General features: G+C 40.1%; 29 protein-coding genes and 2 long non-coding RNA genes across 49 annotated transcripts in view; 15 read left to right on the forward strand and 16 right to left on the reverse strand.

Moving 5' to 3' along the window:
- rasef (RAS and EF-hand domain containing) overlaps positions 1–966 on the reverse strand; it is a 17456-nt gene extending 16490 nt beyond the window's left edge. Inside the window, exon 1 of the mRNA XM_066644912.1 lies at positions 620–966. Within this exon, the coding sequence (XP_066501009.1) occupies positions 620–966 (347 nt within the window). The remainder of the gene's footprint in view (positions 1–619) is intronic.
- Positions 967–22380: 21414 nt separating this feature from the next.
- opn7d (opsin 7, group member d) lies at positions 22381–28063 on the forward strand. Its single transcript, XM_066644655.1, has 6 exons — positions 22381–22468; positions 23850–24012; positions 24388–24515; positions 25388–25526; positions 25685–25880; positions 26760–28063. Exons 1-6 carry the CDS (start codon positions 22381–22383, stop codon positions 27255–27257), a joined length of 1212 nt encoding a protein of 403 aa, XP_066500752.1. The 3' UTR covers positions 27258–28063.
- Positions 28064–30068: 2005 nt separating this feature from the next.
- LOC136666613 (uncharacterized) lies at positions 30069–45815 on the reverse strand. Its single transcript, XR_010795395.1, has 7 exons — positions 45698–45815; positions 44530–44609; positions 35672–36045; positions 32448–32594; positions 32289–32345; positions 32072–32192; positions 30069–31498 (listed from the first exon to the last, which is right to left on the reverse strand). It is a non-coding gene; the product is annotated as an uncharacterized lncRNA (long non-coding RNA).
- On the forward strand, positions 40730–44202 carry LOC136665746 (neurotensin receptor type 1-like). Its single transcript, XM_066643459.1, has 5 exons — positions 40730–40981; positions 41455–41856; positions 42822–43008; positions 43114–43198; positions 43356–44202. Exons 1-5 carry the CDS (start codon positions 40730–40732, stop codon positions 43636–43638), a joined length of 1209 nt encoding a protein of 402 aa, XP_066499556.1. The 3' UTR covers positions 43639–44202.
- rad21l1 (RAD21 cohesin complex component like 1) lies at positions 45334–55909 on the forward strand. 2 transcript variants are annotated; one of them, XM_066644913.1, is made up of 14 exons: positions 45334–45475; positions 46488–46693; positions 46791–46920; positions 47101–47200; positions 47290–47393; positions 47480–47581; positions 48095–48199; positions 48917–49048; positions 49419–49645; positions 52305–52401; positions 52509–52666; positions 53081–53191; positions 53696–53767; positions 54602–55909. In XM_066644913.1, the coding sequence occupies exons 2-14, from the start codon at positions 46547–46549 to the stop codon at positions 54788–54790; spliced, it is 1674 nt and encodes a 557-aa protein (XP_066501010.1). In that variant the 5' UTR covers positions 45334–45475; positions 46488–46546; the 3' UTR covers positions 54791–55909. The 2 variants fall into 2 exon arrangements, with proteins under 2 accessions (XP_066501010.1, XP_066501011.1); XM_066644914.1 differs by having other exon boundaries at positions 53710–53767; positions 54602–54771.
- A 160-nt stretch (positions 55910–56069) lies between these two features.
- Positions 56070–65815, forward strand: LOC136666611 (syntaphilin). 2 transcript variants are annotated; one of them, XM_066644917.1, is made up of 6 exons: positions 57120–58304; positions 58925–59127; positions 60336–60434; positions 61043–61171; positions 61794–61943; positions 63109–65815. In XM_066644917.1, the coding sequence occupies exons 3-6, from the start codon at positions 60391–60393 to the stop codon at positions 64451–64453; spliced, it is 1668 nt and encodes a 555-aa protein (XP_066501014.1). In that variant the 5' UTR covers positions 57120–58304; positions 58925–59127; positions 60336–60390; the 3' UTR covers positions 64454–65815. The 2 variants fall into 2 exon arrangements, with proteins under 2 accessions (XP_066501013.1, XP_066501014.1); XM_066644916.1 differs by lacking the exons at positions 57120–58304; positions 58925–59127 and adding an exon at positions 56070–56250.
- A 106-nt stretch (positions 65816–65921) lies between these two features.
- On the reverse strand, positions 65922–69063 carry fkbp1aa (FKBP prolyl isomerase 1Aa). Its single transcript, XM_066644918.1, has 5 exons — positions 68917–69063; positions 68673–68720; positions 67119–67231; positions 66666–66840; positions 65922–66260 (listed from the first exon to the last, which is right to left on the reverse strand). The coding sequence occupies exons 1-4, from the start codon at positions 68951–68953 to the stop codon at positions 66712–66714; spliced, it is 327 nt and encodes a 108-aa protein (XP_066501015.1). The 5' UTR covers positions 68954–69063; the 3' UTR covers positions 65922–66260; positions 66666–66711.
- Positions 69064–70545: 1482 nt separating this feature from the next.
- On the reverse strand, positions 70546–83296 carry mfsd2al2 (major facilitator superfamily domain containing 2a-like 2). The gene is made up of 14 exons (XM_066644320.1): positions 83246–83296; positions 82703–82822; positions 81153–81277; positions 79604–79736; positions 77902–77980; positions 77341–77498; positions 76725–76815; positions 75628–75749; positions 74619–74702; positions 74232–74315; positions 73752–73864; positions 73039–73182; positions 72594–72770; positions 70546–71314 (listed from the first exon to the last, which is right to left on the reverse strand). Exons 1-14 carry the CDS (start codon positions 83294–83296, stop codon positions 70975–70977), a joined length of 1821 nt encoding a protein of 606 aa, XP_066500417.1. The 3' UTR covers positions 70546–70974.
- A 1652-nt stretch (positions 83297–84948) lies between these two features.
- On the reverse strand, positions 84949–89081 carry fam110a (family with sequence similarity 110 member A). 2 transcript variants are annotated; one of them, XM_066643162.1, is made up of 3 exons: positions 88875–89081; positions 88001–88150; positions 84949–87169 (listed from the first exon to the last, which is right to left on the reverse strand). In XM_066643162.1, exon 3 carries the CDS (start codon positions 87093–87095, stop codon positions 85815–85817), a length of 1281 nt encoding a protein of 426 aa, XP_066499259.1. In that variant the 5' UTR covers positions 87096–87169; positions 88001–88150; positions 88875–89081; the 3' UTR covers positions 84949–85814. The 2 variants fall into 2 exon arrangements, with proteins under 2 accessions (XP_066499259.1, XP_066499258.1); XM_066643161.1 differs by lacking the exon at positions 88001–88150.
- Positions 89082–92071: 2990 nt separating this feature from the next.
- Positions 92072–128037, reverse strand: prickle3 (prickle homolog 3). The gene is made up of 11 exons (XM_066643182.1): positions 127684–128037; positions 118484–118560; positions 103243–103426; positions 101582–101695; positions 101061–101198; positions 98379–98582; positions 97527–97713; positions 96423–96755; positions 95961–96260; positions 95116–95502; positions 92072–94712 (listed from the first exon to the last, which is right to left on the reverse strand). Exons 1-11 carry the CDS (start codon positions 127723–127725, stop codon positions 94282–94284), a joined length of 2397 nt encoding a protein of 798 aa, XP_066499279.1. The 5' UTR covers positions 127726–128037; the 3' UTR covers positions 92072–94281.
- LOC136665558 (uncharacterized) lies at positions 127907–156690 on the forward strand. The gene is made up of 4 exons (XR_010795286.1): positions 127907–128043; positions 136346–136401; positions 154761–154850; positions 155007–156690. It is a non-coding gene; the product is annotated as an uncharacterized lncRNA (long non-coding RNA).
- On the reverse strand, positions 129730–144497 carry plp2b (proteolipid protein 2b). Its single transcript, XM_066643184.1, has 5 exons — positions 144136–144497; positions 133931–134086; positions 133349–133447; positions 132997–133093; positions 129730–132604 (listed from the first exon to the last, which is right to left on the reverse strand). The coding sequence occupies exons 1-5, from the start codon at positions 144229–144231 to the stop codon at positions 132591–132593; spliced, it is 462 nt and encodes a 153-aa protein (XP_066499281.1). The 5' UTR covers positions 144232–144497; the 3' UTR covers positions 129730–132590.
- On the reverse strand, positions 149468–164123 carry sypb (synaptophysin b). The gene is made up of 8 exons (XM_066643183.1): positions 164033–164123; positions 160751–160816; positions 153604–153728; positions 152522–152720; positions 151972–152163; positions 151618–151759; positions 151148–151321; positions 149468–149572 (listed from the first exon to the last, which is right to left on the reverse strand). Exons 1-7 carry the CDS (start codon positions 164048–164050, stop codon positions 151179–151181), a joined length of 885 nt encoding a protein of 294 aa, XP_066499280.1. The 5' UTR covers positions 164051–164123; the 3' UTR covers positions 149468–149572; positions 151148–151178.
- Positions 164124–165111: 988 nt separating this feature from the next.
- cacna1fa (calcium channel, voltage-dependent, L type, alpha 1F subunit a) lies at positions 165112–191289 on the reverse strand. Of its 6 annotated transcripts, none has more exons than XM_066643181.1 (47): positions 191185–191289; positions 189868–190007; positions 189456–189598; positions 188402–188554; positions 188090–188286; positions 187809–187912; positions 187557–187699; positions 187302–187367; positions 186875–186941; positions 186438–186464; positions 186194–186354; positions 185464–185689; positions 185083–185290; positions 183639–183759; positions 183342–183414; positions 183051–183114; positions 182609–182666; positions 182257–182353; positions 182021–182150; positions 181056–181115; positions 180818–180924; positions 180534–180621; positions 180235–180342; positions 180096–180148; positions 179673–179819; positions 179167–179368; positions 178809–178967; positions 178441–178551; positions 178260–178343; positions 177998–178018; positions 177357–177491; positions 177181–177246; positions 176995–177086; positions 175996–176155; positions 175403–175530; positions 175124–175220; positions 174712–174814; positions 174305–174406; positions 173249–173373; positions 172999–173115; positions 172542–172822; positions 169133–169360; positions 168553–168935; positions 167897–168009; positions 167356–167673; positions 166833–167025; positions 165112–165738 (listed from the first exon to the last, which is right to left on the reverse strand). In XM_066643181.1, exons 2-47 carry the CDS (start codon positions 189930–189932, stop codon positions 165401–165403), a joined length of 6222 nt encoding a protein of 2073 aa, XP_066499278.1. In that variant the 5' UTR covers positions 189933–190007; positions 191185–191289; the 3' UTR covers positions 165112–165400. The 6 variants fall into 6 exon arrangements, 4 of the variants coding, with proteins under 4 accessions (XP_066499278.1, XP_066499275.1, XP_066499274.1 ...); XM_066643178.1 differs by having other exon boundaries at positions 172599–172822; positions 191185–191286; XR_010795284.1 differs by having other exon boundaries at positions 165600–165738; positions 166729–167025; positions 191185–191286.
- A 4662-nt stretch (positions 191290–195951) lies between these two features.
- praf2 (PRA1 domain family, member 2) lies at positions 195952–199399 on the reverse strand. Its single transcript, XM_066644045.1, has 3 exons — positions 199219–199399; positions 198007–198224; positions 195952–197540 (listed from the first exon to the last, which is right to left on the reverse strand). The coding sequence occupies exons 1-3, from the start codon at positions 199392–199394 to the stop codon at positions 197401–197403; spliced, it is 534 nt and encodes a 177-aa protein (XP_066500142.1). The 5' UTR covers positions 199395–199399; the 3' UTR covers positions 195952–197400.
- A 974-nt stretch (positions 199400–200373) lies between these two features.
- timm17b (translocase of inner mitochondrial membrane 17 homolog B (yeast)) lies at positions 200374–204238 on the reverse strand. The gene is made up of 6 exons (XM_066644254.1): positions 204204–204238; positions 203532–203631; positions 203373–203436; positions 202020–202148; positions 201483–201593; positions 200374–201393 (listed from the first exon to the last, which is right to left on the reverse strand). Exons 1-6 carry the CDS (start codon positions 204227–204229, stop codon positions 201305–201307), a joined length of 519 nt encoding a protein of 172 aa, XP_066500351.1. The 5' UTR covers positions 204230–204238; the 3' UTR covers positions 200374–201304.
- Positions 204239–204392: 154 nt separating this feature from the next.
- On the forward strand, positions 204393–210263 carry pqbp1 (polyglutamine binding protein 1). Its single transcript, XM_066644822.1, has 7 exons — positions 204393–204631; positions 205872–205938; positions 206025–206136; positions 207092–207192; positions 207867–208094; positions 208571–208634; positions 209252–210263. The coding sequence occupies exons 2-7, from the start codon at positions 205872–205874 to the stop codon at positions 209427–209429; spliced, it is 750 nt and encodes a 249-aa protein (XP_066500919.1). The 5' UTR covers positions 204393–204631; the 3' UTR covers positions 209430–210263.
- A 119-nt stretch (positions 210264–210382) lies between these two features.
- gpkow (G patch domain and KOW motifs) lies at positions 210383–223794 on the reverse strand. Its single transcript, XM_066644820.1, has 11 exons — positions 223593–223794; positions 223104–223273; positions 222527–222666; positions 219585–219691; positions 216968–217175; positions 215852–215984; positions 214297–214519; positions 213927–214050; positions 212832–212901; positions 212312–212397; positions 210383–210877 (listed from the first exon to the last, which is right to left on the reverse strand). The coding sequence occupies exons 1-11, from the start codon at positions 223772–223774 to the stop codon at positions 210752–210754; spliced, it is 1569 nt and encodes a 522-aa protein (XP_066500917.1). The 5' UTR covers positions 223775–223794; the 3' UTR covers positions 210383–210751.
- Positions 223795–226971: 3177 nt separating this feature from the next.
- On the forward strand, positions 226972–312504 carry LOC136666066 (membrane-associated guanylate kinase, WW and PDZ domain-containing protein 3). The gene is made up of 17 exons (XM_066644051.1): positions 226972–227054; positions 248197–248486; positions 253100–253216; positions 271411–271530; positions 275149–275322; positions 278458–278641; positions 279331–279401; positions 280171–280338; positions 282587–283127; positions 283528–284083; positions 284529–284592; positions 284704–285087; positions 303668–303868; positions 304312–304379; positions 304516–304662; positions 305050–305188; positions 309271–312504. The coding sequence occupies exons 1-17, from the start codon at positions 226972–226974 to the stop codon at positions 310281–310283; spliced, it is 4320 nt and encodes a 1439-aa protein (XP_066500148.1). The 3' UTR covers positions 310284–312504.
- A 4636-nt stretch (positions 312505–317140) lies between these two features.
- Positions 317141–397899, forward strand: iqsec2b (IQ motif and Sec7 domain ArfGEF 2b). 5 transcript variants are annotated; one of them, XM_066643318.1, is made up of 14 exons: positions 317141–319257; positions 383745–384027; positions 384358–384678; positions 384792–385831; positions 386057–386218; positions 387190–387312; positions 387856–388022; positions 388311–388450; positions 389020–389145; positions 389239–389338; positions 389503–389664; positions 389989–390186; positions 390407–390477; positions 391795–397899. In XM_066643318.1, the coding sequence occupies exons 1-14, from the start codon at positions 318812–318814 to the stop codon at positions 393223–393225; spliced, it is 4770 nt and encodes a 1589-aa protein (XP_066499415.1). In that variant the 5' UTR covers positions 317141–318811; the 3' UTR covers positions 393226–397899. The 5 variants fall into 5 exon arrangements, with proteins under 5 accessions (XP_066499415.1, XP_066499416.1, XP_066499418.1 ...); XM_066643319.1 differs by having other exon boundaries at positions 391781–393187; XM_066643321.1 differs by lacking the exon at positions 390407–390477 and adding an exon at positions 382801–382830 and having other exon boundaries at positions 391795–391943.
- Positions 397900–399879: 1980 nt separating this feature from the next.
- kdm5c (lysine demethylase 5C) lies at positions 399880–422718 on the forward strand. 2 transcript variants are annotated; one of them, XM_066644169.1, is made up of 28 exons: positions 399880–400292; positions 403398–403548; positions 403796–403873; positions 404126–404248; positions 404838–405008; positions 405690–405824; positions 409259–409312; positions 410367–410487; positions 410610–410857; positions 412217–412375; positions 412557–412676; positions 413481–413639; positions 413735–413916; positions 415126–415288; positions 415413–415532; positions 415633–415827; positions 416902–417083; positions 417186–417310; positions 417476–417708; positions 417919–418304; positions 418979–419117; positions 419292–419471; positions 419759–419881; positions 420209–420982; positions 421110–421158; positions 421273–421472; positions 422100–422294; positions 422683–422718. In XM_066644169.1, exons 2-28 carry the CDS (start codon positions 403402–403404, stop codon positions 422701–422703), a joined length of 4782 nt encoding a protein of 1593 aa, XP_066500266.1. In that variant the 5' UTR covers positions 399880–400292; positions 403398–403401; the 3' UTR covers positions 422704–422718. The 2 variants fall into 2 exon arrangements, with proteins under 2 accessions (XP_066500266.1, XP_066500267.1); XM_066644170.1 differs by lacking the exon at positions 409259–409312.
- Positions 422719–424459: 1741 nt separating this feature from the next.
- renbp (renin binding protein) lies at positions 424460–434519 on the reverse strand. Of its 2 annotated transcripts, none has more exons than XM_066644171.1 (11): positions 434375–434519; positions 431782–431887; positions 430436–430511; positions 429448–429523; positions 429048–429226; positions 428658–428882; positions 428441–428522; positions 427883–428058; positions 427398–427529; positions 426217–426304; positions 424460–425607 (listed from the first exon to the last, which is right to left on the reverse strand). In XM_066644171.1, the coding sequence occupies exons 2-11, from the start codon at positions 431877–431879 to the stop codon at positions 425531–425533; spliced, it is 1209 nt and encodes a 402-aa protein (XP_066500268.1). In that variant the 5' UTR covers positions 431880–431887; positions 434375–434519; the 3' UTR covers positions 424460–425530. The 2 variants fall into 2 exon arrangements, with proteins under 2 accessions (XP_066500268.1, XP_066500269.1); XM_066644172.1 differs by lacking the exon at positions 424460–425607 and adding an exon at positions 425622–426085.
- Positions 434520–436200: 1681 nt separating this feature from the next.
- On the forward strand, positions 436201–441987 carry chmp4bb (charged multivesicular body protein 4Bb). Its single transcript, XM_066643838.1, has 5 exons — positions 436201–436573; positions 437855–438032; positions 438378–438492; positions 438946–439072; positions 440094–441987. The coding sequence occupies exons 1-5, from the start codon at positions 436390–436392 to the stop codon at positions 440153–440155; spliced, it is 666 nt and encodes a 221-aa protein (XP_066499935.1). The 5' UTR covers positions 436201–436389; the 3' UTR covers positions 440156–441987.
- Positions 441988–442666: 679 nt separating this feature from the next.
- LOC136666153 (eukaryotic translation initiation factor 2 subunit 2-like) lies at positions 442667–460966 on the forward strand. Its single transcript, XM_066644192.1, has 9 exons — positions 442667–442828; positions 455870–456053; positions 456901–457001; positions 457204–457309; positions 457741–457841; positions 459019–459167; positions 459274–459330; positions 459419–459504; positions 459699–460966. Exons 1-9 carry the CDS (start codon positions 442814–442816, stop codon positions 459872–459874), a joined length of 975 nt encoding a protein of 324 aa, XP_066500289.1. The 5' UTR covers positions 442667–442813; the 3' UTR covers positions 459875–460966.
- Positions 460967–461709: 743 nt separating this feature from the next.
- Positions 461710–467053, forward strand: LOC136666309 (cytochrome c1, heme protein, mitochondrial-like). The gene is made up of 7 exons (XM_066644408.1): positions 461710–461865; positions 462530–462720; positions 462824–462950; positions 463710–463867; positions 465147–465307; positions 465650–465750; positions 465890–467053. Exons 1-7 carry the CDS (start codon positions 461785–461787, stop codon positions 465992–465994), a joined length of 924 nt encoding a protein of 307 aa, XP_066500505.1. The 5' UTR covers positions 461710–461784; the 3' UTR covers positions 465995–467053.
- Positions 467054–467204: 151 nt separating this feature from the next.
- On the forward strand, positions 467205–471382 carry LOC136666310 (14-3-3 protein beta/alpha-1). Its single transcript, XM_066644410.1, has 6 exons — positions 467205–467333; positions 469171–469471; positions 469777–469900; positions 470061–470224; positions 470445–470540; positions 470652–471382. The coding sequence occupies exons 2-6, from the start codon at positions 469178–469180 to the stop codon at positions 470706–470708; spliced, it is 735 nt and encodes a 244-aa protein (XP_066500507.1). The 5' UTR covers positions 467205–467333; positions 469171–469177; the 3' UTR covers positions 470709–471382.
- A 1516-nt stretch (positions 471383–472898) lies between these two features.
- pabpc1l (poly(A) binding protein, cytoplasmic 1-like) lies at positions 472899–480546 on the forward strand. Of its 4 annotated transcripts, none has more exons than XM_066644405.1 (17): positions 472899–473012; positions 474424–474670; positions 474845–475038; positions 475230–475345; positions 475870–475950; positions 476208–476347; positions 476488–476582; positions 476686–476823; positions 476986–477081; positions 477194–477460; positions 477920–478001; positions 478394–478510; positions 478620–478756; positions 479476–479584; positions 479672–479802; positions 479920–479999; positions 480157–480544. In XM_066644405.1, exons 2-16 carry the CDS (start codon positions 474478–474480, stop codon positions 479980–479982), a joined length of 1959 nt encoding a protein of 652 aa, XP_066500502.1. In that variant the 5' UTR covers positions 472899–473012; positions 474424–474477; the 3' UTR covers positions 479983–479999; positions 480157–480544. The 4 variants fall into 4 exon arrangements, with proteins under 4 accessions (XP_066500502.1, XP_066500503.1, XP_066500501.1 ...); XM_066644406.1 differs by having other exon boundaries at positions 472902–473012; positions 474468–474670; positions 479920–479994; positions 480157–480546; XM_066644404.1 differs by having other exon boundaries at positions 472902–473012; positions 474468–474670; positions 480157–480543.
- A 3505-nt stretch (positions 480547–484051) lies between these two features.
- On the reverse strand, positions 484052–486539 carry fmodb (fibromodulin b). The gene is made up of 2 exons (XM_066644924.1): positions 485597–486539; positions 484052–484203 (listed from the first exon to the last, which is right to left on the reverse strand). The coding sequence occupies exons 1-2, from the start codon at positions 486537–486539 to the stop codon at positions 484052–484054; spliced, it is 1095 nt and encodes a 364-aa protein (XP_066501021.1).
- Positions 486540–492844: 6305 nt separating this feature from the next.
- Positions 492845–504456, reverse strand: mapkapk2b (MAPK activated protein kinase 2b). The gene is made up of 10 exons (XM_066644021.1): positions 503756–504456; positions 499014–499153; positions 498612–498676; positions 497449–497528; positions 495795–495921; positions 495613–495688; positions 495361–495485; positions 495199–495284; positions 494138–494218; positions 492845–494020 (listed from the first exon to the last, which is right to left on the reverse strand). The coding sequence occupies exons 1-10, from the start codon at positions 503978–503980 to the stop codon at positions 493877–493879; spliced, it is 1149 nt and encodes a 382-aa protein (XP_066500118.1). The 5' UTR covers positions 503981–504456; the 3' UTR covers positions 492845–493876.
- Positions 504457–506028: 1572 nt separating this feature from the next.
- eif2d (eukaryotic translation initiation factor 2D) lies at positions 506029–512482 on the forward strand. 2 transcript variants are annotated; one of them, XM_066644257.1, is made up of 15 exons: positions 506029–506221; positions 507162–507352; positions 507433–507516; positions 507707–507797; positions 508086–508193; positions 508517–508806; positions 509244–509361; positions 509464–509509; positions 509627–509733; positions 509877–510032; positions 510115–510204; positions 510463–510558; positions 510859–510979; positions 511645–511819; positions 512269–512482. In XM_066644257.1, the coding sequence occupies exons 1-15, from the start codon at positions 506166–506168 to the stop codon at positions 512337–512339; spliced, it is 1800 nt and encodes a 599-aa protein (XP_066500354.1). In that variant the 5' UTR covers positions 506029–506165; the 3' UTR covers positions 512340–512482. The 2 variants fall into 2 exon arrangements, with proteins under 2 accessions (XP_066500354.1, XP_066500355.1); XM_066644258.1 differs by having other exon boundaries at positions 510859–510902; positions 512269–512473.
- Positions 512483–514348: 1866 nt separating this feature from the next.
- On the reverse strand, positions 514349–516796 carry LOC136665518 (probable G-protein coupled receptor 139). The gene is made up of 2 exons (XM_066643125.1): positions 516656–516796; positions 514349–515959 (listed from the first exon to the last, which is right to left on the reverse strand). Exons 1-2 carry the CDS (start codon positions 516756–516758, stop codon positions 515025–515027), a joined length of 1038 nt encoding a protein of 345 aa, XP_066499222.1. The 5' UTR covers positions 516759–516796; the 3' UTR covers positions 514349–515024.
- Positions 516797–539492: the final 22696 nt, after the last annotated feature.

Here is a 539492-nt window from a genome sequence, read left to right on the forward strand (position 1 = left end):
TTCAAAGACAGACTCCACCTGGTAATTTCAGACAGTAAGGGTTTCTTACATCACAAACCTAAGGAACAGGTTGAGGCAGGGACTAATTTCATAATCATAGATCCTTTTAGTTTTCTTGGAAATAACTTCTAAATATGTCATTTTGATGAACAGAGGTGTGGTTTAAGAGATTTAATCAAGGTGATTTAAATATAGATTTGTAAATATCAGTGATAAATCACAAGATGTTTCTTTAATTAATGAAATAAACATTGTGTTGTTATTATATGTCAAATCAGCTGTTTATCCTTTTCAAATTTCACTATATCCAAAAATTCTACTAATGGATATAAATAATTTAGGAATTACACTTACTGTTACACCTTTAATCGATTTGTAGCATGTTTATATTTTCTTTATTGATTCTAATTTATTTATTTTTAATTTGATTAATGTAACTGAAGTGAAGGAGGTTTTATTCCAGGTTTTTCCATGTTGGTCCCTTTATGATGAAATCGTGAAGAAATTTTGCCAAAACGAAGACAGCAGATGACGTAGAAAATGAATACTGTAATTTACCCAACTCTAATGCTATAATCAAATTCAGTCAAACCAGGTGTTTTTCCATGGTTCTCCTTACCGCGGGATGAATTTCTGCTGCTCTCCAAGCCTGGACCTGAAGTCCTCCCAGGCCAGAGAGAAAGTTTCTGGCTCTTTTCCCCGTTCCCCCGTCTCTTCCATTTCTTCGTCTACTGCTTGTCTCACGAAGCTCGCCGCCGTTTGAAAGCCTTTAACAAAGTCATCCAAGTTTATGACACCGTCTGCGTCAGTGTCCAGTTCGTAGAAAATTGCGTCTGCGTCCTCGGAATGGACCAGAAGCTCTGAACAAAGATGGAAAAACTCAGCTTTTTCAATCCTCCCCGAATTATCAGCATCACACGACCTGAAGAGCGAGGACAGACTCACGGTCTGAACATCTGACTCCATTCACTGAACGCTGTCTCCTCAGAGGAAATGTCCCATTTAACGGTCAAAACCGCACTTTATTCATGCCGCGCTTTTTTCCAAAAATACACCCTCAAAAAATAGTACTCGCAGCCTTCACCAAATTCTGAGGAAACCATACACTTTTATCCTCGTTTTCGACAAGTTTGGGTTGGTGTTTTCTTGTCCAACTGTAGCGAGTTGTGAGTCTTTAGATTAGCGGCGGCAGGGAACACAAACTGTTAAACAAGCGCTAAGCAAACAAACGTCGACAGGTGGGTACGCCAGGATACTTCACTCTGAACTGGTTTCAGATTGGCCAAGTTAACAGTACAGTACACATACTTAAATATTTGTTCTTATTCAAATATACCCTTAATTTAAAAATATAGTAGAATTTCAACAGTAATAGTCCTCATTAAACTGCTTTGCCCCACCTATGAATGCACTCCATTGTCAGTGATGGGACCAAGATGAGTTAAACAACCTATCCAGGTTTTACATAACCCATATGTTACTTGGCTACCCACAATAATTTCACATATTCAGCCTACTACTTGTCCCATGTACCAACGCACTCATGCCCATCTTGGACCCATCTAGCCCATGTTGAACCCATTTTGATTCCCAGTAAGTTGTGCTTGCTGCGATTTCCAAATTCCATATTTGATGATGGAACTCTGTAGGATATTTCCAGTCAGTAACATTGCCAGTCATAAGATGAAAACATGTTGCCATGAAATGTAGTATAGTTTCACAGCAGCAGATGGAGACAAACCATTGACGAGAAAGTCACTTCAACACAACACTATTTGGTTTTCTCTGGAATGATCCAGACTTGTTTTGGATGAGATTAAGTGCCACTGCAAAACCTCAGTCTCATTTGACAGAATGCATGATTTTGTTGCACTGTGCTCTCACTACCGTAATCAGAATCAGATACACAATTATAAAGTCCACCAGTTCTGAGTTACTTTCGGCCATAAATATTGTAAACATAACCTTAGATGGTAATTTAGTAACATGGTAAAATGCCATCTTGGCCAGCTTGTAGAAATAAACAATAGAGCCTGCTGCAAGCATTCATCCCAAAATGTTTATTGCCTTTCAGAATAAACTACCAACAACTACCAAAATATATCATCACAGAAGGGTTTCCTACAAGTTTCCTAAAACCAGGAAATGTTGCTTTAGACAATACTGCTTTGGGTCTGCAGTAAGAGTTGTGGAGGAATTTTTATCACTGACAAGGTGATGGGTAAACAGTTAATATTGTTTAAAGTTTTTGATTATTGGTGGAAACATTGTATAGAATTCATAAAAAAAAGCCAGCAAATACACGCATTTCTATCTCCAGCTCACCAGGAGAGCCTGTTGTTATTGGTGCAATTGTGCCTGGAGAGCAGGGTGTTAGTTTTGCTGTAGGCATTGGCTTCCCTGCACAAATCTCTCACACTGAAAACCTCCTGCTTTCACCAGCTGTTAGAAGGGGGCTGCCGGAGAGAAGAGGAGTGAGAGGTGGCACACAAAACACCTGACTGACCAGTCAAGTCTGTGTATGGCACATTCTGATTCCTGAACCTGTTCTAATTACCATCTGTTTATACAGGCACAACCCCATTCCATTTTGTGATGTGAAAACGCAATTCATGGACCAATGACAGAATATCTTTGCTGTTGTGTAAATTAAGTTCTTCTGCAAAGTTGAGAAACAGTTTTTACATTGTTAGTCATTTTGACAATCTCCTTAGTTTTGTTTTTTCTTTTCCCTCCATTCTTCTTTTTTTTCTTACTTTTTTGAACCATTTAGACGCTCAGTAAAATATTTTCCATGAACAAGGGCTACATCTTCTTACATAGTTGTTGAAGAAATGAGAAGCTACCCACCAAATCAGTTACAGCTAAGAGAACTGTTCCCATATCAATCAGTGCAGTAATTATTTAATCACATATTTACTTCTATATATATATTCAAAAGGTTTGCATTGTATTAATAATTATATAAAAACTTTGAATGTTTTAATTGCAATATATAAGTTATCTGCCACCTCCAGGGTGTATTCCTGCCTTGTGCCCAATGATTCCAGGTAGGCTCTGGACCCTCCGTGACCGTGAATTGGATAAGGGTTACAGACAATGGATGGATGGATATATGTCTTCTGAAATAATCTATTAAAAATAATAATAGTAATTCTATAATAAGTGAAGAAAAAATAATTATGGTGTTATTTTCCCATGCATTAGTTGGCTTGGGACCCCACAGCCTGGCACCAATACTTAACCCATGGTTGAAAAACTGCTACAGAACATATAGCTTATACAGTTAAGTCACATAGAGGACTAGCATCAAGACTCTTCCCAGCACTGGCGCAGATGGTGGAACAAACTTTTACTGGCTGACTGAACAGTGGACTCTCTTGCGGTTTTCAAACACAGACGGAAGACACATCTCTTTGTGACCCATTTAGGTGAGCACTAATCTAAATGTGCAACGTAACAGACTGTTTTTGCACATACACTGTACTTAACTCCTCTTTCTAGGTATGAGCACTGAGTAGTTTTTACTCCTAGGTTTGCACACTGGCGAGATTGTATTGTGTATTCCAATTACTCTGTTTTGTTCCTTCTAGGTATCAGCACTAACCCTTGTTCTGACAAGCATATTTGTACTAACCAGGATACACATTCTGTCTGAACACTAGGCACATTTGTGAGTCACTCTGGATAAGAGTGTCTGCTAAATGCTGTAAATGTAGAAGTACTAGTCTTTCTTAGGGTGACCAGACGTTCTCTTTTACCCGGACATGTCCTCTTTTTTAGACTTAAAAAAATGTCCGGGCAGAATTGCACAAACGTCCGGGATTTTGTTTTTCTAGAGCTTACATAGAACTTCGAGAAGCGTTTCATTCACAAACTAGTCTCGCCCTCCCCTACTCCGATTGGTTCGCTGGAGTGAGAAGGGGGCGTGGTGAAGTAGCCTAAAATCTTCTGATTGGACGGTCTGACTGTAGAGCTACCGTTATTGGTTGATAACCTTCTCTGTAAACATTTAATTGGTCAGTCTGCACGTCAGTAGTCCTTGTTTACGTCAGGCAAAGCTCATGTACCTACCCTCATCTCGAGCAGCTATGCCAAAACATAAATGTAAGTTCTCGGATGAATTAAACAAGAAATTCCCTTGTTTTCCCATGTGTAGCAAGTTAAGTTGTAAAGGACCTAAAAGCACACATGGGTTCAGCTAAGAATACAATGGCAGCGAGGGGCTGTGCCCCCCCGAAACGTGTCCTCTTAAGGTAAGTCTATCTGAGATGACCTAGCATTATTTGATATCTACTATTCCGTCAAGTACAAAGTGTACGAATGCTGAAATTGTCAGCAGTTTCTTCTTTTTGAGTGTAAAGGCTCTACATTCTGCTTTGTACTCACGAAAAAACTGTGGACCTCAAGCATTATTTTTTGTAAAGAACCCTACAGTTAGGAGTTATCTGTAATTTCATTTAATGTTAAATGGTCTTGTGTGGTCAGTTTATCCTTGTCTACACACTGATAGAGAGCATTTAGTAATTAAGAAATTAATATGTTAGATCCCCATATCTTGATGGCAAAGCAAATTATCTATGCATAATTTGGCTGTTATTAGTCAGTAGGTGTTATTAGGTTTTCTTATGTTTAATCACCAAGCTGAGATGCTCTCAGATGTTACAAGGATAAACAATTTTTGGGCCAAATATTACAATTATTAATTTATTTTGTCAGATTCTCTTAAAAAATCACAGTTGTAAAGTATATTAGTTACTACCAGCTAAGAAACATGAGCAGCAGTTAATCTTTGGCTAATGTATGGCTTTTATGATGTCACAATATTGTCTGCAGAAACCTAATATGGTGTAACTGTGTCCCACAATATCACTCATCACTGTATGAGAGGCAAATACATTTCAGGAAGGTGGAGAATAAATGAATACAAAAAATAAATGCAATTGTGAGCTTCCTGTCTGTCTGGAGGAGAGAAGGACCTTATCACCAGTGACTGAAATTTACAGCCATTTGCTTTGACCCAAGGTAACAAAGTGTTCCAGTGCCAAGTTAAGTGCCATGAACCGCTGTCAGGAAGGCTTAGGACACCTGTTATTACAAGCTTTATCATACTTGTGTTGTACAACCCATCTGAAACTGCTATACATTATCAGTAATGATGTGTTCTCCGCAGAGTGTATCAGCACAGTGTGAATTAAAGAGAAAGAAAAAGAGAGGGGAAAAACTGTATTACCCAAGAAGGAAGGACCAATTAGAGTGAGAGGAGAAGGCTATGCACAGGGAGGGTGGGGAGAGAGAGACGAGAAAGAGAGAGAGAGCAGAATATGAGCGGGACCATGCTGTCACAGGGACAAAAAGCCTCAGTGTGGTGCTCTCACTCTCTCTCCGCTCGGACTGTCATTATTTCAGACTCAGCGACTCTATGAGGACATCATCAGGATTAAAAAAACAAACCCTCCAAACATGCATCTTAAACTTTATCTTCTCTAGGATATGTGAAGCTATGTCAGTTTTTGTAAGTATGCCTTGATGTCTGCACCTGTCTCCTCCATATCCTGGCACAGCTGCAAGGGTATAATGTGTTTGATTTTGGTGACACACCTCTTGCCATCCACGAGTGTGCATGTGTCGTCAAATGGGATTCTGTACATTCTCCTTGTGTCCTCAATCCATCGCTCCGGCAGCTTTTCTCCACAGAAGGACACAATCTCGCTCACTCCTCCTTTTCTCCTCCCTCCTGTTGGAGTGTGGCTGCCACTGCATTGTCCCGGACACCCCTCTGGCCTCCATGAGTGCAACTGAGGACATCCTGTCTGTCCCTGGAAGGTAAGTTGGAAGTTGCCCTGAAGCTTCCAGCTCCATGCCTTCCTTAGCTCATACAAATCAGCATCTCCATTATTGACACCGCATGTTCTAACAAAAGTTTTGGAGTAGGTGACTGGTTACATGTCCTATTTTTAGGACATATATTAGAGTATCAAACAAGCTACATTATTCTAGCATCGGCTTTGGTGTAACAAGTCATTTCTACCCAGATTCTGGAGCAGAGGACCATAGCAGAAGTTTGAGGATGCCATGTTCTAACACACATTGTAGTAATAAACAGAGGTGTCTGACCCAGGGTTTGGAATAAAGGGAAAGTTACTACATACTTCCAAACGTTTGAAGTAGCCATTGAGTGTCTAGCAGGCTTTGGAGCAAATGACCAGGACTAGAAAAAAGTTCTTCATGCTTAGTCATCTCATTTATGATAGCAATTTCTTAAAATGCTTTTTATACAACCAGAAGTGCTTTTGTGGCATCATTCCAAGAAATGCTTTCTGGCACCTTTAGGTAGTTAAAGAGTGTAGCGCAGATAACTGGAGGTCTAGATATGGACAAGAATTGTAAGACCTACATCAGCTCTTGCTAATGCTTGCACTTGTCCCTGTTCTTTGCTATCCTAAGATGTCATCCTAAGATGAAACGGCTCAAAGTAAAGTTGTGTTGATAATTGTGTATGTATTTACCGACCTATTTTAGGGTTATCTCTCAGTGTTGCTTTTTTAAAGTGGAAAATGCTTTCAGCGCCTGAAATCATTGAAGAAAAGTCCCATCTGGAAGACCTGACCTGAGTGTACACCTCACGTCCAGGCTGAACCCTTTTGACAGCTGTGGCAAGTGTTGTACTTTGGTCTCTTTCTCCTTTTTGGTGCAATGACTTGCACATGCCACATCCCTTCAGTTGCATGGCAATGCTGGCCCACAGCCTAGACATGGACGCATATCTGATGCTTGATATATTCAGTCTGCCTTTAGCCATTCCATGCTCTTGTTCGTGAATGACTGTGGTTGTGAATGATTTAGTTTTTCTTTTTATAGCAAACTTTAGGGCGCTGATAATCTTGTAAAGCACAAAGCTGTATTTTGATTCAGACTTTAATGCCACTGAGCATGAGGATGTTCTCAGAAATGGAAAACTGTATAAATCGAGAGAGAAAAGGGCTCCAGCTGATTTTCACATCAGGAGGTACCCCATCATATCCCAACCGCAGTTCAGTTATTCTAGTAAAAATGTAATTAGCAGTTTCTTAGTCATTAGAGCTTTAATTATCCACCGTGACAGAAAATGAAGCTCCTTGAAAAGAACAAATGAAGAGTCTCTGGAGGAAGCTGAGCTTTTTTTTCCATCCTAGCAAAATGTCTTGCACTCCTGAGGGACTGTAGAACAGATAGTTAACGTCATGCACAGCCAAACAACAGTTGAAATTCATTGAACATGAACCAAAGATAAGACAGACCCAACACTCTCTTTCTGGTTCAAATTTCAAATTCATTTTACGGTTGTCTTTTAGAGCAGAGCGAGACGAATGCAAATATGTTTAGACAGTATCATTTCCATGTTGCCTGTTAGTTTGGTATTTGCCCATATGATGTGTTTGAACTCATTAGTTATGCAGTGTATTTATATAACAGCCTGTTTTCCAGAGAGTTTACTTTACTGAATTTCATGCCAAGTTTAAATTATTATTTTTTTTTTATGTCGGTTGATCAGTGAGTCCAACTAATGCACACATGGTGGGTAGCATTAAATCTGTGAGGTGTCATGATCTCAACAATTGGTGATTATGAAGGCTAGCATAAAATTGTAGTTCATTACTGTGTAAAATATATTTGCAGCAATATTTAGTCTTCAAATTAGTGTGCAGGTGCAGTTTTCTCAACTGGGCACCACACGGCATCAACTGACATTGACAACATTCATGACCATGTTTCTGATTAGCAAAGAAGTAAATGCTAATTTTGCTTTTCTTGTAGACAGCAAGTCATAGCTGTTGGTTGGCTCATACAGCCTGTAAAATTCATAAAATCAGAAATTTAAAGTAAATATTTTACACAATTTTCTCCTTAAAAGAGGTGAAAAAGAGGACAAGGTCCTGGGGGGACCTTCCAATCGCTTCCGTTGTGTGCTTAGCTGAACCTGTGTGTGCTTTTAGGTCCTTTACACCTTTATTACACATGGGAAAACATGGGAATTTCTTTTTTAATTCATCCGAGAACTTACATTTCCGTTTCGGCATAGCTGCTCGAGATGAGGGTGGGTACATGAGCTTTGCCTGACGTAAACAAGGACTACTGATGTGCAGACTGACCAATTAAATGTTTACAGAGAAGGTTATCGACCAATAACGGTAGCTCTACAGTCAGACCATGAACCCAAACGGAGTAGGGGAGGGCGGGACTAGTTTGTGAATGAAACGCTTCTCGAAATTCTATGTAAGCTCTAGAAAAACAAAATCCCGGACGTTTGTGAATGCCCAGACATTTTTTTAAGTCTAAAAAAGACGACATGTCCGGGTAAAAGAGGACGTCTGGTCACGCTACCTACCTGCCTGAGCGCATACCACACTAACTGCATCCTACAATCATGTTATGTTACCATTATATTTAATATGACTTAAGAATATGACATGGTGTAAGACGTGTCCTTTAGACAAGCATTTTTCATAATGATATGTACTATATGCTAATCTTGCTAGCTAGCCTAGCCTTATAAATTCAGTGCTGATCTAAAGAAGCAAACTTCTACAACATATTAAAGTGTACCAGCCAATTTGTCTGTTAACCAGGGATGCATTAACTCTTCATTTCAAAACCCTTTTAATATCAGTGAGTGGTGTTTGAGTTGTTCAATTTTGTGACAAACTGAGACTTGTGGGTGTACATCCTGGAACTGGATGCCAATGCATTTATTTACCCTGGCAGGTTATTAATCCTGGAAGCTGTGACCTGGGAAAATACCGTTGTCCATTAATCACGTTGACATATAATGAAACAACAGAAAATGAAGTACAGTACATTACATCGCAGGGCAAGAAAAAAGATTGTAGAAACCCTGGGGGGCTTTATACCCCTCTCAAATTAGCAAATTTGCATATCATCAGCAGCTCAACAAACATTACAATATCGATGCATCTTAATGTCAATATCTCACGTAAATATCTTCTTTTCTGCCATGTTGGTCAGACAACTGTCAAAAAAACCTGTTCATGTCAGAGGGATACTCCTGAATTGCTACTGTTGTTGGCTTTGCCAAGGGTCTAAACTAAGGTAGGGTGACCAGATGTCCTCTTTTACTTGGACATGTCCTCTTTTTTAGACTTAAAAAAATGTCCGGGCGGAATTTTACAAATGTCCAGGATTTTGTTGTTCTAGAGTTTACATAGAACTTCGAGAAGTTTCGTTCACAAACTAGTCCCGCCCTCCACTACTCCGATTGGTTCGCTTGAGTGCGAAGGGGGTGTGGTGAAGTAGCCTAAAATCTTCAGATTGGACGGTCTGACTGTAGAGCTACCGTTATTGGTCGATAACCTTCTCTGTAAACATTTAATTGGTCAGTCTGCACGTCAGTAGTTGTCCACCCCCCCACCCCCGGAGACGTGTCCTCTTTTTCACCATCTCAGATCTGGTCACCCTAACTAAGGGGATATCGAAGGCACCCATGAAAACATTTCTGAACAGCAAAACGAGAAACAGGATACCCAGTAACCTTGTGGTTTTTGTGGGCACAAGCAAATGAAGACCACAAGGCCTCTGGTATACCAAAGGCTATAGTGGACTGGTAGTTTCCTGGCATTGTAATGATGTGATGGGAATCAGTGAATCCACAAGGAATTTAGCCTTGGATGTTTGCAACTTGTTGACATCACCAAAATCCAGATTTGGAGGAGGACTGTAGGCTTTAGGGTGACATCTGGGACATGCCCTTACTAAACATGTCCTGATTGCAGCTGGGTCTCTAATGGCCTTCATAATAGGACACTGATTTCTGGAGGCCTTCTTTTCTGCACATTTTTGTGTTTTCTCTGCTTTAAAATCACTTCAGCTCAGGAAGGGCCCATAGGTTAGCCAGTCAGTTGGATCAGATGTGTTAGAGGAAAACAATACTCCAGGACAAGGAGACCAATGTAGTTGTATATGGATTTCAGTTGTAGTTTTTTTTTTACACGTGTCTGTGTGGATATTTAGGCATTTTACAAATGTCAGGAGCTCCGACTGAGGGAGTTGATCCAGAATCGTGAAAAATAAACCCTCCACCGCTTCACCACATATAACCTTCATTAGGCAGTTACCCTGCTTTCACCAGCCTGCTTCCTGAGCAACTTTATTTTAATAAACAGCATTAATTTAATTATGCATTTTCCATGGAGTCTGTCTTCACTAAAACGGGTACTTTAAGCTTCATCAGCATTATGGAAAACTACTGCAGCCCAAAACTTTTCATCATCAGCTGATTAGTATGAGTGATTCAAACAGAGCTAAGAGTGATTTAAAATCAATTTAACGCTGCTTTGATTAATTTCTGTAGTTCTCTAAAGATGTGCTTGTAAACTTTTGCCTTGCACTACTTTCTCTTTGAAGGCAGATCAAACAGTGTAAACTAAAAATTGATTAAACCGGACATATGTCCTTGAAGAAATGGCTCTAAATCATAGTGTCATTTTTCATTTAATAATTCATTCATCTTCTGTACCTACTTCATCTAGTTCAGGTTTGTGATGGGTCCATAGCCGTAATCACTGAGCACAAGGCAGTAACACACCATGGACAGGGCTGTAGAGTACATCCTGAATGCTCACTGGATGGCTGTTGCAATTCGCTGAAGTGAATTTAAACTGTTATATCAAATGTTATAGTTATTATTTTATTTGGAAGGTCCTTGGTGGCTCTTCATGTCTAGACCCCAAATGTTAAAAGGGAGATTTTATGAGGGTGGGAAACAGCATTAACAGATTAAGACTGTCTCTATGCTCAAGGGTTTAATAGCACTGTTTATCTCTATTGCCATGCTGTCTCAAGACTCTTATTATACAAGGGCAGACAGCATATTCTCATGAGAGTCTGTCCCCTAACACGGCCAGAGCAATTGATCTCTGGAGGTTGTTAAGTTAGCACACACACTCACAACTCGAAGGCTTCCTATAAAATTGTAAACAATAATTGAAAATGATGTCGATGCCCAAATATGGCTTTTAAAAAAAGAGTACTCTGACTTTAGTCCTCCGTGTTAAGGAAATGAAATCATTGCTGCGTGGAATTGTTATCAAATGAAATCTCCATCTTTTATCCATCATTTAAAACTCTCTCTACCTCTGTAGGAACAGCCTGCTCCTGCTCGCATGGATATTCCTGCATCAGAAAGAGTGATGCGAGCAGACGATAGCCATTTCTTGTTGGCTCCTCGGTTTCAAAATAATTGGGGTCCATGTCGGGAGTGCTAATCTGTTACCACCTCCTCAGCACCGCAAAAACACTTCTTCAGTGTCTGCATTCAGCAGCACTGCAGGTGCACACATGATTTTGAATGCATTTTTCGACAGCTGCTGTTTGCCTGAAATTATTTTGCACCAAGCAATAGGTAAAGGCCTTTTATTTTTAGGGAAGCATAAATAACACCAATCCAATTCATCCCAAAGGTATTGGATGACACTCCACCACTTCACAAAACACATATTCACTGTTACATGAGCATATATGTTTGTGTCTCACACTAAAAATCAAGGGTACTTATATTGATTTTTTCACCCTTTGTTGCTATAACAGCTTTCATTCTTCTGGGAAGACTTAGCAGTAGACTTCTGAACATAGCTGTGGGTATTCACTTTCAATCAGCTTCAAGGGCAGTGAGGTCAGATACGGGTGTCCGGTGATAAGACCTGGCTCATAGTCTGCATCTTAATGGCATTTCATGGGCTTAGGGTCAGGACTGTGCAGGCCAGAACAGCTTTGTAATCTTTCACACCAAACAGAGCAAAACAAACACAATAAACATGAGAAATAAGAGTAATTATGAAATAACATCATTTTGCTAAATTATTACTGAAGACGAGAGTTGCTTCTGTTTACACCTCAATCAAGTGGCCCAGTATTTTGATGAAAGTTTTGCGCACACACATTTCCATAAGACCCCAAGGAACTGTGTTGACTTATGGAAAAAGTGGTAATATATAACCCATTTTATATTCCATGGCAAAGGTACATACCCAACCGTGGTGGTATAAGACATGTTGCTAGCATTTCTAATATTTCTGATCTTGTAGATTGGGTTCTGTTGGATGAATGTGTAAACTTCGTCTTCGACCATGAGTGTTATGTTCATGTTGTTCAAAAACCAATCCGCAAATGTTGAGAAGCTTGCTCTAAACTGGGGCAGCTCTGGGATCAAACTTGTTGGCACCTGATGACAGTGCTATGTTGAAAGTCAGAGATTTTCAATAGAACTTGTTCTAGTGTCAATGTTTGTTTAAGCAGATTGCTTGGCTGTATGTTTCATTGCATTTGTTAACATTAGACAGGCCTGACTCAATAATTAAAAAGGGGTTCCATGGAGGTTTTAGCCACGCACTCCAGGTTTTAGGAGAAGCATTGTTCAAGTGACGTGTTCAAGTGACGTGAAGTGAAGTTGGGAGATCAAGTGATGTAAGTTCTTGATCTACCAACACTCTTCACGCTACAAAAATCATGTCTTGTAAACCATGAACTGCAGAATATATCATTCATGGGTAGAACTGAGCATCGGTTTCCCCACACCCGGGCTCTTTGGAAATTTTAAGGTCAATGGCTGGATTGTCAGGCACGATTGGTGGCTCAGTGCTGGCTGTCACAGTCGCCTCTTCAGTTTACTTGCATTTGAAGTATGGTTTTAGGGTGTATCATGCTTTTGTGTCATAGCAGTCACTTACTGTGGGCTAGCTGCTGTTGAGATAAGAGGGGGTCGATTTCATATGTTTATTTGTTCATTCTCCTTTTCTTTCCTTGGCCCATTTCAGCACCTTTTCCTGGGGACTTGAAGAAAGGAGTCAAGGATATAGATATGAGAAGATTAGATTAATCACCAAACTTGTTTCTTAAGATGTTCCTCACTCTGTTCACTTTTATCCCATTAGGCTTAAAATTCTACCAATCATAAACACTTAAACAATCACAGCTCCGAGGACCTGGAGGTTGTGGGTTCAAGTCCCGCTCCGGGTGACTGTCTGTGAGGAGTGTGGTGTATTCTCCATGTGTCCATGTGGGTTTCCTCTGGGTGCTCCGGTTTCCTCCCACAGTCCAAAAACACACATTGGTAGGTGGATTGGCGACGCAAAAGTGTCCGTAGGCGTGAGTGTATGTGTGTGTTGCCCTGTGAAGGACTGGCGCCCCCTCCAGGGTGTATTCCTGCCTTGTGCCCAATCATTCCAAGTAGGCTCAGGATCTACCGCAACCCTGAACTGGATAAGGGCTACAGATAATGAATGAAGGAATTAATATTTAAAACCAATTCTAAACTTATTACACATTAGTGTGCTTTTTTTTTTTAATTTGGAAATACAATAACACAATTATACAATTTTATTATGTCTCACCTTCAAACACCTTCCACCTACCTCACGTCTCATTCACATATAAGAAAACATCCAACAGCTCCACCTACGCTCACTCTGCTTTGCCCTCTGCATGTGGGGCAGATTAATGTAAAAGGCAGGTTAGCCATCCAATCATTTTTCTCGGTCCAAGTGAAATGATTGGACAGGGTTGTTTACAGTCCTTATTTATGTCATCAGTGCATTTGCTTCACTGATTGCTATTAGGACATAAAGAGGATTTCAAAAATATAAAACAACCTTTAAGAAACCTTCAGTTGGGACTTTGATTGTAGTCACTCAGACTGGTTATATTCAAATCAGTAGAGGATTATAACAAACAAAGAGATACCAAGCAGAGATAAAGATTAAAAGTTCCTTTTTATTTTATTGACTTTGGTAAATGTAGACCCAGTACACTTTTACAATACTTTTAACCTTTAATCTCAATTTTTTTTTATATGAATGTTATGAAGGAACTACTGGTCTATTTTTGCTACATAGGCAGATCCAGCCCCCAGACACTGGTTCTACAGTCGCTTCCTCTCCCCGTTTCCTCTTGGTTGGAGTTCCCCTCACCAGGGGATCCCACCTTTCACCTTTCTGAGTTTCAGGGTTCCTCTGGGTCTGGTGGGCTGGATGTGTAGTAGCACAAACAGACCAGTGGTCTCCATTCCTCACCTGTGTAACCTAAGAAGGACTGAGTTGCATTGCTTTCCATGCAGTTACTGAATAATAAGCCTTAGGACATAATAAGCCTGGCCATTTAAGGGGTTAAGCTATATTTCCTCAACACAGACCACCAGAATCTCTCAAAATAACATACCATGAATTTTCCATGAACATCAGGGGCTTAGTACACCAATTAAATCATTAAAAAACATTTCACTGTGTAAAATAATTCATCCTGACAAATAACATTTTAAATGATGCAGACTTATTTTATAACACTATCCATTTTACCTCTAGTTTTGCCATTTTGACTTGCAGTCTCAGTCAAAGGATCCCAATGTTTGTTATCGCCCCACAGTGCTCCCACACCTTTTTTGGGGGAAATTGTGAAAAAGATTATAGCAAGATTAGCTAAGCTATAAAGGATTAAGTAGATAGGAGGCCAGGAAATGATTTGTCTCTCCAAATCAGGATATGAAAGCGTGTGTCTATTTGCAAGAAGGTCTTAATTCAATACAAATGACCTTAAAACTCAGACAATGATGACCTTTAAGGGGATTATAATGAAAGACAGATGGCCAAAGACAAAAAATCAAGCATGATAATGCACATGGAGAAATGTGGGGAGAGGGATAGAGGGGGAGTTGGAGAGGACAGGATACAAAGAGAGAAATAGAGTGCGATATGAGTGTGATATGACCAGAAAGCCAGTGTTTGTTTGTTTGTTGATTTTCAGGGCTTTGTGTTCTGACGATTAACTAAAAGTGAATATCTTTGAGTGGGACTGTGTGTGTGTGTGTGTGTGTGTGTGTGCTTTTCACCAGAGCCAAGTGTGAGGGGATGAATATAAATATGACTGGACTGTTAATGTCAAGCCTTTTTTCTACACACATTCCATCCAGGAAGTGGAAAACTACAAGAAAGAAAGAAAGAAAGATAACATAATATATATTTTAGAATAGACCGCAGAATAAATTAAATGAATTGCTGCTAAAATGGGTGAATATAGCATTGTTGTGTGTTGTTAAATAATGCCTCCCTCTTGAGAAGAAACTTTAATACTGCTAAATACGTGCGAGTTAGTGAATGACCCATACCCATGTGTTGGTTCTACATAAGATACTGTATTCTGTTATTAGTGGATGAGCGATGGAATTCACCAGATATCTTACATACCAGTACATATACACTTATATACTTCATTTTACAATTTATCTGGATATCTGGACACATGTTGGAAAATGCTGAGGATATTCTTGGATTTTTTGGATTACATTGCTAATATTCAAATAAATAATCCAGGCCTAGCACAAACAAACAAAAAAAAAACACCAGCATGTTTTGATGAAATAGGTTGTATTAGTTTAAACTACAGAATAAATGTAAGAGCCTGAGTGCTATAAATGGGTGGATGTAAACACTTCTTTTGGAAAAAAGGAATGCCAGGATAACAGACAATATAAAAAAATACAGTGAAATAACAGCTCAATTCCATTTTGTAATCAGAAGTGGGAGACGTTTTGTCAGATAATATATTTAAAGTTGAAACACAGTTTATGCAAGTTTCCACCAGCTGCTGGCTGAATTTTGCAATACAGGAGGTCCTTGGGTTACGTCAGTCCCGAGTTACGATGTTTCGTGGTTACGACACATCTCCCATTTACTGTATAAAGCCTTGTTTCGACTTAAGTGGTTTTGCGTCGTAAATGTTGTAACGCGAACTTCGTGTTTGGTGTGCACGGTTCGCACGGAAGAATACACGGTTACGCGGCTCAGGACCGAGGAGGATAGGTGTTAGGATAGGATAAGTGCTTACAGTATGTTATTTACATACAGTATGTACGTATGTTCCGACTTACACCGAAAATCGGTTTACGACGTGACGTAGGAACGGATCAACGTCGTAAATCGAGGACCCCCTGTACACTTAATTTCAACCCCTTATTATTAGTGATCTTAGCTCTTTTCAAAGTGGACCTACAGTGGGCACAAACATGCAGTTGTGCACTCAACTTGTGTAATCCCTAATAATTAATAAATAAGTATAAAACAAATGGGGTGATCTTCAAATGAGCCTGAAGTCAAACCCAATGCCAACTCCACCAATCATTAGTAAATGCATGCTCTGGGCTGACGAGGCTCTATCCAATTACACTGAGTTCGTGCTTATGATTTAGAACTACCTGACCTCACTAATGTTTTCATGGCTAAATGCCATCAAATGGCAACAGCAATGCTTCAATATCTAGTATAAACATTGCTAGTACAGTAGGCTGTTGCTATTATGATAATGTGTTAATACTAGGTAATACCCTTAATATTAGAAATAAATGTTGTATGAGCAAATGTCCACAAAGTATTTTGCTAGGCATCAGTGGCATCAATACAGACCAAAGTAATCATTTTATCATTTTGTTTTCACTCTCATGACAAAATATCTACTTAAATATTCCTAGTCACAGTGGTGCAGCTGCATTTTGCCCACAACATTTGATAAAGAATTTATTTCATTTTATTATGCACTAAATGACTTGCTCAATTAGCAAAGCTTCCAGCTACAGCTAAAAGTTTTAGACTTCTACTTGAAACCTCCAATTAATACAGTTTAACATTTAGCACTACCTTTTCTACAAAGTTCGGAGCTCATTACAGTAAAGCCGAATAGGAAAAGCTAATGTTTGAAGGACATTTGTGAAATTGGTAGCAATTATTCCAGCTGTGTGAGTATGAATAACCACTGAGCCTTAGGGACCATGAAAGAGGCACTATTTGTACTATGCTGCATGCTAATGCTAATGAGTGTAACAAAAATGGCTATTATTTTGCTCATAAAACTCATTCCTGTACGTGGGCTGGCTAATGGTATCCCTCTGAATGATATACAACAGACTATGTTCCCTGTTTTCTCAACTAGGACTGGTGTTATTTAGGAGTTATTTCGTATTTAATTTAATATGACTCGCTAATAAGGGTTTAGGATAGGATGCGCTAGGATTACCTACTGGACAGCCTGCTACAGTGGAGCCTGACATATGCTGTATTCCTACTAGAAAGTCTTAATCTGGGAAGTGGAAAACTATGAAACTGATGTGTCTTTCACTCTCTCTGCTATAATGTATGACACACTCTGGAATTCAGCTGTACATGCATCCATCTGTCAGTACACAATAGCCGAGAGATTCTCCATAATACACTTTTAGGTAGTGGGATTTTCTATGAGCAGGTGTTGTTATATACTCTGTTCATCTCGGATTGTTCTTCTGTGGAGGAGAGAGAAGATTTTCTGTGTTATCAGGAGAAATAGTGCAGGATTGAGTGGTCATGGTATAAATCGATAAATTACACAATATACTGAGGTTTTATCACAATCAGAGTCGGTGTGAGAGCGAGACAGATCTGAAACAAGGCTAGGATGAGTGTCTGAGAGAAGTGTTGGCTTCTATGACTGAAAAATGATGTGTTTCTCACTCAGAGAGAAGCAGAAAAGAGTGGAGAGGAAAGAATAAATTATAATTCAATAAAAAAAAAGATTTGGAAGGAAAACCTAAAGCTGATAAAGAGATTTTTAATGGATATTACTCTTCACTTTAATTTGTTTAACAGCATAAAAGTATACAGAACAGCCATGAAATATTGGTTTTAAACTTGTTTGTACACTTAAAAAAAACATTGTTTCTACACACAGAAATAAAAAAATACATATATTATGCTGATGTGTTTACTACAACTGCAGCAGTAATGTTGAGTTGTGGGGTCACTTAATCATAGCTGGCCTACTGCCAGTTGTGTGCAGCCCACCCACATACAGCTGTGCATGCTTCTCCATCTAAAGTACCATCCATCACCATCCCACCAAAGCACACTGGAAAAAATATTCTGTTAGAGTCATCTTCATGCATTTGCCAATTAGAGTCAATGGTGTTAATCTGAAGTGTGTTTATGCTTTTATTATTGTTGTTTTATTGTAATGGAAATATTTGCATCGGGTAACCAGTCACGAGTGGATTTATATTATAGGGATGTAGATGTGTTGTGTAAACCAATATAAACTTTTACTATGTTGAACTCACTGTGATGTGTGGTCTCCAGTGGCTTTTTGCTGGGATAAAATAGGAAATTGGTATTTAACCCCTGGGTTTTAATACCAAATGTGTAAAAGATATAATTATATCGTCTTATGCAAAGCTTTAGGGTGCAGCTGATCAAACTACACATAGGATTTTCTGGGTGAAAATAAGGTAAAGCACTCTTTCTTTATAAGGAACATAAATTCATTATTCATTCATTCATTATCTGTAAGCACTTATCCCGTTCAGGGTCGTGGTGGGTCTAGAGCAGTGGTCTCAAACCAAATCCATGGAGGGCCGCAGGGGTTCAGGTGTTCTTTCCAACCACGCAAAAGCCCCACACTACTGAAAGTCAAGATCTATTAATTACATCCTATGATTAAAAACAGGTGGAATGAGGTGTGGCTTCTGTGTGGTTGGAAAGAAAACCTGCACCCACACGGCCCTCCGTGGATCTGGTTTGACACCCCTGGTCTAGAGCCTACCTGGAATCATTGGGCGCAAGGCGGGAATACACCCTGGAGGGGGCGCCAGGGCAACACACACACATTCATACCTTCACTCACACACTCACACCTACAGACACTTTTGAGTCGCCAATCCACCTACCTGTGTTTTTGGACTGTGGGAGGAAACCAGAGCACCCGGAGGAAACCCACGCAGACACGGGGAGAACACACCAATTCCTCAGACAGTCACCCAGAGCGGGAATCGAACCCCCCCTGGAGCTGTGTGACTGCGACACTACCAGCTGCGCCACCTTGCCGCATCACTTTACAGATAAAAATAATATGACTCTATTAATAATCACTTTCATAAAAACTGATAACGGTTTTATTAATCTGTAAAAATGATAGATGCTCAATAAACTGCAGAGAAGTGTACAGTTCTGTGAATCATTTCCTCAAAATTAATCACCCCAGCTCATTCTGAGTGAGAACAGAATGACATGCTATTATTCTGTGCATTTAATAAATGATTATGCGAAAAACTATTTCATCCACAACTGAACTCCAATGACTTAAACCTCTTTAGAATTATCTGGATTTGGGATTCGTACCCATCCATCCATCCATTATCTGTAACCGCTTATCCAATTTAGGGTCGCGGGGGGGTCCAGAGCCTACCTGGAATCATTGGGCGCAAGGCGGGAATACACCCTGGAGGGGGTGCCAGTCCTTCACAGGGCAACACACACACACACACACACAGAGATTCACTCACACTCACACCTACGGACACTTTCGAGTCGCCAATCCACCTGCAACGTGTGTTTTTGGACTGTGGGAGGAAACCGGAGCACTCTGAGGAAACCCATGCGGACACTGGGAGAACACACCAAGCTCCTCACAGACAGTCACCCGGATTGGGACTTGAACCCACAACCTCCAGGTCCTTGGAGTTGTGTGACTGCGACACTACCTGCTGCACCACCAAATGCGATAATCAAAACTACTAATATGTTTTTATTAGTATGGGCAAATACAGCATGAGGCACTTCCTGTGATTCTAAAGCCCTGCTGAACAGCCAGCGGCCTGTGAAACATCTGACCCCACATCCTACATGTCGCACACTATTATGTGGTCATCGTTATTCTGTAATGTCCAGTCGCATATACAACAGAACTGGACACACTGCCTTATTTCTCCTTTACTCTGCAGTTCTGCTGGGTATACTTCCACATAAGTCAATTATAGTCAACAAAGTTACGGCCATCAATGTACGAACATATGATAAATGTGATTTGCTTGCTATTTGCTCCATTACACCAGAGTACATAGTTTGTGATGCTGGGTGCGCTTCAGACATCATCAGTATATGTAAATGCAGATGAAGGGCTGAAACATACATTCCAACATACTCTGTGGTTGCCTGAAACCATGGATAATACCAAATATGTTTTTTTCTTCCATATACCAGCCTGTGATATGGCTTGTAGAGTTTTTATGGTTTTAAAAGGTTATATGAATGTGGCCTCTCTCATCTGGTCACAAGGCAGCTCTTGTATGACTAGCATGTATAGCATAAATATGCTGATGATTCATGTCTTGAAGAGTACAGCAAGAGATGACTGCTGCACACTACACAGAAATGTAAATGTGTGAGTGACTGGGTGAGTGTGTGATGCCCTGTGATGTAACAATGCCCTGTCCAGGGTGTGCTCCGGACTGACTCTGATGAAGGTGATGCAGTTCCAGAAGACGAATCAACTATAATCTAAAATGCAGGAGTTATTATTAGTTGTTACAATCCCATTTCCTTCCTAACAGCTTTGGTGAATACCTCTACAGAGACAGACCATAACAGCAAGGTTCTGGACACAAAAATGTAATTTTACAACACTCCCAAATGGTTCTTTCAGTATAAACAAGGTCAGCTCTTCAAGCCTCTGCCATGTAATCGCCCAAATCGAAACAGCGGGAGCTACAATAACAGATAATGGCCCAGTTCTCTAGAGTCTTGCCTAGGGTGTATTAGAATAGCATTGTTTTCCTGCCTAAGTGGGGAATTAAACCCAGATTTGATATACCGATAGTGGTAGTGTTGCTTAGTACACTACAGAAACCATCAAAGTGTGCGTCACCGACTCAGGGTACAGTGCTCAGTGCTGCTATTCCAGCACCTGAGGCTATGGCTAACGCGCTAGGCTAAATTCTAGTGTTTCGTAACAGCTGAGTTGGTGTTTATCAGCTGTAAGCATACTGCCAGGCTACTAGCATCAGAGCCGTCACTGAGCCCTGGAGAGAGAGGGGAAGCTTAATGCAGATATCAGACCTTCAACAGAAAGCCCTGGGAGTGTGTTTACTCAGAGCAACACACACATAGACAAGCATATGTGGGTGTGTGCGTGAAGGAGGGAAAGCAAGGATAGAGGTATTGAAACATGTGTTTTTCTGGATTGATGGAACACATACCACACCTCTAGGATGAGTTACAATGCCAAACTATTCCAAAAATGATCTCACTAATGTTCTTTTGGCAGCCATCAAATCCTCACAACAATGTTTAAACAGAGTGGAAACATTTTCCCACGAGAGTAGAAGCAATCACTGCTGTCAGAGTGAGAAATCAACAATTTGTTACAGTATTGGATTGTATCAGATCTGAGCCGTCACTATATTACACTCCTTACAATAACCTTCTATTTATGTCCTTAGCATAACCCTGAGTCTCTGATCTTTCCCTCTCTCTTTCTCTCCCTCCAAACTAATCTGCTCTATGGGAATATATAGCAGCTAGGATAATCCAGATGGATTTTTGTGGAGGCATTATTTGAAACTGGAATAGTGACTATCTAATATTCTGCACTGTAAGCACTGTCGCTAATCTGAATTGTTATAGCCAAGTTAAAAAGCCAAAGACCACTGCAGGCAAAGCCCCATTTCTTCAGTCTGGAGCTTAGAAATCTAAACTGATTCATAGAATTACTCAAAGTTGTTACTGTACTTCTAAAATACTCTACAGTTCAGTCAAACACTTTCATTTTTTTTAGCATTCAGGTGAACACCTATAAGATTTTCCTCAGTGGAAACACTACATAAAAGGGGTAAAGAGCAAAAACACCACTTTTAGTCTTTAACCTAAATCCTTAGCTCCTTTGATCTTTTTTCCCTTCTACACTAATCTGCTCTATTGAGCTATTAAGCGGCATAGAATAATCCAGCTTGATTTCTGTGCTGGTATTAGCTGAAAGTGCCTGTCAGTGGTTCTCTTCTATTCTGCAGTGTAAGCACTGTTGCTAAGCTGAAATGGAATATTAGGACTTGCAGAGCTAGGGGTCATTACAGGAAAACATTACAAGTCATTACAGACTCATAAAAATGTCCAGACTTGCTATTGGCTCAACAGCGTTCAGCATCTGGGGAGAGAAATCACTCAAATGTTATAGTCGTCATGGCAGTACACATCAGTTTAATATCAAGAAAACTAGTGTTGTGTATTTAATCAAGGCAGCTCATTGCTCCCTAGCAGCTCAACAACATTTCACTAAAAAAGATTTACTGGTGTTCCAGTTTAGAGGGGGAAAATATATTAATTGTATTACCAGCCTGTTTCTGTCAGGCCCTATTCTGAAATACTGTGCACTTTAAATCCCATAAATGAAATCCACTTAATCACTCTAATTTCTCACTTAAAATGTGAATCAGGTATGCTATATTTGGGTTAGAAAGTAAACCTGAATACATTTGAACACATCCAGGAAAAAAGTTGCTGAAATGTGCTTTAAACCATCTCTGCTCATGTATCTTTCTTCCAGATGGGAAATACCTCGGAAACCGGCCGGTTTGTTTCCACAATCCCCAAGGAGCACGACTTCTTAATGGGTGCACTGTACACAACTTTCTGTAAGGCTTTCTCCAACATAAACTTCCCCACTAATTCATGTGCAATTAAACTATTATATCTTTCTGCCCACCCAGAAAGAATGACCAGATGTGTTTTAAAATTTTATGATCGTGACTCTTTATGGGATTTCATTCCCTTTCTTAGATGATTAATTTTCAATTCACAAATATTTTTTAAAATGTTAATCATCTTGAAATAGGGTGAGTTCCCTTGAAGCATTATTACAAAGATCCTAGCATTAAAATTGGCTATAATATTGTATTCACCATTTCTGTATTACGTTTTCTGTTTACTTATTTCAAAGATTTGAGTAGTGCAGTCGCATAGCATGAATATTAGAGCGAGGCTTTTAGTCAGAGATATCACAATGGACAAAACTGGTCAAAAACAAATGACCATTGATAAAGCTTTAAGGGATTTGTAAAGTTATGTTGGTGCTAAGCTAACAGTGGTGCACTATTTTTTAATTGAAGCTTGTAAAAAGACATGCCTTTAATATCTTTATTCTGATGTTTGGTACAAACATTATTAAATATTTAATGTACTACAGTTTTATAGTTGCTTCTTTGATTAAGTTATTGGTGATCTTGCATCTTGATTTTGCTCGTCTTGACCAGTTAATGAATCAAACTTAAGACTCAATGCTGGCCAACCAGCTAAATTGGTCTATTTGATCTAATTGATGAAACTTTTTTCACCAGGACAGATTTGCCAAGTCACTCTGAAATTGTTTTGTTTCAGGTGGTATAGTCTTTAGAAAGCATCTCCTGTTACAATAAGAAAGCATTCAACTTCCAAAATGTAATCGTACTTGAGATCTTTAATCTTGAAAATTGGAATTCAATTTTCTCCACAAACGCGCATTCCTACTTCATCTGAAATGTGCACAGACAACAGACCTTGAAAGTAGAATTGGTGCATATTTCTCCATAAATATTCTGGAGGTGCAGATTAGTTGAGAATAATGAGGTTACATTGGTACACATCTTATGAATACAGAAATGCATTTTTGTCTGCAATATTAAAAGCCTTATTATAAAATAACTGGTAAGATAAGGACTATCTAAGATGCTAACTTATGGTTTGTATCTTTTCATTATTTATCTTGTGTGTCTTTGTGGAGTTAAAATGTAAATTTTCTTAGCATAGCTAATAACAGATCAGAGCTCTGGAAGTCAGAAGGCTGTTGTAGTAGGTTCTCACAGTAGCAGTAAAATGACAGCAACTAAAACAACATGGCTTTTGGCAGCCATCCAAGCTAGTGGAGGGCTAATGTGTTACTAGCATTAGCTCTGTGTTTTCAGCTCTCTTTGTTGGTCAGGCAAATAGTTAAAAAATGCAACCAGATGTGTAATTCCTGTTTCTTTCTCCCTATTTAAGGTGTGCTGTCTCTACTGGGGAACATAGTTCTGCTCTTTGTGGCATATCGGAAGAGATCATCCCTAAAGCCAGCAGAATACTTCATTGTCAACTTGTCTGTTAGCGACCTTGGAATGACTGTATCTCTCTTTCCTCTAGCTATTCCCTCAGCTTTTGCTCACAAGTAAGATGCTCAAATGTAGACGGAGTGTGTGTGTGTGTGTGTGTGTTATAATCTCCATACAACCCATTATCAGTGTTATCAGTGCAAAAGAAAATTATGGATCAGATGTCCATAAGATCAAAATACCGTAGACCAAAACTGTCCCTGATGTACGAATACTTTACACTAATTACATACTAAATCATGCAGATGTGCTGTTATTCAGTGATCAAAGTTCAATTAACTAATGGTAACTGCCATGTACTTTAAGATATATATTAAATATAATATTTTAATAATGTAAGATTTAAATTTTGAATAAAAATACTGGTGATAAAACATGTGTACACACATTTTACAAACATATTATGATTGCCAGTCTCATTCTTTTTTCAGGTGGCTGTTTGGAGAGCTGACGTGTCTGTGTTATGCTATGTGTGGTGTTCTGTTTGGTTTATCCAGCCTCACCAACCTTACCGCACTGTCCTCTGTCTGTTGTCTCAAAGTCTGCTTCCCTATCTATGGTACAGTATACTCCTGATGTCATTCTCCTCCAAAACCACCAACATACAAACCTCCAATTCTTGGCACAGTTTAAGCCCTTTCACGGTGTCTAAAATAATAAACCACAGCAAAACTTTCACTCCAAGATATCACTGTGTAGTCAGTGCCTGTGATTGTAATCTTTTAAATTGAAACACAAGTGTTAATTTGTTAAAAACACTCAGCACCCTAGTGTTTTATTCTGGTCTGTTCTAACCTCCGTCAGATGAATTAATCTCTAAATTTGGCCTATTAGTAGCTTGGTTCTGTTTACAGATCTAGAGATCTGTCGTGTTTGGAAAAGAAAAAAGCCTTGAGCCACTGAAAAATACACAAGTATCTGTGTACGGAAGGAAAGATAGTGAGTATGACGGGAAATGCAAGAGAACTGCAGGCTAGAGCAAAAAAATGAACTGAACATAAAGGGAAAGAGAAAAGAGGACAGATCAGTTGAACAGAAATGGCGTTTGATGCCTCCACTCCAATTTGTAGTATGTAGTGTTAACTATTTCCCAGGAAGCGTATCTTTATTCAGTTCTGCACAGTTGAACAAGTGAAAATATCAGAATAATTTACATGCACTTAAAATATTTTTTAAAATCCCACATATTTACGTTTAGTCTGTGTAGCATATCAAGAAATACCTGATTTTTACATGGTAGACTAGTGTTCATTTCCTTGTTTGGGTAAGCATAACATACTACACCAATAAAATTCCATGGGCTAGACTCCCAACACTACAGTTCTCTACCTCTATAACATGATTAAAACTGTAAGCTGCTCTGGAAAAGAGAATCTGCTAAATTCTATCAATATAAATGTAACTGTTTCACCCTCTGCTTCCCTACTCCAGGTAACAAATTCTCGTCTTCTCATGCTTGCCTGATGATAGTAGGAGTGTGGTGCTTTGCATCAGTGTTTGCTCTAGGGCCCTTGGCTCATTGGGGCCACTATGGCCCTGAACCTTATGGGACAGCATGCTGCATAGACTGGTAAGTTCCAGGTACTGATTATTTAAAAGGTGGCATTTCAGCAAGACATTGGGGAATAGTAAAGAAAAACTTCTAGCATAATGCTAGTGCATCTATGATACTTGTAACAATACATTAGCTCTAATTGCAGTGAATACTGTTCTCTTCATTTCTTTCAGGTATGCACCTAAATACGATTCATTATCCATGTCCTACATCATCTGCCTCTTCCTCTTCTGCTATGTGTTCCCCTGCACCATCATCTTCCTCTCCTACTCCTTCATCCTTTTCACCGTTCGAGGATCACGGCAAGCAGTGCAACAACACGTCTCGCCACAGACCAAGACAGCAAACGCACACTCTCTTATTGTCAAGGTGAAAAGTTATGGTCCCTACCCTGGAGGATTTTTATTATTACCACTCAAATTCTGTGTTAGTGCCACAGATGTGAATTAAAATCAGTGACTCACATAGGTTCTGACTGTACCACAGGGGAAATTGGATTTCTTTAACAGGTTTTCACAGCAAGTGTCCACACTGAAAGTTACAAGTGACCAAATCCAATTTGAACTATCAGGCTCTAGTTGGTGGTAGTAATGACACAGAGGGTGGGAATATAAGATGCTCCAAATGATTGAAAAAAAAAATGGAAAAGAAACCACATATTGAGAAATTTGATTAGAAACAAAATTGAAACCACATATTAATGTGCTTAAACCCAACTGTTTAAAAGCACATGACTTTTTGACCTTTAGGCCAGCTAATCTGACATCCTGAAATATGCTGAAAATTTTTTTTTTCAGAATTCAGAATACAATTTGGTTTTAAAATCAACTTAAGACCAGCATCCCAGATACAGAGCTAGATTAGGCTAGAGTCAGTTTCACTGATTAATCACCACTGGAAACTTTTTTATTATTATTCCATTCACTTTCAAATGTTTAACAAAATTGCAGCATGTGCTCTATTCTTTTTAGTTTAAGTTATATTTTTAATTCTTATTATTGATTAAAAATTGTTTGGAAAAGTGTCATTGAAAGCCCACTACTGACCACTGCAACTCCCTCAGTGTAGATCAGAGAATCACCAGTGGGCCTAGTGGTTGGGGAATCCCTGCTCTAGAATTAGTCTGGGTCTGGTAAAACTTGAAAAAGAGAAGAAATCGCAACCAATTATTAGATTAGTAAGCATCATGCTCATAGTATAACACGTGTAGCAGCTTCTAATATGTATGTCTTGTCTGCCCTGTCTCAGCTCTCTGTGGCTGTATGTATTGGTTTTCTGAGTGCCTGGACCCCTTACACCATTGTCGCCATGTGGGCAGCATTTGGCACATCTCTGCAAGTCCCACCCATCGCCTTTGCCCTCGCTGCAATTTTTGCCAAATCGTCCACCATCTATAACCCTGTGGTCTACCTTCTGTTTAAACCCAATTTCCGCAAGTCTCTGACCAGCGACACGGCTGAGATCCGCAGATGGATTTGCTCTAGCCCCTGCAAGGGAAGCCCCCTTCGTGGGGAGAGTGAAAACGTCCCTCAAATGTACCAACGCTGCAACAAGGATATCACCAGCTCAACTCGCCTTTCCAACGGCCTTCCAGAAAGCCACAGGGCATGTCTTCACTGTGCAGATACAGAGTCTAACGACCAGGAGACCACACCTCAAAGGACAGCTCTAGTGTTGATTGGCTCCAACTACAGTGAACTGACCATTAGTCAGATGTCAGAAAAAATGCAAGCAGACTTTTTATGAGCACCTAGCAGGCTAATGTATGAGGCATGCCACAGAGGCCAAATTTAAATATTTAATGAAATATTTTTGTTTTGTTGGAAAATGTGGCATTAGGTTTAGAATCTGCCCTCTTCATGGAAATTCACTGTTGTTTAAATACACTGTGAGTGAGAAAATACGTTGAATTACACCACACTTTTGCTTTAGTTTTCAACACCTTGAGACTTCTAAGGGTTAAAGTGTTTTTTATTGGCATCGACTCTCAGCAAGTAATAGAACACATTTTATGAAAAGCTGTTTGGTGTGTATTTTGTGGACAAATCATTAATATACTGCAGAATCTCAATAAATCATAACTGGGCAGTAGGGTTTCTGAGTGATGTACTATATTTTTAACATATCTCAATGAGGTCACAATGTTTGTAACTGGAGAAAGAATATACAAAATTGAGACTATCAAATGGAACTTTTTTGAAAGAGATCAAAAAAGACAAATAAATCCAGCGTGCCATATTTGGTTAATCCAAGTGCCAAAATGTATATTTAGACATTGTATTTATGAGAAGATGATGTGTGTATATGATGGCTAAGTGACAATCATAAGTTATACAGAGAAAAAAATGTAATGTAGAACAGTCTGTATGCTGCTCAGTGCAATAATTTTGTTGTGATTTAAGTTCAACATTCCAAGTTACTCAAATAATAAAAAAATTACCTCTTCGTATCCTGAACTTTGATCTAATATCAACATACAAAAAAGGTAAAACTTGTGATATACTGTTTTCTGTAGTGTTTATAAATTGAATCATTGGGATCTTCAGTCTGATTCCTACCTAATCTTGATCTACTGCTCTGTATCATACAGTAATTTACCACAGACAATTATTTTTTTTATCTTGTTTAAAGTGATACATCTGACATTCTGCCACCAGATACCCAGAGAAATCATATGCTAAAGCACACAGGAGCACAATAGAGCAGTTATAATTCTTTGGCCAACATATCTATACAGTGTGGTTCTAACAGACACACTCAACTGCTCCAGCTTTAAAAATAAAGAGCAGAGAACAACACACACAGAGAATGTGCAGCTTCTTTCTCTGCTCTGGACATTTGAATGTATATCTTTATATACAAATTAGTTGTTCTTGCCACATTAATGTTCAAAATGTCAGATATATCAACAATAATGAATGGGAAAAAAAACCATTTACTCAAAATATTTTTTTTATTATTCATTTATTATCGGTAACCACTTATTCAGTTCAGGGTCGCAGTGGGTCCGGAGCCAACCTGGAATCATTGGGCGCAAGGCGGGATCACACCCTGGAGGGGGCGCCAGTCCTTCTCAGGGTGACACATACACTCACATATTCACTCACACCTACGGACACTTTTGAGTCATCAATCCACCTACCAACGTTTTTTGGACCGTGGGACGAAACCGGAGCACCCGGAGGAAACCCACGCGGACACGGAGAGAACACACCAAACTCCTCAGATAGCCACCCGAAGCGAGATTTGAACCCACAACCTCCATATCCCTGGAGCTGTGTGACTGCAACCCTACCTGTTGCGCCACTGTGCTGCCCATGTTTATATTAAAAGCCAGTCAAAGAGATATGGACATGGAGAGTCAACTTATTTTGTTAACCTGACCACTACAGAACTATAGTTTGGGTTGTGGATAATCCTCAGTGCTGCAGTGACACTGACGTAACGGTAGTGTGTATTATTATGTATTTATATAAATGTATAAAATTGGAAAATGGTGTAGAAACAATTAAGTCATTTTATTGTTTTGGCAGAAAATTGTATACTCTCTAATTTCCTTTCTCTATATTTATTCAAAGAACTAAAAAAATCCATTGCAATCTTTTAAAAGTGTGCATTGAGCAAACAGATTGTATTCATTTCTGCAAAGAAATGGATCATTATTATTGTCTGCGTTCACTGGCAGTACAGTGTAATTGCAGCAGGCAGAGATTAGGTCGGAAAACCTTGGAGTATTCCAGTAATGACTTCTCTCTTCCTAAATCTTCATCCATCCATCTCCTTCTACTGCATATCTCTCCAGTGTCAGGGACGATATTATATTAAGGAAAGTATACTCAATAGTCTTAGCCCTGCTCAGGCCATCTGGACATTTCTCCTGCCAGGTCACAATGACCATGCTGTGTTGTTATAATATAAATATCATGTGAATAAGATCAGATCAGTGATAAGATTATTATTTTGGCTATATTGTTCCAGCTAATCAACATCTATCTATGGTTTAAATCTAAAGGGAAATCTTCAGGTAAGCCTATTGGGTGATACCATTTGACAGTTGGGCCAATGAGTCTCAATTATATTGAGAGTCACATTTTTTATTTAATTTCAGCAATTATTCACCAGCCAAATTTTTATAGTAATTGTAATTATAGTATTATCTAAGTATTTCTGCCAAGTATTTGTCATGTTCCTCTATTTCTAAAAACAGCATCTTCACTTGGCCAGTGATATACATTGCATTCAGCTGATTAGTGTTGCCCTTAGCCAGTATATATTTCACTGGAGGAATGGACAGATAAAAGTCTTCTGAAGCACTGTCACTTTCTGCATTTTTCTGCACTCTCTGTCACTTCTCTCCTTTGAAAGTTATCACATTGGAAAATAACCAGGATGTTCCAAACCCTGTGGTTCAAGGACAGATATAAATATAAATACAATTTACTGAGCTGCTTTTCTATTAAGCTTAATCTGGGCTGGGATAAATTATTCCTGACTCATTTCATTTCACCCCAATATGTTGGAATTCACTGAAAGGTAAATTTATTTATTGCAGCTTGGCACAGGGATTTCTCCCTATGTGATGCATACTGAATTCAGAAGATTTAAAGTAGATTAAAAACAAGGGTAGTGTACAGAAAAAGACAGAAAGCGAAATATTAATTATCAAAGAAAATAAGAGCGTGTATATTCTTCTGAAATCCCACCCTATACTGATTTAAATGCACTCATTGCTTTTAATTAAAGCAAAAGGCCAGTCGAGGTGGTGACATAGACTAGATGATGAGAGGTATTCGATGTTCCTAAGAATATATAAATTTTGTAATGGAATCACAAGCATAACATTTGACTTTAAAGTATTAGACACAACACTGCAAAGGTGAAAAGCCCCAGGTTAGTTTTCTTGAGTAAGCTGAAAAAGTGCTTCCCTTGCATTGCTCATCTCTATAAAGGCTGACTCAGAAAGCACTCCGGGCCAAAACATGCTCCTGAAGAAACCGAAGCATTGTTCTTTATGGGGAAGCTTGAAGGATGACAGACTCATCCTTATCCTCAGTTGAAACCCAGACAGACAAAAAAGGTACAGGGTTTATTGGATCAGAACAGGTGTTCAAGGTTGTAATGACTGCTCATAATTATTTGAAGAACTACTTCCAAATCCAGTTCCAAAAATGCTGGGCAGGCAGGTCAAATCCAAATAAAAACAGGAAACTGTGATTTGTAAACAAATTATGATCCGTACTTGAAAAATTAAGTACTTTGTAAATATGCACTCGTTTTGAAAGTGATGTCTGAAATACATCCCAAAAAACTTGGAAATGTCATTTTAAACTATACAGCTTGTGAAATGCTTACCAAGTTATTCATATAATCTCACATTTCATTGTAAGCATATTCAGACATTCAGACAGATTTGATGGTGTTGGTGTGTCTATCAGCAACAATTATATGATGTTAATTTACTCATTCATTGTCTGTAACTGCTCATGCAGTTCAGGGTCACAGTGGGTCCGGAGCTTACCCGGAATTATTGGGCACAAGGCAGGATCACACCCTGGAGGGGGTGCCAGTCCTTCACATGGTGACACACACACTCATGGACACTTTTGAGTCGCCAATCTGCCTACCAACATGTGTTTTTGGACTGTGGGAGGAAACCGGAGCACCCGGAGGAAACCCACGTGGATAAGGGGAGAACACACCAACTCCTCACAGACAGTCACCCGGAGCGGGACTTGAACCAACAACCGCGAGGTCCCTGGAGCTGTGTGACTGCGACACTACCTGCTTCACCACCGTGCCGAACTATTATATGATATTATTAAACTAATTTCTTCTTTCCAAGACCCTGAAAACTCCCATGAGCTGAATATGTGGCCAACACCCAAATTAATGACATCATCATAAGTGGGCAGCACTTTTTTGATTGTAGACGCCCTCTGCTCTGTGTCTCTCTCCCATGCCCTGAAGCACCTCTCAGTATATTTCCCCTATGGAAAAGCAGAGAAGAAGAAGCGAGACCCTCAGAGGAGGGAAGTGACTTGGATACACAAGCCCCCCAGCTCTGGTATAAGAGGAGGTGATGAGGGTCAAGCAGATCAACAGAGCCCAAGAAGTACCAGCAGGCTAATTACGATGACGTGCTGGTGTGGCTGTTTAGTTGGAACACTCAGCCTCAGTACAGCACATGTTTTTAGAGCCACACGATACATTTTAGATCAGTTGATATGGGCTCTCAGGCTGGTAAAACGAGCCAGAAGAACTCGTGCACTCTCATGGGATTTCCTTTACATAAGCAAGCAAATGTACTGCTGTTGAGTGTCAGCATTCATGAATCCCCCATCTTCATTGCCTTTTCTTTATTAAAGGACTTGTCAGCCATCTTGTTTTTGCACTGTTACAGGCTGAGGACGTTCATCTAAAATGATATGACCTCTTGTATCAGTATATAAAACAACTGCATATACTGATGCCTTTTGTTTTTTTTTGTTTTTTTGTGTTGTTTTAGTTTGTTGACAAATTTAGACCATGTATCCATTTCTTGTAAAGAACAAATAACTTACCTTCATCTCCTTATGTTGTTCCTACCTCCATCTCCTTATGTTGTCCTCCTGAGGCTATCATGTCTTGGGGGATTCTGCAGAGATTTGTCCTACCAGCTGTTGAGGAGCTTCCGCATTCCCCCTAGCAAAAATTCCAAATGTATGTTGGCATGTGTCAGCAACTAAACACAATGCTCAGAACTGTACGTATCACAGTTATGGGTGAGTAGTTACCTACAGTGGATAACTCAGGCTGATATCTTCATTATCCACCTTGGGGAAAACTTCCATTGAGCTGTGGGTATATCCAGTTGCTGGGATTTAGCATTTAGCATGGGGTAAAGGACGACTTTTTAATGACAAATCACAACCCTTTCCCAGGCATACCCAAACATACCCAGGAGGTCTCAAACAAAGAACTGTACAGATGCACTAGACAGGAACCATTTGGCAGTCAGATCAAAGCGAGAAGTATAGGCCCTGCCTGGGCCAAGTCTTCAGAGGGTTTAGAACAAGAAGAGTGCACCAGGCCCTCAGGTGGATCCTGAAGAGAAAATGTAAAAAACAACAAACCTCAGACAACCTAAAGGCAACTACAGAAGCAGAAGTTGTAGCTAAAGACAAAAAAAAGGAGATGGACACTGGTAGATGTCCTATACTTCTGCCAGCTGTCAATGTTTAAAAAAAAAAAAAAAAAAAGAACAACCACATGAACGTAGCTGTAACTCAGCACGGGTTTCTACCTCCTGTGGACTTCCTTCTCACATTTACCAGTGCTCCACAAGTGTGCTATTCATTGTTTCGATTGACACTACAATACACTGTATCCATCAGTGTGGTTAAGTAGTTCCACCTTTACTCCTTGATTGAGGTACTTTAAAACAAGAGCTCTGCAAGCTTTGCAGCATAAGTGCCTGTATTTGCATGGATGATTTGTAACAACTGATTTGTAACAACTGACAAACTGTCATTTGCTGGTTGAGTCATTTTTGATGTGTAATGGAGGAGCATGAGTGTAAGGCAGGAGAAATGCTGTTTACATGATTATTCATGTAATTGAAACTGGAGTGTTTTAAATTATGGAAAAGGTATGTCATAAAAGTTCAACAACTTCTCTGTCCATCACAAGTTTCCTAGAATAAATAATCCTGTAATGCCTTAAAAGTGTCTCTACACAATCTATGAATATGTAACTCTATCTCCTATCCCCCTCACAAGCTGACTAGATTGGTTCCATAAATTTATGATGTCAGAAACCCTAGCTGTCTGAATATATCCATTTGAAACACTCTTTGGGATGCTGCCGTACAAAGCAGAAATGCTCAGGCATGGTACTTGATGAATGTGAGTGTGTGTCACCCTGCAAAGGACTGGCGCCCCCTCCAGGGTGTGTTCCGACCTTGCGCCCAGTGATTCCGAGTACGCTCCGGACCCACTGTGACCCTGAACTGGATAAGCGGTAACTAACAATGGATGAATGGTACTTGATTTTAATTGGCAGGGCTCTTTTTATTTCAAGTAATTTTAGATAATTTCTACAAGATCCAAATGTTTACATGATGTAAAAATGCAGCCATTGTGATTAAATGATGTGTAAAAATACATAAAATCAGGAGACAAAAAATAGCAATATTTTTCAGACCTATTGGGGAACCAATTCATGACACACATGAACACTCACGAAGGGGCAGTGAGTATCACACATACCCTGAGCGGTGGGCAGCCAATTCAACCACGGTACCCAGGGAGTAGCTGTGGATGAGATTCCTTGCTCAAGGGCAAGGGAAAGGTATGAACCCCCACACCTGTTGTTGGGCTGTGGAGCAGTGCAATTGAGTTCTCTGGAGAAACGGTGCACATCCATTACCACTGGGGTGAAATTAATTTGTCTGTGATCCATAATTAACTATCAAACCTCAGCTCACTTTACAGCTCAGTGCCATCAATCTTTACAGCAGTGTTACAAAATCTAGTAAAAATCCTTCCCAGAATAGGGACAAACTATATTTTATTGCTCTTGATTTAAAAATAAATTTGAGCAGGTGTCTAGAAACTTTCAGACATTTCAGACAGGATTTTCCTGTGGTGTTTCTAATTTATCTGCTCTATTCTCTTCACTTAATTAGTATCACAAAGGACATAGTAGCTATAAAGACTCTTGTTCAATTGTCAGCTTCCTGTGCGTTTAACACCGATGTGAATGACAGGCAACTGTACACCAGTCAAGGCACTGTCTTGGTCTCAATATTCTGCTCAGGTTTTCATCTAAGGCACTGATTTATGGCTTGGCAATGCGTGTCTGTGTGTGTGTTTTGTAGCTTGTCAGCGCTCTGAGTGACAGTCTCTATTAGGAGGCTGTGAGGTAACGCTGAGCTTAGGAGATCTTTAGTCTGGTAGGAAGTCAGTCAGCTGTGGCCATCAGCACCCTGAAGCTGCATCACCCAGTTGGCTGATCACACCACTTTCAGACCAGCTTAGCACTGCCTCGGCTTCACCGGAGACCGTATTATATGTAATTATATTATATATAACATACACACAAACATTGTATTTTTCCTCAGAAAAATACAGGTGTTGCATATTGACGTAACAACTTAAGATGCATTAAGAAACATTCCATACTGTGCGTTTCTTATGTTTGACAACTGTGGTTATATTTAGCTACTGATGGTACTTAGCAGTCAGTCATTTTAACTGAATTTCCTGAAAATGGTCTCTCTTTCACTCTCTCTAGCAAAGTTTTGTAACAGATTATTTCTGTAACTTTGCAGTAGAGGTCAGACACTACATATCTCCTTCAATATCTACTTCCTTCTTTACTCTTTAGTCTGTTCCATTCTACAGTATATTCCCTGGTGTCAGTGCAGAACTTGTACAACTTTGTGCACCTCCTCTATTCACTCCAGACTCCTGACACTGAAGAACAGCTATAAGTAGAAAAGCCTTTTCTGAAGAGGCTTTGGTCTCTCTGGGATTTTCCCTTTATTTCTTTTGACATTGCTTCTTACAGTCAGGCAAATCTTTTAGCTGTTGGTCATGTCCCTCAACAGACATTTAAAAAAGATTTATATTTATACCAGAGCTGCTGAAAAAATGGCCTATAAGAATGTTTAATTTTGCTTCACAGAAAGCGTCCCATACCTCCCCTCCTCCAATGTGAGAACAAATCATTTTATAATTGTATTTATTTGAGTGTTACGAAATTTGCTATGGTGTGTTCCAGTAAGATAATTAGTAAGTCTACTGCAGGGCACAGTTTAGAAGGCTACATGATACATATAGAGTCCTTCAAGTCTTATTTATTATGCCATCTGACAAATTTGGTGATATCAGATTGGCTAGGACCCAGAGTTCAGTTAAACTGCTTTGTGAAAACATCAGTTGTAGAAAGAACCCTGTAAGAACCCTTAAAGTCTTATAGTCCTACAGCACACTCTAGAGGCAACCACCTGAACCACTCAGGCCTGAATGGACAATTACATCCAGTAGATGTCAGCAAGGTCAAATTTAACAGTTAATAGGTATTACTTCCCAATGACGCACAAAATCAAACAATACATTTGAGTGTTTCTCAAAGAACCAACAATAGCTACGATAAAAGTAAAATTGAAAAGACCTTACATGATTTAACTCCAACAACCTGGCTTCCCCAATCCTCCAAAACCAGCCTCAGAGGTGTCGCAGCAGCTGAAACTAAATTCTGGGAAGGGTTTATTCACTTTCTGGAAATGAAATTGCGTCCTCTATCCAAGCTGTTGGCTCGTAGAATGCTTGTGTGAGGTTTGTGCAAACACCAACCTCAATCCTCCTCTTTCTCTCTGGTGTTGTGAGGGTTCCCCTGCCTCCACTGGTTCCTGGACTAGTGCTAAAGGCTGTTCTCTAAGAGTAGTCCCAGAGAATACTTTCAAGCTGGATGGAGAAGCTAATGAGCTTGTCCAGGGTCAGGGAGGTGCCTACAGAAATAACTCCCAGTGTGTATCTTCTTTCAAAGTGCCCTGTGCAGTGACAGAACATAATATCACACAACATAGTGAGTTAAACCATCTGAATATACAATAAACACTTCAGCAGAAAACCTTTAAACAAGTCTACACTTCAGTTATAATTTCAAGGGATGGTGTAGTGTGTGCATTAGTCCTCGATCACGAACTCCATTCCCACTCATCTCAAAAGTGTTGGATGGTGCTCCATCACTCTAGAGAATGCATTTCCACTGATCCACAGCTCTAATGTTGACCCTCTGATTGTCAGCTGGCACTGGACATGGTGTCCTTAGGCTCATGCAGCTGCTCCAAAATGTCCCAATTTATTGGCAATGCTTTTTTATGGCTGTCATACAATCGGTTCATAACCATCGTCTTTAATAGTCATATTTTAAAGCAGAAGTGGAATTCATTAATTCAATGAGGTGCCTACAAACGTTTGAACATAATGTGTCAATTGATTACACTTCTGTTATCTTACTGAATGTCCACTAGTCAAAATCACATATAGAATGTAAACAAGTTTATCAATGCAACTGAAAACAGAGGCTTACATCACATGTAAACATAGAGATATGCTGTTTGACAAAGTTGCAGCACGCATGAGGTGTAACCTCACCACAAAGGTTTAGTAAATGTGCCACCACGCCATCCACTACACTGACGTGAAACGTAATACAAAATGAAATCATGTCACCTCAGCTTTATGTAAGAAAAGAAAGGAAACTTTTGCTTGTTTGTATTGCATTTAGACCTAAAGGCTTTTTTGTGTGTCTAAAGATATACAGCAGTTTTATTCTATTTAGTCTTCTTATTAACACAGACCTACGTTTCAGGCACATTATGTAGTACTATATAGGGATTCTAATACATTAAAATCAATGCAGCTGAGTATTCATTTTACATGGCAAATTGTGAGCTATTAGTTTAGACTACACCAGCATTCGGAATCCGAAGAAATTAGAAAAGACAACACCTATATTATAATGCTTACATCTGCTATTGCTCCTATGGGAGTTCAATAATAATGAAGGTGGGTAGGGGATTTGGCATTTCATAGGCACCATCCTGTTTAGAATATTGCAATAAAAAACATCTACACATTGTGGGCAAATGACACATTGTTAAAAATGAGGGTGCCAAAGGTTTTAATCAAGCAAAGCAGTAGTCATAATATTTCCCTTTTCAATTGTAAGTTATATTATACATTATTATAGATTTGTAACATTCATTCAATCATTATCTGTAACCGCTTATCCAGTTCAGGGTCGCAGTGGGTCCGAAGCCTACTTGGAATCATTGGGCGCAAGGTGGGAATACACCCTGGAGGGGGCGCCAGTCCTTCACAGGGCAACACACACTCACACATTCACTCACATACCTACAGACACTTTTGAGTTGCCAATCCACCTACCAACGTGTGTTTTTGGACTGTGGGAGGAAACCCACGCAGACACAGGGAGAACACACCAACTCCTCACAGACAGTCACCCGGAGCGGGAATAGAACCCACAACCTCCAGGCCCCTGGAGCTGTGTGACTGCGACACTACCTGCTGAGTCACCGTGCCGCCATTATTATAGATTTGTAACAGATATACGCAAATGTGAAGAGTTTAGTGATTAATGTAATCAACAAAACATTGATGTGAAATGCTCCACTCTATAGAAGCTTAGAGCATCAGAACTGTTTACAGTGTAGGTAACAGAAACTGCACATATGGATAGTTTAATGTCCCTGTTAAAAAATTATGACAGGTTTCTAAATTTTATAAATGTGCTGCCAAATGCCTAAGAAATGGTTTTACATCATTTCAAGATCTTGGACATAAAAATTTACATTTTTAATCCATCCAAGTACTGCTGAAGGCTTTTGTGAGGAAAAATACTTTTAACATTTTCTTAAAGACTGCACTGATTTGGTACATGTCCTTTTTTTGTGTTAAAACAAAACATGCTTGTTCCTCCTTTGACACATATGTACACAAACTCCTAGTTCATGCTTGGGTCAGTGCCTGAGGGTGTCCATTGAATGATACATTGGACTGCTCTGAGATCACATGATACTGTTATACAGAGATCCAACGACTGTAACAGACCATATCCTTGCGTTCTGGATGATTTTCTTCTGTACACAATTAGTCTTGCACTATGACTTTACATTTGTACCTTTCATTGTATTCTTTTATCCTGACTGAAAGTGAGTAAAATTTAACACTTGGTTAACCACTAAAATAACAAAAAAATAAAAATACACTATAGTGGACACCTGCGAATCCAACATTCCTTCTGTAATGAAGGATATTGTTAAGAGGTCTGTATTCCTTTTGCTGCTTGTCATCACTTCTTGTCATAACTGTTTGTATTGTTGCCACAAAAAAACAATAAGGTCTTGTAATGGTGTTGGACGATCAGTTCTGAATCACAAAGTCCACCCCAACCCATTCTAACTGTTTAGGAGGGTACTCCATCGCTCTAGAGAAAACCGTTCCCGTGCTACATAGTTTCTTACATTTTTTGCAGACGACTGGCAATGGGCTTAGTGACACATAGTGATACAAGTGTAGGGAGTTTAGAAATCTTCCAGTCAAATTCTAACAAAGGTTCCACTTTTAGGATAATATGGAAAATTTAAATGGCATCTTTTTTAATGAATCATTATCACGGTAGTCAACAAATAACAGCTCAAGATAACTGACTATTCTCAGTTCAAATAAAGCCACAATTTGTCTTTAGGACTGAATGAGTAGGTGTTTGGTGGGAATGTAATGAGAAAGCTGCTCTGGTCTGTTTACTCTTTGTATATACAGCTTTCAGTGCACAGCATCAAGAGTCCAATATGTGGCTTTTCCCATAACACCTGTCACTACTGCTTTCACACCAAGAGGTATCAGTTAACAGATGTACTCTCTGAGGTAAGAGACATCACGAGGAGGAAAACAAAGTGGATATCAACTGTGATGTTGTAGACAAATATAGCAACAAGCTAAATAAACAATATTATTACTACAGTATCATTTATCTCTGATAATACAAAAAAAATTAAACTCTTTTGCTAAAGAGACTGTACTTAATTTTACATACAGCAGTTGTACTTCACATTGTGTGAATATTTTACGATGAATGGACCAATAGAAATGCTTCAAAAAATTACATGGAATAAAAACTTTTACATTGACATTCACTAAGACTCCAATAAAATTTTATTCTCCAATAAAATTTCTTTTTTAAGATACATGTTTTGCTTTGGACAGTGACAATATATCCCAGAGCATTATAAAAGTGTGAAATGCTGCATGCTTCTGTCAGGGCTGAATGTTCTATTCCAACTTATAAACTTCACATCAGAAACATGAGTTTCAACAGAGCAATAACGAAACACATGTAGAGTGTGAAATCTATTCCAGACTCCATAGGCTTGCTCTTCAGAACAGACTATGACCAAATCTATTCATTTTGAACTGTTACATTAACAACTTTTCACATCACAAGCACTGCATTAAACATTTACACAAGACACAGTGACTAAATATAGTATCAATTTTAGTACGATGTAGGACATGCAAATCTTGTAGTCTTGGAGAACTATAAACATTAAAGCCAAGATAAGCTACTCAAACATACGGCCGAGGTACTTCCTTTCTGAGACTTGTGTTTTTAAACTGGAGGCATGTACTTAGCTTTACACTTGACTCTGGAACAGTTCTATAAAGTAAACCAGCATATTATCCAAGTGTAACCTGAAAGGTTCAAATGCAAGTGTTTGCCATGGTAGTGATTTTTTTTGTCTGTTGCTCAACTTTGTTCTCATCAAACAAATGTTATATATATATATATATATATATATATATATATATATATATATATATATATATATATATATATATATATATATACACACATATACACACACACACAATGAAACTGAAACTGAAACACCTGGTTTTAGACCACAATAATTTATTAGTATGGTGTAGGGCCTCCTTTTGCGGCCAATACAGCGTCAATTCGTCTTGGGAATGACATATACAAGTCCTGCACAGTGGACAGAGGGATTTGAAGCCATTCTTCTTACAGGACAGTGGCCAGGTCTCTACGTGATGCTGGTGGAGGAAAACATTTCCTGACTCGCTCCTCCAAAACACCCCAAAGTGGCTCAATAATATTTAGATCTGGTGACTGTGCAGGCCATGGGAGATGTTCAACTTTCATGTTCATCAAACCAATCTTTCACCAGTCTTGCTGTGTGTATTGGTGCATTGTCATCCTGATACACGGCACCGCCTTCAGGCTACAATGTGTGAACCATTGGATGCACATGGTCTTACTGGTGCAATGTGCAATTAATGAAGATTGGCCACCAGACTGGTCCAAATATATTTATTTATTTATATATATATATATTTTTTTTTGACCATATATATATATATATATATATAATGCGTCACAAATTTGGAAAATTTTTTGGAATCAATATTTAAATAATAACATTATGGTATTCATATTCAATCCACCATTTTTTTAAAATCATGGATTATTTCACAGCATCATGTGCAAAGAACACACCCGTTCTACACCCTCCCCCAACCGGGGAATACATAAAGTTGCTGCTCTTGCTCAGATACTGCCAGTGTTAAGCTCTCTTGCTATAAAGCACCAATGCCAAGCCACGTTAAACACAAGATCTATCGAAAGCAATGACAGTAAATGAAACACTGCACCCTTGGCACCTCTTCCAGGAGACTGCTTCAGGCAAATGGGACGATGCTGGAACATATCTTTTTAACAGCACGAGTGCAGGGCTGCAGGACAATCTGGATGTGAACACAGACCTGTACTCCAGGATAACAGTAACTGTTCTCTACACACTGCTCTTCGCCTTGGGCTTCTTTGGCAACTCCACTGTGCTGTATATCTTCTTCAAGAGGAGAGAAGTGAAATACCTCCAGGTAGGAGCAAAAATATCATTATGTACTAAGGCTCATCATTCCACAAATTAGTGGATTTTTGTAATGAAATCTGCAACTGGCCAGTGTCTCTGTTCTAGCCTGTGTTTTACCTAGCAGTTACTGCATATTTTGGTAGATTCATTTAGAATTACATTATTTTGCATACTTCCTAATCAGTTTATAAGACATTTTCTTACAAAAAATAAGTATTCATAAAAGTATTCATTCCATTTTTTGTCATAAAAATTATTTGCCCAATGATTGTACAAAAAAAATGTGTCTCTGAAGCTTTCATTGATTGCACATGTCTTAGCTTTCCTGACTTCCCCATAACTCAGTGATGAGGGCAGCCAATGCATTTTTAGTACTATCACTAGAGCAATTACACGATAACTTACTATAATGTATTTTTTTTTTTAATTATTTGGCTCAAAACAGCAAATGTTCAACCCATATTGCGTCTCTGTCTCCAGGGTGCAGTTCACTATCACCTGGCAAGCCTGGCACTGTCAGACCTGTTTGTGCTGGTGCTCTGCATGCCACTGGAGCTCTACAACTTCATCTGGATCCACCACCCATGGGCATTTGGTGAAGCGGTGTGTAAGGGCTTCTATTTCGTGCGAGACGGCTGCTCATGTGCAAGCTCCCTGAATGTGGCGAGTCTGAGTGTGGAGCGCTACGTGGCACTGTGTCACCCACTCAGAGCTAAGAGCGTGCTATCTCGCACACGGACGCGACGGGTTCTGCTAGTTCTGTGGATGGTGGCGCTACTGCTGGCCTCTCCCATGCTCTTCACCATGGGGGAAACAAGGGTGGGCCAAGAATGCATCTGCACCACAATCGTATCTTCAGTAGCTGCCAAAAGCGTGCTGCAGGTCAGAGGACTGCTCTGTAACCTATACTGCCTACACTTCTCACAAAAAGTGCTCATAGTTGGACCCACAAAGTAATTACTCATACATACCTGACATGTTTTATAGTAGGTAAAAATGGAACTGGCTTTTTACACACTCTCTCACATTATAATAAATGGTCCTCAGTGCATCTTATTAATGACAAAATGTGCATCCTTGTTCCCCCATCCCTCAATAGTCTGTAAGTTATTAAACAAGACTGGCCATTTACAGTTCACTCCAGATTTCAACTTCCTGTTAAGCAGCAGTGGATATTCATCCCTCAGACATTAGATATATATATATTTGCTTGTAAACATGATGAATCTACAAGCTCCAAGTCAAAGAACTTGTGCTGTTTTTAAGTGGTCTCAAGGAAAAATTAGTCTCGCCACCAGGAGGCACTACATGATTCCCATTCAAATCAGGTACACAAACCTAGCTGAGAATTTTAGTGCAAAAGATATGGAAAACAGTCCATCAACGGAAAGCAATAATTTGTAAAAAATACAATAATTAGCATTGGTAAAAGTTCGCTTTTTGTTAAAATACCAGTAGCAATGTCTTCCTACTTGCAGCAGAAGTTTGCCGTTTGTCACCAAAGGTTTTGGCTGCACATCACCTTTGGGTGTTTCTGAACTGAAGCTGCCATAGTTTTGGTAAAACTAAGCACCATGGTGGAGTAATTTCCTTAATTGGTAATTGCCAAACCCTTCCGCTCGTAATTTGCATTAAGCTCAATTTTGCTCAATTTTGTCACGTCTCCTTCAGATGCCTACCTGCACATAAAAGCACCTTTACTACTGCAGCATATCCAATGCAGTCCAATTTCAGCCCTTTTTATTATCCACTTGAACTATCTTAACTAAAAACAATGTTTCAGTAAAAAATTCATGTAAGACTGCAAAGACAATTACTTTCTCTAACTGCCCGCGTTCCTTCTGCAGGTGAATGCTCTTCTCTCGTTTGTGCTGCCAATGCTTGTCATCTCCATTATGAACGGACTTATTGGAAGGCAACTTCAGCAAATATCCCAGCAGACCATGCTCCTTTCTTATGGCTATCAAACTGCAAATGGTATCACTGTGGAGACGGGGCGCATACGCTCACTTCGCCATGGAGTTAAAGTCCTGCGTAAGTATAAACATTACCCGCAAAATCAGCCACAAAAAACAATTTTTTGACAAACGTGAGTGTCTGAGCATAGCTTTTTTTTTAATATCTGTTTCTGGTTAATAGGTGTGGTGGTCATTGCTTTTGTTGTGTGCTGGCTGCCGTACCATACCCGTCGCCTAATGTACTGCTACGTCACTGAGTGGACAAGGCAAGGGCTCTTTAATATAATTGTCTAAAAAAAAATTGCACAATATAGTTTAGTGAATCTTTTCTAAATCTACTTTGTAATTATTAATTTTGTGTTAAGCTGAATTCACCATGTCAAGCTATCCTAATTCTATTTCCCTCATATTTCTTCTCCACAGTGAAATGTATGATTTTTACCACTACTTTTACATGGTGACCAACGTGCTCTTTTATGTGAGTTCAGCCATCAACCCAATCCTTTATAACCTGGTCTCGTCCACCTACCGCCAAATATTTTTCTCCACCATCAGCTACTTCTGCTGGACTTGTTCTAGGAAGGGGAAGGCATATGCAAGTGGACGTAGCCTACAGTTCCTCCACAAAGTTCCAACAACTTTGGTCACACCACGTACCAGCCAACAAACACTCTGTACCACAGATGTGATGGAGACCATAAACTGATTTTAAAACATTACAATCCGCCGCAGTTTTGTTGTGATGTGCTTTTCAGGAATTAGAGACATTCTGCGAGACTTTGTTGTTCACAATTTTTGTAGTATGGTTTCTTTTTACACCCACAAATCGTGCTTATGTCGAGGGCACAATGCTACATTTTTTATTTATGCAGATGTAGAACAAAATCATACATTTATCCTGTTCAAATGCCTAAAGCACATTGTCAGCTCTATAACATCTGCTGCATAACTGAAATTCCTGTGCGTGTGAATGTATTTGAAATGTGCATTGCCTGTCATATATTGCCCTCCAAATGCTAATTTCCCCCAAAATAAGACACACACTGAAATATATTCCAGTTGTTGCCATATATTGCTCACAAATGGGAAAAGCTGCCATGACTGATAAGCTTACAGCAGCTTGTTTCATCAGATCAAGAACACTCTATTTTGTTGTGATTGCACCTTTTAAAATATGCTTATCCTTCTTAGAAAGGACTGAAACAAGCTTATGACTTCATGTCATTCAGGCAATGTCTTTGACTTGAATTAATCACTTACCAGAACATTGCTAAACTAATTAGATAAATGCTTCCATTAGATCTTTCAATCACCCTCATCAACAGCTTCTCAAGTATCTGTATAGTAAATCCTCCATAAAGTATTCAAAATGCCATGGATGCTTATTAAAATGTCATATTATTGAATACTTCCTTTACTTAAATGGCAGATCTTTTGCATCACTTTTAATGGTATTTGAATTATGTTTGCAACACTGTTTAATCACTCAACCTAGAGACAACCATGCTACATTGTAATCTAGAGTGAAATGTATATTCTCCACATAGTTTAAATAAGAATATTTTTGGCGTCACCTTAAATTACTGACCAAACTTACATGATTGAACTGAAATAATTTTCCTTGGTAAGCCAGATGTCCAGGACAAGACAGCTTTGTCTTCTCTCCAATGAAGATTCCTTCATCCATTGCAACAAACAAAGAAACAAAACAATGTGAGAGACACAATTATGGTGTGTGAAATACAGTGAATGTCACAGCTGAGCTTTCCCAAGACTCAAACAGGTGAATTCAAACAGCTAGTGTTTCATACATCTCAAAACTAAATAACATACTGCACCTCTGGGGTAAGATTTGGAGCTTTTATCTGTTTATTTTTAATATATTCTAAAGATATAAATTTGACAAACAGAGTTCGTAAGAGTTTAAAAGATGCCCAGAGTGGTACTTGGATGTTGAGAATATTTTAAAAATTACAGTTTGCCACAACAGAGCAAGATAAAGAAGGATAAATAAAAACATATCATATAATTAAAAATTACATTAATTTTTATGTATAAAAATAAAGATGAACATAAAAAAATAACTGCTAAGTGGCTTTGCAAAGGATATTTATTTTTACAATCCATCTTAACAATGTATCTAGCTACATTAGATACTGTACTTCGAACTACTGCCCCATTTAAGGTGGAATGGACAATTCGTCAAACCGAGCGTGAGAATTGGCTGATACTTCCCTTTCACCTTAAAAAGTAATTGTCAGCATTCATAAATACTACAACGTGAAAGGTTAATTCTCTAAAAATGCGCTAATTCAAAATTTCAGCTCAATTTGATAAATAATCCGTTAAATCTGGAATTGAAGCTACATTTCCATAATACTGTTGAACCTAAGGTGGGAGTATTTCACTCTGACAACCATTTCTGATTTCGCGCTCTAACTGGAAGAAGATGCGCGAGCTCTCCTTTTTTTCGAGTTTAGCCTCAACCGACATTTTACTAAATGAACAATGCCGAATTTAGGATAAAGAAACACGTTTGAAAGGTAAAAACAACCGTGTGGTTAAGCCAGAATATTACAATCGCGTACATATCTTTCAGGAAACGTCTTTTTTTTTCCAAGTCATATGTTTTAAGTCTTAAAAATGCTGTATTCGTTTAGCTCGCTGAGTGGCTAACAAAGCTACGTCTGCTGTTACAAACAAGTTTTAACTTTATACTGCTTCAAATAAACGTTAAAGGCTACGTATTACATGCTCTCTCTCACCCGTTTTGTGGTCAAAAGTGCGTTCCAGGTTCATAAACTGGTTCCCTAAAGTATCTGCTGATAATACTGCTAACCCTGTGAGAGGAGTTTCCAGGCCAGTGTTCAGAACAGGCGGATAATGTAGAGGCAACTACTACTTCACAATTAACACACACACAGATACTGACCTGAATACTTTCTGTAGGATTTAGTTGGAAATTATCTATAATATTATTTTTTCTAATTTGTATATATTCTGTAGGTTTACCATCTGTTTTCCAAATGTTAAAAGACGGATGCAATGTTTGTTAGACTAAGAAGTCTAGTGATGTAAAAAAAAAAAAAAACGAATTAATGAATAATTCTAAGGTATAACTTTATACAGTGTTATAGTTTTGTTCATTAATAAGAAATTAAAATGGCTTACTAGTCACTGATTAAACTCCTAAAATGAATCTCTGTTCATTTAAAAAAAAATTCTATTTAGTATGCATGAATCAATGAATATTCAATTAGTCCCGGTCCATCTCTGGCCTGCAGATTGAAAGCCCCTCCCTGCAAGTTGATGGAATTGGTCCCTTAGGTTAGTGACATAAGTAACCCTGGCGTTCTTACATGACCTGATCTTATATCCATCCTCTGAAGAGTTTGACTTTTCTAGGATAGTCCATAATATGACAGGACCTTTACAGTCGCTAAATAGAAAATATTGGAACTTTACTACAGTTAAAATAATATGACGTTAGACAAAAGTTATCTTTTGTTGTATTAACTAAAGCCTATCAATGACAAATGATTATTGTTTACCCAGGTGCATGAACTAAACACAAGGAAAAACATATTCTGTGAGAAAGGCCCTCACTTCTCAAAATGGAATTTTTTACTCAATTATTCACATCCAAACGAGGGACTCTGGCCAGGATCTGGCTTGCAGCCCACTGGGAAAAGAAGATAACCAAAGCTCATGTATTTGAGTGCAACCTAGAGATGACTATCAACGATATTATATCTCCTCAGGTACGGTATATTGATCTTATTAGGTGTGTGTAAATCCACATTTTAAAAAGTGAGTGCGACAATACATTTTATTTAATGTGTTATTGTTTGCCGCCAGATCAAGATTGGTCTACGGACTTCAGGTCACCTGCTCTTGGGTGTTGTACGGATCTATTCTAGAAAAGCTAAATATCTCCTTGCAGACTGCAGTGACGCTGTGGTTAAAATCAAAGTGGCTTTCAGACCAGGTAATTGGATTTTAGAGTAAAATATTTAGAACATATTTAGTTTATATAGTTTATTCAAGCAGCAGGAAAACACCTGGATCAATGTCACTGAATCAGGTCTACCAGCTGGCATTGTTATGGTTAATAATCTGTGATGCATGAACTTCAAAGCATGATTCGGTCATTGCTCTGTCATAACAGGACAGACTGATCTGCCTGAGGAAGGAATGGAGGCCATGTTTAAGGCAATTACACTGCCAGAAGACTTTACTGACTTTGATTCACAGCTACCTGATCTGAAGTATTTCCTCAAGTCTTCCTCAAAATAGTAAAGATTCCTTTGTTCTGTAACATATTGTAAAGTGACTTTGAGTCATGTCTCCTTTCCAGCACCATTGATGTGGTAGATCACTTCTCTCTGAATCGGTGTCGCACAGAAGAAATCACTCTAAAAGAATCATTTGGAAACAGCTTTCTCAACATGGATGATCTAGGTAAGAGCTAATAAACATGTACATAATATTTTATTTGTGAAGACTGAAAAGAATGTAAGGGCAAATCTTTACTTTCTCTGTTATAGGTGATGACACCCGGTCTCAACAGGGTTTGTTTGACAGTTTCCACACACTCGGTACATCTGGTGATGGGTTTGGTGATGAAGGGATGACTTTTGACCTTGTTGGTAACTGATCTCTTTTATCTATTCTCACTACATCAAAATAAAGCTTGTTACTCAGTGAATAATACAACTGGAAATAATATGAATTACTGATATTGATGTTAAACCAATTTCTTTTATGAAAATGACTCACTGACAAAGCTACACACATTGACTTGTAAAACCTTAGTCCGTATGATTTATTTGTCACAGTTTCATTAAAAACATATCATTTTCTTATAATTTCACATCTGAAACAATGCTGCATATCTGAACGAATAAGGAACATAGCAGCTATGTAACTACATTTGGAATAATTCTGTTTGCCTGAAGTTTTTGAACATTTTCCTTGTCATTTCACATTGTCCATTGAAGCAGTTCAGAAACTCATATTCTGCTGTTATTCTATTTAAATAAATGTCAGGCTAAAGCTAAATGTAGCAGAAGAGTTAAATTTCATAAGATTTCTCAGGCTTTCAGAGACTGAATTGAAATAAACATCTCAGTTCTCAAATAGGGCAGACGTTCTCTCTACAGATTTCATAGCGAATTCTAATGAGAATACACTGCTGACTGACATCAATGAGGATTCCCCTGATGAGGTCCCTGCAACGCCCCCGCCAACTGCAATCAACGCAACAGGTCTTTTGTTTTCTTAACCTTTTTAATTTAAAATTTCTTACTTATGAACTAGCGATGTTAAAACGCCCCTCACTGGTAAACAGGGCGTATTGCACTACACGAGAAGGATTTCAATCACCGATCCCATCAATCACTGAGCATTGACCACTGTCTGAACTTGACATTCTCACACAAAAATGGATTGAAAAAAATTGCAAACCTCAAAACATAAAGTCAAGTAATAATAGAAATACCATAGATATACAGTATGGTGCAAAATGAGCTAAACCATTAAAGGGGACTTTAAAGGGCACAGTTCTCTGGATAATTAAACCAAGTGCCTTTTTATAGCTTCTGGGTTTTTTTTTTCAATTCACTTGCTTTCAGTAAAAGAATATAAGGATATATCTCCAAACCTTTTGTAAACACTTCCAGCATTTGCTTGAAAATTGGTTGTGTTTTCTGCTGCTTGAAATCCCTGTAATCCTAAAACACGAAACATATGTTTGGCATCCCCTTTACAATTAAATTTTTATTCCTTATTAAATCTTATATCTCTTTAGAAACATCTCATGAAAATGTAGAACTACTATACATAATGGCAGTTTCAAATGTGAGTGTTTTTGCACAGCAGTGTGTGCTAAACATCTCAGGTTTGCCAGACATGTTTAAAAAGACCAGTAAAGAACCACAATATGAAGGTTACAAAAAAGTATTACTTTATTTCACTTTGTACAGCTCCAGTTCGAGAGCCTGCAACACCTATTCACTCTCCTTCAGATGCTTTGACAGAGGTTACTACCATGAATGAGACCACGCTATTGGGCAACATTGAGGAAGGCTTTGCACTTGAGCCTGTAGTCATGACACGTATGTATGTAATCCAAGGATATAATAAGAATTAAGATATCTGAAGTTGAAGATTTATTAATTTATTTAGTCTGACAGTCAGTGAAATTAAGAGTGAGAGATTTAGTAATATAAAAGTGAAAACCAGGATGGGCCCCATCATATGAATTGCACCTTACCATGAATAACCACAAAGATATCTGCTTCCACAATAAAGGAAACAATGATTCAGCAATGGTTTATAGAAAGTAATAAAAATAATATATTAAACAGCTTAGATAAAATAATAAATACATTTTAGGGACTCATTAAACACAAAATTAAACATTTAAATTTACATAATTTTTTAAGGGCTACACAGATTTGGTCACAAATTATTTCTTATTTCCAGCCACTTCAGAGAAGAGAGGGAGTAGGAAGAGGAAGCTGGTGGTCGATCAGTCTAAGGAGCTTTCTAATGAAGCCATCAGAGGCCAGCTAGCTGACAGCTCTGACCTTGTGGCTCCACTGGACATAGCTCCACCTACACGACAGCTCATGGACTGGAAAGAGAATGGAGGAGTGGATTATCTTTTTTCACATTTCTGTGTTCTAGTCATACACTCTGACTTGCAGAAGGTAATAGGTGTACACAGATACCCAAGGACTAGGTCACAGTAAGCTTTAAACATAGCATAAAACACTGATAATTTAAAAAAAAAATTATGTTTTAATACAACAATATAGCTTCAATGTAGCATTATGCACAGCAAAATAACACAGAACATAAACCCTGACTGAATTTTTGAAGATATCATTAGTGCATATGAAGGGATCTTCAGTAATTCTGCAGATATTTGAGCACACCCAAGGGTTTGCTATGCAGTGTTGGTGACAGTCAGCCAGCATAATGCAGTCCAAGTGCTAATCAATTACCACCCACACACTCAAAGGCACTCCATAGTGGCTGAAACCATTTCCGTTCATGTTGTGAATAATTGCTCAATGTAGCACACTCACTCATTAACTCAAGGTGAGAACTCACAGTTCAGCAGTGGTAAAAGCATTTTAATGTGAGCTGAAGATGTGTCACTCAATGGTTGAATGTGAAAATGTTTCAATCTACAGACACTTACTGGCTTGTTCTTGTTGGTGGTGATAAGAATCGTGTAATTGCCTCACAGAAAGCTATTACTTAAAATCCTTATAAATTAGGTCTGTTTAATGATACCTAATGATTATAATATACAGGGTTGGCCATTAATATGGATACACCTTAATAAAATGGGAATGGTTGGTGATATTAACGTCCTGTTTGTGGCACATTAGTATATGGGAGGGGGAAAGCTTTTCAAGATGTGTAGTGACCATGGCAGCCATTTTGAAGTCGGCCATTTTGGATCCAACTTTTGTTTTTTCAACAAAAAACAAGGAAGAGGGTCATGTGACACTTCAAACTTATTGGGAATTTCACAAGAACAATGGTGTGCTTGGTTTTAACATAACTTTATTCTTTCATTAGTTATTTACATGTTTCCCTTTGTTTACAGCCATTGACATGTCACAGAGTTTAACACATGAGGAGCAGATAGAAATTGTGTTATGTCTGGTGAATGCAGTAACTGGGTCATTGCAGCAGATTTCAATGCAAGACACCCTACGAGACCACCCATCTCCCATGCTCCATTAGCAAACTGCTTGCCAAGTTTCGTGAAACTGGTTCAGTGTTGGATTTGCCAAAATGTGGATCAAAAATGTCACTAATGAAGAAACATCAGTGGCTGTTCTAGCTTCATTCAGCAAGAGCCCACGGCGTAGGCAAACTTTTATGTGAATGGTGAAGTTAACTAACAAAACCACTGCTATTGGTCTGATATTAATCCACATTGGATAGATCCCTCCAAGACTGTTGGAACAAAAAAACTGATGGTATGGTGTGATAAATGGGGTACAAAGATAGTGGGGCCTTTCTTCATCAATGGAAACCTCAAGGCCACTGGATATGTGAAATTGCTACATGATGATGTGTTTCCCTCTTTATACACTGAAGCTGGCACGTTCCCTGTGTTTTTCCAGCAAGATGGTGCACCACCACATTATGGGTGTCAGGTCAGAGCAATCCTAGTTGAACAGTTTCCTGGAAAGTGGATAGGTCGTCGTGGGCCAGATGAATGGCCCCCAAGGTCTCCCGATCTGACCCCCTTAGACTTTTATCTTTGGGGTCATCTGAAGGCAATTGCCTATGCTGTGAAGATACGAGATATACAGCACCCGAAACTACGGATACTGGAAGCCTGTGCTAGCATTTCTCCTGCGGTGTTGCTATCAGTGTGTGAAGAGTGGGAGAAGAGGGTTGCATTGACAATCCAACACAATGGGCACCACTTTGAACACATTTTGTGGTCAGAAACTTATAAATAGCTCATGAAAGAATACAGTTAAAACCAAGCACACCATTGTTTTTCTTGTGAAATTCCCAATATGTTTGATGTGTTGGATCCAAAATGGCTACCACCCATCTTCAAAAGTTTCCCCCTCCCATATACTAATGTGCCACAAACAGGAACTTAATACCACCAACCATTCCCATTTTATTAAGGTGTATCCATATAAATGGCCCACCCTGTTTTAAAGCAAAACAATCCCCAGAGAAACCTTCTTTTTTTAGATTTAACATTTATATTATAATAAAATCAATACATGTACATTCAATAGTCCTTTTGATAGAAAATGAAATGGATAAATTAGTTTTGTACACATCACAATTCCTGGTTCTTATTAAACTATTCTGAAGGACATTGTGTGGATCTTAAATCCTTCAGAATTTGTGTGTGTGTGTGTGTGTGTGTAGATTATATATGTATATATAAATATATATACACATTTATTTTAATTTCTAGTTTGTATCATTTGAACACAGCGCAGTTCTAAAATTGTGTGAACATTAAATTGACTACCATTGAAAGTAAAGAAGGCTTTTACCTTCTCCTGTAAAGTTGTTATTTTGGGAAATGCATGTTTTAATTGGTCAGCGATGATATTGCTGTCTCATATATATATGTATGTATACCCATGAGTGTGTGTGCATTAGACTTAGAATCTGTATCCTAGGATTTTGCAACAGCCATTCACAGCTTTACATTTTGATCTGCTTCATCTGTCTGTTATTAACTGTCAACCTCCCAGTGAGAGCACAAGGTATCATTAATCTGTCAAAGTAGTCCATTCTAGGCAATTACTCAGTCAAACTTGCATTAGTGCACAGTGCACCCAGGGTAAATGTCCTCCTTTCTTCCAGCTGTTCCATAGAGATGTGTTTCCTGGGCGACGGGGGTCAACTGGCAAAGCAGGAGAGGAGAGGGAACTCGAGGCGATGAGGGATCAGAGTCAAGAGGGTAGAGCATACCAATGGCACAATATTTAACTACTGCATCACAACCAACAGGGGATTATTAGAGTCCTGATTAAGTGTTTGTATGTTTCTTTATATGTATTTCTTTAGCATGTGTAATGGAGAATGAGAACAGTGCTGTGCCTGTGGCAGAAGAGTTGAGCTTGCTGCAGGAGACTATTAATGTAGACAGAAAGGCAGAGGCAGGCAGATCCACAGAGCACTGCACTACACCCGCAGAGCATCCTCAGCCCTGGGACACTGCCAGTGTAAGGACAATGCAAACACAAACTAACAGACAGTCTCTCCAATTAGATATTATTGTATTACATTTGCATTATCATGCGGATACGTAGCGATAATCATTCAGATTTGGATGCATTTTATACTGCAGTTGCAGTCTTTTTGAAAATATATTATGGCCATCTATACTCCTTACACTAGGTATTTTGAATTCTTGTCATCCTTCACTTGGTAACATGTAATAATTTACCTCTTCGCCTACGGCTCACCTGTGTCCTTTCCTTCTCTGTTATTGTCTGCTCTATCCTCCCTCACCTATTCAGCTCACTCATTTTCTCTCTCCCTCTGCTTTTCAGAGCCACCCACTCTTACCTTTTATCCAGCCAGTCTATTTTTGATCTGTCTTTCACCTTCCTTCTTGTTTCTCCTGTTTCCATCAGGACGAGAGCAGGTTGGGGGTGTTGTATCCTGAGGCACTCTCTGAAGAATCCATGCTAGTACATCCATCTGGAGTGGAGAGGGAAACCCCACAGACACAAAGAGAGACACAGGTAGTGCTATATATAAAAACAGTGGCCCCAATTTTTTTGTAAATATATATAATATTTAAAAATAAGCACTGAGTGTGCATAGGTAATTTTTCCATTTTGGTATTATATCCACTTGTATTTTATAGAAGCCTCAATGCAGCCACTGTATAATTTTTATTCAGAATTTCTCCACACAGACTGTTTTGCTCTAGAAATGTTTTTCTCAGAAACATATCAGTTCATGCAGTAACCTAATAAGCACCATTAAAGTTCACCAGTAGATACACTGTCGATATGTCCTAATATATTTGGCCCACTGTGTGTATTTTAGAAATTTCTGAAGAATAGTTATTGACAGCATTTCTATAAACATTTATTCTGTGGCTTTTTTCCTTTTTTTTATTTAACATCTCTGCTTTCTTTTCTCCTCGTCATACATTTTCCCTCCATTGCTCTCTCTCAAACACATTCTAATACATATTGTCCTATTGTTTTTACATTCTTCTTGCTGCTTTGTTTTTGAAGCCTACATTTGACAGCCAGGACAGGGAGAAGAGAATGACCAGTCAAGCCAAGATTCTCCTCCAAGCCCTGAAAGTAAGACATAATGGAACTCCTATCCATATGCATCACTGCTCTCTGGCCTATCTATCTTCAGGCCTGTCATGCTGAGCGGCTGAAATTTTAAATATGAAGGTATTTGGAGAAAGGAAAAACTTAAAACAAGTGGTTGGGAGAGAGTGCTGCAGAAGAGAGAAAAATAAGCGTACTGGAGGTTACAGCTTTCTTCTCCAGCCAGTTTCACGGTCTAGTGTTTCCAGATACATATTCTGGTACCATATAACCATGATGCCATGTGTTATTGCAGAGCAGTTCACAAAGACGGAACTTGTTCCTAAATGAAAAGATTCAGGGTAATGTTTTTCATGTTATATAATATATAAGAGGACTGACGCTTAGAGAACTGTAAGAATATGTATATTAAGAACATAACATATACTTAGTTGGGTATATGACTGTCTGTTCCTATGATCATTCCCCCAATGTTCAACCTGTAACTCCAAATTTCTTAGTACTTCACCTCTCTCTCTGTAACCTGGCTATGACAGAGCCCAACTCTGCTTGCACATGGCCCTCACTGTGGCTGTCCAACATAAGCCATGGTGAACTACTCAAATAAAAAAATTGTTTACAATAAAAACAATCAGTGAAGCATATATATAAACACTTACAGTTGTAAATCCTTAGAGTTTAAGAGTTGATTGGACTCGTACAAGCTGTATTTGAACAAGAGAGCTACAATTATGGTTTTTAAATGGACAGCCTGGCAGCTTGTTTTAAACACAATATTTGTCGAGATGTTCTTACCACACTTATGTGGGTACATCAACATGTGCACTAATGATGATTGTCATGTGTTTGTCATACCAGGATATGAACAGCAGCCCTGATGCCACATTCAGTCTTCAAGATCTCTGTGAAAGAAGCAGTCGCTCTAAAGTTGCGGCCATGTTCTTCTGTCTGTTGGTGCTGAAGAAACAACAAGCCCTCAACCTGCAACAGAGCTCCCCCTACAGTGACATCCTTGCCACCCCTGGTCCCCTATTTCACAAGTTGTAGGAAACGTTTAGAGAAGTTCCTTTTATGTGGGGTTGTTTGATAGTGAACACTGAAGGAGACTAACGGCACCTTTGAAGACCTGGTTTAATGGTCAGTTAGCCATAATCTATATATTTATTCTTACCATTTTAAGTACTGCAGTAGTTTTTTGAATTTTTTGCATGATGTCCTACATTTCATAAAGTTTGAGTCTTGGTGATTCATGGAACTGGGTCACACAGTGACACCTGCACCATGTACTGAACTAGAACCTACACTGACATAAAACAAAAGGCTTTATTTAGACTTGGTTGGTTTTGTGCCTCCTGTCAGCCTAAGTCCACTAAGATATTTCATAATACAGTTCTGTGTTAGGTCAAGGCATTTACCCTCTTCCATGCACGTTTATGCGGGTGAACAACATTGTCACCACATTCGTTATATTTTGGGCCATTTTTTGTTTGCCTAGAGTTCTGAGTTTTAATAAATAAGTTAAAATGTGACGTGCATATAATACCAGTTTGTGTAAAAGATAATAATTTGTATTGTATGTAAAGATATTAAGAGGAAGTACTCTGACTTTTCGAAATACACTATAATTTATTGAGAGATGTCAACAAGTGTCTCTGAGTGGTTTCTTGTGAAGTGATATGTAAAGAAATTTAGTTTCAGATTGGTGGTTGTCCAGGAGTCTGTACAATGCTAATGTAGCCATTTGTCTGTGTGTCTTCAGATATTCCATATAAAGTTAATAGTATTTAAACTGGGGTGAATATGGGATTTTTTTTTAAAGAAGACACTTTATGTACCTTTCTAAATTAATAGATTTGGAAATTAATATTATATTTATTGAAGACACTTCAGATGTCTAATTCATGTCACAACTGCTGTAAACACTATCTAGAACCACTCTGAATCCATTTGTTTACTTTAGGTAATCATTCGAAGTTCTCTGGGACTTCTTAAGGAATGGGTATTAACGTATTTGTCAATATTTTTCTAATATACCATACGTTTATCTTCTTTGTTTGTTTATTTGTGGTTATTTGTGTTTGTTTAAACTGATGACATATTTATGAATATATAATAAGCAATGTATATTGAATACTAGTCAAATAGGAGCTATTATTTTCCTGTTTGTGAGCACTTTTAGGGAGCCCTCATTGTGAGGTCGCTGTCTCTTTAAGGAGCATCAGTGCAGCGTCATGCGACAGTCTGGTTGGTTTTTTGGGGTTCTTTGACTGTATTTATGGGTTCTTGTGTTTGGGTTCATTGTTGTTTGCCTCTTAATTGTCATGTAAACTGAGTGATTCAATAAAGCTTCTCATGAAGCTTCGTCCCTCTGCATGAAGCCTCTGTTATCTCCGCCCCTCTCTGGTCCACAGGTTCCACCCAGAGTCAGATGCCCAAACTCAGCTCACTGCTGCGGGGATGATGGAGGACGAGCCCGGCCTGGAGGATAAGCTGAGAACCGCGAGCTGGTAAGGACGGTTTGTCTTTAGTGCATGATATATTGAGTGCAGTGCTGTGTCTCTCTTTTTTTTTCACTTCGTTTGGAGAATTACCGGTGCGGTGACTTTAAGTAGGACACGCCGATGCTGTCGTTAACAGTGCAGTGAACAGCATATTGTTACGCAAAGGTCTGTTGCACTGGCCTGTTTGTGGATTACAGGCATTAAGGGAAGAAAGAGTACACTAAATCAGACGCACAGTCCTTTATAAATATTAAGGTCTGGTGTAAGTTGAAGGATTTCCTCTCTACTTTTTAAGGATGAAGCATGGACCAATAAACAGCCATCAAAAATGTTCTTCTGTTATGTACTATCACACTGTATAGTCTAGCAGGCCTGTTTGGGGCCGTTCTATCTCTTTATATCTATAGAAACTGTGCCCTATCCGGGAGGCTATGAAATAAGCTACCTGCAGTATTGCGTCCGTGACGTCATCACGTTGTCCTACTACTAGGTCAGCGTTTTCCAGGCGTCCTTCTCTCCAGCTCACTGGGATGTTGTTCAAATCTGGTCACGTTTTTCAGTTTAACAATCCCAGCATTAATATTTTACCACGTTTTCTTCGAAAGGGTTGAAGTAATTTTAGACCATATGCTGTTTGTATCTAATTGCTGTTATCCCCATAAAAATATTTAGACAATATAAACAATAAATGCCACTCCAATACAGAATACAGAATACAGTTCCACTGCACTAGAGTCTAATGCAGGGGGCTTTGTACCCTAGAGCTTATGCATAGAGCATATATGTATTTCCATGTGCATACAGATAAAGACCATCAGCACTTAAATGTGTGCACCTTATAAAGCCGAATTAACTAATAATATAAGGTCTTTTGTATGAAACGTATCTTTTGACGTGTTGTAAATGCAACAGAAGGCAAAACTTCCATTGTAAGACTTAAGATCAAGACTTCTTTTCCTTAATTTGGATCAAAGGGATAACTGAGGATTGTCACTCTGGAGATTACAAATGGAAAGCCTAGAAAGTATTAAAAGATTATTGTCAGTCACATCCCCACACTAGGTGTGAGCTGGACTGTGTCTGTCATATCCCTTCCACTGACTCAGCTGCAAATTTCTTTAGCTCCAAACACTGTCCTGAAATAAACTCCTCCATTTTTGCCCTGGAATCATCTCCCTCTCCTATCACCTACCCACTGGGGACATATTCAGCTTCATCAAAAATGATGTTCCCTCTCACTGCGGTTAGTGTAGAATTAGCACTAATGGCACTGTGGGGAAGCTGGGCAAATATCTGTAGCACTTCTGTGTGGATAATGTTGTTCTATAGATCAGGATCAGCATTTGTTCTCAAAACTTGTTAGACTGCACATCTGGAGAGATAATACTAGCACGTCATTTCTGTTTGAGTTCATAGTTTCCTGCTTCTTTTATTGGTTTACCAATTATTGATGACCATCTCCTACGTAGAGGTGTATGGTTTCGTTAGAATCTTATTAGTGTTAATCAGATTAACCAATATTCAATGATGGGTTTATTTAAATCTAGAAGAGCAGAATGCTTAGATGTGTGTTCCCACCAAAACAGTTTCCTTCCAGATTATATTTAGGCCAAATTTTCAGATATTTTTTTTGGTCAGAATGTCATATCAGGCTCTGTTGTAGTTCTGCAGTTGTTAACTTTCTCAGTAATTACAATCCACACAGATGTAGGGCCAAAGTCTGTGCTTTATGTATTTATATGAATTGGCAGATGAGTACATAAAAATCACTGAACTTTGGCATTAGTGAACAATTCCTATCAAGTTATCCTTTACTGGAAGCTTCTTTGAGCAAAATGGCATGATGTAAACTTGTGGCCTGATACCAGTTCATGTTTATACATTTGTAATGATATGCCATCCCTACACATGTTGTTTTTACTACATTATATATTAATATTCAGAATGTTTAGTGCTCTATTACAGTTGGTATGAGATGGCTGTCACTGGTTCAGACCCTAACACACTCATGATCAGCAGCACCCCTGGAATGGCAGCTCATTCTCGATGTGTCTCAACAGGTGTGTGTGTATGTGTGTGTGTGTGTGTGAGAGAGAGAGAGAGCGAGAGAGAGAACGAGAACGAACATCTGTCTGATTGTGTTCTGTTCATCATGCTGAGGTTTTATTTCTCCTCTGACATCAGCTGGGTCACATGACGTACAAACTGTTCTCTCCCTGTGATGTTCCCTGTCTGTGGGGACATGATTGTTCCTGGCATATTGTCATTTTTAATTTTTCTATTAGGCCAACCAGGATGCTGAGTTACTAGGCAACCATTCATGCAATAAAAGTGCTAGCCAAGCATTCCCTTTACATGTGAGACATTAGTTCAGTCACAGACTGGTGTCTTACATAACTTATTTAAGTTTACGTGCCAGAGCCTGTCTGTAATTTAGATGTGGTTTTATTCAGTATGTCTTTTACAGTGCGTTGTAGAAGTTGTTATTGTAGAAACGAGATAAAACATTCTTTTAAATGTAACAGGAATAGTTTGGGTACGTGTTTAACCTTAATTCTCACTCCAAATGTAGTTGTTTTTCCAAGGATTTGTATTTGTACTGGCTCAACGAGGCAAATCTTTGTACATTTTGTCAAACAATTGCTTTAGAAATTAGAGATATGTTTCCATCTGGTTCTAGATTGCACTACTTCAGCTCAGCTTTGTCTCTCCGCTTGTCTGCTTCACCACTGTCCTTCTGAGGTTTATCTAAGGGGATAGAAGTGCTCTGACACAGTTCTGTGAACTACTTCGAGCAGAGAGAGAGAGAGAGAGAGAGAGAGAGAGAGAGAGAGAAACAGATGATGACTCAACTGTATGATGTTCGCTCAAGAGCAATCGTCTGTAAGACTTCTCACCATGAGACACAACATTTACCAGCCACTTCTATACCTCTCTTAAAAAGACACTTTACTGTAGTTCAGCTCTAAGGTCAAAATTATTTTTCATTCCTGTCATAGCTTTACAAAAGATTATGATACAGATTTTACAGTTTTGTTAGAATTACAAGCTAATGATAAACATTATCCAGAAAGAAAGTTATGTGATATCACTTTACAATGTTCTTGCTCTGCTTCCAAGATGATAAAAATGGCATGAGCTTTTTATATTTAATTAATATGAGTGGATCTTTTCATGGTTGAATAGTGAGCATTTTCCAGCTAGCTACATAAGCAATTAGTCATGGTTCAATCTAAATGACACAGTAAGCTAAAATATGTTTGGTATCTGAGGCTTTTCTTCAGTACTGCGTCTGAAATTGCTAACCTGTAGTGGTACCACTATAGAATAAGACTAAACCTATAAAGGTTTATCAATTGTTTCAAATCTGTTCTGTAATGGCTGTTAAATATGTTGCTTATACGTTGGTTGTAATGAAAAATCAGTTATAACACAGACATAGAAAGCTCAACTGGGACCTGGTGTTTGCCAAATGATGAACCCACATCCTTCTACAGTGTTAAACCTCAGATCTTGCCAGATACTGATCATACTTTGTCTTCTCCATCAGTCTGCATGAAGCCCGTTGCCTTCGTCAAATATATGTTAATAGGTTTAACCAATTAATGTATTAAACACCAGAGTGTTTTTTTACACATTAATGATAATGTGGTGCACCTTAATGTGAAATTATTATTTATGACATTTAAAGTGCTTACAGACTAATTAATAACAATGACATAGATAGTCATGCTAATTCATCAGCCTTTTAATGTACAAAACACAATATATGTTGGTTTGGTAGCTGATTAATGCTGTTTTTCATAAGGATATTTAAATAGTTTAAGTGCTCGATAGCTAGCAGAATATGAACCATCAGTTATAGCAGTTCTGTTGTCAATTTGTAGTTAACATTATTATACCACAACACAGACAGTTCTATTCGGTGTTAATTTTAGGTTAATTCACATGCCTTAAATAATTTATTGCATTGCTCTGTAACAGATGAAATCGGTTCCATAATTGTAGAATATCAGTGTCTAGCTTTATTCTGATCTAGAGAATCAGACAGCATCTACTGCTCGGTGTTAAAGTATGTGCATTTGTTCCAGAACACTTTGTGCTGTTGGGTGTGTTCTGCTGTTGGAGGCTGACCGTGAAGGGCTCATGTCTCTCCCTGCTAACAGAAGACCCTCTGCTGGACCACGCAGGTACTGCACGTCACTCTTCATGCTCAAGTCAGTTTGCTCCACTCAAGCAGTTTGATTGTTTATTTAGCTTCTTGGCTAACCTTTGTTTTTATGGCGTAAATAACGTGAGCCAAGTCAGTGCAGTCATAAGGAATAGGAATGCTGAGGGTGCACATGCACCATGCTGATTAGCCAGATTCCTTTTTTAGCTAATCATGTTGTTTACATTTCATTTTTAATTAGATATTTAAAATACCATTATGGTGAAGTTTTTATTAATAAAACGTATAGTGCTCATGTGTTTCATGTTTTAATTTAGCAGGTTTAAAAAATCTATATTATTATTATATGAATATTGACATCAGTCGTGAAAATTAATGATTGGAACATCGTGGTACATCATACAGTGGTGAGATGTTTTAACAAAATTTGCAAAGAACCATTTTCACAATTTTACTAAACAAGCTGCATCATGTTTTTCTTGTATATTCCAATTAGAAATTTCATAATAGCAGGACAGTTTCCTAAGGTATCATTAACTAAATCAAATAATGATGAGTACTGGGATTCACACTCCTAATCAGTACAGATGATTGCAGATTGTGCTGCCTTTATTTGTTTTTCTGTAGACGGTCCGCCGGGACAGCCAGTGCTCGTAATTCCCGTGGCGACTCCTCCATCAGCAGCAGCTATTCAACATCATGCTGCAAGGGCACAGAATGTAATACCATACCTCGCTCACACCCTGCTACACCCCGGTGAGACAGACACACACACACTCACACACACACACACACTTCCATTATGTCGTGTACTACGATAATGTCCTCCACTGGGGGCATGTTCCAGATTCTGTAAGGTTTGAGCACCAAAAATAGACTATATGGGAGAGATCTACTTTCACTGAACCCTTCTGAAACTCCCATACATTTTTAAAATGAGGGTTGTATAAATATTTTGGCTCTTCTGTGTTAATCATTAAAATTATGAATGATTAACATGAAGTAATAAATAACTAAACTATTGTTACTACTTGGTTTTTTAAGGTATGTTTCCTAAAGGAATAATAACTTAAGAATGAGTTGATAGAAGCTAGTAACAAAGGACAGCCAGAAATGTTCTCATTTACACACTGTTGTTTTATATGAACAGCTTCAAAAACAGGATGCTTCATTAAAGGACAAAGTGAGGCTGAGAAATGATCATGTTAAAATGAAATACAAATGGTTTTTAGTTCAATAAGGACTCAAGGAGAAAGTATGTCTCTAAACCAAATGCATCATTTTGTTGTCTGTTGTTCTTGGGCGTACTATGTAACACCGGGAGGCGTATGTTATTCATGGGAGCTTAACTGTTTGATCTTCTCCTGTCTCGCCCCAGACGGCAGGCAAAGTATGCAGCCTGCAGTGAAAATCACGGCATCCGTCCTCCAGCCCCCGAGCAGTACCTCACGCCTCTTCAGCAGAAGGAAGTGTGTATCCGTCACCTCCGTGCCCGGCTGAAAGAGAATGTGGAGAGGCTGCAGGACAGGTCAATAGGAGATATGTCTCTGATGAATGTTTCAATACATTGCTGAACTACATTAACTACACTGAGATGACAGTTTTGTATCACCAAGATGCAATTTAATAAGCATGTCTTCTTGGGCCTTGTTGTGTTTACAGGCGAGTGAGAAGTAGTATGTTCATACCCTTTGCAGTGAATTTGAATCTTCCCAGACCATACATACCAGGTCACACACCGTGTGTGCTACAAATAGAAGGAAAACCCTTTACGGAATTTCACATTTAGTTTGCCTCTGAGCTGGAGTTAATACAGAACAAACCTGTTTCTTGCGAATCTGCATGCAAAACTAACAATTTCTAATGTTATTTTTAAATAACCCAGTACAATATCTTGGTTTGATATATACCCACCCTTTACTGTTATTATCCCCAGTCAATCTCAAGAATTACCAGTCACCTTCATGGTCTCATAGTCGGTTCATGTTCCAAGAACTGTGTGGAATGGCTTTTTACTATGCCAATTTAGTTTGTGAATGCAGAATTATACAAAGGCCTCAGCTTGGACTCGAAAAACCTTGAACAAGTTTTGGAAAGGCATGTCAGGTAAGGAATTATAAAGAACATTTTTAGGCTTTGAAGATACCACGGAGCTTTGTTAAGTCAATTGTTAAGAATTGGAAAGTTCAAGGCAACATGCACATTCCACACACACAAAAAAATAATAATCAGAGAGTAATAGCCAACAGTGGAAAAATGTGTACATCACACAAAAATATCAAAGATGCTGCACACACACCTTGCCTTATCTCAGAGAGAATCAAGATAAAGACCTTCTTTCCTTTATCTACAAATTCTTATCTGGTGTCAAGGATCCTGCAGCAAACTAGCAAAGGTTGTGTTGTCTGATGAGACCAAAATTCTGGCATGTATATATCCCAGCCTGTCAACATAACAACACAATCCTGATTAAGAAACATGGTGAAAGCATAACATTGTGGGAATGTTTCTCATCTGCAAGGACTGAGGAAATTTGAAGATTGGGAGGAGGAGGAGGAGGGATGGAGCACTGAGGAGAGAATAAATCTGGCAAAGAATTTAAAGAACAAGAAATTGTTCCCCAATAACATAAACTTGCAGTGCATGATTCAGCCGTTACATCTGCTCTCTATCATGGTTATGTATCCCTGCAGGGACTCTGAGATTGGTGAGCTACGTATGCAGCTCACACGGATGCAAGAAGACTGGATTGAGGAAGAATGCCATCGCATCGAAGCCCAGCTAGCCCTTAAAGAAGCCAGGAAGGAGATCCGGCAGCTTCAGCAGGCTGTGGAAACAGTCAGGTCCAACCTGGGAGTCCGTGACACAGATCAGCAGGACTGTAAGTCTGAGGGGACGGGCGTAGGCAGGTTAGGGCCACGGTATGGAGCCTCCAGGTCTTGTGGCTGCTCTCCAGCACATACAATCAGCCGAAGCGCCACATTCACCAGGCTGAACAGTGAAACGTCACCTGGCACAGACCGGAATGGAAATGTTCCCTCGGATCGGCACATTCCTGCCAATCGGGGAGCTGCCACTTTACCTAGAGGGGATGGGCGTACCCATCTGCTTCTGGAGGCAGCCCTTCTGTCTGAACAGGTCCCGCCATCATCACTTTGCTCCAACCTGTCACGCTCCTCAACCTATGAGAAGCTTTGCAGTGGCGAGGCAGTCCTGCCCATTCGTCGGCCCTGCCATGCAGTCAACAACAACTGTAGTTGCATGACACACACCTACCTCCCTCACCATCACCTTTTCCTCCATCTCCCACAAGATGAGGCTCCGCTCCCTCCTCCTCCTCCTCCACCTCCTCCCCCTGCCCCAACAGCACCCTCTAGTACATCAGAAGGAAGCGAAAAGCCAGGGTTCAGATCCCAAGCCTGCAGCCCCACAATCACTTGGATCTCTGAAGAGGAGGGTGGCGGTGAGGAGTTAAGCATCATCACCTCTGCAACTTGCGCACCCGACGTAACTCTGGCTGAGCCCCAGACTTTTCCCTTGTCTTCCACTGCTTTTTCACCCACTCAGATGTCATACCATTCAGAGACATTGCCCCCAGAGAACCTTGTTGAGTTAACATCATCATCAACGTCAACTCCTACGGTGTTGATTATGCCTCAGACGCAACAACCTTGTCCTAGAGCTCATCCAACTCCAGAGCAGGCACCACTGCAAGTGAAGGTTGTGGAGTTTAGAGAGGAACATGGAGCTGGTGGGGGTGATACAGAGGAGGAGGAGGAGGAAGAGGAGGAGCAAGAACAACCTCCTCAAAAGAGCCACTGGAGCAGATACTTCCTGATCGATCTGCTAGCATTAGCAGTGCCAGTGGTTCCAACAGTGGCATGGCTGTGTCGTGGGGCACAGCGTGAAGGAATGCCCATGTACCACATGGGCTCTCTTCTCCGTGGCTGCTGTGCTGTGGCACTTCATTCACTGAGGCGTGTTAGCAGCACCCGCAGCCGAGGCCCAACTGGGACAGGTGGAGGAACAACAATCTAAATATCTGCCCTACAGACATGTCCCGAATATTTTTTTTTTCTTTTCAGTAATGCCGCATTCAACTTGGTTACTGGTCTGCTAGTTAATTGAACCATACACTAAAATATGTTGCAAAAACAAAAAAACCTTGATCCTCCGTGTACTGACGTAGACTTTTACTTATTCCAGGGCCCTTACTCATTTCCACCAATTGTTTGTCTATTTCCCTTTTTCCTCTCCATGATTGTCCTATCAGCGTTTGTTGGCTTCCTCTCCAGCTTTTGAGCTCAAGCGAGAAATAGAGTCAAAAAGGGTAGAACTTGAAAAAACTGAGAAAAAAACAGTATATTTTCTTTGATCTCTAGATATGAAGCAAGGCTCAATCGAAGTCTAAATGTAGTAGGTTGTGAAACCTTGTCTTGATGTCTTTGAGACTTTACTTTCATCCACGGTGTGGTTATTCCTCATTCATAATGTGTTCATGAAAAATGTGGAATCCAGTACCAGCTTTTTGATACAAAAGAAAAAACCAAATTGGGATTGAATGAGAAACTTGATTTACCAATGGCTAAAGGAATGTCTTACGGCTTCCAAGAATGTAGTGTACCATGTTTGTTTAAGAATCCCAAATGGTATTCATCTAGCATAAGACTTTATTTATTTTAGTTCTTGAACTCAGGCTCAATCTTGGCTGTAGGTACAGAAAGCACGCAGGGTTTAAGAATGACCAGTGGCAATAGGACTGCTAGCTTTACGGTTCAATTCAAATATACTGTATTTAAATAACTGGTGTATACATCTTTTCCACTGTACCTCTGAATCTCAATGTTCAGTTGTACATACAGATTAACAGTAGTTATGGATGTGGTGCACTTAAGAGTTGACTATAGTAGAAGTGCTTTAATGATTTTTAACTTTAAACCTGCTTTACGATTTCTTTCCCCCTCAGTTCTGCACTATGTATCACTTTAAACTTGGTGAGGAGCATTACCTGAAATTCAGGGTTGTCTCGCATGCGTTGATTAGCTCAGTGTAATGCTTCTCAGTTTATGCATTTTAATCATAAATCAAAGACATGATGATGAAGCCATGCTTTAGTTTGAGATTGCACAATTGAACTCCAGTAATGGATTTTAATCAGGGATGTTAGAACCAATGCAAGAGCTCCATGTATAGGTTGGTTAATGGGCATGTTAGCACATAGTTCCCAGTAAATAAGGCAATTGGTTAATGAATTTTCAACATTTTCTAAACTCGTTTGCAGTGTCGTTGTCAAAATATGGTAGAAATAAAGACCATAGCAAGTACATAGAACTGAAAAGGTTTTCAAAACCTATATAGACAGTTCTGTACATATATTTGTGTGGTTGGAAAATAAAATATTGCGCCTTTAAAGGATTGTCTCTTCTAGTTTTTCAGCTGAGTGTTGGTAAACTCTAGACCATCACAGAAACTGAGCAGACAAATAATTGAGAGAGAGAAAAGTTGTCTTTTTATAAACAATGTTTATTTTCAAGTAGTTTGTTTCATAATTATCCAAATTTCCCCACCAGAGTACAGACTACCAGCTCAGCCAAAGCCCTGTCGCAGTGATTGTGTTTACAATGCAGAAAATAAAATACATAAAAAAAAAAAATTGGCAGAAAGGGGATTAATTGTGAACATCCAGTGGGTGAAAGCATACCAATGTATGTGTCTAACAGGAAAGGAATAAAAAGATAACAAAATATACACATGGATTACAGAGCTAAGCTAAGTGGTGTAGCTATCAACACTAGCCCCTTTCGAGGATCACGTGCAGCAGGCCATGTTCCCCAAAAAGGTCGACCTGCAAAAAAGAACAAAAGAAAAACAGGACCATGAGATGCATCAAACTCCATGTGTTTCAGAAAACACATCAATAAGGATTAGACAGCCTAATCTAAAAGACTGTTAAATAAACCTTGCAGGACAGTTAAGCCACAAGCTTGTCTAAGACAAGAATAATCTCTTTGAGGGGATTAACGCCAAGCTATTAAAAAGATCCCTGCACCTAGGAAAAACTACAGGCAATGACAAGAGGTGGCTATGGCATAGACATGATTACCAAGATGGTATGCTGCTAAATTATTATTATTGTATATTTTAAAATTTGATCAATATTCAACCATCCAAACAAAGACAGGAGACAAATTCATGCAACATCTAAAGGCTACAAATGTTGTGATACATCACAAAAAGCCAAAACACTCACCCTGAAAGAACAAATAGGGAAAAACCTGAGTCAAACTGCAAAGCTTTTACTCCAAGCCAATCAGCTCCACATCAAATATGAGGGTGGCATTGGGAGGAATGATGCCGGGGTGACCTTTGCTCCCATAGGCAAAGTCCGGAGTGCAGGTCAGCTTTGCACGCTGTCCTACACTCATCTGTTTAAAAAAATAAGTCTGAGTCATATTCTATGTCGAGAAACACTTGGATGGATATCAGCACAGGAACAGGTCTCAGAGCTCCATGGCTACATTTAATATCTAATGCATGAAAGAGAGAAAGAAAATATTCTCTATCGATTAAGACCTAATTTAAGGGCAAGGCAGTGGATATGTCTGTACAAAAGGCATTTTCAGAAGAGAGAGATTTAATAGCAAGTCTGGTACCAGATCTCTGAACTGTTTAAATTATTAATCCCAGACAGTAACGGTAATACCTGAGCCACTCCTTCATCCCAACCACGGATCACTTCTTGTTTGCCGATCTTGAATTTGAAGGGCTTGCCTCGGTCCCGGGAGGAGTCGAATTTGCGTCCATCCGTCAGTGACCCTGTCAGACAGTATTCACACATTAAAGTGACCACAATGGAAATGAGCCCTGAGTGTTTTTTCATGTTTTATCATGCCATTAAAAATGCTATCTGAAAAAGCATTAAAATGATTACATTCATGAAACATTCACTTTCATCCAATGTTGAAAGAGCTACATGTAAACCCAGCCAACACTATGATTTTTAATAAATAAACAAATGATCTCGAATGGGGGGGGGGCTTTTAATTGACATAAGGGTTAAAAAAAAAGACCATTTCTTTTGAAACATTCATGAAGACGTATCAATTGAGGACAGGCGTTTTCGAGCTCTTTTAATGCATCTGTTTAGTAGTTACACCCAGTAAACAAGGAACGTCCCTGGACGTTCGAAATAGGTCTAAAAGTAGTCTGTCCGTCAAAGACATATTTTAAACGTCAGTGGACGTCCAAAATGCGTTTTATACAAGTAATTTATTTCGGGACCAATTCATAACGTCAAAGGATGTCCAAAATACGTCTAATAGTCGTCTTTTCAACTTTCATTTTCAACCTTAAGAGAACGTTGATTAGACGGTAGTCATTATGTTATTTCAACGTTGAATCAACGGCTAATTGTTTACTGGGTAGAGTAGAGTAGTTTAAGAATGAATCAGTGTAGTACACGAACTGTATTCCAAAAACAAATACCCATGTAGCCTACTTCATTCCTTGTCTGGATCTAGTAAGAACAGGGCGGATTCATTACATATCAACACTCATCGCAGGGCGACAGCCTCCACAGAAAAAGTGATATACTAATACCATTTTGTCACTTAAATAATCGCTTGTTTCGTTCACACCCACAAATCAGTGTGATGTTACGCTTGCCCTGTCACATTTTTTTAATGAATAACAACCACTTTCGAGGCGTTTTCCAGCTGAGGAATCGATCCACAACCGATTATTGCAATGATAAATATAGCGACAACTCTGCGCAATACATTCAGACATTCCCCAACAAAACCTTAATGCAGAAAGAGACTCCGAAAGCGGCCTTTTGTTACGGAGCATCCTGACAGGATTAGCCCGGAGGCCAACACGAGGCTGGAAAGGGCTTCTTATCATTCGATTTTTCTTTTTTTATTCCACCTTAAATGCGCTTAACCAGGTTCCACCTTAAACAAGTCAGCAAAGCTTTTCCGGCTTCAAAAAAAAAAAAAAAAGCCAAAAATAATTTAAAACAAGCCCCAACCAACCCAACTTGGGTTCTTCTCGTTCGTTTTTTTTTTCGTTCCACCTTAAATGGGACAGCAGTCACTTAATGTAAAGAATGTATCCGCTGTCCTATTTAAGGTGGAACGGAAAATCCGTCTGCGAAAAAGCCAAGTTCAGCGCAGCTAACCTCCAGTTAAATGTTACGTTACCTCCCTAATCTGCGAACGGAATTTAAAAACAAATACACCATTTGGTTTCAACTTACCGACATAGTGAACGACACATGTTTGTCCTTTCTTGGGGAAAGTGCTTCCTAAAAGGGAGAAAGGAAAAATATATGTATTTATATTTAATTCAAGCGTCTGCCTGCTCGCTAGCGTCTTAGCGCGCCGGCTAAAGCTAAAAGAGAAAAAACTGCGGAGAAACGTCAAAAAACGGACCAAACGCTGCTGTTACAAGATAGAAAATCGTTAGGGAAAAATTATCCAGGGTTTATTCGAGTGTTTTACCGTCTCCAGGAGTTATCGTTTCGACCTCGACGCCCATCCTTTTTCGCTGTTTGGTTTCTCCTCTCCCGGTTCTCTGCACAAAATGCGCTCTCTACAATCCTCTAATTGTGATTCTAGACATAAAGACTGAGCCCCTCTCTCGCACACAGTCCCTTGCTGCCCCTAGCGGCACATTGAACCACCAAATAAGAGCCAAAAAGAGACAAAATGTTTCCTGAAGAGATAATTAATAATGTCTCAATCTGAAAACGTTCAAAGATTCACCCGCCTCTTAAATATATTACACTTTTAGTAACTCATAATATAGAGCACATGTCATAATAATGGGTTAAAAATAATTTTCTGTGATAAAACCTTATTTCAGGGCGGCACAGTGGTTTGGTGTGTTTTCCCTGTGTCCGTGTGGGTTTACTCCGGGTGACTGTCTGTGAGGAGTGTGGTGTGTTTTCCCTGTGTCCGTGTGGGTTTTCTCCGGGTGACTGTCTGTGAGGAGTGTGGTGTGTTTTCCCTGTGTCCGTGTGGGTTTACTCCGGGTGACTGTCTGTGAGGAGTGTGGTGTGTTTTCCCTGTGTCCGTGTGGGTTTTCTCCGGGTGACTGTCTGTGAGGAGTGTGGTGTGTTCTCCCTGTGTCTGCGTGGGTTTCCTCCGGGTGACTGTCTGTGAGGAGTGTGGTGTGTTCTCCCTGTGTCCGTGTGGGTTTTCTCCGGGTGACTGTCTGTGAGGAGTGTGGTGTGTTCTCCCTGTGTCCGCGTGGGTTTCCTCCGGGTGACTGTCTGTGAGGAGTGTGGTGTGTTCTCCCTGTGTCCGCGTGGGTTTCCTCCGGGTGACTGTCTGTGAGGAGTGTGGTGTGTTCTCCCTGTGTCCGTGTGGGTTTCCTCCAGGTGACTGTCTGTGAGGAGTTTGGTGTGTTCTCCCTGTGTCTGCGTGGGTTTCCTCCGGGTGACTGTCTGTGAGGAGTGTGGTGTGTTCTCCCTGTGTCCGTGTGGGTTTCCTCCGGGTGCTCTGGTTTCCTCCCACAGTCTAAAAACACACATTGGTAGGAGGATTGGCTACCCAAAAGTGTCTATATGTGTTTGTGAGTGTGTGTCACCCTGAGAAGGACTGGTGCCTCTTCCAAGATGTGCTCTCGCCTTGCGCCCAGTGATTCCGGGTAGGCTCTGGACCCACCGTGACCCTGAACTGGATAAGCGGTTACAGACAATGAATGAAAACCTTATTTCATAATATTCCATAACAGTGACACACTATCTCAAAATTAAGACCCTGCATCTCAGTATTTAATAATATCGGCTTGCAATGTCTCAACATTTCATAATAGAGACTTACCTTCTTATAACCATGATACTATATCCCCTAGTATTTCAATATATTGTCTTATCATCATATTGATACCTCATAATGTCTCCCTATCCCATAATTAGATTATATCTTATAGCGTTTCAGAATATTGGCGTACTGAATCACAGTAATGAGATAAGTTATTAAAATGCTTATTATGGGATAGCAAATCATTATTACAAGATACTAAGTCATATCAATTGTCATTACTACGACTTGGTTATCGAGAACAGACAGCTCCAAAAATGATTCTAAATGGGTCAGTCTCAAGAAACAGGCTCATTTCATGTCCATAAATATTTGAGTGACACTACACAAATGAATGTCCTTATGGTACAGCAATACACCCAATTTCATTTCCAACAATTATCTTTTTTATTTACTTTTCAATGCAATGTATCGACATGTCATACATAAGTTTCTACACTCATTGTCTGTTTCACCAGCTTCACTGACCATATAGTTGCACTTCATAGATCTACCATTACAGTGTAGTTCATCTTAACTATGCACCCACCACATCAGAGTCAGGGCTGAGAATATTCCAGTACTGAAATAATACCTGCTCTGTGGGGCTCCTGTGGGGGTGTCCTGACTATTGAAGAACAGAGTGGGAGTGAGTATGTGGGAGCAGGAGTGAATATCCTGATCTGTACGGTGAGCAACTCTACATTGCTTATAAAAAATAAACACAAGCTATTAAAGACAGATCAGTTTCATTTACACCCATGTGACCTTTGCCCCCTTCGCATGTGTCTTGTAATACTTGTGTGGATGCTTCTGGGAGCTGCGTTGAGAGACAGGTATATTATTTTTTGAGCTGGGTTTATGAAACCGTTTCTCCAAACCGCAGTCTGACCTAGTGGAGTTATGACTGTGTGGAGGTGTGAATAAAATGCAGTGCTCTCGAGGTGAAGGAGAATTTCTCAGAAATTTCTGTGTTCTTAGAGATGTTATGCTAGTCTTTGAGAGAAAAACTCTTGTCTCCAGCCTATGGTGCTGGTTTCTGTGCTGTAACCCAGCATCCTTTTCTTTAGTTGGAACCATTTCAGCTCTGGACCTGCGGATGCAAGAAGAACAGTAGAAATGTACATACTATAATATGAATAAAGGTATCGCAAATTGTTATTTGATGTAAAATTGATGTCTGTGTAAAGAGAGGTATATTAAAGTAGGCACGAAGCAACTTCACATGATATAAACCAAATGTTAAAGCTGATACTCAAGCATGTATTATGAAGCTGTTCTTTAAACTGTCAAAAAAGGTTGTCTACTCTTTAGTCTTCATTTTGTAACTAAACGTTTTGTACTGTTATGTCAGAATGTCTGTCAGGCCTTATTAATATAAAAAAAATGACTCTGATATGTCCCTGATTGCAGTCCATATTCTCCCTTAATGGCAAAGTAAATGTGAGGGTTGGGAGTGGGTAGTGAAACATGGTATTTAAGTGACATTTAAGTACATTAGGTATTTGGGTGACATTTAAGTTCAACTCCAGATAATGCTATCCATCACTGACCCATCTCAACTCCTATCCTCATCATTTAAAATCAGGTAGTGTCGCAGTCATACAGCTGGTTGTGGGTTTGATTCCCGTTCCGGGTGACTGTCTGTGAGGAGTGTGGTGTGTTCTCGCTGTGTCTGCGTGGGTTTCCTCCAGGTGACTGTCTGTGAGGAGTGTGGTGTGTTCTCGCTGTGTCTGCGTGGGTTTCCTCCGGGTGACTGTCTGTGAGGAGTGTGGTGTGTTCTCCCTGTGTCTGCATGGGTTTCCTCCGGATGACTGTCTATGAGGAGTGTGGTGTGTTCTCCCTGTGTCTGCGTGGGTTTCCTCCGGGTGACTGTCTGTGAGGAGTTGGTGTGTTCTCCCTGTGTCTGCGTGGGTTTCCTCTGGGTGCTCCCGTTTCCTCCCACAGTCCAAAAACACATGTTGGTCGGTGGATTGGTGACTCAAAAGTGTCCGTAAGTGTGAGTGAATGTGTGAGTGTGTATTGCCCTGTGAAGGACTGGCGCCCCCTCCAGGGTGTGTTCTTGCCTTGCGCCCAATGATTCTAGGTAGGCTCTGGACACACCGCGACCCTGAACTGGATAAGTGCTTACAGATAATGGATGGATGAGTGTCTAATGTTCTCCTTCAATCGTGTTGAACTAAACAGCAGCTTAAATAGCGCAATAGCTGTCTTCATATATAATATAATGTGTAAACACACTAAAATGGGTTAGACTTGACCGAGGCATCTCGGGGAATGAAAGTGACAAGATGCACATTTAACAGACTCTAACATTTCTGAGACTTTCATACTGGCCTCATTAATAACAATATAAATTGGATTGGAATTACCTTGTACATCCCAGGTCGTTTTGAATCTGTTGGCGCCGTGTTTCATCAATAGGGTAAAGGTAGAAGAAGGCCAGACCCAGCAACAGCAGGATGATTGGTACTGGTGCCATAAGTATACGCAGTGCTGTGACTACTCCTTCACTGGCAATACACACTCCTGCTCTATAACCTGTCAGACTAGGAAGAAATAATGACTCAGGTATGTTCATGCAAACACAGCCTTGAGAAACTGAGAAGGTCTGTGTTCTCATTTGTATGTATGAGTTCATGTAAGAGATTTATATCTTATTTATGAATCTTGTATACTGGCATTTGGAAGATATGTGTACTGTAGCTTTAAGACACAGTACTAAAGCCTGGTACAGTGCTGCAGAGCGTGGGAGATGTGTAGGTGATTGTGTGTGTGTGTGTGTGTGTGTGAGAGAGAGAGAGAGAGATGACTCACTGTAGCGTCATGGTGGAGATGCCGGCAGATAGACCACCGCCAAGCTTGTTGCAGAAGCAAGAGCAGGAAAAAAACAGGGGCTCTAAGTCCATACAGCAGGGGTTTTGTACCACAAACTCATCCACCACGTCCGGCAGCATTGACCTGACAAACACATGAGAGATAAGAGATGTCAAACGAGTTATTGCAAACATTTTTTGGCTATTGAATATAACACTCACTGATGATTATCACAAATAATAACACTCAAAATCAAGATTTGAATAGTCACTTTAAAGGGTACATATGCTATGTCTACTTTGCACTTTACCGTTTCATTTTCATGTGCTCCAGTTATAATTTGGGTTGTTTTTAAACATAGCATAGTCAAAAAACAAGCATTATAGCCTCAGTGGGGATGTATCGGTCTAACTTACTACAACAGGCTGAACAAAGAGATGAATGATTTACCAAAGCCAGTAAAATTAGTTTACATATATGGTCTTCATCAAATATTCAATGCCCATCATTATGTAAAAGAATGTTTGCATAGCTAGCCTCGTTGCAAAATCTAACTTTGATTAAGCAAAGGCAACACATTTGAAATGTGTCCAACAAGGCCAAGCAGAAACAGTAAATTATGGACGTGGCTGGCCACTGTAGTGGGGCTCTGTCCTGCTTCCAGGAGATGAATAGGACTTAAGCGGACAGATCTAGGTCTTCGCTGTACTCACCATGGTAACAAGAACATTGTAGCTACACTGATCCCAACCAGAACACACATCACCACGTAGACTGTTACGTTTTCTTTCACAGATGCAAATACTAACAGAGCAGGAATGAGCAGCTGTTGAATTAAAGAAACAGAATCAGCTGTGTTTTGTAATCATCATCATCACCATCATCAACAGCAGCAGTGAAGTCATTAAAGAAATCCTTTAGCGTTAATCTCGATCTGCTCACAGAGCTGATATCTGTCAAGCACACTTCTTTTTTAAGTACAAGTTCATATGCTTCTATTGCATATGAATCAAATCCAATTCATATGATCAGACTGTAGCCACATCTACTGATGCAGACACAACGGCTACAACGACATAGGTGTCAGTCTGCAGAGAGGAAGTCTGGAAATGGAAGTCTGAGTTTCCATTTTCATTGTCTGTGTCATCAGAAGCATCATTATTACAGAGCAGAGAGAGAGAGTGTGAACTTACAGGGAGGCCTATGAAGAGTGTTCTCTTCTTCCCCAGCTTTACCAGAGTCTTTTGGCACAAAGGCACCGATACAGTAGCTGCAAGCTGTGTGGAAATCAAACAAACAAACCGACTGGAATCTATTATTACCATCATCATCAATTTTAAAGTAATAAATATCAGTAACGTTTTATTGTAGGTCATTGCCCCTTAAACACTATATACGTCTGTTATAACAACGGACAAACCTGCAGTGATAGTCAAAATGGCTGCTTTGTTCATCTGAAAGTAGGACGTTATATCACAACTGGCCTTTTGCTGGAATACGCCTGCACAGATGCTTATCTAGCTTAAGGTCATGTATTGTGCAAGGCTTATGTAGCCTTATAAACAACCAGTGGGACTCACCAATATGGTTAGCATGAGATACAGGAAGTGATCCCCCAAACCTGCCACATGGATGCAGAACAATCCAAAGATCCCCAAAGACATCTGTGAAGGGAACAGTTCCAAAAGAAGTCAGACTTCATTTCTTAACATCCTTGTTTCCAGTGAAGCTAGTGAAGACATATTTGGTCATGTGTAGAGTATTGACACTGCAGTGTCTTCAGTATCTTACTCAGTGTAACGGCTTGACATTATGACTCAGTAACACTTAGCAAGACCAGGCCTGACTTATTCCAACCTATCATACCCACAAACCTCCTCTCACCAGTGAACTACTTACATACACAGGGATACACACAAACACAAGCCAACTAGGTTCTGCACAGGCTTTCCAAAAGGCTAACTAAAGAAGAAACTGGCAAATTTAGACCCATGTGTAGTGATGTGTGCTAGCAGTGCTATCAGCCTGATCCTTAAACAAGGACACACTGCCATTGACACAAAGCACTGAATAGCACTCTATATGGAGCACTTGGTTAAACAGAAGTGAGTGAATGAATTATTGGTTTACAAGCTAGTTCCATTAGGTGTTTTGTATTTGAAATAAGAAACATTTGGACTAACATTCATTCATTATCTGTAAGCGCTTATCCAATTCAGGGTCACGGTGGGTCCAGAGCCTACCTGGAATCATTGGGCGCAAGGCGGGAATACACCCAGGAGGGGGCGCCAGTCCTTCACAGGGCAACACACACTCATTCACTCACACTTTCACTCTGACATTTTTGAGTCGCCAATCCACCTACCAATGTGTGTTTTTGGACTGTGGGAGGAAACCGGAGCACCCAGAGGAAACCCACGCAGACACAGGGAGAACACACCAACTCCTCACAGACAGTCACACAGAGCGGGAATCAAACCCACATTTGGACTACTAACAAGAGAATAATGCTCTACAGATGAAGTTCAACAGGTTCTCGCTAACATTCTCTAAAGCTTGTTGTTATATATTGAGAGTAGATGTCTGAACCTGGAAGGCGAGAGAGGAGAAGAGGAAGCCGAGCACCAGACGCTGATAGGAGACATGACCAACCACCTTCTTGAGATCTTTCAGATAAGACCTGTGCTGGACTGTCTCTCTGTCCAGATAATCTGAAAACAAGAGTGGGATATTAGTTTGGACACAAAAAAGACATTTTTGTTCATTTTCCTAAGTTGAAATGACTACGCAATCTTTATATGGAACACACTTCTGCACACATTAATCCTACTTTAATAAACTACTGTTTGTTGTGCGAAATACTATATACAGCACCCGTCAAATGTTTGGACACACTGCCTCTGCACAACCCAAGTAAAGGTCTCAAACACATTAAGAAGGCGAGAAGTTCTACAAATTAAATGTTGACGAGGCCACAGCTGTTCACTGAAAACAGTTCCAGGTGATGACCTCATGAAGCTGACTGAGAGAACGCTGAGAGTGTGGAAAGCTGTCATCAAAGCAAAAGAAGGCTACTTTGAAGAATCTAAAGTACAAAACATATTCTGGTTTGTTTAATGCTTTTGTGTTTACTACATAATTCCATAGTTTAATGTCTTCCATATTCATTTACAATGTAGAAAATAATCAAAATAAAGAAAAACCATTGAATGAGAAGTCCAAACTTTTGACTGGTGTAGTACATTCACAACATGTGGAAATTGGCCCAAAACAAAGGAAACCCCTCCCTGAGTGGGCGTGTCCAAACATTTGACTGGTACTGTATGTTACACTCTGCATATAAACAGAATTTGTACCTTGTTAAGCATGTGCTAAAGCCATGGGGGAACCACTGGTCAGTACCACAGAACCAGCCCCATGGACTGTAAAACCCAGAAACTCAAAAGGGACGCCTCTGGCGAGGAAAGCTCCAAAATGGAAGGACAGGGCGGCCTTGTGATGGAACTCTACTCAATAGCTTTGGGATAAGTTGGGTTGATATTTGTGACCCAAAACTAATCACCCCCAAGTCATTACTTGAGCGAGAGTCCATCTAGAGTTTATTTAAATGTCATTAAATCCTCACAGAAATTGCTCCAACCTCTACTGCCTAGTGACAAATTCCCCAGTCATGGCCCTTAATGTACCTCTCTGCTCCTTAACTCCCAGAAAGAGCACCATGCTGCAGATGAAGAACAGAGCCCCCAACACCAGAGCTGAGGTCAGAAAGGCCTCTCTCTGAGGAAAAAAACACACGGAAAACACTGTTACTTACATCACACGCTCATTCATTAACAAAAGACCTAATACCTCCAATATTTTAAAATCTTTTTTGTCAGAGCATCAGAACACAGTGGTTTGTTAAATTAAATTACACTATGAATGTGTTAATGCTTTAAGTTCAATAAAAAGAGTGGACATTTCTGCCGTTTAATACAAACATTTAAAGTGACAGCGTCTGTAATAGTGGGTATAAACAATTCATTCATGTATTCATTCAGCTTCCATAACCGCAGCATAAAATGGTTCATTCAGGGACTGTGAATCACACTATACAGAATTAATGTTAAGAAATAAATCACTTTCATAAATATTGTTTGGCATTTTCTGGCTGTTAAAAATTACATTGATCCTTTAAATAATGGTTAAATTAAAATTAATTTCAAATATGTTACTGTACATAGTGCTTTTAGCTTTTAAAGAGCTTATCTTTTATGGTCTCTTTTTATACTGTGTGTGTGTGTGTGTATGTGACACTCATACCGTGTGATGAAGAGGAGTAATGGGGAGAGTCGTTGTGGTCTGTGTGAGCTCATGATTTTTCTCTATGCAGGAGTCCTTTCTATCTGCATTAAACACACTCAACACCTGACCCTGAATCATAACAGCCAAGAGCATCGCCAACACCTCCACACTCATCCCTCAGAGAGAGAGAGAGAGAGAGAGAGAGAGATATGGAGGTGGTGAGAGGAGTAAGAGAGAAAGCCAATAGAGAGAAAGAGGTTTAAGAAGAGAGACTGTCCACAGGAGACAAGACTTTTAAAATTAAATAATATAATAATAATAATAGTAAAAATAATAATAATAATAATAATTAACAAAATAACTATAACTTATTAAAATGCTAGTATGACTCTGAAGAAGGCTTTTAAACCATTCCATGCTTTGAATGCTAACGTCTAAATTAAAATTCTAGAGGACAGCAAGAGCAGAAGTCGCCAGCATGACAAAGCACTTCTGTCGCATGTTCAGTAGCAGTGGCTAATAACTGATCCACACACAGGCCCCTCAGACTCAGTCTCACAGCGTGGGAGATGTTCTTACTGTAAGCTGTGGCTGAATCTCGGTCTCTCTCACTTCCTCCCAGGAACATGTTAAGGGAAGTGTATGGGATATGATAGCACTGCGGAGACAAGAGACTGAGTTAGGAGACCAATCCGTGGTAAAAATTGCAGTACCACAGAATCACAGAAATCTAAATATTCTATTACAACAAACAGTGAAGTATTAAACAGGTTTAAAACATTAAACATTAATGTTCCAAAAAATACCATTGACTCCTCTGCCCATGAATCCCACATTTGAAAACTAAACAAAAACAGATACATGCTTGTGTTTGTGAGGTCACAAAATTTGACACACACACACATTTATTTATTTATTTGTTTGTTTTTTTGTTTGTTTGAAAATGTACTTCTGTTTTTGAACACAACATAAAGTTAAATCCAAAAACCAACAACAGCTCTTTAAAAGTTAGTTTTGAACTCTGTCAGGGATGGAAATCTCTTGGTAGTCAAGGTTTAGACCAAACCTGGGTTTAGAAAAGTGGCCCTTAAACTAGGGTGACCAGACGTCCTCTTTTACCCGGACATGTCCTCTTTTTTAGACTTAAAAAATGTCCGGGCTGAATTTCACAAACGTCCGAGATTTTGTTTTTTTTTTCTAGAGCTTACATAGAACTTCGAGAAGTTTCGTTCACAAACTAGTCCCGCCCCCTGCCCTACTCCGATTGGTTCGGTTGAGTGAGAAGGGGGCGTGGTGAAGTAGCCTAAAATCTTCTGATTGGACGGTCTGACTGTAGAGCTACCGTTACTGGTCGATAACCTTCTCTGTAAACATTTAATTGGTCAGTCTGCACGTCAGCAGTCCTTATTTACGTCAGGCAAAGCCCAGGTACCCACCCTCATCTCGAGCAGCTATGCCGAAACGTAAATGTAAGTTCTCGGATGAATTAAAAAGAAATTCCCATGTTTTGTGTAGCAAATAATGGTGTAAAGGACCTAAAAGCACACATGGGTTCAGCTAAGAATACAACGGCAGCGAGGGGCCAGGCATTTCACACATTTATTTTATTCTTCAGGAGTGCTATCTGTGAATTGGCTCTTAAATGAGTCCACACGGGGGCAGCCAATAAGAACACAGTAACAACCCTTTTTCAAATAAAAAAATGGAATTTGAAAATGATCATATAAAAATGTATTTACTTCTGTTTTTGAACACAACATAAAGTTAAATCCAAAAACCAACAGCATAAATGTATCATATCAACCCTTTAAATTAGATTTGAAATCTTAACTGTTGGGGATCAAAATCTCTTGGTAGTCAAGGTTTAGGCCAAACCCAGTAAACAGCGAACGTCCCTGGACGTTCAAAATATGTCTAAAAGTAGTCTGTCCGTCAATGACATATTTTAAACGTCAGTGGACGTCCAAAATCCATCTTAATAAGTTAGTTAAGTGGTGACCAATCGATAACGTCAGTGGACGTCCAAAACGCGTTTTATACAAGTAATTTATTTCGGGACCAATTAATAACGTCAATGGACGTCCAAAATACGTCTAATAGTCGTCTTTTCAATGTCTGTGTTTGGAAGTCTTTTCCACTTTCATTTTCAACCTTAAGAGAACGTTGATTAGACGGCAGTCATTACGTTATTACAACGTTGAGTCAACGGCTAAATGTTTACTGGGAATCTGGGTTTAGAAAAGTGGCCCTTAAACGCACCATCAAAGCACGAAAGTCTTACACTCGTGAAGGTGTGGAAGAGGCAGCTGAAGATGAGATACCAGGCCACAGAGGCAGAGGAGCTGGCCGCAGTGTGAGGAATGAACCAGAGGAGGATGTAAGAGAGAACCGCCAGCGGGGTGGACACAATAGACCTGTGAAGGATCAAAGTTATAATAGGCACAAAAATCAGAAACTACAGCTCAGCTGTGGATTTCAAACTGGGACCACAAGTGGGCGCTAAAGAGGCCATTTCAATTCATATTTAACAATCTGTAAACTGTAAAACATGGAAAACATATTTATAAAATACTTAATTTAGCAATGACTTTAGCACAGGTGCATTGTGCTCCTGAGAACCCGTGGAGAGTATGTTTGTGCTGTTGTAGTTCTGCTGCTTGGCCACTAGAGGTCACATGTGTGAATCTTGACTACAGCGCGGGTGGGGATTAACAATGGCTGACTTCTGATGGCTTGGTACATGAACTACAATAACACAGAGTCTGGTGAAACTGACTAATGGACCATGTGCTAAAATGTACCAGAAAATATTATCCATTAATTAGTCCACTGTAGAGAATGTGTTTCTGCAGCTCATGGATTTTCTGATAGTGTGAGAGACGTGTGAAATGTTGATTACTAGAATGATTCATGAGGAAGCAGCAGAAAAGCTTGAGTCAGACGGGCTTTTAATTGAGCTCAGATTGATTCAGAAACCACAAAAATCAGTGAACACTACGGTGCTGTTTGTTTGCTCCAGATAAAATTAAACCGCTGTAAATTCACCTATCATGTTCACAGTTCATACCCCCACATTTTGTTTCCAGATTCAACCCATATTCTTACTCCACTCATTTGTTGTACTCCACCTGTTTCGGTGTGCCAAATGTTTTCATTTCCCACCCATTTTTATATTCTACATGTCTTCTTTCTTCACCATTAAACCCTGCCCTGATGATTGATTGACTGCTGGGAAAGGAAATCAGTGAAAGGTTAATGTAAACGCTAACACATTTATAGTAAATGTAAACACAAACATGTGATGTCGCATATGAACATTCACTCATTCGTTTTATTTTTTTTCGTCCTGTTTCAGGTAAGTCCCTGGAGGGGGCACCAGTCCATCGCAGGGCGACACACACTCACACATTCACTCACACACTTGTATGTTAATAGAGTTTGAGAAATTCGTAAAGTATCAGAATTTTTGTGTGAATGAGAATTCAGCATTAGATTACTGCTTATTTTCTTCATTTTAAAACAAAAGTGGGAGAGAAATGTTAAATGATTACATCATAAATTTTCATTTTCAATCTGAGACTGATCTGGTTCTGTATTGTTCAAATATCCATAGGTAAGGACTGAGCTCACACAGGAAATAAAAATCAGTAGTATGACCATCCCTAGCATGCAAAGATCGTTAAAAGTGTTTCAGCATCACCCCACTACATCAGTCTTGATATCTTCATTCACTAATAAAGGAGGTGGTCTACTGGGCTCTCCCTAATCCTTCTACTGTGCAGAGCTTCATCACTCCATAAAACACCAACAGCTGTTATTATTTCACCCACCAATGAAGGAGCTTGCCCATTGGACTCCGCCTACTCCTGCTGACCAGTAAGCCCACCAGAGGGTCAGTGACAGCATCCCAAGCCCGATTTACAAATAGAATCAGTGAGACGAGAAACGCCTCCATCTGAACAAGAAACAGAGAGAGAATTAAGAATGAGGCCAGGGTAGAATTGCCTGCATCCCTGATATATTCCACTTCATAAACTCTGCCAGCAGCTTTCATAAATAATAAACAATTTCAGCTGGAGATGAAGCAGAGATGGTGTGATGGTGCTCAGGGAAACACAGCACTCATCAAAAACTTTGAGGATGTTTTGCCTTCATTTGAAACCCCAGTAGTGTGTATAATAAGTAGGAATACATGCAAAGGTTTTGTTGTCACCACTGGAAGGACCATGTAGGCCTCAGTAGTCTTCAAAAATTGATTAGTTTTTTTATTTTACAACATATTTAAAAATAATATTATATATAAAATATATCTATATACTACACATTACTGATATACTCTGCCCTGTTACAGCAGTGCAACTGTGTTACTCTGTGGTTGTTAACAGGGTTGAACGTCTAGGATAATATAAGACATTATTTGGTTAAGGATGCTAAGTTTAAAATGATATATGTTACTGTCAATATCATGAGAGACATGTTTTACAATAAATTAAGAATAAATTAATATTCTTTGCAGCTGTAATCTTGGAAACCTAATGTGTAATTTTCACTTGGCCTTGATGTGAATCAGCCCTACTGATGAACCTTCTTGTTAATCATGTGACTTAAGGAATTTCCTCTTCCATTAGCAGTGTAAATATATTGTGGTAATGGGGTTAAACACACAGTGAGAAACTGCTTAAAACATTCATTCATTCATTATTTGTAAGCGCTTATCCAGTTCAGGGTCGCGGTGGGTCCAGAGCCTACCTGGAATCATTGGGCGCAAGGCAGGAATACACCCTGGAGGGGGCGCCAGTCCTTCACAGGGCAACACACACTGACACCTACAGACACTTTTGAGTCGCCAATCCACCTACAAACATGTGTTTTTGGACTGTGGGAGGAAACCGGAGCACCCGGAGGAAACCCACGCGGACACAGGGAGAACACACCACACTCCTCACAGACAGTCACCCGGAGCGGGAATCAAACCCTCAACCTCCAGGCCCCTGGAGCTGTGTGACTGTGACACTACCTGCTGCGCCACCGTGCCGCCCTCTGCTTAAAACCGTTACTATTATTTAACAAAAGTAAAGAATAAAAGAGAATGTATTTACCATTAAATGACAAATGTATCAATTAAACTAGATATATTGCAAACTATTTTGAAATGTCTTTTTGGAATATATATATATATAATTCAAATATATATATATATATATATAAAAGCATAGATAAACAACACATACTCACATAATTTCCTGTCAAGTTTGCTGAGCATTAACCTCATAAAATACAATATAATCATATACTGGAAGAAACTGTTCCCACATGGTTAGAGCTTATGAAAGTCCTTCACCTATGAAAACTTGGACAATGCTGCACAAGACTCGTTTACCTGCACAACATCCAGCAGAAAGATCTGAAAGGACAAAGCCATGGCAATATTGGTTGCTGGATATGGAACGCCACCAAGTGCATAACACAGCTTTGTACAGATAGAAAGTCCTCCATGACTCTAAAGAAAAATGAGAAATGTCATAAAAATTTAGGAAAAATAGTAAGCATGTAGTTTTACATCACAAAATGATAACAATGATATACCATCAAATAAACAACGATGGCATCAATTATATCAGATAGATTCCAAGAAAATTTCAGGCACTTACATTGGACTCTTGTTTTCTGGTTACTACTTCTTGCTCTGCAGTTGTACAGGCAGAAAACATCTCTCTCCAGGACAGTAGTTTATCCCGTAGTGCTCTAACTGCAGTCAAACTGACACCAAACCTCTGAGATCAGGATCTAATTTATATATAAAACTTGACTGCTGATTTAAATTTCTTTGCCTGTGCCCACACCATCCACAGTCATAGGGCTGCTCCTCATTAGTCCTGCTGCCTGGGAAGAGTGAAATTTAAGAGCGTTCTCACCTGCGTACCTGATAATCCCCACACTTAAACCCCACCCACCAACAACAGCTCCTGACCATTCTTTCACCGAACACAGAAGTAGAAAACAAAAACTGGCCTTTTCACCCTACAGCCATGGTGAACAAAAGGTCCTTTGGAGAGTTGACATAGAAGAACAGTTTTTGGTTCTTTAAAATATCAATTTTGTAAATGAGACCCATCAAAGGAGTCAAAACTGACATTTATTCATTATCTGTAACCCTTATCCAGTTCAGGGTCACGGTGGGTCCTGAGCCTACCTGGAATCTTTGGGCGCAAGGCAGGAATACACCCTGGAGGGGGCGCCAGTCCTTCACAGGGCAACCCACACACACCTACAGACACTTTTTTGAGTCGCCAATCCACCTACCAACATGTGTTTTTGAACTGTGGGAGTAAACCAGAGCACCCGGAGGAAACCCATGCAGACACAGGGAGAACACACCAACTCCTCACAGATAGTCACCCGGAGCGGGAATAGAACCCACAACCTCCAGGTCCCTGGAGCTCTGTGACTGCGACACTACATGCTGCACCACCATGCCGCCCAAAATTGACGTCTTGTCATATTAAGGAGGATACAACATACTGCATTATTAAAGACTAATTTTGTACCTTCTCTTAATCTTTTGTCAAATTTTAAACATGGCACTTGCTACCCATTTTCCACAAAACAGTAGTTCTGGGGTTTTAATGACACACCTGTTTCAAAATACCACAAGGAAAAACACAAGTGTTCTCCCCCTGTCTAAACAGCCCCATTCAGGCCCACCATCTTCAAGGACTGTTCTTTTAAATGAGAATGAGCCACTGTTCACACTGACCTGAGCTCACAGCACTTGAGATGCAAGGAGCAGAAGTTCGTTTTAGCCAACGGTCGCTCAGTTTTCTTCTCTGCTCTCATTTTTTTCTTGTTTCTGCTCAGAACTCCTATTTTCCTGCACCTGCTGTGTTTCATTTTTGTTTAGCCATGTCGTTTTCAAATATGTGCCAGCAGTGTGTTTGAAGATACTTAGTAAAGCAGGCTGTACAATTCTAAAGTCTTATTAGATGTGGTGCAAAATCAGAGCAGATCATTTTAGCCCATGTTTTATGAGTTTAGGCAGCCCTCAAAAAACCAGGCTGGGTGGTTTTGGTAAACTGGTGTCTGGTAGGAGCTCCAAATTTCCAAATTAATTTGCACATGCACTAAACATTGAAATAAAAAAAAACACATTTTCTGATATAACTCTTTGAGAAGCTGGACTGAAGCCAAGTGTCTTGGTCATCTTAATAGTTCCATGGCTGCTCACATTATATTTAAAAAGTAAAGTAAGTTGGAGTTCAAATGCTAGGGTGGATTTTGACAAAAGAGTAATGAGGGGAAATAATATGCATGTTTCCGGTCCCTTATTTTCTATGGATAACGTACTGCCCCTTTGGCAGACTGTGCTACCCCCACATTTACTCTGCATTTCCTGACCATAATCACAGGAAACAACTGAAAATATATCTCTCTCCTGCCACTGAGTGACCTTCATCTGTTATAATCTGCAACAAGACTTTTCCATAACAGTTACTGGACTCCACCCTCAGAAATATCACCATCCAACTTTTACTCACATCCCGTTACTACTATCACTTTCATGTTTTCTATTACCTCCACACTTAATAATCCTTAAATGGTATGTAATAAGTTAGAACCGTGACCAGCCAGTTTTAACTTCACTTTATTCACATTTCAAGTCAGTTGACCAGCATTTAGAGTAAACACTGTTTATCCACTTAGTCCCTTGTTCTTAGTTCAGAAAACAAGAAAAAAAAAAAAGACTCCATTACAAACAAAATCTGTTCAAAGCAATGCTGAAGGAAGCCATTCACGAATCCTGTAACCACAGAAAACCTGAACACTTTGGTGCATATATACATTATGAATATTAAGACATTGATCGGAATGGTCATTTTTCATTCTGAATGACAAGGCACAAAAAACAAACATCTTTCTTTAAAATCCATTTCCAAATCCGTTTCACTTGGTGCAGTTGGAGATCACAGTCCATCTGTTGATTTGCAATTTGTGCTACATCCTCCAGCCTAGAGGTCTTCAAATCTAGACCCTCTCAACTTAACAATGGCATTGATGTGTAAATACCAAAAATCATCATCGCTGTTTTGACTAGTGTATAGTTATACCGCTGAATGGCTGTTTGAGGATGGTCCACAACCCTAAACAATATCTGGTCAAGATCTATAAGGTAGCTTGAAAGTGGACACTGTGTGTAAGTACAAAGCAAGATTTTCCTGAAGTTGCTCATGAGCTCTGTACACTAAACAAATCCAATTATTATTATTACAGCAGCAGCATAAAAACGCTTTTTTAAACCCTGTTCTTTTCTAGCTTTTAAACTCTTAGTCACCATTAAATATTAGTGAAATGTTAATAAACAATTTTTGTGATCTCTGCAACAGGGTAACTTAAAGAAAGTCTTCTCTTGTAGAGAAATACTTTTGATATTGTAGTTGATTAGAAATAACAGCAGCAAGTATAAAACCACGCTGCTCTTCTTGGCTCTCTGAGGGCTACATGTTGGCAACCTTGGTGCTGTCCTTTGCCTGTCGCATTCCATAGAGCCACTTAATAACCCTTGCGTTTCTCTCAATGACTGAAATGCCGTAGCTGGACTTCGCTTCTTTGGTTGTTTCCTCCTCTTCCTCATCCTCTCCATCAGCTGTGTGCTCTGAGGCTGGGGCGCTAGCACTCCTAAGTCGTGAGACAGATGCAATGTCAGAGCCAGGTTCCAGCTCGTCAAAGTCCGAAGGGTCAAGGCCGCAGTAGTTGAAGAAACGTTCGACCTCTGCTCCGGCACGGGAGAACCGGTCGCTGACATCTGACTTTGAGCGGGTGAGAGAGACACGCTTCCTGGAGCTTACAGAGGAGAGGCGAGTGATGGCTGGAGAACCTGGTGGTGGGACATCTGTGGTGGATGCAGGCAGTGTGACTGCTGGAGAAAAAACTGGTGCGTCCTCAGGGCTAGCATCATTTGGGGACTTAACAGGAGAAGGTGTTGCAGATGTTGGGCTCCTGACGGGTTCTGCAGAGAAGGTCAAAGGTTGAACTGGATTTTTAGTGGGAACGACTTTAACAGGGCTAGGTATGACTCTAGCCACATCCCGCCTGTCTTTGAAGCCAATGGGCTTTAGTGGTTGAGGCTGAGCTTGAGAATTGGTGTATGGTCTGAGTAGCTGCAGAAGCTGCGAGTGGGCACGCTGCTCAGGCAGTTGAACAAGTGGACGATTACATGGCTTCCTCTGTGGCACTTGTGGCCTAACATCCACCCTACGGACTGTAACCGTGGCAGAGGAGTTAGTTCCAGGACAATCAGCTAACAATTTGGTTGGGGGAGATGGAGATGAAACAGATTTTATGGAAGATTCTTCAAGCTGAGGGGCAATCGGGGAGAGGGGCTGGGACAAGTTGAGACCTTGAGACACTGTTTTCTTAAGACTGTTTGGTTGAGGAGTAGAAGACATCATGGGATCACTAACTCCATTTATTAAGTTGCTCAAATGCTTCATGTCCAATAGTGGAGCTTCACACCTTGCAGGAGCTCGGGTGGCAAACTTGCGAGTCGGTTGCATGGCCCCTGGTTGAAGCTGCCTGTTTTCACTAGGGACCATCAAAGGTTTACGGATGACCGGCTGCTGCTTGTTCAGTGCTACTTGCTGGCTCTTGACATACTTGGCCTTGTCAGCCTCCAGGCGCTCTACAGCACTAGGCTTACGAGGTCCTGGAGAGGCTTGAACAGCATCAGGCACTCTGGCCATTCGCCGAGGAGACGGAGCCAGAGCGTCCACAGACATCCTAGGAAATGGGCTTTTCCTTTCAGTAGTCAGTATTAAGCTTTATGATGTACGACTCTGTGTTCTCTCTAGATCTGTGGAAACAGAAAAAAATGACATTAAAAATGAAAAACTGCCTAGTCGAGAAGAGAAGACACTTGGGTTGCTACAGCTAAGGTTTAAACACTTCAACCTAGATTAGGCATACTATTTATAAATAGAGATTATTAATAATATTGGTATTGTTTCGCATTTCAAAATATCCTTTATTGTTTTGCATGTGTGGAAACAGACATAATTTGGATGATTTTCTTACTGAATATTCATTAAAAAAGTGTGGCAAAGATTAATTTCAAAACCTGCTATTTAAGAATCTACTCAGACTGCTTCACGAATGGGTTCGGCAATTTGCAATCTTTGTTGCAAAGTCACTGAAGAGCACTCACCAGGTGCTTGTCAGTTGTATGCTATGAGGTAAATATTGCAAAGAGGACCTAGGGTTTATTGTCATAGCAAATATAAATGTGGTATAAAGATATCATCACTGGCCTTATATTTACTTTTCAGTGCATACTGATCTGTAACTGTAGACTAGAGTAACTTCATCAAGGTCTTTCCACAATCACTTGAACACCCTCTCTCCCCGTTAACACCAAGGCACTTAGGCACTTTTTGGAATCTGGTCCCAGAATACAAAAACAGAACAAGGCCAGTCATGTCCATCCATTTTCTGCCATACATTTGTAGTGTTTTAACACAGTGGGTGAAGCTGACAATAGATTGTGATGATACAAGGCCATAGAGAATTTCACGTTTGGCGTTGTTCCACAACCAACCCGCAGGATCCATTTCCAAACCTGTGTGAAGAGCCATTCTTACATTACAGCAAAGGAATGCAACGTGGGATTCAAAAGAAAAGAACCTACCCCTAAAGTCACACAAAATACCCTTCACAGCCAAAGCCAAACTTTTGCATCCTGAGTAGGCTGATAAATGATTGCTTTGTTTCTGTTCAGTGTGAGATGAACATTGTCTGCGTGTTTGCCATTCTTCCAGCACGCAGGCCTCAGCTCCACCTGAGAACAAAGGGCAAAACTATCTCTCAGACTCTGTACTGAACTGCTTTCTTCTTCCTTGTTATTAACGTCTTCTTTCTCTCCCTCTTTGTTTCATTCTTTCAGCAGCACCCTTCCCCCTCTTTTTTCTGTCTCTTCTTACACCTGACAGCATAGTATTAAGAGGTTATTCTAACATGTAAGGACACATGACCATATCAGAATAATATCATTATTGAGTAATGTTTAGACATTAAGCTGAACAGGTCACTCAAACCAGTGGGTAGAGCAAAAGATGACACAAAGATGCCTACATTTTATTCTTTTATTATTTGTACTGCAGTTGTGACCCCCCAAAATGTGTGTTACCACTTGGAACCAGTGGACGTCAGTGGTCTTGACACATTAACATTGCCCACTACAGCCTGAGGGGAAAAAAATAATGGATGACAGGACTTTCACTGATGCAGCCAGCATAGGTTTCATTGGAATGATTAGACATGCCTAAACATGATCCAGACCGAGTATGAAAGTGAAATAAAAGGTAAAAGACCTACATACACACTCCGACACTATAAATAAGTGTTGTAATACTGTATATACATGCAGGCTGTGGTTTACAAAGCGCTGTTGCTAGTTAGTACTTGCAATAAAATACAATGAGGTTAATAAGCACATTAGCACACCTGTTTACAGTCATTAAAGCCGTAACTAGACCCAAGGTCCCCCACTCCCACTCACTGACCTGTGTATGTCTCTCAGGTTGGTCTCTCTGCTTCACTCTTAAAGCTCCTAAAACTTCAGGAGCATTTTAAGCCGACAAACACCCTCAGTTTCTCCGGGAGCCTAATGTTTTTGTGTGTGAAAGAGAGCAGGTCTGAAGTGTGCGCTCACGGCGCCGTGAAAAGCAGAACTTGAAGAACCTGTTTGACTTTCTACCTCAGAGCCCTTCCCGCCTCCAGGATCCCTCCAGCCAATCAGATGGCGCCACTTGGGTCACGTGACCATCCCACATAGTTTACCTTCAGTCGGGGTTTGACGTCACCCCTTGAATATCTGTATGAGGAGTAAAATGGATGTGTTAATGATTTCCAAAAAAGCTAACGAGTACATTAGCTAGCCAATATCATTACTGTTGTCAAACACAATCCCAACACAAATCCACAATCCACAATTGTCCTTTCACACAGACAAAAGTCAGAAGTGTGCCTAGAAGAAATTAACAGAAGGAAAAATATAAAAGAAGAATATAAGGGGTCTTACTTTTTTTATATATAAAATATATGTTTAACAACATTTTTAAAATGCATACAAAGACGTTCAGTGTGATTTTTAGCATGTGTCTCTTAACCCACAGTGCAGTTACAGAAAATGAATGAAATATGTTAAAGGCACGGTTCTAGAAGGTTCCTCTGTGAGGGGTATACCCCCAAAAACCAATTATAAAGATATTTCATGAAATGTATTGTATTTATCTTATTTTTTGATAATTTAATTAATCCCATTACACTATTTCAACCACTTGAAGGATGACCACAACAAATAAACATATATCAAGTGGGGTCAGTATAGTTTAATAGCTAACAACATTGCACTATAGCCTATGGGAGACATGGGTTCAGTTTCCACCTCATGAAACACCATGTCCTTGGGCAATACCTAATACTAAATAAAAAATAGTCTGCCAAATTTAATAAATTAACTGGATATGAATACACAGCCTTGTGAATGAACCATTATTCTTCATAATTTAGGTAAGGTTTTAGTCTAAAACTTGGTTTAATCAGTTAATTGTGAAGAGGTAAATGGTGATGAATGCAAAAGTAGTCCTCAAAGGAAATTCACAAGACCACTCTGAACTGGTTTAATCAAGTAGATTATGTAGAAATAAAGAAACATTTCAACATCAGGCCCAGTTAGGATTACGACAACAATGGTTCATAACTTTCTAGTTGTTAGCCACGCTAGCATGTTTAGACAAGCTAGAGTAACTTTCTGGAGTACAGAGCATTCAGTGCTGCTCATAATCATAGTGAAACCAGTGGAACACTGGACATGACATACTTCAGCAAAACTAAACAAGAACGTAGCGCAATACTTGTGTTTGTGTTATGATGGGTTTTTTTTTGTTTGTTTTTAAATTGGTTACAGAAACAGAAACTTTTGAATGTTCTTTGAAATCTATATTTGGTAGTTATGGTGTTTGTTTGTGTGGATAATATGATCATTTAGATGCTTTTAGATTATTTTAATTTTTGGAAGCCAAAAGTTAGGATTAACATGCCCTTAAATATACTGTGAATGGCCAACAGTTTGTGGACATAAGCAAACAAAATTTCAACATCAAGATTATTACCTGGATTTTTGTCATCTTCTGGTGCCACAATAGTTTCATCTGGAAAGGTTTTACACTAGATTCTGAAACATTTCTGTGTGGGTAAATGGCATTCAGCTACAAGAAGGGTGAGATATTGATGTTGGAATTGGTTCTAGACTATATATGCTGCTCCAGCTCAAGGTATTGGACAGAGCACTATCACTTCAAGAAATAGTGCTCCAAATCCAAAGAATGGGGGATTTTTAATTTTCTAGTGGATCTATTGTAGCTGGGAATGTTGACCCTAAGCATATATTTATTGACTCATTTACTCATTGTCTGTAACAGCAGTCACACAGCTCCAGGGTCCTGGTGGTTGTGGGTTCGATTCCCACTCCGGGTGACTGTCTGTGAGGAGTGTGGTGTGTTCTCCCTGTGTCTGCGTGGGTTTCCTCTGAGTGACTGTTTGTGAGGAGTGTGGTGTGTTCTCCCTGTGTCTGCGTGGGTTTCCTCTGAGTGACTGTTTGTGAGGAGTGTGGTGTGTTCTCCCTGTGTCTGCGTGGGTTTCCTCTGGGTGCTCCGGCGGCTCAAAAGTGTCTGTAGGTGTGAGTGAATGTGTGTGTGTTGCTCTGTGGAGGACTGGCGCCCCCTACAGGGTGTATTCCTGCCTTGCGCCCAATGATTCCAGGTAGGCTCTGGCAGCAACGCGACCCTGAACCGGATAAGCGGTTACAGATAATGAATGAATGAATGAATATAACAGCAGTTCAGGGTCGAGGGGGTTCCAGAGCCTACCTGGAATCACTGGACACAGCATATATTTAGCTGCTCCATATTTCCTATATATTTATTTTTCATATCTTTTTTTACAGAGCTGTTTGCACAATTAAAATCTGTGTACAGCTTCAAGCATCTGACTTGGTCATATAGCATGCGTCAAGTAAACGCATGTATAATCCTGCCCTTGCAGGTGAAATTGAGAAATGTCTCTACAATCAGCGCATACCATCGTGTCCTTGAACCCAAGTGGTGATAAAATATAGCCGCAGACTTCCCCCTGCTTTAATTAGTAACTGAACAGAGCAGCCATTCCTGCAGGTCAAGCCAAGAGACGCTCCCAGAACAGAGCTGCTTTACATTCTGATGAAAATTTGCAAGCTAAACAAAACAAAAACATTATCCCTGATTAGATGTTTAAATGCGTGTACTCAAAGCAAAATACATAACAGATATTGCTGCTGCAGTTGTGTACACAGCTTGCACATGAACCACTTCCAGTGTAAAGGGGCTACTAGAGGGATTCAAAACTCTGCTTGCTCTGGGATGTGTAACAGTGAAACAACGTTCATTGAAGTGATGGAGCACCATCAAATGGCTTTGAGATGTGCAGGAATGGTGATCATGATCCAGAACCATATCTGCATCTGACCTTGCTAATGCCCAAGCAGTCAAACCACATATTGTGAGGTCAAGGAGTCACCATCAAATGGAAAATGTATCTGCTGAACATATAACAAGCAGACCAAAAAAAAGGAGACATGTTCAAGTGGTTTATTTTCACCTATTAACGAAGATATCTTGAAATAATATATTTATTTTCTCTGATAAATGAGAAAATTCCTTGAAAACATGTAATCAAACAGAACTGAAACGTTGCACCATCACCAATCTTGATATAAAAAATATGATTATAATTTACAGTGTATTTCAATCTCTTCCATCCAGTCTTTCAGTAGATATGGTCGTTTTATGACATGCTCAAAATTTTAGCAGGATTATAAGTACATCTAGCATGAAGTGTAGTTTAAAGCTGAGAGAGTTTAATACAGGCACAGGCTTACATTATCTACAGAGCATTTTATGAACACTACTAATGCAATTAAGAAAAATACAGGTGTGTTTTGACCAGCAAAATCTCGATTGACCAGCAACAACTTAGTTTCTTTGTACTGAAGGGTCCTTCAAAGAGTTCCTTCAACCTCAGAATCAAAAAGAGCAGGACACTTCAAAAGCATATGTCCATGACACAGCAGTATTATTTTGTATGTCAAAAAGACGAAGGTGAAATATACAGAGCAACAGTGGCTGCATGAGCACAAACATTTTGAACATGTTCTTCAGGCCTGACAACCTTGTGTTTAAAGTACAATGGATCCATGAATGTTTTGCCTTGTGCTGGGGAAATTCTTAGTTAAAGATAAAAATCAGATAAACACAATATCCTCCCCTAGACTAAATTTTACACACACACACACAATATATGTGTGTGTGTGTGTATGTAAAATCGGTCTGGGGAGGATATACATAAGGAGTAGTCCTGTTGTGTTTTACCTAGATATCTTGATGTTCTGGTATGCATATTTGAGCATATTCTTGTCATATCATGTGGCCACAAATTTCACTCATGCTTTGGTCCTTTTTTATAAGCTGTTCACAATCAAGCCTCTAAAATTCTACAGTATATGGAATTTTCTTTAATCTATAATCTTTTTTTGGATATCGCTAAGTTTGGGTCGAGGCATTAGGCCTGTATTCATTCATTCATTATCTGTAACCCTTATGCAGTTCAGGGTCACGGTGGGTCCAGAGCCTACCTGGAATCATTGGGCACAAGGCAGGAATACACTCTGGAGGGGGCGCCAGTCCTTCACAGGGCAACACACACACACCTACGGACACTTTTGAGTCGCCAATCCACCTACCAACGTGTGTTTTTGGACTGTGGGAGGAAACCGGAGCACCCAGAGGAAACCCACGCTGACACAGGGAGAACACACCACACTCCTCACAGACAGTCACTCGGAGGAAACACACGCAGACACAGAGAGAACACACCACACTCCTCACAGACAGTCACCTGGAGCGGGAATCGAACCCACAACCTCCAGGCCCCTGGAGCTGTGTGACTGTGACACTACCTGCTGCACCACCGTGCCGCCCTAGGCCTGTATTGCCACTGAAAATCTAAAAAAAACTAAAAATAAAGACCCCAATCTTATCTTATCAGTCTGACTACATTTATGGTGTAGGAAAACTGTACATTTGATTTTTTCTTCAAACTTTCACTTTAAGTGAGTTTAATAAAGGTGTGCATCTCAAAACTGCTCTTGGTTCATTTGTCCTCTGTCCACATGAAAGACATCCGGCATTTTGAAATAATAAAAATAGTTACAATGTAGAAACATTCTAATCCATTTATTCATGTGGACAAAAAAAATATTTACTTGAATTTTATTAGCATTTTTAAAAACTTTCTACAAAAAATAGTGCACTTGGTCTTCAAAATGGCCATCCCTCTCAATCTTGGTTTTAAAACAATCCAATTTTAACAAAATCCAAATTACGGCTTGATTACTGATTAGTCCTGAAGTAACTTCCTTTTAAAATGAGCCTGGGGTACTGGTTTGTGATTGGAATGATCTTTCAAGTGGGCACACTATGACCATATTTGTTCCAGTGAAGCTGACATCTGAAAGCACCTAACAGCAAGCACCAGTTCTAATAATAACACTAGGCTGATTGATTCTTGGTCTGAAGAAATACAAATTTGAGGAATATACATTTCTCAATTTACAAAATTGTTTATAAAATGTAGCAAAGTGCTTCAAAAGATCCAGGAGGTCTCGTCTTTTCCTTTTGCTGAAAACCTCTTTGTCTCATATAAGAATCAAATATTGCTCTAATATGAGAACTGCAGTAGTTTTTTGGCTTGTGAGCTTTGAGTCCACAGTCTATAGCCTCCTTGGAGCATGTTAGTACTAATCAAATACAACTTTAATACACTTTGAATTGTCTCACTGGAGAAAGGCCATCTATTAACACTGTGCTGTTTCTCTCAGGACAGTATACAGTTTTTGTCTTTGTCTTTGCTGCTCAGACTGCGTGTCCTTCTCCTCCTCAGACTGCCTCTCTTTCCCGTCTTCTCTTTCTCCTCCTCCTCTCCATCCCTGGCTCCATCTTGGCTGCTCAGTTGTGGAGGAAGGGGAATTTTCTGGCCCAGGAAGAAGCCCTCCTCCTCAGAGTCTGATGAAGAAGAGCATGTGGAGCAGGAGTCTTCATGTCTGTAGTAGGTGGAGTGGAGGGTGAGCTGGGGGCTGTTGGAACTGGAAGTGTGTGGATGGTCACCTCCTCTCCACTCCAGTGTCTCTAGACGAGGTCTGTCTCTCCGTGAACGTCTGAAACGTTTCTCTGTGCCCAGGTGCAACGGTGCGTCTGAAGCTAAACGGCCTCCGCCCATTCGCCGGAAACTACGGTGGTATGATCCATCTAAACAAGAGAACAAGAGAGTTGTTAAGTAACTTTAAGGAGAAATTTTTTCTTTAAATGTTGCAAAAAATATTTATAAAAGTGACCCATGATTATTTACATTCTATAAAGTACAACTCATATGATGAATCGCTTAGTAGTACATAAATGTATTTGTTTATGCACCTTAGAGAGGGTCCCCGAAATGGTGGCGGCCATCTTTGATATATCCAGGCCATCTGTATACATCCTGCATTTTATTTGTGTGGGTTTATGTTTCTGTTACTGTTGCCCAGTATGCAAATGAGCTCTTTCATACTGGCTGCCCTCATGAGCCTTACATAAATGCTGATTATTCATCTTATTTGTGAATGTGGATAACTGGCTCTTAAGGGAACATTTCCTAAGCTTTTGATCAGCTTACCCAACAGGTCCATTTGAGGTGGCATTCCGGATCGAAGGTTTAGTCTCTGTCCCAACCCTCCGACGGCTTCCTCTTCCTCATCTTCCTCTTCCTCTCCCTCCTCCCCCTCTTTTCTCTCCTCCTCAACTTCTGCTTCTTCCTCGTCTTCATCCTCGTCCACCGAATAACTGCTGCTGATTGGCTCTCTGAAGCTGACCCTTGTTGTGCTGCTGCGCCCTTGTTCTGGGGCGGGTGGAGGTGGGAGGGGCTCAAACTGAGGAGTGTCAAGTGGGGGCAAGATTGGCATATCATCAGGGCCGATGAAAACAGGAGGAGGTGGAGGTGGGAAAGAGTCCGTGTGGTTTAAAGAGTCAAACTCAGCGAACGAATGAGGCGGAGATGTAATTCCTAAGAAAATGGAGAGCGAAAGAAGGAGAACGTTCATATTTCAACTCTACAACTACAACCTTAACAGAAAAATATAAGCAAGTGTCCCTCCTGTGCTGAGCTCTTACTGGGTGATAGCATCCACTATTCAACACGCAGCGTTGCCACATAGGCTCTATCAGTCATTATAGGGGAAAAAACTACAAAGCAAAGCCCTGTCTCTGTCTGTAGTCTCTTCACAAAAACTCCTCCCATTTAAGGTTACTCTCAGGTAGAACTAAGGCCAACTAAAATGGACTCAACTATTAAAGAAACCTCAAAAACCATATTTACATATACTGACAGTACTGGCTGAGAAATCAATAAAATTTTATAACTTTAACAATGTGTATATACCCTTTTACTCTAATGCAAATAAACACAATAATAATACAGACTTTTGAGGTCCACGCATTTATCAGATCAGTACAAAAACCTACCGGAACCGTGGTTCTCCCCCAGTCTGCTGCTGTCTTTTGCTGTCGATGTTCCTCTGGAAGTGTAGCTTGGTGAAAATGATCCAAACTCAGCATACCCATTCAGCTCCACGGTGTATTCCAGCCTGCCGTGGCCTGAGATTGTGTCTGTGTTTGATTGGTCTCCTGATAGTGATGGTGGTGTCCAGCCGTTGGTTAAGGAAGTTCGCTGTGAGGGAGAATTTGAGCTCTGGGGGAGTCTCTCTCTATAAGGTGGAGGTGGAGGGCCACCATTCTGTAAATGAAGGCGTGAAGAGTTCACACCTTAAAAAGAAATGTGAACAGAACAAGTTTTAATATAAACTTCTAGCTGTTCATAAATTCATTCATTTATCTTGTGGGAACATAACATCCAGAAAATATGTTTTATTCTAAAAGACAGACGATGTGAACCTTGTAATAACCAATAGAAGTTATCCTTCACACCTCTCTTTTCAGCCGCTTGAGTTGTTGTACCAGCAGTAGATGTTTTAACAGTGGTAGCAGACGTACTGCTGCCCTCCAGTGGTTGTAGTGGCGAGTTGCTGTGTTGCCGCTGTATGTGTTTGTGTGCTGTGGGTTTACTCTGTAGGGCTGAGTCGCAGGAGTCGGAGTTATCAGGGTCTTCCCCCAGTGAGCACGGCCGGGAACAGAAAATGAGCCCACCGCGTGGAAGGAAAGGTCTGCCCAGCAGGGGGAGCCGGCAGTGAGCGCAGCAAAAACACGCCTCAGACGCGTGCCAGTGCTGACCTTCATACGTCATCTGACCCTGGTCTATACCTACAGAACATCAGAGAGGATATGGAACTAATTCAATATTTTTACAATAACAAACAACTTCAGTCTTTTTGTAAACTATCACACAACAGGCTTTTATCAGTAAGTGGCATTGTTGTTAAAAATCAACATGTTCTACATCTACATTTGTTTTTCTTTGATGTTTGATTTATGTATACAATATTTCTATGGCTTTATTCATAAAATATTAACAGATTTTACCAGAGCATTTTCAATCCTTGTTAAAAATAAACAGGTTAGGGTTAGTGTTAGCCCTATCCCCAAGGTACAGTACATACGTAAACGGTAGGGGCCAGTGCAGGAGGAAGCCATATCACAATGGCAAAAGGTTTCGAAGAAGGCTGTCTCAGAGCCAAGTCTGCAATTACCTGTGTCTTTCTCTGGTCTGCCTTCTAGTGGAAGCCTCCAGTTACAAGCATAGCACATAGGTGCACAGTATGTGAACAGTTACATTCACAACGCAGATGGTTGTCTATGGGAATGCATGGCTGAACAGCAAGTATATCTCTACCCTTAGACCAGCCAGTAATGCCTAAGCTATATGTGATCAGGGGTCCTTGAGGGTGTTTTTGGTCTTCCCTGTAAAGCTTAGCCAACACTGAGCCTGTTGGGCAATGTAACAAAATTGGGCAGGTAGTTTCCACCTTCAAGCATGTTAAGCTGTTATTTTCAATAGCTTGGGAGTAGTGTTTATAGTATTTATCTATCATATGTAAAATGTAACACATTATATGTATTTGAATAAGTTGTTACCAATGTGTTCTCCACATGTGTCGCAATATTCGGCATAAAGTGATTCGTAGCAGGTGCAGCAGTACGGCCGGCTCTCTCTCATGATGTAGCGCTGACCTCCAAGTGCTGTCTCACACTCAAAACAGCAAAAATGCTTCATGTGCCAGTGCCGGCCCTCTGCCTCTGTACACTCATCTGCTAAAATAATCTAAATACACACAGAAAGTAGAAAGAAAGAGATATAGCGAGAATATAGCTTAATGTCTGTGGTTTGATGTTGAATAATATGTTATTTAACAAAGACAGGAGTACTATTGTCAGACAGTGGAACAGGTGACACTGCTACCCTCGAACTGCAACTAAAGTAAGCTGCAACTTTACATAATATCTTTTGTTTTTATTTTTTATATTGAAAATGCCAGCTGTCCTGCCCCCTCCAGGGTGTATTCCCGCCTTGCACCCAATGATTCCAGGTAGGCTCTGGACCCACCGTGACCCTGAACTGGATAAGGATTACAGATAATGGATGGATGGATGCCAGCTGTCCTTTACACTGTAAGAAAATGGCAATGACAGAGGCTCTATGCTCACTTTTACAAATTAGTGGAGCATCACTAAAGCTGTAATTTTAAGGTAAAAAATGATGTAGTGTTCCTTTAAAGTAAACTGTATCAAAAATTGAGACACCATTGTATTTCAAGAATCATATGTGAATTTTATGAATCTTTACACATAGTGTATAATGTGTGTTTGTTGAGCACGGGGTAAACCCTGACATGTGAGATTCATACTGTAGTTATGCTCAGACAGGTATGCTTTTTACTGAAGATTAAAAACGAAATCCTAAACTCTCTGATTGTGAGTTATGCTGACCTCATCACAGGCTTGGCAGCGTGGTTTAATTCGCTCAGCGTGGTGCCGGCCGCAGTAGATGTGACTATCCTGGTAGAAGTAGATGAGGTCCACTAACAGCTCGCTGCAGGACGCACACTGGAAACACTGAGGGTGCCAACAGGAGCCATGACCGGCCCGAGATGCAAACACAGCTATATCACCTCCACATATCTGCCTTCCACACTGTAGCACAGAAAGAGAGAGGGAAAGATTAATAAACATTTTGGCCTGGGAAAACAAAGTAGCAAAAGGGTGGTTTCTGACTTCTACACAGTGCTCACAATGGAGCAAAAAATGTGCACAACTGGGGCGGCACGGTGGTGCAGCAGGTCACACAGCTCCAGTGGCCTGGAAGTTGTGGGTTCGATTCCTGCTCCAGGTGACTGTCTGTGAGGAGTTTGGTGTGTTCTCCCCGTGTCTGTGTGGGTTTCCTCCGGGTGCTCCGGTTTCCTCCCACAGTCCAAAAACAGCACGTTTGTAGGTGGATTGGTGACTCAAAAGTGTCCATAAGTGTGTGTGGGGCCCGTGAAGGACTGGTGCCCCCTCCAGGGTGTATTCCCACCTTGCGCCCAATGATTCCAGGTAGGCTCTGGACCCACAGCGACCCTGAACTGGATAAGCGCTTACAGATAATGAATGAATGAATGAATGTGCACAACTGAAACTGCACAATGATGCATAATATAATCATGTATTTGGCTATTATTACTAAGACTAATTTGTAGCACATGAAATAGGTTAATCTTAACATGCATAGAAATCAAAAACATTCAATAAAAAATTATCAAAACATTACAGTAAATGTATTAGTGTCTGGGTGGTAGTGGTTAAGCTGGAAGCCTCTTGAAATACTCAATATTCCCTGTTCAACCAAGTCACTATTTTAAATGAATCCTGTAAAATAAAATTCTCCCATGATGAATAAAGTGAAAACAATACTCAATGTTATAGTTATCATTATTAAAAACGTTATTATATTTGCTTTCAGTAAACTTCCAACACAGAGCTCATTAAACCCCAACCCATAGCTTCGGTTACACCAAACCACATCACTCCCATTTCTGTTAAAAGTCTCTTTGTGAACACACAGCTTTTAAGTGACCTCGATAAGCTACACCAGGCTTATAAAAATCACCCAAGCCACCTTATCATTGTTGACCTTTTAAGCTGAGGGGAAAACTACAATGCTGTGAAGTCAAAAGGAGGTCAAAAGGTAACTTTTATGAGCATTCAAAGGAGACAGATACCCCTGATGTTCTGGGCTTTACTCTGTTCAACTGGGTGCGTAGCAGGCAAAGCCACATATGTTTGACGAGTTCATAAATCAAAACTAGATGAAACCAAACGTCGCTCCCAGCCTCCACCACACCCTCTCAGCAAGCATTCATCAGTCGGGGTGCGTTCACAGCGCTGGAACGTAGCGCAACACTTCAAACGCTGAAGCTGAGGGGTAGCTGAAATACATGTGGCTTTATGGGTTCCATATGACGCCCTGCTTGGACAGCGCAGATCCCTTTCTGTCTCTATCAGCTGGTGATGAAAGACTCTGAGGTCGTGTTGTAAACAAGGCTTACTTTGTTCTTGCTTACAACTGGAGTATGCACTCCCTTTATTTGACCTGGGTATCCTTTATTTACATATTGTTTCAACAGTTAGCAAAGTTGAAACAGTTTTTAACTAATACAAATATAAATTTTAAAGGAGTAGTTTGGTGGAAAAATCACTTTGCAGTATATATCAAAGTTAGCATAATTTTAGCATAACTGTTTTTGTACCGGAGCTATCGTGCTAACACAGCTACAAGCAGTTGAAGTAAATATAGCCATGTAAAATGCATAAATCTAATTTCGAGCTGTTAGATTGGGCTTCATATGTCCACATGAAATTCAGGCTTTGAGATGACTACAGCTAATGTTTTAGTGAAATGTACTTTGTATAAATAACAGCGTGTGTTTGAGGAGTTAGCCAAACAGTTAGCACAGTCGTAATAGCTGGTTATTAGTTTCCATTACTTGACTAACTACAGGGTTTAGACAATGAAACTGAAACACCTGTCATTTTAGGACCAGCCTGGTGGCCAATCTTCATTAATTGCACATTGCACCAGTAAGACCATGTGCATCCAATGGTTCAAACATTGTATCCTGAAGGCGGTGCCGTGTATCAGGACGACAATGCACCATACACACAGCAAGACTGGTGAAAGATTGGTTTGATGAACATGAAAGTGAAGTTGAACATCTCCCAAGGCCTGCACAGTCACCAGATCTAAATATTATTGAGTCACTTTGGGGTGTTTTGGAGGAGCGAGTCAGGAAACGTTTTTCTCCACCAGCATCATGTAGTGACCTGGCCACTATCCTGCAAGAAGAATGGCTTAAAATCCTTCTGACCTCTGTGCAGGACTTGTATATGTCATTCCCAAGATGAACTGACACTGTTTTGGCTGCAAAAGGAGGCCCTACACCATACTAATAAATTATTGTGGTCTAAAACCAGGTGTTTCAGTTTCATTGTCCAAACCCTGTATATTAAACTCGTTGCTCAATCAAACTACAATGGCTGGTTTAGACTAAGCTGGAGAAAATAAACTCGACCGATTTAAGAGGGTAACTGGGTAAATTAGACTTTTTGCTAAACCATTGCCCTGCTTTGCTTTACCTGCTGGCAAATGGCTCCAGTCATGGTGACAGGGAAGAGGCGGACTATGCCCCGACCCAGGTTCTCTCTCTTTCTCTGCTGGCTGAACAACCTTAGCTCCTTCTTCTCCTCCTCATCCAGAGAGTTACAGTACTGGGGCTGCACAAACAGACACACACATTTAAAACGCAACAGAAAATAAACATAATGAGTCATATGGTCTTAATTTAACAAGTCATATTCTGTCTTGATTTGAGGAATATTATTAAGTTCACTTTTGTCTCTCCTGGAGCAATTTTAACAAATAATAATTAATTATGAGGAGGATTATTTATTAATTCAACATCTATTTCTATTAATTTTAACTTACATTCATTAAAGCATAATTTTACAGTGTTGTATCATAATTAAATACTTTTAACTGGAGTGGGTCCCCCTCATGGAAGCAGCCATGTTTGTGCTATGCAGAGTACACTATCCTGGAGTGGAGTGGATTTGAATTAAGGGAGAAGGGTGTAATACTAAGAGGGAAGGCCTCTAACCTCACTGTCATGGGCTGGGAGCTGGTGAAGAAGCTGTTTAATGCGATATCTCTCTCCTGGGCTGTTCACATAGGGTACCTTATCCTCTGGAATACAGCTGAAGTACTGATACACCTGGGGGCACAAACACACAGAGAGATATACTGTATACATCGAAGCATATACACAACGTCATTATTAAATGAAAGGTAATAAGTGGGGTGTAAGCTGTTGTGTAATGAGATTCAGTCCAGTGTTCAGTAAAGTGTAACCCGAGTTCACTCCGTTTCCTGTTCTGTGAAGAGAAATGTGAGCTGCCAGTGAACATGCACAATAGACAATACAATTTCACTGGCTCTGTTACTGCTCCTCTTACCTGCTGCTAGGCTGCCATTGCCCACTACAAACTTTATGCTAGCACCGAACTAACACAATAAAATAGTCCATGTCTTTTTCAGGTATGTTTAATAAGAAAGGTGGCTTTCAGAGTAATTTATAAAGCATATTCAATGTAGCAAACCTAATTAATGTGATTATATTTCTATCTCATAAATATGGTTTAGTTTAAAAAAAAAATCAGTATCTTATGATGACAAGTCATGTTTGTAGCGAGGACAAGGCAAAAACTAATATTATTTTAAATAATATTTTTCACAACACCCTGGTGAATGGTGATGAAAAAAAAAAACACGATTTAGGGTAAAAAATCATTACAATTTCATAGATGTTTACAGAAAAATAAAAAAGATGTTTGAAATATTAAATATGTATTGTGCTTATTATGACCAGAGACATGAGTTAACTATGCTGATTTTTATGATACTGATTTATGTTTTTTATAACATACGGTAATATTGTGTGAATATGAACAAAGTAAATGTGTCAAGATTATAATTATTATTAAATATTCATGGGATTGCAAAATATGGGTAAAACATATCATCACTGAGGGTATGGACAACAAAGTGTAAATACCAAACAATGAGAACAATTGCTCCCATTAATCACAAGTTACTTATGCAAACATTATTCAAGTTTAATTGGCGATATGGAAAATGGGTGGCACGGTGGTGTCACAGTTACACAGCTCAAGGGACCTGGAGGTTGTGGGTTCGTTTCCCGCTCCGGGTGACTGTCTGTGTGGTGTGTTCTCCCTGTGTCAGTGTGGGTTTCCTCCCACAGTTCGAAAACACACGTTGGTAGGTGGATTGGTGACTCAAAAGTATGTGTGTGTGTGTATGTGTTGCCCTGTGAAGGACTGGCGCCCCCTCCAGGGTGTATTCCCACCTTGCGCCCACTTAATCCTAGGCAGGCTCTGGACCCAATGCGATCCTGAACTGGATAAGCGGTTACAGATTATGAATGACTATGGAAAATATTTTTACTGCTTTTTCAGATGAAAGAGTTTGATGTACTTGTAAACACTGGTAAAATGATTATTCACTCCTAGTCCATATATGGAGTCTACATGACAAGAAACAACCAGTTTTTAATGAATCATGCGTGGGATAACAAAGTGTGAATTCTACACACAATGAACATCAAGAATGATTTTTACACTGCTGTAAAGCTGCCATTTTGGAAATACGAGGTTTTGTTCAGACAAGAACAATATTACTACAATGTCCAGTAGTTTAGCCTGCACTTTTGGAACATTGGATCTTGCTAGTGTGTTCTCTGACCTGTTCTGGTTTGAGACCGGGTGGAACCCATGCGTACTCCTCTGAGGCACATCCCGAATCGTCATCTGAGATGGAGTGCCTCTGGAAGTCAGATACCAGCTTCATCATCATCCTCTCCAGCTGACCAGGCACCGCACGCACAGCATGCTCTTCACGCACACACTTACAGTGCACACAGATCTTCCTGCACAGACAGAGAGCAAAGGGGGATTTAGCATATGGCAACACAAGATACCTTTAACTCAATTGCTCCTGGCTCAGCCTGGGACATCCTGTGGCAACAAAAAAGAGGGGATCTGCTGAAACATGGTAACCCAATTATTCCATAATTATATGGCTTAACTGTAGTTAGTGAAATGCCCTGAGGGGGATTTTCTGACAAATGTCAAATCAAAGATAAATCTTCCGCCTTAACAAATACAAATAAAAGGTATTCAGCTTGATTATTTTATGTTTAACCCTTTGGAGTCTGAGGATAAATTCTCAATCTTCTTAAATTAGCTTTAAATGCACTTGATCTCCAATTGTTCATAGAAAGATTCCGAATCACCTCAACCCTCAATATAATGAGGCTCCATTTAAGATATAAACCTAAATTTTAGTCACTGTTTATTCTGTGAATGTGCAGAAGACAAAGTAGTTCTGCATATCGTTGGTGTAGACGATTTTCTAATTTTTCTCAATTTTAAGTTTTCAATATCAATTGAACACAGCAGCTGTCCTTCACAGTGTATGATGAATGGACCATTAGAAATGCTCCACTTATTTGGAACAAAACTTTTTTGACATTGACTTCCATTGTCAATGTCATTGGTCAGTGACGATATTCCAATGCGGTTTATTTGTATTTGCTGATTGAACAGATTGAAAAAACCTAAACTATGAAGTATGATTTTACACAGGCCACAGGACATGTGTAAAAAATCTATGTGTACAGCAATTAATTCAAACGAATTCCATGTGACAGTACAGTACATACTGCCCTTGTAAAGACTCCACAAATATTCCTTGAAACAGACAGACAGAGGACATGCCAAAACATGCCAGGCTAGACTCAGACTCCTAATGCACCCGTAGACATGGAAAATCCTTCTTTTTTTGGCATAAGGAGACAGCAGTGTTGCATGACGTCTATACAGCACAACACAAGTGTATCCTTAAAACACACTTGCAGTAGACTAGAGGGAGCTATAATAAACCCAAGGAAGGCTAGCATGACATAAAGTGAAGACTAAAAGATAAAAAAAAAGTCATTAAGCACCAATCGAGCACTAATTCTCAGTCTGGCTGGGCTCCCGCTAGCCGTGTCTTTACTGTTCAGGGGTCAGTTAGTCATGGATATTTACATTCACTCCTATACACTTTGTAATCTCTGGCCTCTGCCTGGAATCAGCTTAAACACAAACATTTTGTGACCGATACCAGTTTTTAGGACCTTAAAAATGAAATGGGTTCTACAACTATAAGTGAAATAGTGTTTTACTGACACATTGGTAACTCTCTTAAACTTCTAAAATGGCTGAAATTCACAAAATTTTTAATCTCAACAAAATAATCAACAAATACTTAACTAAATAATTAGCAGGAATGATTAATGACACTATGTGGCCCTCAACCATGAGAACAGAACTGAGGTCATGTACTAATGCTGGATGATTAGTTTTGAATCGCAAAAACACCACTCCAGTATTTCCTAAAGATATTGGATCCAATTCAATTTCTCCAGAGAACACAGTTCAACTGCTTCACAGCCCATTACCAGGATGGCTCCAAACCCTTGTAGCTTATGCCTGGCATTGGAACAGGGTGAGAAACTCTTGGCGTCTGCCTTTAGAGAATCAACTATTGCTATGGTAGGATTATCATAAATACACTAAAACAATTTAATCACCAGTGCCAAATATCAGCCAATTTTATCGGCCAACTGATACATCAGTCAAGCCACACAAATCACAAAACAACCATGCTGACAGTGTCTTACAGTCTGTACATAACAGCTGTATATAAAGCTGTCAGACATACATTCACACACAGACAAACACACATTCTTACGTCAGTAAAAAAAAACATATTCCCCGCCCATGTGTTGATGCAGCGGCAGTGTTAGTGTTGTGGTGGAGATGTGACATCATGTGGGAGCCCCCCGGGCATTCCTCAGCATTGCCCTGACTCAGTCACCGTTGTTACGCCCTGTTATTATCACCGCACATAGTGAACTGAATGATTCATTAGCTCTAATAAACATGCACACAGAAGTGTTATCTTCTGGGTCTTTAGCAAAATTCCTACAAGGAAATCCCATTGAATTTTCACTGATCCCAAGACATCTTTTTTAAGTCAGATGATGTACAGTGTGTACATCTAGCATCAGACAGCACACACAACAGACCCAGAGAAATACACTCAATTTCTGTCATAAGATTTAATGTTTCTATATTTGGAAAAGTCTGATAACGTCCTGTACACGGACAATTTATGTCCAACACATGTATACACTACAGGAAGAATTTCAATATTATATATTTACAGTGTTAAAATGCACTAAAGCCACAGTAAAATACATTTATATCTGATTTACTAAACAATTAGTACTAACATCTACAAATTAATAAAATGAAAACAACAAACCCACTGGCCCAAATATCCAGTTAAGCCAGAACTCAAACACAGTGCAAATAATAGTATTTACACGCACAAAAAAGAACAAATTCAACTCATTCCACTGTCCTCATCACTCACTCCAACCCATAGTATCATATAGGATCCACTTCAGAACAATCTTGTCAACAATTCTCAAAAAATAACCGTTCAAACTCAACAGTCTTCTCAGTACACTCTGATATTCAGATGTCATTACCAAAATATTTTCATATCTAAAAGTACATAAAAATAATATAATAAGAGCAACTCCTATTACATCAATCACTTTATAAGATTGTAAAACGTATACGCACTGAATTAAGTGAGGATCCCAGAATCAGGTTGCCAGATTGTCTACAGAAATGCTGTTTTCATATTTAATTCTTCTATGGCCCGACTGTGACCTGCTGCTTCAGAGCAGACATCCACTCCCTGTAAACACTGTAGCACACTGACCATTCAGCAGAGAGAGGAAGAGTGACACACAGGGGGAGGGAGGGAGAGAGAGAGAGAGAGAGAGAGAGTGTGAGTTATCATGGTTTAAGAGATTCACACAAACCCCCTCCCTCTCTCTCTCTCGATGTGAAAGACATTTGTCTCATCCTCTCTCTCCACATGTAGAGAATCCCTTTTCTCACAGGTAGAGGAGAATAAAAATGCTTTCTCCTTCCCCACCCCCCACCTACAAAGTCAGGAACTTCTTCTCCTGGAAATGGAGGGATATAAGCACATAAACATACACTTGGAATGCAGTGCACTCACGGTCTGATTCTGAGCTTCCCATCTTTTCATTTCTCATGTAAAGAGTTACAGAAATATGGGTCTGGATTTAAGGTCATTACTCAACAGAAAAGATGCAGGAGAAGCTCAGCGTTCTCAACGTCAGAGTGCTTTACCAGTCTGAGCCACAGATTACTCAAACCCTCGCTCTCACTCTCCAAACCCCACCCCCCTCCACCGTCTCTCAGCACAGCAACTTGTTCCCCATCCATTTGCTCCATTCTGCACTCAGAAATGTCCTTTTAAGGAAGAATAATCACGAAGCCTTTGCACCAAACTGGATGGCCAAAAATCTGTCAGAAAGTCCAAGAACTCTGTATCAGTGACTGGAATAATAAGCTGCGAGCAAAGGTCGATTCAACAATGAACAAGCAGTCTTATAGCTTATATATAGAGAGAGAGCGTGAAAACTGCACCTGTCTTGTCAGTATTAGAGCGCAATATTCCCATTTAATCAAAATCTATGAGTGGATATAACTCAGTGGACATATATAAGCAATCTCACTGAAGGAGTTGTCACTTAATGCTCATCTGGGATGTAACAGATTTATAATTTCTCACTCATAAAGATGCTGGGTGTTTCATACCTCTCTAGCCCACACTTGACATAGGGCATGGTAACCTTAGGCTCATGTGCAGCTACTCCAAAGCATCCCATTCCATTCTCATTATATTCAAAGCTTGCAACACCTGTGTGTACCATTAATTAATAGCAATGACAAAAGAGCTGCAGGGTTCTAAGTGCTAAATATGATATAAGCAGGCAGTGTATCCCCATAGTTCCCCAGACATGGCAGAAAAAAACTACAATTAACACAGTTACACTCCGTGCTAAAGCAGGGTGGGCACACAGCAGCTTTGGATCAGCGCAGGTCAGTGAGGCTGACCGTGTTGAGTTAAGCTGTTTTGGCTAAAGGCCCTGTGTCCCAGTCTACAAACACAATCTGGCCACAGCTGTGTGTCCTCAAGATGGTTTATGTGTGTGTTGGGTCATGTGGTACGGCAGCATGCAGAGTTCACCATTAGTCACCGGCTGCTGACTTTTTAACACACACATACACTTTGGGGGCACACACAGTACTCAGTTTGGTAAATTTACAATAAACTTCACACACACATTGGCAGAGCAACCACTGATGCGTCTGATTCATGGGACAATATTTCGGACAGCTGTCGCTGTTTTAACATTGCGTTCAAGTTGTATTCTTAGTTAACGCTGAGCAAAAACACAGCAACCTTAACCTGACCCCACAACACCACGGCTGTTGTGTCAATCAATAGACTTTGAAGTTCACTCATCACCACAACACGTCTGGCGTATAATCCTTTACTACACACTTCATTACCATTTTGAAAGTCCCGTACCTTGTCCATGAAGTCAGTATCTTGATTATATATGTTGTATATATTTACATTAAACCCTGGCTTATAAGAAGCCATAATCGTATAAGCATTATAATCATATTCTATTTAAAATGCTAAATTACTGCAACCAAACTGTAGACAAACTGCAACCACAGTAACTAATATCCAGTAATCAAGGATGCACAGGACTTGTAACAACTAGTTGATTTCCCAAGGCCCAGTAAAACTAAAACTAAAGTGCTCACTGCTATTAGCTGGAGTTCAGCTGGAATAGCTGCAGGCTTCAGCTAGTGTGATGCATTAGCTCATTAGGCTCTCTGCTGGAGAACTTTCTGTGCCTATAATGGCCATCATTAAATGCAGTGTCATATGTCTGGATAAAATTAAACCATGGCTCCAATTATAACCACATTGGGAACATAAAAACCATTTGTTACATTAGTGAATATGTCAATAGCAGAATGTCCTGGCCAATGAATTAGAATTGTTTTTATTGTAAAAATAAAATGCCACTGTTTCCATTCTCTTTAAGTTTTTTAAGCACATAACATCACAGTAACAAGGCCACGATAACATAAAATACTGATAATGTCATATATAATACACTCTAGCTTTTTTGTTGTACATAGTAGACACAGTTTGATGCTGGTAACCTTCTTTTTAAAAGGAGACTAAACAAAATGGCGTGAGATTTAGAAGTTTAACATGAACATTTAAAATAAATAAGCAGGACATTCAAATAAAGGACATTTCTCTTGTCAACATCAGCGCATTTAAAATGCAATGCCATACCCAGACTGAGTAAAACGTCATCATATGCAGCTCAACTTTCACAACCTGAGTCATCTTCATGACCATAAATATCAGCAGTTCTCCCTTTATCTTCATAACCATCATCATCATCATCATCATGAAACATCTCTAAAACCTTCTATTCACACTGCAACAAAACTGCTGCAGGAAATATATCTCCCTGTAATATACAAATATTACAAGACCATAAGTAAAGGAAGCATATCCAATGATATCCCACATTTATGATTATCATTACCACCCCAAACTATTTTAAAGACATCTAATCAACCCACAGCTGGTACAAGATTACATCCTATTAGTGTGTACGTTTTAAAAACAGTCAGCACTGCTGTATTACCTTAGATCACCATGTAGTCCATGGTTCCTTTCGTACATACTTGGATTTCCAGAAACCTAAATCCAACTTAAATATGCTCCATGCTAAGAAACCGATAACTTTTGTTGTCCTTAACTAGCTTGCTGTTCCTTACCAACTCCATAAATAAGTGTCAGAGCCTGCTGTGCTGAGTCAAACCTGTGGCGCTGACTCTGTCTCTCCCGTTTCTTTTACTTCCTTTTGCCCCCGCAGGCCTGTGCAGCTAACACAGAGAGCCGAGACAATAGGTGACTTCGTTCAACTTGCGCAAACAGCACCCCTCCCCTCCCAAGCCCTCTCTTTCTTTCCCTCTCATCTCCCTTTCTCTCCTCCCTCACTCGCCCTGTGTTTCATATTTCAGCAGGACTCTTTCAGCACTCTGTAATATGTATGGCCGGCTGTAGCCGAGGAAGGGAGATGTGTTTTCGTGACTCTATATGATGAGATACTTGAGAAGGCAGTCACGTCTAACATGAGATGTACAGGGCCTGTTAGATACGTGTAGAGTCAGGTAACGGGTTTTAAGTTGATTAGATAAAGACGGCTAATGCATATAGACAGTGTTAATTACGGATTGAAAGTTCTATGTTTCTAGAGTACTACAGCATACTACTGACATCAACAGAAAAGCCTAGATCAGATATCAGAGGGAAAAGAGGATGAATCTGTTGCAACACTAACAAATCTGTTATAAAATGGCGCACACTCACACTGTGTGATGTGAGGTTGGTTGTGTATTTCATCCTGTGTGGTAGTCAAATGTTTGACTGTCTGTTTTAAAGGAACACTACGTAGTATTTTTCATCTCGATTACTTCTTCAAACATCATTGTGATGCTCCACTGACATTTAATAAGGAGATTACAGCCTCTGTCATTGCTACCCCAAGTTCTGAACTATGCACTATGTGACTTTTGAAGGAGGGTAGGAAGCCACCCCCTGCCCCACCTCCTTGATTTCAGGACAGCACTGTAAAAATTAATCACACTCTGGAACAGTAGGGGGAGCCCAGGAGCAAAAATACTATACAATCCTACCTACAGCTCCTTTAAGTTGACCATGTTCAAAAGAAGTGATTAGATTAACAATAGATAATTTTAAGGTTTATTTCACAATACTGTTGCTGCAATTATAGATAGGTTTTCTCACTGTCTCTCTTTTATTAAACAAAATACAGATAAAGTAATTATGGTAATGTAGGCATATTCCATTTCATACTATTTGAAGGGGTCAGTTGAAAGGTCAAAACAAGACTTAAGACAATACTCTAACAACAAACCTGTCAATCAGCCCATTACTATTTGTCTGTTAAGACACCTAGGAGAATAGACCATTGTTATCCTGCTTGTTAATCTCTTTTTGCTTGTCAGTCTAGCCTTTTTCAAGCGATTCCTGTTTTTAATGCTTCTTGTAATAAGTCAGAGTTCTTAGAGCTATGCTACCTTTTTTGGTTCTTCTCCAGAACCTGGTTCTCCAATAATATTACTATTCCATTATGGTATTATAAGAGATGAGCCAGCATACTTTGTATCTAATTCCAGATAATCATAAGCTTCAGAGAGAGAGAGAGAGAGAGAGAGAGAGAGAGAAAACCACAGTTGAACTAATGTGGTAATTGAATCCTTGTGATAAACTCCCTCTGGAGGAGAGTGTTAGAGGGGTGGGGTTAACCTCACACCCCTAGACAGATGGATGATCCAGTAAAGCTTGCACTGACAACGATTAGCCTAGCAATTAGCATGCCTGTCAATCCAGGAGAAACAAGAGTTTGATGCCTAAACTGCATGTCTCGCAGGGTCCCAAACTAAGACTTTGTTTCTCAAGTAATACACCAACAGAAATCTCAAATATTTTCAAAGCAGTCTTAATGTAGAAATGACCTAGGAGCACTAAAACGACTGTCAATAACATCCCATAATATACCTCATAATATCAAGGACAAACTTATAGATTTAATTTATCCTAGTAAAATTATTAATCAAATTCTACCCATGTAAATGAACAGGAAGACTTATGTGCCAAAATATTATTGCTACAATTTAATTAAAGGAATATTTATGATAAAAAATGGGTTTCTAGACTTTTCTTTCCCTGTTCACCACCACACTAGTCACCAGTAGTTTAGTAATTGTCTGAGGGCACATTATTGAGAAGTTTTACACTCAAACAAAATTTCTAAACCCTAGCATTGGGGTGTATCCAAATTAGCTTTAAATTAGACCAGAAATTGATACAAGACGCAGGATTTTACAGGCATGTGTTTAACTAATTAAAATTCTTTTGTAATCCAGACAACGTTCGCTCTAACACATGCTAATTCCATATGCAGTCTGGACAAGATGGATGACTCCTTGGACACCCAGACTGATTATGTATGTTAGCTAACAAATTTGATATGGGTGATGCCTGGGAAACCCCATCTGTCACTGTCCTTTTATTCTTAATTTTTGTACCCTGCTGAGAGAGAATCTTGACATAAATGTTCATGAAAGGAAGCCTACCTTTTTCACACGGTGACTTCAGGGCTTTAGAAACACAACTGGTGTTTATAATGACATTCAGATTTAGAATGGCTACTAACAGCAATACATTAATACCAGTGAGGTTATTTGAGTAAACTAAAGATGCCAAGATGCAAATTATCTTGGTCATTATAGCTTAAGATCTTTTTAGGTTAAGAGAGTTCAGCTAGCATTGCGTGTGCTGTGTTTATTTATTCAGTCAAGCATTGAGAGCTGATTTGACCCCTGCAGGGCTTGTTATTTTTATTTATTGTCTTGCTTTGTCTGTGTCTGTGCTCTTCCCTTACAAGAAAGCTTATGTTTAAGCCTGTAATGGGAATGAAAATGGGGAAAAACTGTTGATAATTGCAGTGAAAAATGAACAAAATGAACCCAAACCAATATGAAAGGGAATCAAGGAAACAGAAAGACAGCTGAGAAGAATGAACAGTGGAGACAGAAATGAAATAAAAAATGAAGACAGATAAAAAGATCTAATAAAAAATGAATGACACAAATAAAGAGAGCGTGCTGAGTCTGATGGCTCAATAGCTGGAGGCTTGGCAGCAGCAGCAGGACTTGAAAGAACTAATCTTATTAGTCTGACGGCCTGGATTGGACACAAAATGAGGGGCCAGACAGATGGACATGGAAGCAAGAAAAGAGAGAAGATGAGGGCAACAAGTACATAAGTGAATTAAAAATTAATATAGGGAAGAAAGCCTATAAATAATATTGTTTTGCTAAACTGTATTTCATTTATAAATTGTATTTTTAAGGATTCATATCTGCCATTACAAAATTAAATATTTTTAATATATTTTAACTTAGTTTTCAGATGGTTTTTAGGTACATTACATGCTTAGAGTAAGCTAGAGCCTGAACTAAATTGGATTCCCTAGCAATTGTGAGTGTAGTAATGCAAGTTTAATGCTGGTTCCTCTACTTCATGTCCACCAGAGCAGCTGCATAACTGCTGGTTGACGAAGTGTGCTTAAGTTTGAAACGCCACGAGTACATTTTACACATGGCCTGGCTCTAAGTTCAGTGCCCACTAGTAGCTATATATGGCATGCGAATGTTTGAGCTGTTTATACCCTTTCTACTTCATATTTGTCCTGTCAGTCAGTTTAATGTTGGGATCATTAAAAAAGTTTATACTACTCCACTGTAAAGGCCTTTCTAAAGTATGTTTTAAAACATTAAATGCTTCACATCAAATCCAACATGTTTTGAAAGGCAGTCATAACAAGAAGAAGACGTGAAGGTGACAAAGTCAAACACCTATAGTTTAAAATTCAGCGATCCATGCAAATTAAATCTGAACTATCATTTTAACAAATTACACACACTCTGATGAGACCTGACCTGGACAGGCATTGATATACAGCTATGAAAAGAGGAGGTGGAGGGGGGGATGACTTTCTACTTCACTTATTCACTAATCACACACACGCACACCCACAACCCTCTGGAATTCCCCGTGTGTCCTACAGTGTTTGTTCCAGATGACTGCCTCGTAACTTCACACAGGCCACTGACTAAAGGACCTTTGGAGTCGCATGTTGAAAACTCCACTCAGGACTCATACCCAACTGACTCCACAAGCTCCTGTCAAGCTTTTAATTGACTTCTCTATGCTAAACCCCCACACAGGTTTTTCATAGCAACTGTTGCAGTGTGGATAATAGTCTACAAAATTCCAGTCAACCAAATTAATAAATTGTGAGCAAGCAGTCCAGTTATGGCCAAGATATGTAACTTTACAGTTAATTATTAAATCATAAACGTATAATACCATTATAAGATAACCAGAGAACAGCCATACCTTTCTTAACCACAGGAAAACTAGTGAAAGAAACAGAAGCTAGCGGTTGGACTGTGGCTCAGGAAAGAGAATGAACAACTCTTGCCTAAGGCAAACTTACTGACATGTTGTTCTGGCCATATATTGTGATCACAAACAGGAACCAAGGAAGAAGGAGGAATCATGTTGGCAAATGTCCTACTTCCAGCGTCATGCTACAGTAGCTACATGCTACCGTACAATACAATGTGCACATGGCTAACAGTAAAATAATTAGGTTAGCGTTCTTGATAGTGTTCCATTAAGTTTAGACAACCTCATAAAGGTAGTTATGAAAGGTCACGTGTGTGGGAGGAGCATTGATACATCAAGTGGAAGAATTTGATCTCTCTCTCCTGGATTTATATTTGTGCCTTTAAGAGCTTTTACTTAAAGTGCACCTGCAAACTATGGAAACCTGTTTTAAATCTTATCTGGGTAATTACCTTTCAAAGAGCAAATGCTAATGCTTGTTCATACGTATCCGAATGTTTGAAGGTGAATGAACAGAAGAGATTGTGTCAAAGTGTGTGTGTGAGAGAGAAAGAGAAACAGAGAGGGTGACAGCGTGAGAAAAGATGGAAGAAAGTTTACGACAAGGTTATTTAAAAAACGATAATTGAGTTATTAATGGTAAGAATTACAGTACACTGAGACTCATCATTAAGTATTATTGTGAATTATTTGGCAAATTATCCATTTGTCCAGACATTTTATTTTAACTGGTGAAAAAATAAAATGAAAAGCAGCTCATAATAAGAGCTCCTCATCTGAACAGCACATATGAAAACAACATAATTATTGTTCTCCGAATCAAGCCCATAAGTTGCCTAAATTTCATTCCAGAGTAGCCAAGAAATAACACATTGCACCCTTACCCCCTTAATACTTCCATGGAGCAAAATGTATTTTAACTAATCTTCATCATATTTTTACATGTTTTGTCTTTTTCCGATATTGTTGATTTTGTGAAAAGGAAGTATTTTGACCCGTTGCCAACTGACAACACGTGAAAATAAATTACTCACATGATATTAATATCACTTATTTACTGTTATAAAAATAAAATACACTGATATTACTAAATTAAAATAAATACAAATAGTAGACCACAAACGTAAAATTAGTTTTGTAACAGTCACTTAAATATGTATTAATTAATTATTATTATTTTCTTTATTATAATCCTCTATCTCACCCCTCACCTGTGCCCCACCATTTGATTACCTCTGGTCTAAAGTGTAATATTAAAATCCCACGATGTTTGAGGGGACAAGAGACAGATGTTCACTGTTTGTGCTGAGAACCCCACAGAATATTCTGGAAGTCCATAGCACATTGGTCCCATATGTAAATCACTACAGCTTTACATCAGAGCACTCATGTATCATTGACATTGAAATAATCATATGGAATGTTTGATCCTTTGATAAAGAGCCCAGTGCTGGACCGACAGCTGGCGTTGGATGAATATGTATTATAGTTTACAGAACTGATTTTCCAAAAACGTTGATTTCTGGCGGCTAAATTTAGCAATGTAATCTTCTTCTGGGATCTAGAGACGAGGGAACAAACAAAAATCTGTTGTTCTGGGATTGTTACGGAGAACAGAGCCAGCAGTTCCAAAAATTCTTATTATTAAGTTGAAACAAAACATGCGGATGAATATCTGTCTGTAAACATCTGGTTAATCTGATGCCCAGTATTTGCTGAACCGTAAGCAGAGGTTTATGTTGGATTATGAACCTGGAATTTCCAGGAACAAAGTATAAATTCTATACTTAAATCTATATTATTAAGTATAGTTAAACGGTATAATGAAAACTGGGCCCCTAACAACCATGCAAGACCTGGTAGAAATATCTCACCATCACACAAACAGTACTTAAAGCTTTTCAAGAGACAAGAGAAGAGTGAAAAATATAAATACCGACAACTGTCTCAGAGCTTTGCACAGCATCGCATTTAAAGCTGCAAATAAACACATTTAATCTATACATAGTTAAAGTCTGTGTGAACTTCACTGAAGTCACTGAAGAACTCTGTGAATATGCCACCCATACGGACGCTTTGTAGTTACAATTTGTAAGGCCCATTGTATTTACAGAGGTTTGGTGTGTATTAATTCTGTTCATCCCAGTGGAATATGCAAATGCTAATGAGAGTGCTAGTCCGCATTGATTCAAGTGAGCTCCCTGTGTGAAGAATGAATAGAAAGCCCATCCACACAAGCTAATCTACTTACACAGATCAATTCTATTAGGTTCATTCAGGACATCTGGGAGTGTGAGGGTCCTGGAGGTACTCAGTCCTCCTCACACCCTTTTTCTTTACTCATTTAGAATTTATAGACTATAAACCAAAAATTCACCAAAAACAGATGTGTCTACAAAGTCATCGTTAAAGACTGAAAGTAATCTTTCTCTCCCACTGAACTTGTACTACTTCAGCCTCAGAAACAGGATCTGGTGTTTCTGGGTTCATTTGCACTACAGGGTTAAAACAGCATTAATCAGATGAGCCTTAATCACTCTGTCACTGAGTCAAATGCCTTTATGTGATCAGGGTATGTGCTCACAACGGCCTGAATTTAAAGTTTGATTTACTGAGATAGCAACTTATCATGCAAAACGGTGCATAGCTCCACCCACTCATTCATGTGACAACAATCTTGAGTCTAAAGAAAATGAAAATTCAGTCACAAAGACAAAGAGGTGCTAAATTATCCACAAAACCAATCTAAAAGAACTAAAATAAAGTTTGCAGGACAATAGCATGGAGTGCATACTGTGTTTGCATTATTACAAAACAGCGTAATTCTGTTGATATACATTCTTTCAGCATATGTCTGTTACCTGTGCCTCTGTCTAGCCGCTATGTCAGCTACCACTAATAAAGACAGCCTTTCATCTTTGCAAATGAATGCCTGCTTTTAATGGAAGCAAACTTGGACAATGTGGACAATTTGGTCAAATAAAAGCTAAGATGTGACCGAATGTATGGTTATGATTCCATGCACTTTTTTTTTACCTGATTCTCCCATATTTTGGGAGGTTCCCTCAATTGCATGTGCATGAGGCATAGGCCCCAGTGTTATACACGACTTTTACATCCTGCCTCTGCTATCTTTGCTTCTCCTCAGTCTATGTGGATACTCCTTTGCCCTGCTTGTGTCATGCATTGCACCTTGGAGTTATTATAGATTGTCTCTAGGTGTTCCTTAAACCCCTGCTTGTGTATTTATACCCTTTAGCTGGGTCTAAAACAGTTCGCTCATTCACTAAACACTTTATACATTGTTCTATATAGAACAGTAAATAGGACAACAGTGAGTGGGACTACACAGAGAACTCACAGGCAAATCCTACACTGGAAACACCATTTATCTGTGGCTTTTAGTCATATGAACAAAACAGACAATCAACAGTATTAAGTGGTACCATATATTCCCATTTTATCAACAAAAATATTGTGTTATCCAGTTCATCTGCCGTTTACTGGTTCTACAGTGCACTATGGGTAATATCTGTAATTCAGTTTGTACACTACGAATTAGGACATCACTACAAAACTGCTGACATCCTAAACACAACCCTAAACAGGAAGAAGGGTGCATTTCGTGTGTGAAAATCTTTTGTGTGTCAGTTCTTGTTGATTTAGTCGTAGTTTCCTGGTGCAGTGTTGTATTTCGTCCGCTGTTTTTCATTTTACAGGATTAACATCGTCTTGTGTTTTTTTTTTTTTCCTTGTCTTGTTCCTTTGTTCCCAAGCCTTGTTTTCAGTTTGTTTTACTAAGGACATTAAAACAACCCAAACCACTTGCACAGACCTGCATCCTGCTCCTTTGTTACAATAACATGCCGTCAGAACGCATCCAATTTGATGTCAGGGAATGAGTATTTCAATGTTCATTCTCAGTACCAAAACCAAAGCATCAGGCATTTTGCATAATAGCTTTATCTGATGTAGCTTCACAGTCATTAAACTCTTGGATGTCTGGTTCCCATAAACACCACAATGAAGTCAGTAAGTTTAGAATGGTCCGATCTTCCAAAGCCGCACTGCAACAATCAGTGGATGTCCCTTTAAAACTGAATTAGGAACAGAATTCTCATACTGAAAAACTGAGGCTTAAATCTAGCCAGTATTTGTTATGGAAATACATGGGGTACACACTAACATTTTGAGGGCTGTCGGAAGTGAAATCTTAAAACACATTTGTTCCGTTGACAGTTTTATTAAACAAAACAGCTTCATACTGGAGAGCAGAATCAAACATCTGCAGTTGGGAGGAAGAAAAAAGATGCTGAAAAGCCATCAAAACCTGCTAGGCCTACAACCTGTCTTACAGGGTAAACTGTTATTGTTAGCCAGTGATGTTTTACAGCTAAAAATGAAGCACACGTACAGAAACGGCCAGCTACATTATATGTCCAAACTGTTGTGGACACTCCTAATCAGTGAATTAAGTAGCTTTATGGTGCACCTATTGCTGACCACATGTTTTAAACTGAACAGAGTTTGTATAATATCCATAAAAAGGCACTGACTAATAGCATGGGACGGTCTGGAGCATCTGCACAGTAGAATGTCACCATGCTCAATGCCAAATGTAGCTATAAAGCCTCTCAGCACTGGGCTGTGGAACACTGGAACTGTGTTCTGTTAGAAGCACCATTAAATATATTTGAGGTCAGTTCTGTGATTCAGAACTAATCATCTAACATCTGTATCTGAACTAAATAATGCTCCAAAGGCTGAATACAATCAAATCAGTACAGCAATGCGCCATGTGTACAGTATACTTTATAGCAGCCAAACAAAGGCAAACGTCCTCTTTATTTCTGAAGAAAATTTTGTATAAGCAGTTGCTATAGATGTGACATTAGTGTGCCACGTGCAATTCGTTTGTGAAACGTCCACAGATGTTCTGTATTACCTCCAGCCGTGCATGCGGAAGCCTGGACACTGCTCTCCACATCTCATACAGGGCTGACCTCTGTCGGGATCTTCATCCTGAAAGAGAGAGAGAGAGAGAAAGAGTGAGAGAGACAGAAAAAAAGAAGAGTAATAAATCACTGCAAGACAAAATAAAAGTTAATTAAAACTAAAACAAAACTAAGCGCCACTCCCACTTACAGCATGTGTGGACAGCATGGGCTGCCTTTACACAGCAGGGCGGAATGCCTCAATCCAATTGGCTTTTGGTCTTTACCCCTGATTGGATTGGTGTATTTTGACACGCTATCTGCATCAGTTGATGTAATGGCATGTAAACATGTCTGAAAAGACATCCGTTTGGATGTTTGCTCATTTGTTTTTGTACTTTACATACTTCTAAAATATTTCATGGGCATTTATGAAAATTCAGATTTGAAAGTCAGCTTATAGAGTCAGGGATTAACTTTTCAACTCATCTTCATCAAGTAATGACATGTCCATATGGTTTAAAACAACAATGGCATTTTCCATATGCTCTCCTGAGAGGATATATTGAGTGTGTGCTGATGAAATGCTGTAGACTGGGCTTATTTATCAGAATGTTTGAGCGTTTAAAAGTGTCTGATGGACTTGGGAGGGGGGGTGGGCACAGATGTGCTCTGTCAATCCAGCTGGTTGAACTGAGGTAGGGGGTTTACAAAGAGGATTAGTTAAGTGCAGTGTGTATGAGTGTGTGTGTGTGTGTGTGTGTGTGTGTGTGTGTGTGTGTGATCCATTACACACCACAGTTATACACAAGACACAGTCATAATAACCCTTACGTCACCTACCAATATGACTGGCCCTAAAAGTACTTTAGATTTGACTTTGAATGTGACCTTGAATGCATTTTCTTAAGAAAACCCTTAAAACTATATTTACATTTCATAATTAAACCATAATTTATGTGTTAATTTATTGTTTGTAAATAAAATATGAGCAATTTTTAACAAACACTTGGAAAGAGGTGCTCTGGAACATCCACAGGAGCCTACGGTCACAATGCCCAAGAGTGGTATTAGGGTTCAGAGTATTGGACTGTGTAGTACCTATGTTCTCTGGAGTACTCAATATCTTCAGGATGAGCTTGAATGTAATTAATGGTCTCAGATTCTCACAAAAAATGTCCCAGCAACTAGTGTAAGGCCTTATCAGAAAGTAGCTAGTATTGCAGCAAAGTGGGAACAAACTCCATTAACACTCTTAATTTCAGAAGGAACAGTGGGTGAGTTTGTGTCTATAAAAATTGGCCGTACAGTGTACCTGTGTTTGCTGACCTCTATATAGAGACAGAAGGAAGGAAATGACCACAGAATAGATGCTACACACACCCTTCCCTTCACTCTCCCAAACTTTTTCCACTTGGTTATGCTGGCTTTTTCCTTTTTTACCTCTGCCACCATTCCACTCATCTGTTTTGTCTACTATTGTGGTGCCTATGCTTCAGAATCGCTGACTTCAGCAACCAGCCTCACTTGACTGGCTTGAGTTCTAACAAATGGACTGAAAAACCTAACAACAGTGCTTAGAAATAACATGTGTCCACTGAGAAGGTGGACAGCGATAGTTGTGTAAGCTCTGGCTTTGGTTTGGTGACCTTTAAGCAGCAGTGGAAAGATGTTATAAAGGTTTTGTAAGTTCATGTTTATGGAAACATCAGGCCTTCAATCTGGAAACACACATGGGAAACTATCTTTTAGTATCAGAAGCGAAACCTTGTAGCTCCAGTGAAACGCTACAGATGTAAAACCAGAAACAAAGCATATCTTTCCTGATGCATAAGTGAAGTAAAAAGAAAATGGTCTTTTGCTTAACTATTGCTTTAATTCTACAAATCTATTTGTGCGTGCCAAGCAAGCTCTCCAAGTTCTACAACTTATCTTTCAGAGGTTAAAAAACCCATAAAACCAAGAACTAGTTTTCCCACACGAGGCTCAGGCTCCATCTGTGGGAGTTCCTAAACATGCCAAGCCTCAGGTGTTTGCGTGAAAGCATGCAGATTGTGCTCATAAAACTAAAACACAGGCTTGTCTCCCTCCAACATTTAACCACATTCACACCGTGGGGGGTGAGGGGGGGGGGTGTTGGTGGTATGAGGAAAGTGTGTGAAAGTGGGATGCATCATTTCGAGAACAACACCACAGACGACCAAACAATGGCTGCATGTTTTAGCCTGTTGTCTGCCTCCTGCTCTTTAAACTACAGCAGCGAGAAGCTTAGCTGAGGGCAATTTGCCATCACTGGCCTTTATGGAGTGACAAAGGGACAGCCCATTGTTTGCCATGTTGTCTTAAGGGGAATGCATTCACTGGGTCTTTACAGAAGCCGTCTGGAATTTATGTAGCGGCCTTCAAGTTTGGACAGTTCAGGCATACACGACTTTATACAGGTCTTCACTGCCCTGCTTTATATTTTATTTCATATAACAGCTTTACACTATTAATTAATTATTTACATCACTACAATTTTACAATCCTAGTGTACGCTCACAGTTACAGTTTCATTGAACATTATGTATGACAAGTTTGTTTTTAAAAATTGCACGTATATAATTGGTAGTTTACATACTATGACTCACATATAGTTGAAGAAAATTTAGAACAATATATTTTATATATTTTTTAAAATTTTATATTGTTAATAATAAATGTGGGCCATTTAAATATAAACTTTTAAAACTGAAAAGCCTTAAAAATATGAAAAACATACATTTAGTCAGGTGTGACCTGAATACCGCAACCTGTTTTGTTATAAAGCTGAAGGAGGAACTGAGCTCAGTACATTTTTTCACATGGAGGGCCATAACATTTCTTTGAAAAAAGAACAGAGTCAGAGAGCGAGAGAGAGAAAGAGACCCAGAGTGTGTGATTGAGAGCGAGAGAGGGTAAAAACAAAAGTGTTGTGGATCGGCCGGCACCTCCTGGACGCCAGAAGTGAGAGATCTATGGAAACACGTGTGCTAAAACAAACACGGCCGGTGGGATCAGTGCACTCTGCCACTTCACTGAACCAAGACCAGGCCACAGCAATTCACTTCTGAAAGGATCGAGTGAGAGCAAAAGGGGAGGAGGAGGAGGAGAGGGAGGAGGATTGTTTTCAACTCTTTTCTTCTTGCTGAATGCTTAATTACTTCAGCTTGTCAAAAGGAAACTCTGGAGAAAGGGCAAGAGAGGAGGGAAAGAGAGAGAGAAATAGGGAGAGAGAGAGAGAGAGAGAGAGAGAGAGATTAGGGAAAGAAGACTTTTAACCATCTGCTTATAAATTATGTGACAAGCTTAATTGCCTTTACATACCATTTAAATGTTGGCATCAAACACTTGCCGTCCCGCAAAAACAAACCTGTCAGCCTGGTTCTGTACAAAACTCCTTCAGTGATTTTGCCTCCTTTACTCTGACATATTTGTCCCTTTCTGCTGTTTAGATCCAGTTAAATACAATTATATTCTCAGTCTTTACGTCTCACCCAATAAAGGTTGAGTTTTTGCTGCTATTCTGCTTTGGTTACTCGGTTGCAATGTTGAAATCTGGTGGTAAGTGAGTTATATAACTGCATTTAAATAATTATGCAATGTCAACTTAATGTGCAGCAAAATAACAATAATTACTTCAGGGTGAAATACGTGTATACAGTCACTTGTCATGACCCAATTGTGTAACTATATTACTAATTAAATGTTATCAAATGAAGTTTATCTTTCCATAGTGTATCAACAAATCTGAGGCCTTAATTCTGGCTTCTGTTTGTTTAGGTATCAAAATATGACGCAGCAAAAATGCGAAGCGTTTTTTTAGCCATATTTTCCTCCACGTCCTATTCAACTTACAACACATGTGGTACAAACTTAACATCTATGTATACAAACATCAAAACATTTTTCTATCAACACAATAATGTTAACCAACCACTAAGGGATTGGTTCCAATTAGTGCTGGGCGATATGTGCGCAAATCTATATCACGATTACGATTATTCAGTCATTCATTCATTATCTGTAAGCGCTTATCCATTTCAGGGTCGCAGTGGGTCCAAAGCCTACCTGGAATCATTGGGTGCAAGGTGGGAATACACCCTGGAGGGGGCGTGAGTCCTTCACAGGGCAACACACACACACATTCACACCTACAGACTCTTTTGAGTTGCCAATCCACCTACCAACATGTGTTTTTGGACTGTGGGAGGAAACCAGAGCACCTGGAAACCCACGTGGACACAGGGAGAACACACCAACTCCTCACAGACAGTCACCTGGAGGAAACCCACGCAGACACAGGGAGAACACACCAACTCCTCACAGACAGTCACCCAGAGGAAACCCATGCAGACACAGGGAGAACACACCAAACTCCTCACAGACAGTCACCCGGAGCGGGAATCGAACAATTACGATTAATGAATGATTATTTTGTTTTTGTATGTTTGACAATTATAGTTCAGTGACTCCAGTATGCTTGAGTATTAAAGCTGGGTTATTTTTTCCTAATGTTGCTTGGAAATTTTTATTTCTTTTGGTATCAGAGAAATTATTCCAGATAATGTGTTGATTATTATTAGTGTTGTTTTTCATCTCAGTCTTACTGCAGATCAAACTTGCTATCTCATGCCAATTGGGTGTTATGTCCCTTCAATGTAAATTGAGTGTAAAACTAAATGACAAAAATAGCTCTAGGATTTTTCTTTCAGGAGGGGGGGGGGGATGTAGTGTGGCTGTCACACAGCTCCAGGGACCCTCTGGACTGTGTGTTCAATCCCTGCCTCAAGTCATGCTCTGTGAGGCGATTGTATGGGTTTCCTCCAGGTGCTCTGGTTTCCTCCCAGTTCAAACCACCATGTTGATAGGTGGATAAAAATAATTCGTTGTTTATTTTTGTCTTTATTAAGTCATACATCTTTGCCTCAGATGAAATCAGCTCAAACTCAGGGGAGAATAATGCTGTGTAAGCGTTTGAACACCTGGCCAAACTGTGTGCGTGGATAATATTCCACAACTGAAACACTAAACTTTCAAGAACCAAGCCTAAATGTGCTCAAACTTTATGGAGAACACTAACATATAAATCATGCAAGAAGAGGAAGAGTTTGAGATCAAATACAGAGATGTAATTTTGCATAGAATTGTGGCTTGTCGTGGCAGCACTGAGCTAATAAATTAAGATGAAGTGTAAAAAACTGCCTTGGGAATGAGGAGATTTACACCTTGACATCTTATCTTTACTGTGATATCACTGAGCAGATATCAAAGCAGGTAAATTACTTTTCAAAGGTTTAGTTTACTTGAGATATAGACAGTGAGGGAAAGAAAGAGAAAGACAGACAGAGAATAGGGAAGGAAAATAGATGGCTGCTGAGGTTTTGCGGGAAGGTGAACCTTCCCCTTAACGTGAGACAGGATGTTCCCGAGGTCACTTCCTGCCTACACCCTCAGGGGAAATTTCCTCTCAATTGTATCCCTGACTGCAGTGTGACGAGGGCCAAAAGCTCAAAACGTGATGCTAGTGTCAGCTGTGCAGCAACTGATTTGTACAAAGCTTGATCTGAAACAACCCTGAAGTGCCCAGCATCCTGACAATGCATTGCTATTACTGTGTTGAATTTTGCCATGATGCACCTTTCTAAATACACTGTCAGTATCATATTACACAACACTAAGTGACTATATGTGTAATATAGATAAAAATGACAAATTATTAAACTTTGTAAAGTGTTAACAGCAAATAATAAATGGAATATCACCAAAAGGTTTTCAACATGGCAATGTTCCATACGGCAAAAGATACCATGAAGTGGCTTGAGAACCAGGTGGTTCTACCTGGTTTAACCTTTTTGTTAACAATATTTGGCCTCACATTAAACACAAATAAGCTTGGAAATGTTTCTAACAACTCAACACTTTGAAGACATCAACACTGAATCCATTTGTTTAATTCTTGCAAACATTTTGCAAATCAAAAACTTATTGATTTGCCAAATCTCTTCTAATCATGCCACAGTTATTTGCTCTACTGCTCAACTGTTCTGTAATAAGAGCAATGCAAGGCTAATGCTAACCGGTATTATGAACCTAGACCAGTAAAAATGAACATTTCATGAGAAGAGCTGGTTACACATTTGTTGAAGGTCAAAAGGCCATGGGCTTGTGCTGGCTCTTGCACCGCCGTACGCTGGGAGATCTAAGCTGACTTGCCTGGCACAGATCAAAAAGATGCCTTTATGCATGAGATCCATGGGTGTTAGGTTGTGGGGGAAAAATAAGACCACATTTCAAATTTAATCCCACAGACGGACATATGGCTTCACACTTTACTCAGAAAGCATCGCAGACTGAAAAGTACTAAAGTAGGGTTGGTATTCAGTGAGAATAAGCCGGGCCCTGGTTTTGATGTGCCCCGAGCTTTTTGAGTTCACTTTTAGTCCGTTTCTTTCTTGACTGTGATTTCCAGGCAGTTAAGGAACACTTAGTGAATAGAAAGCACTTCCTCCGGGAAGGGAAAGTAAACAATTCTCAGGGAAAAGTAATCCTAATGATGGCTCACACAACCTTTTGTGGGTCTAGTGCCGTTCCACTCTTAGTGTTTGTAAAAAGGATTTAAAGACGCAATCATGGTCAATCTTGGTTCTTGTTTTGAGTGCCATGCTTGTACATAGAGACATGTTTTAAAAGAATTCTTATGTAAATATGTGGAATATATACATTGGTATATTTAAAGTTGTAGTAAAGTAGTTCACATTTTTTCATATCCGAGCCCTTGTAAACAGATATGGGACAATTTACAGGCACCTCAGATCATTTTAATACTTAGAGTTTCAAGATTGTTTTCATTTTTTCATATTTTCTATCAAATTAATAAATACACGTTTTATTTTGTTTTGTTTACAGACACCGTAAATCTTTGTAGTTTTGGGCACTGGACATGGGACAAACTGTTCCAATTATTATATTATATATTTTTTTCAAACAAGGAAACTTGCTTGGCTTCTACCCAGAATTACTGGGCGCAAGGCAAGAACACAACCCTGAACAGTGTGGCAGTAAATGACAGGGCATCCCGTACTCACACCTACGGGCAATTTCACACAGCCAATCCACCAGCCAACATGTGTTTCAGACTGTGGAAGAAAACCACAGTACCTAGAGGAAACAAATGCAGACATGGGGAAAACACATCAACTTCTTAGACAGTGACCCATGGTGGAGATTGAAGCCATGAGTTTTGTAACCATGACACTACTTGGTGTGCCACAGTGCTGCCCCCCAATTTTATAACATGACTATAAAAAACAGTAGCTGGATATAAACGTGGGTCAAAAACTATTAATATTTGCCTTCCTGCCTACTCATTTTCAATAAATCGTCTTGAGAAATCCTTCTTAATGCAGCTAAAAAAATTATTATATGTGCGTTATCTAAAACATATTGGATCAGATGTTATAATAAAACAAAGTAGTAAACTGACTGCAACTTACTGTTTTTATTAACCAAAGTACAAAGTAACCATCACAACACAACAACAAACAAAAGACCTCAAGATGCCAGATGTTAGCAGCAGCAGACCACGAAGAATGACTTTTAAAACCATATTTAGTGCATTAACTCCATGTACTTTACATTTTTAATTCATGTGTATATCTTCCAGTCAGGATAGAATGTATATCAAAGGATGAATTTCATCTAATGTAACAGGTCTGCAACAGCACTTTTCACTCCAAATTATTATTTTTACTTTTACTATTTTATATATGTATATTTTTTGTAAATTCTGTACGTGTACAAATAATTGTGTGATATGAAACAATTCAGTGTGGTGTCAATTTAATAGCTCAGATATCTTTACACATTTACATTGATGACAACAGGAAACATGAGTCACAATGTCAAAAAAATCCATTTCTTTTATGTACAAACACGCAGCAACCCTAAACATGTAATTTGAGATTGCCATGGTAAAATAGTGGTAAATGTGGAAACAACTTTCTTTGAAGACCATTTTGCGTTTACAGCACCCTGCAGGTAAAATTCCACCAAGGATATTTAGAGAGGGAAAAATACATTATATGTTTTATCTTAAAGCTATAATACAACAGTATCTCAGGTATTAAGCAGGACATTCCTAACCATTTTAAAACTGCTGTGTGATGTTAGAGGCATCAGACATCTGGTTCCTTTCACTGCCACTGTAAACAATTCTGACATGGTCACGTTCTCTAAATGTAAGGTGTAATTTATTTGTAAGTACCTCTCAGGTCATTGATTAAACCCCTACAATCCCATTTCTGTTAAACAAAATGTCATATTTCCAAGTAAAATAAATCCCTAAGATTTTAAAAATAGATCTACGTTGCCTTCATTTAGCATGCACAGATCTATGATTATGTAATTACACCCTGTCTCAATCTCCACTTACCCCTACACTACTCGTCTGTAGCTCGAAACCCCATCCTTTTGAGTTGATGAGATTTCTTTATGTTTGTGATGTACGAAACTATGGCTGTCTGAATTTGCCCAGTTGAGAAAACTGCAGTTTCAAAATGTAAATGCTCAGCTATGGCATTGACTGTTTACGACCTGAAATGTCTTCTAGTTACATGCTCACACGTATCTAACTTTATTTTTCACTTGTGGCGGTTTAAGTTTTGTTTAAAGTGCAAACGTCCAGAACAACTTAATCACACTTGTAAAGACACAAACTTTAATAACCAGGTTCAGTAAACAAGTTAAAGGTTAACGACCCATATGTTTGGACTAAATTTCCACCAGGACCACAGCTGGACCCCAACTCAAACCTGCTCAGGTACCCGTGACGTCAAGACGGCGTTAGTCCCACCTCCTTTACAGTCTACGTTCATAGAGAAGAAAATCGATAAAATGCTACTTTGCTTTTCCGTTTTTAAAAACTAGGACGGATTTTGTGGTAATGTCATGTTTGAAAAGTCCAAACACAAGTGAGACGACAATGTGAGAAAAACCTCCACTAGACTGTAATTCCAAACTCAACTTTCGACGTCCCAGGTAAACCCCAAAAGAACAAAAGTTGCTGCTGGATAGAAACCAACTTTGAAAAATAGAACCAGAAAGAGAAATAAGCTAAGAAAATCAAGATAAACGAAAGGCAGACTTATGCTTATCTCTTTCAGTGAGAAAAATATAACGTATTTTGTCTTACCGAGCGGTTGGACCGTCGCTTTTTGGAGCCGCGCGTGAACATGACGCTGTTTTTTTTCCGAGTGACCGTTGGAAATGTTCTCAATTAACGCTAGTGTAGCGGCTTTTGGTGGATTTTCAACATGGTTTTATCCCAACGTCGAAACTCCAGAGTCGGACACGGCTCGTTGAGTATAAAAAGGTAGACTCCGTAAAACGACCGGGGAGTGTAGATGTGAACGGGAAACACCTACAGAGCTGCTAAACTGGAGCTGAACTGTAGATCAGCGTGGCCACCCCCTCCGTCCTTCAGCAATAATGCACTTCACAGATTGAGTTACCAAACCTTTCTGACACTAAACAGACGACTGGACGCTTAAAGGTAATTTCCTCAGATTTCCGGAGTTTCTTATGATATTTCAGAAGTAAATTAAAACGCTCATATTAAATATAAAACATAAACATAAAAAGCTGCCTTCTGAAGGAGCTCTTGAACCGTTCACAGTTTGTGGCGATAGGAACCAGGCGTCGTCTTTTAAATATTTCACACAGTTATTACCTGAAATTGTCAAAATACGTCATCATATTGTTTATGCTTTGTTTTGTATTAGCTTTGCCCTAAAATTTTATTTAAAAAAAATAATAATAAATTGTGCACACACACACACACACACTCTCACACACGTATGCCACTATCAAATTATTGTTTGGAAAGTGTACTGTAAAGATTTTATGTATGAAGTACCTTAATGACCATTTTGGACATCTGGTTCCTATCACAACCAATTTCACATCAAACTGTTGATATCGAAATATATGTGAAATTCCCCTTTAATAATTTAGTATTATTGAGCAGGCAAATACTTTTAAACAAATTTGGATTATCAGAGTTTGGACACCATAAGCGAATTATTAAGTGTGTTTGTTTAATACTATAAAGTTTAAGTGATAGTTTCCTAATAAAGCGTTACTGTTCGTTGTGTTTCACTCTCTTCTCTGCTGTAATAAGTGTACTAGCAGTGGGAGTGAAGGTCTGAGATTGTTGGTTAAACGTTTTGTTTATCGTTCACTTATTTATTTATTTATTTTTGTAAAACCAGTAGTTGCTGCCACCTTGTGGTTCACAAAATTAAATGTCAGTGAAGGACTATAAATGGCTTCATTCACTCTAATCCAGAAGTGGATAGAGGACGCCAAGTTAATTCTCAGGCGAGTGTTTGTTACATTGTGAAATAATGATTCAGGTAAATGTAAAAATAAATAAATAAAAATCCTAAATAATGTATAAATATAGCTGTTCAGAAGCTACTTAACTGCTAAGTGACGTTAAGAAATGCAGTGCACTTCTAAATGCATACAGCACTGATAATAAAAGAAGAGGAACTGAAGTTTATTAGATTATATTCTCCTTTTCGTATATTTTAAAATTACAATTTTAAAGTGGATTGACCATGTTACTTAGCAGCACATCAGCAAAACATAATGAAGTTAAAACCTCAAAATGAATAAGAATGGCTGAAATGCAGTTGAGTAAAACGCACAATGCTTTAATTGTGATTTTAAACATAATCTGCCAAGTCCTCCAATATTGTAATTAAATACATGTACATGTGTAAATGTAACGTATACCCACCTTTACTAATAACTATAGTTAGAAAAAGCAACTATCCAACTTTATGATAAGCAAAATTATGACTACTCCACTGATTTTAGAATAGCTTTAAACATGCTGGCCAGTGAAGTAGAGCTTTTAATTCTGTTCAAGAATACATTTAAGAGGCCCACAGTGGGGTATAATAGTTTTATTTAGAACCAACCCATTTAAAGTCAATGTACTATTTTGCATGTCAATGTTTATGGCCTGTGTTGTTGCATGTATTCAATGGCTGACGCTCATGTTTTATTCAGACCACAAAGTACTCTACAAACCACCTTATTACCACTCAATCATTTATTATTTATCAGTGACTCTTAGTATTAATTAACTTTATTATATAAATGTGTTAATTCTTAAACATTAAAAGGTGCTTTCACAGAAGTCATCCATGCCATGTGCACTAAAGAACCACCAAATCATCATGGATACTGGCTTTTGAACTGTGCGTTTATAACAATCCTGATGGTTGCACTCTTCTTTAGCCCAGAGGATGCAGCATCTATGATTTCCAAACTTGGTCAGACCAGAGGACACTTATAAAATTTCCCAATTTCAGGATGTAAAAATGATCCTTGTACTATTTTTAATTAAATTATTAATTATTATTGAAATTCCATCTATTTAAATGTTGTGTATCTTATTCAACAACACTCCAGAGGGCGGTGCTATAGACACGCATTTCCCACATGACTTTACTATGATGAAATAATCATGATTTTCAGATATCTCATGTACCAACCCACGCATACCCACAGTTGTTACAACAGATCTTTATTGTGCATTGCATTATACACCCCCCCCCCACACACACACACACCAAAAAAAAAAAAAGTATTAGAGAAGTGACAAAGAAATACAACACTGCAGAGTTATTTTCAACTGCAATGAAACACTCCGACTTGGTCTAAATTATTTTACAAAGTGTCTCCTGAGACTGTAATTATTAACAGAAAAATACATAGTTACATGGCAAAGCTGATTCAATGGTTTACATTAACTGGAAACAAATTCTTTAAAATTATTCTACTTGTACTCTAGATTTCCAGTAGGCTGTTCAAAGGAAGTAAGTGATGCCAGTGCACTTTAGAGGTGGAAACATCACAGGGAAAAGAAGCATGGCGCACGTTGGGTCTTTAGGTTAATTACAACAACAACATAAACAGATATTACACAGAAAACAATGAGGAAAAGAAAAAGAGAAACAGTGAGAAAAGAACAAATTCTCTATCTAAACACCCACAACAATACACAAGACCTGGTCACAAAACAATGGTTACAGCACAAGGTCAAAATACATCATTCTCAAAGAGCATGTTTCTAGGAATATAATGTGTTCCGCATAATGGAAAAGTGTCTGTTGAACAAGATGGTTTTTGCTGCTCACTTATAAAAGTCAGAGTATATCATCAGTACAAACATGATGAAGCATTTACATTTGAGTGGTGTAGCCGTTAATAGCACAGTCCCAAAGTCCCAATGCTGCATTAGCCGATAGCTGTAACCTGATTAAAATGGCAAATAGCTCTGAATTACAAAGCTTGGCTGTTTCTCAATATGTGTTCCTGTGTGTTCTTACTCAATGTCATATTCCACTGCTGAAGTTACTCATGTTTACTCAAGTCAACGTCAAGAACAGTTCAAATACCTGGATATTGTTCTCCCGCCACCCAAAATAAGGAGAATGTATTGGTTCATGACTTGGCAACCTGAAAATCCATCATTCATGGCAGCATCACAAATTTGTTCTATCAAGGTGACTTTTTAAGAAGGTTCTTCTGGAGAACACAAGTCCAATCTTTGTGTTCTTGGTATTGAGAAACAGCCCTTGTCAAATCTCATCAATGTAAAATAAAAATATTTGAATGTGCCCTTTCTAACATCCTTAAAAAGAACTGACAGGTACAATGAACTGAACTTAATGGGAGGATAACATTCTAGTGTCTTTAAAAAAAATAAAAAGCAAATATGGCACACCAACCAAACGTTTGTGTTAGTCTCACGAGTGTACTATGGCCTTAAGACAATTATTCACTAGTAGGTGAGTAAGTATACACATCTACTGTACATTACTAGGCACATACATGGCATCCATTGATCTTTATTCTGTCACAGTGACCTTGGTCAGTTTTTTAGTTTGAGCAGTGTTTCTGTAACAAACTTTGCAGTTTAAAATCAAGAGCGTCTTGCAGTATGCAATGGCAGTACTACAGAATTTATGAACTACTGGCTAAACAAATGATGCATATTTTAATCATATAAGCAGTTTGTTGGGATTATTAGCATTATTTAGAATTCCATTCCACTCTCCTATGCACTTTGAACTTTTTAAATCTGTGAACAGTTGTTCTCTGTGCTCAAATTTTACAAACACACTTCAAATTTTGAGATTGCACTCAATGTAAGGTAATTTGTATAAATTGTGCTGTAGTTTGAATGTTAGATCCTCTTTTGTAAGTCGCTTTGGATAAAAGCGTCTGCCAAATGCATAAATGTAAATGTAAATGCAAATTACACTTAAAAGTACCCATTGAGGTAAGAGGTTACAATGCAAACGGATAATCAAGAAATTAAATTAATTTATATAGGAAACTATCAATCCTACTGTTACAGTAATTCAACCTAAATTTATTAACTATACTTATCAAACACTAGTTATTCTTTAGTTCCCTGTGGCTGAAGTTTTTACATCTTAATTTGCTTGCAAACATCAGCATATATGCCCTGTACTCAAACTCAAAAACAGCACCAGCTTAAACTGAACCACGGCTTTTCAGCTCCCTTTCTTCATGTGATAGTCCCTCAATTACTTGACAAAACATGACAATGCTTTGTCCTGTTAAAATGGGCCCAGCTCAGGCCATTCAACTAGTTGGGCCTTTTTAGCCGATTTCATTCATTCTTAATTTAATTTATTATAATAGACACCTGATATCAACAGGTGCTTTTACACCACTACTAAAATAATAGTGTCCCAACCACTGAACCTTTTGCAGCTAGGCTCTTCAAACAACAGCCTCTCCAATCCTTCACTAAGCAGTAATCATTACAAATGCAGCTCGATTTAGTGGACGTCATGACAGTTCCTTTAACTTGCGCAGGTAACCAGTCTTTTTTGAGTAATGTTAACATTTTGCAGTATGTATAAATCCACAACATTCACCTTATCATACCATGACAGACCTCTGAAATTCATAGCTTGCCATTTTTCAGTCGTTTGTTTCCGAGTGTATTTCCATGCAATGCTGTTGCTGTTCTCACACAAATCTTAGTTTTCAAACTCTGTCGTCTGTGGAATTAAAAACAAGGAAAACATGAAGAGAAAATAATTCTGAGTCATCTGTAAGTTTGACATACAACGTTCTTATTATGGATGGAAGTTTTAAATCAGAATAAAAAATCCAACGGTAAACTGGGTGTTGGAAATGCCATTTAGCATCTCTCCAATGTTCCATTCCAATCAGAGAACTTGCTATTTTTTGATTGGAGCTACAATGTGATTAAGCTTGTAACGTTAGCTGAAGTGAAATGTAAAGTAAAAACCCTAGTATTTGTCAAACTGTTTTTTAATACAAATTTGAATATTAAATTAGACTGAAATGCAGATTTGTGATCGATGGGTGATGGTGATTTGCTGTCACTGACGTGCACCAAATGTTTAGTTATTGTATATTCTATTACCTGTGGCAGCTGCTGAATGCCCTCTAGTGCTCTTGATTTCCAGAAAAATTGTGTATGTATCATAAGCAAATACTATGCCAGCGATTAGACCGAACACCTGTAAAAAGAAAGGAGCACAAATAAATCATACACCAACAATAGCCAAGCACTAATAAGATATATTACATATATAATAAGAGCAAAAAACTTAGTTTTGGGAGTATCACACTGGACAATATTTAGGGTTTACAGAATATACTGAAAATTGTGAATTGTAATTGATTAATAATCTGTTCAGAAATTATCATGGACACTTTGCTGTTATTTTACACAATGTGTGTTAATTAGAAAAATCAACGGAATGTGTGCTGACCCCGCCAGCAATACGTGCTCCATCTCCTGCTCCACCGATCACACAGATCAAAGAGGTGATGAGGTACAGCAAGGCACCAATCCCAGCACGGAACAAGTCCTGAAATATAAAGTACATGAATTTATTCCTGTGTGTCTTGATTTTTAAACTGCATATGCATGTTTACTTCTGCCCTCCGCATGGACAACAAGATGTCAGTTTCCAGCTCGGGCAGAAACAGCATGCTATAATTATGAGGGTATTTGGGCAAGACTCCTAACGTGGCACTGACCTACCAGTGTAACATGATTAAAAATCCACTCTCTATTTTACAACACTGTGTCACAGAAGACACCCAAAATATCCACAATATACTTTATAGATACAAAAAAAATTGTAAAACATTCATAGTTCCTTGAATTTTTGAATAACATCTTTGCTCTTTATGCTGAACATTTTCAGAGAGTAACAATGGTAAAGATCATAAAGGTGAAGCTCAAAACTGTCATCACACTCCTTATAAACTATGGACATTATGGTATTTCCTGCTGTGATATTAGTGGCAGCATGCAGTTTATGAATATGGTGTGATGGTTTACTTACAGTCCAGGGCCAGTTGATGACCTGGAACTGTTTGTCCAGATCCATCATGAATATGACAAAGAAGATGATGGAGAAGATCATTTCGCAGATAGCCACTGCTGAGTAACCTCCGTATAGCGATGCTGCATAGCAGATAAGGATGATTAAGCTCAGGAGCTACAGCCGAGAAAGAGAGAGAGAGAGAGATCTGTATTAAGTCCCCATTCTTTTCACAACTCAGTTAAAATTTTCATCAGTTTTACATACAATCTTTTTTCTCCCCAAGTTGTTGCTGCATTTTCTACTAAATTATTATTAATGATCATTTCCACCTGTCTGAGGGTCTCCCCTGATGGAACACAGTGTGACCAGGATCAGAAAAGTGGGGATGAACGTGCTTTCTCAGAGAAACATGAAGCCCACTGCTTCTTCTTGAACGGCCACTAATACAATACCACTGAATATGTTAACATGCTGATGGAGAATGCAAACTGCCCACATCTGTTACATTAGCTGACAGGCGGAGAGAATAGAGGGAAAACTCTAAAACCATCCATTATTAAAGAGTTATTATAATGAGTTTTAAGCAAGTTAATCATGCTGCCTTAATATTGAGATTTTAGTTAACTTTAAATAATAAGTTAAACACACTAATTATCGATCTATTCAGGTTAAAAGACATTTGTTCACTGTGTGCAGGCATTACTCCCTTTTATATATTTATTAACAAAACAGGTGTTCTATGTACTCAGGGTAAACTCAAGAAAGCTTATTGTGAATGAAGTTATTACGACAACAATGATATAATTACTACATATCCCATTACAACAGAAGTACAAAGCCTCACATAGCCCTAGTACTTTATTCACAAGCTGGCAAAGTTCTATAGCTCCCAGGTATCTATTAACAACTATGTTCTAAATTCCTTGTCTCCCTGGAAGTTTCTGGGGCTACTGAAGCCTCGTCTTCACATTCTTTCCTTCTTCTTTTTTTTTTTATAATTAACAAGGCATGGTGAGAAGAAACGGAGGAGCTAACTGCACTACATTCCACACCATATGCTAAAAGGGGACTGGCCAAGGAGGACCAAAGGCCCATTATACCATGAAAGCCTATGGAAAAGCAACACTATATACACACAGCCCTGCCTCTCATTCATATATCCGCTCTTTCTGTATAGCTGCTGTTTCAGTGCTGTTCTCTGTACACACTGTAATCAAAGTGCTGTACAAGAGGAGCGTCCAATCATTATAAATGTATTTATATTTAATATACAATATATTTCAGTATATTTCGTTTTTCTGAGGTGAGCTCAGGTACTGATATTGGATCACAAAAGCCACTCCAGTGCATTTAAACAGGTTTGAACAGAGTTTTGTCACTCTAGAAATCGCCATTCTACTGCTCCACTACCCAAAGCTGGGAGGATTTATAACCCTTTTAGTCAACATTCAACATTTGGCACGGTGACCTTAAGCTCATGTGCAGCTGCTAGAGAGCATTCCATTCAATTTTACGCTTCTTTACAATGGGTACACGTTAAAGTAAGTCAAATCAGTAATTGCAAGGAGTGTCTTCCCATTTTTAGAGATATAGAACATGTTTAGCTCTGATGCTTTTTATGTTATGTAGTGTAGCTGTAGTGTTCCAGTATGACTGCCCTTTAACAATTCACTACATTCATAGTGAATATCAACATATCGCCTAGTTACTCACATGAGAGTTTTTATGTTCTTATGAAAAGCCCTGAACCTAGCTACTCGTCAAGATCACACAAAAGGCACCAACAACAAGAGCAATGTTTTTAACTCCAAGCTGCCATGTTGACCACTATTTACATTAGCATCTCTACTTCAGCTAAATAAACTTATGCCGACTGGGCAGTTGCTTTGTAGCCTTTGGTCAGATTCCAAGATCTGGCTTCTGACTCACTGTTTGTTGCTACAGTAAACTTGAAGTGATTGATGAAACAGCCACCTGAAAGCAAGAAATAATCCCCTTCTATGTCTTTACTGCCTGACATTTACATCTTAACAATCTTAACAATTATTTAAGTGTAAGGCTGAAATCTTAATTTGCATATAATTTGCATATGTCATGCATATTTAGTTGAGATTTTTCCATAAACTTCCACTTTGCCTCATTCTTATTTACTCTGTTTCTTGTATTCAGTGACAATCCAGCAATTTATATATGTTGAGGAAAGTGTTTACAATTTCAACAGAGTATTATCAACGTATTGTTATCCCTAGACTTTATCAATTTATAGCTTCAGCTATGCCTGGTTATTTTGCTCATTTTATAGTATATTTAATTTCTTGTAATTATTATGTATTATTTAAATATTCTATCCTTTTATGTTCCTGTAAAGCACTTTGAATTGCCTTGTGTATGAAACGTTCTATATGAATATGTTTGTCATGCTTTGTCTTGCAGTGCAACAGTGCAGTGCAGAAATCCAGCAAAGAAAACTGTTCCCCTGTATCTCCACAGTAGGTGTATTTGCATTTAAAACCCCCTTATACAGCAATTACATTGAACCAGACAATCTGACTGGAAGTGAAGTGTTACTTAGTAACCAATATTTTTATGCAAAACAGCAAGATGTTTTCATAGTAACTGTATCATTCTGCTGATCAGTGGTTGCTAAGGAATGACTGTTTACACTGCAGCTAACGGTACTATTATTATTCTTACTACTACTGCTACTGCTACTACTACAGCTTCTACTAATTATTTTTAGCACATAAAGTGACCATAGAAACCAAAAATGCAAGTATTAGATAAAGTCTACAAGTAAATATTTTCATTTTAATTTAATATTGTGTTAATATTTTTGCAGATTTTTAAATTTTGTTTAAACAGAAAAAATCACAAGAAATGCAAATCTACAAAAAAAAATTGTCCTCTACAATATATTAATATATTAATTATATCATGTTTCTTTATAAACAGCTATAAAAAGCATAGATTTCTCCAGTGGCTTAAGACTTACACAGTGCGGTACATGTTTTATTCATTAATGTATGTGTTAAGCCAGCTCAGCAACTTGCAACTTTACACACATGTGGACACACACATACACACAGCACTTGTGCTTGCAAATGTGCCACAAAGTAGTAATGGCAGTAGCAGCTGTCCCGTTTTCACCAGCAGCTGCTTTTCAGTTAGGGGAACAAAAAGAATAAGAGGGTGTGTTTGCAGGAAATTTTGAAATATCTTGCAGACAGTGGCCAGTGTTGTTGCCGTGAGTTCCATAGAAGTCCAGCCTTGCTTGGTTACAGTATTGGTGCTCTGACGTTATGGTTGAGGAGTTACAAAATTTGAATATTCATCATAATATTATGAATTAAAGTTTAGCGTTTAGACTAATAGGTGTGTGTTAATACAACCTGTTTTTAATTATTAATCTGCTCTCTATGGATGTTGCCTCGCATCCAATGCAAATTTTAATAAAAAAAAATAAAAATAAAAAAAAACGAAAATAATGCAATTGCATTTGATGGCAATCTTAAATAGATTCTCTATAATGCATTGCCACCCCTTCACAATGTCACACTGTCACAGCTTTACATACCATGAGGCACTCTTTCACCCCTACGGACTAGTATGACTAATATAATTATTAGTGCCAGCTCTGGTTCATTCCCATTTGGTGCTATAAATGTCTATAAGTGCAGATCAGGGGAAAAAACAGCACCACAACACAAGCGTTGCCCAGGTAACACTGCCCACACCACAGGCAGTTAAAGAAAAACTCTGACTGGCTAGATGGCTATCAAATTTCAGAGGAAAAACGACATTTGACATTGTCCACAATCTCCATATGAGGTTCTTTCACACAGCAGACACAGAAACAGTAATCACACAGCTCTCACCACACCCAGCACCAATGCCACACAGCAATCTGGAAAGTGTAAAGTTCAGCAGCGCTAATCTAACACACCTAATATTCAAATACTCTGTGAATACTCTGACTAGACTACAGCAGGCAACAATTGGCATGAACATTCTTAAACTTCATCATTTCGTTTCAGAATACACAGCTTTCATTTCCAAGCCAGGCATTCTAGGCAGGCTAAAAAAGGCATGTTTCCACCATGGGAGCCAATGTTAAAAAAAAGGCAGACATTCTTATCAACCCACTCTTTTGAATTGATGCCAGCATGGGGTATGCTCATAAATTTCATGCTGCACTTTTTTTCTCCACTACCCCTGTGTCAGGCCTCAATCCGCTTAGCCTGACAAATGTTTAACACTGTCAACACACTCCTTTGACTAACTTAATGAAATACTGTATCACTGAGACTCGCATGCCAGAGATTAGCAAAGAGAGTTAAGCTACTGTAAATGAACAGTAGGTTTCGAGATTCCTGCTAGTGCTCTTTTTCCATATGCAGAGTAGCACTGCCCATTTCTTCTGAAATCAAGGCTGTTAATAGGTAGACTTCCTCCTTTTAATAGCCTCTAAGACACTGAGAATACTCTACACTAGTAGTGTGAACATTTGTGGCAGGATTTGATGCCACGCAGCCACAAGAACATCAGTGAAGTAAGATGTTAGATGATTAATTCCGGATCACTAACCCCACTCCAATTCATCTCAAACATGTCAAATGGAGCTCCACTGAATCCAGAGAATACAGCTCTACTGTCCCTTTAACTACTTGTATAATCTTTCTCTCTATCCATAAACATCGCACATGGTCTGAGCCTTCTTTGGGTTTGTTAATGTAAACTGTTAGTATGATACACAAGTATTAAAGAAGGCACGTCTTTCTGAGGTTAGCTCAAAGATAAAGCTTTGTGAGCTTCAGCTGCCCAGTCAGAAGGCTACTTTAATCTAGTGTGTTCTGGGCGGTTGAATGATGTAAGCAGCCAATTCTGCCTCCAGCTCATGTGTATTGGAGCTTTATGAGTTGTGGGGACTGGCACAAACTGCCTCTGTGAAGCTCAGCCGCTGACTGAACTCCAGAGAGCGCACAATGAGCCTCTATTCACGACCGCTGTCCAGACTTGCTGCTGTTCTGCCCCTTTAAAGACACCCACTACTGAATGATTAGTACCACACATACACACTTCAATGCACACTGAGAAAGGCCATGAAGAAAAACACTGCAACGAAAGCAAAACATAGTGACCGAACACAGTAAAAAAAATGTAGCAACACATATCATAACCTGTCAAATAAGAACCTCATAACTCTTAACTCACAATGAATTGATTTGAGTGAAATAACAGTATGTGAAAACTCATGATGAATTGTCCGATAGAAATCAGACCAAAATACAGAACAACTGTATTTAACAAATGAAATAAAATCTTGTTAATGTGTATTAAAGTTATGTATTCCACTATGAAGACTGCATTCATGTAAGTTTTCTTACATAAGTGTTAACATGCTTTACTTTATACCAAGAATTGCCATCAAGGGTCAATTCTGTCTGTGAATACTTTATAGACAATGCAATAAAAATGTGGTCAGTTTGGACAATATTGTGGCTTATTGATAGTAGTAGGTACTGCAGTACCTACTCTAATACTTACTTAAAATATTAAACACCTAACTGTTGATATCATGCAATTAATATTCTTTGCAAATACTGAAAAAGCAATGATTAAAGGTACAACATATTAGAATAACACCAAATTCTACACTTTGTATTTCATTCTCGTCAGATGTTTTCTAATAATTTAACAAAAAATGCAATTCACTATTAAGACAAACCCTCTCCACGCTGTGAAGAAAATCAAGGACACATACACACATTCATATGTTTCACATGTACACAAACATACACAGTGTACACAGAAAACAATGAACATTTTTATTAACTTTACACCCAAGCACTGACCCAAGCACAAGAACTATGCCACTGATAATGCTAATGTCCTACCCACTGATTTCTCTAAACTGCTGAACAGCTACACAGAAGCCAACACATCATTTGCACATGTTAAAACTGGCTTGTGTTTTGTTCTTAAAGACATTCCATTAAATAAACACTCCAGCGTTTTTAAACTAATCTATCAGAAACATCTCTGTTGTATAGTAGATCACACACAATAATAATAATAATAAAAACAAAGAAAACCACTGGGCAGTGGCTCCAGCTTTTTAAATAAATTTTTAAGGTGTTTAGCTGCTAATATCTCGGTAAGTCTGTATAACCTTCAAAAATTTCCCAGGTGTCGTCTGTTTGACGAATGCAAAGGGTGTGACAAAATGTTTCAAGACAAATTGGAGCAATAGGATAATTTGGACAGCTTTTCTTGTCACTGCATAAAAGTATAGGTGTTTGTTCATATACTGTAAAAAAAACAGGTGCATGTTTATTACTTTTACTTATGGAACATAATTGTTCCATGTTTCATAATAGTTGTAGAGTCTAAATTTGTGTTGATTTTATATAATCAATTTCCTCTCCATTCCTTATTTCTATTTTACACAGTTCTATAATGTTTACAAACAATAACCTTTCTTCCTGGAGAAGGCAATTTAATGGATCTTTGGGGAAAATAACTGGCCTTTAAAACTACTGTTGCACCTGTAAAGGTACATTTACAGTGTACCTTTAGGTTTCTGTGTATGTGCCCACACATCTGACTACTGTTCTAAACAGTATCAACATGCACAAGTCATTCACTTCAGCTTGAGATTCACTTTCCATCATGGTGGGTGTGTCTACTCCGTTGTTATGAGGATAACTTATACCAGTGACACATCTTTTGTGGATATTACAAGAAATATCATGCCCTAGTGGAACAACCTAACTGCAGGAGTCAATAATTACAGGAGCCACTAGCCTTTCTTCCGCTACACATTGATTTATCCTTCCGAAAGAACTTCAGGCTGATAATAAATAGCATCTAGCATGAATGTGTATGAATATGAGATTCCGTTTTTAAAAGGAATAATCCACACTACTGCAATTTAGTCTCTTTTGCTGCACCTGTGGTTTACGGCAGTGTTATTTTAAGTTATAATTAAGCAAGTTTTGCCAGGTCAGCACATTCCATAACGTTCTGGAGTGTTCTTGACTGTTTTTCTGGGTTCTATATTACAGCATGGCAGTTAATGTTATAAATGTACCCCTTTATTGTAGGATGATAATCCCTTTTGCTTGCTCTGCTACTGAGTATGAAAACATGCACAGTTTGTCATGCCAAGGCTGTAAGGTTTGCTGGTGTCAGGACCCTGGTACCATGGTAGAATCACTATAATATTACAAAAATATTGTATTGATCATTGTGCACCTGCATTTATGAAAAGACCATAAAAATGAGGTTGAACAGAGCAAAACAAACACATTGGATGTGATGAAATGGACTGATTAAATAATGAGAAAACAAGAACAGGGACGAAAGCGAATCAAGCAGAAAAAGAAATCCACTCCTCACCCCTGGGTTCCTGTTAACTCGCACTGAAACCTGTCGTTCTGTACAGGACTGTTTGGACAGGGAGAGAATGCTATTGTGTGGTTTGACCCTTGTGGTATTTTGTCAAATGCACGTCACAAGCGTTTCATTATATGTCCACTTTAAGCATAATTCAGTCATTTGCTTGTAACTAATTGATCATAGTCAATAATTTAGTAATGACAGTATAGTATAGCTTTTTGTGTTAATAGTTTCTTGATGGAATTATGAGGCCAGTGACATGTCAACAAGTTTGTTTAATATTGCTATCAGACTTCAGTGTGGTGTGAGGGATGTGATGATTATGTATGCAGTTTGCATAACGTGAAACAGAAAGGCTGTAAACTTCCATTACTTGTTAACTACACCGTCTTTATAGCCAGAGGCGGACTGGCCATCTGAATGTACTAGAAGATTCCACAACAGCTGTCCATCCCATTGCTGTCAGCCTGGCTCCATGGTTCATCAGCCTTAAAGATGTAAACCCTACATTTGAGGGGCTCCCCATCTTCTCTGAGTGATGGAAAAATATGGGGTGAGGGGCTGGAGCACAGAAGCAGATGGGGGCATCAATATCATTACGAATATAAGCCTTATGGATGACCGTAGAGGACACGGGCTCTGATGCAGACTTGGAATGGAAAATTGGAGTAAGAAGCCAGAGCCAGTTACACTTTCAGAGCAACTGACACAAAGCTGACTGCACATTTTAAGGTGGAGTACGTTGAATAAGAGCCACATTTCTGCCTCGTAATGGCGCCCATTTATGGTAGAACAGAAAGGTCCAGTAATAAGCTAACTTCAACCTCAGTCGTCTATTTAAAAGTATTATGGGCTATTTGAAAAGAAGCTCAGGTGAGCTTCATATAGTTTATTATAAGCATATATAAGGTTAAACAAAATATTGAACCACAGTTATAAACTTAATATACCCTCATAAAGTTTCCATTTCAGTATCGGCTAATTTATTTTCTGACTGTTTATATTACAATAGGAGGTTATTTTGTTCTGTGTTAAAGCAGGCTTTGTAGGCTACTGCTGTGTCTGATCTACTCGTACCAGCACAACACACTAAACCACGATGTCAGTGTACTGTACTGAGCTTGATCCTTCAAAATCCTCCAAATCCTACAAATGCTATATAAAATGTACAGGAAATTAGACATTGAAACACTATAGCTAAAATAACTTCTTGAAGGTTAGTGTGCCTATACTGCTTGTGAGGGGGGGTCTATTTGTGTAAAAGTCCTGTGCTGTTTTTAGATGTGCAGTTCTGGCTCCACTGCAAAATTAATGAAGCAAATTTCAAGCACCAAATACGGCTTGGATGATATCTGAGGGGAAATTTGTGTTTTAGTGAATCTGTTCCTTTAACTCAGATTAGGGGGTATCTGCACCGGAAGACGGCGCTATCAGTTAGCACAGTTTAGTCTGTAAATATATGTAAACACCAGATTCTCATGGGACTAGAACATGAGCAGAAATGGTTGATAACACACTGAATATCTTCTTAAGAATCACTGATATAAATGATGTCACATGCTGTATGCACAATGAAAATGAATCAATCCAGGTGTTTTGTAGGATATAGAAAATAATGGTCAGTTTACAGGCCCTTGCATTCCTTGGAATAGGAAAAGTACCCTCTCTGCAGATGGTGCGTCTCACCGAATCAGCTCCTATTTAAAGCACTTCCTTCCCTGTTGAAAGCATAACAGCAGCTCACGGTTGGTGAATGAATCTGCACTATTTAGACCAAAAAAACAGAGTGGAACTTTACTGTGGTCATTTCACTGAAACTGTGTAACGTAGAGGCTCCTGTGGTGCTTACTGTATGTACGATCATTTTTAACATATAACATACAGTGTAATAAGAGCTCCAATGTTAAGACTGTTTAGATGCAATTATGTTTAGTTAATAGATCTGTAAAATGAAACATCACCTGTTTTGTACTAAACTTTATATGTGTTTAGAATGTAGCGCAATTACAGAGGAGATTTAGCCTCAGTGATCACTAACACTACCACGTTTGACATAGATTTTACACTTGAAAGTAAATGAAAGTCAGTGACTTAATGCCTCCAGGAGACACCTGACCTTCCACCTCATGCCACACAGCGTCAAAATTCCTCACCACTCCCTCCACAAAAAATGCACAGTGTGGAGTGACATTCCTTTAACTGGTGTCTTGTACTACTGCCTGCCCATTATCGCTGACATTTTCTGTAATGTATTGCAGTGCGTCCGGCAGTGTCAGAGCAATAATAGTCAAATTCACAATCCTAATATTTTTCAACTATTGTGGATTCAGATTCACTAGTGCCGCTGGATTCAGAAAATTAATGCCAGCAGAAACTCTACTATAAATATAAATATAACCCAAACAAAAGATATTTACAAAATGAACATTTTACACTTTAGGCCTATACGTTTAGTTTAGTTTAGTTATTTCAAACCAGCCTGAGGTAAAACAACAATAAAGTAAACTGTAGTTAGCTTTCTTCCTGTCACCTCTGTGAACATTTCTGAGTTTGTAGGTTTCTGTAGAATGGAGTAGTTAGTAGTAAACTATTTTGAACGAGTTGGTTACATCTCTGAGGTGTAATTATGAGGAAATATGAAACAGGTTTATTCCCCTTTAAATAGCGACTATTTACAGCGATGCAAAGAGACAGACAGAGAGAGAGAGAGACAGAGTGAGTGGGTGAGTGTGTGTGTGTGTGTGTGTGTGTGAGAGAGAGAGAGAGAGAGAGAGAGAGAGAGAGAGAGAACTACCCAACAGAAATAGACACAGTTTTCTACTTACAATTTCCATCGCCAAAATAGTTCCTTTCCGAGTTCGTACGTAAGTCTTCAGTTTCTCCACAACATTTCCAGCGGTGCTCGTTTCAGTGTCTGCCATTTTTTCACTCTTAAACTGCTCTTAGTCTTCACAAATACGCACAGAGCGTACACACTTCAAACAAATGACCCTCCTCGGTCTGTAGTAAGTTTGTCTGATGAAAAATGAAACCTGGAGAAACGGGCGGGACTTATTTTAAGGTGACACCAAACTTCAAGAACTGAACTGAAGAAGAGGAGAGGTTCACACCTTAAAAGCGTCACTCATATCTCGCCTACAGTGAGAAAAATAACTGCCTTCCCTCTTGTCACAGAACAAACCCAGAGAGCGTGAACGGGGCGGTGGCTTAGAGTGTTTTCGTTTTTCTTCTCCGGGGGGTTTGTCTGAAGGAGGGGCACCAGGAAAGTGGTCTCAAGGCAAATGCTGGGCTCATATTTAGTTGACTACAACACTAAGGCGCCATGTGTGTGCCAGCTGATGTTACACTCTCAAATAATTGTGAAAAGTGAAATAAAAAATTGCTTCAGTAACTCCAAGCTCACCCGTAAATACACTTTATCTTGAAATAGTCCTTCACTGTTTCTAAAAGTCTTAGTTTTGCATTAATGTAAAATACGCATTAAATAATCATGTTATAGGTTGTAAAACCTGTTTATTCTAGTTCATGGCTCACAGCACTGACTTAGCCCTGTTACCTGAGCACATACTCCCTCTGAAATATCTGCTCCACATTATTTCACATATAATATTGTGTTGACTTAAGTTAAAGTAAATAATCCTATATATCTAATTTACGCCCTAACAATGTCCTTATAATTAGGGTGACCAGACGTCCTCTTTTACCCGAACATGTCCTCTTTTTTAGACTTAAAAAAATGTCCGGGATTTTGTTTTTCTAGAGATTACATAGAATTTCGAGAAGCGTTTCGTTCACAAACTAACCCCGCCCTCCCCTACTCCGATTGGTTCGCTTGAGAAGGGGGAGTGGTGAAGTAGCCTAAAATCTTCTGATTGGACGGTCTGACTGTAGAGCTACCGTTATTGGTCGATAACCTTTTATGGAAACAATTAATTGGTCCGTCTACACGTCAGCAGTCCCCCGGTGACGTGTCCTCTTTTTCACCAACTCAGATCTGGTCACCCTACTTCTAATTCTATAATAAAAGCCTTCGCTTTTTACTGTCAGTTATGTTTTATTCATTCAAATTTTCAATTTCACATTTCTAGAACTTATGTAAACTAATGAAATACTGTTCCTAAAATGGCACGTTCAATAACACATTGTAAAATGCAGGGTTTGATTTTAAAAGAAACAACAAAAATGGTTCTTTTTTTCACAAGGGCTGAACAGCAATCCCAATCACACCCATAACCCTATAAACCAAAATCTGTGGCAGACACTGCTGAATGGATGTAGTGACTGGATCTGGAACATGTTCCAATTTTCCAAAGACTCAACTAGGCCAAAGAGAACAGCCTCTTTATTCCTTACTGGTTGCCCTTTTAAAGGAGAAATACATGGATTTTCAGGCTGTGTGAGAAAACTATTCAGAAATTATGCATTGTGGGGGATATTCAGGGTTCCATCCAGTGGTGAAAGAAACCAGTATTTGAAGTAGTTACAACTCAGATCTACAAAACGAACACTGACCATTGAACTTATGTCCTATCAATTTTTACACTTTGGTCGTAAGATGTGTGATAAAATGCTTTCTTTCAGTCTGGTTCCTTTTAAAACTCTGAAAACGGTTACTGGTAAATTTCTCTAAAACGTAATATTTCAGACTAAAACACACTGAATTATTTGTACTTATATTTTAAAAGTTTAATTCTGCAGACGTTTTGAAAAATGTCCCTTTAACCACTGAGACGACTGCTCTCACATCTGTGGAGAGCCGTTGTTTTGACAACAGAGTGGATGATAACAACAGCTGGGAAACCACCTCGCCTTGTAGGTGTGATAACTTCTGTTAAGTTACTTTCAGCGCTTGCTTTCAAGTTTCAACACTGTCAAACCGTGAATGTGGAGTCTTAAATCTGTTGTGTTTTCACTGGAGGATTTCAGCCTCAGCTTCTTGTTCTCTACAAACGTGCAATTTGCTAGAAATTGAATTGTGTGCGCGCCACAGTGGGAACGCCCTTCAGCGCCATTGTTTGCTGCCCTCTTGTGTCCACGGAGAAACACTTCACACACCAGACCTCCTCTTGTTATTTTTAACCGAGTGCCTCAGAGTAATGCTGTGAGGTAATGGCTGCACCGACCTGCTATTACCTGGCTCTCTTCCCGCAAACAAAGTTTAATTACACTCCTTTAATCCCCATGGATGTAATGCTTAGTACTACAACTGTAATATTGTTATATTTGGTATTACAAATTCTCCATTAGTTATCCAAGTTAAAATGTGTCGGTCCTCAACTTTGATTTTTTCTTTTGTATTGTAATATTGTCAATAATGTAAATAAAATAATAAATAGCTGGGGTGGCTAGGGAGGTGTTTGAGTGTGTGCTCTCCCCGTGTCTGCATGCATCTTCTCTGGGTGCTCCCACAGTATGAAAATTAAACCATGTTCCAGATCCAGTCACTACATCCATTCAGCAGTGTCTGCCACAGATTTTGGTTTATAGGGTTATGGGTGTGATTGGGATTGCTGTTTAGCCCTTGTGAAAAAAGAACAATTTTTGTTGTTTCTTTTAAAATCAAACCCTGCATTTTACAATGTGTTATTGAACGTGCCATTTTAGGAACAGTATTTCATTAGTTTACATAAGTTCTAGAAATATGAATTTGAAAATTTGAATGAATAAAACATAACTGACAGTAAAAAGCTGAGGCTTTTATTATAGAATTACAAGTAGGGTGACCAGCTCCGAGATGGTGAAAAAGAGGACACGTCACGGGAGGGGGGGGGGTGCTGCTGACGTGCAGACTGACCAATTAAATGTTTACATAAACGGTTATCGACCAATAACGGTAGCTCTACAGTCAGACCGTCCAATCAGAAGATTTTAGGCTACTTCACCACGCCCCCTTCTCACTCAAGCGAACCAATCGGAGTAGGGGAGGGCGGGACTAGTTTGTGAACGAAACTTCTCGAAGTTCTATGTAAGCTCTAGAAAAACAAAATCCCGGACGTTTGTGAAACCGCCCGGACAATTTTTTAAGTCTAAAAAAGAGGACATGTCCGGGTAAAAGAGGACGTCTGGTCACCCTAATTATATAGCTCCAGATATACAACAAACACAGACACCACCACGTCCAGTCACTAGTGACCATACTTTATTAAACATGAAGAAGATACACAAGGAGAGAGAGAAAGGAGGAAAACAGGAACAAAGCGTCAAAGAAGAGAACGTGACAGCCAGACTGTTTCAAAGTGAACAGAGTAGTTTTAACACTTGGAAAAAATACAGTGTACATATTGTGTAGGAGTTATCCATTTTTCATTAAGAGCACTGGCTGTGTTAGATGCATGATTATGTATAATATAATGCACCCGATACTGACTCTCCATCTGTTAATTCTTTTGCCCTTTTCAGGTTTATTTCTGTACATTTATACAGGTTTACAATTGAATTACGATGTAGGGTTTTCTTCAGGATGTTCTCACAGAGGAACAGAGCAATTGCTTTCAGTGCGCAAATTCATAGATTCATAGACATTCTGTAAAAACACATTGAGAGATTGGTTTAAAAGTCTTTTTGTCACATTTCACCAGGAGATTATTGCATTTACAAGTATCTGGCAATGGCCACTCCTTCACTGTTAGCTCAGTGATACCATAGCTTGCTGAATATATATAATTATTAAACAATAAACATATTGAAATTTAGCCAAATACTAACTTTTAACTCTTAGAAATCATGTTTGTTAGAGGCTTTAAAAGTGCTGTAATTAAATATGAATTATTAATCAAATGAAAATCATTGTACAGAGCTTTTGAAAGTGCAGATTCTAAACCTTTAACCCCTAACACCGCAGAATTAGAAATATTGTATTATGATTTTTAATTTGATGTAAAGTTAATATCATATGTGAGCTCTTGTTCAGTGTAAATAAACATTTTTAAAAATTCTTAAAATTTTAAACTGCAAGGAAATTTCCCAGTCTATAGTTACTGGTGATTGAAAGTACTGTTGCTGGTTTGGGGGAGGGGGGCGGGGCAATTTCTGAAGCACAAGCACACAATTCAAGATCATTTTTATAAAGAAAATGTTATAAACACTGGCAGTCTCCTAAATTGAAAGGCTTCCTCTGAGAAATGTGAAACAAGCTAATGCTTTTTATAACTGCTACCAGCAGTTTAACATGCTTGGAATAGAACACTAATCCCCACTCTTCTGAAATGCTATATAATACATGACCACTTTGACTGCTTTTTTGATGAGTAATGGGGGGGGTCTAGTACAAGTTCAAACCTGTTGAGGATGAAACATAGACAATTAAATTTTTGTCTTTGTAATATCATGTATTATAATCCAAACAGAAATGCACATGGAATGGCATTATAATACACTCATAATGACATCTAAATGTTAAGAGTCTGTCATTTTTAAGGACAGCTGTCGACACAAGCCTTCCTCCGTGATCCTCGTTTTTCTCTCCCTCTTTTGTGGAAATTCTTTTCCTCTCCCCCCCCCACATTTATCTATCTATCTTTAATTCCCATAGATGTTAAAACAAAATAAAAAAGAAAGAAAAGCACACGTTCCTTCTGATACACACTCAATCCTCTTGCTATAATTGGTAGCAGTTGAGAATTCAGTAGCGACAGAGAAGAGGGAGAAAAGAACAATAAAAACAACAAAAAAAGAAGTAAGAAAAAGTCTAATACTGAGCTACCAAACAAACCCGTGAACACAGGAGAGTCCTTTCTGTTCTCAGTTCAGGAACAGACAGTAACCATTCATTTATTCACAATATAGAGCTATTTCAATATATATTTATAATAAATAATCATAAATATTTACACAGCACAGACAAATACATTCCTCCAGGATTAATAATACTAGAATTCATTCCAACTGGTCTCAGTCGCGTACATAAGTATGCATTATAATTCTTCTTTGTTCTTGTTTTTTTTTTTTTTTTTTTTTTTTGGTAGTTGTGTTCAAGTCATTTATTATTGTAAGATAAGCAACTCCTCTTGGAGTCTGCAGCAGAGAATTCAAAACAGAAGTAAAGAGCATGGTTAAATGATTTTCTCCTAAGCCCAGCAAACACATTCCACATTGGATATGATATTAGCACCCTTGTCCCAGTTGCCCCCACACACTATCCCTCCCTCCCTCCCTCCCTCCCTCCCTCATACTGTACACTCACTGTTCATACAGGAGTGTGGAAATAGTGGGTAGTAGTCAGGCTCTGCACTCCTTGGTCATATAACTGTCCTCTCCTGTGGCCTGTGGGGAGAATGACACAAATACATCAGTGTTATTACATGCTATTGACTGTCAAATGTTAAAAATGATTAGACTGGTTAACAAAACAGTTAGAAATAACTAATATCAATTTGAAAATATATGTTCTAAGATCCCAAAGATTACAGTGGGTTCCGACTTGGCAGCCATCAATGACCAGTTAGTAGCGGCCACAGACCAATGAGTAGAAGCTTCCATTCTTTTACTGACAGCTGCCGCTGACCACAAATGACCAGCCAGTTGAGATGTCACAAGAACTGATACTTTGGTGCCAAGTCGATACCAAAATTCTGAAAAGTATACGGGTTTTGTGTCCTACGGTACCCGAGGTACCAAATGGTTCAAGGATCTCTCAGACCCCCGTGGTCACCATAATAAGACGCTAATAAGCAGAGAAAGCTAAAGCAACAATAGGAACATGAGGAATGGCGTCGACAGGAGAAGCAACAGGCCAGTTGTGACTGGTAAAAAAAAAAGCAAATATTTTGCGCTTGACTTCGACGACCAAACAAAACCGCTGTGTCACAAAGTCCGAACAGCCCAGAAGCAACTCACACACAAACGAAGCATACCAGCACTTACCTTAGGCTGTCCCCTTCAAAACTAAACCAAACGTGTGACTTTCCATCAAACCGTTCATTAGTAATGTTTAATGTTTGTGTAATGAGTTCCGGCAGTGCAAATAAAAAAAAAACAATTAAGATATGATCCCTGTGTAGCTTTGGCTCTCAGCTCACGACACATTAATACAATCTGTAGACCCAAGGAGGGGGAACAAACACAGCACGTCGGCATTCGGTTTCAGCGCCTAACAGACCCAGACAACAGGTTACAGACAATTAATGAATTAATTTAAGCATTTTAAATAAAAGCATTTATGTTGACATGCATTTGTTTCATTCGGTTTATCTTTTGTTGTGGTATTGAGATTGGTATTGAGAATAATAGAATTTTAGTGGTATTGGTACTGACTAATTCATTTCTGGTATCGTGACATCCCTACCATTCACATTGTTTGCAATCCATTATCTGTAACCGCTTATCCAATTCAGGGTCACGGTGGGGCCTGAGCCTACCTGGAATCATTGGGCGTAAGGCGGGAACACACCCTGGAGGGGGCGCCAGTCCTTCACAGGGCAACAAACACACTCACACATTCACTCACACACTCACACCTACGGTCACTTTTTGAGTCACCAATCCACCTACCAACATGTGTTTTTTGGACTGTGGGGGGAAGCCAGAGTACCTGGAGGAAACCCACGCAGACACAGGGAGAACACACCAACTCCTCACAGACAGTCACCCGGAGTGGGAATCGAACCCACAACCTCCAGGTCCCTAGAGCTGTGTGACTGTGACACTACCTGCTGCGCGACCGTGCCACCCACTACTGGATAATGCATTACTTATTTATTTTTATTTCAAAGCATGCGTTACATCTTATTCAAATAGCCACTTTCATCATAACTACTAGCAACATTATTAAAATATTCAACATCTATGTAATAATAATAAAAAAAACCCTGCACATACCCATCCCAGGTTTTCTCTCACCTCTGCAGAGCTGCTATGCTGTTTTATAGGCTCACATCTCATTGGAGAAGGAGGTGGGTCCTCCCTGATCGTAACCTCCCTGGTTGTAGCTTCCTCCTTCATATCCTCCACCTTGTTGGCCGTAATCGGGCTGGTAGCCACCCTGGGATCCAGCGTAGGGGTCCTGGCCATAACCTGAAGGCAGTGTTTTCAGAAAGAGGTTATGGATGTTTTTCAGCATGGCATAACTGATTGATTTATGCCCTTTTAAAAAAAGCTACCCCAAACATTTAACTACCATGATATTCCACTAAATGTCTCTAAATATCATTTTTAGCAGCACTCGAGTGGCATTTGCCAGTCATCCATTTTGTTTTTTGTAAAGAGTATGGGTATGATTAAAGACTTGAATAGAAACTTGCCCATAAAGCACTGTTATACCCAGTATTACATTAGCAGAATACCCCAGTGTTGTCAGGTCCCGTACTCACCCTGCTGTGCATACGTGTCTGGAGCCGGCTGCTTTTCTCCAGAGGGCACGTAGGTCCCAGAAAAAGCAGCCATCCAGCCGGTCTCCTTAAAGACAAACCAGAGGTTTCCTGCCCATAGCACCAGGTTACAGAAGCCAAAAGCCTGCAGAAGACACAGAGTACAACAATGGCTTACTCCAGGGTAAGTTACTATAAAATTTTTATATTCCAAGCAACTGTAATTGGAACAGCTCTATTGATCCCTTCATCATGAAAGTTTCACAGATTTTAAAGGACATGGACTTTTCACTCAGTGTCTCAAACTTAAATAACCAGAAAATGGAGATACAAGATATGCGTGAACAGAGCACTGACCACAGAAGTGTTTAGGCCAGAGACGACGGGCTCGTGTATTTCTCGACAGCGGTTCTCCTCGCGGTCACAGGCGGCGATCAAGTTGATGACCTGGTCAGGGTCTGTGGCTTTCTTTACATCTGAGAGGCCTTTAGCCCATGCTGACGCACTGACCAGCCAAAAAAACGCAAACAGTGCCGTCACCACAAAGTCCTGAAAGAGAGAAACATAAAGAGATCCGATTACACACCAAACACAAAATACAAAATACACATCGGAATGTTTCCACACAGAAATGTGATGCAAAGCTTCTCCTATAGCAAGATTATTGACTGATTTGAAACTAATGCCATCCTCACTGAGCTTTGTTTCTTCTTGCCGACTCTTGTTGTGTTTCCTGGTTTTTGAGAATGGATTTGCCTTGACTAAACTTTCCTGTCTGATTCAGACCCCTGTAGTTTGACTGTTAATTTTTGTTTGCCACAAATAACACATACAACCTGTCATGCTGTGCAGTAACCACAGAATAGACTTTAAGGAGGGGGGGGGGGTGAGAGAGAATATATCATACAGCCTGAGCGCCACGGTTGCCCTCGCGGTATTTCTCCATGAGGAAGATGTAGATAGACAGAGCTGCCATGGAGTAGAGGAAGGAGAAGACGCCAATGGTGACAAAGAACTCTGCAGAGGAAGAGTAGTCTCCTTCCAGAAACAGACGCTCCGTAGCAGACCCTTTACACGTCGGCACATCGAACCACACCTGGTGAAGCCTAACACCACAGAGAGTAATTCATTCTTTAATACTGTAATTACATTTAATTAAACAACAAAAAACAGTGTGTATGTGTTAATACTTTTGATACTTAGGATGTTTATATGTATGTTTTTTTTGCATATGCAGTCAATTTAGCAACACATACTAAGATTCTGAACGTAAAGGGGAACATAATTAACATCTTTTTCCAGAAGTAAACAACGTCCTGGTGTCTTAATGAAACATATGTGACATACTTTGCTCAAAATACCACAAGGATCAAACACTACAGCAGCACTGTAGTGTTTCTCACTGTTTAAGCATCCCTGGTCAGAGTGACCGGTTTCAGCACCTTTCCCTTTAAATGAGAATAAGCCACAGCACAGTTCAGTGTGAGAGCCCAGGAGTGTTGTCTTGTGACTGCAGAGACTCAATGTAAGATGCAGCACAAGAAACAACTTATTTTATCTTTTGTTAAATTATAGTTTTTGACTTGGGAAGATCACAAAACTTGACTGGGTTGTATGACTTCTCGGTTTGTGTGTTGGTAAAAGTTCAAAATTCCCAAATAATGTGCTAATGCACTGACAAAGTTTTTTTTGTTTCATAATGTCCCCTTTAGGTTTGTTCACTGTAGAAAATGGATTAATTAATTTTTAATATGAGAAAAAAAGCAGAAAATGTTACTTGACTAAATGTATTTATAAGTTTGCCTGAGAATTCCCTGTAAATTCCTGCTTCATCTGCTTTGTAAAAGGCTAATGCTATGATGTATAATGCTGCTGGAAAACCGGGTAAATCGAGTATAACGATTCAGCAATGGCAGAAACTCAATAGTAATTACTGGTAGTTTTACAGTGTCTGAGATAGCTGGACTGTGAGAGAGCTACAGCTCTGACCTGAAGGGATAGGCAAACTCCACCTCGATGTCAAGGTCACTCTCTGTTCTGTTCTTGCACTCCACACTCATCCGGAAACCTCCGGAGTAAGAGCCACAGGTGGAGAATGCAAAGATGGCAAAAAACTGACAGAGAGAAACAGAAAGAAGCAATGATAAACAATACTGTTGGAAGGTTTAGTATTAAATAATACTAAATTAACAAGAAATGCTGGTGTTTTCAGTATTATAAAAAAAATCAGGTTGTAAATACATTTATTTAAAATAATTCCACTTCTATTTTCCATTCCTGTGCAAGAATTCCTGGAAAAAAAAATCTCTTTTACATGAATTCTCAACCAATCAAAGAGCTGAGCTTAAACCCACCCACTCTCTGCTAGGCCAATTAAAACCATTGGCTAACACCAAACACAATAGGTGCAAATCAACAGTAACAGGTTACTGTGCTGCACTTGTTGCCATGGTGACTAAGACTTTAAGCTCTCTGCGTGTGTATGTGTGTGGTTGTGCCAGAAATATATCACTTTGTGGGGACAATACATGTTTACACACTCACATTGAGAGGACTGGCCTTCCTTGTGGTTCCCACAGTGTAAATCATTACATTTTAAGGTGAAAACAGGATTTAACGTTGGGTTGAAGTAAGGGTTAAGCTAGCTGTACTTATGGAAATGTTAATGGTAATTCAACTGTCTCCACAAAATGAATGGAAGTCTATGTAATGCCCCCACATTTCACAGATGCAAGATTTAATGCGTGTGTATGTGAATCAACAGTGTATTTCCGCAATCGTTTGTGTTGTATTATCCACCACATTTTTATCCGGAAAATGGTAGCATGCATGTGCCTGCTCATACACACACACACACACACACACACACACACACACACACACACACACACACAGAGAGAGATTAGTCAGTCAGACTATATTTACCACCCCCTCTCCCCCACGCGTAGAGCCGATTGAATGGAAAATCCGGCTATTAAACTTACTGAGGTGCTTCACCATCTGTCACTATACTGTACTATCTACTACACGCACACACACACACACACACACACACACACATTCAAAGAATAAACACAAGAACATACCTCTTTAAAAAGAGGTAAGGTGTTTCATTCATTCATTCATTCTCTGTAACCCTTATCCAGTTCAGGGTTGCAGTGGGTCCAGAGCCTTACCTGGAATCATTGGGCGCAAGGCAGGAACACACCCTGGAGGGGGCGCCAGTCCTTCACAGGGTAATGTGTTTCATCATGGTCTAATATTCTCCACTGTCTTAATATGATTAATTATATCATAATTATTATTATTTCATCTTGAAGGAGAATGTGTTGCGTACAGATCTTTAAAGAACAATATACAAATATTTCAATGTAGTTCCCTTATTGTTATAGGACAAAGACATTTTTATGACACTATGGAAGGGTCCACAATGCCACCACTAGGACCACGTATGTATACATCACTAATAATCCTGAAGGCAGAAAGAAAACAAGACCAACTCTTCTACTATATTTGCAACTCAGCACTGTTTAGGCACCCAGGATATCTGATGTGTAGTAATGTATATAAGACACTAACAAGCGAGCACACTAGCATGACAAACTGTAATGTTGCATTGTTAAACAACTACTAAGAACGTGTCTTGCACACACACACACACACACACACACACACACACACACACGAGTAATGTATGAGACACTAGCCTCAAGCTAATACACTAGCCATGACACAAAAATGTTATACATGTTATAATTAGTCACACACGCACATGCACACACACAGAGAGAGAGAGAGAGAGAGAGAGAGAGAGCCAGCCATTTCAGCAGCCAGATGCATTTTGTCCACCTTCCATCAACACTAACTAGCTGAGCTCAGCTTGGGATCACAATCGGCTCATTACCAGCTTTAAGTGACTGTAATAGTGGAAGCACAGCACCACAAGAAACAAAGGAAAGAAGGAGGGAGAAAGGTGAAATGACACATGGAAGGGAGAACGAACAAAAGAGAAAATGGCAGCGAAACACAAACAAACAAAAAGCAGCACAAGGCAATTAAAATATTACTTTTCAGTACTTTACATTATAATATAACTCTTAGAAATTGGCTATGGCTTGATTCACACCACTGAACAAATCGGATTTGGTTCTTAAATCTGATTTGTAGACCCAGAGTTAACATAAAGTGACCAAATCTGATTTAATTGGTCAGAGAGTAGTTCCAGTGCAGGGTTGAGGACACTTAAAATGTGTTCTTCCTGGTCAAACGGATCTGAATTGGATATGATATAACCTACTAACATAGCTTCATTGTGACTGGGAAATGTCTGAATGAATTAAAGGTGAAATGGCCATTATTTTGGTCATTTAACCAAATCTTTAAATAAACAGAATATTATAAACAGAGTTATTTTAATGACCGTTTCTTACTGCACTGTGTATGGCGAATAAAAAGCCAACTTCAGCGTTGTTATAATTAGTGTGGTAATGTACTACAAAAATATGACTGTAATAATTCCACTGTTAAACCACACTGACATTTTTTGAGAGGACTGTTGTGACAGTTTAAGCAGGAGACCTTCAGGCCATATGGCAACTGCAGAACTCCGCCAACTCAGCATTACACGAAACAACCGACCCCTCATTTCAGCAGCTCATTACTAACTAAAGCAGGAGCCATTACACCGGCCTGGGTGGCCATAGTGTTATTTTTACAGTGAGTGATGCCCCAGGCCACAAGCAGATGCCAGAGCAGTCTGACCAGACAGCAGCGGTCAATTACTGATATTTTCAGCTCCACACTAATGTTCTCGCTGTGCACCTGCTCCACAGAGCCCTGCTCAACTGAACATAACAGCTGTAGCCTTACAGCAAAAGGCTGCAATTATGATATATTGTATGTTTAGCTAATAAAATAATACATATAACAAAATATATAATTCTTCATATTGAGTTTATTAAGAGTGTCAGCTGTGCCTCATATATCTGATGTAAGTACAGCTCTTTGCCTTGACAAAACTATTATTATTTTTTATTATTAACTATTACTATTCATAGAATTACTGTCATTGTCATTGTGAGGTTTTGTTGTTTTATTTTTTTTTGCTGTGGTTATTGTTATTTACTCATTGATTTATATAATATTAGCTGTTATTACAGTAAAAATAATGCTACTATTATTGTTATGATAATTGTGACTGTTTATTTATGTGATCATAAGGTAGAGAGAGAGAGAGAGAGGCAGATGGATTGTGCTGAGTATCAGATGGGGATGCTCAGTGGCTCTGGTGCCTTGGGATGCTGGGTGCTGTGGTTTCTATAGCGATGGAGAAGACTGTGGAGCTCACACCTCTAAATTTAACTAATACTATGAACAATCACACACTTGAGTTGAAGAGGAGGGCAAAACACAAACACACACAAAACACAGAGGGATACTTCACTTAAAAATTCAGATGCCTCCAATGTATATCTACTAATGGAGAAAATCTAGGAATCTACTTTTTAATCATTTACATTTTAGCCTTTCAACTTTGGGTCTTTATTCTTTATTTGGGGTTTAATTTCATTCTGTTGTGTTGGTCTGGCCCATGATCAGTTTTGCTGAAAGATTACAAAAGAGTAATGTGTTACAAATCACATTTACAGTGGATTACTGTAATTATTACAAGTGCATCTTATTCATGTGTTGTTTTACCTCCCCTGCAATAACTGGGCAACCTCCAAAAGGGGGTGTGCGCCCCCTGCTTTGGGAACAAATGAGCTACTGTGTGACAAGTATCAGGTTTGGTTTCATTCCAATATCACAGAAACACACAACATCAGCTGTAGAAGACTGGGATCAACGGATTAAACAAGAATCAAGTGGGTTTCTGCTTTATTGGAATGAAAAAATGAACCCACACTGGACCTCTGAGGGCAAGATCAGATGCCTCTGTTCTATATTAAAGGACTTGAGTCATGAATTAGACCAAAAGTTAGTGTTTTCTCATTTGTTTTAACTCCCTAAGGCCTCTGTTTATGAATCTGTGAAGTGGAACACAGTACTATGTATCATCATAACAGGCATCTTCATCTAATGAGCATATCAACATTTCTTCTGAACTCAACTGAAGAGCATTAATTGGGAGATTGTTCCTTTTTGCTGCACTAAGCCCACTGCTCTTATGAGGAGGCTTTACATTTTCTATGAGAACATTGGGGAACATTTGTGAATGTGAAACATGAACATGAAACATACTTTTAGCCTCAATTCACAGAATTATGGCAAACTATGGACAAAATCTGCCCCTATCCCCTCTGTGGCAGCTAACTTACAAACTCCAATCCAACTCATACCAGAAGAATTGGCTGGGGCCTGATTTGTCCAGAGATTGCAATTTCACTGCTTCACAGACCAGTGCTTAGAGCCAGCGTAGTGCCTCAGACAAAGTACTTAATAGGTGCTTATGCCTGAAGACCAGAAATCCACTGAAGCTAAGCAGGTTTGGGCCTGTCCAGTACTTGGATGGGAGACCTCAATCTAGGGAGCCTGGGTGGTTTCTGGAGGTGGTGTCAGTGGGGCCTACTGGAGGTGTTGTCCCTGTGGACTGTTTGGATCCCAATGCCAGAGTGCAGTGACAGGGACACTGTACTGAACAAATGGCAATGGGCTCCAGATTATTCCTGGGGAATAAAAAATGTCCAGATAAACTTGCCACACTTCTGGCCTACTGATCATCCTTGCCTTCAATAAACTGTCTCAGACATTCCCTCTCTTGTCCTCTGTACATAATAGCTGATGTATGAGGAGTGTACCGGCATGGCTCGGTAGCCTCCTCTTCTTGGCGTTGGAGGTACATTGGTGGTAGCTGAGGGGAAACGTATCTAGAAAAGTGCTGTGTAAGTGTGACAATAAACAAGAAATAAACTAAACACCCAACATTTACTTAGGCCACCTCTGGACCTAAAGATATGTTAACCAAAGAGTATATTTCACATTATTAAACTTATACTGACTGAACAGAAATTAGGCTTGAACATTCATTCATTACCTGTAAGCGCTTATCCAGTTCAGGGTCGCAGTGGGTCCAGAGCCTACCTGGAATCATTGGGCACAAGGCAGGAATACACCCTGGAGGGGGCGCCAGTCCTTCACAGGGCAACACACACACACATTCACTCACACCTATGGACACTTTTGAGTGCCAATCCACCTACCAATGTGTGTTTTTGGACTGTGGGAGGAAACCGGAGCACCCGGAGGAAAACCACGCAAACACAGGGAGAACACACCAACTCCTCACAGACAGTCACCCGAAGCGGGAATCAAACCTACAACCTCCAGGTCCCTCAAGCTGTGTGACTGCCCCAGGGTTGAACATGTGCAAAGATATTTATTATTAGAAATAGTGATTCATCTCTACCACTGTGGAAAGTTCTCTATTGGTTCCACCTGGACACACCTGAAAATAGCTTTGCCTGGACTTTTTTTTTTTAAAGACAAGAGTCACCTACTACACACTTACAGTATCTTTCAATATAAACACACACACACACACACACACGCACATGCACACAAACAGCAGGGAGTTGCAGAGATTAATAATTCAACTGTAGCAGACCACCAACCTTCCTATGACCTTCTAAGCCATCCTATATGCAAAACATAGTGTCAGTGTTTATTTTCATTTTGGTTAACAATTTTAGCCTTATACAGCATGCTGTAGGAAAAACAAATTAAAGGCCACTGTTTTCCATCTGTAACTGAGAGGATGAGCAAACACTGCATAGACACCTCAGGTCGTAATGACTGCAGTATTGACCACACACCTCAGGGATGTCTCACAGCAGAAGAAAACACTGAAACAAAAACATACTGCGAGTCAGGAGCTATTTATTTCAGCCAAATGGATGTGAGATTCTTCATGCTCAATGCATGTATAATTGTATAATTTCTGTAGACAAGCCTAAAAAAATGGTGCAGTATGGTCACCATGCCCAGTGCCAACTGTCAACTAAGCTTTCAGCTGTGAAGCACTGAAAGTGGAGGAGTGATGGAGCGCTGTCTAATATGTTTGAGATTAATTTGATTGGTGTTTGTGATCCAGAAGTAATCATTTCATATCAGTACCTGACTAAGGCTCTCAATGAAGAATACCAACAAAACCTCACAGCAATGTTCCAAAATACTGCTACTGGGGAGTTTTATACTTCTTCCGATTCAATCCCAAGTGACAGCACATTAGGCTTCGCTCTCTGGGTTTTTAAGACGGCGCCCCCTTTCCCCTCAGCAGAGTATGTGCAGTGCTAGCCAACAAGGTTGTCTGGGTGCCAGCTGATGTGACAGATCTGGGCAGTTACCATTCTCCTCCAGCACACTGAATCCAATTGCACTGCATTCATGGCAGTTTGAAAACTGGGGGACGGTTTCTGGTGCCCTCAGCCTCCCGGGTTGGTGGCACTGCCTGCTTTTTACAGCTTAGCAGCATTGTATCTACTGAGAAATACACAGTATTCAACTGACCTTGGTCAATCTCTGATATCCAGTCAGTGGTTCAGTCAGCTGAAAGCTGCACCACCTAATCTGAAGTGACACTGAGTCCCTCTGTGCTAAAACTACCGCCATACTCCCATGACCATAACACGAGCAGGAGGACAGCTAGTACACATTTACTGATGATATCTTGGCATTAAACTTTCAAATGATATCATGTTCTGTATGGCATACAGCTTTAATAATAATATCATTTTTTCCAGCATTTTTTATGTCCCACCTAATGAAAGTGCATTCATTACAGCTTCCATTTTTTCAAGAGACTTGCATTCAGTTATTTACAGAAATCCACAGGAATGTTTTTCCACCTCCACAGTTCAGTCTTATGAGCTAATTAGATTTCGCAATCCGAGTAATCCCAAACACATTCAGTGACAGTGAAGTCAGGACTGTAAACGTCTACCTTTCTGCTTCTTTGCATGGTTATTTCCCTTTTACACAGCCTTTCAGATCCCTGTTTATTGTTTTAATTTCAGAAGCAAGAGTTTCTCTCCAAAATTAAAGTTTCAGGCAAGGTGTCCAATATCCCCCACACACGTATCCTGCACAGAATACATACAACTCTGCTTAATGTGACATAGAAAGGACATAATTCACTCACCCATTGTAGGATCTTTATGAACCCTAAAGGCTGTTTGATGACAGTGAACTGCCCAGTGGCAACCAGCTGTGAAAACATAAGCACAACATATTGTTTTATTTTCTTCACAGTAATATTACATGTAATAACTTATTTGATCATGTAGAGTCAATACAGTGAAAGTTATAAAGTACACATAAAAGCCAGGTGACACGCCTCAGTGTAAATTTATATTTACTTACAAAGACCAAACAAAGGTGAGTCTTAATCTGGTGTTTCAACACACTGCTCAGTTTGTTAATGATACGTATCCAGTGCTTCTACTCCCAGGCCACCTATGAGGTCCACCATGTCGTCACTAAATAAGTGTACACTTAGTACATCTGTGCTTGTCTCATCTGCTGGGGCTTTTACACATGTTGGCTCTTTCCACAATCAAAAAATATCCACCAAAATAATGCTCTATGATCAGTTTCAGCATAGGACCACTGCTGAAAGGCTTGGAAAATACAATGTGTACACATCAACTGGTCAAATGGATAAAGCCTTTAACTGTAAGCCAGTAAGATTAGAAATTCTAATAAAGTAGCCACTGAGCCTAGGTCAAGATTACGTTTTCTTTTCTATATTTTGTATGTAATGTTTGGTTCTAAAGTTTTAATACTATGTACTACACAGAAAAGACTTCAAAACATCAACAATTTTTGACACTTTTTTTGTAAGTCACTCTGAGTAAAATCGTCTGCTAAATGCTGTAAAGTGGAAAAATGGAACTGTACTTAAAAACAACTGTAAATGCCCAGTTATTTAAGCTTGGATACAGTTTTAATGTTTTCTAAGGTGTTAAATAATATGATTTTGATTTGGACAGCCATCGCCTGTTGGTTAAGGAACTGGGCTTGTAACTGGCAGGTCATGACTGAAGTGACCTAACCTAACCCCCAACTGCTCCCCGGGCGTGTCTAGACATGCCCACCGCACAGGGCACTGCTCACTGCCCCCTAGTGTGTGTAAATGTGTGTTTCACTGCACGGATTGGGTTAAATGCATAGAACAAATTCCTCTGTGTGCAAGCACTGTGGCCAATAAAGTGATTTTAATTCAAATTGTGAAAAGCGTGCATTTCAAAACAGTGATATTACTGGTTAATGTACGTTTTTCAAATCCCACAATCACTACACTTTTTAAAAGAAATGGCACAATCACAATGAGGACATGAACCAAGATTATTTATTTATCTATTATTTGGCTTCAGCTTGGTTTTATAGAAGCAATCAGTCATTCACTAAAGTGAGGAGACGGCTTCAATACTGACACTTAGTGGCCTGAATGTATCAGAAAGTCTGTATTAAATCTTGTAAACACGACCAGCCCTAAGAGGTCCTGTGGAGTATAAACAGTTTCATTCAGGAATTACAAAGCAATTAGACTCTTCATCTCATGTGAGTTGCGCTTTATAGAAAAAAAAATAAAATAGGGTATAATCTCTTTCATAAATATGGTGTGCTACATTTTGGTGGAAAAAAAGAACTTATTGTTCTTTTAGGAACAAATTAAGAGTGGAATTCAAGTATGTTTAATAACTAAGGTCTGGTCTAAGAGCCTTTTGCCGACTCATTTCTTTAACACACAAAAATACGCATTGGTGAGATCCCCCATGACTTGCAGAGAACCGCTGAATTACATTGATTTATGAAGCTGAATTACGACACTGCCATGGTACACCAATAGAGGGCGCCAGAGAACAGAGCGCCCGTATCAAAATTAACACAAAGCCGCTTATGAGAGAGAGAGAGAGTCTGAGGGAAAAAACAATAAATTAGAATAATAATGCTCGCAAATCTGAGTTGAATTCAGAGAGCAAGAGTCCATGAGAGAGAAAACTGCACTAAATCACAGCTATAATTAAATCTTCAACTCATGAGTAAATGTGTGTAGGAATGTCCAGAGTTTTTGTATTTTTTAAACGGATTTTCAATGTGAGCTTCATCCTCTTGAAGGAAAATGCCGTTGGCTTGATACTGAGGGAATAAACATTACAACTAACTACAGTCGCTTTAAAAAAAAGTACGCTAAAATGTATTTCATACAGTTAAATGCATTTCAGCCTGAGCTTCCCGGTCAGCTTCACATCTGAATGTTCAATTCCACCTTAAAGGTTGCAGAAGTGTAACGGCTGCTCTTTTTAAGGTGGACGGGGAGATTCGATTTTGAAGCCAACTGACGGTTGGAGGGATTTCCTGGAGCCTCTCTGGATTACGCCTTTTAACATTTCCTAATAATGGACCGAAAATGTAAAATTAAGATGGTATATTTTAAAACTAATTTGCCTAACCTTATTTTTCTCCCAGTGAATACTTGTAAATCGAGGTTCCTCATAAGCCTGTTTATATTGGCTCTGATATATTATGTTGGTATCTGTTAGGACATTAAAGAGTTCTGCAAATACAGAAATGCTTTATTTACAAGATTTATTTATATTCGTACGAATTATAATTTATTTGACCAGCCAGAATTATATTTTAATTCTATAAATACATGCACATTATTTACAGTGTGTGGCTTTTCCATTAGCAGTTCACTGATTAGTAGAGTGTGTAGTATGTACACTAATACAGCTAGCGTGTGATTTAGGACACAGCCACAGCTCCAAACCACTTGGACACTAGGGTTTCAGAAAGCACCGCGTACATTTAATAGCAAAGCGTACAAGGAGAAATACATTCACACATAAAGGCAAAGTAGACCGACAGGATGAGGCTTTAGTTGCACCAAGGTGAGGAGACAGAGTCAGACATAAGAGGAATGCACCATGAATTTCACTTAATATAACGTTAGTCTCCTACAACGGAGCATCCTCACAGATACCTCACATAAAATGTCCATCTCTGTAGGCTATATGACCTTCAGTCTCAACTTTCTTTATGATAACTCATATTTACCTACGCAATAACGTTAGCGCTCTGTGCCAAGACTATTTTAGCTCAGCTGTAACCGGGTAGAAGAAAGATCTGCAGTGAAAACACTGGCGCAGTTCGTTTTTTAGGAAAACACACCGCGTTCAGTCGAGGTGATGCAGAGCGTTATTTTCTGCAGTGATTTCTCTCCTCGTTACGTCTAAATCTGGGACTCTGCAGCTAGAACCAGACTCAGTCCCCAGGTATTTCCCCCCACATTTCTCCTCAAAATGTATTTAAATATCCTTTATTTGCACTCCTCTCCCGTCTAGTTTTAGCCTCCACTGACGAAGCTAAACCCACACGTATAAATTATGAAGAGAAAAGCTGGAATTGAGAGCCCTACCTGGTTGACAATATCCATCTTAGGCGCCTCTTCGGTGATAAGAAGATCAGGAGTGCGGAGGGGGGACGGCGCCTTGTCGGGAACAGCACCGTGTAGGAGGAGGGAGGGAGGGAAGATCAGAGAACAGCCCGCGAATTAGGGAGGACTGTAGTATCGGGAACAGCTCACGGAGGAGGGAGGGAGGTCGGAACCCGGAGCAGCCGACGCGGGGAGTTTGATTCAGTTCACAGAACCGATTCACTCGAGCGGTACACTTTAAAGAATTATACGTCCGGTTCTCATGTTATAAAATATAAGAATATATTCTTATATATAAGAACATAATATAAAAAAGGTCATTTTAAAGTTATGGCTGATAGATGTATAGTGATTGTATGGACTAGGAAGATAATTCTATATTGTAAAATGGTTACAAGTTTTCATAATAACTAAAAACATCAAAGTTTTTAATACATTTTAATCATTATTTTACTTAACAGGCGGCACAATGGCGCTGTAATGTTGCAGTCACACAGCTCCAGGGCCCTGGAAGTTGTGGGTTCAAGACCTGCTCTGGGTGACTGTGAGGTGTTTTGTGTGTTCTTCCTGTGTCCACGTGGGTTTCCTTCAGGAGCTCCGGTTTCCTCCCATGATCCAAAAACACATGTTGGCAGGTGGATTGGCAATTAAAAAATGTCAGTAGGTGTGTGTGAGCGTGTGACGCCCTGTAAAGGATTGGCGTCCCCTCCTGAGTGTGTTCCCGCCTTGCGCCCAGTGATTCTGGGTAGGCTTCGGACCCACCATAACCCTGAACTGATTAAGGGTTAGAGACAATGAATGAATGAATAATTGTAACGTAATTAAATCCTGAAGTGAAACATGGTTTAAACTTGGTCCAGGTTTTTCTTTTACCCTAATCCCACTCTGCATCTGAACACACCTGGAGAAACATTCAGATATGATGGGTCTTACAATTGAATAAAAATATTTAGTGCATAATGAAGGCAAACTAATCATTTGAAAAGGGAAATAGGACTATTTACAACAAAGAAAGAAAGAAACCTGGAAACTCAGAAAATGTAAACTTTTATTTTGACATTATTTACACTCATAAAAACACTGACGTATCAGCAGTCACAATAATAGAGCTAATACCAAATTGTTTTTCCAAGGCTATGTGTTGTGTCGCATATATATAGTAAAAAGATTTTTGCATTTTACTCTGAAAACATGTTTTAATGCAACACTCAAGTGCTATTGTTACTTATTGGGTCATTCATTTCTGACATACTAGACATACATTTCTTGTTTATAGCAGGACATTGAAATACATGTGATATTTACTGAAAGATATGTGGTTATTTTTCGTGTAACATTACTGCTGTTATTTTAAAGAACTAGAACTTTGTACTTGGGCGGCACGGTGGCGCAGCAGGTAGAGTCGCAGTCACACAGCTCCAGGGGCCTGGAGGTTGTGAGTTTGATTCCCGCTCCGGGTGACTGTCTGTGAGGAGTTGGTGTGTTCTCCCCGTGTCCGCGTGGGTTTCCTCCGGGTGCTCTGGTTTCCTCCCACAGTCCAAAAACACACGTTGGTAGGTGGATTGGCAACTCAGAAAGTGAGTGAATGTGTGTGTCTGTGTGGCCCTGTGAAGGACTGGCGCCCCCTCCAGGGTGTATTCCCGCCTTGCGCCCAATGATTCCAGGTAGGCTCTGGACCCACTGCGACCCTGAATTAGATAAGCGGTAATAATAAAATAATAAAAAGATAATAATGAATGAATGAACTTTGTACTTTTGGGAATAAGCAAATGAACTGACAGAGTAAGTGTAAGCAAAATGTCCTGTAATTCTGGTGTAATATCTGCAACATTTCCTTATGATTTAATTTTATTCAGATCAGGTTCTTGTCTGCACATCTGAACAGGTTATTTGAATACATATTAAGCAGGTAAGCAACCTCTATTAAAATACTGTTTTTTTGTTGTTTTTTTATTTATTTATTAAACCTCAATTTTCTGTTCAGAGGCTCTATTGTAAATGTAGAAGCACAGTGCAGCACAGAAAGGGCTACTACATTGTTAATGTGTCGAACAAACACAAGTCAAGACACTGGAGTGAATTAATTAGAGTAGCACTATATTGATCTTTCTAAAATCATATTCAAGCTGGACTAGGTGCTCTAATGTCCAAGGTCTTAATCCAACATGTTTCAGCAATGTTTTTCAAGTCTGAATAATAGGGGAAAACATTCTGAGAAGAATGCTTTTCATTAATTGGCTGAACTTCCAGGGCCTCTGGATCTTGGGTTTGATTCTAGCCTCCCATCACTTGTCTGTGAGGAGTTTGTGTCTGTGTGGGTTTTATTTAGGTGCTCTAGTTTCCCCCCACAGTCATTGGTGTGACTGTGTGTCTGGGTGAGTGTGTGATCTTCTGTGATAAACATGCAGGTTGTGTTTTTGCCTTGCAATAAATAACTCCATGTAAACTCACAAACCACCCCAATCTTGATCAGGATGAAGTCGTTACAGATTATGAATGTGTGGGTCTCCCACAGTAAATATAATCTCGTTCAAAACCACTATCCTGGAAATTACATAATAAGATGTTAACAAATGTATGGTGTGATGTTTTTGTTAGTCACTGTAACTCTGAAGCCTTAATTTACGCAGAATCTTTTTTCACATGATCTTCAGCCAATCAAATACCTTAAAACTCACATGACAGGAAACGCTTGGGAAAACATATCCAGCTCCAGTCTTGCTTAATGTGCCTTATTTACTCTCACTGTCCTCAATTGAAAACTCTCAGTATGAAATCACACAGCTCATCTCATCAGACAGATCTTCCTCTAAGCGTCCAATCGGCTGCCCTGCCGTGCCTCGAATCAGCAAATCAGTCGCAGCTGTCTCCATCTCATCCAGGGTCATGTGACATGCATCTGCAATCTCTCGTTTTGCAAAGTCTACAAATTTGGGATCCTTGGCATAGAGACCCAAGCCCTCAGATATTAGGATCTGGATATTGGGAGAATAAGACAACAGGAAGACAAGGGTTTAGTTGCAGTGCGCCAAGAAAATATCCACAGGCATAACGGTTCACAAATACATTTCATGTATGTCCAGTAAATCATGCAAAAACGGCTCCAGTTACAGTTTACTTTAAACAATCCCCTATTCCATTTAGGCAGCTAATATTTTAGCTAGCTTAATAATTTGCAGTTCAAGGCAAGTGTTCTGATCATTTAGGTATATAGTTTGCAAAGAGCCTGTTGGTGGGTACAAGCTCCCATTTGGCTTGTAACCACAGCACTTCGGTACTATCGCTTTGAGAGTTAGTGCACTGACCGACTCCACAAGGCTGTCAGCACTTCCCTTCTCCACTAAGCTGGGGCTGTGTTGGGAGGGCACCCTCAAAGAGGTGTAAGTTCGCTGCTGCTGGGACACTGGGACACCAGGACCTGAACTCCACCCGGCCCGGGCTGAGGCCGGTAAGCTGGCACTGGCGTTAGCGTCGCCCCACACAGCCTGAGTGCCCCCCACCTCATCCAGCAGGATCAGAGGAGCATAAAGCAGGCGACCCTTCTTTGCCTGGTTGTTTGCCCAGGAGGCAGACGAAGCCGCTGAGGAGATACTGCTACGCCGGGAGTCATAACTGTTCTGGGTCTGACAGAGGGGTACATTTAATGTTAACATGGTAATGTAGAAAGTAGTAGTTCCAACAAACAAATATACATTTTCCTCATATTTTAAAGTACAGGAAAAATCTGAAAAATATTCAGGTTAAGTGTTGCATTAAATATTATTCTTTAGACTATGTATATACCCTATTTGGTATTCATATCATTCCATATAAAATGTCTATTAAACTAGGCAGCTGAAATATTACCTGGGGCTGTGTTCTGAAGGGAGGGGAGTTCTGGTGGTAAATGCCGGGGATGGGTAAATCATCATTGCTATCTTGTCTCCTCAAACACTGTATAGTAAAGTTTGGTTTCCGCCCTAGCACAGTCAAAAAGAGGGTGAAGCATTCAGTGAACAGAGAAAGGAGAGTGTGTTTAAATGCAGTGTGGGGGATGTTCTTTTCCAGCCAGTGAATTTTTAATAAAAAAACATTATCGCTGTCTAAACAAAACCTTGTTATATTCATAAAAGTTCCTAACTTTCTGTCTAATACAACCAGACATATTATGGAATTTTTGGACATTCATTCATTCATTCATTCCCTTATTTACTTACCCTTCCCCAATTTCATCAGTGCTGGTCTCCAACCATTAGCTAAGACTTACACAGTCATACAATTCTACCAAGTTGGGAGGGTGATGGCACAATTTTGAGCTAACACATCCTCACTGGACAGCACACTTGGAGGAGAATGCTAACTTCCCAGGTCTGTTAAATTAGCTAACAGATGCCGATTTTGATGCCCATACTCATTGCAGGTGATTGAGGATGATTTCAAGATGTGTCAAATAATGAAAACCACTGGAAAAACAAGGTTGTATTTTGAAAGCTACAATGTGCAAAACTGAACATGTTTTTCACCTAAAGGAGTCGGAGGGAGGAGACGCCGTTGAGTTGGATATCCTTTAGTGTTTGGTCCATTGCCATTGTAACCGTTAGCGCTGTGTCCACTGGCACTGTAGCCATTGCTGGAGTAACCATTCCCAGAGTAGCCAATGCTGGAGTAGTCGTTGCCAGAGTAACCATTCCCAGAATAATGGATACTTTGGTAAGCATTCCCGTTGTAGCCATTGGTAGGGTAAGCATTTCCACTGTATCCATTTGCAGGCTGGCCACTGCCTTGGTGATCGTTGCTCGGTGTAAGGACATTACCTGGCTGTGCTGGGGCCACAAATTCATTGGCAGCACTGGGGACTGGAGAAGGTGTTGTCTGCTCCCTGAGAGGGGCTTCTGGATACCACTGTCTGTAGGTATAAATTTATGCACTTAACTTTTGTAATGCTCAGTTGACCTGTCCATTCTTCACACATGCACGCATTCATTCTTAGCAACTTATGTGAGGTTAGCATGAATAGGCTAGTTGGAAAAAAACATGAATGAAAAAGCAGAACAGTGCAACTCTCATTCCGACTGTCAATCTCCAGGTGACAGTTCTCCTCACCTATCATGTGACGTTGTGCTCTCTGTCTCCTCCTTAGGGACATGAGTCGGTTCTGGTACTGGTGTTACTGGTGGTTCTGGTACAGTCACTTCTACTACTCCTCCTCCTTCACCTCCTCTTCCTCCTCCTTCACTTCCTCCTCCTCCTCCTCCTCCTCCTATTCCACCTCCTATCCCACCTCCCTGAACTGCTGTCTCTGGAGGAGGTGGGAACTCAGCACTTGGTGGTCTAAAGTACAGAGAATAGGTCACATATTAGACTGACGGGCCACCAGCCCCCGGCCGGGCCACCCTACTGCAGAGCTCAGCATTACTCCCCTGTTAACACTTTCAACTCATCAGATTTTATAATAATAATTATCATCTGAGTTAATTTCAGAGTAATAAAAGTAAGAAAATGTAGATCTTTGCAGAGCTGTAGCCTGCCACGAATTGGGTTTGACACCACTGGATTTGCTGGAGACTCCATACATCAGATTCCCAGACCCAGTTTAAGCCAAAGCTTGGACTAAAAAACATTTCCCATGCTGACTAGACATAATCTGGAAAATCCAGCCCCGCAAGATATAATTCAGAAATTAAACAATGATGAGGAACACATTGGCAGATATTCTCTTTTATAGCATTCAAATCATCTTAAAACGATTTAAAGGTTATTTTAGGAGTAGGGAGAACTACTATACGTCAACTAAATTTAAAAATGTTAAAGGGATATTCCATTTTCAGCTAAATGCGCCACAGCTGTCTGATTCCTTCAGCTAGTACAGACAATAATTATTATAATTTGCCCTGTTAATAGGGCAATCTGAAGAAGTGTTATTCCATAAACAACGTTGTTAATATTGACTTTATGTTTATAGATAAATCAAAAATGAGTGAGCCATGGTAATTTCTCCTGGCTCACAATGTTATGTTTAGCTCTGTACAGGTAGTGTATCAGGCAGAGGTGTAAATCTAGCAGGCTCGTTGGAATATTAGGTATTATGAGTATTTTTAAGCACTCACACACACACACAAACAAACAGGAAGAAATGACTGTCCATAGTAATCAACCGCATGTCACAGATGGAATATCCCTTAAAATAAATAAGATCTAAGTCTTGAAATCTTTCTGCTAACAGGACTGTCAGGATTTCACTAACAGTGTGTCTGGAATACAACACAACACAAACCAGTGTTAGTGTAGTGACTAATCAGGGCAGTTGATGGGAGGGTTGCTTGTTCAAATGACATACGTTTAGGTGGAGAGTTCACAAAGCAGACTTTGTTAGTCAGCTACATAACCTCTTAATTTTCACAGAAATGTCTACAGTTCTAGACATTCTTCTCATCTGTAATTTAAGAACCATTCAACAAATCTACTTTGTTTCTCTTTGTAATTACAGAATAAGTCCATGAGAGGTATCAAAGCATTTAAAAGGTTAAGCCCAAGCGTGGACCTAGCCAATAATATAAGAAGTTAGGAACATTCATATTAGATGATCATTGTTTTTTTGGTGATACACTTTTCACATGAGCAATTTAATTTCAGCATAAAAACTGAAATTTACTTTTGTGCCCATTTATTAAACAACCGATTTTCATCCATCCATCCATTATCTGTAAGCACTTATCCAGTTCAGGGTCACGGCTGGTCCAGAGCCTACCTGGAATCATTGGGCGCAAGGCAGGAAAACACCCTGGAGGGGGCGCCAGTCCTTCACAGGGCAACACACACACTCTCACATTCATTCACACACGCACACAGACACATTTGAGTCGCCAATCCACCTTTCCGGGTTTCCTCCCGGAAACCGGAGCACCCGGAGGAAACCCACGCAGACACAAGGAGAACACACCACACTCCTCACAGACAGTCACCCGGAGGAAACCCATGCAGACACAGGGAGAACACACCACACTCCTCACAGACAGTCACCTGGAGGAAACCCACGCAGACACAGGGAGAACACACCACACTCCTCACAGACAGTCACCCGGAGCGGGAATCGAACCCACAACCTCCAGGTCCCTGGAGCTATGCGACACTACCTGCTGCGCCACCGTGCCGCCCAACAACCGATTTTCAGTTTTTTAAATAAAAGAGATTGATTTTGTGCAAACATTATTAATGTTTCCACGTGTAGCGTTCACGGCACGCTTCATGTATACTCTATATATCTTGATATCTTTCACTGCTATTGTGATATAAATATATATGTCTATTCAGCACAACAGCAGCCTCGCCTACTAACACTGAAATTCTAAGGAGTGGTTCATCCTGGACTGCTGTTTGAGTGAGACATAGTGCAGGTCTGTCAAGCTAAGCAGAAGTCATTTACATTAGTCTTAAAGGGACTATACCAATGTGGGAACATGGACCTCATGGAAAAATAGCATGCAAATACAGAATATAGGCCTTTTTTAATGAAAGCTTCCCATTAGGAAAACATCAACATCCTTAAGGCGTAAATATATATTCAAGAATATTTTGAGAACAGTCCCAAAATGTGCCTCATTCTCTTTCTGTGATCCAAAATCCTTAAGATGGATTGTCATCAAAATGCAAATATCAAAATGTATGGACCTGTTGTTTGGAACTGAATGGAGTCTGAACGTTAGAAACTTAAATCTGAATCGGAATGCAATAAACTTGCATATGCTCATATCTCTTCAATAAGAGCCAAAGCATCATAGAAGAGTCTATAGAAAATATGTTTTTCAAACATATGGTGTCACCATATTTTCATTGTAAAACAAATAAAATAAAAAAGCAAATCTAGTAGCATCCTGTGCATGAGCTGCATTGCACTTAGATTCAAGCTGATACAGCTACGTGACACAGCACTTAAGTTGTTTACGCAAATGTGAATACACAAATGTTGCCCAAAAATTGCCCAGCTGGTATTTATTCACTGATCTTAAAGCTGTAATGTAATTGTGCCTCTGAGAGATGTTCTTTTAAATGGTGCACACCAGATGCTGTAAATCATAAAAAAAATACAGCATCTGGATTTATGCCAATTTAGCTCTCAAAGAAAAATCACAGCTTTAAATAATACATCACCCAAAAATGCTATGATTACTAACAGCAAACTAAAGCCAGTGTGGACCAGCCTAATAGGATCCCATTTGCATATTGTTACAGTCAGAACAAAACTCTATTTTTTTGTTGATTTCAAATTTCCTTAAATAATTTGAAAAACTCAGGTACTGTTTAAAATTTTCTTTGCATTAACTCACAAAGACAACATGCTAACTGGACCCACCAGCTTTCAGAACTTTGTAGAAACAGTAGCATTTTTTGTTGACATATTAATTTTGCAAAGCAAAATGATACTACAGAGATTTTTTAGCAGCTAATTTCAAAAGTTAGCCTCTAATTTGAATGCTTCTGCCCGTTGGTTTATCCTCATATTTACTGTTCTTGCCTTGAGCCGATATTTAGAGCCCAGAGTGAGTTGATTTTTTTTTGACTGGCGGCCCACCTTCTGGGCAGGGGTGAGCGCCTCAGGGGCTGCTCCATCACCACCTCATTATAAGAGAGAGCTGAGGCTGGACGAGAGTCCTCCAATGCATCCTCTAGCATCAGCATCCCGTGGGGGAAATTGGGCTGAGGCTCCATACTGACTGTCACCTCATCCAAGTGTGGGGGCAGAGGTGTGCCCCCTGGGGTGGACATGGACGCAGCATCACTGAAGACGCTGTCACTCTGTGGGGAGTCAACGCAAAAAGGAGTAATGGGTAAACTATCATTAAACTCTTGAAAAAGTCATGTAGAACTTTAATGTAAAGCTTAATCTGCACTGTTACAGACCGATTTAATTATACAACACCAAATTATGTTATAACTAGGCTTTACATGTGACAAAAAGAAGCATGACTGACCCTAAAGAACTCCTCCTCCTCAGTCATGTCTCCCTCAAATCCATCTTCATGACCTTCTTCCATGGCCATGGCCAGCCGCATCTCAGGAGCCAGATCCTGCAGGGTCCTCAGCCCTGCCTACACAAGCGTGGAGCAGAGATAGAGAGAGATATCTCAAGAGAATATGTGTAATAGATTGGATAAATAAAGCAGACATGTGTTCTAAACATATTCTTGTGTTTATTCTATGAATTATTTTAAAACAGTGAACCTGAAGTGAGGCTGACTTGTCCTTTCCCTTCTTCTTCTTTTCTTTCTCCTTCCTTTTACGGTACTTCTTGAAGTAATCTTGGATGAGGAAACTGGCATAGAACTTTCCAGCAGTCACTTCATCTCCTACAAAACAGCAGAGGCAAATGAACCACATCTTTTAATGCATGTGCACATATTCTGGGGATCTGGAGATTGGTGCCAAGTCATTCTGATTTTGTGCTGCATCTTATGTAGAGTGCACTTTAGAACTGTCCTTCCTCCTTGTCTGAGTCTCATCATTCACAATGCTGGCCCCATGTTTATGTGAAAGCGCAAAGACTATGCGCACTGGGAAATAAATTTCCTAATATGGTGAAAATCTGGAAACATAGTAAACAACGAGATGTCCCGATTTTGCTCCATTTTCAAGTCAAGAGTCAAGACCTTAAATCTCTACCACCCCTTCATGTCCCATCACAGTGCTGGACATGTTTTATGTGGGACTACAAAGCCTAGTTTCTGTTGTGTTCATCAGACACATACTGAATGGAGAAATAAGAGAAACAAGCAAAAAGGAGGTCCAAGAAATTGAGACAGAATTGAGCAAAGTGGCAAAAAATGATAAGAGAACAGTTAACAAAAGCAGAGAAGGAACAGAACTTAAACATTTAAAACAAGATCTTCTGTGTGGCTTGCTCAACAATGCTGTGACTGGCAAACTACTACTAGGTTAGTAACCTCTGTGTATTTCAGGTTATATTTCCCCTCAGTATCAGCATTGCTAAGACAATACTCATCTCATTCCATTTCATCATCTCTTCTGATTAGTCCATTTTAGAATTGCATTGATAAGACAGTCCTGTTCATAATAAAGCCTATAAATAAAAAAGCTGCTCTAGTTGTTAGAAAATCTCTCTCGTTTTAATTATTATTGCAGTACTAAAGTTAAGAATAAAGGCAGTAGTACATTAGTCCTTTTTGTGTGTGAAATTGTAAACTCTATACACCCAGACTCAGGGTTTCAAAATCTGGTGAAAGTACTAAACAGATGCACACTGGGAAATGTAGTTTTTACCTGCAGGGGGCGGTATAACCTCTTCTAAGAGCTTAGGCTTGGTGCGCTTCCAAATCTTCTTAATAATGGCTCTCAGCTCTTCATTCTCCTGGTCAATTGGTCCTGAGGGAAATCGCACATTAAAACCAAGCACAAATTCAATTAAGTCATCAAATCAATCCCACAAAATCAAGGTTGTCTGGCATTAATGATCTACTGTAATATTTGATGTGTTTTATTTAAGTTGTCAGATATGTGGCATTACTTTTAATACATCCTTCTCAATTTGTAGTGGGGCATGTTTTAATATCATTTATGTGCCGTGACATGGTGAGTGTATTGAAAGTTGCTTTGTAGCATCTGGAAGATAGGTCACAATTTGTAGTGTGTGTGTGTGTGCGCATGACTATGCCACTGTGCAAGCTGACCTTCAGTTTTAATCTTGAGTGAATTCCTCACAAGCGCGAACAAGGTAGCATTGAAGGACACTGTGCCATCGGAATGGAGCGGCACGTTCATAGCAACCAGCCTCTGTAGAAAGTGAAGGACAGAAGGGGGGGAGGGAGCACAGAGAGAGAGAGAGAGAGAGAGAGAGAGAGAGAGAGAGAGAGATACTAATAGGATTTCTGAAGCAAGAGGAGGACGCTGAGAGTTAAATACTGTTGACAAAGAGAGTGTGTCAGCTGCTTGCTATATCTCTTGCACAACTGCAGCTTTGGTCCAAGCAGTGGTTCCTCTGTATCTAATAAGTAAACTACTGTTTTACAAACAACTGGAATGTCACTGCATTAAAGCATACATTTTTTCCATATAGGGCTGTATTTAGTGAATCTTTCTTACCCTACACGCGACCCGATGAGGACAGAGTTTACCAAAACCCAGCGGTGGCTGAATTCTACGCAACATGGTCACAACATCCAGGTGCTTAATTCTTCCACTGCAAATAAATACACAAACACCAAGTTACAAAATGAACTCTTATTATTAGTTAAATAAATTACATGTAAAAAGATACTAAAAAAATCTCAGTTCATCTCCTCAGTTTTGTGTTTATTTATTTATAAATGTATAGATGTTTTTCTCTATGCATGTGTAAACTGTTGAAAAGGTCTCTCTTACGTGGCTTCTGGATCATAGTCTGACCACACTCTCTTAAACTCATCCAAATGGTGAGTGCCCAGCACTGTCCAGTCTCTGGTCAGATACTCAAAGTTGTCCATAATGACGGCAATGAACAAGTTAATGATCTGAGGAGTTAAGGATACATGCACAAGTTTATAATATGTTCGGACTGAATGGGGGACTGAACACTGCTTTGTGAAAGTAGCAATAATTGCACTGGTAATCAACGTTTTAATGTCAAGAAAGGAAACACTGCTACAGTTTACTACAAGACCTCTTTTGGCAACAAACACCTAACAGCCACCACCTATAAAGAGCTCCTGTGAGGGATACTGAGCACTAAAGAACATTGTGAAAGGAAGCAAGTAAAGTATGAAGAGGAACAGATGGAGTACACTTTGTAATTGTAGATCTACAACATGCACCTATGTGGTCAGTGGTCAGTATGGCTGTTCAGTGTAATGTTGTTTTATTGTTCGTCTTTTGTTTTCTTGAATTTAAAACTGCATAGGAATCTCTTATTCACTGCTTAAGCATGGGTTATGAAGTCCATATACAGCAATTTACATCATCACATAATTCTCTCTCACCAGGAAAGCACAGAGAGCGAAGAAGCTGATGAAGTACAGGTAGGCGAGGTTGCTTCCACAACTGTATTCCTCTCCTGGCTCAAAGTCAGACTCAGGGTCACACCGTCGCCCCGGCAACGCAGCCAGCATTATCTCCTGCCACTGCTCTCCTGTTGCACATCTTGAGCCCAAAAAGAGTGTCACTACTGATGTGTGCTTCAAAATGATCTCTATATCTAACACATCGGTAGCTTTTGGTAGATTAACACATTTAATATGTTGTACTGTGTGAAGAGTTTAGGGCACAGCGTGTAACATACGATTAGTATTTATGTTATTCATTAAACATATCCACAAAATTAAGCAACTGCCCACTGGCACCTATTAGACATGCTTTGATGCTTGCCAATGTGCAGACAAAACACTTCAAACTTAATGTCTATTCTCCATGGATGGTGCAGAGGTGGCAGCCTAACATAACGCTGAAACAAAAACACACAGTAGGTCTGTCCCAAAACCTAATGAGCTGCCTAGGTAGGCACTGACTGCATAGACAGCTGTTTAAGGAGACAGCATTCTAACAGTCATCTGTCCTCATGAAGCAGATTATTGAGACGCTCTAGTTAGAGAATGATGGCTTGTTCCCGCCCACCACATCTAGCCTCATTGGCTAGCGTCATCTCAATTTCAGTGCGGCAGATTCTAATCTTCCTGTTTTTATTGCGACTTTAGTTATTTTTTCTCTGGGAGAATAGAGTAATAGATGGGAGTTGCTCTTGCATTGCATTCTGGGACTGTCTTCGCAGCTAAGGAAGGGTTTGATGCTGCCTTAAAATTTTGCCAAATTAAGATATCTTAGTAGACAGCATAATGAGGTGTCTAAGAATTGGGACAGCCTACGTGTCTGGAGCGCGCGCACTATGACGTAAAATGCTCTTTTGTTAGACAGCTCACTAGGTTTTGTGACAGACCCAGTGTCACTTATGCGAAGCCATTTTCAGGAAAACAGCTTTTCTTTACCTGAAAAGGAGCAGCACTGCCATGAAGAATGTCTGGAAGTTGTTGTTGCGGCTTAGCTCTGTATCATCATCTATAGCAATCTTTCCAAATGTCTGTAATTCAAACATAAGGAAACAATTGTTGAAGAGATAAAGGATAAAGGAAAAAGTGAAAGGAACAAAGTGGAAATGACAAAGATTAACCAACCTGCATTCCAATTACACCATAGATGAAGAAGATCATAGCAATGAGAAGACCAACGTATGGTAAAGCCTGGAGGTAGTTAGGGATCACAAATCATACAAATAAATTAAATAAAACAAAAAGTCTGGCGGCGGACATTTGCAAAGGCATTAAGTTGTGTGGTGGAGTTCAAAACAGACCTGTAAGGATTTAACAAAAGTCCAGAGAAGAGTGCGAATGCCCTCCCCTTTGCTGAGCAGCTTGACCAATCGCATGACTCGAAAGAGACGGAAGAAAGTGATGGATACTTTGGAACTCTCTCCATCCCCCTTTCCCTAAGACAGATAAAAGTGGAATAAACAATGCATATAAAATCTAGATGTATATGTTTTCATGCTAAACAACCATAGTAAAAGCTCTATGTTATGAGGAGGAATTTGTGCTAAAATTCATTCATTCATTATCTGTAACCCTTATCCAGTTCAGGGTCGCGGTGGTTCCAGAGCCTACCTGGAATCATTGGGTGCAAAGTGGGAATACACCCTGGAGGGGGCGCCAGTCCTTCACAGGGCAACACATTCATTCACACCTACGGACACTTTTGAGTCGCCAATCCACCTACCAACGTGTGTTTTTGGACTGTGGGAGGAAACCGGAGCACCCAGAGGAAACCCACGCAGACACAGGGAGAACACACCAAACTCCTCACAGACAGTCACCCGGAGCGGGAATCAAACTCACAACAATTGAATTCAGCACAACCACTTTCAAAAGCAATCAGCTTCAACCACAAGCTAAGCTTATAGAGATTTAACACAGCAGGTTAAACAGTTGGACTTACCTCTCCATGACTTTCTCCACCCTGAAAGAAGACGACAAAATTCCACAAACAGAGAATGAAAAGCGAAGAGAAATGTGCAGAACAGAGCACTGCAAAACTTTCAAATTATGGGTTGTAATTTGTATGTAATACATTGCTGAGCAATGAAAGTGCCAAAGATAATTTGACCTAAAAACACTGGAAACTGTCTTTACATGAAATAAAAACATTGTACTGAGCAGATAATATTGTGTATTAACTGACAGCATTATGAAATACTCACACTGAACTCAGCAAGGACGATATCCACCAAACTGCCCACCACTATTAACGCATCAAAGGAATTCCAGGCATCTATAAAATAGTGCTAGGGAGAGAGAGATAAAGAGAGAATGACAGAGGAAGTGTATATGGTGATAACAAATAAATGATGACACAGCGATTTCAAGCCAAGTGTTTCTTACATATGGCCGTAAAGCAAGCAGTTTAATGATCATCTCGATGGTGAAGAGTGTTGTAAAGATCATGTTCAGGATGTCCATAACAAAGTTAAACAGTGAGGACTGCTCATAATGCTGTTGGGACAAATATATTTCATGGTTATAGACAGTTCTAAAAATACAATTCTGGACAAGAGACTTAAAGAAATTACACATATTACTTAAAAATAAATTTAATATTATTTAAACAGGCCATTGCTGTTGCAAAAACATTTTTTACATCAACAACTACACAATTCATATTGTGTTCAGCCTTTAAACAACAACGTTATCCAAAATTCTGGACTACAGTTTTATATGTGCATGTTTTTGGGTGTGTGTATGCTACACACCTGCACAGCCAGTGTGAGTGTATTGAGCAGAATGAGCAGAAACATGATGTACTCAAACTGAGAGGAGTTGATGATCTTCCAGAACTTTAACTGTGATGGGTTTTTGGGGATGTAGATCTTTATGGGTTGAGCTTTTAGCGCGTAATAAACACACTGCCTCTGAAGAAGGGAATTAACAGAGGAAAGAAAGAGTGAGACTCCAAGCACAGACACCAAATTGTTATACAGTGACAAGGGTTAAACTTATAAAATGCATATTAATGATATGATAATTACATGTTAATTACGTGTTATCATTGTGTTAAATACAGATTGCGATAATCATAAGTTTCAGCTAAAAGTGACTCATCGTACTGACTTGATTTTTGTTCAGTTCGCAGTTTTTAAATTCAGCCTCTCCCTGTTCGCGGAACGTAATGATGACAAAACCCACAAAGATGTTCATCATGAAGAAGGCAATGATAATGATGTAGATAATGAAGAAGATGGAGATCTCAACACGGTAGTTATAGATCGGGCCTCGGTTCTGAGCATTGGCATCGATAGCTTTATACAGAATCCTGCAGATGAGAGCATATGCATCAAGATCCTTACAACACAAATTTCAAGCAAGTCTACTTTTATTATGAAGAGGTGGAAATCTGGTTCAATTATGATAATTTAGTAAACAATTTAAAACATGAAATCTCAAATCTGACTGTAATTCAATTATTTTGGTAGGATTTATTGATATTTAATAAAACATTAGTATACATGTATTTAATGCTTAAACATTCCCAGATTTGAGGCCGCTGAGTCCCAACCACAAGAGTATATATACACACACTAATGAATATGTTATTAATAAACAAGTTAAAAACTCACTGTGGCCAGCCCTCAAATGTGGAGACAGTGAAAAGCGCTAGCATTCCCATCAGAACATTATCAAAATTAAAGTCACTGTTCACCCAAAACCTTTCCTTCACCATGGGGTGATTCATATCACCGTCTTTATAGACCACAAATGTGCCCCTGCACAAAACACAAACACACAGTTATGACTGAGCAGAGGTACACTGTATATCCAAATGTTCTCTAGACACCATTTCAAATGAATTATTTTTTTCTGACTTATCTATTTCACACATGGGAATTTTGGACATTTGTTTTATTTGTTATTTATGATATTTTTTATTATCATGTTTTTGTTATCTTATTTAATCGGCATTTCATTAATTGTAACTTTGTAAATAAAGGGAATTCTCTCATTTATTTTGATTAAAATAACCAACATGAACTGACACATACTTGCACTCTTCCGGTGTGTGTTTTGCTTCATCTGTGCACCGATAGAAACGGCCCTGTAATGGCACATAGCAACTTTATCAAATCTGCTCCAGTAAGCTGTAGGCGTTGTGATGTTGTCATTCTGATATATTAACATTACCTTGAAGAGCTGCACCCCAATACAGGCAAACATAAACTGCAGCAGAGTGGTGACGATGAGGATGTTGCCGATGGTGCGGATAGCCACAAACACACACTGGATCACGCTCTGAGAAAAAAGTCAACCATTTAGGTATCACACTTATACCATGCCAAGCTTATAATCCAACAGTTTCTGATGTTTACAACAGTTTAATAACAATCCCATTAGTTATTAGCAACATTTCCCTTGAAACTCTAGTGCAAAACTAAAGGAAAATTGTGTAAATGCTGAAAATCAGAGGGACTTGTTGGTTTTACCTTTAGTCCTTTTGCTCTGTTGATGGCTCTGAGGGGCCTGAGCACTCGCAGCACTCTCAGAATCTTCACCACAGAGATAGCACTCGAACTGAAGAAAAAAGAACAATTAATTATACATTTATTTATGAACATGTAGGAGAAAGGATGGGTGCATGGATGATTAGATATACATGTATTTTGAATATAGCAATGTTGATTATAATGAGATGCCAGTAAATAGTTGGACATAACAATGATAAACATAGATACATGTTTAGAAGAATGAGAGAAGGTGTACCACTTACTGTAGAAAGAAAGAGGTCAGAGACACACTGACAACCAGTAGATCCAACAGGTTAAAAGCATTTCTACAGAAAGAGCCAGGATGAAGAAACGCTCCGTACACTGTCATCTTCCACCACACAGAAGCACAGGAAAAATAATTAATACGTAAATATCGCATCTGATGTTTTCAACTTAATACAAAGATACACTGTTATCACCAAAATGAATGACACTGATGGTGTGCTTAGTCAGGTTTACCTTCAGTATAATCTCAATGGTGAAGACAGTGGTAAAGACATAATCAGCATAGCCCAGCATCTAAACACAGGTGAAACAACAGGAGGAAGGAGAAGTGTGATTCTATCAGCTTTAATATGCTTTCACATCAAGATCACTTCATCCTCAAAGACAAGTGTGCTGCAAGTGTGTTTCTTTAAATGCATCTAGAGCATTACAATTCATTTACTCATTCATTCATTTACTGTTTGTAACCGCTTATCCAGTTCAGGGTTCGGATGCCTACCCGGAATCACTGATCACTGGGCGCAAGGCAGGAACACACTCTAGAGAGGGCGCCAGTCCTTCACAGGGTGAGACACACACACATTCACTCCCACACTCACACCTATGGACACTTTTGTATCGCCAATCCACCTACCAACACGTGTTTTTGGACTGTGGGAGGAAACCGGAACACCCGGAGGAAACCCACGCAGACAAAGGGAGAACACACTAAACTGTATAAATATATTCATTTTTTGTCTGTAACCACTTCCTCATGTTCAGGGTTGTGGTGGGCCTGCAGCCTACCCAGATCATTGGGTGCAAAAGGGGAACACACCCTGGACAGTGCCCCAGTCCATTCCTGGGCTTTAAACACTCACCCAGTCATTAAGTAACTAATTTCATATAGACAAGCTTATGTGGTTTATGACACTGTGTGACACACTGTTATCTATAGAAATAGACACAAGTTCATAGCTAAAGTCAATAGTAACCATCTTACAGACTGAATTACGTCTTTGCTGAGCACTGTTCTGCCTGAGACACTGGTGGACATTAAGCAAATTAGCTGCTTATAAATGCTATAGATCTAGGGAAGATTTCTCTTTTATTTAAAATGGAATCCAATTAGGCTGCTTAAGCAGCCATTTATTTACACTGTAAAACTAACTCATCTACTTATACACAGCCTTGTCCTGTGGATGCCCTCTGTGACTTACAACATTCCGGACAGAATGAGTTTTGATGGGGTCCTCTGCAGCAAGAGAGAAACTACTGAGGATGATGAAGATGAGGATGAAGTTGGTGAAGTAAGGATTGTAAATGAGGTTATGACAGGCCACTCGGAGGCTGGACAGACATAATACAGAGACAAGTGTCAGTGATAACAGACTTATTTTTGAGTGTTAATGTTGCCTAATATCAACTGTTTATACTTTAAGTTTCCAACACTGACCAGTTTTTCTTCCCAAGGATAAAGAAGGAACTGCCGTCAGGAATGGGAACAATTTTCTCTTTGGGTTGAAAACTGTCCACTTTCATTGGAACACTACCTAAATGTGTTGATGCAAAAATAGGACATTGAATATGGAATGTAAATCAGCCAAATTATCTTGTTGCAAAAATGGAATATGAACAAGATCAACTAACCTAGAATCTTAGAACGTTTGATTAATATTCAGCTTCTGATATTATTGATAATAACATTGACTTGGTGTCAATGGTATCTATCTATCGATAAACATAAGAGATATCAATACTGGGCTGTTGTAGTTGCCCCTGAGAAACTAAAGTGTGGGTGAATTTACCCTCCAGCCCCTCGATTGCTCTCAACTCCTCATTCTCCTCCCAGTCATCAGCCTCATTCTGGAAAGAAGAAAAGAGGGATGACAGGAAAGTAATAAGATAACTGAGACACAGGGGCATGAGATGAGACCATTTGTAGCTGACATCCATGACAGAAAGCGACAGAGTCAAAAAAATAAGACCACTCACAACTGAAATGAAAAGCACTGGATGTCAAAAAATTATAGTCAATGTGTTGGTTTGGTCATATTTGGCTATATTTTGGCTGATCAGTATAATGGATGAATCCCAAATATCTCTTTGTTAAGCAGAATGCAGAATCTTTGATTTAATGACCTTCATTGTGTTTTATGAATGGAGCCATTTTTGGTTCAGTGAAAGAAGAACAAATAGAGAGAAGAGACAGAGAGTGAGAGAAAGAAACAGAGGGCTGAATGGTCTTACTCCTGCTTCATCTTCCTCCCTGTCTTCATCATCTTCCCACTCCTCCTCTTCCTGTTTCACCTCTCTTTAAAACACAAAAACATATTAACATGCTCTTCATGTCATAAACAGTAATAATAAAACTAATGTGTATGTTATAACTCATTTAAATAAACAATTATATTGAATACAAAATGTATTTTATATTGTTTATATGACGCAAAGAAGTATCATTGTAAATTAAACAGGTTTGGTCACAGAATACACATTATTTAGATTAGTTTATCACAGAATATGTATCAAGGCACTCACTCTTTTTTCTTTTTGCTGCCACTTCCGGCCAAGTTATCCACAGCGATAGCCAAGAAGACATTCAGCAGGATGTCTGGGCAACAGTGAAGTCAAAGGGCACAACTGGAAAAGGTTTAGTTTTATAATATAATTATAAGTTCTGGAACATTTTAAATGAAGAAGTGAACAACTTTGACTGGAAAATATGCAATATAAAACCAACTGACAATATAATTTGAGAAGAAATAACCAAAACAGACCAAATAAAGATTAAATCATTGTTATGGAGAAGAGTAAAGAATACATATTAAAGGATACAGTTACCGCAGACAAAGAGAATAACAAAGTAGATGCAAACAATCATGTTGGGGAAAACAGGTCCACCATACGCCATGATGCCATCATACATCACTGAGTTCCAGTCTTCTCCAGTCAGAATCTACAAGAGACAATTAGGGCAATACTGAATATTCATCAGGGTGGCACGGTGGAGCAGCAGGTAGCAGTCACACAGTTCCAGGAACCTGGACGGTTTGGGTTTGAGTCCTGTTCTGTGTGACTGTCTGTGAGGAGTTTGGTGTGTTCCCTGTGTGTCTGCGTGGGTTTCCTCCGGGTGAGTGTCTGTGAGGAGTGTGGTGTGTTTTCCCTGTGTCTGCGTGGGTTTCCTCGGGGTGACTGTCTGTGAGGAGTTGGTGTGTTCTCCCTGTGTCTGCGTGGGTTTCCTTCAGGTGACTGTCTGTGAGGAGTGTGGTGTGTTCTCCCTGTGTCTGTGTGGGTTTCCTCCGGGTGACTGTCTGTGAGGTGTGTGGTGTGTTCTCCCTGTGTCCGTGTGGGTTTCCTCCGGGTGACTGTCTGTGAGGAGTGTGGTGTGTTCTCCCTGTGTCTGCGTGGGTTTTCTCTGGGTGACTGTCTGTGAGGAGTTGGTGTATTCTCCTTGTGTCCGCGTGGGTTTCCTCCGGGTGACTGTCTGTGAGGAGTGTGGTGTGTTCTCCCTGTGTCTGCGTGGGTTTCCTCTGGGTGACTGTCTGTGAGGAGTTGGTGTGTTCTCCCTGTGTCCGCGTGGGTTTTCTCCGGGTGCTCCGGTTTCCACCCACGGTCCAAAAACACACGCTGGTAGGTGGATTGGCGACTCGAAAGTGACTGTGTGTGTGTTGCCATGTGAAGGACTGGCGCATCCTCCAGGGTGTGTTCCTGCCCTTTGCCCAATGATTCCAGGTAGGCTTTGGACCCACAGCAACCCTGAACTGGATAAGCGGTTACAGATAATGAACGAATGAATATTCATCAGGTCAACCTCTAGAAACATTGATTAATGTTAAACTAATTACAATTTAATAAACAAGAGCATGCATTCTGCTGAAAGTGCAAATCTAAACATATATCATGAACCACGTTTGCTTAGAAGAGTAAGAAATATATTATGATTTGAATCTGAAAGTGTTTTTTTTCAGGCATTTATATTTTTAATACTCCCAGTGCAGTGTACTTATGTGCTAAATTGTTATTAAATAATTACATGTAAATATTTAAGTTAAGTGTTACATGAATGTTAAATGAAGGAAGTGTCTTTTATCCCCTTGTTTTGAATTGCCTTTTCCCTTTAGGAGTTCTTAGGAAGTTCAAAATTTCCATGAGTGCAATGTTTCCCTTGTTTTCCGCAACATCGATGCCACAGTATATTGGCTTTATTGATGATGAAGGGACATGAAATGAATAACAGATTTGTCGTGCTGGCATGTTGTCAGGCACAAAAGGCATTTACCTGGAAGCAGGTGAGCAGTGCAGAGGGAAAGGTGTCAAAGGTGCTTCTCTTCATCTGAGTCTCATCAAAGTTGAACTTTCCTCCAAACAGCTGCATACCCAGCAGAGCGAAGATGATGAGGAAGAGGAAGAGCAGCAGCAACAGGGAGCAGATGGCCTTCATTGAGTTTAACAGAGAAGTCACCAGATCTGACAGAGCAGCCCAGTGACTGAGAGAGAGAGAGAGAGAGAGAGAGAGAGAGAGAGAGTGAGAAGTATCATTCATTCATTGTCTGTAAGCGCGTACCCAGTTCAGGGTCGTGGTGGGTCCGGAGCTTACCCGAAATCACTGGGCGACAATAATGAGGATGATGCAGAGCTCATTAAAATAACAGTAACTCACCGGGTTACTTTAAAGATTCTGAGCAGGCGGACACACCGCAGCACAGAGATTCCTATGGGTGGGATCACCTCCAGCTCCACCAGCACTGTCTCCAGTATTCCACCACACACCACGAAACAGTCAAAACGATTAAACAGGGCTATGAAGTAGACTTGGAAACCAAAGCTGTACACCTTCATCAGCATCTCCAAGGTGAACAAGGCCAGCAGGATCTTATTAGCACGTTCTGAAAAAAGCAGGAGTACATTAAGGAGAGTAATTCTTCAACCCCACAACCATGCATTTTAGCTGATAGGTAATAGCTAAAATAAATCATTTTTATTTTACCTGCTTTAATTATTAATTATATGTGACTTTAAAATACAAGCCTAAAGTGGTTGATGACTTTGCTGCTTAGTTGCTATCAATTTCCAGAGAATGTGAGAAACAGCTTGAGCTCAAATAAAGTAATTTTTCTCACTGCTGCCCTCTGTAGGTGTTATATACAAACATTACTCATTGCTGCCCTCTAAAGGTGTTATTAACAAACATCAAATAAATAAAAATGACTCCCTACTGCCATCTTAATGGGCTATAGCTTTTATACTTTTGGACACATTTTACACCTGATGATGGCTGGTACTTCTATTTTTGCTATCTGCCCATTTTTTACTGAAGATGACGGGTTCACAAGGTCTGTGCCTGTGACTGTACTCTGTGTTTGTGTGTCTGTTACTGAGTCTTCAGGTACCCTGTATGTCGGTGAGCCATTGTGGCTGTCCATAATGCTCTGAAGCGCTTGCGGCCGTGTTAAGGAACACCAGCAGCAGCACCAGCCAGTAGAAGTTACTAGACTTCACAGCCACGCGACAGTTCTTCCTTATGACCAAGTTCAAATGATACAGCTGCTCACTGAAGAGAGAGAAGGTCCATTAGTCACCACAAAAAACAGGGACAAACTGAATGAAACAGTAGCTAAAGGAAACATGACTTACCAAAAACTTATAGCCATCAGCTTTGCCCTGAGGTAAAAGAATAAGACTCCATCAGCCTTCAGCTCTATTTAGCGTAGCAGCTGTGATAACTAAATGAATAAAAAAAGACCTACATACAAACTACAGATCTAAAGTTCGAATCAAATCATCATTATATTTTCTGTTATTTTATATCCTAAAATCTAAGCACCAGAACTTTTCAGATGTTTCATTTACAATTTCAAGAAATTGATGAATACAAGTATGATATTTGAAGTTACTAGTAATTATCTGTATAATTTATCACAGATTATTTCACTACATACAGCTCAAACATAACATCACCAGTGCAACTAAATTGAAACCACTGATTCCAAATTTTCATTGACTCTCAATGTTTGATTGCTACTGTAAAGCATAAATAAATAAATAAATAAAATAATAAGACAGTATATTACTGTATAGAAGCACAGCAGCCATTGTCATCATCCAGGAAAGCCTCAAACTCTGAATCTGAGTCAGATTCTGTGAAAAGACGAGTGCGTCATTCGCACATTCAAGCAATTCTGATTCGCCATACAACACATAGAGACTAAAAGTGCTAAATTGCCCATACTCAGTGTTTCTATCACAGAAGTGTTTTACGTAGTGTGAAGAAGTAGTTGATTAATTATCTCCTCCATATGTTTATACTTTGAAATACAAAATTCCCATAATGTATATGGACTAAGTACAAATTGCAAACTGCCATTGTTATTAAGGTAGCAGAAATGTCATTTCATGTCAAATCTGTTTGCACCTAATGCCAGAATAATGTTCGGCGTAAAACATGAGCATATCAGCCTCATAAAATCATCAATTAAAAATGAAGAGACTTCTTGATACCTCCATCTTCACTGTGTTTATACCAGCCATATTTCTTCATCATCTTTTTCTTAGCCACCACAGCACCTTCAATTAAAAATACAGTTTAGACAATTAATATTTCGAATATTTTTAGGTGTGCAATAGGCACACCCTTTTTTCCAGGGTGTTGAGTGTCAGTATAATAGATGTTTAATAACATGAAAAAAAATCACAGAAGAAAGTTAATTAAATTTCTAATTTAAATTTTTTGTGATTTTCTATTTGGTGGCTCACGTTTATTGCCATCTTCATCCATGTCCTCTGCTTCAATGAGCCAGTCCATGTAGCCCACCATGTCCTGCTCCATCTGCTGCTTCTCTTGAGCCTTTTGCAGCTCCCCACGACACACAGCTTTCTCTCTTTCCTTTGAGAACTCACTGAACGTACACACACACACTTTCTTTTTATCTTAGGCCAACTTCTTGATTCAGTAAAATCACACAATACAATTAGATAAATTACTTAAAGCACACTGAAATTTCTTACCCGCTCAACACACCCAAAACAAGGTTCAAGACAAAGAAGGAGCCAAAGATGACCAGAGACACAAAGTAAATCCAAGGCAGCTCAAAACCAATAGCATCGTTCATCTGGATGAAAACCACATTATGAATTATAATTAATGTGCATGAAAACTGCACATTAATTAAAATGTTTTAATATTACACAGCTACGGTATGAAAGGAACGACAAATATATTTTAAAGTCAGAAATATAGATTCACTGACCGAGATAATAAGACAAAAGAGTAAATGTTGGTTCTATACCCAGTACAGGACATCAGTCCACCCTTCCATAGTGATGCATTGAAAGACAGTCAGCATGGCAAAGAAGATGTTGTCAAAGTTGGTAATGCCACCGTTAGGACCTTCCCAACCTCCTCTGCACTCAGTGTTGTTTCCCACACAGAAACGACCATTACCGGCAAATGCACACGGCGTGGGGTCATCCTCCACATACAGCTCTGCAAGATACAGGGCAGAGATAAGACATGTCTGGAGGAAATCCAGCTTACAGGCATTTTCTTTTCTTGAATGTAGGTGTGTGTGTGTGTGTGTGTGTGTGTATGTGACTATTACCTGTCCCTACGTAGAAGCATGTCTTGTGCATTCTGCCAATAAACAGCTCCAGGCCGATGATGGCATATATGATGATGACAAACATTACCAACAGGCCAATGTGGAGCAGAGGAACCATAGCCTTCATAATGGAGTTCAACACAATCTGTAAACCTACACAGACAAAAACACATATATAGGGTGACCAGATGTCCTCTTTTACCCGGACATGTCCTCTTTTTTAGACTTAAAAAAATGTCAGAGCGGAATTTCACAAACATCCGGGATTTTGTTTTTCTAGAGCTTACATAGAACTTCGAGAAGTTTCGTTCACAAACTAGTCTCGCACTCCCCTACTCCGATTGGTTCGCTTGAGTGAGAAGGGGGCGTGGTGAAGTAGCCTAAAATCTTCGGATTGGACGGTCTAACTGTAGAGCTACCGTTATTACCGTTACCTTCTCTGTAAACATTTAATTGGTCAACCTGCACGTCAGTAGTCTTTGTTTACGTCAGGCAAAGCTCATGTACCCACCCTCATCTCGAGCAGCTATGCGAAAACGTAAATGTAAGTTCTCGGATGAATTAAAAAAGAAATTCCCATGTTTTGTGTAGCAAATAAAGGTGTAAGGGACCTAAGAGCATACATAGGTTCAGCTAAGAATACAACGGCAGTGAGGGGCGAGACCATCTCAGATCTGGTCACCCTACACACATATTAAATAAAAATGATATGGCCCAGGTGTCTTGAGTTCATTTAGTTGGGTAAATTAAAGTAGAATTACATAAATATATATATATATATGAGTAACATCTGAAAATATATTTAAGCTCTTTTGTATATTCACATTCGTTAGGTGACAAAGGTTTAGATTGGTTTGAGAAAAACACAAACTAAGGGCCGCAAGGACAACGGAAACATGAAATTATTAAATCTGGATTATCACATTTCAGTCATTAAAATTCACGGTTTTACATCACTGCAGAGATGTATTTTATCACATGGGTGTACAATCTTCTCTATGGTTTTTTAGATGCCTCAGTAATAATTCACACACAGACACACACACACACTTACTAGGCACACCGGAGACCAGCCGGAGGGGTCTCAGTACTCTGAAAGCTCGGAGAGCTTTAACGTCCAAACCTCCGGGTTTTCCTGCTGCATGATGAGCTTCACCAGTTTTAGGCTCCCCCATCTCTGCTACTACACTGAAGAGCCTACACACACACACAAACGTAAATTTCACATTTACCTATTTAAATAACAGGCCAATAAAAGAGCAACTGATACTTGTCTGGAGCAGTGACATGTCATTAACTGGCTCAGAGGGGTGAAAGAGTTATCTTGGATAAGCTGTGTTTTGGTAACTGATATGTGGAGTAAAGGAACATAATTTAACAGACACTCACCAGACGGTGATTGGTGGCATTGGAATCACAATATACATTTTAATACAGATCTACTTTGTCAAGGACTTCATACAAACCCGACAATGACGATGACAAAATCCAACAAGTTCCAGCCACTGCGGATATAGGCACTGGGGTGCATGACCAGACCATAGGCCAGGATCTTCGTAAAGGTTTCAATTGTGAAAATGACCAGAAAGATATATTCCACTTGTTCCTAAGAAGCATAGTACAGAACAGAATAACAGATTGAAAAGGTGATATTCGGTGTTACACTTTCTGTGTAGAAACCTTTAGAGGAATTTAAATGTCTGGTTCCTGTGGCCTCAACTGTGAACAATGTAGACCTGGAAAATGTCAAACCACAGAACTATTCTGAATTACAGTTGACTGCATATTAAGAACTGAATTATGCAGATTCCTGATAATAATTTGGACACAACTGTCAATAAAGACACAAATGTCAGACAATAAACAAAACTTATCTCCATTTTTGTTGATTTTTAGTTTGCACAATGTGTAAAAGCTTCATGATGAATGGACCAATAGAAATGCTACAAAATGACTTGGAATAAAATCATTTTACATTTACATTTTACAACCAGATTCTCCTCCACAGACTTCAATGATGCTGAAACGCTTGTCCCAGATATAAATACTGTTAACTATTATGATCATATTTATGCAATTGTATGATAATAATTAACTGATGAATGATTAAAATTTGAATTACAGTAATATTACATATTTATAAAGAATAAACAAAAATACAAGAAACTGATTCTATGTTCTACGTATTTTATAACACGCACGATAGTATGCACAAAACTAACAATTTTCTTATCTCACGTTAAAATGTTAAAATCATCACACTATTTGAAGATTACAGGCTTCTTTTTGTAATGTGAGGGACATAGTGTAGTGTCAAGTGTGGACACTTAAGGGCAGAGAGGACAGATGGTGTGTCCCTGATCCTGTTTAGAGCACTTTCCCTCTCTAATGTCATTAGTGTCCTTCACAGAGCACCACTTTAGATCGACAACTTATCAGTGAATAAACATAGGGCATATAACAGATTAATTCAGATGAATGCATTCAATATTTCACACAAATACATGTTTATCTTTATATATTAAAATCAAAACATTCCTGTTATGTATTACTAGGTTCGCAGAGAACTGTTTTTGTGATCAGCAATCAGCGAATGAATTATATTTATGTTAATTACTCCATTTTATGGCATAAATAACAGGCCAATAAAAGAGCAACTGATACTTGTCTGGAGCAGTGACATGTCATTAACTGGCTCAGAGGGGTAAAAGAGTTATCTTGGATAAGCTGTGTTTTGGTAACTGATATGTGGAGTAAAGGAACATAATTTAACAGACACTCACCAGACGGTGATTGGTGGCATTGGAATCATCTTCAGGAAATGGTCTTGATACACCAAGGGCAACACAGTTAGCAAAGATGGCTAACAAGATGAATATATCAAAGGGCTTAAAGAGCTAGGGTTAAGGGCCACACAGTTGAGGACTGTGAAAAACAAAGCACTGAGAGGAGTTTTCCATGTGAAAGCTGGCCCAGCATTTGCAGTTTTCTGTCACCAATGTTGACAGACTTTTTTGGAGTCTAAGTTGAAATGAAGCGATTTGGGTTCAGTGTGCCTTGGAAACAATAGGATGAGATGGAACTTATCTCTGTTTGCCTCAAAATGCCTGCCCTGCTACAAATAAGTCTTTGAAAACTTTTGTTAAAAGCACTTTTAAAAAGTCTTATGGCTCATAGTATTTTTGAAGGATAAAATGTGAACTGTAACTGGCATTGATAATGGTAAAACTCATTATTTTTAGAGTAATGTACATCTAATGGTTATTATCATTTATTGTACAAACCGGATTCCAAAAAAGTTGGGACACTAAACAAATTGTGAATAAAAATTGAATTCAATGATGTGGAGATAGCAAATGTCAATATTTTATTCGTAATAGAACATAGATGACAAATCAAAAGTTTAATCTGAGTAAATGTAACATTTTAAAGGAAAAATATGTTGATTCAAAATTTCACAGTGTCAACAAATCCCCAAAAAGTTGGGACAAGTAGCAATAAGTGGCTGGAAAAAGGAAATTGAGCATATAACGAACAGCTGGAAGACCAATTAACACTAATTAGGTCAATTGACAACATGATTGGGTATAAAAAGAGCTTCTCATAGTGTCAGTGTCTCTCTGAAGCTAAGATGGTAAAAGGATCACCAATTCCACCATTGTTGTGCAGAAAGATAGTGTAGCAATACCAGAATGGTGTTACCCAGCGTAAAATAGCAAAGACTTTTAGGTTATCATCATCAACCGTGCATAACATCATCAAAAGATTCCAAACAGGAATGCCACTGTCAAGGAAATAACAGAATGGGCTCAGGAATACTTCCAGAAAGCATTGTCAGTGAACACAATCCACCATGCCATCCACCGTTGCCAGCTGAAACTCTACAGTGCAAAGAGGAAGCCATTTCTAAGCAAGCTGTCAGCAAGATGTCTGTTGAGTGTTGTAAAAAGAAGGGGGATGCCACACAGTGGTCAAAAATGGCCTTGTCCCAACTTTTTGGGGATTTGTTGATGCCATGAAATTTTGAAACAACATATTTTTCTCTTAAAATGATACATTCTCTCAGTTTAAACTTTTGATCTGTGATTTGTGTTCTATTTTGAAAAAAATATTAGATGTTGGCATCTCCACATCATTGCATTAAGTTTTTATTCACAATTTGTATAGTGTCCCAGCTTATTTGGAATCCGGTTTGTATTTTAGAAACCTGACTAATATCTAATAAGCTAGTGTGAAACAACATAGAACATATGCTAATTTGCTCATTCTGAAAAAGTGTACAATGACAGGCAGTGTTATACTTAGCCTAATGTTTCCAAAGGTAAAATGGTTATTCTCTACCACGGAAAGTCTTTCTCTCTCTCTCTGTCTCACACACACACACACAAAGACAAACAAACACCAAAAAAAAAACAACAGAACGACCTGAATGAAGGATATTTCCATTCCACCAAGGCAAGGGCAGCCATACGGATGGGGTTACTGAGGGTGAGGCAGCACAGTGCTCTGGGTGCTCGTAGTTTGGACTTGTTAGCTTGCATCTGTTTTTTGGCCCCTCCGGTCCTCTTTCGGCTCCCTGCAGAACCTGTCGAGTTGAGGGTGTCCGACTTGTGGAGGTCCCCCACGACCCCCACTGCAGAGCCATCTGACAGGAAGACCAAAAACACCATTTACACCAGGATTTTCAAAGCCCACTTTGAGTAAGGGGTTATGGGTCTTGCCTGATATTGGCCTGGTAGCAAGATTATTACTTCCCTGTGCATGTTGACAGTAAAAATGGAGTTGGACATGAATGACTTGTTCTATATATGATAGAGTGAAAATGAAAATAAATGACAAAATATGGGGTTTTGCGCAGCATAACACGTTATAAAACATCACTTTGAAATAATGGCCACATCTGAACATCTGTTGGATGTATTTTTGGATCATTAATTTTAATCTGTTGGATCATTATTTTTAATCAGTTGACGCTGATATAATTCCAATATCATTGTGCATCTTTTTTATTTAATATACCTGCCCTCAAAGCACATTATTAGTTAATGATAATTTACTGCTTGAGCTGAACAAAGTTGGTGCATCAAACTGTGCCAACTGGCAATACAACAGGAGCAAAGAAAACATATGGCCAGACCTAGATACCTCTACAGAAAGGTGCCTTGTATTGGATTGGACAGATGTGACCTAGTTCTACATAAGAACTCCACCAGCCCCAGAACATCTGAGAAAGCTCAAAGACTGAAGGCCACTAAAGGCTGTATGATGACTTTATAGTGTCAGCAAAAATGAACAAAAACTGATGACCTAAGGATTACATTTAGTGGGCTAATTTTGAGTTTAAGTCTATGCCCCATGGATATTACATTTAAACTGTAATTTAAAGAAGAAATATGACTTTCAAAATTTTAGCATAATGATATCATTAAGATACAGGCCAGAACAACGCCATTCAGGGTGATCTTTTGTGAAATGCTCCATTTCAGATAAAAGCAGACTCAGCAAAGTATAAAACGAAGCTGAAAGGAACCAGATGTCCAAAACAATTAATATATTTAAAAGTTACTTCAGTAGAAATTATTACATTAAATAGCAACAAATACGCTGCTATATGAGATGTAGGATATTTTAAGCAGAATTAAAGTTTAATTCTGCTCAGTATAACATTGACACTATTTATCATTATAAAATATATATATATACATTTTCAGAAAGCATCTGTAAATGTTTAAGACACCATGACCTCAAATTTCCATCTGTAGTTTAATTTTAGGAATAGGCAGAGTACACCAAACCTATCTTAATGTCTTTGTTTTAATCTCAATAACCAAATTGTACGGAATTATATATGTCTTGCCTCACCTTTAGCCGAATCCATTTCTGCAGCGTGGCCACCTCCTCAGCTGACCAGTTTTAATAACTTCTCAGCATTAAATATATTTCACCTCCTCGTTGAAGAAAGCGAAGCTCCTCTGTTCTCTTCTACACCAATCATACACGAACATTTTTCAGTCACAACAGTCTATTCCACCTTAAAAAGTGACACAATAAATTAGCTACAAAAGTTTACATGTTCCGTTGCGATTAAAGAAAAGCCAGCAGTTAGTTAAAATTAAAGTTGTGGTTTAATATTGTTTCCTGAGGCTCTGTAACAGTTCTGTGTAGTAGGCTAAGCTTCATGTCGGGGATTAGTCCGTTTGAGCTGGTTAACGGGATGACCATCAAATCTTCTTCAGGGAGGTGGGGAGAGGACAAATACCTCCTCGGTCAGTCAAACTTTTTCAACAAAATGTTGAGAATATTTCAAATTTCAATGAAAACGAACCTGAAACTATTTAATTACTAAATAACTATTTTTAATTACTAAAATAACTATTTTAGTCACACGTTTAACCTCTTAATTTCCCGCTCCACCTTAAATGCAACGGTTACCAAGCTGCCGTCCGTTACATTGCGGCGCGCGTGGCAGTTGTGTAATGTATCAGTAAGTAAAATAAAAGTACGTTTAAAACACATATGCTTAAGTTTCAGATAAATATCACATAAAAATGTTCTTAAAACATTAAATACACTTTTTAACTCTGACGTGTGTTCGTGTTGCATCAGAAAATGTATCATTAGCAAAACAAACATTCAACGCAATGGCTGAATATTTAAAACAGTAGATTTACTTAAAAAAGGTTCTGATGTCACAAACTACGGCACCAATCCTGTGAACGTTGGAGGCAGGGAATTTTTGGTACAAGCAAGTGATGGGCTATTTCCATAAATCTGTACAAACAAAGGCAAAGTGTAGCATTTTATCTAAGCCACTTTGGCATTAAGGGATTTTAAATAAACCTGTCATTTTGAGGAACAGTGATGAGTTGCTGGGTGTTTATTTGTTGACTAGAGGTGGGTCTGGTCAAATAGATGAAAACCATATTTTATTTTCAAATATTATCTTTAAAATACATCAGGAGACTTGTATTGCTATGCTACCTGCTAGAAAACAAATAAGTTGTGTTGCACACTATAATACTGATCAGCAAGCATGGCCATAATGGGTGACCGACCTAAACCTGGACCTGAACATCTCATTCCTCTCCAAGACATGTTCGAATCTAACATTCCACAGGAAAACATCAGAATGTCCTGCAGAATTGGGATATTTTCATTCTTTTACCGAGGAGACTTTTCATCAGTTGTGAGGCCACTTTTACAGTTCAAAACTGACATGGCCAAAAGTAAATTTTTATAAAACAACAAGTAACAATGTTTATATTAAATTTATAAATCGCATATTAATCCTAATTTGTTCACCCCAAATCACGCAAGATTTTTCTTTGTCTGTCTTTATAGATTAGCTGAGCGCCCCCTTCTGGAGACAAACAGAAACACTCTCTGGAATAAATCAAAATAAATATTAATGTGTCAAGCTTGAGGTTCATGGTGTGTCAGTTTCATGCACCACACAGTTAAAGTTAAATATGGTTTTTCATTCTATGGAAATCACTTTAAAATCACTGTAAGGAGTTAAAAATGAATTCAGGACAAGGAAACTTGTGTTATAAATTTTAAATACATACTGCATGACAGAATTCACAGAAAAGTTGCAGAACATTTTGCACACTTACAAAAGGCAGACCTGGCAAAACAGAAAACAGAGAGGCACAAAATATCCCAACACCAAATATATATATATATGTATTTAAAGTGAAATTCTACCAGTCCTTCAAATTTTCTGCAGTTTTTTCCTTTTTTGTGAAGATGAAAACAAAGTCAAGACGAGCAGCTTGGTGTGAAATGCTACATGCTACAAGAACTTACACAAACCGCATTAATCACAATGGTGTTGATAGGAACAAGACATCCAAATACTTTATAATAACGCCTCAAAGCAAATGTTAGCAAAATGCCAGAAGCAAAATAAATGGCTAAATTTGTGTCACAGACATCACCAACTTTGGTTCCTACCATCACCACTGAAAAAAAGAAGTTGGAAAGGTCCTCTGCAGTGCACTATTTCACAACACACTACATGAATGACTTTTTTTTTCACTACAATGACTTAATTATGTAGAAAATTTGAGATATTTGTAGACGTCCCCTTTAAATTATTATCTGTAGCATCCTGTACTCTTGTCAAGTTATTACATGCTCTGACAGCTGTCCCTAAAATTTGAAGGAATAATACTTGAGTATTAATACAGTTTAATTCACAGATTTGAAATGTTTTTCCCGAAGGCAGGCAGGCTACACATACTATGGCAGAGATTCATTGTGGCATGTTTTGAACATTCAGGCCTGCAGAGGGAGCAGAATTTTAAAAAATGTGCTGTGTAAACAATTTATCTCAATACACTTCATTAAAGTACTCACAAAACATTCTGAACATGAACTCAAAAGATCACAACATGTAGTGCGCAATGGAAATCGGAATAATTAAGAGCACTGTACAATATACTGTTTTGCATTAAGAGCAGTATATGTCTTGATTAGTGTTTGTGTGTCATACTCAGGAATAATACATATGACATGATTTGAAGTACGTAGTACTGTTGGAATGATTATGGTAATTAAGTGCAATATGTGAGGAAATAACTCATCAGTGTACTGATGAAAAATGAACGCACTATGGAGGCATAATGGGCTGTTATAGGCATAATATCAATGTGTGCACAAGAACAACAAAACACATTGCAAATAATGGTAAGTAATGGTAATGTTTGGTTTACCATTTGTGAAACCTACTTCAAAAGACACTAGGTGCCCATTTAACGTGTGATTTTACTTACACAACCTTCAAATAAAACGCAAGTTATACTTCATTTAAGTGTGTCCCAGCCTTCCACCTGAGTATGTCCCACCCAGAATGAACTTATATCCCCCTCCCCTAGACCCTCCCTGAATAAGCTGGGGAACAATTGCTTCATAATGAAAATATACTGCTAATATTGTTGATCATAGCAGGCCCTAGAGGAAGGTTACTTAAGACTGGTTGGCGACAGGGATGTAGACTATGACCCTGCTTCTTGCTCCTGACCGAGTGCCTCCAGTAGCAGGCCCATGGGTGTCCTCTTTAGTCCTATGCTCTCCAGCTTGTTCTCCACTTTGTTCTTTAGGTTCCGCATCCTCATTGAAGCATGGACCAGAATCACTGGAAGGAAAGTGTTCAAACAGAAGAATTAATACCATGGCCTAAATCTAAATGTTGAAAAGTTATTGAACAGAGCTCCATCACTCTCAAGGAGTCCATTCCAATGCTTCACAGCTCAGTGCTGGAGGGATTTATTCCCCTTTAACCAATGCTTGGCACTGGGCCTGGTGACGCTAATTTCTCTGCCGTTTCTACAAAGCATTCCATTCTACTGGAAGACATTTTTTAGAGTCCACCATCTGCGTGTGCAATCAAACACCTACTTCAGAAAGTGCGTGTTAAAGAAGCTGATTTCACTCATTATAAAGCGTGTCAACTGATGGTATTTAATGTACTGAGTTACTATGTAATAGTCATTCTCCACTAACACACTGAAAATGGAACATTCACAGCTTGGATTATGTCTTAATGGATTACGCCCAATGCCTAACACTTTACAGAATGTTGAGTACTGAAATATACTAACATAATATTGGGAAGGTGATGCCAAAAAGGAACACCGCAACCTCTCCAAGGACGGACACCAGGAAGTAGCTGGAACCTAAGATGGCCACTAGACAGATAGAAGGGTGGTTCCTCCTGAAGCGTCTGACTACAGCTTTGTTCTCTGCAGCCCACACAAAGCCCAAAAAAACCAGGACCACAACAGTCGCACCGAGGATGAGCTGAAACGGCTGGAAGTACCTGAAGAAGGTAAAAGGTAAAGGAAGAATCATGAGGTGAAAGTTGAAATAAGTGAAACATGGGTGGTGGATATGATGACGTATAAACAAACACACAAAAGGACAACTTAATACATTAATACTTTCATGTAAAACCAGGACATATCTAAGATTGATACAAATGTTTATATGGGAACTGAAAGCAATTTGGTCAGGGTGAATCTAAATAGAGCTATTCCTCCTAACCACTGAACAGAACTGAGAAGCTTGAGATTGTGAAAAAATGTAATATAATATTAGATTTTGAAGATATTTCCTTATTCGGTACATCTGTCTAGAGGTCATTTCAGGTTGCCTGCTGTGCTGTGCTTTGTCACTGATGTTAAAATCTCCCCCTGTCATTGATTAAACCCCTACAACTTGCCTCTGTATATTAGCTTCATATATTTAGGAGTTATTTCACAGAAAACAAAACTTCCTTGATGCTTTAAAACTGGGTTAAATATAGCTCTACATGTCCATTTAGTGTGCACAGATCTATTAGTCTCCTCCTCTATCTCCAACAACCCCTTTGCTGCTTTCTTAAAGCTCAAAAGCCCCACCCTGCACACTGACGTGATTGGTTCCTTAGGTTTATGACATAAGAATCCCTGGCTGTCAGGGTCCTCCTGTTTGAGAATATATTTGGAACTATGCCATTTCAAAGCAGAAACGCTCTGCCATGGTTTTGACTGCTTATGTTTCGCTCATGATTTTTAAATAATGAGGGTGTATTTATGCTTATGAGTTTTAAATAATGAAGAGGTATTTAACTATTGAACAGTAAACAGCACAAGACCATCACTACAAAAATACACCAAATAAAGCATAAACTAGCCCTGTCTGTTTGTTAGAAGATAAACTATAGTCTGAAGCAGCTGCATATTTCAGAACCTTTGTGAACCCTAACACAACACAAAAATGAATACAACAGATGTAGCAGTGACTGAATGAACACGTCATTGTTGTTCCCTTACCCAACCAGTAGCAGGAAAACGAATGCGGACAAAATATAGTTAGTCTGGTAATACAATAAGTTATTAATAATCCGGTTGTTCCATCTCTCTAAATTACGAATATCTGGCGCGGCGAATCGGGCCGAGCTTAAAACAAAATCATCCAGACTTCGCAGAGGCGGAGGCTGAACGTCCATTTTTGAACGCCTCAACAGAACTACATTACCCAGCGTGCACCGGACAGAGCCCAGCTCATTGAACTTCGTTTTTAAACAGCCTACACAACATTATTTCCACGTTCACGTCCAACACCCACTCCAGTGAAAACACATTTCGCCTGACTGTTTAACATATCTGTTAATATAAGGTGTTTTTATTCACTAGAAAATGTATCATAAGTCAAATAACCAGTCAATACAATGGTTGACGTGGTCTAACCTGTCCCAAAGACAAGAGCAAAGTCAAACCCAGAATCACAAACTAAAGGAACCAATCCAGTCAACCTGTGGATCAGAACTTGGTTGCTGCAGGTATACATATATATATATATTTTTTTTACATATATATATATATTTTCATTAATTCATTATCTGTAACCCTTATCCAGTTCAGGGTCGCGGTGAGTCCAGAGCCTACCTGGAATCATTGGGCGCAAGGCGGGAAAACACCCTGAAGGGGGCGCTAGTCCTTCACAGAGCAACACACACATCCACATTTACTCAGACACTCATTCCTACGGACACTTTTGAGTCACCAATTCATATATAAAACCATTTTACGGATTATAGGTGGAATATTTTAGAGAAATATATTTCTATGCTATATCTGTACACTTATCACTCCATAGGGTAACTGTAAATATCTTAAAACACAAATATTGAAAACTCTCTCCACATAGTGGATAAGCACCCATGTAAACTTGTGTGCATCATTCGAAGAGAACAGGCTCTTTAAATGAATAAATAACATTTTAAAGCTGTAATTTTGGATCATTTCTTTTGGTAGTGTCTTCATAAATATTTCACAGAATGTAAAGGACAGCTGCAGTATTCAAATTATATATATATATATATATATATATATATAAAGAAAAAATAGATACAGAAACCATGTGCAAACTGTGTTAAATACAGCAGCATTAATAAAAATACGAAGGCTCCATTAATTCAACCATAAAATATTTTATTTATACATCAACATACTCTCATTTCAACATAAATAAATAATTCCTCATCAAAAACTACTAAAACAGACAAAGACAGCCCCTTCTACAAGATTTAAAGCCTTCAGAAAGATGTAAATAGAGAGTGAAAAATGAAGGGCATCAGTAGACTGGACAGTAAAAATGTAAAATATGATCAACTAATATTTAAATGACCAAATATGAGAATGTAGGTGATGTGAAGGTCCTTTAATGTAGATTCCCCAGTCGTCAGCATGAATTATATCGATTTACTGAAACAGGAGTCTTTAATGCTAAGTACTGAGTAACAACCACTTGTGATTCATAAAACTTGAGTGAGTTACATGTCAGTTCCATGAGATTCTTTGTATCTAAAAGTACGACACAAGTTGTTGTAGTATTATTTGGTGTAGTCTTCTAAAGCATTATATCTTAACAGTGGCCATAGTGAAACTGGCTCTACGATAAAGTGCCACAATATGTCTTACACTCTGAATGTGGATGTTGATGAATGGTAAATATGTGAACAGAACAAATGAAAAAAATAGAGAAAAAATTACTTCCAATACGACTTGTGCTGCATTTCATACTAAATCATTGTTTTTTTTCAAATACACAATCATACCATTAACAATAATAAAACTAAAAATATCCTCATCAGGTTGATGTCTGTATATGCATCTCAAGCAAAGAAATGCTGCTGGAGCGTCCCTGTTCAATGAGAACAAATACTGATGTGTATATCACAGCTCATACATAAATAATAGTATTGTCTTTCTGCCCCTGAGCAATTACTAGAAAGGCAGACTTCAGGGAGGACAAGGTGAAGCTTGAAGTTGTCTCCAGAATGCACCTTAACATGTGAAGGTTGTACTAAAGCCTCCAAGTCTGCAGAGTCACAGTCACCATGGCAACACTGTAGATCTATTGGTACTGTCCGTATCCGCGGTTATCCTGAACGTGGCTTCCATCTTTAGGAGGAAGCTGGCTGGGGTCCTCCAGAAATGGAGATGCTGGAAAAAAGAGGGACAATTACATGAAACCAGAGCTTCCTCACTAATAGCAACCATTCCCAAATCATATTCAGTGGGGTTAGACTCACGGTTCTGGAACTGTTGTGCTGTGTATCTGGTGAGCAGGATGCCAAAGCCTTCAATCAGGGCCAGCAGAATGCCCCCCATCATGGCAGAGCCCACCATAGCCAAAGGACCACCTGAGAAAACACACACATTTCTAGTTCAAAGGTGATCAAGCATGTTCTATGAAATAGTCTTCCATTTTTCATTAAGTCTTCTGCCACATTAGAATGCTTTATGACAAACTTAAAAACTCAGTGTTTACATCTTCTTAGATATTATGTCCTGGTTGTTTTACTTTCATTGCTTCCATTTGATTCTACTGGCTGGTTTCAACTGATTCTGGCTCAAGCAGTATTTTAAATACTGGATATTTGCTTGGTTTTAATGTGATCTTACTGTGAAGTACTTTGGCCCACACTTGCTGTCTTTTAAATATGCTTTATGAATAAAAGTTATCTTTTCTTTTCTCCTTCTGTAACATGATGTGAGTTGTAAGTTCCTCTGATTTACTGCATTTACTAAAGTTAACAACAGATGGTCTAAAACTGTTCGAAACTCACTGCGTGATGCTAGGATAGCTCCGGTCATGGCTCCGCTGGTGATGGAGTTCCACGGGTCCTCTTTGCCTCTCAGGCGCACCAGGCCGCAGTCTATGGTTGAGAAGAGCCCTCCCCACACTGCAAAACTACCTGCAACACACAGCATTTCAGTACACTTTATAGTCAGCTTGAATACTGGATATAAAATAAGATACTTGATGCAATATAGTATCAGTAATACAGTAATATATAGTACAGGTTTCACAATATGAAACATTTTACAATATAAACCCTGCAGTATTGGGCGGCACGGTGGTACAGCAGGTAGTGTCGCAGTCACACAGCTCCAGGGACCTGTAGGTTGTGGGTTTGATTCCCGCTCCGGGTGACTGTTTGTGAGGAGTGTGGTGTGTTCTCCCTGTGTCTGCGTGGGTTTCCTCCGGGTGACTGTCTGTGAGGAGTGTGGTGTGTTCTCCCTGTGTCTGCGTGGGTTTCCTCCGGGTGACTGTCTGTGAGGAGTGTGGTGTGTTCTCCCTGTGTCTGCGTGGGTTTCCTCCGGGTGACTGTCTGTGAGGAGTGTGGTGTGTTCTCCCTGTGTCTGCGTGGGTTTCCTCCGGGTGACTGTCTGTGAGGAGTGTGGTGTGTTCTCCCTGTGTCTGCGTGGGTTTCCTCCGGGTGCTCCAGTGTGTGTGTTGCCCTGTGAAGGACTGGCGCCCCCTCCAGGGTGTATTCCTGCCTTGCGGCCAATGAGGTAGGCTCTGGACCCACCGTGACCCTGAACTGGATAAGCGGTTACAGATATAAATGAATGAATGAACCCTGCAGTATCATACATATTACTGTGTTTAACTTTGTAAATGATCTTTCCTTAATAAACAGGTTCATAATCTGTTGGTTTAGTAACTTGTAACCTTTGTTCTCATGCTGGAATATACAGCCTTTTTACTTAAGCATTATCTGATGTAAACATTACAGTCTCTGATAGGAACACAGTAGAGCGTACACTTGTAAATACGCTACCTGTATAAAAGTGGATCCAGCAACACTGATACACCCATAATTGTACAAATTCATTTATCAGCAATGATCTATTGTGAACATGGTCCTAGTTGCAGAACAGTTACAAGTTCTGCCACATTTCTGCTCTGAGTTTCATATTTTTACACAACAAATGACTGAGGATAATGTGATCACTTGATTAACAATGCCCCCGGCATCTTTTATCCATAACTGGCAACATTATCACTTATGGCTGAATTGCTGAATCAAGGGAAATACTCATACACTCTCTACGTCCAGGTCAGTCTGTGCTCATCTATAAAGAAATAAAAAAGCAGTAGAAAAATAGAGGAAAAAAATAAAAAAATAACACACCGCCAATCTGTGGGGCTCGAATTCTCACAGCGTTCGCGCTGCCTTTCAGCCTGTGTCGTACACCCTGAGAAAAAACTTGTGATTAATAAAAAACCAGAGACACACAATATAAAATCCCTTCAAATCAATAATTGAGTATTAAATATAATAATAAAATACCACAGGTGCATTCCGAAAGCCTTTGATGGTCTGAAAGACACCGCCACCGATGGCCCCCATGGTAAAAGCACCACCACAATCATCTACTATTCTCCATGGACTAAGAGAGACAGAGAGATAAGGAGGAAGGAAATACAGAATGAGAAGAAAAAATACAGCAAAAAGAGAGAAACAAGACAGAAAATAGCAAGAAAGGGAAAAATAAAGATATATGAAAAAGTGAGGACAAACAGGAGATAGGAGGTGGGTAGGACAGAGGGGATAGAGATAAATGAAAATGAAACAAGAGAGAACGAACTTTTGTTAGCAGAGAATCGCATAATCCGGATTACACTGTCAGTCATTATCTACACTGTAATATAATGCTTCAACTCTTGATCCAGCAGTGTTTATATTGCGCTAACACAGCTCTCAACAGAAGTGTACACTGTGTATTAACCCATTTACTGTCAGAGAGAACCCTGGTGGACTACAGAAACCCGGACACTGACAAAGAAATCCTGTTTACAAAGAGTGTGTACAGACAGAGAGAACACAGATCTAGGGAAACCTGGAACCGAGGTACAAATAGAACGAAAAACAACATCATAGCAGCGAGTAAACAAGTGGGTATTCCCTGCTGAGCGGAGTGTGTTTACAGTAACAGTGAAGCTATGACAGTTTGTACTTTACCACGGTTCTCGGGCATACTCCTCCATGATCACCCGATGACGTCACAGTACTGACGCAACCGCCTTAGTTGTTGTTATTTAGCGCCATCTACTGCACCCTCCCAGCTCCCTATGCCCTACTTAGTGCGTTAATAGGCTATCAGTCAGAAAATAACGACTTTTTTATCGAGATAATACCGCGTTTTACGTCAAACAGAAAGGCATTTGTATTAAGCCATAAGCTACACGACCTACAGTCTACAGGGCTTTGTGTTGAGCATTATCTGGCTTAGTAGAGGCCACATTGTCTTGACCTATATAGTGCACTATGTAGGGAGTAAGGAGCGATTAGGGACGTAGCCTCAGTACGAAGTAGCGTCACTCCGTGCGACGAGAGAAGCGGTTTACCAGCTTTGAATGAGACGCTAGAGGTGTGTGGCTGTTACAAAGGTAAATATAGCTAACATGTGCTTTATTAATTTGTTCGTGAAAGTTGTGTACAGATGAAAGATCTCCTCGGTTAGGTCCTGTGGTTACTGAGCCGAAGTATTTGCTTAATACGTTTTAATTATCCCCTTGGTGTTGAAGATGTCTACGCTAACGTTAACTCATGGCTATTGCAAGCGCTCGGTGGCTAATATTATATTATTTTTTAATATAGTACCGTTATATATATTAATATATAATTCTACTAAGTGTTCAGTATATCAACTTCGTTGCATAAAGAAACAATGGATTGTTTAAACTTCACTTCTAGTATTTACATTGGGTTTGTAGGTTCTAACCAGCAAGTAAACTCATTCGGAACAAATATCTGCTTAAAGTGTCCATATATTTTAGTGAACAGCTCAATTCCTTTGGCTTTGTAATGCTACGACTTTAATGTATTGTGCAGACCGAATTAAAAGCCTCATATCATTCACCCCTAGCCCTTAAAGCTCAGGAAAAACAGTTGTGAATAAATTATTTTTGTGATGTCACAAAAACGTGTTTGTTATAGAGCTTTCAGCCGTTTAACCTTGCCCCCCTTCACATTGACGTTATGAGGAGTAACGAAAGCGTTTAATTTCAAGAGAGGAATACAGGATGAATGAATCGCAGGACGACAGCTTTTGTGTTATTTAATTATATTTAAAACTGAACAAAATCTGAGATATTAAAAAAGTCATTATGGAGGGTCTGAGAGAGCACTACTGGCTTTCCTCTCTTTGGAAGTGGAATGGCCCTTTCCCTTCCCTCATCACTAGGTTTTGTGCCAGCCGGTATGGGCATCCGTTAGTTTGTGACAGATTTGGGCAAATCTGCTCCCTGGGGCATGGAAGGGTCCTGTGATTTTGTGTTAGTAACAGTTTAAAAAGGAGGCATTGTTTGACATCACTTGTCCTCAAAGGATGCACACAATTGTCCTCACCCTCCCGTGGTTGGTGGTTAGATGTGAAATGCCCATTCTGGTGTCTTGGGTGTGTACACCCCTATTTCACATCAGTTTATTTGTGTTGGAATTCTCTTTTAATTTGCTGTATTGAGTACTATCTTGACCATTGATTTTAAATGGGGTGTGGAAATGTTTAAATGATACATAGAGTCCTGGATACTAACAAGTGTACAATCTTAAAGGGCCACACTTGCTTTTGTGTTATTAATTGTGGTTTACTTGTATTAATTTAGTGATGTTTTATTCTCCTCCCAGATGCCTCTCCCTCCAGCTCTTTTGGCTCGTCTGGCCAAGAGAGGAATCCTGAAACAGTCAGATCATGGTAAGACAGAAGCTGACATATTCAAACCACTGAATTTTATGACCTAGTAAATGTTTTCACTTCTGACTGGGCATTCTTTTCAATAGATGCTGAAGAGGAAATCATAGCTGAGGACTACGATGACAACAATGTAGACTATGAAGCCACAAGGAATGAAAACTTACCCACCAACTGGTACAAGGTCGTGGACCCCTCCTGGTAAGTGGCTATATTTTCACACCATTTAGCACATAATAGTACAGGGGCTCCTCGATTTACGACGTTGATCCGTTCCTACGTCGCGTCGTGAACCGATTTTCGGTGTAAGTCGGAACATACGTACATACTGTACGTAAATAACATACAGTAAGCACTTATCCTATCCTAACACCTATCCTGCTCGGTCCCGAGCCGCGTAACCGTGTATTCTTCCACCGCGCCGCGCACACCAAACACGAAGTTCACGTTACGATGCAAAACCACTAGTCGAAACAAGGCTTTATACAGTAAATGGGAGATGTGTCATAACCACGAAACCTCGTAACTCGGGACTGACGAAACCCGAGGACCTCCTGTACAAGTCTGTAGTTAGTGAAGAAAATAAAATATTAGAATTACGTAGGATATGAGAATTAAAAGACGAAAACAAATAATTTATGGTCCCTTAGATATGTCCTTACCTAGAAATCACAGAACATTATGCTTTGGAGCTTGTAAACAGTATTCTACCACAGTGTGCTCACATTTAACACAAAATGCACTAGGGGCAGTGAGCACACACACCTGGAGCATCCGGAGAAGGTAAGGTAAAGTGCCTTGCCCAATGGCACTTCAGCCATGGATATTGAGGGAGAAGGTGCTGTCCCCCCCCCCCTCACCTCAGTTTTCCTGCCAGCCCAGTGGAACCAGCAACATTTCAGTCCCACCTTTAGGCCACGACCATCCCACGTTGATTGTACAGCACAGTGCAGATAGTTTTATATACAGATTGCTGTACATTTGTGTGTTTCCATTGATTAGTTTGGTTGGTGTAGTGTAGTGGCTAAAACCTTCCAAATGCAATAAATATAGAGAGTTGTATCTGTTTCCATGGCTTAATTTCCATTCTGGTTTTCTTCTGTATGATTGCAGTTGTAATATCTAGTGACAGAAAGTGCTTTGTGTTTGTCCTCAGCGGCCTCCCCTACTACTGGAATGTGGAGACAGACTTGGTCTCCTGGCTGTCACCCAATGACCCCACTGCAGTCATCACTAAAGCTGCCAAGAAACAGAGAGGTAAAGACACAAAGAATCAAGTGCATGAGTATAATACTGTAAAAGCCACAGTTTCTTCCAGTGTTTATATGATGGGTCTTAAAGGAGAAAGCAGTCACTTTTACCACAAAAAAAAAAATGGCACAGCCTTAGATATGACAAACATTTTTTCACTCATGTAAGATGGAAAATAAACTTTTGTCGTCCCTACATGAACCAGCATATCATCTGTTGAATGGGTGCCATAAATTACATAGTGCAGTTTATGCAGTGCTGTGCCCTATTACAGATCACTGAAGATACCTAATATACCTTTAAATCCCCAACTGACAGCTATGCATGTGTGAGACTTCATGTACAGAGGTATTCAAACAATTTGAAGCCCCATTTACAATATAAACCAGGACTCACTACATGTGAGTGTGTGTCACCCCGTGAAGGACTGGTGCCCCCTCCAGGGTGTGGTCCCCCCTTGCGCCCAGTGATTCTGGGTAGGACCCACCGTGACCCTGAACCTGATAAGAGGTTACAAACAATGAATGAGTGAATGAATGAATGTTTCACTACATGGAAAACTGTTTCTCTGTTTTTCAAGTAATTTGCAGGAATAATATACAAAAAAATGAATGGAGCTGTTATTCTAACTGTACAATTAAATGATATTCCATATCATATGACAATGCTTGTATTTTCAGTGGAGATCGTAGATGAACGAACGGATGGTCATCACGAGAAGTCGGAGAGAGAGCGAGAGAGAGACAGAGAGCGCGAGAGAGAACGGGACAGAGAGAGAGACAGAGACAGGGATGATGGACGGGAAAGAGACAGGGACAGGGATCGAGACAGAGACCGAGACAGGGAGAGAGACAGAGACAGACGAATGAGAAGAGAGGACAGCGGCCCGTACGGCAAATCAAAGAGAGGTAACTTTTGCATGCATTAGCCAAATGCTAATATTTCATACAGGGTTTCTTGTACAGTATATGGCAATATACAGTAGATAATTATAGTAAATAATATACAGTAGCTGTTGCATCTTAGCTGTGAGGGTATGTTGAGGGTATTATGAGTTTTATGAATGATGCACTAGTGGACTCATCAGGACTTGACCTCTAGTGGCTACAAGGGTGAACTGCAATAACAGACAGGCACTCCAATGAAAACTGCTTAGTGCACTTTTAATGAATGCTAGTAGGAACTAATTAACATTATACAAATGTGAACATGTTAACTGGTCCCTGACAGCTTTTAATAAGTATCAGGCATGTTAGCATATTATTATTATTAGCATATCTTAGCTGTAATCACTAGCAGAATACACAATTTCTACTTCCTTCTAAGACCCACAAAAATTCTGTGTTAAATTTGAATTATAATATGAATTTTTCCTTTTAAAAAGGTGGAAGCCGGAAGCAGGAAGAGATGGATCCTATGGATCCCAGTGCCTACTCAGATGCTCCACGGTATATATATATATATTTTTACTGCTATGCAGTTAATCCCTCCTTGCCTCCATTATCCTCCTTTGGTGGTATTTTTTTATTTTTATTATTATTTTAAGTAAAAGTCAAGTCCACTGCTTTGTAAACTGTTCCTCGTGTCTTTTTCATTATTTTTATTCAGTGTATTCTGAATTGTAGTAAAACAAACTATTCAAATCCTAGTGAAATGTTCTAATTGTTTTATGAAAACATTTTACTCAGATTAAATGCTTTTATTTTAGATTTACCCGTTTTTCTAAACTAGCAGTCTACTACACTTTACCTCCTCCTACTCATTGTTCATTTCATCAGCCCCACTGTATGTAGTCCATTTACTCTGCATACATTTTACACCCCCTTTCACCCTGTTCCACCCTCTGTGGTGGTCCTTATCATTGAAGAACAGGGTGAATGGAGGCTAACAATGTGTGCAGAGGGAGAGGTTGACTAAAGTGTGTGACTGGACAAACAGTGTGCATCTGTATGGTCATTGGAGCTGTTAAAATGGACAATGGCTATAAATACAAGGAGGTTGATGTTTTGGCTGGTTGGTTTAACATATATCAGTGGTGAGATTTTGCTGCTGTTTGTATCTACAGGGGTTCATGGTCCACCGGTCTGCCCAAACGAAACGAAGCTAAAACAGGAGCGGATACAACAGCACCTGGTCCCCTGTTCCAACAGAGACCATACCCCAGCCCCGGAGCCGTGCTCAGGGCCAACGCTGAGCTCGCCAGACGCCAGGCAGAAGAGGAGGAGGACGACGAAGAAGACTGAGCAGGAATGCAGCATCTGTAAAATCTTTATAACAACGTTTGGAGTAATGAGCATCAACTACATGCAGGAATAGATAACATTTTCAAAATCATACAGATAACTCCTCAGATAAATCCTGCTCACTTTTTCCAGCCTGTGATCACAGTAGTTGAAATAGAGCATCTTTTGAGACACAGGGTCCCTGAGCAAATTAACTTTTTGGGGAATGTAGCCATATGTCGTCTGCAGGTGAAAGAATAATCATCAAGCAGGATGTCATTAGGAATAAAGACTTAAGTCTTTATGCTTAATATATCACTGAAGGCTTTGCATAAACCATTTTGTTAATTCCTTTGCCCTAAGACAGTCAATCCTCTCTTAGGATCATCTAATCAAGGGTTTTTTTTTTTTGAACACTTGATCAAATTAGGCTTATTCCATATGAATTTAGTGAGTGATGTTTTAAAATGTCCTGCTTTATTTAAAAGGGCTGAGGAATCTATTAATGCTCCAAGGTATTTCCTGTCATTTCTTTAATAACGTGTCAGCCTTCTTAATGGCTCGTTTTTCCTGTTTTGATAACTCTCTAATTTGTAAATATGCATTGTATTATACATTGTGCAGTGCTTCTTTTAACTGTGAATGTTCTGGAAGATACTTATGTAAAAAGGAACTATTTCCTGGCAAATTAAATCTTTTTTTTTAGCATAAACAAACTGTATTCTTTATCCTCCCCGCCCCCCAAAAATAGATCTGTGCTTTATTATAAAACACAAGTCAATAAAAGATGAAAGAACACCACTCTCTCCCTGGCACCGGCTCTGGGTTTATGAACAGAGCGATGTGCTGCTGTTATTATTTCAAAGCCTTTGTATATTAAGTTGCTAAACTTCTCAAAACTTCAGCTTTAAAATTACTTTGAGTTGTATCTGATGTACACACACAAAGCTAAAAAGTAAGTACAATACTGATTTTATTATAAAACAAAAACAACATTACAGAGCTTCTGTCACATGTACAAAATCTAAATGGTCTGACTTGTATAGTTCCTTCGTATTGTCATTTTCAGGATGAGTGTTCACAATATCTTGTACAATATTTAAGAATGTGCAGTCTCTTCAGCCAACGAGAATGTGGCCTTAGGAACATAGTCGGTGTCCGTGATAATGGATGACCGTCAGTCGGTCCAAACCACCAGACTAACATCTGACTGAATGAATTTACACAGAGGTGGAGATTATGGATAACAAGCAGAGGCAGTTTAAAAAATAAAAATCCAACTCGCAACACATCACTTTAGGGCTGTGGGTCATGGGCTGCTTGTGTGGATTATGCCTTGTTTCTCAGTGATCCCCACCCACATAATGGCAAATGGAGTCATAGTCCAGAGTGAAGAGCTCCACTTCATAGCGGTCTAGCTGCACTATGGCCCTGCACTTGTCCTTATCCCTCTTCAGAATGCGGCCCACCTGCCCACAACAAACAAAACACGTTACTGCAGTGGCATTATGCTCATGCTAAAAATAAATAATAATAAAAAAAAACAATGTATCTGCCTTAACTTGTGTATTGTACAACACACCACTTAAAAGAGCCATCACTTTGGCTGTTTACACAAAATGATTGTGGTGCAGTGTTTTTGATATCAGCATGTCACAAATATCCCCTTTACTTCGTAATGGAGATTTATGCTGATTGAAGGTAAAATAAACATTATAACAACAACAGCAGCTACTGCTGTTTGAAAAGTTTTAAACAGATTATAAAACATTTACATAGATTATAGAACATCTAGGTTTTGCAGTTTTCTTTCAAAGCGTGGACTGGGGACATCAAAAACATCATGGAAATACATTTTCCTTGATATAGGCTCTTTAAAGTGTATAGATACGAGTATAAACTGTACATTGTACTTGATATAAGCTCTTTAAAGGCTAAGCACCAGCTATATGTAAATGTCAAACAAATGAATACAGTGGAATTTGAGTTCCTAAGTTGTGTTTATTGATAGTCAGAAAACATGTTATTTCTTACTAATTCAAGGAATAAGGTGTTGGGAAACTCTAATAGGCGTCTTGCCTGTGACGTAGATGGTGGACAACAACTCTAGAAGTTGCACTTAATTTAATGCAAAATGATGAAAAGGTGTGTTGTTTTTGGCTGCAATCATTCAATGTACAGTGGGACATCTGTGAACAAATGGCCCAAAGATCCGAAAATATCCAGAAAATGGACTAAATTTGTCCACTTTAAACGGACACTTTGTAAAGGACCATCCGCTCACTCCGTTATCTGTAGCTCATTTCACTGGCGCTTTTCCAACAATATGGGCATGTAAGGACACCAACGAAAGGTGTTCAAGAGCCTCTGTAACATGGAGGTAAACAGGGTAAGGACACTCACTTTGCCTGTTTTAGTTGGTGTTAGTTAACGTTAGCTTGACTCGCTAAACTCGGTGGCTCAGATTATACTCGGCTACGTAGCTGCATTACGGAGGTTTATAGTGTCGGATGAATTCGAGTTCGACTTCGATCACATTTACAAGAATAACGGTACCTCTACATTTGAGTTTAGCTTATTGCTAGGCTATTGTCATGAATAATGTTGGTTATTTAGCTAGATACTGTCATAACAGTCAGTCATAACGGTGTTTTACCGCGGCGTTGTTCAGCTGTTGTCCACCAGTGACGTCACGGTTGGGTTCAAGAATTTCCGTAGCGAGCTCAGGTTTTTCCGTCAATTTAATAAAATTGTCAGTTTTAAAGCAAATTAAGCTGCTATTTTCATTTTAATTCATACTTACATATGTCAGTAACTACAATAATGTGAAATGTTCATGGAGGTCCATTAAGTGGTGCTTAGCCTTTAAAGTGCATACATACGAATATAAAAAGTTCATATACCTGTCCTTTGTGTTCACCCAGTACCACCATAACTGAGTCAGCATCACCTTTCGGAACAATGGTCTCTAGCATTGACTGTTTCACATCTGACAGGAAAAACAAACAATGTGTCACTAAATATAAAAGTGCTAAACAAAAATGTTTCATTAACATTTTACAACACAGTCCTTCTTTGAGAGTGTTCTTCCCCAGTATCTTCAGTGTAAGTTCCTGCTATTTAGTGCATTTTCCTGTTCTATGTCTTCCATTTCACTGTATGATAAGAACACTAACAGAATAAGAACAGAACAGCACTTGTTGCGTACATAATTAAAAAAAAACATTGTGTAATTAAAGATCATCCAGTGAAAGAATATGTATGTTATTACATTATCGTATTATTTTATCATCCTTGTATGGCAAAACAATCCTTCCACAGCTGTGCTGTACTGATTCACACAGGAAAGTTGCACTGTATGCATCTGGGAAGTACACTCTGAAATGCAGGCTGTATTATGTAGTGATACCAAAAGGTCCTTACCATCCAGAAGTCGTCCTTCATCTGTACGACACACACAGACATGTGGAGTAAGGACATCCTCAATCCTCATCTGAACAAAGCAGATGAATAAGTGTTAACCATTGATCTGTATCTGTTATACACAAACTTCCAAAAATTTAGGACACTTTATAAAAAGGCAATAACAACTAAAATATGTAATTGGTTCATTTAAACCTTGTTAATTTACTTCATTCATTTATTCATTGTCTGTAAACACATATCCAGTTCAGGGTTGCGGTGGGTCCTTAGCATACCCAGAATGACTGGGCGCAAGGCAGGAACACACTTTGGAAGAGGTGCCAGTCCTTCACAGGGTCTCTCACACACACACACCCCTACGGACACTTTTGAGTCGCCAATCCACCTTACCAACATGTGTTTTTGGACAGTGGGAGGAAACCCACACAGACACAGAGAGAACACACCAAACTCCTCACAGACAGTCACCCGGAGGAAACCCATGCAGACACAGAGAGAACACACCAAACTCCTCACAGTCACCCGGAGGAAACCCACGCAGACACAGAGAGAACACACCACACTCCTCACAGACAGTCACCTGGAGTGGGACTCGAACCCACAACCTCCAGGTCCCTGGAGCTGTGTGACTGAGACCCTACCTGCTGCCTTGTAGTTTTTTTTTTATTTACATATAGGTATTTAATGTTTCCAATGATGAACTTTTTAAAGCTGTGAAAAAGTCATGTGCACCATTGGGTCACAAATTCTTTAATTATACTTTTGAATCATTTTGAAGCTAATTTGGATACAAATATTTGCAGTTTTGCAAGTGGAATATTTATTGCCATTCTTGTTGTATACAAGACTCGAGCTGCTAAACCGTGCCCAATTAATAATAATATCTGTGACTGGGTGATCATAATAAAATGGCAATTCAGCATACATAATAATAATAATAATAAAGGAGTAAATACCTTTAAAATATATACACTTTTTTTATTAACATTTTATAACCTGTTTTGTAGAATTTTTAGTCATTAGTTATCTCCTATTCCATCCCGTTAGCTGATCTCCCCCCATCACACACACCATGCAGTACAACTGGAGAGGTACCTTAGAGTTGTAATATTTGCCTCCTTTGAAGGTTTTATCTATAAAGCGAACACGGATGTCTCTCTGGAGCCAGGAAGGAGTAGGAGGGCTGGTCCGAGGCTCTTTTGCAAGAGGAGGCTTCCCTCTGAAATTGAGAAAGCTTCAGTGTCACTGCTTTTTAACAAGTTATAGGAGACTCACATTCTTTTACAGGCTTAATTAGCTCCAGCAGATGCTTCAGGGACAGAATCAAATACCAAGAGGTGACAGTGCCTGCTGGACAGCAAGAGGTGAATATTAAGGAGCTATTTTAAGCACAGTTTTAAGTTCAATCTCACACACACACTGTCTATTGTTTCTGTTCAGTAACTGAAATTCTAGGTGCTGTTACCTGTCTGAACTTGTTTCCTGATGCGTTCTCTTCTTCTGGTGGCGCTCTCGCTCTTTGTCTCTCTCCTTCACACTCTCTGCATTCCAATCCTTGCCTCGCTCTTCCCTGCCATTCGATCTCGATTGCTTTTCTTCTCGTCTCTGCTGCTCTTGCGCCTTCCTCTCTCGCTCTCTCTCCTTTTCTCGGTCTTTCTCTTTCTCTTTGTGTGCTTTGCTCAGGCGGCCTGGAGAAAGTAGAAACACATTGTGTAAAAATATGAATTACTTTGACAAAACTGGCTTTTATGAAACTTGAATCTCCAAGGGCTGAATTATGCAAATGATCCTCTATCCAATCACAATGTTTGTTTCTGTGTGCTGTGAGGATCCTGATTGATCCCAGAATAATCTAAATATTCATGTGGTCTAACAAAAGTCAATCATTTTCTCAGAATAATGCAGTCTGCTATCCATGAAAACGTCACACTGGTTGGTTGGTAACTCACACAGTCATATATAGCAAGCTGAAAATTCTCCACAAGGGGCAGGAAATTATATTTATATGCTAGTTTATACAGATGTGTTGGAGCAGAGCTCCACTTCAGTGACACCAATATCCATCACTCAGAGAGCTCCACAGTTCAATTCTGGATCTTTATACTCTTTGAGCAATCACTGTATTAAGCACCATGACAATAAGCTTGCTTGCAGTCCCTCCAAAGCGTCCATTTTGTTACATACTTTGCTGTACTGACCAAAACACACAAATGGATGTGTATATTTTCCATCAGACAAGAAAGCTAAAGAAGATGAACTTTAAAAATAGTCCCAGATTATGATCCATACAGATGTCCATGATAATAATATTCATGATTTTTCTTGGATCAAGTCATGGTGCTATTCGTAGCACTCGTGTATTTATAGCATCAGAACAAATTTAAAAGCAGCATATCTTATCAGCAACAGCAAACGCTTTCATGAGGGCTCTCAACTGGTTTTGTATGTGTCTGCTTGCATGAGCGTTCTCTCAGCAGCCAATGAGAATGCTTTGTATTCCAGACCATCTTGCTTGTGATTACAAAAATAGAGAAATGGAGCAATGTTGTTTTGGGTGAAAACAGTGTTCCTGCGAATCCAAAATACACCATTGATACTAGAAACCCTTTGATGACTGGCACTGCAATCATTTGACCTTTAACAAATATTGTTTCCAGTTTCTGTCTTGGTTTAAAAAACCCATTTCTATTAGAGTCAAAAACAATGGAAAACTTTAAGAGTGTTTTATATCCTTGAATACAACCGAAACATTCTTACAAAACCAATGTCCTCACGCAAAGTCTCTGCCTTTGTTAAGTTTATATCATATTCATGATTAGATTGAGCAAAACTACTTCTTTGCAGCACCAGTGTAATAATAAAAAGCAATACTCCAACACCAAACTTGTCTTGGATCATTGACTATGCCTGAGGTAAAGCGAACAGAGGATAACAGGGAGATGTATTCTTTTAAATTAAAACAGTTTTTTCAATGAAGAGACTTCAAATATATTTCTGGATAAAGCCTCACTGAGACTCACTGAGGTCTTTGCTGTATTTGTCATATTCTTTTTGAGGGACCAAGCGTAGAGAATACTGGCTGATCGTCACCGATTTCCCTCCAATAGCCAGTTTGATAACCACTCTTGCATTGTCTGCATCCACTCCTTCTATCTGAGAAAAGAGAGAAAGGAAACACAAATGAGGGAAGTGCAGCTAACTTTTAAAATGTACTACAATAAAAACACACTCGTAAGAAACAAATCAGTATGTGTTTGCAGCATGCAGTACCTCAGTTCAAGGATATAAAGAAAATTCTTTAATGACTTAAGTATGAAGCTTTTCTCAATAGCCATGGCCTGGTTACTATACTCCAGGTGGATGGAGTGTTAAAGGCTAAGCACCAGCTCTATGAAAGTGTCAAACAAATAAATGCAGTGGAATTTATGTTCCTAAGTTGTGTTTATTGATAGTCAGAAAACATGTTATTTCTTACTAATTCAAGGAATAAGGTTTAAAAGACCGTTGGCTCCGTTATCCGTAGTGCTCATTTCACTGGCGCTTTTCCAACAATATGGACATGTAAGGAAACCAACGAAAGGTGTTCAAGAGCCTCTGTAACATGGAGGTAAACAGGGTAAGGACACTTACTTCGCCTGTTTTAGTTGGTGTTAGTTAACGTTAGCTTGACTTGCTGAACTCTGGCTCAGATTATACTCGGCTACGTAGCTGCATTACGGAGGTTTATAGTGTCGGATGAATTTGAGTTCGACTTCGATCACATTTACAAGAATAACGGTACCTCTAAATTTGAGTTCAGCTTATTGCTAGGCTATTGTCATGAATAATGTTGGTTATTTAGCTAGATACTGTCATAACGATGTTTTACAGCGGCGTTGTTCAGCTGTTGTCCACCAGTGACGTCATGGTTGGGTTTAAGAATTTCCGTAGCGAGCTCGGGTTTTTCCGTCAATTTAATAAAATTGTCAGTTTTAATTTAATAAAATGTTTTAATTTTATTTTCATTTTAATTCATACTTATATATGTCAGTAACTAAAATAATGTGAAATGGAGGTCCATTAAGTTGTGCTTAGCCTTTAAAAGCTGATACTAACATAAAATTAAAAGAATTTTATTAAAGAACAGTCAATCTCACCTTTCCATACAGGTCTTTATGGGCTCCACCCTGAATTTGCACACACCCTCCAGGTCCTAACACCAGTGCCTCATCATCCTTTCCCTTCTCCTCCCCGGGCTTAGGGGGCCGCCGAGGCCCCGAAGGCTCCAGGTCCTTAATAGCAGAGCGATCAGCCCCCAGGCCCAGGCCTTTAGGCCTTAACTGGTGTTCTATAGGCTTCACATCTCTGGAAAAGATAGAGACCAACATAGAGATCAATGGAATTGGAAAAGTTTGTCATGAGTCTCAGCAGAAATGTACACAAGCCTATCACATATGATATTTGTAACCATTACAATTTGAAGTTAAATTAAAACTTGAATTTGAAATTTTACGCTCATAGAAACAAACAGAACTGTTTCCTAAAATGTCATAAGCCTTTAACTCATGCTCAACATATATTTGTGATATTAAAGGGGATATATGAAAACAAACACTTTAATAACTGGACACTAATGTATTGGCATATTAATGCATGTATATGTTGTCTTCCTACACACAAAATGTGAAACAAGACCACGCAGCCAGTTTTTTGTGAGCTACCTAAATCAATAACGGTGGGATAAAATGAGCTGTTATCATTTCCTTTCCACATCTCAAATCAAGTCCAGAGACATTCAAATTGCACCATCACTCATCTGAGTATATTCACTCACAGCACTGGACCTGCGTTAATGTAAGAATGCAAAGGCAGAATTAAATAGTGTTAAACATAGAGCTGGGCAATATTTCAATATCAATATATATTGCAATATACAATGTTTCAATAGTGTTCTCCCTGTGTCCGCGTGGGTTTCCTCCGGGTGCTCCGGTTTCCTCCCACAGTCCAAAAACACACGTTGGTAGGTGGATTGGCAACTCAAAATGTTGCCCTGTGTAGGACTGGCGCCCCCTCCAGGGTGTATTCCCGCCTTGAGCCCAATGATTCCAGGTAGGCTCTGGACCCACCGCGACCCTGAACTGGATAAGCGCTTACAGATAATGAATGTATGAATGAATGTTTCAATAACAACTATTTTAAACACATTTTCAATATTTCAATATACATTGTTTACAGCATCTGTCACTGACTGACGGTTATTACAGGGCGCTATCGTCAGTTCACGGAACTCATTTTTAAAGTTAGATTAAAAATATTATAATTGACAAATCTGAGAAGTTTAGGTTTGAGGTTGATGTCATGTTTCTTGTTTGTTCTTGGAAGTTTTTCAGTTACTTTTAAATACTAATATTGGAATTATAACGTATTGTCCGAAATTAAGAAATTTTTGAAGCTGCTTCTTGCTGTAAACTGTTTGTGGCTCTTTATTTAAAGGAACACGTGCTGAAACCAGATATTTTGAACAGGGCTGTTTAAACAGGGTTAGACTGGTGCTGCGCTGTTTGATCCTTGCTGTATTTTGTTCAAAGTAGGTCGCAAACAATAAAGAGATATAATGTGTCACCTTTAAGTAATAGAGGAGATATTAGACTTGGAATTATGACAAGTTTTTCCTCTGAGATTAACAGAAACAAAAATAATAATTATACTAACAATAGTAAAATAATCATTAAAAATGACAATGGTCTAAGTGTTTAAAAGAGAATGCAAATAAATAATAGGAGGACAACGAACACACACCATTTACAGTAGCACGCAATAGACTGGTTCTCCCAATAAGCCCTTATAAAGAGCAGTCTGCCTGCCTTCATGTTTGCATGAGCACAGATGGGCTTTAAGCATAAGAGATTAAAAAGGGCGTGGTCTTGCCGCCTTAAACATCAATCCCGACAGTGCACTCTTATAATTCCTCGCTGAATTTGTGACATGAAAACATAATCTCTCATCATTAATGCCCCTTCTCTGTATGAACATCCTAATGAGCATGACAGAGGCATATGTCACGAGAGAACAACTTTGGGCTCCTGTTAAAACAGTGGCTAAGTTTACGTGCAAAGATTTTCCCCAATCTGTATGAACTGATTAACTGGAGATTAAAACTGAACTGTTTATATGCGCACCCTTATCTTACCAGTTTAACGGCATAATTCTGTGTATTTAGAGCATTATTTTGTTTAAAAGTTACTATAACAGTAAGAACCATGATTCCAGATGCAGAACCTCAACTTGCTTATGTTTCCAGGTTTGCACTGAAAATCATATTGACTTCTACACCTAAACCATGCTTTAATTCTATAAAAATTGCCATGCAGATTATAGCTGAACATAAATGGCTTCATATTAGACATATAATACACTACTTAAAGGATTACTCCTGGTTCAATCGGATAGAAATTCCATTCGGACAGGCCTCAATCGGTTTACTCTACCCCAACTGAGGTTTATACATGAATGCTTTCTATTCCAGTGGAGTTATTAGTAAAGATCATTAATTAAATTATCTTGCTTCATGTAACCAAGGCCAGAGATGTAGCCTCACCTTCTCATGCTTCCCAGATAACCTTCTTCATCCCAAAAAAAAGCTACAGCTTACTGATGACAACATAACAGAATCGGACATATGGGAAATCTATACCCTGCTTTATCCGTAGTCAAAGAATAGAAAGGATTAGTTTATTCTTTGATAGAAGCTTTAAAAGGTATAGATGGACTTACTGTTTGAAGGTGCGGCCAATACCTTCCCCCTCCTTCCAGCCCATACCTTTCAGCATGGCCAAGCCGTACGCAGACACTGGCACACGATCGTAGTCTGCATCTGTAGACTAAAGCAGAGATACCCTTTAGATGTAGAAAATATTGCTTACGTATTGCACAGCTTACGTAACATTCATATGAAACCATTAACTGAAATATGACACCCTGCTGCAGTTGTACTTGACCCTTAATCATAATGCTCAAATCTAAGTGTTGAATAGAAGGGTGCAAAGCCCCCTGGAAGTACTGAGCTGTGAAGCAGTGAAAAAGCATTAGGGTGATTGAACTCCATCCAGTTCCTTTAGGACAAGTTGGAGTGGAGTTCCCAGAACTAATCTTCCAAAATCAGTACAAGACTGATTTTGTACAAGTTGTTCCAGTGGCCTACATGCGCATACAGAGGCGCATACAGAAAACGAATCAATCAGCTGGCAGTGGAGGTGATAATTTGACTTTATACCGCAACACAACTACCAATCCTGCAGATTCCATCTTTCACACAACTGTGATTCTGCAGGCTATGAAGACGCAGTATGGAGCAGAAAGGTGGGAGAGAGAGAGAGAGAGAGAGAGAGAGAGAGAGAGAGAGAGAGAGATGCTGAGTAAGCTTTGTAAATCTGGCAGAGGAGGGCTTCATCATTCATTTCATTAAGACACACCCTTTTCCTCAGAACACACACACGTACGTGCCCGTGCATACACACACACAGTCGCACAGATACACACACACATGCAAGTACACAATGTATCTGAAGGAGCTGTTGCATGTGTACACAATCTTGAATTACACCCTGCTGACACAGCCTTATGCAAATGACTGGACCAGAGAGCAACAAATCCAATACCATCCTCTTTAGACTAGAGGCCAACTGACAGGAACATTTTGCGACTGATACAGGTTTTAACAATGCACAAATTCTGATAACAACTGGGGTTCCATTTTATATTTGTGTAGATTTTGTTTTCCATCATTGTTCTTCATAGAAAAGCGTTTTTCTGTATAACCATGATTACACTTTTCTAGACAGGCACTTTACACTCTTTGGAACATTAATATCAGAGCACCATCCACATGGAAAATGCAAAGGCAGCCAATCTATACCAATGCACATCCACTATTTTGTATGGAGGTGAGAATACAAGGCAGAAAGCACACCCCAGGCCATCACTCAGACATGAGGAGAACACACCAAGCCAATTACAGTAATCTCAGTTGGGGATAAACCCAGGACCCTGGAGTTGTGTAGCAGCAGCACTACCTGTGCCACTCAAATAATCATCTGTTCGGCTTGTGATCAGGATATAGCCCAATTTATACTTCTGCATTGAACCTACGCCGTAGACAACGCTTCACTGCGAACCCTATGGTGTAGCCTGACGCGCACCTCTCCAGAAATGTAACTACGCGTTGCGTTGATGCACACCGCAATGACTATGAATGGTAAGTAGTCGGATGGATATTGTTTATGTTGAACCAAACCTGAACTCCTCTTCTCCACACTATAAAGAATGCAGACCACATTAATTTCATAGCGAGAGATTTCCTCAAGACATGATGTGGACTTCAGAGATATTTCTTCAGAGAGAAAAATACAGATGTCTCAGAAAAAGAATTACGAGACGCAGGACCATGTGGGAAAAACATGCCAAATTTGTATTTGTTTTTTTCCTGGCATTTAATGCTCTGTCCCAAACAACAACTACTCCCTAAATAGTGCATTTTAAAGATTTATAAATTTAATTCTACTATACCACTACGTTGTGTACTACACAGTCTAGAGGAAGACGTTTGAGATTCAGCCCATGTGTTGTGGTGGTGCAATTGCAGAGTGGCACACATACCAATACAGAAGTATAAACACTCACATCCGCATATGGCTCTTGCGTAAAGCAAGTATAAATTGGCCTTAACTCACTGGTACAAAAACAGGTTTAGACAGATCTGTCTGGAGACAATATTCATTTAGTAAATGTCTTAAATATATTTTGAAATGTTTGTCTAGCTTCTAACTCAGCTGACCACTTCACAGTAACCTGTAAACAAATACCCAGTTAAGAAAGCTTGACTTTCAAATACAGTGAAACCTTGACTTACGAGTGAATTAACGTATGAATTTTCCGAGATACGAGCCGTCGCTCAGTCGATTTTTTTGCTTTAAGATGCGAGCCGAGATCTGAGTTACGTGCAAGTGAGTTTACGCCACCTGACACTAGGTGGCCCAGCGAGTGTTCAGTTCACGTGATTATCTTGCCGTGCAAGCATCTCTATCATATTGCTGTTTTTGTAGCATTAAGTGTGTAGCGAGTACGTTAAGTTAAGCGATCGAACATGAAAAAAAAGTCCATCCATCCATCCATTATCTGTAACCGCTTATCCAGTTTAGGGTCGAGGGGGGTCCAGAGCCTACCTGGAATCATTGGGCGCAAGGCGGGAATACACCCTGGAGGGGACGCCAGTCCCTCACAGGGCAACACAGACACATTCACACCTACGGACACTTTCGAGTCGCCAATCCACCTGCAACGTGTGTTTTTGGACTGTGGGAGGAAACCGGAGCACCCGGAGTAAACCGGAGCACCCGGAGGAAACCCACGCGGACACGGGGAGAACACACCAACTCCTCACAGACAGTCACCCGGAGCGGGAATCGAACCCACAACCTCCAGGCCCCTGGAGCTGTGTGACTGCGACACTACCTGCTGGGCCACCGTGCCGCCCTGAAAAAAAAGTGTATTAATAATATTTCAATTCATTTTAAAGAGAACATTTAACTTAATATACAAACAAATTGAGTTACGAGCTCAGTCACAGAATGAATTAAACTTGTAAGTCAAGGTATTACTGTACATAGGAAAGAAATTATTCTTCATTATTTTCTATTTTATCGCATTTCCAGACTCACCGATTCAGGTCGGAGGTCCACATTGACTCTGTCGCCATCCTCGAATCCCTTCGGGGCCTGATTCTGCATGAGCAGGGGAATCGACAAATTCTGGTTGGCCTCAGGGCCATTCTTCCAACTCTCATGCTGCTTCTTAGACTCTGAGACAAAATGAGAGGGAGTATTTATAACTGGCCTTCCCCTTCCCCTCAGTCAGTGCAATGACCCATATTTAGCTGATATAAAAGCATTGGGAATAAGTGTTCTCCTGCAAGCGTGTCCAGCTGTCAAATGTTATTGCATTAGACAAAGTCAAATCTCCCAAGAGAAGCCTGTTATCCTCACATTTACTCAGCACTGTGTAATGGCAGAAATCAAGCAAAAAGTGAGAATTAGCTATGACTAAATTGAGATAAGACTGGGGAAACATTTTTAAAAAATGTGTAAAATGTGTGTAAATGGTTTCCCATTTGAGTGATTAAAATATTTAAAGGACAAATAAATAATATCTTACTCTCTTCATATTGTCACAACACAGAAGATAATAACTTTTACTAAGTATCATTACATATGAAACTAAAATAGAAAACATCCACACCTTCGATGAGCTCTCTGACAGCCTGAGACTCCACAGAGTCCTGCTCCGTGGATGGAGAGGGTCCGCTGCTGTTTTGTGTTTCCCTCTGCTTTGACCCTTCATCTTTGTACCAGCGGTTTTTGTGGATGAGGGGAATGACCAGCTCCTTCTCTTTCTCCACAGGCTTCGTACTGCATAAGATTTAAACGCAAAAAAGACAGAACTGTAAGACTCTTGTCTTTTATATCAAACCGCATGTAAACAACTAAAACAACTCACTCACAATTAACGTTAGCGTTCTCTGTCTATATACAAATTACCTTAGACCAGAGACCAGTCACTCTATAAAATGGAGGCATATTAAAGTTCCACACCGGTCATCGATTAACCCCTAAAACCTCTCTAAAATGTATAAACACTGACAATATATTTAATTTCCACTAACCGACCGGTCTAACGTTTAGTTTACGTTATTACTGTTAAGCCGGCTAGCTCCTAGCATTAGCCCACCTTTTTAACTCCTTTCCCTCGACTCCCGTTAAATAATCCCTCTCCTCCGTTTTCTCGGACTTGATCTTAACCAGCGTTTTACTAAAACCAAAGGAAATTGGGCCAGCTCTCTTCTCTCCATTGTCGGGCTTCGCCAACTCTCCTCCAGCCTCGCTTTCGTGTTGCCTCTCCGGCGATGCCATGTTTGTTGCATCGATATGAGACCCAGGTGTTTCTGGGTAATGTAGTTTAATTGGGCGCTTATACCATATCTGTCAATAAAAAAAGCAATACAGTTCCCAGAATGCACCACACTGTCCGTTCCTTTACTGAGCACAGAGATTTATAAACTATTTATATTACTCTTTAACTATTTAAAGTAGGACATCTGTGAATTAAAGTTATTTTTGATTATTTGTAACTGACCAAAAATATATGTCCAAAATTGTTTTTTTGTCTTTGTTTTTCCCCCTGAACAAACGTCAATATTTTACAGGTCGGCACGGTGGCGCTACAGGTGGAGTTGCTGCCACTCCTCCAGAGTCTCATGGTCCTGGGTTTGAGCCTCACTTCAGGTCACTGTCAGTGAGGAGTTTACTGTGTTCACCCTGTATCTGTGTTGGTTTCCTCCAAGTGCACCACTTTAATCCCAACTTGCAAACATACGTGGGAAATAGCCTCCAGGTATGTGTGCAAGTGACTGGGTGAGTGTATGGGTGTGTTCACTTACAATATTCAAATATAAAATTACTATGTAACACAAATATGAGAGGATTTATCAATACAGTTCTGGCTGACAAGGGATATGTCCTAAACTAGAACATCACCTGGATGTCATGTAACTGCGATGTAAAAGCCCAAAGGAGACTTCACACAGTTGGTACACACCAAATCCTGCACATAATGGACATGTTTTAAACTGTAATTACATGATAATTAATAATAATAATCCATTATTATGTATTACACACAAAAACAATGAGACGCTGTACAGCTCCTCAGGCTATGTCAAGCCAGCTTCCCCCTCCTAGTATTTTACTGATTACCATCAATAATTCTAATAATGCTATTGGACAGTGAATGTGATGTGTTCTGCTGCCAAGAAATTGAGGAAAATTTCATTAGTATTGATTATGTGTAGGGGCACGGTGGCGCAGCAGGTAGTGTCGCAGTCACACAGCTCCAGGGACCTGGAGGTTGTGGGTTCGATTCCTGCTCTGGGTGACTGTCTGTGAGGACTTGGTGTGTTCTCCCTGTGTCCGTGTGGGTTTCCTCCGGGTGCTCCAGTTTCCTCCCACAGTCCAAAAACACATGTGGATTGGTGACTCAAAAGTGTCCGTAGGTGTAGGTGTGAGTGAATGTGTGTGTGTTTGTGTTCTGTGAAGGACTGGCGCCCCCAGGGTTTATTTCCGCCTTGCGCCCAATGATTCCAGGTAGGCTCTGGACCCACCACGACCCTGAACTGGATAAGCGCCTACAGATAATGAATGAATGTAAACATGAGGATGTTGGGAGGCCAAAATTAATTTTAGCATACACAGAAAAAAGGCACTGCGATGTCACTGCTGTCTTCATTGTTTTCAATAAGAGAGCACAACAGATCTTAATTTAAGGGCCATGAACCATGTCAATCCTACCTTAACTCTATGCATTTTATTATCATTTTTTTAATATTTTGAAACATGAATATACATTTACATGCGGTCCATCCAGTTCACAGTTAAAGTAAAACTGTAATTAAATTTGAATAATTTAATGTTAAATTTATTTAATTTAACCTGTGTTTTCTGAGACTATGGAATAAATACTGTGACCCCCCTCCCTAAAAACAAAAAAGTGTGTAGACCTATACTGGAATGCTCTGACCAAATGCCCACTTTTGCCTATTCATGCAAATTCACAGGAGGTGAATGATATACAATTTCAGAAAGAACATAGCTGACAAGCAAAGGAGCTGACATTTATCAATTATTACTGCTCTCAATTACAGTTTAAAACTAGAAAAACACAAAATATATTGTTCTTGTATAATTGGAGCCAATAATGACAAAACAAAACAAAAAACAAAAAAAGAAACAAGGACAATTGTGTTGTGGAATTCAAAACTTCATCACTGTTGACTTCAGAGGAGATTTAAAATTTTATTAATACAATAATGTACCAATATTGTAATAGACAACACATATGTTTTATGTTTGAATTGTTGTATATAAATTATATCCTCTCCCTCTGTTGAAAATATAGCTTATTTAAAACCATTAAAGATTTATGGTGGTTCCTGGTGTCATCAGAAAGTCAATAGTGGTTGATACCACAATGAAAGGAATTCACATGGTTTAACAGGTGAGGTGTAGCTGTTTTCTAATAGTGTGTTAAGTGTGTTACAGGGAATTATTCCTTCCAGCGCCCACTAACAAACAGATCTATGAGAACCGTTTAGTTAAAAGGTTAAAACAGGCTACTTTCCCTTTAAATCACAAAAAGTTACTCTTCCACTTTCTCCAATTTCGCTTAGGCACCTTTTATTCCCTCACTTTTAGCCATTTAGCGAAAGTGTCACAGTACTTGACGCCTTTTACACTATAGGGGCGGATCTCGCACCTTATTACTTCTTTTCCCTCGACTCACCCCCTTCTCTCCTCACCGCTATCGCTTCTTTTATCCTCTTTATACCGCTTTTGTTACCCTTGCTCTGGAAGGAATACTCCATCATGCGGCGGTGGTATCGCCGGTTTTGGGGTCGCAGGACGCTTTGGCTACTGTAAGACCCTCCGGGACCGTACCTCGCCTCTTTGAAACGAATTACACCGGCGCCACCTTCACCTTGTAAACCCACCACCTTCCACACAGTGGAGAAAATCATACTTGAAGCGTTAAATATCGCCCGGGGGGAAGACACCATGCTAAGGGACCGGGAACTGAAGGTAAGGTCGCGTGCGGTAACGTTATAGTGTCAGTGTCTGTGAAAGTGTTAAAGTCAGTCGATAAGCTGTTGACGGAAAGATAACCCGAGGGGAAAACCACTACATTTCTCCGTTTTCGACGTGTTGCGTTGTGGGTTACGCTGCCCAAAGCGGCCCGAATTGACTCCGTTTACCGGAGTGTCTACCGTTTTTTTTTCGTCTTTGTTTTTTTTCCCCAAATCGCTCTCGCTTTTTTTCTCCTGTCATAGCTCAGTGCTGCTCTCGTGCTCAGCTGGCTAACGTCCCTCGCGCATCTCTCTGAGGCTCGCGCTCACTTCTATGGCGTTTAAAAGTTCTAACCGTTTATTTTCACACCTCTTGCCGTCGACCGGTTTCTTGTGGTGAACGTTTATTGTATATTTATTACGTTTTTAGCAGAAATATCTTTTCTTTCCTCTCATTTTTGTCCGTTTAGGGGTCAAGCACAGTTCGGGTCAATGTATATAGACGCGTTTAAACGAGCTATTTTCCAAAGGCTGAACTGTTTGAGGAGAATGTGTGTGTGTCAGAGGCCATGCAGGTGAGTTTTGATTTAAACACTGGGTACTGGGCGCGAATGTATTTGTGAGAAAGGGGATGTGGGTCTATTACAGAGTCAGGTGGCTGTGGAAGATATCAGCTGGGAAATATTTGAACTCAAAACTAGTTTAGCAATTTACATTTCTCATATAATATTATGTTAATTTTGGGGTTTTGGGATTACACTAGATGCATGTTACCATTGGTTTTAAACATAAATTATGTCCAAGTGTCTTCAGACTCTATAATAATACAGCAAAACAGAACTTTAACTTTGACCCAAAACCTGTACCTTAACCATAGACTAACTGTGAGAATAAAACAAGAGAATTTGACTAATTATTTTTAAACATTATTAACATTTCTAGGGGATTGAATGTGTGACAATAACTGACTATTTTCGACAGATTTTTTCAGTTAAAAAATTTCAGTTATATGACTTTGCCATTAAAATATCAGTGATCATTATCCTAGTAAATGATTTCTTCTAAGATTACGCAGTACTCTACAAAGAGAACATACACAATTATTTATTTACTCAATTCCCTGTTCATTTACTATTATATAAACATTATTAATATATTTAACATGTTTTCTGACTCTGAGAAGCAATTTATACTTAATAGCCATTTTGAATGGAAATCTAATCTATGGTGGTGGGTAGGGGGCGGTTTGATTTGAGGATGGATTCTACATTAGATTATGTTGTGTAGTTTTTGGTCACATGTGTGTGAATGTGTTACTATATTCTTCGCTCTTACATCATCATCATCATCATCAGGTGTGAGAACCCTTTGATTTCACAAGCGAGTGATTCTTTGTGTGGGCATTTATTTTCACATCACTTGGTAATTGATGTGTATCAGGTGTGTGTATGGGGTGTCGGTGGAGGTGGGGGGTCACAGATAAACTTGGCTACTACTGTGTATCACTTTTTCAGAGGGTATGTTCTGTCAATACAACATGTACTGTTATTGTGTGTGAGATCTTGTGGGCTTTTAACTCTTTACTCATGATGTACACAGGCATTTGGGAATCATTAATGATTCTGATGTTTTAGGGACACCTGGGACATGCACTTTGATAATATTTTTAAAATAAAAATAATCAAACATTGCTTTTTTCTGTGTGTAAAATGTTTAAACCACCAATATTTAAATGTATGAGCTTTCAGAGTCTCAACAGTGCTTACTGAGTGACTGAGTTAGTGGCTGACTAACTGATTCCAATTGTTGAAATGCTCAAGCTTTAATTATCGCCTGAGGTAAGCAGCAGAGGGCTCTATACACTATTAGGTGCTGTTACGCATTTTCAAGGCTACCATTAGAAAGCTCAGAAATAACAGATGAAAGCAGAAATGTCCTTTGAAACACATAATAACGTAGAGTCAAACAGCAAAGTGGTGAATAATTGTGTTTGAGCTTGACAAGTGTTTGGCTTTAGTTTGATTTTTCTTCTTTTATTGGACTGTTTAAGCTATATTAACTGTTCTAAGTTAGGTCAAGCATGTGACAACTAAGCACACTAGTAGGACTGAACCTATGTTTTGGTGTGTTGATAGCTTATTTATTTTTCACAACATTTTTAAGAGCTTACTAATGCTAGAAGCCATGGAAGCCCTATTACGAACATGATTAATAAGAAAGCTAACCTCTAATGAGTAGTGTTTTTGCTCATATATTGACATTTTTACAGTTTTGCTTCTGTGGAACTATATATATTTCTACATATTGCACATATACGGTTATTCTCAGGTTAAGTATATACATATTTGTGTGTGTGTGTGTGTGTGTGTGTGTGTGTGTGACAGGGTGTGTCCTGTCTTGTACTGAAATGATGAATGCTGTGACCCTGACTTTATTGTGTGTTGCTGTAGGCTCCAGGAGCAAATCAAGGTTACACTACTGCAATGAATCATTCATTAAATACGGCAATGAGAGACAAATAAAGAAACAGTTATAAACAAAGAGAAGACAAGAAAGGAAAAGAAAGGACGGAGGGAGCTGATCAATCTTGAGACAGAAGATATGCTTGCATCCATCTTTGATCTTAAAATCTTCCACTGAATGTCAGTGCAATGTCATGGATGCCTTATTGCCAGTCATGTCAGAACCTTATAATTCCCTATTTTTATTTTGATATTGGGTATAGTTTGCAGCAAACAGAGGTCGACATCCATGGTTCCATCCTGCCAGCTGCTTTCTGCACTTGTCGGACATATCTTTGAAGTCCTGTTATGTGAAGTTATATTAAATCCATCCCTAAAGAGTTATTATTCAGACATGGTTAAGTTTGATTATGATAGCACATGTAATTTTGCCTTCTCTGGATCTCCAGCCAGTTATCCCTAATACATCAGATCATATCCTGACCAATTACACCTGATTAGTCATCTTGCTGTTGCACAGCGATCTTCATTTCAGCAGATACGATAAATGAGGATCCACTGATGAGACCACTCTGCCTGCGTGCTTTACTTCAGCCTACTGAGTTCATATGTTATGCTCATTAATTGTCAGATTATATGCAGGGTGCACACCTCACCTTCATACATATTCAAGGAGATGTGGTAAAGGTGTGATGAGGGAGGGAGAGAGAGAGAGAGAGAGAGAGAAAGATGGTGGGATAGAGGCTGTAGGTTTACCCTTGACAGAGTAGGGCAGAGATCCACTGACAATTCTCCATCTGTGAGTTCTCTCCAGATTGTCTGCCTTATTATTGTTAGCTCATATCTTTTATTCAAGACCACACTTGTTCTTTTCAGTCCTGGTGGAATTGATTAACGCTGTTTACATGCACGTCATTGGTTACATAACTAACACATGACCATATGAGCAGTATAAGTTGTCATGGTCATACTAAAACCTTAGTTGACCATAGATAAGTGTGATTGAGCCAGGTTCCAGCTAGATATTCGCCAAATTATAGCAAGTGGATTTGAACATGTAAATGATAACGTTGTTTCCCTTACCTTCAGTGTTGAGGAATGTTTTGCAATGTTTTATGAAAAATAGATATTAAGATATCTAAATGAAAGTTGCCATTCAGAGTAGGGGTCCAGGGCAGCACATTTGGGCTGTCTGCTGGAGGGGGGTGGCTCATCTCTTTGCAAGCAAAACAGAACCAGGCAATTAGTGTTCTCAAAGAGTGTGGAGTTGTCCATTAACATTGCATTTGAGGGCAGTTTGGACAAAGCCATGAGATGGGAAGTCATCCACCTCTTTTCCAAACTGCCATTCATTTCTCTCTATGCCAAAACCGGGGTAACCAACCTCAGAAATGGATTATTTTCTTCCAGTCATTTATTCTAAGATCTGACTTGGTTTATGGCGTGGCTGTAAGCATAATAAATCTTAAAAATTGTGTTTTCAAATTGACAGAAGACACAGCGCATCGTAAACATTCTAAATGTAGATAAATACAGTGGGTGCAACAGTGTGAGAATGCATAAATTCCTTTAACGCTTTGACCAACATTGACAAATGCTGCCGCACGCAAAGTAATCAATGCGCTGCATCGCTTGGAACCTTGTTTGTTGAAGTGGTTCACTGAACTGACGCAGTGTTTAGGCATTATATTGTTCCTTGTCTTCCAATGGTTTAACCCGTTGGTCAAAACTTTACTGTTCTTTCTTCATTATCTTCACCAAATAGTCTTTGACATGTCCATTGCTCGGAACCACTAGGAATATAAATCAGAGAGTTGATGGATGGCCTGGGCCATGTGGATATTGAAAGCAAAAAGCCACCGCACTGCCCCCCCCCCACCCTGAACCCATCCCACTGTAAAATTGTTACAACAGACGGAGCCACACACATCCTTGAGGCAGGAGATTGTGTGGTGGCCCAGAAGAGCGAACAGGGAGCTGTGGGGGGAGGATCAATATCAGGTGACAAGGAGGGGAGAAGCAGGAGGGACGGAGAGAGACAGAAGGAAAGAGATGAAGAGACAAGTTGGGAGAGGAGCAAAGGGTGAAGGAAAAGGAGATGAGTAAAGGACGAAGACCTGTACAGGACGACAGAGACGTAAACGGGACAGAGAAAGAGGAATACAGGGAGCAGGACGATGAAAGGGAATGGGAGGGAGAGAGAGATGGAGGGAGAGTAAAGGGGAGAAGCAGAGAGGGTCACCTTCAGTGATTGAGACTGATTCAGCACAATCTCCTCCCACTCGGGTTACTGCACTGTGACCTAGCAGAGTGTGCTGGGGGCTGGCAGTGGGCAATATGGCAAAAATATAATATTGCAATGTTTTTTCATGAAAATACCTAGCAAGAGGTTTGGTATGCTGAAGTTGGAATAGACACTGCATCTGTGCATCTGTATTTTCTATGGTAAAGCTAAGAGCACAATGTTTTACTCAATATTTTGCATACTTTGATCTATATCCAGTTATAGAGGATGAACCAATATGGAAATATTGATACAGATATCAATATTTTTTATTTACTTAGCCTATCTGCCAATGCCGGTGGCATGGTGGTGCTACAGGGAATGGTGCTACCACACATCTCCTGGGTCCTGGGTTCAATTCTCGCCTCAGGTCATTGTTTGTGAGATGTTTGCTGTGTTCTCCCTGTGTCTGCATGGTTTTCCTCCAGATGCTATGCTCCAAACCCACTGCAACACTGATCAGAATGAAGCAGTTCAGAAGTACAGAAGATGAATGAATGAATATCTGCTGATGCTTTTACAAAAAAACAAAAAGCAAAAACATTTCTGAACTATAGAAAATACAGTGTGTGCAGAATTATTAGGCAAGTTGTATTTGAGAGGATTCTTTTTATTATTGAACAACAACTTTGTTCTCAATCAACCCAAAAGACTCAAATATCAAAGCTTACTATTTTTGGAAGTTGGAGTGGGTTTATTTTAGATTTGGCTATTTTAGGAGGATATCTGTTTGTGCAGGTAACTATTACTGTGCAGAACTATTAGGCAACTTAATAAAAACCAAATTTATACCCATCTCACTTGCTTATTTTCAACAGGTAAACCAATATAACACAAAATTTAAACATTTCTGACATTCAAAAACAAAACCAAAAACAAACCAGTGACCAATATAGCCACCTTTCTTTACAATGACACTGAAAAGCCTTCCATCCATAGATTCTGTCAGTTGCTTGATCTGTTTGCGATCAACATTGCATGCAGCAGCCACCACAGCCTCCCAGACCCTGTTCAGAGAGGTGTACTGTTTTCCCTCCCCGTAGATCTCACATTTTATGAGGGACCACAGGTTCTCTATGGGGTTCAGATCAGGTGAACAAGGGGGCCATGTCATTTATTTTTCTTCTTTTAGACCTTTACTGGCCAGCCACGCTGTGGAGTATTTGGATGCATGTGATGGAGCATTGTCCTGCATGAAAATCACAGTTTTCTTGAACGATAGCGACTTCTTCCTGTACCACTGCTTGAAGAAGGTGTCTTCCAGAAACTGGCAGTAGGTCTGGGAGTTGAGCTTCACTCCATCCACAACCCGAAAAGGTCCCAAAAGTCCATCTTTGATGATACCAGCCCATACCAGTACCCCACCTCCACCTTGCTGGCATCTGAGTCAGAGTGGAGCTCTCTGCCCTTTACTGATCCAGCCTCTCGCCCATCAAGAGTCACTCTCATTTCATCAGTCCATAATACCTTAGAAAAATCAGTCTTAAGATATTTCTTGGCCCAGTCTTGACGTTTTATCTTATGCTGCTTGTTCAAAGGTGGTCGTTTTTCAGCCTTCCTTACCTTGGCCATGTCCCTGAGTATCGCACACCTTGTTCTTCTTGATACTCCAGTAACGTTGCAGTTCTGAAATATGGCAAAACTGGTGGCAAATGGCATCTTGGCAGCTTCACGCTCGATTTTCCTCAATTCATGGGCAGTTATTTTGCGCCTTTTTTTCAACACGCCTCTTGCGACCCTGTTGGCTATTTGCCATGAAACGCTTGATTGTTCAGTGATCACGCTTCAAAAGTTTGGCAGTTTTAAGACTGCTGCATCCCTCTGCAAGACATCTCACACTTTTTGACTTTTCAGAGTCCGTCAAATCTCTCTTCTGACCCATTTTGCCAAAGGAAAGGAAGTTGCCTAATAATTAAGCACACCTTATATAGGGTTGTTGATGTCATTAGACGACACCCCTTCTCATTACAGAGATGCACATCACCTGATTTACTTAATTGGTAGTTGGCTTTCAAACCTATACAGCTTGGAGTAGGACAACACTACTAACATCATATTTATGATTAAAACTGTTACCCAGTCTAGATAAATTCTCTGGAACTGGGCTTGTGGTCCATGGCTTTCTCTTCCTGTGTACTTCCTCCATCTCCATCTCCCCATCCTTCTCTCACGCTGCTTTTTACCCTCACCTATTTCCCCTCATCCCTCGTTATTCATCTACGCCCCCATCTCTCCCGAAACACAAGCCTCCGAGTGTTTACAGTGCATCCTCTGATGTCATGTTGTTCCCCCTCTCGCACACAGATCTCTTGTCATTCCTGTCGTCTCACAGCTGCTGCACCTTTTATGGTTCCGTTGTTTCACGTTCCTCAAAGCTTCACACTGTGTTCTGCAAATCCCTTATCTTGCACTGCCCCATCCATTTATTTCCCCTCCAATTTCAGCTAAATCTTTCAGTATGCCAAGCCACCATTCTCTCTCTCTACTTTCAAATCTCCATCCATCATCCTCTCCTTCTCGAGTCATTAATCACAGCTGTCTCAATTACCTCTTATCTCTCTGCTGTAATTGCCGCTGTTTAGCTAAGCTCATGTAAAATCCAGATAAATTAAAAGCCTCTGAGCTTTTGATCGCACCTTGTCAATTTGGTGCAAGCCTGACAAGCCATGCAAGGAATCTCTGCGTGTCTTAGATATCATCACTGCTAAATGAACTTGGTGTACAGGGTATGTCTGAAGTTTATACTCTACACATTTACTCATTGTAGACCTGGGCACTCTTTCTTATATAACCCTCCAAAAGCCTAAATGAATACGGGAACCTGTGGAGCAGCTGCACACCATCTGTGCTCCATACATGATTTTATTAAATGGTTAAAATAGCTTGAAAAGATCTTTTTACATTAATTTACACTGAATTATTTTCCTTGTTCTGTAAAGTGGCAAAATTAGGGCTATGAATGTTTGTTTATATGATGTGTGCTGGCATATGGCACTTTTCCTCTTCCTGCAGTAGCTAAAACAATAGGATATGAAAGCACCATGAGATTAGAGGCCCAAACCCGCAGAATATCCTGCGTGTTGTGGCTGACGTTCACTATGCCAAGCAGTAGGTTTACGCTGATCTTCAAAATAAGATTGACATGAGCTTTTCTCATGGTTATAAACTCCGGAACGTGTATGTACATGAGCGCCCGTTTAGAGTGAGAGTAGTCTGGTGTGTACTTTTCATCCCACTGGCATTTAATCTTTCATTTTTAAATCTGCCGTGACTGACTGTCGGGCACTTGCTACTTCAGTGCCCTAGATCTGGACAGGACTGAAGAACAACAGGGATGACCCTATGACCAAGAGAAAAGGCTGATGATCAGACATAGTTACACATGTTAATACCAATACCTGCTCATATTGATTGTAGCTACCTTTAGGGCAACACCGAAGAGTGCTGAAGAGAAGACAGATTGGAGGTCGTTTGTAACTGAAGACAGGTTGGCTGACCTCCAGGCTTTCCCCATAGAGGATGATGTAAGATTAGGGTCAGAGCAGTCAAATACAGGTTAGGACAAGGCAGTGACATCAACTTTGCTTAAAACGAAGCTATTATAAACCACTGGGCTTAGTGTGTTTCAGGTTATACTTGGTAATGTATTACGTTTGAGGGATTATAATATAATCGGCTTGCCTAATGCAGAAACTTCACATTTTTTTGGCATAATTAGGCTACTGAAAAAGACTTAACATTTAACACTAAATAACATGGTTTTAGGAAAAAGTTTCAGTTCACAAGTATAAGAGTTAGCTTTGTAAAATACTTTAAAAGCACAGTGTGGATTTGCAATTTTAAGTGAAGATGTAGGATAGTGTCTTTAGGACATGACGTGTTAAGGTATGATTATAATTATAATTTATCATTAAAATAGTCCATTTTGGGCAGGACATGCAAAACAAATACAAAATCACAAAAGTACCATTCAACACTGTACAAAATGTCAACTGAAATGGGAGATATTCTAAAGATTTTCCACAAGTGAACTGAAGGCTAGGGTCTTAAGATAATGTCTGTGACATGCTTAGGTCAAACTTTCACAAGGATCAAACAACAGAGCATCATTCTCCCCCTGTCTAAACAGCCCTGTTTAATAAGCCGCTGTTCTAGCCAACCTGAGCACACAGTAGTGAGGAATGAGGAGCAGAAGGTGTGAGGTGTTCATTACATGTATAAACTTTGCTAATAGCGAATGTTTTTAAAACCTATTTTCATGTCCACTTTCCATGTGGTGGATATAAGACGCCTGTTTAGAACATGGTTATCCCCTTTCATGGTCATGGGAAATACCTATCTAACAGGCATTGGAAAGATCACTAGATTTTTATGGAAACCGGACCAACTGCAATGTTTTTTTATGGACTAACTATAAAGTTAGAGGCTTTCCACATCTATTCTTTATTTACATTCAGAAGCTCCACATCTTTTAAGGTCGAATGGTATGTTTGAGGGGCAAAACCTGCTGTTGTTTGTACGTAGCAGAAGTTGAACTTGTCCATACGTTTTTGTTCAATGTTTCAGTTACTCAATTTGTAACTGGAATTGTTTTGTAGCAAATTCGGTTTGTGGCTTCAGTTCCACCTAAAGTCATCTGAAACTGCAAAAATCTTTCAATGTTTTCTACCTTTTTTCATGCTTTTGAACCCCTAGAGATTTCTCAGCCATAAAAACAATGCCAAACCCAGCCTAGCATATCGGACTGATACCCTTTGTTTTTTTTTAACCATTTACAGATACTTTGTAAGGGATTTGTAAACACATTAGACCAGTTTCCAGCTAGCAAACAGACTGGAGAAATCGTGAACATCGGCTTTAACACAAAGAAGTGACCATATTTAAAGTGCTTCTTAGGCTACTAGTTTAGGACAGCGTGCTTTTTTGTACTTCTGCTTTTTTTGTGCTGCCGTGTATGTAAGCATAGTGATATATTTATCTCTCAATATGCCACATATAGAGAAATGTTAATCATAGAAAGATGCCACCAAACAGCCCTCCAGCTCAAATGGAATAAAAGATTTAAAAAAAGATATTGAAGACACCAGGTCAACACAGGTCATATCATTAATATCCCTGGCATTCCCTTAAGAGACAAATCCATGCTGTTCACCCCGCCCCCCCAAGCTCCCACACGCACACACACACACACACACACACTCATTATCTCTCTGTGCTTATTACCTGAGCCTGTCGTAGCTGTCAGAAATTTCCCTCACTCTCAGGCAATAAGATCAAAACAAACAAGCAGTCTTAGCTCCGATCACACACCAGCTTTGCTGTATTATACTTGGCAAAAACAATATAAACAAGCTCTGAAAAACAAGCCAGTCAGTGCTGATCTCTATTTATCTTCCTGACCGGTATGTTCAGTACCAGCATGGCCACATAAGCAGTTAAATCTCCCATGACGTTCATATTGCGGTCATATTGTTCACACAGCATGTGGTCAGCCGATTGGAGGATTATCACGGATGGGTAGAACAGGCCTAACTAGCTAATATCTAATAGACTCAAACTATATGTCTAGAGATTTGTGGACACTCCATATGTTTATGGAGAACCCACTGTGGATACATGCATTCACATGTATAATTTTCACAAAATAGCTTAAGGTCAATATGCCCAATGCCAACAGTCAACAGCTGGAGGAGCATAAATCACCCCTATAGCATCGTATAGATTGTTGTGAAGCTCCATAGAGTACCTGGATGAGTTGGCGTGGCTTTTGTGATCCAGCACAACTCACCCAAATATGTTCCTGATTTCACTGATGTTCTTATTCTTAAATGCAACCAAATTGTCTTATAAACACCAATACTAAAGCCTTCCTGGAAGAGCAGAGGCTGTTCGTGTAGCAAAGGAACCCACCTTGAGTTTCTAAGATGAGCAGATGTACTTGAGTAAAGCAAAGTCGCCCAGGTGACTGTGATTATTCTAGGGATCTCAACTGTTGCTGGAGCTTGAGACGACTGCTGGAGTGTGACACGGAAGCGTCCAGACTATTTCTGTGACACAGATCAAGACTGGCACTTGTTTTTACAATCGGACTGGGACAAGTCGACCGTTACTAAAGCTGACAGCCTATCATTTACAAAGACATGCTCTAATGAGAGGAAGAAGGGGGAGTATGTCTTGACTTGAATGATGTCTGAATTATTTCAGGGCTAATCTTGGGAGGGTTGGCAGAACTCATATTAGAGGAGACTGGGCTTGTTTGGCACATCTGACTGTCATATATTAACACAAACAACAAAAGAGTTGGAGCAATATGTGAAATGTTGGTAAACATATAAAGCAGTTATTTAAAAAGTCTTTTTTTTCCCCAAAAAATGCTCTCCTTCCAAAAACATTGTTGCAGGAACATATTTACCACTGTGTTATCACCTTCCTTTTTGTCAACACTTAAATGGGATGTGTTATGAACATAAATCACTTTTTCAGTGTATGTGCAGATTAATTTTTTGAGTCTGGAGTTCATACTGATCCACAAATTATGAAATAAGACCACCCAGTCAGTCAAAAGTCAAAAAATGTAAATGCTGTCCACACCGAACATAGACAGGGACCTTCCACTCCCTTGACAAAGTCAAGACAGTGTACTCTTATGAGCCAAAAATGAACAACAAGCCCCCCACCCCCTCACCAAGAAGAAGAAGAAGATGATTACACATGGCTTATACGACATGCCGTGTCTTAGTGGTGTGATTATGTTGTGACTATTCTGGCCATTCACTTAATCTCTGACTAATCAAACCTATTATTTGCCTCTCGATTTCTGCTCCTCTCTCTCTTTCATCACACTCCCATGCTCTTGGGTGGACTATTGAAGTAGGGGATTCTATTAGGCATGCTCTTAAATAAAGCCGTTTTGCTTACACCACCTCTCAGAGATCACAAATCAGGAATGCAGGCAGGGTTTTGGGTCTGAAATAAAACCCTGACTTGGCCTGTCTTCTCAGAATGCTTAAACAAACTCATTAGCTGCTGAGAGACTCCCATTTGCCATCCGTTCAAGCTCCTGTTGAGGGGATTATCCACATTTACTCCCACATCTCTTTCAACGTAAAGGAAATTCACAGTCGACTCTAGTGTGAAATGAATCTATCAAAGGATTAAACCTGAAGCACAGAGAGTAGAACTCTGGGGGTGTCACCCAAACATCTGTTATGATATCAGTGAGATTCCAGCTTAAATTTCACAAGTTACTACAACTTTCAAATTTGTTTTATCAGCAATGCTGAATTTATCTCAAAGTGTCTTCACACACAGTTTTAATTATATTTGAAGGGAAGGGGACATCTCTTCTTTATCTTTCTTCATTAATTGAGGTGGCTCACAGAGCTAATAAATGCTGATCACTTTGGGAAGCTTAATTAGCAGCGGACAATGAAGAGTAATTGGCTTTAGTCATATGTGGCTTTCAGACGCAGTAAAGAGGAGCGTCCTAATCAAGCCGGGACTTTGGTAGTCACCTGTAGGGTTTCAGCATTACGGAACTAATTCATCAGCAATGGCAAATTCATGTGTACAAAACACACATACCTTCATAAATAGATTCTAAAAATAATAGTCTTACTATATAAATAGCCACTAAACTTACAAAGGCTTTGAGAAAGGAATGAGTTCTGCAGGTGTTCCATAATCCAAAATGTATTAAATATAGGGATTGTGGATATATATATTTTTTAGAGAATCGTTAAAAAAAATCCTTGTGATGCCCTTCTTTCTGACATATTCTCTGCGCTATCTAGCTAGCTAGTCAAACAAAGCTCTCTCACTGGTTAGGACTTCAAGATCTGAACTGAAGGGCCTTACGCATCAGACTATAAAACAATATAATAAATGGGTACTAGCAGTGGAATCAGTCAATCACATTTTGACTTGTGGGAAGAATTTTGTGAGGAAAAATATGGCTCTATTGCAGTCATTCTAGACATGAGCATGTATTGTTTCTTTGAAAGAGTCACTGTAAAACTGCAGTGTAATAAATGCATGAAATCATTTGTAGTATTTGCATTTTTTCAGAAATGTATTTTTTAATATAATGGGACAATTAATATAATTAATATAATTTTTTTTAATATAATGGGACGGTGGTGTAGCAGGTAGTGTCGCAGTCACACAGCTCCAGGGACCTGGAGGTTGTGGGTTCAAGTCCCGCTCCGGGTGACTGTTTGTGAGGAGTTTAGTGTGTTCTCCCTGTGTCAGCGTGGGTTTCCTCCGGGTGACTGTCTGTGAGGAGTGTGGTGTGTTCTCCCTATGTCTGCGTGGGTTTCCTCCGGGTGACTGTCTGTGAGGAGTTTGGTGTGTTCTCCCTGTGTCTACGTGGGTTTCCTCCGGGTGTTCCGGTTTCCTCCCACAGTCCAAAAACACACGTTGGTAGGTGGATTGGTGACTCAAATGTGTCCATAGGTGTGAGTGAGTGAGTGAATGTGTGAGTGTGTGACACCCTGTGAAGAACTAGTGCCCCCTCCAGGGTGTGTTCCCGCCTTGTGCCCAGTGATTCCGAGTAGGCTCCGGACACATCACGACAATGTACTGGATAAGCAGTTACAGATAATGAATGAATGATTTGACATAAGGTCTGCATGGTGTCTAGGGTCTTGGGTTCACTGTCTGTAAGGAGTTTTTTGTTCTCTTCTTGTATCGGCTGGGGTTTCCTCCCACAGTCCAAAAACACATGCTGGTAGGTGGACTGGTTTTGCAAAATTGTCCACAGGTGTGTGAGTGGCTGGGTGAATGTATGATGCCCTGTAATGAATTTTGCAATGAATGTGTTGTACTCTAAATAGCAGCCGATGGCTTTTTGATGAAGATTTTCAAGTAAAATAACTTTCAAAAAAAGATTTTTCAAGAAATACTCTTGAAGAGGATCAGGTAACAGGAAAGAAGACTTTCATTCTCTCCTGTGTGTGGCCCCCCAGCATTAGTTATTCACATTCTCATGAATAAAAAGACGGAAACGTTCCAAGAATAGATCTTCTTGACTAAAAATAGCCTTCAGCGGGATTTGGACATTACAGATATATCTAGGAAAAATGTCTGTGGTGAACAGTGGCAGATTGCTTGCTGTAAGATGGTATGAGATTTCACTGGTGAGCAAGGGGAGCAGAATGGTGGAGGTGGGGGTGAAAACAGATCGTAGGGCTTGGGGGGGGGGAGAGGATGTGTAAACAGATATATCGTGGTCAGCTCTTTGCTGACCTTAAGGGTCAGCATTTTCAATACATTGCCCTTTACAACACAGTGTACACCTCTGCGGATGGTCATTTACCTGCAGCATCCTGACCTGAAGTTAAAAACATAGTTGTGTGTGGTACACAAGAATGTCAGCATGAATTTTTAAATGGGGGCGGAGCTTAGAACGTCCAGTGCTGTTTAATATTGTTACAAATGAATGCTGTAGATTCTAAAGCAATTTATCACTATCTTGTTACGATGTCATGGGCTTTTCTCAACTACTGATTACACAGTGTAAAGGACAATTTCTGTGTTGAAATGATGTAGAAAAATTAGATATGAATATAATATAATACTAGAAAAATACAGCAGGAATATACAAGATCAGTTAAGCTAATGTGTGCATGTAGCTATATGGTGGCAAACTGAAAGACAACATGCTGAGTGCAGTCAATGCAAATTGTGATTAATTTTCACCGTCAGCATGTTTGGTGTACGACTCTGGAGATGACAAGGCGGATTTTGTTCCTCCTCCGGAGAGACGCAGTCCTGACCTTTAGTTATAGATACACAGCCTGAGAGCAGGCTGACACTTCAGAGTGCTGTGCATGAGAATCAACACAGCTATTCCAGCATGTGTGTATTTGTGTGTGTGTGTGTACTCTGTGTCACTGACAGTGAGATGCATCTTAAAACAGCAGGTTGTCTCACAAAACAATGCCCTATTAATGCTTAATCACACTTTTAAATTTGCCGTTAATGAGATGTACTGGTTAGTGCCAGTTAGCTGTAGTAACACTTTAAACTGTTTATTTACACTTTAATTATGTATTTTTCAACATTTTCCCAAAAAACATCTATTGACTGATTGAGAAGATGAGAAGAGGAGATTGAGAAGAAGCAACAAGTCTCATTTTTTTTTTACATGGCTGACATCACAGAAGCATTCATTCATTCATTGTCTGTAACCATCTGGGGAGGGGGGGGGGCAGTGCTTTGCAGGATCACAGAAGCATGCTAGTTTTTAATGCAGTGTTGTCTGAGGGATGGAAGGTCTGAAATACATCAAGTGTTTGCAAATTCTACTTATACAGGACCATACTTATTGATGAAGTCCTTATTATACTTGCTCATAACTGCCACATTTAAGGTGTTTTTAAACCCCAGAGATTTTAAAATGATGCATCCTGTCAATGCCATCCACGAAGCCTGATGTTAATATGGGATATGGCTTTTTCATAATCGTAATCATTTCATTTTTAAGATTTTGACACTTCAATTCCCTTGTAATGTAGACAATATCTATAATTCATATTAACCCTGTAACCCTGTAGTTATCTGTGTGCTGAAATCTATACTATATCTAATTATATATGCATAGTAACTCAGCTCTATCAGCAGCTTGCCTGCAATTAGAAGTTCCAGTGTGGATTCACTGTGTAAACAAGCGTGAGTGTGCAAGTGCTGGAGTTATTCAAACCACAGAAGGCTTCACAGTGGGGCAGCAAGAAGTAGAGAAGACACAGAGCATGAAAAATGGGGTAAACAGTAGTATGTGTGTGTGTGTTTGTGTGTGTGTGTGTGTGTGTGTTTGTGTGTAAAAACTGTGCAGATATATCACTAGCCCATTGACTTTCAGCTCCTTACCAAATCAATCCCGACATTGACTGAACTTCAGCTCAATATCAGCCCCAACTGAAATACCAACAGTGCCATGTGCTCTGTAAAAACGTTTTCAGTGTTGTGTGTGTGTGTGTGTGTATGTGTGCATCCTTGTCTTTTGGACACCTGAGCTTCACTGCTCCAAGGTCATACCCAGGATTCCTTTCCCTGTGCCAGTAGCAGTCGGCATGGTGCCTGGCTCAATCTATCTCCGTCTCCGTAGCGACTGCCGAAAAAAAACAACACCCCTCTCCTCCTATCAGCTGCAGGACCTCCAGGAGGCGTGGCTGGATAAATGACCGATCTGCCAATCATTCAAATGGAAACAATTAGTCATGTCTCCTTGTCCCACGCCATGCGGGGTAATTAGCCTGGTTATACCTTGTGGGTGGGCATGCTCAAGGGGACACGCAGACGCACCCGTTACTGTGGTTACCCCCTCACTCCTGCGGTCACAATTCAGTTGTCCTATGTCCATCCCACGTGTCTTAATTTCTTGTTAGGGTGGATACATTGATCTCCAGTTAGGACATACTGGATCTTGTCAGAGCACACGCACAGTGATGGGGACAAATATGAGGCAAGGTCAAGCTAAAAGTTTCAAGCGTGGATAACTTACTGCTGTTCATGAGTACTGTAACAGATACTAAAACTGGCCTTCCCTCACCAGGTGCCCTAAAGGTGAGGGCTGGGTGATATAATACAAATGATCACAATATTTCTTTATTAATTTATTGTTGTAGTTGATAACATTGCCTCCTTTTATCCAAAATGAACTGATAACAGTAAGATGAAGCCAAAGTTGATTTCTTATTCTCCAGCTACTCAATAATATTTTTCATTCCACCTTAAATGTTTCAGTTATAGATGCTGCTTTTAAGGCTGAATGGTATATCTGAAAATGTAATGTGTAAGTTTCGTGAAAATCTTTGGATAACTAGATTTTCTGAGTGATTCCAAAGATTCACATATTTATGATTTTTGGTGATTTTTATCCAGGATGATAGTTATAAACTTCAAATTGGTTTGTTTGAAAAGGTTTCTTAAAAATGTACAAAATAATAAAATGTATCGCATGTAGGGGTGAGCGATACGGCCCTAAAATAATATCAAGATATTTTGTCGATAACGATATTCTTGGCGATATGAAAAAACACAATATTTTTAGGAACACACTATTGCAACAAAATCAATGTTATACTAATATTAATTATAGTAAATTATTCATTCATTATCTGTAACCCTTATCCAGTTCAGGGTCACGGTGGGTCCAGAGCCTACCTGGAATCATTGGGCACAAGATAGGAATACACCCTGGAGGGGTAGCCAGTCACTCACGCTCACACCTACGGACACTTTTTGAGTCGCCAATCCACCTACCAATGTGTGTTTTTGGACTGTGGGAGGAAACCCAAGCACCCGGAGGAAACCCACGTGGACACAGGGAGAACACATCTAACTTCTCACAGACAGTCACCCGGAGGAAACCCACGCGGACACAGGGAGAACACACCTAACTCCTCACAGACAGTCACCCGGAGGAAACCCACGCGGACACAGGGAGAACACACCTAACTCCTCACAGACAGTCACCCGGAGGAAACCCACGCAGACACAGAGAGAACACACCACACTCCTCACAGACATTCACCCGGAGGAATCCCACGCAGACACAGGGAAAACACACCACATTCCTCACAGACAGCCACCCGGAGGAAACCCACGCAGACACAGGGAGAACACACCACACTCCTCATAGACAATCACCCGGAGCGGGACTCGAACCCACAACTTTCAGGTCCCTGGAGCTGTGTGACTGAGATACTACCTGCTGCCCATTATAATAAATTTAATTTATTTAATATAAATCAATAGTATTTTTTTTATCAAAAAGTTTTATTTTACTACAAATGTAACAAACATTCAAAAAACATTTGCTTATTTTGTAAACTGTAACTTACCAAGATTCTGATTTTGTATAAAACACTAATGTAACATCCAAATCCACCACACAACCACACAACAAAAGTGCAGAAAATTGTGTTATATTTGCTGTGCTGAGTCATTACTTAAACAAGTCAGAATATCATAAATACCACGATATTGATTTTTTTTATATCGTTTTAAAAGTTATATCATGAACGATACGATATGGCACAACCTTAATCGCATATATCAAACTATACTTTCTGACATTTGAAAAAGAGTGAGTTCAAGATTTAACTTGGAAATATATATTAATTAACATACTATAACAATTTGTGTTATTTTGCCCGTGGTGAATGTAGACCTATATACAAAGAAGGTAAGTATGGTCAGTGTTTCTTTAAGGGATGGGGAGGAACATAATACAAATACAATGAGGTTTACATATTTACAATCTAGAAAATGTACCTGTAATCCATTCTAGTCATACGCAGAAAAGAGTCAGCACTCAGATTACAGATGCTTTTGAAAAATCAGACAATTGCTTGTAGGATTGTAATAATGTTTAACAGAGGAAGAGTGGACAGGATTTCCCGGCATTATGATCCACTCCAGCATATGAATCTGTAGGATGAAACAAAACAAATATTAAAGTGAAATTGTTGCCTTGATCACAAATTTTCCTATGTGGTGTCTTCACAGGAGAAGAAACCATTCTTGTTCACTTTCAGAGGAAGTCAATGTAAAAAGGTTTTATTCCAAGTAATTTCAGAGCATTTCTATTGGTCAATTCATCATGTTATTTTCACACAGTGTGAAGGACAGCTGTGTTCAAATTATGCAGTATAGTTTCTTTACAGGGAGGCATGGTGGAGCAGGAGGTAGTGTCGTGGTCACACAGCTCCAGGGACCTGGAGGTTGTGGGTTCAAGTCCTGCTCCGGGTGATTGTCTGTGAGGAGTTTGATGTGTTCTCCCTGTGTCCGCGTGGGTTTCCTCTCACAATCCAAAAACACAATTTGTTAGGTGGATTGGTGACTAAAAAGTGTCCGTAGGTGTGAGTGATTGTGTCATTCTGTGAAGGACTGGCGCCCCCTCCAGGGTGTGTTCCCACCTTGCGCCCAGTGATTCCGGGTAGGCTCCGGACACACCACAACCCTGAACTGGATAAGCGTTACAGATAATAAATGAATGAATGAGATTCTTTACATGTACACATACTTTCAGAGCAGTAATGTTGTGTTGTCTCCTCACAGTGGAAGGATGGACAGAGAGTACCACATTTCAATATATTTTAATAAATATGCAACTCTTTCATTTATACGTAGAGCTGGCCATAATTTACATCACAGTATATTTATAATTCTCAATCATTACGATATAATTCCAATGTCTATATGAACAATAAAAAAGCCACAGAAAAACTGCCAAGAGCTGACAGCAACATGACATCACAATTAAACCAAAACCTCTTGTATTTGTCAATATTAATATTTTTAAACTACCTTTAAAATTGAGTGCAGTGAACTGATGGCAGCGCCCCTTAATCATCATCAGTCCGTGACACAGGTCTCCTCTAAATGTCCTCTATTTTTCACCTTCTTTCCCTTTGTGACTTGACACCATGCACTACTCTGACGATCACTGTCCCGTTCCGTCAGCTTCTTGTCTCTCACCATCTGCCTTATCTTTATCTCCCTGTTTGTTTGGACGATTTCTGTGGCTGGTTATGTGCAGGCCATAGTTGGCCACCCTCCTGAGTTGTGTATCCGGTGTGTCCGATGAGGGTTTGAACTGACAGCCCTGTTCCCATACTGTCACGTCCCGAGACTCTCCCGCACTAACTGCACCTGCCCCTGCACTGGTCACAGCCAACTGTCACTTTACTGGGCATCCTGCACTTGCGATGAGCTTTCACAAGCCCCAGTCTGACAACGAGGATCCGCCTTTAAGTAGTGGACGCTTGGCTGAGTTTGATAGATGTTGCTGAATCACTGCTGATATCTTCAGTGTAATTGGTCAGGCAGAGCAGGGTTACTGTTATGATGTTCTTTTTGACTTTTATATCATATGAATTTCATGCTCATTCCTTACCACCGGCAAGAGGGTTGACAAAGCTTTTAGGTCGGTATTAACTGTTTGATAATAATATACAGTTGTATGCAAATAAATGGAACGTACTGGTCTAATGTCATGCTCTGTTGATTTTGTAAGTGAAAATAAACTTAAATATGAAGCTATTCTACAACATTAAGTGCCATCAACATTGGAGGTGAATTGTGCTCCCCATAGGGGAACTATACCTATTTTGACTGAGAAATTGAACAAAGTTCTGCACAAATGTTGGGGTGTTCAATGACATCGCATTGAAGAAGCCTATGCTATCTGGTATCAGTGGAGACCTGGGGCCACATTTCTAAAGGGTGCGTAAAGACAAAAACAGGTCTTTCTCAAGCAAAAGCTGTAAAAGTGAGCGTATATTCAAGCAAGGTTTGACCCATGTGTACCCAGAAAACACTGCGGAGAGTGCGCACATTGGCACCGTGTATAAAATAGAGAATTGTAAATAAATATGCAAACCTTCCTCATGCATATCAATTCATATCGCATATATTAAGATTAAGAAAGGAAGAGTAACACAGATTTAATAATTTTTCATGTTTTAATAATGTTTTTACTATAGAAAAATATATATTATAGGCGGCACGGTGGCGCAGCAGGTAGTTTCGCAGTCACATAGCTCCAGGGACCTGGAGGTTGTGGGTTCGAGTCCCGCTCTGGGTGACTGTCTGTGAGGAGTGTGGTGTGTTCTCCCTGTGTCTGCGTGGGTTTCCTCCGGGTGACTGTCTGTGAGGAGTTTGGTGTGTTCTCCCTGTGTCTGCGTGGGTTTCCTCCGGGTGACTGTCTGTGAGGAGTGTGTTGTGTTCTCTCTGTGTCCGTGTGGGTTTCCTCCGGGTGCTCCGGTTTCCTCCAACAGTCCAAAAACACACGTTGGTAGGTGGATTGGCGACTCAAAAGTGTCCATAGGTGTGAGTGTGTGTTGCCTTGTGAAGGACTGGCGCCCCCTCCAGGGTGTATTCCCGCCTTGCGCCCAATGACTCCAGGTAGGCTCTGGACCCACTGCGACCCTGTACTGGATAAGTGGTAACAGATAATGAATGAATTAATGAAAATATATTATAACTTTAATATAAACAGTAAATCATTCTGAGCTGGTAGGATTTGCATATATTTACAAGCCTAAACAGATGTATCTACAGATGTGTGTGCACATGCACACTTTCACTCCAGAATCTGGAGTAAATCAGGCCCCTGGGTAGTAGATGAAATTTAGAATCGTTTTATTCAATAAATCACAGTCTTTTATATTATACCTGAGTGTGGCAGTGTTTTTGCAAACACGAATAGTTTCTCAACACAACACAGGTAGTACATGCATTAACACATTTTTGCTAAATCTTTCTCAAACTCTTAAATCCACTTTCTTTGCAGCGTGCAGTTTAAGCAGCACCGAGCCATTAGCTCAAGAATCTTTCAGTGATGTAAATTAAATGTTCCCTGCCAACAGCTGATATATTTACGTAATGTTCCTTTAGCTGATATTACACAAGAAACCCCAAGATATAATATTTAACTCTGTACTGTCAGGAAATGAAATAATACTAATGCTAATATTATTGGTAAATAAAAACTCATGTTTTATTTATAATCTGGAATATTTTTGCAGTTAAAATGATACAACTTAAAAAGAGTAAAGGGTCAATAGTGTTTATTTCACCTCCTGCAGAGCCAACATCTGTTGATTCGTCTGCCCTAGTCCCAAATGTGCCTCGCAAATGCATGCAAATAAGAGGGGTCTGTTCAGGGCTCTTTGGGGTTGGCAATGGTCCCATGACTTCTGCAATTTATTGATCTATTTTTAGTCCAGCTTTCCTAGCTTTCAGCTCAAATAGGGCTATATATTTATGCGCTGTGGTTTTAAAGCATGACATTTACTGAATGGAACTAGCTGTTGGTCTGGAGTGTCCTTTACAGCCTCTGTGGAATATTAGATTTAAACAAATATCTAATTCCTTCTTTGACCTCCCTCTCCCCCCTCTCATCTCTCCCTCTCTCTTTCTCTCTCTCTCTCTCTCTCTTTCTCTCACACCCCTCTCTCCCAGTTCGTCTGCCATGTCTAAAGTGGCTGGAAAGAAACTGCACTGGCGCTCCAAAGTTCAGGACACATTTGTGCCCCTGGTGGGCAGCTCCGGAGAACTGGGTGTGGCCATAGGGGGAGGGGCCGACTATGGGGAGTTCCCGTTCGTCACCGCCGCTCCAGGGGGAGGTATCACAGTTGGCGACATCATCCTGGAGATCGGCGGGACCCCTGTTTTGGGAATGACTTTAGGTGACGTCCGTGGAGTGCTCAACTCCTGTCCCCATCCCATTCGCATCAAAACCGTCTCACCAGGTAAAGAAAAGTCAGACACAGCGCACTGCCAAATACTCAAGTGGTCTTTATTGATATTGATACAGTACCAGCCAAACCTTCTCATGAGTCAGTTGTGGAATAGGGCTATTCACCATATAGAATTGTGTACCACCCCTGCCTTTGCACAACACAAGTTATGGTCTCAATAACATTAAAAAGGCAAGAAGATGTACAAATTAAATGTTGACAAGGCCACAGCTGTTCACTGTAAACAGTTCCAGGTGACGACCTCATGAAGCTGACTGAGAGAACGTCGAGAGTGTGCAAAGCTGTCATCAAAGCAAAAGAGGGCTACTTTGAAGAATCTAAAGAGTAAAACTATAATATTTTGGTTTGTTTAACGCTTTTGTGTTTACTACATAATTCCATAGTTTAATGTCTTCCATATTCATTTACAATGTAGAAAATAATCAAAATAAAGAAAAAACCATTGAATGAGAAGGTGCTGCCAAACTTATGACTGGTGTAGTACATTCACAACATGTGGAAATTGGCCCAAAACAAAGGAAACCCCTCCCTGAGTGGGCGTGTCCAAACTTTATACTGTATATTTGATAGAAATGTCACTCTTCAGGCCTATGGTGAGACACAAGTCAGCAATCATACATAAAGTGTGGATAATAATCACACTCCATGATCTGCCAACAGATTCTTCCAGTTAAATTCTTGAGTGGTGTTTTACAAAACACTGACAAAAAATACCTTTCATCTTAATGAGACAGTTTTTGTGTTGTAGTTGTGTGAACTTATAAAATTTTATCAAAAAAATAGATTAAGTATTTTTCTTAATTTTTATTTTTTTTTTATAAACATACTATCCAGCTGTTACAGTAAAATGCCAAAAAAACAGGTGAATGTTTGAACTTTTAATTATAATTATATGTTACAATAACACTTTAAAACTTATCTGTACACCTAATATACACTGTGATATCTATCTAATTAGATTGAATGATACATTTGCCAGTGCTTTGTAAAGCTTGTCCAACATCACCATTGCTAAGAAGCAAATATTTGTAAGAAAAGCCTGGATAGATCTGATCATTTAAGTTTGCCTTATATCTTTCCCTTATAAAGTCTGTAGGACATGTGACATGTTTTAATACTGCATGGGATTCTGGAAGATATAAGGCTCTATTGGATTGGCAAGGTCACTGCTATGTGGAAGATTCTGTTGAATATCATCAGGTACATTTGCAGGCCACATTTTGGTAACCCATGTTATAATGGATGGTCTTACATGGAAATATATGTCACACCTGACCATGACTCCCCCTGCCTTCTCAGCTCAGATTGATGTCCAGCTGTTTCTCAGTGGTCCTCTTAATCGCTCTCTCTGTCTCCTTCTGAATAAATATGTGGTTGTCTCTCACCTCTTTATATATATATTTATTTATATATATTTGCTCGGTCAGGTAGCCCACAATTTCTCAGTCACTGACCCTGTGGTGGTTTTGGGCCTGTGCTTTGTGCTGAGCCAGTGGTCCATAGTGGGTTAGTGATGACAATTTATCTTATAAATCTGAGAAAATATATGGCATATTAACACTAAAAAGTCAATGGTAAACAATATGAATCAAAGCCCTACACCACAGCTCAGTCTATTTTTTGTCACTTGATTTTATGAGAAAATTCTTGTCCAGTTTATGTTAGGTGTACCAATAAGTGTTGGAAGATATTTGTGTAATATCTAATGCAACATTCTCCTGCATATTTGTCATCTTTTGGTAACAGTTATATAAAATCAAATATTAATAAACTAGGTTCATGATTGCTAACATCAAGATCACCATCTTCAAATCATTTAAACCAAAACTCACACATACGTTTGGATACAATATTTACTCCAAGTACAGAACCATTCTATGCATATGTTTTGGCAGTACTTTTCTTCACGGAAAATTATGGAACTTAAGAATGCAATGACGAATATAACATTCTCTTGCCATTTTTAAAAAACTTAATTTTTAATGTATTTTTAAAAAAATAAAATGACAATTCTTGTATTTAATTCTAAACAACAGTCACCATTAGGGTTGGACAATAATTAAATATCAATATATATCGCAATATAAATTTTTTTCTAAAATATTTAGGCACATTTTCAATATTTCTATATACATTATTTACAGCATCTGTCACTGACTGACAGTATTTACAGGGCACTTCCCAATTCACTACCCACAATTTTAAAGTTAGTTTAAAAATATTAACATTGACAGAGCCAGTAGGTTTATGTTTGATGGTAATGTCATGTTACTTGTTTGATCTTTGCAGTTTTTTTATTGGATTTTATAGTGTTAAAAAGAAATACATTGTGATATAAATTTTGACCAAATCATCCAGCCCCAGTCACCATAAAATCACACAAGAGCGGGAGAATGTTTGAATTTTGAATTAGAGTCATATGCCACACACATAAATGGTGTAAAACTAGGGTGACCGGACATCCTCTTTTACCTGGACATGTCCTCTTTTTTAGACTTAAAAAAATGTCCGGGCGGAATTTCACAAACGTCCGGGATTTTGTTTTTCTAGAGCTTACATAGAACTTCGAGAAGCGTTTCGTTCACAAACTAGGCCCGCCCTCCCCTACTCCGATTGGTTCGCTTGATTGAGAAGGGGGCGTGGTAAAGTAGCCTAAAATCTTCTGACGGTCTGACTGTAGAGCTACCGTTATTGGTCGATAACCTTCTCTGTAAACACTTTATTGGTCAGTCTGCACGTCAGTAGTCCTTGTTTACGTCAGGCAAAGCTCATGTACCCACCCTCATCTCGAGCAGCTATGCCGAAACTTAAATGTAAGTTCTCGGATGAATTAAAAAAGTAATTCCCATGTTTTGTGTAGCAAATAAAGGTGTAAAGGACCTAAGAGCACACATAGGTTCACATAGGTCCCCCGAGACGTGTCCTTTTTTTCACCATCTCAGATCTGGTCACCCTATTAAAACTTATTTACATACACAGTCAACTTTTATGTCGAGGTCAGAGGTAAAGCTTAAAACCAAAATACATAAAAAAAAGTGAAAATTAGTTCTTACATTTGTTGTTGTCGTTTATTTACGGTCATTCTTTTAAACAACAAACAGATGGGCATGGATGTGGAAATGTTGAGGATTCCAGCAGCAGCTTTAATATACCGTATGTGTACGCAGACCTTCGTTATGTCTAAAGCTTTCTATTGTATCAGTTTCACACTTAAACCCACTGTGTCTGAGGAAACAGTCTTTTTCTAAATCTGGTTGATCTATTTTTGTGCTGATCAATACGTATTGTCCCTGCTGACATTTCTCTAGAAGTTCGTTTTTTTTTGTCACAGCCAGAGACTTTTTTTACTGCAAGTCAAAAGCTCCTGTTTAAAGCGTTGTGCTCTGCTGTACTGAAAGGCTCGGCTAAGCCTTGAGTTAATTAATTAAAGTGAATTAAACCCAGTTTAACAAATGGCAGAAAAGCATGTTCCAAAGTCCTCAAAGGAACGATGGACTGGCTTAGTGTTCATTAAGATGCCAGTGTTTACTGCATTTGTTTACATGTCTGACTCAGTGTTTCTGGCTGCTGTCAATGTTAATGTTCCATTACGACGGTGAAATATGTTTTATCTGCTGGGATGATGTTTTGGTGAGGAGCGGGGTCAGTGCATCCCAGCAGCTGTCCGTCATTTGGACGGGTGTTATAGGTGCCGTGCTCTTTAACGACCAAGTGGCTTGTCATCAGAGCCCATAAAGCACTCCAGACCAAATGAATAGCTCAGGAAAATGGAGGGCTGCCAGCAGGAATCTCAGAAATGTAACCTGAGACATTGTGTGTGTGTGTGTGTGTGTGTGTGCACATGTTCATAACAAACCTTGATATGCCTGTTTTCTTCCTATAAACATTTTATGGCAATTAAATTTGTTTACACACCCATTTTATTATCAGTCCCCCTCAATCACACCATGTTACCAAGGTTGGATGAGAACAGTAACTGCCCGTTTGCGTTAGTAGATACCCACCATTGTCTGATGCCAGAGTCCAAGTAAATGCCCACTGCACTCTTGCGCCCATCCGTTCTGAGATCTAATGCTGAGTTTCTTTTTCTCAGTAGTGGCTTTCCGATATCACAGCTACACTTTATTAGACCTGTAAAGTTGCATTGTTTTCCCAATGCACAGCTGAGACATGGACAGAAATCTTTAGAGACTTTTTTAGACCTCTGTATACACATCACAGCATAAATCTTGAGATTTTCTTGTTTATGAGACTTCAGCTTGCACTGTGTCTGAATTAATGCCTGCTTCTTCTTGGTTGATTACAAAACACCTTTAAGATGTGCAAAGGTTAATCAATACTGCCTCTAGAGTGCTAGTGTGTGTGTGTGTGATTGTGTTTCTGCAACCTTTTTAGTTTGCAGATTTAGAGGTTAGTAAGGACACTGTTGCATGTGTTATACTGAATGTTAATTTCTGAGACACAGTTTCATTTGATATTTGTATGGAATGAACTCTCTCTCTCTGTCTCTGTCTCTCTCTCTCTCTCTCTCTCTCTCTCTCTCTCTCTCTCTCTCTCTCTCTCTCTCTCTCTCTTGCTCTTCTCTCTTTCTCTCCCTTTCTCAGGCTCAACTCTGTGTAAGGATCTGAGGTTGTATCTGAGTAAATGTTTTACACCGGGTTCCATGGACAGTCAACTTCAGCAGGTCATACGTGAAAATCTGTACCTGCGAGCTGTTCCCTGTGAGTCTCAGATGCACACACACACACACACACACACAGTCAGCTATAGTGGAGAGGATGGCACAACTTAACACCCTTAATTATTTAAGACGTATTTGAGCTACATTAATATTGAAGAGGCGTTTTTTCACACTGGCTGATTCCCGTTGTTGTAACCTGAATGTGCGTGAAGTGCATCTGGCCACACATTTACCAAGGGTCTGTTAAAGTGATGAAAAGTAATGTTGGGTACCCCAAAGTTGTGTCCTTCCATTAAAATATTATTGTATTACTTTATAGGAAGGGCACCAAAAATATACTGTTGGGATAGCATAGTGGGTAACACCACTGCCTTTATACAGCAGACTTGGGTTTGAATAAATTATTTAATGCCACTTTACATCTGCCACTTGTTTTATTTAAGCATCTCACACGTCTCTGCTACAAATGGTAATCAAAATTTAGTTTCCAGCACCTATTTTTTTTAGTACATGTTACAGCTTATCCAATAAGTGTTGTGACACTCTCAGAAACACTCATGCTCAGGGGTTCTTAACCAGTGGACCCAGCATTTTATAAAACATATACAGATACAAACCAACGCACAGCCCTGCGGCAGCAGTGGAGTAAGGAGGTGTTGTGAATGCTGCAATGCACATGATTAGTTTTCCTTTGTAGACACCCATACCAATCATCATTCCCCACTAAACTCAATATTAACCCACATTATATAGCAGCAAATACAGAAATTACAGTGAAACTAAATATGTGCTCATGCTGCACACACTCTGTATTTCATGAACACCAAAGTGTATTTGTGTATCACTCTGTAATGCTGCATTTTAGGAATTGAATTATAGGAAGATTAATCAGTGGACATTTCCGAATCCGGTAGATATTATTTGATGTGCTCTAAATGTTTCTCTCCTGACTGTGTTTCTCATATAAACAGTTCAACAGTAGATCTATTATATTGAATCATCCATTGATTGTTTTCTGCCACATCATAATAATAATAATAATAATAATGCCTGTATACTTGAAGGATTGTTTTTGCCGGACTGCCTACTGGGCCGGCCTAGAAGAGGCATTTTCACGTACTAACTGACTGAGTTCAGCCATATTTCACATTCCAGTTTGTGAAATAAATTTGGAACCGTTTGGCGCATTTCCACCGAAAAATTTGTTCCAAGCTGGAACCAAAGAACAGTAGGTTCTTCAGCGCAAACCATGGCTGAGTAATAGGAAATAAGACAGGAAAATGTTCTGTTTGTGTGTGTTTCTGGGACTGTGTTTGGCACGACACCATGCGTGTTGGCCAGAGCCTCTGCTTGGCTTTGGAAACTTCACTAGCTCAGCAGCAGCTCGGAACTCGGCAACAGAAACTCCATATAGCTGCTCACAGCCACATTACACTTCAAGTGTTTTAACCTGTTATATTGAATAAATAAGTCATTTTAATTCTTAAAATCAACAAAATGTTGTTAGTCTTCTTTGTTCTTTGGTGGTAGATGATCTAGTATTTATTTTTAAATAAAATGAACAAGAAAAACACTGATGCCTGTGTAATATATTATGAAAAAAATACTTTTTTTTAAATTTCTGTATTTATTAGTCCTGGCCTCCATATTTTCTGTACACAATCACATAATAAAAACCACATGTAAGACATTGATATGAAGCACCAAGGGTACGTATTTTGGGCTTTCCTGTTTTTGAAATACCAGAAACACCTCTGTGAAAATGGCTATATGGCTAATGGCAGTGTAGCTTAACTAGGCTTGCCTAGTTTCTCTCTGTTGTTCTAGTCTTCCATGATTTTCCTGTATTGCAGCCCCAATAGAATGAGTGTAACACAGTCAGTAGTTGACCAATGTAATGACAACACACAACAATCAACAACAGGTGCTGTAGATCTACAATAGTGTATTTCAACATTTATTCTTCCCATGGAGTGATGAAACCAGTTTCCTCAGGGTGACCTCACTTATCGAAATGCTTCAAGATGTAGTGTAAAGCCTTACCCTGAAGACTAGAAGCTGTTCCTCCTGAAATACTGAAGAGATGTTGAGTGACCTCTGTCAATAACAAAAAATTGGGGTGAAACAAATATTTTCAGAAATATAAGCTGGCAGAGGGCTGTGGTGACTTAGCTATGGAAATGAGCACATGACACACATTTGCACATTTGACTTGAACATTTTAAGCATATAATAATATCCATGTTACTTTTTTATCAGGTGTTAGTTTCTGCTCAATTCTCCCCCACATTAAAACCTGACACCGGAACTAATGCCGCAGAGGTTTCAGATTGTGCTTAGCCATGTAAAACATTGTAAACGCTGAACATTGTCCCCTCTGCATGCTTTTGTGTGGCTGATGCGTCTGGTAAAACTATAGTCTCACAGAAGGCTGTGGTGAAAGTCTCACATGTTTCACGTTGATTTGAAATAGTATGCTGTGTGTTTACACAATGACATGAAAAGTGTTTGATTAGGCGTGCTTCCCTGGTTAATATATATGAAACACACACATGCACACACACACACACACACACACACACACACACACACACACACAGACTAGGAGACACCCGACTTTCACCATGAAGCTGCTTTTAATTGGTGTGAGATCCGTTCCCAGAAACCTGCTACTGACACCTCTGAAGAAAGAGAGTGCAAAGAGGCAAGAGGAAAAAGGTGAGGAAAAAAGGAGAGAGGGCATATTAAAAATGAAGAGGATTATGGTTGCCAGATTTCAGCAGTGGTAAACTGGACAGGCCATGGATGGATGATGGATGGATGGACTGATGGAGAGAGAGAGAGATTAAAGCATGGGGGGAGGGATGGGTGGCACTACACTGTGGTGTGTGAGCTGAGGTGTTCAGTAAGCATCCAATGTATCTTTACCTTAAACCCATTTCTGTTTAAAAAGTGTAACCCAAAGATGTAAACACTAAAGCCTTCATAATATTCCATTCAGTCCTCGGTCCATAGTGTCTGTATATCTCACTGTCCGAACACGTATCTCCAAAAATGGCGGCACGGTGGCTTAGTGGTTCGCACGTTCGCCTCCCACCGCTGGGTTCAAGTCCTATGTGGGTGGAGTTTCCATGTTCTCCCTGTGTCTGCGTGGGTTTCCTCCGGGGTCTCCGGTTTCCTCACACAGTCCAAAAACATGAAGATTAGGTGAATTTGCTTCCCTAATAACTGTCCTGGTGTGAGAGTGGATGAGTGATTGTGTGTGTGCCCAGATATGGCTTGGTGCTCTATCCTGGGAGAAACCCTAGAGCACAGTGCAGTCCTCCATGTGGACGGTCGTTCCTGTTTGCGAATGGGCTGTGTGCATTTTCTCGCCATTTTGTGGATTGAGTGTTGAATGGAATGGCATTCTGAGCAGCGTTGATTGTAAATTGTCCTTGGGTATCTAGAAAAGCGTTATATAGGTGTAGCGATAAATAAAAAAATTATTAAAAAATCTTTAAAAAATTTAAAGAACAGGAAAAGACTGAGAGTAACAGTAAAAATAAACCACAGAAAACGCCATTTATACCCGTTACAGCTCAGAAATGTAAAAATATCCTTATTGGAACGCATGTCCAAAAGTTTCATATGTAAAATGGACTGTGTGTATTGTAGACAGCAAATACTGACAAACAGATTTCTTTTAGTGGATTCCAACGAGCCATGTCCACCTCCGTGTAACCACAGCCTGCAGTGTACCCTCCTTAACACTGCTGCTATGAATCCATGTTTTAGCATGTTTTACTTAATCAGAAGCATATTTAATCCTTGCTGTGATTCATTATTTCACGTAAACAATTATTCAGTCGTTAACTTTAGAGCAGACACTCAGACAGTACCAGGAGAACGGGGGAGGCGGGAGAGTCGCGGTTTTGATGGACAGGACTGGCAGCCAATGGAGAGACTTGTTAAAGAAACTGGGTGATTTTTCATCTTTTTGTTGGTCATTCTGATATCAGCTGCTATGAACAGACAGAGATTGATGGCCACACTAAACATGTGTAAAAAATGGGTAAAACCGCTAAAAATGGAGATAGGTGTTTTTAATCGGACAGCGAGGATATGGAAACTGCGGCAAATACAGCCCGATTTGAATGAACTTGTTTTGTGATGTCACAAATTCAGCACTTGTTCATAGATCTGCTACATCATTGAGTAGCCTCAACTAGTTTTGCACGATATACCGATACTAGAAAACATCCCATATAATGAGTACCCGTACTCACCTACCCACACAATCGCCTCTCCATCTCTTTCTTTCTCTCTCTCTCTCTCTCTCTCTCTCTCTCTTTCTCTTTTACTCTTGCACTCTCTCTCTCTCTGTTCCATGTCAAACCTTAATTATCTTTAAGGTAATATATTTGACATTTTAATCTTCACATTAAGATGGGAAACAGATTCGGATTAGTCGCTATTGAAATCATAATCCATAATTAAGCCGATGGAATTCTGCCAGTTCATAAAAAATGGAAACAGAGATCGGTGAAAAAGCTGGAAAATCAGACTTTCTTGCTCTCTCCCTCTCTCTCTCTCTCTCTCTCTCTCTCTCTCTCTCTCTCTCTTTCTTTTTCTCTCTCTCTCTCTAACCCTCCCTCTTTCTTTCAAGCTTCCTCTCTTTTAACTTGGTTCGTTCCGTGCTATCAGAATAGTGCTTGAAATCCTGGGAACAGAGCATTAAATGGTGAGAGCACTACATTAATCCAAGCACACAATGACTGTCACCAAGAGCTCATCAGATTTCTGTATTTATAGAAACCCAGCCAGCATTTCCTGGGTGTTTAAACATATATATACAGTAATTATCTAAAGTATTATCAAAGTACTGAAACCCTGCAGAGCACATTTGTCAAATGCAGTTGAATATAGACAGAAGGATACATTACGTAGTATTTTCTAACAGTAGGATGTTATGAAGAAAATTCAAGCTATGCAAACATATATGCATAGACAAACACACATACATTTACATATATATTTGCTGGTGGCCCTGTGGGCTCTGTAGTCCCAGTAGGGCCCACACATCCAGCAAAAGAAATACCTTATTTTGTTATTGGTGTAGAACGAAATTGCAATTCTGACCAAGCCATATGTGTTTCCACAGATAGATAGGTGGATAGATAGAATGATCCAATATTAAATAAATGAGGACTATGTATTCTACAATATAAATATGTAACATGGTGATCGTTGCATGAGAAAAAGCATAATATAAAATAAATAAAATAATAAATAAATGTAATTTGTGCCAGACAAAGCACACACAGACGCCCAGTGGGATTTCTCTAACCCATGCAAAGCACTGATGAGAGAGTAAAAAGGCCTCGTCTGCTACAAGATCTCAACTGAGCATAAAATGCCAAGGGCACATTCACAGTGATGAACTTGCCATATGCATTCATTTATAGCCATTTACCATGAAAACAACTCGCACCAAAAAGCACGAACGACAATGAGAGGAAGCACCTTTATCTGAGGGAGAAACTGAAGAGCAGGGTTTTTATAAATGACTCATATGGGCCTTTTATGCGCAGTCATTGCACAAGCTCATTAAATGTTAATTGCAGAGGAACACTGGAGCTGATTCAGTAGCTATTTAGTGTAATCAGTTGCACTTTAATGCAAATACTGTGAATGTGATGAATACAGTAGCAGCGCACAATCAAAAGGAAATCAATGAAGTTCAGGACTGGCAGATTTTTTTTGCTCCAAACTTGCAGTGTGACCATTTATCATTTTGCCACATGGTGCCACAGTGGCACTGTCACTGCAGCACATCCAAAGTTCTGTGGTTGTGGATTCAAACCTCAACTCGAGCCTCTTGAGTGTCTGTGAGGAGTTTGGTGTGCTCTCCTCGTGTCTGCATGGGTTTTTTGGGTGCTCCAGTTCTCTTACTGTCCAAAAACACATTGGTGGATGTGTGTGATGCTCTGTGATGGACCGGTGCCCTGTCCAGAGTGTGATCCTGTCTTTCTCCCAGTGATTCTGAGTAGGATCTAAATCACTCAGAAAATGAACGAATGAATGAATGAATAAACAAATGAACACCTACATCAACATTTCATTCATTCATTCATTATCTGTAACCACTTATCCAGTTCAGAACCATTTTATTTATTTATTTTAACATATCAACATATGTTATTATATGTGACTAGGACTGGATGATACGGCCAACATTTATATCACAATATATTTAAAAAAACTGCCAAGAACAAACAAGAAACATGACATCACCATCAAACATAAACCTCTTGGCTTTGTCAGTATTAATATTTTTAATCTAACTTTAAAATGGAGGGCAGTGAACAGGGCAGCGCCTTGTGATGGCTGTCAATCAGTGACAGATTCGATAAATACTGTATATTGAAATATCGAAAATGTGTTTAAATATGATATCATTGTTAGTGAAACAATTTATATTTCGATAAATATTGATCTTGATTTATTGTCTAGCCTTAATGTGAACATGCTTTTACCATCATTACGTAGTAGTACCAACAAATTTGGACTGCATATTAAACCCGATCCGTGGCAGTAAACACAAACACACACACACACACACACACACACACACACACACACACACACTCTACTGTTTAGGGGCAGACACTGCACCCAGGGAGCATTTGTGGGTTAAGTGCTTGGCTCAAGGGAACTTTAGTCCTAAATATTGTGGGTTCCTTCCACTCTTCATGCACATTTTTCCTACCAGTCCGGGAGACTGAACCCATGACCTTTTAATCCTAAGCCAACCAAGATTTTTTAAAGAGGGATGCATTGTTGATATTATCTTTAGCACAGCGTTCACAACATGTTCCTGCCTCTCTCCCAATGACTCCAGGTAGGACCCACCACCACTCTGATCAGAAGGAAACAATTACAGAAGCTGAATGAATGTTTTCATTCATTCATTCATTCATTCATTCATTCATTCATTATCTGTAACCGCTTATCCACTTCAGGTTCGCGGTTGAATCAATGTTTTTTGCAAACAATATTGGATTTCTGATAGAACTGAGAGAACAGTTGACTTAGATTTCATTATTCAACATATTTTAACCTCATCTTGTTTATAAAGAAAGACATTTTATATCAAGGAACTGAAACTTATTGTTGGTCTGGCTTTTCAAAGCCCTTTTACTCAGTCACCTTGGTAAAAATAGCGCTTGAAAATGTGTGTAGTTGGATTGTTTACTTCATAATCTCTGGGTCCATTTTAGTCCGACTGTAAGCTGGTTTGGTAAGTGATGCCCCTTGTTTTGTGCTCAGTAACTAGTTTAATTCTCACTCTGTTCTGTTTCCACCCACACAGTTCACACTGTGGACATGCAGCATGTCCCTTCTGCCCTGGCCAGGTCTGGTCCAGTGTATTTATGTGTGTGCGTGCATGTGTGTGTGTGTGTGTAGGGTTACAGAGAAGCGACTCTGGTAATCTCTGGTTTATACTGTGAAGTAGGTCATGTAGAGCTCGATGCTGCCCACCGCCTGCCAAGCCCTCACCCTATTTGCTGTGAACACACACCCACCCACACAAGCAGAAAATCACATACAGACACACATGTAAAGACACTCGCCCATGTGTCTTGAGCTCTGACAGAAATGTTGCGGTGGCACAGAATCTGGCGACACATGCGACAAGTGTCTGATAAAGTGTGAATGTACACAGAAAAAAAATGCACATGTGCAACCCAGACACACTGATGACACACTTGCTCACACACACACACACACACACACACACACACGTGCGCGTACACGCAGATTGCTCTGTCCTCATTTTCTCTCCTCTGGGGGTCATTGCCTTCAGTCGGAGTCGTGATGAAGTTGTGGAGGTCGTGAGAAAGATGAAGAGGAGGAGGGGCTAAAGCCTCCTTTATCACAGCTGCCTGCTTTAGCACATGCAGGGCCTTAACTCTGCTAAATTAAGTCCCGAAACAAACCCCCTAAACGCTTGACGGATACATTTGTTTACAGATGTTTCCCACAGCTGCATTTCATTGTTATGGACAGATGACGCCAACCCAAAGCAAACTGAACATTAGACCTGAGGCTGATGTAATGAATTATGGACTCAAATTAATGTGCAACAATTGGATTTGTAACAGCATCGATGCTTGAAGTCCCCCTGTAGTCATACATTAAACCCCTAATAATTATATATTGACCAGTTAATTCTAAGAAAAACAATCCCTAATGCGGGCGGCACAGTGGCGCAGCAGGAAGTGTCGCAGTCACACAGCTCCAGGGACCTGGAGGTTGTGGGTTTGATTCCCGCTCCGGGTGACTGTCTGTGAGGAGTTGGTGTGTTCTCCCTGTGTCTGCGTGGGTTTCCTCCGAAAACACATGTTAGTAGGTGGATTGGCGACTCAAAAGTGTCTGTAGGTGTGTGTGTGTGTGTCTGTGATGCCCTGTGAAGGACTGGCGCCCCCTCCAGGGTGTATTCCCGCCTTGCGCCCAATGATTCCAGGTAGGCTCTGGACCCACCATGACCCTGAATTGGATAAGCGGTTACAGATAATGAATGAATGAACAATCCCTAATGCTGTAAACATGCCTTAGATTAAACTCTACATATTTGCCTTTATTCAGTGTGTGAGGATCTATATGAAATAATTCCCCGCCTGTATCCAAACTTTTCTCTACTTCACCCACCTGCAAGTTGACGGGATTGGTCCCTTAGACTTATGATGTAAAAATAAAAACCCTAGCTGTCTGATGGCTTCACCTATTTGAGATCGTCTTTGGAACATAGCAGTTCCAAAGCCTCGTGTTGACCTCTTACTTTTCTCCCGATATGTTTTCTAATGGATAAACACCACACAGACATGTTAACAAGGTTAAAATAATAAAATAATATTTCCACTGGAGATGGTCTTTAATATTTTATTCAAACTGATGAATATCCATTATGTTTTTCACTCATAGTTGTCTAAAATGTTACATTGTAATACTGTAGTATTTTAATGCGATAGTATCAAATAATTCGTGCAAGTACAGGGGGTCCTCGACTTACGATGGTGATCCGTTCCTACGTCGCGTCGTAAACCGATTTTCGGTGTAAGTCAGAACATACGTACATACTGTACGTAAATAACATACTGTAAGCACTTATCCTATCCTAACACCTATCCTCCTCGGTCCTGAGCCGCGTATTCTTCCACCGCGCACACCAAACACGAAGTTCACGTTACGACGTTTATGACGCAAAACCACTTAAGTTGAAACTAAGCTTTATACAGTAAATGGGAGATGTGTCGTAACCACGAAACATCGTAACTCGGGACTGACGTAACCCGAGGACCTCCTGTATTAATACTACTTACATTTTGCTAATTCCTAACAGGCGTTGGCATGTTTGTCTAATTTAATATTTAAATTTAGAAGAATTGAATAAACCTCCTAACTAACAACTTACCAAATTTTCAACATTCACTTCAGACACTTAATCATAAATATGTGTCCAAAGGTATGTAGACACCCCTTATAAATAGTGGATTCAACTAATTTAAGGTGTACCCAATGCTAAGAGATACTTGCAATTATGGCCAACCATCTTGTGTAATCTCCAGTTAAAAGCATTGAATGAAATGCAGTGGAGCAACTGCACATGAGATTAAGGACCCCCTGCTCAATGCCAGTTGTAGGCTAAAAATATATAACCTCTCTGGGCTTTGATCTATGGAGCACTGGATTCGCCTTCTCTGTAACGAGGGAGCTCCATTCAGTACCTTTGGGATGAGTTGGAGTGCAGGGTCCAAAGTTGGTATCTGACCACACTAATGTCACTGTGTCTTAGTGCAATCAAATCCAAATATTCCCATGTTTAGAAGCTGTTACTGCAGCAAAGAGCAGCAAACTCCCTATTAAGACCACTCCATTTCAGAGGAAATGAATGAGCAGGTGTCCCCAATGTAACATGAGCAAACCGAAGTGAACATGTCAGCACAGGCTTTTTCTGTGGAAGCATGCATGTGTCAGTATAAGATAACAACCATTTAAATCTTCAACAGTTGTGTGTGTAATGAGTGTATTGCTATCTAGTCCACGTGCATCGCTCTTCAAATGAAGCCCTGCTGCTGAGTGGGTTTTTTTCAGGCTGAGCCGAAGGCAGTGGGTATGTTTGCACTAAGCCAGGCAGACAGGGCGGGCTGCCACATCCTCAGGCTGGCATCTCTAATCTCACTCCACTTGGCCAGGCAAAATCAGAGCAAACAGTTTGAATGCCATCACATATGCACGGCGTAGCAAGCTTACAGTGGGGTCTGCTCAAAAATATGCAAACTATGTATTTGCAGTAATACTGAGAGGGATTTGTAGCAGCAAACATATTGGCAAATTGCATTGGAGTATATGTTGAAATTGTACTGTACATTGATATATGGCATTAACTCTTCATCATTTACACTCTATCGTCAGATTACTTTGAGTTTCTGATGTATATATAGGAGTTGTTGTTATTGTTGTTGTTGTTGTTGGGGATGGGGGATATCTACTTTGTAGACTGTGTGTTTTCCCCTTTATTTGCTTTAATAAATGGACTCGCTGTCAATTTAATTTGGCAAGAATTTACATATTTCTACAAAGTAATGGCAATAAAATAAAAGTACAGTAATGTAAAATGTGACTGCATATATATTAACCCCTTTCAAGTCAGTATGTCTGTGTGGATAGGTCTGAATTAGGTCTGCACATCGGGACGCTACAATTTTACTCCATTCCTCTTTGCAAAACTGCTCAAGCTCTGTATGTTTGCAAGGGAATAGGCCGTGCACAGTACTTATCAGTTCCAGCCACAAATGTCCTACTCAACTGAGGTTTGGGCTGTGATTCTGCCACTCCAGAACATTCATCTTGTTGTCATTAAACCATTTCTGTGTTGCATTTGTTGTACGCTTTGGGTCATTTTCCTGCTGGAAAACACATTTTTCTCCAAAGTCTTAGTACTCTTGTAGACTGAGTCAGATTGTCCACCAGGATTTCTCTATATTTCACTACATTTATTTGACCTCCTACCTTTACAATCCTTCCAGGGCCTTGTGCTGAGGAGCATCACCACAGCAAGATGCTGCCACTGCCATACTTCACAGTGGGGATGGTGTTTTTGTGGTGATGTGCAGTGTCTGGTGTATTGTCTGATGGCCACTATTCCATATTGGTTTCATCACACCAAAGAACCTTCTTCCAGTTGACCTTGGAGTCTCAAACATGCCTTTGGGCGAACTGCAGTTGAGGTTTAATATGAGCTTTCTTCATCAGTGGCTTTCTTTTTGTCACTCTCCTATAAAGCTTTGACTGGTGAAGAACCAAGACAAGAGCTGTCGTATACACAGTCACCTCATCTCAGATACTGAAGCTTTTAAGTCCTTTTGAGTAGTAATAAGTGACTTGGTGGCCACTCAGTTTGTTAGGACGGTTCCCTTTTTAATGATGTAATTGTAGGCAGGAAACCGATTAACCAGAGGTTGGACCTTTCAGGGTTGGTGAATGAGTAGATTGTGGTTGTTGTAGGTGGAGCTTAAGCTACAGTATTTACTGAGTGAAGAGGACTGTGATAAATACTGCAGTTTTCAGGTAATTAATGGCAGCTATGAGATGTAAAAGGCAGACTTTATACACACTGAATTAACCAGAGCTGAGACGATGCACACTTTAAGGTCGTGTCCATGGAAACAGGGGTGATCTGGCAAATCAGTAGACACCCCTGGGATAATAATGTCCATTTTTATTTTATCATGATGCACATTTTTGTGTGTATGCATGTGAGTGTTTCTCTGGCTATCCAATCTGGCGAGCTGTTTTAGAGTAATTGAGTAGTTAAAGGTGAGGTATTAAAAAAGCTTTGCACAATTAAAATGCATCAAAGATCCTGCATATTGTAATGACTCAGAATAACACTGTTAATTTTTTACATTTCCATTCAAAACTGCTTTTAAATACAAGTCATTTATTTTTCAGCAGATATATTCTGAGAAGCTTTGATATACAATCATCCTCTTGCTTAAGAAAAGGGGATATCAAAGGTAAATAAGTGAAAAAACAAGTTCAGTTTGTTGAACTGAACCATCCTGGTAGACGACCAACACTACAATTAATAGATAAAAAATGCTTAAACGGGACATATCATGGAAAAAAAGAACGTCTTTAGCGCACATCTAGATTCATTTGTATATCTGTGGTGTCTACCAACCCCCAAACAGTAAAATAAGACCATCCAGTCAGTTTGTGGTGGTATGCCTAAGAGTTAAATAGATATATATACAAACCGGATTCCAAAACATTTGGGACACTAAACAAATTGTGAATAAAAACTGAATGCAATGATGTGGAGATGGCAAATGTCAATATTTTATTCGTAATAGAACATAGATGACAGATCAAAAGTTGAATCAGAGTAAATGTAACATTTTAAAGGAAAAATATGTTGATTCAAAATTTCATAGTGTCAACAAATCCCCAAAAAAGTTGGGACAAGTAGCAATAAGTGGCTGGAAAAAGGAAATTGAGCATATAACGAATAGCTGGAACACCAATTAACACTAATTAGGTCAATTGACAACATGATTGGGTATAAAAAGAGCTTCTTATAGTGTCAGTGTCTCTCTGAAGCCAAGATGGTAAGAGGATTGCCAATTCCACCATTGTTGCGCAGAAAGATAGTGTAGCAATACCAGAATGGTGTTACCCTGCGTAAAATAGACTTTTAAGTTATCATCATCAACCGTGCATAACACCATCAAAAGATTCAGAGCATGCCATGTCATCCGGACCAGAGAGGACAAGGATAACCCAAGTTGTTATCAACGCTCCGTTCAGAAGCCTGCATCACTGATGGTATGGGGTTGCATGAGTGCTTGTGGCATGGGCAGCTTGCATGTCTGGAAAGGCACCATTAATGCAGAGAACTATGTTCAGGTTCTAGAACAACATATGCTCCCATCTACACGTCATCTCTTTCAGGAAAGACCCTGCATTTTTCAACAAGATAATGCCAGACCACATTCTGCAGCAATCACAACATCATGGCTACGTAGGAGAAGGGTCCGGGTGCTGAAATGGCCAGCCTGCAGTCCAGATCTTTCACCTACAGAGAACATTTGGTGCATCATAAAGAGGAAGGTGCGACAAAGAAGGTCCAAGACAATTGAACAGTTAGAGGCCTGTATTAGACATGAATGGGAGAGCATTCCTATTTCTAAATTTGAGAAACTGGTCTCCTCTGTCCCCAGATGTCTGCTGAGTGTTGTAAGAAGAAGGGGGGGACAGTGGTAAAAAATGACCTTGTCCCAACTTTTTTGTGATTTGTTGATGCCATGAAATTTTGAAACAACATATTTTTCCCTTAAAATGATACATTCCCTCAGTTTAAACTTTTGATCTGTGATTTGTGTTCTATTCTGAATAAAATATTAGATGTTGTCGCCTCCACATAATTGCATTCAGTTTTTATTCACAATTTGTTTAGTGTCCCAACTTTTTTGGAATCCAGATTGTATTAGAGTGCAGACAACTTTAGAATTGTCCAGCCTTCCTGGTCTGAGTCTCTCCAATCACAGCGCTAGAGCCACATTTATGTGAGAGGTCATAGATGAGGTTAAACAGACCGAAAAAACACACACAACAAGCCTAGAAAAATTCAATTCCTGATTTTATATGTGGAAAAACACGCAAATGGAGAAATAGGAGAAACAAGTGAAAATGCCTAAAAACCAGAGATTCTGCTCCTTACTCCTGGTCTCTCACATTGAAGTGGACAGCAGCTGTTTAGACAGGGGTGGAACGGTGCTGTGGTGTTCGATGCTTGTGGTATTTTAACCAAAATATGACACAGGCGTTTCATTCAGACCCCAGAAGTGTGTTCATTGTGGAAAATATTTAAAGCTTTACACTTTGAAAGACAGAAGAAAATATGTCTCAATTCTTACTTAAAATCTAACAACATCCACAAATTTTGTTGTCCATCCGTCCACTGTGAATAGACTCACTCAACACTGAGAGTATGACACTATGAGTCTGAAAGGATGTGGAGATTTGAATAATTAATTGCTGAGAAAAGTAAACACACAAAAGACAGCAATGTTTTTGAACTGAATGGAAGCTGTAGGATCAGGCTTTTCCTGATACCGATAAATGAATAACATTATAATTAATAGCTGGTTCCACTATTGGTTGCACAGTACTATATCGTCTTCAAGATGAATGCATTGGTGGTCATTAATATATGGAAAGTCCATATTTAAAGCCTGGGTGAAGTTTGTGAATAAGCAAGCGGCGAGCAGAAATCCCTAGGAGCACAATCAGCTATTTTTACGCACTTTATTATGACATTCAGTGCAATACCGTGGCTAAAGGTTAGTTTACATTATTAAATCTCCCCTCTACTATCTCCCTGTCTTCCTTTCTCTCTCTGATATATCTTCCTCTGTCCTGTAGTTCTTTATTTTGACATTAATTTATTCGAGTTTGAATCCAAAAGACTTTACTGTGCAAAATAATTTGATGCACTTATGTAATTATTGTTCATCTATCAAACCAAAGTAAAGAAATAGTGTGAAGAGAGTGAGAGAGTGTGACAAAGAAAGGGAGAGAGAGAGAAAGGAGAGAGAAGTGAGGGTGAGAATACTTCACACGTGATAAACTGCTTGAAAGTAGGGCATAAAAGATTATACCTCTTAAGCAAATTAAGTAACAGTGGGACATTTATCAAAAATTCATGAAGTGGGATCATATTAAATTGCTGCTTCATTTTTAAGCGACTCCAAAGAGAATAAGTGGCTCTCTCAATTGAAATTGCTTTGGTGCTTATGGTGGTGTTTTATATCCTCCTACAGTCACAATAAAGATAGAACTGATCCACAAAAAATGTGTAGAAATGATCGTTTTTGCACATGTTCCATGAGAGGATAAAAGACAGCAGACAAGATCATTTTGTAGCACTGCATTTTCCAATGGATTTCATTTCCCCTTTAGGAGAATCTGTTTACCCCAAGGCTTGTGTCATTAGTTTTCGCTCTCTGTGCCATGGGCATTTTAGCAGCTTCCCCTTCTTCCCAGTAGAAATGAGTAGCATTAATGTGTCCTTCACCCTACCTTCACCCTGTGCACGGAAATATACAAAGGCTCATTATATAAGAGCTCGGAGCTGTTTACAATAAGCAGTTCAAATGTATGACGTCTAATCTTTAATGTTCTCCAGAAATATAATGCATGCAGCTTAGTGCATCATGTGTGTATTTTGAAGTCAGTTTGATAGTAAGGTCAGTAGTAAAGATAAGAACACATTGTAATTGATGCAGAGCACTTTGTTAAATGTGAGTGAGGATGTGAGTGAGTCACATTTCTGTGAGGTGTTATAGAACCCAAAAAAGTGATTAAATTACTGTTATATAATAATAAGGTTGTTGATATGACAACTCTAATGCTGTAGCTATGATTTGTGCTACCTACATTTCTACCTCTAAACACTGTATTTGTCACATCGCTCTGTCCACCAAATATTACAAATATTAACTCTTATTGATTTATGTTCAATAATCTCTTCATCTAGTTCACGGCACTGGAATAATTCGGCGCAAGGCAAGAACACACCCTGGACATGTCACCAGTCCATCATGAGGTTCAAACTACAACCACAGATGGAGTTAAATTGAAGACATCATGCCTTTAACTAGTGTTCCAGAGTCATGTATTATCAACCACTCCTAACTCTCTGTGATGTATTCATTGATTCATTATCTGTAACCGCTTATCCAGTTCAGGGTCGCGAAGAGGGGTCCAGGGTCCAGAGCCTACCTGGAATCATTGGGCACAAGGCAGGAATTACACCCTGGAGGAGGCGCCAGTCCTTCACAGGGCAACACACACACTCACATATTCACACCTATGGACACTTTTGAGTCGCCAATCCACCTACCAACATGTGTTTTTGGACTGTGGGAGAAAACCGGATCACTCGGAGGAAACCCAGGCAGACACAAGGAGAACACACCACACTCCTCACAGTCACCTGGAGGAAACCCACGCAGACACAGGGAGAACACACCACACAGACAGTCACCCGGAGGAAATCCACGCAGACACAGGGAGAACACACCAAACTCCTCACAGACAGTCACCCGGAGGAAACCCACACAGACACAGGGAGAACACCCCACACTCCTCACAGACAGTCACCCGGAGCGGGAATCGAACTCACAACCTCCAGGTCCCTGGAGCTGTGTAACTGCGACACTACCTGCTGCGCCACTGTGCCACCCACTCTCTGTGATATGAAGCTGAATACATTCTTATTCTTAAACATCCAGTTCTACCTTAAAGCGGAATTAGCTTTAGCATTTAAAGTGGAACAGGACATTCAGAGGCATTAGCAAACTGATAGCGATACTTTTCTGCTTGTTATGAATTAAGGGACATGCACTGAAACTACACGAAACTAAAATAATACAATTGTTATCATAGTTTTTAAAAATGGAAACATTTTTGTTACATTTGTGGCTATCTTTGGTGATTCACTAAGCATGAATTCACAAGGCATTGAATTGTGCCCCTGAAAATGCTCCACTTCAAGGGGTTTATAGGCAAAGCGGAGGGGTAGGGCTAAGGGGTGTAATGGGATTCACTCTTAGTCATCGGCTAAAATTCCATGATCTAAACAGGACAATTTGTCAGTGATGGATGACACCCAGTTCCTATTAAATCTTAAGTACACATCCAAGTAACATTTCCTACTGGTGTCATACTGTTGACCTTTTTGAATGTGGGTAAATGTCTCCAGCCATTAATGTGATTATTTATTGATAAAAGGGTTAAATAATGACATTCTGAGACATTTTCTTTTGTCTTGCGTTCTATTAATCAATATTCAATCAGGCAGGGTACATCTGCATGGTTGAGAAATCTGTCAGCCTCACACACACACACACACTCATTCCCTTAGGGGCAACCTTCTTATTGGACAGGCGACCCATCACAGATGCCTTTCCCTTCTCTGATGGCTTCTGGTCTTGTGTTGATTGACGTGTGCTGGGTGTGGTGATAAACAGCTTGGTCTAAGTACACCACTGGGCCTCTGGTTGTGTGAGCTTTGACTGGATATGTCAATACACACACACACACACACACACACACACACACGCATATCCTCACAATGCAATAAAGCTCAGAATAGAGCACCTCGGGGTGTGAAGAGGACGAATAATGTCGAATATGTCGAAATGCATCATGGGACTCCACTATCCGGTTCTTAATTTGAAAATTTGGAAATGTGTGTGTGAGCGTGTGTGGGTATGTGTGTGTCAGATCCCTCAAGATAGTAAGAAGGACAAAGGAAAGGAAGATTGATGTAGCGCCTGTGTATTGCCATTGAGAGAGAGGACAGCTCATGTCAGGACTGAGCCGCTTGAACACTGAGATCAGGCTGGATGTTGTCATCATAATCCTATTAACGTCTACAACACAGGAGAACATTAGAAGATGCTTTTGAAGTGGTTGATGTAGTGATATAATCTCCTAAGACCAGACCTTCAATTACAAAAAATAAAAGCTGTGTTCCAAAGGTGCTGTGATAGCTAGGATACATTTTTAAGCTGTTACTGCTTCTAAGGCTGTTTCAGTCCAATGGATTCTTTGAATGCGGTTCATTTTTAGCACAAAGTTTTACCAGAAAAGCTATAAAACAACTAAAGACAATGGCTGTTACCGAAATGGCTCCTTACTCCCACATTTATATTGTGCTTATTTAGTGTAGCACTATTTAGTTCACTATAATAGTGCTAGAAACACGAGTGAATTCGGATTTTTCCACTGTCCGTTGCTTAGTAACAAAGAAACTCTTTTGTAATCAGGTAGTTGATTAGTGGTAGTGTGTGCTATAAAAATCATGTTCAAATTAACAATTGAGACACAGAAAAAAATGGCTGACGCAGTCAAATGTGCCCTAAAAAGGAAATAGGAGACCATTTTGGTTACAGCTAATGTTACATTTTTCCATCTCCCAGTCTTATTTAAATTTCAAAATCCAGTCTTAGAAGTTGGTTGCATTTCCTTTTTTTTTTTTTCCCAAACACATTCAGTGATCTTGAGGACCAATGTCCACTGATGGTCAATCCACTGCTGATACTGAAAGTAGCTTGATTTTTTTCCAACATAACAATACAAGTTTAAATGTTTTTTTTTTGTTTTCTGCTGGAATTGTAGGTACGACCAGACAGCCTAGAGACGGCGAGATCTCAGGAGTGGATTATAACTTTGTGTCTGTGAAGGAGTTCTTCTCCCTGGAGGAATCAGGAGCTCTGCTGGAGAGTGGCAAATTCAAAGGTCAGCTCACACTCAGGACATTCCCTGGTGTAAATTCCATGGAATAACACAATTTAACAGTGGGATTAAGCCTGGACTGCTTTATAATTAAGGTGCAATACAGGTCAGCCAATTAAAACAAATATCACAAGCATGCACCTATGAGCCACAAGATTAAAATCACTGACTGGTGTAGTGAATAACATCTCATTACAGTGGCACTTGTCCAGTGGATATATTAGGCAGCAAATGAACAGTCGGATCTTGAAGTTCATTTGCTTGGAGCAGGAAAAATGGACAAGCATAAGGATCTGACTGGCTTGATGAAGGCCAATTTGTGATGCTCATGTTTGTTTGGAGCTTGTCCGAAAGTGCAGGTCTTGTTGGATGTTCCTCTTATACAGTGGTTTGTACTTATCAAAAGTGGTCCAAGGAAGGACAACTGGAGAACCTGGTCCAACCCTGCATTCATTACTGCATGCTAGCTTTCGCTCCCCTTGACCCTGTCACTGAATCCCTAGTTGTCCTTCTTTGGACCATTTTTGGTAGCCATTGCATTCTGGGAGCACCCCATAAGACCATTTGGTGATGGCACAGTTACAAAAAAAGAAAGGTTAAAAATGAATTACACGTTATTATAGTTAATCCTCTGACCACATCTCTGCTCAACAATCAGTTGTTGCCTGTTTTTACACGTTATTGTCTTTGATCTGGTCTGTGTAACATTCAGACTCTTTCTCCTGATCTGCTCCTATCATCTTTCCCTCCACAGATCATGACCTCATCTAAGTGCCATTTTAATACTTGCATGATACTCCTTCTTTCTTGAAGGAGTTTGCAAAGAAGTGAGAGTTATATGAGGTCTCCTGGCATATGCCTCCATTCAGGTTCTGCATAAAGAGAGTGACGCCTCCTCTTAGTATAAGTGGTCTATGAATTAGTCAGACCTCTTCTGTTTTTTTGTCATGTGTCACATTCTATTTTGGAAAGGATGGCATCTTCTTTTTTATCCCTTCAATGCTGGGGCAGATATCCCCTGCATACATCTGCACTAATAATGTGGTTTCTCAGTTCTGTTTGTATGGGATCTTTAAACAGACATTTGGCCAAACAAGTTATCCATTGTATTTACAGTGTATTTCGGGCTCAGCACTGCAGAAACTGCGCTATGTAAATTTTGGAGTAGGGCAGTTTTTGTATTGTTACCCAGGTCCGCCATGTGTGTGGGTTTTTGTGTATATCTACTTATGCAAATATACACTCTGTCTTGTGCTTGGCCTGCCATTTTGTGTGGCCTTGGTTTTTAACTTTTTATACCTTTTGTATCTTAGATTACCTTTTTGTTTTCTAGTTGTAGGCTTGTGTTTTGTAGCTGACTTTAAACCTTTCACTTTACCATCTACATTCATGCCTTTCTTATTACAGCTCCCAGTGTGAAACCCTTTCTTCCTTCTTCTTTAATATTCAGCCATGGTGTTACCAGCCGTGTAACGCTGGCGGGGTTTACATGTGAGTTACGACTCTCAGGGGTGGGATCGCCCTCTCTCTTGATTAAGAGAGTGAGATACATTAGCATAAAAGAAGCTGCGACGTTTACATAGAGCCATAAATGTCATTCCCACCTTGTCAGAGCGGCAAGCACCATGATTTACACTCTGCTGCAAAGCCCAGCTGCTCAGTCAATAACTGGCCGAGCATTATGTGTGGCATTAAAACCACGAGGAGACCAGCATATGCATCCGACAGTATATACTTGGGAAAGGAAGTGGAACCAAAGAGTATCGCTGCGTTTGCCCAGTGTTTTCAGCTCTTCTGAGCAGAAAGTGCTAAGTCAAAGCATCTCTGCATTGATTACTCCATGCTATTAAAATAAACTTGACCTTGATGTCTTCCGTGTCTCATTCCTGTAAATATGAGAAACTGCATTGATATGTTTCTAAGAATACACAGTATGTGTTCCTTAACACCACCCCCCACCACCCCCCTCAGCTTCTAAGTCTGTGGGTATGTGATATGAAAAGGAAATTGCAGCTTCAGCAGTCATGTGTGTTCGTATTGACTATGCCATTAACTCGCATATTTGTTGTGTGCTACATGCTAAGCTCCATTCTCAGCGCAGTGACTCCCATTTAGATACACTTAAAGGGATACACTCTAAGTTTTTTCTAAGTTTTCAAGTGAATGTGAGGAGAAACTTTCCAACTTGTATTGATTTGTTCCATAGTTTATATGTCATGTCAACCACAATAACAACAGCAATAATAATAATAATAAAAATAAATGTAAAACATGGCTAGCATGGAGGGGTAACGTAGATTGTTCCTGGGTTTGATCCTCGCCTCTGTGTTTTCTCCCCGTTCTCCTCCCACAACCCAAACACATGATGGTAGGTGGAGTGTCTGTGCAAAATTGTCCACAGGTTTAAATGCGTGATGCCCTTTAATGAACCGGTGTCCTGTTCAGAGTGTGATCCTACCTTACACCCAGTGATTCCACCACAACATTGAGCGAAAAAATGAATGAATAAATAAATGAATAATCATAAAGAGTATCTTTGGTGGGCAGCATGGTGGTGTAGCAGGTAGTGTGACTGTCACACAGCTCTGGGGTCTTGGAGGTTGTGGGTTCGAGCCCTGCTCCGGGTGACGGTCTGTGAGGAGTTTGGTGTGTTCTCCCTGTGTCCGCGTGGGTTTCCTCTGGGTGCTCCGGTTTCCTCCCACGGTCCAAAAACAAACATTGTCAGGTGGATTGGCAACTCAAAAGTGTCCATAGGTGTGTGAGTGAATGTGTGAGGCGCCCCCTACAGGGTGTGTTCCTGCCTTGCACCCAGTGTTTCTGGGTGGGCTCTGGATCCACTGTGAGCCTGAATTGAATGAGCGGTTACAGGCAATGAATGAATGAATGAGTTTCTTTGGTTACTGTTTCACCTTATCAACTTATCATCCAATATCATTACTTGACCTCACTAAATCTCTCATTGTTGGATGTCTTTGATTTCTCACAAGAAAATTTCCAGTACGTAGAATAAAGCCTTCCAAGATGAGTAGACGATGAATTACCAGTTAATATTCTCAGAATAAATGTTAGAAAATATCCACCCATCCATTCATTATCTGTAACCGCTTATTCAGTACAGGGTCGCGGTGGGTCCAGAGCCTACCTAGAATCATTGGGCGCAAGGCAGGAATACACCCTGGAGGGGGCGCCAGTCCTTCACAGGGCAACACACACTCACACATTCACTCACACCTACGGTCACTTTTTGAGTCACCAATCAAACCTACCAATGTGTGTTTTTGGACTGTGGGAGGAAACCGGAGCACCCGGAGGAAACCCACGTGGACACAGGGAGAACACACCAACCTCCAGGTGCTGTGTGACTCCGACACTACTTGCTGCACCAACGTGCCGCCCATTAGAAAATATAGTGTATGTTAAATACAGAAAATAAACAGTGATTGTGCTTTAAACTGTGCATTTTATTTCACCTAAAAACACCCAGATTTGTTTTTTTTTTGTCCATATAGTGCTCTGTTAATAGCCAATGGCTCAAGCCACTATTACTGAGAAAGAGAAAGTAGAAATTACTAGCAGAGAGTAAATTACACAGGGCTGTTTTCTATTTTGTTTCTGTTTTAGGAAACTATTATGGAACCCCTCGTCCAGTCCACATCAGTCCAGAAAGCCCCCCGATCACTTACCAAGAGCACCGCAACCTGCTGAGGAAGTTCCGCACACGCAGCAAGTCCCTCAGTCATCTGGAGAAAACAGGCGAGGAGGGCTACAACAGTGAGGAAGACTCAGGTCTCTCAGGTAGGGAGAGGAGGAGGAAGAAGGATGGGTGTAAACAGTGCCAGGACACTGAGACGGATATCGAAATGATGTGAAAAACAGCAGTAGCAGAGTAATAGGGGAGTGTATTAGGATAAAAGATATTACTACTCTATTAAAACAAGAGACATTATAAAGGATGAGGAGACAGGCCACTGGTCTGAATGGCAAGCTACTGAATTGCACAGTGAAAATTCAGTGTAATTCTTTATTAGAAGCCTATTTAAGTATTTGTTCAGCAATTCTGGTGCAAATGTCCATTGAGAAATCTTCAATTTAATAGTCAGTGAGTGTAAAACTTAATGAGATTATAGCAACAGGAACCGGTGGTAATACAAACGTGGTTTATATTAGAGTTTTAGCCAGTGCTCTAGTTAAAGTGCCCAAAAAGACACCTGTGTTGGTTTATATTTGTGTTTATGTGTGTGTGTTTTCCTTTCTGTGTGTGTGTGTGTGTGTGGGTGTTATGCCCGTACTGGGAGCATGCTAATTAGCTTAGCATTGGGGGGTAGGTTGCAGCTGTTCTGGTCCCAGCTGGGGATGCTTATGGTTTAAATTAATAAACCCAGAGAAAATACTGTACAGCTGGGCCATATACACACTGCACTTCTTATATATGAGACATTAAACAGATGCTAAACAGCGTTACTGTAATCATTAAGCCGTTTGTGATGGATAATTTGTCACCTTGTTGTAGTGGAAATCCCTTTGGCCTCGCACCTTATGAGGGAATTCAGATTAAATTTGTGTTCACTTAGTTTTAACATATATTTTATTGTGGCTGCAATAACAGCATTTGCTCTTCTAATAAGGCAATAAATTAGACTCTTACCCAAATGTATTAGATGTTGAGTCTTCAGAGAACACAGTTCCACAGCCTGGGGGCTATATGCTCCCCTACTGATTGTAGATAATGCTTGTGTTAGCATTGGGTGCACCCTCATCATTCAGGTCCAAACAGTTTCAGGCAGTGACTTGCCAAAAAATATAAATGAAAATCAACAGTATATTTTTCCAGTGCAATAATAATACAATGCATAATCACACATATTTAAAATGATACACTAAATAATTTATAGTCATATCATATTGAATCATATTGAGTGTGTCAATTCATTACATGTGAGTATCCAACAACACATTTAACAGAATATGAAATAAAATATTTAAACAGGAAGCCAACAACAGAATATTTTGTGAATCATTACACCATTAGTGCCAGATACAATGGCAGCTCAGTGGGCTATGGCAGGGATACTGTATGCCACCCAGGAATCATAGCAGCAGTCTATCAGCTTCCCTTAAGGAGCCTTGAAATCAACCATTTTACGGTGTGTGATCCAGAGCTGATTGAGATTCTGTGAGAAAAACATTTCTACCTGAAGCCAGGATCCTGCTAATCCTACCTTATCCTCTTTTTTGTAGAGTCTTGATAATGAGACTAGCCGCTGGGAAGATAGCTGTTTTTTAGTGTACTGCATTTTGGTGTATCACTGTCTGGGTGCACTATTGTACATTGTACTCTACCTTACTTTACTTTTGTTCTACAGCTTTAAAATCGCAATCATTTTACCAATGGATTTCTGTCAGAGGCTAAAACTCAGTTCTCTTCCGCAACAATGTACTGACTTCACTATCAGAGGCACACTAATCTACTTCACTCTATAAAACCTGTAACTATAGCTCCACCCATTAACATTACACATTTAGAGGCTATTACCAAAGATAACAAACCCATGATGCCTTATAACTTCATCTTCATTCAGAGAGCTATGAGTATGCAATTTGTACCCGTAATCTCCTCTTATCTCTACTCCATCCCCCTGCAGCTTGAAAGTGGATGGAGTTCGTTTTTTTGATTTGTGACATAAGTAACTTTGATTTTCTGAACTCTCCCATTGGAGACCATTTTTGAAACAATGCAGTTTTTGAGTAGAAATGCTCAGCTGTGGTGTTGACTGATTATTTTATGCCTTATATGTTGTCTGCTGTTTAAACAACATAAGAAGTACACGTTACCCAGGTTAAAAACTTTATTTTTTATTATAAAAATGTGCTTAGAGTGTACATCAGCTCCCAGAATTCATAGCAAACTAGAGTATCAATCTGTAATGGAGGAACACAATGTTTATGCAATTACAAATAGATTACTGTAAAATTACAGCAATGAGTTGTAAGGAAGTTCACGGCAATCTCGCAGTAATGTGCTGTTACATGTGTTATCTTTAAAGAATGAGTGAGAAGGCCAATGATTGGGAAACCTGTTATTTTGTCGAGCAATCGATGGTTCCCTGAATCCTTTTCCCATATTGCTGGGCATGTGTTTAGGGCTTTAGTACATCCACAGTGAATTTGGCTCTTTTCTGCCGGATGTAAGTGGATGACACTTCAATCCGCAATCCACTAAAACTGTCCATTCAACTCTTTCATAAGTTCACTCTAGTTTTGTTTGTCTGAGCACTTTTCTTTCCTGCTCTGGCCCTTCTGTCTCGTGGGAAGTGGCAGGAATGTCACAAAGCCATCGATCAAACTGTACAATCGCAGTCAATCAACAGGGCAGCTCACATAGTGATCCGTCTCTATGGATTAGATATGCTTTCCCCCTTGGTCACAATGTTGGTGGAGAATGCTGACCTCGCTTAGATGTAGATATTGACACAGCACTGATTTCCTTTGGACTTTGGATGAAGGTACTGGACTTCTGTGGACAACACCGAGGCCTCATCCCAGTGTCAGGTTCATAGGTCTGTTGGCACAAGCACAAGTGTTCACTGTCACTGTTTAGGGTTCTCAAGGTCTACACATAGGTATTACAGAAGAGTCCCAATATGGTTTTTAAAACAAATTGATGAGGCTCCCCCAACTTTCCATGTAAGATATCCAACCTGTGGGGGCTTTCCACTTGACAACGGAGTTCAAATATAACACAGCATTAGTGAAGAATCTCCGATACAAACAGGCCACGTGAAATCAGCATTCCTGATAACTGCCAGTCATAACAGATTCAGATTAAGACAACAGCAAACAGACATTTAAGACCTTTGATCACAATCTGTCTATTTTAATGCTCACTTTTATTTCAAATTTCCATTGTTTTCCGTCTTATTGGTGTTTTAGGCATCTCGGGAGGTATTGGCAGTGTCCCCGCCCCCACCTTATCCCCCAGCCAATCACGTCGTTCCAGTGGAGGGGACGGCAGTGCCTTGGAAAACGGGGGTGGACTGGGAAGAGGGGGAAGGGGGGCGGGGCTGGAAACCTGGGAGATGGCCTACAATGACTCAGGGGATGCATATTACACAGAGTAAGACACCCATTCGTGACCATAGCGCACCCAAATATTACTATTCTTCAAAAGGCTTATGCTGTTAGCAGGTAGTATGGTATATAGAGCATATATGGTGACTTCTACTATAGAGCACCTACTGTTTCCCCTAGTTGTTATATATGAACATATAGTGTGCTTTCTACCACTGACAAGTGTTAAGACTTTTGTTACATGCAAGTCATATCAGCCAACAGTGTGATTAGGAATAAAGTATACCTCACTATAGTAAAATCACTGTATTTGAGGCAGTTATGAAGTGGCTTCCTAAATTGCAGAGTCAGATTTTGACTTCTTATAGATGTAGTGTACTTGGGGACTGACCAAAGTTCCTCGACCATATGACTTTCTAATTCCATCCATTAAAAATACAGACAATTTGTTGATGTTGTAAGTGCTTGACTGCCCCCTAGTGTCTTGGAGGTGAGTCACAGTATATAAAATGAAAAAAGTCCACATTCCACATTTAAAAGAGGGTTGATGTGACCATTGTAGGACGCCAAGTGTCCCCGGTGCCACCCTCCCTTACCCCACATGCCATTCATGATTCCTACAGTAACTCCAGCTCTGTTTAGTGTTTGTATACAGTTTGTACTACTAAACTTAAGTACTGTGTCTACTGTGTCTTTGCTGATAGTGCCATCTTGTGTTCTGTGGTTGTGTTGCAGTCATCAGCCCAAGCCAGCATCCTGGCACAGTCACCGCACATCCAGCAGAGAGACTGTGTGCATGACAGAGCGTAAGAACTTACTCTATTATCCAACATAGCATCACATAATAAAGGAACACTACATTATATGTTCACCTTAAAAACGTACCTAGTTTTTCTTTAAAGCAGTTTACATTGTTTGGAACATTTGCGAGTTAGTATAACTTCCACCAGTGTGCAGCATCCACTTTGATAATGCCATAGCTGTCAGTGTGCACCGATATCCTCACCACACATCATATATTCGGTAAAGAAGTAGCAGCGCAAGGCAGGAAACACACTGTGGGCAGGGAATGTCTCACAGACAGTCCACCTACCAATATCTGTTTTGGATTGTGGGAGGAAACCAGAGCACCTGGAAGAAACCTGCCCACAAACAGGGAGAACACACTACGTTTTTCACTGGCAGTGACCCGGGGTGAGGATCAAACCCTGGAGCTGTGTGGAGTCACCATGCTGCCTTTTGCAATTTTGGCTAATTGCATGTTATCGTTGTCAGAGGATTTTATCTAATGTTCCTACATTTGGGTTTAAATTTTAAAGGAATACTAAGTAAGATTTGGGTTTTTTCTTGCTGCTGGGGCTCCCCCACAATGTAATTCATCTTTACAGCATTGTAACTATCCTCCTGCCAAAAGTTACATAGTGCTAAACCCACATTAGCAACACCACAGGTACTGTTATCTCTGTTACAGGTCAATGAAGCATCACAATGATTTTGAAACTGTTTTTTTAAGGTAAAAACAATACCTAGAGTTCCTTCCAGTCAAGTTCATGTCCTTCTCTTGCTGTCTCTCAGTGGGGGAGTTCACAGATCAGCCGGAGGAGTTGAGAGGTTTCTCACTTCACACGCGGTTGGTTAAAGGTCCTCGTGGCTTTGGCTTCAACATTGTGGGAGGCAGCAGACCCCGAGAGTTCCTGCAGGTTTACAGCATCACGCCAGGAGGCCCGCCCACTCTTAACCCAGGTAATCAATCAGATCACAGATGTGACATCCGAAGGCTGGACTTGTGGGTACAGATTGAGAGAATTATTTCATGGCACTGTGGCATCCTCAATCAAAATTAAATTGAACTGTGAGATGCCGCTGTGTGAGTTCCTGTGTGAGTGGAGAATGATCTACCACTCAAAAAATACCTGCTCTGTGGTGGTCCTTAAAGGGTCCTGAACAGGGTGAAACCTAACAAGTTTATTCAATGTGAGCGAGTCCACATACATATGCATTATTATGTTAGAGATTTAGCCAATTACGGCTTTTTCAAAATTAATAATACTAAAGATATCATTAATGTAGTTCCTTATTAACTGCTGCCTGTTATTGACCACAGTGTATTGGTCTGAGAGCTGCTGCTGTTACATGACTGAGGATAGATTGTAAATGAGACAGCAGTAGGCTATAGTTAGTTTGCTGGAGGGTCGTACGTCATGGCCAGAGGACACGCAGCCCTTCATTACTGAGCTTTATGGCTGGCTACTGACCCTACTGGACACTCTCTGTCTTTCTCTCCCACGCTGGATCAGACCTGTTATTATATGATCCTGTTCAGCGTCACAGTTTCTCCCTAATCCTAATGGCCTGCACGCTGTAATCCAGCGACGGCCACTCATACCTCCCTGCCTCTTTCTTCCTCTCAGTTCCCTCCTTGACTCCCTCTCCATTCCCCTCTGTCAGGGCACTCTGCACATTAGTCATTTACAATCCATTCTTTTCATTCCATCCGCCGTCTAAAGACTTTAAGCCCCCTCTGGACCAAGTAAATTTTCATAATAGATTTGTTTAGAGATTAAAAGAGTGAACAAGAGCTTAGTGGGGAACCATAATGAGCCATGACATGAGCGTGGTAACAGGAATATTAGGCTTTGGCCTTTCACGATTAAACGGCAAACCAACGCATTTATAAAGATGGCACAGATTAAGACCCAGCTTTTCATATTTGAAAATATCATCCAAAGTGGAATTTAAAGTCAGAACCCCTGTCAGAGAGCGACAGATTTGAGAGTACTGAAGGTAAAAGAGCAGTGAAGTGCTGATGCATCGTACGTTTATATCAGTGATAATTGAACCACTTCTGAACTGCATTTAAAGTTAACAGCTTGGCTAAGTTTGGCTTGTGTCCTGTGCTTAGAATGCGGTTTGCGATATGTTAAATAATTAAAAATAACTTGAATAGAAAATCACTTGTTATTATTTATTATTATTTTGTGTATTTACTGTATTATAGGGTCATTTGTGAATATAGTCATACAGTGTATATGGGAGGACCCATGTGCAGGAGGTATGGTCCAATTTGTGATGTGACAAACAGGGTTAAAAGTTTAGAAATGGGAGGAAAAGTGATTTTTTTCCCCTGCTTTATGTTCTGGTTTACTTTCTTTTTTCTGACCTCTTTCTGGCTTTTTTCCCCTGTTTTCTATTTGTTTCTGTTCCATTTGCTATGGTTTTAAATCCATTTATTTCCTACCGACTTATTCTGAGTGTGTCTTCAGGGTTTAAATATTCTGGGAGTTGGAATTCTTTGTAGAGGCCACGCTTGAGGAGCGCCACCGCAGCCACATGCTTTTAGCAGATTGGATGGGGCAGTATTACAGTAATACTGCATACCATGGTTGTTAGGCCGTGTCTGTATGGTGTGTCACATTTCTGTTCTGTGTCTGTTTGGTTAATACATGGCAAAAGCCTGAGCATTCATGTGTATTTAAGAGAGCTAGGCTAGTGATGTGGTGGGGGAGTAAACACAAGAGCAGTAGCCCACCATAGTTGTGAGTTTAGTGCAGAGTTTGGTGAGTAAACCTGAAAACAAAAACACTTTCAGTCAGTTTTGTGTGCACAGATAGATAAAAAGGCTTTATCTTCGAAACATGTGATTTGAGCCTCAGTTCACTGGAACACAGTCTGTGTGTGTTTAGCCTGTTAGCTCATGTATCTTAGCCTAGCCAGATAGCGGTTCCGCTAAGCCGAACTGTTCAAAGTTTGTATACACCTGTATCCCCCAACCCCTCTGCCTGGTAATGGTTTATAATGTGTTTATAGTTTGAGATGTTATGAAAATGGATACCACACATCCCCATTATCAGGCGACACAGAGCAACCCCTTACAGTATTGGGTTGGGGTAATCAATTCAATATCAGTTATAATATTTATATCAATTATCTAGGAAAGCAAATTCACTTATATGCCATATTAATTTCTAGTATTTTCTGTCTCTTCCCATAGCCGACATTCTAGTGTACATCCATGACACCTGTGTCCTGGGCTTTTCTCATAAGGAGGTGGTGGAGTTGTTGAAAGCTGTCCCTGTGGGTCAGAGTGTTGACGTGATGGTCCAGCGGGGCTACCCCATGCTCTACAACCCAGACGGCGGCCCCAAACCATGCCGCCCTGGGTTACACGATGCTCGGGAACCTGCAATGAAACCTCCTGCGCCACCTCCACCTCCACCCACCACCACTCAGCCCCAGCCTCAGGCCCCACTACCAACCCTAGCCCAGCTCAACCTCAACGGGATGACCAGTGCTGAGGCGAGGTACTGTGCAGCCTTCATGGGACGAGCATCCAGGTTGAGTCTGGACGCCAACGGCAATGCCTCACATTATTCTCCACCTCCAAGAACCCCTCCCTATTGCACATACTCCAACGGGAGCGAGAGTGGCTTTTTGAGACCACCCAGGTCTGCCAGGGGGATCAGACGGTTGCTGAGCGCTGACCTGGCCAGTCAAAGCGACAGCGAGGTGGTCTCAGCTAAAGGATCTCACAGGTAATAGTAATGGGAACCAAACAAAATCCCACAATGCACAGAGTATGCTTTTTTTAAGTGAGAAAAATATACAAATCTATTGCATAAAACAAAATGTCACTGTCCAAAAACAAAAATAATTAGTAATTTTACAGAAGGGAAAAAAATTCACTGGAAGTCACTGTAAACAGATCTTATTCCAATTTTGTGGCATTTCTATTTCTGCAAAATGTTAGTGCACTATTTATTTGGTGAGAAGCAGATGAAATGTATCTCAACCCTTCTTCTTAGCCTCATAACTCCAGATGTGAGTCATATACAAATGAGATGGAATGGAAAGGGCAGAATTTACAGACTCAGGAAATGTTTAAGCACATGACTATGTCTTTCACCAACTTTATTCTCCCATACTCCCTCTCAGGGCGTCCCTCATCCGGAACCACAACAACAACTCCCTGTGTCCCCCATCACCTTTGCGCCTGTACTCCAATAAATCCTCGGAAAGTGACCTCTCCTCTTTTGCCCCGACTCCACCCACGTCTCGCTCGCCATTCCGGCAGGTAGAAAGCGGCTCTGAGCCTGTGTGCTCGTCGCCAGAGGGACGACGACGATACACACAGCTCCGTAAACCCCAGCGCCCCCTGCTGACCCCACCAGCTAGTACCCACTCTGATGGACCATACTTTACCTTCAACAGCGGCGCCAGTGCCAGCAGTAGCCCAGGCAGTAGTGCCCCATCACCAGGGACAGTCACCAGTGCCGGGGGCAAGGCTGGGGGCAGAGAGCTGGTGCCAGTTGCCCTGGCCAAGTGTACAGACGGCAGGGGGATGGGCTTTAGCATGATGGCAGGAGGGCACAGTGGGCGGATGTCTATGGTGAAGAGGGTCTGGGACCGGCAGCAGTGTCATGGCCTCCAACCAGGAGATATCATCATAAAGATTAACGGAGCTGACGTTCAAAGTCTCAGCTACACTCAGGTAGGTGGTCGAGGTCATGTGCAGGTTTTGAGATCCCCAGAATATCTTTCATGCCGTTTTAGAATTGGTTCTATCATTGGGAGTTTGCCGGGTTTTTCCCTGCTGACCATCAAACCCTTATGGCACATGATATAAGAACAGATTCCAGTGTTTTTTAAAACATGGGATTAGACCTAAAGGAACGGCAGCAAAGAGGTTATGAAAAAAATAAAGAGAATGAGAAAATATACTCATCTACAAAAAGGCAGCACTGCAGAAAATATTTGGGGGCCGCTGCATTAATGGCAGTGTGAAAAGAAGTAGTGGTTGGCATTATTGGTCTAGGAAAAGGCATCTGACTGTCCTCAACCTCCCTTTGTTTTATTGCATTATGTAATAATGTTTGAGTAAAAAGCCAGGGAATAAAATGTTCAAGAGATGTTCAAGTATTTGAATGTTATTACAGGTCCAGCGAATTCTGCTGGAACACACCAAAGTGGGAGAGGTCGTTCTGCTGGTTCAGAGAGGAGGCAAGTGACATCCACATCTGCTCAGTTTCATATGATATGAAATAGTGAAGAAAATATCAAAACAACTCTTTTTTCCTTTTATGCTCATCCCTTATTATTTCCTATCTTCAGGCTCCCTAAATTCTCCCATCTCCCCGAACTCTATGCGTCAGCACAGTCCCATCCCACCACGTCCTGCTTCTGCCTCACAGGTTCTTTTGACCAACAACAGTCCGCCTCTGCCCCGGAAAGCCCTGACCCCACCTCCCCAGACATTGGTGCGCTCCTCTCTAGTCCAGAGCACCAGCTTCTTGGACTCCGTACCTGTCACTTTAACACTGGAGCCGCGTGACTGGATGAGCTCTGAGGACGGTGGGACTGCTCTCCACCCCCGGGTGAGGACAGAGGAGAGGGTTCGGGCGCCAGCGCCACGGGGCTTTGAAGTGGAGCTCAAGAGGAGGCCAGGAGAAGGATTCGGCTTTGTTATCGCTTCACAGGACGTGGAGAATGGAAGAGGTTAGTACCTCCATATAGTTGAAGAAATAAGAAAGTTCCAATCTCCTTTTAAAGCTCTCCAGTTGTTATTTTTAATTTAAAATACTGTGCAAAGTCAGGGACTCTCCCTTTACTTATTTCAATGCCACTCAAAACAGACAATAAAAGAGCTGGTCATTTTAGGAGGTTCCCATTTTAGGAGATCATATATAGCCGTGGTTCCCAAAGTCCAAAAGTACTGCCCTGGGGGGTGCGGCAAGGCAAATGAACAAGATAGATTACACATCTTACTTGAATTAATGACACTGTAAATGTAGTTTTTGAATTAATATTTTGTTAAATATGAAGTTGCAGTTTTGAATTACAATATTTAAAATAAATTCCAGTGGAGTCTGGAAGCAAAAGATATATGTGTGTGTGTGTCTGAATCAGGGGACTTGAAAATATTCCCATTTACAGTAGGAGGCACTGCAGAAAATGTTTGGGAACCACTGTTGTATAGGATTATTTCCTGGAATAAGGAAATGGAAATTAAAAGAAAAGTTAGTGAGAAATTCCAGAGCTCAGACCTCAAAATCCTTTGTTCTCAAAGTTTTTAGATCAAGTACCACCCATTATGAAACCAAAACCTCCAAATACCATTCATTCATTATCTGTAAGCGCTTATCCAGTTCAGGGTCGCGGTGGGTCCAGAGCCTACCTGGAATCATTGGGTGCAAGGCGGGAACACACCCTGGGGGGGCGCCAGTCCTTCACAGGGCAACACAGACACACACATTCACTCACACCTACAGACACTTTTGAGTCGCCAATCCACCTACCAACGTGTTTTTTTGGACTGTGGGAGGAAACCGGAGCACCCGGAGGAAACCCACACAGACACAGGGAGAACACACCACACTCCTCACAGACAGTCACCCGGAGGAAACCCACGCAGACACAGGGAGAACACACCACACTCCTCACAGACAGTCACCCAGAGGAAACCCACACAGACACAGTGAGAACACACCACACTCCTCACAGACAGTCACCTGGAGGAAACCCACACAGACACAGTGAGAACACACCACACTCCTCACAGACAGTCACCCGGAGGAAACCCACGCAGACAAAGTGAGAACACACCACACTCCTCACAGACAGTCACCTGGAGGAAACCCACACAGACACAGTGAGAACACACCACACTCCTCACAGAGGGTCACCCGGAGTGGGAACTGAACCCACAACCTCCAGGCCCCTGGAGCTGTGTGACTGTGACACTACCTGCTGCTCCACCGTGCCGCCACACCTCCGACCTATAATTTTTACCAGAGAAACGTGTGCATCAGGTTTGCTCACAGCGGCTCTCTGCGCTTGTAGATGGTGCTGTGTTAAACCTTGTTTTAGGGCTGTAATGATGGCCACGTTTTCCTTCTGCTGAGTGTTTTGTTCTATTTTGTTTTCACGTGTATAGAATTCTCTCTCTATTTTTGCCTCTGGATTTAGTCCTTCTGGGCTTTGGAGTAATTCTTGGACTTGGTCTCGGCTTGTTTTTCTTGTTTTTGCTTTGCCCTCTTTATAATAAAATCCAAATAGCTTGCGTCTGTTTCTAGCCTTTACTTACGTCCAATAATCAACTGAAACTGGGCTTTCTTTACACAGATTTCTCAGAAAACTGGGTGATCACATTCTCTTCCTGGAAAAAAAGTGGAGGAACAGTGTCCCGCCGTTCCCCACGTAATAAACTGTGGTGAATGTGTAGCACGGTGTATTTTTTTAACAACACAAATGAATTTCATTGGGGCGTAATTTACACATAAAAACTGTTTATATTCAGCTATGAATAAATTCCTTAATTGAGTAATACATTTTTTCGAAGTCATTTGGCATACCACCTCTTGCTGCCTCACTTAGCACTAGTGGTACGTATACCACAGTTTGAGAACCACTGCTTTAATACATTGGGGCAACTATTTTTAACGGATTTCACTGTAAAATGTAAAATGACAAATTGGATTTTATTGTCATTGTGCAACATACAAAAAAGGCCTAACCCTAACCTGCCTATGGTAGTAAGTGAGGCCATTTTAGCACCAGAGGGTTAGGAGCCTCACTCAAGGTAACTTCAACCATGGATGTTGAGGGAGAAGACAGTCCTAATCCTTCATTCCTTCAAACTCTAATTTTCCTGCCAAAGGGAACAACCTTCTGGTCCCAAACCTGCTTCTCTCCCCATTAGTCAACAGCTGCCCCACGACACACAGCTGCAGCCCTAAGAATAATCCTCATGCTAGCATTGTTCACAAGAAAAAAACAATTGAATAAAAAGTGATGTTTAGGTGTATGTCCATGAAGCTGTTTTACCCTAACGTTTGTAAGATTAGTGCCACCTGCTGTTGTGGCAGTGTAGTGTAGTTTGCCCTTAGGCTTATTGCTTGGGTTTAATCTGTCCCTGGCCACAGTTATAGGGAGTTATTCTGGAGGTAGGGTTGATTACCTTTGATTTAGTCCTTGTCTACTATAATGGGCAAAGGCAGATCTGTGCCACTGGGAGGCGAATGAGGCAGCATTGATAGCAGCTTTCAACCACGCTTACTGACTAGGTTTTAAACCCTTTTTTTCTGTAATTGCCTGCTTAAGTGCCAGTTTTAAAATGCTCTTGTCCATCTGGCCTCGACATTTCCCTATGGACAAACCCCTGATGGCTTTTTTTAATGTAAAGTGAGCATGTTATTACTCTTTTTCCACAGTTTAACCCAATTACTTTTATAGTCTCTGTTAACACTCATTTTTGCATTCTCACAAAAAGGGGGAAAAATTAAATAAATAAATAAACGAAACCAACAAAAAAACAGAACGGAGCACAGTGCACATTAAATTTATAACCTTTGAATCATGATTCTAAATCACAGGGACATGAAAAATCTAGAAGGAGGATGTTGATCATTTGATGTACACATATGGGGATGTTGACAGGTACATAAACTTTGCTGACTGAAAGTGACTCAGCGTTTTAAGGGCTAACGCATGCTAACCCACCCCCCAAAAAAACCAAACACACACACACACTGTCTTCCCACTCTCCCCTACCTAAGCCCACGATGACCTAATTTTGAGCAGCACTCCTTTGATTTTTAACGAGGCCATGGCACCCACTAAGTGCTCAAGTTGTAAAAGGACTGTCCCCAGTGTGACGGGGCTTGCTGTTGATGTCCCTGTTGTGAGATGTTTCTGCTGGAGTTTGAGCGATGGCTGCCAGCTTGAATTTAAAATGCCTGACTGAGCTAAACACTTAAACAGCAGAAAATCACCCGTGTGAGACAATCGCCTGCAGAGGCCGGAATATTTGCTCCGCATGATCTTGATTTAAAGGGGCGATCAGTGCTTTTTTCACCAAAACGTAACAAAGAATTTTTCTTAGAGGGATTATTGCTCATTTTCACATGTTCTTTCTATAAAAGCGACACACATGAGATCAAGAAACAAACTGCTTTTTAGACCTGATTTTGAAGTTTAAACTCAGTTTATCTGGTCTCCCACAGCAGTGTTTAAAATAGTGGTTTAGTACACACCCCTAATTCATCTCAATCTTTAAGTGTCAGTGTAATGGTACTTTCTTAATGTGAAAGGAAATATGGAAAATGACTGAATGCACCTTTAAAACTTTTTTTTGCTTCCATAAAAATAGATTTAGTGGTTTCCTCCGGGTGACTGTCTGTGAGGAGTGTGGTGTGTTCTCCCTGTGTCTGCGTGGGTTTCCTCCGAGTGACAGTCTGTGAGGAGTGTGGTGTGTTCTCCCTGTGTCTGCGTGGGTTTCCTCCGGGTGACTGTCTGTGAGGAGTGTGGTGTGTTCTCCCTGTGTCTGCGTGGGTTTCCTCCAGGTGACTGTCTGTGAGGAGTGTGGTATGTTCTCCCTGTGTCTGCATGGGTTTCCTCCGGGTGACTGTCTGTGAGGAGTGTGGTGTGTTCTCACTGTGTCTGCGTGGGTTTCCTCCAGGTGACTGTCTGTGAGGAGTGTGGTGTGTTCTCCCTGTGTCTGCGTGGGTTTCCTCCAGGTGACTGTCTGTGAGGAGTTTGGTGTGTTCTCCCTGTGTCTGCGTGGGTTTCCTCCGGGTGACAGTCTGTGAGGAGTGTGGTGTGTTCTCCCTGTGTCTGCGTGGGTTTCCTCAGGGTGTTCCGGTTTCCTCCCACGGTCCAAAAACACACATTGATAGGTGGACTGGCGACTCAAAAGTGTCCGTAGGTGTGAGTGTGTGAGTGGATGTGGGAGTGTGTGTCACCCTGTGAAGGACTGTGATTCCGAGTAGACTCCGGACCCACCGCGACCCTGAACTGGATAAGCAGTTACAGACAACCAATGAATGAATGAATAAATGCATTTGTAGTATATTTCCAAATACCAGCTGTATTTCCAATGTGTGAATCTCAGTAGGTGAATTTGTGTGGTTCGTGTAGAGGATGTGTTCACTGCTTTTCACTTAGAAAATCAGCCTGATGTTTTTTGAGCAGAGGTGTCCAAACATCCACCTACCACTGCATTATTAAAGGTTTATTCTAGGCTTGGTGTGTTGTAAATGATGGTAGAGTGAAGGCTGAGGCTGTTTGTGGGGAGTCAGCAATCTGTCATCGCTCAGTGTTTGTTACATAATCCGTAACACTGGACACTGCTGGCGTTACCCATCAGCTGTCCGGCCGAACACTAATGTTCATATCCTATTACTTCTGCCCTTGTTGAATGAAGGCGAGCACCATCTGACTGCTGAGCACAGTTATGGGGAAGTTTAAGGGACATTAGAAAGTAATTTATTTATTTATGTTAATTTCAGTGCCAAATAGGTCCCATTTATTTGCGAATAATAAATCAACAACTGGTAAACATTTTACCTGTCAGTAAGAAGCTCTTTGGATGTGTTTGAAGGAGAGACACACTCAGGGGACAAACAGATAGATCGGAGATATGTCAGCACAGAGAGAGAGAGAGGGGGAGGGAGCAGAATGACAAAAATGCCAGTGTGCAAAATGTGAGGGAGTGATTATTCGATGAATCAATACAGTGACTGTACACAGGCTGAAGCAAAGCCTGTGTGTGTGTTTGACTCTGAGTGTTTTATAAGTACGTCCTATTGACAGTTTTTCACCACACCACTTCACTTCTAACCTTAATGTAGTTATGATAGAAAGGGGTCAGGTCACACAGTGGGCTGCATTGCCAAACACAGGTCAGCCCATTGCCGGAAGCACCGACACTGGGCACTGGAACAGAACCACATCAGGCAGTAGTGGATCAGTAGGTAGTCTGGTCTGCTGAATCGCGTTTTCTTTCAAATCATGTGGATGCCTGGGTGTGTGCGCTTCATTTCCCTGGGGAAGAGATGGCACCAGGATGCACTGTGGGAAGTAGGCAGGCAGGGGGTGACAGTGTGATACTCTGGGCAACGTTCTGCTGGGAATCATTGGGTTCTTGCATTCACTCAGCCTTTATTACAGCATGAGAATAATATTCACCACAATAGCACCACAGCAGAACTGCAGCTTTAGTCTGATTACTCTTTTATATGCCTCTCTCTCTCTCTCTGTCTCTCTCTCTCTCTCTCTCTCTCTCTTTCTCTCTCTCTCTTGCTCTAAATGTCTCAGCTGTAACATAGTTTTGTACATAGTAGGGGCCAATCACAAGTATATAATTGCATATATTGCACCAATGTTCTACAAGTGAACACAGTTCTGGGGTCTTAATAAAATGTCTGTGGTCAAAACACCACAAGGATCAAACATCACAGCAGCATTCTCCCACTGTCTAAACAGCCCTGTTCAGAAAGTCTGGATTCAGTGCCTATTCCTTTAAATGAGAACGAGCCTCAGCTCAGTTCAGCGCTAGAGGTGAGGAGTGAGGAGCAATAGCTTTGGTTTTTAGCCATTTTCACTCTGTTCTCTTTCGTCTCTGTTCTCGTTTTCACCAAATTTAATCAGAAACAATGGTTGTGGGTTTTTTTTTGTTTGCTTTATTTAAACTTTTCTTGCACTCTCACCAAATGCGGGTCCAACTCTGTGATTGGAGATGTTCCGACGAGGAGGTGGGATAATTCTAAAGACTCAGAACTCTGCTTACAAGGCAGCGCCAAATTAAGTCTGATACCAACAGCTGATTGGCTGGTCTGGTTTCACGGTGCTCAGTGCTCAGTTTCATAATATTTCCTTTTTAAAGAAACATAGTGACATCAAATGCAAAACGCAAGTAATATTACATTGTTTTTTTTTTGCAGAGTTCACACACACACACACACACACACACACACACACACACACACACTAAGTGAGCAGGGATCATGCCTCTTATGAGCCCCCCACTGCAATTCAATTTGCTCTGTTGGCATAACCAGCATGCATCTACAAAGCCAAAGCCAGATTACACTTGTAGGTACATCCTCCCTCATCCTCTCATCTGTTCCTGCATCACTTTAAACACATCCTTCTCTCTCTCTTTCTCTTTCTCTCTTTCTATTTTCCTCCTTTTCTCTCTCTCCCTCTCTCAGTCTGTCTCTCTCTCGTTTCCCCTCTTGCTGTTTTTCCCACCACCCCTCCCTCCCTCACTCGCTCTGCAGTGGTTTTCAACATTCTCTTTCCTTCCTCGCGCTCGCCCTCGTTCGCTCCTCCCATCACTCTTTCTCTCCAACGCGCTGTCTTTACTCCCTCCTTCTCTCTGACCGTCTGCTTTTTGCTTCTCTCTCTCTCTCTCTCTCTCTCTGCTCTCAGATGCTGAAGATAAAAATGAGTGCGCTACCTTGAGATGGCGGCGTGCTTTGTTTGTGTTTTGTTTTTTTTTCTTTTATTTTTTACTGTTTACTTGTTTGGCACTGCTCTCATTTTCCATGTGACTGCTCTCACATGCGTGGGGATTTAAGAGCAGTGTGATCCAGCATCAGCACCCTGCCACACACACACACACACACACACACACACAAACACACACCGAGCCATGTTGGAGAGACTACAATCAGCCCTGAAAAGTGTGAAGGAATCCAAACGTAACTATAGTCTCTTTCTCTTGTTTTCTCTTGCTCTGTGTTCTGCCGGTAGCTGTAATTGCTGTGAATTCCCAGTAGATTGAGTGTGTTGAGGCTGTGGATCTAACTGTAGCTTGCAGTAGCAACATGCAGTGTGACCTGATATGTTTGTTCTGCTGAGTTGCAGTCGGGAGACCGGACACTTTAGCAGCGTATTTTTTTTGTTTAGCATTTTTGGCAAGTACCTGATGCTCTTTACACTGTACAAAAAGTTTCATGACCAATGGACCAATAGAATACTTCGTTTTTAGATGCACCTTATGGAAGTGGCTTGTAAGTCACTCACTCGCTTACCCACTCACACACACTTGTACTTCTCACATACCTCTTCACTCACTCATATATAATCACTTAGCCTACAATTAGGAATTTCACCGCAAGAGGTGTTTTTATTTTCACATACTCACACAGAGTTAGGCCCTGTTCCACAAGGGGGTGCTGTTTCGCTTTGCATCTATTACACGCTGTTTTTTATTAATATTGTGTTCCTGCATGTTCTTATGTACTTTCTTATGTGTTCCTGCTTGACATAACCTTCCACCACACAATTTACATTTCATTATCCAAGAACACACACACTAAAACCTTTGGAAGTACCCATTTATTGTTTTTGGGCTGCGTTAATCTAGGCTGAAAATCCCACCATTCACTGCAGCATCAAGAATTCACTCTTAAAATGGGACTTTGGAAGAATGTTCTTTTTAAGAACATACGTCCCTTGAATGCAATACCACTGCCTTTGTGTCCTTGGTACATTCATTTATCTGTGATTGATAATGAAGGATATAAACATGGGACATGCTTCTTGTCTTAATGCTGTTTTCTGCTTGTTTGTTGTGTGGGGTAACGTGGACAGAAATGTAATGGCATCTGTCACATTCTTACACATACCAACACACATCTCCTGAGGGCCTTGATGGGGATTCCCTCCTCTGGTGTTTCAGAAAGACCTGCTGCATTCACCATCTCAGCATATTTACTGCACTACAGTCAGATCAATATCAGGCTCATAAACACTACTACCACTCTTCACCGGTGGCGTAGTGGGACATAGTGATGATGCATGATACTGTGCTAAAGTCAGAGACCATTCTTTGCTTATTTAATCCCAAAGAACGGACACTCGGAACAACATATACAACTTTTAGGATGGGAGGATGTTAAGAAGGGAGGCACAGTGGTGCAGCAGGTAGTGTCGCAGTCACACAGCTCCGGGGACCTGGAGGTTGTGGGTTCAATTCCCGCTCCGGGTGACTGTCTGTGAGGAGTGTGGTGTGTTCTCCCCGTGTCCGCGTGGGTTTCCTCCGGGTGCACCGGTTTCCTCCCACAGTCCAAAAACACACTTTGGTAGGTGGATTGGCAGTTCAAAAAGTGTCTGTAGGTGTGAGTGAATGTGTGTGTGTGTGTTGCCCTGTGAAGGACTGGCACCCCCTCCAGGGTGTATTCCCACCTTGCCCCCAATGATTCCAGGTAGGCCCTGGACCCACCGTGACCCTGAACTGGATAAGCGCTTACAGATAATGAATGAATGAAGGACGTTAAGAAAGCATAGATTTAAAGGAAAGCTAGGTAGTATGTTTACCTTACAGTTTCATCTCCAAAATCTTTGTGACGCTTCACTGACCCGTGATATTGAGAATTTAGACTGGGCTCAGCACTACAGCAACTGCACTTGGTAACTTTTGATGGAGGGTAGGAAACCAACCTCTTCCCCCTTAAAGTCTACACCTGTAGAGGGAGCCCTGGAGCAAAAATAAATATCAAACCTTACCTAGTGTTGATTTAAGAGAACAATATTTCTCACTGTAATGTCACTTCTATCCGTGGTTATCATTATGGTGTCCACATCTTTCATAAAAGATCGGCAGGGATGTAACTCCCCAAACACAGCATATTGCACTACCCACGATCCAAGACGTCCCAAACACACTGAATGGCGCTGATGTGTGGTCTGTGGTGCTGCCAGGGCACTGTTCTGAGAAAACCTGCAGCTTCATTGCATTGTTTGCAATTGCTCTTTTTTTGTGTCTATTTCCTTTTATGAGTCAGAGCTTCTTAACAGCTGCACATCCTTTCAGACCCACAGCAAAGTCTCTTGAAGAATTACCGTTGATCTAATGGCGACCGGTTTTGTTGTCTATAAAACGTTACAGTTTCTTTTGAATGCCAGGTTTTGGCTGTTGTTTTAACAGATTTCCTTTGGCTTTTGACCTTTGACCTTTCCTTACGGACCTAAACAGAGCTGGGTATGGTTTGTATGATGCATATTAATGTACAGTGTGTTTTACTCAGATCTGAAGAGCTGAATTTGACATTCTAATAATTCTGTAATGTTGAAGCCTAGAATGTGTGAGGCACTGCAGAACTGTGCTCTGTGTTGTACTGAGCTGCAGAAAAGCACTTGTGCATGGTGCTGTCACGGTTAATGTCCCAGCCAGCTTTAGTTTGTGCTTTTGGTAAGGGCTTTAAAAAGCATGAGCTCTCTTTATGGGTCAGTATGTGTTAGGCCCTGAGACAGCACACTGCAGGGTGGATAAGTGTGTGTGTGTGTATGTGTGTGTGTGTGTTGCAGAGGTCTGTGTGCTCTAAGCTTCTAATGCCATATTAAAAATGCATCAACCTGAATTTGAGCCTTTAATTTTGATACAAACACCACTAGTTGCTGTAGTAACTAGTGTTTCACAAATGCTGTTTCAACTCATTCCAAATGTATTGGATGGTGATGTATGACTCTTAATAATGGAGTTCCACTACATCGAATACTGTATATATATATATATATATAGCATTGCTCTCTCTCTCTCTCTCTCTCTCTCTCTCTCTCTCTCTCTCTCTCATTTCACTCTCTTTCTAGTATTTTAGTATGCAGTGTGCCATTGTACTGTTCTAGCTCATGTATTTCAGCTGTGGAACGGTTTTATTATGATGAAGTGGATGATGATGTTGGTGAGATGGGGGAGGTAGGCCTTTACTGCGACTGAATTCTAATCACTACCAGCACTGTTAATCAGCTCTGATTTAAACAGCTGTGTGTGTGTGTGTGTGTGTGTGTTAGTGTCTTGTGTTCTCTATATGCTTCAGCTTAATTCAGTAGTTGATATTGTTTGTTAAAATAGCCCAGTGTATTAAGGCAAAGCCAACAACGTGTGTGTGTGAATGTGTCTCTCTCTGTGTGTTTTGTGCCAGGTATACATGACATTGTGTGTCTCAAATCCTCACAATGTGTGGACTTGTCTTCTTTGTGGGGGCCACCAGCTGGTTCCCACAATGTAAATCATTACATTTTAAGGTGGAGACATGTTTTATGTGTGAGTTAAAGTTATAGTTAGGGTTAATTTAGTAGTAGTTATGGAAAGGTTTATGGTAATTCTCCACAAAATGGATAAAAGTCCATGTAATGTCTTAAACCCTTGACATATATTAAACCCTAAGCCATATAGGTGTAAATAAACATAAACTGATCAGTCATAACATTAATATATTAATATACCTTCTACACTCATTGTCTAATTTTCAGGTTCAGGTGCACTCTGTATTACTTCAAATATAGTTGCTAATCCATCTGATGCACTGCATACATTATATAACCAATTTCCCATTGTACACTCCACCACAGAGCAGACATAATTTGGCTGTGGCACTGAAATGGTGGTGGTGTATTAGTGTGTGATGCACTGGTACAAGTGGATCAGACACAGCAGTGATGCTAGAGTTTTAAAGTCCACTCACAATCCACGTTATTAGACCCACTTTCCTTGTTGGTCCACCTTGTAAATGTAAAGTCAGAGACTGTAGCTCATCTGTTGCTGCACAGTTTGTGTAATTCATTCCTCAGCCCTTCATCAATAGTCAGTGGACACTTTTTTTTTGGTTGGTGGACTATCCTCAGTCCAGCTTTGACACTGAGGGGTTTAAAAACTCCAGCAGCACTGCCATGTCTGATCCACAAGAGGTGGACCCCTGAATCTTTGCAACCATTGATTTCAATTGAACTGTCAGATGTGTCACTACCACAAGGGCCCTTCCTTGGCCTATTGCTGCTCATAAAGAACCAGACCCTTCCTGATCACTGCATTTATAACCAACATCATCTGTTTGAGATGTTTATACAACATTTCACTGACCATTGAGGTTAAATATCTATTTTATGTGAATTTTTATGATTTGTTGCTTTGTATATGCTTTAGTTTCTGAAAGTGTTCCTACTTTGTTGGAGCTGGGATTTCCTTGGCTGGTGTTGCGTATGGCAGCTGTAGTGAAGCTCTCGCAGCAGACGTGCTGAGTGTATTGTTTGGGACGTAGCAGAGGACAGAGCGTGAGTTTAAATGTCAGCTCGGCTTTATAGACGGATGAGCTTGCATTCTGTACGCACACACTGTTTACTGTGTTTGATGGCTTATATAATGACAGAGAGAGAGAGAGAGCAGAGAGAGAGACAGAGCGAGAGAGAGAGAGAGAGAGAGAGAGAGTAGGGGTAAGAGGGTGAGTGAAAAAAAGTGGGAGAGAGAGAAGAGAAGAGTGAGTAATAAGTGATAGAGGGACGAGAGAGAGAGAGCGACACTAAGAGGGGAAGGAGAGGTATAGATAAAGTGAGAGGAAGAGTAGATAAAGGGGGCAAAGAACGAGAGAGAAGTTGATAGGCAGGAAAAAAGGAAGAGAGAGAAAGAGAGAATGGGGATAAGAGACAAGGGGAGATAGAGAGAGAAAGAGAAGTTGAGAGGCAGGAAAAAAGGGAGAGAGAGAGAAAGAGAGAGAGAGAGAGAGAATTGGAATAAGAGAATAAGAGAGAGAAAGAGATGTTGAGAGACAGGGAAAAAGGAGAGAGAGAGAATGGGAATGAGAGAGAAAGTGAGAGAGGTAGTGATATGTGACAGACACGATGCCAGAAAGGCAAAATACATGAGGAAGAGAAATAGAAGGATCACAGAAAGAGAGAGTGACACAGGGATGACAGAGAATGCTGGAGAGGGCAGGAAGACGAGGGGAGGACAGATGGAGAGAGAAGAGAAAAGTGTGGAGAGATAGCATTTGCCTCGGGGAGTAGGGGTTGTGTTGGCTTTTTGTTTTAACCTAATGGTAGTGAAGCAACACAACAATGAAGAACAGAGGAGGAGAGTCTGTCTGTGAGAGAAACACCCAAAGGGGAAAGAAACAGAGAGGTATAGACAGACAAACACTGGACAAAACACACACTCACACACACACACACACACACACACACGCATGCATGCATCACCTTTGCTTTGCTGCAATAAAGCTCATGTGTTTCCTAGGGCAGGAATAGTGTGAGTCATACTGGTTGCAGTGTTGTTCAAAAACTAATGATTTCAATGGCAGGCAACATTATAGTCGACTGCAGCAGCCCTCGTTTTCTGTTTACAGTCCTCTGTTTTTCCCCACTTTCTTCTCTTTTCCACTTTGAGATAAGGACTCTCTCAGAAAAACACTGTACTGTTAATGTTCATGAAGAATTATAAAAAATATTTACTGACATTTGGGATTTGACGTTGAAGTTCAAGATATGAAAAAAGAAGCAAGCCTTATCTTAACCTAGAGCAGAAGTCTTTAAATCCAAATTTGGATTCAGGTTCCAGGCTGGGTTTTAAAATGGGCGGCCTGCATGACGTTATAGCGTGCTACTGTTAATGTACCTGACTGGCCAGAAATAGGTATCGTACTGACCCAGTAAACAAGGAACATCCCTGGACGTTCAAATTAGGTCTAAAAGTAGTCTTTCCGTCAAGGACATATTTTAAACGTAAATGGACGTCCAAAATCCATCTTAATAAGTTAGTTAAGTGGTGACCAATCGATAACGTCAGTGGACGTCCAAAACACGTTTTATACAAGTAATTTATTTCGGGACCAATTAATAACGTCAATGGACGTCCAAAATATGTCTAATAGTCGTCTTTTCAATGTCTGTGGTTGGACGTCTTTTCAACTTTCATTTTCAACCTTAAGAGAACGTTGATTAGACAGCAGTCATTACGTTTTTTCAACATTGAATCAACGGCTAAATGTTTACTGGGGACCGGCTCATTTCAAACCCCAGCCTGGGACCTGGATCCCAAGGTTCACATTCAAAGACTTTTAATCTAGAGCATGTTATCTGTAAGTAATTCCTAATCTGCTTAGTCTGGATCAAAAATAAGTTGTTCTATCTGTTACAAGGCAACCGGCAATACTCATATTAACATCGTAACATAACAAATGTAAGCTATAATAAACTAAATATATATACAATTTTTAAAAAAGGGACACAAAAGCTAGCTTTAGTAAACTAATGCAATGTCATGACAGTTTAACACGCTTGGAGGAGAGCGCTAACTAACATTTTTCTCTATCAGCGAGGGTTCGTTTTCATAATGATAGAAACAGTGCAATTACACAGTGGAATATGATACAGTTATGTACTTAATTAAAGGTATTGAAGACATGAGTCTCCTCAGTTGCTGCTAAAACCACTGAACAGCTTGATGTGCTGGAGAATGCAAACTGCCCACACCTGTTTCATCAGCTGCAAGATGTTTGTCATATGTAGCACTGTGAGCATTGGGATGGGAGCAGGGGGATCCATCCTACCCGAGATTCTGATGATTGGTTCAGCACTTAGAACACGTTTGTTGGGTGATCAACCTAGTGTTAAAATGGGTACAGCACTGGTGACAGTTGAGTCAATTTTTACAGAGAATGTATGTGCTCTGAATAATAGAATAACAGCAGACTTTGTTACTGTGCATTCTCTGCAAGAACAAGTGTTTTAGAACATCCCTGTAGCTTGCTAGCTAAACCGTTGTTTCACTGTGAGAGGTAGTCTTCATCTAGAGATCAAAAGCAGTGTGATGGCATTGTTAGCATCAAAATCAATTCAAACCACAGCATCAGTCCACTGGGCTAATGGAGCAGTGCCTTGGACAGAGGAGATTTACCGCCACTAATGGCCTAGCCCCGGAGCTAGTGGCAGATAGGAGGAAAGGGGTAGTGCAGTTTAGCACTGCTGTCTGTTGTGGAAGTTTAGTATGAATATTTAACCTTTGAAACAAAGTGAGCTAGTCAGCGTTAAACATCAGTGAAGATCTCTGCTCACTGAGTGTTTGGCCCCAAGAGACAGAGTGTGTGTGTGTAAGTAGGTCAGTGCAGGACGACTTGCTGTTTTTTGTTAATGCTACGCACTAATGGAGAGTCATATTGAGTTTAATTTAGGGACCGAAGCATTAACCATCTGTACATTGCTGCTCCGCCTGGCTACCTCATGTACGCTGTGGAAATTAATGTTTAGTTTTGCGCACACAGCTTGTATGATCTCCATAGAAAAGCATGACATGAGAAGAAACACTGGTGCAGCTGCACATGAGCCTAAGCAGAGGTATTCATATATTTTCCTCTAGAAACAACACTTGTCATTATGCATGTGTCCAGGACTTTTATTTTGTATTAAACCAGCTTGTTTAATTTTTGGGATTTCTACTGTCATCCTGGGGTCCCTAAGCAGTTTTCATAAGTATTTTGGGGCGGCACATAAGTATGTGGGGTGGCACGGTGGCTTAGTGGTTAGCACGTTCGCCTCTCAGCGCTGGGATCTTGGGTTCAAGTCCCATCTGGGTGGAGTTTCCATGTTCTCCCAGTGTCTGCGTGGGTTTCCTCTGGGGTCTTCGGTTTCCTCCCACAGTCCAAAAACATGGAGGGTACGTGAATTGGCTTCTGTAATAACTGTCCTGGTGTGTGAATGAGTGTCTGTATGTGTGAGTGATTGGTGCTCTATCCTGGGTTAAACCCTAGTGCCCGATGCAGTCCTCCAGGTGGACGGTCGTTCCTTATCGAGAGTACGCTGTGCGCGTTTGGCTGCCGCTCCTCACCAGTGTGTGGATTGAGTGTTCTGAGCAGTTTGGATTGTAAAGCATCCTTGGGTGTCTAGAAAGACACTATAAAAGTGTAAAGATACATACATTTTATTTTTATTATTTTATTTTATTTATTTATTTTCATGTCTAGTCCAATGCCCCCTCTGTAATTTCTCTGATTTTGGATTTGGCCTAAGGTCACCATGCCCAACGCCAAATGTTAGCAAGAGGTGTATGAAATACTTCATCATTGACCCATGGAGCAGTAGAACCGCATTCTCTGGAGTGATGCAGCTCCATGCACAACCCGGTCTCACACTCACTCGTGATATAGTCACATATATAGGAGACTGCAATTCGTGACATAGTCGCATATTTTCAACATTTTATGCGACATTATCACAATCATAAGTGTATGGGTAATTACCATAGATACACTATGCGACAGTAACACGAAAATTCTTCCTCATTACAGGCGTCATTACTCATATCAAGGCATAATGCGAATTACATATCATAGGTTCTTATTCCAACAAAGGCATAAAGTATTTTATTATAATATTTAGCTATTATACTATTATAGGGCGGCACGGTGGTGCAGCAGGTAGTGTTGCAGTCACACAGCTCCAGGGTTGTGTGTTCGATTCCCGCTCCGGGTGACTGTCTGTGAGGAGTGTGGTGTGTTCTCCCTGTGTCTGCGTGGGTTTCCTTCGGGTGCTCCGGTTTCCTCTCACAATTCCAAAAGCACATGTTGGTAGGTGGATTGGCGACTCAAAAGTGTCCGTGTGTGTGTGTGCGTGTTGCCCTGTGAAGGACTGGTGCTCCCTCCAGGGTGTATTCCTGCCTTGTGCCCAATGACTCCAGGTAGGCTCTGGACCCACCGTGACCCTGAACTGGATAAGGGTTACAGATAATGAATGAATTATACTATTTAACTTTAGCTCTAAATGTAACAAGAAAATTTCTTTCAATTAACGTTATTTTAACTAATTTTCAAAAGGTTAATACTGAAAAGGACATTTCTCTAGCCATTATTTCCTTTAATATTTAGCAAATAATGAATTAGTAAGGTTATATTTTCCGTAAATAAAAATAAAACAGTGGCATTAACAGTGGATGGTAATGACGCTTTAATGAGGAAGAGTTTTTGTGTTACTGTCGCATAACATGGGGCACGGATATGACGGTTTCTATGGTAATTACCCATACACTCACTTATAACTGTGATACTGTCGCATAAAAAGTGGAAAATATGCGAATGTCACGAATTGCAGTCCCCTATATATGTGACTATATCACGAGTACGTGTGAGACCGGGATGCCATGTAATACATTTTCCATCACCTGGATCCAGGACTAATCGTCTCACTTGACCTCAGTAACGCTCTACTGGTTCAATACAGTCAAATATTCACAACAATATCTTTAGTGTAGGTATTTTGCCCACAAAGTTTAATTGATTAGATGAATAACTAAAGCCTTAACACGAGCTTGACGAACATGAGCACTTTTCCTATTGACTGTTTATGATTTTGTGCTGAGTGGACTTCTACATTTCCCACTTAGCTCATCTGCCTCTTCTGCAGGACCTTGCAGGTCCATCTACCAATGACTGATGCCTTTGAAGGCCACTCAGGAACGAGTCTGACATTGAGAGAGAGAGAGAGGGGGAGAGAGAGAGAGAGAGAGAGAGAGAGGGAGAGAGGAGGAGAGAGGGTTTTTGGCTGTGCTGGTGAATAATTGCTCTCACATACACACACTCACTTCCTCTGTCCCCTTCAAATGCTCCTCACTTTTCTTCTCTCATCCATCATATCTCTCTCTCTCTCTCTCTCTCTCTCTCTCTCTCTCTCTCTCTCTGTCACTCTTAAGAGGGCTCTTGGGTACCTCTAAATAATTTCATTCTACAGTCGTCTTCCTGGCTGTGGTAATTCCATCTTTCATTCTATCCATCGTGGCCTGTGCATGGTGTCTGAAGGATATTAAAAATAATACATTTCTCACTCTGCTGAACGTAAAGGGACATCAAGTAATGGTTTTATCTTAAAATCACACCTTCGAAATTGTTGTGATTGTCATTGCTACTCTGGGCTCCACACTGCAGAACCTGCACTATGTAACATTTGGAGTAAGGTCTACCCCACTTCTACCTTCCCATTGATTTCAGTACATTGCTGTAAAAATGTATTACACTAAAGGGAGGCCTAGAAACATTGAATATGGACCATATGCCATTCTTTTAGCCAACACATGGTCATAGATTGTTTAATTCTTTTTTTTTATATGCTGACCCAAATGTTTCTGTTATTTACACATCACACTCCTCCACGCATCCTCCTGACAGGGTTGAGATGGGTTGCCCATAACCAGTTTAATGGCATCACATTGGACTTAATAGTCTGTTGATCCTACAGTATAAGTTCACCACATGTCTCCAAAAAAGCTCTGCAACAATCCACTATCATCAGCACAATCCTCAAACACTATGTCCATTTCATTTCCACATTATCTCCACTTTATCTCCCCCTCTCAATACTCAGTGGGCTGAGTTAGTTTGGCAGCATGGTATGGCTTTTTATTTTCATTTATTTGAGTTAGAGTCAATGAAATTTAATTTTTTTCAGTAGATCTGGGGTATTTGTATTTTAGCACACTTGCTAGCTCTGCCACGTCAAGCTTGGCTAGCTAGCTAAGTGTTTAGGCTTCCGTTAGTTGTTTTAATCTTCTTGTTTGGCATTAGTACTTGGGAGTGCAGGTTTAATCTGTATCCTACCAGAGTGACTCAACTGTTTCATGAAGATTGATTTCCGTTAAACTGCTACCTGACACAGCTTTGTAGGCTGTAGTGAACACGGCAGCATGCTAGTTATTGAGACACAGCCCACATCTATGTTTCACCACTGATTCTCTGCTGAAGGGGTCATTTATAATCCATGATGTTCCACACTGGAAGGGAAAAGTGACAGACAGACGGATGGCTTTACTGTTCGGGAATACGGAGAACGAGTTTGGGATGTTCTTTCTGTAAAATACCATCATTCTGGCCATATTTGAATCAATATTTCACAGGTTGGAAACATTAGTGACACACAGTGATTTTGTTATTTGCATATGAATGATACACCGATCAGCCACAAGATAACAACCACTGACAGGAGGCATGAATATCATTGTATGGCAGTCAAAGGGGTGGGATGAAGTAGACAGCAGTTGAACACTCTGATATTGAAGCTGATGTGTTGGAAACAGGAAAAACAGGCAAGTGTAAGGATCAGTTTGCAATGGTCATTTTGTTTTGTTCAGTGCATCCACATGCTTTGTGGAGTGTTATGCCTTGTTTAGAAATATAGGTGGCCCAAAGCAGGACAATCAGTGAACCGGTGCCAGGGTCATGGGTGCCCAAGGCTCATTAATACAAAGGGAATTGAAGTCTAGCCCATCTGGTCTGATCCCACAAAACAGCTACAGTAATTGTTAGAACATACAGCACTCTGCAGCTATATGAGATCAAACCAGACGAGCAAGATAGTGTTTGCTCCCTCACGCATCAGTGAGTTTTGGGCATTCACTCAGTGAACCGGGTGGTCTGTGAAAATGTGTGGTCAAGGATGGGTCATTTGAGTTCAAGTTGGTGTTAGTGTTTATACTATATTTTATATAAAATATCTTTTTATGCCAAACACCCATCTCTTTGTCCCTCTGTGTGTCCAGCCGTCTCTCTGCTGCCTCACCGCTTTGTGACCGTGCGCCGGGGCAGTCCTGCAGCGAGGAGCGGTCAGATCCGTCCAGGAGACAGGCTGGAGGCCGTGGAAGGCCGCAGTGTGGTCACCCTGCCGCACAGAGAACTGGCTCAGATACTGCGGCGAGCTGGAAATACACTCCGCCTCACCATTGTCCCACGATCCAGTGCCCGTAAGTGACACAACACACAGACGCACACACACACACACACACACACACACACACACACACATACACATCAACGCTTTATTTTTTTATTTGGACAGCGAATATATATATAAAAATAGCACATTAGCGTAATATATTGGGATGCTTGGCAAAAAAGGAAAAAAATATTTAGTTAGCGTAAATTTTACAAAGAACAATACAATTTGTCAGTTGTAAAATTTGAAATGTTGTCTTTGTACGATTAATAAAATATCATGTTTAAACTATTTGCACATCATTGGATCCTGTGTTTGTTTACATTTCACACAGCATCTCAACTTTCCTCGCAATACTTTAATAAAGATCAGAACATAATTTATATCTTTGCAATGCATCCTCACTTTCCTTTTCTCTTCGTCTGATTCTCTTCTTTGCTGTGCATTCCTCTGGCTCCAACCCTCTCTCAGACTCTTCAGAGAACTCAGAATATGATCCTAATTACAGAAGCCGGAAATCCCACAGGTTTAAACAGAAGGTGAGGCAATATATCACCCTCGGTTACTTGCTCTTAGACCTGTTGGTATGGCAACACACCACTATCTAAAACTAATGCTGTCTGTCTCTCTCTCTTCTCCCTCACACACACACACACACACACACACTCACAGCAGGACTCTTCTCGGTATTACAGTGTGGATCTGGAGAGAGGACCCACTGGATTTGGCTTCAGTCTGAGAGGGGGCAGTGAGTACAACATGGGTCTTTATGTCCTAGGCCTGATGGAGGGAGGACCAGCCTCACGCAGCCGCAAGATACAGGTGTGTGTGTGTGTGTGTGTGCGTGCACTGCATGTCAATGATGTTACATTCACAGACATTCAAGATAATTCAGTAGTTGTCGTCACATGCCTCATGTGAGGAATCATGTGCTTACTTTTCACCTGCCCAGCTTGATTACATCTATACAATACATATATATGACTTCGACATAGTGTCGCTATCTCACAGGGTCCGGGGGTTGTTGGTTCAATTCCCACCTCGGGTCACTGTTTGGGAGGAGTGTGGTGTGTTCTCCCTGTGCCCCACAATCAAAAAACACATGTTGGTAGCTGTATTTTTTGTGTAAAATTGCCCATAAAATTATGGATATAAGCTGAAGACGTATGCTGTATTTAATTTGACCTTTTTTTTATTTTTATGTTCCAGGTGAGTGACCAATTGGTGGAAATTAATGGGAACAGCACGGCTGGAATGTCCCACAGTCAGGCCGTGGAACAGATCAGGACGTCAGGACAGAGAATCCACCTCGTCCTTAAGAAGGGCAATGGATACGTCCCTGACTATGGTAAGACACCCAAAGGTAAATTATGAATACACATATTCTAGACTTACCCAGGCCTTGTCCACACGTATATCATTTTTTTACAATGGAGGTTTTCCTCTCTCTGTTTTTGAAAATATCCCCTTTCAGACGAATACGAAGCAGTCATCATGCCAGTCGAGGAGGGGGCCATTGTGCCTCTTAAAGACAGACATCCAAACACTGTGGTAGAGGGTGGAGGGATATAATAGTGCATTATATATGTCTAATACAACATCATTTATATGTATTCATGTGTGGCAATCGGAAATCTAGTGCTATCTGCATGTATACATTGTAGTTTTATGACTTATGTAATTCACTACATAGGGAGTGAAGAGCTGTCTGAGTTTTAGCCAGAGGCAGGCATGCTGTGTGACATCAGCGTTTTTAAAAAACTCAGTTTTTCCCGTAAACATGACACCACTCAGACTTGGAAAGCATTTCAAAAATCTGTTTTCAGTGACTTCAGACCATGTGTTTAGGCCAAAATGCAAGCAACAGCCTAAAGAAATTTAACATACTCGAAAATATCCGGATACATGTGGACGGGGCCTTAGCGCATTGGTTACAGCTCATTTACCTCAGTGTCAGGGACTTGCGGAGGGCGGACTGACGGAGGTGGACGCATACGCTAAAACACACATAATCTTTATTTACAAAAAAGGAATAACGAAACAGAGACTGGGACAGGGGCAAAAACCAAAACGAGGAAAAAGTAGAAACAGACAGACGTGAGACTCAATGACGACAGGGAAACAAAACAATGACAGGAAACGAAGCGAGGCACGGACGAGACAAAACAAGGAACAGACAAACTGACGGGAGCGATACGACTTAGAAATGAAACAACAGGATACGAGACACAACCAAGGTGAAATGTCCGACAAGAGGAAGTGAGGGAAGGGGACTTAAATACAAAACACAGACACAGCACCTGAGACAGATATCGAGGGGGCAGGGTAACAAATGAGACACAGACGAGGAGGCGGAACAAAGACGGGACTAGGGCAACAACAAACAGAGCCATGTGCTGAGAGAGCACATGGCCGGGAAAACAGACGAGAGCGTGACACTCAGAGATGGCGGATGCTCAAGATTTAGTTTCGGTTAGAATTAGAATCAATTTATTGGCCACTACACTTGCACACAGAGAACATTTTTCTCTACATTTTAAGCCAATCCGTGCAGTGAAACACACATTTACACACACATTAGTGAACACTAGGGAGCAGTGAGCCCACATGTGATGGGTAGCCCTAGCTACAGCGCCCGGTGTGCTGTTGGGGATTAGGTGCCTTGCTCAACTTGCTAACTTGCTGACTTGCAGCATGCTTTGGAAAGTTTAATGGGTTTCCGGCAAGTCACCAACCACTCTGACCTCTGAAATGAGTTTGCTGTCCCTGCACAGTGAGAAAAGACCTACACAGCTCTATGACATTAGATTTAAAAGAAAAATATAACATTTGGGAATAGTGATTCTGGATCACAGGTCCCGAGCCTACTCTGAACCTTTGGGCGCAAGACAGGAATCAAACCCTGGACAGGGTGCCACACACTCACTCAGATCTACACACCTATGGACAATATCCCCCCACCCAGTTCACCTATCAAAATGTGTTTTCGGATTGAGGGAGGAAATCAGAACACCTGGAGGAATGATTTGGAGTGGAACAACATTTAGAACAACCTACCGATCAAACTTTAACTTCAGTGTCACTGTCTGTGAGGGGTATGGGCTGTTCTCTCTGTGTCTGTGTGGGTTTTCTCTGGGTGCTTCAGTTTCTTCCCACAGTCCAAACACCAAAACTGCAGGTGGATTGGCTGTGCACCAAGTCAGATGACTGACCTGGTGACTCTTTTCTAGTATCACTGAACTGCCAGCTCCTGCTTGTGATATTTCTCTTTTTAACAGTTTACTGACAACTTACTAACAACTGTTTCTCTGTGCTTTCTTCCTCTTGGGTTCACTTTCTTACCTTTTCAATTTCACATTCATTTTCATATTTATTTTTTTATGCTTTGATCTTATCCATATGCATTTACGTTTTATCTTGCTTTTATTCTCTACACTTTTTTATCGTTTTAATTGGGTCATCCTATCTCTTCTTTTTCTTCATGCTCATTGTTCATGGTTTCTGGCCTTTTCCATTTTTTCAATGCTTCTTCTCATCTTTGGTACCTTTCTACTTTCCTCTCCCTCTCTTTTTTCTTACTTTTCTCTTTCTCTCTCCTGCTTTCTCTCATATTCAGTGGAGCTTTCCAGCCTCTCTCTCTGCATGACCAACTCCAAGCTGGGAGAGCCTTGCTTCTATGTGATTGGACGGACCGAGAACACGCGGTTGGTAGTCGTTCCTGTTAGTTTCTCCCATTTTCCTGTTTTCTCTACGTTGCTCTGTCCTCTTTTCCTGTCGTCTAAGCGTGTTCTCCCTCCCTCTCATCTTACACTTTCTGTCGTTCATGTGTCGTCCTCAATCGAGCGTCGCTCAGCTGTATGACAGGAGAGGGAGGAGTAGCCTCTGATACACACGATGCATGTCGATGTAAAAAGATTCTATTCCAAGTGATTTTGGACCATTTCTATTGGACCATTCCTTATGAAATGTGTACACAGTGTGAAGGACAGCTGCTGTGTTCTAATGATGTATTGGAAACATGCCAAAGTATGACATGAAAATTTACATAAACAGTTCCCTCGATTTAATAACTCTTTGCCTCAACTTCTTAATTCACTCATGGTGCCAACCCAAATGACCTGCTTCAGGGCATAACACGTAATAAACAGGAAGACTCTTCACTTCAAACTTTGCTTACAATATCTCAACATAATCAGGTTTTAGCTGTTAAACATGACATTGTTTTATCTCTTTAAATCTCTTTAAATGTGCTTCCAGAATTGGAAATCATTGTATTTTAGCAGCTAGAGAGAATCGAGAGGGGAATCGATAGAATCCAGGGGGCGATTTAGTTAAATTGAGGGAACAGAGTGTTAAATGGAGGGAATGATTGATTAAACTGAAGGAAAGGAACACACTGTTAAATTATTTTCTGCCTTGACATTTACAAACAAAACATGAACATTTCTGCATGTTGAATGTAGTAAATAAAGAGTGAATTAGAGGTGTTTTCTCTGTGGAGGAAGCTCAGCAAACAATGTACTTTGTCCATAAATAAATAAATGTATTCTCTCCTCTGTCCAACACTGGCTTATTGACAGAGCAGTGATGTACCTGTATTCAGCAGAATTTGTGCTGAGTCATTATCATATCAAAGGGCTCTATTAGCATTTCAAAGCCCTGCTTGGCTTTTATTCAAGAGTTAGATTTAGTGCTTCAGAAAAATTGGAAGCAAACAATTAAGATGGACATGCAGAAATGTCAAAAGTTACAAAGGTATTACAAGTTGAATTTTCACGGTGGTAAATGTCCTAAATATTTCCTCACAGCATCTGTTCTGTCGTAGATAAAATAAAATAGTTGGAACAAGTTAAATTTTGAAGTACCCTACAAAACAGCAGCCTTGTTTAAGTATTGTTAAGTAGGGCGCTTGTGGCATACGTGAACTCACCCATAGGTCCTTCTCCCTATGACACAATACACTATTTGGTGGCACTTTTGTGGTAAATATAATCTGTTTATGTACAAAAGAAAAAATTATTTGAATTGTTTTAGTATTTTTACAAACCTTCTTTTTAAACTGGCAGAGTTATATTTGTTGTCGATTCCACCCACTTACTAGGACACCCCCTCCAAATCCCCCACCCCCCACGAAACTATGCCTCCAGTCTGGAAGATTGAATGTGAACACATGCTTCCTCTAAAACATCCACCTGAAATGTCCTGTGAGTTTCCAGCCACTGCTACTTTTCAAAGTGCTGCTAACACAACACCACTGCACAGGTCAACACGCTTGGAGGAGAACACTAACTGTTCAGCGAGGTTATGTTATCTAACTTTAAAAAAATTACAACATACCGATGAACACCAAAACATGGAGTTTAATCAGGAGCAGAAATCATTTTCATGTTAATGTCTTACCTGACTCTCTCTCTTTCTCTCTCTCTCCAGGCCGTGATCAGAGAGCAGCCTTCTCCTCCCTGCCCCCGGCCCTGCAGCCGCGTGTGGCTGCAGTGAGCCGCCGCCACCTGGATGCCACGTCCAGCCCTCCCAGAGCCGGCAGGAGCCTCGGCCAGAGAGGGTGGACCGAGCGGCAGGGACGGCGGACTGACCAGGGGAGGGGCGACGGTCCCAGGAGCCCAGAGAGCCGGGGCAGAAGGTCAAAGGACAGGAGGAGGAGCCATGGCTCACTCAGCTTAGACCAGACAGTGGACAGTAAGGAAGCGGAAGAGGATGAGGGACCAGTGGAGAGAAGAAGAAGAGAGAGGAGAAGAGAAAGACAAATGAGAAGCAAAAGCAGAGAGAGCGGCAAAGAAACTGGGAGAGAGCAGAAGTGGCCGAACGAGAGTCAAAGTCGACTCATACCAAAGCAGAGATTGCCAAGTCAAAGGTGGGTGGAGGAGAGAGTGTTGAAAGAAAAAGAGGATGAAGAAGAGAAGGGTGAGGAGGACAAGCTGTTTTTCCAAGAAAAAGAGAGAGCGAGCAAGACAGAGAGCGAGAGAGACAGCGGCCGAGAGCCGAAGGGCGAGTCGGACAGCAAGAAGGGACGAGCCACAGCAAACGACTGGAGGAGAGAGAGAGAGAATGTGTGTGAGCGTGAGGTGACTGCCAGGCCCTACGGCCACCAAGGATCCAGCATCAGCGCCCTACGCGGCACCCTGTCGTCACAGGAGCCTTCAGGCTCTTCAAGATCCCAGAGGGACCCTTTCTCCTTTCTCCTGTCCCCTGAGCCAGAAGACACAGATTCTGAATCTGAAATGAGTGCTTCTGATAGTTTCTCAGCCTCCAGTGTCTCTGGCCTCTCTCTGTATTGTAACGAGGGCCACAGTTCAGGGGCCTTGAGCCCCTTACTGCCGGGCCCCTGGCTAAAACCCAGCACACACCAGCTCAGTCAAGTTGTGGAGAGAAACAAACTGATGGGGAGAGGAAGGGGAGAAAGAAGACGACAGAAATCTGTCTCCTGAAGGGCTGGAAGTGGTCCTATGGGTTGTATAATGTTACATCATGTAAGGCATCAACTAGAGGGTTCACACTATTTTTCTTATAGCAGAAAAAAAAACTTAAGGTGCATGGCAGGGTCTTTTGATTGGACAGGAGCTCATACCATTATTTTGTAATGTTTCAGGCATTCCTCCCCCTGCCTCTCACTAAACAACATCTAGCATCTGTGCTAGGTTAGTGTTTAGATATGTCTAAACTGTACTTTGCACTTTCAATTTGAAATTTGATATATGAAAGACTGGTGCTGGAAAAACCACCTTTGATCTGATTGGTCAGTACAGAACAAAGGCTGGGGATACAGGATAATTAACGGCTTGTAATTCTTTTGAGGTCTATTTGAAAACCAATAGTGTGAACCCACCTTAAGGCCTTATTTGAGCTGGGTTAGCTTCACATTTATAGTGCAGTTTCAGGGATAATAACATAGTTTGTAACATAGTGAGAAGTAAAATTCTTCAACACACTTGGAGGAGAACAATAAAGTATCCTTTATACTCCCTTTAATGAATGATAACAAATAAGGGTCAAACTTTGTAACCGTCTCTACACTGGAGTGTAGAGTGCTACATCCAATAGAGGGCAGTGCAGAGTCAAATGTACATTGCGACGGTGGACGAGGTGATGATAAAGTAACATTACTTACTACAAAAAAAGAATCGGCTGCACTTCCCCCTGCAATTCTGCTATGCTGACTTATACGCCCAGTGAGAGCAAGCCCAAATGTGCTTTGTTGTCCTCAGACTGCTGTAGCATCATTGGGGATCAAAACCACAATCTCTATCTGAGGATAGAACCCACACTCAAGCAGATCCATCATCAAGGCAGTGTCCATCACAACCTGTAGTATCTGTAAGTATGGTAATCATTTCACAGCAAATTGCTTTCTGAAAATATTTAGTGCGGTGCCTATTGCGCAACACCAGTGTCATGTTAAAACTGCTACTGCTAAAGAAATTAAATAACAAACAACAAATAAAGAACACTGTACATACACTAGCAATCTCGACAAAGAAACATAAAGGAAGCCAAAGGCCTATATACGGAAAACACAGAACAGTAACACAGTGAAGTCACAACAAGAATCTAAAATATGATGCAAGGAAAACACTGCAACATAAAAACGACAAATGCCAAACTAAAAGTAAGACACAGCGCTTAAAAGCAATGTTTGCAATTTTCATCCTAAACAATTTTTGTAAAATTTCCTTGCCATTTTCTACCTCTCTGGTTTGTGGCAAAAGCTCTGGTGTTTATACCCAGCCCTGGCTCTGTAAATAGGGAAAAACTCAAGGTCTCAATCCAAAATGGCTCCAATGCTCTCTCTGTCACCGATGGCTGAGCCACAGGTGAGAAACTGCATCTACTGCTCTATTTCTGCTCCATGGGTGGGTAATATTGACTTCTTTTTTAACGTTACAGATACATTAAGGTGGAGCTGACTCCAGACTCGCATACAGTGAATAAAACCTTACAGGCAAGTTAGACTTCAGCCACATAAAGGCTAAAGTCAATTGCTTGCTCAAAAATACCACCTTAAAAGATGCAGCATTTCTGAATGAAGTTTGTATTGATTTGAGATCAGTAGTTCTCCAGAATCGTCTCCATCACTTTTAACTGAATGAGGACTAAGGCAGTGAACAGACATCACCTGTGGATCATCAGTGACTGAGAAACGGAAGATTCACCGGTGACGGGCGGGAACAATAACAGAGGTGGAGAGGCTGGATCAGGAATCACAATATAAACATGAGAATGTGGAACAGAAACAAAGCTGAAAGTACAACAGACAGGGCAGGGTGTGAGAAACTGCACATAAATCTGTACTATGTCCTTTAGGTTTGGGATCTGTAATGATTTAGAGACGAATTAAAGAGTGTTTTTATGCACAAAACAAATGGACTATGGTAATCCCCTTTAAATGACATTACACAACCTACTTTGGTGAAACTAATCCAGCTCCAGTAGGGCTACACTCTCCACATAAGAATGCTTACGTTTTGAATAACATTAAATAAATGCTGGCTTTTGTCTTGTACCTCTTTCTCCTTCTTCTCTCTCTCTCTCTCTCCATCCTGATGAGATCAGAGGAGAGCTTGCGGAGTGTTTTGTTAGTTTTTTGTTGTGTGGTCAGTGAGTGTGTTTGTCATGTGCCTCTTTCTTTGTGGTGTTCTGAATGCCAGAAGAAATCTCTATTATTCATCGCTCCTTCGTTTCTTTCCTTCACGGAAGCCTGTTTCTGACACTTAAAAAACAGCTTTTTAAAATTAATAGTAAGATATAATCATGAGAAAGTGGTCTCATAAATATGACTTTACTGACCTAATACCTCTGAATATTTAGAAAGATTGTCATTATTTTGAATTAGTCACCCATAATAATAAATTAATAACTCTTAATTACAGTGTATCCTTCCATAACAATAATGCCCTTCTTAAAAACGACTTAGCATCCCATAACTGTGGCTTTTGCATGTTATAATACTGAGAAATATTCTCATAATTATGAGATACAACTTAAAATGTTGAGGTAGGAACCTATTGTGGGCGGCATGGTAGCGCAGCTGGTAGTGTCACTGTCACACAGCTCCAGGGACCTGAGGTTGTGGGTTCAAGTTTCGCTCCGGGTGACTGTCTGTTAGGAGTTTGGTGTGTTCACTGCTTATCCAGTTCAGGGTCGTGGTGGATCCAGAGCCTACCTGGAATCATTGGGTACAAGGCGGGAATACACCCTGGAGGGGGCGCCAGTCCTTCACAGGGGAACACACATTCACTCACACACTCACACCTATGGACACTTTTGAGTCGCCAATCCACCTACCAACGTGTGTTTTTGGACTGTGGGAGGAAACCGGAGCACCCGGAGGAAACCCACGTGGACACCAACTCCTCACAGACAGTCACCCGGAGGAAACCCATGTGGACACTGTGAGAACACACCAACTCCTCACAGACAGTCACCTGGAGCGGATATCTAACCCACAACCTCCAGGTCTCTGTGTGACTGCGACACCGTGCCACCTCTCAATGACGATTTACTAAAGGGTTTTATGCATTTTTACTAGTGTCATTTATGGGCTTCCAAACTGTCCTCTTCTTTCTTCTCTTTACTTTTCTGAATCTTCTTGTTTGTAGTCAGTGAGAGTGGGTCTTGAGGATACAGTTCTATCTCAGAATGAAGGGAGCTTACAGCAATAAACCGCGTGAACTCAAAACTTATTTTTGATATATATATATTATGTATATGAAAAACAAACACGTACCTTTCCCCCGATTTCAAATACTATAATATTAACATGATAACTTATTATTCCCCCTTTTTTCTTGGGAGTCCTCTATCGAATAGCAAATAACTATAATAACAATGAAAGAGTCTGGACCTTTAATGCAAAGTCGTATACTGAAAGTGTATATGAATATATCGTCTTGATAGATCTACTGTATATACAATATGCAATATATATTTCATATAAAGGATTGTGGTAAGTGCTCTATAATGTATGACGTTTTGTATATAATATAAGTCCTACAGGCGTTACGCCCTCTAAGTGCCCCTTATCGTTGCCTTGGTCACTGAAACCTTGTCCTGTGTGTTGACCTCTGCCCTTGTGATCTCAGTGACCTCTGTTTGAGAGAAGCCTGGAATTTGAACGACAGATGAATGATGAATAATTCAGCCACATGAAAGTCACACTGTCTAGTGATGTCAGATGTCAGTGGTGTTTGGAAACGATGTAGCAGTGAGCTGAAGTGTTTAAAGGGAAAACAGGCCTCTTTTCCACTGCAGGGCTGAGCAGTTACTATATGTGCATCGCACTGTTATACTCCATCTTCCAGTAACAGTTTTTATCTGTTGTGCTGATCTGGAAGTGCTTAAGAAAACTGTTGTGACATCAACGGAGTGATATTATTGAGGAACTAGTCATCGAACCAGTATCTCATTAATGACTTCCATATAAAACACTGTTATAAAGAAAGGATCCCTGATTCAAATAAAGAATGGTGTACTCAAATATCCTCATCTGTCTGAGATACGTTCCATCACTGACAGCACAGTGCATTGTGGATATTTCTATGGATTATTTAATGTACATATTTACACACTATATACACTACCCAATTCAAATCTCTGGACTCTGATCTTGATGTGCCCATGTGTTCTATGATATTGAAAGTAGTACTGGAAAATTAGACCAAATCAACCTATCAAATAGGGACTGTAGAATTACTATTGTTTTGTTTTTGTTTGAGTTCCATAATCATTTCCAAGCAAAAATAAGCTCGTAGGAAGTGTGCATGACTCCACAGGTAGACCTAATGAATGTCTGAATTTGACAGAGGGCCCTACAGCCCTGCAGAATTTCCCTGTAGTGCTGAGTCATGTTTTTTTTTCCTGGAAGTCCAGAGGCTTTTAGAGTTCCATCCTTTAATATTTCTGTCCTGTCCAGTAGGGGCAGATGACCTGCCTCTACTGATGGAGAGAGTGTCGGTTCTGTGTGTTTGTACCCTTCCCTTTTTCAGTGTAAATGACTAAATAAAGGGACTGACCCTGACCCAGTGCAGACCACATACTTACTATGTACGTCATTGTACTTTGAGAACTGGCCTGATGAATGATTTAAATACACTTTATGGCCAATGGACACCTGTTCATCCAAATTCCTCTGAAATCAATGGATATCAGTTTGAAGTTTGTTATTCTTTACTGCAGAAATGGCTTTTACTTTTCAAGGCTTACTCCTGGTACTGAGTCCCGGTAGACTGTAGAGTAGCTGTTGATAACTTTCTATGAGGATTTGATGGCTTCAGATGCATTAATGAGTTCAGGTATTATTGTTGATTCACAAACACAGCTTTTCTCAGAGTAGTTGATGGTGTACTGTCTCTCCACAGAATTCAGCTTTACTACATGCCCTTGTTGGGGGATTTTTATACCCCTCTGGTGAACTCTTGGCATTAAACATGATGACCTTGCTACTCATGAATCCCATTTTATTTCAGTCCTGTCGGTTCACATTAATAACTTTAGGATGTATATTGTATACTTTGTAAGCACAAGGTTCCAGTCAAATTTTAGCTTCTTAACCTGCAGGATTATACATTAGTTACATAACTTATACAGTGACTTCAAAAAAATGATTCAGTTTGGGGAAATGACCATAAAGCATAAGTTTGGACCCACATACGGTTTTATTTTGTACTCAGTAATATTACAGCACCAGCCACCAGTGTTGTATTACTACAGACCAATGTGACGTTGTCATTTTAAAGCATTCTGATTACTATAACATATGTGCGTTCCCAGCAGGTCTGGGGTCAGGTTCAGTGGTAGTCTATCTGGTGTATTATAGCATTTATAAAACTGTCATAACATATGAGCCAATGCCAAATGAGTCTTTGCATTTTGGTTCCTTTGGGGTTCTTTTTCTCCTCCTTTTGCCAGTATATGGTATGTGCAGTGTGAAAACCTAATCGGAACCTCACAGTTTCTCAATAGTCATGTTTGGCTCTGTATTTATTGTGTATATATATATATAGCAAGAGAGAGAAATATAAATATGAACGTGTGAAAACGTGTACAGTTTATAATTGCCATGAAAATGACCGATATTATATTGTTATATTTCTGATTGTTATGTTCAATTGTATCTCAAATGCAGGTACCAAATTATATTCAAATAATAAAGTTCTGTGTATCTACTGAACATGAACAGTGGCTTGGTCTCTTCTTGGGTACAGCTTCTTCTCTTAGCTAAAGTGGAAGTCCATAAAGTTCAAAACAGTATATTTCAGTGGTTAAGATGTAAACAAAGTCATTCAGATATTGTCCATGTTCATTAACATTATATGTTTCGATGTTATTACCAAGAAAAAACATTCCTTAATGCTTTAAAATTGAGTTATACATAGCTAAATGACTCTTTAGAGTATACACTTTCCTTCATTCAGTATGCATAGATATTTGAACATTATGTTAGCTCCCTCTTCCTTCTTCCAACTGACACTCAACAAATTGATATAATTGGTTCCTTAGGTTTATGACATCAATAACCCTGGTTATCTTAATTCACTCCTTTGAGAGTCTATGGAGCCCTGCACTTAACCATTTATTTCACTCATTAGTGAAAGTCCCACCAATATGTTAACAAGGTTCAAAACCATTCGGGATTTTCTCTGGAATGGAGAGTCTAGAACGCAGTCATGACTATAATAACTCATCATTTTTAGCTCAGAGCTGTTTTCAGAATGGTACTTTCTTTTCTGAACAGCAGATGGAAGCAAAGGATTACATGGAAATATTCGTAATCCTTATATGAAGGATTTAGTCAAATGTTTGTGGAAACACCTCGTCGAACACTTCTTTAAAAAGGGTAGTTCATAGGGTGTTTGTTTCCCTTTGTCTTACTTCCATTGATTATTGTCTATGGATATTACTTACTTCTACAAAATATGTACACAATTTAATATCTATGTGCACAGTGGATGCATCATAAAGTGACTTATTTATTATATATATTGAAATACAGCACAATGGGAATACATTGTAGAAGACTATTTGCAAATAATGTTTTAAAGCGTTCTTGTTTGTATGATGAAAGAAATGAAGTTAATGTACAGTTATTTATAATGAACCTCTATAAATTTGTCTGATTTTATAAGTAAACTCTGAGCAGCTGCGATCAAGGTGTGTGTGTGTGTGAGTGAGTGAGAGAGAGAGAGAGAGAGAGAGAGAGAGAGAGAGAGAGAGAGAGAGAGAGAGAGAGAGAGAGAGAGAGAGAGAGAGAGGCGACTCTTTCCAGTTCCATGGTGGTGTAGTGGGAGGCAGTAGAATATTCTCTCACTCTTCCGCTCCTCCGGTTCTGCAGTTCCTTTCGACAAGAGTCATCACTGTGCATCACAGGATCTTCTGGGTGGGGATTTATTTCACTGCAGCACTTCATTATCTGCTCTTACCTGTCTTTTGAAAACCATGGACATCTTATAAGACTGTTCCCTCCACTCGTATACTTTGGGAGACTAACAAAGGCGAGGGAAGCCGGACCAATAAGACGGAAAAGTCGCTTTTGGCCAAATTTTTGGACGTTGTTTGTTCACTGCTCTCAGGTAGGCAGTGTCTGTGAGGTAAAGTAACAACGGGGATAGCCGTGTATTATATAAATTATGGTAAAAACGTGTTAATTAATACATTATTAAGGCGGTGTCTCCGTGTTTTTATCCCTTTACCGTTGGGAGAACCTGAACTTCGTTGAAAATAGTAAAAAGGAGTAGGCTACGGTACGCTGAGTGATTGTGTGAGAACTACAGAAACCTCCGGTCTGGACACAAACCGAACTTTACTGAGCCTTAAACCACACCACAGGGATTTTAGAACAAATGTCCATATAGTGTACATTTGACGCCGAAATCACCGACATTAGTGAGGAGTTAAAGGACCTGAAGCTTATTAAATTCAGCCACACTTTGGTCGGTTAAAAAGCGCGGGAAGCGTGAGGGAGTGAGAGGCGCGCGCCCCTTTGCGCGCAAAACTCAGCCATGGGGTGAAGGAGAGGACTGCGCTAAACAACTGTTTCTTTTCTTGTTTTCTGACAGAAATATGTCCACAAGTCCACCTCACTCGTCGGACAAAGCCATCCCAGTTACGTTTCGCTTCCATTGTTCAGCAGTGTAGTGTTTATTGTTGTTTTAAAACTTGTGTTAAGCTTCATAGAAGTATGTAAGGATGCTAAAGTGTGTGATAGTCCTGAAACTACTTGTGGCACTTTATAACGTTTAACGACGTTTAAGTTGATTTCATTTTTAACCATGAATATGTTAAAAAAAACGTCACTTTGGTATAACGAAATATTTCTTTCTGTTCCTTGCTAGCCACCTCCCCGGAGCTTTTTGCGCTGTTAACACAGCATGTGGGAGTTGTGTTTAATGAAACCGACCTCAAAATGGAGGATTGGATTTCATGCTAATTGAGCTTGTTTAAGCTCCAGAAAAGAGTATTATACAAGTCATTATTTTTTTTTCCACTGAAACTTGTTTCTGCCTTTCCCCTGGTGTCCTCATTTAGTTGGACTTAAATGGATCTCTGTGGAGAAAGAACCAAACCATGTCCGGTGGTTTCGTTTCCTTTACTTATTGCTGATTCCCTTCGTATCTTTTTTTTTCTTTTTTGGTAAAATGGATGAATTAACCTCTTGAGAGGACAAACAAATTGACTGTGCATCAATTTCTTTTATTTGAATTACTGAAGTATACTTTCCAGCTATCTTTGTCTCAGTATGCCTTATATACATAATAGAAACCATAATAGTTAATTGAAGATTTTGGTGTCATCAAACCACTGAGATTTGAATTCTTCCATAGGGTTAATTAAAAAGCCTTTATTGTTTTTACCACTTTGATCTCTGCTTTTATCTCCCCCCCACTGAATCAGTCTAGTGGGGGGGGGGGGGACTGACCGTTACAAGAATCATTTAAGTTTCCCTGCCACCAAGGCCTGGGCCATGGAGTCTAACCCAGACAGCCCTAGTCGGGCTGTGGAGTACCTTTTGGAGCTCAACAACATCATTGAGAACCAAGCAAAACTTCTAGAGACACAACGAAGGAGAATTGAGGAGCTTGAAACGCAGCTTGACCGAGTCAACCAAGAGAACAAAGACCTTCGTCTGGATCGTAAGCCAGGAAGCGAGAACTCAACCCAGAACCACAATCATGAGCATAACTCGAAGCCCAACCAGACCTCATCTGTGACTAACCACAATGCCAATATTGTCCACCACAACAGTAGCGGTAACTTACCCTCGTCCACCGTGCCAGGCCCAGCTCGGAGGACCCACACCAGGCTAACCCGAGGCCTCTCCTGTGGTTCGGCTCCAGTGGAGAAGGAGAGAGGGAGGCTGGAACGGACTGACAGCACAGGAACCAACAGCACTTCAACTCTACGGAGACAGTAAGAGTCCTTTTTTGGTTTGCATATCCAGCAAACTGGGAAGGCATTAGTTTTATCAGAAGTAGTTAGAGGTCATATCACTTGTGTGATTTTACAAAGGATGGTTCAGCATTATTATTCTTAAGGGATTTTATTGTGCACTTCATACAGTTGTGAAATTTTACCAAAGTCCAACACATACACAGTATCTAGACATCACTATTATGCACCACATTCAATAACAATAACAGTGCACTTAATTGTCTTGTTGGTGTCAGATTCTCACAGTTTGTTTGAATATACTATAGACGGTTATTCAGTTTTCAGTTTTCAAATTTTGAGAAGAAAAAGATTCATACTGTGTTACAGTCACATCAGAATAATGGTCTAAATAATTATAATCCGTATGTAAAACTAACCCATCCACATTAGTAATTCAGTTGTCTTTTTATTTGACAGATCATTGCCATGGCTGGCTTATTACCCCTTTAATGCAGTGTGTGTTGGTGTGTGAGGGGATTTGGAAGCAGCTGCAGTCCAAAATTTATTTCAGAGTTCAGTGGGTACAATTTGATGCCATGTATAGTTGGTGTGTGGGCTGTTCAATACAGTAACTGCAGTCATGTGTACGTGTGTGTGTGCAAATGTGAGGCAAAGAGCATTACTTTGAAAAGGAGTAAGAGAATATCTGCTATGTTTCTGTGTGGGTGTGCTATTATAGGAGTATGGGAGTTTGCTCTATGGGGTCGTGTGGTTTTGTGTGTTTGAAGGAGGAGGCTGAAACGTTATGTACGTGTAGGAGTGGGATATGTATTGTCCTGTGGAAGACTGATTCGTAAAGGATGTGTAGCTGTAAACATTGTACTGTTCACTCACTAGTCTGTTTGGTTCATTAGGGAAAAGTGAAGCTTAAAAAAATCCTGTTTGATTTTTCGTGTCATAAAAACTTTTGGCTGCCCACTCAATAAAAGAAAACTTTTTTTTAAGGGTCCTTCAGCTGGCAAAGTATTAGACAGCTAATATTACAAATCCAACTTGTTTATTTCTAAAGAATACAGTGTTTGAGTTGTTGGGGAAAAAATAAACAAATAAAATATGCTATATGTCTGTTATAAAGACCAAAATGTAATAGGTGGATATCAGAAAACAAATATATAATACAAGCAAAATGGAGCATTGGGCCCTTGAACCTGTGCCCACCTGCACACCTCCGCTTTACCTTAATAAACAGAAAACCTTTCTTCATTTCCTTCCTTTCCCAGAGGCCTTTCTCGTTTCAACTTCAGAGGAGGCAAAATGAGGTTTGGTATTGCGTTCAAAAAGGTTAAGCTCTTTGTAGATGTTTGTCAGTGTCCTTGGGTGAAACAAGATGTAATGAAAGCAGCAACTAGAGAGTATCAGGCCCAGCGTGTTGCTTCCTCCCTGCCACAGTAAGCAGTGCTTCTCTACACGCCTTATATAATTATGTTTGCTCTCTTATTGCAACCAGCTGCAGCTCAGCCCCGCAGACTCTGCTCAAGAGTCTCTTGAGTCGTCACGTTGGTTCACTCTCCATATTTTGCTCACTGCTGTCTAATAGTGTTGGCTGAAAAACAAAAAAACATCCATCACACTTTAGGAAATACAACAAAATATCACAGCATTTTAATGAAACAATATCACAATAAGCATTTTTATGTTTATTTATCATTTAAATATTTATTTCTAAGTCCAAAAGTGCATTTAGATACTGCACTGCCGTAAATTAATTTTGCATTCATCTATCATTATCTTGCTAAGGTTCTGTTGATGTTACAGGTGCGTATCTATGTGAATTTCTGTAGACTAACCACTGAGTTGCAATCTGCAGTCATCAAGGTCCAAGCACAGCACACCAATATGAATCATGAATCATCCTTATGAATAGGTAGCAGGTACAGCTCAAATTGTGGTGATTCAGAGCTTGTAGAATAACCATAATCTAAGATTATAGATTATATTTCTTATTATGCTGAATTGTTACATCAATCTTAGTTTGCTGGACTCCCAATGGCACAGCCATAGGTCAGAGTTCTAATAGCACTCCCCTCACTGATTCAGACCCCATGATTTCATAAAAATTTTGGGTATGGCCTAAAGGTTGGAGACAGAAGGTTTTCTTGTTAGACAATTTGTGAAGGGAGTGGGGATGGTAGTGTGAAGGAATAATGCTTACTCTTCCATCAGTATCGCCTGAAATAACCTTGAGCAAGACACCTAACCCCCAGCGGCTCTCCTGGGACTGCTTGCCACTCTGGTTGTGGGTATATTCATTGTTCCAAACCCTAGTGTGTATGTAACTGTGTGTGTGTGCTTACAACAATGGAAGTGTTTTTTGTACTTTTGGGGTACTGCATGAAAACATGCGAATGAAAACAAACATGTTTCATAAGTAATTGGTAGTTGGTCAATTTTTCTAGTTCTAATAGTAGCCAGAATTAAAATATCAGTTACTTTGTCTTGGGGTTTTGCTAGCTTACCCAACCTTGTGGTGTTTATCTCTTAAATGTTTTGCTTTAAGAAAGCAGCGATGGAAAATATGATTAGTATTCATTCACACCTCCTCTCTGTGTCTTTCTTATTACCAGTGCCTGTGTTCTCCTCCTCTTGCCTGTACTCCCACAGGGCCTGTTAGTCATTAGTAAGTAACACATATTAGTTATTTATGTAGGTGTAAATCGCTGCAGTGATTGGCCATGTAGCTTAGTCGGTAATACAGGGACCAGAGTTGAGACAAATTCTTCCATTTATGTATGGATTTAGTTGGGCCCCTGTAATCATCCTTCGCATATTATGGGTTTGAGGATTGTATTTTTAGCAGCACCCAGAGCTCTACTTGCGAAGCTAATTATGGAGTAGAGGGAAAATATTTGTGAGTGTTTTCCTGTATGTTCATCAAGTAAAAGTGCCTCCAAATAAAACGGGATTATATAGCACTTTTCAAATACACAAAGATGCTTAACAGAAATACAAATAGAAAAGTACAGTACAGAAACATAAAACATAGAGGCACAGAACAGTATGCTAAAACAGGGAGAGAGAAGCAGGTGGGAGGCCAATTAAGTTGGGGGTAGGATACAGCCAAGTGAAAAAAGATTAGAATCTTATATGGAGAGAGAACTGAGTAGTCGAATATTGGTGTTGTGCAATCCTAAGACGTTCTAGACAAGATTTAGTCACAAAAAGTCTGAGGTCATAATATGCATTTTTTAAATTATAGGGAGAGTATTGTGTTTTTTACGGTAAAAACGTTGCGTTGCAAAATATCTTCCGGTTTAAGCAGTAAAATGCTTAAAGAGTCAGTCAACAGATCCCTACGTCATTTACGCTCTCCCACAGAACAGTTCTGTGGCTCTGAGCATAGTTAGCTACCTAGCTACCTATACTGAGAAAACCGGGCTCAGCCCATTTTTAAGCATTCCATATCAAACCATACCCGTGTTGAAAAACCTCCAGAATGGTTATTATCCATGCTCAGAACATTTGGCCCTGCAGTGGAAAAGAGGCCGTGGTTAACTGTACGGCTGTGCCATATCGTATCGTTCGCAATAATATCGCCATAATTTTTCAAACAATTTTAAAAAGTCAAAATCATGATATTGTGATATTCTAACATATTTAGCTAGCGACGTCATGCAATTAGCCATAATATGGCATACGTTCTTTACATGAGTCGTTTAGGCACAGTGACGTACAGTGGAAAGTGTCTCTGAATGATTGAAATTACATTTGTAGTAAAATAAATCTGTAAAAAATTTGTAGTAAAAAATGGTTTTAATAAATAAACACATTTAATACATTCATTCATTGTCTGTAACCGCTTATCCAGTTCAGGGTCGTGGGGGATCCAGAGCCTACCCAGAATCACTGGGTGCAAGGCAGGAACACAACCTGGAGGGGGCGCCAGTCCTTCACAGGGCAGCACATATTCTCACATTCACTCACACACACACCTACAGACACTTATCAGTCACCAGTCCACCTACCAACATGTGTTTTTGGATTTTGGGAGGAAACCGGAGCACCCGGAGGAAACCCACACGGACACGGGGAGCTGTCTGACTGCGACACTACCTGGTGCGCCACCGTGCCTTCCCCTATATTACGTATATTTAATATAATTAATATTAATATTAATATTAAAAATTTGTTGCAATAGTGTGTTCTTGAAATAAATTAAAGTGTATTTTTTTATTATTGTTTCGTCATATCGCCAGGGATATTGTTATAGTGAAAATACCCTGAATTATTATGATATTATTTTAAGGCCATATTGTCCACCCCTAGTTAATGGTAAGCATTTGCTACAGAGGATATCAAGCCCCCCAGTCGCTGGCTCCACAGGGGAACTATGTTGTGTGACGTGATGGATCATCATTAATTTATGATGAATTGGAGTTGGATTTATAATCCATATCTAATCATCCAACATAAGTACCTGACTTCACTAATGCTCCTATGCAGTCAAGTCCTCACAGCAGTGTTCCAGCATCTAGTCTACAGTCTTCCCAGAAGATAAGAAGGAGGGCAAATTCACTATTGATATCCTAAGTTTCAGAGAAAATAAGATAATAGAAGTGTCTAGTGCTTGATTTGAGACTCAGGTCTACAATCCAACTTTAGGCTTTCAGCGGAGTGGCTTAGGGGTTCGGGTTCAAATCAGACATTTAGGTTCACTGTACTCTACGGTCTTTGTTAATAAATGAATGAAAAATAAATATGAAACTGTTTTCACGGACATATATTCTTGCATTCACTACAGTGGTGCTCATACTTGCTACCAGCGCACAGGGTTATTTTCAGACCACTTTACCACCATTAAAAGGCTTTCTTTGCCTTGCATATGGCATGCTGTTCTTGACATCACTTTGCTTTTTGAATCTTTTTCTGTCCCCATCTCTCTCACCTGTTCTAATGCCTCTGCACCTGCATCCTCTTTTTCTTCCACCTTTTCAGGGCGGTGAAGTGACCTTCTGCTTGCAATTCTCATTTCCTCTTCACCTGTAGTGATTTCGTTCTCCACTTTCTTAAGAGGTTGGTGATGGGGATAAACATTTAAAAAACATTATTGTCCCGGTGCACTGAGTTAAATATTGCAGTTATTTCAGTGCACTGTGAATTCCCATCATGATTATACATACATTTTCTGCATTTATCTCCTCAGCTGTTCCAATCTCACAGCCTCTGCGTCCGTCCCTGAGATATTTATCTGTATTTACCTCAGTTTCCCTGCCTCTCTCCTCCTATGTCTCTCGTTCTCTCCCCCCCTCTCTCTATCAGTCACTGATAACAGATGGCGAATCAGTGTGTGTCCCATGGCTTCTCTTTTAGAGTCAAGCATGCAGGGTAGATGTCTCTCTCTCTCTATCTCTCTCTCTCTCTCTGACCTTTCTCTTTCCGCATCTTCATCTCTTTGTTTCTTCCTATCTCTTGATTTTCCTCTTTTTTCTCTTTTCTCTCTCTATCTCCCTACCATTCTCCCTCTCCCTCTGTATCACCCCCCCCTCCCACCCTCTGTTTATCATGTGGTGCCTAGCTCATCAGTAGAAGGTCATGCTAATACTGAAGGTGCTAATTATTGACCCATGGTGCTTTTAACTGCTGCTGACGACCCAGGCCCCACAGCAGGCACATCCAGCATGTCAACAATCTGTTCCCCCATGCTCTCCCTCTTTAGCTCTCTTTCTCTCTTTCTCTCTCTCTCTCTCTCTCTCTCTCTCTCTCTCTCTCTCTCTCTCTCTTTCTCTCTCTTGCTCTCTCTCTCTCTCTTTTGCTCTCGCTCTCTCGTTCGCTCTCAACCCCTATTTACTTAACTTAAACTGACTTTTAAAAGCAGCCATGTCCTCCTGCCTCACTTTAAAATGTTCTGTGGGTTTTCGTTTGTGGCTTACGGGTCTCTCCATATTCAAAGAGACAGGAGCCTGGTATTGTATGAGGGGGGATATCTGTCTGGGTGTATTATTCAGATGACTCCTGAGTAGACAAACATTAACTCATAAACAGACTGGTCACCATTTCTCCACTTAAAGGAACACTACAGCTTCAAACATAGTGATGCTCCACTGAGCTGTTATAGGGATAATAGTGCCTCTGTCATTTCTAATCACTGCAGAAACTGCACTGTAACGTTTGGTGGAGGGGAGGAAACCACATATTCCATGCCCCATCTTAGGTTTAGCACCGTGCTGTAAAAGTGAATTACACTCTACACCTGAAGGGCGAGCCCAGGAGCAAAAATACCAAATCTTACCTAGTGTTCCTTTAAAGACAAGATTGTGGGTAATACACAAGCACTGTGTAGTTTTACAATTACAGACTGTAGTCCATCTGTTGTTCTGCATACCTCATAAGCCCTATTTCACTCTGTTCGTCAAAGGTCCGGATTGAAAGATCACCATAGACCAGGTATGATTGAAGTGGTGGATCATTCTCAGCGCTGCAGTGGCACTGATGTGGTGGTGGTGTGTTAGTTGTGTGCTGTGCTGGTAGGAGTGGATCAGACACAGCAAAGCTGCTTGAGTTTTTAACCACTGTGTTCACTCACTGTCCACTCTTAGACACACCTCCCTTGTTGCTTCACCTTGTAGATGTAAAGTCAGAGACAATAGCTCATCTGTTGCTGCGCAGTTTGCGTTAGTTGTCATCTAGTCCTTCGTCAGTAGTCACTGGACACTGCCTGCTGGATGTTTTGGATTGATGGACCATTCAGTGACACTGAGCAGCACTCTTGCGTCTGATCCACTCGTACACAGACAACACACAACTATGCCACCACCATGTCAGTAACACCGCAGCACTGAGAATGATCCATCACTCAAATCCTACTTGCTTTGTGTGGGGTCCTGACCATTGAAGGACAGGGTGAAAGGAGGCTAATAAAGTATGTGGAGCATCAGATGGACTACAGTCTATAGTATAGGAGTGTATATAAAATCATTCATCTTTAAGCCCTGCTTACTCTTGTATGAATCCCACGTCCCACACCTCTGAATTATGTAATTATGAAAATCATAATTGCAGCCGTAACTGTGCACACTCTCCTGATGCAGCTGGAGTGGTGCTTGTTCAAAGCTGTGGCCTGAGGGCTTAGCACTGTGAGAAGTTATTTCTGAGGTCATCTTTCCAAAAAAATGGGCTGACTCAAAATGTTACCAACCTGAGATAAATTGTGTGTGTGTGTGTGTGTGTGTGTGTGAAGCAATCTCTGAGTCAGCCTTTACAGTGTGAACTGCGCATGTCCGTCACAGCTTGCGTTCACCTGTTCTTTAGGCGGACAGTGAGACACACTGTGTCAGAGATGATGGGAGTGTTTAATTAATGTGACCTGACATTAATTACTGTAGCCCAGGGGGTGTTAATCACCACTGTGCTCTCTGTTTTATGTAATCCTTATGCCTCTGAATTCCGCTGGACATGTTTTAGGCTCAGCAAAATTTTGACCTCAAACCATTACTCCATTAGTTTAGAGAAGTCGACCTAGGTCTAGACCTGTGTGTTAAGTGAGAGAGGACATCTGTATATTTAGATTCTCTTAGACATAAAGTAAACCTCTCCCAGGGAGAATTTAGGGGGTTAGGTACCTTGCTCAAGAGAACTTCAGCAAAGCACCTAATCCCCAAAGTGCTCTCCAGGCGCAGAGGTGGTTGGCAGCCCGCTGCTCTAGTTGTGGCTGTTCACTGCCCCTAGTGTGTGTGCAGAATTGCTCAATAGTGTATGTTTGTGAGCTCACTAACACGGATGGGTTAAATGCAGAGAAACACTTTGCCCCAAAAGAATTATTAAGGATGATTCTTCTCCTGTTCTTCTTATTCTTCTAACCATTAGGCCATGGCTGCTCATACACTGTATCGCCAAACATGAATAGACACTCCTTCTTGATGCTGAATTCACCTATGGGAAAACAGCACATATATCCAGCTGCACACGCACACACACACACAGCTTATATAATTTCCACAGAAAAGCATGGCCATTAGAATGGGACCTTTGCTATTGCAATGGAGCCCTTAGCAATTGCTATTCAGACACATGCTGGGATCCGAGGGATTAATCGCAGTGGACTTGAACTTTATGCGGATGATGTGGTTCTATTTAGTTCTGAACCAGAAGCTTCTTTGCCGCATGCGCTTCATATTATTGATACTTACAGCTCTTTTTCAGGCTACAAAATAAATACTTCAAAAAGCGAATTATTTCTGATCAATATCATTGAGAACGAGTTGCTTCAGTGTAGCTTGGCTTTCCATATTACTACACACAGATTTTTTTTTTAAATTTTTAAGCATTATTTTTTATGCTTACAAATTTTTTATGCTCTCGTGTTAAGGATAAAGTGCAGGTCGTCCCTTCCTCTGTTCTTAATCGGGCGTTTGAAACCAAAATGAATGCACTCCCCAAATTTTTATATCTTTTCCTAGTCCCCCAAAATTTTACTTTTTCAAATGTGTATTCTGATGCTCTTGCATTTTGCATCCTTGTAGCTAGAAGTCTTATTTTAATTCAGTGGATAAGTTCCACATCACCTGAATTCTGGCTTAAAGATGTTGCCTTATTCTTGTATCTTGAAAAAATGAAACACACATTTATATGAAATTATCTTCGTGTATGGGCCCCATTTTTTGCCTTTTTTCTACAGTCTCAGCAGGAGTCTAATCTTCAAAATTCACCACAATAAACATAATTTTTTATTTATTTAAATTATATATATATATATATATATATATATATATATATATTCCCTTTATTTATTTTTTTAATTATTATTTTATAATTAAATTAATTATTATTATTTTTAAAAAAAAAATGTATATTCTTTATATGTTTCGGGAAATTTGTATATTTAGGTGAATGTATATTTTTATATTTAGGTGAATGTGGGCAAGAGGGAGTGGGGTAATTGTAATGGATGGGTCTGGATGTAGCTTGGGAGAAATTGCTGAAAAGTGTATATGTTGGTCGTCTTGTTTCAAATGTGTCATCAACCTTTGTGTCTTTCCTACCCAATAAACAGAATGTCAAAAAAAAAAAAAAGAATGGGACCCTCTGAAAGAGCTAGAGCAGAGCCAGAGATCACCATGCACAAGAGTACAGCCTTATGTGTTCTTAGTCTCACTCTCAGTGTTGTGTGATGTAAGCTCAGAGGAAAATGCTTTACAAATACAGTGGTCAGATATACTAAGAGTCTCATGAAAGGCATTAAAACAATTAAAGACCACCCTCCGGATAGTAAATAATTCCAGGAAGGGCTTGTATGAAGCACTTTCCCTCTGAGAAAAAAAAATGTATTATAATAAACAGATCAGAGATTTAAAGAGAAAATAATTGAGTTACTGAAAAAAAAAAAAAAATTATGCACACGTGTAATGTAATGTGCACTTGTTTGACATTGTACAAGACATATTGAAATATATACATACACACATGTACATACATATACATGCATAGATTATTGATGAATCCTCTAAAATCTAGCCCCTGAAAAAGTGTTTTCCGAGAAAAACCTTTATTTGACGCCTTAAAACTGCACCTTCACTTTTATTGAGTATGTACCAGTCCATGAACATGTAATTAGTCCTCACTATATCGCCACTTACTCTTCTGCTGCTCACTTCACTTGCACGGTGAGTGAGAGGGTTCCTTGGGTTTTTGACGTATGAAACCCAGTCTGTCTTTGGAACATTGTCGTTTCAAAGCAGAAATTTCTTACCATGGCTTTGACACTGTATTTATGATGATGGGTCTTCTAGCGTATAAAATCACAGCAATGATTAGCTCTCTACTCCACCTCACCACAGCTACAACAGAATCTTATTCTGCTTCTCCACCTGGAAAGGCATATTGTCAGCATTTCCAGCACAGTCTAGTGTCGCTAACTTGTGGCTGTTCTATTTTTAACACTGTCCCTTCATTCTCTTCCTCTCACTCTCTGCTGTTCTCTCTTGTCTGCAGTTTTGAAGAGCATGTGGACAATTAGATTTGCATGTGGTCGGTTTAACAATCACTCTTGGTGAGTGGGAACAGTGTTATTTCTTCAGTGGTGGCACGACTTTCTTTTATTTCTCAGTTTCTGGCCCTCCTCATGGTGAAGGTGTGACTCAGAAGAACACAAACAAATGCCTTCACCAAGCTTCTCAATCCAGCTCTTGCTTTTACACATGCAGTACTGAGCAAATGTTAGAGACCACCCTTGATTATTTGGTGTCTTTTTCATTCAAAACAGCCAGTTCAACAAACAGTTATTAAGGAAATTACAGACAGTCAAATACAGACTTTTATATTGCTTATATATGACCTTAAAATATATATTGTTCTTGTTAAAATAACTGTACTGAATAATAGACATAAGAGGTTCATCAGGATTTAGCAAATTTCTCATTTTCAAGAATGAAGCCTGGGTTCATTGTCTTTAGCAGTTTACAGAATATTTTTTAGAGGTAAAATATTAAATTTTGCAGTTATAACACTGCAGTACTGAGGACAAAGACTACAGCCTTTTACTCTTACATACAGTTTCACTACAAATACATTTACAGAGTTACTGCCTCTGCCTCTGTTATTTCTATTTTATTATTGTGGCTGATAAATACATTTTGCTGAATGTTCATTTTTATGGTGAGAAAGAAAGAATATATAATTTATTAATTATCTCCTTTGAACTGAATGGAAAGTGTAAATAATTTCAGTGTGTGGGAGTACTTATTAGTTTTGTTGTCTTTTTTAGTAGAACTGGAAATCATGCCAATTTATGTGTGATACTGCAAACAATTTATTTAATAGGACAATATTGATTAAATTGATAACATTTCAGATGGCATTAATAAGCTAACAAGCCCTTTCAAACCACATCAGTAGCATGGCTATTTTATGGGCATTATATAATAAGTAATTAGTTTCCATTAACTGCAAAAATATGGCAAAGAACAGCACAAAATTAAAAAATGATATGTTAAATGTGTAAGGGGGCTGGGGCTTACCTTTTATTAAACCTCCAGTCTGCGTCTTTGGCGCAGTCTTGAGTTTGTCAAAACCACACCTCGCCAGTTGGTAATTGGTATGTCCCCCAAAGGAAGCTTGTGCTTTCTTTTGTGTTGCTTAAACGTTGGGTTTAACTTCCCACGATACTTCTTTTCTGGATGGGACTTTATATCCCACTGTCCTGCCTTTTCCTCTTAAAAAACTCAACTTTTTCTGATGTTTTTCTCTCTTCTCTCCTTTTCCTAAACATATTTGTGATTCTCCCCCTTTGGTTCCCTTTGTTTATATATTCCGCTGTTCTATGAAATATCCCTCTTATTTTTGTTTCTTCCTTGCCTTATACGTGAGCTCACGTGGGACAGTGGTAACTTTCGCCACTCTTCGTTTTCAGTCCCTCCCATGGGGGTTCGAACCCTGCACCGATTTAGTTTTTTCCCCTGTTGTTTTGGTCTCATCTTTGAATTGTGTGTGTGTATTTATTTTGAACGATTTACTTCCACCCTCATTGTCAAATACCCTTGTAGTCACAAGCCTTTTCACTTCATGATAGCTCATTGTGATAAGCTATTATCTCTCACCACATCAGACCTGGTTCAAGCCCCACTACTTACATAAGTAGAAATATTTGCTTTTGGGTTTATTACAATCTGAGTGACAACTATCTGTACCCAGATAGCTGTCATATTACATAATGTGTAATAAAGAGTTTTAATAGGGGATTTTCCAGTTTCACCCCAGGCATTGGTCAGTATTCAGAGAGCCAGGAGGACACAAGTGTTATCCATAATACACAACCAGCAGAGCAAAGCAAGGTTCAAAACATGAGAAATGACAACATAAAATGAAATCCAAACTTTAGCCAGTTATTATGCTTCATACGAACATAGCCAATAATTCAATGTAATATATTTCTGGCATCTTTAAATATCAAAATCATTATTTGAGTTTTCAGAATTTAAAGCTAGATATTTTTAGTCTTCTTGGTTATAACAAGGTCTGAAATTTAATATATACCGATTAATTGTATTGTATTAATAATATTACACACATAACATTGGTCAGAAAAATCACAAACGCACAATTAGACAGGTTCAGCCCTATATTACAAAGTGGAGAATAAGTTCTTTCAAAAGCACGTATTAAATAAATAAGGCATATATTGTAACACCTCTGTCTCTTATCTGTTTTGGCCCTGAGCATCCACTTTTCCCACTTCACATCTGTCACCTCCCTCAGCTCATTTTCTGTAGGGTTGTGTAATTATGTGTGATTGGCATTTTGGCCTATGTTTCTCCCTTTAATGCATTTAATTCCACAAATACCCTCTGCATCCATTTGTAGTTATAAACAACTTGACTGTGCAAATGAGTGCTCTTAACAAAGCAGACAATTACTCTGCAGAGGCAGATTGGCTGCTCTGAGGCGTTTCCAATAAATGATCTGACAAATCACAGGCAATCACATGCAGTGCGTCGTGACTTTGGAGGCTCCTGAAATCTGTTAATCACCACCAAGGAGAAAAGCAGTCAGAATCAGCAGGTTTTGTCACATCTGATGAATCCCTGATAGGAAACATACACAATTAACAACATACAGTAAGTGTGTTTTTGCAGGCAGCAATTTTCAAGGTAACCAGAAAGCAAAGATGATCAAGTTAATGACGACACTCAATAGGTTCTTGGGGAGTCTTATCTGTGTATGCACTCTGTCTTAGTTCAGCTTCAAGTCATAAGCTCTAAACAGACTATTCAGAGAAAGCAGAGCTACTCAGGAAGCATTCAAATCTGCCCCACGGTCAAACTCATCATCTGTGCTTAATTTATTTATTTTTTTCTCCGCTGTCACTTAGCAGAACTTGGTTGCTGTGGTGCACTGTTGCTCTGTAATGCTGAAAGTGATATCTGTGTTCTATCAAATCAGTGTACTCCCTAGTGATGTGGTTGTGTAAGTTTTAAGGGTTCAGTGAGAAGAGTTTTAATAAAATGAAATATCATACTTTCCTGGAAGGGTTCTCAGCTCTGAACAGTTTTCCCAAAGCCACTAACATTTCAAAAATGTATTTGAAGTTTGGGCTTGATGTGCTGTGTCTTTGAAACCACGCTACCAAGATGTAGTCCCACGATTCTGCCCCTATCTGCCATACAGAAGTGACCTAAATGCAAAGGTTGACCAAGCGACTTGAGCAGCTATTACCCTAAGTAAAACACAGCGTCTGTGATTTGGACGTGCTTTGTTTTGACTATAATTAATACGTCACTAAACAAAAAGTCAAATGTAAACGCTGAGAAAAAAAGAGTTTCAGCCACCAAAGCACAATCACACACCAAATATAAACAATGCTCAAAAAACAAGAGAGGAACAAGCTCCCTGATATATTAGAAAAATACTCCAGTATTAAATATGGGATATATTTACAATATAAGCCTTGTCACTGAACTATGAGCGTCAAAAATACAAAAACAATATAATCGTTCATTAATCGTAATAGTTGTAACATGTACAATTTATCGCGCTCATATCGGCCAGATTAGCACTCATTTTCAGAGAGAGAGAGAGATTCCTGTCCTTCCCTGGTGATCTGATTTTAAGTTCCTCTCATTTTGCATATTATGTAAGTCTTATGTTTTTCCTTGGCAGGGTATACACACAAGCACACATCACCACGCACACATCATCACACACATCACCACGCACACATCATCACACACACCATCACACACACACACACACGCACATGAACACACTCACACAAAAGCACATCAACACACTCACACTCTATAATCCTACCCATGGTACACAGATCGCCCCAAGTGATGGATGTTTCCTACTACTGACTTCCAGCTGAGGTTCTACCTGTGTGTGTGTGTGTGCATTCCAGGGATCCCAGTACATTCCCTGACTTTTAAGTGGACGTTATTGAAAAAAAATAAATAAATCAGTTTTCAGTGCATTTGGTATCATCTTTTCAGTGCATTTGGAAATTTGTGTATCTGGAGCTCCTATCAACCCACAAACTGAAACAAAAACAAGTGCTTTTTGTGGGCTGCCTCAGTCAGAAGACATGGTTGTCAGTCATTTTAACACAGCTGTTTATATATAATCAGAGGAATTATTGGAAATGTATCACCCCTCATCTGAGTATCTCCTGTTATAGTGTTAGAAATGCATTATGTGTGTGAGAGAGAGAGAGAGAGAGAGAGAGAGAGAGAGAGAGAGAGAGAGAGAAAGCAGGGTTAAACAGCATAAAACAGACCTGATGAAAGTGGAGAAATAAGAGAACTGAGCAAAAATGACAAAAATGAGCACTTAGAAATAAGAGGAACGAGCAAACTGTGAAAATGGGAGCTTCTCGGGCACCGATCTTATTTTCACTTTCAGATCCTTTTTTTTCCGTTTCGGATCCTTGTTTTTCAGTTTCAGACTTCTGACCCTTTTCTCGCATGGGAGGCGGGACATCAGCGGAGAGGGGTGTGGTCTAACGACTGACAGCAGGTGGAGGAGCTTCCTCTGTGTTGACAATGAGAACTATTGCTGAACGTTATATGCAATATTCAGTGTAAAACATTGACTTCAGTGACAAAGTGAGCTCTTTTAGACAACATTTGGCACCTATCGCTGTAAAAGAGCTAAAAACTCTGTCAGAGTGCGTAGTACCACAGCCACACTTTAGTTTCCCAGCACTTTGCTGGCGATGGCGTCCGCTCCGTCAGGACAAGGCTGCAGTGAGCTGGTAACGAATTTGAATATGGCTCATTATTCCCCAGGTTCTTAGTCTGATGTTCAGTTCCATCTTAAATCGTTTCCTTTATATTCTGTACGTTTACACAGTGTTTTATTTACATGCGCTTTTCTCAGTATTAAAACACAGAAAGCAGCTGCAGTAACATTTAAGGTGGAACGGGAAATGTAATTAAGCAGCTGGGGGTGAAAGAAGTAATTTCACAATTGTTAACTGCACGCTGGCACTAAAAGCTTGTCCTGAAGGAGCGGACGCCATCGCCAGCAAAGTTAATCGCAGTAAAAGAGCGATAAATTCTATCACATTGTGTAGTTCCACAGCCACACTTTAGATTCCCAGCTCTTTGCTGGTGATGGCGTTCACTCCATCAGGATAAAGCTGGCACAACCAGTTTAAATTAAAGCACGATTTAATGTTGAACAATCAAAATTCGTTACCGGCTCACTGCAGTCCTGACGGAGTGGACGCCATCGCTTCTATTTAAATATTAAAAATCATCCTACACTTTTTTTAATTTTGAATGCACTGTTGTATTTTTCAAAGTTCAATCTCAAGATGTGAACTTTCAATTTCAGATTTTTTTTTTCAAATGAACAAAACTTTTGACCCTAACCCTAAATTGGATAAGCGGTTACAGATAATGGATGGATGGATGGATGTTACAGGGATTTCATTAAGAATGGTTTTACTTGTGGGCCAGTATATGATAAATCACTTTCAAAAAAACAGAAAATAATGAAACCTACCTTCAGGACCTTGGAGTTCTGACATCGTGAAATACTTTATATTCACCATAAAGTTTTCTTCTGTTTAAATTCATTAGTATTACAAGTGGGTAATAATGACAAAACTGATTAAAGCAGCATCTGTAAAGAATTCAGGGCGGCATGGTGGCGCAGCAGGGAGTGTCGCCGTCACACAGCTCCAGGGGGTTCGATTCCCGCTCCGGGTGACTGTCTGTGAGGAGTTGGTGTGTTCTCCCTGTGTCTGCGTGGGTTTCTTCCGGGTGCTCCGGTTTCCTCCCACAGTCCAAAAACACGTTGGTAGGTGGATTGGTGACTCAAAATTGTCCGTAGGTGTGAATGTGTGTGTGTGTCTGTGTTGCCCTGTGAAGGACTGGCGCCCCCTCCAGGGTGTATTCTTTGCCCAATGATTCCAGGTAGGCTCTGGACCCACCGCGACCCTGAAGTGGATAAGCGGTTACAGATAATGAATGAATGAATGTAAAAAATGCTATACTAGGCTGAAATTACAAAATCTTCTATGTTTTTTTCATTTAAATAAAACAAGTGTTTTTTGGACAGTCAGTCATTGTGACTAAAGCTTATTTTCCCCTCCTACTACAGTGAAAGCAAATAACTGTCGTGGAAATACTGAGCATTGAACTGTAAATGGCATGTGGTTTAATGGGGGAAAAAAACAAACAAAAGAAAATTGATTCATGTGTCTCCGTTTACTGATATTTCAAAACTACTTATAGCCTTAGCGCTAAATTAATTATTATATGGGCAGTTCAGTTCTTGTTTCTCTGGTAATAATGCATTAAATTGACAACTATTTATGAGGTGACTATGACCAGAGCTGTGAAATTGACAGTCTTCTTTCTTCTGTTCATCATTTCAGCAGGTCAACAACTGTCAGCAGTGTGTGTGTGTGCATGTGAGAAAGAGAGATGGAGAACTAGACGAGGGGGAGAGAGAGCGAGTGTGAAAGTGTTCACAATTGTCCATGGGTTTTCTGAGTTTCTGCGCCAGTTCAGTCCTATTGAGAGTCTATAAAAATGTTTGTCTTTTTTCTCCTCTGAATGCCGAAGTGTGGTGTGAATAATGCTGTTGCTGTGGAAACAGAAGATTTCCCCCTGGCTGTTTGGAGGGTTCGAGGCACCCTTCCGCCTCCTGCTTCCCACCCACGGACGCATAACTGTGTGTGTGTGTGTGTGAAAAAGAGAGAAATTGAGAGAGATTGTCCTCCTCACCTCTCAGAGCAAAGAGATGGATTACTCATTTACTGTACTGAGGTCCTTTTGTATATCAACAGCGACAAGGGCTTTTTTAGTCAGTCATCACTCTTCACACTGACTTTACAGTTTTTTTATTATGTAATATGTTATTGTAACTACTATTATTCATATTATTATTATTATTATTATTATTATTATTATGGGCGGCACGGTGGTGCAGCAGGTAGTGTCGCAGTCACACAGCTCCAGGGGCCTGGAGGTTGTGGGTTCGATTCCCGCTCCGGGTGACTGTCTGTGAGGAGTTGGTGTGTTCTCCCTGTGTCCGCGTGGGTTTCCTCCGTGTGACTGTCTGTGAGGAGTTGGTGTGTTCTCCCTGTGTCCACGTGGGTTTCCTCCGGGTGCTCCGGTTTCCTCCACAGTCCAAAAACACGTTGGTAGGTGGATTGGTGACTCAAAAGTGTCCGTAGGTGTGAGTGAATGTGTGTGTGAGTCTGTGTTGCCCTGTGAAGGACTGGCGCCCCCTCCAGGGTGTATTCCTGCCTTGCGCCCAATGATTCCAAGTAGGCTCTGGACCCACCTCGACCCTGAACTGGATAAGTGGTTACAGATAATGAATGAATGAATGAATGATTATTATTATTATTATTATATATTTGTCTCAAAGTGTTCATTCTTTCACAGTAGCTGCAGGTGTGGCCTAAATGTTTGAGAAGCAGGTTTGGGGCAGAAAGGTCACTGATTCAACTCTGGCTTAAAATTTTGGATGTTGAGAGTGAAGAAACAATATTTTGTCCTCCCTCAAAATCCACAGCTGCAGTGCCCTTGAGCAAGCCACCTAAAACCCACCTGTTGCCTGAGCGCCAAGGTGGCTCTCTTGGTGTGTGTAAGCTCAGTGGCCTTAATCAATTGTATGTGTTCACTGCCACGGATGGGTTAAATAAGGAGCACACATTTTGTACTGATATGCAATGATGATAAAATAACATTTTTCTCCATTTCATTCAAGTTTAGGGATGGCTGGTCTACTGTTGATTTATGAATTACTTACAGATAAGTGGAAATTATTAAGCACCATTATTAATGGTCTGATATTGAAGTTATGGCTACTGATTAGAAGTAATATTACTTTCTATATGTGCATGTTCAAAAAACAAAGGTGCTACAAAAGGGTCTTTGAGTGGTGCTATAGAAAAACATAAAGAACCATTTTTGCTAATACATTTAAGTGGGTAAAGAACCTTAAGATCAACTGATGTTTCTTTAAACCTTGTCTTGTGTTTTCTGTGGTGCAGAAACTCTGTGCACATTGGAGGTTTCAGAGCTCTCACCAAGGCTATAAAACTCTGTATCCACTTTCAAGTCAAGGCCCATCATCACACTTTGTATAAAGTAATTTGGGAAAAAAGGCAAATATTCAAATAATGGTATTGTATATATGTACATCTCTCTTTGTTTAAATAGTTTGTTACTTGAACTACAGTACACTGCTGAACACGTTGGTTAGGAGTGTCTGATCGTCTCAAACTACAAAGAAAGTGATGACAAACCTGTAGAGGTAGTAAAAGTCACGTTTTTAAGAGTGTGGTATGCATATAGTTATTAGCAGCTGGGCTATTTTGTCTGAATGCAGCTTGTGTCTGCGTTTGTGTGGGAAGAATTGGATGTTTGGGAGATTCTGTGTGTGGGAGATTTGGATGTTTCTGACTGTTGTGAGAAATGAGCAGTTGCTGCTGCAAGTCAGCCCTGCTGTGTTGATTGATCCATTCGCAGGTGCACACACACACACTATCATGCACAAGATTGTAGGGACTGAACCTTTGGCAGATGCTCATTTTATACTTTTGATGTTATTCTGTTTAAAGTGGAATGTTTTAAAACAGTATATTGTCGCTCTCCAATTAAAAATATGTATCTCCCAAAATAGTAATTTACTAAAAAAGGTCTTAAAAACACACTATCGGTGCCAAGACAATCAAACAATAAATATTACAAACACTTCTTTAGTCCAACATAACCCAAATTCTTTACGCACACAGACTAAACCTTTGGTCAGGTGTGTGATTAAATCCCCCGGGCTTCATTTTCCAGTTACCAAATGATTGTTTTACAAGTTTCTAAGAAGGCTAGATTTTCTTTTTATACAAAGCATTTCATGGGCCCTGTGTGTATTGCACTCACTCACTCACTCACTCATATTTAGCAGGTAGATAAGATTGTCTAGAAGGAAGCAGTTAGTGACACTGTTTGTCCTTGTATTAAGGACAATCTGATCAGAACAGAAGTCGATGAATTATTTACTATTTAACTCAAAGTCCACAAACCCATTCATTCATTAATAAATAATGAGAAAACATTTTTATTGTTAAAAACTGTGTTATTGTTCAGAATAACAACCAATGATATATTCATACATTCATATTCTGTGATTTCTATCCTGTTCAGGGTCGAGGTGGGTCCAGAACCTACCTGGAATCATTAGGCGCAAGGCAGGAACACACCCTGGACAGGGCAGTAATGCATCACACTCACACCTACAGGCACTCTAGCTACCAGATTGTGTTTTTGGACTATGGGAGGACTGGAGTCACTCGAGGAAACATACAATGTAACTGATAGTGACCTGAGGTGTGGTTTGAATACACAACCCCTCAACAAGAATGCTACCATGTACAGTAAAGCTGTTTAACACTGTTTGTAAGCTCTGCTGCCTACTCTGTTCGGCAAGTGTAGGTCGAATTGCAGAATGATTCACAGTGGTATCACCATGGCAACATTAAAAAAAGGTATGTTCATAAAAGGAAGCTATATCGCTAACAAAAACCTCTGTGGAATAAAAACCCCTGAAGGTTTGGGCGCCCCTTCAGGGGAATATAACTGAATGCTATCACGTACCACTGTTTCTGTGGTTAAGTAAAATATGCATTCTGCACCCTCCTATACACGAGAAGCTGGGCAAATAGGGGTGAGCAGCTGGGGAATGTGGACCACTTCTGGAGGTGGGAATGTCGCAAGGTGAGGCAGGGCTGCAGGGCGTTGTGAAAATTTCACTTGTCTGGCAGTAATTCTAATGCAGCACAGATTTGTGAGTTGAGGAGGTGTTTATCACTGGGGAGATGTGTAAAATGTATCACTACACATTCCCCTGATAAACTACTCTGGGCTTTAGAGGCTGAATCTGCTTGAAAGCAGTGTCTTTATCAAGGTGAAAAACGTAAATATATGGCTAACTCTGATTTGGTAGATCCGACGTCATGGCAACCCAACTTAGCCCCACCCAGCGCCAGTCCAAGAAAATAAAACAGAGGAATCAACAATTAAAAATAAAAATTAAAAGCCTGCATCAAACTCTTTGCGACACCTCAGAGCACATTTATCAGTAAACAGTAAAAATGTTCAGAAGAAGAAGAAGAAAAAAAAGAGTGTACAGTGTATTTAAACAATTCAGATCAAAGTAGAATGTTAATGTAGAAAGTGGAATCTTATGCAAAGTCTACACCCCTAGTAAGCACCATCTTGTGTCTTGTTTAATTTTTGTTACACTCCACAAATTCAGTCTGTTATGTTAATAATAGGGAACATTTATTCACATGGACAGCAGCAGCTGAGAAACTGCTAAATCAGGCGCTGAATGAGCCTGGCTTGGAGAAGAGGAGAGGTGTCTTAGCCACCAAAAAATGGTCATTGTAGATAGGTTTTATATTCATTTTTAAGGTAAAATTTCAAATGTCCGCTGGTATACCAGGAACCATGTCAATCTGAAGAGCTTCAGATGTTGTTGTTTATTTATTTATTTATTTATTTTCCCTCTGCCCTCTATTTCAAACATTGTCACTAACTGTACTGCCCACTGACTCATCTGTACGCAATGAATGATGTAACTAAATAATGGACAATATGCCTTGCTATTAGGCAAATGCCAGATTTAATTAGTGGAAGTGAAACCCCGTGAGTATGTGTGCGTATACCTTTTTTTTTGACTGGTAACACAATGACATTGAAAGGCAGACATTGTAGATGTAAGAAAATGAAGAGTTTACTCAGCATCTAGCTGTGGTTTCACATGCAGTGAACATTTCAATTAAAAATAAAATAAAAATGAAATGATTATATATAGAGTCATGGGATTGTGGGTTCAATTCCAGCTTTGAATTACTGTGAGGAGTTTGGTATGTTCTCCCTTTGTCTGCGTGGGTTTCCTCAGGTGCTCCAGTTTCCTCCAACAGTTCATAAACACATGCTGACTTTTTGTGGAATGGTGGATTGACTGTACGAAATTGTCTACAGGTGTGAGTAGCTGGGTGATTGTGTGATGCCCTGTGGTGGGCTGGTGCTTCATCCAGGATGTGTTTCTGCCTTGAGCCCACTGATTCCAGGTAGGCTCCAGACTCTACATGACTTTGAACCAGGCTAAATAATTACTTTAATTGCTTTGTGCACAAATGCATGTTTAATAGAGTAATGAAGTTTAAATCTATGTATTGTTTCACAGATATCACAAAAACAAGCAGCTTCAGAACTGGAATGTGTCCATTTATATCCCACACAGTGCAATTCAGTGAAAGGTGTCGTCAAAGCATTTGTTTTTGTTTTAAGGCTTTGGGGAAACAAGCAGGAACTCCCAACATAGCAACTAGTCTCTGATACTGAGACTACAAGACAAGCAGCAGGAAACCCCTTATCATGGTGTCTTTCCTTTGTGTGAAGACTGTTATTTATACTGCTTACATGCATTATTTATTCGAAAGTCATACGTACTAACAGCATTGTGTGATCTCAGTCGCTCCCTGGTATTTCGTGCCTCATCTCAGAGGTTCTGTGGTTAGCATGTGTGTCGCTCAACTGTAGAGAGTGAGACTAGTTTCCAGCAGCACCTACTGCTTCAAACCTGTCTGTGAAAAACAGAGTAGAGCGCCGATCATCAAAGAATTCCCCTGGGTTAATTGTGATGTAGAAGGAAAAAATCCTGTAAATAATCACTTATACCCTGAGGTTCATAAACATGATGTGAGACCTCTGAGAGCTTCAAGCAGTGTGTTAGAGTTTGATCTGATGTGTCATTGATTGGAGATTGTAGACTGATGTGCACAGCTAAATTTGGCACTAGTTGGCAGATGGAATGACCAAAATGTGATCATTTTTTATGCATTGTGGGTTTATCATCAGAAAAGCTTGATTGTATTGAACATAGACGAGAATTTGGCAGCATCTCATGCACTGTAACATGCAATACTTAATTGCACTGTGTACAGCAAAGCCTTGAACCCTAACAGTCACCTAGTTTCAATCAGTTGGTGAATGACAGCATATATTTCAGAAACAAATACAAAACAGAGGCAGTTTTGACTAATTTAGACTTGTGGGAAATCTCCTAACCTGGCAGAGATGATGATGATGGACTGGTGCAGGCAAACAAGCGAGAGCGGATTGCTCTGTTTGTGTTCGGTTTGGTGGTGTGTCCTGGCCTCTCGAGATTGAATATGTAATTTATGATGAGACATAAGCGGCTCTCTCTGGGGCCTCTTTAATACACGTCCCTCTCATGTGCGTGGTGGAGATCGGTTGCCGAGGGAACCGCGTGAGCTCAGAGCGACTCAGTGGGCGTGAGACAGAGTGGAGAAAGGGAGAGAAACACGGGTGGGAGGAGAGAGCAATAGAGAGAGAGAGAAGGAGGGGATGATGAAGGGGGAAAAGAAGTGGGTGGTTTTTTTTTTCGAAACAGATGAGTAAGCGCTTGTTTTTAGAATAGAACTGATCAGTTTATCTGCTGTTATCCAGATCCTTCTTCCACCAGTTGGATTTACATGTGAGAATTGGTTATCATATTATGTCTGCCATGTTTCTAAGAATTAGTTTGTTACAACAGTTTTCCCCAGAAGAGTTAAAGGGCCACAGCTTTTGATGCTGAGATTTATTTATTTTTTTTGGCTCAATTAGGAAAAACAGCCTCATTGCCAGTTTGGCTGAATGTTGCCTTACTATGTTATTACATTTACGGCCACTGATGCAGTACCACTGAGCAGCTTAATGCATTGGATCTAAATATCCAGACCTGTCACATCAGCTATCAGCAGGTCATCCACACAGGCCTAGCTTTGGCTTCTCATTCACTTCAAAACACTGGATGGCCCATGACTCTGCACCAGCAGGTTAATAAAAATTTAAGCACATACATCTTTAATAGTCAAGTTCAAGCAAATGTAACACAAGCTGAATATTTATGAAACGCACTCCCCTTCTAAAATTTCTTGGAACTTTCAGGTAGAAGTGGGTAATATATTCTTTTTTGCTCATTGTTATTCTACCTAGAGTTCTTGATGGCAGTTTCTAAATTTGGCACAGCCTGTGCATTGTCTCTGACACACCTTAAAAATGTTTCTTAGTATCATGATCATGATTTTGTTCCTCGTGGTATATATCATGATACAGTGGTGGCTTGACATTGGGAACCAAATTCTTTTTATTTTACTACCCCCGGTTGCCTCTCGATGTGTGTTCTGCTTCCGCAGGGCAAGGCCACCCTCTTCCTCCAGGTTGGAGTTTCCCATCGGCAGGCATTCCTACTTTTTCGAGTTTCGAGTTTCAAGAGTGCGTCAGAGTGTAGGAGGCTTTATCTGTGGTAGCACAAGAAAACCAGTGGTACACTTTAAAGTGTTCTTTAAAGGCAGTGGTTCAGTAAGAGTTTTAAATATAAGCAGTTGCATGGTTAAACCGTTCTTTGAATGGTGTAAGAGTTTTTAAGAATGCTGTAGAATGTGTCGCAGATAGTTTTATGTAGCCCTTCCACTATTGTTACAAGGTCCAGTAAAATGTCTAATGCTGTATAGAACCATGCACGGCACCATCTGAATCAATGTGAAGAACTGTTACACCAGGCACAGGACCCTTTTAGCATGCACAGGACCCTTTTAGCATTCAAGAATTCTATGTAGAATTCTTGAAAAATAATTTCCCACCGTTCTCCAGATCTTAATAAATAGTTTGTGATATACTTTAACCAAAATACCACATGGATCAAACAACACAGCACTTTTCCCTACGTGACACTTCCTAGTGCTAAAACAGGCCACACTATGCTCAGTCTCACGCCAAAGGAATGATAAACAGCAAACGGATATAAACAAATAAGCTGATATAAAAATAGCACCTACAAAACAAGACTAGACAGGATTTTACTACAGAACATTGATTCTAAGAACTTGACAGTATGTTTAACACCCTTGCTTTAAAACATACGAGGACACATCTTCCCAGGCAACCAACTGTCATTACCAAGCTATGCACGACACGGCATTATGAGCCCGAGTTGATGCTTAGTTGACCAGAATGTTACAGACTAACAAGGAAGAAAGGAACCAGGGACTTAATTAACCATTGCTCCTAGTGCCTTCTTGGGACTGTTGGCCATGTTTGGCATGTGGCTCATCTGAGATTTAAACCATAAACTGTATAATATTTACAAAGTAATGTAACTGTAACTAAAAGCTCCAGATGTCTCTGTCTCATGTTTGTTCTGACCCGAGAGGGCAGGTCCAATCACAAAATGATTGATAGTGTCAATGCCATGGCAACGTAAACAACATAGCGTCAGTAAAGGTGTGTTAGCCTTAGCCAGAACCACGGTGGATAAACCCTAAAGCTAGCCTGGGTTTGGACTCGACTACAGCAAAAGACAGCTTAAAGGTGGCCTGCAGTGTGTTTTGGAAAACCCCTGTATTAAATTAAGTGTGATGTATTAAGTTAAATGTCCCTCTAATAAACCATTCATTATTATCTCTGTGCATTTCAGAGCATATTTATCATAAAACATACAGATCATGGTTGGAAGAAAATTTGTGGACACTGGCATTGAGGCTTATTATTGTTCTCTTCACATCTGAAAGTGAATATGTCAGTTTCAAACTATGTAGTGCACTACAAATGTCTCTGCCCACACACTTCTATGCCACCTTAACACTGGCATGAATGCTAACCAGTACGTCCACAGGAGGGTGCAGCTCAGACAACAACAAACGTAGGTGACGGCGGAGGAGGCGGTTATCTGGAGGGCCTTTAAATACATTGTGATATTTCCAGTTTTTTTCCGACTTCTGAGAGGTAGTTCAATTGTGTGATTTAACGTTTTCTATATACAACAGATATATATATATATATATATATATATATATATATATATATATATATATATATACATATATATATATATATATATATATAAATTAGTCTTTACAGTTAATAGTATTTCTCACCAAAACCCTTCTAGTGTTTTTACCTTTACTTTGATTACTTCCTCTGTATTTCATTTATTTTTTATCAGGTCTGCTTAGGCCACCCTTCATATAAGCGGCCAGCCCCTTGTTCAGCAACATTGGAAGACATTTTTTCACAGATAGTAATTAAAATCTCTTTTTTTTGCATTTGGCATTGCCTTGACAAACTTGTTAAAGAGGCACACAGTGTTCTGTAAAATCACAGAGATTAAAGTATGCCATTTCTACTGTTTTTATGAAGCTGGATGAATGCTAATAGGTTTTCTATGCTGTGGCACATGGGACAGTAGGGGGAAGGCAGCCTTTCAATTGGCGAATATTCAATCTCTGACATTCAAACAGAGCCCCATGTCTAAAGTAGACTTTTTATGCCTTTGTGACTTGTACATGTCTTGTTTCTACAGAGCTATGATACTACACTAATACACTATTAAACTCCTGCCATTGGACCAAAAAGGATGTTTGACCATTGACATACCTCAGAAGTAAGTGTATGGAAGTTTGTGTTGGTGTGATGCTGAACTGCTCTGGTCCATTGCCACAATATTATGACTCGATTTCTCCCAAATCCTGAAGCCAAATGGTGCCAGTGCTGTTGCTTTGAATGTGATAATTCTGCTCCTTTTCACGTCTATCTCTAAACAAGCTGGAATCCTTCTCCTGGCACCAGGCGCTCTACACCCACATACACGGCCGTTAGGTTGCCAGGCAGCAGGAGCAGTGCGAGCTGTGATATGGCTGTGCACGGTACAGGACCATCTCAGATTACTGCCAGCAGGGAGCCTAGTTTTTAGTGGGTCACGAGTTGAATAGGGTCATGGTGGTTTAGTAGAGCAGAAACATCTAGCATGCTAGCTCTCTGGAAAATAAAAAACACCTCCTACTGTTTTTAAACATACCTTAGCTACATTCATGCTGAGTGTTATGGGCCTGTTGTGCAACGTGTTGTTAAACCCAACACCGAAGGTACGCTTGCCTATGAAGTTATCGATTGAATTAATTCTATTCAATTTTTTCAACTGGTGACACGGTAACGCAGCAGGCAGTGCCGCAGTCAAACAGCAGTCCAGGGGCCTGGAGGTTGTGGGTTCAAGTCCCGCTCCAGGTGACTGTCTATGAGGAGTTTGGTGCGTTCTCCCATGTCCACGTGGGTTTCCTCCAGGTGCTCCGGTTTCCTCCCACAGTCCAAAAACACATGTTGGTAGGTGGACTGGCGACTAAAAAAACAAGTGTCGGTAGATGTGAGTATGTGTGAATGTGTGTGTGTTGCCCTGTGAAGACTGGCGCCCCCTCCAGGGTGTGTTCCTGCCTTGTGCCCCATGATTCCGGGTAGGCTCCGGACCCACAGCGACTCTGAACTGGATAAGCGCTTACAGACAATCAGTGTGAATGAATGAATTTTTTCAATTCAGTTTAAAATGATTATATTTAAAATATATTTACAACTGGAGTCACAAATCAGTTTCTGCAACTCCAGGTCCCACCCACAAATAATGACCTCTCTTAGGGTATAAGGAACCACTTCAAAAGTTGAACCCATCACACAAAGAGCAGTGTATAAACAAACAAGCAGTATGAATGATAAAGTAGTCAGCAACACCATGTTGCATGTACGATGGTGGGGAACTGCAGTTTTCTCTGCTGTGTTTGCATTCAGAAGCTCAGCATGTTTTAAGGTGGAATGGTATGTTAGAGGGGAAAAAATGACTGTACAGATATAATCCTTCAGCAGGAGCTCAGACCGTGTATTCTGCAATGTTTAATATGTGTAGCCTACTTTTGGTCTACGAACAGCTCAACCTGTCTAAAAAGTACTTGTTTACAAATGCAAATTACGGTAATCACATTTGTGTATCAGCCTTTACTACTGTGTTAATGGACTGCTGAAAAATCTTTCATTGAAGTAAACAACTGTTCCTCAGAAAGTCTTTGAAAACACTTTATATAACACAAAGCTGTTTTTCTCTCATGAAAAGCCAAAGCAGAATGGAGAGGTCATCTGTGTGGGAGTAGTCAGAAAGAGAATTTAATAATGACACTTGCAGTTAATGTCACCATGGATTTCCCTTTATAGCTTTAAACCACAGTACACTCAGCTACGAAGTTTGACAGGGACCGTGTCTCTCTGTTTTTGATATTCTGTTGGAATAAATATCCAAAGAAACTGGCTTAAATTAATGAATATAATCCAAATATATTTTATTAAAAATTCCTTTGGATGACAAACTGGGCAAAAACAAGCAAAATAGGCCAAATAAATGTAAACATTAGCAGGAAGTTTACCAACAATTCAAGTGTAGAAACAGTCCACTTCTTTTGTGGACATATCATTCATATTTACATGGGGTCCTCAGATTATTTATTTATTTATTTTTTACACATGCTCTTCTGTGGTTTAATTGATGTCTGGAAATGCCATGTCTTTGTAGATGCTTATGTTTTTCACTGTTGCTTCTACCTGTACTTGTTGTTAGTGTGTGGATCCAGTGGAGACTCATGAAATGAAAACAATTTAAGCTTTTTGAAGAGGAAAAGGAAATTGAAATCAATAAGAATAGTGAGCTCCAGCAAACAACTGCGGTCGTATAAAATGAAGCACACAAGAAACCTGCTTGCCTTTAGTAATTTAGTGCCGTCTGGAGCCTCATCACTGAGGACACGTGTAAAATGTTCCACTACAAACGTCCCCCGGATGAGCGGTAAACGATTATTGATAGAAAATTTGCTTGTGTTGTAGCTGCTGGGTGTTGCTCCACGTGCTTTGGCCAGAGAGTGAATGGACGTTATTAATACATGATATGAGAGATGACTTCCGTGCCAAACTGGAGTTGCCTCTCCACTGCAGGCCTGCTTTAATGGCTCTTACTCTCAGTTGACTGCTTCTCTTTAAAGTGCCATATTCTCCTTCTGTCCAAGTGTCTGTCTCCTGCTTTCACGATTCTGTCTTTCACATGCTTTTATCTTACTTCTTCCATCCACTCTCCTCTGTTTTTTTTTCTCCTCTCTCTCATCCTCCCTGTCTGTTCTCGCTCATTTTTCCCCTCTATAATAGATACAAATGCACCCACACACTGGCACCGCGCTCCACACAATCTATCATTCTGTGAGTCAGTGCACCACAGATTTCACCTTTACACATCCTCGCTCCACCTTACAGTCTCTCTCCCTTCCCCTCTCTCTCTCTTTCTCTAACACAGACACGTTCTCTTGCTCTTTCTCATTTTTCCCCTCTCCCTGTCTTTTTCTGTTGCCTCTAATTCTCTTTTTTCTCATTGAATCTTTCTGTTGCCCTTTTTCTTCTTTTTATATTTTCTCATGTTTCTCTCCTATTTCTTTATATCTGTTGTGCCCTTTAGTTCTTTATCTTTAAATTGTGCTCTCTCCATCTCTCTCTCTCTCTACTCCCACACTTCTCTTAACGTGGAGTCCCCCACCCTCCTCTCATGGCCTTCTTCTTTCCCTCTAAACCTCCAACCAGTGCCATCCTCAAGCACAGTATTGACCATTTCCCTGTGTGTGGGTGTCCTCCACACTTCTTGTCTGTCTGTCTCTGTCTGTCTGTCTCTCTCTCTCTCGCTCACTCACTCAAACACTAACACACACACACACACACGATCACTACTGGTCCATTTTTTTCAGACCATGCAGCATGCCAAAGAAAGCAAGGGAGGCGGAAGGCTGGAGGACGGAGGTGTGGAAGGATTGGAGGTTATAAATAGCGAGCTCTGCTGGAGAGAGAGATAGTCTTTAATTACAGCCGAGTGTGACAAGAAGAACGAGAGGCTAAACTGGTGAAAACGGGAAAAGATGTGTTTTGAGGGTTTCATGACGGACAGACAGAATTTCACCACACAGCACGAGTCGTGTCTTTTACCACACAGTAGGATACATATTACATTTTTTATTTTTTGCTTTTGTTTGTTTAGTTGTTTTCTTACTTTTCTTGTATTTAAAAGAACACATTTCCCCTATTTATTACAGTGTATTTATTCATTTGTTCATTTTCTGTAACTGGAAAATATCCACAATCATTGGTCACTAGGCAGGAACACACCGAAGTGCCATTCCACTACAGGGCAACACACTCACCAAGTCACATCGTCACATCTATAGACAAATTTGTGCCTTCTATCCACATACCGGTGTGTGTTTTTGGACTGTAGGAGGAAACCGGAGCATCCAGAGGATACCCACATAGACACAGTGAGAGTGACACTACCTGCAGCACCCCAAGGCTAGGCTTGTCTCAGTATATCTGATTTCATATTGCTTGTAGAATAAAATCAATTTGTATTTCAGTCTCTACAGCGTGTAATACATTCCACAGCATGTACAGACTACAAAATCAGTTTTTCTGAATAGATTAAACATTTTTCCAGAAATATTTGCCTTTATCAAGACAGTCAACACAAAACCCAAACCTTAAGCCACAGTCACAAAAAGAAATACATTTGCAAAACCTAAAGCACATAGTGTGTACATGTTGGTTTGTTTATATGACGCTGGTAGTGAGGTGTGTTCTCTTTCGCTCTCTCTCTCTCTCTCTCTCTGTGTGTGTGTGTTTGTTGTACATTGTTGAGGACCAAATGTTCTTGCAAATATAGGAGCATCTCAAATTTAAGTGATATTGTGAGGACTTAACAACTTATAATGCTTTTTGTCGCCCCTAAAAACCTAAAACATGTATTTTCGCTTACTGAGGTTAGGGTTAGGGTTGGATGTAGATGTAGTGTTGATAAGCTACAGCAATCATTATTTCATTAGAGGTCCTTGCACAGATAGCAAAACCAACGTGTGTGTGTGTTTGTGAGATTAGTTTTACATATTTGAAAAAAAATCAACCATCCCCCTGGCCTGTTTTTTTTTTACATCAAAGCCATGAAATGTTGCTATTACACTTCATGTGATACATACCACTTGAGCATTTTCTGAATGTAGTATCTATGCCCTGCTCATTCATATTGACAGCAATACATACACACATAGGGGGGGTCCTTCGCTGCCTCTTGTCCAAACAAAGTCTGTAAACAGTGACACAGAATTCAAATGAAACACAGAACACATGCTACTTGAACTAATGTGTAATGTGCCCAAAAACGTTCTCCACTCACACTGCAATGTAATCAAGCTTCAACTTCACTTCACATATCATGACAGTGCGTGAAGCCTAGTGTGTGTGTATGTGCAACAGACTTCGTGTGACCCTTCAGCTGACCCTGTTACCCAGGCTTTAAAGTAGAAAGGCAGTCTGCTGTGTGGAGGTAATAAACACAGCTCTGTAGATGTGGAGCTGTGTGCTTTTGTTGCTGTTACATAAGCATCTGCCTGGAGACTCTATCTCGCTCTCTCTCTCTCTCTCTCTCTCTTGCTCTCTCGCTCTGTTACAGGCATTTTGGAGTTTTGGAGAGCGAGAGATAATATGCTGCTTGATCAGATGTCTATAATCATTTGATGTGACACTTCACAGTAAGCTCGGCCGGCTCTACACTGTTATTACACTCATCATTGTGATGCAGGGAGATTTTTTATTCTCTTTGCATAGACCTATTCTCTCTGATTATAACTCAGCATTCAGGCTAGCCCTGACATATTCATATGTGCTGTGTCCACACTCATGATGTTAAAGAGTAGTTATGTAATACACATGCGGACCCAGAAATGACAGAAAGAACCAAGGGGGAAAAAGCATGAGCAGACATTCAAGAAAACCTTAGTTAGACCCCTTTCTCAAAACAGTATGTCACGTTTGTTGAATCATTCATTCGTAAGCACTGAATCACTGTCCGGATTCACTCGTTTCACTCATAGTTTGCTTTTTCTTGTTACAGTCTATTATGATCATTTTTATGTCTGCATTCGCCATTGTACCATAATTCGGACAAACGCTTTAAATTGCCTCTTGTTCAATGACTGACTGCGAAATGGCTTTAATATGTGTATAAGCATACATTAGCATGCACACCGAGCTGAAACAGGCCAGTTCTTGACAGGATATTCGCATCTAATTGGAGCTCTTACTAATTCTAGTGAGTGCAGAGCACTGCTGTAGGAAAATGAGAACGTTTAAGAACATCTTTTAAATCCCCCAGCACGTCATCCTCAGATAGAGAACAGCTTTTTTACTGGGAGAATGAGGATTAAGACAGCTGTTCCTTCCAGGGGTCAGTTTCTGGTGCTAGCTGAGAGGCTAATAATTTTGTTGAGTGGTCTGATACAAGAAATAAACATATGAAAAACAGCAGAATGTTTGGCCACTTCAGTTTCCAACAGATTAATTATGACAGTCTTCTGCAAATATTAAACATTAAAAGCCTATGCAGGTGTAGGCTCATGTAGTGTTCTTTTGCTTTCTAATATATTCACAGTGTCTTTTTTGTTTTGTAGTATTTCTGGAACAGTTGAACCTCTGACTGAACAATTACAGAAAAATAATGGTGAAGATTCTGACCAATTCTTTCTAAATGCCAAAGAGCCACAAAGGCCCTATTCATTATTTTCAAACATGAAAATTTAAACTAATAACAGCATGTGTCAGATCTTGCTAATGTATGCTTTCAGATCAGAGTGTACTTATGTATGTGTGATGGACAAGATGGCCCTCAGTGGGAACAATTTTCTGGTGCACTTCAAAGCAAAATATCTGTAGCAACTCTTGGAAGTGTTCATTTGTGCACAGCTAAACATAAGGTAAACCTGGGCAACACTGGGGACTGTTGGCCTGAGAATAGTCCGCCAATAAAAAATATCCAGTCAACAGCATCCTGTGGTTGTGTCCATTGACTAGTAATGTAAGACTAGAGGACGGCAAACAAAAACTGTGCAGCAACAAATGAGCTACTGTCTCTGACGTTACATCTACGAGGTGAACCAACAGGGTAGGTGTGTCTAACAGAGTGGAGTTTAAAACTCCAGTAGCACTGCTGTGTCTGATCCACTTGTACCAGAACAACACACACTAACATACCACCACTGCAGCATTAAGAAGGATCCACCTCCCAAATCATAGCTGCTCTGTGGGCGTCTTGTGTGGGGTCCTCAACACTGAAGATCAGGGTGAATCTGGGCACAAAGTGTATGTAGACTACACACTTTTTAATACCATGAACTGGCTCTAGATTTACTGTGTATACATCGTATCTTGCTGTGATGTTACTATGGTTATGCTTCTTGGCTTTTGTATCTGACACAAAAACTAGGCTTTCCTGGAGTCAAATTCAACTGTGAAATCTTGCTACTTGTCAACACCTTGACTCCACTTGATTTAAACACATAACAGATACGTCAGAGAATAGGAATCCACTCTTATAATCAACTCACCACCACTTCCATTTGGGTGAGAAGCAAGTACAGTGTGCCTACTGTAAATAATCAGAAATCTATAATATTATGCTTAAAAAAACAGATAGTTCCGGTCCTAAAATCTGCGTGTTCAAAGCTGTTGTAAAATACACGATATACACAAACCTATGGCCACCTCACAACATCTGAATTGCATATTTAAGCGCCACTGTTTTAAACCTTGAACTAAAGGCTAAAAACACAGCTCAAGGCCAGCCATATACTTCCCTCAGCTTCTCCTCTAGAGTTAGATTCCCTTCAGAAAGAGGACAGAAATGTACGTATTTCTACTCAACTAAAAGCCCTGAATATACGTGAACATATTTTGTTCAGTGGAGTGGCTATGCATCACCCTCATGTTGCTTAGCAACAGTGCTTGCTGTTACTAAACTAACGGCGGAAGAATACTTTATTGTGAATGTTTGTTTATGAATTGAACATTTGGGTATTTTATTGGATTTATGTTGACCGTCATTCCAAACCCAAGCTTCCCCGTGATGAAATCACACTAACCCACAGCCTCCCATGGCTTATTGCTTTATTATTTGAGGACATAAAGGGAGAAGCAAGGTGCTTTATCCAATGTTTATTGCTGTTTTGTTGATCATTTTCTCTCTGCTGGCATTTATTTGCACGGCTAAGCAAAATCAAGCTTTATTTCTTATTTGATCATCTTCCGTGATGAAAATTCTAGTCTCTTAACGCTTAAGGACGGAATGTCCAATCAACCTCAAACACTGCTCTCCTAGTTGTGGAATTTTCTGTGATGTCACTACATACACCTCTGCACATTGCAGACAGAGCTTTGTGGAATGTGTCTTCACTTTCAGATCTGTGTCTTGACTCACTGTAAAAAACATAAAAGAGCTTCAAGGAAATTATTTTCAAAGACTTCAAAATAGACAACAGCAAACATGGCACTCTGACCTGGCCTCCAATTAAGCTCTTCAAAATCCAACTCACTTCTCTCTGATGTCTTCAAGCTCCTCCACTCGGGTTAGAGCACAGAAGCCTGTCCTCACACAACTTTTATCCCTGCTTGAGAAACAACATCGCTGTTTTCAAGAGCCAAAACCTTTCCATCAGGACTTTAAATAAGCGCTGTTTCATTTTTAAATACTGTGCCACAGTACACTATATATCAAAAAGAATGCAATATTCTGGAGCAGATGCAAATGAATCAAAGGCTACATTCACACAGCAGGTGATCAAATTTTGTGATCAAATCTGATTATTTTTGTTCTGCTGTTCACACTGTCTATATAATGTGACTTATATGTGACATCAGTCTGAACAGATCGCACTCCTAAACTGACCTGCATACGTAAAAAGGACGATTTTTCAGGCGCTGAGCAGTAAGAAAGGTCTGTTTCTTACAAAGCAATTTTATTATGAATTGAAGGAAGGGGACCACAGCACTGTATCACAAAACCTCCCTGTTCTTTATTCCAAATGAGCTCTATGTTAAAAAATGAGCATTAATTAAAGACTGTAAAGAATATTAAAACATGAACGGATGTTTCTTTCACTCTAGTGCAAATTTCCAAGGTCTCTGGCTCACAAAATGTCTCCAAAGAGAACTAGACGAACGCCAACAAATTGAATTTTATATTTCTATGATCCACAATTATACAGCTTCATACCGACATGAAAAATAGAACTACTACAAAAGAAGATCTTCTCTTGTTTGTTTTATAAAAAACACTTATTTTCTGCTTTTGAAAATGCTTTTGAACCAGAGTCTGGAGATCATTCTGAATGACCAGAGTGATGTAAAAGTCACACTAATTCCGTTTTGACCATCTCAGTGCCACAGATTGGATATGGATCAGATTTCAGTACCACATATGAAAGTGGCACAAATCTTATTTTAAAAAGTCATATTCAGTGTGAGGGTGGCACTGTGGTGCAGCAGGTAGTGTCGTAGTCACACAGCTCCAGGGACCTGGAGGTTGTGGGTTCGATTCCCGCTCCGGGTGACTGTCTGTGAGGAGTTGATGTGTTCTCCCTGTGTCTGTGTGGGTTTCCTCTGGGTGCTCCGGTTTCCTCCCACGGTCCAAAAACACACGTTGGTAGGTGGATTGGTGACTCCAAAGTGTCCGTGGGTGTGAGTGAATGTGTGTGTGTCTGCGTTGCTCTGTGAAGGACTGGCGCCCCCTCCATTGGCGTTTTGCACCCAATGATTCCAGGTAGGCTCTGTGACCCTGAAAATTGGATAAGCGGTTACAGATAATGAATGAATGAATGAATATTCAGTGTGATCTCTGTCACATATGAAGAAACAGATCTGACTTATACCTGCTGTGTGAACGTAGCCTAAGATGAAAAATTCCCTATCAGTATGCTTCAGTGCACAAAAAGGAGTGATTGTGTTCATATGAGTTTCCATATTACCTTATTCCAGAACCAAAGACATGATTCTTTTATACCTCGTGTCTGTTTAAATCTATCAAATGCATAGATTAACTGTTGAACTATTAACTATAGTTCTTCATTATTTCTATCTAATCTACACTATTGTATTTCTAGTTTGTTATTTGTTTGCTCTTCATTGTTGAACAGAGTCTTGGTTACTCTCAAAGCTTTTTCCTTTTCCTCTGAGGAAGCATGCGGAATATAAACCAGATTGTTATTCTGTCCGTTTGATGTCTTGATTTTGGCCGCTAGTTTCAATCAGAGAAAGGGTCAAAAACAGTGGGTATTTGAACCACAAATTTTCCATCCATTGTATGATTTCTCTGTCTTTAAAAGACCTTGACAGTTGTAAAATGACAGGCTAAACATAAGTTCTGATTTTCTGAGGGGAAGGCTAGTTTCAGACATTCAGTTCCTTTAGAGGCTGGTGAGTTTGTAATTGCACATCAAGCCCCATTTCCACCAAGAAACTATTACCAGTAGAAGCTATACTTTCATGCTCTCAGTCTACTTTCACGCTTCATAGGGACTGCACACTTTAATCAGAGAATACAGGACAGCATGTCCTTGTCCATTATGTAGGCAATACAGTTGTTACAAAACTTAGATTATTAGTCGATATCAAATTTCGTACACGTAATGATCTATTTACATGAGATTAATAACCAATATTCATTCATTCATTATCTGTAACTCTTATCCAGTTCAGGGTTGCGGTGGGTCCAGAGCCTATTTGGAATCATTGGGCGCAAGGCGGGAATACACCCTGGAGGGGGCGCGAGTCCTTCACAGGGCAACACAGACACACACTCACTCACTCCTATGGACACTTTTGAGTCGTCAATCCACCTACCAACTTGTGTTTTTGGACTGTGGGAGGAAACCGGAGCACCCAGAGGAAACACACGCGAACACGGGGAGAACACACCACACTCCTCACAGACAGTCAACCGGAGCGGGAATCAAACCCACAACCTCCAGCCCCCTGGAGCTGTGTGACTGCGACACCAACCTGCTGCACCACCGTGCCGCCCTATTTCCATTTTAGTGGATGTTTAATTTACTATATAATTTAAACAGCAACTGTCCTTCACACTGTGTGAATTTCATAAGGATTGAACCAATAGAAATGCTCAAAAATTACTTGGAATAAAATCTTCTTACAGGTGCACTCTGCCATTTTCTTGCCATTTTTGTTTTCCACCATTATAGTGAAATCAAGTGGCCTGGATGTGTTTGAGATTCTGTACTACACCCATTGTACATTTGACTACCTCCATATGAGACATGCTCTGTAGAGAATAAGCAGAAACATTCAGAGACAACAAAGCAGTTTGGTTCTTAGTGTCATGTTTGTCCCATGCGACAAATGCTGAATTTAAGTTTAGGTTCTCGTACTTTTGATACATTTGCCGCCATTTCTTCTGTTTTAGAACGGTCAATTTCTTGCATATCGTTATGGTGTTGTGGAAAACTGCATCACATGAAAATTTGCGGCAACTTGTCTTTGGCCAAATCTTACGCTCAACGTACGCTCAAAAGAAGCCCTCTCTACTGCACGGCATGGTGTAGTTTCCATGGTGAAATGAGAGGGTTTGGATCCGTGTGTTTGACAGCTGCTAGCCCCTCTAAGGAGCCATGAGCATTTAGATGCTAATGTGAATCAAAGCCCATTCACAGCGCTAAAACTCTTAACCTGCTACAGATGGAATGACTCATACGCACTCCAGCCATTTCAGAAATAAAGGTGGGGTTACCTTTAAATGATGGGTGGGGGGTGAAGTTCTGCAATATTTACGTTAATTGTAATGGCTTCATATTTTTAGTTTGTTTTTAAAAATAAAACTAATGGAAGAGGTTTTTTTGGAATGAGCAGCACATTCCACAGATTGAAGTGAAAGAGCCATCGAGGACCTGAATAAACAATAGGTGAAAAAAATCCCACTCATGTAATAAGAGGACTTATACAATATGCAGGGATCAGGCTGTATAGGCTTATGTAATACAGTGGAGCAGTGGGAGTTATCAGTTATAATCGCTTCAGAATAAAGCTACCTCTCTCTCCTCTCTCATCTTTCTCTCTCTCAAACACACACAGCCTTTTTCCACTCACTAAATAACATTAGGCCAGTATAGCAGAAAAATGAAGCATTCATACCACTACATGAATCGCATCAGAGCTTTCATCATTAGCTGTGTTCTTTATTCCTTTATTCATTTTATTCCTCTTCTCATGATTATATAATACTTTTCTGGATTTTTTATGAAGCCACTGAAGAGACATGGTGAGAATTCATTAACCCTTAAAAGCCTGGCTTTTGTGTCTGACCAATCTAAACTTGAGGTATGCTTTGGACTGTAGCCTATACCAACCAGCTAAGGATATTAATTCATTCATTCATTTTTCTGTAACCGCTTATTCAGTTCTGGGTCACGGTGGGTCCAGAGCCCTCCCGGAATCACTGGGCACAAGGCAGGATCAGACCCTGGAGGGGGCGCCAGTCCCACACAGGGTGAAACATTCACTCACATACTCACATCTATGGACACTTTTGAGTCACCAATCCACCTACCAATGTGTGTTTTTGGACCGTGAGAGGAAACCCATGCGGACACAGGAAGAACACACCAAACTCCTCACAGACAATCACCCAGAGCAGGACTTGAACCCACAACCTCCAGGTCCCTGGTGCTGTGTGACTGCGACACTACCTGCACATTTTTAACACAGCACTTCTGCAGTGAAATGCAACTAAAAATAAATGAATAAATACCTGAAGCATCAAATTTGATACACTTGGCATTAAATGAACAAAAGTCTTGAAAAATAATCATTTGAGAGTTATTTTAGAGCATTAAATGCTCATGTTCCTTTATTTAATACAATATTCATTTCAGTCCTATCTTGAGCTGTTTCAATTTAGCAAAATCTTGATTTTTTCTCCTGGTGTTTTCACAGAGCCTTTATGTAATCATGTGGTAAATGAAGGGAAATGCTTGCACTTTTCTCATGTTCATGTAAGGGGACCCTAAACATCTGTTCCCAAGGGGTGTAAGAGGTATTGTTTTACCACGTCCATCATTAGATGATGCAAAAGGCAGGGCCAAAACCTACCATGTATCCTACTGAATATGGAGTTTTAAAAAATATTTTTAAATTTTTTAATAAAGCATGGCCGCTGTCTATGCATTGCCATTTTTGTCCATTTTTAGTTTACTACATCATTTGAACACAGCAGCTGTCCTTCACAGTCTGTGAAAAAAAAAGTAATGATAAATGAACCAATAGAAATCCTCCAGAATGATTTGGAGTAAAAGCTTCCATTGAAAGTTAATGTTTTTTCCTTGTCCTGTAAAGTTACTGTTTTGGCAGATTGTGAGTTCAAGTCCTGCTCCGGGTGACTGTCTGTGAGGAGTGTGGTGTGTTCTCCCTGTGTCCGCGTGGGTTTCCTCCGGGTGACTGTCTGTGAGGAGTGTGGTGTGTTCTCCCTGTGTCTGTGTGGGTTTCCTCCGGGTGACTGTCTGTGAGGAGTGTGGTGTGTTCTCCCTGTGTCCGCGTGGGTTTCCTCCGGGTGACTGTCTGTGAGGAGTTGGTGTGTTCTCCCTGTGTCCGCGTGGGTTTCCTCCGGGTGACTGTCTGTGAGGAGTTGGTGTGTTCTCCCTGTGTCCGCGTGGGTTTCCTCCGGGTGCTCCGGTTTCCTCCCACAGTCCAAAAACACGTTGGTAGGTGGATTGGCGACTCAAAAGTGTCCATAGGTGTGAGTGTGTGTTTCCCTGCGAAGGACTGGCACCCCCTCCAGAGTGTGTCCCTGCCTTGCACCCAGTGAATACATAATAGCATGAAGTGTGATTTAAGGGGAATTTAACCCATTTGTAGCAATAAACATATACACACCCACAGAAGTGACTAGGAAGTCTGAGGGCATACACACAGCAGTAGACAGCCATCTCAGCGCTCAGTGAACAGTTCTGTGTTTGGTGCCTTCACCTATGTCTATGGAGGGAGGGGAAAGTGCTGTCCCCTCACTCTCCCAGCCCCCATTTTTTCTGCCAGTCTAAGGGCCTCAATACATTAAATTGTGCCTTCAGTGTCTTAATCTGTGGTAAAAAAAAGTTTGACTTGTGGCCTCTGTATTTTTTTTTTTTTTTTTTTTTTTTTTGTGGCTCATTTGATATCTTGACCATGAATCAGAGAATCTGTGTTGGTCTGAAGCTCTCCTGTCTTTCTATAATTTTTACTAACTCATTATCAGCAGTGTTCCATCAGCTCTGTGACATTCCTTATGTGCTTGTACTGCCTTTGCCTATTTTTATATGTTGCTTTGTCAAGCTGTCATCTGCTTATTTCTGCTTTCTTGACTTTAATTTTCCTCTCTGTCCATTTCTGTCCCCCTTCCACTTGTCATCCATCTCTCTCTCTCTCCTCTCTCTCTCTCTCTCTCTCTCTCTCTTCCTCCCCCTTTTACCCTTCTCACTCTCCTCCACTCTGCCTTTCTCTCTTCTCTTCTACTCTACCCCCACTCTCCTTCTCTTCCCACACTCTCCTCTCTTATTCCTTTTCTATTACTTTGTCAGAATGCACACATCCTCTAGCTGTTCTATCCTCAACCATCTCTCTTCCGCCTCCTTCTTCAACGTCCATCTGAGCGCTAATAGCCACAGTCATCATCAGTTCTGCTGCCCCTCCAGGCGGAGTAGGCCCAAGCCTCCCACCTCTCTCCCCACCGCCAAGGGCGCGGAGCAGCCAAGGTAAGGGCCGACAGAGAGCCACAAGATCCTCCCCGCCACTCCCTCCCCACTGCACAGTGTTTCTAAAGCACAGCACTAGGACCATTTGAACTGTTCTTCTGGAGTTAAACCTGACACTAACATAAACTGCTGCACACTGGAATGATCATGCAGGGGATGCATATTGACCACTGCTCCATTTAAGGCAACAATAATTCATGATGGATTATATATTTTGTGAAAATTTTACGGCGATCAGTTTACAGTTTACAGTGTTTCCTAATGCTGTTTAATACTGAGATGGTGTCAAGGAGGATGTCTGGTCCAGCTGAGTATATAGACCTAACTGAGTTGGTGTGTAGTAGCTTTCAGGTTCATCTGAGAGATGTTAAATTTGCAATAGAGTATTGTCTGACTATTAATATCAGTAGGAGTAGGAGTATTAGTAGTGTAAGGAAAAAGCCATTTGACACACATTCAGTGTGTCAGTGAATGAATGTGAAAGTAAGTAGTTGGAAAGTGACACCAGAACTATTTCAATTAATATATAGCGCTTTTCCACTAAAAGAACGGTTCCTTTCCTGTTTCTTGGAACCTTGGTTCTTTCCAATGAACCCGCCCACGTTTCTACGCGTTTAGAGAGGAACCAAGGATACGTAATCAGCGGGGGGCGTCACTGTTGGTTAATAGAGCGCCAGAGCCACAGTTAAACTGTCAGAGTCATAACAGGGTCATTGTCTATTCTTTGTTTAGCATGGAGTCCGATCAGAGTGAGATATAATACGTGTGTAAATGTTGCAAAGATCTGAGTCGTCCTGCTGAGCTTGTGAACAGCGAAGAAATGTAACCAATGAGCTGCATGGTGTCGTACCAAACATAGCCCAGAAACACCCACAAACAGAGCGTGTTCCTGTTTTATTTTCTATTACTTATTTATATGAAATGTTGTAAATAATCCCGTCCAGCTCCACTGGGTGATAACGCTGTATTTGAGGTTCTGAGCTATTTCTTGATTTACTGAACCTCAACACGCCCACGGATGATGTCATGGTTCGAAGTGAAAAACCAACTGTTCTTTGGTTCCAGCTGGGAATGAACTTTACTTGTTCCTGAACCAGTTTCTGCTGGTGGACGGTTCCAGCTTTAGTTTGTGAACTGGAAAAGTGCTAATAGTTTCAAAATTGTGATGCAATTTGACCGTAGGCCTCTGATTTGTTGATTGACATAGTTTAAGGTGTGGTTTTGCTGTCGCCTGTGAGTGTTACATCTTGTGTGGTAACGGGTCAGTAGTTTTTTTTTCACTCCAAGCCGATGCAAACCCTGCAATATATTCAAATATATTTTAACACTCAGTAATAAATATAGTGTGGACACATATGACAAGAAATAGGAGCAGAGATTGTTGAACAGACTCTTCAGCTGGGATATGCTATGTGGAAAAATGGTGTAATGCAGGAATCAACAAATGGCAGACCTTAGTCTGGCCCTGGACCAAGTGGTCTTCATAACCAATGTGTAATAAATGAATGAGATTAAATACTTTAGTTTATGACTATTTATTATTTCAGACTTTGGTGGCAAAACACCACAGTCAGTCAGATTGGTTGTTTATCTTGTGGCCAGTTCACTAGAGAGCACAAAGGAACATGAGAGTGAGAACAGCATGGCTAGCTAACAAGTAAGGGGAGTTGAAAACCAGACTTTTTAAGATAAACTGACAGAGCAGTTTATGTTCACTCATCCTGCAGCTGGTTCACAACCAGTGTGTTTTATATGGAGTCAATATAGGGTCAAAAAGGTTTGTAAAACAATACTCACAAATGTAACGGACTTTGTAACTGCGTTTGAGCAACTATATACACGTAAATCTAAAATCCACAAATGTATTGGAATAAAATGAACTCAGGTTCTGTTCCTGATTCTTGGAACCTTGGTTCTTTCCAGTGAACCGCCGCGTTTCTATGGACAACGGAGAAACGTAACCAAGAGCATGCTGTTGGCCAGCTCTGACCAACGCGCATGGCATCGCGCTTAATAGGGCGTGTTCCTGTTTTTTTTCCTATTATTTATTTATATAAAAATTTGTAAATGACCCTGTCAAGCTCCACTGTGCGATAACGCTGTATTGGAAGCTCTGAGCTCTTGGTTACATTTCTCCGCTGTTCACAAGGTCAGCAGGACGCCTCTGAACTCGGCCACAGTGTCCCCCTCTCATGACGTATTCCTGGTCCCCCTCTACACGTGTAGAAACGCGCGGTTCACTGGAAAGAACCAAGGTTCCAAGAATTTGTGCATTCCAATACATTTGTGGATTTTAGATTCACGTGTATGTAGTTGCTCAAACGCAGTTACAAAGTCCGTTACATTTGTGAGTATTGTTTTACAAACTCTAAATCTTTTTGACCCTATTTTGACTCCATAGTTTTATATGTTCAGCTTCAAATTTGGCATTAATCAAAGGCAGCAATGAAACACTTCTCTGAGAGGAAGTCTGAACCTTTGCTAGGAGGACATTTTAGCAACTGGACATTAATGACTTTTAACTGAAAACCCCTGGTGTAGTGTGTGTATTTCTTTTGTGTAGTGCATACTTCGCTACGTTGACCAACAATGGGTCACATGAGCAGTGTGAGCAGTATGACGATTTGTGTAGCATCCACTTGGCGTCATGTTAGTGTCTGGTGATATTTGAAAAGCAGTTTTTTGGGTCTCTGGTGCAAATGTTCAGAAACACTTCATATCCTATGGCTATTCTATTCAACCGAAGGCTGCATGTTCATAGGTTAGGACTAATAACCGTAACCCAAATGTAACTGTCATCATGCATGATTTGAGATACATTTGAAACCCCTGTCCTGACCCCTTTCCAAAATAATGACCCCCCCATACGACCCCTGTAAAAACAGTAGTTAGTCTCTGCATCAAATCTCCATCCCAAAAGCAGACTGTATTACATTGGGACCCGCTTCCAGATCTCATCTGAACACTCATTGCTTGGATGCTGGACACCTTCCATGTTTCCCTTTGCTGATGCTGTCTAAACACTTTCAACTGAATGGTCACTTATACCCTTCTCCCTCTCCCTCTGCTTGTTATCTCCCGCAAGTGGCACTGTGTCTCTTGGTCCCTGCTGTTTTTTTCTGTGCTTACCTTCTCTCCTTTCTCCTTTAACGTGTTGTGAAAGTGACACTTGTGCCTGCGGAGGAGGGAGCATACACACTTCAGAGCTGTGTCAAACCAGAGTGATCCAAGAGACCTGACAGTTGGGGGAAAAAGAGTGTGTGTGAGAGAGAGAGAGGCAGGTAGGTTCAGCCAGAGAGAGAATATATTGAGGGAGAAAAAAGAATATATTAGGGACGTGAGGGGTAGAAATGTAGAAAGAGTGAAGTAGAGGAAAAGAAATTAGAGAAATAGATGTGAAAGATAGAAATAGGGTTGACAGGTAAAAATGTAGAGAGAGGTGGGAGGATAAAAGTAGAGTAAACAAGAGAGATAGTGATGGAAAAAGAACTAGAGAAAAAAACAGAGCTGGAAATAGAGATACAGAAAAGTAAGTGAGAAAGGAAGTTAGGTAGAGTGTAGAGGAAGAACAAAAAAAATAGAGAGATGTAGAAGAAAGAAGAAAGGCAGGGAAGGAAGACAAAAGGCAGAAAGATGAACAAGAAATAGAGAAAGATGGAGATATAAGGAGAAAAACAAAGTGGGAGAGGGATGTTTATTCTTCCCACTAGATATACCCAAGAAAGCTGCAGTAACAACACTTACGGTTTAACCTTCAGAAAGTGTGTGTGTGATTGAGAGACAACTTTCCACTCGACTGGTGCCAATCACTTCTGATTGCTACCACTGTCACCCTTCATTCTTTTCATTTTCTAGTTCTCCCTCACGGTTTCTCTCTCTATCTTTCATTCTTTCAGTGTTTCTCTCACTTTTTCTGAAGGTGGAACAGTACCTGGTGTTACAGTAGTCCTCTCCAGCACAGCTAGTCGGAAATATGTATACCAGAATAGAACACACATTAGTCCTGAGACACTGTCGCCCAGAGCAGGACACAGAGGAAAAGACAGAAGGGAAGAAAGAGCCGTCTCATTAACTGTGTCATTTAGAGCCCAGTGTGTATCTCCACAGCGAACAGAGGGAACGCATCCCAAAATTAACTGCCTCTTCATTACTTCAGGCTAATAAAAGGAAGTGGTGTGTGTGAGTCGTAATTTCTTCCTTTCACACGTTCTGGTGTCACTCCACTACGGCTTACCCTCGTTTCCATTCTTTCAATCGGTTACATAATAGTTGCATGTCTTTCTTTCATCTAATGTTATTAGCACTAATAGTAATAACCAAGTGATTCAAAGTTCAGTTACATCCCAATCTCATTTTTGTGGTTTTACAAACCCAAGTTAAATGTTGGACGCTGTGCAAAATGTAAAAAAATTTTTTTTTAAAAAGCAGTCGTGCAAAATAATGTAAACCCTTTATTATGTTGAAAAGACAGCATTTTAAATGTTGAAACTTACTAATTATTAATTATTGAAGAATGTTTGCCCATTTTGAATTGGATGCCAGTAAAATAATTAGAGACAGGAGCATGTTTACCACTGTGTTCAGGATTTCCCACAATGCTTTACACTGACAACGTCGTCCATCCCCACAATTCATTTTGTGCAATTTGTTTACTTTCTTATCAAGGCTTCCGATACATTACTTTGGTTTGATAAAATATAAAGGAACTTGCGTTTAGTAACATTAAATTAACGTTACTAAACGTTAATTTAACGTTATTAACGCGGGGATGGATGAATACTGACGTGCAGGCTGACCAATTGAACCAATTAAATGTTTACAGAGAAGGTTATCGACCAATAACGGTAGCTCTACAGTCAGACCGTCCAATCAGAAGATTTTAGGCTACTTCACCACGCCCCCTTCTCACTCAAGCGAACCAATCGGAGTAGGGGAGGGCGGGACTAGTTTGTGAACGAAAATGCTTCTCAAAGTACGCTCTAGAAAAACAAAATCCCGGACGTTTGTGAAATTTTTTTAAGTCTAAAAAAGAGGACATGTCCGGGTAAAAGAGGACATCTGGTAAACCTACTCAAGCCACACGGGTCTTAATAAAGATAAAAGATTCTAGTTACAGTTAAAGGTTAATGTTTCTCCTTTTTCAAAGGCGTCTTGTTATTGGTTTCCTTTGAAGAATGTCACAGGCCGCGGTGGAAATTCCGCTCTGCTGCAGACTTACGGGAGGGGCGCTCATGAGCATAAAGTGCGCATAGGGGTCACTCGTGAGCAGCCTTGTTGAGGAAACAAAAAGAATTGGGACCCCCTAAAGCTTAGGAAGTCACGCGAGGGGCACAAGGGAGGAAGTGCAAGTTTTGGGACGGGAATGTTTCAGTGTTTGACCATGTCTTTGTAGGATATTCAATTAAATATTGGGTTTAATGATTTGACCATCATTTGCGTTTTGTTTTTACATTTTGCCTAGTGTCCCACCTGTTTTGACATGGTGTGTCTTGAAAGTTCCGGCCACAGTGAACAGTTTGAAAGTGGTGCCACACTAATAATAACAACTGTGCTCTAATTATACAGTTAGCAGTGTGGTGTATTTAGCTTATTGACTTTTTATCAAGATATCTGTTCTCCCCCAGACTTTTAGCTTTAAATTAGTTGCTTAGCTGTAGGATCTCAATTTGCAAAAAACAATGAAAAATGAAAAACAATGACATGGCACTGCAATGTTTCAAGTCTGACATCTAGTGGACATTAGGATGTTGCACAGGCTTTCTGTGCTGCAACTTGTTCCCATGATATGATTGTTGTCTGTCTGTCTGTCTCTCTCTCTCTCTCTCTCTCTCTCTCTCTCTCTCTCTCTCTCACTCTCACTCTCTTTTTTTCTTCTTCCCCCTCCCTTCCTCTTTCTCTGACTCCTCTCACTCCTTGTTGAATAGAGAGGAAGAAGAGGAGGGAGAGAACGATTCTGTGCATCAGTTCTGTTGCTCTGGCTCTTCGTGCAGTAGCCCCTCCTCTCGGTAAATCTGAGAGTGGTCGGCAAACTGGACCATGACTGGATTCTTTATTTCCATTTAAAGACTTCATTGCCATTTTACTGAAGTACTCCTCTCTTACACGGAGTCAGCTGAACCAGTCCCCATTTCTTTTCCTGTAATTTACACCCACTGATAAGACAAGTGTTTTTCGGTGTATTGATTTCAGCTACAATGCCAGTGTCATTACTTTGGCAAGAGGACAGAGGATCTCAAGAGTTCATGTGGTACTGGAGAAAGTTCAACTTCAAATCACGCTGGATAATTCGTACCTGCTTTCCTGCATGTCTTTGCATGTTCTTCCACTGGATCTGTTTTGAATCAGAAGAGCTGCCATTTTAATTCAAGCCTACATTACCAACAACAGTGTCTTAAGCTTTAAATGAGGTGTTAGATACCTTCCCCAGGTTGTTCAGCCCTTGCTTGAACAGTGCTACCTAAACACAACATCAAGCTCTGCTCAAACCAGTTCATACCCTGCCACATCTTAAAGAATCTATGGCAACATCCACTTTAAAAATACTGTGTTGGCACTATTGTTATTGTATTATAGTTGGAGTAATACATAGAGGACCCAACTGTATAGTCTTATGACTAATAAGTCATTGTGTATAGGCTGCATCACTATGGGGACTGTCACATCATTGTAAATTAATGTGTTGTCACAATGTGGACCCATCAGTGGATGATGGGTGATGAATTGGTAGACATATTGAAGACACACTGGTATAATTGTTAGTAATTTAAAAAAAAAAAAGGACTTGTAGGTTTGAGTTGGAGAAAGCTGTCTCTCTTATGGCACTTTCTTATAGTTATCTCTTATCTCTATTTATTATTCAGATACCTGTTTGAAAAACATTGGTAATGAGGTGGTAAAACTTTGTTGCTCTTCGGAGAGAAAGTGATTCTTGAATTAAACTAGGTTCCTTATAGCTGATGTAAGCATCTAACAGAACGTAACCTAATCAGACCTGTAGTGTAAATTATACCACAGTGTAAAGTCTTAGAACATGTCAGGTTTGCATTTTAGGGAGAGTGGTTTTCCCAATTTTCTCCCCACTGTTAGTATAATTGTGAATTGTGCTCATTAGCCAGGATGCTAATGCCAGATATGACTAAACTGGTAAGCTGAAAGTAAACACACTTCCATTCTTTTCTAATGGCAGCTTGAAGAAGAAGGCTAACTGCACAGTTTTTTTTAATACTAATTGTTATGCTGTTATGCTAACAGATGCTAGCAATATACTGGGAGTTGTGGAAAGAGGGAGGGCAATGGCATTACATAGGGTCAACTGAAACCCATGATAGAACTGAACATAGTTAGTTAAGGCACATTTCAACCTTTTCTTTTAGATTCCAGATTGGATTAGCTTAGTTTGCCTTCTATAGTTTTAAAACTATAGCATAATTTTATACCCTCCCCCCCATTCTCACCCTATTCCTGATCAAATTAGACAACCAAATCTAATCACAGCACATTTGTGTTATGATATGAGATGGCTATGATATAATTCTGCGAAATCTTCTGGATCACCGCATTTCTGGGATTCATTTTCTCAGAAACTTTTAGGGTCAGTTGAGCTAATGTTTTGACATTAAACAATGATGATCTGTACATTAATTATAGGATGTAGCAGGAATGTTGTTTGATCTTTTGCAGTGAATATGTGATGCTAGAATTTTGGGATAAGAATTGCCCCCAAGGCAAGCTTAGCATTAGCTATAGCATATCACTCCATAAATATTTAGTTAGGTGTTCATAGGAAATAAACAGAATTAGCATTACACGTATCTACTGTGTCATTTATGTTTTTTTCAGCTTCTTAAAAATATGTTGAATTATTAAAACTTACATAAAGTGTTCTTTTTTCATTTCCAGTGTTGTACATTGAATACAAATATGATATTTGAGAAACACTATCAATAATTTATTCAGCTGGTTTTATATGAATAATCATGTATTCAGCTGTTCTGTTCTTGCTAAGAGGTACATCTGTGCATCTTTAGTGCTCTCTGAGATTCTGCACTGAAGGCATCATTGTGTGAACGTTAAGTGGCAAAGTAGGTCTTGAAGCAAGAATAAGAGAAGATCCTGAAAAGCACTGACACATCAGTTTAGCTCTGTGGCTTACGGATGCCTCAGCTGCAGACTCTACTGAAGGCAACCTGGTGTTATTTACAGAATTTTTTTTAGTGCATGTTGTGTAACTCGTTGAATTGTGGTTTCATTTGTAGCTTTCAAGTAAGAATTATTTTCACTGACGTTGAATATTAATAATACAGTGACTGCACATGAACACTATGTATATAATGACTCAATTGTAGTAATGTTCAAGGCTGTAAACAAAATGGAATTTATAAATCTACCTTTGCCTTCACACCGGCAGCGACTCTTCGCCTCTTGTCTCTCAGCACTTATCGACCGTGAGTGTACCTGATCTTCAGCAGACCTTTGTTTTGCCAAGTGCCATTGTGGAGAAGCAGAGATGAAGTACATACCACTCTGCTCATTTCTACTAGTAATCACCACAATGCTTTGCATAAACCCCAATTTGCATAAAATGTGCTCAAATTTGTCACAACGCTGACTTTGCCCACTTCGGGTCACCAACTTCCGCCAGCCCTCATTAAAAATGAATGATGGCCAGCCATGCTTTCGAATCACATCGCTCCCAGTGTGAATGTGAGGTAAGGTACTCTATGCAGCAAGATCATTTAAGAGAAACTGTCTGTATGATGTAACGTTTCACTGTTGTATATTAAGGTTTCTAACAGGCTGCGTGTAAATCTACAAAATCTCCAAAAAAAAGACTTATACACTGTAAGTCCAAAGGTTTATAGAAACCCTTACATTTCCACTAATAAGTTGAACTGTAGACACAGCTTGTATAATCTCTACAGAAAAGCCATTAAATAAAACGCTTGGAAGCAGATGCACGTGACTGAGGTCAACATACACAGTGACAAGCATCAGGCAGAGGGGTAGAAATCTCCAACACTGGGCTACTGAGCAGTGGGAATACAGTGGGAACAGGTATGGACTAATCATCCAACATCAGCACCCCACTTTACTAATGTTGTCTCAACTCGTTACTGCAGCAGAGGGAGATAAACACATCACGAACACTCTTGGATAAGCAGGTGTCCACACATTTTTGGGCTATATGTCTCCTAATCATTTGAGTTAGTGCATTAACATGCCCTTAATAGTGCGTTCTTAATCGTATTCCTGCAGTTATTATCTGAACTCCAATTTCAATATTTCACAGTTATATGGTACTACTACCACTAGGGCACATCTAAGAAGTGATTTATTGCTGCAGCCCTCATTGTTTACTACTGTCATCATTCATCAGCAACAGAGGCATTTGTGGGTTTCTAAAAATGTGCGTGAGAAGGAAGATGTTTTAATTTATAGACTATTGTTGAATCCATACCTTACATAGCAAGGGTGCACTGACTAGGGAGGATTGTTGAAGACACAGAAATAAACAAGTGATATAAATACACCTTGCAGAGATTAAATAAAGCTGTGATCTTTCCAACTAATCTGCTGTAATCTGAAGTCTTTGTGGTTCACATCTTTCTGTCACACTCCCATGTACACCTTTGTTAATGACAACATATTGTAATAACTGCCTAGAAGAGTGGTTCTCAAACTTTTGAAACCAAGTACCAACAATTGTCCAACTAAAACGTCCAAGTACCACGTAGCACAGAAACACACATCACACACCAACAACACCATAAAACAGTAGTCATAAATATGATTTTACCACTTACCATTGTAGTGAAAGGGCTGAGCCTAGTCGTGCTGTGATAGGGACTAGGTCTTGGTTTTGTCATTTTTGTCGAGTGGTAAACAAAGTTCTTCACCAATTTTGTGTGGCTTACATGCTTTTCCAATCCACAAGCTAGCGTTGTAAGATGGTTCTTCGGATTTGGAACCTGGGGTGGCAGTATTCCTTATTGTGGATGTGCATAGCTTCTGAAAGTTGATATTTGCTCACATTTTTCGTAATGAATTACACAATGTATTTTATTTAAAAAGAATTGTGAAAACTCTGAAACATTATGTCATTTACACATGGAACCCATAGATTTCCAATTATCCAATAGTTCCTTTTTTTCAGTGATTGTGTTAGATTTTCACAAGTCATCTGGCGTACCACCTCAAGATACTTTGCATACCACAGTCTCAGAACCACTGACCTTGACCTTCCTTACCATCAGGACATGAACAAGTACTGAGCTGCAGCAACTCACAACTACTGCATAAGGAAATAGCAGCATAGCCACTGAGCTTCGGTTTCTAAAAAATATTACAATGTTTATCTTAAATAAATTAACTTACCCTAGTTTTTACCACATTTTACCCCCAACTATTTGTCATCTCCAGTTCCCTATTCTCACCAAGTCTCCCCTGCTCACACACAATGCTACCAGCCTTAGGGGGAGGGAAATTAACACAGGCTTCCTCCGAAATACATGAGGTCAGCCCAGTACTTCTTTTCAACTTGCAGTGAATAGCTTAAGAGAATGCAAAATGTTTCCATCAACTGACCAAGCCTGGAACATGTCTTAGCTAGCACTGTGGGCATTGATGCTGGGGAGGGGGCGTCCTACACACCTAGAGGTGGCAGTTGAAACTCCCGGCCTTGGACAGCTGACAACCATTGGGCAATTTAGTAACCTGCGGCTGTGTGTACCAAAAGGTTGGAGTCTGCACTGCGTCCATAAAAAGGTGGATAAAACCTGGCCTACAACCCAAAACAAAAAGTTATATTAACCTTTATGTAGTGAAATTTAGCCTAGTACCTTAAAGCTGACTGTAGATTCAGAAACAACACAGTACCCATGTGCTCTGACGTCACAAACGTAAATAAAAAAAATTACATCATGCCCAAAAGAAAAGAGCAAGAATAATGGAGAGAGTTCAGAGTTCTTTCTGAGACTTTTCTAACTGTAGCATATCTGTCTGAACTGTGGAACTTCAGCTCCACCTCTTTTGGTTAGGACACGCCCCCACCTGTCGAGCAGGAACTAAGGAAATGGAAAACTCTTTTCTCTGTATGTTTTTCTGTTTCTGACTACTCCTCTTTCTGAACTCTGTACTGTCAGTGATTGAGTGTGTGCATCATCTTCCTTTTCTGATGCCTAAAGCAGAGTTAGTCACTAGAATTGTCAGAACCCTGTGAATAATCTTAGCCATTCAGCTAAGTGTGTGTGTGTGTGTGTGTGTGTATATGAGTGCGCATGAGTGCACACTTGTTAGAGGGTGTGGTTGTTATCATGCCGGACCAGTCCGAATGGAAGCTCTCAGACAGTTGGTAAGTTTTCAGTGCTTTATCTGTATATGGTTTTCATTTGAATTCGGCATCACTAAAAATATATTTCTTTTTCATTTGCTGTGTGTTAGGACCAATCAGGATTCTTTTATTAATTCTACAGATGTAGACTGATTTGTCTGCTGTAACTTTTATCGTGTAGCCTTCATAAGAAAACCTCATCATCATTTCAAATTTACAGGAAACGTGTTAAACTTAATAGACTGTTAATAGAATGACATTTCAACAATTTCAACAGTCTTTAATGCATTGGACCATTATTTCTGAATTATCCATATGATGGAAACAGCAGCTGTCTTTCTCAGTTGATGGATAACAGGTGCTGCAACTGGTTGTCTTTACAAGCCAATGTGTGGGGAGCTGTGGCACATACGTTTAATTTAATACAGTTTAAAACCGTATATTTACAGCATTACACTGTATTTAAGAAGGCATATAAACAAGTTGGTTTTCTTACTGCACGAGAGATGACAACAGTGATAATTCATATTCACATGACTATTTTCCGTCTTCCTCTTAACCCTTCGACTTAAACATATTTATGTTACTGCGCCTTTAAGTCTGATAAACAACAACCTGCCGTAATATTTAAGCCAGCCCATTGTTTCTTCACTCATCAGCTCCACTGATCACATAATTTCAGTTTGTATTGGACCATTGCAAACTATAGTCCAACTGTTGCACTGCATATTTGTTTGCCTCCTTTGCACCTTGTTCTTCAACTCTTAGCTTGATTCCAGCAGCACTGTTGTGTCTGATCCTCTCGTACCAGCACAACACACACTAACACCACCAATATGACGGAGCCACTGCAGCACGCAGTGGAGCATGATCCACCACCCAAATCATACCTGCTCTGTGGTGGTCCCGTGTGGTTTGAACCCTTTCACCCTATTCCTTAATGATTGGGAACCCCACAGGACCACCATATTGTCAGTCCCACCACCCAGACGATACCTAACCTGTGGTGAGCCTATGGAGATGAATTGTATATTGTATTGGGTACATTACTGCACTTCACTGGTTAGTCCATTCTGATGTCAGTGCGAGTTAAAGAAGAAGAGAAAGTGCAGTGAAGGGTAGAATTGATAATGAATGGGTGTAGCTTGAGATTGGGGTTGAGCATGTATAAGTGTGTGAGTGTTTATGCTCCTCCTATTCTTCCTCACAGTGACATGTGTATACACCGTCCTGTCATTCAGCAGTTATGAAGTTCTTGAGATGATGTGGCCTCCGATTGGAGAAGAGTAAGAGATGGCCAAGTTATGTAACTTTATCTTGCATTTTCATGAAGAGAAGAAGCTGTGGACTCATTAGGAAATCTTTCAGAGAGGAAGGAATACAGAAAACACTGGAGGTAAGTGTAATGAGGGAGAAGAGAGCAGGAGAGGAATCGGGGATGGGAGTTAATGTGGGGGATACCGTTCCTGGACAGGACAGTGACCATGCCGTGGCCTGCAGACAATATAGAATTTTGTTGGCTTGTTTTATGTATATACACGTTTATTCATTTCAACCTTCTGTACAGACTATTTAGAATATGATTTATTCACAGAGGCATGTCTGTAAATGTTATTGCGTCAAAAGCTCCAGGCTAATTCCAATCACGCCCAAGAAGCTCATATTTAAGATGCTAGACAGGTTATTAGTTAGGACTCTGTCAGAACATCTACATAAATATTCAATCAGTCACTTTGGAAGGTTAACAACGCAAAGACACAAGTATCAAGCAGCAGCACAATTCAGTAAGACCTTACAGCAAGTTACTGCAGTGTTGTGAATAACACTGACTGTAGCTTTGATCAGCATAATGACGGGTGAACCTGATATTATAAATGGAAACAATTGTTAGAAGTATATTATTTTATTAATCCTTTTGAGGAAATGGAGTGCCTGGACGTGGTAGTGAAAACACACACAGCAAATTCTTAAAGCAAACACACACACACACCCCAACACCAGGAACAACTAGCCATAGTGCCTGGAGAGGAGCTGGGGTTTAGGTGCCATGCTCAAAGGCACTAGCCGTGGATATTAAGGGAGGAGAATGCACAGTTCTATTCACTCCCCCACTCTCCCATTATTCCTGCCTTTCCTGAGCATTTAAATTAAACCAGGGAACGTCCCGTCCTTAGCTTGGTTCCCTAAACTTTAGGCCAGGGTTATACCCTAATGATCCTAACTAATGATTCATTATTTATACATTTTTATAAATGTCTTTATGATGATACAATTCCATTTTATCACAAGATGCTATGACACAGCCAGAGAGATGAGGCTAGAAGGCTTTGAGGGCTTGAGATACAAAAGATACACATCATCTGCCTCTTACTGAGTGATGAATACATTTTTATTCCGTGAGCATCTGAGAAACACAACAGAAAACACAAGCCCAGTAGCCCACCGCAGTTATGAGTTTAGCACCAAGTTTGGGTTAATAGAGAGAGGAAGAAAGCTCTAAACAGATAAAAATACGCTGAAAATCCTTCACTCAACTTGGTGCTCACAGGTATATGGCTTTATCCATAATCCATTATAATGTTTAATGTGAGCCTCAGTTCGCTGAGAAGTCTGCTGTGGTGTGCTAAACCACAAGTGCCTGTTAGCGCCAGCTGTGTTTCTAAACAGTGTAGAACTATCTTATTTGCTTTCTTTTCACAGATGTCCATTGTGCCAGTTCTACATAGGTTTTTACCCCCACTCTTTTCCATCCTTGTCCCCCTGCTCCTCATTGAGCTAATGGCCTTTTCCCGAGAGGTTATTTTTAAGGTATAGTGAGCCAAAGAAAAAAGCCATGGATAGGTCATAATATGTTTTTATTCATTATTGCTGCAAGCACAATGTTACTGGACAGCTCAACACACTTGGAGATGGGAGTTAACTGCTTAATTCTGTTAACTGTGCTGACGTATGCCCACATTGGGCTGTTAATGCAGTCCTGCACTGGGTGGCTGTGGTATCTGTGGGGATCAGACTTGCAACCTCCTGGTGATAGATCCTACCATTCTACATTTAACAAGATACAGCTTTTACAGAAAATGAATGAATGAACTCTTTTATGACTGCCACAGTTTCATGTCCTCTGTTATTGCCGCTGTTACTCTTTAATCCCTTTGTTTGTGTCTCCTCTCACTTCTCACCTGATCTGATCCCTTATCACAAAGGCCGTGTTGCACAATATTCCCAGCACAGAGCGGTGCGTGTTATGTGAAGCATTTAAAATACATAAATATTGGAACGCTTATGTGTAACTTGGCACCAGGAGGATGAAAATACTATGATGATATGGCTTCTGAACGTTCACTATGTCTGCAATGTTCGCTTGAGAGCTTGTCTTTTTGACGCGATGCATTTTTGTGTTCCTGTTTTTGTGTTATAGCTCAGCTCACATTTATTTTTCTGCTTCCTCATGGACTGGAGTGAGTACCTGCCCTCCTGACATTTCTTCTGAAAAGAAGACATATTTGATAGCTTGTCCCGTTTATGTTAACAGCTTCGACTCTGTGAAGGCTGTATTCGGTCACTAGAACGTTAAAGGAGCCACTGATAGTGGATGGTTAGTTCTGGATCACAGACATCATCCCAGCTCATCCAAGAGATACTGAATGGTGCCGTTCTATTGCTTCACAACCCAGAGCTAAGATGTAAGGCATTGAGCATGTTGACCTTAGGCTCATGTGCAGCTGCTCCAGAAGAGCCCATTTCATCTCATGCTTTTCTATGGAGATAATAATAGATCATGACACATTTGAATGTCTTTAACAGTGTTTGAACAGTGAGGTGCTTCAGGTCGTGTCACCGCCTTGCAGCTCCAAGGTTCTGGGGTTGTGGGTTCAATCCTTGCCTCGGGTCACTGTAAGGAATGTGGTGTGTTCTCCCTGTGTCTATATGAGCTTCCTACATTTTCTTCCACAATCCAAAACAACATGCTGGTTGTGTAAAATTGTCCACATCTGTGAGTGCCTGGGTGAGCGTTTGAAATTGTTCACAGGTGTGAATGTGTGTGTAATGGACTGGTGCGCTGTCCAGGGTGTGTGAGTGCATATAGTCCAGTTGTATTTATTATTTTTTTTTATTGTAGTATGATCCACAATATTATCGATAAAGCTTTCCTGGGGATCCGGGCTCTTGACTTCCTTTCCAGAAAAACACGGACTGCATAAATATGCATCTTGTTGAGCAGGTTATAGCAACATACCTACCTACTTTGTTTTATAGATTTCCTTTAAAAGCGAAAGTAAAAGGTTTTCAAAATCTTGTACCTTATGACCTTATGCAAGTTTACATCCCAGTTTGGGCTCATTCTTAATGTGTCAATAAAATGACATTGGGTAAATGTAATTTATTGTCTTTTAGACCTTTTCGCAACAGACATGGACCCAAGGCAGCTTTACAGAGATCCCAGAGTCTCAGGAGAGAGCAAAACCAAAATTCTGAATTAATTTGGCACATTCCCAAACAACCCAAAAATCATAGTCACAATTCATATTCCCAGAATGTAGAATTACATTAAATTTAGTTTTAATGGTTGGCCAATTTGTAGCAGTCAGAATCTTCACAGCATTAATCAATGAAAAGGTCGCATATATTATAAGGTGTCAAAAATGATTTATTGATTGTCAGGCTTTCCTCTAGTTAACGATAACTCAGAAAGGAATGCACATCTGTAATTAACACATTTCCGACTTAAACTCAAAATTAATTAATTCATTATCTGTAAGCGCTTATCCAATTCAGGGTCACGGTGTGTCCAGAGCCTACCTGAAATCATTGGGCGCAAGGCAGGAATACACCCTGGAGGAGGCGCCAGTCCTTCACAGGGCAACACACACACTCACACCTACGGGCACTTTTGAGTCGCCAATCCACCTACCAACGTGTGTTTTTGGACTGTGGGAGGAAACCGGAGCACCCGGAGGAAACCCACACAGACACAGGGAGAACACACCAACTCCTCACAGACAGTCACCCGGAGCGGGAATCGAACCCACAACCTCCAGGTCCCTGGAGCTGTGTGAGTGCGACACCTACCTGCTGCACCACCATGCCGCCAAACTCAAAATTAATATTCCCAAAGTTCGAATTAGGTTCGATATGTTACACGTCTGTCACCACACTAAGTAGAAATTTTAGCTGCAAGTTTCTGGCCAGAAACTTTTTTGAGTTTTTTACCTGCTCAGACAGTGAGCTGTTGGTGCATGATTTTCCTTCATTCGCAGCATAATCAGCCTTCCTCCACAGTCATAAACAATGACGGCCATGGGGGAAGATGGCATTTTTCACACAATCTCACAAGCATAAATATATTCTCTTTTTTTTCTTTCTCTTTTTTTCTTTTCTTCTTAGTATGTCTATGACGCTTTGAGCCCTGTTACTCCATATGTGATAACACCCAGAAACCCTGAACTGGTCATGTTGTTCATTGTTTAGGTTCATAGTACATTTGCGAGTTCAGTCTCAGGAAGGTATCAATGGAAATGGGCTTCATACCAAAGGCCAACAGCGCTGCACTTTCCAAGGTCCCAAGAGATTAAATTTGAGATGGAAACACTTAAACTCGGGTGGCCTCAGGTGTTTAACCCTACATTGCATTACTGCAAGCTCTATCACCCTTCAGGGATGGCTGCTAAAAATGACCATAACGCGGATAAAGCAGTTAGAGAAGATGAATTGTGAATGAATAATACATGGTCAAATGTGATGAGAAACATTAAACAGACCTCCTTGTTTCTGCACTCATTAATCAGTTTATAAGGTCCATTTACCACAGAGGTGCACTTGTACTCCATCTGTTGCTCTGCATACATTGTTTGACTACTTTCACGTGCCAGCGTGTGCTGGTTCACTGGATAGCACCACGCTTCTAAGAACCCTGAATGGAACCAGTTCAAGAACCAGACTCCATTTGGTAAAACAATTCAACGACCAGAAATTGTCAGCCAACAGCCTACTGTAGGTCCAATAGTTTATGGTCATTCTTTCTCACTGCTACATTGTATTTTATGTTTAGAAAATGCCAGTAATCACAAGCAGAAATGTGAATTGCCATTATTACACACACAACAATTCTTGAGGTTTGGAAAATTGCTGGGAGAAAGTTTTAACAACTGGACCTCAGTGAAATTTAATTGAATAACTCTGGACTACAGTCAGGCGGCACGGTGGCACAGCAGTTAGTGTCACTGTCACACAGCTCCAGGGTCCTGGGGTTGTGGGTTTCAGGTGACTGTCTGTGAGGAGTTTGGTGTGTTCTCCCTGTGTCTGCGTGGGTTTCCTCCGGGTGCTATGGTTTCCTCCCACAGTCGAAAAACACACATTGGCAGGTGGAGTGGTGACTCAAAAGTGTCCATAGGTGTGAATGTGTGAGTGTGTTTTGCCCTGTGAAGGACTGGCGCCCCCTCCAGTGTGTGTTTCTGCCTTGCGACCAGTGATTCTTGGTAGACTCCAGGCCCACCGTGACCCTGAATTGAATAAGTGCTTACAGACAATGAATGAATGAACTAAGGTTGTGTTCCAATATTGGTCTATTCATGAAATGGCAGCTTGTGTTTTCAAATTATGTCAAAAAAAAACAAATAGTTGTTCTGTCATAGGTGACATATTGATTGGTGAATAGTAATTTCAAGTAGATACTTTATCATCACGTGTCTCTGACTGATTTTCTTCATCAGTGACCTGAGCTTGGTGTAAATTTTACAGTAATTCAGATATAAAGATTGTTTACAAGAATGAAACGAGTGGAATGAAGAATCTAAAAAGACCCCAGAAGGTCACTTTCAGCTCGTTTTGTCTCATTCTGATCTTCTAGCTCTGTTTATCTGTCATCAGTTTGCAAATAATGGCAATAGGAGTCTGTGGCACGGCCGGAGGAAGCTTGTTTTTCTCGTTTTTGTTTTTTTTTTTTCTTTTTTTTTTGTGGACTGTGGCCTGCTGATTCTGCTACAGTGACTGCTCTGCTTGTTACCTGCAGTGTTTCAAGGTCGTTTTCATATAAAAAGGAGCTCCTGAACTTTACAGAGTATCAGCTTCTCAAATGAAACTTTCACAGGTGTGGGGGCGGGGGGTGGATGTGTATATATATATATATATATATATATATATATATATATATATATGTATTTTTATTTTCAGAATGAAATCGAGGCCTCTCCCGAAGTTCCCTTGACACTGCTGATCTGGAGTTCTGTCATCTTAAATTGCAGCACTGTTACAGGTTTGCATTCTTCAGTGAGGAAGAAACAACAAACATAGTTTTTAAAGCTGAGATGCAGTGAAAAGAAGCTGTTTCAGGGACACATCAGTCCTTGCACTAAAGGGAAGGCAGAACTTTGAGCACAGTGCCTTAAGCAGGGCTTAGTTTTATGGCTCCAGCGCTATGTGCTGTGTATTTGCATTTTAAGAATCTTTACATAATGCAAAACCATGCCATTTTTAAAAGTCCTTTTGCCTTGAGGATGTGTTGGGTGTTTCTTTGTTTACTCTTTTTTTAAAGGAATTCCACTAGTCTTTCAATATTTCTGCAGAAATTGCAGGAGTTTAATGCCTATCCAAACTATATCCGTGTAATTTATTGCACTAAATACCAACAAATAAGCGCCCTTTAAAGTGACATACAGTAATCCCTCACTACTTCGCGGTTCATATTTCGCGGATTCGCTTCTTCGCGAGTTTTTTCAAGGGGACTTATGGCTGCTATATCGTGGGTATTGAGGGAAAATCTAGGAAAACCATGAAAGATGATTAGCCAAAAGTATTTATTTTATTATTTCCATGTATTAGACTAGGCCTGTAGGTGAAAAAATATATAATTTACAAGTATTTCTTACGTACGTTACATGTACTGTTCATGTCCACATCCGAGTGAAATTTACTTATGCTAAATCACAGCTTAGGAATTACTCTATTAAAGAAACTGGTAGGATATCACATGTAGTTCCAGCTGAAAAACATTATAGAATGACTGTTTAATGCAAAGGGTGGGTTGTTAACAGTAAAGGGGGGGGGGGTTTAAAAGTCCAAATAGTCGTTAAATACATTAAAAAAAAATCTTTCCTCTACTTCGTGGAAATTCGTTTTTCGTGGGTGGTCTTGGAACGCATCCCCCGTGAAAAACGAGGGATCACTGTATTATGAAAAACTCATTAACATCCATTTGAGTATCTGGAGCTTACCAACACAACAATTGCAAAATAAACCAACCGAGTCAGTTTCTTGTGGACTGCCAAAGTCTGGAAACATGGTTTTTAAACAAGTCCTTCAGATTTTCTGCTGCATCTTACATTGAGGCCATGCACTTTAGAGTTGTTCCACCTCCTCTTCTGAGCCCCTCTGGTCAGTGCTGGTGGAGTTTATTTAAGAGCACAAAGACAAGGTTAAATGGAGAAAAAAGAAAGGAAAAAAACACATTTTTTTTAAATGGTGAAAGAAAACCAAGTGAAAATGGCAAAAAACAGAGCCTCTGTGCCTCACTTCTCAAAATTTTTGATCAAAGCAGGGCTCAGCACTGCAGAAACTGCACTATGTAATTTTGGAGGAGGGTCAGAAACATATTTTAGCCTTAAAAATATTACATATAAACTCGAAGGTTGTTGTTTTGGAAAGTGGATGAAATGGTGGTAGTTAAGATGTCTGGCTCCTATCAGCAGCATTACAGAGAAATCTCTCAACTAACCACGCTCACCAAACCTGAAAGACTCTGTTCACGTCTCAGTGACTGATTGGAGACCATTTGCAAAATTGGATTTCCCCTTTAACCATGAAGCCTCTCCCAGTGACCTGCTAAAAGACAAAAGAACAGCAGCAGCTGTGTAGGTTTGGCTTCAAAACTTTGAATCCATGTTGCAGTATAAGGCCGTAACAACACGGAGTCATTTTCACAACCTGCACCTTCCTCTCGCAACACCCACAGCCGCTGTATGAAACCTCAGTAACCATAGCAACCTCTTCCTCTCCCTCTAAGGACTGTCTCCTCTCCCACACTGGTCACACGGCAACTGTCTCTAAGCAACCTTGATTCCTCCTCTCCTGGATGTGTGTGTGGGTGGACGGGTGGGTGGTCAGGAAGTGTGGGTGAGAGATGGGATTAAAACAGGTAAACGAGAAGAGAAAGGGCAAAGTGGACAAACACACAGCGATAAACACGACCTCATGACAAGGTCTTGGCAGGAGTTTGAAATTAATTGGGGTTGTAAACATCAGTAAAAATGTCTGTTATTAATTATTATTCCTATATTAGTAAGAGGATTTTCAATATACCTATGTAATATAATATATATGAATATATTTTAATACACTTAGCATTTGTCTTGTGGTGCCAGGTCAGTACTAAAATTGACAATACATTTATACATTTGAAATGTAAAAGTAATAAAGTCTGTATTACACTAGACATCATTTACTTCCCTAGTACTCCAAGCACTATTCCATAGAGGAAAAAAAAGTATAATGCACTTGTTATTTTGGCCCAACCTTTGAAGGCTGAATTGATGGGGCTTAATGACAGCTCGATTTGGGCCTTGCCTCATCAAGTTGGAGAAGAAGCAATGACTTTAAACATTGAGGCAACACTGAGCCAAGCCCTAAGCCCCATGCACCTGAGTTAGGGGTCAGGTTACTCACCCTGGTTCCTTATCGCCTGCTGGCATCATCCAAAATTACACCTCGGAATGACGTGTTGATGGGTATAAATGAGGGGACAGTGAGAGATGAGGGGTGGGAGAAAAATAGAAGACAGAGAAACTCTGGGAAAGAGAAGCTACCACAGATTTTGTTAATGACTGTAGTCAGTCAAACACAGCATGACTAGCACTGTTCATGGCCTTGCGGTAGCCACACCAATATGACACTGGTAACGGCCATTTATTAGCAGTTTCCTGTAGAAGTGTCCTGAAATAACACATCGTCTGTCTCAATAGGACATTAGCTCCATAACACTGTGGCTGCAGGACTGTCAGCCTAAAAGAAGCTTAAAAACAAACAGCCAGCCAAACACTTTCAGCTGCAGAATGGCATCCTGTGCGTGTCTGCAATCACCTAAATAACTTGTGGTAAATAGAATCAGATATCAGGAAACACACTCACAGAAATTCTGATGTGTGTTATAATTACATCACACACACAAACTCAGAAAACTAAAAAACGCCCCTGCTCCAAAACAGAACAGGGACTATCTTCCTGCTGGCTGCGCTCTTGCCCCTCAGCACCTCACAAACACAGGAAATTACATGAACTCAGTGCTGAAAACATGAACAGGGCAAACAAAGGGAAAGGTCAGCCTGAAAACACGTTCCTCTAATAATTCCTCCATGTGAGAGAAGAGCGAAAGCTTTGCCCTGATGGTCCCCTCTGAATGCTCCTTGGGTTCTTAGGCACTTCCATAAGGTTAGGTCTATTAAAGAAGATTAAAATTTTCCAGCACTAAGCCTGACCCTCAAACCTGAGCCTAACCCTGAGGTATTTATATTTTTTACCTCTAGAGGGCCTTTTAAACCCCCACCCCACCCCATCTACACATAAAACTTAGAAATATGTAAATTGCAGCAGCATGTGTATAAAAAATGAGGTCAAATGATCCCATTAGTCCAGAAATATTATTGAGTAATATTAACAGGCTTAAAACCAGCACATGGCACTAAGAGCTTCTCCCCTTTTCTGCACATATCCATGAGTCCATAAGCAGACTTAATTCCGTGATACTAAATTTCTCAGGAGACACTATATTAATTATTCATTGTTGTATAAGTAAAATGAATAAATTAGACTGTGAACAGTGAGTGTTTTAAAAATAGAGCCATTTAAATATTCCTTTTTTGTATTCTCAGAAAGAGATTCTCAGCCATGTCCTCTGCAGCTCTAAGGAGGCTCTCCCCACAGTTTGCCCGTGCCCTAACCAAACTTGGCTCTAGGGGTGACTGAATCCCTAAAAAAATGGCCTTATTAGGGACCCTAATGTTAAAGCGTGAGTGATAATCACATAACAGGATAGTAATGTAAAAGTAAAGCTTATGTAAAGAGAGGGCTCAGCTGATTCTCAAAAGTATCTGCAGATGACGTTGCTCTGAGGACGAGACCATTTAGCTACATAACGACGTCTGTTACAAATTCCCACTGCGTTAGTTGATGCCCGGCTCAGCTCTACTGCATGTGAAGTTAAAGCACCAAAGTTTGTTGCATTTTAGACCTGTTCCACTAGCAACTTCACCTTTGAATTTTGACAATAGTCCGACAGATAATTCATATGAGCAGCTGTTCAATAATTTCCTCCCATTTTTAGGAAGTGGTTGTAGAAATAGAAGGCGCGTGGTTTTTCACGTTCATACTCAGCTGCTAAAAATAAAGGTGCAAGACTGAAGCATGTGAAAATGTGCAGGAGTGATTGAAGCAGACCGGACGGTGGCTGGTCTCACTCACTCATTCCACAGACTTTTGACTCTTTACTCATTGCTGTCGTGCGTGTCACGTAATGGGAACAGTGAGGGAGAGGGAGGGCGGGAAGTGTGGACATGTGACCAGGTGCTGCTGACCTCCTGACTCTCTGGGCATAACAGCTGAGTTGCTTCAAAGCCTCAAAGTCGCAGAGCTGGTGGATTATTGAGCCTTTCAGCCTCCGGGTAGCGTGCTTGGGACTATAGCTGAGAGAACATACGCAAACTCATTAGATGGATGAGCCAGCGTTTGTGTGTGAGTGTGTTTTAGTGTGTGTGTGTGTCTACAATAAGTCAAAGGTTGGGGTGTTGTTTAATATTTAGTATCTATTGTTTCTTGCATGGAATGTGTTACATGTTTGTGTATGTCCTTGTACGATTACATAAAGTCCCTTTTTATGCCTCCAGGCTGTTGTTCAATGCTTTCCTCTTGTTATGTGGAGAAAAGGGACATGTTGAAATGTAAAAGTAAGTGCCCAGACTTCAGAGTTAATTACAAGACATTGACAGGCAAAGAAAGCTAAGGCCTCTGGCTTGAGTATAGTGAAGATAGCAACATTTAGACACAAATGCACGCTGGAAACGTATCACTCCCTGCATTCTAATCACATGCTGGTGGTGTGTTTCCTGTGGCAAAGCTGAGGAGTGCAGTGGCACCAGTGCTTCCTACATTTCAGGATGATGGAAAAAGCAAGATTTAGCTGTCAGCTATGATATTGTTTGTGGGTAAAACGGGTGAACACTTGTACTTTTTTAAGGTTGACAGATGCCCAGTTTCTCGTGGTTGTGATGTCACAGTGCACGATTGTTTGACTGCTTCTTATTGGTCTGACTCATGAACAGACAGGTGACACTCTCCTTGACATTGAGTTGAAAACCACCAGTTAAAACTCAAAGGCTGTATAAAAACAACAATGTGAAAGTTTAACACTTTAAATCTGTAAAAGCAGTGTAGTCTTTGGATAGAACATTAAATGTAGTGTGCCAAACCTCCTGTTACAGGTTGTAACTCTGTTACAGCACACAAGGGTTTGGCTGCTTCTGATTGGGCTAACTCATCTGTAGCCAGCTAATAAGCTCTTTATTTTGGGGTTAAATATTCACACTTTGAACATGAGAGACATGTTTAGACATTGTTGGCTATGATTAAAATTACAGCTCTTGAGATCTTGCATTAATAGATTTATCTGTTAGCCCTAGACATAAATGTGGTGTGGCAGAGATTTTTAAACACTTTGTGGGTGTGTGTGGGTGTGTTTGTTTGTGTGTATGTTCACCAAAATCCCTCCTCTGATGCTACCCAACAAAACCAGGGAGATGTTACAGGAAACTAAATTTCAAAAGTGAGTGAATTCTGATCTATTTGGTGATATTTCAGTTGGACGAGTTTTTCACTATTGTTCAATTAAAATTCACTAATGTCAAGTTTCTACAATTTCATTTTCTGAAACTTTGTGCTTCTCAGATGCGGTATGACGATTAGTTCTGCATTTTGGTAACATTTGTCAGTGAGAGACTTGGGAGTCAATATTTTAATGAAAACACCAGATACCAGAAAAATCAAGTTAATAAAATTGATGTGATTTGTAGCATGTTTCAGGCCAATTCTGCAACCGCTCATGTCCTGTTTTTCAAAAATGTTTTGTCTCTCTTGTGAACTGGAAACAATGTTAACAATCAATTTGAGTGGCTCAGTTGAGTGAAGCTTTTCCTGTATTAACAGGATTAGCGTTGTTTTGTGTTGTATATCACCATGACAAAATTAGGCTTTATGAACACTAGTATTACATTTATTACAATGAGTATTATTACAAATTGATCATGGATCCTCATCGAACCGTCACTTGGTCCAGGTCCTGACTGAGGTCTGTTATTTTGTAATGACCAGCTTAGGGACTTCAAAGCCTTGTGAGATATTGGGTTTAAATCCAAAACGAAGCATTTTTGTAAATGAAGACATAGGCTGTTTTTCCCCCTGCTACAAATCGTATCAAAGTAATTAACTTGAAGTTTTCTGGTGTCCTGTGTTTTCATTCAGAGTAACGCCAGCTCTCGCGAGTCTCCCGCTTACAAATGTTATCTGTGATTGGAAGTGCAACGTTGGTGGAAAATAAATTACAGCGTGAGCTGGTGAATTGCTTGAGCTGATGATCTTTATCTCTGTTATCTTCATGAAGCATGCTTTAGGTTGTTTTAGATTAGAGAGTTTAACTCTTCCTTCCGCCCTCACCCTTTCTCAATCTCGTTCTAATTATAGTGTGGAGCAGGAGACTCAGGCTTCAGAGTCCATCCCTTTCTCAGACGGCGGTAAGGGCCCCTACACGCACCAGTCTGATCGCTACAACGACGGAGGCTGTGGCCCCCCAGGCTCCCGGGGGCCGGTGGTGGCTCCTCCAAGCCCAGCCAGTCTCGCATGGGCCCAGCGCACCCGCAACCAGCCGGCAAGCCTCGCCTTACGCAAGCAGGAGGAGGAGGAGAACAAGCGGTGCAAAGCTCTGTCTGACAGCTATGAGCTCTCCACAGACCTCCAGGACAAGAAGGTACAGAGCTTACGATGACGTGAATGGGATCATTTTCAAGTGCGTTAAGCTGTCCTATGGCGTTACCAGCAGTTTGGTAGCATTGTGTGACTGGGGAGACTTAGTTAACAGCTGAAATTGCACTAAGGGTGAACAATATTTGTGACAATAGTTTGGAAAAAAGCAGGCCTTCGTAAATATTGTTGTAACAGCACAGTATGAATCAACCAATATACAGTGTATCTACATAGAATCAGCACCTTACATTATTTCAACCAAATTTCAACATTGAAATCCAATCTGAAACATGAGTTTTGTGGCCCACTACACCACTGCTGCGTCTCGTTCCAGGTGGAGATGCTGGAGAGGAAGTACGGCGGCTACTTCCTGAGCAGACGAGCGGCGCGGACAATCCAGACTGCCTTTCGCCAGTATCGCATGAACAAGAACTTTGAGCGCCTCCGAAGCTCTGCCTCCGAGAGCCGTATGACACGCCGCATCATCCTGTCCAACATGCGCATGCAGTACTCCTTTGATGATCGCCAGCCTCTGGCACAGCCGCAGACTCACCACAGTCCTGGAATGGGACCCCCACACTCACCAGATCTGGAGCCTGGATTACCTGCCCGCCCGGGTGATTACACTCGCCTCGAGGACTCGTTCTCCAAACAGGTACGGGTCTATTCCTCGTACTGACATTACATTGGACTGTATGGAAAATTGTGGCAGCCTGTAGGAGTTATTCATTAATATAATTATGTAATTGCGTGTATTTTACACTTAAGGTTAAATCCCTGGCTGATTCAATCGATGATGCCCTGACATGCCGGCCGTCCAGAGAAGACTCCCAGGAGGGCATTGGAGACAGCAGTGTGGTGGACGACTTTGGTGAATGCATCTGGAGCAGCAGCAGCCACCCATCCCTACGGCGAGGACTTGGAGACCGGGACCGGAGCGGAGGAGGCGGCCTGAGCATGCACGAGGACAGCACAGCCACTTCTTACAGCGACGTCACCCTCTACATGGACGACGGCCTGCCATCCTCGCCGCTCTCATTGGACCGAGCCCCGAGCAGCACAGACACCGAGTTCTGGGGTGGTGGCGGGGGCAGCAGTGGAGTCGGTGGCCGAGAAGACAGCCGTGACACAGAGGGTGGAGGGAGCAGCAACAGCCGCCGGAGCACACCTTGCACAGAGTGCAGAGACTACCGCCTTCGAGGGGCACATCTACCCTTGCTCACCATCGAGCCACCCAGCGACAGTTCGGTGGACATGAGTGATCGGTCGGACCGTGGCTCCCTCGGCAGGCAGCTGGTATACGAGCAGGACTCAGCCGGAGGCTCTCCACAAGGGACACTCAAACACAACCCCAACGCCCGCTCCACTACTTCTGGGGCAGCACAAGGCCAGACACGTCCAGCTGGCCGCCCCCTGCCTTCTCACATCCCCCACCACGTAGCGCACCACCACCACCACCATCACCACCACCACCAATACCCAGACACACCGTCGTCTTCTTCCTCACCCCAGCAGCCCCCGACCACGCCACTCTCCTCCTCCTCCTCTGCTCCGCTGCCCCCTGGTGGCCTGGATCAGCAGTGCTGCTCGGACGGAGACAACGACTCGCTCAACTCCACCACTAACTCTAACGAAACCATCAATTGCAGCTCAGGGTCTTCATCCAGGGACAGCCTGAGGGAGCCCCTGCCGCCTCTGGGCAAGCAGACCTATCAGAGAGAGAGCCGTCACAGCTGGGACTCACCGGCCTTTAACAACGATGTGTTGCAGAGGAGGCAGTACCGCATCGGCCTCAACCTCTTTAACAAGTGGGTTCACAGTGCTGATTGCGGCTACATTTATATCAAGAGAAATATGCTTTCCAGAAATCAAGAGGAAAATAATCTGCAATTTGTTGCCTCTTAGGAAATCCATATGTAGAATTCTGAATCTAAGAACCAAAAACAGTGTTTGAGAATTGAGAATATAATGTTTTTAATATAAACATAAACCGTGATGTTGTTTTTGAGGAATTTTTTCTACCTGAATCACAGGAAACCAGAGAAAGGCATCCAGTACCTGATAGAGCGAGGCTTTGTTTCTGACACTCCCGTTGGCATAGCCCGCTTCATCCTGGAGAGAAAAGGTCTGAGCCGGCAGATGATTGGGGAATTCCTTGGCAACAGACAGAAGCAATTCAACAAGGATGTTCTTGAGTGAGTTGACCCTGAAGCCAGCAGACACACTCAATTCTGAAAATATATATTACAAAATGAATGCATTTAGAGACTGACAAGGGAAGGTGCCATTAGTTTTTATTAAATGGATAAAGCGAAAAGAAAATATATAAAGAAGTACAGCAGAGCAGTGGTATTCAGTTAAAATTAAATGTGCCGGTTGCTAAAATGTCCTACCAGCAAAGGTCCAAATGTTCTTACCGTCTAAATAGCTTCTTATAGTTTACCCCTATATCAACTGATTAAAAACAACAGCATTTCATTCATTCATTGTCTGTAACCGCTTATCCAGTTCAGGGTCACGGTGGGTCCAGAGCCTACTCAGAATCACTCTGCGCAAGACGGGAACACACCCTGGAGGGGGCTGCCAGTCCTTCACAGGGCAACACACACTCACACCTATAGACACTTTTGAGTCATCAATCCACCTACCAACGTGTGTTTGGATTATGGAAGGTAACCGGAGCACCCAGAGGAAACCCACACAGACACAGGGAGAACATGGAAATGCCACCCAGATGGGACTTGAACCCAAGATCCCAGCGCTGAGAGGCGAACGTGCTAACCACTAACCACTTTGGAGCAGGCCGTGCTTTATTCACTCTCATGTCCATCTTGTTGTCTCTAGCGCACTGAATATGCAGGGTAAACTAACAATTTGATTGGCTTAATTCAGTGAAATTATTGTGGTATTAACTGGATTAGCTATGAAATATAGGTCAAGAATCTGGATAGAATCATTACTCTGTCCAGGTCTGGATAGAGGACCTTCAATTGGTGAGCGCTGCAGTTGAGGAAATTGTGAAACACAGGAATAATTAAAAAAAAAAAAGCATTTGCCTGTTATGATAGATGAATTATGATAATGAATATATAATGAATTGCTTGCTGATGCCACAGATATAAACAGCTAAACTAATCATGACTTTGCCCTCTCTATTTTCTTACAGCTGTGTGGTAGATGAGATGGACTTTTCTGGAATGGATCTAGATGATGCACTGAGGAAGTTCCAGGCCCAGATTAAAGTGCAGGGCGAGGCCCAAAAAGTGGAGCGACTTATTGAGGCGTTCAGGTTGGAGCGTTTATTCTTTCTGTTTTGTGGGTTAATAAAAATTGAGAATAAACTACGTTTAATCATTTGTAGGCACCCATTATAATGATCAAATTTGGCTTCTCCAGAGAATATGGAATGAAATGGCACTTCAAGCTCAGTGCACCTTATAAAGCACTGGGTTTTGAAACAATGGCAATGCATTTTTTGCAGTGACAGGCCAACAGTCAACAACTTTGGAATGAGTTGGACTGGCCTTTGTGATTCAGTACATCATCCAAGATTAGCACCTGACTTTAGTCCTGTTCTTGTGGCTGAATGCTATCAAGGAAACACGGACATGTTCAACCATCAAGTCTAAAGCCTTTCCAGAAAATAGATGTTGTAATCAAAGAGGGTCAGACTACCAATTATTATCCTCCATTTGAGAAAAATCATAAATGAGCCAGTCTCCACTTGCACATATGGTATGCTTTTACTTTCTTTTTTAAGAAGCTGCATTAAATTTAACTCTCTCTCTCTCTTCTCTCATACTCTCTCTCTCTCTCTCTCTCTCTCTCTCAGTCAGAGGTACTGTGTATGTAATCCTGTGCTGGTGCGACAGTTCCAGAACCCTGACACTATCTTCATCCTGGCCTTTGCCATCATCCTCCTGAACACAGACATGTACAGCCCCAGCGTCAAACCCGACAGAAAGATGAAGCTGGATGATTTTATCAAGAACTTGCGAGGTAGGATTCCAGTTCTGTTTGAATATGTGCACAAAATATAAACATCTGCTTGCACAGCAATCCTGTTCATTAAATATCAAAGGAAAGAGTGTCCAGTACAGCTAACAATACATAAAAAACATATGGTGGACATTTAACGCCATCTCATTTAGATAATACTCCAATCCCCCTCAGCCTTTGTTCGGTATTAGCCGTAATAGCATTTTACAATATCCCTGAAGGAAAAAGTGACCTATAACTGCAGTAACGTTGCAATGCAGAGGTAAATGGACTCTATATGTCCCTCAGGAGTGGACAACGGGCAGGATATCCCACGCGATCTGCTGGTTGGGATCTACCAGCGCATTCAGAAGTGGGAGCTGAGGACCAATGATGACCATGTCTCTCAGGTCCAGGCTGTAGAAAGAGTCATTGTGGGCAAGAAACCAGTGAGTATATGATTTGATATTCCCCAGTTTGTGAAGTCCATTGTATAGCTGATGTAGTAAATGCACTGTTCACTGTATGTTAATCATTGGACGTGTGGGTAAAAGGGGTTTTTAGACTGACACTGTACACAATCCTAGCGTACAGCCTGGACTATTGTTTAATATGGACCTCCCAAAAAAAGCAAATTAAAATAAACTAGAAAATGGCTGTATTTTAACAGTATCCTTGCCCTAGTAAAAATACAGAGTTCCTCACAATTCAACTAATGGATGGATAAGGTAGAAGGTAGAACAAAGGTAGGACAAAGTCCTGGGGTGGGTTTATACTTTCTGCACCTTGACTACCTACCTCTGGAATTCATACTCTGTGTTAAATAGCAAGCAGTGCACAGTGGTACCGGTTTACTGCTGTGCTTTATTGTGTGCTTCATCTAATAGGCTCAAATTGTAGCCTTAATTTAGATGAGGTATTTATGTTTAATAATATGTTAGCATGGAACATACAATCTGTCAATGGCATCTCTTTAGAGGGTTTTGTAATTTACGGTATTGTAAATGTCCTCATGCAGGTCCTGTCTCTTCCTCATCGAAGACTGGTGTGTTGCTGCCAGCTCTACGAGGTGCCTGACCCCAACCGACCTCAAAGGACAGGAGTCCACCAGAGAGAGGTGTTCCTCTTCAATGACCTCCTGGTGGTACGTCCATCATGTGTTGTCATGGAAGCCAAACCTACATTATGTTACTTTATAGATGCAGATCAGCTCTTATTATTATTATTTCTTGTCCAGGTAACCAAGATCTTCCAAAAGAAGAAAACCTCAGTGACATACAGTTTCAGACAGTCCTTCCCTCTGGTGGAGATGCAGGTTCACATGTTCCAGAACTCCTGTAAGATGTAGTTTGTGTTTCTGTGTTGTCCAGAGAAACCTGTATATGCTGTGTTTTTATTCAATTCTATTAACTTTTGAGAGCACAAGATTCTAATCATCTGTTTCTCTCGCTCTGTCTTTTTTTCTCTCTCTCTCTACTACTACTACTACTTCTTCATTCAGACTATCCTAACGGTGTCAGACTAACGTCAGCGATCCCAGGCGGAGAGCGCAAGGTGCTGATTGTGTTTAATGCGCCGAGTCTGCAGGACCGCACACGCTTTGTCAGCGACCTGAGAGAGAGCATCGCTGAGGTGCAGGAGATGGAGAAATACAGAGTGGAGTGTGAGTAAAGCACCCTCTGCTGGTTGCTGTAGTGAATCAAACTTTCCTAATTTTGTCATGAGATCCTTATTAAAACAGGGCTAAGACAAACAGAAAAACATTACAAAAACCTATGTTTTTATGACATATTTGTAAGAATTCATTTGTCTAAAAACCATCTAATCACAACATCCGCTGACTGTATTTATACTTGGTTTAACATGCCATCAAGTAAAGATTTATTATAGATCTGTTGATCTGAGCTGTTGAGTATACTCTTATTTACCTGCTCTCTGCACTTTCCCGACACGCTCTAATTTATTGCTGTGGATCTTCTCACTGCAGCGGAGCTTGAGAAGCAGAAAGGCGTGATGCGGCCCAGCCTTTTGAGCAGCAACGTGGTGGGTGGAGGTGTGGGCGGGGTAAAGAATGAGGTAGTGAATGGCTCAGTAGGAAGACCCAGTCTGGATGACAACTACTCACCTGGCGAGGGCCTCAAACGCACTGCTCTCAGCTCCTCTCTGAGGGACCTGTCTGATTCAGGTGAGACAGACATGCAACTTAACACACACACAGATATACACACCCACACAAATACTCACAGTTCCATTGTATAGACTTTATTTATTGACATCACATACATTGCAGTGAAAGCATACACAATTGCATCTACATGGTTTAAAGTTATTAAATTTGTCACCAAATTCACACACAGCCACACAAACACAAAAAGAGATGCTTGACATGTCCTGATTGGATGCAGGGAAACGTGGTCGCAGGAACAGCGTTGGTTCCCTTGACAGTACAATGGAAGTAAGTCTGAGTGGAGCAGAGGTCTGTATCTTTAGCTTTCGCCCAAAAATCCATCACCAAAGTGGCCACCACCCCACCCACCTCGCATGACTGCCTGGAGAACCCTTTCCCCTTGCTACATTTAAAATAATAATAAAAAAAAACAAAAGAAAGACGAGAAAACATGACCCTGCCTTGCATGTGTCTTGACCACCCCCACAGAGTCTCTGTTACATTTGCCTGTGTATGCACGGTGACATGTTCACTGCTAGTGCATCGGAATGACCGTTTTAATATTAAACCTGAGCTCAGAAGCACTGGAGAGGACGCCACCCATTGAATCTCTGGCTTCGTGAGCCCCTTGAATGTGGATCTGTGGATGGATGGATTTGCTGTTGATGTTTCATTTAAGTAGACCTGTCACAATTATTGTAAAAAAATGATTGGAATTATTTAAGCGGTTGTTTTCACAATTTTTTTCAGTACACTGTATGTATTATGTCAAATGCCATGTCCCAACAAACAGAACTGGAAATGAGAACACGTCAGAAGTCTTACAGAAACTTAGTACTCAGTAATGCTACATGCCAAACGATCAAACAACAGAGCAGCTTTCTTCCCCTGTCTAAAAAGCCCTGTTCAAAATGCCCGGTTTCAGCTTGTGTTCCTTTAAACAATAATGAGCCACTGTTTACCCAAACTTGAGCATACAGCAGTGAGCAGCGAGGAGCAGGGTCTTTTTATTAATTTGAACTCAGAAAGACTTGTAAAAAAAACTGACAGGTTCTTGTTTCACAGTTTGTGGGTTGGTAGCTGTGCAAATGCCCTCAAAAACATTCATATGTCCACTTTAATTTTTAAAATATGACTCACCTTACTGATATGGAAATTAACTGCCAGCTAAAAAGAGCTACGATCACGTGATTGCGACAGGCCTATTTGCAAGTACTGTTGTGTATGTGTGGTTTTCATGCATGAACAACCAGCATTAGTTATTTTGAATGCACCTTAGTTCTTCATTTCTTGTGATCTGGCATCTGCATCTGTGGTGGTATTTGTGTTCTTAACCTCCAGTGTATATTACAGTGTGATACGGAAATTAAGATGTTCCATGACTCTAATCAACTCACCCGTTTCTCCTCCCCTGTCCTTTGAACCTGTCATACTCCCCTATCCCCTTACTACTCTCTCTTCATCTTTCATTGGTGTTTTATTGTTTATTTTTTATTTTTTTGTCTCAATTTTCTCTACCTGTCTGCTATTTTCTCTACTTCCGGAAACTTCTTGGTTTTCCTCTTCTTGCTCTTCTTCTTTCCTTCCTCTTCCCCCACTCTCTTTGTCTTAGGGTTCCATCATTAGCAGTCCACGGCCTCACCAGCGTTACCCAGTAGCCACTGTTCTCCCGAGCTGCTATGGAGCCGAAGACTACCGGCCTCACCGCCCCATCCTGAGCCCCGGAGTGGGGGTGGGGGGTGGGCCGGGGCAGCAGCAACAACAGCACCACAACACACCTGTGGGGGCTGGCGCTGGGCCAGCCTCCAGCAGCAGCAGCAGCGAGAGAGGGGCCAGTGGGACGGGGAGTGGGACGAGCACAGCCGGCTCCTTTCTGGGCTCCCTGTTTGGGGGCAAGCGAGCCAAAGCTCCAGCCCCCATTATCCCCCCGGGGCCACCCTACCCCGCCCCCGTGCCCCCGCCGAGCACTGGAGGGCCACCGCCTCCCCCTCTCTCCCCTTCCCCGTGCTCAGTGGAGGCCGGGGGCCCTTCCAAGATCCAGGCCCTGCATGCACAGTACTGCCACACTACCACCACCAGCAGCAGCAATGCAGCTGGGCAGCCCCCGCCCCCTTACTATCATCCGCACCAACGCTACAACGTGCAGAGCGCGCCGCCGTCTGGACACCAGCATCAGCACCCCACACTGCAGCGCGTCACCCTGCCGCGCCGTCCTCCTCTCCCCAACCCTTGCGGGCACAACCCCTACGCGCAGCCGCTTTCCCAGCAGGCTTTGCCGCAGGCTCGCTACGGGACCTTGGGGCACGTGGGATCGCCATGCGTCCCACCGCTTCCCCCCCTTTCTCCTCACTCCCAACTCTCCCAACACCCGCAGTTTGCCCTCTTCCACACGCAGCCTCTGCCCTCACACTCGGCCAGAGGGGGCGCCGTCAACAAGCCGCCACTGACGTTATCACACTCGCAGCCGCACCCACACTCCCACGCGCCGCGTACGCCCCACCCCGCCCATTTCATCTTCGCCAGCCCGCCCCCAGCACCCACGCAGCCACCCCCACCCCCACCGCCGGCACCAGCCTCCGGCCCTCCACCTGGCACCGGCCTCCATGGGCCGCCGGCCGGCCCGTATCTGCCCCAGTATCCACCACTGCTCTCCTCCATCCCCCCTCCCCCCCCCCACTCCCCTTTACCCCCCCCTTCCTCCCCCCTTACCCCTCTTACGCCTCTCTCCCCTCTCCCCCCCCAGCACCCCGCCCCGCCACTGCCACTTGCCCCAGGGCCACAGCCATCAGCGGGACAGAGTGGAGGAGCCGCACCTGGGGCGAGCGGTACGGTCGACAGGGCCAAATCCAAACCTACCAACCGGATCAGCACAGTAGTGTGAGCAGGTCCAGGGGAGGGCGGGTGCGGGGATGGGGCTCACTGCGAGGCCCCTTAGTGGTGGGAGGAGGGACGGCGGAGAGGCTGGAAGAGGTGGGAGGCCGGGCCAGAGCAGAGAACAAGAAGAAACGCAACCTCCTGAGACTCTGTTACTTCCACCTGCGCTTTCCACAAGTGTAGAGGGAAGTGGAAACAAGAAATGGCACATTCACAAATACGCAAGTGCAAGACAAAGCCAACAGGGGATTGCAATTTTGAACGTGCAACCTCAAAAACTATAGTTATTACTTACTGTGATTGTAAGCAACCGACTCCTTCATCTTTCCGCTTTAAAATCTTAAGCGATAACAAAACAGGTTGAAACCAGGTAACACACTCCGCTCCAGAGGGTGCCTAAATCACCACAGGAGAATGTCGTCTTGGTGTCAGCACTACAGAAATATAAAGAGCTTGAGTCTGAATCTGAACCTGTAGATCAGGGAGAGCATATCATCGAGGACAGTGTTTATTCCACAGGAGACACAGTGTACATTCAGTAACCTCCTCCACTTCAGTGTGACAAAACATGTGAAATGTGTATTCAAGCATTAGCTGATAGCAGCTGCAAAAAAAATTACGCAATAATCAATCCATTACTTATTTGATGTTCAGCTTCTTGCTAAAAAGAGCGGTAAGTTTTGCTGTTTTCCTGTGTAAGATTCTCAGTAGAGAGCTGGAGGACTACGGCACCTCATGCTAGTAATAAACATTTCATTGTTAAATACATTTTCCGGATGAAATTAAAGCATTAGAATTTTATAGATAAAAATCTCACCTAAATAACTGTCAAATGTGGGATTTAGCTGTTCTATCAGCCTCAATATTAGCCACCCTCATGCTACAAATGTAAATGTTGTAAGTGTAAGTGTTAGCCAGTGAACTTGAATTACCTTGTGATAGCGCTTAAAAAAGAACGCTGAAGGGCTTGATTTTTATTTTTTGAACTGAAGGGTTTGACTACATTAGGCAGAGTGAAGGAATAAGCACAAAGACTACCGTGGAATTAAAAATGATAGAGACAACTCACTTGTAAAAGTAGTATTTTCAACATGGTCTCTCCTTTTCCCTTTAGGGGAAATCCCTAATGCTAATTCATTTAAGGGCATTTTTTAAACCATAGCAGTAGAATACTAAAAATGCTTAATATTTCAAAAATTTCATTTTCTAGACAACTCACCTGCTACAGATGACAGCAGATACTGTGTTCTCACGTTTCTGTTAAACTCCTAGTCAATAAGCTAACAACAGCAAAAAGGAAAGCAATGTACAACGGCTCTAATCAAACATCTGTAACCTAACAAAGCACTTATTCACAAAGGTACATTTAATTTAAATGTTTTTTTTTTTTTAAACTATTACAGGGCTAACCGATTAGCACACTGCCCGTGTTGATACAAAGCACAGATTAGCATGCTAGTGGAGCATTTTGATAAACATGATAATGTGTGAATGAGTTACAAAATAGTTCCATGAGGTGCTTCAAAGCTAAAAATGAATCTCTTCCTCCGACAAACTCCGAGTAACTACTTGTGTAATGTAGGTGTGATTACATCGCAGTTAGCGAGAACATGTTAAAAATAGTATGGAAATCAGGCCAATACTTTAGACAAGTTTATCAGAAGTGATCTTGTTTTCAGGGTACATGGTAATATGGGAATATAAAACCATATCATATAGTAACATGGTTTTCCAAACCATTTTCATAAGGTGTCTGTTAGTAATGCCTAATGGGATTTTGTATACCAGTAAACTAACTAATTCTCTAAGCTCTACCTTTCACGTGTGAGTAAGAGTAATAACAACTTGTACACTACCCACAAACACCTTAGTTTTCTGCTTCACCTGCAGTTTACCAGAGATTACACTGCGTTATTTAAACTTGACAGTCAAAGATATCAAACAAAACCATAACAAGCTCAACACCCGGGAGAAAATAACCAGACACCTGTAATGACTAACTCTGTGTTATTTTATGTTACGGTAAACAAGGCAGTTGTTGATTACAAAGAGTGCTTTTACATGCACAGAGTGATTTAATAACTTTTATAAATTGTATTTTGGCAATAATCTGTTAAGTTTTACAGGCATTACAGTATTCTAATAATAGGAAAATTGAAGGGTCTACATGAGTCACACAGCACTCACATTTCTGTCTAATTGTGAACTTTTACCATTGTTTAACAACTCAGTAAACACATCACAGCAAATTCATAGTTGTGGTTGCAGTTTTCTAATTAACGTATCTTATCTGGTTACATTTAGTTTAGGTAACTAGCAAATTTTTGTTACCATTTAAAGGCTAAGCACCACTTAATGGACCTCCATGGATATTTCACATTATTTTAGTTACTGACATATATAGTTATGAATTAAAATTAAAATAGCAGCTTAATTTGCTTTAAAACTGACAATTTTATTAAATTGACGGAAAAACCCGAGCTCGCTACGGAAATTCTTGAACCCAACCGTGACGTCACTGGTGGACAACAGCTGAACAACGGCGTGGTAAAACACAGTTATGACTGACTGTTATGACAGTGTCTAGCTAAATAACCAACATTATTCATGACAATAGCCTAGCAATAAGCTAAACTCAAATGTAGAGGTACCGTTATTCTTGTAAATGTGATCGAAGTCAAACTCGAATTCACCCGACACTATAAACCTCCATAATGCAGCTACGTAGCCGAGTATAATCTGAGTCAAGCTAACGTTAACTAACACCAACTGAAACAGGCGAAGTAAGTGTCCTTACCCTGTTTACCTCCATGTTACAGAGGCTCTTGAACACCTTTCGTTGGTTTCCTTACATGCCCATATTGTTGGAAAAGCGCCAGTGAAATGAGCTACAGATAACGGAGTGAGCGGATGGTCCTTTCCAAAGTGCCCGTTTAAACTTGACAAATTTAGTCCATTTTCTGGATATTTTGGGATCTTTGGGCCATTTGTTCACAAATGTCCCACTGTACATTGAATGATTGCAGCCAAAAACAACACACCTTTTCGTCATTTTGCATTAAATTAAGTGCAACTTCTAGAGTTGTTGTCCACCATCTACGTCACAGGCAAGACGCCTATTAGAGTTTCCGAACACTGTTGGAGGGGGGGGACCAATGGTCTTTTAAACCTTATTCCTTGAATTAGTAAGAAATAACATGTTTTCTGACGATCAATAAACACAAGTTAGGAACTCAAATTCCACTGTATTTACTTGTTTGACACTTTCATAGAGCTGGTGCTTAGCCTTTAATGGTCTAAGTGTTCGCATAAGTATGTACACTTTACTGATAGACTTAGTCTCTATTTGATATTGTTTCTGTACATTTGCAGACAAAATCAGAATAAGGGTAGAGATGCGCTGCAGACTGTTTCCTGCGCTAAAATCTTTGTGATCTTAGCAATTGAAGTGTGCGTTCAAAAAGGGTGTCCGAATGATCAGATAACTGCTATACAAAGATCGTATTGTCTGCGTGCATGTAAAAGCACTCATTGTCAACTCAAGCTCAGTTGAACTAGACTAATTCCTTCTTTTGAAGTCTGAAGTTGAAGTCAGTGGGATTGTCAGTTATTACCCAGAGTAACGTGTCTGTGAAAAAGGTCCATTGAACTGATCCAATCCAGGGACTCTGACTCATGAGGGCTAGACACAATCATATGTTCCCGGAGAGACCAAGCTTCCCCCACCATTTCTCTTTTTTTTTTTTTTTCGTCTGTGCATATTTGAAATGCCTGTTTGTATTGGTGCAAAATTAAATGCATTTTGAAGGAGTGCATTAATGCTATGTTTTCTTTTTCTGTTTTAATTCTGACCTAAATGTTTACTATGAATATTATGGTATTTAATTATACAACCGGTATAATTGCAGTAAAGATACATATTGTATATAAATTCTCTCATTGTTGAGCAGAGCATGGTGGAGAGTCTCTGAAATGTGACATGAATTCAACATTGGTGTGTTGTTTTTTTTTTTGTTTTTTTTTTAAAGGACAAATGGACAATCACACTTGACTTTGCAAGTGTCACTGAATGTTGCACACTTTGTCCTGATATTTATTTGGCCTTTTTATTTTGTTTTGATTTTTTGTTTTGTTTTTTTAAGGTTTTAAAGAGATATGATTCTTTTATGACATTCTTGTTATTATTTCAATATGTGTTTCACAGATTTACTAGGCAGAGCAAAGCAGGGCCAGTTAAAATGAGAAGTATAACCTTTTTCATTTTCCTTTTAAAGAGGAATACAGGGAATGTCGTATACAGGTTTGTACCTAGAGGTGAGTTAAGTTATGCTGAACCAAGCCTCAGTGTAAGTAGTTTTTTTCAAGTATTTGTGGGTGTATAAGGCACTATATTTTTACAAACTCCTTTTACAAATTCTTTTGCCACTTTAAGAATAAGAAATGAGATCGGTCAAAAGACATACTATTCTTCTGTGACTGCTGCCTAACCCCTGTCACATGGTTATCGCATGACTGCAGTACTTACTGAATGAAGAGTGTTCTATAAATACTACTGTACATACACAAAAACATAGATTAAATATCAATCACGGAACAAATCGAACTATTATTCAGGATTGTGTGTGTATGTGTGAATGTAATGCGTGTGTGAGAGTATCATTTAATGTAAGGTGAATATTGTGTATTTATTTTGTTAGCTTTTTCAAACCTATATATATATATATATATGTCACAGCGGAGCTGAATGTTATTTTAGAAGATTTATGAAATATGAAGTCCTCTAATTTGTGTACAGATGATGTGCAACTGAATACAGAGACATGTGAATATTTATTGCTTCTAAACTATTATAAAGTGTCCTTGCAGTGGAAAAAACCAAGTGTTGACTCTTCCTTATTTCATGCTATTTTAGTTATTTATTATTATTATTATTATTTAATACTAATAACTGTGGTAATGGGTGGCACAGTGGCGCAGCAGGCAGTGTCGCAGTCACACAGCTCTGGGGGCCTGGAGGTTGTGCGTTCGATTCCTGCTCCGGGTGACTGTCTGTGAGGAGTGTGGTGTGTTCTCACTGTGTCTGCGTGGGTTTCCTCCGGGTGACTGTTTGTGAGGAGTGTGGTGTGTTCTCACTGTGTCTGCGTGGGTTTCCTCCGGGTGACTGTTTGTGAGGAGTGTGGTGTATTCTCACTGTGTCTGCGTGGGTTTCCTCCGGGTGACTGTCTGTGAGGAATGTGGTGTGTTCTCCCTGTGTCTGTGTGGGTTTCCTCCAAGTGACTGTCTGTGAGGAGTGTGGTGTGTTCTCCCTGTGTCTGCGTGGGTTTCCTCCGGGTGACTATTTGTGAGGAGTGGCTGTGTTCTCCCTGTGTCTGTGGGGGTTTCCTCCGGGTGACTGTGAGGAGTGTGGTGTGTTCTCCCTGTGTCTGTGTGGGTTTCCTCCGGGTGCTCCGGTTTCCTCCCACAGTCCAAAAACACACGTTGGTAGGTGGATTGGCGACTCAAAAGCGTGCGTAGGTGTGAGTGAATGTGTGTGTGTGTGTCTGTGTTGCCCTGTGAAGGACTGGCGCACCCTCCAGAGTGTGTTCCCGCCTTGCGCCCAATGATTCCAGGTAGGCTCTGGACCCACCGCGACCCTGAACTGGATAAGGGTTACAGATAATGAATGAATGAACTGTGGTAATGATGCACAACAGAGGAGGGTACAATGATGCATACAATTACAGATTTGTTTCATACCCACTGCGACCCTGAACTGGATGAGCATTTACAGACCATGAATCAATCAAATTGGAGATTGCGTGGCCTTCTAATATTTGCTCAGGTGCTATTATTCCATATGCATTTTTTATAATGGTGTAGGGGTGCCAGACCACAACAAGCATAATGTTTCTATATGGCAATTGGGTTTATTTTGTCACAAGCATTGGTTTAATTATATATATCCAGGGTAGTTATAAACCTCTGGAGTCAGGCTTTATTCTGCACTCAGTAAAAAGACATTTGGACCAAGTCATAGTGATTTGAATTTTCCTATGACAAATATAGAATGGGATTTGCAAAAACCCTGCTATTGTTCCTTGTAATAATCAAAATGTCTGCAACCCAGGTATACTTTGACATACGTAGTCTGCATTTTCCACCAGAATGACCCTGGATCCTTTAAAATACTCCTGTGCATTGAAATTATGTTCAGTATCTGCTATCACACTACTCACTCAGCCTCCTAATGTTAAAGAATCTATCATAAACGACGAAATTATCCAGTTTGTATAGGGCTTTAATATGAGCATAAACCTACATCTGTCAAGTTGTGGTGCATGCTTTAGACCAGCAATCAGGCGGAGATGATTATTTGATTGGTGTACGATTACATTTAAGCCACATTCTAAAGCATTATTCAAAATAAATAAATAAAATATAAATGTCAAATGTTGGTGACCAGAGATGGGTTTAATCGATGACCCATAATAAAGTACAGTATAATCTTACCTCCTCTGGTCGTCGCTGTCCGCTCACCTGGTTTTACTGGCCATCTGCGCAAACCGTTCTCGCCGGAACTAGTTCTCTCAGAGAGCCTTGCGATCATTGTTCGTATTAATCCGCGCCGTTTCATCTCTCCCTGAACCTAAAAAGCTAAAATAACACAAGACTGCCTTATCCCGTAGAGTGCAGAGTGTGTTTTTATTATTCTGTGGGTCTTTAGACCTTTTGTTTTGCTCGAAAGCGGGTTCCCCTTTCAATACGGATCTGTTATTAAACTGGGACTATTTTACATGTAACTCGCTGGCGGAAGGATGGAACAACAGCGTGTCCATACTGCTTGTATGCGTTTGATCGATGGCTCTTGAGAGGTTGTGCTAAGGCTGTGATGAAAAACCCAAAATGGCGTGTAGCTCCGACAGGGATAGATCGCAAAGAGAAAAACTGTCCACTGCTACGTTTTGAAGCTTGTGTATGTGTCGGGTCAAACTGAAGAAGTGCCCAGTACGGTCATACGAGTACAGACATAAGAACTGAACGGGAATATAGTGGAATGAGCGCCGTGGCTGAGCTCCTGGGCGCTGTGATGGGCTGAGAGCGGAAGGCCGCAGATGTGCAGCCGCCCTGAGAGCGACCCACAGCCGAACAATAGAGACCGAGATCCTCCGAGACTCACACACTGCCCGGAGCTTTTCTCTCTGCCTGAATCTGGGCCTATATTTGCTTTGAAACAACACCACGACGCGTTTGAAGACACGAAGTGGCGGAGTGTAAGATCATTGTGTGGACGCTGAAGTTTTCTTCACCAGTTTCTTAGTCGCGTTTTCCGATCCACCTTAAGTGCAGTGAACGTTAACTGATGCACCATTTAAGGTGGACCGGACACCAGCTGATTATTCGATTTTTTTCGGTTCATCCGTAAACGCACCATTAAAGTGGGAATGGAAGGCTGGACAGCTTTAATAAAAACTTCTTGAGTACAAAAACGAACTGCTGTATACCAGCTATGTTACTTTCTGATATCAAGCTGGTTTGTTTTTAAATAAGTTATGAGTGTATACATGCTAGACGTTGTTATCCATTGTCTTGGGAAGCTGATTAGCTGATTTTTTTCTCCTATTCGAGTAAGAATGTCCTGCTGGTGAATAGAAACGTTTCTTTCAGCCTTGTGATCAATGTGGAAGTAGAATGTTATAAATTCGCTGGCCTTAAGTTCATTGAGCGCATTAACTTTTAATATGTGCTAATACACTCCGGCCTTGCACATTATTTTCTTGTTAACGTCAACTAAAATAGTACTCTTCACGAAGGTGTAAATTGCCCTTAATTTGAATGACAAACTCTCAATCTCTTCATCGGCATTGTTGTTTCCTGGAATTGAGGGTTGATAGTTAGCCAGGTACACGTTATTGACAGCTTATTAAGTTAATTCATAAAAGCCTGATACACAGTTGTCTGACTTTGGTAATTAGAGCTCTGTCATGAGATTTGTCAGGTTCATTATCCTGTCAGATATGTATTACATCTTGCTGTTTCATATCTTGACAGTGTGACAAACTTTCTGGAGAATACTCAGAATATTGGCTTACTGGGTTCTAACCCACAGGAAGGCTGTGTTTAATGTTGGCCATAAATATAATTCATCAACGTAAACAAAGGCAGATATGGGGCAGGACCGAACTAAAGAAGGATCCCATTGATTTTTCAACTCTTAAGTTACATAATTGAGATGTAAACAATGTTATTAAAGTACATTGTCTACCTTTATAGTGTTTTATGTTATGTAGTTAGCTGTGTAATGCAGATAACGCTTATTTTACACCAGGGCGATTATTTTACAGACTGAGCGTCTGACTCTAGGCCCTGGCCTTGTATTAGCCATGTCAGTGAACTGTTTTGGTTGGATTTGTCTCATTGTATCCTGTTTTTTTTTTCACATATATAATCAATATTCGACCTGCTTGAACGCAAACGAAGTCCATACCCGTTTATTTACACGTTTAAGACACTTAGGTTCCTTTATATCCTGCTTGAAACAAGCGTTTGAATTATTTCATGGTACATCGTTCAAATAAGCCATTAGCTATCCGCTAGCTCTTGAGTTCACACAATTTAACTATTGGTAATATGTCTAAATGTTTTTTATTTTGTTTCAGTGGAAATTCCATTATTTGTACTAAAAAGAGTGAACTTGTCCGTCGAAGCCGAAGTAGGCTCCTTATTCGTGAACATTTTTAATTCGAGATTTCCGTTCCACCTTAAATGCTTTAGTGGCTGCTCCGTTTTAAGGTGGAACGAACACTTCTAATATTGAACTTGTACTTGGATTTAATTTTGTGGATAAATTTTAAATAAATTTTCGGGGGGGTTTTGTTTGTTTGTTTGTTTTTTTTTTTTCGTTTTTTTCTTCTTTTTTTTTAACAACTCCGTGTATTATTCATTCCTTGTCGTTAACAGCGAACGCTAGCGTGTTTAAGGAGCAAGTGCCTACGTGACCGTTTAAAGAACATGGACTATTTTGGCAAAGTGATGTTTTGTTGGATAAACGATGAAATTACGGGTTTGTTGATTTATGAGCGTACAATTAGACAGACGGTTATTATTTATATTGAAGCGGAACAGACCATTATTATATTTGATTTAAGAAAACTGAAAAGCTTAATAAAGCAGTAAACTTGACATGCTGACTTAAATTCCCCTTTTTGTTAGTGCTGCGTAGGTTGTGTCTAGCTGTAAACTCTCAGGCACAGAGGTGGAGAGATGGCACGGTTGTAGTTCATGGCCTTTGATTGCTGGAGGAAAATCATGGCTCCAACAGTGAGTGTTAATGGAGTCAATGCCTGCAGGATGGTTAAAGAGGAATTCCACACATTTTTCTAAATGTAAAAAAACAATAGAACTTCCTCCTTAATCTTATGATTAGATATATTTAATATGGATGTTGAGTAATTAAAATACATGTTTGTACAGTTATATACATGATAGGATGAATAATAATTGTTATGTTTGCTCATCTATTACCCTGAAGTATACCTCCTCCTCTTTTATATAGGTTCGTTTAGTATTAGGCATAAGATCTGAGAAATCATCTGAATCAGAACGGATTTGTTACTTTTAGTAACTCATGAGCACAATGTTTCAGCACTGAATCTCTGGCTTCAGTTAGCCTAGCGGGATTGATGGTTCACATGGACAAACTATGAAAATGTGTTAACTGCATTAAAGCAAATTGTTAGAACATTATCATGTTAATGCATACAAATTATGTTAATGGTTAATTGTTTTAAAAAAAACACACACAATAGGACTAAACTTTTAGATATTTCTATGTTTCTTCTCTCTCCATTCCTCTCCATATTGCTTGCTGGCTTGTTTAAGTCCAGGTTTACTGGCCATTTGTAATAGTGTCTATGAAACTATTATGTTTTAAATGCTGTGGATAAATAAGTCTGTAGGTTGGTTGTAGTTTGGATGTTCTCAACAGTCCGTTTGAAAATTTGGAAGAAAGGGGTTTTTATGTGACAAGTGTTATTTTTAACAGCAGTTATAGTTTGTCTACAGGAGCTGGACATCTTTTGTCTGAATAAATAGTGTGTGTTTCAGTTGAATATTTTATCAATTTATTTGATTTGGAGGTAATATTTTATAAAAAAAAAAAAACATTTAAACATTTCACAGAACAAGGTACAACCAGGACTTGTTCCATGAAATAACAGTAAAATTCTGTATTCACAGGGCAGAAAGACCTCAGTGGTACATAACTGAATTCTTACAGTGCAAGGGGATTTTAATATGAACATTTAAAAAGAGTGTTCCTTCTGTGCTTTTAAAAAGCTGTTGCATTTTCCCTTAGTTTTCTCTGAATTTGTTTTTAGGGCAATGGAGGGAGGGGATGAGTTTGTTCCACCGCCAGAGTGTCCAGTATTTGAGCCATCATGGGAGGAGTTTGCAGATCCCCTTGGTTACATCGCCAAAATCCGTCCAATTGCAGAAAAGTCTGGAATATGCAAAATCCGCCCTCCACCAGTAAGTATCATTTTCTGAAAATCTTTCTGCTGATGCAAGTTGTTTGACTGGTAATGCAAAGTGCAATGGGTTTGTGTGTGTTTGATTGACGTGTTGATGTCTAAACTTGACCTTTTAACATTTTTTTGCTAAGCGCTAACAAAAGCAGTAGCGTTCGTGCAGGGTCAGCCTGCTGAAGTGGTTTTTCAAAAATCAAATCCAAAAGTCTTGCTTTAAAGAAGGGTATACTCTGATGTGTCTCTCACAGGATTGGCAGCCGCCCTTTGCTGTGGAGGTGGACAATTTCCACTTTACACCTCGTATCCAGAGACTTAATGAACTGGAGGTGTGTTGAAGCAGCGCTTGTTTTTATCCACCCCACTAATCACATTAGGCAAATCCCACATAAATAGCACTCTCCAGTGTTCATCATGTATTATGTTATCTCAGACTGGGCATGAGCTAAAGTGTGGTGTGGTTTGTTTTACTTTAAAAATAGTGTGCATTTCTGAATTTATCTATACGTTTTGCATGTTATATATCAGTTTATGTCTTAAGAACGGTATGAGCTAAAACGCTACGATTTTTGCATTTTCAGGCTGAGACAAGAGTGAAGCTGAATTATCTCGACAGAATTGCCAAGTTCTGGGAGATTCAGGGATCCTCTCTCAAAATCCCAAACCTAGAGCGACGCATTCTAGACCTTTTCAGCTTAGCTAAGGTACTTTTGGTATATTTCTAGAGATGAATGACTTCATTACTTGGAAAGTATTTCTCTGACTAGTTGGTACTGTTCATAAACTGAGAGTATGGGTTACTAAACCGAGGGCACATATATTCTTATTTTTATAGTCTTCATTTTTTCAATTGTTAAAGTTATTTTATTATATATATTTTTTATTATTATTGTTATTCTATTGGCAAAACATTTTTCTTAAAAAAAAAAAAAAAAGTGAGAAGTGTTAATAACATGCCAAACTGCAACTTGAGAGCCTTGTGAAAGTTCTCTTCTGATTGCTGGTGGCACTTGCCAGCCCAGAGGTAAAGGCTGCCTTGAGTATTCATTCAGTGGCTACTTCAGACACAGCGGTCGTGGCAATCTGCACCTATTTATATTTAGTTTCCCTCCACTATCTTTGCAGTATCTTTAACCAAATCTTTTCAATCTGTGTTTTATTTATTTATTTTTGCTGTTTACTCTTTGTGTAAGTTGTCTCTCAGTGTTTCTTTTAGGGATTAGACAAAAACCTTAGTATTTGTCTAGTGTTTTTTGGCCTGGTACTGACCACTTTTTAATGACCGTATTGCAGATTGTCACCGAAGAAGGAGGGTTTGAGACGGTCTGTAAAGAGAGGAGATGGGCTCGTGTGGCCCAGAAGCTCGGTTACCCACCGGGCAAGAACATCGGCTCTCTCCTGAGGTCGCACTACGAGAGGATTGTTTATCCTTATGAGATGTTCCAGTCTGGTGCCAGTCTACCGGTAGCCTACCTGTTTTTTCTTATTGATTTGTTTTTGTGTTGTTTCATGCCTGTGAGCACTTGATTCTTACCAGAATTGGACAAAGAATTGACAAATTAATTATTTCAGAATTGGTGTACTTGCATGGAATTGATCACTCAACTATGACTATAGTAAAACCTTTAGGGTGTTTTCACATCTGTTTGCTTGCTCTGCTCTGAATCGGTTAAGAAGTTCTTAATCTTGGAGCATGTCCCCCTGGGTTTGTTTGGTTTTCACACGGAAAATAGTCTTAGTGCACCAAAACGCATCACCGCAAATCACGTGAGAAGGCTCTCACTGCTGATTGGTCCTGTGGAAAAGGTCATATGATCTGGACAAGTTCATGTTCTGTTCTATTTCTGATTATGTGCTCTGCTGCGTGAAATATGCAAAGCACCCTTGTCTTTAGGAGCCGTTAACACCAACCTGCTTCATACAACTTATAGTTAAGTTAGATTGCATTCTCACCAGAAGCAAACTGCTCTACTGTTTTGGTCTGCAACTGAGTGCGGTTACTTTTTTCACATTGGCCCAAAAGAACCTTACTAAGAAGAGTTCTATTAAAGTCAGGTGTGAAAATACCCTTGGAAAGGAAATGGTAAATTCGATTTTTTTTTCTTTTGTGCGTAAAGACACATTTTTGTATTTACCTCTGTGCAGCCATGTAAGCCCAGGCCATATGAAAGTGACGATGTGGATAAAGAGTATAAACCCCACTCCATCCCCCTTCGCCAATCTGTCCAGCCTTCAAAGATAAGCAGTTATGGACGACGAGCTAATCGTCTACAGCCTGAGGTGAGTAGCTTCTGTAGTAGGCCAGTCAGTCAAATTTTGAAAAAACTTTGGCCATCCGTACTTCCCCCTCAGATTCAATACACTAAAAGCCTTTATTAGCGAATATTTTAAATGACAATCCCAAAGCACAATACCAAAACAATATTACTAAACACAAAGTAAAAACTATTATTATTAAACACAATGCTATTATTTAATTATAATTTTTTTAAGAGATCATCACTTAATTGTTGTCATGGCAACTAGCTAAAAACAACAATGTCCTTGTTTATCTATTGTGCTGTGAATCATCAGACCGTTGTACTTCTAGCTTTGGTGAAACCAATGAGACTAACTCTTTAATCCTCGTCACTCTTTCATATTAGGATTATTATGCTTATTACTTCAACATAATTCTGTGCATAAGTATTGGGACATGTAATAATTTATTATAATTTTAACGCAACTTTCCACAAGTATTCATTTTTCCAGTAATTGTTTTATAATAAAATGTATGCAAATAATGTTAACAGAATTAGTAGTCATTTACTGGTGAACCACTCTATTTATATCAGCTCAGTGTTATTTTTAGGTGTCTCCCCATACCTGCAGTCACTAATCAGTGCTTGATTAGTTAAATCGGGACTGCTTAATGATGGATTTGAACAAGTCAGTGGAGTGGCAATGGGCACTATACCAATGTATTGTACTTCTATAAATGCAAAACACATTGAAGTGTAGCATTATTCTGAACACACTTAATGCTAAGATGGTTTTAACAGTTTGCTTAAGAGTCTGAGTACTGTACCTTTCTAATGGAAATGCCAGGTTAATATTGTTTTTCTACATAAACGTCTTAATTCCAAATAAGTATAAAACAATTATATAATAGACAATTTCTCTTAATCCATCAGAAGCTTGGTCACATTTATTGGTGTTTTCCTCATACTAACACAAATATAGCATTTATTACTGTTTCAAACTAGGAGTTAATTCATGATCCTGAGTTACTTAATATATTATAGCTTCTCGCTTGCATCTCTGACTTTAATGGCCTATTCTTTTAGAAAACACTGTGTTAAGGATATTTAACTAAAGTATTAAAATTTTCACTTCACTTTCAACTGATCCATCTCTGTGTGTGTGCTATTTGTGTATGTAGTATATTTGAAAGCTTTTCACTAATCACTGCTCAGGACACAAGTCCCAGCATGCTTTGCACTTTGCTGTCATGCTTTCAGAATGCATCTGTGCCCCGCTACCATTGCCCCTTTGGTCTCATTGCTGCTAAACGGTACAGCTTGCATTTCTCTCTCTCACTCAAACAGTTAGGCCTTAACAGTTTTAATTTTTCTCTCATGCTTTCTCTCTTGCTCTAGTTTTTGTATTTGCTCTTTCCCTCCCTCTGAAAATCATTTTCCACTTGCATCATGTTCATCACCCCATTGGCCTTATCCTGGTTTCCTGCCATTTTAATGTTAGTCCTTTTCATATTCGCTCAATTTCATAATGTGCCTTTGCTTTGCAGGCATATGGCCTTTTTAGTTGCATATTCATAACCTTAATCAGTTTTTAATGTAAAGTTTAGTAAGAAATTAATTCACATAGAAATAAATTAACACCCACTTTTCTAACCCTTTAGTTTTAAGTAATTCAGACATTTTTAACAGTTCTTGCACAAATGAATGTAGCCTAAAGCTAATGCCTCTTTCACACTCCGGAACTCTGGAGAATATCAGGTTTTCTGCGTCAGGTGCACTCTCGCAGAGTACACATGCTTCAGGTGTGGCACATCACCTGTGCAGCTTGTGCAGAAGAAACTCTGGAACATTTTCTCTGCCTTTCTTATATGTGCTGTCTTTACTAGGCTGCTACCAGCCCACAATAAATTTTGTGGGTGGTTCACACATACAGCTCCTCCAGGTAAACGACGGAACCCTTCTGGATTACTGTACGTGTGTGAAAGAGGCATAACTCTAGTGTGATTGTGAAACCATATTAAATTCAGAGCATAATGCACTAAACTAAAAGATAGAATAAGAATGAACTTGTGGTCAAATGTGGAGCACCTGTGATAAATACACATTACTGTCAAGGCTGATTTAACACATCTATAAATAATATATATATACAGAGGTTCATGGGTAAGCACGCACACCTCCAAAGCCTCAAAAAAAAAAAGCCTGTGTTGCAGTTCTTCATCAAGCCTGATGCTCATCTACTTTCTGTTAGCATTGGGAGGGACAAGTTCCAAATGTTTCTACACCTTGTCTTCAGACTATTGCAAGTATTACTTTAGTTTGGAAACTGCCCCCAAATATCCTTAAGTTTCATTCTCCTTCCCCTTTCTGTGGGAGGGATTTTGGGGATCGAGTGTCTGGGTTTGGAGTGTGACACAAATAAAAGCCTGAAAGATTGATTTATTTATCTACACAGCTCCTCTCCCTTCACTGAAGAGTCATGTACAACATTAAAAGCACAGACGTGCGTCACTGTGTTACATAATGAGGAGGAAAAAGTCATTATCCTCAGTTTGCCATATTAGCATTTTGTCATAGAATCTAATGGAAAACTGTTAGCATGTTTAGTCTCTAATGCATTTCTGTGCTCTTGTCACAGAATCAGTGTTATTCATATCTAGATCATACTGGCAGTAATTATTTAACCCATGTTTTATTTTATTTTTGCCATAACTACAGACATAAGCCAGGTAATCTTTTGTCTCGTTCTTTTCATGTTTTTTAGAAGGAAAATTTGATCATGCTGACCCTGTGCTCTGAGAGTGTAACAGATTCTTGGAGGATAATGATGTACTGCGACTGTCTGCCTAAAGTTCTTTGTTTTTGGCTTAAAGCCGAATAAAGTAGTCTGAAAATTACAGGTGATTGGTCAGGTACAGGGCTGTTAACAAACCATGAGGCTAAATGGGTGAGGTTTCCTCACCATATTTCTTTAATTTTATTGTCAAATGAAAACTACAAGTTTTGGAAAAAGAAAGAATTTTGTTTGAGTTCTGTTTTTGTGTAATGAAAATGGTGGCTAATATAAACAATGGCATCCCGCAAAAACTAAGGATATCATAAATGACCTTGGCCTAAGAGTTTACTAACCTGCTTCAGGTAAATGTTGCCAAAACACCATGTTCGTATATATACATATGTATGAAGAAGTAGACTATAGAAAGTGTCAGCCTTCACTCTCCACTTCATAATTTACTGGTTAATATTTCTGTGAGATGAAACAAGCATTCAGATATGAAATATACGTCCAGTGCACATGTTTACAAAATAAACACAACAAACCACTCATAAACACATGCAAAGCCTTCCTCAGTTCTATCACTATCCTTCTTTTTGTCCGATTCCTTACTGTCGATTCATTGATGTTTTTTCCCCCAGTCGCTCCCTCTTTGTCTCTGGAGTCCATTTTGTTATGGTTGTTGTCTCCCCATGCAGGGTCCAGAGGATCCAACCCACCACCCTCTTACCACTGGCACTCAACACATTTCGGTATTGCCTCTCGCTTGTGCTCTCTCTCTCTCTGTCTCTCTCTGTATGTGTGTCTGTTTTTTCCACTTTTCATATTACTTATTCACATTAACACACCTTCTGCTCTCACACTATTTTCTTTCGCTCCCACTGATGTGTAATACTTGTGCTGTCTTACACTCTGTCTTGTCTGTTCTTGGTCCACACCTGTATTGGCTGATGTCTGGTGTACATAAGCTAGACTAACCGTAATAATCTTCCCTGCCTCTGTGTGCTGCCATTTCCTTCATTTTTCTCATTAGTTTGCATTCTAACCATTTTTGGGCAATAAAACAAGGCTTTGCTTTTTCTCGCTATGTAAATGACAATGCCAGCTTGCTTGGTTTTTCTCTTATGGTGAGATTTCTTATTAATTCACCTGGTTTGGGCTACTTGCTGCTTCTGACCTCACCTTTGCTGCTGTTTCAGTCTCTCAAATTTTCAGCTTGGCTGCTGCTTTTCTTGCATTTGCCACCTTCGAATGTTTAATTGCAATGAAAGGTTTTGTGTAAAGATTCTTGCCGTTCATTTTTAAAATATGATGTATTAAATACAAGGTACAAATGTCACTTCCGGATTCAGAACTCAGGATTTACCAGTCTGTAAGCTAGGGGTGAGCAATATTGGCAATTTGTTGCCATTATTGCAAACTATGGTCAATGTGTTTTTCTGACTATGTCAGATCTGCTCCTTTTTATTAATTGTTTTTACAAGTTTTAGGTTTGTCCTTCCTGTTCCTTGTTAAATGGATTCATTTTCTGAATTTCACAGTGTTGTTTAAACCATTCTTATATGATAATCTGCCTTGATATTGCTGACCCCTACCAGATTTTTTTAAATAAGCAAATATCCACACAAGTAAAAGTCAGGGCTCCTTGAACTTACTGAAATCCATTAGTTTTGCCAGTAGTTATGAATTTGTCAAAGACAGTGGTAGCTAACTCCAGCGGACTTCTATGCACTATGAGAAATATGAAAAAATGTAATGACATTAACACTCTGGTGTTTCCATTGACCTTTGGCCTGTGGTTTTCAGCCGGAGCCCACAGAGGAGGACATAGAGAAGAATCCAGAATTGAAGAAACTGCAGATCTATGGAGCTGGACCCAAGATGATGGGCCTTGGCCTTGTGGCACGTGACAAGGCCAGGAAAAAAGGTATACCACTTTTTGTGTTGGTTTTATCATGTGCCACATTCAACGTAGGCCAAAATAAAACCTGTCAGTTGAGAATACCATACAATGTCCTTGTCCTCTTCTATCCCTCTCTCTGACATCAGATGAGCTACCCCAGACAGTAATAGTTAGAGACGGCAGTGCTGCTGGCACCGTTAAAGAAGAACCAGGAGAGATACAAGTCACAAGGTCAGAATCAGACATACCCCCGCCTCCTCCAAACCTCATCATTAAGGATGAGGTGAAGAAAAAGGAGGAGGACAGTGCTGATGGCTTTGACGGCTCTGTTAAAGATGAACCCTGCACCAAGATGACCATGAGGCTCAGGCGCAACCTCAGCAATCCTCAGTTTGTAAGTGTCCACATGCATGTTACAGGCACCAACTTGGTAGAGCAGTATTAGTTTTCCCATTTAAAGGTGCAATCGGTAATTTTCTCCAGTGATTCTTTGTTATAAAAAGCCGTAATAGTAGCCTTGATGCAGCAAAGAATCCGTATCAAACCTATTGCCTACCCCATGTGGCAAACCATTTTATTTTAACGCACATTTATTATTATTTCATTGCGACCCTGAAATGGACAAGCAGAAAAGACAATGATGATCATGATGATGACATTTATTATTTAGAAAGTATGCATATATCATAAATAGGCATGGACAAAGTCACATACAGTCTACAGCTAGGATGAAGGAGGTGGAACTGCAAATTGTCTGCCAAAGGATAATGTAAATAGAGCCATTTCTACCTTTTAGGTGCACTTTTTGCTGGCTCAGTCTTGACAGTGGAGATAGTTTTCAACATGAACACACTTTAAATGGACAAATAGCTTAAAACAGAAGAATAAGGGAATCAAAGAATATAATTGTAGTCTTAAGATTGGCTGAAGAAGACAAAGATCTGCTGCCCAAAGTCCATTTGCTTACAGAGGGCAGAGATGCATTCAAGGTCAAGCAGTCTATTCCGCTGGGCTGCACGCCTTCATTTTTAACCCTAAGTACACACTGTGGGTGATAAATCACTGTGTTTTATGGGTAGCCTTGTACTCACTGGTGGGCGTTTCCAACAGCCTGGCATCACATTTGACTTGATTGTGCACTCCGGCAAACTACATTTTTAGGAACAGAAAAAAGACCGAAGTGGAAACCAGTATAAATCAGTGCTTAACTGGAGCAGACTAGATTGTTGTCTCTGTTTGTATAATGGTACAATGCGGACACATTATCTGTATATTACTCCCAGACCTAGTTAGTAAACAATGTGGCTCACATGCTTAAACCTTGATGAGAGTGAACGGAAATGCATTCAACATAACATTTTACTTAGCAGCCCCTCATAGTGAATTCAGCTATATATTGTCTTAACACAAAGCTAATTTTGGTTTTTATAATCATGGTTGTAAAATCAAGGACCTCAGACATGGACAAAGGGTATTGTTGGTCATTTGCATTAAGTTGAGCTTCGAATTGAAATGAAAGACTTGTGGCCTTTTTAGTTTTTGTCGCTGAGGTTTTCTTCTGAAAAAAGGACAAGAAATATAGAAATGTGTCATTATAAACTCAGAAATCATGAAGAGATTGCACACTCTGGCAGTACATGTAAAATTGTTTGTTTCCATCACGATTGAAAGTTTTAACTATTCATACTATGAAATCGACTTGAACGTTTTGTGATCTACACACACGTTAAACCGTATTACCCTAATCCTGCAGGTGGATTCATTTGTGTGTCGAATGTGTGGCCGTGGGGACGAGGACGAGAAGCTGCTGCTATGTGATGGTTGTGATGATAATTATCACACATTCTGCCTCCTGCCTCCTCTCACAGACCCACCCAAGGGGAACTGGCACTGTCCCAAATGTGTGGCAGAGGTGAGAAATGCCAGAGAAATGCACATCCAACAAATGAAAGACAATTTCACTACAAAACATATTTGTTGGAATAATGTTAAAGAAACATTTAGAGTATGTTCTTGCCATATACGAGTGTTTTGTGAGCTCCTATACTTGTCACAGTTCTTCTGGGTTGAATCTTTTGCGCTGTATGTTTTAGGAGTGCAAGAAACCTACTGAAGCATTTGGCTTTGAGCAGGCCACACGGGAATACACATTACAGAGTTTCGGCGAGATGGCCGACACGTTCAAGGCCGACTACTTCAACATGCCAGTCCATGTGAGTAGTATTTGTGTGTATGTAGATCTGAGCCTAGCGGTGATTAACTGAGTTACTAAAGTAACATCCCCAAATTAATGTAACAATGTATACACCACAAGTTTTAAATGTCTGTTGTTATATTGATTAATCTTGTTCAAATAGAATAGTTAAGGCACTAGTGTTCCTACACATGAATGTAACTGATTAATTAAAAGTATTGGAGAGACAGTATCCAACAAAATCCCATGTATTGCTCCTAACATGATTTTGTTAGAAACACAGCTGTTGAGCTGCTCTGGTTGAATAAACTCAAGGAGTAAAAAGGCAGGAAGGTACCTGTTGTTCTGTATGTTTTTAGGACCTTCTCAGACCACAGCATTAAGTTTCAAACGTCAAACAAAAAAAGCTTCAAATGTGGGGGTGGGAACCCTGTTATGGGTCGATTCTTGTTCAGTTTGTCAACGAGTGAATCTGCCTTGGATAAAATAATACATCGCAAGTCTTTGATGGCCGCCAAATTTTGTAAACGGAAAAATCTCATGATTACCAAAAATAAAAATAAAATGGGGGTAGGGTGCTTTGATGAAATCCAGAATATATATAGAAATACAAATTGAGGGGGAAATAAAAGTTATGTTTAACAGTTTACTTGGGTAACAAATAAAGGATTCTGGGACATTGTCACATGTCTGTTACACAAGCAAAAATAAGATTTGAACTCCCACTGTAAGAAGCTTTAAACAAGTGTATCAGAAGGATGAAAACTAATTTTAATTTGTTTCCATATGTGATATATATTTTTTCTTTCTGTGTTTTGTTTAGATGGTGCCGACAGAACTGGTTGAGAAGGAGTTTTGGCGGTTGGTTAGCAGTATTGAGGAGGATGTTACTGTAGAATATGGAGCTGACATTCACTCCAAAGAGTTTGGGAGTGGCTTCCCTGTCAAGAATGGCAAGAGACATTTATCGGAGGAAGAGGAGGTTACTATCTATTCTTCATTGCCTAACCAAACCCATTCTTACTGTCTTTGTAGCATGTGTTATTTTATCAACCCTACTTCTATCTCCTGTTGTAGGAGTATGCTCGCAGCGGCTGGAACCTGAATGTGATGCCAGTATTGGAACAGTCAGTATTGTGCCACATCAATGCAGATATCTCAGGCATGAAGGTGCCATGGCTGTATGTGGGTATGGTGTTCTCAGCCTTCTGCTGGCATATTGAAGACCACTGGAGTTACTCCATCAACTACTTACACTGGTAATAATGTCACAAATGGCCCAGTGTAACTGCCTTTTCCATTGTATCAGGGTGTCTGCAGAACCTTAAGTCTTAAATTCTGTTATCTTAAAATAAGTATTTATTTTGTCTTAAGGTGGGTTAAATCCAAAGGTTTAAAAAAGCCTTGGACATTAAAAACAATTTTGGTTTTATCTGTTTTTTAACACGTTGCAGTTTGTATGCAGGTTAGCTTACTGTTTTAATGGCAGACTAAAGTAAGTGGAACCAAACAGCATTATTTATAGCTCTGATGGGCACTATTTTCAGCTACATTTACCATTTGCTTTTAGCCAGATTAAAGGGTAATATAGGCATGGGGAAGTGTACATTTAACGACTATCATTTCAGGGTTCAGGGCAGTCAGTACAAAGTGCATTTGTTTAAAATCTAAGGTGTTACTTGTCCATTTATAGGGTTGTTCTTTGTGCACCCTTAAAAATAAGAGTTTACAATGTTAGCCTTTGATAACCTGTAAATATATTTTATAAACATAAAAATGATATGGTTTAAATATAATGTAATTTAACAGCAAACATACAACAGACCCCCTTTTACCTCACAAATAGTATGATCCACTTTTTCCTTCACCCCGCTCGTAGCTGCACTGAGGATGCACCCGCATGCACGCTAGTTAGTGTGTGTGTGTGTGGCTACAGTAAGTGCCTCAGATATGAATTTCTTTACTTTATCACTCAGCACCAAAACATTAGTCATTAGCAGCAGGCCACGTTTACTGCATTAAGTGCACAGAGCACTCTTCATGTTGTTATAAAATGATGTAATGAGATGCACAGCTCCAAGCTTGTGTCAAAATGGTGTGACTTTATTGCCCACAATATGGTGACCAGGGGCCCTGGAGACCAAGTTACCTGTACATAACACTTTGTGCATCTCAGTCATGTCCTCGAAATCTGTAAATTGTCTTCATATTATTCATAACATATTATTACAGTTAAATTATCTTTGTATCTAAAAAAATTTCTGACATGACACACTCTGCCCCACCTTTCCTGAATTTCACTCATTTGCACTATCCCACAGCAGCTCAGTATTCAATGGAAAAAGCTATAAATTTATATGGATATTCTCTCCCCCACCCCCCTCCCAAATTAGATCAAAACACTCATTGTTGAAATGTATGGGTTTTTTTTTAATGTTAGAATATTTGTTCTTGTATTTCTCCCACAGGGGTGAGCCCAAGACATGGTATGGTGTTCCAGCAGTAGCAGCAGAGAAGCTGGAAGATGTCATGAAAAAACTCACTCCTGAACTCTTTGAATTCCAGCCTGATCTGCTTCATCAGCTCGTCACCATCATGAACCCTAATATCCTCATGTCTCATGGAGTACCAGTCAGTACCACACACTCTCTAAAATGATTTCTGATTTGTCACCTGCGCAAAGCAGCAAGTAACTCCTTTTACATCTGGTGGAGTTGGCTGGCTGACTACAACCGGTGCTGTTTTTGTTTTTCAGGTTGTGCGTACCAATCAGTGTGCAGGAGAGTTCGTCATTACTTTCCCCCGAGCATATCACAGTGGCTTCAATCAGGGATATAACTTTGCTGAAGCCGTCAATTTCTGCACAGCAGATTGGGTATGTACACTGCCTGCAGAACTGTATTAATATCTGAAAGCTTGTCATCATTCATATGGGCATCTATGAGGCAAATTAATAATGTTTATTTCTTTGGTAGCTGCCTCTAGGGCGCTCCTGTATCGAGCATTATCGTCGGCTCCGTCGCTACTGTGTTTTCTCTCATGAGGAGCTGACCTGTAAGATGGCCGCCTGCCCGGAGAAGCTGGACCTGAACCTGGCTGCTGCCACCCATCGGGAGATGTTCATCTTTGTCCAGGAAGAGAGGAAACTACGCAAAGCCCTGCTGGAGAAGGTGAGGCAGACACAAGCTAAGTTGGTATGAAGAGAACATCAGAATAGAATTGATGATATGCCAAGTGAAAACGAGCCAATGACTAATAAATACAGAAATGAAAAAAGGATCTTGGTCATTTTATTTAAAAAATAAATACTACATGTTCTACCACCAAAGAACAAAGGAGATCAAGAAAAATTTGGTGCTTTTAAGAATTACAATTATTTATTCAATGTAACTGGTTGGAGTAAAACGTGTGAAGTTTAAGGTGGCTATATGGAGCTTTAAAAACACACTAACTCCACAAAATGTCTCCCCACCGCAAAGAGACATACTCACGTGAAATAAGACAAATTCAGCAGTCCTCCCTTCTCTGTAAGGTATAGTAAGTAAGGTACAGTTCCGAGCCAGTCCTGCCGAGCTTGTGAACATATTGTATGGTTCGCAATAATATCGTCATAATTTTTAAAATGATTAAAAAAATCAGTATTGTGAAATTCAGACCTGTTTATGTAATGACGTCATGCAGTTACCCATAATACAGCATACGTTCTTTACATGAGTCACTTAGCCACAGTGAATTACGGTGGAAAATGGCTCTGAGGTGGAGGCAGTTTTTCTCCAAAAAAGTTGCTTGTGGAGATGATTTGGTTGTAAAATATCAGATGTACAATAAACCATTTTATTAGAAAAGAAAGAAGCCTTTAATATTATTAATATATAGTTAATATATTTAGTTTAATATAATTCATATTAATGTGTAATTTATTTTGTGTTTTGTTCATATCACCAAGAAAGTCGTTATCACCAAAATATCGTGATATTTTATGGCCATATCGCCCACCCCTACATGTTGGTTCTGTTAGCCTCATTGTTCCAGTGCAAAGCTAACTTTCAGGGTCTGAACTTTTTCTTGACTGATTAGAAGCATTTGAGTTAAGTAAGAAATTGGGCAGATTTGCCATTTGAAGGCAAAATGTTGTTCATAGCAACTCCAAGTTCAGGTCATGATGGAAGCAATTTGGTACATTCACTAACAGTGGTAAATTTCATAAAGTGCCAATGTACTAATCCCTTGACCGTCTCTTACAGGGCGTAACAGAGGCAGAACGTGAGGCATTTGAGCTGTTGCCGGATGATGAGAGGCAGTGTGATAAGTGTAAGACCACTTGTTTTCTCTCTGCTCTGGCCTGCACCAGCTGCACAGAGCGCCTAGTCTGCCTCTACCACACACAAGACCTCTGCTCCTGCCCCACAGACAAACTCTACCTCAGGTGCACACTCTTCAAATGCCTGTCTGGCCATTGTTTAGATTTCGATCAATTGGTATATCTTTGATGTACGATTAATATAGCCCTTCTTTTCTCTCCTCCCAGGTATCGATACACTCTGGATGAACTTTTGTCCATGTTGCACAGGCTAAAGGTTCGGGCCGAGTCCTTTGACTCCTGGGCCAACAGAGTGAAGGAAGCCCTTGAACAAGAAGAGGGCAACAAAATAGGTAAGCACCAATAGGTAGGCAAGCACTGTTGCTGATAATAGTACAAATATAAAAAGCTGTGACAATTGTTTTAATGAATCCATTGTGAAAGTCTTAGATATTGACTGCTGTGATGATTGATTGATTTTATTATTATTTACATTTTTTTTTCTCTTTCCCCTCTAGGCATTAATGATCTGGAAGTGTTAAAGGAGGAGGCAGCTGAACGGAAGTTTCCGGACAATGAGCTGCTCCAGAGACTCAAAAGAGTTCTGGCTGACATTCACAGTTGCCAGAGCAAGAGCGCAGAACTCCTGAACGGCAGCCAGAGCAGCAGAATGAGTCTGCAGGACCTCCGCACACTTGTGGAGACTATGCACAATTTGCCCTGTGTCATGGAGCAGCTGGGGGATGTGCAGGTGGGCACTGCTACATGCTTATTTTTAAAAAAAATTTAATTTATTTAACAATGCTATGAAACATAAATTAAAAATTAAATATCAAGAAGTATTATGACGTAATATTCTTGCCATGTCACCTACCTATCTTTCAAATAAACTCTCCATTCACATTTATCAATCACATAATCCTCATGAAGTAACAGAATTATCGTAAAACCTCTACCCCAGGCCGTATTACAGAAGATTGAGGAGTTTGATTCCAGAGCCCAGGCACTGGTGAACACCAATGGAGATGAGTGGAAAACGGCTTCTCCTGCTCCTCGAGAAGCAGATATCCAGGCTCTGCTAGAGGAGGGAGCTGTGCTGCCAGTTGTGGCACCAGCCTGTGAGCTGCTGGCTGGGCTCCAGGAGCAGGGACGCTGGCTAGAGCAAGTACGGAGGACTCTAGGGCCTGAGGGTGGAGAGGTGACCCTGGCAGTACTGAGAAACCTGATGGAGGCCGGCTGCAACGTACCTCAGAGTGTGAGTGTGGAGACAGCCATGGCGGAACTACAGGAGCTGTTGACCATTGCTGAACGCTGGGAGGAAAAGGCCCAGATTTGTTTGGAGCACAGGTCAGGAAGGAATACATTATGCACATCCACTTCAGACCCACATTCTCTCACCGTTAGTGGTGTTTGCCTGGCAAATATAGTGCCAGTATTTGCATGTTTTCTTTTAAACATACTTGCGTTTGTTACATAACACTTGTTTTGAGTTAAAAAAAAAAAAAAGCAAAGGATGTAAAATATCAGATGCTTTTAATTGTGAAAAAACTAGTACAGGGGGTCCTCGACTTACGATGTTGATCCGTTCCTACATCGCATCGTAAACCAATTTTTGGTGTAAGTCGGAACATACGTACATACTGTACGTAAATAACATACTGTAAGCACTTATCCTATCCTAACACCTATCCTCCTCGGTCCCGAGCCGCGTAACCGTGTATTCTTCCGCCGCACACACCAAACACGAAGTTCACGTTACGACACAAAACCACTTAAGTTGAAACAAGGCTTTATATAGTAAAAGTAACCACGAAACATCGTAACTCGGGACTGACGTAACCCGAGGACCTCCTGTACACTAATTCCCTGTTCTACTAATCTAACACTTGATGGCCAGCAACGAAGGCAGACTTGTAATTTTGGAGGCATGCACATTGGCCAATTAGGGCACTTATTGTGCTACCTTTACACATAATCCCTTTTTATGCTTACATTTTTTGTCTTTATGTGGGTTGGAGCAGGCAGAAGCATCCTCTCTCCACATTGGAGGCCATAGTGAACGAGGCCCAGCTGATCCCAGTGCGTTTGCCCAACATCCTTTCCCTGCAGGCCTGTCTCAGCCGAGCTCGTGCTTGGGTCACTGACCTGGAGGAGATCCAGGTAAGATCTTTACTAAGCATACTGTGATTATACAAGTGTTTCATATAAGGATTCTGAAACGTAGTACAGGAGGTGTGGCCATTTGGTTGTATAACAGATACCTATATTTTTTTCACGATAGAACATATTAAAAGTTAAAAGTGAGACATTGTTGTATGTGTTGTTTTGGAGCAGAATGGGGAGCACTACCCATGTCTGGATGACCTGGAGGGCTTGGTAGCAATCGGCCGGGACCTTCCTGTGCGGATGGAGGAGCTGCGGCAGCTGGAGATTCAGGTGGCCAGCGCTCACTCCTGGAGAGACAAGGCCAGCAAGACGTTCTTGAAGAAGAACAGTCAGCACAGCCTGCTGGAGGTAAGGGGGTGACAGGAGATGGTTAGGAAGGCCACAGGACACAGTTGCCAGTGGTTAATTGGTTGTAAATAAATACATAAAACCTATGAGGAGAAGCTGCCTTGTGAGACTCGTTTGACAAATTTTTGATGGAAATAAGTATGTTTTGTGATTTTGAAAAACTGACCGGTTTGTCAGGATTTCTCAGCAGAGCCAATTAGGCAGAAAACTGAATGCTTGTAGCACCCTGTTCCAAATTCTTCTAAGTGTAATTGTGTGGATAAATGACTGTTCTTCTGCATGTGCAGGTGTTGTGTCCATGTGTGGAGATAAGGAAAAAAAGAGAGGAAGACTGTGTGAACTCGGAAGCAGACTCTGATGTCAATGTGCTGGGCCTAACTGCTCAGGACCTGCGAGACCCAGGAGCCATTGTGAGTTAGAACTGGTCATCTTATGGGACACACACACACACAAACACACGATCAGACAACATGTCTACTCATTCATATTAAACTATTCTTCACAAAATAGAAGAATCTTTAAGCAAACCATAGCAATAAAGTAAGCAAACTGTCTAAACAAGGCACAGTGGATTTACACATTAGCCCTCCAACAGTGAAGGGTTTGTAAAACACTGATCAGGCGAGTGTTCTCAGACTGTTTAGTTATTGTTATAATTACTAAAGGAAAGAAAGAATGCTTTGTTCTTTTATGCTAGTAATAATTCCAGCATTTTGTGTATATATTTACTACACCAGGTGATGGCGTTCAAAGAGGGCGAGCGGCAGGAGAAAGAGGCCCTCCTGCGCCTGCGGCAGCTGAACATGTCCAAGCCAGGTCTGGAGAGCGGCGGTGGGGAGGCAGAGCCCAGGGACATTAAGACAGAGCGGAGGCGGAGCGACACTAAGGACTTGAATGTGCCCCTCCCTTCTGATAATCCTCAGCAGAATGGCGGCTCTTTCCCGTCGCACACACCCGGCCAGTCGGTGTGCATATGTGGAGGCCCACCACGGTCTTTGCTCCACCGCTGCCACCTGTGCAAAGACTGGTTCCACGGTGGATGTGTGCCCTTCCCCTCTGTTCTGGGACCTGCTGAGTGTCCCCCCTCCAGCTCCCTCTGCTGGTGGGACTGGGACACTCGTTTCCTGTGCCCACGGTGCCAGCGCTCGAGGCGCCCGCGGTTAGAGACGATTCTGGCATTGCTGGTAGCCTTGCAGAAGTTGCCCGTTCGCCTGCCTGAGGGCGAGGCCCTCCAGTGTCTCACGGAAAGAGCCATCACCTGGCAGGGCAGAGCCAAACAAGCTCTGGAGACTCCACAACTGCAGGAGGCATTCCAGAGACTGCAAGAGCTCAAAGAGACTCAGATAAAGGAGGAGGAGCAACCGCAGGAGGAGGAGAACAGAAAGAAAGGCAACAAAGAGGATGTTATTGTGCTTTCTGACTCGGAGGAAGCAGAGAACGGTGTGATTGACTTGACAGAAGAGAGCGAGTCCCCGAAAAAGGACAAAGAGAAAGCTGCTGATGGAGTACAGGTGAATACACCTTGTTTGAATTCTGTAAAATGGAGTCACTCTTTATTCACACACAGGACCTCCTACCTTTTACTGTTTTTTGTTTTTGTATTTCCCACCACTTACTGCAAACTGAATCTTTCCACAGTCTGGCTGCGAAAATGGCATTAAGAAATCAGGCGTTCACAACAGCACAGGTCAGCACTGTATTACATTTGAGTTCTTGGCTATTTCCCTTAATCATATGACTGTAATTCTGCTTATCAGGAATAAACCGAAGCCTTTAAGTCTACTTTCATTCTTGATCGTAGGGATCGAGTCTCTGCTTCCGCTGGTGTCATGCCTTAAAGGGCCAGTAATTGAGCTGGCCCCTGCTACCAGGGCGCAGTTAGAGGAGCTTCAGTTAGAGGGTGACCTGCTGGAGGTGACGCTTGACCAGACGCAAACAATCTACAGACTCCTCCAAGCAGCATCACCACCGCCGCACCAGTCTCTACACACGCTCATACAGGTACGGAGGCTCCTGGCTCGGAGGCACATTTGAAATGTTTACCCTGAGGATGGCCCAGATGATTTGAATACATCAATGTTAGTATCAGGGTGGCACGGGGGTGCAGCAGGTAGTGTTGCAGTCACACAGCTCCAGGGACCTGGAGGTTGTGGGTTCGATTCCCGCTCTGGGTGACTGTCTGTGAGGAGTGTGGTGTGTTCTCCCTGTGTCTGCATGGATTTCCTCCGGGTGACTGTCTGTGAGGAGTGTGGTGTGTTCTCCCTGTGTCCGCGTGGGTTTTCTCCGGGTGCTCTGTATTCCTCCCACAGTCCAAAAACACATGTTGGTAGGTGGATTGGTGACTCAAAAGTGTCCGTAGGTGTGAGTGAATGTGTGTCTGTGTTGCCCTGTGAAGGATTAGCGCCCCCTCCAGGGTGTATTCCCGCCTTGCGCCCCAATGATTCCAGGTAGGCTCTGGACCCACTGCGACCCTGAACTGGATAAGCGCTTACAGATAATGAATGAATGTTTGTATCAATGTATTGTAAAGTCTCCTACAGAGATGATGCTTCATAATAGGGTTTGTGCTTCAGATTGTATTGCTTCATCACATATTTTGATTGTATCTCTTTGCCGTGTGTGTGTTAGATCGAGCTACAGGAGCAGAAACGCTCAGGTCGTGGCAACAGGACGAAGGACTCTCGGAGGAAGAGAAAGAGTCAGAAATCCGAAGGAGGGCCCAAGTCAACAGAGACTTCAGAGTCCAAGAAAGCAAGAGCTGTTAACCACACACATGCACAGATTCACCAGGAGGTACAAACACTTCCTTTTATTCTTTATTCTGTATCCACCATCAGCATTTATTTATTGGTTTGTTTTTCGTTCGTGGGGTTGGTGCATGTTGTCGTTTTTTACACTAAAATCAATAGAAAAAATATTACAGACTCAAACCCATCAATAAAGAATATAACCCGTTCTGTAATGTTGTTATACAACTGGCGAACTGCATGCGCACCTCTACATCAAAACATAAGCTGGTCTTAATATTAAATTAAATATAACTGGCTTTTGTGTGGCCCTCTCTCCCCTGGTAATTTTCTTCACAGCCATCCATAGCTAAGGCTCTGAGAGCATAACTTTGCTGAGGGATGGAGGAGAGAGGGAGAAAGCACAGTGCTGGCTGACACCTAGTGTTCTCCTTCAAGGGTGTTGAGCCTTAACAGTTGTTCAGAAAATATGTGGTGGCACTTGATGGCTTCTAGACTAGTGTCTTGAGAGTCTTGCTGATCTTCACCCTTCCTCCTTGGTAGAGTCATATGTGAGGGAGACATAGCTAGTAAGTAAATGTGTGAATCGGGAAGGATTTTGTGTCAAAGCAAAACATCATTTACCAAATTCTATGCACCTGTCCAAGCTGGTGACTGACCCGTGTTTCCTCTGCCCACTGCAGGGTTTGTGATGAGTTGTGACGGTGACCTGTGGAGAGGATCATGGAGGAACGAAGCCCCACAGAGCATCGGTTCAGAAAATCAGTCTGGGCCAGAGAAGCTCTCGGACAGCAGAGGAGATTACACACATTCTTCCCACTTTCTGAGCTCACAGACACACCCACTGTCCAAATCAAACGTCATCATCTCATACTTCTCCTCAGACGCACTCCTTCAGTTGGCACCCTTTGTTTACTACTGCACTCCCTTTTTTTGACTGTTTTCATCGTGTTTTTGTTTCACACGTCCTTTTCTTTCTCCGTTATTCCGTGTGAGAGCAGGGCTGATGCGTCTGTGGCAGTTCCCCTCCCCTTCTCTGTCTGCTGCTTTCTAGTGGGGGATTAGTGGGAATCTGCCCTGTGGCCCGTCTCTCTGTACTGTTTAAACTGTACCAAACAGCGCTGAAGCCACCAAACGCCAGCTCAGTGTCCTGCATAATGTGACAAATTCTAGCTACACACCCACTCACACTCACTCTCTCACACACACACTGTTTTGGTGGCATTGGACAGACAAAGAGGTGTGTGGCACTGTTGCCATGACAGTACTTGTATTTTTTATGTATCGAGTCTCGTGTTTTGTTGAAGGGAGACTCACAGATTTTGAATAAACTCGTAGATTATTTTGGGAAGTGTGAATAAAAACAAAAAATATGAAAAAACAACCAGAAAAAAAGGCATTTAAGTTTTGGTGCTACTTTCCCAAAATAGGTCACTGCATATTATGCCTCTCTATCTACTGACGTTCATTTTAATCATTTCAACTTTTACTTTCACTCGACGCTTTTTGTTTTGTCTTGTTCTGCTGTCTCTTTTCTCCCACCTCCTTTTTTTCCCCCCCTTTGTTCCTCAAAGTCTAAGGAACTGTAAAAACACCTCACTGTAACTCTATCTCCATTTTATTTTGTCCCTGGGTTCTAATAATTATTATATTATTGATATTGCAGACAAGCAATTGTTGTGAGTTTGTGTATAAACATTTTCATTTCAATGTTGCCTTTGTTTCTTTTCACTCTTGTTAGAGAATAAAAGTTTAGGATTGTTTTAGGAGTCTGTGGATGTCTCTTCTCTCACAGATCTCACGTGGTTTAGTTTCAGGGGAAAATCCTTATCTTCCTCAGTTTCTTTTGATGTTTATTACGCTGATGTTCAGGCTGTTGGAATGTGGGACGATTTTTTGGGTCAAATCTAGTCTCAGCCACACACTCCACCCACTAGTTGACAGAGATGATACTTTCAGTGCATTTAAGCTGCCCTCACTCAGGATTCTGCCAACTGCGTTCTGATTGGCTCTCTGCCTCCTCCTACACCTCAAGCCAAAAAAGCAGACTTGTGATTGATCTCGTGTATCAGTCAAATTTCTTTTTCTGCAGTAATAGGCTGTTCTTGGGCGTGTAAAGTGGCGAATGTGAGACTAGGACAAATCAGCCTCCATCGTGGCGTGGGCACAGCCCGGATAATAGTATTTGTTTGTTGCTGTTGGCGAAGTGGAATGTACAAACAATGAGTTAACCTACTACTATGTAATCACTTGTGATATGCTTTTATTAAAGGGGCAGCAGTGAGAGACTACTTCCCTTAAAATTCTCAAACACATTATAATCAGGATTACAAACACAACGTTACATTACAGTAGTGAAATCACTAAGTTTAGACTGGCATTAGTGTAAAACTCATCCATTTTGAATTCATCCTGAGTTTTAAAATGAATAAATCCAGACTTTGAAGTAACACAAACAGCAAATGAACATGTCGTTTTAGAGAGGATTAAAACACAGATTACAGTCCATTACAGATTTATTACACAATGGGATTTAATGATTAAATGTTGTATGAAATGAATTTTCAATAATACATTTCAGAAATGTACAGGCTTTGTTTTTCTCCCTCAAACTACCACTGAGTCAAAACTAAGGAGTCCATTTCAACTGCAGTGTTATTGATGGTAGTCTTTGAACACTACCTCCCACTGAGTCTCCTGAGTGTGTCTCAGTTTAAAATGAGCTTTTGTTTCATTTTTATTATAGGATTTAACAGCCTGCTAAGCTTTATGTGCAAAACCAGGACAAGTGTAGAGTGCTGTCATGGCATCTTCAGAGTCAGCGTCATTTCTGCTTCACGATTAGAGTAAATGAAATAAAGATCTGGACACATGGTGAAAAATAGCATTAAATTCAGTGATATATAAAAATATTTTTATAGGAGACTTCCCTTTTAACTGAAATTTCCAGAGTGTTTATAATACATTATAAGGCATTATAATAAAAACAGCATATATATAAGTTCCCAGGGACAGGGCGGTGGAGAAGTGGAACTGCATTCTCTGGAGTTGATGAGTTGGAGTGGTGTTTGAGAGCCATAATTAAACCTTTCTGTTAGGGACCATTACTGCTGCAAAAAAAGAGGACAAAACTTCCACATTCCACAAGTGCTGAAGGACCACAAACACTGGGACAGTGTGGGTGCTGACTCTGTGTGGATTAGGAATGTGAAAATGTAAACGAGCTGAGGTTGAAATCATGATGCTGTGCTTGTGTCTTTGGAGGAAGAAGGTGATGCATAGCTCCAGAAAACCATTCAGCAGTCGTTATATTCAAGACTCGTTCTTTGCTAGCAGGCCGTCCAACAACTTCTCACACATGTAAAGACACCGAGGGACATGGAAGAACCCTGAATATAAATGTTACACATGAAACACACATTAGAAACAGCTGAATCTGTAACAGAGATGCACTTTCACTACAAATCAGTTGGTCTCCTGAGTGGAGCAGAGGTCTAAGTGTTGGCCCCATCGGTGGGTGGTCGCCAGTGAAGTCTTAATTTCTGTGGGTGGGCGGTCCTAACCTCAGTGTAAAACAGGATTGGTTGAGTAGGTGTGAAGGGGGTTCAGTGACACCTTGTGGCAATACTGACATGAGTTTTTCACTGAAGTCCCTAAACTCATCTTATAACCACATGACTAGGGTATTAGGGTTAACCCCACCTTGTCACTGCTCCCCTGGCTCTAGGCTAGTGAGGATGGTCAAAATACATAGGTTTCCCTTGTGGTCTTATAGAGTAAATAAAGTATCTTCACTGTGTCATACCTACCAGGACCCCTAGTTCCAATCACTACCGCTGTAAATGACTTTTGTCTCCATCTCAGGGACTGAATTACACAGAAATACTTAATTCAATTCTGGAAGCAGTGGTGTTATAGGTAAAAATAACAGCAATATTATGTTAAGAACAGCATAATGTTTCCAAACTGAACTGCAGATAACTCCCAGGACCACTCACCTTTGAAAGGTCCCCCTTTGAAGTCCAGCACCACCTCGCCCTGACGACTCAGATATCCAAACCACTCTCCGTGCTCTTCATCGGGAAACTGAGACAGAGGAACAAAGCTCTGCGGAGTTAGTAAAGCTCAAACACACCCGTCATGAACTGCTACCCGCTTTAGCAGCTTTGAAAGAGCCTGGGGTCACACATTTTGGACAGAGGGGTATCATGCTGTGGACCACTGGGCCTGTGTCATCTGGACATGGAACAATATTCTATATGTGTGGAATGAACAGGTTTTGGAGAACTGATCACCCAACAACAGCACCACGTTCTCAAAAACCTGGCAGGGGGTCTCTGAGGTGAAAAGTTTAAATATTTCTGATCCAATGTAAAGTGCACAGGCTGTTAAAGCAGAAACAAGGGTGACTCCATGTTAATAGAGAGAGAAAGAGAGAGAGAGAGAGCAGGAGTGACGCTGTGTTTACATCTATAAATAAAATCGCTAATATGTGGGTCCAGAGCCTACCTGGAATCATTGGGCACAAGGCGGGAATACACCCTGGAGGGGGCGCCAGTCCTTCACAGGGCAACTTTTGAGTCACCAATCCACCTACCAACGTGTGTTTTTGGACTGTTGGAGGAAACCCACACAGACACAGGGAGAACACACCACACTCCTCACAGACAGTCACCCGGAGCAGGAATCGAACCCACAACCTCCAGGTCCCTGGAACTGTGTGACTGCGACACCTACCTGCTGCACCACCGTGCCGCCCCTAAAATGACTCATAAATATTAAAAATGAATGAATGCATTAACGTTTCTAGATTTGGAAAAGTCCACTTTCACCATCCAATTAAATCACAATAAATAAAGTCCTGTCCACATTAGATTGGCGCCCCCTCCAGGGTGTGTTCCCTCCTTGTGCCCAGTGATTCTGGGTAGGCTCTGGACCCACCGCGACCCTGAACTGGATAAGCGGTTACAGGCAATGAATGAATGAACGTCCACATCACCTTCCACCCAATATGCTGTTTCCGGGTTTCGATTTAAACACAGATATATTGGGTGACCCACTCCATGGAGCATGAAATCTTTTATAAATGGTTGAAATAAACAACTCATATCACACTTCATCATACTGCCCACATTTGGAGGAGTGTATTTGTTGTAATGCTGCTCCAGATATTACTCACATGGCTGAAGGTGTAGTTGTAGATCTGTGTGAATCTGTCCAGTAGAGCAGGTTCTCTGAAATGGCTGTAGGCCATCAGGTAAGAGATCAGAGCCTCACAGTGTGGCCACCACAGCTTCATATTCCACTCCAGCTGCACACCAATGGAGAGTAGCCATGTTAGTGACTTTTTATGTGGATAATAGAGAATCTCAGCTTTTTCTTGCCCTATTCCACCGTGTTGCTGCGAGGACATTGCTATGATGTCATACCCAAAGTAAACAACTGGCTCTGCACAAACCAGAACCAGACAAGGTGCAGTCTGCTCTCTCCTCATTGGCTAAACTCAATGCACAGTCTATGTCCTGAGGGTGAAAATATTCTTCATGATTACACTTGTTTGTTTGTGTTTAGGTACCTTAGACCTCCCCCGCCACCACAACAGTAACTCTAAAAGGAAACCCTTCAGCTAAATCTCAGTGTAGGTGTCTGGGCTGTGGCTCTGACCTGAGTGGGACAGTGTCCATCTACGTCCAGGAAGTAGAAGAGACCCCCGTGTTTCTGGTCCCAGCCTGTGAGGAAAGGAACCTCCATGAACTTCTCCAGAGCAGTTTTCTGCAGCTGTTCGTCACCTCGTGTCTGAGCGTACTGCAGCAGGAACCAGCCGGCTTCCAGAGCATGACCTTCAAAAGGCAACAGAACCTGAAGTTAACTGCTGCACGTAAACAAAATGCTCTTTATGTGCATCACGTCCAACAAGAAAATCTCACAAATCAATACTTTCACATTCAAAAATAGTTGTAGTAGATTTACACCTTTATTAACTTTCATAACTTACTTTTAATTGGAAATAAGGCATGGATAATACAGTAGGAAACCACAGAAAACAATGTTATTACCCAGTAATAAAAATTTACATTTTGTTACAATTCCAGTTGCATTTTTGTTCCTGCCAAAAGAACTCATTTTCCTTCTATTTCGAGCCAGTTTGGGATCTGAGTCATCAATCATTACCAAGGCTTTGTCATATTCCGTTTATGTTTTGAAGAGGATCAGGTGCAATACCTGGGTTCTGCACTCGTCCCTGGCAACCAGGCAGCTCCTTTCCATCCTGTGAGACATTCTCGAGAATGGCCTTTCCATCTCTCTAAAGAGAAACAGAAGGTGTTTTCCTCTTCCAAAATACTCTGGACTTTGTGGGTTGTATATAAAGGGACCACGCTTTGCCATTGAGCAGGAGCCCATTCTGCTCCGTCGAACATTAGGTCTAGTCTTCACTTACCTGTATGTGCTGCAGTATCTGTTTAACACACCAGTTTCCCAGCTCCTTGTATTTTTCTGTCTGCTTCTCTCTGCCCTCTGTCAGCTGATCCACGAGGCACAGGAGCATCATGGGAACCGCCATACTGTTGACAGGTAGATCGCCAGGCAGCTGAGGCCGACCCAAGCCAGACGGGTCGATCCGGACCCAGTGGACCAACTGATCCATCATAGCCTCTGCATCGGCCTGTAGAGAAGACGAGAATACACTGACAATTTGTCACCAAATAAGTGGTCATTCAATGCTATTTTATACACTGTCTTTAAACTGACTTTGGAGATTCTGAAATAATCAAATGATTCTGCTTCTGTCAGATGAGACCCTAAATTAATACTTCATTCACAGTTTCACCTGCATCTTTTGGTCTCCTGTGACCCTGGCCAGCTCATCCATGGCCATCACATAGAAGCACTCGCTGAAGATGGTCCTCTGGACCTTGACCGCTCTGCCGTCCCTCGTCAAACAGAAGGCACACTTCCCTGGATTTTCTGAACACTGGACTCGAGCATAACGCTGAAGAAATATCCCACCTGAATGACAAAGTAAACAGTTCAGGTTCATTCGCACAAGCATTCAAAACACTTATTCAAATTCAACAAAGAGGATTTTCCTCCAGCAGCAGTCTCATTTTCATATTTTCAGATATCTGTATCACTTAACCACTTCTCCCACCACCCCCCAAAACAGAGCTTTGAATGTTTGTGTAGAGCATATGAATGTTATAAACGTCATTTAAAGAGGAAATGCAAACCGGATTTGGCAGCATCAAGGATCTCAGGTCGGCGAAACCTCTCGACAGTTCGGTAAAGCCGGCAGTACATCCACACCTGAAACAATAGTTACAAAACATCACGAGATAAGCCTTGTCCTCCATTAATCCATCCATCCATTATCTGTAAGCACTTATCCAGTTCAGGGTCGCGGTGGGTCTAGAGCCTACCTGGAATCATTGGGCACAAGGCGGGAATACACCCTGGAGGGGGCGCCAGTCCTTCACAGGGCAACACACACACTCACAAATTCACTCACACACACACACACACACCCCCATGGACACTTTTAAGTCGCCAATTCACCTATCAACGTGTGTTTTTTGGACTGTGGGAGGAAACCGGAGCACCCGGAGGAAACCCACGCAGACACGGGGAAAACACACGTCCTAAGTGTTAATGAAAGTTGTTATTTCTAAACCAACCCCATGTAGGGAGACCTGCACTGTAAAGCACAAACGGATTCTTTCAGCAAGATTATATCTCATGAGTAGCAGTCAATTGAGAAATTGTAAAAGCAATAAGGGTTCGATTCCCGCTCCGGGGTGACTGTCTGTGAGGAGTTGGTGTGTTCTCCCTGTGTCTGCATGGGTTTCCTCCGGGTGCTCCGGTTTCCTCCCACAGTCCAAAAACACACGTTGGTAGGTGGATTGGTGACTCAAAAGTGTCCGTAGGTGTGAGTGTGAATGTGTGTGTGTGAGTGTGTGTTACCCTGTGAAGGACTGGCGCCCCCTCCAGGGTGTATTCCCACCTTGCACCCAATGATTCCAGGTAGGCTCTGGACCCACCGCTGAATTCCCTGAATTGGATTAGCGCTTACAGATAATGAATGAATGAATAAATGAATGAAAGCAATAAGTAATGGCTTCCATAAATAATATTTGCTACTTTCTGGTGGTAAAATTGACTGCCACAAATTGTTGATCCTTTCTTGAATTCAGATTTTAAAAAAAAAGCTGATTTTCTTACCTGTCTGCCCTGTAACCACACATACTTAAGTTCATCATAGATCTTCCCATCTTTTCCAATGCAGGTAAAAAAACCACTATAACAGAGAAAAGGCAAAAACATTATGCAGTCCTTATAGCAATTATTTCAGTCGAATGCTTCAATTTATCATTAAACTTCATAAGCAAAGCTGAAGCCAAAATTCATTCCTGTTAAAACAGGAAGGATCCATTTCCAAACTTCCATTTATGTCAAGGTTGCGTCCAATCAACTGCTGTTTTAGAGGAACATAGCATTTAAAATACGTTTCCGTCTTCAGTTTTTAGAAATGACACTGTACAGAAACTGCTCTTTTAAGAGTTTCAAAGGATTTGTTAAAGTCTGTTGATGCTGGTAATTATTCGGTGCTAGTGCTACTGGCCATAATTCTGTACATGATACAGCTGGTCACCATATCTTGATTAGTAGACTATGTGAATGCATAAGAGATTTCTCACGAGGAGACTTTGTGTATGTTTATTGTCTTTTATTCTGTGGTGTTTTGCAGGGTTCAGTTTTGGGGCCTTTGTTGTTTTGAATTGTATGCTGCCCTTGGCACAGATTATAAATGTTTTTTATTTTACTTATCCTTTATCTGTAGACATTATTTAGCTTTAGTTCTCGTGTAAACCTAATGAGGTGCATAGTTTTTTTAAGGCTCGTAGACGGATAGCATATACACAAGGACTGGACGGCAGAAAAATTATTTTATAGCTTAATGGTGATAAGATGGACGTGTTAATTGTTGCTCCTGAAAAGGTCATCTGTCTGAATACACAGAGCTCTGAGTTGATATCTACTGCTGTCAGTCCCCGTTTATGTCATTTTTGTGTCATATCTGATCATTTGACCATTAAGTCAAGTGTTATATCTGATCATTAAGATCTGCTGATTCTGTGGTTTCATTTAAAAAGGTAGTTAATGACGTATATTTTTAAGCAGGTATTTGAATAAACTTTAAGTAATATTGCATGTATTTTATTATTCATTTTGTGATATTATTGTTCATTTATGTTCTAAAATATTTACGTAAAACATTTTGAGAGTTTTGTCTGTGAAAAATGTTTTTTTTTATTTATTTAAAATAAATTTTATTTATTTCCTAATTTAAATTCTTATAATTTACTCCTGACTTAAAGTGATCCAGTTAAAAAAATCAGCTAAGACCTTGCAGAACCAAGAATGAGAACCACTGGCAACAACAAACAGCTGCCTATCTTTCTATGTTCAATTTAAAACATTTTCAGAGGATGAAAATAAGGAGGATATTGTAGTTATTCTAAAATTAGCTGGGCATAAAACCTAAGAGAAATATCGGATTATTTTACCCGTATTGCTGGTCGTGAGAATATTTGAGCCAGAAATCCACCACTCTGTCCAGCTCGGCCTGTATTCTCTTGCGATACGTCTCCAACACGTCTGCCATGGTTGTGCCTACAGATAACAAACCAAACAAACTTTATCAGGTAGTTGACTGTTGACTGCTCACAACAGTGACATTCAGTGTTTACAGTTTTTAATATAGATTATATATTCTAAATATTGGCAGCACGGTGGCGCAGCAGGTAGTGTCTCAGTCACACAGCTCCAGGTTCGATTCCCGCTCCGGGTGACTGTCTGCGAGGAGTGTGGTGTGTTCTCTCTGTGTCTGCGTGGGTTTCCTCCGGGTGCTCCGGTTTCCTCCCACAGTCCAAAAACACAGTTGGCGACTCAAAAGTGTCCGTAGGTGTGTGTGTGTGAGATGTGTGTGTGTTGCCCTGTGAAGGACTGGCGCCCCCTCCAGGGTGTGTTCCCGCCTTGCGCCCAATGATTCCAGGTAGGCTCTGGACCCACCGTGACCCTGAACTGGATAAGGGTTACAGATAATGAATGAATATTCTAAAAATTAAAGACTGTTTAGAGGCAGTACTGACTAAGGGACATAGAGAACAAATAATATACAAATAATAACGAAGGATTCAATTTGAGCTTCAATAATGCATTTTAAGGAAGGTATTATTAGCATACTTATATATACACGGATCATCATAATATTATGACCACTTTCTTTCTTCTACACTCACTGTCCATTCTCTTAGCTCCATTGAACAGAAGCACTTTGTAGTTATACAATTACAGACAGTACACCATCTGCTGCTCTGCATAAATACAGTAGAAATTAAGACCCACCCCCACATTTGTTTTTAGCCCTTTTCTGAGAATAGCCCAACCATTAAAATAATAATAATAACAAATCCAGACATCGGCGTCCTGTGGGTGGTGTCCAGCGAACACTGATGGAGGACTAGAGATGACCAACACAAAATGTGCAGCAACAGATTTTTATTTAATTCTTAGTTTACCGAGGCAAGCCATTAGGAACATTTTTATTTACAATAGCGGGGGCTGGGATGAGCTACTGTCACTGACTTTACAACTAAAAGGGGGACCAACAAGGTAGGTGTGTCTAACAGAGTGTTAAAACTCCAGCAGCACTGCTGTGTCTGATCCACTAGTACCATCACCACCAACACATCAGTGTCACTGCGGTGCTGAGAATGATCCACCACCAAAATCATTCCTGCTCTGTGGTGGCCCTGACTTATGGAAGCTAATCTGTCTCATCAGACTTTGAAATAATTCAATTCGATAAACCAAATTCAGATGCCAAAATACGAGTTTAAAAATTCAGAGTACACATCCGGGATACAAAGGATAAGCAATCGATTCATTGGGATTTTGCAACAGATCTGAACTGTTTCTCTGTTAATTTTTTGCTAGAGCAAAAAAACAAGGTGAAAACCTTAGTCAGCTCTTTTTCAGACTTCCTCTTACACAAACTGTGTCATGATCCCTGCCTTTGCACTCATTAGCTGTGCTCCATGTACAAAAATGAAAGGCTCTATCAGTTCTTCTTTAATATCATGAACTTCCTTCTGTATTTAACACTTTTTTCAAGTTGATACTTTAAAAATCCTTTTTTCGCATTTTGCAGAAATTACTTAACAACAAATCATGTGACAGCAAGGTCAGTTAATCTGATGAGTCAGGAATTTCAGTGGGTTTAAACAGAGGGAGAAATGTAGGCTACGGCTGTGTAACATTGTGGCAAAACGTTGGTAATAAGGTACAGGATGTGCTGTTCCAAAAAAAAAAAAAGGAAACAGCTCTTTGGTTATGTTCCAGCCTCTAACTGGCAGCTACTATGGGCTGAGTGACTATCAGCTGCATCTAACTGAGCAGTGAGACCTATCACTGGTTGACAGACAGCTGTCGATCATTCCATGGCTGCTACATTTGGTCTCATGGTCAGTGCCAAATGTCATTGCTACCAATGGCCAACCTGTGCCCTAACTGGTTAATGTCACATGTCACATGATAACAGTAGTCTCGGATGTTTTGTTCTTGCTTCAAACCAATGACTGACTGCTTTCAGCTCACCCTAATGCTCAGCAAAGCAAATAGCATTAGTGACTTAAGTGCACTTAAGGTGTTTCACAGACACATTCACTAATGTGTTTCAGGTTAAATCTAACACGGCTCCCTACTCCTTACACATTGCACTACATTAGTCACAACACACAGTTAAATGTCTTACAAATCACAGCTTTGATGTGAAAGTCACAACTTCAGGACCAATGTAGGGCTCTGTTTTGGGGGTTGGAAGCCATTTGAGATACTGCATCAGTCCTAACACTCCCACATTCAGCTAAACAGGTTTTTCCACATAAACTGCCTCAAAGCAGCTTGGTGTTTTCGTATAAATCTTTTCAAAGTGTGTTATTGTTGATGTCTTCAAAATTTTATAGCGTACAGAAATAAGGAAGTTAACCTGGCAGTTAAACTGCAGAGGGACGCCACATAGGAAAAAAACACCAAGAACTACAGAAATGCACTGCTTTATTACAGAGACTTGGAAAAGCGTTAGAAACTGGTGTTTACCTGCAGTGTAGTGAAAACGCCACTCTCTTCACACTCCTATCTGCAGCTCATCTCCCTGTAACAGAGCGGGCTGAGCTAGGACCTTCGCTCCGAGAAAAGCAGAGCGAACTGAAACAGCTCCGAGCAACAGAGCCTTCAGTGAACAAGAGCCTGCGCATCATGTGACCAATCAGAACTCAGCTGATCCAGTTTCCCCTCTCCCTCCGCGCTCATTGGTCAGCGCGTCTGTGTCCTACACCAATCAGATGCGAGGATAAAAAAATGTATGGATGTACACGCAGGTTTACGGCACTTTTTAATGTGTTGTTTTTACCTTAGTATTATGCGGTCCATCAAATGTTGCTGTTCATCCTTTTCCACAGTGAAGACAACTCAGTGCTGGCTCTGGAAAGATGTTAAAAGAATGCACAGGAATGTGCGTGGGTTTATTGGGATTGTTGAGTCATGTAAAGCAGAAAGTACATCCAATTAATAAAACTGGATTTTGTAGGTGTGGAAAAATACCCGGCAGATTTCTTTGGAAACTGGAATTGATAGGAATTGCATGGGAACAACAAAAGAGTGACTTAAGGCTTGGGAACAACATTAAAAAGCCATTCAAAGAGAAATTTCTGTGGAAATGTATTTATATATTTATTTTATTAATTTGGTACAACTTAATGATTTAATGTGTGGGAAATACCTCATTAAACATGAGGACAGGATATTTAAATGTCTTTTTCCCATACCATAAAGTTATTTCAACACATGTATTATTATTGTCGTTAACACAATTTAAATTATTTGAAGGGATGTCACCTGAAGAAATATTTGTTTGTTTATTTGTAGTTTATCCGTTTGATTCAGAGAGTGACCACTGGTCAAACTGTGATATGTATTTGATGATAATGATGATATTGTGCTTTCTGAGACAGTCAAATCGCGCTTCAATTTTAAGACATTACACAGTAAACATTTAGCCGTTGATTCAACGTTGAAATAACTTAATGACTGCCGTCTAATCAACATTCTCTTAAGGTTGAAAATGAAAGTTGAAAAGACGTCCAAACACGGACATTGAAAAGACGACTATTAGGCTTATGTTGGACGTTTATTGACGTTATTAATTGGTCCCGAAATAAATTACTTGTATAAAACGCGTTTTGGACGTCCACTGACGTTATCAATTGGTCACAACATAACTAAATTATTAAGATGGAATTTGGACGTCCATTGACGTTTAAATGTGTCCTTGGCGGACAGACTACTTTTAGACCTAATTTGAACGTCCAGGGAGGTTCCTTGTTTACTGGGTAAGGAGTCTCTTCAACCACCACAAATGTGCAGCATATACCTGGATGATGGGATGTTTGGTAAACCAGTTTTTTTAAAACGTTTCCAGATTGGATTAAGATGGTTCAGATATCTCAGGATAAAGATTTATAGATCTGGATTTTCTGTGATTTAATACTTCTCAAATAATTTTCCCATTTTTTGTTCATGAAAAATAAAATCATTAAATCAAGCATTGTTCTCCGCGTGGGTTTCCTCCCAGTGCTCCGGTTTCTTCCCACAGTCCAAAAACACATGTTGGTAGGTGGATTGGCGACTCAAAAGTGTCCCTAGGTGTGAGTGAATGTGTGTCTGTGTTGCCCTGTGAAGGACTGGCGCCCCCTCCAGGGTGTATTCCCGCCTTGCGCCCAATGATTCCAGGTAGACTCTGGACCCACTGCGATCCTGAACTGGATAAGCGCTTACAGATAATGAATGAATGTTTTAATCTTGAAAACCAGCCCCTGGTGTTCAGGTGTTTTGGCTGTTGGCTTTTGTGGTGATTCAGTTGGTGTGAAGGGAGTTTCCCCACAGTGACATGTTCTTCCTGAAGGGGGCAGCTCAGGGTCCAGTCAGTGTCGTCACTAGGGCCTGAAGACGGAAGCTAGAGCATCAACACAAGGGAGAGTGACTTCAGTAAACACACACGGTCTGATTTCAGGGATTCGGGTCGTTTGTTTCGCAGCTCCGGGGCCCCTGTAGACATGTCTGTGTTTGGGAAGCTGTTCGGTGGTGGTAGTAAAGGAGGCAAGGGCCCCACACCACAGGAAGCCATTCAGAAACTCCGAGAAACGGAGGCGATGTTGACCAAGAAGCAGGAGTTTCTAGAGCAGAAGATCGACGCGGAACTACAGACGGCCAAGAAAAACGGCACGAAAAACAAGCGAGGTATTCTACATTACCCTTTTATCCTTAGACACGACTCTAAACCTAACTAACAAGGTTGGCCTCGTTTTCGCCAGCATGTCACTGGAACTGACCGGTCCACCTTAAATGGTGCGGCAGTTCCATGTACCTGACGCAGCATTTAAGGTGGTTCGGAAAATTCTAGTCTATCACACAATAAACCAGTTCTTCTCGTTGCTTTTCTCAGTCACAAGCCGGTTAGAGTACTGTTTTAATACACGGCTACGTTCACTTGCCCTTATTCAGTGTGTTCATCTTAGAAATATCGTTTTTTGGTCTTCTGATTTCACCGTGACCATGAAATACCTTGTGATACCTGAAATAATATTAACGTCAACGTCAGAAAATAGTTTTCGTGGTGGCTTTACCAATTCTAGTCCTATTCTGAATTGGAAGAAAGTTAAATTCATTGTAAACATCATAAGAACCATCAGATATCCTCGTGATTATATAATAATAGTGAAATAAATGGGCTGTAAACGTGCTTTAAAGGGTTTCAATAAAGGCTGGACCCAGTCAGTTATTATAATGTTCCTTCTGTTTAAAGGCACCAGCCATTTTGTCTGAGAAACTTCCTTCATGAGTCTAAAGTGTGTTACTTATTACATGTATGACTTTCAGTAGGCTACATGTTAAATACACTATTAATTACCAAACGGGTCGCTACGGATTTTTTTTTTACCAAACCTCTTGTCATTAGTGCTTCGTCTGACATTAACGTCATCGTGAAAATAATGGTTTCGTAACAACCGAGAAACTCGTGATATTTTAAGGCAGAGCCGAATGTCTCTTGAATCCAGTCCAGGTCTTTGTTGTGTTCCATTTGTTTCGGGGCTGTTGCCGTCTCACCTGAGCCAGGTAATCAACTTACCACAACGCTGATATGCTGACGTGTGGTAAGAGCTGGTGATAAAACATGAACTGGATTGTTGATTCTGGATAATTATTTAACCATCCTGATGGAACCATTTTTTATTATTAATTTTCCTAATCCAAGACTGCTTGGTTTAAGCTATCACATATTAGTACTGATTAAATATGATTTTCTCTTTTAGCAAAGCCCGCCCACTGCCATGAATCACCCCTCTGAATCACCTACTACGCCGCACATGATTTTGTGTTGCAACACACATGAAGGGGAAATCCTTTGCAAACATACCCACATTTATAACCTGGCAGAGTCGTTAGGTCATTCAAAGAATAAGTCACTTTCTATTTATACCTGAGGTTGGATTCTAAAATCTTGCTTTCATCTTTCTGAAGCTGCCCTTCAGGCCTTGAAGAGAAAGAAGCGCTACGAGAAGCAGCTAGCCCAGATTGATGGCACTCTATCCACTATTGAGTTCCAGAGAGAAGCTCTGGAGAACGCTAACACTAACACAGAGGTTCTCAAGAACATGGGCTATGCAGCCAAGGCCATGAAGAATGCTCACCAGAACATGTAAGTTGAATTAAATATGTCAATCAAACTGGTGGTAATCACTGATCCTATAAATATTGTATTGTCACAGAGCTGTTATGTGAGTAATTTTGTATCGAAAGTAGGGCTGAGCTGTTAATTGATTTATAAGAAAATATTCAATTTGAAGTGTACAATTTTAATCATGAGTTGTATTATTTACAATTGTCTTTGGGTATTTTAATCAAGGAAAAATGAAGCATTCCAGTATAATTCTATAGAATGTTTGTCTTACTGGGAATTCCTTGAAAATGTTCATATATTTAAGATAAATGCTTATATCTTCCTCTCTTTATTGCCTGTTTTTAATCATCCTTGTGTTTTTAGGGACATAGACAAAGTAGATGACCTCATGCAAGACATCACTGAACAGCAGGAGCTGGCACAGGAAATCTCAGATGCCATTTCAAGACCTGTTGGATTTGGAGAAGAGTTTGATGAGGTACAGCCAGCCCTTTATTCCTGCAGTATATGATAATGTAGTTCATCTGCATATCAAATAATATTTAAAATAATGATTGTCCTCTTACAAAACACTTAAGTTTCCTGAAACATTTATTAATGTAATGATTAAGACGACCACAGGGGATCCCTTATAATGAATGCAATATAATAGAAAAGTGTTGTTCTATATTTTGCATACTATTCAATATGGACGTGTTCAGCTTTGAATATATCTATATGTCAATGATGTAGAGCTCTGAATAATGAACATGTTGTTAAATAGTAGGGAATGAATTCCTGAAAGCTCCTCTGCGTCCTAAAATTGTAATGAATTAAATTTTTCCTGTTTTCCTTGGTGTCCTGCTGAAAACAGTACTGCTGATTCATTCTCCTGTGTTCACTGTGCGCTGGTTCACTATCTCATGACTAATTTAGTTATTATCTGCCCCAGGATGAGCTGCTTGCTGAGCTGGAGGAGTTGGAACAGGAGGAACTGGACAATACCCTGTTGGAAATTGGCGGCGCAGAGAATGTCCCTCTGCCCAGCGTGCCTTCAACCACATTACCCAGCAAACCAGGTGACTCAGCTTTTGTGCGAATAAGAACATACCTAAACAACATCAGACACAGTTATAATATTTTGAATGGAACTAATGTTACTACATGGTTGTAACAGCATATAAGTGTAAGATGTGTGCAGCCAAAGTTTTCATAAGTTTTCAAGACTTAATTCAAAGAACGTCTTTGGTTTATTTTTATTGGGCAGCTGATAAACGGATCAGTAGGAGAGTCAAAAAAATACTCTTTGCAGTTAAATTCCACTAATAAGAAAACTCACAACAACAAACATAACTGTAAAGTCAAACAGAGTGGTTTGTTTGTTTGTTTGTTTGTTTTAAAGAAAGCTGTGTTGTATTTGGAAAATTTGAGAAATATAATGAACCACTGGTTATTTACAAGGGGTCACAAAATCTGTAAAAGATAAATAAATAAGAAAATAGCCATTTTACACCAACAATAAAGGTTTAAAAGTAATTAAAAGTAATTTTAAATAGTTTCCTTGGGCAAAACCATTTAGGAATGTTTAAAATGGCTGAGGAAGAATAGAGAGGGCTTCCCACGGGTCCATGAGGCCATGCCTTCAACATTCCTTCAAACATTCCATTCTACCCTAGTCCTTATAAACATTCATATCATAAATAGTGCATTTAACAAAAGAGATGTATTTATTTTTTGTGTACTAGCCTGTTCTGTTTTCCAAATCCTAGCAGGTACTTTTTTTCCAAAACTATGCTGAGTGTCTCAGACACCAGTCAACCTGTTTGTAACTACTGTTGTAGCTTTCAGAGAGAAACAAAATGTCAGACAGCTTCTTCATATCACCACCCCCTGTGAATAATTCTGACTTGTAATTTGAATGGAATGGAGCAGCTCACATCCTACCATTCTGAATTACATGGCTGACACCTTATTTATTTGAAAACAATCTGTCAAGTTAAGCCCTTTCTTCTCCTGTGAACTTACCATTTCAGAGAAGCTTCATAACAATGACAGAAGTCACTTCTTTTTTTTAACCTTCTATTTTTCTTTGGTTTCCAGCCAAGAAGAAAGAGGAAGAGGATGAATCTGAGATGGAAGAGCTGAAGGCATGGGCAATGTGAATCCATTTTAAACTGCTGGACTGTCTTTATCACTCACTATGGTTGACTGATGTTCAGAGTGGGCCTGAACAATTTCTGAGGGTTAACATTGTGAAAACAATTGTCTTGGAATTTTTAGCTCTTATTGCTGACTTCAACAAGTCCAGGAACACGGAAGGTACCTTTGTAAAGGGATGTAAAACAGGCAAAGAAAGACTAAACACAGAAGAAAACAATCAGATGAAATTTGTGAAATGATCCAGCATTGTTTGTCTACGATTGACGCTCTGTTCCTAATATTACTAATTTCCCCCTTAAAATTGGAGGTTAATAATATTGAACCACCTTAAAGTTATTCTTGACAAGCTTTGAATGAGTAATCCCATAAAACGTCTACCTCTATTTGTTTATTGTAGTGAAGTCAATCACATGTCCGTAGCCAGGTAGAAAAAGTGCCAGGGTTACAGTAAACAAACTCATTTAGCATGTGTTTTCATAGACCTGCTGATGCTTGTTCATAGACAATTGATTTTTTTTGTACACACTCTGTTCCTTAACCCTGTTTGAGAATGTCCATTTTGAAGCATCTCCATTGACTGATGTGATACTGGGGACAGATTTGGGTTCTGTAACAACTCTTTCAACATTTATCTCACAGTCCATTGTTTCATGAATGTTATTTAAGCATCCAGGGTCATTTTGATCATTTATTTCCATGCACACATTGAAATGGATGAAAATAAGTCTTATGGCTAAACTATTTCCCCATTCATGTGACAAAAAAACTAAAAGAAGTGTTTGCAGTGGAATTTCAAACCGATTTACGAAGTTGTCTGTCCCTCTGATCAGTCTTCATTAATAAAAGAGGACAAATGATTTACAAAGGTTGTAAAGATAAAGTTGTAAGTTAATGCCTAAGCTAAACAATTTTCATCTGAGCAGATCCCTACACTTTTACAAATAAAGTGCAAAAGATGGTCCTTTGGAGCTGTGTCATAAAAGAGCAACTTTTGGGTCCTTATTGAACCTTTCGGTAGAGTTATTTAAACAAGCACACCATTGATGTGAAGCACCAAATCCTAAAAGTGGTTAAAGTGGCCCCTTGTGGTGAATTTTCAGCCTGCTAAACATGAGTGAGTGAGTTACAAGTCCGATTTATGAAATGCTTCACATCTAAAACAGCAGTTGAAACAAATACTTTGAATGGTTCTTTAGGGAACCAAAATCATTCCCTTTGTAGCATTGCTCTGAAGAAATCTTTTGGCACTTTAGATTTAAAGAGTGTAGGAGTTTACAGATATGCTGTATCTTTTATATAGGAACCGGTATGTAATACAAGGTGTGTACATTTGTATGTTGGAGATTATCCAGATGAGACTTTTATTTGAAAGATCATTAAACTTTGCTTTGATTCTTTGTTCTGGTGTTGTTGGTTGTGCTATGAAACCCCTGTAGGATATATATAAAAAAAATTCTTGCTTATAAAACAGGCTTACTAACAAAAACACCAACTGGTTTTGCACTTGAAGCATATAAAGATGTGTGTGCCCTGCTATGTGCCTTAATTATTGGCATGCTTATGCAACCTGCGTGGCATGTCTTAACATGACTCTCTCACTAATGTGTGATGCCTGGCAGCTGAGTTGTGAGATTCACTGACTTTAAAAAGTCAGTTGAAGCATGACATATTTACTTTACTTTTTTCCCTGCTCCTATTTGTAGATACTTATGCTCTGCATTTCCTTATGCTGTCAAGGCTGTCTGTGTTGAATATTTTAATTCTGAAGGTGCGGACTTGCAGAAATGTGGTTCTGATAAATGCTTACATCGCAATGGCCATTTGAATTGATGATTTTCTGCAATAAAGAATCACAAGTATTTTTGCCTCCTGGTGTAACTAAATAAACCCCTTCTCAGAAAATAAATATTAAATATTTAAGTAAAACTACTCTTTCTAATTCTAATTAAGGCTATATCAATTTTATACAGTTCTTGCAACAACCTTATTTTTATATGTCTTTACTGGTCACAGTTGTCTGTATTATTATACTATGTTCCAATTGATTTGTTGGTACCCCTTAAAAAGTATACAGTTAGTTTGAAATAATATTATAATTAATTTATAAATATATATAAATATTAATTCAGGTTCATAATGATTTAATCAATGGCTGGATGCGGACTGTAAGAGCACATTTATGTTGAAAATGTCTTTGCTTGTAGGCTGCACACGCAAGTAGCTAAAGTTCCTACATTTTTCTAAATGTCTGCATAACGGTTGAGATTGAGTTCCGTTGCAAAATGCTTGTGTTCTAGAGAAAATCATTTATCCAAAATCTACAGAAAGTTATTACATAAATTAATAATATATAAAATGTTTGAAACTCTTTTGAAGTGTTAAGAAAAGGATTTGATTAAAAACAAACAAATTAATTAATTAATAATAATAATTTTAAAAAATCTGTCGGAAGTGCATTTTAAACTAGGGGAAGTGTGCAGGTTGTAAGGAGCATGATTGGAACACAACCTCTACGATCATTTGGACAGCGCATGCGGAGTGAAGAGCTGTTTTCTGATGCAAGATACGCACAGGGAAAGTGTTCTAGTACATTTCACTGTTTTGTTTTTTGACAAACATCGATAAATCACTCAGAAAGAGCATAATTATTTACAGCAGCCATGTCGGATGATGAGGTGAGTGGAGAAGACTGTTGACATGTTCTGTACGGCTTCTGTTTAAAGCGTTTTGTGACCTGGGCCCTTTGATGTAACGTTAACATTAATTTTTGTAGCGGTATCTGCGCTTTATTCGAATTTCCAGTTCCATCTTAAATGGTGCAGCAGTTATACGCACTACAATGGAACTGCTTTGGCATTTAAGGTGGAACGGAAAATTCGCGGGCTAATAAATCAACACTTCCAGTCACAGAACATTGTTTGTTCACTAAAAGGGAAATATCATTAAGTTCCCGAAAATTCTTCGCAGTTCATTCGGGATGGTGTAAAAGAGAGGGCTGATGTTAAACTTACAAACATTTGTCGATAGTGGTCGTGATAGGAGCCAGGGGTTCCAGTATCTCTACTACAAAAATGTTCACTGTGAATTTACTGTCCACAACCACCAGTGAACTGAGTTTTGGCTGTATGTAGTGAAGATAACGGTTAAATTAAGTTGGAAGTAATAAAATGGATAAATTAAGTTAAAGTAACTTGTCTTTAGGCACAAAGTAGCACAATATTTTACTGAAGTCAAGCCAGCCTCCACTTGGAAAAGCTTGGTCAAGCCAGCCCCCACTTAGATTTGGTGGAACGTCGTATTCTGAACATTACGGTAATAGCGTGCAGAGGAACAAATTTCTAAATAAAAGCCAAAAGTCAATGACAGGAAATGTATGTAATAATAAATAATTTTCTAAACAAATAATAAATGGATAAACAACAAATATTTGCTATTTTGTGGAAATGATGAAGATTTTAGGACATGACTCTCAAGTCACTCTGATGTGCCATTTATAAAAAAGGCCCTTTGTGTAGTCCTATGTCTGTAAATTTATTTCCAAATTTAAATAATTATTAAAAAGAAACCTTTAGTTTGCACAGAACAATTTCACTTCATAATCATAGTACAACACCTGATTATGTCACTCAATTAATATAAAGTCATTCTGATGTGTCATTTCAAAATAAAGGCCCTTTGAATTGTCCCATTTCTGTAAATTAATTTCCAAATTTAAATAATTATTAAAAGGAAACCTTTAGTTTGCACAGAACAATTTCACTTCATAATCATAGTACCACATCTGATTATGTCACTCACTGAATATCAAGTCATTCTGATGTGTCATTTCAAAATAAAGGCCCTTTGAATTGTCCCATTTCTGTAAATTTATTTCCAAATTTAAATAATTATTAAAAAGAAACCTTTAGTTTGCACAGAACAATTTCACTTCATAATCATAGTACCACACCTGATTATGTCACTCACTTCATATGAAGTCATTCTGATGTGTCATTTCAAAATAAAAGCCCATTGAATTGTCCAATTTCTGTACATTTATTTCCAAATTATAATAATTATTAAAAGGAAACCTTTAGTTTGCACAGAACAATTTCACTTCATAATCATAGTACCACACCTGATTATGTCACTCACTTCATATGAAGTCATTCTGATGTGTCATTTCAAAATAAAAGCTCTTTGAATTGTCCCATTTCTGTAAATTTAATTCCAAAATTTAGATCATTATTAAAAAGAAACCTTTAGTTTGCACAGAACAATTTCACTTCATAGTCATAGTACAACACCTGATTATGTCACTCATGTAATATGAAGTCATTCTGATGTGTCATTTCAAAATAAAGGCCCTTTGAATTGTCCCATTTCTGTAAATTTATTTCCAAATTTAAATAATTATTAAAAAGAAACCTTTAGTTTGCACAGAACAATTTCACTTCATAGTCATAGTACAACACCTGATTATGTCACTCATGTAATATGAAGTCATTCTGATGTGTCATTTCAAAATAAAGGCCCTTTGAATTGTCCCATTTCTGTAAATTAATTTCCAAATTTAAATAATTATTAAAAAGAAACCTTTAGTTTGCACAGAACAATTTCACTTCATAATCATAGTACCACACCTGATTATGTCACTCATGTAATATGAAGTCATTCTGATGTGTCATTTCAAAATAAAGGCCCTTTGAATTGTCCCATTTCTGTAAATTTATTTCCAAATTTAAATAATTATTAAAAGGAAACCTTTAGTTTGCACAGAACAATTTCACTTCATAATCATAGTACCACACCTGATTATGTCACTCATGTAATATGAAGTCATTCTGATGTGTCATTTCAAAATAAAGGCCATTTGAATTGTCCCATTTCTGTAAATTTATTTCCAAATTTAAATAATTATTAAAAGGAAACCTTTAGTTTGCACAGATTAATTTCACTTCATAATCATAGTACCACACCTGATTATGTCACTCATTAAATATCAAGTCATTCTGATGTGTCATTTTAAAATAAAAGCTCTTTGAATTGTCCCATTTCTGTAAATTTATTTCCAAATTTAAATAATTATTAAAAGGAAACCTTTAGTTTGCACAGAACAATTTCACTTCATAATCATAGTACCACACCTGATTATATCACTCACTTCATATGAAGTCATTCTGATGTGTCATTTCAAAATAAAAGCTCTTTGAATTGTCCCATTTCTGTAAATTTAATTCCAAAATTTAGATCATTATTAAAAAGAAACCTTTAGATTGCACAGAACAATTTCACTTCATAATCATAGTACCACACCTGATTATGTCACTCATTAAATATAAAGTCATTCTGATGTGTCATTTCAAAATAAAAGCTCTTTGAATTGTCCCATTTCTGTAAATTTAATTTCAAATGTAAATAATTATTAAAAAGAAACCTTTAGTTTGCACAGAACAACTTCACTTCATAATCATAGTACCACACCTGATTATGTCACTCACTTCATATGAAGTCATTCTGATGTGTCATTTCAAAATAAAAGCCCATTGAATTGTCCCATATCTGTAAATTTAATTCCACATTTAAATAATTATTAAAAGGAAACCTTTAGTTTGCACAGAACAATTTCACTTCATAATCATAGTACCACATCTGATTATGTCACTCACTGAATATCAAGTCATTCTGATGTGTCATTTCAAAATAAAGGCCCTTTGAATTGTCCCATTTCTGTAAATTTATTTCCAAATTTATATCATTATTAAATGTGAACCATTAGTTTGCACAGAACAATTTCACTTCATAATCATAGTACCACACCTGATTATGTCATTCATGTAATATGAAGTCATTCTGATGTGTCATTTCAAAATAAAGGCCCTTTGAATTGTCCCATTTCTGTAAATTTATTTCCAAATTTATATCATTATTAAATGTGAACCATTAGTTTGCACAGAACAATTTCACTTCATAATCATAGTACCACACCTGATTATGTCATTCATGTAATATGAAGTCATTCTGATGTATCATTCCAAAATAAAGGCCCTTTGAATTGTCCCATGTCTGTAAAATTAATTTCAAATTTAAATAATTATTAAAAGGAAACCTTTAGTTTGCACAGAACAATTTCACTTCATAATCATAGTACAACACCTGATTATGTCACTCATGTAATATGAAGTCATTCTGATGTGTCATTTCAAAATAAAGGCCCTTTGAATTGTCCCATTTCTGTAAATTTATTTCCAAATTTAAATAATTATTAAAAGGAAACCTTTAGTTTGCACAGAACAATTTCACTTCATAATCATAGTACAACACCTGATTATGTCACTCATGTAATATGAAGTCATTCTGATGTGTCATTTCAAAATAAAGGCCCTTTGAATTGTCCCATTTCTGTAAATTTATTTCCAAATTTAAATAATTATTAAAAGGAAACCTTTAGTTTGCACAGAACAATTTCACTTCATAATCATAGTACCACACCTGATTATGTCACTCATGTAATATGAAGTCATTCTGATGTGTCATTTCAAAATAAAGGCCATTTGAATTGTCCCATTTCTGTAAATTTAATTCCAAATTTATATCATTATTAAATGTGAACCATTAGTTTGCACAGAACAATTTCACTTCATAATCATAGTACCACACCTGATTATGTCACCCACTGAATATGAAGTCATTCTGGTGTGCCATTTTAAAAAAGAACTTTTGTAAATGATCACATTTCAGCTATATTCACTCCGGATGTTGGAATTGTTATTAAAAGGAATCCTCCAGTTTGCACACACCACTTTCACTTTATAATGAAAGTACACCCCTAAATATATGTCTCTCACTTAATATCAAGTCATTCTTGTGTGCCATTTCAGATTAGGACCACTGTAATCAATCAGATTTAAATTATATTCACTGTAGATGTTGAGATTGTTAATAAAAGGAATCCTCCAGTTTGTAAACACTACTTTTTTGTACTATTGTAGTGTGTCTAATTTGTTCATCCACTCATTACATCCAGATCACATTACTGATATAATGCACGACGCGGTTCCTCAGCGCCTTCAAGAGTAGTCGACTCATGTACCGAGTGATTACTCCAGTGTGAATCGAAGGAACTGGCGTTAGAAGCGTGCTGGAGTCACTCCCTCACTGGTGGATTACCCCTTCAGGTCCGGGGAATTTTTTTGGGGGGGGGGTTAAGGGTGGGGGCTGTTAGCCTCCGACTTCGGGACAAGGGAAGTGAGGCTAACAGGGGCGCACCTCTGGACGTTGTCGCAGGGCCCCCTGCCTCCGTGGCGTCGTCGCAGGGCCCCCTGCCTCCGTGGACGTCGTCGCAGGGCCCCCTGCCTCCGTGGACGTCGTCGCAGGGCCTCCTGCCTCCGTGGACGTCGTCGCAGGGCCTCCTGTCTCTGTGGACGTCGTCGCAGGGCCTCTCGTCTCCGTGGACGTCGTCGCAGGGCCCTCTGCTCCCAAGGATGTCGCTGCACTCCCTCCTGATCTCCAGGAGAAGCTTGCAAGCCTCTTGGCACGTCTGGAGGTCTCCGTGAAGGCGGCACCCGCCGCTCCTGTCTCCGTGAAGGCGGCACCAGCCGCTCCTGTCTCTGTGAAGGCGGCACCAGCCGCTCCTGTCTCCGTGAAGGTGGCACCAGCCGCTCCTGGACCCGTGACTGTGGCTCCGGCCGCTTCTGCACCCGTGACTGTGGCTCCGGCCGCTTCTCCACCCGTGACTGTGGCTTTTTTACACATTTAAAATATTCCGAAAGATGGTTCTTCATGGAACCAATAGTACTTCTCCTATGGCGTCACGATTAGCGGGGCAGACTGACGGAGGCGGACGCACTTGCTAAAACACAGTAATTTTAATGAAACAAAAGATACAACAAAACAAAGACTGGCAACTACGGAAACAACTAGACATATGAAATGAATTGAGGAAAACAACAGAGACAGACCAAACTAAGAAACAAGACACAGATACACTGGAGGCGAAACAACGATACTTAGAGGAAAGAAATGACAAGGCTTGGGGAGAAAAACAAAATGACATGACTACAAATGAGAATTACACAAACCGACATGACTTTGGAATCAAAATGAAACGACTAGGAAACAAAAACAACCTGACTTGAAGTGGGAGAGAAACAACACCATATGACTATGAAAAAGGAAGAAACAACATGACTGGGAAACTAAACGAAACGTCTTGACTAGGAAGTTAACAACACAAAACGAAACGACATGACTTGACTGGGAAAGAGCAAAACAAATGACCGATAACAGGAAGTGACACAAGGGAACTTAAATACTACATACAAACAAGACACACCTGAGACAGATAACGAGGACAGCGGACAAGGAGGCGGAACAAAGGCGGGACATGGGCGGAGACAAGGACAACAGACACAACAGAACAGACACAGGAGCTGGGGACATGACCGGACCGGATATAGGAGACTGGACACAGGACAGGACAGGAGGCTGACAAAGGGAGGCTACAGGAGAAGAGACTTGGGACAAGACAGAGGACAGAAACGGGACAAGACAGAACTAGAGACGGGTGATGAAATACTGGAATGAAGAGGGGGACGGACTGGAGACAAAACTGGAGAGCAGACGGGACTGAACGGGTGACTGAAAAAAGGGAAAAGGAGACAGGACTTGAGACTGGAAAGGACTAGACAGGACACATGAGACTGGACCGGAGCAGGAAACTGGACAGGGTGCTTGACATTGGATAGTACAATGGATGGGAACGGGGATTGGACGAGACTAGGAACTGGAGACAGAAGCAGGTGACTGAACAGGTTTAGGGACAGAAGACTGGACATGGGCAGGTGACAGGACAGGGGACTGGAATGGAGACAGAACATGTGGCAGAACTGGGTAATGGGACTGGAAGGGAGACAAGACAAGTGACTGAACAGGGGACAGGACATTTGATTGAACACTGGATGTATACGGGGACTGGACATGAGGCAGGACAGGTGACGGGACTGGGTGTTGGGAATGGACAGGAGACTGGACTTGAGACAGGACAGAGGGTTGAAATGGAGACTGGACTGAAGACAAGACAGGTGAAGAGACAGGTGATAAGACATAAGACTGAAATGTGGACTGGACTGGATTAACAGGGGACTGGATAAGACTTGGCAGGGGAACAGGGACCAGGACGTTTACCGGGACTGACACGAACACAGTGACAGGGACGGGAACAGAGACAAAGGCAGACACAGGTACAGGGACGAGGACTAAGACAGGAACCAGGACAGGAACAGACATGGGAATCAAAACAACTGGGGGATGCCCAGGACTGGCAAATGTCTGAGGGGAAGTCTGAGGAACCAGCCTGGGCACAGTTATGGGGACACGACCTGAAGCGACCAGAGCCACAGTCACGGGTGCAGAAGCGGCCGGAGCCACAGTCACGGGTCCAGGAGCGGCTGGTGCCACCTTCACGGAGACAGGAGCGGCTGGTGCCGCCTTCACAGAGACAGGAGCGGCGGGTGCCGCCTTCACGGAGACAGGAGCGGCGGGTGCCGCCTTCACGGAGACCTCCAGACGTGCCAAGAGGCTTGCAAGCTTCTCCTGGAGATCAGGAGGGAGTGCAGCGACATCCTTGGGAGCAGAGGGCCCTGCGACGACGTCCACGGAGACGAGAGGCCCTGCGACGACGTCCACAGAGACAGGAGGCCCTGCGACGACGTCCACAGAGACAGGAGGCCCTGCGACGACGTCCACAGAGACAGGAGGCCCTGCGACGACGTCCACGGAGGCAGGAGGCCCTGCGACGACGTCCACGGAGGCAGGAGGCCCTGCGACGACGTCCACGGAGGCAGGGGGCCCTGCGACGACGTCCACGGAGGCAGGGGGCCCTGCGACGACGTCCACGGAGGCAGGGGGCCCTGCGACGACGTCCACGGAGGCAGGGGGCCCTGCGACGACGCCACGGAGGCAGGGGGCCCTGCGACAACGTCCACGGAGGCAGGGGGCCCTGCGACAACGTCCACGGAGGCAGGGGGCCCTGCAACGACGTCCTGTACTGGAACTGTTAAGGGTTTAGGGGGTCTGATGGGCGAACTCTTGAGGGATTTCTTTAACCATGGATCCCCCAGAGGTGCGCCCCTGTTAGCCTCACTTCCCTTGTCCTGAAGTCGGAGGCTAACAGCCCCCACCCTTAACCCCCCCCCCCCCCAAAAAAATTCCCCGGACCTGAAGGGGTAATCCACCAGCGAGGGAGTGACTCCAGCACGCTTCTAACGCCAGTTCCTTCGATTCACACTGGAGTAATCACTCGGTACATGAGTCGACTACTCTTGAAGGCGCTGAGGAACCGCGTCGTGCATTATATCAGTAATGTGATCTGGATGTAATGAGTGGATGAACAAATTAGACACACTACAATAGTACAAAAAAGTAGTAAAAAAGTAGTGTTTACAAACTGGAGGATTCCTTTTATTAACAATCTCAACATCTACAGTGAATATAATTTAAATCTGATTGATTACAGTGGTCCTAATCTGAAATGGCACACAAGAATGACTTGATATTAAGTGAGAGACATATATTTAGGGGTGTACTTTCATTATAAAGTGAAAGTGGTGTGTGCAAACTGGAGGATTCCTTTTAATAACAATTCCAACATCCGGAGTGAATATAGCTGAAATGTGATCATTTACAATAGTTCTTTTTTAAAATGGCACACCAGAATGACTTCATATTCAGTGAGTGACATAATCAGGTGTGGTACTATGATTATGAAGTGAAATTGTTCTGTGCAAACTAATGGTTCACATTTAATAATGATATAAATTTGGAATTAAATTTACAGAAATGGGACAATTCAAATGGCCTTTATTTTGAAATGACACATCAGAATGACTTCATATTACATGAGTGACATAATCAGGTGTGGTACTATGATTATGAAGTGAAATTGTTCTGTGCAAACTAAAGGTTTCCTTTTAATAATTATTTAAATTTGGAAATAAATTTACAGAAATGGGACAATTCAAAGGGCCTTTATTTTGAAATGACACATCAGAATGACTTCATATTACATGAGTGACATAATCAGGTGTTGTACTATGATTATGAAGTGAAATTGTTCTGTGCAAACTAAAGGTTTCCTTTTAATAATTATTTAAATTTGGAAATAAATTTACAGAAATGGGACAATTCAAAGGGCCTTTATTTTGAAATGACACATCAGAATGACTTCATATTACATGAGTGACATAATCAGGTGTTGTACTATGATTATGAAGTGAAATTGTTCTGTGCAAACTAAAGGTTTCCTTTTAATAATTATTTAAATTTGAAATTAATTTTACAGACATGGGACAATTCAAAGGGCCTTTATTTTGGAATGATACATCAGAATGACTTCATATTACATGAATGACATAATCAGGTGTGGTACTATGATTATGAAGTGAAATTGTTCTGTGCAAACTAATGGTTCACATTTAATAATGATATAAATTTGGAAATAAATTTACAGAAATGGGACAATTCAAAGGGCCTTTATTTTGAAATGACACATCAGAATGACTTCATATTACATGAATGACATAATCAGGTGTGGTACTATGATTATGAAGTGAAATTGTTCTGTGCAAACTAATGGTTCACATTTAATAATGATATAAATTTGGAAATAAATTTACAGAAATGGGACAATTCAAAGGGCCTTTATTTTGAAATGACACATCAGAATGACTTCATATTACATGAATGACATAATCAGGTGTGGTACTATGATTATGAAGTGAAATTGTTCTGTGCAAACTAAAGGTTTCTTTTTAATAATTATTTAAATTTGGAAATAAATTTACAGAAATGGGACAATTCAAAGGGCCTTTATTTTGAAATGACACATCAGAATGACTTGATATTCAGTGAGTGACATAATCAGATGTGGTACTATGATTATGAAGTGAAATTGTTCTGTGCAAACTAAAGGTTTCCTTTTAATAATTATTTAAATGTGGAATTAAATTTACAGATATGGGACAATTCAATGGGCTTTTATTTTGAAATGACACATCAGAATGACTTCATATGAAGTGAGTGACATAATCAGGTGTGGTACTATGATTATGAAGTGAAGTTGTTCTGTGCAAACTAAAGGTTTCTTTTTAATAATTATTTACATTTGAAATTAAATTTACAGAAATGGGACAATTCAAAGAGCTTTTATTTTGAAATGACACATCAGAATGACTTTATATTTAATGAGTGACATAATCAGGTGTGGTACTATGATTATGAAGTGAAATTGTTCTGTGCAATCTAAAGGTTTCTTTTTAATAATGATCTAAATTTTGGAATTAAATTTACAGAAATGGGACAATTCAAAGAGCTTTTATTTTGAAATGACACATCAGAATGACTTCATATGAAGTGAGTGATATAATCAGGTGTGGTACTATGATTATGAAGTGAAGTTGTTCTGTGCAAACTAAAGGTTTCTTTTTAATAATTATTTACATTTGAAATTAAATTTACAGAAATGGGACAATTCAAAGAGCTTTTATTTTGAAATGACACATCAGAATGACTTTATATTTAATGAGTGACATAATCAGGTGTGGTACTATGATTATGAAGTGAAATTGTTCTGTGCAATCTAAAGGTTTCTTTTTAATAATGATCTAAATTTTGGAATTAAATTTACAGAAATGGGACAATTCAAAGAGCTTTTATTTTGAAATGACACATCAGAATGACTTCATATGAAGTGAGTGATATAATCAGGTGTGGTACTATGATTATGAAGTGAAATTGTTCTGTGCAAACTAAAGGTTTCTTTTTAATAATTATTTAAATTTGGAAATTAATTTACAGAAATGGGACAATTCAAAGGGCCTTTATTTTGAAATGACACATCAGAATGACTTCATATTACATGAGTGACATAATCAGGTGTTGTACTATGACTATGAAGTGAAATTGTTCTGTGCAAACTAAAGGTTTCTTTTTAATAATTATTTAAATTTGGAAATAAATTTACAGAAATGGGACAATTCAAAGGGCCTTTATTTTGAAATGACACATCAGAATGACTTCATATTACATGAGTGACATAATCAGGTGTTGTACTATGACTATGAAGTGAAATTGTTCTGTGCAATCTAAAGGTTTCTTTTTAATAATGATCTAAATTTTGGAATTAAATTTACAGAAATGGGACAATTCAAAGAGCTTTTATTTTGAAATGACACATCAGAATGACTTCATATGAAGTGAGTGACATAATCAGGTGTGGTACTATGATTATGAAGTGAAATTGTTCTGTGCAAACTAAAGGTTTCCTTTTAATAATTATTTAAATGTGGAAATAAATTTACAGATATGGGACAATTCAATGGGCTTTTATTTTGAAATGACACATCAGAATGACTTCATATGAAGTGAGTGACATAATCAGGTGTGGTACTATGATTATGAAGTGAAGTTGTTCTGTGCAAACTAAAGGTTTCTTTTTAATAATGATCTAAATTTTGGAATTAAATTTACAGAAATGGGACAATTCAAAGAGCTTTTATTTTGAAATGACACATCAGAATGACTTCATATGAAGTGAGTGACATAATCAGGTGTGGTACTATGATTATGAAGTGAAATTGTTCTGTGCAAACTAAAGGTTTCCTTTTAATAATTATTTAAATTTGGAAATAAATGTACAGAAATTGGACAATTCAATGGGCTTTTATTTTGAAATGACACATCAGAATGACTTCATATGAAGTGAGTGACATAATCAGGTGTGGTACTATGATTATGAAGTGAAATTGTTCTGTGCAAACTAAAGGTTTCTTTTTAATAATTATTTAAATTTGGAAATAAATTTACAGAAATGGGACAATTCAAAGGGCCTTTATTTTGAAATGACACATCAGAATGACTTGATATTCAGTGAGTGACATAATCAGATGTGGTACTATGATTATGAAGTGAAATTGTTCTGTGCAAACTAAAGGTTTCCTTTTAATAATTATTTAAATTTGGAAATTAATTTACAGAAATGGGACAATTCAAAGGGCCTTTATTTTGAAATGACACATCAGAATGACTTTATATTAATTGAGTGACATAATCAGGTGTTGTACTATGATTATGAAGTGAAATTGTTCTGTGCAAACTAAAGGTTTCTTTTTAATAATTATTTAAATTTGGAAATAAATTTACAGACATAGGACTACACAAAGGGCCTTTTTTATAAATGGCACATCAGAGTGACTTGAGAGTCATGTCCTAAAATCTTCATCATTTCCACAAAATAGCAAATATTTGTTGTTTATCCATTTATTATTTGTTTAGAAGATTATTTATTATTACATACATTTCCTGTCATTGACTTTTGGCTTTTATTTAGAAATTTGTTCCTCTGCACGCTATTACCGTAATGTTCAGAATACGACGTTCCACCAAATCTAAGTGGGGGCTGGCTTGACCAAGCTTTTCCAAGTGGAGGCTGGCTTGACTTCAGTAATATTTTACATATACTACTAAGTCATATTTCAGTAATATCATAAAACCCGGTCTTAATCAGCACACTTTCTGTGAGGGAAGCTCTAAACTTTTCAGTCATTTTTTTCCAGCATTTTTTTTTATTTAAATTAGCTACGTTTCTCTGAATCCATTCATATTAAACCACTTTGTTTTAATCTTAATCCTTTATTCATACAGACATTTAGAAACATTGGTGAAGTTCCCCCTTTAAATCAGGGGCTTTTTTGACAGTTCTGGAACTTTTTTGCTGAGCTGAAACAGCTGAATATAACACACTGTTTACAGAGCTGCTTAGAAACTAGTAAGTACTCATGACATGGAGAACCTGCTAGCTAGGTTCTGTACAAAAAGTAGCTATGACATTTAAAGAACATCTAGAACTGAAATGCAGTGTATGAAAACTAATGGGCAAAAATATTTGAAGTAGCTAAATGCATTTCTCCAAATAAAATTACAATTTAATCCATTAGCAGGTTTACCTAGGTCATGGGAAATTAGCGTATTATAGAAAGTGGATATCATAACCTGGATGTTTCTTTCATTATCTGTAAGCACTTATCCAGTTCAGGGTCACGGTGGGTCCAGAGCCTACCTGGAATCATTGGGCACAAGGCAGGAACACACCCTGGAGGAGGCTCCAGTCCTTCACAGGGCAACACACACATTCACTGACACCTACGGACACTTACGAGTCACCTACCACCTACCACCGTGTGTTTTTGGATTGTGGGAGGAAACCCACACGGACACAGGGAGAACACAACAAACTCCTCACAGACAGTCACCCGGAGCGGGACTTGAACCCACAACCTCCAGGTCCCTGGAGCTGTGTGACTGTGACACTACCTGCTGCGCCACCGTGCCGCCCTGGACGTTTCTTGCAGACTTAAAATAATTGACAGGAACATTTCTTAGAATGCCATGGTTAGCACACAGCACAAAGTCTGAGACAAGAAAATAGGACAAACCTGTACATGAGTAATTTATATTTCTGACATTTTATTCTGAAGTCATAACACTTAAATGTATTGTTTATTTGGATATGAATGGATGAAAATGCCATATATCATTTGCAAAAATAGATTATAACTGTTTTTGTTACATAAACCCATGAAAAATCATAAGTCTCTCTCAAAGGTAACACACTTCCAGCTAAGTCTGAAGTGTTCACCCTTTAAAAACAGGAGCATAACTTTGCTTTGCCCCATCTCCAGATTTTGTTTGATCCTACCATGACCAAGAAAAAGAAGAAGAAGAAGAAGATGAAGGCATTTATGCAGGATGAGGAAGGGGATGGTCTCGGAGAAGAGACGCAGCAAGTGGAGACACATGAAGTTGAACCTGAAGGAGGAGAGGAGCGAGAGATTGAGCCTGAGGAGGATGAGGGAAAGAAAAAAGGTGGGATACTAAAATTCATTCATTCATTATCTGTAAGTGCTCATCCATTTCAGGGTCACGGTGGGTCCAGAGCCTACCTGGAATCATTGGGCGCAAGGCGGGAATACACCCTGGAGGGGGCGTCAGTCTTTCACAGGGCAACACACACATTCACTACGGACACTTTTGAGTCGCCAATCCACCTACCAACGTGTGTTGTTGGACTGTGGGAGGAAACTGGAGCACCCGGAGGAAACCCACGCGGACACGGGGAGAACACACCAACTCCTCACAGACAGTCACCCAGAGCGGGAATCGAATCCACAACCTCCAGGTCCCTGGAGCTGTGTGACTGCGACACCTACCTGCTGCACCACCGTGAATATTATACAAAATATAAATATGCTGTGGAAGCTAAAATCAGCACTGTCAAACACTTGTATGTCCATTATTTTGGGCCTTGATAATTTATGTAGATTACGATTTTTGACAATTCCACCCCTTTAGCTAGAACATCCCCAAATATGATTCTACCAAATGGTTTGTGTGAAGGAAGCACGGCATTGCTCCAATACATTTGAAGCCAGGCATGGCCTTACAGAACAACCCTAACTGCCCAGATGTGTTATGTTAACTGCTTAAAGGTTTAACTGCTATCCTTGGTGCTCCAGCAAAACAGTTTTTAATATTAAAGTAAATATTTGCACAAGGAGGACAAAAGTAGAATGGGTTCTTCAGCATTCAGCTATGTGTTTGAGAGTTTCTCATGGCAGATCAAACAAATCTGCAAAAGAGCTGCAGTGCATCTATCTGTTTTGGTGTTATTGATAAATGACAGAACCTTGATATAAATATTACTCCTCCACAGATCTAACAGACGACTTGGACGATTTAAACTTCTTAAACCAGAAGAAAAAGAAAAAGAAGCCTAAGAAAAAGTTTAATGATGATGTCGAAGAGGGCCTTAAGGTTGGTTCGAGTCCTTAATTTTTCCTCCATGTATCAGATGAATCCAACTTGGCATAAATTGAAATTGGCAACAACATTTTAAGACCAATTGTATGTTCAGCAGTTAGCATTCAGCTTTGTGTATTATGTATCCGTAGCTATGGCAGTAGCAATGATATCAGAAACTAATTAATTTCGATCTGATCTTTGCATTGGTTTTCAGGAGTTGAAAATAGATGGGGAACAGCTGGAGCTTTTAGAAGATGACGATGTGAAGGTGAAGAAGGTGGTATTTGCAGACGAGGTTGACATTGTCGAGAAAGATGATGGTAGGCAAGCCTTTTGATTGTAAATATCTTTTCATTATTAATAAATCAGAATGCACTTCTAGAAATTACTGATGTAATACATTACTAATTTGGAATTCAATTTAAAAACTACACTAATACAGTAATAAAATGTGCTACACTGAATACACTATTGTCTATATTTTGCATTATTCGTTTTACATTTACAGAATGTACAAACCCAAGAATTATATTTTAACAAAAAACATATTTTTTAGATAAAGATGTACGTACATACATAAAGAATTCTGGTCTTCCTGAGCTGATATTTTTTAAATATTATATACATCCTAGTAATAAAGTTGAGAAGTGTATTGTTTACCATGTTACTTCTCTCAATAGTTTCTCAAAGGTACCATGTAGTTATTTATGCAACCAAGCTGCTAACAAAGCAACATACATGTTCTTTGCAGCTATGGAGGATGATGAGGGGAAAAATACAGATGGGATCACCTTCAGCTCTCAGACGGGTCCGCCTTGGGCAGGGTCAGGGAGAGACTACACATATGATGAGGTACATTACCTTTTTAATACCACTAATACTGGTGCAGTGCATTGTTAATTTGGCATAGAGTTCGTTATATGCGCATGAAGGCACACATTGTATATACAGTGGAACCTCTACCTACGAACTTGATCCGTTCCGTGACCCGGTTCGTAAGTAGAAAAGTTCGTTTCTCTAGTAAATTTTCCCCATTTAAAATAATGGAAAAGCAATTAATGCGTTCCAGCCCCCACCCCGAAAGTCACTGATATATGTTTACAAAACTCTCAAATTAGTAAAAAAAATACATGTAGCGTGACTAAAAATAAAAGAGAAATGCAGTGGTAACAGTAATAAAAAAGAAATAAAGTTTTAATTGGTTACATATCGCTACCTTGAAGAGGTGACGACTGGCTGGAGGAGTAACACAGGCACTGGCTGTATGACGGGAGGTGAAGGGTGGGTGGAATAACGGAGAGTAGGCGGGTGAATGTTGGGAGACGAAGCATAGGTACGGTTTAACTTAGCACGAATTTCAATGTCTGCTATTTACACTAATGCTAAATTGCTAAAGCTACAATTTGCTACTCTTAAAAGCTCACTCAAGTCTGGGAGCGCTGGGAGACTCGCCGATTGGGGTCAGTGGCCATTTCCAGCCGCCGTCTCGGCGGAGGCTCGGGGTCGTTTCTAGAGTCATGGTTCGTTGGTGGAGGCAAAAAATATTCAAATGCCCTGTTCGTATCTTGGAAAGTTCGTTAGTATAGGCGTTCGTTAGTAGAGGTTCCACTGTGCTTGTATTGATTTGTGTTCCTGCCCGGTTAATGTATGATTGCACTGACAGGTCTCAAATGTATGAACTGTTATCACAAATTTTACCATTCAGACTGATAAATCATACAGTAATTAATTAATATAATCATAATCTTGCTCATAATAATCAGACTGATATTTTTTCTCATAATCCTGCCTCCTCCCCTTAATGAGTTAATCTTCAAATGTTTTTAGACTCCATAATTTTTGAACTGTTGAATGTTTTGACTGTTAGCTGCATCGTTCGTCCTATCAGCTAAAGTGGCTTATTTAGTCACTGTGGTTTTGAAAAATTCCAAAGATGTTTTCTCTTTCATTCTTTTAATCGGACCACCGTTCGATTGACTGGCTGATAATTGGCTATTTGGATATTTATATTTATGTAATGTCTCCACAGCTTCTGAATCGCGTGTTTAACATCATGAGAGAGAAGAATCCTGACATGGTTGCGGGAGAAAAGAGGAAGTTTGTCATGAAACCTCCTCAGGTCGTCAGGGTGGGAACAAAGAAAACATCTTTCGTCAACTTCACTGACATCTGTAAACTGTGAGTGTGTTTGCCTTCTGTGTCTCACCGGACAGGCCTAACTTGACTTCAGCAGTCAGTTTCTAACCATGTAATCATTAATGCTTTCCTCTGCTCATTTCTGCAGCTTGCATCGTCAACCAAAACATCTCCTGGCTTTCTTATTGGCTGAATTGGGAACATGGTAAACACAGGTTTATTTCGTACAATATTACAGTTACAATATGTATTTGTCTGTGGAATTAATACAACTAAGAATTTCTGTCCTGAAGTGGTTCTATAGATGGAAATAACCAGCTGGTTATTAAAGGACGATTCCAGCAAAAACAAATAGAGAATGTCTTGAGAAGATATATCAGTAAGTATATCTGTAATCAAGTTTTTCTTCCCCCAAATTAATCATTGCTGGTTACACGTAGCGTGGACTCACCTGTTAGAGTCTCAGTAATACTAACCATATGTCTCCACTGAGACATATGAAGCCAACTACTACTTATTTTAATGCCTTTTTTAAAATGAATACAACCTAACCTCCCTGTTTTTGTTTCACAGAGGAATATGTGACGTGTCACACGTGCCGCTCTCCGGACACCATCTTGCAGAAGGACACAAGGCTCTACTTCTTGCAGTGTGAGACATGCCACTCGCGCTGCTCTGTCGCCAGCATCAAAACAGGTTTCCAGGCTGTCACTGGCAAGAGGGCACAGCTCCGTGCCAAAGCTAACTAACCTTTGACCCTGTGTCTGCCCCTTCTATGCTCCTCCCCACACTGCCCCCATGTGGCCAAGAAGTTGATTTTCTCTTCGGTCTTGCCTTTGAAAAGTTCAGTGCTCTTTCTTGCAGGGCACCGCAAGGAGCTCAAAGATGTGGACTTCTGAAGTGAGCTGAGTAAAAGCTTTGTAGGGGCTTGTTGAATAATGTACAAGAATACATTAATGTGCAGTACATGCAGGGAGGTGGAAACCTGTAACCAAGTGGTATTATGATTAGAAGTGTTAGCGCACTATGCTCAGAGGGATTTTTTTTTCTACATATTTCTTATATATCAGTGCTGTCCAATTAAAAACATGCAACTCCACTTTTGTGGATTATTAATTTACTAAATGAATATTCCATGATGAATAGATCAATAGAAATGCTCAACAATGACTTGAAATGAATAAAATATTTTTACATTGATTTCCCCTGAAAGTTTTGTATAGTTACTATTTTGGAAGATATATGTTTTTTTTTGCTGGACAGTGACAGTATGCAAAATTATGCATATAGCTATTTGTGGAAAAAAATACATTTAGTAAATACTTGGAGAAACTGGTTCATTTAAAACAGGCATCTTCTTCCAGTGGTTTAAATTTCATTCTATCCCTGGACATTATCCCCCCCCCCCCCCCCCCGACTAAACCTCATTTACAGTCCTTCATTATCACTGTTTTCATTTACTTCATGAAAACTACTGAAAGATGATTTTCTTTGCTGACTGATATGGATAGGTTTTCTTTTTTTAATTTATTTTTTTATTTTTTCTTCTGATGTGACATGGTTTAAAGTTCTCTGTAACAAAGCCCCAGTTGACAGTTGTTTATTGCTACCATACCTAGGTCTGGACTACTAAATCCCATGTAATAAAACTCATTTTTAATGAAACAGTCATGCAGAGGTTTTTTTTTGTGTACATGTGATTGTGAAGGTTGTGTAAAATAATAAATGGGGCTGCAGATATGACAGTTTTGAGGCTGATTTGAACCATTATGACAGTGTTTAGGCTGCTGAAGCATTTTCTTTTGTTTGTCTTTAAATGATTTATAATAAAATACAATTTAATACACTGCATTGACGTCTCTGTGGATTCTGATGTCTCTGAACTCATGCAGCAGCAGTGGAGAGGTGGTAAACCTACTCTGAAAAATAGCTGGAATTATTTATACATTTTTTGTTTTATTTGCCTAAGATTAGTTGTTATACATATTATAATGTTATTAATCTTTTAGATCCAAGATTTGGCAATGGTTAGAAAAGGGCAGTTTTAAGGCTAGAAATGCCCTAAATAAATAATAATAATAATAAATTTACAACAAAATTAAATGAAGTGAAATGTAGGAGGACTGACCATGCCGAGCTAACCTGTGACTGTACAGACTGGAAAATGTAGCTGTTTCAGAAAATAAATGAATATGAATGCACTTTTTTTAATTTAGAGAAAAGATTACATAACATTTTTCATCTGCTTTCAACATAAATGACCACAAGAGGGAGTACTGATGTCCATGTAGGATTGAGAGGGCTGATATGGATAAATATGTACTGTGTAAACACTGATACAAATTTTAAGAACATACTATTCACACCCTAGAACCTAGGCCTTGCCCCAGAAGTTGACAGCATAGCTTAATGACGTCAGAAATCCTGACTATCTGAATTCATCCATTTGACAATATTTGTAACACTGTAAATTAAAGTGGAAATGTTCAGCCATGGTGTGGACTGCATGTGTTGTGCATAATATGTATTTTAGCAGATGGACAGCAACACAAATGAAAATGATTTTCAGCGGAAAGGCCGTGGAGCCGAGACTTTCGATCACGACAGTGGCCGTGTGCGGTAGAATTCTGCGCATGCGCGGAAGAGATAGAAGCCGAAAATGGCGGCGCTCCGTGTGACTGTGTGCTGCTCTGTAGGAAGATCTTTCCTCCAAACAAAACCTGCTCTTCACACTGCTAAAGTAAGTCCCTGTGCGTTTTAACTCGGAAAGGGATGTGTAAATCGTGTTCAGAATATAAACAAGGCAGAACAATGGGACTCAAGCGAGTCCTGTCTGTAGGTGAATTCAGTCTGAAGACAAGGTCATTATATCAAGCTAAAGGGACGGTGTTTGAGAAATCGTCTTGTTCTGTTGAGAGGGTTTCCTTAATGTTCACCAGATTTCAGCATTTAAACTTCACTATACTACTTATACTTTTACATATTTTTCTGTGTCTCTGAATTGACATGTGTCGTCTGTGTCTTTGCTAAACTTGGTAGATCTAACAGACTTAGTGATCTTTGGTAGGTTTAAAAACATGTTATAATTGTATTTATAACATCCTTCCAAATATATAGTTTCAGTAAAATGAATAAATAAATAAAATGGGAGTATTGAGACAAAACATTTTTATCTATTATTGATTGTACATCATCTGGTCACCGTACCTTAGTTGACTATCTTTTCTATATATTATTTTCCTAATAAAACACTGATCTACTACGACATTATCTACTTTGACCCAAACAGCTGCTGATTTATTCAGCGACGTTATAACACGGCTAAGATATGAGAATGAATATGGTGTCTTAAACATTACTTGAAAATAAATCTCAGTTTGTCTCCAATTCCCTCTGTTGCCTAGGTGAACATGTCCTTCGCCAGTCTGTCCAAAGGTAGAAAAGTGGCAGTCTCCACTCTTGGTGTGTTGACGGCTGGAGGAGCTGGACTAGCACTTATCCTCCATCAGTCAGTGAAGGCATCAGATCTGGAGCTGCACCCACCATCTTATCCCTGGAGCCACAATGGTTTTCTGTCTGCTTTGGACCATGCCAGGTACTTTTAATATTCTTTCTAACGTCCATTGTAAAATGTTTCTTTTGCCTGTTATGCTGTTCATTTATAATGACATTAAAATCCAGTCATTTTTTGTTTGCAGTATCCGACGTGGCTACCAGGTTTACAAGCAAGTTTGTTCAGCCTGCCACAGCATGGAATACTTGGCCTTCCGTAACCTGGTGGGAGTCTCACACACAGAGGAAGAAGTCAAAACCCTTGCTGAGGAGGTGAGGTTTAGTTGTTTGGGTGGAAAAGGAGGTGAAACATCCCGTAAAGAGGAAATTCAGCTATGAGACTCGCTTAAAATTGAAGATACAACTTCTTTACAAACGCTTGGGAAAAGTTAAAGTCAGAATAGAGTAATAAACCTGTGTGAATAATCACTTATTTCAGAAGTTTCCTCAGCATTTGCTAACTCTACAGTCTGTTTGGGTGCTGGAAACTGGCCTAATGGGTTTACGAAGCCCCAGTGTTTGTAAATGTGTTTAAAAAAAAACAAAAAAACACCAACAACACTGTCTCAGTCCAGTATGCTAGTCAGTCAGTGTCTCTCTCTCTCTCTCTCTCTCTCTCTCTGTTCTCATGAACTCCACACATTAAAAAGCACAAACTGAGATGATGATGCTATATTCCTGCTCCATACGTAGGTAATATTGAGCTAACTGCATTATCTATTATTATATATTATAAAACTAAACAACTGTAAATAAAACCTTGTAGATAAGTTTAACTTCAGCCTTGTACAAACAACAGTCGTTTATTTATTCCCCACTCAAACACATTGTTACACCTTAAAAGATGTGTAGCTTCTGAATGTAAATAACCAGAGAGAACTGTGTTTCCCCACAATCGTAGATGTTCCCTATAACTCTGGAAAATTAAAGTGAACCATCTCTTCAGATGTGGAAAACACCCTCTTTGGTAATGCAGAGGATGACTCAGCTTTATGGAGATATCTGTAATGTGTCTGTCTCTCTTTCTTTCAGATTGAAGTGGTAGATGGCCCAGATGAGAATGGAGAAATGTTCACTCGTCCCGGGAAACTTTCAGATTACTTCCCAAAGCCATACTCCAACCCGGAAGCAGCACGGGCCGCTAATAATGGCGCTCTTCCGCCTGACCTCAGCTACATAGTCAATGCCAGGTAAAACATTTAATCTAATCTGCTCTCAACCAGAAGAAGAGCTCCACTATATAAATTATTTGGCAGTCATCACCTAGATATCTTTTGCACAACTGATATAGAAGTGAGCTGCTGTATACTAATAAGCTCTTTAAAAAATTCTGAGATATTACAGGTATGTTTCTGTGGATGCTTTAATTCCAGACCCTAATCCATTATACAAGTAATATAATTTGGTCCAGATTTGGTTTTAAAACAAACAGCACTTAATAATCACATCATGGATTCATCAGGATTTTTAATATATTGCAAGGCATCTTATTATGCCTGTATGAAATAATGTGTCGTATTGTGTGCCAAATACAGCCCTTGCTGTAATACAGATATGTAAATGACTAGCATTACAGACCAGCCTCTGGTTGAAGAGTGATACAGCTGCAGTCCAGTTGCAAGTACTAATTACCTTTACACCAGATGGCTTGATTTCTAAAAACATGATCTGCATTTAAATATACAAGTACCTGACTGGTTGCAACAATCCTTTTTGTCAACATAAGTTCAACCTAAGCTTCATGACTAGTTAGCTATAAGTGATCAATCGTACCAGTGTTTTTTTGCTCCAATGTTGACCAGAGGAGGATAGATTCCTCTCATGTTTTTATTTTCTTATGCTCTTAAGGAGATTCTCTTTCACATTTGCAATGCTCGTTCTATGTGACAACATCAGTTGAAAATGATGCCTTATAAATAGAACTGAATTTAATGTGGGGCAGCACGTTGTGTCACAGTCACACAGCTCCAGGGACCTGGAGATTGTGGGTTCAAGTCCCACTCCAGGTGACTGTCTGTGAGGAGTTTGGTGTGTTCTCTCTGTGTCCGTGTAGGTTTCCTCTGGGTGCTCAGTTTCCTCCCATGGTCCAAAAACACACATCGGTAGGTGGATTGGCGACTCAAAGGTGTCCATAGGTGTGAGTGTGTGTCGTCCTGTGAAGGACCGGCACCCCCTCCAGGGTGTGATCCTGCCTTTCGCCCAGTGATTTCGGGTAGGCTCCAGACCCACCGTGACCCTGAACTGGACAAGCGGTTACAGAATGAATGAATTTAATGATTAGCTAGCAAGCTAGTTATGCAGCAACCACAAGAAACAAATGCCTACATTTTCATTCTGAATGATTTTATGAGAGTACCTTATGGACAATAATCTATTTTCCTGAAAAATAAGTGACCGTCAGCAAACTATTCAGGAACTGTACAAATACATTTGTAACATACTTAAATCATATTCATTTGTGTACTTCAGGCATGGTGGGGAGGACTATATATTTTCGCTGCTCACAGGGTACTGTGATCCCCCTGCTGGTGTGTCTTTGAGAGAGGGGCTCTACTACAACCCATATTTCCCTGGCCAGGCCATTGGCATGGCACCACCCATTTACAATGAGATCCTAGAGTATGAAGATGGTGAGTATGTTAAAGGCAGGATGATGAACATTTAAATATTCCTGACCTGCGTAATGAACTGTGACTGTAAACTTTCATGCTTTTTGAGTTACAGGCATTTAATCTAATTTTGGACTTAATTTGAAGAAAAATTTAGTTGAGGATTAGGTTTAGGCGTGAAGCTGTATTTTTGTACTGTGAAGAATATCTTCTGATTTCAGTTGCTGATTTAGTTTATTAAATGATTAAGTGGCTTTCTTAAAGAGGTTCTTTAAATAACTTTTTGATTGCTTCCTTGTGTGATTTATAGAGATTATGTTGTTTAAACTTAAAATTGCTTTAAATATAACTTTTTTTTTGCAGGCACACCAGCAACCATGACCCAAGTGGCTAAAGATGTCTGTACTTTCCTGCGTTGGGCGGCCGAGCCAGAACATGACCAGAGGAAACGCATGGGCCTTAAGGTACTAATTACCTTTTCTCTCAACTTCTTTCATGTGGTATTTAACATTCCTTTCAAATGGACTACAGCAAATTAATGTCTTGGTACTAGACGTTTTTAACTGGTTTTGTATTAAACTTACTCACTATCTTGTTCTACAGTTGCTGATGGGCTCTGCAATCATCCTCCCGTTAGTGTATTATCTGAAGAGGCACAGGTGGTCTGTACTGAAGAGCAGAAAGATCGCCTACAGACCACCTAAATGAAGCATTATGCCGAGTCTGGATCAGCTGTAAACGCAGTCCACAGTTCTGCATCTAGTCTCTCTTATTTGCCACAGTGGACATTTTGCCTTTCTTATAAGAGAATAATTTGGGGACTGATAGGGCCTTGAAATCTTCTTTCAGGCATGAAATAAAAAAAAAAAGTTAAACATGCATTGTATTAATGGCTGCATTCATGATGGGATGGACAACAAAGGGCCTATAACACTTCAAAGTTAATATGTTGTCAATGAGTTATAATGTACACATTTTTGTGTAAATGTATAATAGTGTGAAAGTCATACACCGATCTGTGTTTTAATGTTCAGTAAAAACAATGATCAAGTACAAGTTATTCATTTTTCAGTATCAGGGGAAAAGTCGTTTTACAGAAAATAAAAACTAAATGTAAGCTGTCCCCAACGTTCCATTTCTTACAACTTTCTGTTCTTTTTAGTCTTTAAGATATTCCAAAATATCTTAAGGCAATTTTATTTTCCCCCACACCTCCAAAATTGGATCTGTCTGCACAGTTTAGCCATTGGAAAGTCTAGACCCTGGAGTAGCAAATCCACTCTTTTGGGAATATTGTGTTTCTTTATGTCAGTTACCTTTTCTCAGTAACATCGGATACACATCCTTTCAGACCTGAAAGTGATTTAAAGAAATGCTCATCTTTTACAGCTTGGAGGTCTTCCAGAGGGCTGTTCCACAAAGCAGGGTTTCTCAGTCAGAAATTGTAAGCCAAAAGATGGAAGACTGTCTGATAGGACCAGCCCTCAGCTCTCCCTATTGGACAGGCAGTTTTCCTGTTTTGAAGATACCTGTTTTTCTCCTATTTTCATATGGGTCTCCTTTTCGTGAAAATGAGTAATTTGTACTAGCTATTTTGACCTGCAATTGAGGGGGTGGTGACTTTTGCACAGTACTGCATGTTCCTGTGTTTAATAAATACTTTTAGAAAGTTTCAAAAGGCTTACACTTTGTTTTTTAAGAAAATAACTTAAGACCTCTCCCTGCCCTTTCAAACGCAAACCGCTGCCCAGCTACAAACCTCGAATTTAACAATTTATGGCACGTGTTGTGTTTTGAGCTCACAGTGTAGTATATTTTGTACATGGAGACATTAAAGCCTCGGAAATAAAACAAAGCCTCTGCATTTCTTGCTGTTTTTGTACGTCTTTGTTCAGAAAGATACTTGTACTCGCTGGGTATATAGGAAAACGGATGTGTCAACTTGAACGGAAGTGGTACTGCCCAGAGCGACTGAAGAGCGAGCAGGAGGACAGACACTCCGACTGTATCTTTCTCGGATAAAGACAGGAATAAACGCCGTTTAAACGTGAGTTTGGGAACTGGGGCTGTAATAACACGAACCGCGTTTCTTTAAGCGATATCGCAATGAATATACGCGGGTCTCTGATTCTGAATAAGATCTCTTTCGCGGTCATTAGCTTTAGCGAAGAGCGGCATACAAAACCGAGCCTAAATAACCGATCAGCTTCTTTTTATACCGATATTTAAACAGAGAAAGCAAGAATAGGGATTTAGTGCGGGATTTTAATCACGAAATAGTCCCAACAGACCAAATATGAGCTAAATCAGTGCGCTAAGCCTGGCCGGCCCCTCCTCGTTCTTCAGTGCGAGGCCTCCGACAGAAAGCGCCGCAGTGGAGAATAGGCCATTTTAGGAATGAAAAACGCAGCGTAGCGATGCGGTTAGGAAACATAAATGATGGAAGAATATCCTAGTTTCTTGCAACATTGGCCATTTTTATTCATCTTTTTTGCGTATCCGGTCCGCCGGCGAACTAAACAGATTAGCTAAGGTAGCTAACGTCATTGTAGCCAGAAGGCTGGCTAAACGAGGCTGAAGTTACAGCTTCCCATTCGACAGCCTCGTAGTTGACTTCTCTGTTCCACCTTAAATGGTGCAGCGCCCTTCATGTCTCTGAGCGGCCTGTAGGTGCCAGGACCGGACTGCTGCAGCGTTTAAGGTGGGACGGAGGATTTGAATATGACGATGTTGGATGGGACGCTAGCTTCAGTTTTGTGACCTCGAAGGCCTCTGAGATTAACCGCAGGGCGGCGAGTACATCAATTTTAAGTCGTTATACCGAAATATATAGCTAACGATGTTGAACAGTTTTATCCGTTAAGACCAACGTACCTGGCGGTATCTCTACCTGCTCGTTTACTGTGAGACCATCCGGCTTTTTAACTATTGAAAACGCGAAATATGAACGAAATAGGTAATCACGATCATGATGTAATCGCTCTGATGTTAAAAATGGATCACTAAAATCGCCTCACTTGCTCGCGGTGATATTTGTAACCGTCCGCGTCTAACGTTAACGAGCCGAACGGGAGTGTCCTCGATTCGCCATGCAAATCTGCTCTGACATCGTATACACACATTACTACAATAAAAACGATGATCTGGACGACGAAACATTATTGTTTTTTATATTACACTAAATGTAATGCAACACGAAAAGCTCAAGACATAATATACACGCAATACACATTCCATGTAAATACACACTAACACATTTGCTCCGGAGTGTTAATTATTACATAACAATATAGAAATGTATACATTTATGTGAAATAACCGGATTCCCCTGGTCATATAACAGATGCTTTAACATCTTTGTCATTTAATCTTCATTGTAGTGCATTGTAGTACAGTTTTTATTTATTTACTGAGTATGTCGTACAGGGAAACACGTAAAATGGGACAAAGTGTGGCGTTTTTCCCCCTTTATGCTTAACCCTGTCATTTTTAGAGGATGTTTTTACCAGGGACATCCAAACATTTTAAACAAATGTAAACGCCTCAAGTGTTTTGAGTCGATGTTAAGCTTGATTATTAAGAATGTTTGATTAGCAATAGACACAAGGCATTTATCTTGGGATTTTTCAAAAGGCCAAATTACACATCTGTAACATCAATACTTTTTTTATGAGAAACTCTCATACTGAATGTATACAAAAGACGTCGTCGTTATAAAACTTGAAGGTAAAGAGCTATAAGGAACCCATGCTCAAAGATCTCAAATTTTGCAGCTTAAGTATTTTGAAACTTAGTACAAAAAGACACATATAGCTCCATTGCTTCTGACTTTTGGTCTCATTAAGTTTGACTGATCCTGTCCACATCTGTTTTTGTCTTTCCAGTCTGAAAATGGACAAGAACGACTTGGTGCAGAAAGCCAAGCTGGCCGAACAGGCAGAGCGCTATGATGATATGGCCTCTGCCATGAAGTCAGTGACCGAGGCGGGTGGGGAGCTGTCCAATGAAGAACGCAACTTGCTCTCTGTAGCCTACAAGAACGTGGTGGGTGCTCGCCGCTCCTCCTGGCGTGTCATCTCCAGCATTGAGCAGAAGACTGAAGGCAATGATAAGAAGCAGCAAATGTCACGCGAGTACAGAGAGAAGATTGAGTCTGAGCTGCAGGATATCTGCAATGATGTTCTGGTAATATATTTTTGGCAGTACCTGACCCCACCATGGCCTTGACTGACGCAAACTTTTAAAAAGTAATGGAATTAAAGATGGCAGAATATTGCATAAGGATTATTTTATAAATCTGAATATAATTTCTAATACTTTTGCAAGTAACTTCTACATATTCAAGCTCCTTGCAGGTTTTGCATTAACTGTCAAACATGGAGGTGTTATTCAGGGAAAAATGATGCCCATGTGCATATATTAAATTTTTAATGAAACAGATTTTCTCCAATCATTCTATAACTCTAAATTATCTTCCAATTCTCTTTTAGAGCCTTCTGGAAAAGTATCTCATTCCAAATGCCACTCAAGCTGAGAGCAAGGTGTTCTACCTGAAGATGAAAGGCGATTATTATAGATACCTGTCTGAGGTTGCGTCTGGAGAATCTAAGACTAGTAAGCTAATACAGTTTATTATTTAAGGATTTATTTTTGGCCAACTCACCAACATGTATTAAGATGTTCAATGTTATTTACATGGTTTTTAGAATTGTGGAATTATAAAAGGACTTTCATCACAAGTTTTCTGATTTTGTGTTGGTATCTCTTTATCCAGCCACAGTTGAAAACTCTCAGCAAGCCTACCAGGATGCATTTGAAATCAGCAAGAAAGACATGCAGCCCACACACCCCATACGGCTTGGACTGGCTCTCAACTTCTCAGTCTTTTACTATGAGATCCTCAACTCTCCAGAGAAGGCCTGCAACCTTGCCAAGACGGTTAGAACAATTACCAGCAGCAGTGTTATTAATACAGCTTTAGCAAATACACCTTCAAGATGTGTCTATATTTTTTTAATTTGGAAACTGCATTCATTTTGTTAACAAACTCAGATCATCTTAGTTGTAACTTGAAAAGAACTTGGATAATTAATATTCTCCACACAATGTAAAGAGAAGCTAAAGCTTTCAGAATGTTAATAATGTTGAATATTTTTAGGCCTTTGATGAAGCCATTGCTGAGCTTGACACCTTAAATGAGGATTCCTACAAAGACAGCACCTTGATCATGCAACTACTAAGGGACAATCTCACCGTAAGTGATCACTTCCTAAATTTTGCATCGTTGTTGTCACTGCTGTGTTTCAGTACCTGGTTGGTTCGCATTATATAATGTTTCTGTGGCTTCTTTGTGTCATTTCTCTAGCTGTGGACGTCGGAAAACCAAGGTGATGAGGCAGATGCGGGCGAGGGAGAGAACTAGAGGAGCTGCACTGATCTCCAAACACACGCACACATACACTCATCTTAATTAATAAAAAGAAATTACACAGACGGCTTCCACCAACCCCCCCACCCCACCCTATTATACATTCCCCAAACCCTCTTCCATTTACCCCTCAATCACTGTCCCCTTACCTTCTGTATGATCATCACGAAACGCACCCGAGACACAAGACACACACTGAAGCCCCTCACACAGGCACCGGCGGCGGGGATGGGGGGGCTCAAGGGTGACATGCCGATGTCAGCAGGTCCAGTCATTTTGTTTGTGAAATTAATATGGTTGTACTGAATAGCGAGTCCCTATTTGTTGTGTGCATGGATGAGAGACAGAGGCTGAATAAATGCATGAATGAAGTGTGTGTGTGTGTGTGTGTGAGAGAGAAATAGTGTGTTTGTGAGAGAGAGAGAGAGAGAGAGAGGACAGTTTGAGAATGAGTGCGTCTGTGTGTGTGTGTGTTTTGGAGTCGGGGTCCTGAACTCTAAAAAGTCCTAATGATTCCCATTTTTTCCACCTTAGCTGGTTGTGCATTTTCTTCCTCTTCTTTTTTTCCCCCCTTTTTTTTGTTACGGACATTTTTTTTAGTGTAATTCGTCATGGTATTTGCAGGTTTTATTGTATGGTTATTAAACTGGCAGTTTATTTTCACCAAACACTGTAATTCTTGAGTTTTGTATCTTGTTTTTGAATTTTTTTTTCTTTTTCTTTTCCCCCTTCAGTTGTGGAATATTTTATTTTTATTTTTAATTTTTTTTGGACCTACGATGCTATGCCTCTCAGCTTGGATTCCTGGTGTCGGTGCTAGGGTTATTCACCAAAAGCCCTGTTCAGACACGTGGTCAGGTGGCCATTTCATAAAGTAAATGTCTGAAAAATTAAATATCAGTGGACAATGTGTATTTATTTAAGATTTTTATTATACACTCACTGCAGTAAATAAGGAAATCAATAGAATACATCATCAGTCTATTCTTAATTCTCATAACATCATTACTCCTGGTCGCTTATCAATACAGCTACAAAACATTGAGGAGTTAATGGTAGAGCAGTTTAAACAGAAAATGTATATTTAAAGATATAGAAATGAAAGCTATTAAGTCAGAGTTTACAGTGGTTTTCTGGGTAGGACACGGAAAGTTAATACCACTAAAAACTGACGCTTGCTGGGACAATTTTATAAGAGCGACTGGGTAAAGTGTTATACAGTTGTATTAATGAAAATAGAGTTATACAGACAGGTCACTGTGAACCAAAATAAACCGAGTTTACCGTGATTTTTACTTTGGGTAACCTAACATGGGGTATGATAGCTTTATTAATGATATATAAACTTGTTTGGATAGTTGGCACGTTCCTGTAGGCTGCAATACACAATTCGCAACAGACCACTCTGAATTAATGTCTTTGGTTGAATTATACGTGTTTATGTGTAGAATTACATTGTAAAAGTGGTTTAAAACTTGTTATTCACAAAAGGTATCCAAGCCCATGTTTGCTGCACTCGTCAAGGAGCTCGACTTTCAACACAGGCCACTATGCTCGCCCTCTAGTGGTGTGACTGGGGCACTGCTAAACCCTCACAGAGGCCCCTCAGCACGCCTCACTGTGGTTTACTTGAATATCTCGTATTTACGAAAACATGACGTAATTGTAGTTTTCTAAGTATTTTAAGGTTGTAATACGTCGGAGAACACTTGCTTTATTAATACCTATGTGGAATATTTCAAATATTTAATTGGCATGAATGTTGGAACATGGATGACAAATGAAAAAGGGAATTTTAATGTTAAATTGATTCACACGTTGAAAACTAGTTATAGGGGCTACCAAAAAATTATCTTAGCTTGTTTTTGTTTTAGAGAGAGGGAAATATTGTATGAATATTTTAGAAATTTATCTAAAGCACGTACATAGGATGTTAAAAGACCCTTCTTAATAAAATGGATTTTACCTTTACATTTTCAAGCTGCAATCTCAGTGCAACACAAAAAAATATAAAAAATTATATAGGGAGTATGTAATTGAGAAACGTAAAGTCATATTCATAATGCCGTATATAGTTTTACGTTTGAGTCACTTCACGTTAATTTGCGGGACTAGTTTCTCTAGCGGAACAACATTTCTGTTTTGAGGGACGGATTACCCTCGTTTTAATTTGCGTTACCGTGGGCGCGGATTGATATGGCAGGTGTTCCCAGGCCGTAATCAAACTAAAACATTTTAGTGTCGAGGCACTGCGGCCGCTTTCTGAAGAGAAACAAACACTGAGGTGTAGATGCGAAGGTAAGAGTGGCGTTAAAGTTAGAGGCGTTAACTTATATATTTGTATTTAATGTGAAATAACACTTATTTACCAGGTTAATCATAGTGCGAACGCAATTTGCTGCCCTAGCTAATTAACGCATCTTTGCTAATAATATCTCTAAACGTGTTTAATGCACGGTTCATAAATTTAAGCCCTTGACTGTAATATTCGTTTCCAGCATTGATTTTTGTAGATATTATGTCTTCTGTGGTAATTACTCTAGAGCCCCTAAGATTTCTGGGTAGAAAAAAAAACATATAAACACCGAAAGTTTGTATAATCACAAAAGCCTTCCCACAGTAACAACTCGTTCCCTTAAGTTAACTAAAGTGCCCCCTCAGGGTTTAGTTTGTTTGATTGTTTTTAATTAATTCCCACGTAATAATTAATTGTTCATTAAAATTGGTAAACGTATATATTTTGATACAACCATTCTGCTTAGTTACACTGGGGAGGCAGATATAATTAAACTGAGGTCACTATTAAGGTTTAGGTGCTAAGGAAAATCTTGAATTTAGAAAATGTGCGCTGCTGATAAAGTCCCCCTCTGGTCTTAATTAAACACCCAAATAACTTGAGTATCACGTGTGTAGAAGTTATGACCTTGAAAAACATGTACAATCCCTAAGATGTAATTCTAGACCCTGTATTTAGTATACATGTTCAAACTGGAAACCCACCTTGACAGTGACCTTCAAACACTGGAGAAAAGATTTATGAATGTCCTCAAAACAAAACCTCTTCTTCTTACCCCTTCACTGCTTATGTCACTGCTGTGATCTGCTGAAAGATAGTCAACCATTGGCCATATCTTCTGCCTGATTGGCTGGCCCATAGCTCTCTCCCACACCTGAAGCCTTTCTCCCCAGAGTTGCTCTCTGCCCACCTGAGGGAAATGTCAACATCAAACCCTAACCCAGGTGATTGCTGTGACTGTAATGTGTTGTCATCATTCAGAATGCACTGGAAATCTGAGAGAGCGGCTCTCCCTCACCTCTGATAGGATTGGTTCTTTAGGTGGAACCTTGGCTGTCTGACTTCGCCTGTTTGAGAAAACCTTGAGAAATGCATTTTCAAAGCAGAAATGCTCAGCTCTAGTGCTCACCTCTCGTAATTTACGAACTATATCGTCTACAACAAAACATGGGCATGTTACCAAGGTAAAAAAAAAAACTCGTCACCAGACGGGTTTCAACTGTTGCGTCTGTATTAGACACATGTTTAGGTTTAGATTTTTTTTCAGTGGGATATTTCTGTCTTCTTAAGGGAGATTTAAAAGGAAACATTGTAGAAATATTTATTTTGCTTTGGAACCCGAGTACTTTGTGAGATCTATGGTTAGGTTCTATTTACCATAATATTGAGCGGTCAGTTCTCTTGCTCTTTCAGCGTGTTAAAAGCCAGTACCCAGATGTTTGCGTTAACCATTGCAGAGCTTGAAGGATGAACAGCAGCGGTCCAGCATACCCTTTAGCTTCGCTCTATGTTGGTGACTTGCATCATGACGTCACAGAGGCCATGCTCTATCAGAAGTTCTCACCTGCTGGACCCATCATGTCCATTCGCGTGTGCCGAGACATCATCACACGCCGGTCCCTTGGATATGCTTACATTAATTTCCAGCAGCCTGCTGATGGTGAGTTCTCCTCCCTCCTTAATTAGGCTCCTCTTTTTTCTGGTCGACTTTATAGAGATTCTGCTTCTGCAGTGGTTTGGATAGTATGAGGATCCTACTTCAACCACTCATCTACAGCCTACCATAAATGATATGACTTACAGATCTTTCAAATGTGCCTTCTTTATGCCACAGCGGAATGTGCACTGGACACCATGAACTACGAAGTTATAAAGGGTCGTCCTATCAGGATCATGTGGTCACAGCGAGACCCTTGTCTGAGGAAGTCTGGAGTAGGGAATATCTTCATCAAGAACATGGATGAATCCATCGACAACAAGGCACTTTATGACACGTTTTCTGCCTTTGGAAATATTCTGTCATGCAAGGTAAGATTAAAGTGTAGGGGATCACATTCTGGATCGCTGTAATGCTGCTTTACTTAAAAATGCTTTAGTGATGTACTTATAAAATGCAAAGTTAAGTGCAACAACATTTTATTTATAACTTTATGATGTTTCAGCGGGCCTGTACTTTGCTTTCACAATGCCATGGCAATAAAACCTTTTCTATTTCATAGGTGGTATGTGATGAAAACGGCTCAAAAGGCTATGGGTTTGTGCACTTTGAGACACAGGAGGCGGCTAACAGAGCCATCGAAACTATGAACGGCATGCTCCTGAATGATCGAAAAGTGTATGTGTTGACTCCTTTGTTTTTGCTTATAGCAGACAATTAATGGTGTGCTGTAAAATCTGCTTATTTCACAGGTTAGGGGTGATGTATTTCCCTTTTAAAGTGTACCCACACCGTATTTTTAGATCATACTTCAAATATTATATTAGCAAGATGTATTTGATTATATTCATTTTGCTTCATGTTCGATGCAGAGGCTGTCTGTAAACACACCGGTGTGAAACAGTGATTGAGAAAACATAAAATATTAATATTGTTTTGGGAGAAGAAATGTATGGGTATATAATTGTTTGCAGTATTATTTCTTTTTCCATGGATTAAAAACAACTGTGTGGGGATTTTTAAACTCGCTCTAAGCCCAGTTAGCATAATGAAACTTCCTAGTATAGTTATCTTGTGTGTTTATTTGATGCTAGGTATGTGTAAGAGTGTCATGCTTCAAATTTCAAATCAACAACCATGAGATATTTAATGTAGTAGCAAAATATTACTTCATAGGTATATTTTGACCTTTTTCTGCTCAGACTAAAGACAGGTAAAGAGCTGGAAGGAAGTCGAATCCCAGTGTGTCCCCTGGGGGAAAAAAGTCAACTGTCCATTTGTAGGTCAGTGCACATGAGGAGCAGTTTAATGCAGGATTTGTGTTGAATCAGCCATGTGTCAATAGCAGTCAGAATAAGCTTTCCACCAGACCTAGGGCCTGTAAGAGATGTAAAACGGCTCTTGATTCTCATGTGATGGAAGCTATTCCAAGAGCAGTGTACTTCCTCGGTTTGATGTGATTTATGGTTCGGGTTCTAAATTACTTAACTTCATATTTTTGCGTTTTAACGTTTTGCTCTTTTTGACACCAAATGCGCAGTTTTGTTGGACATTTTAAATCTCGTAAAGAGCGGGAGGCTGAGTTCGGAGCCAAAGCCATGGAGTTTACCAATGTTTACATCAAAAACTTTGGAGAGGATTTTGACAACGAGAAACTCCGGAGTGTTTTCGCTGAATATGGTAAGAAACGCATGGCTCCACCAGATGTAGAATACAACTGCACATAGCTGTATAGTCACATTGTCATATTAGCCTGCCCACCATGGCTTATTGTAACATGAGGTTAAGCTGTGTGCGGTAACTGAGCATGTGGTTAACAGGGAAGACCTTAAGCGTTCGTGTCATGACCGATGAAAAGGGACATTCTCGTGGCTTTGGTTTTGTGAACTTTGAAAGCCATGAGGCTGCACTGAAGGTAATGTGTGTTTTATTTTAAATATATTTTAAAAATATATATTTTTAATCATATAATAATAGTTGTACATGTGGAAATCTTAATTGTCATGTCCTGGTTGTAGGCAGTGACTGAAATGAATGGAAAGGAGCTTAATGGGAAGATTCTGTATGTGGGTAGGGCTCAGAAGAGACTGGAACGGCAGGGAGAGCTTAAACGCAAGTTTGAGCAGATCAAGCAGGATCGGTTAAATCGCTACCAGGTAAATATGTGTTTCGTTGTACTCTTGAATTCTTCAGGGTGTGTAGACTTGAATATTTGTAGATGCCTATGGATTCCCCTCAGTAGTGGTTAATTTCTTGTGGGGTCACGTGGTCATAGGCTAACATCACATCTGTGGGTTCTAAAATATGTTTTGCTGCAGGGTGTTAATCTGTATGTGAAAAATCTGGATGATGGCATTGACGATGACAAACTGAGGAAAGAATTTGCGCCCTATGGCACTATCACCAGTGCTAAGGTAACATAGAATTGCAGCTAATATGTAGATTTGTATTGCATTCTGGATCACAAAAATAAGATTTAATTTAACTTTGTTAAAGTTAATATTGTGGATTTACTTTTGTGACCAGGTGATGACAGAAGGAGGCCGTAGTAAAGGCTTTGGCTTTGTGTGCTTCTCCTCTCCTGAAGAAGCCACTAAAGCAGTGACTGAGATGAACGGCCGCATTGTCAGTACTAAGCCTCTGTATGTGGCGCTGGCCCAAAGGAAAGAGGAGCGCAAAGCTATTCTTACCAACCAGTACATGCAGAGACTGGCCAGCGTTAGAGCAATCCCAGGGCCTGCCATACCCGCTTACCAACAAAGCTCTGGCTACTATATGACGACTTTGCCACAGGTGGGAACAGTGTGCACTATTTACAGCTTGAACTGCCTGCTTACTCAGGGTTCTGGCATTATTTTGGAAATATGCAGTAAATGGGTATTGGGTAAATGGCAGTTGTCCATAAACCTTTGAACACAAATATTGATGGCCTCTGATCCACATTCAGATACAATATTGCTAATATTTTCCTCTCAACGTTCATTGCATTAAGACAGTGTCACACTTCACACATTTGATCACTGTGCTCTGAGAGCCTATGTTTGTAGAACAGAGGGAAGAATATATGTAAATAACCTCCAGCACTATCTTAACTGAGCTCATCTAAGGAAAGTTCACAGAATTTTGTCAGGTCTCGGTATAGATCAAAATGTGGTGGTGGGTTGGGTGAAAGCATGTGAGAGAGAATCCCACATTGCTGTAATTTATTTTAAAAAGAGGACCTTCCCATAACATCTCATTTTGTTTTAATAGCCTCAAGGACGTGCCTTTTACAGTGCTATTCCAAATCTGCGGCCAGCACCACGGTTCTCAGCACAGTCTTCCAGACCCCAAGGTTAGATGATATGGGAGAATGGCGGGCAGTAGTTTGGCGTGTTGTGCTCCAGCAAATGGAGGGGAATACATTTCATATTTTAGCCACTTTTCTTTTATGACATATTAGTAAAAAAAGTTTCTATTATTTAGTAGCAGTAAAAGCGCTTTCACATGCGTTATGCTATGTCTGCCAAGTATGAATGTATGTTTCTTATAGTATTTCTATTTTAAAAAATAAAATTTAAAATAATGTGCTTTTTGGCGTAACTGTAATGAGTTTACCTCCCATTAACTCTTCAGCACTTTGGCTGACAATTTGCAGATTTAAGAATTTTAAAGATTAAATTTTAAAGATTTTATCAAATATTTACTGGTAGTCACTGATTCTCAACTTTTGATTGACTGCATTAGCGCCATTCTCTGCTCACATCATGAGGTCAGCAATGCCACGCAGGGCCTCAACCCCTATCAGCACTATGCGCCAGGCCTCCACCCAGGCACCAGGCATCATCCACACCCAGAGGATGGGTAAGAAGCATGGCATGAATAAATAGGAGGCACAGGTCTTAGGAAGAAGGTAATGTAATGACTCAACGACCTCCCACTTTTTATTTTCAAATATTCTGCCTTTGTCCAGCTCACATTGGGACACAAACAGCAGGAGGTCGAACTGTCGGAGGGGCAATGATGAGAGGAGTCAGTCAGTACAAGTACTCAAGTGGAGTCAGAAATGTGCAGCAGGTCATCAATGTACCACCACCTGTAACGCAACAGGTAATTTGCTCAAGTGAATTGTGATACACAAAAAACCGGGTGCTCCGGTTTCCTCCCACAGTCCAAAAACACATTGGTAGGTGGATTGGCGACTCAAGTGTCTGTAGGTGTGAATGTGTCTGTGTTCCCCTGTGAAGGACTGGCGCCCCCTCCAGGGTGTATTCCCGCCTTGCGCCCAATGATTCCAGGTAGGCTCTGGACCCACCGCGACCCTGAACTGGATAAACGGTTACAGATGATGGATGAATGATAAAATAGAAAGCATGTAAAATGATATTCAGTGTTTCATACTGTAATTTGAATGAAATCAAGTATTTATGTACTTTGGGTTATGAAACATGCACTAAGCCAGTGTTCTTTAAAGTCTGAGGCACTGTTGTTCAATCGATTCTTTTAACATTAATGTTTCAGCTGTCCATGCCTTATTAATATTTTACTTGCGTCTTTAATGTGGTTATTGAAGGGGTAATATTAGCTGTTGAGTGATCTTGTTTAACAGTTGGCAATAGTTAGCAGCTCAACTGACACCAATCTCAAACATTACTCATTTCTGCCCTCTACTGTGGTGTTTTTGAGACTCACTGAGTCAATGTAAAATAAAATAAAGCAGTAAATATTCAATGAGAATGCACTTGAGGTATTTCTGACCTGAAGAAATGACTGTAATAAGCCTTTCTGACTTGCTGTGTTCTAAAGATATGTTTTGTTGAATTTTGCAGGTGATGCCCCCTCCAATTACAGAGCCTGCGGTTCATATCAAAGGTCAAGAGCCCCTTACTCCATCAATGCTGGCAGCTGCACCCCTTTTGGAGCAGAAACAACTACTGGGTACCTCTTATTCTCTCTCCCTCTCTCTTTCCACATACATACAAAAAGTGCCTCTCAGAAAATGCATTCTCTGTGTGATCCCCGCAGGTGAGCGTCTGTATCCGCTGATACAGGCCCTTCATCCTAATCTTGCTGGAAAGATCACTGGCATGCTGCTGGAAATTGACAACTCTGAATTGCTGCACATGTTGGAGTCTCCAGAGTCCCTGCATGCCAAAGTAAATATACGTATGACTCCACATTTTTTCCAAAGTAATAGAAGCATTTCATAGCGGACTCACTGCAGTTTGTTAAAACACCTGAATTACATGTGCTGACAAACCTTTTTGTTTTAGGTTGAGGAAGCAGTGGCTGTTCTCCAAGCTCATCAAGCCAAAGAAATGTCGCCTAAGAAATGAAGAGTCCTTCAGGCAAGGTGAAACACAGTGGTGCTTTTGGAATGATGAAAGTTGGGATAAAAATGCTTGTCCCTAATTTTTGAAAAGAAGAACCCTGTGATATTGGAAATGTAGAAATGCAGTTTATACGTTTTGAAAGTGTCTGATTTTTACGTATTTTATTTTGAATTTCAGGAAGGAACTTTTGAAGTTCCATGGGCTTTGACACGGGGGAGAATGATTCAGTGGAAAGAAAAAATAGGGCGAAAAAGAAAATGGTTGAAAGCTGCCTAGTTGAAAATGACTAGTGTGAATAAAGTGTTATGTTTGTTGTGCTTTTGTTTATAAAAATGGAAAATGGATAAAAAAAAGTAAGGAAAAATGCAAAAAAAAAAAAATCTTCTGTTGTGCATTAAACATTTGAGCTCACCTGCAGCCACGTTGCAGTCTTGAATTTTATATTGTCATTTAACCGGTTTTTAAATATGGGGTGGAATTACTATAAAACTGCTGTTTGTGGACAGGGCAGTACATAAACGCTGACAAGAATCGCTTCTTATAACTAAGAACAGATGGGGATTGGCACCAGAGACAGAACCACATGTGAATGTAGGTTTTATGATCGTTAACTTTGCACATTACTCCATACGAGATGGAGCTACTGAAATAATCAGTACTGTGATCATTAAATAACAGAAGTTAACTATGTTTAAAACTACATTTTGTTAATTTCTTTTGTAGATGGTGTCATTTTGTTGTTCTTTGAGATACAGATTAGACCATATTTTAAATACACTATACAGTATTGTCAAATTAATAATTTTCAGAGAGAAAGTGCAGTGTTATGTTTGCTTTGAAAGTTATCTATTCAGCGCTATTTAAAGTACCTTTCAGAAGTAAAAAAATGGAATTGTTCAGTGAACCATTTGAGACCTGGGGGCTCATTGAAAATAGTTTGTAGCCTTGTTGGTGTAATTGATGTTTTATTTGTTACATGCTAAGACTGAGTTACTGTTATATTTTTTGTCACGGTGCTTCGGTTGAGGTAAGGTAGTGTAGCCAAGACACTTTGGTTTTATAGCTGTTTTATACCATATAAAGTTCTCATATTTTGCATCCTATGATCTTACCTGGGCGGCTCGGTGCCGCAGCAGGTAGTGTCTCAGTCACACAGCTCCAGGGACCTGGAGGTTGTGGGTTCGAGTCCCGCTCCAGGTGACTGTCTGTGAGGAGTGTGGTGTGTTCTCCCTGTGTCTGCGTGGGTTTCCTCCGGGTAACTGTCTGTGAGGAGTGTGGTGTGTTCTCCCTGTGTCTGCGTGGGTTTCCTCCGGGTGACTCTCTGTGTCCGCATGGGTTTCCTCCGGGTGCTCCGGTTTCCTCCCATGGTTCAAAAACACGTTGATAGGTGGATTGGTGACTCAAGTGTGTGTGTGTGTGTGTGTCTGTGTTGCCCTGTTAAGGACTGGCGCCCCCTCCAGGGTGTATTGTGGCCCTGCACCCAGTGATTGTGGGTAGGCTTTGGACCCACCGTGACCCTGAACTGGATAAGCGGTTACAGATGAATGAATGAATGAATGAATGAATGATCTTACCTAATTTTCTCCTTTCTATGTAGATTGCCAGAATTTTGCTAGTTTTGTTTGAATTACGTACAATTGGCTGCTGTTTTCAGAACTCATCCTGTGTTTTCCCACATGCACATCTCTCCTTTTCAAAAAGTGGTCATGCAGTGGTTCAAGTCCATAAGTCTTTATTCTGATATACAACATTCAAAAAAGACAGTAACAAGACAGCAATTACACTTGTCTGTGTGGTTCTTGTCTCGTTGTCCAACCACAAATTTATAATGTGGTCTTTACTGACAGTTACATGATAAAAGGCTAAATATTTATTTATGAATCTAAAAGGCACATTTCCTAGCTTAACCTGGGTTTCCTAACTGAAAGACATTTGACACACCCTCAACATTACACTGCTTCAGTTGCAGCCAAGTCATTAGTTTTCCCTCCTTAGTTGTTCATAGCACATCAGTATTATAAAGAAATCCCGTAAAACTAAAGCAGTGTTAAGGCCTTATGAGTATAAACTATTAGTAAAGTAATTTTATACAAAAATATATAACTATATAAGTACTAAACTATGTTTAATGCATCTTTGTAAAACATTTTTTCAAATTTAGAATATTACACAGGTACGTTACATTGGAATGGTTAGTTTTGATAATTTGCTACTGATGTCCTTTAGAGCTTTTATTGTGTCACTATCAGCGAACAGAGAAAGCTAATATAATATTTTGTCACTCTCACTTCTACCAACCCATCATCAAATGAAATGTTAATTCAAAATTGAAATTATCCCTACTCCCTGATAAACTTAGAATTGTGTCCATGTATATAAAGCAAAATAAGATTTCCCTTTTTCTAAGTATTTCCCCTTCCTTCTGTTTTCAAATCAACTACCAACTCAGAGGAATGTTTATTTTTCCATAGTTCACTCAGTTTAACAGTTTTGCTGCTACTGGTAATAAGCAGATAGTTTACTATTTTTCATTATTTTAAACATGAAATAATATTTAAAAGTACTTATAAAAACCTTACATATTTTAATATATGCAATGTAATATATTCAGTATGATACTACACTTGATTTTCCCTGTATAGACATGCCACTGTAATGCTAATTTCAACGGGTCAACCCACAATAAACAAATTACAGTGATCCCTCGTTTTTCGCGGGGGATGCGTTCCAAGACCACCCGCGAAAAACGAATTTCCGGGAAGTAGAGGAAAGATATTTTATTATGTGTGTAACGAGTATTTGGACTTTTAAAACCCTCCCTGTTACTGTTAACAACCCACCCTTTGCATTAAACAGTCGTTCTATAATTTTTTCAGCTGGAACTACATGTGATATCCCACCAGTTTCTTTAATAGAATAATTCCTAAGCTGTGATTTAACGTCAGTAAATTTCACTCGGATGTGGACATGAACAATACATGTACTGTACATAAGAAACACTTGAAAATGATATATTTTGTCACCTACAGGCCTAGTCTAATACATGTAACAAAATAATAAAAAAGCCCCCTTGAAAAAACCTGCGAAGTAGCGAATCTGCGAAAGATGAACCACGAAGTAGCGAGGGATTACTGCACATAATTTCCCCTATGCGTTATTTTCAAGATTAGTAAATGTCCACTTTAACTTTATATTTCACCGTCAAGGTTTGTATAATCGCGTTAGAAAGTCATGAAATGTACAGAGGAGCCTGAGTTCACCATGCCAAGTGTAGACCTCAGGGTATTGCGCCGTGGAACTGCATTACCCTGTTCTCTGTAATGGTGCTCTATCCATTACCCCAGGTGGAGTTTGAGTGGCTTTGGTGATCAGTCACTAATCATGTAACACTGAGTACCTGACTTTATTACTCTTGTGGCAAAATACCATCAAACCCTCACATCAATGTCCTAGCATCTGTTCTTAAGCTTTCAAATGAGTAAAAGCTGCAGAAAAACAGAGATAAGCTACTGATCAATACCCCCGGATCAGCAGGTGTTCACAGACTTTTGGCCATGTGGTGTATGTTGTCTGTCTTGTTCTGGTAGTTAGCCATGCTCTGTATGTGATGTATTTCAAAACCCCATCCACTGGTTAGTTAAGAATTATTTGACTCTTGTATACATGACGTTATTTACACTGTGCGTTAACTGCAAGCAACACGAGCAACTCAAAAACCAAATGCTCTTCTTCTAATAAACGTATCTCTAATGCCTAGTTTAGCATGTTCATTAGTGTGTAGTTTGTATGTATAAAACTGACAGAAAATACCCTGCTACCGTCCATTTTGTTTATCTTAAAATAAGGTGTTTCCCCTTCTGTTTCTGAAGGAGTAACCAAATCATTACTTTTTTTTAATGACTTAATTTTGTGTATAAGATGTATTAGGTACATACTTCTTTACATTGGGCCAAAATACGCCCAATAGCAAGAGCTGAATATTGAATATTGGGCTTTATTGCGTTGGTGTGCCCTGGCCTTATTTGCAGTAGCCACATATTTGCTGATCATAATAAGGTTTCTCGGCCCTTGGCTACAGGTTAATGTTGGTTGCCATGCGCAGACAGAGCAAAGCCTCAGGGGGGATGTCACGGGAACTGATCTTATTGGCTTCCAGTCGCAGAACTCGCAGGTTGGAGTAGTTGGCCATGTCCACAACTCGGCAGAAACTCCCGATTGAGAATTCTGGGGGTAAAAAGCCAAGAAGGAAGAGTCAAACACTGTTTTAATGTAGGAGTCAGTAGCGCTTAAACTGTATTCCTGCCGCTTTGTGAATAGAACCTGTTTGTCATTACCTGACATAATGATCAAGGTTTTTTTTTTTAGAATCTTAAAGCTATAACTCAGAGAGTTGACAGAACACTGTAAAAGTACTTCATGTCTGTGTTCAGGTCTGACTGATAGTAAGACGAACAGATCACCTAACTATGACACATTTTTCAAAACCTGTTTCTGCATGCAAAAAAAGAAAAAATCCTGTGGTAAAAGCTAAACTTTGAAACACTGATCTATGGAAAAATTCCCCAAACGTACGAAGAAAGGCTTTGGTCTTGTGATTATAGGAAACAGCACAAAGAAATACCCCAGGGTTAGAATAGAACAGTTCCTCTCACAGCTAAATTTTTACATTTAAATAGGACATAGCCCTTTGCTATAAGTGAACACAATCCCCGGCGTCTTAATGAAATGCCATAACGTTTCGGCACCAGTTCCTTTAAATGAGAATGAGCCACAGCTGACTCCAGAGCAAGTGCCCAGGAGCGAGAAGCAGAAGCTCTGGTTTTTAGCCATTTTGACTTGGTTCCCTTTCTTCTCCATTCTTATTTTTTATTTATTTTTCCCCCATAATTAATCAGTAGTCATTTCTTCAGGCTAGTGTTTGTTTTGTTTCAAAGTTTGTGTGTTGGTAGATGCTCCAGATCCTCAAATTAATGTGCTTATGCTCTAAAAATGTGGGTTTTTGTCTTTCATAATCTGCCCCTTTTCAAACGTATCTTAGATTTGCTCATACGGCTCTCAGAAAAAAGTTATGGTAGAGGTACATTTCTGTCACTGAAAGGAATGTACATTTATAAAATCCATTTTTGTTTCCAAAAGTTGCATTACATTCTTGATGTAGATGATTATTTGTAAGCTTTTATTACAGAACTGTGTAAAATATAAGATAATATAAGGCTTTTTGCTAGCTCTCCGGCCTGTTTCTGTGCTTGAAACTGGTCTAAGGTGTTTACAAGGCCCAGTGTCTGTAAATGTGTATAAAAAATGTGTTTGTCTCCAAACTTGGGAGATGGCTAACTGCATTACTGAAAGTGCTACAAAACTAAACAACTCGAATTACAAATTCAAACAGTGATTAAAAACTTACAGACAAGTTTTTATTTAACCTCTAACATACAATTCCACCTTAAAATATGCTGAGCTTTGAACTGCGTTTCTCCACAATCGTAGAAGTTCCCTTTAAGTACTAGAGGAAAATACCAATCTAGGACTAATTAACACTAATTTCCTTTCTGTTAGATGTAATGTTTGAACTGGTTGGGAGTTTTATTTTCTGAGTATTGGTAACTATTTGCCGTACCTTTGATATGGTTAGCCTGGAGGTAGAGGTTCATCAGGTTGGTGCTGATGATGGGGATCTTCTCCAGCTTGTTGTAGGCCAGGTCCAGCTCCATCAGTGTACTCACGTTGAACGTGTTTGGAGGGATTCCACTGTCTGTAAGCTTGTTGTGAGACAGCCGCACAAAGCGTAGTTCGGGTTGGTTCCGCAGGAAGTCCACCGGAATGGTGGAAATTTGATTGTGCTCGAGGTAGAGCTGGCTTAGGTTTGCTGGCAAGTGCTCGGGAACCTTAGTCAGCTGGTTCAGACGCAAGTCCAGGATGGTTAATGACTTCAGAGACTCTAGAGCACTACCGAAATCTTTGATGGCATTAGCCTGGAGACGTAGGGCACTTAAATGGGTCATTCCACGCAAAGAATTGACCGGAATGCTAGAAATGTTATTGTGGTTCATGCGCAGGTCTTGAAGGGAGCGTGGAAGCCCTTCTGGAACCCGGTCCAGCTTGTTGTGGTGCAGGAACAGGCGTTCCAGTTTCTGCAGTTTGCTGAAGACTTTGTTGCTGATTTTGTCTGATCTCAGCTGGTTCATGTGAAGGATGATCCAGATGAGTCCTGTGGCATTGTCAAAGACTCCGTCAGTGATGCCAGTGATTTGGTTGTTCTGCAGGTATACGTATTTCATGCGGGAGGGCACAAATGGAACATGACGCAGGTTGCGGCTGTGGCAGTACATGGCGTGAGGGTAAGCATGTGGGCAGTCACACTCCAGGGGACAGTCCAGTGGTACGGGGTCATTCTCATTATCTGCATAAAGTGAAGCATGGTAGTTACCATGACTTTGACCATATCCGTAGTTGTAGGCCCGGTTGCGCAGGTAGTTCAGCCAGGTCAAGGTGTCGGTGTGCTGTGCAACAGACGAGTCCACAAACCCTGCACACAACAATAGCACAATCCAGCCATGCATGGTCCCTGAGGAGATGGAGGGAAAATATTAAATGTAGATGTCTGTTCTTACAAGTGCATCCAAGTTTTTAGCCTGGGGTGTGGTAACCAGGTAAGGACTGTAAAGTACTGACAAATTAAATGACCAACACTTAGCTATGAATTCAGTGAAAAAGGGGCTTCTTTAACGTGGCAAGTATGTTCCACTTTTATACTTGAAATTCCTTGTGATGTTTTGGCACGTGGCAGTCAGTGAGGCATGGACCATTACAGCTGCTTTTTTACACTTCAGTTAGCATTATGTCTTTTCAATGTTGTCACTGATGAAGCCAGTTGGCCATACACCCATGCCACCATTGTGACTCTAAATTAAGATCATCAATACCTCCTATTTTATGTTTAACCCTTTGGAAATTCAGAGAATATCTGTAACAAGGTTTTCTTGCTGCAATACCTTTAATGAACATTTCTGTAAATGTATCATGTTTGCACCTAATGAAAACCTTTGAAATACAATATTTTACCTTCACTTACATTTTATTTTTGGGGGGGCTACTACTGCTGTCAGTAACTTGAACATTTTCTTTTAGTATTACTAGTGCATATACATATATATCATGTATTATGTAGTATATACAGTATCAGTACCGTATCATACATATGGTAATGTAAAACGTTACATAAAAACCTGCAAGAATAGGACGTCAGACATTCATTTTTCATGTTCAAAACACATTTATAACATTTAAATCCACTGTAAAAATTTTCCAACTATTATAGATGAATTTTAAATCATATATGATCTATAAGAATGATCTAAAATGAGTGTAAAATTTACTAAGGAACAACAAGCTACAAATATGTTTCATATTAAAACCATATTTACAGGAGTCCCTTATGTTATGAGTGTTTTTTGGTACGAATGTAGCCATAAAATGAGAACTACCTGCCTATTTCTGTGATGTTAACTAACGTAGCTTTGCTCTGAGGGAGGCACATTCTGATGATACGTTTATTTCTGCATGTTAAATTAGCATATAATTCACAGCTTAAATGTGAACTATTGGAAGATCTTTTGATTTTATGAATGAGGCCATTGCCATGTTGTTGTGACCATTGCTTTACATTTAGTTTGGATTCTATTCTTTAGATAGATGTAAACATTGATGCTTCAGAGACTATCTCTTTGTCTTTTCTTAGTTTTTCTTCACGATTGAAACTATTGATTTCTTTCTCCAGTGGTCTCCCAAGATATCATCACACACTAAGCTCTGTAGTGGACTCTTAAGTGAGGATTACTGCTTCTCACATTATAGTATTACATGGGAAAACTAAAACAATTTATTAATGAAACCAGTGTAATCAAGGTGTTGGGTTTGCCCAGAGTTATAACTGAATTAGAAGTAAAGAGGTGGTGTCACAGAATTCAAATCATTCACTTTTCAAGACCCAGTCTAAGGCTAAGTGTCAGCCAGGCCTAAGCTATGATATTTAATCATACAACATCAGGGGCTCTTTGGCACCCAGACACAGATATAGATTTAACCAAGGCTTAAACATATTTCTAACAGTGATTAGACATTTATACAGTACTGATATTAATAATATAGATAAGGTTTGACCAGCTTTGAATCCATGCCATTACAGTTCTAGATACATCTGTACATATAGAGTAGATAAAAGATACTAGCAGTGAATAATATGTACATAAATTACATACATCATTTTAAAGGTATTTCAAAGCTTGAAAATCTTGCCCATCCTGTTAATATGTTAACATTTATACATGAGAATAAGTATGTATCATGAAATTATCTTACCTTTGATTGAAGAGTGTTCTCTCCCTTGCTTTTCTCCTTCTCCTCAGTTGAGTTTCCTAAAACTCAGAGGGACAGGTTCTGAGAGTGAGGGGAGGAGGTGGAGAAAAGTGGGGGTGGGGGGCAGACACTTTAGAGAGTTTTGGGTTTTGTCAAAAGATCTTATTCCAAATGCATCCCACCACCAACGTCACCAAAGAACCTTTCAAACCCTTTAACTTAGTGTTTTACATTTGTAAAAAAAACACAATGCACCTTAGTTTACACTGTATACACACAACAATAATATGTACATACTTTTGAATCTAATTAACACTTGTTTAGACAAGGTGATGCAAATATCTCTCTACACTATCACTTTGTTGTACACATTAATCTGACGAATTTCAGTATTCTTTAACCAACATTGTTTTCTGGAAGCTGTTACACACACACACACACACACACACATACATACTGTATGCAATAGCTGGGTTGTATGTCCTGAAGCCATATGAATATAAATGCCATGTGTGTCTGAAACCAACACATCTGCTCTTTAACAACCATATTTTCCAGTCTGTCAGGACCAAGACCCCCTGCCTTATCATTAACCCAGCACGTGTGTGCTTGTGTTAGTATATATGTGTGCATGTTTGTACATTTTCTGGACAAAAAATAAGCATTGACTCTTTGTGAAAACAATGTTATCAAAACAACAACAACAACATGCTCCTGTGCTTTTTCATTTTCTTATTTTTTTTGTCAGATGATTTTTTTTAATTTTATGTTAGCATGTTAGCATTAGGTTTCATTTGTTAACACTTTACTGAAGGTAATTCTTCAAAGGTCTACACTGCTCCAAGTGCTACTTAAGTCTGGATTAGCCTTTTATGACAACAATATAAACATATGTTTACATTTATGGAGTCCTATTCCAGCAGATGTTAGTTGTCTCCATGTGCTGACCTTATGGACTGGGGTACGATTTGAAATTTTAAACGTGGTCCTAGCGTTGATTCTCACCTTGGGTCACTGCCTGTGAGGAATTTAGCAGGTTCTCTCAGTGTCTCCATGGGTTTCCTCTCACTATCCAAAAATCCACGTTGGCTGGTATATTGTCTGTAGAATTTCCCTCATGTGTGTGTGCCTGTGTGAGTGTCTGATGCCCTATGATGGACTTATGCCCTCTCTTTGGTGTGTTCCTTCCTTATACCCTAAGAAACCTAGTGGTTTCCGGGCCCAACCTGACCCTACCGTGTATAAAGCTAGAACACAATACTTAATACAATGCAAACACTGTGTAAACTGCTCTTATAAAGTTTTGCTTAGGGAATAATGATACAAAAAGTGTGTTAAGTACAGATGCATGTAATAAACAAAGACATTGTGAGGTGAGCCATGCTCAAACATGGCTAATGTAGCTTTGCTATGGGCATGCCACATTTTGATGATACATTTATTTCTGCATGTTAAATTAGCTGTTTATAAGTCATTGCGTAACATGAACTAGTGTCCTTTTGATGTTATGAATGAGGCCACTGCCTTTTTGTTGACAATTGCTTTGCATTTTGTTTGTATTTTATTCTTTAGATTGTCTCTGAAGCATTAATGCTTACATCATTTTCTTCGTCTGAAACGAAACTGAGGATCTGGGAAATGGTCTTTGGCTACAACAAGATAATCCTAATGTACTTTTCTTTATTTGTTTATTAATTTGTAATACAACCTGGAAGAACTTTTTAATTCTCCACTCATGAGAATAAAAAGTTTGTTCATTGAAAAGCTTTGATTTTCAGATCATTCCTTTGGGGCTACTGTATGTATGACCTCATTCTGGCAAACTTTAGAAGATACAGTGAGTGAGTGTGTGTGTGTGTTTTCTAAGGCCTTTAGTAAAAATATAGGGTAGTGCCTATATGGATGGATTGCTGCTGTGCATTCACTGCGGTGTGTGGTTTCAATTTGTTCAAGATCCAGTTTCAGCAGTTATTTCCCTCAACTCCACAATCAGTTACAGTAACAACCGCATCTTAATGGGCAACTGAAGTCTCCTGCAATGTTTACTGCCTCTTTTGCATGTTTCCTGGCCCCACTGTCTTCACTTTCCGTTTCCAAAAGGTCTATAATCAATGGTCTACAACCATAAGAATGCTGTATGGACTGGTTAGTAAGGACAAACTGAGCAGAGTGTGTAGAAGTAGACTTTGTTCGCTGATCATACAATGCGACAGCATAATGATGTAAGTATTGTTGATGTAACCACTAGACCTCCACCCCCCCTCCATTTCCAACCAGATGTACATAAGGGAATGAAAATTGCTGTCTACTGAGCTGTTTTCTTTTTACAGTGAAAGGAGGGAGGACGTTGTGCTCCCTGTTGCTGATTGGCTGCAGCTCACTTCTAATGGATGGCAGACAAACAGGAACCAATCTTTACAGAACCTCCACAAAATCCTCCACAGCCTGCTTCAGTCTCAGCAGGAGACCACACACCATTTTTACCTATTGTTCCAATAACAATAAGTATGATTGAATGGTTCGAGAAGCATTTTTACAGCCGTTATCAAATCCCAAACTGGTCGTAATGACCTTAAAAACAAATGGCAAGAAGAATGGAAAGTATATTAGAGTTAGTAAAACATCAGCGTCATTAAAATGTGAAATACATCACAGAGTGCAGCAAATTGAGGCTTTAAGTGTCTGATGTTACTTGTTACTTCTACTACTACTTTTTAAATTTCTTGTGGTATGGTTTACTTGTGAACATTGTGGGATAATGACGCTTTAGTTAATGTAATCTTTTTTGCTTTCTAATGTAACATCCATAAATGTTCAGAAATGACCTTGATTGAATTTTTTAACATCTTCAATGGAAATGACATCATTTTTCAAAATGTTTACATTATTACATTTTTCATATCATCGCTGTCTAATTAAAAACATGTCTCTCCAAATATTACCTTTCAATGGAAGTCAATGTAAAATAATTTGATTTCAAGTAAGTTTTGGAGCATTTCCATTGATCCATTCATTTTGACATTTTACAATATGAAAGAATGCTATGTTCAAATGATGTACAAAATCCACAGAAATGGGGCTGCAGTAGTGCTGGGCGATCTGAGGGCTAATCAGTATCAGGATTATTTATACACTTTACCACGATTAAGATTAATGAACGATTATTTTGTTTTTGTATTTTTGACCCTCATAGTTCAGTGACGAGGCTTGTACTGTAAATATGCTCCAGTATTAAATATGGGGTATTTTTTCTAATGTTGCCGGGAGCTTGTTCCTCTTTTGTTTTCTGAGCATTGTTTATATTTGGTGTGTGATTGTGCTTTGGTCGCTGAGATTATAGCCAAAACACAACACGTCAAACCGCAGATGATGTGTTTTTCTTTGGTACTAGCTGCTGGAGTCGCTTGGTTGGCCTCTGGGTTTAGGTTGTTACCATGTGGCAGATAGGGGCAGAATCATGACTACAGCTTGGTCGTGTGGTTTTAAGAGGACAGTACGTGAACACACAGTGTGGATATTACAGAATAAAAACTATCGATATAACGGATATAGACAAGGTTCTGTTGATTAGAAGTTCTGAATGTCGATTCATTGCTCAGCTCTAAGATACATGCTTCTAATTGGTCACAAATGATATATAAATTCATTCAGTGTGGTTTGATGTGAAATGCTTGGTTCTAGACAAAATGATCAAGTTTGAAATTTTCACAGTGGTTGTTGTAGTAACCAGACGTCTGAAGATTTTAATTCCATTAATGCCACACACAGCTCACACAATGTGCAACAATGAAAGGCTAAGAACACAGAAGCTGTTTGAGCTCTTCTTTTTTCTTTGCTGCTTTTTTGTAAGTTTTACATGGTCTTACTTCACCACACATTTTTTAGCCAGATTTTCATTTACCTCTCGATTGTAAGCTCTTGTTTTAGGCTGTTTTCCCATGTCTCAGCTTTTGAGTCTGGCTCTATGATTGGAGATGTAACCAAGTGAGAGGGGGCGTTATCATTTTAATGATCTTGCCCTATACACAAAGCGCAGCACAATATCAAGCAGCTCATTATGTACCATATTTCTTTACTACAGCAAACCTCAAGAACCTGACTGGGTCGGTAGGCGCTGCAGACCCCCAAATCAAACAGTTCTGAATAACTGTGTTGAACAAAAATTATGGAATTACATTTAAAAAAAAAGTGTTGGATTGAATGTACTGACGGGGAGCTCTGGTATTACAGGCTGAAATAATGTTGTCATAATCCATGTGTGCTTCGCTGAAAGAACTTGACTGTATTCTATCTCTTTTGTTCAGCAGGGGGTGGTAAAGTTCTACTCCTTACTGACTGAATAGTGGGGTTAGTGCAGCACACTAGTTGAGTTTAGTCTTACTGTAAACTTGCTGAATTCTACAAATAAATTATTCTAACAATTACTCATAGCTGCTGTGTTTCTGTCCATTTTAATTCTCCCACGTCTTTTAGAATCAAGAAGCACAACATTCATAAATCAGCACTTTTATTCATTAAAGTGGCATGTTATTAAAAATATAAATGAAGTAGTTTTCTTTTATATTTGGTGCAAGCTGGAATAAATAAAGGCAAAAGTCTCTACAGTCTGAGTAGAAACAAAAATGAATGACAGTGAGCTTTGGTGTTTGGTGCATGTTTTTAGTTCCCCTCGTGTGCTGAACTGTGTGTGGACACAGGAAGAAAGTGATGTTGAGGAGGCTGCAGTATCCCCAGATTTTAGGATTGCTTAATTTCAATTGCTAAAAGTGAATTTAAACCATACACTTTAATATAAATTAAAAGAAATAACAAAGGCCTATGTGTATTAAGTTAATTATTAAGTTAATGCTACTCTATTGTCCACTTTGGGGACATGTCCCTTAACATGTTTAGCAGTCCATTTATTCATTCATAATAACTGCTTATCCAGTTCAGGGTCGATGTGGGTCCGGAGCCTACCCGGAATCACTGGAGGGGGCGCCAGTCCTTCACAGGGCTACACACACTCACTCACACACTAATGCCTATGGACACTTTTGAGTTGCCAATCCACCTACCAATGTGTGTTTTTGGACTGTGGGAGGAAACCCATACGGACACAGGGAGAACACACCAACCTCCTGACAGACAGTCACCCAGAGCAACACCCAGAGGTCCCTGGAGCAGTGTGACTGCGACACTACCACACTACCTACTTTTTTTTTTTTTTTTTTGCTGCAATTACACATTTCCTAATTCCCATAATTTTGCTAAATCCCATAATGTTACATACTGCATCATCTCATGATTTGAACCTCTTCTGTTCATCATCTACACAGGATGTGCATCAGTGGTTTCATATATCAGCAAGTTGCTTCCAGTCTCCAACACGTCAAAGCACATTACGATGCCCTATAAAAAAATATAAGAACTAAAGAATATGTTTTTCGTGATGTCACAGTGTTTGTCATGTATCTGCATCTCCAACTCAAAACACTTTCCTAGTGGGAGTGTTTTATTTGTGTGTGCAAAGAGAGGCTTTGTTAGTTGTTTATGTTGTTTATCAAAGCCCTTTTGGTTCCGGGGATGAATCAGCCAGTTTCTTTCTTCTCTTCATAAGAAGTGGATTGGATGAGTCCTCAATATTCTTGATTTTCACCTGCTCATAGTCCACTCTCATTGTTGCCAAAGCATTCGTCATCTCTTCCTTTAAGTACACCAAAAAACATAACATCAGCCATATTTAAATCAAACTCATCTCACTGTCAAAATTGTTAAACCGATTTAGCAGACTTAGCGTAATGTGTAGAAAATATCTACTGACCTTGACTTCATCCCAGACGTGACTTTCTTCACTGAGAACTTGAGTGGTGTGCAGTAGAGTCTGAGGCACATCCATTGATCTCTGCAGATAGATGATAGAATACAGTGACATAGTGTGATGTAGTTTTACATATAGAATTTAGAAATTTAATTTGTACCAAGTTATGCTTTGTTGCAGTTTGTAGGAAGCTTCTAGCACTGATGGGATTATTTAGTGCTAAATTGACCACTTGTTAATTTAAATATTCAGATCAATGTTTGCCTTGTTAAAGTAACATTAGGTAAATTTTTTTTTGCTCCTGGGGTCTTACCCTTGTGTAATTTATTTTACAGCACTGTACTGAAATCAAGTGAGGTGTAGAAGGTGTGTGTAGGGGGATACGTCTGGTTCCTGTTGCATCAAAACCTTGTCATTGTATTTTTAATTCGATTTAACACATTACAATGCCGGGGCACGGTGGAGCAGCAGGTAGTGTCGCAGTCACACAGCTCCAGGGGCCTGGAAGTTGTGGGTTCGATTCCTGCTCCGGGTGACTGTCTGTGAGGAGTGTGGTGTGTTCTCCCTGTGTCTGCGTGGGTTTCCTCCGGGTGACTATCTGTGAGGAGCGTGGTGTGTTCTCCCTGTGTCTGCGTGGGTTTCCTCCGGGTGACTGTCTGTGAGGAGCGTGGTGTGTTCTCCCTGTGTCTGCGTGGGTTTCCTCCGGGTGACTGTCTGTGAGGGGTTGGTGTGTTCTCCCTGTGTCTGCGTGGGTTTCCTCCGGGTGACTGTCTGTGAGGGGTTGGTGTGTTCTCCCTGTGTCTGCGTGGGTTTCCTCCGGGGGCTCCGGTTTCCTCCCACAGTCCAAAAACACATGTTGGTAGGTGGATTGGCGACTCGTAGGTGTGAGTGAATGTGTGTGTCTGTGTTGCCCTGTATTCCCGCCTTGTGCCCAATGATTCCAGGTAGGCTCTGGACCCACCGCGACCCTGAACTGGATAAGCGCTTACAGATAATGAATGAACATTAAAATGCCATCAACCTTTTAATAAGTGTACATTTTTTTAATAACACTGGGAACTCACATTGATCCAGGGATGGCGCATGAATTCCGTGATGGTCATTCTTTCTGTAGGATCCGTTTTCAGTAGCTGGCGTATGAGTTGCTTTGCTAGGACACAGATAAATAGTTTTCAGTAGAGAGTACTAAAGCTTGTTACATCAACTTCCCAAGAAACACCTCTTACCTTCTTCTGACACTTCTGACCACTCTGGGTTGGGAAACTTGTATTGGCCATTCCGTATTCGTTTCTTCATGCCTGGGGAGAGTGTCAAGCCATGGTTTGAGTAAAAAGGAGGGTATCCACACAACCTAGAGAAAGCAAAGGATATGAATTAAAGAGAGAGACAGTGTAGAAATGGCAGTGTGATTTAGGTTGAGTTCATGAAGATATGTCAGAATGCTTCAAATATGCAAAACCAATGTCAAAGTCACTTACAGTATGTACATGATGACGCCTAGTGACCACATGTCACATGATTTGTCATATTTCTCTGGGCCAAGCACTTCGGGGGCTGGGATAAATGGAGTGGAATGAACAGTTAAAGCAAATTTATATGCATATGGGAAAGAAACTGAAAAACAAAATGTGACATACTATAGTAGCTAACATTTCCTTACCCACGTAGTATGGAGTGAAGCAGGGTGTAGCCAGGCAGCTCTGGGATGTGGTCTCTTTGGCGAATCCAAAGTCTGTCAGTTTGAGCTGAGCGTCAGGATGCTTTGATGTATACAGCAAATTCTCTGGCTGACAGATAGACAACGTAATAAGAGAATCAAGAAATATGACTTGTCTTGAAAAGCCCACAGAGATTCTCCACTGCAGAGAGAGCATTCTGTAAGAGCCTCAAGGGCCTCAGATCTATTTTTCAAAGCAGTTTTACCTGTCAGTGATTGATAGTCTGTCCACAGACTCACCCTTCACAGGAAATCTGTGTGATCTTGTCTTTGTTTCTGCATATACATATAGTGCTTTATCATGCAAAACTGATTTATTGCTGACCAGGGTCAGCATGACTACAGTACCTCTCTGGGAAAATAGACTGAGTTTGGAGGTTTTTAGGATTTTGCAGCATATTTGATCTCCAGGTGATTTAAAGGGCAGCTCCACAAATAACATATTTCTTTTTCCAATCCATTGGTTTATATGTTAAGACGGTATTCAGTGTGAACTGCTATGAAACTGAATGAGTGAATTGTTGAGAAACATGAGCAGATACCTTTAATAGCACTGATAAGAAACAGGTTGGCCAAAACAACAAATACAGCCATTTCATTTACTATGCATCTATGCTACTTATGTTTTATATATATATATGTAATTCATATGTGGTGGCATGGTGGCACAGCAGGTAGTGTCACAGTCACACAGCTCCAGGGACCTGGAGGTTTACGGTTCGAGTCCTGCTCCAGGTGACTGTCTGTGAGGAGTTTGGTGTGTTCTCCCTGTGTCTGCGTGGGTTTCCTCCGGGTGCTCCGGTTTCCTCCCACGGTCCAAAAACACACGTTGGTAGGTTAATTAGTGACTCAAAAAAGTGTCCATGTGTCACCCTGCGAAGACTGACGCCCCCTCCAGGGTGTATTCCTGCCTTGCGCCTAATGATTCCAGGTAGGCTCCGGACCCCCCGCGACCCTGAATTGCATAAGCGGTTACAGACAATGAATGAATTAATATGTCATTTATCATAGTAAAACTGGAAAATGTGTCACCAGATGCTGTACCTTTGCACTATTAATGCTTTTTCAAATATGTGTTTCATATATCAGATTCCATTTTCTGTGATGAAGGCTTGAGAGGCTTTCTTACAGTGAACCTTAAAGGTAAATTAGGGCAAAATAAAAAATGTGTCATTTGTAATATTGCCCCATATGTCAACACTTCAGTTCACAGTCATAATTACAAAACATCCATACAAGTACACACTAATTCATTATAGAAGCATTTACTAAGTTTTAACCCATCACAAACCTGTCACAAACCCGAAGATCCCGAAAGCTCCCTACACAGCTTTATTCTACAGTTTAAATCATGATGTCCCTAAGTGAATTTTACTGAACATCCTGGATGCTGTCACATGGCAGTTTGTGAGTTTGTGTGTGTATATATATATGACTGCATTTACAGAATGATGGTGTGCTTGGTGAGAACATTGAGACCATGGAAATGCTCATTTTAAAAACACAATTTGGCTTTGTAGTGAACTGAGTGAGGGCTCTTATGGGTTAATAATATAGCAGCAGTTTAAGAGGTTCATCTTGCAGTGTTTTTGCTCACCTTAACATCTCTATGTGCAATGTTAATGGAATGTAGAAACTCAATGGCCTCTCCTATGCTCTTCATGACGGCTGAGGCTTCTACATAGAGAGGAAAAAAAAAGAAAAACATAGAACCCTCTGAATATGGACAGACCACAGATTATTGGACCATCTTTGCCTGACTTAGACTCGTCCATAAAAAGACCTTGCTGATGGTCTGGTTTGCATATAAGCCTAGACATCTATTCAATGTCAATTATGTTTCTGTGACCATAAAAGTGGATTTCCACATTCAGATATGGTGTCTTGTATATGACCGTTACAGACGTCATTACAAACATTCACTTTGATTTAAGCTTTATGTCTAACGTGCACCCTCAAAGTCTTTCTTTTCCTTTTAACACCTTTGTACTCAGTGGGAATTCTTAACTAATGCAGACAGGTGACATATTTAAAGAAAAAACCAACGTGAAGTGTCCATGGGACATTATGGGTGACCAGAAGTGGATTTCATGGTCTTGTTTTGATGATGGTGGTTTTTAGAGCGGACTAATCACTTCAAATGCCACAGCATATAATTTATTATTTCCGTTCTCATCAAATTCAGTGACACGCTTTATGGCTTGTGAATGTGCACAAGCACATCTTGGAAAAGGGCACTTCCATCTAGACATAAATGTTCCACCATGGGATAAAACCGATGAGTCAGATCATCTTCTTATTGATTATCACTGGTCCTTTCTTCTTAAAGGACAAGACAACCCAAACCAAACTGCGCCCTCAAAGCATAGAAGCAAAACATTCATTGTGAAGTATAAATCTACTGACCATATCACTTTTCTCCACATCTCTCTAGATCGAAGGTTAATTGTAAGTATGGGGATGTCATAAGCCTGGAATTGTTCTTCAAAAAAAAAAAAAATGGGGGCGGTTTTTGCTAATGTTCTGTCATTAGGAACGAACACATGGACAGAGAATGAATAGATCAGTTGGCTTTAGTGTAGTACACTTATTTGGAAGCAGATGCACTTATTAAGAATCTCCATACTCCATACAATTGTTTTGTTTCATTTTCAGCTAACTGTATGTGGTGCATATTCTCAAATTCATAACATTTATTATGAGTTTCATAGTAACTGAATGCTGAACCTGTGAACTGTTTTGTGTTCATGTTTGTGGTACCTCTCTCAGTAAAGGCCTGCTCGCTGCGTGCCTGAATGCGCCGGAATAGTTCACCCCCTTCCATGCTGAGTCCAGATAAGACAGAACAAAACAGAAATAAGCATCGTGATGTTCCAATGCTGAATGTGCATTTATGTGAGAGCACAAAGATGAAGATAAATGGAGCAAAGCAAACATGAGTGCAGAGAAATGAGTGATTAAATATGGCAAAAATGAGAAAGAAATAAAGATCTAATGGAAAATGGCACATTGCATTATGTTATATTTTTCCAATACATCCAACCCAATAACTAGATACACTGATAATGAACCAAGGCTTTCATATCAACACTGATTTGCAGAAAAATACCAGAGGAAAAGCTCTATATTCAACACTCTCTGTACAGTAAAGTTTGCTCATACCACTCCATGACAAGGAGGAGACACTTCTTGCGCTGGTAGAAGTTATCAAAAACATCTGTGATCCATACGATCCGGGGACTGACCGACGCTCGACAGTGAAGCTCTGCCTCCCGGCGAGCCTTCGGACTGTCCTTTAACATCTGGAAGAAGTGGAAGAAGTTTTCTTGGTTATGATAACAAGCCGTAACTGAGCCATAAGTGTCAAAAATGACAGATGTTTCTGTAAAGCACTGGGAATTGCAATTTTGTATGAAAGTTTGCAGTATATATAAATTTACCTTGCCTTGCCGAAACTGTGCCCTATTCACTGTATACTGCATTTTGGTGTCCACCATTTTGTAGTAGTGTCCAAAAACATAGTGAACAATTTTCAATGCGCTCAAAACAATCCCACAATGCACTGCAAAATGTAGTGTAGAACCCATGTATACTAGCCGATATTAGTGGATAGTTGATACCCATAATGCACTGCGCTGTTTGGTAAAATCCTGCTACCTACTCTCCTGACTTCAGTTCCCTATATTAGTGCAGTGTATAGTGAGTAATATAGAAAATAATGAATAGGGAGCCACTTTGGATACAGGGTATATTTTATATTTAAAGATTATTAAATACAGTGGAAAGAAATTTCACGCAAATTGAAATGCAGCTTCTTGGATCCCCTTAGAGCCTTTTACTGAACCCAGATATATCACTATAATGCAATTCCAACTGGCTAAAAATAAAAGAGCTCAGAGCAGTTGTCAGAGTAGTCTTAGTGCCAGACAGTGATGTCACTGAGAAGGTTGTAGAAAGAAAAGCTTGGAGACAGATAGAGGAGAAGAGACAGAAACAATCTGTTTTGATCTATCATGTGGCACTACATCTAACATGTATACCAAATTGTAGTTTTATCAATAATTGTCAAAGCATAAATTATTTATTCTGTGAACCTAAGAATGCTGATTTATTTACTTAATTATAAACCTAAACATCATGGCATTAATACAATATTTGCTTATACATGAATCTTGCCACCCTGGAAGTCTCCACTTGCTCCACAATGATGTTGTTTCTTCACTTAGTAAAAATATAAATTACTATTCAGAGGTCAAATGACCAGTTCTATAAAACCGGCAGTACGGCTGAATGACATAGCAAAAGGATCTAATTGCAAGTGTTCTGATGAATACTGTGATTATGAATTAGACATGATTTTCTGTAATGGTTTTCTGTAATGGTTTCATAACCAAATGGAAAAGAAAATCAGGCTTTAAATTTGAGCTGGATGTAAAAAGCCAGACTGTCATATATGTCACTTTACCACTGTATGGTACCTTCTTTACACTCTATGTTCACTTAGTACCTGGTTGTCTTTCCATTATAAATCAAGACAATCAGAGCCCTGCAAGGTTTATACAGCACCTGTGCTCCCTACAAGGCTCGCTTGGACCAAGAACAAGCAGGTATTAATAAAGAGAAATTTTTAGATTTGACAATGTGATGTGCCACACACTTACAAAATAAAAAAAATCTATGAAATTTACGTTGGTTTCCAAATATACCCCTTTAACTGGGGAGAACTTGCAACAAAAATGAAATACCTCCATGTTATAATGAGGTATGTGTCTGGGATTGTGTAATTTTTGCTAACATTCTGTTAGTCTTGTTCAACCTCGTATCCTCTATGCACAAACACCATTGTGTTTAACTCTTAACATTGAGCTTAACTCTGAGGACTTTGAGGCTGTGTCTTCTCCTCTTTTCACTCCTGTCTAACTTGTTTAAGTGGAAGGTGAGTTAAGAGGATGATGGTCATCCCCCGAGGGTAACTGCCCAGGCTCTACATGAGACAGACACTTAGTCTGGTGCTTGGGTCAGTGCCACTGCCTTTAAAAGCCATTCAAAGCTTCCTGCGTAAATTAATCAGCCATGACTTCCATTCCTGCACATTTGGCCCAACCCTTTGTTATCAGCTTCAGGTCTTTTTATTCAGTGACAATAACGTAGGCGATATTGACTGTTCATTTTTTTATGTTTTACTTTGAATTGTTAAACTTCTACTAATAAGCTTGCTGCGCAAATGCCACATTCAATAATCAAAAATTCCACTGACTACAATCTCAGCTCTAGCCAGTCCAGCTAAAACTAGCCTCACACATACTAGTCCTCTTTAAATTACTAAGTGTAAACAAAGTCTAAGGCTATCTTCACACTTCAGGGCAAAATGATTGTAGTCACAGCTCCTGGATTGATTTTTCAGAATACAGAAAATCCTTCTCAGAAAAGAAATATGGAAAAATCTGACTTTGGTAATCTGTCTAAACAGGGCTTTAGCTTTATTAAGTGCTGGTGCTTTGCTGAGCAGTGAGATGTCGGGGTGTGACTTTCTGTCATTGAATTCAGGATTGAGATAAGGGCATTGATGAGCAAGTCATTTTTCCAGACCTGAACAGTTCGTTCTGTGTTTTAGAACGTTCAGAAGCCAACAGAGGAGGATGGATCAATATTCTGACTGCATGAGGAAAAACTACACCTCATCTCCTGTTGGAAAATCACACACTCATCTCACACAGACAGATAACAATGGAAATACGAAACCAACTCTGGAGATGTACAGAAGAAAGCTGCATATGTGACTGTATTTGTGATAAGGCAAGGCAAGTTTATTTATAGAGCACATTTCTTACGCAATGGCATTTCAAAGTGCTTTACAGAAAGAGTAAAACGAAAGTACAGAAATAAAAAACACACAAAAAAAATTATAATTGTAATAGATAATTACTGAAAAGGAATATACATGCTACATATAAACATGCTCCAAATAGCTATATTAATTAAACATAATGGAGGGAAGGGGGTGATGAGTTTGAGGCACATTTGCCTCAAAAATGAATAAGCGACGCATTTATCTCAAAAAGCGTATTGTTTTAAAAAATGTGTTTATAGTTTTGTCAAATGATTTGAACTAAAACTGCAATAGATCAAAGAAACCATGCTTACAGGAATAGTAAACACTGGAGATTAAACTGTTTACACTGTTTGTTCCATGGGTCTCAGTTTATATTCTTCTGAATAACTGCATATTATAAAGTAATCATAAGAAGATGTACAGCAAGGAAAAGCTGTATTGTAAACATTAACCACTAGGCAGCATATGGGCATGTTAGTAATAAACAGTGATTTGACATTCAAGAAGATCCTGTCCTTCCAGGAATGAGTTTATACTATACCCCAATATGCTGTGGGCAGTTTCTGAGAAATGGCCATTGTGTTTATAATGAGCTGCTCTGTACAAATTTACCAGTCCTCAGACTTAAATGAAAGTAAATTGTCAGCATTATGTGATGTACAGCTGTATTTTTTTCAGTCACTGCTCCAGTTATTGCATCCTTAGGCACCATTTCATAAGCAATTTCAAACAGCATCCCTGTTACAAAACTGGTGTCGTTAGGATGGATTACAGAGGACACTGAAAGTGCAAACGTGTCAAGACTCACTTTTTAATTAGTGAAATCAGCTACTTTAATGTGCACTCATTGCTGACACGGAAGTTCATTTAAAAAAATAGAGTTTGTAGCTATAACCTCTATACTAAAGCAGAGCCAAAAGAATGAGATGCACTGGAGTACTTGCACAGAAGCCCTCATGCTCAATGCAAAGCTTAAGCTTAAGGTGTAATGCACATTTATCTTCATGTTTCATGATTATATGTGGAAAGAGTTCAATAGCCAATCAAATCATTCAAAGGTTTCTTCAAGTTTGCTTTTGTTTTAATATAACATTTTAGTAATGTTACAGTTATACTTATAATAATAATAATAAAAATAATATAGGTAGTAGTAGTAGAAGCAGCAGTTAATGTTTTATAAATATCCACAGGTGTTCATCCTTTTTTACTGTGAAAAACTTCAGCACTGTGTCTAAAAGAATGCATAGCTGTAAAGAAACTATTACTGAGAAAAGTAAATAGACAATAGGAGCATTTTCATATGTTCACCTCAATTAAATTTTTTTCTAGTGCCACTGATCTACCGATGCACGTATTTGGATGGTGGGGAAAACTGAACACCTACAATACAAACCACACTCACACACACACAGTGAGAACACTCACAGAGAGTGACTGAATGTGAGGATCGAACCCTGGATACTGCATGGCTGCTACACTACCTGCAGTGCCACTGAGCACGGTGACATCCTACAAAATGTATTTGTGCAGAAGAATAACCTTGGATTTGTACTGAGCCCCTAATGTGTCAGGGTACACAAATTATTTAGAGGTATCTAAGTGGCATGGTGGTCCAACATGTAGCGTCACTGCCACACAGCTCCATGGTGCCAGGGTCCTCACCTTGAGTCAGTGCTTGTGAGGGGTCTGGAGTGTTCTCCCTGTGTTAGAATAGGTTTTTTTGTGGGTGCTTTGGTTTCCACCCAAAGATTAAAAAGAAAACACGTGCTTGTAAGTGGATTGGCTGTGTGAAATTGCCCACTGGTGTGAGTGTGTGATAGACTGGTGCCTTGTTCAGGGTGTGCCCTGCCTTGCCCTTAATGACCCTGAGTAGGCTGCAGACCCACTGTGACCCTCAGTGGATTTAATCAATTGCTCCTTTTGTTTATGGAGAGGATCCCTTGTAAAGCTTTATGGGTATCTGGCAGCTAAAAAAAGATATATTCCTTTCTTCTTTGGCGCCCCAGGGGCTCCGTATATTTGTGTACTGCCTCCAAAAAAAAAACGAGAGAAATGTACAACTGCTGTTTACCTTGAGGGCGAACTTGTGGCCGGTGTTTCTGTGAAAAATCTCGAAGACATTTCCGTTGAGACCGACTCCGAGCACCTGCCCGGAGAGTTTATACTCCTCCGTTATCACCTTCTTTTTTATCCTCTGGGATAATTTCACCGAGGGCTGAGGGGAGAGAAAACTGGGCTCGTCTTCTTCTTTTTGCCTGGAGTCGGAGTCATTTCGAGTCTGTGTGTTTAAAAACATGGTGCAGAAATCCTCATAGTTTCCCTTCAGCACACTCTCTTCAACTACTGAACTTCAGCAGAGACGCTTAGGGGTTTTATCCAGTTAAGAAGAATCTGGAACAGCACCAGAACATTAGCTTTAACCTTACTGTGGCGTTAACAAACAACGGACATCTCCTCAAGCTTCAGTTCACTTCTTATTCTAATTGTCCAGTCCACCTTAAACAGGGCAGCCGTTACATTGTTGAGCGCTGCTTAGGACAAATTCTGCCGTAGAGTAGTCAAATATTGTTGAGGGAATACTTCTTCGCTTCTTCTATTTCTTCTTCTATTTATTTTAAATAATGTACACTCCCTAACACTAAAGCAGGAACAATTCTATCCTCAGCGGAGTTTAGACCTGCTCTGACCAGTTCTTTTAGGGACGATCATTTGTCCTTTGCCCTATCGATCACAGAGACATTCAGCTCTACAAAGTGTCTAACAACACATAATTGACCAGCTCGAGATGACCGTTAGACTGAGGGGGCGGGGCTTGTTGCAAACAAGGCGGGGCATAAATAAAGGTCCACACCCTTGGGGCATTTTGTCCAGTCTGGGGTCAGACATCCTTTTGTTTTGAGGAAGGGGGGAATAAATAAAATATAGCCTACTGTACTCTAATAGTGCAAGTTATATTGAAATATGATGATTTATTAGGATAAATATATAAAACCCTATATAAATATGCAAAATTAATATGCATTGATCAACAATGATATTATGAGCACCTACTTGTTTCTGCACTCACTGTCAGTTCTTAGCTCCACCGACCATTCAGGAGCACTTTGTAATTCTAAAGACTGAAATCCATCTGTTGTTCTGCACACTTTATATTTACATCCCACAGCACCACCAGGGAGCAGGTAGAATTTGGGTGGTGGATCATCCTGATCTCTGCAGTAAAACTGACCGACTGGTGGTGTTAGGGTGTGTTGTGCTGTTACGAGTGGATCAGATACAGAAGTGGTGCTGGAGTTCTTGAAATTGAAAATGAAATATGTTGTCATTGTACAACAGTGCAATGAAATTTGAATCCATTTGCTTTTACCTTTAAGGTATTTAGCAGGTACTTGTATCCAGAGCTACTTACAAAAATGCTTTGTGTTTGGTTGGAGTTTGTAGGTGAGACACACATTAACACACTGACAACATGTCAATGTTGCTGCAGTGCTGAGAATGACCCACCACACTAATTATACCAGTTCTGCGGTGGTCTGCCTTTTTGCATGTAAGTTATAAGGAGTGTTTCATCCCGGACAGTAATGAGGCTCAGTACAGGACAGATGTCCTTTGTCTTACATGTGTCAGTCTTAAAGTGACAATATATAAACTGCAAATGAGACAAAGGCAAAACAGAAAAATACAGTGAGGGCTTTGTTTCGGGTCGTGACAAAAATGAATTATTTCTTTTGGGAGTTGGTACATAAAAACTCTCAGACATTGTTATTATAGGAAAAGGTCATGAAGAAAATGGGTGCTTTAAGAGAAAATGGTCATTTAGATTCATTTTGTGGATGTGTTTCTTGAATTTGCCTGAGACTTCACCAAAGAAGTCTGACATTTTATTTCAGTTTTTTAACATGTCTCTGTGAGTTTGTTTATAAACAAACAAAACATTGCAGTTTAAACATATAATATATAATAGATTCATAGATCATAGATTCATATGTACCTTTGATGAAAAGTGATGACTTTCTAAGTGTTTAATGGTTCATTTAAAAATGTACATTGAAGAGTGAGGATAACACCCTGATGAACCTGAACATGTAGTGACTCCCTATTCCCTAAATAGGGCACGGACATTTGAGTTTAAACTTCTACACCGAAATAGTGCATTTAATGTTAGACACTTGTCTTCGTGGCTACGGCTGAATGGAAATATATTTTTATTAACATTAGTATCCTCTAAATACGTCTGGAGGCTGTTCTTTCATGCCCTACATCGTGCACTACATAGGGAGCATGGGGCAAATTGGGCTGGAGCCAGAGATTAGTCGGCACCGGCTGTTGTTCCCACCCGGACATGTTTTGCAGTGCAGCCACATGGTGGATCCTAGGGAGAGCTTAGATAAACTGTAATATGTTCAGAAGTTGTTGTGTTAAAATTTAGACATTAAATAGCTACAGTTAGTAATAAACTGATACAGTAAATCTACATCAGGATGTTTACTAAAGCGTTTCGAGTGAAGTCCAATACAGTTATGAAGGGCTCTGACAGGTTAGTAACTAAACACTGACAGTTCAGTAGGTAGTATTATGTATTTGCTCCTTATAAACCTGTAATACAATATAAGCCATGTATTGGTAATTTGTCCTCGGAACAGCCTCTTTATGTTTTACTGTAATATGTTCAAACTCTTTAAGGTACATTGTTCATATGGTCAGTGATTTTATTTTTTCCTAACGTTCTCGGTCTAAAGTTACCTCTCCGCTAACGGTTTCTACAAACGATAACACAGTAGTAATACTTGGATAGATCTTGTTGTTTAGTTAAAGGAACCATATCCTACATTTTTTCTTAATTTTTCTTCTAAGGCTCAGTTGTAATACCTGAGTGATTTTAGGCACCAACCATTTCCATATAACCATCTTATTATCTATTGTATCAGCTTCACTTACCATACACTTTGTAGTTGACAGTTATGTACAGCAGGTGGATCACTCTTAGTGCTGCATTGACACTGACGTGGTGGTGGTGTGTTTTTGTATGTTGTGTTGGTATGAGTGGATCAGACACAGCAGTGCTGTTGGAGATTTGAACATTGTGTCCACTCACTGTCCACCCTATTAGACATGAAATTTTGGGCCATCTTGTAGATGTAAAATCAGAGACAGTAGCTCATATGTTGCTGCACAGTTTGTGTTTGTCATGGTCTAGTTCTTTATCAGAGGTCACTGGAAGCTGTGGTGGACAGTTCTTAGTCCAGCTTTGACAAAGACGTTTTAAAGTTTATTAGACTTTTTAAAACTCCAGTAGCACTGCTGTGTCTGATCCACTCATACCAGCACAACACACACTAACACACTGCCCAACATTTCAGCCCAAATGTGCAAGGCAAACTCTGCTCTGTAGAAGCATCTGTGGAAATGATTTGGTTGTTGTGGTCTCACAGGAAAAAAAATAGGACGGTGTTTATTGCCTGATCTCTCATCTTTAGGAGGAAGCTGAAGGCAGACATCTCGGCAGCATTTCCATCCCTGTCTGCAGACGATTTGAACGACCTTGTGCCGAACAAAGAGGAACTTAACGTTGTGAAGGTTTATGCACACAAAGGAGATGCTGTTACTCTGTATGTCCTCCATAAGAATCCTATGTTTTTTCAGTTGGAGAAACAGATATATCCTACAGGTACTGCATGCCTACAGGAGACTCTTTATGATTATAGCGACTGATTCCTGTAGATACTAAATCCCTTTTGTTTCTATCAGTGTACACGCTTTGGCGATATCCTGACATGTTGCCAGTGTTCACAACTTGGGCCCCAGTAGTGCAGAAATTACTCGGTGGAGCTGGTGAGTATATCAACATTTACATTTTACCTTGAGTTAATGTAGTGTTAGCAGTTTTTCCTAAGAACTCTTATTGGTGTAACGTAGTGTGCTTTCATGAGTTTTGGAATGAATCCAACTCCGCTACCTACTTCTAACCCTATGGGAAGTATATCTGTGTGCAGCTTATGTATGTAAACTTTTTTCTGTACAGATCTCATGCTGCCAGGGGTAGTGGCATCCTCTACTGGACTACCAGACATAAAGAAAGGAGGCTGCTGTGCTATTAATATAGTGTCCAACAGGTAGTGCTGTGTCCTCAGTTGGTTTACACTGAGGGAAACCGAGTACTCAGTTTTGGTGTTTAATTATTGTAATTATTATAATTTGGTATTTAAACAAAAATGGAGCAATATACAGGGGTATATTAAAGATGTATTTAATCTAGTCAGCCATTTCAAGAAAGATGTTTCAACACACTGTCTTTCAGATTGGCTTTACTGCTGTATAGATGTTATGTGTATTCCTTCAAGTATTAGTGATGGAGCTTTGATGTGCTAATAATGGAGCTTTATTGGATGGTTTGGTTACAGAGCTCCAGTCGCTGTGGGTACAGCAGCCATGTCAAGCAGTGACATGAGGAGTAGCGGGATGAAGGGGAAAGGAGTGAATGTTTTACACACATACATGGACCAGCTGTGGTAAGAACTGTACCTACACACATTATAATTTTTTCATATGCACTCACTAGTGATTTTATTAGAAACACCTGTTCATCCAGTAAGCCACATAGCAGCAGTACAATACATAAAATGGTTCAGATACTGATCAAAAACACTGTTCTGATCAGCTTCTGTGTTTTTTCGCCTCATTATTAATGCAGTCCTTTTTTGGTTTACATCTTAAACAGTTAATAAACAAATGTTTACAAAAGGGTCAACTTTCCATTTAAACTTCGAGGGACACCTTTCGTTTTTTATTGTTTAATTCTTGTCTGACGTCTTACTTTCCCTTTTATTCTCAGGGCTTTTGGTGATAAAACTTTTCCTCCAGTCATCCCAGTCAAGGACACTTTAGTACAGGTGGATGGAGAAATAGAGGGAGTGGACTGTGTGGAAGGAGGACAGGAAGATGTGGTGAGAAACGAGGGGGCAGAGAGTGAAGGACAGGAGAGCTCGGAGACGGCTGCTGTGGAATCGTCTTGTCAGAGCCTGCAGGACCTCGCTCTCGGAGAGAAGGAGAATGAGGAGGAGACTGAGGAGTTTAAGGAAGAGGAAGTGCAGGGAGAGGAGGAGGACTCTAGATCACCACAAGGCAAGTTCATCTTCTGTCTATACTACTGTCAGAGCAATACCTCATATATCCAAGAAGGTAGTTTTAGAGACATCTCTCAGCTCCACTGACAATACAGGAGCACTTTGTAGTGCTATTGGAGAAGCTTCTTAATTGAATAAACAAATACAATAAGTAATAAACATGTATCACATGGCCAGTGTGTTCGTTCATCCAATTTTGCTTCTGATTTCAAGGGTATATATGTAATTTGTACCCTGTTTGCTGTATTTAAAGCTGGGAGTGCTACCCTGTAGAGCATTAGTGAGGTTTGCCCATGAGAAAGGTCAGTTTTTATTTTTCATGACAGCGACGTTATAAACCTCTGTCTCAGTTTACCATCATATCTCTGAGAGCCAGATCTCACAGTTATGGAGCCTGAACCTTGACACCTTTTCTATTTATTTACCTCTTTACAGAGGCGATGGATGCTCTGTTGTTTCAGTGCTTCCTCCATGCCCTGAAGAGTAAAGTGAAAAAGTCTGAGCTCCCCCTGCTGACTGGCACCTTCCTGCGCAAGCACATGGCCTCTTGCTGGTACTTAACTGGAACTCCCTGATCTCTAAACCAAGCCTCTCAGTTTCAGTGAATGGGTTTCACTCATTGACCGAGGTCTTTTCTTTTTGTTTTGCTTTTCAGTCCTAAAGGAAAGCATATTGACATCAAAAAATCCAGCTATAAAAAGGTATGAGTTTGACTACAAGAAACAACTAAAAGAAATGTTATCAATGTCACGCTCTTCTTCATTCCTTTATCTTGTCTTTTATTTCTCTCTCTTTCTCTCTGTCTGTCTCTTTTTCAGCTTTCTAAGTTTCTGCAGACAATGCAGAAGGAGCACAGTCTGGTTCGTGTGAAGGAGCTGAGTAAAGGAGTTGACAGCATTGTGGAGGTGGACTGGAGTAACCCTGAGTATGTTGAAGTTTACTAAAAGTGCTTATAGAGCGTAGATCTTCTTTTTCTTTCATAACATTTGTACATTTTATAAAATCGTGTATATACCTGAGTATAGGGTTTTGAGAAGATGTGGCTAACAACTGACCTCTCCACTCCAGACTGCGTTCTTTTCGCGTGCCGGACGACTGGGAGCCCCCAGAGAACAGTGTGGATGAAGGAGAGAGCTGTGAGGTGACCTATCAGCCCCCGGAGATCACACATCTTTATGGGGTCACAGCTCGCCTCGAGCCTCTCTTCCTGGACGCCCAGAAGAAGTGAGTGCATTGTGAGAGTTGGTGTGTTCCAGACTGCGTGTGTATATGTGCGTGAGCTTATCCTGTGTGTGTCGTGTTTCAGAAAGGGCACAGTGCTCCAGGCTAGCGAAGTGAGGACCATCATCACTGATTTTGTGAAAAACAACGAGCTCGTTCATGAAACAAACAAAAGGTAAAGTCAAATTGAAACATCACAACAGCTTTTTCATCCAGTAGGATGCTGTTGGCAGGATATTTTTTTGGTTTTTGAAATGACCCTGAGGGGAACACTGCTGTGTCAATGAGGTGGTCATGGCGTAAGGCAAGGGAAGCGAATATTTGTGTTTGTGTTAAAAGTCTGTGTTTATTTCCATTTTCAGTGGGATATATAGCCAGACAGAAGTGGTAAATTGATGCCTATTTTTCTTCTGTCCTCTCTGTCACGTATCAGTTATGTGAAAATTAACCCAGTGCTGTGTGACTGCTTACTGGAGAAGTCTGAATATCAGGAGGTGGAGGTGTTGAAATGGGATGACCTCTTCGGCAGGTGAGCCTTCTTTCTGGGGACAGCCATGAGAGATTTTGGGGCTGATTATGTATGGGAATGTATTGTTAACTCATGTTTTGTGAGAGTTAGCATGGTTTAATAGCCTCCATCCAAGTAAACATGTGGATGTGTTATCAATTGTGGTTTACAGTCAGTTATTGGCAGCTTCAGAAGGTGGAAAAATAGTCAGTTGGTCATAATTTGTTGATCAATTTTACTATTGTGGGTATGAATGGGAGATGTAGGGATTGGACCAGTCTGATGTGCAGGGTAAAAAAAAAACTCCCTGTGTTTTTCTAGGACACTGAGCAAGATGCAGTCCTGCCATCAGTTGCAGTTTCCAGGTCAGGCTCCTGTGGTCAGGAAAGGGCAGGTGGAACCTATAGACATTACTATAGCTTCCAGGGGTTCCAACAAGAAGGTATGCCAAGGTCAAAATTGACATTGATCCAATGAAGAAGCTTTACGGAAAGCTGGCAACAGTCATGTTCAACCTAATGAGAAACTGTATCACATGCCTCTTTAATTTATCATGAGGTTTGGGATGGTCAGTCCAGTGGCCTTAGAATTTCAGTAGCTTTGTTGTTTGACTTGTGCATTTTTGTCTATTTCCTTTTCTCAGTATGGTGTTCTTAAAAGCTCCATATCTTTTAACACCTATAGTACTGTGTTGTTCTCACAGTTAATGCTGTGTATCATCATCATCATCATCATCATCAGAGCAAAACTTTGTTTTCTAAAATGCTCAATTCCATGAAAAAAGACCTTCACAATTTTGAAATTAAATTAATGTAGAAGGTTTTTTCTTCTAAGTCCTTGTAGTGTTTCTCTTGTTCTATTTACTTTGAAATGTTCATATGGTATAAAGTCCATCTGGTGTTTTCAGATGATAAACCAGAAACTGTGATACTGAAATAGGGATACAGTGGTCCTAACGGTGGTAGTATGTACCTTGACCCAGTTTTCAGGTTATATTCAGTATAGTATTTTATTGTAGCACAAAGAAATATGTCCCCATGTATTTGTCTGACTTTGTTCTGTTTTCACTGTGCTTGTTTCATGCCCTTGTTCTTGTGATGCTTTAAGGTTACAATAATAAAGAACCTGGAGGGTTTTGGGATCGAGCCATCTGTTGTAGCAGACACACTGCAGTATCGAGTCCAGGCCAGTTACGTCCTCCACGATGTCCCTGGAGCCAAAGACCGGCAGCTGGTCCAAATCCAGGGAAACCAGGTCCAACATGTTGGCAAACTGCTGCTAGGTAAAGTACACTGAAACGTAGTCACTTTTATCTGCTCAAATATATCTTTATCACTTGAATATTGGCAATTAATTTGAATTTTGCAAATATTATTGAGAAGATTGTTTACATTTTTTACATGTTGTAAGCCATTTTGTACCACAAAAAATATTTATGTGTAATTTTTGTGTGTTATCCTCCATGGAAGAGAAACACCACAACTTTAATAAATTCATATGGTGAACTTATTTCACTGCATTTTGATTGGTGGTCTGGTAATATGGCATGATCATTTTCCATAAAAAACTGATTAAAAAACAAAAGAACATAGTCCTGAAAAAAGTAACTACTTTTATAATATACTTATATTGTATGAGAAATGTTAGATATGTCCATTAGATTTAAGTCGGTTTCACTTGCCAAGAGGTCATATCTCATTTCATCATTCTTTTCTGTTCTTTTATTCTCAGAACAATATCAGATACCTCGCAAATACATTCAAGGACTGGATAAAGCTCCAAAAGCAGGCAAGAAGAAGTAGCACATGTCCCACATCAGTCACTGTACATTACTGTAACATAGACAAGAATTAATGACCCAAATTATTGTGTAATGTATTGCCACATTTGAACATGCAATAAAAGATTTGGGGAAAATGTCTAAATGATAATTTTTTTTTATTAATTGCTCAACTGCTCTACATTTGCAGAAACGTATTTCTTTGTTCACTGTAGATGTTGTAAATTAATTAGAAAATAAACATTTTAGGTAATTATTTTAGTGCTAAATATTTGACAAAGATATTTGGAAAAAATGTATAAAGAATAATAAAACAACAAATATAAAATATTCCATAGTGTTCTCCCCATTTCTGCATAGGTTTCCTCCAGTAGCTATGGTTTATTCCCACAAGCTAAAAACACATGTTGGTAGGTGGATTGGCTGTGTGAAATTGTCCACAGGGGTGTGTATGTATGTGATGTCCTTTCCACATGGGTGTAATCATGCCTTGTCTATGAAGCCATTACGGGAGATGAATAAATATTCTATAGTATTTGGACGTTAATAGCATGTTATTGTGTGGAATTGTTTAGTTAGAATTTGTGTGCTTACTTTTACTTAAGAAAATCCACCTAGCATAGAATATGAGCAAATTCTGCATACAATATTACATCCCAGTACAATCGGTAACCATATCTAGTATTAGTATAATTCAGCTTATTCCTCATATCTAAGACCTACTAATGCCCCTGTAAGTGTAGAAATAGTAAGGTGGAGTTGAAGAACCCACTAAAGTACTCTGGCCTGGCCTCATGGCAGCTTTAGCTATATCTTAAGTACAAGTTTGCTGTGTAGTTTTATGGTGCATACCTGACCCTACAGGTTATTTACTGCTAAATAGTATGTCAGCAAATACTTTCAAAGACATAAAAGTCCTGAAATATGTCCCTGGGAATGCTCAGCATCTGAGAGACAGACTGCCATGATTATTTTTTAAAGGTCTGTGTTAAACCCTGCTACACCTGCTTTAGGAAATCATACAGCAATTTAAGAATAATGTTCCCCAACAAGTGATTAGAAAGGATTTTAAGTGTTTTTTTGAGGTATTTTTAGAGTTACTGATCACATCATTTGAAATGTGCACATTATTACCTTAAATATTAAAAAAAAAAAAAACATGCAGAAGGTGTGTCGTGGTAGAAAAGCAGTTCCATCTGAGGGGGATAATGTTCTAACATTAAAACACCATGATGATAGAATGATTTATAATATTTTTTACACATCAGTACTCTTTATTATCCTGCAGTTCTGAGGCTATGGTTATTAAACGTGCTTCTTCCTTGTTTTTTTTTTTTTTTTCTCGGTTGGACTGTGCAAGAGGAACACGTTTGAGTCTGTGGCTGTGTGTTTTTGGAGGAAATTAAATTGGAAACACAAACAGTGTCTCAGCCATGATGCCCAGTGCCTGTTTCCATGAAAAGAAAATTAAAGCCGTTTATGAGGTTTCCAAATAAACACGATATGAACAGATGAAGCCGAGGATAAGACAAAGATAAATCTGATGATAAAGCTGCGGCAACGGGAAGTAGGGGATATTGACCAAATGTTTACACACACTGATTAAATACTCAGTGTTTGACATACTTTTTGAGAACCTGTTTGAAATTCTTTTCAAATCCACTGGCCTAAACAAATGCTTTTCACATTATAAGATCTTATATCTCCATCACCTGCTGCAAAATGTGTTTTAGAAGAGGCTGAAGGTTCAGTTGCCAAGCACCTGTGTAAATGTAGCCACTGTAAATAAAGACCCACTCATACCGTGTAAGAACTTTTAGCGGCGTGTGGCTGGGAAGAGTCACAAACATACACAGTTTTTCAAAATATTTAAAAGAGCAGTGATAACAAAGACTACATATGAATGCATAAATGTACATATGTAAAAATGCAATGTAGTTAATATGTGAATGTTTTAAATGTCACTTGGGAGCTTTATACCCGTCTAGCTGATGAAGGTGCTGCATGATACCTGAGACTAATTTATTTTCACTAGTTTTAAGACAAGGATGTCTTATGAATTTTTCAAACTCCACTATAGTGGAGAAGTACATAAAGACTTCTATATATAACTCTAACAAACTGTCCTGTAAAGGCCACTGAAGATGTTATTCTGATTTTGGGATCACTCCTATGGTAAGAACATCAGATCTAAGAGGCATTGACTATGAGAAAAATGTCTGCCGGGTTTGAAAATCACACTCTGGTAAACAGAAATGTTCTAATGTGAGTTTCAAGTGTCACTAGATCCTCTGATTTAAGATTGTCATGCAGTCAATATAAACATGCTACATGCTGCAAGTATGCTAACACTCTAGCACTAAAATGACATCGCATAATATAAGTCTACTATTAAACATCCGCACTAAACTCTGTACTACTACCAAAGCAACCGAACTACCAGGTTTGGCCAAGTTTTGATGGGTTTCCCAGTCTTAAGATGTCAATTCAGTAAACACCAGTGTTAGCATGTAGCATATGTAACTTAATTTTGTCTCCTTAACAACCTGGTAATATTGGAGTAGTTGGATTTCCTTATATGGGCATAATGCCAACTACAGAATGACTGACAGTCAGGACTTTAGTCAATATGATACATGTCACATTTCATAATTACGTTCACCTATATGTAAATATAACTTTAATACTCTTCAGTTATGAAGCTTTCTCATGGGTGTCCAGCAGGACACGACGATGGACCATTTCTGACCAGGCAGCCTGTCCACAGACAATGCTTGACACAAGCTATGACCTCCTGTCTGAACTTGGCCTGAGTGCAAGCGTAAAGATACATGTTCACAGCTGCATTGGTCAGACTAAGCATGGTGCCTATATCCGCCACCACGTTAATGACCAGTCTGTAATCTTCACGGTCCACATACATGTCTGTGGTGCGGAGGATGAACTGTGTGATGGACCGCGTAATGGATAACAACACGAAAGTCATAGAGACTGTCACAAGAAGCATGACTGATTTCCTCATTCTTGAGCGCAGCAGTGGTGTCACCTTCTGGATGGAGGTGGATCTGCAAGTCTCTGCAACTTGTACCCGGTTGCTGAGAGATATCTGCCGTAGGGTGAGTCCATTGAGTACACCAATGAAGATGTAAGGCAAGACATGGGACATAGTTGTCTGGATGGTCACCATGGCCAGGCCGTACTCAATGGGGGAGTCCTGCCGGTAAATACAGACCCATTTTTGCTTATTCTTATTGTAGACTGATACATAGGCCCAGTAGTAGGGGACAGCCAGCAAATGACTGACAACAAACACCACCCCAATGACCCGAAATGCACTGCGAGAGTTACAAATCCGGTTCTTGAGATTCCATGTTGTAATGGCCAGGAAGCGCTCAGCAGTGAAGGTCACCACCAGCCAGGTGGCGACGTTATAAACTCCATAGTTGAAGACATCTCTCATGCTGCACCACGGTTCCCGAGACCAGAAAGGTTCCACCGTGTATAACTTGACACAAAACTCCAAAACCACGATGTACAGTAGAACAGCTGTGTCCGCGACAGCTATAGCCATCAGGTAGAGGGTGCTGGACTTGGAGAGCATGCATTTGCGTCTCCAGAAGATCAGAAAACATGCAATGTTAGCTGTGGACAAGAGCAAAACATCATAGACAAATGCTTCGTATTCAGCCCCTCCCTTCTCTTAATTCTTCTTTTCCCTTCCTGTTTGTATTTTAGCATGGTGCATAGATTAAACACAGACAAGCACAATGCAGATTGTTTTAGCTGAAGAATGTTTTTTTTTTTTGGTGAAGGAATATTTGGACGGTCCGCTTTCACCTGAATGTATGTGACTGTCTTGTCTGGGGAGGGCTAAAGTTTCCATAGGATGAAATTAACATGCATTTACATAGAAATTTGTTGTTTGCTGCTATATTACAGTATATAATGTGGTATTTTGCACATTAAAAACCTTGTCAGTGCTTCTTAGGATTGATCTGGTGTGAAACACTCCATTCCAAAACAGCTTTGCATATTACCCCAGTCATATTTATATATTGCAATTTATATTATTTTACACTAAATGACAATTAATTCATTTTCAATTAAATTAATTTTTAATTAAATATAACCATTTTCAGTAGTATATAAAAACACTTACCAATCTAACAGAAACTTGGCATGGAACATGATGAACTTTCTATGGAGATACTGCTGCTGAATGTACTCAGCTGGACATCAGTGTCTAAAATGATGCTAATAAGGTATGTCACATTTGTACATGGAATGTATTTGTGGGTTTATGTCTACGTGTGTGTGTGTGTATGTATAAATACTCACAGGGGATTCCAATAGTTGCGAGTACAGGGTAGTAGACCCTCTGTAAATGTATCATCCAGTGCTCCTGAGCATCCATTTGTTTATTCTGGTAACTGTCCACCATCCAGTCACCTCATGCCTCTCCACGGTCGGCTGAAAGACTCCACATGCCTCAGTCACAGAGTAGAAAGAGTTTGAGTGTCCTGCCTCCATATGCAACCCTGATTTGTGGTCATGGAAACTTATACACATTGCTGTTTATCGAGCTGTTAATTATTACAAGGTCCACTCAGTAGTTATTGACATGCCTAGAAATAATGAAGCATCCCACTGCAAATATAAGCTATTTTTCACAATACATTATAGATCAGATTATAATAACTGAAACTTATATAGACAAGTATTCTACAGTATTAATGGTGTTAATGGTTTTTAGTTTTTATATGCATTCAGTAATTCATACCTAGTAAACAAGGAACGTCCCTGGACGTTCAAAATAGGTCTAAAAGTAGTCTGTCCGTCAAGGACATGTTTTAAACGTCAATGGACGTCCAAAATCCATCTTAATAAGTTAGTTAAGGGGTGACCAATCGATAACGTCAGTGGACGTCCAAAATGCGTTTTATACAAGTAATTTATTTCTGGGCCAATTAATAACGTCAATGGACGTCTAATAGTCGTCTTTTCAATGTCTGTGTTTGGACGTCTTTTCAACTTTCATTTTCAACCGTAAGAGAACGTTATTTAGACGGTAGTCATTACGTTGTTTCAACGTTGAATCAACGGCTTAATGTTTACTGGGTAGTGCAAACTGAAATAAAAATACACCAAAAAAAAAAAAAAAAAAAAACTAATTACACATATTTCCACATATTCAACCTACAGTAGTTTATCGCTCTACTTTCATGCTGTAATTATAAAGTGTGTTTCAGCCTGGACTAATGTAATTTGCAATTCAGAATTTTTTTTTTGACTGTTTGTTCATTATTGGGTTGCCATATCTTTCCTCAAGAATGGTACGAATATGGCAAAGCACTTCTCTCTGGTTGTTTACATTCCGAGTCTAAGCGTCTTTTAAGGTGGAACGACGTGTGTGAAAAACCAACTGTTTTTACGTGGGTGAAGTTTAACTAGTCTGTAACTTTTTATTCACCACAGAAACTAGCACTAGAAACCAAAATTGTCTGCAAGTGAAAAAGAATGACACATAACACCTCTGAGAAATCTAGTGTAAGAGGTGTTGTCGAGGTTTTATATTGAAGGTGGGCACAGACACTAATCTCATAGCGAAGATCCTCTCTGGCACTGCTCTGCTGGGGCTCATAAGAAGCTTAGCCGTTGAGGAAACACTGACTCTTGGAATGGTTTTCTCTTGTAATCCGCAGCGTCAGAGATTCCTGACCATGAAAAATGATTAGGCTTTGGATCGCCTCAAGTATAGGAAGCTACAGATCTAATCAAATACCTCTACTGTACATAAGTTCCTGTCAGCTTTGAAGTAGCTTACATCTCACAAACAGCCCTCTCTGTGTAGCCTTGCTAAATTGTTACGTTCTGTCTTTTTGTAGGCCTCAGGTTCTGCTTTATTGAACCTGTTGTGCAGCATTAACTACCCTCTTCGAAATAAATATTGATCCTCATAGAAATTACAACTATTGGCTTTCAAAATTCAGAGTAAACAATCCATACACGGATAGTAATGAATGTTTGACCCAAATGTGGCACATCTGCAGTTCTCTTATAGCCAACCTTTGGTCTTAAATGACAGTGACTCAGGGTGAGCTTCAACTCAGCCACAAGTCCACTTACATGGACCAGATATCAGTAATACATTTTTAATATGCCATTAAGAGACAGTAAAAGCAGGGACATGCACAAGTGCGTAACTGTTTAAATTTATACACAGTATTATAAGGAGTGTTTCAGCTTGGACTCATTTTTGAACAAGGCACAATACAGGGCAGCCAGTAACACGTCATAAAAGCACAATGACAAAGACTCCTTGTTTATGTAAAAATAGGTAAAAATAAAAGGAAATGTTTGACTAGGACTGGCTCAAGGAAGCAGTCTGGAATATCATTTAGAAATGTTGCCAGCAGATGGCGTTTGAGTTTATAAATATATTCGGCCAATGCGCTGATTTCTTAGTAATAAATCTAAACCAAAAAAGAGTGGGCCTGCATGAATGACCTACATTACTAAGAGTGATTGTGTGCCCCTGACCAGTGCATATTTCCCATGGGTTAAACCCATCCCAGACTGTGGGACCAGTTGGAACATATGTGTTTTCTCTGATAAAATAACCGGCACTTCAAATTATGAAATTAATCCAAAATAATCCACTCCCCCAAAAGGCCTTCACTGTAGTAAATATACATACAACAGAGAAAATTCAGTAATATTGTAATGTTTTGTATAGTAGCACAGAGCAGGGCAGGCTAGAGCAATATGGCACTGTTGCTACAGTAACGAAGGCAGGCGCATTGGTATTCAGCGCAGGTAAAAAACACTGCAGCAGTAGGCCGCAGGTCTCCACTTTAGCCACGTGCTGAAGTGGCCAAATCCCAAGGGAAGCTGCTTGATTAGCTGTAGCACAAAAGAGGGAGTTCTCAGGTACGGGTTCTCCGGGAGCCTCTATTTTCCACCACAAACATCAGTAAATAACCTGAGGTGAATTTGTAACCGAATCACTGAATGTCTAATATTTCTACCTAGATGTTTCTTAGATTCTGCAGGTTAGGAGTCCAAACATTGCTCATGTAACAAATACATATTTGTGTGTTATTTTGGAAGAAAACTAGGGACATTATTGTGGTTTAAAATATGCCCCTAAAAACTTATGTTAGAGTGGATAATGAAGCTATTTTTCTGACCATGCTTTTAAGGTCTTTTAAGACCTCTGTTTTGAACATGTAATTAACACTAGAAACATGTATATGTGCATTCTTTTACTATGTAAAACTATGTTTTTTGTACAAAGCAAAAATCTTACCTTGTGTCTAAAATGGCTCCCTATTCACTACATAGTGCACTTTTATAGGGAACTGAATTCAGGAGGGTAGTGAATGATTTCAAACACTACCTCATGCAGGTTTTCACCAAACAACGCCGTGGATTATTGGTAATCTGATATCTCCTAGTGTACATGGGTTGTAAACTACTTTTTGCAGTGCACTGAAAATTGTCCACTATGTTTTCGGCACAGTTTCGAACACAGCACCTACACTTAAAATTAATTTATATCTGAAAATAAATGCATAAACCTTTGCCACTTAGTGCCAGTATGTGGCTCCTTTCAAAGCTGTAATATCATAATTTATCCTCATCTTCCACTCCAATATCAAATTATCTGCAGTAACAACTTTTCATATCACTGATGTGAAACAGCTTGCTATATGTATTCGTGGTTGTGACATCACAATTAAGATTTATCTAGAATGTTTTTTTGTTTGTTTGTTTGTTTGTTTTTGCAGTTTACTTTCCATAAACATGGACATACATAAGTTGTTCCTAACGTTTTAATTTTTTTTTTAAACAAAACCCCTCAGAAATCAAGTAAAAAGTTTTTCTATAATTAAATTAAATGTAAAATAGGCTGAATAGGTTGCCTGTTCATTGTTGTGTCACACCAACCAATATACATTAAAAACAAGCCATTTCCATATACACGCTGGACTGAAAATAAAAGGTTCTAACATTTCTAATAAAAATAATATTTCATAATAAAAGTCCTTTAAGGTCAAAATATAAATGATTACCAGAGGCATTTATCTTAGTCCCAGATAAAATCTGTTAAATGCATTGGCATGACTTAGAAAGATGGATTTGGACACTGTTTGTTCTCTCTCTCTCTCTCTCTCTCTCTCTCTCTCTCTCTCTCTCTCTCTCTCTCTCTCTCTCTCTCTCAGGTGAGGTATGGCTGAAATTGGCAAGATGGGATTATGAGTCTGGTATTTGCTGCCACAAATTCAAATGCTTTATTGGCATTCCTCTTCAGCGATCAAACTGCCAGGGAATAAATTATATCAGTAATAAATAATACGCCGAATAGGCTTTAGTCATAACCGCAGTAGTATTAGTGATTATCAGGAACATCATGAGCATCTCAAATCACCCCTGCTTCATCCCCCACCCCCCAGTCTTTGTCAGGTAGTTACATTTTTGAGATCGTTTGGCCTGGATGTTTGGATGTGTTTGGCTATGTTTATCTTTTTCTCTTCCATCTGTCTGGCTCTCTGGGTATTTTAAGCTTAGTTTAGGGGCATTATTTAGCACAACATTTGAATTTGAAACCTTCCACAGGTCCTCTGAGGTTAAATATTGAAAGTGTCACTGTGCAGTTGTCTAAGCATTCACCCTATCAGCAGGAGACTGCATGACCCTATGAGCCTGGGAGTTCTAGAGGGTAAAACTGGCCTTGCTCACTGGGTGGTTGTGATGGCCCCTTTTCCCCATCACTGCTTGTATTGCTAGCTGGCGTGGATGTGTCAGCTGATGTGACAAATCTGGACAGTTTGTGTTCTTCTCTGATGTGCTGAATAGTTAATAGTTATTTGGCTGGAAGAAGCATATGTTCGCTTCCATTCTCCCGAGGCTGGTGGCACTCTGTGAGACTGGGGGAGATTCACTGAAAGGTTGCAACTGGGGATGAATGAATAACTTGGGAAACCCGGGGAAGAACAGATTATAAAAGAAGAATAGTATCAATAAATACATATGACTCTATGTTCTAGAGGAGACTATTAAAGGACCTGTTTAACACATTTAGGAATCTTTTGGAAGTGTGGATCCTTCATAAAGCTGCCATGTTGAATTTGTTTCCTGACCTTTAAGAACAGTACAGCATTTGAAGGTCTCTCTCTCTCTCTCTCTCTCTCTCTCTCAATCAAATGGGCTGTTTTTGGCACTGTTCATAAACCATCTGCTGTTCAACTGTCCTGAATGGGAGCATTATTTGGCACCCCAGTGAATGTGAGGCCATAGCTATTAGCTGTTCAGACTGGCCTGTATGGGAGCACTTTTTGCCAGAGGGTTGCCTGTGGTCATCCATATGAGAGTCAGAGTGAACTCAGGAGCTCTGCAGCGTCGCTCTGATCCATCCAGCAGATTACGTTTGTCATGCTGAGAGGATTTCTGGACCAAAATGGATTACACCATTTGACATTTATGGTCCCCCACCCCACCCCCTCCTATTTCTTTTTATACTTTCTCTCTCTCTCTCTCTCTCTCTCTCTCTCTCTCTCTCAAAACTGCTTATTCGATTTGATGGGGGTGAAAGGGATAAAAAAAACAGTTTATTACTGTGAGATCAGATATTTGGGCCTCTCAAAATGCTCCTTAGATTGGTGAAGCCTACAGGAGTCACAAATGGACAGATTGCATGATGAAGGTAGATCATAAATCATAACCTGTACTTAGTAACCAAAGCATTTAAACGGGAATCATGCTGATTTTTCAGAAGGTCTGCACAGTCATTGAGATGTAAACAAATGTCAAAAGGGGCTTAGTGCTTTTGTAGAGAAGCATAAATCGAACCCACAACCTCCAGGCCCCTGGAGCTGTGTGACTGCGACACTACCTGCTGCACCACTGTGCCACCCTACTACTATTATGTAATTTAAATTATATTAAGTTATTATACATTGAGAGCGACACAGTGGTGCAAAAGGTCATGTCACTGTTACACAGCTACAGGGACCTAAGGTTGTGACTGTAACGGGTGACTATCTATGAGGAGTTTGGTATGTTCTCCCTGTGTCAGTGTGGGTTTCCTCCGGGTGCTTCAGTTTCCTTCCACAGTCCAAAAACACACACTGGTAAGTGGAAATGCTACTCAAAAAAAAAAAAAAGTATCCCTGGGTGTGAGTGTGTGCCGCCCTGCGAAATACTGGTGCCCACCTGGTGTTCCCACCTGGTGCCCAGTGATTCTGAGTAGGCACCGGACCCACCCCTGAACAAGTTAAGAAGTTACAGATGATGAATGAATGAATAATATATACTGAGTGCAGACATTTTTTTTTGCCCACATATATATACTTCCAGCCAAATTACCCTGTAGTGTGGGCCAAGAATAGAGGGTAAATGAGTTCTGGATCACCTACAAATGTGTGGGGTAATGAGTGGGACGAGTCATAAGACGACTGAACTGGAATAGTCCCTGGCCACTGTCCCAAGGGGAGAACCATGACAGGATTTGGCAAATGTGCTGCTATTTTTGTGCATTATGGATTTGGTAAAGTTCAAGCCGGGTCTAAACTCTCACACTCTTCCTTCTTTTTAAAAGTGCTTTATAGACATAACTTTTCAGCAATATTTATTCTCCCAGACGTGGAAATCAATATGACTCATGTTCTCCCAAACGGTGGATATTCTGAAACTTCATCAACATCAGCATCACTCGCATAAATCTCCTTGTTTTTCTGGACATAAATCTCTGCTTGAACTCCCAGTACTTGCCACAGGCTTTTGCTGAGTAAAATGGCTTTCGAAAGCCCAGATTACTGGGCCGAATTGAAGCCCAGTGTCCTGAGAGCAACCCCTTATTTGAACTGACCGCCCTGCAGGTCAGCTTTGGATGTTGGTGATTTGAATAACGGCAGTGTTTGGCAGAACATGGAAAAGTAAGGACACTGTGAGTGTAAGCCCACGCACACCCATTCACTCTTATACGTGTGGACATTTTCTGAACACCAAACACCTCCCAGACAGAGACCTGAGGCAGGGTTTGAATCCACAACCCCAGGACCCTGGAGCTGTGTGACAGAGACTATTATGGGGAAAGATGATTGGAGAAAGTGGTTATTGAGATTAAAGCATGAAGTTTTGGTTTCCATTCAAGGTGTTCTTTAGATACGGAAAAGCTGTTCGACAAACTGTTCCCTAAAGAGTTCCTCCAGTGAGCCATCTTCATGTGGGGAAACAGTTCTTATTCTGACACCTAGTGGCCATGTTTAATCATGGCCGTCTCCATGCATGGGACCCAATCTATGGAGCATAAACTGTTTTGAATAATCAGCTTCATGGATAATGTTTACTACTTTTTAGTGGTTAAAATGCTTGCTGTGACATTAGTGGCAGCTCAGCTGTGTTCTCTGATGTTTAAGGGCACTGTATTTAAAGTTATTAGCTCTATGACAGGTCCAGCTTGGACACTGCTGCAGTGACTAACGAGTTCCACAGCACAGAGAGGGTGGAGGATGATGGATGCAGTTTGCCTTTATAAAGACGCATGACTCTGTACGCCTGAGCTCCCGCTCCAGCTCACTGAGACTGCGGAGGAGTTGAGATATAAGGTTTTGTGTGTGTGTGTGTGTGTGTGTGTGTGTGTGTGAGACTCTGAGACTGTTGCCTTGCAGACTGAATTATCAGGAGTGTAAACGTATATCATTACATTAGATAGAAACATGAAAAAAGTACAATGTATTGATATTTACAGTTAAAATATTTCCTCCAATCACATCAGTGGACTATTTAATTAATTAGATAGTTAATTAATAACTTACAGGCAGGCAGGAACATACCCTTGACAGGACTGCAGTACATCAAAAGACATCATACATTCACGCATACACCTGTGGACAGTTTCACACACTCACCATGCCACTCGCACACTCCCAGCCAATCCATGTACCAGCATGTGTTTTTTGGTGTGCTGGAGGAAGCTAGAGCACCTGAAGGACACCCACGGATACACAGGGAGAACCCACAGAACCAATCAATCAATAAATAAATAAATTAATTAAAAAAAATCAATAAATATATAAGAATAAAATAAAAATAAAAAACCATAATACACCGACATTGGAACTCCTGACCACTGCGCAAGATGATGGTAGACCACTTCAACTCTCCCTGTCAGATCTTTTGAGAGATGGAACCAACTTCTAAGACTGAAAGAGGCTCTCCTGAGTACAGATGGAAGAAAAGAAATGGAGGGTATATTTTGTTGAAATATACCCTCCATATGGTACCCTCTGCATATGACTGGGTACTTTATTGAGGGTGGTCCCTGAGTTTTGGACAAAACACTGTTAAAATTAGGTAAAGTGTGCGACCGAATGTGTGTGTGTGTGTGTGTGTGTGTGTGTGTGTGTTGTTTGTGCATGTAATCTAGACTATACTCAGAGATGTATTTCTCAGCAGTGGTGGTGGTGGTAAATAGCCTCTGCGGTGGCAGGATGTTTTATGAATGGTGATGAAAAAGCTTAGTGCTGAATAATGGATGTCTGCTGGGAGCTGTTTGAGAGAGAGAGAGAGAGAGAGAGAGAGAGAGAAACAGAAAGAAAACCCTCTTCTGTTCTCACAGGCACCTCACACCCGGCCTACGCACACTCACACAGACACGTTCATGTGCTGAAGTTGATAAGATTTCTTACATTATCAGTAGAGGCTATTAGCTTGTTTGTAATGACTGTATAAACGAGGTTTGCAATGATCTTATGCAGTATTCATGTACTGCATCGGTGCAGTACCCACACTGAGGAGTGCATTAAGGCCAGTCTGAGAATCTTAAAATACAACACCATTATACTTTCCTCATTAATAAAAAGACTGGCAGTTAATGCACTACATAAATCACGCCTCATGAAACGGTAGGTAACTCCTTGATTGTATTATATATGATGTATCTATTAAATACACCAACAGTATTTACCAATAATAACCAATAATAACATATATATACCAATAATAACAACACTTTAAAAACCTTTTGAATTCAAACTCTACAGGTGTTGTAGTTATTCTCTTAAAATATTCTTATGTAATCTTTAGAACAAAAATGATAAATAGTATTCACAGAGGGCCACTGTGGTTGAAGGATTTTAATCCAACAAAGCAGGAACACACCTGGGAAGGAAAGGGTTAACACAATTTATGGGTCTGCCTGCATAATAATCAATACAATAAAAAATGAACTTTACTTGACCTTTGTTCTGTAAGATTTATTGTATTTGTTTTTGCAGATTTGAATTTAACCAGTTTGGCTGCATTCAGGAACAGTTCCAGAAGCAGATTAAGCAGCAGAAGCTGCAGTTAATAATCTGCTGCAGAACAAATCGATTCATTGGAATGGGAGCAGTTTTCTAAGCGAGTTGAAGCTCCACTTGAATGTAAGCACGTTTCAGAATGTATCCTTCACTACACAATGTGAAAAGCGGTTTTTGTTTGTTTGCTTGTTTTGTTTGTTAGTTCGATTGTTTATTTGTCTGTTTCTGTTAGTGCATTTGTTTGTTTTTGTTGGCACATTTGTTTATTTATTTATGTTTGAGCATTTGTTTGTTTATTTATTTTGTTTGTTTGTTTCGTTTGTTCGTTCAATTGTTTGTTTTTCTATTTGTTTGTTTTTGTTTGCACATTATTTATTTATTTATTTTTGAGCATTTGTTTGTTTATTTATTTTGTAGGTGGATTGCCTACTCAAAAGTGTCCATAGGTGTGAGTGAATATGTGAGTGTGTGTCCCCCTGCAAAGGCCTTGTGCTCAATGATTCCGGGTAGGCTCTGGACCAACAGCAACCCTGAACTGGATAAGCGGTTACAGATAATAAATAATCAGTGAGGCCGACTGCAGAAGTCCCGTGTAGTGAATTACACACACATCTGGACTAAAAACCCACGGTGAAGTACTCTGTAGACATTTTGAATGGAACTTCATGCCTTCCATTTTGAGGATTGAGAGGGGACCGTGATGGAGGGATCTATTTTTAATGCCTAACCGCCATAACCCCCTATAGAACATGTTACAAGCCTCTTCAGTGGATTTACTCTATTACTCTCTCACTTTCTGAACTGGCTTTTAAAGCTCACTCTTTCACTACTCTGACCTGGCCTCTTATATAAGAATGAGAATTACAAATTATTAACTATGGCAGGTTTAAATGGAACCTAATTTGGCAGGTCAGGTTTAAGAGTGAACTCTCATATTGACTGTCTCTCAGTTTAAGACCCCCACCCCCTTTCAGTGAAAATCAAGTTTTTAATTGTTTATATCATGCTTGAAAGGAGCAGTCAAATCCATGGCTGACACATAGTCAACAACCAGTTGTAATGGATCCTGGTTACTTGGATTTAGCTCAATATACTGTGTGTGAAGTGTTTTACTTGGCACCTGACCTAACATTGATTTGCGTATTGTTTTGTCTCTTTGTCCCTTGGCCCAACACAAACATTACACTACGGGCTCTAAGACTGGCCCCTAAACCTGATTCTGTACCACCTCTCAGCACATGTCTCCATCTTTTTGCTTTTTACACCTCAGATATTACGTCTAAGGCTTGACACATTGCTGTTGTGCCCCAGACACAGATCGATATCTGAAGCCTCAGCTTTACCAATAATTGATTAGCTATTCCTAGCCATAGACTTCACAACACAGCCATTTCACTCCTGTACTTTACTAGACCTCAGAAGTCATGTATCATTCTATAGTCAGCATTTTGCCCATATAAGGAAGTCCGGGTCTAAGTAGATTTCTCTGTGGAAACACCGTTTTGTGGCTCCCTGTACACTTTAAGAAATAAGGTACTGCAAAGTTATAAACAATGTAGATGTACTTTTAAAGTCCAGTTTTGTTCCCCACTGGTACATTACATTTTGTTCTCCAGAAGGAAATTATAGAACTGTGAAATATAAAAGAACATAGTATATGTCCTGGAGATTTAATGGGGCGTATAAAATCTACCATTAATATAGAATAGAGTTAGAATCACTTTATTGGCCACTGTACTTGCACATAGAGGAATTTGTTCTCCGCATTTAACACAGAAGCCCGTTAACACACTTCACTAATTTGCACAGAGACAGTAGTCAATGAAATATGTCTTTTACACTGTATAATATAATATCAATACAGATGGTAAATCATATCTATAGATTACTTATAATAATTACTACAATGTTAATGTGGTTTATATAATATTGCTAAAGGGGACATATTATGGCAAAGCCACATTGTGTGTGTGTGTGTGTGTGTGTGTGTGTGTGTGTGTGTGTGTGCACATCTGTGGTTCATTCTCATTTAAAGGCCAAGCACCATTTAATGGACCTCCATGAATATTTCACATTATTGTAGTTCCTGACATATATAAGTATGAATTAAAATGAAATTAGCAGCTTAATTTGCTTTAAAACGAACAATTTTATTAAATTGACGGAAAAACCCGAGCTCGCTACGGAAATTCTTGAACGCAACCGTGACGTCACTGGTGGACAACAGCTGAACAATGCCGCGGTAAAACACCGTTATGACTGACTGTTATGACAGTATCTAGCTAAATAACCAACATTATTCATGACAATAGCCGAGCAATAAGCTAAACTCAAATGTAGAGGTACCGTTATTCTTGTAAATGTGATCGAAGTCGAACTCGAATTCATCCGACACTATAAACCTCCGTAATGCAGCTACGTAGCCGAGTATAATCTGAGACACCGAGTTTAGCGAGTCAAGCTAACGTTAACTACCACCAACTAAAACAGGCGAAGTGAGTGTCCTTACCCTGTTTACCATATTATTGTATTGTTGCCCATATTGTTGGAAAAGCGCCAGTGAAATGAGCTACAGATAACGGAGTGAGCGGATGGTCCTTTCCAAAGTGCCTGTTTAAAGTTGACAAATTTAGTCCATTTTCTGGATATTTTGGGATCTTTGGGCCATTTGTGCACAGATGTCCCACTGTACATTGAATGATTGCAGCCAAAAACAACACACCTTTTCGTCATTTTGCATTAAATTAAGTGCAACTTCTAGAGTTGTTGTCCACCATCTACGTCACAGGCAAGACGCCTATTAGAGTTTCCGAACACCGTTGGGGGGGTGGGGGACCAACGGTCTTTTAAACCTCATTCCTTGAATTAGTAAGAAATAACATGTTTTCTGACTATCAATAAACACAAGTTAGGAACTCAAATTCTACTGTATTTTTTGTTTGACACTTTCATAGAGCTGGTGCTTAGCCTTTAAAGAAATCCAGCTGTTCTGAACAGAGCTGTGTAGACAGGGGAAGAATGCTATTGAAGTGTTTGGTCCTTTTGCTATTTTGAAGAAAAGCCTGTCACGGAAGTTTCATTAAGTCCCCAGAACTGTGTTCGCTTGTGAAAAATGGTAAAAATATGGCCCCTTTAACTATTTAACAATGTTATATATCAATATCTTTGGCCAAACATATCTGCAGGGGATTGCTTCCAAGATCCCACATGGGCACCAAATTCCTTGATGAATTTGTTGTTTTTGCAAATTATATCACACTGTCAGAATAACTGTCACTGTGGCCGTGCCTGTTGCTGTCACTGTGGTGGTACCCTCAAGGGAATATATTCAGTACCTTTAGTTAGGGAACATCAGTCGGTCTTATTCTATAATAATAGTAGATTTTAATATTGTGTTAATTTCATAAGCCACATTTTATCTCCAGCACTTACATTATGTTCTTTTATTTCTCACAGCTCTATAATGGAATCTTACAAATATTCACCTCTCTTCTAAAGAAGGAGAGGTGAATAATTTAGACACTGTGTCTGCGTGGGTTTCCTCCGGGTGACTGTCTGTGAGGAGTGTGGTGTGTTCTCCCCGTGTCCGCATGGGTTTCCTCCGGGTGACTGTCTGTGAGGAGTGTGGTGTGTTCTCCCTGTGTCCGCGTGGGTTTCCTCCGGGTGCTCCGGTTTCCTGCACGGTAGCACGGTGCTCCGTAGGTGTGAGTGAGTGTGTGTGTCTTGCCCTGTGAAGGACTGGCGCCCCCTCCAGGGTGTATTTCCGCCTTGCTCCCAATGATTCCAAGTCAGCTCTGGACCCACCGCGACCCTGAACTTGATAATCGGTTACAGACAATGAATGAATGAATGAATGTAACTCTACCGTACCATTTTTTCTTTTTTAAAGTGTACATACATGGAGGGCGAACTGTCCTGTTAACTAATACGAACACATATTCACCACCATACTTCTCAGAACTTGCTGGTGTCTTGCTGGGTATTCCGTTAATGTTACGATTTCTTAAGTACCTTGAAATTCAGAGGCTCTAGCTGTATACAGAGGATGAGTCCGATTTGGAACATTTTTGTTTACCACTAAATGTGATCACAGCGATTTCTGTAAATGATATACGCTTTTCTTGTAGAGAAAACCAGCATAGACCCTGAGTTCCTTATATGGGCATAACCCAGACTGCACAATGATGACATCAGAGGTCTGCAGAGCTGTGACATTGTGTTCCTGAGGAGTTCCTTTAAAGCACTACTTCAAAGAATAGCCTTGGGCTTGAGGCCTCTGTATTTTGATTACATCAGCACAAGAAGAGAGAGAGAAAGAGAGAGAGAGAGAGAGAGAGAGAGAGTGTGTGTGTGTGTGTGTGTGAGAGAGAGAGAGAGAGAGAGAGAGAGAGAGAGAGAGAGAGAGAGAGAGAGAGAGAGAGAGAGAGAGAATTGAGTGTAATTGTATCACAGAGATTCCAAAGGACAGTCTCACTACACACACACACACACACTGAGTGTTAATGGTGTGAGTTTACTGCATGTGGACGTAATTGTCATCCCGAATATGCCTCAGTGTCCTGCTGCATAATTTATCTGCCGGGACTCCTTCCCTCTCTCCTCAGCTATTTATAAACGCCAGTCTTCATTCATTAACCTCGTCCCTCTCTACTTCTCTCTCTCCCCCTTCCTGACCTTTTATTTCTCATCAGTCTCTCTCTCTCTCTCTCTCTCTCTCTCTCTCTCTCTCTCTCTCTCTCTCTCTCTCTCTCTCTCCCATTACAGTGAAAGGTGTAATGTTGATAATCAGAACAGCACATTACAGTCTTTAATAAAATGATGGAAACCAGGAAAAAAACACCTCAGACATAACACAGTGCTTCTGAAAGTGGTTGTACAAGAGAATGCCACTGATGTAAGACTAACCACATTTTCTTCTGCTTGTTTTCTTTCAGGCTCATACATCCCTTCTGTGCCCAACATCTGCTGACTCTCTGTATGTAAATGGACACTGATAGACCCTGTTGGACAAAATGTATTAATTAATTAATTAATTTTTAATGATCCTGTTGGGTCCAGAGCCTCTCTGGAATCACTGGATTCATGGGAGGGGAATTAGTCCATCACAAGGCATCACACACACACCCAGTCATTTGCACACTCACACCTGCGAACAATTTTACACACTCACCCTCTCCCTCCCACACAGCTGTGGACAGTTTCACACACTCACCCAGTCACTGAGACACTCACACCTACGGGCATTTGCACAGCCAACCCACCTACCAACGTGTTACTGGATTGTGGGATCAAACCAAAGCACCCAGAGGAAACCTACCCAGACACAGGGAGAACACACCAAGGTGACCATTTAAAGGAACACTCAGTAAGATTTGTGATTTTTGCTCCTGAGGCTCCCCCTAGTGTAAATAAGTTTTACAGCACTGTATGGAAATCAATGGGGAGACAAACGGGGAGTGGTTTCCCACCCTACTCCAAACGTTACATAGTGTGGTTTCTGATCCTGAGCCCAGAGTAGCAGGATCAGAGGCTCTTTTCTCCCTATTACAGGTCAGTGGAACATCACAATGATTGTGAAGCTGTAACTCTAAGGTTAAAATATTGCATAGTGTTCCTTTAACCCAGGACCCACATCACTCCAATGAAAAGGGAATATCTCCTTCTGCTGTTCTGGGTTCAATCCCCACCTCAGGGCACTGTCTTAGAAGAGATGGGGTGGGTTCTCTCTGTGTCTGGGTGGGTTTCCTTTAAGTGCTTTGGTTTCTTGTAGGTGGATCAGCCGTGTGAGTGTGTAAGTGACCGAATGAGAGTGTGGTTCTCTGCAGTGGGAATCACTGGGCGCAAGGCCGTAACACACCCTGAAGGGGTCGCTAGTCCTTCGCAGAGCGACACACTATCACCCATTCACTCACACACTAACACATATGGATACTTTTATGGATACTCTGCCTACCTATGTGTGCTTTTAGACCATGGGAGGAAACTGGAGCACCCGGAGGAAACCCACACAGACACAGGGAAAACACAGCACACTTCTTAAAGACTCTGGATGAGTTCTTCCCCATAAAATGAAGCCCATCCCCATGTCAAGGTAAGATGCAACTGTCCAGGAAAGTTCCCGAACTCCTCAAGTATCAGATTACAGATTTCAAAAGTGTATTTAAAACAGTGTGAGTGGGTCTCTAAGCTGCATGTTACTTCACTGTTGTCATCTTACTCAGTGCTTCAGTAAGATGTACCTCCTCCATGTTTTATAAATGCTCCGAGCCCACACTCTCGAACTTCTGCTAAAACACTCAGAGACCTTCCCACTGCCCTCACAGCCGCCCATTCGCTACTGGCCTTTAAACACAACACACAAAGCCTTGGAGAGTCCTCCCCATCAATGATGCAGTAGCTCATGTCAGGAACAGCCTTTCTGCCTTCTGCGGATCTCTTTTTCTTTTCACAGCACTGTATCCCACCCGTGGCAGGTCTGTAGAAGTACCAACAGCCCAATAATGTGGAGGATAACAGCAACAGAACCAACGGAACTTTGTAACAAATAAAAATGTATATCAAGCAACGACAATAGACTGTTTAGAAATATATATTCTGTTTTAAAATTAGAGTTTAATATCTGTCTCTGTCCAAAGAAAAATAGGTACATTACTGAAGTAAATAACCTTCTTAACCTTCAATGGAAGTCAATGTAAAAAGATTTTTTTTCCCTAAGTAAATCTGGAGCATTTCTATGGGTCCATTCATCATGAAATCACACTGTGTGAAGGACAGCTGTGTTAAAATGATGTTGTAAACTAAAACATCTACAAAAATGGAGATACATGTTTTTCTTTGGACAGTGACAGTATATTATTCACTGCCACTGGGAAGTGGATAAACAAAATGAGTGAATGAATGAATATTTATCAGTTATTGAAATAAACCACAAAATAAGTATCTTTACCGTTTTTATTGAGCAGACGTTGGAGAAAGATAAACTGAGGTCGTATCACTGTGGAAACACTGAGGGTTGCGAGTTAAAATGTTTACAACAGATATGGGGGTGCTTAATTTTTTATTTTGGCCAGAGGGTCTCTTAAAAAGTTTAAATTCACTCTTTGGCTGCACAAGACATTTACAACATACGCCTCCAACTTGAAAATGCCTTGCTTTAAATTTGTTTAGTTTCTATTCCCTGATTCTATGAAAGTGAGCAGGAAAATACAATGCATTTTATATTCATTCCTTCATTGTCTGTAACCATTTAAGGGCCACGGTGGGTCCGGAGCCTACCTGGAATCACTGGGTGCAGGACAGGAACACACCCTGGAGTGGCCAGTCCTTCGCAGGGCGACACAAATTCACTTACACCTAGGGACAATTTTTGGACTGTGGGCGTTAACCGGAGCACCCGGAGGAAATCCACACGCACACTGGGAAAACACACCAAACTCCTCACAGACAGTCATCCGGAGGAAACCCACGCGCACACAGGGAAAACACACCAAACTCCTCACAGACAGTCATCCGGAGGAAACCCACGCGCACACAGGGAAAACACACCAAACTCCTCACAGACAGTCATCCGGAGGAAACCCACGCGCACACAGGGAAAACACACCAAACTCCTCACAGACAGTCACCTGGAGGAAACGCACACTCACACAGGGAAAACACACCAAACTCCTCACAGACAGTCACCCGGAGGAAATCCACACGCACACAGGGAAAACACACCAAACTCCTCACAGGCAGTCATCCGGAGGAAACCCACGTGCACACAGGGAAAACACCCCAAACTCCTCACAGACAGTCACCTGAAGGAAACCCACACGCACACAGGGAAAACACACCAAACTCCTCACAGACGGTCACCTGGAGGAAACCCACACGCACACAGGGAAAACACACCAAACTCCTCACAGAAAGTCACCTGAAGGAAACCCACACGCACACAGGGAAAACACACCAAACTCCTCACAGACAGTCACCTGAAGGAAACCCACACGCACACAGGGAAAACACACCAAACTCCTCACAGACAGTCACCTGAAGGAAACCCACACGCACACAGGGAAAACACACCAAACTCCTCACAGACAGTCACCCGGAGGAAACCCACGCGGACACAGGGAAAACACACCAAGCTCCTCACAGACAGTCACCCCGAGCAGGACTCAAAACCACACCTCCAAAAGTTACACAGAGCAGTTTCTGCAGTGCTGAGCCTGGAGTACCAACAACTGAAGCTCTATTACAGTTCACTGAAGCATCACCATGGTGGTGAATTTGTACATGACTTCCTGCTGTTTCTTTAAGGAGGAACAACAGAGAATAAGCAAAACTCTGTTTATTTTAAGGTGATCTCTATATTAAGGAGATTTCAGCGTGTATGCTTTGTACACTGCAGGCCTTCACACTTCTCTTGAAGTCTAAGTAGCAGCGTAGCCATTTTTCTGAAACTTGTTCCCCAAGGGTCTGCTTTTTCCCTTCTGAGATTTATGAGCAGCCTGGAGATAGGAGGTTTCGATTGAACTGATATTCCGAGCTCGAGAGGCCTTCATGCAGCAATATTGATATTCCTGAAATCACATTAATATTACACAGAGCTGGAATATTCATCTGCTGTCATGTGAAGGGCAGCTTATGAGTCGTTACCGTGTTGGTGCTTAAATGAACATAGGAGTGGATCTTACTGTAATTTCAAGTACCATGAATTAGGAATAGCGCCCCATGTTGGCCCCATCAACACCAGCTCCAGCATCAACCCAAGCATTCCTTGGTGGGTTTTTTCCCCCAGTACTGGACAGGCCCAAACCTGTTTAGCTTCAATGGATTTACATGTTCTGGGGTTCAGGTGCTGTGAATGTGGTGTGGAGTGGTTATACACTGTGTGATAATTACAGACCTCCCCTAAATTGAGCCAGCAATTATCATTAAAACCAATAGTGATGTCATTTATTTAAGGTATGAGGGAAAAAATGCATCTCTTCTATCTTTCAAATCATAAAAGTAACCAGTTTTTAAAAAATATCCCTGAAACTAGGAGGTAAAGCAACTACCCCTACACACCTCAGCCGCCATGTAAATTTTTTCATGTGCATCTGAACCGGCTAAAGGAGATGTTTGGGAGATGTTTTATGTCCATGTTTTCACTATGAGAAAACACTCAGTAACTCTGTAGGTCTACACGGTAGCATACTCCTCCAGCGTGCTGAGCTGTCCAGTTGTATAGCGCTAGCAGCAGGTTAAAACCCAGAGAGCAGACACATTTGGACAAATTTGTGTAATTTTTGATGCTTACGCCTCTGTCACGGTGCTGCGGTCTCTGATGGGAACCACAGGCTTTGACAACCACAACAACGGCGGCGCTAAAGTAAGGCGCTGTTTACTCTGTGTGTATTTGCGTGTTTTTTATGTTTTTGTTTTTGATTGAACACAGCTCCGCACCCCTGTTCTTACCAATCAGCTTTACTTGTTGCATGTTCCGCTGTCACTGGAGATTTTCATCTGCTATCAGCTCAAGGAGCATTTAAACCTCTTCAAAACACCTCGAGGTTAGACAGTATGTGCCAAACTGAAAGTAACATTCTAAATGTTTTCAACTGTAATCTAAATTAACGTGAGCTAGTTTAAGCTACCTTTCCTTCCTTCCTCTCCTTTATTTTCCCCTCTCTCTCTCGCTCGCTTGTCAGGGGTATAGAGATAAAAGCAGCATGGTAGGTGTCATTTTTCCACTTCCTGTATTCCTCACTCCAAAACCAAAAATCCCTCTGCTTTTGTAATTACTGTTTCATGTAATTAATTTAAAATAAGATGTAGTGTCGACAATAATTAAGTGTAAATCTAAATTAATGTTAGCTAGTTTAATCTACTTTTCCTTCTTTTCTCTCCTTTATTTTTTCGCAAAATACACGAGTGTCTGCAAAATACACGTTGCGGAAACACTGTGATTTGACAGGTCTCTCTGGCCAATCAGCGCTCTGCAAGATTTACACATCACGATTAATACCTACTCAGCTCGGTTGGAACCATGAGCGAGCAGGGACTGAAAATGTACCTGGTTCCAGGGACCAAGACCAGATATGGCCAGTGGAAAAGGATAAGAGCTGATCTGAGTCAAGTTGAGTTGTGTAGGTTCCATGGAAAATACACCAGAATTTGGACCAACTTTCCTTTGCTGTCTGGGAAAGAAGCAGTAGTGGCCTTCACATGTCTTGGAGGAAGCAGGTTGTGTGTAACACATTTGTGGGTGGAGCATGATGGAGTATTTGAAGCATTGATTGGTGCCCTGTGACATAACTTTGATTGAGCCCCTTTGAACATGTCAGAGAGAAATCCCAAGACAAATTATGGCATGTCAAATAAGATAAACATAATGTTAGATTTAATGTAGGATGTTCACACCTGCAGCGATGTTGATTCACTCATGAGTCAGTGCTTCATTTAGCCTGAGAACACATACACACAAACACAAATGACACATACACACAAAGCATCACCTGCACACAGTGTAACACTGTGCAACACTCGGGGCCTTCTGCTTATCAGCTCCTACACACAAGACAAGGTTCTAATTTGCTGAGAGAGAGAGAGAGAGAGAGAGAGAGAGAGAGAGAGAGAGAGAGATTCTGTCCTTGACTTTCTCCAAAGGTACATTTAGGGTAGCCACACTTTCTTCCATTTTATTCTCTCTCTCTCTCTGGCCATAAATCTTCAAGCTACAAGCTGAGATGCCAATAAAGGGGTCACTGGCAGAGGTTAGAGAAAGTCAATACCTTCAGCTGTGACCCCCCATGACAAGCTGAACAACACACACACACACACACACACACACACACACACACACACACACACACACACTGCAGTAAGAAATACCAGGTTTGACATTGTAACCTTATAAATGCAACTTTTCCTGCCTAATAAAGGCCACAAGAATAAAGTAAAGTCGACTCTGTACATTCTCCTTAATATCTCCCTAGTTTCTCCTTAATATCTCCATAGTTTCTCATTAATATCTCTCTAGTTCCTTTTTAATATCTCCCTAGTTTCTCCTTAAATATCTCCCTAGTTTCTCATTAATATCTCCCAAATTCCTATTTAATATCTCCCTAGTTCATCTTTAATGTCTCTGTAGCTCTTTTTTAATGGCTCTATAGTTTCCTCTTAAAATCTCTGCTTTTCTTCCTTAATATCCAAGTAATTTGCTCTTAATATCTTTATAGTTCCTCCTTAATACCTCTGTAGTGTCTCCTTCATATCTCAGTGGCTTCTCTTTAAGCCGCTTCATTTTGACTTATTTGTAGTTGCTCCTTCTCAGCAGCTTCTCCTTAATATCTCTAAGAGACTTCAGCTCCTCAGATATTTCTCTTGTGAAAAACAGTACCTTTGTCTCCACATGAGTTTAAGTGGAGATCTCAGTAAAGTCTCACACTGGGCTCAGATATGCTTCGAAGCTGTGAATAAATTTTGTGAAGGCATTGTTTGTCTTATGTCCTAGTGGACTTATTCTATTTCTCCTAAAAAATATCTGAGCCATCAATGAGCAACTTTTGAGCAGTTGATGTTCCTCTGGGGAATGTTCCTGTTGGAATGATCAGTCTTCTGAGGCAGGGTTAGGACTGATTATGAGGAGAGGAAGCTCTATGTTTTGCACTCTGAAGAGCAGTCACTGTGTCCGAATATCAGTTGAACTAAACCTAACCTAACACTAATGAGTCCCCTTATTTCTCCACTCTCCAGCTTAGGGTGAAGTAGGTCACTAGTATTAAAAAAACAGCTGGAAGATGTGGAGAATTCTGAATTCTTGCCTTTACTATTAATTCTGAATTAAAGAACCAGTACTGTTTCTCTAAATACTTGCCACTGCCAGCGATTCGCTGAGTTTTCCCCTTTTTTAAGTGACATCTGCTGCAGTTCTCCCATCACCGTTCAGATGGCAATGATTATATGAACAGCAGAAGTAATGCAACGTCCAGTGTTTTGACCCGACCTAATATAAGGAAAATTACAGACAAAGAGCAGCAGTGAGTGACCTTCAGCCGAGAGGGAGATCGGCTCTAACTTCCACGATTGGCTGTAATCTCTCTCCACTGTAGCTGCTGGACATGGGATTCTGTGTAATCTCACCACACACACACACACACACTGTCCTTGACTGTCCTGGGAATCTATAGCTCAACAGTTCATAGCTGTTCGGTTCCCCAGTCATAGATGAAAAAAAAACAGAGTAATCCTGACACTTGGATCTCGTCAGGCAGACAGTTTGATCAGTGATTGGAGATCTGTTGCAATGAGGCAATTTGGTGTCTAAAAAAGACAAAGTTATCCACTAAGCTGTCCCAGAATCTGTCCACTTTGAGCTGGAGAGTTACAACACCAATAATATTTTTTTTAAAAAGTGAATCGTGTCGCATCTCGCTGGCCTTAATCTGTGGATTAGGGCAGTGCTGGGAGCCTGTGATGGTTGTATGTGTGTGTGGGTGGGGAGGCGTGTTTGTGTGTGTATCTGTGTGTGTGTGTGTCTATGTGTGTGTGGGTGGGTGGGTGTGTGTTTCTGTGTGTGAGTGTGCTGCCCCCGGGTTAAGCGCTAAAGCAGCTTGGCGCAGATGAAAATGGCATTCGGGAGGACTGCCAATCAGGGTCGGCCTCGACCGTTGCCTGCTGAGATCGAGGGGCGGGGCCGCATTTGGGACACGCCTTTTTCATTTACTAAACAGAATGACTATGGTGCAGTTTCTGAAGTCGTCCAATCAGGTGTGTTTCAAGCGTGAGCCGCTTTGTGTTTGTGATGTCATAAATGCAAACATAGTCTCATGTATACTTCTTTTCAGGCTACTACAGCTTAGCCCCGCCCACTCTTGCTGAAGTTATGAGGAGTGTTACAGCTTTCAGCTTGAACACGAACAAGAAATACACTGAAAGATTACTGGATAGGAACACACTCACTGTCCATTTAATCATCTCCACTGTCCACCCCAGAGCACATTGTAACCCACCTGTTTCTCTGCATACTTTGTTACAGAGTGGATCAGGCACAGCAGATGCTGCTGGAGTTTTTAAACACTGTGTCCACTCTGTTAAACACGCCTACCTCCTTGGTCCACCTTGAAGACGTAAAGTCAGAGACAGTAGCTCATCTGTTGCTGCACCGTCTTTCATCAGTGGACACAGGACGCTGTCCGCTGAATCTTGTCATATAATTTTTCAAAATAAAAGTCCCGTTTTATTGATTCATTATGGGACAGTGACTTTCAGAAATGACTAATGATATTACAAATACAAATCAGTGTGTTCAGAAGGTAAAATAATAATTAAATGTAAATGTAATCCCCCTTTCTGAGAAATTAACCCTGCTGCGGTTGTGGCACGGCTCAGTAAAGAGGGCGGAGCAATGCTGCAGTTTTCCATCAATACGGCTTCACTACTAAATATGTGCTTTATGAGAATTGACGTTCTGGATTTCCCTGAGGCAGCGGTATTAACCTTTCCCTTCGCACAAATGAGTTCCTGCCAAGTCAGTCCACAGGTGCTCGGACTGTTAGAATAATCACCGGTGTCCAGAAATGTCGGGATGATGTCACTTCAAGGGCAGCGCCACCAAATTTAGAAATTTTCCCACGTAACTGAAAGGCTCAGCTGTAAACCAAGCCATTCGGAGTGGTTTCAAGTGACATGGTTTGTTGTAGATGAAGGTACAGTGGTGGTGGTGAGCCCAATGCCAAGTGTGAGGGTTATATAGGTCCCCAGCTTTGGGCTGTGGAACAGTGGAACTGTGTTCTTTGGAGTAATGACAATCCATTCAGTACATTTGGGATGAGTTGAATGAGATGACCACAACAAGCTTTTATTGAATGGGCAAATGATTCCTCTGGGTGCCCACTCCAACC

This window comes from Hoplias malabaricus, chromosome 14 (genome assembly GCF_029633855.1).
Source record: "Hoplias malabaricus isolate fHopMal1 chromosome 14, fHopMal1.hap1, whole genome shotgun sequence".
In the NCBI taxonomy this organism is placed as follows: domain Eukaryota; kingdom Metazoa; phylum Chordata; class Actinopteri; order Characiformes; family Erythrinidae; genus Hoplias; species Hoplias malabaricus.

Coding starts and splice junctions, on each gene's coding strand:
- opn7d (XM_066644655.1), top strand. CDS start 22,381: ATGGGAAATACCTCGGAAACCGGCCGGTTTGTTTCCACAATCCCCAAG. Junction 24,516..25,387: donor AGTCTGCTTCCCTATCTATG/GTACAGTATACT, acceptor TCCCTACTCCAG/GTAACAAATTCTCGTCTTCT. Junction 25,527..25,684: donor ACAGCATGCTGCATAGACTG/GTAAGTTCCAGG, acceptor CATTTCTTTCAG/GTATGCACCTAAATACGATT.
- LOC136665746 (XM_066643459.1), top strand. CDS start 40,730: ATGACAGTAAATGAAACACTGCACCCTTGGCACCTCTTCCAGGAGACT. Junction 40,982..41,454: donor GAGAAGTGAAATACCTCCAG/GTAGGAGCAAAA, acceptor CTCTGTCTCCAG/GGTGCAGTTCACTATCACCT. Junction 41,857..42,821: donor CTGCCAAAAGCGTGCTGCAG/GTCAGAGGACTG, acceptor TTCCTTCTGCAG/GTGAATGCTCTTCTCTCGTT.
- rad21l1 (XM_066644913.1), top strand. CDS start 46,547: ATGGAATTTTTTACTCAATTATTCACATCCAAACGAGGGACTCTGGCC. Junction 47,394..47,479: donor TCTCAACATGGATGATCTAG/GTAAGAGCTAAT, acceptor TCTCTGTTATAG/GTGATGACACCCGGTCTCAA. Junction 48,200..48,916: donor AACTGCAATCAACGCAACAG/GTCTTTTGTTTT, acceptor CACTTTGTACAG/CTCCAGTTCGAGAGCCTGCA.
- LOC136666611 (XM_066644916.1), top strand. CDS start 60,391: ATGTCTCTCCCTGCTAACAGAAGACCCTCTGCTGGACCACGCAG. Junction 60,435..61,042: donor CCCTCTGCTGGACCACGCAG/GTACTGCACGTC, acceptor GTTTTTCTGTAG/ACGGTCCGCCGGGACAGCCA. Junction 61,172..61,793: donor TCACACCCTGCTACACCCCG/GTGAGACAGACA, acceptor GTCTCGCCCCAG/ACGGCAGGCAAAGTATGCAG.
- fkbp1aa (XM_066644918.1), bottom strand. CDS start 68,953: ATGGGCGTCGAGGTCGAAACGATAACTCCTGGAGACG. Junction 68,721..68,916: donor AACGATAACTCCTGGAGACG/GTAAAACACTCG, acceptor TCTCCCTTTTAG/GAAGCACTTTCCCCAAGAAA. Junction 66,841..67,118: donor GGGATGAAGGAGTGGCTCAG/GTATTACCGTTA, acceptor TTTTTTAAACAG/ATGAGTGTAGGACAGCGTGC.
- mfsd2al2 (XM_066644320.1), bottom strand. CDS start 83,296: ATGGTCAGGAGCTGTTGTTGGTGGGTGGGGTTTAAGTGTGGGGATTAT. Junction 82,823..83,245: donor TTAAGTGTGGGGATTATCAG/GTACGCAGGTGA, acceptor ATTTTTCTTTAG/AGTCATGGAGGACTTTCTAT. Junction 77,499..77,901: donor AGATTCAGCCACAGCTTACA/GTAAGAACATCT, acceptor TCTCTCTCTGAG/GGATGAGTGTGGAGGTGTTG.
- fam110a (XM_066643161.1), bottom strand. CDS start 87,095: ATGTCTGTGGACGCTCTGGCTCCGTCTCCTCGGCGAATGGCCAGAGTG.
- prickle3 (XM_066643182.1), bottom strand. CDS start 127,725: ATGTTCACGCGCGGCTCCAAAAAGCGACGGTCCAACCGCTCG. Junction 96,756..97,526: donor CACATGTGGAGAACACATTG/GTAACAACTTAT, acceptor GATGTTCTGTAG/GTATAGACCAGGGTCAGATG. Junction 96,261..96,422: donor TCAAGCGGCTGAAAAGAGAG/GTGTGAAGGATA, acceptor TTTCTTTTTAAG/GTGTGAACTCTTCACGCCTT.
- plp2b (XM_066643184.1), bottom strand. CDS start 144,231: ATGGCAGACACTGAAACGAGCACCGCTGGAAATGTTGTGGAGAAACTG. Junction 133,448..133,930: donor TCATCAACTGGCCCTGGACT/GTAAGTAAACCA, acceptor TTTATATTTCAG/GACTTGTTCCGTGCTGGGAT. Junction 133,094..133,348: donor GAGCACGTATTGCTGGCGGG/GTCAGCACACAT, acceptor TTCTTTTTACAG/GTGTTCGGTCTAATCGCTGG.
- sypb (XM_066643183.1), bottom strand. Junction 152,721..153,603: donor GAGTTTGCCTATCCCTTCAG/GTCAGAGCTGTA, acceptor CTGTGGTGTTAG/GCTTCACCAGGTGTGGTTCG. Junction 152,164..152,521: donor GCAACCGTGGCGCTCAGGCT/GTATGATATATT, acceptor TCTCTCTTTCAG/GACTTTGTGGTGACGGCACT.
- cacna1fa (XM_066643181.1), bottom strand. CDS start 189,932: ATGCACCCCAGTGCCTATATCCGCAGTGGCTGGAACTTGTTGGATTTT. Junction 182,667..183,050: donor GGGAGGAAGATGAAGCAGGA/GTAAGACCATTC, acceptor TCTTCTTTCCAG/AATGAGGCTGATGACTGGGA. Junction 178,344..178,440: donor TGCTTGCTTTACGGCCATAT/GTAAGAAACACT, acceptor CTCTCTCCCTAG/CACTATTTTATAGATGCCTG.
- praf2 (XM_066644045.1), bottom strand. CDS start 199,394: ATGGACGTTCAGCCTCCGCCTCTGCGAAGTCTGGATGATTTTGTTTTA. Junction 198,225..199,218: donor GTTTTCCTGCTACTGGTTGG/GTAAGGGAACAA, acceptor TACCTTCTTCAG/GTACTTCCAGCCGTTTCAGC. Junction 197,541..198,006: donor CATCACCTTCCCAATATTAT/GTTAGTATATTT, acceptor CTTTCCTTCCAG/TGATTCTGGTCCATGCTTCA.
- timm17b (XM_066644254.1), bottom strand. CDS start 204,229: ATGGAGGAGTATGCCCGAGAACCGTG. Junction 203,632..204,203: donor GAGTATGCCCGAGAACCGTG/GTAAAGTACAAA, acceptor TGTCTCTCTTAG/TCCATGGAGAATAGTAGATG. Junction 201,394..201,482: donor AGCACAACAGTTCCAGAACC/GTGAGTCTAACC, acceptor TCTTTTTTCCAG/CATCTCCATTTCTGGAGGAC.
- pqbp1 (XM_066644822.1), top strand. CDS start 205,872: ATGCCTCTCCCTCCAGCTCTTTTGGCTCGTCTGGCCAAGAGAGGAATC. Junction 205,939..206,024: donor CCTGAAACAGTCAGATCATG/GTAAGACAGAAG, acceptor TCTTTTCAATAG/ATGCTGAAGAGGAAATCATA. Junction 208,635..209,251: donor GCCTACTCAGATGCTCCACG/GTATATATATAT, acceptor TTGTATCTACAG/GGGTTCATGGTCCACCGGTC.
- gpkow (XM_066644820.1), bottom strand. CDS start 223,774: ATGGCATCGCCGGAGAGGCAACACGAAAGCGAGGCTGGAGGAGAGTTG. Junction 212,398..212,831: donor TGAAGGACGACTTCTGGATG/GTAAGGACCTTT, acceptor TTTTCCTGTCAG/ATGTGAAACAGTCAATGCTA. Junction 210,878..212,311: donor TGGGTGAACACAAAGGACAG/GTATATGAACTT, acceptor TGTTGTGGGCAG/GTGGGCCGCATTCTGAAGAG.
- LOC136666066 (XM_066644051.1), top strand. CDS start 226,972: ATGTATATAGACGCGTTTAAACGAGCTATTTTCCAAAGGCTGAACTGT. Junction 280,339..282,586: donor CCCGCCCACTCTTAACCCAG/GTAATCAATCAG, acceptor CTCTTCCCATAG/CCGACATTCTAGTGTACATC. Junction 284,593..284,703: donor TCTGCTGGTTCAGAGAGGAG/GCAAGTGACATC, acceptor TCCTATCTTCAG/GCTCCCTAAATTCTCCCATC.
- iqsec2b (XM_066643318.1), top strand. CDS start 318,812: ATGGAGTCTAACCCAGACAGCCCTAGTCGGGCTGTGGAGTACCTTTTG. Junction 388,451..389,019: donor TCATTGTGGGCAAGAAACCA/GTGAGTATATGA, acceptor GTCCTCATGCAG/GTCCTGTCTCTTCCTCATCG. Junction 389,146..389,238: donor TCTTCAATGACCTCCTGGTG/GTACGTCCATCA, acceptor TTTCTTGTCCAG/GTAACCAAGATCTTCCAAAA.
- kdm5c (XM_066644169.1), top strand. CDS start 403,402: ATGGAGGGAGGGGATGAGTTTGTTCCACCGCCAGAGTGTCCAGTATTT. Junction 412,677..413,480: donor ACTTCAACATGCCAGTCCAT/GTGAGTAGTATT, acceptor TGTTTTGTTTAG/ATGGTGCCGACAGAACTGGT. Junction 421,159..421,272: donor AGGCGTTCACAACAGCACAG/GTCAGCACTGTA, acceptor TCTTGATCGTAG/GGATCGAGTCTCTGCTTCCG.
- renbp (XM_066644171.1), bottom strand. CDS start 431,879: ATGGCAGACGTGTTGGAGACGTATCGCAAGAGAATACAGGCCGAGCTG. Junction 429,524..430,435: donor TGTGGTTACAGGGCAGACAG/GTAAGAAAATCA, acceptor CTATTGTTTCAG/GTGTGGATGTACTGCCGGCT. Junction 428,059..428,440: donor GGGACGAGTGCAGAACCCAG/GTATTGCACCTG, acceptor TGCCTTTTGAAG/GTCATGCTCTGGAAGCCGGC.
- chmp4bb (XM_066643838.1), top strand. CDS start 436,390: ATGTCTGTGTTTGGGAAGCTGTTCGGTGGTGGTAGTAAAGGAGGCAAG. Junction 438,493..438,945: donor TTGGAGAAGAGTTTGATGAG/GTACAGCCAGCC, acceptor TATCTGCCCCAG/GATGAGCTGCTTGCTGAGCT. Junction 439,073..440,093: donor CACATTACCCAGCAAACCAG/GTGACTCAGCTT, acceptor TTTGGTTTCCAG/CCAAGAAGAAAGAGGAAGAG.
- LOC136666153 (XM_066644192.1), top strand. Junction 457,002..457,203: donor ATGTCGAAGAGGGCCTTAAG/GTTGGTTCGAGT, acceptor ATTGGTTTTCAG/GAGTTGAAAATAGATGGGGA. Junction 459,331..459,418: donor TTGGCTGAATTGGGAACATG/GTAAACACAGGT, acceptor TCTGTCCTGAAG/TGGTTCTATAGATGGAAATA.
- LOC136666309 (XM_066644408.1), top strand. CDS start 461,785: ATGGCGGCGCTCCGTGTGACTGTGTGCTGCTCTGTAGGAAGATCTTTC. Junction 462,951..463,709: donor TCAAAACCCTTGCTGAGGAG/GTGAGGTTTAGT, acceptor TCTTTCTTTCAG/ATTGAAGTGGTAGATGGCCC. Junction 465,308..465,649: donor GATCCTAGAGTATGAAGATG/GTGAGTATGTTA, acceptor TTTTTTTTGCAG/GCACACCAGCAACCATGACC.
- LOC136666310 (XM_066644410.1), top strand. CDS start 469,178: ATGGACAAGAACGACTTGGTGCAGAAAGCCAAGCTGGCCGAACAGGCA. Junction 469,901..470,060: donor GTCTGGAGAATCTAAGACTA/GTAAGCTAATAC, acceptor CTCTTTATCCAG/CCACAGTTGAAAACTCTCAG. Junction 470,225..470,444: donor CCTGCAACCTTGCCAAGACG/GTTAGAACAATT, acceptor GAATATTTTTAG/GCCTTTGATGAAGCCATTGC.
- pabpc1l (XM_066644405.1), top strand. CDS start 474,478: ATGAACAGCAGCGGTCCAGCATACCCTTTAGCTTCGCTCTATGTTGGT. Junction 478,757..479,475: donor CACCACCTGTAACGCAACAG/GTAATTTGCTCA, acceptor TGAATTTTGCAG/GTGATGCCCCCTCCAATTAC. Junction 479,585..479,671: donor GGAGCAGAAACAACTACTGG/GTACCTCTTATT, acceptor TGATCCCCGCAG/GTGAGCGTCTGTATCCGCTG.
- fmodb (XM_066644924.1), bottom strand. CDS start 486,539: ATGCATGGCTGGATTGTGCTATTGTTGTGTGCAGGGTTTGTGGACTCG. Junction 484,204..485,596: donor CCAGGCTAACCATATCAAAG/GTACGGCAAATA, acceptor TTTTACCCCCAG/AATTCTCAATCGGGAGTTTC.
- mapkapk2b (XM_066644021.1), bottom strand. CDS start 503,980: ATGTTTTTAAACACACAGACTCGAAATGACTCCGACTCCAGGCAAAAA. Junction 497,529..498,611: donor GCAGGCCTTTACTGAGAGAG/GTACCACAAACA, acceptor CTCTCTATGTAG/AAGCCTCAGCCGTCATGAAG. Junction 494,021..494,137: donor ACGTCTGGGATGAAGTCAAG/GTCAGTAGATAT, acceptor GTGTACTTAAAG/GAAGAGATGACGAATGCTTT.
- eif2d (XM_066644257.1), top strand. CDS start 506,166: ATGTTTACTAAAGCGTTTCGAGTGAAGTCCAATACAGTTATGAAGGGC. Junction 509,510..509,626: donor AAAAATCCAGCTATAAAAAG/GTATGAGTTTGA, acceptor TCTCTTTTTCAG/CTTTCTAAGTTTCTGCAGAC. Junction 510,033..510,114: donor TTCCTGGACGCCCAGAAGAA/GTGAGTGCATTG, acceptor GTCGTGTTTCAG/AAAGGGCACAGTGCTCCAGG.
- LOC136665518 (XM_066643125.1), bottom strand. CDS start 516,758: ATGGTGGACAGTTACCAGAATAAACAAATGGATGCTCAGGAGCACTGG. Junction 515,960..516,655: donor CGCAACTATTGGAATCCCCT/GTGAGTATTTAT, acceptor TCTTGTCCACAG/CTAACATTGCATGTTTTCTG.